This window comes from Cervus elaphus, chromosome 20 (genome assembly GCF_910594005.1).
Source record: "Cervus elaphus chromosome 20, mCerEla1.1, whole genome shotgun sequence".
NCBI classification, from domain to species: Eukaryota; Metazoa; Chordata; class Mammalia; order Artiodactyla; family Cervidae; genus Cervus; species Cervus elaphus.
In genome coordinates, this window is record NC_057834.1 from 58021769 (window position 1) to 58531191 (window position 509423).

General features: G+C 40.1%; 14 protein-coding genes and 3 non-coding genes across 35 annotated transcripts; 8 read left to right on the plus strand and 9 right to left on the minus strand.

Annotated features, from left to right (window-relative positions):
* Window positions 1–7038: 7038 nt before the first annotated feature.
* On the minus strand, window positions 7039–76394 carry ELAPOR1 (endosome-lysosome associated apoptosis and autophagy regulator 1). Its single transcript, XM_043878192.1, has 22 exons — window positions 76181–76394; window positions 43608–43728; window positions 40873–41065; window positions 35142–35289; window positions 34597–34677; window positions 33905–34010; window positions 33631–33780; window positions 27642–27730; window positions 23646–23823; window positions 22821–22949; window positions 22329–22419; window positions 19937–20042; window positions 19543–19680; window positions 18497–18760; window positions 15564–15737; window positions 13164–13344; window positions 12757–12853; window positions 11970–12071; window positions 10011–10137; window positions 9755–9933; window positions 8855–9020; window positions 7039–7732 (listed from the first exon to the last, which is right to left on the minus strand). Exons 1-22 carry the CDS (start codon window positions 76331–76333, stop codon window positions 7664–7666), a joined length of 3042 nt encoding a protein of 1013 aa, XP_043734127.1. The 5' UTR covers window positions 76334–76394; the 3' UTR covers window positions 7039–7663.
* CFAP276 (cilia and flagella associated protein 276) lies at window positions 73980–82225 on the plus strand. Of its 4 annotated transcripts, XM_043878193.1 has the most exons (6): window positions 77487–77596; window positions 77768–77924; window positions 80447–80563; window positions 81071–81186; window positions 81519–81646; window positions 82073–82225. In XM_043878193.1, the coding sequence occupies exons 2-6, from the start codon at window positions 77835–77837 to the stop codon at window positions 82141–82143; spliced, it is 522 nt and encodes a 173-aa protein (XP_043734128.1). In that variant the 5' UTR covers window positions 77487–77596; window positions 77768–77834; the 3' UTR covers window positions 82144–82225. The 4 variants fall into 4 exon arrangements, with proteins under 4 accessions (XP_043734130.1, XP_043734129.1, XP_043734131.1 ...); XM_043878195.1 differs by lacking the exons at window positions 77487–77596; window positions 77768–77924 and adding an exon at window positions 73980–74013; XM_043878194.1 differs by lacking the exon at window positions 77768–77924 and having other exon boundaries at window positions 77392–77596.
* On the plus strand, window positions 78566–78673 carry LOC122678481. Its single transcript, XR_006336151.1, has one exon. It is a non-coding gene; the product is annotated as a U6 spliceosomal RNA (small nuclear RNA).
* A 1646-nt stretch (window positions 82226–83871) lies between the features above and the next one.
* LOC122678614 lies at window positions 83872–84303 on the minus strand. Its single transcript, XR_006336263.1, has one exon.
* A 3219-nt stretch (window positions 84304–87522) lies between these two features.
* Window positions 87523–93028, minus strand: TMEM167B (transmembrane protein 167B). The gene is made up of 3 exons (XM_043877041.1): window positions 92879–93028; window positions 90805–90936; window positions 87523–89998 (listed from the first exon to the last, which is right to left on the minus strand). Exons 1-3 carry the CDS (start codon window positions 92886–92888, stop codon window positions 89916–89918), a joined length of 225 nt encoding a protein of 74 aa, XP_043732976.1. The 5' UTR covers window positions 92889–93028; the 3' UTR covers window positions 87523–89915.
* On the plus strand, window positions 92545–115898 carry TAF13 (TATA-box binding protein associated factor 13). Of its 2 annotated transcripts, none has more exons than XM_043877040.1 (4): window positions 92545–92642; window positions 107840–108023; window positions 108819–108897; window positions 110475–110697. In XM_043877040.1, exons 1-4 carry the CDS (start codon window positions 92590–92592, stop codon window positions 110525–110527), a joined length of 369 nt encoding a protein of 122 aa, XP_043732975.1. In that variant the 5' UTR covers window positions 92545–92589; the 3' UTR covers window positions 110528–110697. The 2 variants fall into 2 exon arrangements, with proteins under 2 accessions (XP_043732975.1, XP_043732974.1); XM_043877039.1 differs by lacking the exons at window positions 92545–92642; window positions 110475–110697 and adding exons at window positions 113451–113548; window positions 114628–115898 and having other exon boundaries at window positions 107883–108023.
* A 9807-nt stretch (window positions 115899–125705) lies between these two features.
* On the plus strand, window positions 125706–126280 carry LOC122676744 (uncharacterized protein C1orf21-like). Its single transcript, XM_043876329.1, has 2 exons — window positions 125706–125711; window positions 125912–126280. The coding sequence occupies exons 1-2, from the start codon at window positions 125706–125708 to the stop codon at window positions 126278–126280; spliced, it is 375 nt and encodes a 124-aa protein (XP_043732264.1).
* A 6706-nt stretch (window positions 126281–132986) lies between these two features.
* Window positions 132987–135446, minus strand: LOC122676745 (translation initiation factor IF-2-like). Its single transcript, XM_043876330.1, has 3 exons — window positions 135408–135446; window positions 133747–134016; window positions 132987–133617 (listed from the first exon to the last, which is right to left on the minus strand). Exons 1-3 carry the CDS (start codon window positions 135444–135446, stop codon window positions 133075–133077), a joined length of 852 nt encoding a protein of 283 aa, XP_043732265.1. The 3' UTR covers window positions 132987–133074.
* On the plus strand, window positions 133381–194846 carry WDR47 (WD repeat domain 47). 4 transcript variants are annotated; one of them, XM_043876951.1, is made up of 15 exons: window positions 133381–133507; window positions 154479–154645; window positions 156788–156871; window positions 160833–160917; window positions 162486–163288; window positions 167171–167294; window positions 173135–173313; window positions 177235–177492; window positions 181515–181590; window positions 183384–183541; window positions 187317–187486; window positions 188001–188177; window positions 188874–189005; window positions 191576–191794; window positions 193500–194846. In XM_043876951.1, the coding sequence occupies exons 2-15, from the start codon at window positions 154488–154490 to the stop codon at window positions 193640–193642; spliced, it is 2766 nt and encodes a 921-aa protein (XP_043732886.1). In that variant the 5' UTR covers window positions 133381–133507; window positions 154479–154487; the 3' UTR covers window positions 193643–194846. The 4 variants fall into 4 exon arrangements, with proteins under 4 accessions (XP_043732886.1, XP_043732883.1, XP_043732885.1 ...); XM_043876948.1 differs by lacking the exon at window positions 133381–133507 and adding an exon at window positions 135693–135866; XM_043876950.1 differs by lacking the exon at window positions 133381–133507 and adding an exon at window positions 151300–151321.
* Window positions 194847–199177: 4331 nt separating this feature from the next.
* Window positions 199178–232005, plus strand: CLCC1 (chloride channel CLIC like 1). Of its 5 annotated transcripts, none has more exons than XM_043875608.1 (11): window positions 199178–199331; window positions 214530–214670; window positions 215097–215198; window positions 217301–217408; window positions 219422–219643; window positions 219876–220016; window positions 221374–221467; window positions 223551–223648; window positions 223926–224072; window positions 226134–226475; window positions 228373–232005. In XM_043875608.1, the coding sequence occupies exons 2-11, from the start codon at window positions 214542–214544 to the stop codon at window positions 228616–228618; spliced, it is 1629 nt and encodes a 542-aa protein (XP_043731543.1). In that variant the 5' UTR covers window positions 199178–199331; window positions 214530–214541; the 3' UTR covers window positions 228619–232005. The 5 variants fall into 5 exon arrangements, with proteins under 5 accessions (XP_043731543.1, XP_043731542.1, XP_043731546.1 ...); XM_043875607.1 differs by having other exon boundaries at window positions 199180–199344; XM_043875611.1 differs by having other exon boundaries at window positions 199180–199344; window positions 226134–226445.
* Window positions 231445–282594, minus strand: GPSM2 (G protein signaling modulator 2). 3 transcript variants are annotated; one of them, XM_043875604.1, is made up of 15 exons: window positions 281952–282594; window positions 265953–266255; window positions 256717–256938; window positions 256207–256342; window positions 255715–255857; window positions 254698–254821; window positions 254483–254598; window positions 251545–251700; window positions 250339–250447; window positions 249372–249501; window positions 242101–242171; window positions 240204–240380; window positions 237915–238074; window positions 236814–237031; window positions 231445–232270 (listed from the first exon to the last, which is right to left on the minus strand). In XM_043875604.1, the coding sequence occupies exons 2-15, from the start codon at window positions 266006–266008 to the stop codon at window positions 232043–232045; spliced, it is 2046 nt and encodes a 681-aa protein (XP_043731539.1). In that variant the 5' UTR covers window positions 266009–266255; window positions 281952–282594; the 3' UTR covers window positions 231445–232042. The 3 variants fall into 3 exon arrangements, with proteins under 3 accessions (XP_043731539.1, XP_043731540.1, XP_043731541.1); XM_043875605.1 differs by lacking the exon at window positions 281952–282594 and adding an exon at window positions 270949–271085; XM_043875606.1 differs by lacking the exon at window positions 265953–266255.
* Window positions 257563–257696, minus strand: LOC122678534. The gene has a single exon (XR_006336193.1). It is a non-coding gene; the product is annotated as a small nucleolar RNA SNORA70 (small nucleolar RNA).
* Window positions 282595–313733: 31139 nt separating the features above from the next.
* Window positions 313734–357000, plus strand: AKNAD1 (AKNA domain containing 1). The gene is made up of 16 exons (XM_043876331.1): window positions 313734–314720; window positions 316750–316789; window positions 316954–317102; window positions 317221–317283; window positions 326600–326733; window positions 335061–335217; window positions 339693–339913; window positions 340341–340454; window positions 341778–341904; window positions 343020–343204; window positions 348377–348474; window positions 351588–351710; window positions 351839–351943; window positions 354226–354307; window positions 355532–355631; window positions 356343–357000. The coding sequence occupies exons 1-16, from the start codon at window positions 313734–313736 to the stop codon at window positions 356472–356474; spliced, it is 2817 nt and encodes a 938-aa protein (XP_043732266.1). The 3' UTR covers window positions 356475–357000.
* A 5511-nt stretch (window positions 357001–362511) lies between these two features.
* Window positions 362512–417286, minus strand: STXBP3 (syntaxin binding protein 3). Its single transcript, XM_043877018.1, has 19 exons — window positions 417138–417286; window positions 402691–402740; window positions 401995–402076; window positions 401214–401290; window positions 394450–394528; window positions 393120–393220; window positions 389739–389893; window positions 386559–386649; window positions 385391–385515; window positions 383036–383131; window positions 382838–382895; window positions 378656–378721; window positions 377615–377695; window positions 376588–376726; window positions 376014–376120; window positions 375372–375464; window positions 373370–373455; window positions 364068–364216; window positions 362512–363236 (listed from the first exon to the last, which is right to left on the minus strand). The coding sequence occupies exons 1-19, from the start codon at window positions 417184–417186 to the stop codon at window positions 363142–363144; spliced, it is 1779 nt and encodes a 592-aa protein (XP_043732953.1). The 5' UTR covers window positions 417187–417286; the 3' UTR covers window positions 362512–363141.
* A 3746-nt stretch (window positions 417287–421032) lies between these two features.
* On the minus strand, window positions 421033–452722 carry FNDC7 (fibronectin type III domain containing 7). Of its 3 annotated transcripts, XM_043877171.1 has the most exons (13): window positions 452513–452722; window positions 451984–452002; window positions 447613–447867; window positions 446367–446627; window positions 442158–442415; window positions 441292–441546; window positions 439545–439802; window positions 438739–438993; window positions 434704–434958; window positions 431871–432131; window positions 428854–428883; window positions 422734–422801; window positions 421033–422644 (listed from the first exon to the last, which is right to left on the minus strand). In XM_043877171.1, exons 1-12 carry the CDS (start codon window positions 452573–452575, stop codon window positions 422770–422772), a joined length of 2202 nt encoding a protein of 733 aa, XP_043733106.1. In that variant the 5' UTR covers window positions 452576–452722; the 3' UTR covers window positions 421033–422644; window positions 422734–422769. The 3 variants fall into 3 exon arrangements, with proteins under 3 accessions (XP_043733106.1, XP_043733107.1, XP_043733108.1); XM_043877172.1 differs by lacking the exon at window positions 451984–452002; XM_043877173.1 differs by lacking the exon at window positions 434704–434958.
* A 14495-nt stretch (window positions 452723–467217) lies between these two features.
* PRPF38B (pre-mRNA processing factor 38B) lies at window positions 467218–475843 on the minus strand. 2 transcript variants are annotated; one of them, XM_043876993.1, is made up of 7 exons: window positions 475284–475827; window positions 474814–474921; window positions 472339–472407; window positions 471906–472057; window positions 471765–471825; window positions 469497–469720; window positions 467218–469247 (listed from the first exon to the last, which is right to left on the minus strand). In XM_043876993.1, the coding sequence occupies exons 1-7, from the start codon at window positions 475557–475559 to the stop codon at window positions 468398–468400; spliced, it is 1740 nt and encodes a 579-aa protein (XP_043732928.1). In that variant the 5' UTR covers window positions 475560–475827; the 3' UTR covers window positions 467218–468397. The 2 variants fall into 2 exon arrangements, with proteins under 2 accessions (XP_043732928.1, XP_043732929.1); XM_043876994.1 differs by lacking the exon at window positions 474814–474921 and having other exon boundaries at window positions 475284–475843.
* A 17136-nt stretch (window positions 475844–492979) lies between these two features.
* On the plus strand, window positions 492980–504165 carry HENMT1 (HEN methyltransferase 1). 3 transcript variants are annotated; one of them, XM_043878244.1, is made up of 8 exons: window positions 492980–493172; window positions 494400–494468; window positions 496980–497108; window positions 499440–499552; window positions 500400–500534; window positions 502182–502361; window positions 502910–503084; window positions 503589–504165. In XM_043878244.1, exons 2-8 carry the CDS (start codon window positions 494463–494465, stop codon window positions 503997–503999), a joined length of 1149 nt encoding a protein of 382 aa, XP_043734179.1. In that variant the 5' UTR covers window positions 492980–493172; window positions 494400–494462; the 3' UTR covers window positions 504000–504165. The 3 variants fall into 3 exon arrangements, with proteins under 3 accessions (XP_043734179.1, XP_043734178.1, XP_043734177.1); XM_043878243.1 differs by lacking the exon at window positions 492980–493172 and adding an exon at window positions 493248–493605 and having other exon boundaries at window positions 496980–497027; XM_043878242.1 differs by lacking the exon at window positions 492980–493172 and adding an exon at window positions 493249–493605.
* The last annotated feature ends 5258 nt before the right edge of the window (window positions 504166–509423 follow it).

Consider the following 509423-nt stretch of genomic DNA (forward strand, 5'->3'; position numbering starts at 1 on the left):
GATGGGAGCTGACTGCTTTCCTGTCAGTGAAGGCAGTGCCAAAGTGTATTGTTGCTAAGTTTCAAAACAGTGATGGGTGTTCCTGAGGCTTCAGGGGCCCAGGCTGAGGGGAGGAGAGTCACTGAGCTAACACTTTAAGGAGGTCATCAATATAATTGGAAGGATGACCTTAAAATTCTGATCTCTCCGAATTGGAATTTTCACCATTAGTTTTATCATTAGATTACAGACATCTAAAGTGGAAGGATGAGGAACAGTATGCCTATTCCCAAATCCTTACAGACATCTTCCTTTAAAATGCTCACTCTACCTGGTAAGTATAATAAATTAACATAATAGGATATTTCATTTATCAGCTTAGAATCACAGGATTTTTAGAGCTGGAGGTGACTTTATTTACTAGCCTAGCCCTAATCTTTTCATCCCCTTGTCCCCCATGTTTTGAAATATTTTTGTCTAATATGATTTTTTAAAAATGATTCATTTTCCCTTCTTGATAATCAGCCATGTATGGCTGCCAATTAGGATTTTCTTGCAGGAAATACCTATGTTATCACACTGAATAATTCCTATCAGAAGCTAACACAGATCAACATAAATACTTTTGTTACAGAGTGATGGTGTGATTTGATACCACTTTCAAATGGGTGATTTCTATTAGACTTTAATACTGAGAATAGTTCTTGGGTGCTGCATCTGAGGACTCCAGGGTTCAAGGAACCTCTTCTACAAAATAGTTAGCCCAACTCCTTTACCTTTTGTATGAATAAACTGAGCCCCAGGGAAGTTAAGTAATGGAACCAAAGCCTGACTACTGGTAAGTATCTTGCTTGTGTATTAGCCATTCATTTGTGTCCGACTCTTTGCAACCCCGTGGGCCACCAGGCTCCTCTGTCCATGGAATTCTCCAGGCAATAATACTGGAGTGGGTTACCATTTCCTTCTCCAGGGGCTCTTCCTGACCCAGGTATCGAACCCGGGTCTCCTGCATTGCAGGCAGATGCTTTACCATCTGAGCTACTAGGGAAGCCCGGTAAGTATCTAAGATAGTCCAATGTTTGGGCTTGTCCCTTTGTTAGCATTCCTTAGCAGAAAACAGGGCCTTGAGGAATCTGGCCAAAAAAAAAAAAAAAAAAAGTGACTTTATCTTATAGGGCAGAAACCATTGGATATTTGCATCTTTATCTCCACAGGACCTAGCATGGCATCTTATACTCAAATGCTGTTGCATCTGACTCTGCAATCCCATGGACTATAGCCTGCCAGGATCCCATGGGGATTCTTCAGGCAAGAATACTGGCGTTGGTTGCCATGCCCTCCTCCAGGGGATCTTCCCAACCTAGGGATCCAGTTTCCTGCATTGGCAGATGGGTTCTTTACAACTAGCACCACCTGGGAAGCCCCACGCCTTACACTGGTGGGTGGTACTTACTAAATCCCTGTTGAGTGAATAAGTTGCAGGGAGTAGAGTGAGGGGTTAGAAGCTTGTTACAGGTTCAGGAAACAGAATCCTAGGTGAGATAGTGCCATGGGGGTCCTGGGAAACTTGTGGGCAGCCCAGGGCGAACAAGAACCTGCAGGGAGGGAGCTAGAAAAGAGGGTGGGCACCCAGGGAGAGATGCCATCTGTGGTTTTCACCAGTTCAGAGCTGGCTAACGTGGGAGGGCTCTCCTGGGCCTTGCCTTAGCGCCTCCTTGCTCTTCTGTTGCTCTTTTGGGTTTGAAGTAGAGCTTCTCAGGATTTGATATGCAAGCCTTGTCCTCTCCTCTGCTGGAAGGAAGCCTTCAATGCCTACCTGTTGCCCTCAGGAGATGTTCAAAGAGAGCTTGCGAAGCCTTTCATGATCTGCCCCCTACCAACTTCTGCAATATGGTCCCTCTTTCTCTCTTGGCATTTCCCCCTCAAGCCCTGCATCCTGAGCTCTTTGTGGCTTCCCTTCCTGGCCTTGAACCTTTGTGCAAGTTCCTTCTGCCTTGAACTCTCATTTCCCCCTCCTGTTCTCCAAACTGGCTAACTCCTCCTTCCTCCTGGAATCTTTCTCTGCCACTCTCTTCACCTCTCCCCTCAGATTGGTTCAGCACCCTTCTAGGTTCTCATTGTTCAGAAAACTTGATCATATTGTCTCAGCAGGAACTGATAGCACCACCTTGAGTTCTACTGCCCACTCCCTCCGGTTAGACACACAGTAACAGGAAGTTGCTGTTGCTGTCCTTGGGCAACAAGGAGGAACCATTTAAAAATAGTAAAGGTCAGAGAGGGCTGCCTGGACAGGGAGGACTTTGATCCTGCCTCTCACTCTGTTCAAATTGGAGCGTTGTGTCAATTCTCCCGTCATTCTGTATCATACTAGTGCTTAGTCACTCGGTCGTGTCTCTGTCCGACTCTGTGACCCCATGGACTGCAGCCCGCCAGGCTCCTCTATCATGGGATTTTCCAGGCGAGAATACTGCCATTTCCTCCTCCAGGGGATCTTCCCGACCCAGGGATTAAACCCAGGTCTCTTGTGTCTTCATTTGCAGGCAGATTATCACTGCACCCCCTGGGAAGCCCCTGTATCAAATTGAGAAAGCCTCAATTTCTCTGTCTCTCCAATACCCATTGTGGCTCTGTGGTTCTTAAATATCTTCTTTAAATATTAGACCATGTCCTTAGTATCTTCTTGCCTGGTTCCCTGACAATGTGTTTCACTTCACACATTCACCCCTTCCACTCCCCCAGTCCCAGTTTCAAGCTTGGTCGTGTCTATTGCTTATTTGATACCCTGGGACACAGTACAGTCTATGGCTGAATTCATGTCAGTGAACTGCGGCACTCCCATGTGATTATTTATTCACTATTGCATCCCCAGTGGGTGAGTCAGGGAGGGCTTCCCAGTGGAGTGACTTTGAAAACTGGATGGGGGTCTATCAGGTGAAAAGGAAAGCAAAAGCAGAGGCATGCGTCAAGGCGGGGAGGTATGACAGAGCTTCTGACTGAGGAACAGTGAAAATTTCAATGTGGTGAGAGCGTGTGCTGTAGAATAGGTGGTGCTAGCGGTAAAGAACCTGCCTGCCATTACAGGAGGTGTAAGAGACTATAGGTTGGGTCCCTGGGTTGAGAAGATCCCCTGGAGCAGGGCATGGCAACCCACTCCAATATTCTTGCCTGGAGAATCCCATGGACAGAGGAGCCTGGCGGGCCATAGTCCATGGGGTCACAAGGAGTCAGACACAACTGAAGGGCCTCAGCACAGCACACACATCGGATAGTGTGTGCAGTTAGGGACCATGTATACCATATTGGTAAATCTGTTCCTCACCTGTTATAGTGGGGCTAATACCTGCCTCTAGGCCTGTTCTGAGAACCAGGTGGGCAATGTTATGAAAGAACTTAGTTCAGGCTTGATACATAGAGATGCCTAATTAATGCGAGTTTCCTTTCCTACTTTCTTAGTTTAGATTTTGGACTTCCCCAGTGATTCAGTGGTTAAGAATTTCCCTGCCAACGCAGGGGACATGGGTTCAGTCCCTAGTCCAGGAAGAGTCCACATGCCACAGAGAAACTAAAGTTGTGAGTCACAGCGACTGAGCCCACGCGCCCTAGAGTCCTTCCTCTGCAACGAGAGAAGCCACTGCAATAAGAAGCCTGAGTACGCCAACTGGAGAGTAGTCCCTGCTCCCTGCAACTAGAGAAGGCCTGCATGCATCAATGAAGACCCAGTGCAGCCAAAAATAATTTAAGAGTTTAGATATTATCCTATAAGCAGGGGTAATATTTAAAATATTTAAATATTTAGGGAATTTCCTGGCAGTCCAATGGTTAAGACTTTCTTACTTTCACTGCCAAGGGCCTGAGTCTGATCCCTGATTGGGGAAGTAAGATCCCACAGGCTGCATGGTATAGCAAAATTTAATTAACTAGTTAGCCACCTGTATAACCCAGGTTTCCCTAGTAGCTCAGTGGTAAAGAATCCGCCTGCAACACCAGAGACCAGGGTTTGATCCCTGTGTCAAGAAGATCCCCTGCAGTAGGAAATGGCAGCCCACTCCAGTGTTCTTGCCTGGAAAATCCCATGGACAGAGGAACCTGTAGGGCTATACAGTCCATGGGGTCACAAAGAGTCAGGCACGACTTAGTGACTAAACAATAACACCACCACCCAGGTACCACCCAGTCAAAACAAATGTGGGTCACAACCAACCAGCTGAGGGAATTCTTTCTAGGACTAAGGGCCCTCAACTGGAGTACAGCAAAGCACAGAAGCAGGAAAATCCAGCTGCACTGGGAAATGGTGGGTCCTTGGTGTCCTCTAGGATTTTATCCACATCTAGTCCATGATAATCAATACCATACCCAAATAAGCTAATTTCACCTGTCTTTGTAGGCACACTGTTATGTGGCTGGCCTTGGTGCCTCCCAAGAGAAAACTGAACTGGAGGGGAATGGAACCGACATGCTCAGTGTTTTATGTGTTCTCTTTTCCGATCCTCACCCAGTCTTGGGAGGTGAGGCATCATCAGGCGTGTTTTACTATTGTGGAAACTGAGGCTTTGATGGCTGGCTGATTCCTCAGCAGGTGGTGAGATGCTTGTAGCAGAGGTCCCTCTTGCTCCCAAGTGTGCTTTCTTCTCTGTCACTCTGGGGTTCCAGAGTCCTCCTCTTCAGCTTAAGTTTTAAGGGCATTTACCACTTCTCACTCACTCATCCAGCTTACGTTTTAAGGGCATTTACCATTTCTCACTCACTCATCCAAACCTGTTTAAGAAAAACAACTGAAAGGTATATTTTTATTTCACCAAAAAAGTATGACACGCAATACCCATCCCCTAATAAACTACAAACTCTTGGAATACAGAGTAAAAAGGAGATCCAATCAGTCTTGATGAGATAAGAATTTGGTTTCACAAAGTTGAAAAATCCATTACAAAGTCTCTGTTGTATAAATATAGTCAGTCTTATCTTCAATGTAGAGTGAGACAAAAAAAAAAGTTTTGTTGGCATAAGAAATCCCCTGGTCCTTGAATACACCAGTCTTCATTTGTACTCTCAGCCAAATACAGGTGACACCTACATGATGAGACTTACATGTGTATTCTTGGACTCTAGGTAACTAAATGGGATTTCTTTTTATTATTATTATTATTTCATTTATTTTTACTAGTTGGAGGCTAATTACAATATTGTAGTGGTTTTTGCCATACATTGACATGAATCAGCCATGGATTTACATGTGTTCCCCATCCCGATCCCCCCTCCCCTAAATGGGATTTAATATTTTATCTCCTGAGCCCACTCTCCCTCCCCTAAAAGCTTGTGCAAAACACTATAGTCTTAGTTTACTAAAGGTTTTCCCCATGTAAAATAACTCATGTGTGTTCTAAATTTGACTATGGTAATAGGTGTACAATTCTGTGAGTATACTAAAATCTGTTGAATTGTGTGTTTTAAATGAGTGAATTTGCATGGAATTTGAATTATACCTCAATAGAGCTATTAAAAAATATCTATCATGTCTAAGTTGCTAGGGGAGCAACAGATGACCCTTATAGAATATCTCAGGAGTTCCTTGCAGGATGCGGGGAATATTTGCAGAAATCAGTACACTAAGGGATATAGAAAGGAGATCTTTGAAGTATTATGATTAAGTCAGTAGAGTTTGAGGTTGCTCTAGGATCACTCAATTTCAAGATGTCAGAATAAAGAAATCAAAAATACCTATTTTTTTCTGATTGATTCTAGCACAGTCTGTGTACCTTCTGTGGCCTTTGTCACAAAATAAAGTTATTTGGTGGAAAAGCAGATGCCCGGGGCATTGTTGAGACTACGGAAAACTTCAGGCTGGCACTGAGAAGCTGACTATCTGCCTCCATTGGAAGAAATTCCACCATGGCCACAGGTTCTGAGAGCCTCAGTCCCACAAGAGGAGGAAGAAATTAGATACCAAAGAAAAGCTTCTAGATTTATTGAATCAAAGGGACTGCCTGCCTTCAGTGATGCTGTTTCTGGCCAGAAGTCACAGCAGGGTTCCAGTTCTCACAGACCCTTCTATAAGACCATTGCCAGGGCAGCAGGGGCAGATCATTATGCAGCAGACAAACCATTTACAAGTGTCATCTCCAAGCTTGACCTACCAACTGGTCGCCAAATGGCCATTTGAGAAAGGAGACAGGCACAAACCATGGGCAACTGGGCCCTTGAACCAGGACATCATTCTAGCCAAATAGTGAGGGGAAGAGAATTGCCATTAGTCGAAAGAAAAAGAGAACTTAAACTCTTGCTCTGGTTTTACCATTCTAGTTAAAGCTCATCACTTACACTTGTTGTGAAAGTCAAGAAAAGGGGCAAAGAGGCCATTCACTTTACTCACCTTTAAGAACGATGCTAGCAGAAGGTGGGGCCAGAAGTCATTTTAGTTTTTTAGCACACAAAGGAAAGGAGAACAGAAGAAGGGAAAGAAAGGGGCTTGAAAGTACAGGGGTTCCCAGTTTGACAAACACCTTGTCCAACTCCCCCAGTGTTTCCTCCTTGAAAACTGATTTGGATCTACTTACTGCTGGGGCATGGGCTAGAAGTCCGTGCGTTTCTTGGCCAGCCTACAGGTTGTTTATTCTGTGGCTGAGCAGATGAACTAAGCTTAGAAGCAGGCACCATGGCCACCTCAGGTCCATCCCGTTGTGGGCTGGTTTTCCAGTGTGGCCCCATTAAAGCCTTGACCTCCTTGTATTCTTCCAAAATATAATATGCGTGTTCCCCAATATGGTCCAAGCCTTTAGGTAGGGGTACTGAAGGATGAGGAATTTTCCCCACTGGCAATGTTTTGTCATTTTTGGGTAAAAGCAAATAGAGAATAAAGCTAGAACATCTGGGGTTGGGGCTTACCTGGTTCCCTTTAGTGTCATGGGGAGAAGGTGGGAGGTTTAAAAAATGAAATAACGAAAAGGTGATGCTAGGGGGAGAATAGATCCATCAGGGCTTTGGGCATTTTCTCAACAAACTTTTTCCTTTGGTTCCAGCGAGAACAGTTATAGCTTACTCAAGAAAAGGGAATGAAGTACCCAGTTTAAAAAACAAAATAAAACCTTCCTTTATTGCCTCTTTGTGCTTATCAAGCCTTTTCTTACCCAGGGTTTACTCATCTGGCCCCCAGCCTGTCCATTATACCAGTTGGAGCCAGTTATCCAGGAGAGATGAATCCAGGCAACCAGGAGGATGGTCCATCAGGGGATGCCAATACCCTCCTCACCCAGCCTCTCTCCCAAAAAGATCATGAGCTGAGGGCAATGATCAGGGGAAACTCCTGGCTGCTTCTGCCCTGAAATAAGAGGACAGGGGGAGTTGTTTCTGTACTTAAAAAGGGACGTACTTTTGTTCCAGAGCAATAAGAAATACGAGCAGATGAAGCTATGGCTCTGACGGCTGGTCCATTTTGGGAAACAAGATGCAAGCGAGGGAGTAATATATAAACAAAGTGTGGGTATATTTGGCAGGTTTGAGGCAAGCAGAAAGGAAGGTTTGGGTACTCTATAAAAAGAAAACAAAGATCTGGAATTCAAACTTCTTCTGATAAGGCCACAACGAAGAGATTTCCAGCAGTGGGTGTTGCATGAAGGTGGCACCCACATTGCCACAGGCTTGCAAAGTGATGTGCCCAGGTGAGGAGGCAGGTGAGGCAGGGCAGTGTCCCTCACAGGTCCATGTCTGGGCCTCCTGAGGATGTCTTCAGTGGCACCGAGTCAAACCCATCAGGAGTCCTCTGAAAGAGAGATGGTGACAGGAGCTGGCTGCTGCACATGGGCAAGTTTGGGGAACAAAGGAGAGAAATGGAAAAGAGGTGACAGAAAGAACCCTCCTGGAATTCCTGCTTTCTTCAGTGGCTTTGTGGAAACATGGACATAAGATAGTCTCTATTCTTCTTGCTCCCTTCAGTCAGTCAGAGGATGAGAAATATCTTTAAGCCCCTTGCTTTGCATCTTTGTTGAATTCTAGAAGTTCCAGAAAGACCCAAGCGTCCCAGGGTAAACTGTTCTCCCATTGGTTAAACAAAAAGCATTCAAGGTCTAAGGAGGCCAAGGGAAGGTCAGCACAAAGGGAATGAGATTCGGCCAAGGAAACACCTACCCACCTTCCTTTCCTTTTCTGTTGCCCCCTTCCCCACTCGGGTTGGATAAATTGGTCAGGGCAGCAGTGAACTGTGGGTGCTGGCAGAGTGGGGCTGCTGCAGAGGGCGATGGCCCTGGAGGAATCACTCGAATGCTCTCTGCTTGCCCCAGGCCCAGTGACAGTGTGGTCTATCTCAATATTTATGAGCTTCAGACTCATTCACCCACCCATACAGAGTCAGCTCTCCCAGTTCAGAACTCTTCAAGGGTGAACAACTTAGATGAAGCTGTGACTCAGCCCCCAAAGGACAGGGGCCTGACATCCAGGGGGCAGCAGCCTCCACTGGCCAAAGGAGAGCCTCACTTCTACCAGAAGTTGATCCTAGAGGTCATCCCTTCCCCTCCCTCCAAAATACAAAAAGGTTTTTGGTTTATTGTTTTGTTTTGTTTTGGAGGGACAGGGGCTGATTCTGAACCTCAACATGGATGTTTCAGTACTCCTTCTGGAAGTTAAAAGGCCCAAACAGCCCATCCACTGGAGTGCATGATGGCAGAGAAGGAGCCTTGTGCAGAGCAGTCTTGGGCCTCAGGGGAAAAAATGTTTGTGTGAAAATACAGAAGACAGAAGCCAGGATTCTCAAGGCGGGAGGATAGAAGCGCATGGAGGGTAGGGAGCAGAACAGTGGTCCCTAAACAGTGTGGGGTCTCAGTGTCCTAGGACTGATGTCTTCTCCTGGCCTCCAGGGTGACCTCAGTGCACTGGCCATCCTCCCTACCTTGGAGGTAAATGATTTGATTTTCCCAAAGAGTGACTTTTTGCTGGTAAAGATGAGGTCATCCTCCACGTCCTCGCCTTCCATGATGGCACAGCTGTCGGCGGCTGGCAGGTCACAGTCCTTGAGGGTAGCGTTCATCACCAGCTTGGAGTACTTGTACTCTAGCCTATGAGACAAGGGAATGGGGAAGACAAGACACCAAACTGTAATAAAAGGAAAAGGAGAAAGGTTGGGCTAAAAGGAGATATTCCCTTACCATGGGTGATGGAACTGAAACATAGCAAAATGGTATTAGGCTGGGGATTTGGCTAGGGAATCTGATTCCCAAGTAAGGCATCTTTCCCCTTAAATCTAGGTGTTTCTGTGATCTCAAAGCTGAATAGAAATCATGAAACTGTAAAACCATTTTTATCATTAATAATAGCAAGTTAAGAATTCTCTTTGCATTTCTTTTGAGATCTAACAGCTTTTCGTAGACTGCCATGTGGTATCATCCCTGTTTAGGAGTTAAGATGTGTATGTGTCTGCTGAGTCACTTCAGTCGTGTCTGACTCTTTGTGACCCTCTGGACTGTAGCCCGCCAGGCTCCCTTGTCCATGGGATTCTCCAGGCAAGAATACTGGAGTGGGTTGTCATGCCCTCCTCCAGGGGATCTTCCTGGAGGAACTGAACCCATGTCTCCTGCATGGCAGGCAGATTCTTTACTGCTGAGCCACCAGGGAAGCCCCTAGGAGTCAGGATAACCAAGGCATATACTGGATGAGTGGCTCAACAAGCCTCTGGCCAAAGTCATAGGGACTGTGGCCAATACCAAAGAGCAGCGCTATGAATTTATACTCTCAGATACTCTCCTCCCAGCTCAGTGATCCAGCCCTGGCCATCCCCAAACCCATCACATACTTTTGATTCTTTTTCCAAAAGTAACAGGTCAAGACAGTGAGCAGGATGGCGGTGCAGGTCCCTGCGGAGATGCCCACTTTCAGCCAGAAGTCTATCGTTTTGCAGATGGTGACTCTCTGCTCAGGCAGGGAGATGCCACCGGAGCACAGCTTTGGTTCTCGCCACACGTAAGTAGTCTTCTGTTGGGGAGAAAAACAAGGAACTCAGATATCACACTTACCTGTCTCCTGGGAAGTCCCCAAGCAGAGACGCCTACCTGGATGCCGGCCACACAGCTGCTGACGATAGCATGGTAGTCGGCAGTTGAGCAGAGGGGGCAAGCGGCCATGCTCTCCCACAGGAAGTGGAAGTTACAGCCATCACAGGTCCCATCGGAGCACGTACTAACAGAGCAGAAAGGAGACGTGAGCGCACGCTTGCTGGACTGTTGGGAAGATCTGGCTGGAGTCCCATCATTTCATAAATTGCCTGACCTGTCTTCTCCTTGTCAAACTGTCAGTTCCATCGTGATCCTTCCAACTAGTTCTTAGCCTTAGTTTTGCTCTCTGATTTCCCTGGTGATAAGAGGCCTTTCCAGCCTTCATCAGGGCCCCCACCCTCTGCCCGTATGTTTCTGCCAACATCAGATGAGAACTCATGTAAGCAGTCTGGGCTCTAGCACAGTTACCCAGCTAAGCCCTCAGAAGCTCCTGTTCTCCCCACGGACATGGGATGTTTTGCAAAAGTCACCTTTTCTTTCTTTCATTTCACTTTTTCTTTCGTTTTAAAGTTTTTATTTTCTATTGGGGTATAGCCGACTAACAAACAATGCTGTAAGAGTTTCAGGTGAACAGTGAAGGGACTCAGCCACACGTGTACATGTGTCCATTCTTCCCAAACTCCGTCCAGCCTGCCACATAACATTGGGCGGAGTTCCCTGAGCTGTGCAGTAGGACCTTGTGGGTTATCCATTTTACATACAGCAGTGTGTAGAGCTTCCTGTGGAGCGCTGGGTGTGAGGGGCCAGTGTTCGGGAATGAACTTCAGGTCCCTGCTATCTGCAATGTACTTTAATGTTTGCAACGAGAACAGTGACCATACACTTTGATACCACTGCTGGGTCACAGTGTGTCTCTTGGCTTCCCATCTCCCTGACCAGTCATTGCCTAGCAGCAGCATTTTCCAAACCGTCTTCCTCAAGACATGGGTACCCTCAAGACGTTAGTGTTATGTGAAAAGAGGAAGGTAGGGGGAAAGGTTGTTATTGTTGTTTAGTTGGTAAGTCATGTCTGATTCTGTCGCAGCCCCATGGACTGTGGCCCACTACTCTCCTCTGTCCATGGGGTATCCCAGGCAGGAGTACTGGAGTATGTTGCCATTTCCTTCTCCAGGGGATCTTCCTGGAGAATTGAACCCTCATCTCCTTCATTGGCAGGCAGATTCTTTACCACTGACCCACCAGGGACGCCTGGGGGAAAGGGTAATGTAATCAAATTAGTTCAAGAGTCCTTGATTTAGTGCCCTTGGCTATTACATCCAGAATTGGGTCTTTGGCTGTAGAGAGATTCTTAGGATTCCCTAACATTTACTAATTTGATAGTAGGAAGGATATATTATCTCGTTGAGTTTCCCTGGTGGCTCAGATAGTAAAGCACCCACCTGTAGTGTGGGAGACCCTGCAGGGGTCCATCCCTGGGTTGGGAAGATCCCTTGGAGGAGGTTATGTCAACCCACTCAAGTATTCTTGCCTGAAGAATCCCCATGGACAGAAGAGCCCAGTGGGCTACAGTCCATGGGGTCACAAAGAGTGACTGAGTGACTAAGCACATTATCTCATTATCTTGTCTCATTATCTCATTTAATCCTCATAACACCCCCCTGAAGGAATTTATTATTATCCCCATTTTGCAAATAAAGAAGAGGCCTAGATAAGATAAGAACTATATCCATAACAGAGCTGGCAAGTATAGGAGGGAAATTGAATCTGGCCCTCAGCCCTAGCCATTAATCACTCTGCTACGCAGCTGCCCGCACGCTCTAGAGAGTGAGGGTAGCTTCTACTCTTCTGCTCCATCCTTGACATCTAAAGATCGAGGGTTTGGAGCCATGACTGTGTCCCCAAGGGCCCATTAATGGAGCTCAGACAATTTTCTCTTTTGCTCTTCTTCAGTAATCTCTGTTTGGTTCTTGGGATGGAGTGATGTCAAAGAAGGGAGACTGTGTCACATCCCTTTACCTTGGCAGTGACAGACTCCCAGGAGCAGGCTTGAGTGGACTGCATCTGACTCGGATGGTGGTGGATCTCCCAGAGCTGCAAGACTGGGTCACATCATTGGACCTGCAGAGCAAACAGCCCCCATGGGGGAAGGAGTCACTCACTGGTGCCATTGGAGAGCTGCTAAGTGAAGTCAGCATGGAACAGACACCTGGCTGGGGAAGGCTGGTGTGACACATAGGAGAGAGTGAGGGGTCAGGGAGATCTGGTCAAGGGGAAATGCACTGGTCTAGGAAAGGCTGTCCCGCGCTCAGTTGCGCAGGCATGTCTGACTCTTCAGCGACCTCATGGACTGTTGCCCACCAGGCTCCTCTGTCCATGGGATTTCCCAGGCAAGAATACTGGAGTGGGTTGCCATGCCCTCCTCCAGGGCATCTTCCCAACCCGGGGATCAAACCTACTGTCTTCTGTGTCTGCTGCATTGCAGGTGGACTGTTTACCACTGAGCCACCAGGGAAGTGCTAGGAAAGGCTAGCAGATGCATTAACACCGGAATCTCCCTAGGCGGGATGGGTTGTCCACCCGAGGTCATCCAATATTTCTCGGTGCCACCAGGGGCACACCTGCCCCGCTAATACCCAAGTAGCTGGGCTGGGGTACTCTCAACCTTTAGAGCTCTCTGCTGGGCGGGTCTGCTAGATCTTGTTCTGGCTTGATAAGCAGCAGGTGGCTAAAGAGGGAGGGATGCCACAGAGATTGCCGAGAAGCCCTGAGTTTCACTTGCATTAGCCTGGCCTCTCATTTTCACCTATAAAAGAAGATCACGTCCGGTATTCCCAGGGACTCCGGGTGGAAAAGTTCAGCTGGGGAGGTGATGCCATCCAGAGTCATATCTGTTGTCACCCCTGCCAAATTAGAGCTCCTAATTAGTTCTCACTAGTAGCATTTAGCTGGCAACCACTTCAGTTCTTCCAATACCTGTTCACATCCCACCTTCCTTCCTCTCATCATATCCCTGAGTGGCTCAGGAGAGGGCAAACCAAAGGTTTATCAGTGGCCCCAGGGGCCCTTGGTACCCCAGGATGGAATGGGAAACAGAGGTCGGGAGGTTGGGCCCCTCACCTGGGGCCTTTTAGCTCAGAGTCTGGGAGCCTCATTCACTCTCTCTGCACACAGACACATATTCAAACAGGTGAGAAAGACTGAGTTACTCACCGATAAGCCGGTCTGCGAGGCTGACAGGCTGCGAGGACACCCCAGCCTTGTAGCCTGTCACCTCTGGGGGAATGATGACTGCCTGGCACACGTAGGCTGTGATGGGTTTGGAGAAACCTGACTCACCCTCGGGGATCCGGAGGTCGGTGACATTGTCAGTGCACACAGACATTTTCTTACCCTGGGCAGGGGGGTGCAGGAGGAAGTGGGAGAGAATGAGTGATCACAGAAGAACTCCCGAAAGGGAACAGGAAACAGTTTTTCTACATTTAAGACTTTAGCCTTCTAAGAGCACGCTGCAGTGGAATGATTCATCCCTGTTCTAATTACAAGACAGATTTTAAAAGATAAAAAAAGCTAAGAATAAGGCCTAGGTGTCCTAGTTTCTGGAACTCTGGCCCAGAGATCCCCAGTCTTTTATTTCCTTGGAATCATCCTGGAGCCCCTTATGAGCAGGGTTGTGATGGTGGCAAACTGATTGGCAGATCTAATCTACCAGCCTACCAGTTAAGGGCCTTCCTTATCCTAGCCAGATTTCTAGGCAGATCCTGAAATGTGTAACTGATCTCATGAAATTGATTTGGGCATCTGGCCTACTTCCCATTCACTCTCTGTGTCTTCCTTGGAGCTGTGATTCTACCATACTTATCTTGGGAGAGGAAATGGCAACCCACTCCAGCATTGTTTCCCAGAAAATTCCATGGACAGAGGAGCCTGATGGGCTACAGTCCATGGGGTCGCAAAGAGTCAGACAAGACTGAGTGACTAACACTTTCTTTTCTTTTCTTGGGAGGACTTTCCAGAGTGTCCTGGGGGTTAAAACAAACCACATAACCAGCCTTCTCCCTGCCTTGAGGTAGAACATCTTAGGACCAATTGGAACCTATTCCATTTAAAAATATTTATCAGCAAAAGAAAGACCGCTTCTCCTCCAGTGTGTAACAACACAAACTCTATAGAGTAGAACTCAGGAAAACAGTGGGAACTGGACTCCTTCCTTGAGGGTTTGTAACAGAAGAAATATTGAGATATTTTTCCTTCAAAATCCTTTAAATTTACAGAAGATGAATTATGACTTATTTGCTAATATAAGGTCATTTGTTCAATATTTTAAATTGAAGTGGACTAAGCATTTAGAATGTAGGATTTTCAAAATGATAAATTTAATTAGAAGTAGACCCAAGTTGCTAAATCTGGTGTCTTACTTTATTTTCAAGATTGTAAGAAACAGAAAAGGAACGTGAGAACAGAAAGGTACCTTTACATTATATAAGAATAAGGGAGCAAAGAAAATAAAACTCACAGACTCCAAATTCCCATCTTTTGTCTCCCAACTCACTGAATGAACCTTTTGCTACATGGGGCTTGCTTTAATTAGTCTCCAGTTCCAAGTTATCACTAACTGTCACTTCAGAGGCTTTCTTTTAACTTCTTCAAAGACTTTTTAAAAACGGGAAAGAGACATTTGTCTCTAATCTTTCACAGATAGTGTATTTCTTGGCATGTTCTCTCTAAAAACACAAACCAGCTATTTTGCATGCTGCGGAAGATGGGCAGAAGCTGTGTGGTGTAAAGGCCTTACCTCTACACAGAGTCACAGATTAAATGCTCAAGATGCTGTTTATTTTGCAACATTTGAAACTAACTTTCCAACCACTCATCATGGCTTGTTAGTAATTTAGTCAAGTGCAGTGGTGATGTGATTACCCTTTACAAATATTTCCACCTTTTTAATTCGTATCCAAAATATTTGCGGCATCCTGAAATGCCTATGGTAACATGTAGTGTCAGCAAAGAGACATGTAGATGAAATTATGAGTAGTTTATTTTATCCAGCTTCTAGAAAACAAAAGACAGGTGTCATGATTTCTGAAGACTACTTTTTTAAGGAAAAAAATTTTTCTCCTGCATAGTTTTTTTTTTTTTTAATCAAAGTATAGTTGATACAGGAGCATAGTTTTTATATTATCATTTTGAGGGAATAAAGGTTAGGGAGGAGTTAATGTACAACTTATTCTATTTTATTTAAGTAATTAACTTATTTTGGCTGTGCTGTGCGGCTTGTGGGATCTTAGTTCCCTGACCAGGGATCGAACCCTGGCCCCGGCAGGAAACATACCAAGTCTTACCCACTGGACTGCCAAGGAATTGCCCACACGTTATTTTATTTAATTTAGTTTTTAATTCCCCTCACCTGATTTTAAACACCTTCATTTTCCTAAATGTTTATAATCCAAATGATTTGATCTTAGAGGAGAAAGTCCTCAGGAAGAATAATAATCATTTGAAAATCTCTGAATCTGCCCCATCCGCTGCTATCTGGACCTCCCACGTCCTCTGGCCTCTGATTCGCTGGCGCCCCCTTTCCGTTCCCACGCCGTCAGCACCTATACAGCTTACCTGATTTCCGCAGAGACTGAGGGTAAAGTGGTGGAAGTATTTCAGCCCTTTGGAAGTGAAGCTTGGCCCTCCAGCCAGAGAGACGGTGTTTTCCAAAGCCAAGAAGTTGTACTCGAAAGTCCTGGTCGAAGTGCTGACCGAGAAGGTACAGTCATTGTAGCACAGGGAGTGGATCTGAGGGGAGAGGGGTCCGTCAGGCTGGCTTCACAGGCAGGGCCTCAGGGGGGCCCGTGGAGAGTGGCACCACTCACCCCAGCTTGGTCCAGCCCAGGCAGGGGGAGAGAAGAGGAAGTGTGGATTGGGGTGGGCATTGAAAGATCTGAAACAGGAGCTAGGGAGGCTGTGTGCATCTTGCCATTCCAGTATTAGCATATATATTATGTATAAACCTCTCATTTTTCGGTAGGTAGTTGGATCAGATTCTGTACCTTGTTCCTATGCCTGGATTATAAAACTCCCTTAAGATACAAGATAGCCCTTCTTACGTTCAAGCAGAAAACAGCACTAGGCACTCACCTAGAGCCAGACATCCTGGGATGTGAAGTCAAGAGGGCCTTAGGAAGCATCACTACGAACAAAGCTAGTGGAGGTGATGGAATTCCAGTTGAACTATTTCAAATCTTAAAAGATGATGCTGTGAAAGTGCTGCACTCAATATGCCAGCAAATTTAGAAAACTCAGCAGTGGCCACAGGACTGGAAAAGGTCAGTTTTCATTCCAATCTCTAAGAAAGGCAATGGCAAAGAATGCTCAAACTACCACACAATTGCACTCATCTCACACTAGTAAAGTAATGCTCAAAATTCTCCAAGCCAGGCTTCAGCAATATGTGAACTGTGAACTTCCAGATATTCAAGCTGGATTTAGAAAAGGCAGAGGAACCACAGATCAAATTGCCAACATCTGCTAGATCATTGACAAAGCAAGAGAGTTCCAGAAAAACATCTACTTCTACTTTATTGACTGTGCCAAAGCCTTTGACTGTGTGGCTCACAATAAACTGTGGAAAATTCTGAAAGAGATGGGCATACCAGACCACCTGACCTGCCTCTTGAGAAACCTGTATGCAGGTCAGGAAGCAACAGTTAGAACTGGACATGGAACAACAGACTGGTTCCAAATAGGAAAAGGAGTACGTCAAGGCTGTATGTTGTCACTGAGCTTATTTAACTTATATGCAGAGTACATCATGAGAAACGCTGGGCTGGAGGAAACATAAGCTGGAATCAAGATTGCCGGGAGAAATACCAATAACCTCAAATATGCAGATAATACCACCCTGATGGCAGAAAGTGAAGAATTAAAGAGCCGCTTGATTGAAAGTGAAAGAGGAGAGTGAAAAAGTTGGCTTAAAGCTCAACATTCAGAAAACTAAGATCATGGCATCTGGTCCTATCACTTCATGGCAAATAGATGGGGAAACAGCGGAAACAGTGTCAGACTTTATTTTTGGGGGCTCCAAAATCACTGCAGATGGTGACTGCAGCCATGAAATTAAAAGACTTACTCCTTGGGAGAAAAGTTATGACCAACCTAGATAGCATATTAAAAAGCAGAGACGGTACTTTGCCAACAGAGGTCTGTCTAGTCAAGGCTGTGATTTTTCCAGTGGTCATGTATGGATGTGAGAATTGGACTATAAAGAAAGCTGAGCACCGAAGAATTGATGCTTCTGAACTATGGTGTTGGAGAAGACTCTTGAGAGTCCCTTGAACTGCAAGGAGATCCAACCAGTCCATCCTAAAGGAAATCAGTCCTGGGTGTTCATCGGAAGGACTGATGTTGAAGCTGAAACTCTAGTACTTTGGCCACCTGATGCAAAGAGCTGGCTCATTTGAGAAGGCTCTGATGCTGGGAAAGATTGAAGGTGGGAGGAGAAGGGGACGAGAGAGGATGAGATGGTTGGATGGCATCACTGACTCAATGGACATGAGTTTGAATAAACTCCAGGAGTTGGTGATGGACAGGGAGGCCTGGCGTGCTGCAGTCCCTGGGGTAGCAAAGAGTCAGACACGACTGAGTGACTGAACTGAACTGAAGTGGAAGAAGGGTGCCCAGGATGGCAGAAGAGAAGCTACAAGTCTGTCCACCCTCCCCCACTTAAAATTCACTGACCCCCAGATTCCTTTTTCCAAGGCTCTTTATAGGAAACTGAACCATAAACCCCTTTCTTGCTCATTTTAAGGTCCTCATGTGTTAATGGCCTCACACAACTGTCAATCCCTCCCTTTACAGCAGAAGAGGCTGGGGGCAGGAAGTTTGTGGCAAGAGTCCAGGGAGTCCCAGTGAGGTGGCCAGGGATCTACAGGACTGCCGCGCTTACTGCACAGCTGAACTGAGCAATGTCTGCAGACTGCGTGGTGTCTTACAAATGTGTAGCCACTGGGTTGTGATCAGTAAAATACAAGTTCATTGAAAAGCATTAATGAATAACTAAGAACTTCTGGTCACAGGATTCACTTTCTCAGATTCAGAAAATGCTTGGGGCAACAGCACTGGAAGAGGAGACAGCAATGACCCAACAAAGGTGGGTTACCATTCCCAAGAGCGGGGGAGCAAATTCCTTCGATAACAAGCTGGAAAGAAGTAGGCTGAATTTGAGCCACAAGTCCCATTATTGCTTCCCTTTGGGTCTCTGCACAGATGCCAAATAACCCACTGGACCAGAGAGCCACAGATCTTCATTACCCATCACCTGAAGATGAGACTTGTCGCTGACTGAGACCCAGACCCTGAAAACCAACCAGTACAAGCTGAGAACTCTCCTTCTATGGTCACACCCCGGATGGGTTTCCTCTAGGACTCTAACCTGGGAGTGTACTAGGGGGAGTGCTTGGGTATCAGCCCCTTAAGAACGCCACCCAGGACCTGGCACCATCTGAGCTGGCCCGTTCAGAGATGCAAAGTTAGGATGCTTAGCCAACTACCGGCACCTTGTTGCTCTTGGTCCCTGGACCACAGGGCATGCAGGCCTGGGCGCCATAAGGCTGGTGGGCTTTCAGGATCGTGTTAGGGGGACAGGAGTGGCAGGTTCCTGAATCCCGATCAATATAGTAGCCAGCAGGACAAGAGGTGCAGGAGGAGCCCATGTCAGAGGCTTCCAGGGCACACGGACGGCAGTAGGAAGCCACCCCGTCCATGACATTGGTGACGTTGATGGAGTAGATCTTGGCGACATCATTGGTATACTTTCTTCCCTGGAAACAAAGACACAAGGGGAGAGTGAGCTTGGCCTGCCTTGGCCTGAGCGGTAGCAACTGAGTGCTCTGGAAATAACAGAGTATGACTTAATCTTTTTTATCCTGTGATACTTGAGAAAAATCTTTAGAAGCACCCTGTTCTTTCTACTCACCTAACAGTATCTTTTAACGTGCATTTTTTGTCATTTTAAAGTAAGGACTGAACAATTCAGATGATGTATAAAAATATTCAGTACCATGGGGAAACATGTAGTAGGTATTCATATTTTTTAAAAAGCAGACTTTTCCCCTTATAAAAGAAAAAAAGTATTTATAGAGAAATAAAGACTATATAGAAATAAAGACTCCATATGCTAACTGGGTTATCTCTGGGTAGTAGGATTATGGGTGGTTTTCTTCTTTTTGCTTATTTCTAAGTTTTCTTCCAGTGAACTTACATTACTTAGAGTTAAGATAATAAAACCAGAGTTATTATTATTAAAGCAAGAACAAGACTGAACAGGGTACACCAGGTCAGGTACCACATATGTCCTCAGGACATATATCCTCAGGACAGGTCTCCTGAGGAAGGACAGGTAATTTTAGGAGTTTCCAGGGTCATTTGGACAAGGCTGGATGTTCCTCAGGGGCTGGCATAGGCAGTCCTCTGCTTGACTCCTTACAAGTCTTCTAATCACTGGATTCTGAAGCTCAACTGCATACTTAAGCTAAGGTAGGAATCCTTCCAGGTTAGGAGGACTCTCTGGGTGCGGAGCATCTGAGGAAGGGGAGGAGCTTACTGTCTCATGGAAAGTTGTCCTCTGGAAGGCCCAGGTGAAGCTCATGGTAGCGTTCTCCTCGATGATGTAGGTATAGGACTGTTTGCCTTTGGAACCTTTCCACGTCTCCACAGGACTGTTGGTCCTAGAATTCACACCCTGAACCCAAGACAGACCAATGAAGAAGGCGTGATGGCTGGGCAACTGTGGGGAGAGAGTGCCCACACCGCTGCCATCCTGGGGGCCATCACAGTGGACTAGACCCATGTTAAATGGTGCAGTCCCTGACAAATAGTTGGGCTCCTTGTCTGCAAAATCACTGTAAGCAGCGGTGTCAGTTATGTTGATGCACCAACAGGGCAGAGGGGCCAACCTTCCCGGAAGCCCCAAGGCGGACAAAGGAAGGAAAACATACCACCATGAAGTAGAGCTCGCAGTTCACAGAACAGATGGTCTCAAAGACAAACGTGATTCTGGCCACCTCTTTGTTCTCTGTGTCTGCCATCACTGACTGTGGAGGTCTGTGGGGCAGAAATCAAAAGTCGGTTCCAGGGGCCAGACAGTGCTTAGTGAAGAGATCAGATGGCAGCAAAGGGTCTGCTGGGGGACAGGATTAAGTTCTGAGTATGTTGGAAAGAACATGAACTAAATCCAATTCTATCATCCTAGCTGTCTGACCTTGATCTAGCTAAACTGTACCTTTCTTATCTGTAAAAAGGTGATAATATCTTTCTTATTTACCTCCCATCATTATGCGTGCTAAGTCGCTTCACTCATGTCTGACTCTTAGTGACCCTACGGACTGTAGCCTACCAGGCTCCTCTGTCCATGGGATTTTCTTGGCAAGATACTGGAGTGGGTTGCCATGCCCTCCTTCAGGGGATCTTCCCAACCCAGGGATTGAATGTCTCTTGCATTTCCTGCATTGGCAGGTGGGTTCTTTACCACTAGTGCCATTGGGAAGCCCATGATTGTGGTGTGATCCAAAGGCATAACAGATGCGGAAGTACTTTCTAAAATGCTGAATAGCCTTGCTAGCAGAGTGCGGGCTCCAGTCCCACTGAATTAGAATCTGCAGCTTAATATGATCCCCAGGTGATCCATGTGCATGTTAAAGTTGAAGAAGGACCACTAGCATAAGACATCAATTGTCTACACTCACTCAGCAGTTCAAACCCCCTCCCCATCTCCACCTGAACTGTGGGGGTTTTGCCCTGGTCAAATGAGCAGGTACTTCAATTCATAGCTTTTTTTAGCAAAGTTCTCAGCCTGGTCCTTCTTTGGGGAAAGAGAGAGCCATGTCTGATAGGTGGGGATGGCAGGGTGGGGCAAGTGGGGTTAGAAAATGCTTTACTACTATCATCGTATTTGCAAATTGAAAAGTAGTTTGGTGAGTGTTATCTCCCAAGAGTCTAAGAAGTTTGCTTCCCTCAGAAACATAAGATATAGCTGTTCAGCTCTGAGTAATGTAAAGGAAGGGAAGGGAACCTAATACCTTTCGAGCAAGTACTGTGGCTGAGCACTGTGCCTGGGATGGAAGGAGGGAGCTTGAAGGAGGGAATGGAGAAGCCAGATTGGCAATAGGGATGCTGATTCAGGGGTTCCCCCTCATCTTTAAAGCACATGCAGGCAGAAGAGTTCACCTGGGCTTTGAAAACCCATTTGTGGCTTTCTCTTTGGCTCTGGGCACGTGATTGACTTCTGAGGACCTCCAGTTCCCAGCTACTGTCCACTCAGTGGTGTGAACTGATGGGCTGGAAGAATCATCTCCATTTGAAGTTAGGCCAAAACCACAGATTGTCAATCCCTTTGTTTTACAGACAAGGAGCCCAAAGCCTAAAGGGGCACAGTGGCTTCCCCAAACTCACCAGGCCAGTAAGTGGCAAAATTCAAGCGCCCTGTCTTTTAGTCTAGTTTTCCTTATACTGGACCACTCTGCCTGTAGTGGCTTTTTTAATGGCAAACAAACTGCTTGTTATCCTAAGTGTTGTTGGGAGATGGGGATAAATATAACAACAAGAGCAATCCCTCCCAGGGACTTCACTGGTGGTCCAGTGGTTAAGAAGCCACCTTGCGATACAGGGACACAGTCCAACCTTTGGGAACTAAGATCCCACATATTGTGGAGCAACTGAGCCCACATGCTGCAACTACTGAAGCCCAGGCGCTGCAACCAGAGAGTCTGTGCACCAGAATGAAAGAGCCCACGTGCCGCAACTAAGACCCAATGCAGCCAAAAATAAATAAATAAAACCAATCTTCTTGTCCCATTGAAAGATGAACTATCTATGGGCACTTCTGGCCCTATTTTTTACAGGTTTTAAAATCTTATCTGATGCTTTGAGGAGGAAGAATTTGAATAGAATGGGGCCAAATGGTAGGAAAAGCTAGATGGGATGGGAGAACAGTAGGTAATCAATGTGGGCAGCAACTAAGAACGTGTCAGCATTCAGGTTAACTTTATCAGACCATTACTGTGGTCTCCTCTGTTCTTTTCTTGTTTTTTAGACTGTTTTTTTTCTTTATTTTTAATTTTTTAAAATTTTTATTTGTTTATTAATTTTGGCTGGACCTTACAGCATGTGGGATCTTAGTTCCCCAACCAGGGAACTGAACCTGTATCCCCTGCACTGGAAACACAGAGTCTTAACCCAGGAAGTCTCAGAGACCCCCAGGAAGTCCCGTTCTCTGTTCTGGCCTGACACTTCTGCACACCAGGAGCCCTCTCATCTGCAACACACCAAGCTGTGTGGGACTTGGATGTGGCCAAGGGGGGTGTGGTTTCCCCTTAGTTTTGTGTTCCTCACCTGAATCCTGGCACAACCAGGGTGAGGATCATGAAGTCATTGTCTGAAGCTCCAACAGCTGAATAAATGTGATCACTCGCCACCTCCCAGCCTGGAAAAGGAGAAGGATATGAGTTAATGCCCAGTGGTCTCAGGTGCATGGCAGATGTGCACCCAGATGACACTCTGGAAGAGAAATAGCACCATCCTTTGAGGCATCCAGAACCATCATCCAACACAAAGCCATGTTACTTCTCAGGCTGCTTTGGTCAAAAACTCCGAAACTCTCAGAGCAAGACCTCTGCAGTGTGTGTATTGTTTCTAGTTCTGTCTCTAAAGCTAAAGTTTGCAGAATATATGTTCTTTGTCCCTGGGGAGTGGAGCATTCAAGGGAGTATGAGCATGATCAGCTCATTTTTCTCTAGGCATCACTGTTACGAAGAACTCTGAGCTAGGAAGAACCCCTTTGGCAGGGCAGCTAGCTGAGAGCTCATGGTCGGGGGAGGTACTTACCTGTCATGCCCTTGTACTCAAAGTTGATCCCGCTGAGGACGGTAGTCTCCATGTTCGTGGGCAGCGTGTTCCACCATTTGTATTCAAATCCCACGGCAGGTTCGGTCCCTGCTGGGCAGTGGCTGCAATCTGGGGGAGCCACAAGATCCGCGCATTCAGCAGGAAGGCTGGAGCCACCCTGACTGGAGCTGTCGTTGCATAGACAAGTGGCGACAGTGGTGGGCAGCCCCACAAGGTGTTGCTGAGCACAGCTAACAGCCAGCTAACTCGGAAACGTTCTGACAATGAGTTTAACACACTTGAGATGTAAAGGCTGACCCTTCTTTCCATATTCCAGTACCCTACTTGCCCATCAAATTATTAATTTCAAAGCTTACGTGTATCTTCTAGTCTAATACATATAGTTCATATTATTTGTCACATTGTCATCAGCAAATGCCTTCACATTAATAAGTATAGATCCCCCCAGCTCCTCTTCTTCAAATTCTGAGTGTGACAAGGTGGCCATCCCAGCTTCCCAAACCTTCTAGCTACCATCCCTGCCACATGCTGGAAGCCTCTGCTGTGAGGAGTGTGCCCCTTCAGGCCTGAGTCACATTCGCAGTTGGAATGAGGAGGGAGGCAGGCAGTTCTCAGGTGGACCCACAGACAGGGCCCGCGCTGACCTCTCTTCTGAATGTGGTCCTCAGAGGTGGCCTGGCCCTTACTGCCTCCCTCGGAAGGACATGGTGTGAGTTCAGTTGACATGCTGAGTGCCCATGTGGCCCACCCCTGTGTGTGGCTGGGAATGGAGTGAGGCAGGGAGCGGGATGGGAGGGGGGTTACCGGAGCCGTTGGAGTAAGAGCCGTAAGGGCAGGCCTCGCAGGTGCTACTGTTGGTCTTGAAGAAGCCTGGGTTGCAGGGTGGGCAGTGGGTCTTCAAGCCAGAGGCGGGTAGCTTCACCGCGCCCTCCAGATCCTCGCTGCAGATTTTTGGCTGGGCCCACTTGTACATGAGCTGCGTCTGCAGAAACAGAGCCCGACTCAGCCTGCTGTGAGGCATTAGCACATCTTCAGGAAGTTACCTTGAGGATGGGGGCACTCTGGGCTCTAATGAAAGCTCCAGCAGGGTGGGGAACTTGGTTTGGGTCACCAGTGTATCCCAGGCACATTGCTTAGTGCCTGGCACGTGGTCATGCTCAGTGAATATCTGCTAAATGAATGGACTGGGATGAAGAGGGATAGGCCTGTGTGTTGGATGGGAAGAGGGGACCAGTTTCCTCCAGAGAAAGCCCTCATTCCAGTGTAGAATCTTATTATTAATACTAAAATGTCACAGGAAAAGCAGCTGGTGAAAATCCCAGAACACAAAAAGGCATGGAGTGGAAGTGGCTTAGGTAACCCCCGGGGGAATAGAGGATGGCTGAGGTGTCCCAATTTGTCTTCTAAGTATTTTCTTTGCTTTTTCACTTATTCAGTAGACATCTATAGAAAGTCTAATATAAACATGTGACTCAGAGATGAATGACGTGGCCTGTGCCCTCAGGGAGCTGGCTCACTGTCTAGCACGTCACGCATTGCACTGCATGCGTGCTCAGTCATGTCCAACTCTTTGTGACTCCATGGACTGTGGCCCACCAGGCTCCTCTGTCTGTGGGATTTGCCAGGCAAGAATACTGCAATGGGTTGCCATTTCCTTCTCGAGGGATTTTCCTGACCCAGGGATTGAACCCAAGTCTCCTGCATTGCAGGCAGATTCTTTACCGCTTGAGACATCGGTAAAGTACCCTAGCAAGGGCACCATAATAACAATCCCCCATGGGGGTATGAGCCCTGTGTTCTCCGGGACATAAAGGCAAGAGCAATGAGGCTGGTTAAAGAGTACAAACTTCCAGTTATAAGATCAAAAAATTCTGGGGATCTAAGGTACAGGTGATTAGAGTTAGCATGGTGATTAGAGTTAATAATGCTGTATTATATACTTGAGAGCTATTAACAGAGTAGATATTAAACACTCTCACCACAAAAAAGACATGGTAATTATGTGCCCTGATGGTAGTTAGCTAGCTCTATGTTGGTTATCATCTTGCAATATGTAAGTGTATCAAATCAACTCGTACACCTTAAACTTCCACAATGATACATGTCAATTATATCTCAAATAACCTGAGGGAAAAAGGCAAGAGAACTGATCAGCCTTCAAGTCAGTGAACAAGAGAAGCACTGTATCTGTCACTTACTAGGACCATCCCTAGTCTTTTGATGGAGGCATTGGCTAGAGAAGAGCAGATGAACTGCAGGAGGCCCCTGGTGAGCCAGGGGTGAGGTTGGGCAATGGCAGGCTTCCTGTGTGGTCCTTGGGCAAGAGATAAAAGGCTTGCATTGAGGTGATGATGCAAATGCGCTATGTAGCATACCAAACATGTAAGAAGGTGGGTGAACAAGGCATCAGTCCATTTTATTCAGGATAAAGTCTTGACAATGTCTTGAAAGGGCCTCACGTTGTGCCTTTGTTGAAGATGAGCCCCGGGACAGACAACTTGTGCCCCTGCTCAGCTCAGCCTTTCTCTGTGTAAACAGCAGTCAGTGACCAGAGACCTGGACTAGTGACCTAACCTTATCTCACCCAGCTCATCTCCTTGAATCTTATAGAAAGAAGGGTCTGGGGAGCCATTGGACTGACTTGGGCCACCTCCTGGAACAGCACACTCAGCAGCCCCAATGGATCAGCAATCCCAGTCCCTGAGAAACCACTGAGGCACAGCAAAGGCCATAAAGGCAATTGCAGGAATCCTTTGATTTTAAAATATAGCTTAAAAGACAAAGTGAAATTCCGAGACTGAGCAGAACCAGCATGGGCCCGAGGGCTGACACTTCCATAAGACACTCCTGGTGACCATTTCTACTCCAGAGCTTCTCTCTGAGCCGTGGTGTGGCTGGGCTGCAAGGTGGGAGCAGCGGCTCTGGTCCCACTCATCTATAGGCCTCTAAGGTGATCAGGGGATGGCAGATACCCAGGCTTGCAAGCATCAGAGCACATTATGGATCCAGAAGCCCTTGGCCTGAACCAGGAGGGAAAAGAATGGGGCAGAAGGAAGCAAAGACAGACACAATTGGCCACATGTTATATCCTGGGGGGAGAAGAGGAGCAAGATTGTCCTCTTAATTAGTGGGTCAGCTGAGACCAAGAAAATGACAGTAATTCCTTACAAGATGATGAAGAACACCAGACACTATAGAACTGGGGCTAAGGTACAACTGATAGGATTAATCATTTTGCTTGGCTGCTGGGGAAGGGGATTTTGCTCAAAAAACGAGAATGGGGCCAGTCAGTACGCGGGCAGTAAGAGATAACTATAAGAACAATTGCCATTAAGGACCGGACTTCATCCCACGCTTCATTAGCAGAAAGAGAATTCAGCCAGCCGTCCAGCCAGCAAACATGTATGTATCCTAATAGCAAGCACATGCTTAGTGCTGAATGACGCAGAATTCCCTACTCCTGTCTTCTCGGGAGGTTCTAGTTTAGGGATACAGACAGGACAGTTCATCCAGAAGTGCTGCTCTAAGGCCGATCCCACCACTTGTGCCCTTGAGCCATCCCTGCTCACTTCCTCACAGTTTCCAGCCACCTGCCTGCCTCCTCCACACCTGCTGCGTTCCCTGCCTGGGGAGCACTCTGGCTCTTCTCCACCTGACTGAGGTCTCTGCTCAGAGAGGTCATCCTTACCCTCTCTAAGCAGAAATAGAGACGGAGATGTAGACAAGTAGAGAACAAGTGTATGCATACCAAGGGGGAAACAGAGGGTGGGAAGAACTGGCAGTTTGGGATTTACATATGCATACTATTGATATTGTGTATAAAATAAATCACTAATGAAAACATAACGGTATAGCTCAAGAAACTCCACTCAATGCTCTGTGATGACCTAAATGGGAAGGTAATCCAAAAACGAGGGATTGTTTATCTGTTTATTGTTTATCTGTTGTCTCTCCCTTCACTCGCTCCCCGAGAGGAATTCAGTGCCACGAGAGTGGACGTTTCCTCGGCGCTGTGAACTGCTGCATACCTCGCTCGCAGCACAGGACCTGGCTGTACGCAGGAACTAGTGGCCTCCTCTGGAAGACCCGCCCCGCCCCACCGTCCAACCCGGTCACTCCTCTTCTGGGTTCCCCCAGTGCCCTGCACACAGTCAGGCCCATCTTTCTCCTCCCCACCATCTTCCTCTTCCCCGTCAGCTTTCTCCTCCCCACCATCTTTATCCTCTCCTCCTCAGGGCAGAAGCCCGTCTGATTCATCTCGGGTTCCCTGACTGGAGTACAGAGCAACAGCTGATACTCAAAAATGCCCGCTGACTCAGTGGTGGAGCAGACTACAAAGGAAAGTCTTTCTGAGGCAGAAAGCCTGCGGGGGAGAGGAAACGGGCAGAGACAGAATAAATCAGGCCGCTCTCCGGTGAGCCAGAAAGCAGGAATCACCCCCTATGCCGGTCCACAAGAGCGCGCTAAGGGGACAAGTCTGATTAGAAAGAAGAAATAAGTATGTATGGACAGGCAGTCATTGCCCAGGGAGCGAAGCGAATGGAAGAAACCAAGCAAAAGAAAATGAAAGCATTTTTTAAAAAGCAGAACATATGTGAGTGAGCAGCGGAACAAATGTAGCAAAAACAGTTTCTGACCTGAAAATGAGTGGGGTCATCTCATTTTGCCTCCCCACTGGCCCCGGGGTCACTGCAGAGGTCTGGGGGGTTTTCTCAGGTGACAGCTTCACTGACCGCTGGAGCTGCAAATCTGGCAAAGCCTAAGGGGCAGGCAAAGGGGTCCCAAGACTGTGCTACCCACCTCTCCTTTGGCATCACAGGCCGTGTGAGTGTAGAAGTAATCTTTATCTGTGCAGGCTGGCCGTGGTTTGCAGGTGGAGGATCCTTTCTCTAAATGGCAGAAGCAAGGACAAATACTTGAAGTGAAGAAAGCAGAGCTCTCGATCACTTGCACACGATGCTATAACACCCCAGACCCTGGGGTGAAGCACAGCACAGATCTTGCAGAAAGTAGACAGCGCTGCACACACACCTTCCCTTTGCCCGAGTGGCTTCATTTCCAGTCCCTGAAGACCTGTTCAGATGCCCACTTTGCTTCCCACCCTGATGCTGATGAGAAACCCCTGAGGCCGCACTGTGGAGCAGGGCAGAGGAGGTGGGCTGGGCAGAGGACCATTGAGGGGAAGGTGGCCGGAAGAAGCATCTACTGATTCCTTACCACCAGCCCAATTCCCTGGAACCTGCCATCTTCCAGGTGCCTCAGAACCCTGACTGTGTGGGTGGTTTTTCTACTCCTAAAGGGTTGAAGCAAAACATAGGAAAGCTTAGGACAGTGCCTCTGAATTTTCTCTTAATATGTGCCTAGAATGAAGGCCTCCCACTGCTGCATTTCCTCTTCTCCATTCAGCCATCCTACATAAATAAAGTGATGGTTTAATCCACTCTTTCCACTTTCTCCACCCACAATATTCACAGCACTCTCTTTAAGCCTTGAACCGGACTTAATGAAAAATGTTATGAACTATCATTTTATTTACTTTACTTTCTTGTGTTCTTATATCTAGGTTGGTTCTGCTTTAACCCTATGAACCCCTGGATAGAAACAACTGTTTCAATGAATCCCTCTTTATTTTTTAAATGGTGATGGTAAACTTTATTTTATCTTAAAATATTGATTATTTATTTGGTTGTGCCAGGTCTTAGCTGCGGCATGCAGGATCTTTAGTTGTGGCATGTGGGACCTAGTTCCCTGACCAGGGATTGAACCCAGGCCCCCTGCATATCAAGCACAGAGTCTTAGACACTCGACTACCAGAGAAGTCCCTGGATTCCTCTTTAAATCAATGGATTTTAACTTTTTTGAATTACAAATCCTTTTGAGAGTTTGAAAAAAAAAGAACCATTTCCTGTATCCTGAAAAATATACCTAATTCATACAATTTTTAAAAAATTTCCAGGGAATTTACTTTCTCCAGAGTGAAAACCACTGCTTTATAGCGTGCCAGGACAATACTGTTCTGACTGCTACTGTTCCTGGTATGACTGATGTGTTGCCTCTAGGTAAGCAGGTGAGGATGGTGAGACCTTCTCTCTATATATATTGCTTGATGGACATTTCAGTAGAATGGAATGAGATTTCTAAGTCAGACAGATCTGGATCTGGATCATGCTTAATCACTTAGGAGCTGTGTCACTCCTGGCAAGTTACTTAACCTCTCTGAGCCTTTGTGCTGTCAACCTGTGCAGCAAGAAGAGTAACATCTGCCCTGCTGGAATCAGCACATACCTGACACATTCTAAATAGGAACTTGCTAAGTGCTGGTAACTATTATCACCTGGATTTATAAGAAATCTTTTTATTTGGTTACCGTCATGGCATTTTTAATAAGGATTAAAGTTTCCCTTCTCTTCCAGTTAAGGCTTATGTCTCAACTGGTCCTTTCTTCCCAAGGCAACAAATGAGTTGCTAGATCTGAGAATCTCCTATTACCATGTTGTTGGTCTGCACTGGGGCCTCTTCTGTCCCCACCTTGTTATCCTGGGTGAGAGGAAGCTACTGGCTGAGAAGCAGCTGGGGTCTTCTGAGCTTATTTATTCGGTTAATAAGTGAGGGCCTATTTCAACATAAGGGGATCCAGGGACTCCTGGTTTTGACAGACCCAGCCAGGAGAGATTTGGGGGGAGATGCTGCAAACAAATCAATTCCCAGGACTTTGCATATTAGATTTAGCAAATTGCAAGTTACATGTTAGAAAGTGTGTTCCACATAAGCACCTTTCTCTGCTTGTCAAATATTTATTCAAACTGACACCCCAGCTCCGGGTTTCAGCAAAAATGGTCCAGCTGTTTACACACTGACAACTGCTAGACTGGTTTTAATAAATGATTAACCCAAATGCTGAAGCAGACCTCACTTTCCTAGCTCAGGTTTCATTGAGGTGTGAAAACTGGGGACTGGTCAAGTTTGAAAGATTGGCCTAGATGTTTGGTGAGAAAATGAAAAGCAATTCCTGTAGGATTGGCCCTGGGCAAAACTATATGAAGATAAAGTTTATTTGGGGGGCTCTACCTGCTCTTTTTGCATCTTCTTCCCACCTCCGGAAGTACAACCTTCTCATTCTGATCCTTTTTATCCAAAGAAAACATTTCCCCTGACCATTTAAGTACCTAATGAACATAAAACTCAGCTCTGACCCCAGCACAGACTCTTGGCAAATCCCTAACCTCTCTATTGTTGTTTAGTCGCTAAGTCATGTTTGACTCTTTGCAACCCCATGGACTGTAGCCTGCCAGGCTCCTCTGTCCATGGGATTTTCTAGGCAAGAATAGTGGAATAGGTTGCCATATCTTTCTCCAGGGGATCTTCTGACCCAGGGATCAAACCTGAGTTTCCTGAATTGGCAGGCAGGTTCTCTACCACTGAGCCACCAGGGAACCTCTCTGAGCTTCTGTTTATTCATTTGGAAATGAGGAAATCATTCCTGCACTGTGCTGTGAGTAATAAATGAGATAGTTTTGTAAACTGTAAAGTGCTATCCCAGTAACTTATTATTGTTACCTATACCCAGAGTGTTGTCACACTAGAAGAAGACTGCTGAGACAGGCCTTAATGCAAATGAATAAATAAAACTAGTTCTTACTACATGCCAGACACAGTTCTAAATTCTTTGTTTTCACCAATCCACACAATGACACTATGAGCAGATACAATTATTATCATTCCCATTCTAGAGGTGAGAAAACTGAGGCACAGACAAGTGACTTGCCCAAGGTGGCACAGCTAGCAGGTGGTGGAGCAGGGATTTGACCTGTAATGATTTTGTTCTTGGAGCCCATGCTCTGAAACACTATGCTATTCTACTAGAAAATGAGTCCCTAGTATTAAACATAACACAAAGGAATTAACCCTAATAATGAAATTTAAGCTATCAGTAACAAAGACACTTTCCATCTCCACCCCTATCCACTCCTCCTTAGTCCAGGCCCGTGGTGCCTGCTGAAATAAATCTGATTGTGGTCTCTGTCTCCAGCTCTTCCTTCCCTCATACCTTTTCCAAATGGCAACCAGAGTGGACTTCAAAAGTACAAGCCACATTATGTCATTCTCCAGTTTTAAATTCTTTAATGTCTCCCACTGCTGATAGGATCAAATCCCAGGTCTGTAGCAGTGGCGCAGAAGGGCTCATCCATAACCTGTTCCCTGCCTACCTATTAGCCTTCGATGCTAATCCTCTCCAAGTAAGCTCCGGTGATGCTGAGTTACTCCTGGATCCCTGAGCCTTCTGGCCGGGGCTCCTTCCAGAACATCCTGCCTCCGTCAAATCACCAACTCATCTTTCAAAACAGTTTATCTTTCAAGGCCACACCTAGCAGCCTTCCCTCCCTCCCCAGAGAGGACTGACCACTCTCCCTTTTTGCTTCCACCACACATTACACTCAACACTCCTATCTGAGCACTTCCCCGACTGAGGAGTTACTACACTTGGTGTTTTTTTAACCATGTTTCCACTTTTGACATAAACTGGAGGGTCGGTTCCAGCTCTAAGCCCAGCCCAAGCCTGGCGCTCAGCCTGGTGAGCACTCGGAATGTATTTACAAACGAAAGACTAGCTGGTCACCGGATCTCCTGTCACTCCCTTCATGAACATTCCACCACAGGCTCTCATCATACTCTGCATTTTTGAAATCTCCCACTGACTCTGTGTTCTGGAAGAATCAAGTCCCCAAGAAATTCAATGCTTTTTGTACCCCTGAGTTGAACATATTCTTCGTAGTAAAAACTCACTTTTCAGTCAAAGGGGTGGGTTGAGAAATCAGTGGCAAAAGAAGACTAGATGGCAAGAATATACATTCCCAAAGTAATACTTTCATAACAGCTCTATGGATAGACATCTATTTACATAGCATTGATCAAAACACCCGTAGGCATTTTTTCTAGAACCACCTTGCCCTTCAAATCCTGTACCCCAGCGGGGCTGGAAAGGGAGCTGGAGAAAATGACTAACAAAGGCTGCTATTGACAGAGCAGGGAAGAGAAACAAGAAATTCAAGTGAAAAAACAGAAGTTTAGACTTAAAGATAAAAACTTCCCCTAAGAGCTAAACATCTCTGTTGTTGCTGAAAACTACACTCATTGGGCAAGATCTGAGTAGATAAATAGGACTTTTGTTTTAGGATTGGTGTAGAAATAAGCAGTTCACAAGGTCAGTGACTGGTCTTGGCTGAGCAAACATGTACTGTAATGCATGTGTGAAGGGCGGGTGTGTCTGTGTAAAGATAGGGGGGAGGTCTGCTTAAGAGAGGGCCTTGAGCGCGGTTTGTGTATATTGTTGTTTAGTTCCTAAGATGTGTCTGACTCTTTTGCCACCCCACGGACAATAGCCCACCAGGCTTCTCTGTCCATGGGATTTCCCAGGCAAGAATACCAGAGTGGGTTGCCATTTCCTTCTCCAGGGGATCTTCCCAAGCCAGGGATCAAGCCTGCGTCTCCTGCCTTGGAAGACAGGTTCTTTACCACTGAGCCATCAGGGGAGCCTGGATTTGTATATAGTTCTGTGTGAAAAAGGAAAACTGGAATAGTTATGAGCATTTGCAGAAGGGAGAGGACTCTTTTTATCTCCCTATTTGTTTCAGAACCTGCCTTGGAGATTGGTCCCTGGGCTATTGTCTGAGCACAGGGCCCTCTGGGGACATTGCCCATCTTATACCAGAGCCCTGCTGCTCCCAAGATCCTCCCAAGTAGCCAGGTTCCATTTCTCAAGTTGGGCTGCTTCAGGAAGTTATCCAGTAACTGCAGAAATAGGCTGCTATTCACTGTCCTCTTATTTTCCTTTAGAGGAGTGGTTTTCAAACTGTGTTTCAAGGAACCCTAGATTTCTTGACAAGGTCTGCTTTAAATTCAGTGGATGCTTTGAGTTCAATGGATAAAATATCATAGCTTCTTGCTATAAAAATGTTTTACACATCAATACAACCTCATGGCTCTTCTAAATTAACTGATAATAATTGTTATAAATTAAAAAACATAAATTTATACCTCTTTATCTACTGTATATAATATTTATAATCTTATTTAAGGTTTTATTAAAAAACAAAAAACAATTGCAACCCCTTTCCCTAGCTTTTCTAATTCCTCTAATTCTGAGCTGCTTTTTCTTTTTGCTATGGTACCCTGCACTTTTTGCTGTCTAATATATAATACACTTTATTACATATTTATTATTTAGTTATTGTAGTTATTACTTATTCCATTTACATTCCAGGATATAAATTCTATGAATACAGAAAGTGAAAATATTAGTCGCTCATTCGTGTCCAACTCTTTGCGACCCCATGGACTGTAGCCTGCCAGGCTTCTTGTTCATGTAATTCTCTGCAGAATACTGGAGTGGGCTGCCATTCCCTTCTCCAGAGGCTCTTCCTGACCCAGGAATCAAACCCAAGTCTCCTGCATTGCAGGCAGATACTTTACTAACTGAGCTACCAGGGAAGAGCATGAAGACAGGGATCCTTGTCTAATTTGTTCACTGATGTATTCCAAACACCTAGAATAAGGCCTGGCAGATAGTAGTGGCTTGATAAATACTTATTGAATGATTTCATTTCAAGAGTGATTGGTGGATTAGCCAGGCTCTTCCAGGGCTCAGAAAGCAAGGGCTCTAGAAGAATCATCTTCAGCTTGGCCGAAAGGATGACTCCACTTCCTGTTCATCCCTATATATATATTGGTACCTACCCGCACCCACCCCCCCACCCCCGCTCCTGAAACACCAAACTCTTTCTGCCCTCACCTGAATATTTGTCAGGGTCACACTGGTGACAGGAAGTTTCTCCCTTATTGGAATAAAAGTTGGCTGGGCATAGTTTGCAGGAAGAGGAGCCCTGCTGGTCTGCGTACGTGCCAGGTTTGCAGGGGAAGCATTCTGAAGTATAGGCCACCCCTGGGGAGGAAGAACAACACAGAAAGGCAAGGATTGAGCCTGGAGACTGAGGGCCCTGGGGACTAACCCCACCCTCCCTGCAGAAGTCAGCGTCAGACCCAACCCCACTGTCTACAATCCGTACCTGTTATGGCAATGTTTCTCACCAGCACGGGCTTGGAGACTTTGGACCACACTGAGAAGGCTGTGGTTCTCCAGTAGAGGACGTTATTGCCTCGATTTAGCTCGACCTAAAAACCACAAACAGGAAAGAGTTCACTCACAGAGACAGATGCTGCTGGTCCATTGCATCAGCCTCCTGGGGGGACCCCTCCTGTTGCAGCCTGCAAGGCAGCTCCTGTTCTGCTCCTCTCCCTCCGCCTCCTCAGCATTGCCCTTCTGCCCCCTTGGCGCAGTTCCTCCCTCCTTCTAAGCTTCCTCCTCCAGCTCTCTCAATGTTCTCTGCCTTGTCTCCCTCAATCACATATATCATGAGCATTTCTACCATGAGACCAATGAAGGGACCTGAAGATACTGACAACAGCAAGGCAGAATCTCCCTCCTTTTTCTTCTCTGGTTCTGTTTATCCATGCCCAGCCCCAGGAAACTGGGCCCTTTAAACCTGCAGAGCTCTGGTCCTTGGGGTCAAGCCAGGGGAACGAGTCAGTTCACATCCGTATTATGTCAATTCACAAGGAGAGAAACTACAGCATCCTCATGTTGTCAGGATCCTGCCCTCCAAGGAGAGAAGGGTGGAGGCCCAGACTGGGAGGAAGACGGCTTTGTCCTTGGCCCCTTTTCTGGGGTCTCTAGGGAGAAGGCTGCTCTGATACTCACACTGTGAAATTCCCATCCTTTCTCTGTGGTTTTCATCCACCTCGAGTCATCTGCATTGGGTTGGCACTGGTCATTCTGAACCTGAGGCAACAGGAATTTGAGATCAGAGTCTCAGCTTTCTAAGGAAACAAGTGTCTTACACCACAAAGCACCAGCCCTCCACGAGGCCCCTCTTATGGGAGAAAGACAGGTCAGAACTCATGAGTCTTGAAGTAGGGCAGGAGCTAGTTACACACGCAGGATATCAGTACATTGACACTAAAGACATTTTGCAGAGCTCAGAGCTATTTTCATGTTGGAACACGGGAAAGCACCTAGGACTCTCCCAGACTGTACTGTTCCCCACCAGGGTCCTTTGACTTCCATCTTTTCTTTAACTCTTGAAGCTCCAGCTCATTTTGACCACAGTTCTCTCCAGAGGAAAAACGACTGTGAAAATCTCCTAAGCGGGACTGTGTGTGATTTCTGTAAATGAGCTTTATAGGGTCTTTACCTCCCACCTTCCCACCTCCCCCTGCCCCCCTGCCCCTCAGCCAGGGGCTTACAAAAAACTCGAAGATGATGCTGGAGTCTGGGTAGTAGTATTCAAAGTTAACAGTGCCAGACTGCTTCAGGTTGACAGCATACATCAGCGTGGCCGTGCACTCGTCTGTGTTGGAGGCGATATAGTCTCCCAGAGGAACCCACTTGGACCTGTGAGGAAATGGGAGCCAAGTTCACTGTCAGGAGACCAGCCCACCAGGGCCTGCGCGATCTCAGGTCTCATGTCCTGCTAGGTCTCTGCAGAATTTCAGACTTGTGATTCATAAGCGGAAGCTTACACCTGAAAATGCTCAGTGAAGAATGACCTCTAGGTCAAGGAGCCTGAAGGTGTAGCCAAGAGGAAGTCAGGTAGGTGCACCCCCGCATTATACAGAACTACCCAGAAGATAGACAGCAGGCAAGATTGTGCAGGTGAGGAGGGGGGAGGGTGTAGATAACATTTATTGGTTGCTTATTATCTCCCAACTAATGAACTACATATTTTGTGTTCATGATTTCTTTTTATCAGTAAGAGGAAGTGCAATTTTGTCCCCATTTAATGGATATAAAACTGAGGCTTGTTGAGTGTCTTGCCCAATATAACACAGCCAGCAAGTGACAGGGCTGAGCTTCAAACCCAGATTTGCCTAATTCAAAGTTGTCAAAGAAAGTAGATAAAGTTATTTTGTAGAACTCAGAAATCTATCCAGTCTAATCCATCTGCTTTTTGTTTGTTTGGGTTGTTAATGTCCACTTTTAGATGCTACTAGGAACTGCTTTTATGGGAAGGGGGAAGGGAGAAGGCATGTTGATTTTATTTTCTAAGTATCTCTATTCTGTCTACCCTACCCAAGGGCTCTTTATTTTCCTCCCCATATACCCTTCAGCTCTGAATCAATCCCAGCCCACCTCCCAGCATTTCCTGCCTCCTCCAATCCCTTCTCCACAGTGTGGCTGGAGGGAGCCTCCAGAACAAACATCAGCCCGTATCGCTTCCCTGCCTGACACTGTGGCTGTGTTGCCCCCAGTTGCACTCAGTCTGTGGCTCCCTGTTGCCCTCAGGATAGTTTACAAACCCGTCACCCACTCTCTATACTCAGCCCTACAGAATTTCTTTCAATTCTTCTGCAAAACTTTCTCTCACCTCTGGGTCTTCCCTTGCACTGTTCTCTTCTTCAACAAACTTCCTCCTCTCTCCACCTATTGAATTCCTGCTTATGTCTCAGAATAAATGTCACCTAATCTGAGAAGTCCTCCTTGACCTGCCTGTGCTGTGTGTGCACTCAGCTCTTACTGTTTCCCTCTCATGATCACAATCCTATTGTATTTCATTTAAATATGTGAAATATCCAAGACCCGCCACCTTGCTTAAGAAATGCAACACAGGGATTTCTCTGGTGGTCCAGTGGTTAAGAATTCACCTCCCAATGCAGGGGATGTGGGTTGGATCCCTGGTCAGGGAACTAAGATCTCACATGCCGCAGAGCAACTAAGCCCATACTCCGCAACTACTGAGCCCATGAGCTCTGGAGCCCATGCACCACAACTAGAGAGTCGGTGGGCTACAATGAAAGATCCCACATGACCCAGTGAAGATTCTGTGTGCCGCATCTAAGACCCAAGGCAGCCAAATAAATAAATGAGTATTTAAAAAAAGAAATAAATGCAACACAGCAGAAGCCTTCGTGTTCCCCTAGATAGTCTCAACCCCATCTACATCACACAAGCCTTTCCCCACTGCCAAGTAACCACTTTTCTGGAATTTGGTGCTTAATAGCCCCATGTGGTTCTCTGCCCTTTACTAATTGTGTATGTATCTCTTGACAATATATGGTATGGTATTGCTTTGTATATTTTTAAACCTGTGTAAATGGTATCATACTCATGGATTCTGAAACTTGCTTTTCTTTCTTCAACATGTATAATGATCACGGGATTCATCGATATTCACGCATGAATAAAAGCTCTTCTTTCATTTTCACTAGTATATAAGATTGCTTTCCATGGTTCACCCACATTTATTATGCACTACTTGTTGAAAGGCATTTAGGTTGTTTCCAATTTTTTGCTTTGTGCACACTCTTTTAGGAACATTCTGGCACTGGTCTCCTGCTACACGTGTCTGAGTAGAAAGCCTGGCCAGGGGGTGGGGTGGGGGCGGGTAGAACCACTGGGTCACAGGGTTTGTGAACCTCCAACTTTACCAGCTACAGCGATGTTATGCCCCGGAGTAGCTGTTATCAACTATACCCACACAATAAACTGTGGAAAATTCTGAAAGAGATGGGCATACCAGACCACCTGACCTGCCTCTTGAGAAACCTATATGCAGGTCAGGAAGCAATAGTTAGAACTGGACATGGACCAATAGACTGGCTCCAAATAGGAAAAGGAGTATGTCAAGGCTGTATATTGTCACCCTGCTTGTTTAACTTATATGCAGAGTACATCATGAGAAACGCTGGGCTGGAAGAAGCACAAGCTGGAATCAAGATTGCTGGGAGAAATATCAATAACCTCAGATATGCAGATGATACCACCCTGATGGCAGAAAGTGAAGAGGAACTAAAAAGTCTCTTGATGAAAGTGAAAGAGGAGAGTGAAAAAGCTGGCTTAAAGCTCAACATTCAGAAAACTAAGATCACGGCATCTGGTCCCATCACTTCATGGCAAATAGATGGGGAAACAGTGGAAACAGTGTCAGACTTTATTTTTGGGGGCTCCAAAATCACTGAAGATGGTGACTGCAGCCATGAAATTAAAAGACGCTTACTCCTTGGAAGGAAAGTTATGACCAACCTAGATAGCATATTAAAAAGCAGAGACATTACTTTGCCAACAAAGGTCTGTCTATAGTCAAGGCTATGGTTTTTCCAGTGGTCATGTATGGATGTGAGAGTTGGACTGTGAGGAAAGCTGAGCGCCGAAAAATTGATGCTTTTGAACTGTGGTGTTGGAGAAGACTCTTGAGAGTCCCTTGGACTGCAAGGAGATCCAACCAGTCCATCCTAAAGGAGATCAGTTCTGGGTGTTCATTGGAAGGACTGATGCTGAAGCTGAAACTCCAATACTTTGGCCATCTCATGCGAAGAGTTGACTCATTGGAAAAGACCCTGATGCTGGGAGGGATTGGGGGCAGGAGAAGAAGGGGACAACAGAGGATGAGATGGCTGGATGGCATCGCTGACTCGATGGACATGAGTTTGAGTAAGCTCCGGGACTTTGTGATGGACAGGGAGACCTGGCGTGCTGCGATTCATGGGGTCGCAGAGTCAGACACGACTGAGCAACTGAACTGAGCTGAACTGAACTGAACCAGCAGAAAACTCCTGCATCCTCCCCACATTTAGAATGGTCAGACTTTACATTGTTGCTAGTATGATATGATAGAACACAGTGTCTCCCTGGGCTTTAAACCTTATTTCCTTGATTATTAATGAGGTTGAATATCTTATCTCATCTCTTCTGATCACACTTTAATTCTTCTTGAATTGCTTATCTTCCTGCCTGGTTTGTCGATGCTGTGAGGGCAGAGACCAAACTTAATTTGCTCCCTTCTGTGTCATCAGCACCAAGCCATGGATCTGGCATGAGAGAGGGACTCGGGGCATTAAACAGATGAATGTAAGAGGTGGTGATCAAAGACAACTGCGCTATTTCACTGCTCTGCCTGAGACCAGCCCTGGTCGCCAATGACTAATAATGACCAGTTAAGGTTCCCAATCCTCATCACCGATTCAATGGGCATGAGTCTGAGCAAGCTCCAGGAGATGGTGAAGGACAGGGAAGCCTGGCGGGCTGCAGTCCATGGGGTCACAAAGAGTCGGACATGACTGAGCGACTGAGCAATGACAAGGGAACCTCAGATTAGTTCAGTTTCCCCCTGTGTTTGTCAGAATAACATGGTACTTCCAGCTCTTCCACAGTTAGTGTTATTCTCAAGTGAAAACATATCCAAAATGCCTCAGCTGAGCTCATTGAAGATACCCAGCTAACCTAACGGTATTGATTTCTCCTTGTTAAAAGAGACAGCACTTAAAGCTAATGTGCTCCACGGCATCAGCTATAAATAACTCCTGAAGGTGGATGAATAATTAAAAGGATGCCATAAGCGGGTTACGTTTGCAAAATGCATTACAATTCTGACTTTCGTCAGAGCTGTTCCTAGTGAAGATCATTTCATGTTTAATAATAACAATTTGTCCTGATTGATTTCTAATGCCAGGAATCGCTCCAAGTCTCTCCAAGATTGCAAATCTTTCCAAGTATCATCTCATTTCCACTTTGCATGCATACACGTGCTAAGTCACTTCAGTCGTGTCCAACTCTGTGATGCTATGGACTATAGTCCACCCGGCTCCTCTGTCCATGGGACTTTCCAGGCAAGAACACTGGAGCAGGTTGCCATTTCCTCCTCCAGGGGATTTTCCCGACCAAGAGATTGAATAAGGTGTCTTCTTGTGTCTCCTGCACTGCAGACTTATTCTTTATCATTGAGCCACTGGGGAAGCCCTTTGACTTATAACACTGAACTCTAAAGTAACATAAACGTTGGACTGTTAAAAGACCTGCTGCCTGGCTCAGACAATGGTGTTTTAGGTTATTTAAGTATAGGAATGGGAGCCATTGCTCTAACCTTTAAAAATTCAGGTGTGATACAATTAATTCTTTTTTATCCTTTTGATTGTTTGGGTATAAGAGAAACTTTCATGTACTTTTCTCCTATAGTCTTTGTCAATATTTAACAAAGGGTAGCAGACAATTGTCTTTTACATCCATGCAATCCCCCCCCCCCCGCCCAACTTTTCCTCTCTAAGACCCAAGTATTATCTTGAACACACTAAATGTTATTTGAAAGCAGCAGCATGGGGCAGTGGAAAGCTTGGGACTGAGGATGAATTCTAGTCTCCCCAGTTGTAAGCTGGATAACAAAGGACAAGTCATTTACCCTCTCTGAGCCTCCAGTTCCAAATCTGTATAATGGGAACAATAATACCTGTTTCACCCTCACAAGGGTTCTCATGAGGATTAGAAAAAATGTATGCAAAGCAACTAGAATAGTGCCTGAACCAAGGTACATCATTTAATTCTTATCCTAGAATTAAATATGTAAAGATTGGATAAGGACAGCTCACCCATTCTGTAAGCACCTTGGGCTGAGTGTTTTTTTTTTTTTTTTTTGGGCTGAGTGTTTTAATTACTGAAAAGATCCTCTTCTGAGCTGGAGAATTCTCTGGTCACCAGGGTCTCAAAGGGTTTGGAACATCTCAGCCATGACTAACCAAAGCTCTGGTTCTACTTTATCCCCCCAACCCCATAAACTCAGGATTAGGAGACCAGATTTAGAAGTTGACACCAAAGCCAGGAAGATACTCAAGGCTTTGCACATAGTGTTGCAATCAAATTAAGGAAGTGTTTTGGCTGATCCAAAATTCCATGGTAGAATTCAATTGGATTTTGTCCTGAACAGACTGGGCCATATGACCCTTGTCCATCTTATCAATGTCTATTTCCTGGTGGTTTTCACCTGTCACAAGTGCTTATCAGTCGCTGGTAAGCTTAGGTCAGTAAGACTGGGCTGAGGTGGGCATCACATCCAGCAGTCCAGGCGGGCCCTGCTCCAGCCCTCATCCCAAGGAGGAGGGGAGACTGTGGAGTGCTCCCTGCAGCCCCTTCCAGCATGGGGAGCAGGGAGGTAAGGGAGGTGAGGGGCTAAGGGGGAGGGCGTGGGGCAGGAGGAGAGGGGCGACTCACGAAGTACAGTTTTCGGTGGACTCCAACGTGCTGTCCTCGATCTCCATGTTGGCTGAGAGGCTGGCAAAGCCATGGGGCAGTTCATCCCACTCATCGAACCGGATGCCTGTGCCAAGGGAGTAGCGGCCCTCAGCACACGGCTTACACGACTGGTCCTTCATGTCCAGAAACTCCCCGGCTTTGCAAGAGAAGGCTGGAACACAAGAGCGGGGACAAGGGCAGGTGGTGAGGCTGTTGCCACCTAGGAGAAGTGAGAGGGTGTGGGCATCCTAGAGGGAGGAGCAGAGGATGGTGACCTAAGGGTTTCACGCACCAAGACTTAGAGTCATGGTGCATTTTCTATGAGCCCGCTTGTATGGACTGTCCAGAATAGGCAAATCCACAGAGACAGAAAGTAGATCTGTGGCACCAGGGACTTGGGGGAGGGGGCATGGGGAGAGATGGCTAATGGATACAAAGTTGCTTTCTGGGGTGATAAAAATATTCTGAGATTAGATAGTGGTGATAATTATGTAATTCTGTGAATATTCTAAAAACCACTGAATTCCAGAACTTACAGGGGTGAATCATCATTGATTTATCTATTGACTGTGCCATATGGCTTGTGGGATCTTAGTTTCTCCACCAGGGATTGAACCATGAAAGCATGGAGTCCTAACCACTGGACTGCCAAGGAATTCCCACAGCTGTTATTAAAAAAAAAAAAAAAGACATAGGACCTTGTTGCAGCATTTTGGGCCATTATTCTAATTTCCTTGGCCATTCTGAGAGCTCTCCAGTAAAAGAGGGTACCAGAGTCTCTCATTCTGACCCCTCTGAAGGGGCCCCTCAGAGGGGCTGCCTCTGAAGGGCACCTGGTCTTTCAGTCTTGGATTTCCTGTTGTCTCTGGCCTCTGTCTTCTCTTTTCTGGTCCCACTGCCACCATGCTAGCTGGGATTATTGTGATCTGTTAGGTTAGCTCAACAATTGCAATGTCCTCCTAACTAGTTGCCTATCTCTTGTTTTTGCTCATTCTGTGGTCAGAAGTATCTTTCTAAAATACTGATACTTAAAAAAAAATAAAATAAAATACTGATACTTATTTCTTTTTAAAATTTATTTATTTTTGGCTGCACTGGGTCTTTATCTCTCTCGTGGCCACCAGCCAGGGCAACTCTTCTAGTTGTGGTGCATGGATTCTCATCACAGTGGCTTCTCTTGTTGCAGAGTATGGGGTCCAGGCAAGCAGACTTCAGTAGTTGAAGAGAAAGGGCTCAGTAGTTGTGATGCACAGGCTTAGCTACCTTGCAGCATGTGGAATCTTCCCAGTCCAGGGATTGAACCCATGACCCCTGCATTGGCAGGGGGATTCCTAACCACTGAACCACCAGAGAAGCCCATACTATTATTTCTGTTATTTAAAAAATAATCAGGCACCACCCACCAACTTTTGGTTATAGACTGAAACTCTCAACCTGGCATTCAAAGTCTTTTACAATTTTCCCCCAACCTAACCCCAACCGGCTTAATCTCACACACCAGACCCTTCTCCACCCCACTCCCATCCACCCCCTCCCTGTGTTGTCTCCACCTCAGGCCTCATGCTCTTCTCTGAATGTGTCTGATGTTCTCCCACCTCCAGGCTTTTGCTTGAGTGGTGCTCCCAGCTGTTCCTGATCCCTAAGCATCCATAAGGCCCGTTCTCTTCACCTCATGTAACACATTACATTGATGTGTGCCTCTACCAGGCTCTGAGCTCCTCCAGGCACGGTGGCTCAGCAACCGGCACAGCCACAGCAGGACCTCCACTAAGGTTTGCTGAAAACACGAACGGACAAACGGATGTCTGCTCCTCCCACCAGACTGCACGCTTCTGAAGGCAGAGGCTGTGCCTTATTTATCCTTGTGGTTCACATCGCAGGTGCACATATTAAGAACACTGGCCAACTTTACTGAAGATGGCTCATTTGTTTCTGTTAATACTCAGATCTTAGCAATATCCATTCATTGATTTAACAAGTATTTATTTGCTCACCTACTGAACCAGGTACTAGGCTAAGCATATTTTCGATTTTAAATGCCCTCAATCTCCTTTCCAAATCTTCCAAGATTCCTTGATTCTAGTCCCTGATCTTTATTGTTAAAAATAAAAAATATTTTGTCTTTGCATTTTCTAAAAGGTACAGCACAGGGGAAATAGCTGCTAGTGATAGGAAAGTTGTAGCTACAGAGTCCTAGAGGAGGGAATGGGAGCTGCAGGCAAGTCACTGCCTTTCCGGTTGCATGGTCAGCCCCCCAATCAGGGAACATTCTTGTTCCCTGAAGTGATGCCCAGTGCATTTTAAAGATCTGTCTCTGCAGAAATTTATCTTCTCTGGCTTCCTTTCCAAGAATGACTGCAAATCACAATCTTTCCTAATGAGTGACTGTGGCTGGAGAGTGTAGACTGGAGAGAAATGCACAGACCAGAAAAGAAAATGTATGCAAACAGAGGAAAATATCTAAGTGACACACAGCCGGAATGATTTTTACTTTATACTGTGATGGGATTTAAATTTGAAAAGAAAAATAAATTGAGATTCCCAGTTTGCACCCATGAAATAACACTCCTGCACCAAATCTCGAGATTTGGTGGATGGGGAGGCAGGGGTGGGGAGATCTGACTCCTTGAGGCAGCCGCACTGTCAGGAAGGGCCTAACTCGGATGGTAGGAGGCTTGGGGCAGAGGCCAAAGCTGAGAGGCAGGACTGCTTACAGCACTCGGTGCCCTTGACGGGGTCGGGGAGGCTGGTACACAGGCCTGGGGTGTGCGGCACGGCGACCCTCCACCTGGAACCTGTGCTGTCACACGCGGTGTACTCATAGTGGTACTCAGACTGCAGGGGAGAGAAGGGGCAAAATATGCATTAGCATCTGTCAGACATTAACATCTCCCACCTACTTCCTGCCCAGCAAGAAGGTTACTGACACCATCACAGTAATGGGCCCTGGGCCCCAGGGGAGGGGGTTGCAATAGGGAGGAGCAAGGCATCTGGAGCTGAAATGATCCTTATCAAGAACATACAGACAGGACTTATATGGCCTTTTGGATCATTCCTCTCCACCAGCCATGGCCTAGTCCCTAGAACTGCTCCCCACCCCCACCCACCACCTTTTTCCATGTTTCTCTGCCGTTGTATATAAATAATGTCCTATTAGGCCAGAGCAGTGTGAGAAGGTGACTAACGAACAGGCTGGAAACAGGTGGATTTTTTCTCGTTCCAAACTGCAGAATTTACAAATAGGGACTGGGTCCATGAAAAATTACAAAGGATTGTCACAAAAGCTGTATTTCTATTTCCCCTGATTTCCCTGCATTCTTCATTCTCTCTTCTGCCCTGAAAAAACTATGAATTCCTGCCTCTAATTTTATGAAAACATCATATTTAGCCCAGGCAGGTGATGGGTTCTCATCACATCAGCCTATTCATGCCTAATTTCTCTGTGCAATGAAAACGCATAGTTCACCTGATCTAAGAATAAACTGAATAACAACAACAAAACAGCCAAATCAAGCATATTAAGTAAAACAAGAAGCACCACAACAAAAATCACAGGAAGCACTACTTGGGAAAAAGAAAGCACAATAGATGTGGCAAATACTCAAACATTTCTTACTCTTTTAAATCTTGTCACCAACAACAGGCCACAGAATTCATGTGATTTTGGCTTTGATAAGCACTTCACAATCCTCACTTAACCAAAAACTATATTCAAGACCTAAAGTACTTTGTATTACTGTATCCATAAGAAAAATAGAATTAATGTCCCCCTTCTACCCATATGGAAGGGTGATTACACATAAAAGCAATGTAAGAAGTGGATCTGGAGCTAAAACTGAGACAGGTTGAAGTAGGCTAACCTAAGAATTCATCAGAATCAAAAGGAGAAATCTGTACTTTTTTGGAAGGGGTAAATAGACTGCATTTCATCTCTTCTAAGATGCATATTTCTTTCACATTTTAACACCTGTGAAATCAAGTTGTGGCTTATACCGGACACAATAAGGAAGCACTGTGTCATGTTTTAATTGATGGGATTTTCCTTTCTTTTTGGTACATAAAAACTGGTGTGCCTTAGAAGCTATGTTATTTCAGACTTGTGGAAATGTGGTAAACATTGCTTTTGATCTGTACTTTAAGAAACTTAGAGTAATGAGAGAAAAATTTTAGAGCTCCATTTCTATTGTCTTCTATTATACGTATTTACCAAATATCTATTGTCTGCCCAGCACTTAGAGGTACTAGCTGTGGTGCCCAGCATGGCTCAGGACAGCAAAGTGTAAACTGGGCATTTTTATCCGGAGGGAGAAGATGCAAAGGAGACGGAGGAGCTGGGGGAGTTGTGAGTCTAATTTAGGATGAGAAGCTTTGACTTTAGATTAGATGTCAGTGTCATCTAGGAAAGAAAGAACACCTGGGTGGGAATTCTTTGTGCCCTTGGGCTACCGTCACTCTGTATCTCTTTTTTCTTTTAATTCCACTCTTTTCTTTATCCCAGAGGACTCTGAGGATGAATAAGGAAACTACACATTTTCAATTTCGGGGCTAAAAACGATATTCTCCAAAGGATTTTGCTGCAAGAAAAGAGGGGTAAAATCCACAGTATGTAAATTACATAGAATTCAGTGAACCAGGCAGAAAAGATTCCATGTTCTGCCTGTGAACGTAATTATGCCTGTCATTTGCGTAGTGCTTTTACACCATTTCATTTGATCTTCAAACTCCACAGAAGGCAAGCAGAGCAGGGGGTGTTTCCTCCATTGCACAGATGACAAAACACTCCCAATGGGGTGAAATGGCTTGTCCAAGGTCACACAGAGCTGGAACCCAGGCCTTCCTACCAGGAATCCTTCACTCTCTGAAGTCCCATCAAACACAATCTCGCACTGGGCCAAATTTAACAGCCAAATCTAAAAATTAAATAAGACAGTGTTGGTTGTCTGCCAGCAGCCAGGCTCTCTTCTGAGGCCTGATAATTAGTGTTAAAACATCAAATCTGTTCGAGCAGATCACTTCAGTCACTCTGACTGCATTTGGCCTGTTGGAGACTCCGAAGCCACGTCTGCCTCTTTGCATCGTCTTTCATTTGGTGTCCCTTGTGTCCCACTTGGGTGGGAGATTTACTGGGAAAATGGTGGTTCTGGGCCTTAGAAAATTTCCCTTCAATATGAACTAATTTACTTCATATCCCTTGGGGAAATTCACACCATCCAACGCAGGTGGCTCTGCTGCAGCTGTTTCAGATCTGAGCTATAGTTGATCTCACCATCCAAGACGTCAGCTTAGAGAGTTAAATCAGAGATATAATTGTCAGGACTCCTCAATTACATTCAGAGTTTTATGAACAAATCAATTCCCCGACACAACCTCAGTTTACCTAGTGACCTGACTTGGAGAACATACACTCGGCATGATATGCAGATTCACAAAGGAGACACATGAATATGTTTTTTAAAACATAGATTTTAATCTTTCTTTTTTTAATTTGGCTTTTAAGAAAAAATCATTTAAAAATTTTAAATTTTATTTTATATTTGGCAGCACTGCAGAGCATGCGGGATCTTCGTTCCTCGACCAGGGAGCAAATCCATTGCTCCCTGCGGTGGAAGCACTGAGTCTTAACCACTGGACAACCAGGGAGTTCCCAGGAGACACTCAAATAAATCTCATTCGTATACCCAGCATATAATTCTTTGCTCCCCCCAGGCACAATGACATGACATGTCCCCAAGTCACAATTTTAAATGGGGCACAGGAGGGACATGTGACCTAGCTGCCTAGAAGGAACCTTTGCCAAAGCAGAGCTGAAAAGACAGAGATGGCCAGCTACAACTGTCTGAGGGACAAGCTCTAGGTGATTAGGGGGTAGTGAGGTCTAGTGTTTCACAGGCCTTCTTTCTGACAGGGAGTTTCTCCATCCAGACTGGCTGAGGACACTGGCAACAGGTGGCCCAGACTAACTGGAGAACCAAGGACTGCTCCCCAAACAGGCCTCCAGGGGTTAACACTGGGGGTACAGCCCAGGGTTAAGGTCCTGGGGCCATGAGAGCTCAATGAGCTGCAGTCAGAGAGAAGAAGAGCAAATGGCTCAGCTGGACATTCGACGCTCTGAGCCTCAGTCTTCTCATTTGTAAAATGAGGAAGTTGGACTTAGGTGATTTCAAGCTTCTAAGATTCCTTCCAGTTCCAATACCTTGTTATTTCACGTTGCTATGTGCATGAAAATCTGTTTTTCTTTCCATCTTTCCCCCTCTTCCTTCAAAATGGCACATCTCAGTTTTTAAAGTAATTATCAAAGTAAGAAATGTTAATTGTAGAAATGATGAAAATACAGGCTAGAATTAAAAAGAAAATTAAAATCTTCCATAAGCCTACCAAGCAGAGATCAATAGTTTTAACATTTTATGACATTTCTTTACAGATTTTTTTTTTATATGTGCATATGCATTTATTGGGGCTTCGCAGGTGGCGCTCCAGTGTTTTCTCGCCTGGAGAATCCCAGGGACTGGGGAGCCTGGTGGGCTGCCGTCTGTGGGGTCGCAGAGAGTCGGACACAACTGAAGCGACATAGCAGCAGCAGCAGGTGGCGCTAGTGGTAAAGAACCCGCCTGCCAGTGCGGGTAGATGTAACAGAAACCGGTTCGATGCCTGGGTCAGGAAGATCCCCTGGAGAAGGACGTGGCAACCCACTCCAGTATTCTTGCCTGGAGAGTCCCATGGACTGACAGCCTGGTAGGCTACAGTCCGTGGGGTCCCAAGAGTTGGGCATGACTTAGCAACTAAACCACCATAGCTGAAATCGTACAATATAAGCATTTATTGATTTGTCTGCTTTTGGCTGCGCTGGGTCTTCATTGCTTTGCACAGGCTTTCTCCAGTTGTGGCGAGCAGGGACTACTCTTCATTGCGTCAGGAGGGCTTCTCTTGCTGTGGCACACGGGCTTGAAGACCTGTGGGCTTCAGTAGCTGCCGCACACTGGTTAGTTGCTCTGCGGCATGTGGAATCTTCCTGGAATAAGGATCAAACTTGTATGCCCTGCATTGACAGGCAGGTTCGTATCCACTGAGCCACCAGGGAAGTCCACGCACATGCATTTTTAAAACAAAATGAAGATCCCGTGATATGTAGTTTCTTCTTCTGACTTTTTTCTTTTTTTACATCTTGGGTCACGAGCATGCTCCTGTGTCTTTAAGATTGCACCACAGTTGCTCTAACCATTCTCCTGTTGTGGGTCATTGAGTTTTGTCCAATTTTTCCTTATTTTAGATAGCACTACAATGAAGCTTTATGTGTATCTTTGATTATTTCCTTTGGAGAGATTCCCAGAAGTGGAATTACTAGGGTAAAGAGTATGAGTTTCTTTAAGGTTCTTGACCAGGGAGGGAGATTTCTAAGTCTTTTTTAATTTCTTCACTTCTTATTACAATAAAATTCAAATGTGTATTTTAAAAAGACAGAATATGATGACCCCCATTAACCCATCATCTAGCTTCTATACTTATAGTTTCTGCCATTTCTGCTCATTTACTTCCACCCGCTCCTCCCCACTCAAAGTTGTTGTTCGTTTTTCTAGGTTTATATATTTTTAGGGAAAAATTATATACATTGAAGTGCACAAATCTTGTTCAGTTTGGATAAATGGATCCACTTGAGCAAAAAAATGACAAGCTAAGAATCACTGCCCAGAGACTGCTGGCCAGAAGGGTAACCACTCGGCCACTGCCCCTGCCCTACTCCCCAACCCCCTCACTGCCCAGAGACAAAACAGACAGAGACAAACAGAGTCTCAGATCCTGAGTCTTAAGGTCACTGAGCCAGTGCTACACAAAGTCACAGCCACCAAGGAAGCAGGGGATCAACATGACTTGGGTTTGTTTTGGCTGGGACAGGGCCTGAGTCAAGAAACAGGTTCTTAAGTAAACCTGGCTTCTGACTAGGGGCCTTGGGATCTGGAAGAGGCCCCTCCCATTCTTCCACCAGCTGCAGGTTCAGCCCCTTCTCTTCTCAGCATCCCTGAAAGGCAGATCCTTTGGGGGAGAATGTCAAGATGGGGGCTGGGTGCCCCAGGCAAACACCTGAGCTGGTACAGTGGGGTCAATAGGTATTTGTTGGTACAGTTGCAAATGCCTCTTTGCTGAGAAAGCACATGATGCAGACAGGAGCAGATCCCATTAAATAATCCTGACTGCCAAGGAGAGACCAGCCCTTCCCTGGAAGGGAGGAGTGAGCTCTGCTTAGCACAGAACAAGGAGATCATGGTGAAATGTCAGAATTGAACATCAGTGCCCCCAAAGAGATTTTCTCTGTGGCCCAGCCCTAGCTGAATGGCTTCCCGAACTGTTCTTTGTTCTTTCTGCTCTGGAGTGCTCTCATTCAGGTTCTGGGTAGAAGGTCTGCTAACACTCAGGGTCTCAGCAACCTTGGCCTTCTAGGACCTTTTCGATTGTTCTCTGTCAGACTGGAGAGACTCCCTCTTTGCTCCTTTCTCTCCCTCCTTCCCACCCTCTTAAGACTACTGGCTCAGTAGCAGTGTCTCCTGGGTCCTAAAGTGTGAAAATGATAGTCGCTCAGTTGTGTCTGACTCTTTGAGACCCCATAGACTGTAGCCTCTGTCCATGAAATTCTTCAGGCAAGAATACTGGAGTGGGTAGCCATTCCCTTCTCCAGGGGATTGAACTTGGGTCTTCCTGGGTCTCCTGCATTGCAAGCAAATTCTTTACCTTCTGAACCACCAAGGAAGCCCTGGATCCTAAAAAAGAAGTGAAAGTGTTAGTCACTCAGTCACATCTGACTCTTTTCGACCACATGGACTCTACTGTAGCCCACCGGGCTCCTCTGTCCATGGATCCACTTTGGAGTGAGTTACCATTTCCTTCTCCAGGGGGTCTTCCCAACCCAAAGATCGAACCTGGGTCTCCCACATCACAGGCAGATTCTTTACCATCTGAGCCTAAAGGTCTAGACATATCCAGCCCTCGACCTCTGGTGGCTAAATCTGTCTAATCATCACAACCACCTGAAGATTATGTTAAAAGTACAGATTCCTAAAAAAACAAAAACAAACAAAAAAAGATTCCTGGGCTCTACTCTATAGATTCTGGTTCTCCTCTAGATCCTTTTCTCCTTTCAACTTACTCTTCTATGGAGACTTAAATAATTATCCCTTCAGGAAGCAAATCATATATCTTATATAAGATGGTGGAGGTCCCTTAATCTAGGATCCTGGACCATTTTCCCTACACAACCAGATCCAGAATTTTAGATATATGCATTTTTCTGTACATAGTTGTCATCAGATCCTCTAAGGAGTCTGTTATTCATCTCTGCACACACAGGAAAAATCATTAAAATCTGTAATAATGCATTCATAGTTTTTAAATGGCTTAATATTTAACCCCCAAACAGGCTGTTTCTTTTTAAATACCTTAACCCAGGGACTTTCAAATTCTGCTCCAGAATCTAGGGGTGTAGAGAGTCAGCCCCTTCAGAAGTGAGTGAGGATTCCTCACTTTAAGAGAACAAAGTTTTATTTTAAAATCTATTTTACATGTTTATTCTTCTCAGTTAAGTTTTTTAAGTTAGACTGTCAATTTTTGTTAAAAGAAATTCTGCTAGAATTTTGAGAATTGCATTGAACGTATAGGTAAAATTTGGGAGGTTTGATATCTTAACAATATTGAGTTTTCCAGACCATGAACACAATATATCTCTTCATTTCTTTAATTTTTCTCAGCAGTATTTTGTAGTTTTCCATTTATTGATCTTGCAACTATTTTGTTAAATGTATTCTTAAGTACATTTAACAAATGTACTTAAGTGTATTTAAGTACATTTAAAACCTTAAATGTATTTAAGGTTTTGTTTAAATCAAAATTTCCACATCCCAAAAAGTTTAACACCAGTCTTTACTTGAAAGAGCAAATCCCTGAAGGTGAAATCACATGCATGAAGCAGAGTTTCACTGAGTTAAGGCTGTGTTTTGTCTTCCTTTAATCACCTCATGCAGTCAGTGGCTTCCTCTTACCTACAACCAATACCTTCTCTCTCCCAGAGCAAGCACCAGCTGACACACCCCTAGCAGGCTGACCCCTGCCCACTGGCCTCAATCCACGTGCTGTTGCCTAGCAACATAATGCCAGGAGCCCCAGGACTCCCAGGGGTATGGGGGAGCCCTGGCCTTACGCTGCCCCTTCTTTCAGCATTTTCTATTCAACTCTGGATTTATAGAGTCCATTTTGATCAAAAAAGGCAGAGATGGTGCTTGATCTCTCTGATACGACATGCCTTGCTGGTTTGGCCATGGACACATCACAGAAGCATACACGGGGTCTCTACACTCAGCTGGGGCAGTTTGTTGCACCATGCTCTGGGCCAGACAGGCCCCTGACCTCACTGTCTAACCTGTCTGTTACTCAGCTGCTTGTCCACTTTGGGCACAGCCTTGGTCTGGAGCTCTTGGGAGACAGGACTGGTATAGTGCTAACAGCTGCCACAGGTATGAGCACCCACCCACCAGGCTCTGGGCCAAGCACTTTACATGCATCTTCCTTTTAGTCCCTACAAGTCCCCCAATACTACCCCTACTGCCTCGACCTCCCTGTTCACAATTGTAATCCAGTCCCACTGATCCTCAAAGCCTGAATGACTTGTTCTTTCCATGGTACATATCACCTTCAAACACACTTTATAACTTATAGTTATTCATTATGTTCATTGTCTATTTCTGCCCCTGCCCTCACTCCAGATCAGATGTAAGCTCCAGAAGAACAGGGATCTCTGTTTTTGTTCACTAATGTAGCCCAAAAGTCCAGAAGAGTTCCTGATGCCTAGTAGCTACCAATAAGTATTCCTTGAGCGATTGAATTGAGGGCAAAAAGCATGCCTTGAGAGCAGCTGTGGAGCTATGCAGGCACTCAAGATCACAATCAAAAGATCTAGACTCTTCTTGCCACCCCACACTAGACAATTGTGACTAGTTATTAAGTCTCCACATACCACAGTTCCCTCCCCCATAGAACAGGGATGCCAACACTCTGCTAAGGTGGCTAACAGAATCCCCCTAAACTGAGTAACATCTAACTGTCAAGACGACTAAGAGATTAGGTTCAGGAACACTTTTTGTAAACTGGTTAAAAAAGAAGAACCAGACAGCTACTGCCGTGACCTAGCTTGGAGGGGGCACATGGAGGGGGCACCCAGGCCCTCCTCTCCTCTTCCTGGCAATAGGACAGGGAGAAAGGAGTCAGGCCACATTTCTAACCTAACAGATATGTGACAGCTGCAGTTAGATTCTCCTCTGTTCTGCTGATGTTTACCACCTGCCCTGACTCACTCTCTTCTCTGATCCCAGTCTACTCGTACATATGAAACAACATCTGTCCTTTTTCCACTTTTTCTCCCCAGAAACTCCCCCGAAGCTAATCTCTAAGAGGAAGGCTGGCCATTGACATTTATGACACTTAGTAACTGTGGCCAGTCCATCAGGTGCAGAGGGCTTTTCATATTGCTGGTGAATATCCCTAGGATTGAAATGGCTTTGTAGCCAGGAAACAAAATGTCCCTTTATAAATTCTAATCCCTTTCTGGTGAGTGAGAGTTTGGTACACACATCTGTCTACAAAGTAGGGCTTTATGAGATTGTATTTTCAAAGATGTGCCTTTCTTGGTTTTTAATGAGGTCAAAATGTTCCATTAAATGTTTTCACCTGAGCTTTTAATCACACATGAAAAAATCAGGTCAACTAGGTCCTGGCCTATGCAAAACTCTCCAAGGACAGCTTGGTGTTTGGATGTGCTAGCTGGTTATGACAGAGAGCTTGAACCTGGAGGACAGACCTCTAGCCTAAAGAACAAGGCCAACAGACAAGGTTTCTGTAACTCCAGTGGAAGAAATATATATGAGCAACAGCACAATCTCCTAGTTCACTGTTTCTCAAACTCTTACTCATTAGCCGTAAGTCATCATCTTCCTTATCCCCAGCCTCTGGTAATCACAAGTCTACTTTCTATCTTTATGGATTTACCTATTCTGGACATTTCCTATAAATGGAATCATACAATATGTGACCTTTTCTATCTGGCTTCCTCTACTTAGCATAATGTTTCCAAGATTCATCCATGTTGTAGGATGTATCAGTACTTAATATTATGGTCATTAATGTTCTATTATATGAATATGCCACATTTTATTTATCCATTCATCAGTTGATGAATATTTGTGTTGTTTCTACTTTTGGTGGCTAGGCGGTAAAGAATCTGCCTGCAATGCAGGAGATGTGGGCAGATGTGAGTTCGATCCTTGGATCAGGAAGATATGCTGGCAAAAGTAGATGGTAACCCACTCTAGCATTCTTGCCTAGAAAATCCCAATCCACGGGGTTGCAAAAGAATGAGACACAACTCAGCAACTTAACAACAACAATGCTGTTAGGAATATTCATGAATAAGTTTTTGTGTGAACATATGTTTTCAATCACTTGGGAACATACTTAGCAGTGGAGTTGCTGGGTCAAGTGGTAACTCTATGCCTGACTTTTTGATGAATTACCAAACTGTCTCCCACAGTGGTTGCACCATTTAACATCCCCCCTAGAAGTGTACGAAGGTTCACAGCCACACCAGCGGCACTGTGGCCACACCAGAAGCTTCATGGCCACATCAGTGGCTCCCTTTCTCTTTTAGGTGGGTCCTCCACTACTGCCTGACAATCCTGTTTCCATCAGGACCACATCCAGCTGTGTGCTAGAGTTCGTCTGCGCTCACAAGAACTGACTAGGCTCATCTCTTCCCACCTGCGTGCCCAATGACACTGGTAACTTGAAACTGGCTATGATGGGAGTATTCATGCCATGGCAGTCAGCAAACGCTAAAAAGCAGGACTGCCCTTCCCCTCCCTAGAGAGTCAGTTGTTACATATTGACCAGCACACCACTAACACATCCACTTATTCCAAACTCCACAGCTTTCTCTGACTTGCCCTTAACTTCAGTTTGTAAATCCACCCTTCTCCCTACACATCCTCTACTTCAATTAAAATCCTAGCCTCTCCTAAGGTTCAGTTCAACTCTCTTACACAAAGCTATTTGTGCAGTTTCAGTTGCCTTCATGGACTGATGACTCCAAGTTTTTATCTAGAGCTCAGCTCTTAGGCTTGAGCTCCCACTCCTTATTTGTAATCGCTTACATAGGATTCCTCAGGGACATCAGATCCAACTTAAAAAAAAAAATTAATTTATTTATTTTAATTGGAGGCTAATTACTTTACAATATTGTAGTGGTTTTTGCCATACATTGACATGAATCAGCCATGGGTGTGCATGTGTTCCCCATCCTGAAGCCCCCTCCCACCTCCCTCCCCATCCCATCCCTCAGGGTCATCCCAGTGCACCAGCCTTGAGCACCCTGACTCATGCATTGAACTGGCGAGATCCAACTTTTTTTTTTTTTTTTTTTTTGAGATCCAACTTTTAAAAACAGTTCTCAGCCGCTCTCCCCACTGCTGTTCCGTATCTAACTGAATTGTAGTATCATCTGCTTCATGGTGGCAATACTGATCTTCAGCATTTTGTTGTTGTTTTTAAATTAATTTTTATTGGAGTATAGTTGATTTACACTGTTATGTTTCTTCTGCACAGCAAGTGAATCAGTTATGTACATCTACTCTTTTAGATTCTTTTCCCGTGTAGATCATTAGAGTACTGAGTAGAATTCACTGTGCTATAGAGTGCTTATTCATTATCTATTTTATATATGGTATGTATCTATATCAATCCCCATCTCCCAATTTATCCCTCTCCCCTTTCCCCTTGGTAACCATAAATTTGTTTTCTATGTCTGTGACTCTATTTCTTTTTGTAAATATGTCCGTTTGTACCTTAGGTCCCACGTATAAGCAATATCATATGATACTTGTCTTTCTCTGACTTGCTTCATTCAGTATGACAAACTCTAGGCCCATCCATGTTGCTGCAAATGGCTTTATTTTGTCTGTTTTTATCACTGTGTAATACTTCATAGATATTTATGTCTCACATCTTTACCCATCCTTCTGTCAATGGACATTTAGGTTGATTCCACGTTCTGGCTATTGTAAACAGTGCTGCAGTGAACATTGGGGTGCATGTGTCTTTTCAAATTATGATTTTCTCCAGATATATGCCAAGGAGTGGGATTGCTGGATCATAAGGAAGCTCTATTTTTAGTTTTTTAAGGAACCACTATACTGTTCTCCATAGTCACTGTACCAATTTACATTCCCACCAACAATGTAGGAGGGTTCTCTTTTTTTCCATACCTTCTCCAGTATTTATTGTTTGTAGATTTTTTGATGACGGCCATTCTAACTGATATGGGGTGACATCTCATTGTTGTTATGATTTGCATTTCTCTAATGATTAGTGATGCTGGATATCTCTTCATGTGCTTGTTGGCCATCTGTATGTCTTCTTTGGAGAAATGTCTATTTAGATCTTGTGCCCATTTTTTTGATTGGGTTGTTTGATATTGATTGGGATGTTTTTTTGATATTGAGCTGCATAAACTGTTATATATTTTGAAGATTAATCCTAGGTTGGTAACTTCATTTGCAAATATTTTCTCCCATTCTGTGTGTTGTCTTTTCATCTTGTTTATGGTTTCCTTTGCTGTGCAAAACCTTTTTAGCTTAATTAGCTCTCATTTGTTTATTTTTGTTATTTTTAATACTCTAGGAGTTGGGTCAAAAAAGATCTTGCTGCCATTTATGTCAGAGAGTGTTCTGCCTATATTTTCCTTTAAGAGTTTCATAGTGTCCAGTCATACATTTAGATCTTTAATCTGTTTTGAGTTTATTTTTGTGTATGATGTTAGAAAATGTTCTAATGTGATTCTTTTGTTGTAGCTGTCCAGTTTCCCCAGTACTACCTATTGAAGAGATTGTCTTTTATCCATTGTATATTCTTGCCTCCTTTGTCACAGATTAGGTGACTATAGGTGCATAGATTTATCTCTGGACTCTTCAGAATTTTTTGAATAACACTTTCTCTTCATTCATTTTATCTAGCTATCAATTTATTTGTTTATTTATTTTTAGCTAGCAATTTACATTAGATTGATAAGTAATGCTTATATTTTTATAAGTGTACATTTTACCTGATGTGTTATAGAAAGTATACTTGAACTGCTTAAATATTTAGTTTTGCTTATTTCTTTAAAATATTTGAACAAATATTTCTTCAAAAAATAAAATACCCATCTTGGCACGATCCTTTTGCTCTGATATTGATGCTGTTCCATCCAGCATCTCTTCAAGCCAGGAACCACGTTCTTGACACCCTTCTCTCTCAGATCCTGTGTATAATCACTGACACCCTATCTATTTTCTGCCTCCAAAATATCTCTTGAATCAGTCCCCCTGTCTCCATCCCCACTGCAAGTCAGGCAAGTGAACTTCTTGCCTAGAGGAGCCACCTCATTGCTCTCCCAGGCTTTGCTCCCTCCTCTTCTTCAAGCCACCATCTAGGCTACAGCCAGAGTGACCCATCTGAAATGCAAGCCAGATTGAATCACTGCCCCAGTGCTGCCCTCAGAGTTGGCACCAGACTCTTTGCTGGGTTTACAAGGGCCTTCACTTCCAGGCCTCTGCTTACTTCTCCAACCATCTCTCTCATACTGCCATAACACTTTGAGGTGGAGCCTTCTTTACCTGAAAGTAATTCAACTAAAAATACTAAGAATATGGTGAAGGGATACAAATATCATCAAGGCAGTCCTGGCATTTACAAGGACCGCTGCATACAGCTGAGTAAGTTGTACACTGCGCAATCCCAGGGAATGTTATTCACATGATAGTCTGCTAAGGTACTAGAGTATAAAACACATACAACAAAGTAAGAATACTATAAATATATACAGACATACAGTATCAGGGAGAAAGCGACAGCTGAGAAATAACATGCCTTAAGAATCTAATCCATGGCTGATTCATGTCAATGTATGGCAAAAACCACTACAATATTGCAAAGTAATTAGACTCCAACTAATAAAAATAAACGGAAAAAAAAAAGAATCTAAAAAAGAAGTGCTTTCTTCGGTGCTTCCTAGCTTTCTTTTTACCTCCAATCCATGTCTATAATCTGGTTTATAATATCTGGCATTCAGTCCCAATCTGAATAATTAAAATGAAAGGAACCCTATCATAACTTGCATGTGATACTCTGATTTTGTGACCAGCATGTTCCATGAGCCTTCTCCTGCTTCTGATTTTATTCTCTTAGACTCAGGTTTGCCATTGTGTCCTCTGTGTGCCCCAGTGCTACAGGCTGCCCCAGGAGTGCAAATTAACTTCAGCAGCAAGTCTGAAGGGAGCAGGGATCACTTCCTGGCAGGAGAACTAGGTGGTGGGAGTCAGCGGTGCGAGGGATATTTACTTTTTATTCTGTATCCCTTTCTAACTTTTTGAGTGGACTACCATGTGGATGAATTACCTGCTCAAAAAAGTAAATCAAGTGTTTTTGTTTGCTTGTTTTATGTTAATGCCTCCCTTTGAGACACGTTGGGTTTTTTGTCATTGTTTTGGTTTTTGACAGGATTCTTAGAACGGAGATGCAGGGAGTACTTGGCAGGGGAGGCTGAGGCCACACTTTACCACCTCGGCAGGAGCTGACACTGTCATTGTGTTTCTCAGATGACTTGACCCGTGGGAAACTGTTCTTTAGAGGTAAAGTTAGGAAATCAGGAAGTCTCAGCCTGCAGGTGGAGGGCGGGTGACAGAAGCAGTTTCTCTTACTATGTTTGACGTGTTTGGTGTGTCTCACCCAAGGGTCTTATCAGCTATGGGCACTGTGAGTGCTGAGAACCAGACAGCCTGAGGAAACACCTGGGCAGGTGCCTCTTGTCCTGAGAAATTAAATCTGCTGGTGACAGGGGTAGCTGTGGGTGTACTGTTTGCAAAGATTCTGCATAAGAACCCCAGGCCCTTCTCTGAAACAGTCTGACCCTCAGTCATTGCCAGGTGTCACCAACGGAGACTCTGGCCCAGGCTCCTGCCATCACTGGGCAAGCTGGAGATGGGTGAGTGGAGAGTCAGCTCTAGAATCTGTTCTGCTCTGGTCAACTGAATCCTAAAGGCAAACAGAGGCCTGGCTCTTGCTGAAGAAGACCTGGCTGGAGCCCAGAGCCAAGGTCCGGGGCCAGGAGTGCCTGGAAATGTGCTTGGGCAGGTGGTGGTTTTGTTTTTTTATTTTTAAGATTTTTTTTTTTTAATGTGAACCAGTTTTAAAGTCTTTATTGAATTTGTTACAATACTGTTTCTGTTTTACGTTTTGGTTTTTTGGCCACAAGGCATGTGGGATCTTAGCTCCCCAACCAGGGATCGGACCTTCACCCACTGCATTGGAAGGCGAAGTCTTAAGAAGTGGACCACAAGGGAAGCCCTTGGGCAGGTGGTTTTAGAAAAGACTCCCAGCAGTTGACCAAGTTTCTGCACCCACAGACTCTAGTCCCTGTCACATAAAGCTGGAATCAAGTCACCCCAGACCTCCGTTAACTTAATCTTCATTCTAGAAATAACTAAGAAATCAGAAAAGTCTGTTCACATGTAAAGGAAGAGAATGCAGATCTTTCTCGGGTGTCCTTAAGAGCTTTTGAATTGCTTACCATGTGGCTGTATTACCTGTTCAAAAAAAAATTTTTAAATAAAAAAAAATTTTTAATGTATCACCCTGCCATTGTCACTTACTCCTTCAGAGTGGCCTGGGTTTACAATTGATCCCCAAGTAAAGGGGTCAGAAGAGAGCATTGTGCTGTCTCCTCTGATCCCACAGAATGCCCTGCCTCACCTTCTTCACCCCACCCATCCCTCCAGTCCAGGAAGCACCCTTTCCCAGGGCTTCAGGAAACGATCTCGATCCTTCTAAAAGGTGAGACCTCCACTCTTCATACCACTTATGGGGCAGTGATCATCAATTGCCTTGTCCTATTGTTACTTCTCAGTTCTCCAGTCCCAATTGGATGGTAAATTCTCTGACTCATTTCTGTGTGACAATCCCTAAATAACTGTGTTTTGCCTGCAACAGACACTCCACAGGTATTTTGGAAAATGTCACATTGTTGTAAATTGAAGCGAAGTCTACTAATCCAAACTCCAAGCTGGTGGGGACATCTCTGATTGACCTGACAGATGGTTAGAGCAGTTGGTTAACAGAGATTCAAACAATCTAGAGGCAGAGGTATGTACTCTTCAAATTATTTAGCAGTAATTATATCTATATTAAAATCATTATTTTATTTAATTTAGTTTAAAATCTTTTCATTATTAGCATGTGTATTTAAAAGTTCAAATAAGGGCCTTCTCTGGTGGTCCTGTGGTTAATAATCCGGCTTCCAATGCAGGGGACGCAGGTTCACTCCCTTGTCAGGGAACTAAGATTCCCACATGCCTCAGGACAATTAAGCCCACATGCCACAACTAAAGAAAAACCTGTGCGCGGCAACAAAGATCCTATGTACCAAAGAAGATCCAGTATGCTGTAACTAAGATCCGATGCAGCCCATAAATAAATATTTTTTAAAAAACAAGAATTCAAGTAAAGATGTGTGGGATAAAAAGTAATCGTCCTCCTTCACCTTTTCTCACCGCACCCATGAACGATGCCATGTTGTCCTTCACAGGCCCTATGTCAGTCTGCTGGGGCTACTGTAACAAGGCACCACTAGTGGTGTGGCTGAAACCACAGAAATCCATTCTCTCACAGCTCTAGAAGCTAGCGGCCTGAAATCAAGGTGTCAGCAGGGTTGATTGCTTCCCAGCTGAGAGGGAGAACCTGTTCCAAGCCTCTCCAGCCAGCAGTCCTTGGAGTTCTTCAGTTCATCGCAGCATAACACCAGTCTTCATATGGTATTCTCCCTGTGTGTGTCTGAGTCCAAATTTCCTCTTTTTATAAGGACATCAGTCATATTGGATTAGGGCCCAACCTAAATGACCTCATCTGAGTTTAACTACATCTGCGAAGACCCTATTTCCAAATAAGTCATATTCTGAGGTGGTAAGGCTTCCCTGGTGGCTCAGATGGTAAAGAATCTGTCTGCAATGAAGGAGAGCCGGGTTCGATCCCTGGGTTGGAAAGATTCCCCGGAGGAGGAAATGGCAACCCACTCCAGTATTCTTGCCATGGACAGAGGAGCCTAGCAGGCTATAGTCCATGGGGTCACAAAGAGTCCAGGGGTTACAAAGAGCTCAGACACAACTGAGCAACTAATACTTTCACTTTTCACTTTCAGAGTCCTCAGGAGGTGCTCTAAGGTACATATCGATTTTTGGAGGACACCAGTCAACCCACAACAGTGCCCATACTTCAAATTTTCCATCTAAACAAGGAAAAACTCACAGCTCTAGGTTCCATGCTATAAAATTTGAGAAATTTCCCTTTTTGGACAAAAAAAAGTAAAAGCAGAATTACATTGCCCCTTTCGAGGGAAATAAAATTAATGCTTACTATGCTTCTTCCATGGTCCTCAGACTTTGTGAATTTTCTCTCTTTAATCTTCACAACCACCCAAAATTCCTTGACATCCAAGACCGTCCCATCTGAAGTCAGGTCCCCACTGCGCAGCTTAGAATCTGGTGCTGCAGCAGTCATAAACAAATATTTGTTGAGTCACTGAACTCTGTGGGGTAGATGTTACTGCTTTCATTTTAAGGATGAAGAGCCCAGTGCAAAGATACTCACGTACATCCCCCAAAGTCACACAGCTGTTAAGGAAGCTGAAGGTTTAGACTCAAGCCCAAGCCAGCCTTTCTTCGAAGCTCTTGTCATTTCCATTAAACTTAAGCCAATAGTTCTTAAAGTATGTTTGTAGGATCAGCAGCCCCAGCAGCACCTAGGAACTTTTTTTTTTGTGAAAGTTGCTCAGTTGTGTCCGACTCCTTGCGATCCCATGGCTTATATAGTCCATGGAATTCTCCAGGCCAGAATACTGGGGTGGGTAGACATTCCCTTCTCCAGGGGATCTTCCCAACCCAGCTATCGAACACAGGTCTCCTGCAGTGCAGGCAGATTGTTTACCAGCTGAGCCACAAGGGAACTTGCTAGAAATGCTAATTCTTAGGCCTTTTCACAGAATCACAACCTCATGGATGGGGCCAGCAACCTGGGTTTTAGCAAGCCCTCCAGGTGACCCATTGCAGTTTGGCAGCCTCTGCACTAAACCAGGAAGTGGCTTAGAGAAGTCAAGAGTGGGTGTGGACTTAGAGATTGACTTGGTCTTTTTTTTTTTTTGAGTCACCGATGCAGTTCCAGGATTTCCAGAAACCTGGCCTTCCATTCCAACCACTGTTATTTTTTGATGCTGAAAAATTACTTTATGCCACTATTTTTAGAAAGGAAGGAGGAGATAGAGAATGCCCAGAGGTAAGAATTCAAATCTGAACTCTTTCTTCCAATTTCTTTCCTCTGCTTGAAATGATGAGACACCCTGGGAGAAGTTCAGATGAAAACACCAGGAGAACTCTCAAGTTCATTTCAGCTCTTCCACCCAGAAAAGAGCCCTGACATCTTCTCGAGCATAAAGTTGGCAAGATGCTTTGCAAGGACTTCCAAGTTTGAATGAAGTAATGATGAAGGTGGAATCGATTCAGCTTTGTAGAAGTTCATCCGCACAGTTGTGAAAGAAGAGACCATAGCAGCAGGTGCAGTTTCTGGCTGAACAGACATCCATTTCTTATCAGTAAAACAACAGGAGAGGGTCATAAAAGCCAGGTGTTCACTGGGCAGAGGGTTGGGACTCAGGAACACTTTGCAATAATGACCTTGTTCTTAAAGAATGGCACTTTTCTTCTTGAGGGGCTTGATGGCAGAAGAAGGTGGCAGCCAGGTGGCAATGGGAGGGGAAAGGTCCGGGGCTCTGTGAGGTGAAGGCCTGTGTAAGGACCACGCCAGAGTTCTGGCGCTGGGCTCTGCTTGGAGAAGGTTAGGGGGCTTTGCGGCTAAAGCAAGAGGAGGCAACAGTGCTGCTGCCTCACCAGCTCTGTCCTCCTTTGGGAAAACGTAATTCTATCCATCATGAACATGGGAGGTGGGGCTGGGGGGAGGGGAGCTGGAAGAAAGAACAGGATCTAAAGCAGAAGGCTCAACTTCAAGCCTTTTGCCTAAGTTCACTTTCTTGGGTGGCTTCTGCTACAAGGTAGAAAACGAAATGCTCCTTGACGCGCTACTAAGATTGATACGAGCATTCCTCTGGCCCCTCCCACGGCGCCCCCACCCCAGCGCCAGGCATCCGACAAGCCAGAGGCTCTGTTACACAGTCATTTCCAAAGGCTCCCCTGGGCCAGCCTGGGGCACACCACTGGGAACACAGTCCACGTCACCACCTCTTACTTTGCCAAAGCAGAAGTGGCCCGAGTCCAGGAGTGAAATTTGGTGGAAGAAATTAAGGCATTCTCTTTCATTTTCAGGAAGACCTCAGATGATCCTCCTGCTTTTTTAGCAGTCACAGGAGGAAATAGGACAAATCTTCCCACTTCTTTGTTTTTATACCTACTGATAAACAAACTGTCTCATTTTTTCTTCCACTCTGAGCTGTGCCAACTTCTCTAATGGTTAATAGATAGTAATTAAACATCAAGTTCTCTGCTATTTCAATTTGAGACCAAAAGAAATTATTCTGGCTTAAAAACTAAGATTCTCATTCTCTGTCTCTTCCTGCTCAAGTCAAAACCCCTAACATATGCCGTCATTGCAACATGTACCTTTCCTTTGTACCACCTGTAATTTTATCTCTGTGATGATTTCATATATTTATAAATATATATAAAATAAATGATTTCTATTTCATATATACATGCTTTGTGCTATGCCATGCGCTCAGTCATGTCTGATTCCTTGTGACCCCATGGACTGTAGCCCACGAGGCTCCTCTGTCCATGGGATTATCCAGGCAAGAATACTGGAGTGGTTGCCATTTCCTTCTCCAGGGGATCTTCCTGACTCAGGGACTGAACCCAAGTACCCTATGTCTCCTGCATTGCAGGCAAATTCTTTACCTGCTGAGCCATCAGGGAAGCCCATATATATATATATATAAACAATGCCTGCCACATACTGCATCTGTGATAAAATTTGTTGAAGGGCTGAATGCAATGAATGAATGAGTTCATACATACATACAACTCTTTTCTCTGGTTCAGTTTTTTCTGTTTTCCAAAACAGGTATCTAAGCGTATTACTACGCTGCTCCAAAGATTTCTCCAGTGTGTTCAGAATCAAGTTCAATCTTTTTCCTTAACACAACCTATTCTATAAAAGCCTCCAAGACTGGCCTCAATCTGCCTTCCCATTCCCTTTCCTCTTTCTTCCATTAAAGCCACCCTAGATAACCTGAAATTCTCCCATACAAGCCCTGCACATTTCCATCTCCTGGCCTCAGATGTTCTTCCCCAGTGATCTGCCAAAGATTTACTCTATACTGGGGGGGTGGGGGGGGTGGGCTAAGCTTTGAGATGGGCCCTCAGATGCCACCAGTGTTCCCTTAAAGCCTTTTCTGATTTCTTCTATTTCTTTCTGATAGTGCAAATACAAAGCTCTCTGTTTATATTTAGTTCTATCTCTTATGTATGTACATCCTATTTATGGACATATTCTCTCTTTCTCACTAAACTATAAACTCCATGAGGGCAAGCACCGGCCACTTCATTCCACATTCCTAGCTGCAAGCACAGTGCCTGACACACTGGGAGTGCTCAAAATGATTACTGTATTAATAAGTAATAATAATAATAACATGTAGATTTTGGAACATTAAACTTAAGAACAGCTAATGGAATGAATGATTTCATGATATACTGTGATGTGGCAGTTTTAAAATATGTCCACATATTCTCTGATGTTTCTCCCTTCAAGAGGAAGACAGAGCTTAATTCTCCTCCCCTGGGTATGGGCTGGACTCAGTGACTTGCTTCTAATAAACAGAAGATGGCAAAAGGGATGGTGTATGACTTGTGATATTAAGACATAAGGGGTGTTGTAGCTTCTTCCTTGTTCTCTCTCTGATTACCTGCTCTGGCGGAAGCTGGCTGCCATGTCATAAAGACACTCAAGCAGCCCTATGGAGGGATCCATGTGCAAGGAACTGATTCCTGCCAATAGGCACTTGAGTGACTCACCTTGGAAGCTTAACTTTAAGTTCCAAACTAGCTCTTAGGTGACTGCAACCCTGGTCAACATCTTGATGGTAACCTCATGACAGGCTCTGAGCCAGAATCTCCTGCTAAGCTGTTCCAAAATTCCTGACCCACAGAAACTGTGAGAATAAATGTTATTTTAAGCTGCGAAATTTTGGGGTAGGGGCTTCCCTGGTGGCTCAGTGGTAAAGAATCTGCATGCCAGTGCATGCAGACACGGGTTCAACCCCTGATCTGTGAAGATTCCACATGCTGTGGAGCAGCTAAGCCCATGGACCACAACTACTGAGCCTGAACTCTAGTGCCGGGAACGGCAACTACTGAAGACCATGCACCCTAGAGCCTATGCTCCTCAACAAGAGAAGCCACCACAGTGAGATGCCTGTGTACCACAACTAGGGAGTAGCCCCTGATTGCTGCAACCAGAGGAAAGCCTGGGTAGCAACAAAGACCCAGCACAGCCAAAGGAAATAAATAAATGAATAAAAATTTTAAAAAAGAACTTTAGGGTAACTTATCACAAGGCTACTGCTTGATAATAGATAACAACAGATAATATATGTACTTATCTGTTCCCCCCTCCAAAAGATTATGGTTTTTAATTCTTGTTGGGTCAAAGGAGCTCCCTGATTTTACAAGGTTATTGTAAAACCTTGAGCACTCCCAATGTGTCAGGCACTATGTGAAAATACTGACACGCTGTTCTCTCCACTGATAGACCCTACTACATCCTCAGTTCTTACCTAATTTTACCACTTCTTTAAAGCATTCCTTGATTCTCTCACTTCTTTTGTGAAGTTCTCCTTAACCACTCCAGCCCATGTTGAAATAACCTGTTTGTACTTTGGCACTTGATAACCACTCGAATTCCCACCTGTGGAGTCCTTACTATGTGCCAATGTACCAGGCTGAATGGTGTCCCTTCAAAATTTCTATCTATCTGAAGCCTATCTATCTACCTGTAATCTCTTATTTAAAAAGTTCATTTGGCCACAATGGGTCTTTGTTGCTGCACGCGGGCTTTCTCTAGTTGCAGCAAGTGGGGGCTACTTTCTTGCTGGGGGGCATGGGCTCTCAGAGTTGTGGCATACAGGCTTAGTTCCTCTGAGGCATGTGGAATCTTCCCAGACCAGGGATCGAACCTGTGTCCTCTGCATTGGCAGGTGGATTCTCAACCACTGGACCACCAGGGAAGTCCAGAATGTTATCTTGTTTAAATATAGTCTTTGCAGGTCTAATTATTAATAGTTCAGATGAGGTCATATTGGATTAGCGGTGGTTAAGTTGCTAAGTCGTGTCTGACTCTTGCGACCCCACGGACTGTAGCCTGCCAGGCTCCTCTGTTCATGGGATTCTCCAGGCAAGAATACTGGAGTGGGTTGCCATGCCCTCCTTCAGGGTATCTTCCCAACCCAGGGATTGAACCCAGGTCTCCTGCATTGCAGGCAGATTCTTTACTGAATGAGCTACAAGGGAAGCCCATATCATATTAGGGTGGGCCCTAAATTCAATGCTGCTGCTGCTGCTGCTAAGTCACTTCAGTCGTGTCCGACTCTGTGCGACCCCATAGACGGCAGCCCACCAGGCTCTCCCATCCCTGGGATTCTCCAGGCAAGAATATTGGAGTGGGTTGCCATTTCCTTCTCCAATGCATGAAAGTGAAAAGTGAAAGTGAAGTTGCTCGGTCGTGTCCAACTCTTAGCAACCCATGGACTGCAGCCTACCAGACTCCTCCGTCCATGGGATTTTCCAGGCAAGAGTACTGGAGTGGGTCACCAGTGCCTTCTCTGTAAGTTCAATGACTGATGTCCTTATAAGAAGGCCTTGTGAAGACAGAGCGAGTCATGCAGGGAGAAGGCCATGTGATGATTCAGGCAGAGACTGGTGGGATGCAGCTGCAAAGTCATGGCCCGCCAAGGATTGCTGGCAATCACCATGAGCTGGGAAGGGACATGGCAAAACTGTGCCCTAGAGCTGTCAGAGAGAGCATGGTGCAGCTGACTCTCTGATTTCAGACTTCTAGCCTCCAGAATTGTGAGGAAATAAATTTCAGCTGGTTTAAAACACCCAGCATGAGACTTCCCAGGTGGTTAAGACTCCATGTTCCCATTGCAGGGGGTCCAGGTTTGATCCCTGGTCAGGGAACTAGATCCTGCATGCATGTAAGACCTGGAACAGTCAAATAAATAAATATTTTTTAAAAAATAAAACATTCAGCATGTGGTACTTTGTTACTGCAGCCCTAGCAAACTAACACAGCTAGTTAATGTTCAAATCTTCTTTTCTCATTTTCACAATAGTCCTTCATGTTAAATATGATTAGCTCCTTTGATAAATGAATCCCATAGCCATGAAAATTTCACCCAGGCTATAAAACTGTGCTCTGCCCACTGTTCCTTCCTATGTGGCCTCCCTCCATCATGCACTAGATCTTTATTTGTAATTGCTTGTTTCTTTAAAGGTTGTATGCATGTCAGCGTGAGCCTCATATCATTTAATACTTCTACAGCTCTTTTTTAGTCCATTATGTCCAATAAATTTGATGAACACATTATTTTAGATGTCAGTGGACTGAAATTTTAAATATAAGAGAAAAGAATAAGTCGTTGGTGTGGAAAGCATGACAATGGCCCATGGTCTAGAGGAAATCTGTCACTGATGTTTTCAAACTGTCAATACTCTGATAATACCTGCTCTCTAGAGTCAGGTACCAACATGGACAATATTGCCAGTATTCCTCAGAGGGATAAAAAAACAGAAAGGGTATAAGCTAGAGGAAACAGATGTCAGAAATGATGGACCACAAGGTACCCAGGTGTCGCTTAACAATTACAAATGTTTAAAAAAGGATACTTGTTGCCCCCGTGATATGGTTAACACTAGAAACACTGAGGTTCTCATTACCCAGGGTGAAATATTCCTTTTTAAACACTGGTAATTGCTAGACAACGTAGCCCACCTGAGGATAAGCACCCATCCAGCTATTTTATGGAGCTTGTGAAGATCCTTCACGTCTGAATGGCTACTGAGAATCCGCCCTAAAACCAGCACTTTACAAAGTCACACTTATATCTAAAATACATAGAATGAACCAATCTGTTATTCTCCTTGGTCCTTAACTTTTGCGTGTATAGAATTAAGATTTACACCTGAAACTAACACAATCTTGGAAATCAACTATAATTCAATACTGAGAGCTTGTTTGGAGGTTCAAGCAGGGGAGCACATCTACTGGTATACTGGTAGACCCTTGACTGAAGAACAGCCCTCCTCTACCAGGGAAGGGCATCCTCTTCCACCAAGCACGAATTTTGGAGAGGGACACACATGGAGTGGTGAGGGAAGAAGGCGACATTTGCCTAGCCAGCCAAATCAACACTGGTGATCAATGGGGTGACAAAAATGTCACACCCAGATCACCCTCACATCCTTCAATTCAATTTTTTAAACATTTAATAAATATGGGATGATAGCAATGACTTTTACAAAATGTTAGATTCTCAAGTTTTCTGAAAATTAAAAGGCTGTCTCCTTTTGCAGAGAAGCTCCTGAGACTCTATCTGCATTCTCCCAAGGGTGTCACCTTTATCTGCTCATGCTCACTCATGTCCCTGTCCTTCAGTTACTCATCTCACCAACATGAGAATGTATAAGCAACTTCTGTATTAAAGAGATAATCATACATAAATATGTCTCTACATGGGAAAAATGAGCTGGTGAACACAAGAATCAGGAGTAGTCTTTTAGATAATCCAAGACTAAAACCCTATATGTTTTTTTTAAAATATGACTTTTCCTCCCATAGCTCTTTGTTTTCTTCTGATGTTCTGCTAACCTGTTATTTATTTTCTGTTTGGGCACAGCTCCTTCTTTTTACAGATGATTTACACAGCTGAATTAATATTTGTAAATGGAGGCTCTGGCCCTAATCTTTCAAATTTCTTTACAAGAAAAATAAGTTGATCCATTAACTGAAAATGTAAGGAGTATGGGGTGGAAGGTGGGAGGAAGGTTCAAGAGGGAGGGGACACATGTATACCTATAGATGATACATGTTGATGTATGACAGAAACCAACACAATATTGTAAGGCACTTATCCTTCGATTAAAAATAAATAAATGTATGGAGCATCTAGTCTGTGGATCGCACAGGGCTTAACATGTTGACTTTTCCCAAGTGCTATCCTGAGCCAAGGGCTTCCCTGGTGGCTCGGTGGTAAAGAATCTGCCTGCAATGCCGGAGACGTTTGATCCCTGAGTTGAGAAGATCCCCTGGAGAAAAAAATGGCAACCTACTCTAGTATGCTTGCCTGGAAAATCCCAGGACAGAGGAAACTGGTGGGCTACAGCCCATGGGGTCACAAAGAGTCGGACACGACTTAGTGACTAAACAACGCCAATCCTGAGCCAGAGCCATCCTTATGAGAATTTGAACAAAGTCAGATGAACAGATACAACTCATGCTCCGTTTATCTTTTCTCTTAGTGGCTAACTAGCCACTCTTATTGTCAGATGATTGCAGTTGGAGGGTGGAGTAATCAATTTCAAGCAGAAAATCAGCCAATTTCAGTTTTCTTTTGAATTCAGAAATAGCTTTCCTTTATTGTTCAACACAGGGTAAGAAGAGGAATGCTCCAGTTAGCATGCAGGCTTATTATATGAAAGCCCGATCATTTTTCTTGTATTTTATTTTGTATCATCAGTAAGAATCAGATAATCACAATCAGATAATCAGGCCTAGGAAACACAATTTATTTATTTACTTTTCCTGCTGCATAGTTCTATGGGTCTTTTTAAAAGTGCCTTTAATGGTACATGACAAATTAAAGAAGAAAAACAGGTGATAAAGGAATTTGAACAGTGGAGAGCCTAGGAAGTATGAAAAATATAGTTTTTTTCAGCGGCTGTCAAGCACTAACAATAATTATCTGTTCTGTGCTTTATCTTCTGTGACATAGAAGGAAAGCTTAAGAAGAAATGTGACAAATGGCACAACTTTTATCACTTACTGGAGGTACAATACAGACTGAGAAAAAGCTATGAGTTGGATCAACTTATTTTCAGGAAATTTGGCAAAATTAGCATCAGGCCCAGCTGTGCTGCCTGGGACCAGCTGCCAGCTTGGTAAGGCTGACAGGCTCTCCAGGTTTCTGCGATTTCCGGGTGAGAAGGAACTCTGACTGCCCTTCTCACAGCCAAAGCCTCCCTCCTCCATCAGCTGCAGATGGAGGAGCCTCATGCTCTTTGAAAATCCATGCTGCCAACTTGACACACATCAGTCAAAGTGTTAAACACTTGGACTCTTTGACCCATGATTTCGACTTTTAAGAATTTGTCTACCAGCGGACTCAAACAAGTTTGCATCAGGAGGATGTTCACAGCAGCATTCTTGCCACAAACGCAGCTGGAATCAACCTACTCACTAAGTTTCTGTTTCAATAAATCACAATACACACATACAATGCATCACAGTAGACCTATAGTGATGAAAACAGTAAAATAAAGAATAAGACAAATATTTTGATCTGATTTGTACAGAAAGGGCAAAAGAAAAGCCAGATGTGCTTGAATAGGCAAAAAACATTTCGAGAAGAATATATTTAAGCAAGTGTTGACAGAGGTGAGCCTTTGGGGATTTGCAGGTGGGAGGGGAAACTTGGACTTCTTAGCTTATACCCACAGCACAATTTGGGTTGTAACTAGGACAGGCAGGGAATAGCAATGGTGATTAAGAGCCCAGCTGCCGGAATTCCTGCTCTTTTATAAGAGCAGCCAAGTCACCTTGGGCAGGCTACCCTCTCTTCGCCTTAGTTTCATCATCTATAAAATGGGGATTCATTCAGGAAACTTTCTGAGCATCTACTACATGGCCGGCACTGGAAATATAGAGGTGAATGAAATATACAAGAGGAACTTCCCTGGTAGTCTAGTGGTTAAGAACTCGCCTGTCAGGGCAGGGGTCACGGGTTTGATCCCTGGTCTGGGAAGATCCCACGTGCTGCAGGCAACGGAAGCCCCTGCACCACAGCTTCTGGAGCCAGTGTGCCCAAAGCCAGAGCTCCACGACAGGAGAAGCCACCACGGTGTGAAGCCCACGTGCCACAGTGGAGAGTGACCTCTACTCTGCACAACTAGACAAAGCCTGAGTACAACCAAAAATAAATACCAAGTAATACCAAGAATAAAATAAACATATTTTAAAATAAATAAGACATACAAGAATATCAGCCCTCAGAAACTTCACATTCTTGTCAAAAGAAATGGACAATTAAAATACACATACATACGCATATGCACAGCTTCCCAGGTGGCGCAGTAGAAAAGAATCCTCTTGCCAATGCAGGAGATGCAAGAGACGCAGGTTCTACCCCTGGGTCAGTAAGATCCACTGGAGGAGGAAATGGCAACCCACTCCAGTTTTCTTGCTTGGAGAATTCCATGGACAAAGGAGCCTGGTGGGCTACAGCCCACAGGGTTGCAAAGAGCAGACATGACTGTGCATGTATATGCACACATATGTATATAAGTAAAATATATGTCAGATAGTAAAGAGTGCTGTGGAGAAAAATTAAGCAGGAAAGAGGAGAGAAATAATGGTGTGGGAGAGGGGAAAAGGGGTGGGGTGTTCATATGACCTACCTCATAGAGACTCAGTGAGTTAATGAGTGTCAGTCACTTAGAACTCATTAAGTGTGAATTAGTATTACTGTTATGAGCATACATTACTTTAACTTGTAAAAGTGAAAGGGTTGACAATAGGGATTAGCCAAGGTAGGTAGTTCATTCAATTCCTCATTAAAATGACACCATTCAAGACCATCTAATGATTTAAAATAAAGTTCCCATTATGTTTTTTAAAAGCTGATCATAAAACAATAAGAAGTCATAGGGACAGAGTAAAGGGATAAATAGGTGATTATATAGTTAATCCCACTAGGGGATTGTAGGTGGGAAAAATATGGGAGACCCCTGTTAGTTAACGATTACTCAAGAGATTAACCGAAAAACCAGGCAGGCTTGGAAACAAAACCATGCAATAGAAGCAAGAGACAAGCTGCAGACAATAAAACAATGGTGGCATAAGACCCACATCCTGCCCAGTGAGCTCACTAGGTTAATGATCCCTAGAACATGCTCTCTTCATGAAAAACAATAACTTGTGGATCTAGCTTGACCATGAGGGACAAGAAAACTCCCCTGCTCAATCTGGAGGAAGAGCTGATGATGGAAGCATGACATCTACTCAAGAAAGACAAAGAAGTTCTTCTCCCCCTCCCCACTTTCCCTTTGATTATAAAACTGTAGCCCAGTAAGTTCTTGGGGTGTGGCATCTCTCGCCTACCTGCCCGTAAGCCTCACAAGCATCCTATTCTAATAAATCACTTCTTATCTATCACTTTGCCTCTTGTTGAATTCTTTTCTGCACTGAGACATAAATTGTGCTACGGAAGTTCTTTGGAGCCCCTGAAACAATGCCGGATGGTTTCAGAAGCACAACATTTACTAAGCACTTACTCTATGCTATGCATTTTGCAAAGCACTTTAAGCATTATCTTGCCTAATCCTCCCATCGACCCACTCAACTCCTTTGATCAAGTTGCCAAATTCTCTAACCTCTAACTTCAGCATGTTTTTCATATCTATGTCTTTCTTTTTTTTATTATTTTAAACTTTTAATTTTGTATCGGGGTATAGCCGATTAACAATGTTGTGAGGGTTTCACGTGGATAACAAAGGGACTCAGCCATTCATATACATGTATCCAACCTTCCCCAAACTCCCCTCCCATCCAGGCTGCCACATAACATTGAGCAGAGTTCCCTGTGCTTTACAATGGGTCCTTGTTGGTTATCCATTTTAAATATAGCAGTGTGTACATGTTGATCTCAAATTCCCTAGCTATCCCTTCTCCCAGTCCTTCTTCTCCCTCAACCGTAAGTTTGTTCTCTAAGCCTACCAGTCTATTTCTGTTTTGTAAATAAGTTCATTTGTATCATATCTCTTTAGATTCTGCATATAAGGGATCTCATAGGATGTTTCTGCACCTCTAACTTACTCCACTCAGCATGGCAATCTCCAGGTCCATCCAAGTTGCTGAAAATGGTATTATTCCATTCTTTTTGATGGGTGAGTAATATTCCATTGTACATATATACCACGTCTTCTTTATCCATTCCTCTGTTGATGGACATTCAGATTGCTTCCATGCTTTGACTATTGTAAATAGTGCTACAATGAACACCTATGTCTTTCTATTTATCCCACTGCCACCATCCTAGTCCAGTTCCTTTGTTAGCTCCTCCTTGACCTTTGCAAGAGTTTTTGAACTAGTCTCCTTGCTCATATCTCTCTGCTCTCACTTTTTGGCTTACCTCAACCTTACTTACTTACTTTATTTATTTTTTTAAAAGATTTATGGACCATTTTTAAAAGTCTTTATTAAACTTGTAATGGTGCTTCTGTTTTATGTTTTGGCTTTTTAACCACAAGGCAAGTGGGATCTTAGCTCCCTGATCAGGGATCAAACCCACACCCCTGCAATGGCAGGTGAAGTCTTAACCAATGGACCACCAGGGAAGCCCCAACCTTATTTCCTTTATATTCAAGCTAATCCACTATCTCTGCTAGAAACTGATTCTTCACTTAGTTTCCCATTTGCCAACTTTGATTTCTATTGTACCCCACACCTACTCCACCTTTCAGCCACGTGGTTTACTTGCAATTCTCAGGATCTTTTCCTCCGACTCTTCTATCTAGACAGCACTCTCTCTCTCCATCTCTGCCCACTGAAATTCTACTGATTATTCCAGAAGCAGGTCAAGTGCCAACTGTTCAAATGTTTTCTTCTTTTCCTGTAAAACTCTAGATTGCCACTCCTGCATTGCTTGCCACATGTTGACCCCATGTTATCGTTTATATGTCATTATTTGTGGGCTTACCTTTCCTGCCAATCAATATTTCTGAAGTACCTGTGACACATCAAGGGCATGTACTAGGCATTTTATATGTGTTGTCCTATTTAATCCTCACAACAGCCTTGTGAGATACCTGCTACCGTCTTGATTTTAGAGATCAGGAATCTGAAGCAGTCAGAAGTTAATTAACTTGCTTGAAGTATCATCCTTACCAAGTGGCAGACTCATCACCATCCATTTACCAAAGTTTATTTCAATCTGCTTCTGCCAGATTCCAAAGCCCTATGGGCTCTTCAACACAGAATGGGAAATCCCTTTGGGGGCAATTAGCACTGAAGCCTCAGGACAAGACAGATCTGGGAAAGGCAGTTTTCTCCTCCTCTCTCATTCGATTTAGATTCACTGTGCTACAGGAAATGCTCTTTTGGTTCTCAGTTAGCACTGAGCCCAGGCTAGCACAGGGCTGAAAAATGATTCGTGAGGACAAACAGCACCCAGGTTGTTTAGTTCCACTGGTGACCCTGATTATTTTAAAACTGTGAAAGGAACGCCAAGCCCCAGCACATGTATAGCAATATAGAACTCCCAGCTCTCTACCTCCTCAGTTGACCTTACCCTCAACCTCTTTGTTCCCTGATTCAGTCCAGATGGATGCCTCAGATTTCAGAAACAAGGCAGGAACAGTATTGCTGTCATTAGACTTGGCCTTGGCTGGTAAGAGTACTTGACTCACAAGAAATTCATATGAAGATTAAGAACAGGGAAGAGTTAGTCTACCCTGAATTGATTTTTTCACCATTTAGGATTGGAAGCCCCCAAAACTTGTTCGGTCAGTTCATACTGTCAAACAAAGAATATTATAATAATGGGTTTATTCTCTTCCTTATGGATTTGGAGTCAAAGGTGTTCAGCAGCCACTGTTTGCTCAAGAAGAGTGTAAACAAGACTTGCTGACGCCTGTGGCCAATGAACAGGACTCCTAAGCCACCTTCACTCCAGCATGGGCTGTGGATCTAATGGTAAAGAAGCTGAATGGAATATGGAGTGAGGTAACTTGAATTTGTGTTTTAACTGTATTTTCTCTTTCAATCCTCAAAGCAATCTTTTTTGAGTTGGGCATTATTGAAATACCCATTCTACAGATCTAAAAACTGGGTAGTAAGTAACAGGCAGGAACTGGAACCTGCCTGTTGAGTATGTTGATCTCCATAGCTTTCCACTGCCCTCAATTTATGCTTTGTGGTAAGGCCTTTTGCTTAGGCAAATGTCAATCATTTTAAAAGGACTAAAGGCAAAATTTGTACACAAGTTAGAGCTCTCAAATATCAGTATTCTTCCCTCCCTAGGAAGCAAGATGATACAATGTGTTTAATTTCTTAAATGTCTCATATTTGCCAAAGATCTCAACAAGAAGTGGTAGTTGAACTGTAAGATTCTTACCTTCCACTCAGGGGACTCCAATGTTGGATTCTTAGGCAAGTGACTTTGCTTGATGGAACTGGTTATCTTGATTGGTTAGACCACAGACCACCAAGGCCAGTAAGCCACATTCACTGACAAAATCATCCTATTCCCAGCCATCTTTAAAACAGGTCATGAAGTGGCTAAGTGAAAATATGGATGATCCAGGGCAGGACATTGCTGGGACTGACACAAGTTACCATTGGTAAATTTCCATTGGTAAACTTTGGAGTGACTGGAGTCACTCATTCACATTCATCAGTAAATATTCATGAGGTATATTTATTCACACACAAAAATCTTTTTTCCCACCCTCTCATTTCTTCATGATCGATTGTGTTGTAGATAGTCTAATGGTTAGAATGTTGTCGTTATTTAGTCACTAAGTTGTGTCCAACTCTTTGCAACCCCAGGGACTGTAGCCTACCAGACTCCACTGTCCATAGGATTTCCCAGGCAAGAATACTGGAGTGGGTTGCCATTTCCTTCTCCAGGGGATCTCCCTGACCCAGGGATTGAACCTGTGTCTCCTTCTTGGCAGGCAGATTCTTTACCACTGAGCTACTCTGGAAGCCAAATGTTTAGAATAGCTTCATAATAATACATTTCCATATGGGATGGGGTTGTTTTTGCTAATCAGTAGTTAATACTGACAACTTATAAATATTTCAACCTCTCAAAACCTTAACCAAGTATGACACTTTAAATTAATTATACAGGGCTAGACTCTTAATGTATTATGAAGGTTTTCACATTTCACATAGATAACAGTAATTTTTATTTTGCTTCTCCCCATGCCTTTCATGTAATTCTTAAAAATATGTTGTTGTTGCCTCCACCATATGGTTAAAAAAAGTTACTCAAAACACAACAAATTACTGTTATTTCTATACTATAGAAACTACTGAGTTTCATTACCCCTTCATACCTTTTTGTATCCCTCCAAAAGAATGTTGAAAGGCATTTTTGGTTGGAAGACATTCACTACTTATTCTCTGAATTATGTTGGCAACATTTTAGAAACACTTGAAAAAGACTTGTGACATATGTTAGCAACAGTCCAGAGAAAGAAACTAGAGATTGGCAGGAAGCAAGATATTAAGGAACTCAACAGTCTGACCAAAGGTGGGTCATGCACTGTCAGATACACTGAAGCAAGCATACTGGGGGAGGCAAGCTATAAACCGGATTTAGCAGCCCACAAGATAACCAGATGACTACCAAGGGGACAGAGGTGATGGGATCCTTCAGTCCCTCTCGCAGACCTCCCACCTTTACATGCCTTCCTTGAAGCCATGATACGATCACAAGTATTCCCACTTCCATCCATTACTTTCCTCTAGCCTTCCAAACTCCTTTCTTACCCCACTTCTCTCCTTTTCCACTTTCTATTTTGCCCCTCTGTACATAATCTTTTGTTTTCAACCACTTTTAAGTAATTTCATTTCAGCTGGGAAACAACTCATGTCTTCTCCCCTCGTTCCGAGCCCAGGGACTCGAGTCCCTCCTGAGCTCCTTGGAGGTGGGACCTTTCCCGAGCTCAGCAGTCCAAGCTCTGAGGGTGATCTATTCTGTGAGTCCTCCAACGGGGTGGCCCCTCCATGACGCCAGTCTGCTCCTCTTCCTTCTTCCCCCTGTCCCCAGAGAACCTAAACTCCGTGCCCTCTGAAACTATCTGTGTCTAAGTCCCCAAGATCTCCGCCGGGATCCAAGATTTTTTTGACCTAAGTGGGGTCGGGTCGGGGAGGACAGTACCTCTTTGCAGGCGTGAAGCTCCGGTCCCGCTCCCTGAGTCACCTGGAAGGCGGTCCCAACCCAGACCAGCAGCCGCAGAAGCCGGAGTGTGCGCGGCTCAGGTCTTCCCCTGCCTCTGGCAGAGGGATGGAGGCTGTGGCCAGGCTCAGCCATAGTGTTGTTCCGAGCGAGCGGCAGCAGCGGCTCAGGTGCTGCGGCTGCAGCTACTGCTGGCAGAAGGCGGAAAAAAGGGGGAGGGAGATTTACAGGGGGCAGGATGTAAGGGGCTGGGCTCGCTTCAGTCACCTCCCTGCGGCTACGCCAAGGCCGCCCATCCTTCCTCCTCCCTCCTTTCTCTTATCCTCCTCCTACCCACGTCGCCTTGGCAACCGCCTCCTCTTTCCCTTCGCGCGGGTGGGGCAGGGACCACGCGCTCCTCTGCCGCTCACCTGCCGGTCGCCATGGCAGCCGCCGCCGCTAGCGCGCGCCGCCCAGAAATACACGCGCCCAGGTTCTGCAACCGGCCCAGCAGGCGCGCACAAGGCTCATGCAAAGAACGCGGTGGAAACAAACTCCAAGCCATCGCCACCAAATTCATTATTTCGGGCCATCGGCTACCTATGAGCATCACTAATTTTGCAGACGTGGCGTTCTGCATACACTTATTAAGCATCTTGGTAAAAGCGACAGAAAAATGACCGCGATGATGTCTCTCCTCCAGGGATTATAGCCTGGAAGATTGGCCCGGGTAGGTGTTACCTACTGTAACAGCTGCTTCTGGGGGTCTTACTTCCACCACGCCAAACCCATTTGTGAATTTACAATCAGTCCTGTGCGAAGCCCTAGGACTCTATAGTCAAGCCGAGTTTAAGCAAGGAGAGTTTGCCTTAGCTGGGCAATTTTCCAAACACACCCGGACTCCTCTGTCTTTTGATATCCCCATTCTGTCATCGCTCTGAGAAATCCTCTCGTAAGATTCCAAGGAGAAGGACATTTCAGGGCTGGCTATCTTTTACGAATTCTTTCCTAAACTGAAGTCTTTTGCAGAAGATCTGTAAGATGGGAGGCCGGCGTTTTTCACCGACGGCCCACGAGTGCAAATCCAGGGCTCCCAAGCACACTCGGTGGCTCTTTCGCCTCTGTGTTCCCAGTAGCCCGAGGGGCCTCCCGCGTTAGACCGCCAGGTGGCGCCCTTCTCGGAGGGACTTCGCCTTAGTCACAGAAGGCCGAGCAGTTGCCTGGCAACTGAAATTGGCGTTCCAAACAATTGGGATCCGGGCTCCTCCGCGTGCTAGGTTGTGTGCGGCTGCGCGGGTCTCTCATCCCTCTTAAGAGCGCCTCGCTCGGCGTTTTACCATGCCTCTCACCCCAGACCCTTTCCAGAACTCGGCGTTGGATAAAGATGATTCCTACTTGGGAAAGTCGCGGGCTTCCAAGGTACTGAGGTTTCTTACGCAGGTACCCAGTAGGGTCGACCTCACTCTTCTGTCAGCCTGACCGGAAGAAGTGGTAGCTTAACCCTGGTGAGGACACTGAGTCAGGTACGGGAGAGGTTTGTTTTCTGCCTGCCTCAATGATCCCATATTCAGGTCTCCCCACCTTTCACAGGTGCTTTTGAGCAGAGGGAAGTGGCGCTCTAGTCCAGAGGAACAAGGGGCACTTGCGGACCTAAGCAATGAATAGTATGACGGGGCTTGCACAGGCCCAGATTCCACCAAGCAACGCTTTGCCCTATTTAGGAAACTCTTCTGTGAAGAGACGTGAGGTATAGAGTGGGAAAGAAGTATCAAACACCAGGTCATGCTTTATACACCTGTCTTTGATTCATGTTGGAATGTGTTTGCGTGTATGTGTGTTTCATAATGGTCCAGGAGGAGTAATGGACCCTAAAGCAGTGATGCAGCGGGTGGCGGTAAGATGCAAAGGGCAGGACTGATGGGGCTTTGTGGCTGACTGGATATGGGCCCAAGAGAGTGGCCAGTCTAGGAGGGCTCCTAGGTTTCTGAGGGCTTCAGTTCAGTCGCTCAGTCGTGTCCGACTCTTTGCGACCCCATGAATCACAGCACGCCAGGTCTCCCTGTCCATCATCAACTCCCAGAGTTCACCCAAACTCATGTGCATCAAGTCGGTGATGCCATCCAGCCATCTCATCCTCTGTCGTCCCCTTCTCCTCCTGCCCCCAGTCCCTCCCAGCATCAGGGTCTTTTCCAATGAGTCAACTCTTCGCATGAGGTGGCCAAAGTATTGGAGTTTCAGCCTCAGCATCAGTCCTTCCAATGAACACCCAGAACTGATCTCCTTTGGGATGGACTGGTTGGATCTCCCTGCAGTCCAAGGGACTCTCAAGAGTCTGAGGGCTTGATACCATTTACTGAATGAGGTGTCCAGGAAAAGAAGGTTTGGGGAGTGCTCGCTTCGGCAGCACATATACTAAAATTGTGAACGATACAGAGAAGATTAGCATGGCCCTTGCACAAGGATGACAAGTAAATTCGTGAAGCGTTCCATACTTTGCTTTAAAAAGAAAAAAAAAAAAAAGAAGGTTTGGGGAGAATGACATTGAGATCAATGATATAGCTGTTGTTTTTTGGTGCCTGTGGGACACTCTGTGGAGATGAAGAGTAGACGACATGGTTAGGGCTGTGGGCTGATGATGTGTGGAAGCCACAGTATTCACAGAGTGGTACTTGAAGCCATAGGAGGGAATGAGCTCATCCAGTGAATGTGAGAGTCAGAAAGAGAAATGAAACCCCTGGAGAATCCCACTCAGGGGCAGAGAGAGAAAACAGAGCTGAGAAGGAAGCTGAGACATAATAGCCAGATGCAGGAGAAAAACCAGGAGGAGCTAGACCCATGCAGGATGGAGAGAACATTTTGTGGAATCAGAGTTGTGGCACCAGAAACCACTGAGGTCAAATAAGATCAGGTCTAGAAATGATCCACTTGACCTAACCACAAAGGTCATTAGCACGAGTAGTTTCAGTGGATGCTTGAGGCAGAGGTCAGACTGTATTGGGATGGAAAGGGGATGGAAAAGGGGTGGGAGAGGAAGTGGAGAGTAGTATGTGTTGACTCTGAAAGAAGGCTGGTTCAGTAGGAACATCGTAGAGTGGAAGCCAGACAGTGACGAAAGGATGAGGAAAAGCTGGACACAGATGCCAGGATAGCACAGGTCCCTAAAGTACCAGGAAGGGCTGGGTTCAGGAAGGAAGAGTTATTCTTGAATAAAAGGGACTTCGCTTTCTCTGAAATGGACAGAAAATGGATAGTGAAGATGGCAACTCATGCTTGACATGCTTGACGTTCTCAGTGAAAGGCCATCTCACCCTTCTGCTTATAGGGATGATGAGGCTTATGCAGCCTTGGAGGACTGGAAGAGCTACCTGTGCTTGCATCATATGTAACATTCCCATCTCCTTTTCATCTTTCTTGGTGATAGCATAGTGCCTGGTCCACCATTCAATTAATGCCTGATTGAGCTGAGTCACGCACACTGTGTCAGATACTGGGGATGAAGGTTCCAACATCAGATAGGATGAATGAGATTTCTACTAGGTTGTAGTTGTACTCACTGGAATTCAGTCATTGATTCAGTTAGCATCTCATTTTAGAACACCATGTCTTAGGTCGCTGTGCTGGGTACTGGGGACACAGTGGTGAGCAATATGGCATTTTACATGTGATGTAGAAATCAGCTGTGTGCTTTTCATACTCATACTTGCAGGGTTTTAATGAGAGAACCAAACATTTAATGAACTTTTTGACATTCCTGCAGAAACAATGACCCTTCCTTGCTTACCGAAATTTTTTTCTCACCTGTCTAGACACTGTTCTCTTCTGATTCTCCTCTCCCGATTCTCTTGTCTCTGACTGCCCACAGCCAACCCCATTATAATATTGTGCAGTCCTCATGAACCACCTCTTCCTTTTTGGTCAGATTCTTTTTGGGAGGCTTCAGCTGTTACTCCAACAACTGCATATTGAGTTAGAATATCTTACCTCTTCCTCAAACTCAGGACTTCTGAACCTGAGCTCATTTTGCCTGTCTGCTCCCCATCCTTCATGTCCCACTTCACCCCCTTCCCTGTCTTCCTGGCCCATTTCTGTCAGTTCTAAGAGAAAACTTAGGAGAGTCAAAAGGCTGGGAGGCTTGCCCCATATCATCCTTCTCATTTAGATGTCTCGATTCAATTAAAATGGAATGGCAGGAGGGGATGGATGTCACTGATGCTACCTCATCAGCAAGGCCTTCGGTAACCAAGTGTGGGTGTGGTTTCTCTTTTGCAGAAACTGCCATGTAAAAACCCAACTCACCTTGCTCAGCAACAAGAACCCTGGTGTCGACTCAGCTCAACTCCCACAATTACCTCCATGAAACGGGATGTTTTGTTTTTTTATTCAGAGGTACCTAGCATTGAAATGCTATTTCTCATTATATCCACTTAGGATTAATGACTATCCTTTTTGAAAGGCAGTCTGTCCCTGACTGCTTTAGCAGCTTTATCTTGCCCCCAATCCAAGATCCTATCAAATCTACAACCAAATACCAACTTTATCAGGGGTATGGGAAGACAAAAGGCTTGAGTTTTGCTGCAGTTAATTATTTGGAGCAAATCATTCTCTCATTAGACTTTTCATTATAACCATGAATGAGGTAAGGCCCATTAAGCTCAAGTGGTTCCCATGTCTCCAGGAGAGCTTCCCACTCCTTAGACTTAACCACAAAACAATTCTATATGGACAAGATTTAAGAAGTCATCATGTACAGTAATTTGGTGTGTAAAGAGCTGGTGGGTCTCAGGCCCAAAAAGGGTTCACTCTGCTTTGGGAGAAGAGTAGAGCCCTATAGAACCAGACTAGAATGGTGCACAGGTGGCAAGTTAACCCTGAGGGGGTTGGCCTCCTCTGTAGATACCGAAGGATGACCTGGATTTCCGCTTAGCAGCCTTGTACAACCACCACACAGGGACATTCAAGAACAAAAGTGAGATACTCACACACCAGGAGACCATCCAGGATACCCGCAGGTAAGTGGTGGAGGCAGAGCCTCACCCTAAGAACAATGCCATCCAATCAAGTAAGGTAAACTGTCACCTGGGAAATAATCAATAGGTTCCTATTTGTATAGATTTTTGCATTTTTTTTTTTACTTCTGTATCTGTAATACAATTTCTGTGGGTTTTTTTTTTTTTTTTTCCTAAAATGAAGAGATCTTCCAAAATTGGGCTCATCCATATAAAAATTTGGTTGAGAGCCCAGAAAGGGCCTTTGGTTGCTATATTTTTGAGGCTGCATGCAACTCCTTCCCTCCTTACCTTCTCTTGATTTCATTCTCCCCTGTTCTTCCCACATCTTCCAGAATCAAGACCCAATTCCCTGGAGAATTTTTACCTGCTCCCCAACCACCTCCCATCACTTCCAGAGCTAACATCAGACATTGGATCAACCCTAAGAAGGAGTCTATTCACAGCATACAGGGATCCATAGGTAAGGGTTAGAAGACTGAGGAATGGGAGGAAGATGGGTGGTGCAAGAGTTTTTCTAAATGAACACAGGAATCACAGAGTTGAGGTGGCTGGCTATTAGGGAACATGAGGGATAACTGAGTCAGGTACATATCAGGCTAATGCCAGCAGACATGCTGACTGTAGAGCTAGGAAATGAATTCAGTTTCAGAGCCTCTGCCTTAGCCTTAGGTCAAATGGACAAGAATTTTCAGCAAAGGACAGAAACCTGGGGAAAGACCTACAGCTACCTCCCATCAGTCTTCTGTGCTTCCCTAGCTGTTAGAACCTTCTCCATGGTCCCTGTAAAAGTATGGGTGACAAAAAAAAAAAAAAAAGTATGGGTGACAAATTCCCAGAAAAGGCAACAGATCTTAAATTCACAGCCCATTCCTTCTTTTCTCCACAGTGTCCCCTCACACTGCAGCCACCAATGGAGGGTACTCCCGAAAGAATGATGGTGGTTTCTTCTCCACCTAAGTGTTGACAGGCCCCTGGACTAATTAATCATTATGGAACATCCCGCCGACCACCTCCATTAAATAGATTTGTGTAAGTTGAAGCCTGGAGTATGTGTTACCCGCAGACTACAAGTTGCCACTTGACTACTCTTAAAATATGGAAGTTTCTCAACTTCTAGAAACTAATCCTATTGGGCAATATTTGCAATTCGGTCATCTTGCCGAAACGATAAGGATTTAGGACAGAACAGCACTGTTTTTGGCAGGAGACAGGTATTCACACTTTGTAAACTGGAGCCATTCAAACCATACAGATACATAGCCATTCAACCTTTCTTGAAAACTTTTCATGTGTCAGGTGCTGAGCTAATTGTTAGGGAGACAAGAATGGGCATTGTCCATTCTCTCAATGAACTTACAGACACTAACTTTAGTAGCTCTTTGTGGCATTAATATTAATGCAGAGGTCACACTTAACAGGATTTCAGACCTTCTGGATTTAGTCACTTGCTGGGCTCTCCTTCTCCATGAGAGCTCAGTCTCCCTGGTCCTTCTTCCTTGCCATTGTTCATTGTCTTAACTCTGCTGTCTCCTTGCCTGGGAGTCAATTCTTTTTTGGTTGCCTTGATTTATAGCCCCTGATTCTTACAAACAGAGCTTAACAATCTGATCCTAGGGTCTGAAAGTACCTAAAAACTAATGCATTAACGTGGTTTCTAAAATTACAAGCCACTCACAGGAACCTGCTGTCAGAATGAGCAAGAAATGACAGACCCTTTAGAATATTGTCCAATTTAAGTTCCCATTTCTAAACTTGGACAGCATATGCACTGTTGAATAAATCAGACGTGAAAGGGCTTGTTTGGTACTCAAGTGCAGGGTCCTTAAATTCCACCAAACTAACAGTCCCTCTTCTACAGAGATACTCCAATTTATTCATAGTGTTTAGCTAAGTGGCAATATTTTCAGTTCTCATTATTTAGAAGGGCTGGAAGTAGCAGAGAGGGGTGACTCTCTGGATAATCACCTCACGCGAGTTGATACTGAAAATCAAAAAATTTATTACTGCGATCCATGCATGGAGGCTTTAAATAATAGATTCCTAGACCTCTCTGATAATTATTATTCAGTAAATCTGGTGCGGGTCCCTGGAATCTGAATTCTTATAAGCTTTCCAAGTTCTCTTATGAACATATATACACATATATTGTTTAGTCACTAAATTATGTCTGATTCTTTCCCACCCCATGGACTGTAGCCCGCCAAGCGCCTCTGTCCATGGGATTCTTCAGGGAAGAATACTGGGGGGGGTTGCCATTTCCTTCTCCAGGGGATCTTCCCAACCCAGGGATCGAATCAGGGTCTCCTGCACTGCAGACGAATTCTTTACCGCTGAGCCACCTGGGAAGCCCTTATACACACATATATAGACATGCGTATACACCTACATGCCTCCACGGGCAGGCGCTGTATAGTTTCTTTAGACCGAGGGCACAAGTGTTGGTATCACACGCAAGAGTCATGATGACAAGGTGGGCCTAAAGAAAGAAAAAAAAAAAAAAAAAAAAAAGGCGCCTAGAAAAGTAAAACTGCAGCAGAGAACTAGGTCTCTGTCCCAATTCAGCTTCGCCGCCTGCGGGCGAGTCGACGCCTAGTTCGACGGCCCGCCAAAGACTCCATCCAGCCCGCTATCGACTGTCGACACGTTATCCCCAACGCCACGGGCGGCCGTGCCCTGGGGCCGGGCTCAGATCAGAATCGCCTCGATAATCAATGGCGCGGGACAAGACCGGCCTCGTCTATCTGATCAATTCATCACTTCTGAGCGCCGGGCACCATAGAACCGGCTCCGGAACCTCCGGGGCCACGGCGTTGCCACCGCCCAAGGGGCCTCGCTGCACAGCGCCCCGAGGAAGGGCTTCGCAGGAGGGAAGCTTTTCATTTCGGGTCGGCCCGGCGGGGCTGGAGTCACAACCCGATCAAATAAGATCAACGTGTAGGCCGGGGGAGGAGGCGCATGGGCAGGCACACGCACTCACACATTAACTCATCCACTCACACATTCACGCGTCCACTCACACACTCGGCCTACACGCGCCGCCCCCCACCCCCCACACACACAACACCACACAGCAATTCACAGTAACCTAACTTCCAGCCCGCTCTCCCTCCGGTGAAGGAGCGGAAGTTCGCACTCTCTTTTATAGCCCCCTGCCCCGGAGGCTTCTGGGAGGAACCACCAAGCACCGGCCCTCTCCGAGTGTGCACTTTGCTGCCCTCGCGTGGTTCGGAGGGGAACCAAAGGCCCTGGTTCAGGTCCGTTCAGTCGTTCAGTCGTGTCCAACCCCACGGACTGCAGAACGCCAGTCTTCCCGGTCCATCACCAACTTCCGGAGCTTACTCAAACTCATGTCTATTGAGTCGGTGATGCCATCCAACCATCTCATCCTCTGCTGTCCCCTTCTCCTCTCGTCTTCAATCTTTCCCAGCATCAGGGTCTTTTCAAATCAGTCAGTTGTTCGCGTCAGGTGGCCTAAGTATTGGAGTTTCAGCTTCAGCATCAGTCCTTCCAATGAATATTCGGGATTGATTTCCTTTAGGATTGACTGGTTGGATCTCCTTGCTGTCCAAGGGACTCTCAAGAGCCACAGTTCAAAAGCATCAATACTTTGGCGCTCAGCTTTCTTTATAGTCCAACTGTCACATCCATACATGACTACTGGAAAAGCCATAGCTTTGACTAGACGGATCTTTGTTGGCAAAGTAATGTCTCTGCTTTTTAATATGCTGTCTAGGTTGGTCATAACTTTTCTTCCAAGGAGCAAACATCTTTTAATTTCATGGCTGCAGTCACCATCTGCAGTGATTTTTGGAGCCCCCCAAATATAGTCCGCCACTGTTTCCATTGTTTCGCCATCTACTTACCATGAAGTGAAAGGACTAGATGCCATGATCTTTGTTTTCTGAATGTTGAGTTTTAAGCCAACTTTTTCACTCTCCTCTTTCACTTTCATCAAGGGGCTCTTTAGTTCTTCGCTTTCTGTCATCAGGGTGGTGTCATCTGCATATCTGAGGTTATTGGTATCTCTCCTGGCAATCTTGATTCCAGATTGTGCTTCATCTAGTGCAGCATTTCTCATGATGTACTCTGCATATAAGTTAAATAAGCACGGTGAAAATATACAGCCTTAACAGTACTCCTTTCCTGATTTGGAACCAGTCTGTTGTCCTATGGTTTGTTGTGATCCACACAAAGGCTTTGGCATAGTTAATAAAGCAGAAGTAGATGTCTTTCTGGAACTCTCTTGCTTTTTCAACGATCCAACAAATGTTGGCAATTTGATCGCTGGTTCCTCTGCCTTTTCTAAATCCAGCTTGAATATCTGGAAGTTCATGGTTCACGTATTGCTGAAGCCTGGCTTGGAGAATTTTGAGCATTACTTTGCTAGCATATGAGTGTAATTGTGTGGTAGTTTGAACATTCTTTGGCATTGCCTTTCTTTGGGATTGGAACAATAACTGACCTTTTCCAGTCCTGTGGCCATTGCTGAGTTTTCCAAATTTGCTGACTTATTGAGTGCAGCAGGTTCACAGCATCATCTTTTAGGATTTGAAATAGCTCAACTGGAATGCCATCACCTCCACTAGCTTTGTTCATACTGATGCTTCCTAAGGCCCACTTGATGTCTGGCTCTAGGTGAGTGATTACACCATCATGATTATCTGGGTTGTGATCTTTTTTTGTATAGTTCTGTGTATTCTTGCCACCTCTTCTTAATATCTTCTGCTTCTGTTAGGTCCATACCATTTCTGTCCTTTATTGTGCCCATCTTTGCATGAAATGTTCCCTTGGTGTCTCTAATTTTCTTGAAGAGATCGCCAGTCTTTCCCGTTCTATTGTTTTCCTCTATTTCTTTGCATTGATCACTGAGGAAGGCTTTCTCATCCCTCCTTGCTATTCTTTGGAACTCTGCATTCAAATGGGTATATTTTTCCTTTTCTCCTTTGAGCCCTGCTAAGGCAGGACAAATTCCCAGAATGCTGAATTATAATTGCCTTTGAATCTTTGTGTAACATACTTATAACCATATCTATAGTTTTCCTTTGATCTTTGATTCAAGTTCTGGATAAGATGATACAACCTCAGGATCCCTCTAGGTGAATGAGTTCTTTCTCCAGGAGAAGGCAAATTCTGATCATTCGAACACCAGCTTTCCCAGGATCTCCTCCCAAGGGAGAAGGCAAACATCATTTTACCAGAGGGAAAGGGTGAGAATGGATGACTTAAGTCCAAGGACTAAGTGGTTAGAATATCTAATGAGTAAAGGTAGGAAGGCATATCCCTGTCCCCACAAAGCCCTCTGCTACCCTTCACTTGCTTTTGCTTACTTTCATACCCAGTAAAATCTTTCAGTCTCTAGCATCAGTGAAAAAGAAGGAATGATTATGTAAATTACAATTAGCTCCTTTCACATCAGAGAGTATAAATTTAATGTCTCAGTTCCTTCTTTCTCCTTTTCCAGTGACACGTATGTGAAGGGGGAAGACAAATCAGAATTTTGTGAAGTCATGATTTGTGACAGTCCCATCATGCACCTGGAATAAACAAATAGGGGGAAAGTATCCACTGTATGTGTCAGAAGCCCAAGAAATTTCTAGGTATATGAATGGGTAACCTGAAAACCTCATTTCACAGAAGAAATTTAATGACTGGTAATGGCAGTTAACACTTGTATTTTAATAGCTGTAGTAGGTAAAATATATTGGGAAATGTTATCTACATTACTTAATACACCTCAAAGTGTATTAATATTTGTTTATATATATATGTAGTATATAGCTGGAATAAACAAATATATAGTGTGTGTGTATATGTATATATATTTATAGGCTTCTCAGGTGGTGCAGTGGTAAAGAATCTGCCTGCCAATCCAAAGCAAGAGACTCAGGTTCAATCCCTGGATGGAAAGATCCCCTGGAGAAGGAAATGGCAACCTGGTCCAGTATTCTCAGCTGGAAGATTCCACGGACAGAGGAGCCTGGTGGGCTACAGTCCATGGAGTCACAAAGTTGGACATGACTGAGCAAATATACGCACATATGTGTGTGTATTTATATACGCACATATATATAAACACATATAAATATTTTATATATATGCACATACACACACACACACACACACACACACACACACTCTCGAAGGAGAAAGCTGTACCTTCATTGATTCTGAACTATATCATACATACATCATACATTCAATGACCATCACAAGGGGTTAACAGGACTGATTGTATTCACTAATGCAAACTAACAAGGTATACTGTGGGCAGAACCCAGGAGAGTATTAAACAAAGTTCAACAATTCAGTATGCTGTGACAAAAATGGACAAAAACGGTAGGGAAAGAAATTTTATTTTCAAGGATTGTGCAGACAATGATGAATAAAAAATTTTATTTCAACTATAAAAAGCTGACTTCATTCCACCCTGGCATACAACATTTATGGTGATGCCAGTTTGAATCTCAGGCAATACTGCTATCCCCATTCTTCCACCCTTAAAAGACTCTCTTACAGGAACAACTTCCTACAATTTTCAGTCAAAAATTTATGATACATCAATCAAAGTAATGAATAAAACAAGTTTCTGCTTATCTGCTTATATAAAGAAATGAAACAAGCTCTGTGTTTGTTTCTTGCTGTAAATTACCTTCACTCTGTGCACTTTTTGGTATATTCTGGTATGAAAACATCTCAAAATATAACAATTCAAGAGTTTAGGTCAAGATGACCCACCCAGGAGGCTGTAAAAATTGATTTGAACTGTGAAATGGAACTAGTTTAAAATATGAAGAAGCTCTAAGCATCAAGCTTAGAAACATTAGCCCTATTAGGAAACAAAAAGTCATTAAAGCTACAAAATAACAAGCGCAAAACATGCTGAACCTGTATTTCCAGGGAGTGACATTCCTATTGGCCAACAGGTTCCAAATTGACACCCACAAGGTGTAACTCTTCTTTCTGTTCCACTAGCTTTCCTTTCTCTTGTGCGAAAAAGCCTTAGAAATGACAATGAAAATACAGGAATCATTGAAATTTACCCTGTAGACCAATTCCTGGAGATAACAGCCACAACACTGAGATGATTAGACATGTAGTGTTTACTTGATGACCTTCCATACTTCTAGGAACCCTCAAAGCACTAAACTGAGTGTTTCAGAATCTAAACTTCATAGCAGCTTTTGTTCTTTTGGAATAAGACAAAAGACAATTTACTGCCACAAAGGGATCAACCACAGCCAACTTGTCCATAGTGAAGTTTTACTTCAATTTAACTTTAGACCAATTTTTTTAAAAGAGAAATTCTAGGCTTCATAAATGCAACAGTTAATCCTTTTGTAGATATAAGAAGGAGGGAATGGAGAAGTCTTCCCTTCAAATGTAAGAGTCATCTAAAATTATTTGCTCAGGAGTTCCCAAGCTCCATGGAAAAGCTCATCCATCAATCTTAATTGGAAACCTGGGTTTTCCTTTACTTTAGAAGACACTCTCATTTTATTCATGGATTGTATGCACTGTACAAACAGGCATACGAGTGCCATCGATTTCTCATTAAAATTTCTCATGTTCTTAGATTTTCCAAGAGACAGCTAAAGTGTACTGCAACATGAACAAAATTAAAAATGAGCCAAAAAACACAAATAATTGACTGAAAATTGCCATAGCAACCCAGATTTAAACAAAGAATAAGTTTGTATCTTGGGTAACATGACAAAACTTCCATCTAACATCACAATAAATTCTAGATGACTTTACTAGTATATGAATTAATATACTAGATGTATTTATTTCTTCTACCCCAACTGCAAATATATTAAATAATTATTTCTTCAATAGTTTCTCTTTCCCCTAGTGGTGGCATTTAAAGCTGAGTAACAGTATTTAGCACTCAGTCATTTAGAAAAATTTTTAAAAGTTTTAGGAAAATAGCAACAGTTTCCATATACCATTTGAAGGGGTGAGGTTTCCTTTTGGGAATATTGGTTAATGGAACATTGTTTCTTGTCTAAATTACTCTTTTCAGGTCTCACCATAGACAGATAATTTCCAAATCTTATGCAGGCCCAGATTCTTTTGGCAAAACTCTTGAGCTACCAGCACACAGCACAGCTATTTTCACCGTTCTTTTTGCAGTGAGGATCATGCCTCTCTCCTATGTTCCCAGGTGGGTATGTGAAAGATAAATTTCCAAAGCCAAAAAACTTCTTGGCATTGTTTAACTCCTATTTCCCACTCAGCCTCCCAACCCCACCCTCCCAGCCCTCCTGCAATTTATTACATCCAAAAAAACAGTCAAAATAAAAGTCAAGTCTTAAAAACTATCTCTCTTTCCAAGAAGTTTGAACACAGCCTATATCCTCCCCTAATGAGCCTCAGTTTGAAAAGATCCTGATGAGGGGCTAAAGAAGAAAATAGGTAACAGTTTTTAAGCAGGAGGTATGGAATCGTATCACCGAGGAGAGTAATTTATCTGGACATTATATGCTCTCTGCTGAGGACTAATTTACACGCAGGTCAAAGGCAGTTTGCTTTCCGTAGTCCCCTGAAGCATAAATAATGTTTGTAATCATGAGGAGCTTTCCCCACAGAAGGTAGGGGCAGATGCTATGGTGTCACCCCGGGGACTTTGATGGTTTCAGCTGCGCTTTCCTATGCTGGGCCCAGGCTCCCGACAGGCTCTTCACCTTTGTCCTCTTGGCTGGCGGTTGATGAAACGGACGCGTCAGAATTCATTTTATAAACAGAACGTAGAAGGCCATCACAACGCAGGCGATTGCCACAGCAGCATGCAGCCTGGTTCCAATTACAGCAGCTAGCAGGAAATAAGAAGAGAAAAGGAATCACACTTTGCCCTTCATATAAGTCCTAACTTTCAAAGTGACAGTTTGAAACCTTTAGTCACAGATGAAGAGACCTGTTAAGGGTCTCAAGAATCAAGCCATCCAGGAATGTGTTTAAATACTACTCAGGACTTCCCTGGTGGTCCAGAGGTTAAGAATCTGCCTTGCAATGCAGGGGACTCCAGTTCGATCCCTGGTGGAGGAATTAAAATCCCACATCTGTGGGGCAATGAAACCCATGCACCAAAACTGCTGAGAGTGCCACAGCTGGAGAGTCTGTGCTGCAGCTCTCATGACACAACCAGGACTTGACTCAGCAAATTAATAATAAAAATATTAAAAAAAAAAAATGAGTACTACCCTTAAACCCTAGGTTTTACATGAATAAACCATTAGTTTAAATTTTGCCCTATTTTGAAAAAAGATTTAGGTAAATAAGATTCCAGATGAAGGTGCCCAAAATAAAAAGTAAAAAAGCATCTGAGTTAATAAAATCTGTACTTAAAAAAATCTCCAATATATTCTTCCAGAAATTCGGAAAAAAAAAAACACAACTTTTCACTGGGAAAATATTACTCCCAACAATTCCAGTCCGCTCTAAAATTGTTTAAATTATACACTTTTATTCCACGGAGAATATTAAAATTACTTTGTAGCTGAAACAAACAATTATGTAAAAGTTGAACCAAATACAATCTCAGCCTGTCCCACCCTCACTTTGCAGCACCTCACTGTCCAGAGATGGCAACCTCCTCTCGCTGAACAGGTATGATCTTACCTTTGTAAAACACACCCCAAACTCCTTTCTTTTCTGAGAGCAGCCAGGTTTTGAGACGAGGTACTTTCTTGAAGTAGGCACAGGTGCAAACAAACAGCAAACCAAACACGAGAATCCCATCCAAGGAGTACACTGTTACAGAAAGAGAAGAAAGCCTTGGCTGCTAATCCAGCTTGGGACAGGTCACGTCACCGGAGAACACAATGTGATGTAACACCAAGGTGGTGACCTCAGCCGCAGTGCCAGCTCTGACAAGAGGGAGCCAAGGTCCTGGGACTAACAAGGTTAGCTTATTGTCCCCTCAAATCATGGAGACATGCCCCTTACAAAGATCTCACTGCCCTCTTCCCTCTCCTTTCAAGAACTCCAAGTTCTGAGAAGAGTGTGCCAGTTAATGTGGAATCAGCCAGCCAGGAATGGCCAGTGTGGGCAACATGTTGAGAGAAGTATAAGTAAGAATCCTTGGTGCCTGAGCTGAGAGATTGAAATGTGCTCTTACTATAAATCACTCATGTGATAAAGGAAGAGCTAGATATTTAGCCAAGTCTTTCAGAGCTTCATCTGTTGGTAAAGAATATGATAAGGCAAAAGCTTAATGGAAACTGCAAGAGTTAGAAATCATATGACTACAATTTCCCTGTGTTTTATCTTACACTTCATGCATCATACTCTACTTACAAACCAAATTTCTGCCAGAGTAACAGATTATTGAAAACAAACAAGCAAAAAAAAAAAAAAAAAAATCTGAGGCTTCATCGTGGCGGAACAATTGTGAGAAAAAAGCTTTGAACACATAGTTCTAGTTCTTACATATGTAAACTGAGCTATGTCTGGTAAGCACAATGAATCATCTAAGTGGAAAAAAAAAATCAGACCACAAAAGGGGGACGGGTGACTAAAATTTATTCATTAATTACTACGTGTTCAATTGTTTATTTCTCAGTTCAGATGACTTCTTCCTCTAGGTGATGACCCTTCCTGTACTGTGCCTAGTAACCTTTGATCTCTGACTGCCCAGAAAGCTTCAAAAGAATATTTGACACAACCAGCATCTCCCAGTTCTGGACCACTCTATCTCCCTCCCTCCCTCCAGTAAAACTATCTCACAGCTAGATGTCACACAGCAACAGTCCAGTAAATTAATACATATACCAAATTTTTAGGATGAACAATACCTTTACCTGCTAATCTTCTCTTGTAAGTTTTTGCAAAGCCAAAAGTCACGAGGTGAAATTTGAATCTTCAGTATCAGGTTTATGGAAAAGGTACTTTTTGAGAAATACTCTCCTATGCCCCTCTAATCATACAGTCTAAGAGGCCTTGCCATCTTTTTTCCAGTACGATGGACTCTAAAGACCACAAAGGCCTCGTTTCCTGTCCTTCGCTGGAATGTGGAAATCGGGTCTATATCGTGTCTATATAATCGTGTTCGAAGACGCCTGCAAAATTAGGTCAGATAAACAGGGTGGCAACTGCCACAACAACTTTAGAAGAGGCAGTATCCAACCCTTGCAACTTTCGCTACGGTCTCCAGATGCGATCACCCAGGCAAGACTTTAGAATCAAACAAAAGAAAGCTTTCTGGCATTTTAACAAAATAAGATTTTTTTTCGCTAGGATTCACGTTCACCCCCCAAAAATGTGGGCCTTAAAAACCTTCTATGATTTCTTGGTCCTCCCAAGGCGCCTACCCTCCCAAAGTATGAGAAAACAGAGGGCTGGGACGGGGATTCTCTCATTTCCCTGGTGCTACAGCAACGGCTCAACCAGGACTGGCCTCGCGAAATGGCTTGTAAGGGCCAAAACGAACTTTTAGAAGAGAGAAGGGAAGACGCAGGGTAAGGACCAAGGACTCGGGGTGTGGGCACAGGAGGCATTGGGGGTTCTAGATGGGCACGGGACGGAGGAGCCCGCGGAGTAATACAGAAAACAGGAGTTAGAGACACCGAGAGGCCAAAGGGAGGACTCCGATGGGAGGGGGCGGGGAGAACCGCCACGTCAATCCCGGCTCCGCCCGCTACGTTTTCCCTACTGTACTGGACTCCCATCCTTTGCTCTGGGAATTGGTTCTCACCGTTCGTCATGGCGGCTGGGCCCGTTCCTGGATAGGAAGTCCGGGGGAGGGGGGTCAGTGGCGGTAGCGGCGAAGACCGGGGGAACCCAGCTCCCACTTGACACTTCCCGATCCGGGCCGCGGCGACGGGCAGGAGCCGTAGTACGCAGGCGCAAGGGAAGGGAGGCGAGCGCCAAACACAATCAGGCGTGGCTAGGAGATTGCCGAGCTCGGGGAACCTGCGTGGGTGGAGCTCGCAAGAAAAGGTGTGGTTGAGAAGAAAGCTGTCCAGAAGGCGTCCTTCGTGGCCATGGTAACCAATAACTTCTGGTTGCCCCTGCAGATTTAGTGCTGGGACTAATCTGACCTGCTCCCGTCGTTGTGTTTAAAAAGGTAAAGTGAAAGAAAGTGAAGTCGCTCAGTCTTGTCCGACTCTTTGCGACCCTACGGACTGTAGCCTACCAGGCTCCTCCGTCCGTGGGATTTTCCAGGCGAGGGTACTGGAGTGGGTTGCCATTTCCTTCTCCAGGCGATCCTCCGGATCCTCCTGGACTCTCCTCTGCAGGGGATCGAACCCGGGTCTCCTGCTTTGTAGGCAGACGCTTTACCGTCTGAGCCGGAAAAGGTAAAGCCTTGCAGTTTTGCACTTTGCTTTGCGCCGTGGCAGCTGCCCTGGTTGTGTGTGTGCGGCAGCCCACCTGCAATGGAGAAGTCTCTCAAGCTTCCACGTAAGAGAACGCAGACAACTGGGGTCTTGAGGCGACGCCTGCAGCCTCTGGGACTGCGCTTGCTGCGCGGATCGTTCTTACTCCGTATGGAAATCTGGATAATGAGGCTGATCTGAACTTTCAAACGAAATTAGGAACTTTATAACAAATAAGTTGCGTATGTCATGTGCTAAAGCTCCACGTTGTCGAGAAACGTTTTGGTAATTGCCGATTTGTATGAATTTTTCGTTAAACTATCAGGATGGTCTCGGTTATCTCCTGTATTTAGATAAAGTGGGGTCACCTCGGCCACTTTAGCCAGGAAACGGCGATATTGGGGCAGCCTTTCTCACACTTTCACAACTTGACGAAAAATACCTTCAGTTTAACGGTGGCGCAGAACGGAGGAGACAAAGCTACAGATCCCGTTTTGTACATTGAAATCCTTAAGTCCACACAACTCGATCTGCTTTATTAGAGTCAGGGCGAAAGTGCGACTGAGTCATTCGAGGTTGAAATTGTAAGGTTACAGCTAGTCCGCGGTTGTCAAAGTCCTAAAGGGACCCTCTGCCCCTCTTGCTGCAGTGCCATCTGCTGGCTGCGACCTGCTTGGTTACGCCGAAGAAAAGCTACCAAAGCCTCCTAGGAGCTGGAGTAGAGGGGCAAGTCAAAAAAGGCCTGATGGAGGACAGACTCCTTGTGAAAATGTGCTTAAATGCAGAAACAAAGGAACAAAAAACGAAGAAGACATACAGAACAAAATAAGACAAAGCCCATACACACAGACAAATTTTGTGCCCATACACACAGACAAATCCCCCTGCCCCAAAGAACTGCCAAGGACTACTCAAAGCAAAACAAAACCGAAAAGTCCCTAATTGTCTTGGCTTTTGAACTTTTCATCAACAGTTATCTAAAACAGTATGAGCACTATCATCACTGGCCACGAACTGTTAGTTCCCTACACCAGAGCTAGATAAAACCCCAAACTATTCTATATTCTCAACAAATTCATGTCCACCAACTTAGACTGAACCATGTAGTTCATCTTCATCTTGAAAAATTCTCCTTTGTTACATACAATGAAATTGTGCTATTCTCCTTAACCTGCACTTCGTTGTTCTCTTTACCCAGATTCTTTTTTTCCATGTAAATATAGATGTTCCTAAGATACCCACACCCTGTTTTTCTCACTATTAATTCTTGGTGACCTATTCTGTTCCATGGCTTCAACTGTCACCTCTTATGGCTTCAACTGTCACCTCTATGTAGCGTTTTGTTTTGTGTTTCATTTTTGTTTTTTTGTCACTTGGCACAACTGGGCTCTCTGCAATGAAACCGTGGAGTCCTAAACCACTGCACTGCCCTGTATAGAGGTCTTAAGTTGATGTCCTAGCCAAGTTCCAGTCCTACATTTCTAGCAGATTTTCTTCTGACATCTGAAATGTTGAAAGTCAAACTTGCCTCCTTCTGACTTTCCTGTTTCTATAATTAATATTCCTTTCCCCCAATCACTGACTTTAGAATTTGTAAATTATCTTTTAATCAGTTAACTCCTCTTTTTTTTTTTCACAAGATGTTATTCCCACTGCCCACTTTTCACTTCTACATCCATCACTGTAGTGGATGTTATCATTTCAGTCTTTAAGCATCAATTAAACCCTCATAACAGTGAAAACTTACATTTGTATAACATTTTTGACCTTTTTGAAGCAAACACACATTGTCATAATATTTAGTCCTCACAACTGTGTTATCACCCCTATTTTAGAGGTAATCTAAGGCTTAGGGTAAGGACTGCTCAGTATCAGATTTGAGCAGTAATTCTGGTTTTCTGAACTCAGAACTAGAAAATTTTGCTTCAAACCATGACTGTGGTTTCCTTGAACACCAGCCTCTGCCTCCTGAATATGTATCTAACTCCTTACTCTGCTATTCAAGGCCTTCCTGTATGTGTACTTCAGGCTTCAGCTGTGAAAAGACTTGTTCTGTGTTCTTCAGATATGCTCTTTGCTGTCATATTTTTGCTCATGATATCTGCTCTTTTGGAGGTAACTTCATCTCATTTTTTTTTTTTTATTTATTTTTTTCTCATCTCATTTTTCACTAGATGGAACACCACTCCAACTCTGAAAGATAAGTCTTTTTTTTCCCAGTCACCCTCAGAGTTTAAGAACAAAGTTTTAGGATAAAGAAATCATAGTTGAAGAACTAGGAAGGATAATTAGTTGTTTATTTATTATTTCAAAGGACAGTGATATTCCACAGCATCTTACTGTTTCTTTTTTTCCCACGTGTCTCTGTTTTTCTTTGCTACCCTTTCTTCCCGCTGTTACATTTATTTCCTTTCTTCCTTCTTCCTCCACCATATTTTTTCTTTCCCATATTCAAAAAAGTGTTCTACCTTTTTTATTGAATAAAATAAGCCTCACCAGATTTTTATTTCAAAATTAGTTATACCAAGAATTTCATAGTTTTTTAAATTATATTCTGCTTTCTCTCTGTAAAATTGGGTGATAATGATTGCTCCTTTCTAGGGTTATTGAAGGATTAAACAAACTACTGTTCACAACAATACGTGGCATGAAATATGTTCTCCATAAGTGTTAGCTATTACTGTTGTTCTTTGGTTTAAAAAATAATTATGATTGTCTACTCTGCGTTGGGCACTTTGCTAAATTTTGCAAGAATAGAAGCAAAAAAAAAAAAAAGAGTCCCTGCCCTCAGGAAACAAAATATATTGGGGAAGATAGATGAATAAACACATTTTAGTAGAGCACAGACATTGTATGTGAAAAGACATTGTCTCTGATCTTCACAACTGCTTTGCAGAATAGTTATTCAGTGAGAAATCTGAGGCTCAAAAAAGGCACATGAGTGAGGTCACAGAACTAGTCTGTCTGACTTCAAAGTTCCCTTCCCCTTGTTATCACACTGCCTCACATTAGGATGCTGTCCACTGACACTGATCTTTAACGATCAGGTTCCAAGCATTAGTGTTTCTGTTGTCCTGAAAAGCCCCAAAGTCTCACGCTGAAGTCTAGGTCACTGGTTCTTGCAGCCCAAATGCCAGGAATAAATACAGCCCCACTGCCTGGGGACTCAATTCAGACAGTCCTTCGTCAGTTCATTTCAGCCTGCACTGGAGGACAGGCAGTTGTTGCCAAAGACCTGTCAGTCAAGAACAGGGGCCCGTTTGTTAAGACTGTTGCAGCGCCTGTGGCGAACACTAATCAGTCATGGGGACCATGGCTGTGGCATTCTGGTTTAACCAAAGAGTAAGTCCAGTCCCAAAGGCACAGCTTGTAACAATAGCTTCATTTGAATCACAACAAATTTGAAAAGGGATGTCAAACAGGCATTAATTTATGCTTCAAATATTTATTCTGGAACTTCTAAGTCTAAGGAATGTGTGAGCTTTTGGGAGCTCAAAGGTGAATAAGAAACAGACTCTGTTTTTAATAAGTTTTAAGATTTAGTGTATGAGACAAGCTGTGTGTATAAGTAATCAGAAAATACAGTAGAAAGAAGTGTTGAAGGAAAATGAAAAGTGCCGTGGGAGTGTAAGAGAGGAAGTGCTTTCAGCTGGAGAGCTCGAAAGGCTTGAGGGAGGAACAGACAGTTTAGCTGGGCTTGAAAGGCATGTAGCATTTCAATAGAAAAGAAGGGTAGCCTAGTGGGAAAGTAGTGTAAGCAGAGCTTTGAAGATGGGCCAAGTTTGGGGCACAGCACCCTTTTCCCTTCCTCTTTCACTGCCTAACTCCAAACATCTCTCAGGTCTCAGCTCAAACATTTGCACAAGGGAGGCTTTGCTGACCTTCTTGGGTCCGTTTTCCCCATCATAAGCTTCTAAAGCACACAGTACCTATTTCGTTCATGTCTCCCTCTTACACTGTAAGGTTCATGGTATTTATATTATCGTTTTTGCCACAGTCCCATTAAAGTGCTGTTCATCACTTGGTAAATATTTGTTGTGTGAATAACTGACAGTGGCCTTGTGGAACTGGATTATAGAGTTCGTGAAGGTAATGCTGAAAAATAACTTATTGCAGCAGGTATTTATTGAGAAAAATCCACATATAAGTAGACCCACACAGTTCAAACCTATATTGTTCAAAGGTCAGCCGCATATTCTTCATCTTCATTTTTCTTCTTTTATCTTTTGTTGCCTTGTAGACCATTTCTCTTCTCTTTGTCCCTTGAAGTCTGTTTCTGAGGACCTACCCAATGCCTCCCTCCTCTCACTTTTTTTTCTGTGCAGTGTCTAACACATCACTGCTGTGTTGATGTCCCCCATGCCATTTTCCTAGTCCTCATTTCTCTGTGGACTTCCAGACCTGCACCTCCATTTGCCTACAGGACAACTCTGGACTCTTAAAGTTCAGAATGAACTCATTTCCTTCCCTCCCCAGTTGCTTTTCCATTTTACTTTCCAATTCAAATTAATAGCGTTCCATCTGGATATAAACCTCTCTCTCCCTAGCTCTCAGATTCAGGTGCAAAGTCCTGTGAATTCTATTCCTACAATTCCCTTAATCTTAATTCCTACAATTCCTCAAATCTTAATTCAGATTCTGTAGCTCTCATCCTAGGTGGTCTCTCTGCTAACATGATCTCTTTTTTAAAGATGGGTCATGTGACTCTTCTGCTTAACAGTCTCTCAGGAACTCTGCACTTTGAATGAAGTTCAGTCTCTGAAGAGAACATTCAAAGGCCACTTACAAACTCAAACTGCAGTTTCCTTCCAGCCTCATTTTCTGCATCTCCACCCAACAAACTTGACTCTGGCAACCCACCTGAAACATCTTGTAGAACTGCACCCCACCTTTTCACTCTCTGGGCTTTTTTCTTTTTTTAATTTATTTGTTTCTCACACTTTAAACTTTTTATTTTGTTTTGGGGTATAGCCGAGTAACAGTGTTGTGGTAGTTTCAGGTGAACAATGAAAGGGACTCAGCCATACATATACATGTATCCCTTCTCCTTCAAATACCCTCACATCCAGGCTGGCATATAACAGTGAACAGAATTCCACGTGCTGTACAGTAGGTCCTTGTTGGTTATCCAGTTTAAATATAGCAGAGGATATGTGACCTTCCCAGAGTCCCTAACTATCCCTTTCCTCCCGCTGCTGCTGCTGCTAAGTCACTTCAGTCGTGTCCAACTCTGTGCGACCCCATAGATGGCAGCCCACCAGGTTCCACCGTCCCGGGATTCTCCAGGCAAGAACACTGGAGTGGATTGCCATTTCCTTCTCCAATTCATGAAAATGAAAGGTGAAGTCACTCAGTCGTGTCCGACTCTTAACGACCCCATGGACTGCAGCCTACCTGGCTCCTCCGTCCATGGGATTTTCCAGGCAAGAGTACTGGAGTGGGGTGCCATTGCCTTCTCCTATCCCTTCCCCCCAGCAACCATAAATTCTTTTTCTAAGTCTGTGAGTCTCTTTCTGTTTTGTAAGTTCATTTGTATCATTTCTTTTTAGATTCCACTATCAGTCAGTCATTCAGTCAGCTCAGTCGCTCAGTTGTGTCTGACTCTCTGCAACCCCATGAATCACAGCACACCAGGCCTCCCTGTCCATCACCAACTCCTGGAGCTTACTCAAATCCATGTCCATCGAGTCGGTGATGCCATCCAACCATCTCATCCTCTGTCGTCCCCTTCTCCTCCTGCCCCCAATCCCTCCCAGCAGCAGGATCTTTTCCAATGAGTCAACTCTTCTCATAAAGTGGCCAAAGTACTGGAGTTTCAGCTTCAGCATCAGTCCTTCCAATGAACACCCAGGACTGTTCTCCTTTAGGATGGACTGGTTGGATCTTCTTGCAGTCCAAGGGACTCTCAAGAGTTTTCTCTAACACCACAGTGCAAAAGCATCAATTTTTCAGTGCTCAGCTTTCCTCACAGTCCAACTCTCACATCCATACATGACCACTGAAAAAACCATAGCCTTGACTAGAGGGACCTTAGTTGACAAAGTAATGTCTCTGCTTTTTAATATTCTGTCTCGGTTGGTCATAACTTTCCTTCCAAGGAGTAAGCATCTTTTAATTCCATGGCTGCAATCACCATCTGCAGTGATTCTGGAGCCCAAAAAAATAAAGTCTGACACTGTTTCCACTGTTTCCCCATCTATTTCCCATGAAGTTATGGGACCAGATGCCATGATCTTCGTTTTCTGAATGTTGAGCTTTAAGCCAACATTTTCACTCTCCTCCTTCACTTTCATCAAGAGGCTTTTTAGTTCCTCTTCACTTTCTGCCATAAGTGTGGTGTCATCTGCATATCTGAGGTTATTGATATTTCTCCCGGCAATCTTGATTCCAGCTTGTGCTTCTTCCAGCCCAGCGTTTCTCATGATGTACTCTGCATATAAGTTAAATAAGCAGAGTGACAGTATACAGCCTTGACATACTCCTTTTCCTATTTGGAACCAGTCTGTTGGTCCATGTCCAGTTCTAACTGTTGCTTCCTGACCTGCATACAGGTTTCTCAAGAGGCAGGTCAGACAGTCTGGTATTCCCATCTTTCAGAACTTTCCACAGTTTATTGTGATCCACACAGTCGAAGGCTTTGGTGTAGTCAATAAAGCAGAAATAGATGTTTTTCTGCAATTCTCCTGCTTTTTCGATGCAATTTGATCTCTGGTTCCTCTGCCTTTTCTAAAACCAGCTTGAATATCTGGAAGTTCACGCTTCACATATTGCTGAAGCCTGGCTTGGAGAATTTTGGGCATTACTTTACTAGTGTGTGAGAGGAGTGCAATTGTGTGGTAGTTTGAGCATTCTTTGGCATTGCCTCTCTTAGTGATTGGAATGAAAACTGACCTTTTCCAGTCCTGTGGCCACTGCTGAGTTTTCCAAATTTGCTGGCATATTGAGTGCAACACTTGCACAGCATCATCTTTCAGGATTTGAAATAGGTCAACTGGCATTCCGTCACCTCCACTAGCTTTGTTTGTACTGATGCTTCCTAAGGCCCACTTGACTTCACATTCCAGGATGTCTGGCTCTAGGTGAGTGATCACACCATCATGATTATCTGGGTCGTGAATATCTTTTTTGTACAGTTCTTCTGTGTATTCTTGCCACCTCTTCTTAATATCTTTTGCTTCTGTTAGGTCTATCCCATTTCTGTCCTTTATTGTGCCCATCTTTGCATGAAATGTTCCCTTGACATTTCTAATTTTCTTGAAGAGGTCTCTAGTCTTTCCCATTCTGTTGTTTTCCTCTATTTCTTTGCATTGATTGCTGAGGAAGACTTTCTTATCCCTCCTTGCTATTCTTTGGAACTCTGCATTCAAATGGGAATATCTTTCCTTTTCTCCTTTGCTTTTCGCTTCTCTTTTCACAGCTATTTGTAAGGCCTCCTCAGACAACCATTTTGCCTTTTTGCATTTCTTTTCCATGGGGATGGTCTTGATCCCTGTCTCCTGTACAATGTCATGAACCTCCGTCCATAGTTCATCAGTCACCCTGTTTATCAGATCTAGTCCCTTAAATCTATTTCTCACTTCCACAGTATAGTCATAAGGGATTTGATTTAGGTCATACCTGAATGGTCTAATGGTTTTCCCTACTTTCTTCAATTGAAGTCTGAATTTGGCAATAAGGAGTTCATGATCTGAGCCACAGTCAGCTCCTGGTCTTGTTTTTGCTGACTATATAGAGCTTCTCCATCGTTGGCTGCAAAGAATATAATCAGTCTGATTTCGGTGTTGACCATCTGGTGATGTCCATGTGTAGAGTCTTCTCTTGTGTTGTTGGAAGAGGGTGTTTGCTCTGGCCAGTGGGTTCTCTTGGCAAAACTCTGTTAGCCTTTGCCCTGCTTCATTCCGTACTCCAAGGCCAAATTTGCCTGTTACTCGGGTGTTTCTTGACTTCCTACTTTTGCATTCTAGTCCCATATAAAGAAAAGGACATCATGTCAAAGGATATTTCTCCTCCGTCTGACTTATTTCACTCAGTATAACACACTAGGTCCATCCATGTTGCTATAAATGGCATTATTTCATTCTCCTTAATGGTTGAGTAATATTCTGTTGTGTATATGTTCCACATCTTTATCCATTTCTGTGTCCATGGACATTTAGATTGCTTCCATGCCTTGGCTATTGTAAGCAGTGCTTCTATGAACACTGGGCTGAATGTATCCTTTTGGATCATATTTTTCTCCAGATGTATGCCCAGGAGTGGGATTGCAGGGTCATGTGGAAGTCTGGGCTTTATTTCTGCTCTGTTCACAACACTGAATTTTTTCCCCTGTACATTTTGGATCTCAGGCTCAGAATGCTGACTTATTCACACTGCACTGTTGATGACATAGTATTGTAATTGACTGTGCCCAAAAGTCCCTCACTTGTCATGTGTCTTATGTATTCTCTTTATCCTTATTCTCATTTCTCCTCCACTGTAACTGTTGCAGGAAGGAGGACCCCTTCCAGGGCCTGAAACTGGGCTCTTGTCTAACACTTGGAAATGAATTGTCCGAGGAGACACATGTGCTGACCAAGCAAGAGATTTTATTGGGAAAGGGCACCCAGGCAGAGAGCAGGAGGGTAAGGGAACCCAGGAGAACTGCTCTGCCTGAGGTTCACAGTCTCGGGTTTTATGTTGATGGGATTAGTTTCTGGGTTGTCTTTAGCCAGTCATTCTGACTCTGACTCAGAGTCCTTCCTGGTGGCGCACACATTGCTCAGCCAAGATGGATGCCAGTGGGAAGGATTCTGGGAAGTGGTTGGACACGTGGTGTCTCCTTTTGACCTTTCCCGAACTCTTCCTGTTGGTGGTGGCTTATTAGTTCCGTGTTCCTTAGCAGGACCGCCTGTGGTAAGACAAATCATGCAAATGGTTATTAGGGTGCCTGGCCAGGGTGGGTGGTTTCAGTCAGTGTGCTTCCCCTAACACAACCTTTCTAATGTATTTGATGTCTGTGCTTTTTTCATACGGTCCTGTAAAAAATATGTATTTTGTGTATGTATGTGTGTGTTTAGTCTTTTGTTATATTCTTATTGTATTTGTTACTTTTTGAATTTAGCACTATATTTCTAAGCTCTGTCCATGTTGCTAGTCTATTGCTTCTGATTGTTGCATAGCATGCCTTGGTGCACATCCAGCACATTTTACCTATCCATTCTCCTGATGATGAACACTGTGGATATTTTATACATGATTCCCTGGACAAGGCCAGTGTTTCATCAATACCTAACATAGCAGTTCTCAACCCTTTCAGACTCAACAAACCTCCTTAAACAAAAAATAGAATGTCTCCTTTATTATTCTGAAATGAAATTCACAATTAATATAACCTACTGCAGTGGGCAGCCTCTCAGATGTTTGCCTCCTGCTAGTCACATCCTTGTGTAATCCCTTCTTCTTGAGTGTGGGCTGCACTTATCAACTTCTAGTGAATAGCATAGAAGAGATGGAATGTCATTTCCAAGGTTAGGTTAGGTTACCAAAAAACTGTGATCTTGGCTGTTCTTCCTGATTTTCTCCCTCACCTGCTCTAAGAGAAGCCAGCTGCCATGTTGTCAGCTACCCTAGGAAGTTGACATGGCAAGGAATGGAGGGAGGGCTCTGATGATACCCAGTGAGGAACTGAGGCCCTTACTCTGACAAACTGAAGTAAGTGAATCCTGCTGACAACAATGTGAGTGATTTTGGAAATGGGTCTTCCCTATCAATACTTCAGATCAGACTGAGGCCCAGCCAACACCTTGACTGGCACATAAGGACCTTGAGCCACAGGCATCCATCTGAATTGCACTCAGATTTCTTTTTTTTATTTTTTTTATTTTTTTATTAGTTGGAGGCTAATTACTTCACAACATTTCAGTGGGTTTTGTCATACATTGATATGAATCAGCCATAGATTTACACGTATTCCCCATCCCGATCCCCCCTCCCACCTCCCTCTCCACCCGATTCCTCTGGGTCTTCCCAGTTCACCAGGCCCGAGCACTTGTCTCATGCATCCCACCTGGGCTGGTGATCTGTTTCACCATAGATAGTATACATGCTGTTCTTTTGAAATATCCCACCCTCACATTCTCCCACAGAGTTCAAAAGTCTGTTCTGTATTTCTGTGTCTCTTTTTCTGTTTTGCATACAGGGTTATCGTTACCATCTTTCTAAATTCCATATATATGTGTTAGTATGCTGTAATGTTCTTTATCTTTCTGGCTTACTTCACTCTGTATAAGGGGCTCCAGTTTCATCCATCTCATTAGGACTGGTTCAAATGAATTCTTTTTAACAGCTGAGTAATATTCCATGGTGTATATGTACCACAGCTTCCTTATCCATTCATCTGCTGATGGGCATCTAGGTTGCTTCCATGTCCTGGCTATTATAAACAGTGCACTCAGATTTCTGACCCACAGAAACTGTGTGATAAATGTTCACTATTTCAAACCAAGTTTGGGGATAATTTGTTTCACAGTGATAACTAACCCAACTACCCACATAACTACAAAACTACAAAATGTAACATCCTCACTATAATATAAAGGTAAAATAAAGATAGTAAATTATAATAATGTGTTTCAATAGGGTTTCCCAGCTGGCTCAGTGGTAAAGAATCCACCTATGAATGCAAAAGATATGAGTTCGATCCCTGGGTTGGGAAGATCTCCTGGAGGAGGAAATGGCTGCCTGCTCCAGTATTCTTGCCTGGAAAATCCTATGAACAGAGGAGCCTGGTGGGCTAAAGTCCACGGGGTCGCACAGAGTCGGACACAACTGAGTAACTAACACTCTCCCTCTTTTTCAGTGTCAGACCCCACTGATCAAGGGGTCAGTCCTACAAGAGTGCTCCTAAATTTAGATGCCAGTGGATAGTAGTAGGGCCCCAGGCTACCCACAACTTCTGTGTGACTTGGCTAAAAATCAGAGTCTTCCATGTCCTCCTCCCCCTTGGATTTGGTTATTTCCTAGAACAACTCACAAAATTCAGGGAAACACATTTGCCAGTTTATTAAAGGGTATCATAAAGGTCACAGATGAAGAGACACATGGGGCAAGGCCTGGGAGGGTCCTGAGCACAGAGCTTCTGCCTCCATGAAGTTGGGGGTGCATCACCCTCCAGGTAAGTGGTTGTGTTCCACAACCTGGCCACTCTCTGAACCTCCTACTACTGGAACTGTGATGCCTTGTAGAGGTATGATTAATTACTAATTCCATTTCTAGTTCCTATCCCCTCCTCTGGACAGGGCTAACAATTCCAAGCTTCTAATCATGGCTTGGTTTTTCTGGTGACCAGCCCCCGTCCAAGAGCCATCCAGGAGCCCACCCAGAGTTGCCTCATTAGAACAAAAGATGCTCCTAATACTGTTATCACTTGGAAATTTACAAGGAATTCAGTAGCCCTGTGTGTGTGTGTGTGTTGAGGGACTGTAGAGTGGATGTCAAAGACCAGCTCTAGAAGAGAACTGTCCTAGTCTCTTCTTTGTTGTTGTTCAGTTGCTAAGTCGTATCCGACTCTTTGTGACCCTGTGGACTGCAGTACACTAAGCCTCCCTGTCTGCTCTTATCACCTAACAAATTACAAGCGTTTTAGGAGCTCTGGGCCAGGAAAGCAGGCAGAGGAAGGAGGAGGTGGTTTGGGCAGAGACCAATATATATACTTTCTACTATCTCACAGTTGCATTCCAGGAAAATTCAATGTACCTTAAAAGCATAGGAAAATGCTCTGTATTTATATGTTGACAAAGTTATGTTCCAGACCTAGCTAATTATGAGCAGATTTTTTATTCAGGGGGATGTTTAGCAGGACATTCAGAAATACTGTACTGTGAAGCATCCTTCCCTGCATGACATCATCTCTTGTATCCCTAACTTTAGCCCTCTAATGCCCATGGTTTTCCGAAGCACTGGTCTGTATAAAAAGAAGAACAAACAAACCCATAACAATTAAATTTTCAGTCTAAGGGAGATAACCCTCCCTTGAGAACTGGTGGAGAAGTACATATCCCCAATAAATCATATGTGCGCTAGTTGCTCAGTTGCGTCCAACTCTTTGCAACCCCATGGACTGTAGCCTTACAAAGAGCCATGAAAAGAATAGAAGTGAAAAGCAGGGGAGAAAAGGAAAGATATATCCATTTGAATGCAGACTTCCAAAGGATAGCAAGGAGAGATAAGAAGGCCATCCTCAGTGATCAATGCAAAGAAATAGAGGAAAACAGTGGAATGGGAAAGACTAGAGACCTCTTCAAGAAAATTAGAGATATCAAGGGAACATTTCACGCAAAGATGGGCTCAATAAAGGACAGAAATGGGATAGACCTAACAGAAGCAAAAGATATTAAGAAGAGGTGGCAAGAATACACAGAAGAACTATACAAAAAAGATCTTCATGACCCAGATAATCACGATGGTGTGATCACTCACCTAGAGCCAGACATCCTGGAATGTGAAGTCAAGTGGGCCTTAGGAAGCATCACTACGAACAAAGCTAGTGGAGGTGACGGAATTCCAGTTGAGCTATTTCAAATCCTGAAAGATGATGCTGTGCAAGTGTTGCACTCAATATGCCAGCAAATTTGGAAAACTCAGCAGTGGCCTCAGGACTGGAAAAGGTCAGTTTTCATTCCAATCACTAAGAAAGGCAATGCCAAAGAATGCTCAAACTACCACACAATTGCACTCCTCTCACACACTAGTAAAGTAATGCCCAAAATTCTCCAAGCCAGGCTTCAGCAATATGTGAAGCGTGAACTTCCAGATATTCAAGCTGGTTTTAGAAAAGGCAGAGGAACCAGAGATCAAATTGCATCGAAAAAGCAGGAGAATTGCAGAAAAACATCTATTTCTGCTTTATTGACTATGCCAAAGCCTTTGACTGTGTGGATCACAATAAACTGTGGAAAATTCTGAAAGAGATGGGCATACCAGACCACCTGACCTGCCTCTTGAGAAACCTGTATGCAGGTCAGGAAGCAACAGTTAGAACTGGACATGGACCAACAGACTGGTTCCAAATAGGAAAAGGAGTACATCAAGGCTGTATATTGCCACCCTGCTTATTTAACTTCTATGCAGAATACATCACGAGAAACGCTGGGCTGGAAGAAGCACAAGCTGGAATCAAGATTGCCAGGAGAAATATCAATAACCTCAGATATGCAGATGACACCACCCTTATGGCAGAAAGTGAAGAAGAACTAAAAAGCCTCTTGATGAAAGTGAAAGAGGAGAGTGAAAATGTTGGCTTTAAAGCTCAACATTCAGAAAACGAAGATCATGGCATCTGGTCCCATCACTTCATGGGAAATAGATGGGGAAACAGTGGAAACAGTGTCAGACTTTATTTTTTTGGGCTCCAAAATCACTGCAGATGGTGATTGCAGCCATGAATTAAAAGATGCTTACTCCTTGGAAGGAAAGTTATGACCAACCGAGACAGAATATTAAAAAGCAGAGACATTACTTTGTCAACTAAGGTCCCTCTAGTCAAGGCTATGGTTTTTCCAGTACTCATGTGTGGATGTCAGGATTGGACTATAAAGAAAACTGAGCGCGGAAGAATTGATGCTTTTGAACTGTGGTGTTGGTTTAGAGTCCCTTGGACTGCAAGGAGATCCAACCAGTCCATCCTTAGGGAGATCAGTCCTGGGTGTTCATTGGAAGGATTGATGTTGAAGCTGAAACTCCAATACTTTGGCCCCCTGATGCGAAGGGCTGATTCATTTGAAAAGACCCTGATGCTGGGAAAGATTGAGGGCAGGAGGAGAAGGGGACGACAGAGGATGAGATGGCTGGATGGCATCACCGACTCAATGGACATGAGTTTGGGTAAACTCCGGGAGTTGGTGATGGACAGGGAGGCCTGGCGCGCTGTGGTTCATGGGGTCGCAGAGTGGGACACGACTGAGTAACTGAATTGAACTGGACTGCAGCCCTCCAGGCTCCTTTGTCCTTGGGTTTTCCCAGGCAAGAATACTGGAATGGTTTGCCATTCCTTCTCCAGGGGATCTTCCCTACAGACAGATCAGACCCAGGTCTCCCACTCAAAGCAGATTTTTTACCATCTGAGTCACCACGGAAACCCTGGCTATAAATCACAGTGGAACTCTAAGTTGTTCAAATTATTTAAATTCACCCCTGGCTAGTCCCTCAATGATCCAAAGTTTCGCAATACCGAATCAGGAAGCGGTGATCTGATACGCAGAAGCAAGTTCAAGGTGACAACGAGATACACGCCATCTAGCTCATCCCTGTTCTTTGCTAATATTTAATTCCTACTTTCCTAGACTTTATCCTTCTCGGTTCAGGTTTCACCGCTGGGCGGGACGCGCATGGTCCTCTTCCACAGGTGGGGTTACGCTAGGCCCCGCCCTGGCCCCGCCCATCACCGGAAATGAGGCAGCGGAAGTAGTAAAAAGCTCTCCGAGGGAGGCGGGAGCGCCGCGGAGGTTCCTGGCTGGTGGGATGGCAGATGAAGAAGAGGATCCCACCGTGAGTGACCGCCTCTGTTCCAACCCGCTTTTTTATTTACTACCTCGAGCAGAGTAGCGGAAGCACAGTGGAGAATTGGGTTTCTTTACCTAAGTGCTTCAGCCGAGAGAATCGGGCACTTCACCCCGGGCTAGCCTTTTTCTTCTGATTCATCCTTTTTAGTACGCAGGGCAGGAGGAGTAGTTGGCTCCCCGCCCTTTACTTTTGGGTCATATTTGCTAGATACCCTTTGAATCACCTAGAGAATCATCAGAGGGCAAAGCTAGTATTTGTTACGGCTCATTATGCAACAACAATTCAAGTGCAAAGAAAACTGTATACTTACTGTAAAGTAGTGGAAAAATAATGGACTCAAGTCACTAAGCAAGTTATTGAGCCTCAGTTTTCATGTCATAAAATAGGCTTAAGGTTTACTTGAGAAAAGTTCTTAGCACTGTGTAAGAAATGCTTAACAAATACTAGTTTTGCTTGCTTTCATTCAATATCAACTCTTTTAATAGTAAAACTATCTAGAAATAGGCCAACTTAGTTAAAAAAAAAAAAAAGAATGTATGGTCGTTGGAACTCCCCCAGGAGAGGCAGTTCGATTGTTAGAGGCATGGTAGAAACCAGTCCTGCCTGAGTCTGAAGTTGGGCGAGATAGTTTTAATGCCCCCAAAATGCTAAAGTTTCATTGTTTTTTGCTGCTTACTTTAGGCTTTCTGGCATGATACTGGTGTTGAAGATGTTTAAAAAAATGTTAATTATTAAAATGTCAGAAGCAGTGTTTGACATATGTATACATTTAACTTCCAGTTTGAGGAAGAAAGTGAAGAAATTGGAGGAGGTGCAGAAGGTGGACAGGGTAAAAGAAAGAGACTTTTTTCTAAAGAATGTAAGTAGTACTTGACAATGATTTTTAATAGTTTTCTTGCAGGGACAGTATTCTCAGACTTGCATATAAATTCTGTTTAACCTGTGATTCACAGATAGTAATGATCCTAACCCCAATTTATGTATTTATATATGTGTGTGTATATATGGGCTCACACACACACATTTTAAAATTTTTTAAGTAAATACATGTGATCAGTGTTTCAATTCAGGTCTTAAGTAAGAACATACCTCCGTTACTTTACCTGTCTCTTACCTTTCATCAGTTGGAGCAGGGACTCCTTTGACTGTAAGCTGAAGGTTCTGTTGGATCCTGAACAGGTCTGTGGGTAGGAGTTAAGTTGGTGCTTTGAACTAAGGCAATGAAGAAGGCAGGAAGATGGTGAACAATGTGAGGCAGTCCAGTGGCATGGAGATCATGAGGTTTCCGGTCTATTCTCCTTCCTCAGTAGATAGGTTTGACCTTTTGTGGCAGTGGCAAGACGAGCTGCTTCTACTACTGATGATTCAGGCCAGCCCCTGAAAGGCACCATGAGAACATGCTCTCCATCTCCCAATCCTGGTCCTTTATTCATAGTTATGGCTGAGTGTAGATCAGGCAACACGTGGAACGCCTGGTTTACTTATGCCAGTTCTGACATAGCAGTTCCTTGAATGCTCTTGAAACTACAGAGTCAGTAGTTTGTTTTTTCTTAAGCCATTCAAATCCTTTCCTATATCTCAATTTCTTACGTAAAGTTGACCACTCATAATTCCATCTCTGATGTTATTTACTCTATTTTTATATGGTTTTACTTCTTATGGAGACTTCCCTGTAGCTCAAATGGTGAAGAATCTGCCTGTGAGGCAGGAGACCAGGGTTCGATCCCTGGGTTGGGAAGTTCCTCTGGAGGAGGGAATGGCACTCCATTCCAGTATTCTTGCCTGGAGAATTCCATGGACAGAGAAGCCTGGCGGGCTACAGTCCTTGGGGTCGCAAAGAGTCAACAGGACTGAGTGACTAACACAGTTACTTCTTAGGTAGGCATAAGAGGATTACTACATCAGAGCATCGCAGAGTGATGCTTGCATACTTCTTACCAGAATCATTTTTCCACTTGGATTTCTTTATTTTTATGATGACAAGAATTTGGAATCTTCACAGCTGTTTCTTTGTCTTACATGAATTTTCACGTATCTTACTTGACCAAGATCTGTTCTCCTAGACCTTCTTTGTTTTAAAAAAATTTTTTGCTAATATAACACAAGATTTCAAAGCATTCATTTCTCTATTTGTTTATGTCTTTACAGACTCTTTAACCAAATACAGTTTACATACTTCCTATCTAATAGGTTTTTCCTTTTCCAGTGAAGTATATTTCCCTACTGATGAATTCTCCCCGTCACAATGTGAATGACAGAGTATTTTCCTCAAAATATTTAAGAGAAAATATTAAATTTATAGTGGAGGATCCAGTCCTGGCAGACATTACTTTAGTCAGGTGATCAAAGTTAGTATCACCAGTAATATATGTTGACATTAGGTACCCCTGATATGGTGCATTAAGAGGTCCATCATCACTGTGATTCCCTTTCTAGTAATGCATAACCACAACCTAATCATGAGGAAACATCAGACAAACCGAAGCTGAAGGACACGCTACAAGATAACTGACCAGTATTCTTCAGAAGTGTCAAGGTTGTAAAAGACAAGGAAAGTTTGAGGAACTGATACAGAACAGAGGAAAACTAAGGAGACGCGACAACTAAATAGTGTGGGATCCTGGAACAGAAAAAGTACACTAGTGGAAAATCTGGTACAATCTGAGTAAGTTCTGTACTTGTACCAGTGTTAATTTCTTAGTTTTGATAAATATCTTTGGTTGTGTGAGATGTTAACATTAGGGGAAACTGGATATAGGGATTCTGGAACTCCATGCTATTTATTTTTGCAGCCCTTCTTTAAGTCTGAAATTATCTTAAAAACAAATTTTTTTTTCCAGAATCCCAAAAAAGAAGGGAGAAAATATTGCCTCTTGTGTTTGTTTTCTCCTTTCTGTATCTGAACCTAAAGATTCTTGCCAGGATAAACCCTCCAGGGCACTTCTCTATCCCAGACTGGCTTCTCGGTCATCCCTTTCTTTTTTCCTTTCTTTTCTTCCACGGGTCTGGTCTGCTTTCTTCTTCGTTTTGCCTGCTTTTGCTTCTCCTAAGTAGGAATTACTCTTTTTTCCTTTTTTAGGAATGATTCTTAATGTACTCCTTCCTACTTCTAGAAGTGTTCTGGGGGTCCCTTCCTGTTTGGCTGCGCTGGCTCTTTGTTGCTGCACTCTGGATCTTTAGGTGCAGCATGTGGGATCTAGTTCCCTGACCAGGGATGGAATCTGGGCCCCCGGTATTGGGAGCGTGGTTAGTCACTGGACCACCAGGGAAGTTCCCCCCTCCCCCCGCCTTTTTTTAAACATAAAACTTACATACAATGAATTACACTAATCTTTACTGAACAGCTTGATGAACTTTATATGTACTTAAAATCAGCAGTCAGATCAAAATAGAAGACATTTCTAACATGACAGAATTTCTTAGTATTTATATACCCCTTTAGGGCTTCCCTGATGGCTCAGATGGTAAAGAATCTGCCTGCAGTGGGGGAGACCTGGGTTCAATCCCTGGGTTGGGAAGATTCCCTGGAGGAGGGCATGGCAACCCACTCCAGTATTCTTCCCTGGAGAATTTCCGTGGATAGAGGAGCCTGGCGGGCTATAAAATCCATGGGGTTGCAAAAAGTCAGACATGACTGAGTGACTAAGCGCACACACATACACATATATACCATACCCCTTTGAGAATCTGATACAAATTGATTCTTCTTCCAGAGAAAGTGCACACACAAATAATATATAAAATTTTTCCATATAATTTCAGTAGGGTTCCAGGACGTCTCAAAGCTTGTCTGTGGACTGATTGGGAATTTATAGACTATAGGATTAAGAATCCATATGGATCCTATCTGCCCTAAGTTACTAAGAAATGTAACTGTTGTGGGTAGGAGTATAGATTCTGGAGCCAGATCCTCTGAGTTTAAATTCAAGTTCAATCTCACTGTTTGTGTGACCTTGGATAAATTACTTAACTCTATGCCTCAATTTTCTCATCTGTATATAATGGGGGTGATAGTGGTTTCTAGTTCAAAGGATTGTCACGAGGATTAAATGAGCTTACAACAATGGCTGGCATGTAGTAAGGGATATATAAATGGTTGGGGCAAAACCTGAATTACAGTGATATTGAATGGTTTGCCTTGGAAACAAACCAAGATTATTCTTTTGTTTTTGAGGTTGCACCCAAGTACTGCATTTTGGACTCTTTTGTTGGTTATGAGGGCTTCTCGATTTCTCCTATGGCATTCTTGCCCACGGTAGTAGATATAATGGTCATCTGAATTAAATTCACCCTCTCCCATCCATTTTAGTTCACTGGTTCCTAAGATGTCAGTGTTTACTCTTTAACATCTCCTGCTTGACCACATCCAGTTTACCTTGATTTGTGGACCTAGCATTCCACGTTCCTATGCAATGTTGTTCTTTACAGCATTGGATTTTATTTTCATCACCAGACACATCCACAACTGAGTGTTGTTTCCACTTTGGCCCAGCTGCTTCATTCTTTCTGAAGCTATTAGTAGTTAGTAGTTGTCCTCCCCAGTGGCATATTGGATACCTTCCAACCTGGGGGACTCATTTTTTGGTGTGATATCTTTTTTGCCTTTTTATACAATTCATAAGGTTCTCAATGGCAAGTATACTAGGGTAGTTTGCTTTTCTTTCCTCCACTGGATCACGTTTTGTCAGAACTCTCCACTATGACCCATCTGTCTTGCGTGGCCCTGCGTTCGTGACTCAGCTTCATTGAGGTATGAAATCTCTTTCACCAGGAGAAGACAGTGAGCTGTGAAGGGGTTTACCTATTAGTAGTTACTTTTGTTACTTTGTATTATACTTTTCTTCTCTTTTGCATTTTCTCTGAAGCCTAAAAGGGCTTCGCTGGCAGTTGCTTTGAGCCAGGGAATAAAATGTCAAGATTCTGTATTATAAGCTCTTGCTTTCTCCTTTTGATTAACCAGTTCTTCCTGTGAGAAGGTAATTGGAGCTTTCTCTTATGTCCTCTTCCTTATAGTTGTATCATAAAGGATTTGCCTTCTTTTTTCCAACCCTCCTCCCCCCAAAAACATAGTTAAACCATTGCTACTCATCCTTTTCCTGCCAAGAAGTTTCCTACTTAAGGGTATTCTGGGGTTGTTGGTGAGTAGATAATAGAGGTTAGGGAAGAATATTGACATCAGGGTTCAGTAGCTAGGCGAGAAGGGGAGTTTCTGCCTAGGAAAGGCTAAGTAAGAACAGTTGGTTATGAGCTAGTGATTAATACCTTTCATACCAAAATTCATACTTGGAGACAACAAATATAATGTAAATATACTTTTATACCAATATCTTCTGTACCTTGGTTCAATTCTAATATGAAAAAAGTATAAGTCAAGTTTTTTTAAGTAAACAAAAATGATTGTTCTTTTTACAGTACGGTGTATGATGTATGGGTTTGGAGATGACCAGAATCCTTATACTGAGTCAGTAGATATTCTTGAAGACCTTGTCATAGAATTCATCACTGAAATGGTAAGATTTTTTTTTTTTGTAATTGGTCTTAGTTAACTGAGGAATGGATTTAAAATTCTAACTTTTAGAATAGAACTATGACATTCTTTTGAAAAACTACTCATTTGAGTGCCTATTTTGTGGAAGTGACTGGTTGCTGTTTATCATTAAGGATGGAGAGAGATACATGCCTGTATATGGGTATATGGAGTTTGGCTGTGTTCAGTTCCTATGAATTTTTACCCTTTGTTTTGGATTATTTCCTTCATAAAGAATAATAGAAGTAAAATTACTGGGTCAGAGAGTATGCATTTTTAAAAATCTTTTTCTGCTTATAAAAGTAATAGTAAATTTAGAAAGTATTAAAGAGTGCCCAGAAGAAAATAAAAAGCTATAACTCTTCTACCAAGGGATAACCGATGCTGAGATTTTTGTGAATATTATTTTGTCTTTTTACACATATTTTAAAACTTCACAAAATTGAAATCTTGTAGTACATACAGTCGTAGAGCCTGCTTTTTCACTTGGGTAGGTCTACTACATTTTCCCTGTGTCACTGCATAATACTGTAATATTTTTGATGGCTTCACAATATTAATTGATTAGATGTACTCAAATTTGTTCAATGCCTTGTTAAATATTTAGTTTCTTTTTTTTTCAGTCATTAGAAATAATGCTGCAAGGAAGTTTTGGTTTTTCACAGCATGACCATATAATGGTAGGGGATGAGATTTGTCCAGAGGAAAGCCACCAATATGTATTAACTACCAAGGTGGACACAAAGTTTAGATGAAGTGGGTGGTTACAGAGAAATTACAAAATCATTTTATACAAATGAAGATCAATTATGTATATCAAAATACAAAAGAAACATCAATGGATTTGATAGTTTTAATGTCTTTAGTGCAAAAATGTCTATAAAGCACTGAAACATTGCTAATAATGGTGGAAAGTGGACAAAGAACATTAATAGAAAGACAACTCACAAACGAATAGCTGTAATAATTAGAAGGCTTCAAACTCATCAGCATTATAATTAAAAAAATAAAATGTTAGATTTTTGAGAAATTAATTGAATTTAATATGTTTCTTTGTAATAGACTCATAAGGCAATGTCAATTGGAAGACAAGGTCGGGTACAAGTTGAAGATATCGTCTTCTTGATTCGAAAGGACCCAAGAAAGTTTGCTAGGGTTAAAGACTTGCTTACTATGAATGAAGAATTGAAACGCGCTAGAAAAGCATTTGATGAAGCAAACTATGGATCTTGACACCTTTTGTACTTTCTGAAGCTTCATTATCTTCTGGGGAAACCATACTTAGTAACTATATTTTCCACAGTAAGGCCCTGCCTAATACCTAACCATGTGAATGAAAAATGGAGAACCACAAAGTTTTCAGGCTTTATTTTCACGTTTTCAATTTTAGAGTGATATATGAGCCTTTAATTGCCTGCCATTATATTACCCTACTTGAATTACATATTAGGTTTTAATGACCACATGTAAGTCAAAGTACCTTTGGTTTGCAAACCATTCAGTTTCTTCTGACTCTTGACCATCTCAATGAATTAATATTTGTGTACTTGTGCCATTGTAGGTTGTACTGTAGCTGTTTAATATGTGAAATCTAAATGGCACCTTTGACTTTGATAGCTAAGATGTGTTTCATGTATTTCTAAAGCTTTTAGACCACAGTAGTGTAAGTTGTTAAAAGATGGTGAACTGGGTTTGTGTTTCTTTTAAGGAGGAAATGATATTAGAAAATACAGCCTTTTGTAGGAGTGTTTATTTGTCTTAAGATAATTTGTTTTAATATTCTACTTTAGATAACAAGAGTGATTTAATTTTTTATTTTTTCAGAAACTAAGAATTTCCTATGAATGGTTCTGTGTTGGAAGACATACTGGATTAAAAATCTTTGGGGTTTATAACATACTGTTTGTCAGGTTTTAAAAGACCTCATTTCCCCAGGTCAGATTAAAACTTCTGAAAGTGCTTTCAGTAGCAGGAATGGCATTGCTGAAAAAGTTGATGGCAGATAAGCATTTGGGGTAGTGTTTTATTAACATATTTGTTAGTATTTATTTATTATGAAAATGTATACTTGACTAAAACCATGTGTGGCTATGGAAACCACTTTTGTAGTTCAGGATATACAAGTTTGTGTGTATTTAGCTCATTGTGTTAGTCTTGCATTTAGCTGAAAGTAAGGATTAAAATTGCATTTAAAGGGATCGCTGGATATTACTCTTTGTGAAACTGAATGTTTTGTGTGTCGCTTATAAGCATTATCTATGAATCAGTACTTAGGAAGATTTCACTTTCTTAACCTATCAATATAGAGAATAAAGTATGAAAAATTAAAAAGATGACTGCTTGAGTTTGACTATATGATTTAGCAGCTTTTCTCTCCCTTAGAATTCACTGAAAACTTTTCTGTATTATTCTTGTAATACTCCTGAATTGACTATGAGATTCAAGATACCTGGGCTGATATTTTTATTTGAAAAAGCAAAAACCAGTTAAAAATCTACTTTAAACTGAAATCAAGATTGAGAGTGGAATAATAAAAGATCAGTATATTACTATTTTTGCTAGTCAGAGTCTGCTTGACCCTGAAGATGGACCTGGTGGTAACCGGCAGTAGGGGAGTTATACTGGGTACCTGAATTAGTCAGCTTGGGCTCCCATAACAAAAATGTCAGACTGAGTGGCTGGCTTAAACAATGGAAATTTATGTTTTCACAGTTCTGGAGACTGGAAGTCTTGAGATCAGGGTGCCAACAGGTCTGGTACTGGTAAGGAGTCTTCCTGGACTGCAGATAGCTGCCTTCTCCCTGTGCTCACATGGCTGAGAGAGACCTCTGTTGTTTCTCCCTGTTATAGGGCCACCAGTTCTGTGGGATAAAGGTTCCACCCTTGTGACCTCATTTAACCTTAATCACCCCTTAAAAGTCCTGTCTGCAGCATAGTCAGTTGGGGATTCAGTTCAGTTCACTCGTTCAGTCGTGTCCAACTCTTTTGCCACCCAATGAACCACAGCGCGCCAGGCCTCCCTGTCCGTCACCAACTCCCGGAGTTTACCCAAACTCATGTCCATTGAGTCGGTGATGCCATCCAGCCATCTCATCCTCTGTTATCCCCTTCTCCTCCTGCCCTCAATCTTTCCCAGCATCAGGGTCTTTTCAAATGAGTCAGCCCTTCGCATCAGGTGGCCAAAATATTGGAGTTTCAGCTTCAACATCAGTCTTTCCAATGAAGACTCAGGATTGATCTCCTTTAGGATGGATTGGTTTGATCTCCTTGCAGTCCAAGGGACTCTCAAGAGCCTTCTCCAACACCACAGTTCAAAAGCATTAATTCTTCGGCGCTCAGTTTTCTTTATAGTCCAACTGTCACATCCATACATGAGTACTGGAAAAACCATAGCCTTGACTAGCCTTGACATAGCTTTGACTAGATGAACCTTAGTTGACAAAGTAATGTCTCCACTTTTTAATATTCTGTCTCAGTTGGTCTAACTTTCCTTCCAAGGAGTAAGTGTCTTTTAATTTCATGGCTGCAATCACCATCTGCAGTGATTTTGGAGCCCTCAAAAATAAAGTCAGCCACTGTTTCCACTGTTTCCCCATCTATTTCCCATGAAGTGATGGGACCAGATGCCATGATCTTAGTTTTCTGAATGTTGAGCTTTAAGCCAACATTTTCACTCTCCTCTTTCACTTTCATCAAGAGGCTTTTTAGTTCCTCTTCACTTTCTGCCATAAGGGTGGTGTCATCTGCATATCTGAGATTATTGATATTTCTCCCGGCAATCTTGATTCCAGCTTGTGCTTCTTCCAGCCCAGCGTTTCTCATGATGTACTCTGCATATAAGTTAAATAAGCAGAGTGACAATATACAGCCTTGACATACTCCTTTTCCTATTTGGAACCAGTCTGTTGTTCCATGTCCAGTTCTAACTGTTGCTTCCTGACCTGCATACAGGTTTCTCAAGAGGCAGGTCAGGTGGTCTGGTATGCCCATCTCTTTCAGAATTTTCCACAGTTTATTGTGATCCACACAGTCAAAGGCTTTGGCATAGTCAAAAAAGCATAAATAGATGTTTTTCTGGAACTCTGTTGCTTTTTCGATGATCCAGCGGATGTTGGCAATTTGATCGCTGGTTCCTCTGCCTTTTCTAAAACCAGCTTGAACATTTGGAAGTTCACGGTTTACGTATTGCTGAAGCCTGGCTTGGAGAATTTTGGGCATTACTAGCGTTTGAGATGAGTGCAATTGTGTGGTAGTTGGAGCATTCTTTGGCATTGCCTTTCTTAGTGATTGGAATGAAAACTGACCTTTTCTAGTCCTGTGGCCACTGCTGCGTTTTCCAAATTTGCTGGCATATTGAGTGCAGCACTTTCACAGCATCATCTTTCAGGATTTGAAATAGGTCAACTGGAATTCCATCATCTCTACTAGCTTTGTAGTGATGCTTCCTAAGGCCCACTTGACTTTGCATTCCAGGATGTCTGGCTCTAGGTGAGTGATCACACCATCATGATTATCTGGGTCGTGAAGATCTTTTTTGTATAGTTCTTCTGTGTATTCTTGCCACCTCTTAATATCTTCTGCTTCTGTTAGGTCCATACCATTTCTGTCCTTTATTGAGCCCATCTTTGCATGAAGTGTTCCCTTGGTATCTCTAATTTTCTTGAAGAGGTCTCTAGTCTTTCCCATTCTGTTGTTTTCCTCTATTTCTTTGCATTGATTGCTGAGGAAGACTTTCTTATCCCTCCTTGCTATTCTTTGGAACTCTGCATTCAAATGGGAATATCTTTCCTTTTCTCCTTTGCTTTTCGCTTCTGTTCTTTTTACAGCTATTTGTAAGGCCCCCTCAGACAGCCATTTTGCTTTTTTGCACTTCGTTTTCTTGGGGATGGTCTTGATCCCTGTCTCCTGTACAATGTCACGAACCTCCATCCATAGTTCATCAGGCACCCTGTTTATCAGATCTAGTCCCTTGAATCTATTTCGCACTTCCACTGTATAATAAGGGATTTGATTTAGGCCATACCTGAATGGTCTAGTGGTTTTCCCCACTTTCTTCAATTTAGGTCTGAATTTGGCAATAAGGAATTCATGATCTGAGCCACAGTCAGCTCCCGGTCTTGCTTTTGCTGACTATATAGAGCTTCTCCATCTTTGGCTGCAAAGAATATAATCAGTCTGATTTCAGTGTTCACCATCTGGTGATGTCCACGCATTGGGGACTAGGGGGACACAATTTAGCTTATAGAAGTGCCACTAGTCTTACTATTTTGCTAATGAGCCTGGCATTAAGAAATTTTTAATGAGAATTTGTATTAAAACTTTTTAGGTTGTGAGTGTTAGGACTTAAAAATAACATAAGCAAAAAAAAAAAAAAAGAATTTATTGCCTTATCCAATTGAAAGGAGAGAAAAAAAAGGATGGAGTTGACTTCATTTATTACTGGATAAAAAAGCTTGAAGGGAATCATGACTCTGCCCATCTTTATCCTAATTTTGGTTTTACTCTCTTAGGAGCCTCAATGTGTCAAGGAATAAGATAGCTAGCAGTTCTAGGGCTCCATCCTTACAACTCCTGATCAAGAGAGTACTTTACTTCCATACAGAAGATTTCAAGCAAAAGGTATGGTTGTCCTGGCTTTGGTCATTATTCTTCTGCTAGGAAGAAGTTGTGTTTGACTGGATCTCATGCCCTAGCTCTTTGTGAAGAAGGGCTTAGAGTGGGGCTGCGAGCTAGGTACTGCTATTAGCAAGAAAGGGAAAGAGAGATTGGGCAGATAGACATAACAAGTGTGCACTGACTTAATTCATGAGCTTGCTTATTTAACTGAATTCTAACAGTAAGACGTCGTGGCTCTTTTTCAGTATATAGAGCTGCACTGTGTAATATGGTAGCCACTAGCCATAGGGGCTATTTAGTCAATTCAAATTGAAATTAAAATTCCTCAGATGGGAGAAGGAAATGGCAACCCTCTCCAGTATTCTTGCCTGGGAAATCTCATGGACAGAGGGGCCTGGCAGGCTACAGTCCATGGGGTTGCAAAGAGTTAAATGCAACTTAAGTGACTAAACAGCAGTAGCAGTAAGCCTTTAACAGCTCATTCACAGTTCATGCCCCATGCAGATATGCATTTAATAAATGTGTTGATGAAAATGGCAAAAAAAAAAAATCTTCCATTGCACTACTTATATTTCAAATGCTCAATAGCCCCTTGGCTAGTGGCTACTGCACTGAACAGTGCTAATACATTTCATTACAGACAAATTAGGATAGTGCTGACCTACAGCATTCTGGTGCACTCTCCTAAGTTAATTTACCTTTTTTTTTTTAACTTACTATGAAAAATCTCAAGCATATACAAAATAGTATCTTGAGCCCCAAGCTTCAACAGTTAACCAACCTAATGTAATATCTTCTGGGAGGGGCAGTGTTATTTTAAAGCAAATCACAGGTACCATTGTGTCCTTTCATGTATAAGTACTCCAGTATGTTTCTCTAAAAGGCTACAAAAAGCCCCAATACTGTTACCATACCCTAATAAAAATTAACCTTAATTCCCCGATATTCCAACTCATGCCCAATCAGTCCCTGTTTAACTCTCCTCATTTGTCTCAAAATAGCTTTGAGTTTTATTAGTTTTCTGTTGCTGCTGTAACAAGTTACTGCAAATACAGTGAGAAGATAAATTCATTATCTTTCCAGCTTTCTAGGTCAGAAGTGTTTGACGTGGTCTTTACTGGGCTAAAATCAAAGTACCAGTGTGGCTGTGTTCCTTTCTGGATGTCTTAGAAGAGAATCTGTTCACTTGCCTTTTCCAGCTTTTAGAGGCTACATTCCTTGACTTACCATCCTCTTTCATCTTCAAAGCTAGTAATGTTGCATCTGTCTGACCCTTCTTCCATCCTTGTAGCTACCCTAAACCCCAGCTGGGAAAGATTCTCTGCTTTCAAGGACCCATGTGATTATATTGGACCCACCTGGAGAGACTAGGCTACTCTCCTTATTTCAAGGCCTTGATCACAGCAAAGTCTCTTTTACCGTGTAACATTCCCAGATTCTGAGGATTAGCACATGGACATCTTTGGGGGGCTGTTACTCTGCCTACCACAGTTTCTTAGTAACAGGATCTAAACAGGGTGTCACGCATTGCATTTGGTGAGTATGTCTAAATTTCTTTTAATCTCTAATAGCTCCCCTCCCCCATTTCCTTTAAAGTGAAGCTCTTTAAAAATAATTCATACCTTTTTTTTTAGTGAGCATGTTTATTAGTTGCTCAAGTAGAGTGTCTGATAGCTAGCTATGATTCACTTGAAATTGTTGGTTTTACTGTAACCTGGTTTCCTTAGGTAAAAACTGAAATATTAATTCTAAGTGTAGAAATTTTAAAATGAGAGAAATAGTTCACTTGGTCTCTCTCCACAGTGGAGAGAGGTGCTGTCTGGAGAGTCATTTGGCTGCTTCCCAAGAGGCCTCAGGAGGTTACTTGGGAGAATGTATTGTAGTTGAGTTTGATTTGCAGCATGGCAGGCTTGGAATCTGATTTCATCAGCAAATAGAGAGCACATCCATCTCTTGGGGTGACTCAGACTCAAATAAACCAAATTCATAAGACCATGGTTTGTAAATGGATGCTAATTTACAGATCTAAAGTAAAACTTGCATTGTGTGGTCAGCAAATTCTTCCCTTCTTTAGGCAGTGGGACACAGAAACATTGATTATGAGGGTGAACCAGAATTTGGGGAGTTACATGAATGCTTTACCTAGAGCATCTGGTAAGATAAGGTTAGGGCTAATACAGAAACGAGGAAAAATGGCTCCCCAGGGCTTGAAGCAATACAGAGGGTGTATGTTGCCTGGGATCTACTTTCAAGACTGCCTTGTGGGACTTCCCTGGTGGACCAGTGGTTAAGACTTTGCATTCCAATGCAGTGTGTTCAAACCCTGGTTGGGGAGCTGAAATCTGACATGCCTCCTGGCCAAAAACCAAAACATAAAACAATTTTGTAACAAATTCAATAAAGACTTTAAAAATGCCGCCCCCCCCCCCCCCCCCCCCCCCGCCAAAAAAAAAAGACTGCCTTGTTACTGACACTGGAAACTTGTCTTTGAGTTTTCACTTCCATTGACAATACCCATCCAAACATTATCTGTTTGTCAGCTTTAAGATGACTTTGTGTTTCTACTCTAAGTAGTTTAAATGTTCATCTTAGAGATAGTTCAAAGAGGGCAATTTTACTTTTAAATTCTTCAGGGAAGCTTCATAGTTGCCCGTAAGAATTGACAACATTGAGCATTGTGCCTGACAATAAAGAACTTTTCCAGAGCCCCACCTGAGTCCCAGAACATTCCCAATTCTCTAGGCCTGATTTTCTTAGGATCTCTACGCTTCCCTTACCACAAATAGAGACTGAGGGTGGATAACCAGTGAACAAGATGTTAAGTGTGTTGTTGAGGCTTCTGCTTTTCCTGGGTCCTGGTGATGGCTACATGAGCTAGTCAGACTTAGGTTATGGGTTGAATCAAGGAAAACATTTTGATGTATCAGACAAGTATTAATTAAGTACCTATTATACTTGAGGCATAGCACAGATACCATTTTGCTTTATGGTATCTGGATAAATGGGATTCTAAAGTTATAGAAATAAAGTCAGGAGCATATTTTTTATGTTACCAGTAGATTGATCAGAGTTTCAATTTGAACTTTTGTATAAAATCCAAATTCATATGTTATTTGTAGCACTGAGTCTTTGCACATGCTTTATTATACTTACACAGAAAGCCTGGTAAACTGTTACAAATTTGTTGGGTGTATTCTTTAAAATAGGAAGAACAATAGCTAAAAGAGAATTCATTTTGTCATTTGCCTTCGTGTGGCCATTTTAGATAAATAAAAATTTATTAGAAAAGAGCCTGATTAGAAATGGTCCAAACTCTAAAGAAACATTACTACTATACTTAATTTTTCTGAACTTGGGTTTTTGTAAATATTTGGGGGGCACATGAACTTATAATAAGATACCTACCTAGATTTTGGTGAATATGCTTTTCTTCAATTTTTACAGCAAGTTCTACCAAACATGGTCTCAAGCTTATTGCTGGAGACTAATTAGCTGTATCCTGAAACACTCATCTGAAATTACGATGTTTGGTGTGCTTTATGTATTTGTAGGGGAGCAAAATTTGCCACAATGAAATGTATCTCTGGCATGAGGATTATTTTAGGCTGATTATTTTTAAGAGACAAAAGACTCAGGAAGTCTTTCTTGTCTCCCCCTTAAATACCTAGAGGAACTTAGATAAAGGCCCTGGTCCAGGAAGAACACTATTGCCAGTGATGTCTACACAGTGTGGGCTAAGTGTGGCAGGGGGAGCTCTGCAGGGCCTGAAGACCCAAGCTCCCTTTGTGTCCTGCTGTCACTGCATGACCCAGCAAACATTTGTTTACCAAACATTTCCCTTCTTCCTATAAATTGTTTTCTTTCCATTTGAAGTCCCAAACCCTAACCCCTTCTCTTTCTCAGATGGCATATAAGCCTCAATTGCCTAACTTGGTTTGGAGTCTCATATTCTTATGGAGCCCCCATACATAAGTAATTCAGCTCATTATTTTCTCCTGTTAATCTGCCTTGTGTCAATTTAATTATTAGGTCAACCAAAAGAACTCAACAAGAGTAGGGGGAAATTTCCCCCTCCCCAACAGTTGGTGCAGTCAGGATAATCTTCACTGGCTGGAAACTATCTCCCAAAACTGCTACAGATGAAGAGATACTGGGACCTCTGACAAAAGCCAGCAGGAGGTAAAAATTTCTCACCATGTCAGCCTCCCAGATCTCTGTCTGCAGGTTCCAGTGAAATAGAAAGGGGTGAGAACCTTTTTTCTCTATTCCTAAAGTTAGATTAGCAGAAGAAAATATTTGTGAATCAAGTCCCTTGGGCACAACAGTTCCATTAAAAATTTGGTAAATGAGTTCTCTCAGCTTTTATTGATCCTTTTCCTCCCAGAGATGGTCACTGTTTTTCTTTGTGTGTTGTGGTGTTTGTTTTGTCTGGGTCTTAAGAGCTTGGCTTTATGACCAATGAGAGTATTCTCTGTAGTCTCCACCATCAGGAAGATGCATGTATCGGCGTGCATTTGGCAGTCAGACAGTCAAATAGACTGGGATTCTGAGCAGCTGTAGCCTGTTGGTCAGAAGCCAAGGTTTCAACCTAGCCTTGCGACTGGCTTCTCTTTTTCCAACTGTGCCAACAATTGGGGGTCCCAGTCAACAAGGAGCCTTTGTCTTCTCAACGTTAGTTGTTTTGTTAGTGCTGGAAAAGTCCAATTCCTGTGGCACCTGCATGGTGTCACAGATTAGTGGGTCTTTGACTGGAGGCATTTCATGTTCTCGTGAAAAACTGGAGACAATGCAGTATACCATTCTTAACCACCTGTGATAACAGAGGCCTTTGCTTTTTCGATGAACTCTGGTAATGAACTTTCTGTATCTTATGAGGGCTACATTCTTTGTGCCTCTTGCATTTTTGGTTAAGCCATAAAAAGGCTTACTGGTTTGAGTCATATTTGAGGTTAATATTAGATCCTATTCATTAAAGGCCAGATGATGGATCATTTGAATTGGCTATCTTTAAAAAGAAAAATTTTAGAGAACTCTCATTCAAAAACCAAGTTTAAAAGTAGGTTAAAAAATAGACATATATAATGGTTACCTTAAGGGACTCCCTTAATAAGATGGAAGGACAGAAATTAGAACAAAAATCAGAATCTGCTCAGATTCCTTCCTATTTGCCTTCAGCTATTTGCAGATATAAAAAATTAGGACATTTGAGGTTTGCTTGTTCTATACTTAAGAAAAAGAAGGAAAAAAAGAAAAACGATTTGGCAATTGGGGTGACAAAACATTAAATGACTATGAACTAGTCCTGTAAGCCATCAGTCAGTTCAGTCACTCAGTTGTGTTTGACTCTTTGCGACCCCATGAATCACAGCACGCCAGGCCTCCCTGTCTATCACCAACTCCCGGAGTTTACTCAAACTCATGTCCATCCAGTCGGTGATGCCATCCAACCATCTCATCCTCTGTTGTCCCCTTCTCCTCCTGCCCCCAATCCCTCCTAGCATCAGGGTCTTTTCCAATGAGTCAGCTCTTCGCATGAGGTGGCCAAAGTATTGGAGTTTCAGCTTCATCATCAGTCCTTCCAATGAACACCCAGGACTGATCTCTTTTAGGATGGACTGGTTGGCTCTCCTTGTAGTCCTGTAAGCCATAAATAGCTACAAAAAATGACTGGACAAAAATATGGGTTGTACCCCATTTGCAGCTAGATATGACCGGAAAGAAAATGTAGGTTATGGGACTTCTAGTGATCCATGGCAATGGCAACCCACTCCAGTGTTCTTGCCTGGAGAATCCCAGGGACGGGGGATCCTGGTGGGCTGCCGTCTGTGGGGTCGCACAGAGTCGGACACGACTGAAACGACTTAGCAGCAGCAGCAGCAGTGATCCATGGTGTTGCAAAGAGTCGGGTACAACTTAGCGACTGAACAACAAGAAGCAGCGATTCAGTGGTTAAGGCCCTGCGCTTCCAATGCAAGGACAGGTTGCAGTCCCTAGTTGGGGAACTAAGATCCCACAGGCTGTGCAGCAAGGCCAAAACATTGTATATTAAAAAAAGGATCCCGCCAGCTCCGGCTTGCTGCCTGCCCACTCCCGGGTGTAGGGCGGGGGGGGGGGGGGGGGGGGGGTTGGGGGGGGGGGGGGGGGGGGGCGGGGGACCTTCCGCCAAGGCCACAGCTTCTTTCACACTTTAATTGGGAGCCATGCGCCGCGCTCAGTTACTGGAGAGCTGGCCGCGCGCCGCAGCCTCCAGCATAGACGCACCCCGGCCGGGCTTCCAGGCTCTTATGTTACCCCCTGCCTCTGGGAGGAGGGGGAGACCGGGACTCACCGTGGGGAGGAGGCGGGAGGAAGAAAACCAGAGAGGAGGACCGAGTGTGGGGGGCGGGGGCGGGAGGCTTGCCGCCTTCAGGCGCCTCCCCCCCAGCACCCCCAGCGAGCGCCCAAGTTGGAGATGGATTGAAGTTTCATTCAAAACTTGAAAACAAGAAACAAAGTGTTGTATGGATAGACGGTTAAGATGCATCATGTCGGTACTCTAGTGCTTTATACTAAATAATATACCACGAGCAGCAGATCCATAAGGAAAACTCTAGAAAGTGCATATAGAGTGCACATGTTTTGACCGATTCAGCAAGAAGGTGGATTTTCCATGTGTCTAAAGAAAAAAAAAAAGTCCCCATGTCCGTAGAGATGATTTACAGTTCAACTCAGCTGAAGCTGATGGAATGAGACTGTGGACTGTGCCTCCGCCAAGCATGTTGCCACTGTTCAAAATGAAGAGGAAGCCCAGAAAGGGAAGAACGACCAGAACGGAGATGTGTTTCGCGATGAGTATAGGATCAAACCGGTGGAAGAGGTCAAATACATGAAAAATGGGGCAGAAGAGGAGCAGAAAATAGCAGTCAGGAACCAAGAAAACTTGGAAAAAATTGAGAGTTCAAATGTAAGACTTAAAGCTAATAAAGAGATTCCAGGATTAGTTCATCAACCCAGAACAAACATGTACATCTCTGAAAGCCAACAAAAATTCTTAAGAATGTTTTATGAAAAAATTGAAAAGGGTCAAAATTACTGTTTGGAAAAAGAAGATACCACATAGCACCAATCCTACCACTTAAAGCAGGAGCTGCTACTGTGTAAATAGGTTACACCCCAGTTGAAATCTTTGCAAAGGTTGGTTCTCTTCAGCCAACAGCTCTATAGCAAAAGATTGTTCCATATCATATGCCCCATTAAATTACAGTGTTTCTTAATGAACTTGCAAAGGAATATTGCTAAAAACAAACAAAAACTGTTATGGAACTTTCTTTGTTGCTGCTAGTTAAAACTTGTTGCAACTTTTCACTTCTCTCTGTGTCCAGGTCTGCGGCAAAATCCTGCAATTTCACCTTAAAGATACCGTTTTACAGATGTTCTCCAACCTATTTTCTATGAGATGAGGTAGTGGTGAACTAAAATATCCAACTTCTGTTCTAGACTGGTTCTGCTTCTAAGACAAGCACCTCCTTCCCCCCTCCCTCCTCCCTGCCTCCCTGGAGCGGTCCAGAGTCTTGCTTCTCAGTGGCAGTGTTGTGCTTTGGAGATGGGATGGTTGCTATGGCAAGCCTAGTTTCTCTGCTAAGAAGAAGTAGAGACACTATTGTCTATTCAAAGCAGGTCGTGACATGACTCCTGGAAGTGACATAGGAGTGAGCGGCAGGTGATTTCATTTCCTGGGTCTCCTAATCAAAGATCAAGTTTGCAACATCAGTTTTGCTCAGATACAGCGGAAGTGTGATCACAATCATTTTGAATCCCTCTTGCCCACTTTTTTCCCTAAGAAACATTTTACTGTTTTTATGTAAAAAAAAAAAAAAAAGAAAATGTGAGTTATTCTCCATTTGTGACTAGCAAACTGCTGCCAATCTTAAAAAATTACAACCTGGGATGACAATGGCATTATGAGGAATGTTCCAATTAGATAAGATCATTTAAAAAGTGTACTTAAAAGCAAGGGCTTCCAAATCAAACAAATAGAATTGGATACCTATTTTCATTGGTATGCAGGAACTGCCAAGAGGCCTCCAAATTCGAAAATAGCTTCATTGAAAGATTTGTTGTAAAAGGCATAAATAAGATGGGAGGCCAACGGTCTGACTGAACTTGTGACTATAACTCAAATTCAGAGCATAATAGGAAATTTTTTTTAGACCTTCTCCCCTAAGCTATATGTACCCAGATAGGAAAGCATTGCAGCATAAGTGGATGGACAAATCATTCCTATGATAAGCAGCTAACCTTACTGATTTCTCTCAAAAGGTTTGTAAGTATTCTAGCCTTAGAAAATCAAACTCCTTGGAGGACCTTGCTTTCCTTCCCTCTGCCTTTGGGATGTAAATGTTCTACATACTTAGGGAGGAATTTTTTTTTTAATGTGGTATAGTTGATTTACAATGTTGTGTTAGTTTCTCTTGTACAACTAACTGTTCTATATATAGAATATATATTCTTTTTTATTATGGTTCATTATAAGACGTTGAATATAATTCCCTGTGCTATACAGTAGGACCTTATTGTTTATCTATTTTATATATAGTACTTTGTATCTGCTAATCTGTATCTCCTAATTTATCCCTCTCCCACCTCCTTTCCCCTTCGGTAACCATAAGTTTGTTTTCTATGTCTGCGAATCTGTTTCTGTTTTGTAAATAAATTCATTTGTTCCATGTTTTAGGTTCAACATATAGGTTTTATCATATGGTATAGATATGTCTTTCTCTGTCTGATTTATTTCACTTAGTATGATAATCTCTTGGTCCATCCATGTTATTGCAAATGGCATTATTTCATTTTTTTATGGCTGAGTAGTATAGTATTCCAGTGTGTGTGTGTGTGTGTATCTTTATTCATTCATCTTTTGCTGGACATCGAGATTGCCTCTGTGTCTTGGCTATTGTAAACAGTACTGCTAAGAACTGGATATTTCCCAGGTTGCTCAGTGATAAAGAATCTGCCTGTAATGCGGGAGGCACAGGTTTGATCCCTGGATCAGGAAGATCCCCTGGAGAAGGAAATGGCAACCAGCCTGGAGGGTCACGGTCCATGGGATCGCAAGAATCAGACTCAACTTAGCGACTGAACAGCAGCAAGTAATTGTTTTCACAAGTTCAGTGAGAATCGGTTCTTCTCGTAACAGGACACAATTGGACATATTGGCTATATTACCAATCTCTGATTGGATTATCATATTTGAGAGAGACATACATAGACCAGAAATATGATCAGAACGCTTTAAAAACAGGTTGACTTTATGTAACCAATAAAATCTCACGGAGAAACAGACTTCTGTCTTGCTTACAGGGTTTTCAGCAACCATACTAAGTAAGTAAGGAAGGTCAATTTCTGACAGCTTACAGGAACGTCAGGTTATTGGGGGACTTTGAAAAGACAGGAATTCACCCCAATATCTATGAATTAAAGGCAGTTCTAATGGTAAGTTCTCAACTTGACTTCCTGGCCTCAAGAGGCATTTAAAAGTCCAATCTTAAATTCCATGTGAAAATTTCCAACAAAGCAATTTAGGAGAGCCTAGATGGTCAGTTCCTATTCTTGCTGTATTTAAGTAGATTAAACAGGCCAAGTTATTGAAACTAAACTTACTTTGCAAACAGGTTTGTCTTAAGTTGGTAAAAATGAGGGTGATTTTAGAAAAAATATGTTTTAGTAATACACTGCGGATATTAGATTCTAATACTATCCATTGTCTTTGAGGTTTGTTTTATACCTATAAACTGCACTAGATCCTCTGTCTCCTCATATTTAGCTACAACTCTCTGAACTAAAGTCTGAGTTTTCCCATTCTTTTTATTTGGAGTTATTGAGAACTGCCGTTTTTCCTGAAGCCCTGCAAACTAAAACTAGAAACCCTGATATAAACTTCAGAGAAAACACCACAGTTGCTCATGTTTAGAAAATCTCTTTTTGCCTTTTCCTATGTGGACCACTCAAAGTTTACCAGTATATTTGATGACATCACCAAAGACATTCAAATGACAATTTGAAAATCTATCAGGTTGGTCACTGCCTGCCCTATTCCATTTGAGTATGCTTTGAGCCAGACATCTAGAAGTCTCTATTGGCTGCCTTCAGATCCTAGGAATTGGGATTATGTGTCTGTTCCAATCATTAATCATTGTTTTTATTTTGTCCCCATAGAAATGCCTCATTAAATACATGATTGCTTCCACCATAGTCCTAATTTAGGGAGCCCACCTGCATCACTTCCTCCTGAAATGATTTAAAGGTGGCACTGTAGGGGAGCAAAATTTGCCACCCTAAAATGCGAAATGAAAGTCACTCAGTTGTGTCTGACTCTTTGCAACCCCATGGACTATAGTCCGTGGAATTCTACCAGCCAGAATACTGGAATGGGTAGCCTTTCCCTTCTCCAGGGGATCTTCCCAACTCAGGGATTGAACACAGGTCTCCTGCATTGCAGGCAGATTCTTTACCAGCTGAGCCACAAGGGAAGTCCTCTCTTTGGCATAAGCATTATTTTGGGCTAATTATTTGTAACAAACAGTTGACTCTGGAAGTGGTGGGTTGTTTTTTTTCCACCTCCAGCTTAACTGCTTAGAGAATTTAGATGAAGTTCTGGTCCTGGAAGAGCACTGTCACTGGAGATGTGGACATGGTGTGTGGGCTAATTGTGGTAAGTGGAGCTCTGCAGGGCCTGGAGACCAGTGCCTTCTTTGTGTCCCGTTGTCTTTGCATGGTCCAGCAAACACTGGCTTACCAAACATTTCCCTATCTTCCTGTAAGTTGTTTTCCTCCCCTTTAGAGTCCCAAGTCCCTAACCCTTTCTCCTTCCCTCAGATGGTGTATAAGCCTCACTTGCCTAACTTGGTTTCCGGCCTCCTGTTCTTGTGGGGGTCTCACATGTAGGTCGTGCTCCTCCTCAGCTGCTCAGTCGTGTCCGACTCTTTGTGACCCCGTAGACTGTAGCCCGCCAGGCTCCTCTGTCCAAGGAATTTTCCAGGCAAGAACACTGAGTGGGTTGCCATTTCCTCCTCCAGGGGATCTTCCCGATTCAGAGATGAAACCTGTGTCTCCTGTGTCTCTTGCAGATTGTTTACCACTGTGCCACTTGGGAAATCCCACCATACAGAGATAATTCAGTTCATTTTTTCCCCTGTACCAATTCTGTCCTGTACCAATTTAATCATTAGTACCCCCACCCCCCCCCCAAAAAAAAAACTCAAGAAGGATGGGGCGAGATTTCTCCCTTACCATCATATTATTAACATTTCCTTACATATAGTTTCTAGTTTTTAAAAAATGTTGAACTATTAATTTAAATAGATTATTTTCTTTCCAAAACAAGTTTTAAATTTATTTTTGCTTTCAATATAACATTCAGATATTTACTTATTTACTTTACATCCTTGGTTCATGTATTATTTTGTTTTTTCCTTTGTTTGCCTCTTTTTAAAAAATTTATTTATTTTTTAATTTGCTTTAATTTTTTTATGTTGTAACAAGAAGGTTTTTTATGAGGTTCAACCATCCACATACAATTAATGCAGTATTCTTCCTTCATAAGCTTTGACCTGTGGGAAGGAGATGCAGCCGTGGTAGTACTCTGTTCTCCTAGAGCCACTGCTGGCTCTAAAGCACACAGCTCTGTGGTGTGTATGTATGAGTGTGCATTCTAATGAGAGTGGAACTTTTAAAACAAATTCCCTTACACCCACTGATCATTCCCTGACCAGCTGAAGGCAAGATTTCTTAGGTTTGTACTCAGCTTCCTTCCTACTTTTGAGGAAAAACTAAAACCTTTTATTCCCCCTCCTTTTGGAAATGAGATTTGAGAATCAGATTAAAAGGAGTCCACCCTAGCCTATAGGGTTATTTGAGTCACAAGACATCATGAATCATTCTGCCAAGTTAGAACCTGCATTTTCAAATGATGCTTAGCCTAGTCGCTGAACCAGAGGAGGCACTGTAAATATTTGGTGAATGATGGAGGCAGTACCTTTCCAACTAAGGATAGCCTTTCATCTAAGAAAGCCTTGACCTTTCTGAACAATTCTCGGCTTTTCAGCAACTAGAGTGAAAGACAAGATCTAATCTTAACCAGGATGGCTGGGTGTAGAAGGAAAGGTGGTATCTTAGGCTAACAGCTATTAAGGTTGTAGTGTAAAACTTGATGTTACATTAGGAAGCAAATGTATAGTCAATGCATTTATCAGTGTAGAAGTAATAAAATGTACCAGATGTCTTGTATTTCTGTGCCTGGCTCTTTTCCTCTTCCTACCCCCCTTTTCTGAAAATACAATGGTTGTATACTGCTTCCAATAATTTTGATTACTCTTAACTAGAAACTTAGATGCAAATAACACTATGTCCTAGGACATGGGGGATATAAACAATGACCTCTTATTCCCTCTGCCTTGTCAAAATAAAGTCCATTTTCTTCAAGCTAAAATTCCCAGTTATTACACGGTGGAGTAAAAGTAGATAAAGAAGGTTTTAAGATTCAGAATAGTTAGAATCTTGGCTCTGATACCTATCAGTTGTTAGATGACCTTGGGTGAGTTATTTTCCTTAATCTCTAAAATGGTAGTAATTAATAGGCACTTTAAGGGAGATGGTGAGGCTTAAATGAGAACAAAAACAGGACATTTTGGTTTTTACTTGATGAATACTAAACCTATCTAGTGCCAGAAGTTCAGGTTATTCCCCCTCCCTGCCCTGGCTTTTTTTTTTCAATAGCACTCAGCCCCTATCCTTCTTGCAACTGCTGTTGTTTGAGAATTAAGGTTGGGAAGCTGGTTGCCAGGTAAACTATACTGGTAAAATAGTCAACAGACTATTTCCAAAATATATTTGACCACTCTTTCATTTTATACATTCTGCAAAGTTGCTGTTGCTATTGTATTTAACATCAAGACCTTTTGTTGTTTAATCGATAAGTCATGTGGAACCCTTTAGGACCCAGGGAGTGCAGCACACCAGGCTTCCATGTCCTTCACCATCTCCCAGTTTGCTCAAACTCATGTCCATTGAGTCCCTGATGCCATCAAGATCCTGGGTAACACCAACTTGTGTTTACATTTATTTTTCTGTCACTTATCATTGAGAGGGTTCTTAACGAAGACTTTCTTCCAAGAGTTAATCAAGGCTAGGCAATTGAAGTTTGCAGTTAAGCGTCTGTGCTTAAATTGTTTTCTATCAATTTGTAAATATTTTTCCTAGCAACTTTTCCTCAAGCTATCGCTTCTTTTATCTTGAACTGGCTCAAATTCTTCCTTTCCAGAAATGTTTTTGATGTTTACTACCAGCCTCTTTTGTCACATTTTCCTCACTTTGGGAGACCCAGCTTACTTTTTAGCCTTTCTGAGGACTAAGTTCTTACGGGTTTGTGCTCGGTATTCTTTCCTGAGTTCTACGTGATTATACCCCTGAATGCTTAATTCAGCTTGGTTAAGCATCAGATATATTTGTGGAATACTGCTGTACTGATAGGGTAGAAAGTAGTGAGGTAGTGGGGCTTACTACCAAAATGGGTAATGGAAAACAGTGAATGTGTTGTGTTAAATAACAAAAATGCTTTAAGCATCAAGAAGGGGGGTAATTAAACTGCTGGAATTTTCAGGAAGTAAGTGGGACCTGGGAGAGAAGAGAGAAGAGAAGGTGGCGAGGTTTACTTCGTTATCCTTTATTAATAGACCATCAGGGAGGAGTCTTAAGAGTCACGTCTAAAGCGCAGACGACTCATTCGGAGGCGACAACCCCCTCCGCCCTACTTCGGGACGCGGGGTCACCGACCGCCAAAGGGTCTGCGTCCCAGCTGCCGGTCTCTCACGCAGTCGCCGCGCCGTCTTCCTCCGAGTCCAGCTGCTCCTTTGAGCGCTAGCAGGGAGCCGGCCCACCAGGCCTGTCCCCACCGCGCCCCGGGTTGGGGCCCGCCCAGCCTACTCTCCCTTCGGCGCAGGCACCTGCCTGGCCGCCCCGCTCTGCGGGGTCCTGAGGCGCCTCGGGGAAGCGCGCCGATTGGCTGCGGCTCGGGGCTGGTGCTTGGCTCCGGCGCCGCTTGACAACCGCAGTGTGCGAGAGGCTGAGCCGAGCGGTAGCCGGCTCCGGGAGGGGCAGACGCGAGGAAGGACGGACTGACGGGCTGATGGATTGACGCGCTGAGGGCAGGAGGCAGGACCGCCGCCGAGCCCAGACCGCCGCCCTCGCGCTCCCTCTCCAGCCCGGAACCCGCCTTTTCGGGGCCCCGTCGTCTGGCCTCCCAGCCGCGTTCTCCTCCGTGGTTTCTCCGGGCTCGACCGGGAGCCCCCAGGTGAGCGACTCCTGGAGGCGGAGGCGGCGTCGGGCTGCGCCTCGGGTTGTCATGGTCACCCGTCGCCGCCGGTCACCACCCGCAGGGCGGCGACCCCAAGGGCGGCGTTCCTGGCACGGGAGAAGGGTCTTGGGTAGGCTGGGGTGCTGACTGGGTGGGGACCGGGGTCGCGGGTGAGGCCCCGGCGCCGACGGATGGGGGCCAGGCCGCGACTGGAAGCCGCCGCTCCTGAACCACACCTTTGCCTCGCTGCCAGTCGGGCTTTGCAGACGGAGCGACGCCCCTCGCCCTGGCACTGTCCGCCTTTGAGCACGGTGGGTGCCCACCTCGCTGCTGCTGTGGGGCGAGAGGGCGGCTGACGACGCTGGTTCTTTCTTCCTCGCCCCTCTGCCAAGCCTGAGCGACAGCCGAGGGGCGCGCTCCCGTCCCTTTCTGGGCACGCCTTGGCCCGGAGGAGGGGAGGGCGCTGCGGGGCTGGGGCAGCCCCGCGGGGGCCGGGTTGGGCCTTCCTGACGTCAGTGGTCAGTGGCTGCAGGCCTTTGGGGGTCTGGGCGGAGTCGGGGAGAGGGGCCGCGACTGGATTTGGAACTGGGGTTGGACCGGAGCCCCGGGGGCGCCTGCGTGGGAGAGGAGAACGGGAGCTTGTAGAACTCATAGGGTTAAGCCGCTTACTTATGTTGGGGAGAAAAGAGATTGGGGCTCCAGCTCTGGAGCGAGGCCTTGGCCGAAAAGGGGCAGAGGGGACAGGGGAAGTATTTGACCAGCATTTGATTTTTTTTTCCCCTCTCTGTACCCAGACGCGCAGTCAGTAACCACGCATGGTATCTGAGCAGAGCATTTTTGGCAACTTGGTTCTCTCTGCATAATGAGAGGAGAAGTCTTTGTTCCACCCAGATTCTTAGGTTGTGATCCTAACACTTATTTCCCTCCCCTTGTTGCTGACTTAGAGTGCTTCAAGAAGTTAATCGCACAGAGATTAACATGTAAGGCTTGAATATGCTGTAAATATTTTTTTTCCCACAGTAAATCCAAGTAGATTTTTTGTCTCCAGTGTTGGCATATGTTGCCTTGAAATTTTACTGTGATAGAATGGAGAATCGCCTAAGAGCCTATTTTCCTTTATATAGCATGTTCCTGGGTCTCATTTAGAAGGAAAATGTAATGAACAATTTTACCTTAGGTTTTAGTGGAATGATTGCTTCTACATAGGAAGGAAAAATTATTATAGTGACCAACCAATTAAGCCATAACAGTGTATTGTTAGGGGAAAACACACACACACAGACACACACACACACACACACTTGAATTTGATGCCATTATAAATATGCAGTTTTTTTGTGAAGGAATTTTAATCTGTTTTCCACCCAGTTTCCCACTTCCTAATTGTCTTTTTTTCTTTCTGAAGCCAGTACTAGGATTATATCATAAGAGAGCAGGTTACTATCCGTTCCTAGTTACATAATGTGTTCAGCTTTTTCTTGTTTGTGAAGCCCCGGTTATCAATTACATACTAAATAGCGTTTGATATGCTTGACATATGCTGCAGTTTGAGAAACACTTCAAAATAAGTGTGAAAAGATGCAGTTTTCCTTAGTAGCTTGGTAAGCTGAAAATCAGATTGCCTGGATTTAAGTTTCCCTTTGCTACTGATTGTAATCTTGGAAGAGCTGCTTACCCGAATGTTGACTAGTCTAATTTCCAGATGATAATACCTGCTTCTGTTTTAGTCTGGGAATGAGCTCTGAAGTTGAACAAAATAAAGTATTTGAAAGCACTTTGGAAACAAGATTTAAGACATCTGTTGATTACCTTTTAATAGAATGGAGCATTGACAAGATAATTACAAATTTCTGAATGATCTATTTAGTATTTCTAGGTCCAAGACCTTATTTCTTACAATGGCCTTAAAGGGCTCATAGAAACTATTAAAATGCATCTTTACTTCTTGGCAGAGGTTCTTTATTACTGTGGTGACATGGCGGAAGGGTGTGTTCTTTCTATATGTGGGTCAGGATTGCTTTCCTGGTTTCAGTAGGATGTTTTCATAGTTTAGAAAATAAGGCTATGGCCAATAACTCTTACTTGAGTTTCATTTGGTATTAAATAATTCTTAGTGTACATCATTGATTCTTGATCAAGAAATAGCTTACTTTATCCCGTCTGACCTATGGTTTTCAAATAGGAGTATTCAAGATAAGCTGAAATGTGCCAAGAAGTAAGTCTGTGTCCACAGAATATGACACACATTTATGGAATTGTCATCAATTTCCCTTGAAGACTTGGATAAAAAATAGTTTTTTAAAAAATATTAAACAGAAGATGTATGGAGAATGTAATAATGACACTAATTTCTAAGGTAAAATTCAAAGAAATTTTATGTTTACAGGCTCTGTGGGTTCAGTTTCTTTTGTCATTTTAGAGAACGTTTTAGAAGAATTGCCTTAGGCTTACTCAGCTAATGGATGAGAGATTACTTCATAGGACAGGAAATAAGTTGAGTTCACTTTCTGAAACTTTGACATTAGGCTCCAGGTTACTTGAATCCTAACTATCCTCTCTTGTTTTCACCCCTATACAGGCCTGAACGTTATAATGGAAAGGTCACAGGATTTTAGACACAGTTGTCCTATTCTTGCTTCTGCACTTTTTGCAGTGTGACCTGAGACAAGTAACTAACATCTCAGAGTATTAGTGTTATCCTAGGTAAAATGAAGTTGGAAAGTTGTAAGAATTAATACAGATGATGTATGGGAGTATTTAGCACAGGACCTGACATCGTGGCTGCACAATAAATGTTCGCATGTTTTTCCCTTCCCATCTCTGCATGTTAGGATATTAACAATCCTTCAGACACATTTTTAGCAAGACACCTCATTATTCCTCTCAAATTCCATGGAATTTTGTCATTTTTTATGTTACTGTTTATATTTTATGTATAATGTTTTTGTACAGAAGACTTGAATCCAGGTTATAAATCCAGGTCTTCAGGTTATAAATCCATTGCTGACCCTTGTCTGAGAATACTTTTTTTTTTTGCCATTTAATTTTGAGACCATTACATTGAATAGCCAAAACTTACATATTTCAACTGAGTTTTCTTTTTCTTTTGAATTTGTTTTAGTTTGAGTAAAAAGATACTGTTACATAATACCACGCCCTCCTTTATAAGCCCTTTTGTGTTTTATCTTCTTGTTCACCATAGTAACTCAATCCTTATAACCCAGGGGTGCAGCATGATGCTGGCACGTGGTACACACAAGTATTTTTAAATGAATACTTAAACCATGTGTTTCTACAAGTAGGAGTCTCTCAATGTGGCATCTTTAACAGTCGATTTAATCAGGATTCCCAATGTTTTAAAATTACACCTAGTTTTTTTTTTAAAAAAACAAGGTAAACTTTTTCCAGATTAAATTTTTATATTTTATTCACAGAACAGTAGCTCCTCCAGAAAATTTTCGAGAAGATCCCCTGGAGAAGGGAATGGCAACCCACTCCAGTATTCTTGCCTGGAAAATTCCATGGACAGAGGAGCCTGGCAGGCTACAGACCATGGGGTCACAAAGAGTCAGACATGACTGAGTGACTAACACATATAACACACAACTCTTCCAAAGCATGGTATTTGCAGGCCTTTTGACACATTGTCTGAGGACCTTGTCCTTACCTTATGAGTTCTAAAGGGGAAGAAATTTACATCGCACCAATCACATGCATGTCACTATTAGGAAGTTGATCTCATTTTACAGGTTAGCACTATTTTAGAGAAAAAGTACTACATGAAAAATGGCATAAAACTTTTATACTATTTATAGTTGATGCATTTGATTCAAATAATGAATTCAAATAACTCATTCGAGAAATGAATGAAATGCTATGACTAAGTGCCAAGTTTTTTGAAACCTATTGAAAAAGAAAATGGAACTTATATAAAAATCTTTGAGAAAGCTTTATAGAACTGAGCTAAAATTGATGCCTTAATGTCCATTTTGATTTAACATTTTTCCTTTCTTCGCTTCCAGTTTTATTCAGATATCATTGACAAACAGCACTGGATAAATTTAAGGTGTACATAATAATTTGACTTGCATACATTATGAAATAATTACAAGTTTAGTGAACATCCATCATTTCATACAGATACAAAATTTTATAAATAGGAAAAAGCATTTTCCCTTGTGATGAGAACTCTTAGGATTTACTCTCAACAACTTTCCTGTATAATATTGTCGTTGTTTAGTTGCTAAGTTGTGTCCGACTCTTTGTGACTGCATGGACTGTAGCCCACCAGCCTCCTCTGTCCATGGGATTTCCCAGGCAGGAATACTGGAGTGGGTTGCCATTTCCTTCTCCAGAAGGTCTTCCTCCCCAGGGATCAAACCCAGGTCTCCCGCATTGCAGGCAGATTCGTTACTATTTGAGCCATCAGGGAAGCCCCCTGTTTAATATACAGCGGTGTTAATTATTTTTATCATATAGTACATTAAATTCCTAGTTCTTGTTATAACTGGGAGTTTTTACCTTTTGATAGCCTTCATCCAATTCTCCTTTCTCCTGCTCCTTACCTCTGATAACCACAAATCTGGTCTCTTTTTCTAAGAGTTTGTTTTTGAAGTATAATTTTTGAAGACTATGTAAGTTCATGTTACATAACATAGCGATTTGATATTTCTATACATTTCAAAATGATCACCATGATAAGTCTAGTCACAATATGTCACTCTATAGAGACATCACATATTAATAGTTATTGTCTATAGTCCCCACACTGTACATTTCATACCCATGACTCATTTATTTTGAAACTGAAAATTTGTACCTCTTAATTTCCCTCACCTGTCTCTTCCTCCCCTCACAGGCTTCCTCTCTGGCAACCACCTGTTTGTTCTCTGTATGTATAACTGTTTCTGTTTTGTTTTTGTTTGTTCCACATAGAAGTGAAATTATTCAGTATTTACTTTTCTCTAACTTATTTCACTTAGCATAATACCCTGTAGGTCCATCCTTGTTGTTACAAATGGCAAGATTTCATTTGTCTTTTTTTTTAAGATTTATTTATTTATTTTTATTATTTTTTTTTTATTTTATATTTGGCTGTGCTGGGTGTTCATTGCTGCTCAAGGGCTTTCTCTAGTTGTGGCAAGTGGAAGCTACTCTTCATTGTGGTGCATGGGCTTCTCCTTGCAGTGGCTTCTTTTGTTGCAGAACACAGGCTGTAGTGCAGGATCCTCGGTAGTTGTGGTGCTTCGGCTCAGTGGTTGTGGCTTGTGAGCTTGGTTGCTCCACGGCATGTGGAGTCTTCCCTGACCAGGGATAGAACCCGTGTCCCCTGTATTGACAGGTGGATTCTTAACCACTGGACCACCAGGGAAACCTTTCATTCACTGTTTTGGCTGAGTAATATTCTGTTGTGTATATGTGTGTGTATACCACCTCTTTCTCCATCTCTTAGTGTGCACTTAGGTTGCTCTCCTGTCTTACTTTTGTAAATAATGCAGCAATGAGCGTAGGGGTTCTTATATTTTTTTCTAACTAGTGTCTTCATTTTTTTCAGATAAATATCCAGGAGTGGAATTGCTGGGTCCTATGGTAGTTCTATTTTTAAATTTTTGAGGAATCTGTTTACTATTTTCCATAGTGTCTGTACCAGTTTACATTCCCGCCTGCAGTTCACAAGGGTTCTGTGTTTTCTGTATCCTTGCCAACAGGTGTTATTTGTTATCTTTTTCAGTAATAATCATCCTGACATGTGTGAGGATGTCACTGGTTTTGATTAGTATTTCCCTGATGATTAGTTGAGCATCTTTTCATTCCAGTCTGTATGTCTTTGGGAAAATATGTTTAAATCTTTTGCCCATTTTTAAAATTGGGTTGTTCATTTTTTGATGTTTTATGAGTTCTTTGCATATTTTGGATATTAACCCCTTGCTATATATATTGTTTGAACATTTTTCCAAATTTTGCTTTTTAAAAAATATTATTTTGAGAGCTTGGAAATAGAATTGGGTTGGTTTTCTTTCTAACTTTAGGAAAAGCATTTGAAATGAAATTCTGGGAAGTACAAAAACAGTATCTCACAAATAGATGATGTAAAGCAACTTTAGGTGTCCAGTTGTGCTTGTATAGTACCCACATTGTGGAAATTGTTAATTTCACTGTGTACAGTTGTTGACCAGAAGGAGGGAGTATTGTGTTCTGGAGGGAGTATTGTGTTCTGTTTTAGGTACTTTAAAGTGAGGTTAACAATTGTTCAGAGGAGAATGACTAGTGTAGGGAATCTGGAAGTTATGTGAAGGTTGGTTGAAGGAAGTAGGGGAATAGACATGAGGATTGTCAGACTCAAATGTGTAAGTTTTTAACATAACAAATTTTTATTGTGCTGACCCTGAAGACATACCTAGATGAAAGTAGATTTCAATGCAATATTGGAAAACAAAATAAAATGCCTTTTTATACTTGTGAAAAATTGGAGGGATTCTGCATTAGCTATTGCTGTGTAACAAATTACCCCCAATCTAAGTGGCTTAAAGCAACAAATATTCACCTTACTGTTTCTGGAGGTCAGGAATCTGGGCCGTCCCAGCTGGGAGCCTCTGATCTTAGGTCTCTAGTGAGGTTGCAGTTAAGCTTCTCTAGGAGCTATGGTCTCACCTGAAAGCTAGGCTGGGAAATGAGCTCCTTCCAAGCTCGGTGACTTGGACCTCTGTTCCTTGTTGGACTGAGGGCTTCCATGCTTCACAGACTGCTGACTGAAGACTTTCTTCAGTTCTTCGTTACTTGGATCTTTCCACAAGGTTTCTTCATGATGTGGCAGCTGACTTCCCCCAGAGAGAGCAGTTTGAGAGAGGGCACACACCTGCTCTTGGAATGGATGTTACCATCTCTTTATAAATCTTGGAAGTGACACCCCAACACTTCCAGTCTGCACTTGGGTACAAGTGAGTTACTAAATCCAGTCCACACTCAAGGGCCAGGGACTACAAAAGGATGTAAAAACGATAGTAGTCTCACTGGTGACTGTTTTGGAGACTGAGACAGGTACCTTGGGTGGGGTATAGAAATTTTCTGTCATTGGAGGCGTTTATGTAGACATTGGCGGACCATCTGTCAGAGATGTGTTCAGATATTCTGTACTAAAAAAGAGAGTGGACAAAGGTACCTCCCAGCTTAATTCTATGATAAGTTTATAAATGCTAAGGAAGTAGAAAAGCTAAGGATGGAAAACTTAATTAAGTGGGTAGTTATATAGTATATATGCTATTGTATTTCTTTCAGTAGTTAATGCTTATATATTTGTGGTTTTTTTAGTACGTTTTCAAGTTTTTGTGACTTAGTACATTTTCTTAATGTTTCTAAATATTCTGCAGTATAGTAGATACAGTTATATACCTACTGACAAACTGTTTTTTCTATGTTCAGTTTTTGAAGCATACTCAAATATCTTAAGTTCTACCTTTCTCATTGAAAACAAGTGTGGGAATAAAAAAAGACATAAAGGCTAATTTTAATCTATTTTACAAAGATTACCTTGTCTTTAGGTGTGACGGAAAACTATACTAGAGATAGTTATATTTCATTATATAATGAAAAGTGAAATTGTGTTCTTAGATAAAGCATCTCTTTTACCACAAATAAGGTAAAACACACAAATAAGTAAATAAAGAATACTATATAAATTTATATGAATAGTCACTTTGATCTTAATTGATAAGCATTAATTTGTGATTAGGATTTTAAATTAATTTTTATTAAAATATTACTCTTAAAAACATTCTGCCTATCTTTTTTTTCCCTATCTTTTTTACATGTGTTTTTATAGGTTGAAATTTTACTTAATAAACATTTGAATTTTTACCATAAGCTGCTATGATAATTTAAGGAATAAACCATTTAAAACTTTTTTAATTCTTTGCAAGATTAATACCTAAAACTTTTGACTCCAAGTCAGGAGACCTTGAGTTTCTTATGCTTCAGTTCAGTTCATTTGCTCAGTCATGTCCGACTCTTTGCGACCCCATGAATCGCAGCATGCCAGGCCTCCCTGTCCATCACCAACTCCCGGAGTTTACTCAAACTCATGTCCATCGAGTCGGTGATGCCATCCAGCCATCTCATCCTCTGACGTCCCCTTCTCCTCCTGCCCCCAGTCCCTCCCAGTGTCAGGGTCTTTTCCAGTGCTTAGCTCTGCCTAATGTCCAATAATAATTCTGTAGTCAAGTGGTGGCATTGTTTCTCATTAGTAAGTAAGATTCACATTTTGAATAGTTCTAAAGAAGTTACTTGCTTTGGTCTGACCAAACTTACCCCCCCCTCCATGTTTCTCTTGAAATCCATGACACAATTTATGAACTTTATTATTGGAAAAGTGTTAAGTCTGAGACTGGAGAACTCAGCAGAGGTCCAGTAGACCTTAAACCTCCTGAACCATGTTGTAAACAAGTGATCTAAAACAGTGTATTATTATTAATATTTTGCCACACCCGTGTGGCATGTGGGAGCTCCCAGACTAGGGAGGGAGCCCATGTCCCCTGCATTGGGAGCATAGAGTCAACCACTGGACTGCCAGGGAGGTCCCTAAAAAAGTATATTATTTAAAAATAAAACAAATTTTTCACATACTTCCTTTTTAGATCTAAAATTCTTATGCTTTAAATTAGCACCATAAGTTTGCTTTTGGTCGTGCTCCAAAAACTAAGTTATGTTCAGCAGCAAAGCATTGTAGCAGCACACTATTGAAATTTATCTAGTTTCTTCTTCCTCTTCTGGGGTGGTATCTAAAAGTATTCAGAATGATACAGCATTTGACATACTATTGTCTTTTGTTCTGCAGTACAGCCTGTAACAAAACCAGGCTGTCCTGAACCCCTGGTAGTAGAATTATTTACCTTTATCCCAAGAAGGTTGGGAAAGCACCAGAATCTGCATGTGGAGTGTGCCCAGGCCAACTTCCAAGGAATTCATGCTGTGAGACCTGAAGCTCTTACGAAAGTCAGTGAAAGTTGCTTAAGTCTTGTCTGACGCTTTGTGACCCCATGGACTATACAGTCCATGGAATTCTCCAGGCCAGAATACTGGAGTGGGTTGCCATTTCCTTCCCCAGGGGATCTTCCCAACCCAGGGATCGAACCCAGGTCTCCCACATTGCAGGCTTATGAGGTTGTCTAAAAAGTATAGACCAACATGTAGTGGTTCCATATGTGCTGCATGTGTTTGTGACAGGATTAAATGCACTTTCCTTATCGAGGAGTAGAAAATTGTTGTGAAAGTATTGAAAACACAAACCAGAGTCAGAAAGCTAAATTAAAAAATGAAGCTTTTTTGAGTAATAAAAAGATCAAAAAGACGTAAAAAATTTTTTAAATAAATAAAATTTATTTAGACTTCCTCATATTCGATATGGTTTTTCAAAGGTACTTTGAAATCTGTTTTCTTTTAAAGTCGAAAGTTAAATGGCTGAGGGGCTCCCCTGATAGCTCAGTGGTAAAGAATCCACCTGCAGTGCAGGAGACACAGGAGACGTGGGCTCGATCCCGGGGCTGGGAAGCTCCCCTGGAGGAGGGCATGGCAACCCGCTCCAGTAGTTTTGCTTGGAGAATCCCATGGAGAGAGGAACCTGGCGGGCTACAGTCCATAGGGTCGCAAAGAGTCCGACACGGCTGAAGCGACTGAGCACGCATAGATGCAAACAGCTAAACTCTAGAGTTCTTTCGATCTAGATTTTTTTTTTCATTTTGGAGGTTTCCTTCCCTCCTGTCATTTTCAATACTGCTTGTTTTTTGATGGCAGTACTCATTTGGATAACATTATTTAAAAATTACCTGGAGTTTTAAGTAAAGGTTAGGAAGTATATTTTACTAGATGTGGATAGATCTTTTAAAATAAAAAAAGTAATCTTTAAATTCATTTTAGTTTCTTACACAGTTGAGCTAATTTGTCTCTCTAGCTAAAAGGGTATGTCTAAAACTCTGATTAGATTGTTGTTAATGTAGACTTCTAGCTTATTTACCCACCCTATTAGCATTGTTTAATAGAAAAACAATATGAAAAATGATAGAACTATGGACCTCTTGGAATAATTTTTTATATTATTGGAGTTCGATGAAGGTTTTTCATTTTGGCATATTTAGATGACTGTGTATCCATTTTATGTTTTTCCTCGTTTTTGTATTGTTGCCCTTTCTTTTCTTGGAAATCAATGTGATACAATAGAAAGAACTTTAGTCAACTTGTGGTTCCAGTCTTGTCCTAGAGTTTTTGTCTACAGTCTTTTCTTCCTTCCTTCTCTCCCTTTCTGTTTCTGTTTCTGTGTCTCTCTTTGCCTATCCTCTCTGTCTCTGTATTTCTGTCTTTCTCAGTCAAAAATTCTAATTTTCATTGTTACAAAGCTTAGGTTTGGGATTGGGGAGGAGGACGCAATTTCTTGCCTGTCAGAGTAAGGCAACACAGATGTTTTAGGGAATTAATGAAAAAATTGATCTGAAAATTAATCTAAGTATATATATTTGCCTCCTTTTTACCCCTTTGTTTTTTGTTACACAGTTAAATAGGTTCCTTCAGTTACTTTTAAGAAATTTCTTGGATGGCATTGACATCAATGTTGATATCAGAATTTATGTTCTGACATGTTTCTGAAAGAAGTATTCAGCTGCTAGTGAGATGTTCAGCCTTAATATAAATGCTGGCTGAAGTTTTTGACCATACAAAGCTTTGTGTCTTCATCTGTAAAATGGAGATAACATTGTCAATCTTATGATTGATATAAAGATCAATTAAGCAATATAAGATCCTACAATAGTTTTTGTGCCCAATAGTTTTTGCATTGTAAATGTAGCAGTTAATCCTGTCTTTGGACTTTCCTTGTGGCTCAGATGGTAAAGAATCTGCCTGCAATGCGGGGGACTTGGGTTTGATCCCTGGGTTGGGAAGATCCCCTGGAGAAGGGAATGGCTACCCACTCCAGTATTCTGGCCTGGAGAATTCCATGGACAGAGGAACTTGGCACACTATGGTCCATGTGGTTGGGATTCTTCTGTACCTGGTACCTTGATATAGAACTTTTGAGATCTAATTTTGTGATTTTTTTTTTCATTTTCATAGTTTTTTCTGTTAAAACTTTTATTTATATAAGAAATGTATGTATAATTAATACATGAATATATATTGGTTATAAATCATTCAGATGATTTGAATGATGAAGAGTAAAAGAATCTTCCTTCAATCCTTTCCTTTCCTGGTTCCCTGCCCTCCATCCAATCTCATTCTTCTTTTCAGAGGTAACCTCTCTGAACAGTTTGATATGTATCCCTCCAGCCTCTCTTTTTCATTTATTAGATACAGAATACTACGCTCTCCCTTTTAAAAGAGATAAATAGGCCTATTTATATTCATCGATTTATCAAGTATTTGTTGATAGCTGTATTTTTCTGTAATGTTTCTTTTTATTGTTAAGGTACAGTAGATCTACATCACTGCAGTAGTATTCTATAATATGAATTTACCAAAAATTAACAATTCTCCTATTGATGAGAGCTCAGGTCATTTCTAATTTTTCTCTCTTACAAACAGATCTTAAGGAACATCTTTGTATATGTTCAGTTCAGTTCATTTCAGTTGCTCAGTCGTGTCCGACTCTTTGCAACCCCATGAACCACAGCACGCCAGGCCTCCCTGTCATCACCAACTCCCAGAGTCCACCCAAATCCATGTCCATTGTGTTGGTGATGCCATCCAACCATCTCATTCTCTGTAGTCCCCTTCTCCTCCTGCCCTCAATCTTTCCCAGCATCAGGGTCTTTTCAATGAGTCAGTTCTTTGCATCAGGGGGTCAAAGTTTTGGAGTTTCAGCTTCAACATCAGTCCTTCCAATGAACACCCAGGACTGATCTCCTTTAGGATGGACTGGTTGGATCTCCTTGCAGTCCAAGGGACTCTCAAGAGTCTTCTCCAACACAACAGTTCAAAAGCATCAGTTCTTCAGTGCTCAGCCCTCTTTATAGTCCAACTCTCACATCCATACATGACCACTGGAAAAACCATAGCCTTGACTAGATGGACCTTTGTTGGCAAAGTAATGTCTCTGCTTTTTAATATGCTGTCTAGGTTGGTCATAACTTTCCTTCCAAGAAGTAAGCGTCTTTTAATTTTATGGCTGCAATCACCATCTGCAGTGATTTTGGAGCCCTCAAAAATAAAGTCAGTCACTGTTTCCACTGTTTCCCATTTATTTGCCATGAAGTGATGGGACTGGATGCCATGATCTTAGTTTTCTGAATGTTGAGTTTTAAGCCAGCTTTTTCACTCTCCTCTTTTACCTTCATCAGGGGCTCTTTAGTTCTTCACTTTCTGCCATAAGGGTGGTGTCATCTGCATATCTGAGGTTATTGATATTTCTCCCAGCAATCTTGATTCCAACTTGTGCTTCTTCCAGCCAGCGTTTCTCATGATGTACTCTGCATATAAGTTAAATAAGCAGAGTGACAATATACAGCCTTGATGTACTCCTTTTCCTATTTGGAACCAGTCTGTTGTTCCATGTCCAGTTCTCACTGTTGCTTCCTGACCTGCATACAGGTTTCTCAAGAGGCAGGTGGCCTGGTATTCCCATCTCGTTCAGAATTTTCCACACTTTATTGTGAGCCACACAGTCAAAGGCTTTGGCATGGTCAGTAAAGCAGAAATAGATGTTTTTCTGGAACTCTCTTGCTTTTTTGATGATTCAACGAATGTTGGCAATTTGATCGCTGGTTCCTCTGCCTTTTCTAAAACCAGCTTGAACTTCTGGAAGTTCACGGTTCAAGTATTGTATATGTATCTTTGTATATATTTGTATATTTTTGCAGAATGGGTTCCTAGAAATAGAATTGGAATTGGTGAGTCAAAGAGTATATGCATTTAAAATTTTCATAGATGAAAATTTCATGCTGTCAAATTCTCTCTCCAAAAGTCTGTCCCAATTTATATTCTTTCTTTCATTATGTATTTTAAAAGATTTTTGGTCATACCGTGCGGCGTATGGAATCTTGTTTCCACGACTGGGGTCTGAACCCTGCCCACTGTGGTGGAAACATGGACTCCTAACCACTGGATCCCCGGGGAGGTCCCCAATCTATATTCTTAACCCAGTGTGTGTGAAGGGGCATTTACTCACACTCTTGCCAACTCTGGATACTATCAGGTCTTTTAAATTTTGCCATTGTTGGTATCTTATTTTAGTATTACTAGTGAAGTTGAACATCTTTCCATCGATTTTTTTGGTTATTTTTAGTGCTGTGAATTGTTCAGCTGGAATTTTGGGGGAGATACTGATTTGAAGATGCTATTTTTATGTTCTGGATGGTAATCTTTTAACGGTTTGTATTATATTTGGTCCTTGTCCCTTATCTATTATCTTGTTCATGGCAACTTCTGTTAAATGGAAGATTTACATATACGTTTTTAGTGCCAAATTTGGCAGATTTTAAATTTACCTTTTCTGGTTTTTATGTGACTGAATTACACAGCATGTGTCTACCTATCTTGTACATTTTTTTAGTATTAGTAATGAAATGTATTTAAAAAATATTTGTGGGTTTGAATATGAAAATAATACAAATACTTTTATCTCATAAAGAATGATTGAAATAATACTTGAATAGAATCTGAGAAGAGGGTCTCAGTTTATGAAAAAAATACAAATCATTCTGAAATGTTATTGCTTTATTATATAAATAATGAATACATTATATTCCTTATATGTCTAATTATTTCCAGTTATTTGCAATGGGAAAGTCATTATGTTTCATGTGTATGTTGTTTTAGTCGCTCAGTTGTGTCTGATCCATTGCGACTCCATGGACTGTAGTCTGCCAGGCTCTTCTGTCCATGGGGATTCTCTAGGCAAGAATACTGGAGTGGGTAGCCTATCCCTTCTCCAGGGGATCTTCCTGACTTAGGAATTGAACCAGGGTCTCCTGCAGTGCAGGCAGATTCTTTACCAGCTGAGTTACCAGGGAATATGTGTTTCATATGTAATATTTAAATTATACATATAATATAAAATTTCATATAAAATATTTAAAATTTTTGGAATAGGTAATAATTGCACATGGTCTAAAATCAAAAAGGTACAAAAGGGTGTATAGTGACACCATTTTTCTTCTTTATTATCCATTCCATTTCTGTTCTTTATTATCCATTTTTCCCTCTTGGAGACAACCAGTTTTATCAGTTTCTTGTTCTGTTGCCAGAGATATTTTATGCATATATACAACGTATTTTTATGTTAATTGATTCTTTTCTTTTTTTAGCTATATAAAGCTGCACCTGCTTTAAATGTAATTTGTTCTTCAGGCTAAAAATCATTCACAGTTCCAGAAGGTAAATTAAAATAATTGATGAATAGAGAACAGCTGTCAGCAGTAAGAAGGGACACATGCTGCATCCATGCTAGCTGATTAGTAGACATGACAGGGCCTTGCAGTTAGAAGGGCTTTTCTTTTGTTTATTTAAATGATCTAAAACAAATCTTTCTTTTCTCTTGTTAAACTGACTTTAGAATCAGAGACTTCTGATTATTCCAGAGTTGATATTTCTCCCTAAGAAAATATACTTCCTGTTATTGAAATTTGAGTTAAAACAAATGTAAAACTTGAAGGGAAATCATAGAAATTAGACAAACTAAGTAACCCTCTTATTTTATGTGTGAAGAAATTGAGGCCAGTAGAAATGAAATGACTTGCAATGTCACATTGATATTCCTGAAGGACCAGATATTTGCAGTTAAGTAATCTGGCAGCAGCATGGGTTTTTGGAATGCTCTTTTATTTAAGAGCTAGGAAGTTTTTTCCTCCCTCTTCTTTTTTTTTTTTTTTTTTTTAAAGAAGTTACAGTAGTCTTACTTTGCAGTTTGATATTTTATAAAAAATCTTCATAGTACTTCATTTCCTCATCTGCGTTTTTGCCTGTAAACTGGAATGGTAAAGCACTATTGTTCAGCGTTAGGCACTCTGTAATTCTTGGAAAGTTAAAAGAAAGCGGTGTTTATTGTTTAGGATGGGGATAGGGATAAGTGGAGCCTTTCTTAAACACTTTTTTTCTTGACTATAAAATATTTAATGGATGTGCCCTAATTCCCTTAATCTTATGCTTTTGAATCATTCTTAGCCTTCTGCATTTTCTTCCTTCCTAATTTGTATTATAAGTAAGTGAAAGTACCTCATTGCAAAGGGACATTTAAATATCTATTTATGTTTGGTTAGAAAGCTACGACCGATATTTTTTCATGAAACTTTTTTCATAACTATGTATGGAAATATACATATTAGTCAATATATTTCTATTACCATTCTCTTTTTTTCTTACCTATTGCTAACATTTTACCTTTAATTTTAGATTTCTAAAAATAATTTTGTTTTTTTCCCTCTAATACATTCTTTTAATCTTGATTCACTTAGATAATTATCAGCAGGAGTCCATATAGAGACCCGATTTAGTTTCTGTAGATGATAATTGTATCTTAGTACTAAAATACTTACCTCTGTCTAGCTCATTTCCAGATATATTTACTTTTAAAAAAAACCCTTTTTTCCTTACTTCATTATTGAATATTAGTAAACGTTCATTTCTTAGAGGAAAATTCATAGAGTTCATGTTTTGTGATTTATTTTTTAATAGCAAATCTATCTTTTAGTATGTAAATACTGAAACAATCTGATCCTGCCTACCCCAATTTTTTTTCTGTTTTCGGTGGAATACACTTTATTGTTGGCCCTATATATTATAAACTCTGCTTGGTGAGCACGCATGTACATGGGCTTGCATATCTACCTAAGATGTTATCAGGGCTGATTTGGCTGAATAGATTGAAGGGCCGGAGCTTTATCCTTTAGAGTGACTTTTTTTTTTTTTGGCCTCGCCATGGGATCTTAATTCCCTGACCAGGGATCAGACCTGGATCATCAGTAGTGAAAGCATGGATGCCTAACCACTGGACTGCCAGGGAATTCCCTTGAATGGGTTTTATTTTATTTATTTATTTCTTTTTCTAATAAGTAGATTAAGCATGTATTTCAAGTACTTATTTTAAGTGTATATCTTTTTTTCCCCAAACTTCTTCTTTTGTGTTAGAGTATAACTAATTAACAGAGTTGTGGGAGTTTCAGGTGAACAGTCAAGGGACTCAGCCATACATGTACGTGTATCCATTCTCCCCCAGACGCCCCTCCCATCCAGGCTGGCACATAACACTGAGTCAGGTTCCATGTACTATACTATAGGTCCTTGCTGGTTATCCATTTTTAATAGAGCAGTGTGTACCTGACCTTCCCAAACCCCCTAACTATCCCTTCCCCTTGGCGACCATAAGCTTGTTTTCTAAGTCTGTGAGTCTCTGTCTTGTAAGTAAGTTCATTTGTATCATTTCTTTTTAGATTCCAGGTATAAGGGATGTCATACAATATTTCTCTTTCTCTGTCTGACTTACTTCACTCAGTATGACACTCTCTAGGTCCATTGTGTTGCTGCAGATGGCCTTATTTCATTCTTTTTAACAACTGAGTATTATTTCATTGCACGTGTGTACGTCGTCTTTGTCTATTTCTCTGTCGATGGACATTTAGGTTGCTTCCATGTCTTGGCTATTGTAAGCAGTGCTACAATGAACATTGGGGTGCATTCTTTCGGATCATGTTTTTCTCTGGATATATGCTCAGGAGTAGGGTTGTAGGGTCCTATGATAGCTCTATTTTTCGTTTTTTTTTTTTTTTCAACTTTGGCTCCTTTTTATTCAGGAAGCATACGCTAATTCATTTTATACATTTTTTTTTACATTCCAGAAATAAGCGAAAATAGCAGTTTTAAATATGTTACAAAGTTGGCTTTGGGGGCTAAATAAGCTTTTCGAGAGAGGACCAGCCAACTGACCTTTTCATCAAAGCACCAATGTATCTTCAGTCTTTTACCAAGCTCTACCACAGGTGTGGCCACCTTGGATGTGTTGTACATCCAAGCCACGTGAAAGCTGTTAACGGAGAGTTGCTGCGAGTCTCTCTGCAAGGCACCAAGAACAGACAGTTCCAGCTTCCTTTCTTCAGACTGAACCAAAATTTTGGAAACTTTTCAATTGCTCTCTCAAGTAGTGCTCTCTCAGTGTGAAGACTGCTGCTGCTGCTAAGTCGCTTCAGTCGTGTCCGACTCTGTGCGACCCCTTAGACGGCAGCCCACCAGGCTCCGCCGTCCCTGGGATTCTCCAGGCAAGAACACTGGAGTGGGCTGCCATTTCCTTCTCCAATGCATGAAAGTGAAAAGTGAAAGTGAAGTCGCTCAGTCGTGTCCGACTCTTCGCGACCCCATGGACTGCAGCCTACTAGGCTCCTCTGTCCATGGGATTTTCCAGGCAAGAGTACTGGAGTGGGGTGCCATTGCCTTCTCCATATTTTTCGTTTTTTAAGGACCGTCAATACTGTTCTCCATAGTGGCATCACCGACTCGATGGACATGAGTTTGTGTAAGCTTCAGGAGCTGGTGATGGACAGGGAAGCTTGGTGTGCTGAGTCATGGGGTCTCAAAGAGTCGGACACAACCGAGCGACTGAACTGGACTGGACTGATAGTGGCTGTACCAATTTACATTCCCACCAACAGTGTAGGAGGGTTCCCTTCTCTCTATACCCTCTCCAGCATTTGTTGTTTGTGGCATTTTTGATGATAGCCATTGAATGACTTTTAGAAGAGTTGCAAACAAAATCATCAACTCTGTACTTTTTTTTCCTTGTAGGATAATTGCTTTGCAATATGGTGTTGGCCTTTGCCATATATCAACATGAATCAGCCACAGGTATACGTAGGCCCCTCCCTCCAGAGCCCCCTGCTCCCATCTCCCACCTTATCCCATCCCTCTAGGTTGTTACAGACTACTGGGTTGAGCTCCCTGTATTAAACAGCAAATTCCCACTTGCTGTCTATTTCACGTGTAGTAATGTATGTTTCCATGCTGCTTTCTCAGTTTGTCCCAGCCCCTCCTTCCCCTACTGTGTCTACAAGTCTGTTCTCCACGTCTGTGTCTTCATTGCTGCTCTGCTACTCTGTAGTTTTTAAGAGACATTTCTTCATTGACTTTTTTTTTTTGCATCTTAAATTAATTCAAGTAATAATTATGAACATTTATGTACTGTCTGTCTCATCAAAAATAATTTTAGTGGTTCCTAAGCTAGTAGAATCTTACTGATTTGTAGTCCCCCTGAGGGGAGAGGAAGAGGCATTTATTACTGAATTCTACTTCTCCGAATTAGAGGAAAATCTTAGCTTTGTAGTGATTAATAGTTTAAAGAGATTAAAAAAATGTTGATGAATTATGCTTTGTTATCTTTAAAAATATATACAGCTGGGATTTTGGGAGCTTCTACAAATGCTACAGTAACACAGGGTGCATTCAAAAAGAATAATTCTAAAATATAGTCATTATGTACCTATGTTTTATGTTGTATCTAGCCACAGTAAAGTTTATAAGAGTTAAAATTCTGGGTTGGGTAATTAAAGTATACTTTTCTACTGGGAATTCTATAGTATGGAATTAAAACTTATCTTTTAAATTATCTTTTAAAAACCCTGAATAATTCTGGTTAATTAAGATTTTTTTTTGCATCTATTCAAAATCTAAGTATAAAATCATTGTAAAATATATATTGTTAGAATATACTACTTCTCTTAGGCTTTATTGATTGATCAGAAATGATGGCAGTGTGAAACTTGTGGTTATGATTTAATTTAAGTGGAACTATTACCATAGATTCATAGTATAATAACTCCAGAGTTACTTAGTATTAAACTGAATGTTGAATAGTATGAGGCCTATAAACTATTTAATATCATAGTGTTTATTGTGTAATTGGTATATGGTGATTTAAATGAAGTGCCCTCTAAGAACTTTTGAGGCAGCTTTACAGTTATTTTTCTGGGAGTTAAATTAGCAGTGGCTCATTGGGGTTGCAACGAGTTGGGCTTGACTTAATGACTCAACAACAATTCTTTTCTAGTAAGAACTATCTGAAGATTTGGGGAATGCTAAAATCAGTGTGCTTTAGGAGTAATCTCAGACAGACAGTTGTGAAATATGATCAGAATTTATTGAATGGAAATATCATTAATTTTATAGTACAAAGTCTTTTGAACAAAGTCTATGAGCAGAAGGGTAGCCAGCTTAGAAGACAGCAAAGGGAAACCCAAAACATGAGGAATTGGGTGACTGGCCTGTTGGGGGAGAATTTGTGATTTGTCTGTTTCCTGAGGTAGGCATGTCCTTATTATGGAGATGGATGTATGAGATTAGTTTAGTCTGATGTCATTACATATTTGAGTCATAATTACTTTCCCATGCTCTGTCCTTTGTTTACTGCCTTCTCCAACTAAGAGAGAAAATGCAGTCATCTGATGAGCATTCTAGTCTGCCACATGACTGTAATTAATTCTCATTATGAAGAAATAAATTGTCAAAATAGTAACCAAATTGAAAAAAATAAACCTGTATGCATACGTGTATATATTTATATTTCTGCGAATTTGGTAAAAGATAATTGGTCCTGTGGGAAAGATGCTTACAGTTTGTTTTATCTGATCACATTTATCTGCAACTAGTCTCCTTAGCTCTGAGCCTGGACTTTTGAAAACTGCAACAACTTAGGGCATTTAACTTGTGTGGTCTCATCTTTAAAAGGAGAATGTTGACCTAATGCTCTTCAGAATTCCTCTTAGTTCTGATTCTTGATGGTTAACTTGTGAGCTCAGTTGTATCACTGCAGACTTAACAGGTAAGAGAAGGGATTTGAGAGAACTGAAATATCATTGATGTTTATGTTGATAGTACCAATATTACTCAGAGTTGCACATTTCAATCAGCCTTGTTTTTTTGGTTCCAAAGTATAGAGTACATTTTACGTGTTGCTGCTACATTTTGTAAACTTCTTAAGGGCGGAGTGAGTACAGGACAGTGTATATCACAAAGAAAAGATAGCCAGTGCTTATTGAATGAATATATAGGACATAGCTAAACATGGTTTGGTTATTTGTGACTTTAAAAATATTCTTTATTATGGCAAATTTTAAACATATGTATGAGTAGACAGAATAATATTATCTTAGTTCATCTGAGATGCTGTAACAGGATACCATAGACTCGGTGATCTATATATAGAAGAAATTTAGTGCTCAAAATTCTAGATGCTGGGAGTCAGAGATAAGGGTGCTAGCATGGTTAGGTTCTGTGACAGCCCTCTTCCTAGTTGCAGACTGCTGAGTCACGTTGTAGTCTCCTAAGAGAGAGGGCTAAGCTAACTTTCTGGGGTCTCTTCTACTTTTTAATCACTATTATTATTTTTTAATTTAATTTTTAAGTTTTATTTGGCCATGCCAAGAGGCATGCAGGATTTTAGTTCCCCAACTGAACTACTGGTTGCCCCTTGTGGTAGGAGCGTGGAGTCTTAACCATTGGACCACCAGGAAACTGGGGTGTGTTTTACAAGGGCACTAGTCCTAATCATGAGGGCTTTGTCCTCATTACCTAATCACCTCCCAAAGGTCTTTCCTCCTAATACCATCACTTAACATATGAATTTTGGGAAGACAGTAATGTTCAGACCATAGCAAATATTATGAACCTCCATTTACCTATTATCCTACTTTAATAGTCATGATTTATTATTTTTTCTATACTTCCTGCCATGTGCCTTTTGTATTATTTTGAAGCAAATCTCAGACTTCATATCAATCTGTAATTCCAATGTATATCTCTCGAAGATAAACACTTAAAAAAATCATAGCTATACCTATATCATACCTCAAAGAATGACTTGCTTTTGACAAATATTAAATTAATTTCATTTGAATACCTGTACTAATTATTTCCAAGAAACTTGTTATGTGTAGTTTCCGTGTAGTTAGTAATGCTTAGAAATAAAACAGTAGAACTAATTTTTGTTTTTATTTTGTTTAATATTTAGGCTATCGACATGACGGCTGAAGAAACAGTGAATGTAAAAGAGGTTGAAATCATTAAGCTAATCTTAGATTTCTTGAATTCAAAGAAGCTTCACATTAGTATGTTGGCCCTTGAGAAGGAAAGTGGAGTCATAAATGGACTATTTTCTGATGATATGCTTTTCCTGAGGTATGATTTCATTATTACTGTAAGGTTGGTAGCTCATTCCAAGAAATGTTAAGTATTAATAAGATAATAGGTACAATACAGGTAGGTCTTTATAATCATGAAAAGTAAGTATAATTTTTTAGTGTTTATTTTTATAATGAGCATTTACAAAATAAAAGTTTTCTGTAGAATATTTTCAGGAGTAAGATCCAAAGATTCATTAAAAAGAATCACAACTCTATTATGGTTGTGGCATCATGTAAAAGATACTCGATTAACAAATCAGAGACTGTAAACTTAAAATATTTCTGAAATATCTTTTGTAGCTGTAGAAATAAAACATACTCATATAAATATATTCTTTGTAGAAAATATAGAAAAATAAGAAAAATCACCTTACCATTCACACCTAGTTTTTGATGCATATTAAAAAAAAACCAGCAATTCTGTTTACATTTATAACTGGTATCCTGCTTTATCCATTAACATTATAAGAATTCTGTGTGTGATTATAAATTTTTTCTTTTAAAGTTTTCGGTTTACTTAATTTCCTAATAATTTCCCTATTTTTAGACAATTAAATTGTTTCCAGGCTTTCTTAAATGCTCTACTGAACATCTTTCATACATATGACTTTTTCTGTATCTTGGATTATTTCCTTAGAACAAGTTTTTTGGAGATGGAATTGTAGAGCAAAAGGGAGTTAACATGTTTGCCAAAATGGAAAGCTAAATATATCCTTCCTTGAATTGGATGGAAAAAGAAAAACCCAGAATTCCAGACAGAAATGTATTCTGTGCTTATGTGCTACCAAATGTCCTTGACAGGGAGTACAGATTCTTGGATATGTAGCATTTTGTGAAATGAAAATGAAGTGTTTCTAACTCATGAAGAAGGAACTTTTTAAAAAGCTTTATTATATCAGGAAAGTTTATTTGAATTCATTGCACTTCCCTGTATTTGATATATGAATGTCACTGAGCCCTAGGGAGCTTAGTCAATGATATGTGTAGCAGGAACCAATACTAGGGCTGTATTCTTTGGGCTTTGTCTTTCAAGCATTGCTATTCCTGGAGTTTAGTAGTGGCTCTCTGATATCCCTCTGCAGAAACCCGTTGGTTTGTAGTGCAGTTTTACTGGTCTAAGGTGAAATGCAAAGAATTAAAGAACAGTAAATTTTTCATGAAAACTAAATGTATTCTCCTAATGTATTGATCTTAAAGGGCTCACCTTTGAAATTATATCCTTCCTACTTTTTAAATGTTAAAATGTTCCTTTATAAAATGATTATATTATATATTGTGATTGCTTTTTATTACTTTTCATTCTTTGTAGAATTTTAAAAGTTGGTAATCTTATGTAGATCTTCTTGCTTGTTTCTTCCTTTTAAAATTTTCTGTTCTAAAAATGCATAAGTAGGGAAATAACTTTTAAGAAAGAACAGTACTCTAAAAGCCTTATAACTTTTGGAAGTTCCCATAGACCACTTAAGTCAGAGAAACCTGATATTATTCATTACTGTTTTCATTCTCAGAATATAAACTTTAGTATATATTAACTTTAGTTGAATGCCTCCAAGATGTTGAAGTCACATTTAGAGCAGTTTTTCAGCCTTAGTACTGTTAACGTCTTGTGTGAGTGTGGGAGTTGTCCTGTGCATCGTAGGATGTAGGATATTTAGCAGTTCCTCTGACCCATACCCTGTAAATGCTGGTCACACCCTAGTTGTGACACCCAAAAATGTCTCCACACAGTGCCAGATGTCTCCAAGGGGCAGAGCTGCCCCAAGTTGAGACCCACTGACTTAGGGAGACTGGGACATACCTACACACTGGCCCCTAAATAATACAGAATAACTTTAAACTGTAAGATTAGTGGGGAAATAAATAAACTTTTAGATTTAGTTTGATGTTTTTACATAGATGAAGAAAAACACATTTTAGAATGAGGAGTGGGTGTAGGTTCACAGATTCTTCTCAAATAGCATATGTTGTTACAAATAATTTGTGGGAAAAGTTAATTTTATTATAGTGGTTGAGGAATCAAGTGAAATGTTAATCTTATTACCTGCTTTGTGATGTTCTAATGCTATCTTGTCATCTATTCTGCTTTTAATTAGTATAACACAAGTTTGATAGCATGCATGGATTTTTCTTTATATAGGCAACTAATCCTTGATGGTCAATGGGATGAAGTTCTTCAGTTCATTCAGCCTCTAGAATGTATGGAAAAATTTGACAAAAAAAGGTAAGATTTCATTTGAAACTTTTTAGTATCTTATTGTTGATAGAAGTTTAGCAAGACAAAACAATAAACAAAAATTTAAAAACAAGACTGTTGGCTTTCCTAGCACATAGTACCCTCAGCCCCATTGAGTTGGAGCACTTCAGAGGACAGCTTGCATGTACTTCAATTAGTTGACTATCTGATATATAAAATTAGTCAACAGTGCCTATATATAAAACATCACAAGGGCCTATCTCAAGCAGTTGTTTCTTCATAATACTACAAAGATTTTAGAGAGGTCATTCCATTGTTTCCTGACCTCCATTATTTCTGACAAAGAGTTATTTTTGATTCTGTTGTATATAATGTTTCTTTTTTTCTTCTTCTACTAGCTGCCTTCAAGATTTTCTCCTTGTCACTGGTTTTCAGCAGTTTGATTTGGATGTGCCTAAGTGTCATGGGTTGCAAAGAGCCGGACACGACTGAGTGACTGAACTGAAGTGTGATTTACTTGTGTTTTTCCTGCATGGGGTTTACTGAAGTTTTTGGATCTATAAGTTTATGTCTTTCATCAAATTTGAGAAGTTTTTGGCAGTTATTTCTTCAAAAATTTTTTCTGCTCTTTTCTCTTCTCCTTCTATTTATATAGTATTAGACTGATACTGTTACACAGTTTTGAAGCTTTGTTTCTTTTTTAAAAACATTTTTTCTGTGTATTCTTGAGTCTTGATTTACCCTCAACATTTATTGACACTTTCTTCAGTTAGTAACCTGCTCATAAACAATGAATTTTTCATTTCAAATATTGTACTTTTTGGTTGCAGAATTTACTTTTATTTATAATTTTTCTGCTGAGATATTCCTATCTGTTTGTTCATTGTGGCTATATTTCCCAGTAAAATCCTTGAACTTATTTTTAGTAACTGCCTGTTCACTAATAGTTCTTATTTGCTCATTCCAACTTCTGGGTTTTGTCAGGCTCAGTTTCTGTTGATTGCCTTTTCTCTTAACTGTAAGTCACTCTTTTTTTCACATGTCTCATCATTTTTTAAAATACATTCTGCACATTGTGGATTCATTGTTGAAACTCTGGATTTCCGTTATCTTCTTTTGAAAATTATTGATTTTTATTCATACAGGGAGTACACCTTGTTATACTCAGAATGCAGAGTCTGCCCCTCACCTAACAGGCATCAGTCGAAATCTCTGCTCAGTTATTTAACCTTCAGTCTGTTGCTTTTGCAGGGCTCTTTGGAGTCTCCCTTGCATCTTCAGTTTTAGGGATGGCCGAGGTTTTAGGCACAGTTTATACAGTAGATTTTGATATATTTTTCATTGTGGTTTCCTCTTGTTTTGTATCCTCCTACCCTCTCTGCCACTTTTATGCTGTTCTGGCATACCGGGCCTTTTTCTGACTTCTCAAAAATCTGTAAAACTGCAGCTTTCTGCTTGAGTTTTAGCTCATGCTGTGTGGATTGGGGAGTTTCTCAACTGGAAGGCCCTATGTCCTTGAATCACACTCCCTAAAGTTCCCTTTTTTCATGTATTGACTTCCCTCTACTTGTGCTAGCCTTTTTTTTTTTCCCTTTTTTTTGGTGCTTTCAAATAATTTTTGGGTTTTATCTAGGGTTTAATTGTTATTTGCAGAAAAGTTAGCCTGATACAAATTACTCCACCATTATCAGAAGTGAAACTTTGTGTTAGTTTCTGATTCTCCATAATTCATGCTGTTTCAGACTTTACTTTTGTACATTGTTTATTTACCTGGAATATTGTTTCTTACATCATCTTCTGCCTTTACATAGCACATGCTTGATCATCTTCCAAGAGTCAGTTCTTATAAGACCCACACCATTTCTTGTAGACTTGGTTTCACACTCCTTCAAAATCTTTCTCTGTGTTAGTTACTCAGTCGTGTCCTACTCTTTGAGACCCCATGGACTGTAGTAGCACTCCAGGCTCCTTTGTCCGTGGAATTCTCCAGGCAAATACTGCAGTGGGTTGCCATTCCTTTCTCCAGGGGATCTTCCCGACCTAGGGATTGAACCCAGGTCTCATATCACAGGCAGATTCTTTACTGCTGAGCTACCCAGGAAACCCAAAACCTTGCTGAATCCTATACATATTCCATGGAATTTATTAGATGATTCTCTTCTTTTTGTTTTTTAAATTGAAGTATAGTTGATTTATAATACTGTGTTAGTTTCAGGTATATGGCATAATAATTCAGTATTTTTGCAGACTATATTCCATTATAGCTTATTACAAATTCTCTGTGCTATGCAGTTAATCTTTGTTGCTTATCTGTTTTATGTATAGTAGTTTGCATTTGTTAACCTCATACCCCTAACTTTTCCCCTGCCGCCAGCTTTAGTAACCACAGGTTTGTTTCTATGACTGTGAGTCTGTTTTGTGTATATATGTATAATCATTTATGTTATTTTTTAGATTCCACATATAAATGTTATCATATAGTATTTGTCTTTCTTTGACTTATTTCAGTAAGCACAATATTCTCTAGGTCCATCCATGTTTTTGCAGATGGCAATATTTTTTTTCCCCGCTTTCTTATATGACTTCTTTTTTTGAAATTTTTATTGGTGTATAGTTGGTTTACGATGTTGTGTTAGTTTCAGGTACACAGCAGAGTGATTCAGTTATACATATACATATATCCACTCTTTTTTAGATTCTTGTCCTGTGTGAGTCATTACAGAATATTGAGTAGAGTTCCCTGTGCTAAACAATTGGTCATTATTAGTTATCTGTTCTATATATAGTAGTGTGTATATGTCAATCCCAACCTCCCACTTCATCCCTCTTCCCCTTTCCCCACTGTTAATCATAAGGTTGTTTTCTACATCTCTAACTCTGTTTCTGTTTTTTAAATAAGTTCATTTCTACCATTCTTCATAAGATTTCACTTATAAGTGATACCATGTGATACTTGGCCTTCTCTGACTTAATTCACTCAGTGACACTCTCTCGGTCCCTCCGTGTTGCTGCAAATGGCATTATTTAATTCTTTTTTATGGCTGAGTAATAGTTCATTGAGTGTGTATATACATACACACCACAACTTCTTAATCCAGTTATCTGTTACATGCGCATTAGATGAATTGCTTTCATTAGATGCCCTTCTTCTTAAAGGTGGGGATTTTGTTTTATTGGCACATATTTGCTGTTACAACAATGGTTGGAAGAATGACTGTGAAGGTTCATTATTATTTTCTTTCAGTCCTTAGAAATACTTTTCTTTAAAGTGCTTAAGGCACTCAACATTTTTTGATTCATAGACAAGTCAAGTGGACTCTCCCTTCCCCCTCTCTGAAAAGTACCTTTTAAAAAGTTTTAAGTCTACAGTTATTTTATGGCTTTTTAGCAGTGTTATTCATTTCATTCTACCCTTTCAGCTGTATTTTTATAAGACTTTTCTCATGTTTGAAAAGACTTATTTTGGGAAATAAAATATTTGGAATATAAAATATTTTGATTTCATGTTAGATGACTTTTGACATCTTCCATAAAAACTTGATTGTTTGCTTAGAAATAATATTTCAAATAAAAACCCTTCCTTTGAGTATTAAATTGTGATTACTTGCTATCTTTTAATTATGGCTTATGAGTGATCGAACACACACACACACGGCTTCAATGTGATTAGCCTTATGAGATATTTTAAGAATTTCCTGAAAGCAAAGATACTTCCAGTAACTAGTAAGTACATTTGATTTATGAGACATTGGGAAATTAATTTTTTAAAGTCTTTTTTAAAAGGAATAATTGATCCTATAAGAAAAACTTGGCCTATTTTGCTTTAGGAGCTTGTGTTTCATTTCTGGTCATTGACGTTGCTGTAGTGAAAGGCAGTGAAGGTGTTAGTCCTTTAGTCATGTCCGACTTGTTGTGACCCCACGGACTGTAGACTGTGCTATAACTCAGCTTTTAATCATTTTGATGTTTCATATTTTATTTTTCACAGGTTTCGTTATATTATCCTGAAGCAGAAGTTTTTAGAAGCTTTATGTGTTAACAATGCAATGTCAGCAGAAGATGAGCCCCAGCATGTAAGATTTTTATTCCTGAAGGTTTGCGCCACAGTCTTGTTTCAGTCATAAGTATTCTATTCACTAAAACAAAGGATTAGAATTTATGAGTGGTGGTGGGGCAAGATCTGTTGTTTTACAGGTGTAGTACTTTCAATCTGTAGTGCTTCTGAATTTGTTCTGTGATTTAGGCAAAGATGATGCACATGAATGGCTGTTTGGTTGGAGAGTGTGCGCCCCTCTTGTTTAAGGTGATCTAGATAGCTGAAGATGTTTGACTTGATGACTGTATCATTGCTTCTTTTCTTATCCCAGAAGTGAATTATGTTTACCTCTTCTTTCTGTCTTTTCAGTATTTTCTTTGATCCAGAGGCTTTTTTCTTTTTTAAAAAAAAAACCCTTATTTTTTGGCTGTGCAGTACAACTTGTAGGATCTTCGTTCCCCAACCAGGGGTTGAACCCAGGCCCTTGGCAGTGAAAGTGCAGAGCCCTAACCACTGATAGCCGGGGAATTCCTCAGAGGTGTTTCTTAATAGAATGTTTATTTTTTAATGACAATTTAGATTTAACGATATTAAATTCTTTTTGGTTAGAGAGTTACTTTTAAAGTTTTAATATTAGTATTGTTACATCCAAAACCAAAGAAACTTATTAAGTGCTAGTAAGTAATCATTGAAATAGTAGAGAAATGCTTGCCAGGTAATGATGTTTAAAGGTGGAAAGAGGTACTTCCTGGTAGTCTAATAGTTAAGACTCAGCACTTCCACTGCAGAGGACTTGGGTTTGGCCCCTGGTTAGGGAACTAAGCGTCCACATGCCAAATGGAATGACCAAAAAAAAGTGGAAAGAACACTGGAATATGAATAAGTCAATAAGAATTTTCATTCTGTCTTTGTCACTAATCAACTGAATTACTTAAGTTAAATCTGCACCCTACCTTTTCCTTCAGGTAAGATATAAAAGCTGTGCTATGCAATTTCTGAAGTTCCTTACATCACTGAAAGCTATTGATCCTAAGATAATATTCACTATACAAATTACTTTGTCATTTGGCTAAGCTTCCTTTTGTTCTATCTGCACCATTTTTGTAAAAGTGAACTGTAGATGTTGTCTTTCTTGATTTGCTTTCTTTCTCCACACACATTTGTCCTAAGGCAAGTTTGAGAATGGCTCTTTTGCTTTTTGGGTAAGCTGGAATGATGGCAGGCTGTAGTAAACAGTTAAATATTGGCATGCTTCAGTTTCATTGCTAGAAAACTTAATTATCCTTACTCTTAAAACTTACGCGTTGAAAATGATAGTATTAAGTTTGAGTTATGATACTTTTTTCTAGGTAAAAGTTTAATATGCTAATAACCAAATTTTAAAATCTTTAGTAGTAGAAAATATTTTGATTCTTCACTTGAAAGTTGTTATATAAAAAAAAAAAAAAGTTGTTATATAGCCCACCATTATATGAGTATTCTTTGACACTAGTTTATCCCTTTGCAATTGAACAGTTTGTGAAAGTTTATAAAGTATTTTGCGTAAAATACTTTCATTGTTTTCATATCTCATAGGATCTCTATAGCACTTGTTTTTTTTTACAGCTGGAATTTACCATGCAAGAAGCTGTGCAATGTTTACATGCCCTGGAGGAGTACTGTCCTTCTAAAGATGACTACAGCAAGCTCTGTTTGCTTTTGACTTTGCCTCGTTTGACCAATCATGCTGAATTTAAGGACTGGAATCCCAGTACTGCACGAGTTCACTGCTTTGAAGAGGCTTGTATCATGGTTGCAGAATTCATCCCTGCTGATAGGAAGCTAAGTGAGGCTGGTTTTAAAGCAAGTAACAATCGTTTATTTCAGCTTGTCATGAAGGGCCTACTTTATGAATGCTGTGTAGAATTTTGTCAAAGTAAAGCAACAGGAGAAGAAATTACAGAAAGTGAAGTACTACTTGGAATTGACCTCTTATGTGGTAATGGGTGTGATGATTTGGATCTGAGTTTATTGTCATGGCTCCAGAATCTCCCATCTTCAGTCTTCTCTTGTGCTTTTGAACAGAAAATGCTTAATATTCATGTTGACAAACTTCTAAAACCCACAAAAGCTGCATATGCTGATCTTTTGACACCTCTTATCAGCAAACTTTCTCCCTATCCATCATCTCCAATGAGAAGGCCTCAATCAGCTGATGCCTATATGACCCGCTCTCTGAATCCTGCTTTAGATGGCCTCACTTGTGGACTGACCAGTCATGACAAGAGAATCTCAGACCTTGGGAACAAAACTTCTCCAATGTCACACTCCTTTGCTAACTTCCATTATCCAGGAGTACAAAACCTCAGCAGAAGTCTCATGCTTGAGAATACGGAATGTCACAGTATTTATGAAGAATCCCCTGAACGGTAAGTATTTGCTTATAAAAACTGGCAGATCTCTGTAAGTGTGAGATAATCTAATTGGGGTGTGTGTGTGTGTTTTCTAAATGTTCAACGTTAGTCTCTAAAACTTTATTAGTAAGGAGTTTTAAAAATTTTGATAATTAATATTATCCAGGAAAATCTTTATTTTTATGTCCTGTATTATCATTTTGCTGGTAATAAAGGCAGTGCATACGTATTAAGAAATTTTGGAAATATGGAAGATTATCAGTAAGAGAATTAAAATCCCACACAATCTCACACTTAGATGACCGACGTTTTTCCTATGAATACGTTTTTAAAAATTGGGAAGGTGCTATATGTATTTTCATACAGTTTGCTTTTTTTTGTTTGATAGGTCATGAATTGTTCCCATATTCTTAAACATTTACTGAGGTCAGTGATTAAGGGTATGTGCATTATTCCTTTGTATGACTGTATCATAGTTTTACCTAATTCCTTATTGTAGGAGAGTAGATAGTTTCCTGTAAATACTACTGTATTGAACATGTATATATATATAAATCTCTGGTTATTTCCAGTTATCTTTAGTAATTCTTTATATATATACACACACACACATAAGGAATTTAAGTGTTAAAACTACCACTCAGTTTTTCTTTCAAATTTGGCATGAAATAATAATTTCCTGATTAGCAGTTCTTTATATCAAGGCTTAAGAAACTTCCTGTCTTAGTTTTCCAGGAATCCCAGTGGGACACATGGCTGGTTTCCTATTCTCAGAGTTGATACTATGAATCATTACTATTGACTGCAATAAATTTATTAAAAGAGCATAAAAATGAAAACTTTTACTATTCACATAGGATAGTTGACAGCATTCTGTATTGAGGAAGAAATACTGGACTCAGAATTTCTGTTTCTAATTAAAACGAGGAGATATTTAGTTAAGGCATAAGAATTACAGGATAAATATTTATGGAAGCATTTTCTGTTAAGTTGCTGTGAGATTGTTGGGGGTGGTGGGTGTGGTTTTCTTTAATGTTCTTTAAAGAAAGGAGAGGATTCTAGGATCAGTTAAGTGAGGGGACTTCCTAAAGCCGAGGGTGACTTCCTAAGGCATCTTACTGCTATGTATTTTATGTTTGAAAGGTAAAGATGATATCTAGTGATGAAAATGAATGAGTATAATTTAATATAGGGCATCCTATTATTTAAATCCTGAAGGAATAGAGAATCTTGAGTGTTGGTAGAGACTATCTTAAACTTTTCTTTGACTTTTCAATCCCTTTTAGAGAAAATTTTTGCTGTCTGGGATGCTAAGCTTCTGGGGGAACTAGTGACATTTTTCTGAGTATATGAGATGATAGGAGCTTCTTGGTCAATATAATGAATAGCATGTTTGGAATTGTGCACCAGTGGGATTGTCTTCATAAAGGAAAAAAAAAAAAACACAAAAAGCTAGCCAAATTTGGCTTTACACGTGCTGTTCCCTATGTAAAGAAAGTACTAGTAATTGAGAATTGACTGAATAAAGATGGAAAGAAGTGAAATTATTAGACCATTATAGAGGGGTAAAAGGTAACTTGTCAGAAGGTAAGTAATACATGTATTTTTAGCTGAGCACTAGTAATCACCCAGAAAACATCTGTCACGTCTCTGAAATTGGAAAACTTATGAGGCAAAGCAGTGTAGAACAGTGAGTAGAACATGGTCTTTGGAGTCAGACTACGGTTTGAATAGTAGCCTTGCCATTTTCTAGCTGCATGATCTTGGAATGGTTACTTAATCTCTCTGAGCCTCAGTGGCCTCCTCTATAGAGTAGAGTGCTGACTTGTAGAGTGAGATAAAGTTCCTAGCAGAGTGGTAAGCATTTGCTTGCTGCTTAATAAATACAGATTTCCCTCCTGCAGGGCTCATACCCTTGGAAAGGACAGTGTGTCAAAAGGGCTACTAATAACATGTTATAGAAGAGCCATTTGGCTCTTTGTTGATAAAGTATACAAATTTATTTTGGAGAAAGTTTACCTGGTTTTGAAAAATGTTTTAGGCATAATTAGAAAATATAGGAAGCTCAGATCAATTATGTTAAAATGCCACATAAAGAGACTTTTGCTTGTGGTAATGTATGTTTGAATTCAGTATTTATTTAAAAATATTTGATTGTCTACTCTGTGCTAGCACCATGTTGCATCCCCAGGATATAATGATTGAGTTACTATGGTGAAGAAGATAAAACACACAAGAGAAGTTTATAAAAGAGTGTGTAGTGTTTTGAAGGATATCTTTTCACTTGAACAGAAAGCAACTCTAAAAAAGGAAGAAAAAGCAGTTGAAATATGCAGGCCGTGACTATGCAATATAATGGTCTCAAAATTAAACGGTAGGAAAAAAAGTCTATTCCCAGACTTGGGCCAACATTGGATTTGGAGTCTGAAGACCTGGATTCAAGTCCTAACTTTATTTACTAACTATGCAGTTTTGGGAACATGCCTTTTTTGAGTCTGTTTACTCATCTGTGAAATGGGAGTTTTAATCTATTTTACAGGTCACTGTGCAGATTAAATGAGATAATGTATATGGAAGTGCTGTATAAATTGCAAAATTAAATCTTAACTTTATAAAATCATTTTATTCTATCTATACAGTTAATAATTCTTACAAATTGTACTTTTGGATTAAAATGGATCTTCCTTTGGTCATTAGCAGCTTACAGCATTGTCCTGTAACCAAAAACTATTCCCAGATCTTTCTACTTCCTCCTCAGGGTGCATGTGTGTGTATATATGTCTAGATATTTATGACTGCTAGGCTCCTAACTAATGGTACTTTTGTGAAGATGACTATCTAGCTCTGCTTTCCTAAACCCTAGACCTCTATTTTAATATGTCTTACATAACTTTTGCCTAGAGAGGCCATTATGAAGTCATCTCATAATCAAATTAATTGAAGACAAAATTCACTTTACTTTTGTACTTGTTCCCATGGTATCTGTTACTGATAGGTAATCTTCGTAAATGTGGTATTTGTCATCTTTGGATAATGTTAGTTATTAAAATTTTTAAACAGCATAACTATGAAAGTAGAAATTGCCAGTGTCTAGAAGAGTTGACTCATTGGAAAAGACCCTGGTGCTGGGAGGGATTGGGGGCAGGAGGAGAAGGGGACAACAGAGGATGAGATGGCTGGATGGCATCACGGACTTGATGGACATGAGTTTGAGTAAACTCCGGGAGTTGGTGATGGACAGGGAGGCCTGGTGTGCTGCCATTCATGGGGTTGCAAAGAGTCAGACACGACTGAGCGACTGAACGGAACAGAACTGAACTGAAGAAGACGACAAGGAACAACCTGACATAAGACATCAGACTTACTAATTAGTATACATTAAAAATATTTGAAAGATGTTTCACTTTTATGTTAAGTGCAAATAAATCAAAGAAAGCCTTTTAGTAAAATCTCAAGTATTCTTAACTTTTTATTGAAATATATTGGAGGAAAGGAAATTGATGTTTGGATAACAGAGTAACAGTTCTTTAAGAGAATTTAGGCTTTAAGTCATTTGACCTATTAATTTGTAGATGAAGCTGAGCCACAGAGAATGTAAGTGATTTCCCAAGGCCACACATACTATTTTATTTTATTTTATTTTTTCACACATACTATTTTAGATGGGAGTCCCTTCCCTCCTTACTTAGTAATCCAGTGCTCTTTTATTGTTAGCACATTCTGTTTTTCAAAATCCCTTACATATAGTATTTAAGAGAAAAAAGTAAAGTTTAAAATCTGTTTTTGTGCATTTAATATATACTTAAGCTAAATATGCCTCTTTTAAATTAAAACCTCTCTAACTACATTACATTTTTCTTTACCCCTACTTCTTCCTTTTCATTTGTTACCCCAAAGTGATACACCTGTTGAGGCACAGAGACCTATCAGCAGTGAAATCCTGGGCCAGAGTTCAGTTTCAGAAAAGGAGCCTGCAAATGGAGCACAGAATCCAGGGCCAGCTAAGCAAGAAAAAAATGAGGTAATGTTTACTACATCTCAGGTCTTTTAGAGTTATCCATTTTGTAAGAAGTTAATACTATTTGCTTGGATAGAATTTGAAAAGAATTTTCTGTTATTTCAGAGGAGGAGAGAGAATACCTAGATTTTCTTATTAGATCATTTCTCCCCTCTTCTTTTAGAATTTATAGGTTTTTGTTTGTTTGTTTAGTTATCATTATGTATTTTAGAGCGTTTTTAATGTATGATTTATTAACAATTTAAAATATCACAGTTGACATTGCTTCTGCATGTTTGTGCATTCATGTAATTGAATTCGTATTAAAAGTAGACAACTTATGTTTTAAGATATGTGCTCTATATTTTACTAAGTAGATTTAATGAGCAAGAAATTATGACATTTATAATGTAGAATAACACCTCATCTCTGCTTCCCTGCTGGCTCATCAGTAAAAGAATCCGCTTGCAATGCAGTAGATGTGAGTTTGATCCCTGGGTCGGGAAGACCCCCTGGAGAAGGAAATGGCAACCCACTCGACTATTCTTTTTTATTGTTTTAAAATAAAAGTATTTATTATTAGGCTGTGCTGGTCTTCATTGCTGCGTGGGCTTTTCTCTCATTGCAGTGAGTAGGGGCTTCTCTGGCTGCTGTGCACAGGCTTCTGGTTGCAATGGCTTTTCTTATTGTGTAGCATGGACTCTAGGGTGCCTGGGCGTCAGTAGTTGTGGCTCTTGGGCTTCCAGCGCACAGGCTCGGTAGCTGTGGCACGTGGACTCAGCTGCTTCTCAGCATGGGGATCTTCTCAGACCAGGGGTTGAACCCGTGTCTCCTGCGTTGACAGGTGGATTCTTTACCACTGAGCCACTAGGAAGCCCCCACTCTGGTACTCTTACCTGGGAGCACCATAAACAGAGGAGCCTAGCAGGCTACAGTCCATGAGGTCACAAGAGTTGGCCGTGACTTAGCAACTCAACCATCACCACCACCACACCTTATCTAAGCCTTTAGGGTTCTAGTTTATTTTCCTGTGGTGCTTTGAAAAGGAAATTGTATTGTGAAATAAGGTGCAAATTTTATCATATACATAGTATCTCACTTATAAGGGGTGAGTAGGTTTAATAAGTTGAATAAGTTTTTTTGTGTGTTTGACTAAATATTAAGAAGGAGGTTGAAAAATTACCCTTAAAAGTACATATGGATATGCACCAAACAACAGTATCCCGAAATATATGAAGCAAACATTGGCAAAGCTGAAGGGAGAAATAGACTGTTCTGCAATAATAGTTGGAGATTTCAGTACCACACCTGCAGTAATGGATAGACTATCTAAACAGAAGACCGGTAAGGATGTGGAGGACTTGAACAATGCTGTAAACCAATTAGCGCTAACAGACATGTAGAATGCTCAGTATTGGAGCACACGTTCTTCTCCAGTGCACATGCAGCTTCTTCAGGATAGACCGTATCTTAGGACTCAGTACATTTTAAAAGATTTAAAATTGTGTAAAGTATCTTCTCTGATCACAGAGGAATGAAGCTAGAAATGAATAACAAGGAAAATTTTTAAATTCAAAATTTGAAAAAATGAATCAACACATTCTTAAACAACCAGTGGGTCAAAGAAGAAATCACAAGGGGAAATTAGGAAACACTTAGAGACTAATGAAAAGTAGTACAACATAACAAATATCCAACAAGCTAATGGAATGCAGGAAAAGCAGTGCTCAGGGATAAGTTTGTAGCTGCAAATGCTTAAGTTAAAAAAAGAAGAAAGATCTCAAATTAATAACTTTATGCCTTGAAGAGCCAGAAAAAGGAAGAGCATGCTATATCCAAAGATTGTAGAAGGAAGGAAATAATAAAGATTAGAGGAGAGAGAAATAAAAGAGAAAAGGGAAACAACAGGGAGAATCAACAGAATCAAAAGTTGGTTCTTTGAAAAGATCAACAAAATTGATAAGCCCTTAGCTAGACTGACAAAGAAAAAAACCAATAACTACATAAAACTACGGTACAGGGCTTCCCTTACAGGTGGCATTAGTGGCAAAGAACCCACCTGCCAGTGCAGGAGATACAAGAGATGTGGGTTTGATCCCTGGGTCGGGAAGATCCCATGGAGGAGGAAATGGTAACCCACTCCAGTATTCTTGCCTGGAAAATTCCATGGACAGAGGTAGGCTACAGCCCATAGGGTCGCAGAGTCGGACACGACTGAAGCGACTTAGCATATCTACCTTAAAGCAATAAAAAGGACTGTAAGAGAATACTGTGACCATTTGTAAAACATTTTAGATAACTTAGATGAAGTGAACAAATTCCTTAGAAGCAAATTACTAAACTCACTTGGAAAGAAATAGAAAATCTTAACAGATCTATATTGAGTAAAGAATTGAATCAGAAATCAAAAAGCTTTCCAACAAAGGAAAGACAAGGACCAGGTGACTTTACTGGTGAATTCTACAAACATTTAGGAAGAGTTAACAATAATCCTCAAAATTTTCCAAAAAATAAAAGAGGAGGGAACACTTCCTCACTCATTCTATGAGTTCAGCATTACCATCATAGCAAAGCCAAGTGAAAATATTAGGGACAAAAACTACAGACCAATATGTATTATGAATATATATGCAAAAATCAACAAAATACTAGCAAGCCAAAACCATTAGCATATTAAAAGGATTATGCGTCTTGACCAAGTGGATTGATTGCAGGATGCAAGTGTGGTGGTTCAACATAGAAAACTCTTAGTTTAATAATCACATTAATAGAATGAAGGAAAAAAATAAACAACATATGTTTGTCTCAGTTGATGCAGAAAAGACATTTGACAAAATCAAACACTCTTTACTGTTAAAAACTCTCAGAGAACTAATAATAGAATGGAACTTCCTCAGCATGGTGAAGATTATTTATGGAAAACCCAAGCTAATATCATACTTGGGGAATGACTAAAAGCTTTCTCCCTACCTTCAGGAACAAAGATAAGCATGCCTGCTTTCACAATTGTTAGTTCAACGTTTATTACAAGTTCTAGCCAGAGCAGTTAGACCAGAAAAATAAGTAAATTGGGAAGGAAGAAGTAAAGCTGTCTCTATTCACAGATGACATGAATATTATATATCATCAGAAAGAATCCACATGACAGCAATTAAAGCTTATGATTAGGTTCAGCAAAGTTGCAGGGTACAAGATCAACAAATGAAAATTGTGTTTCTATATACCAGCAGTGAACAATCAGAAGAGGAAATTAAGAAAGCAGTTTTGTTTACAGCAGCATATAAAAGGATAAAATACTTAGGAATAAACTAAGGAGGTGAAAAATTTGTATGCCAAAATCTACAAAACATTACTGAAAGAAGTTAAAGAAGACCTAAATAAATGAACAGACCTTCGGTGTTCATGAATGGGAAGATTTAATACTGTTAAGATGTCAGTACTACCCAACATTATTTACAAATTTCATTTAATTCCTGTAAAAAATTCCACTGCCTATTTTGTAGTAATGGAAAAGCTAATACTTAAATACTTGGAATTGCAGCAGGCCTTGAATAGCCAAAACAGTTTTGCAAAAAGAAATACAAAATTGTAGGACTCACTTCATAATTTCAAAACTTACTATAAAGCTACAGTAATTAAAACTGTGTAGTTCTTGTATAAGGATAGGCTTATAGACCAGTGGAATAAATTGAGAGGCCAGAAGTAATTTCATATATCTGTGACCAGTTGATTTTTGGCATGGGTGCCAAGTCTACTCAGCGGGGGATAAATAATGTTTTCAACAGATGATGCTATTAGATAACTGGATTTCCACATGCAAAAAGGAAGTTGGATCTCTGTCTCACGCCATATATAAAAAATAACTAAAACTAGATCAACAACTTAAGTACAGGACCTACGGAAGTATAAAACTCAGAAGAAAACAAAGGGATTAATCTTTACAACCTTAGATTTTGTAATATGGTCTTAGATATAATACCAAAACCTTAAGCAACAAATGCAAAAATTGAACTTCATCAAAATTAAAAACTTTTTTGCATCAAAGGACATTATCAATAAACTGAAAGGACAGCCTCCAGAATGGGAAAAATATTTGCAAATTATCTGGTAAGGTTTTAGTGTCTAGAAAATATAAAGAACTGCTACAACTCAACAATTAAAAAATCCATTTTAAAAAAGGAGTTGAATAGACAGTTCTCCAGATTGGCCAGATGTCTGTAAATGGCCAATAAGTACATGAGAAAAATGCCTAAAATCACTTGTCATTAGGGAAATGTACATCAAAACCACAATGAAGTATAACTTTGCAATTACTAGAATGGCTAAAAGGCTAAAATCAAAGCAGTAGAAAGTAATGTGTTGATGAGAAAATAGAGAAATTTGAGGCCTCATACATTTCTGATTTGTATGTAAAATGGTGTAGTCACTGTGGTTTCGTGGTACCTCAAAAATCTAAACAAGAATTACTGTATGACCCAGTCAATTTACTTTCAGGTATATAGCCAAAAGCTTTGAGAGCAAAGGCTCAAATAGATAACTCTACATCCATGTTCATAGCATCATTATTAACTGTGGCCAAAAGTTAGAAATAACTCATGTACATCCACAGGTTAATGGATAAACAAGTGATGTATCCATACGATGGAATATTACTCAGCTATAAAAAGGAATGAAGTCTGACGTATGCTGCAATTTGGATGTACCTTGAAAACATTGTATTAAGTGAAATAATCCAGACACAAAAGGACAGATATTGTATAATTCCATTTACATTATATATCTAGGATAAGTAAATTCATGACAGAAAATGGAATATAAGTTAGCAGGCATTAGAGGGAGAAGGAAATGGGAGTTATTGCTTAATGGTTATAGAGTTTCTGTTAGGGGTGATGAAAATTTTTGGAAATAGATAATGGTGGTTGTGTAACACTATGACTCTAATGCCACTGAATTGCACACTGAATGGTTAAAATGACAATTTTTATATTTATTTTACCACAGAAATTTTTTTTTAAAGACATAGAGATAATTTTGTTTCAGAGTTATTGCTGTAAGTTATTATGAAATAGAGAGGGGGTCTATACTATTCTCTGGGAAAGGGAAACAGTTTTAGCTTTAGTCAGTCAGTCATATAGGACTCTTGGTTAAACTTACTGTCAATGTTGGCCAGTTTTAGAGATGATCCAGTTCATATGATCTCTGTAATTTGACCACACTCTAGCTTGGCAGGAGGGTCTTTCTTTGCCAATATTGGAATTCGCTATAATATCTAAGTCCTTTAAGTTGAGTACTATGTAGTTCTTTTAGAAGAATGAAGTAGGAATGTTGAGACTGCTGAGTTTAACATCTATTTATTCTATTTTCTTGTGAAGAGCCATTTGAATTAAAGTATTGTTTCTGAAGGAAATTTTATAAGCTTCCTTCCAGAGTAACCTATTAAGCCACAAGCCACTTAGATGCTTAAATTTTGTTAGATAAGGTTAATATTGCATTTATTAAATATTAATGTAATCCCTCAGTATTTTTTCCTAGTAATATAGATATGTGCTAGTCTTTACATTTGTATTCTATATTCATGTCGTCCTTGTGACGACTGTAGTCTGTTTTTATTTGTGTTGACAGGGATCCAGGATGATCATTTGTTTTCATCAGTCTTTTACTGTGGAATAGAGCAAATTAATTGATCTGATCTATTTGACTGTTAAGACTCATGCGTACTATGTTATTTTTCAAAGATCCAATATATTAAGTATTTTCTGATTGCCATCTATATGTTTTATGTAGCACTTATGGAAGTTACTGTTGAGTGAGACGTATTCAATCATAGTCTGCTCAAACTTTGTGGTTTTTTTTTTTTTTTTAAGCTTCGAGATTCAACAGAACAGTTTCAAGAATATTACAGGCAAAGACTGCGCTATCAACAGCACTTAGAACAGAAGGAGCAACAGCGACAGATATACCAGCAGATGCTGCTTGAAGGAGGTGTGAATCAGGAGGATGGTCCTGATCAGCAGCAGAATCTTACCGAACAATTCCTTAATAGGTCAGTCTTTTAGTCACTTTTTAAAATATGAGGCATTCAGTTCAGTCGCTCAGTCGTGTATGACTTTTTGTGACCCCGTGAACTGCAGCACGCCAGGCCTCCCTGTCCATCACCAACTCCTGGAGTCCACCCAAACCCATGTTCATCGAGTTGGTGATGCCATCCAACCATCTTATCCTCTGTCATCCCCTTCTTCTCCTGCCCTCAATCTTTCCCAGCATCAGGGTCTTTTCCAGTGAGTCAGCTCTTTGTATCAGGTGGCCAAAGTATTGGAGTTTCAGCTTCAATATCAGTCCCTCCAATGAACACCCAGGACTGATATCCTTTAGGATGGACTGGTTGGACCTCCCTGCAGTCCGTCCAAGGGACTCTCAAGACTCTTCTCCAACACCACAGTTCAAAAACATCCATTCTTTGGCGCTCAGCCTTCTTTATAGTCCAACTCTCACATCCGTTCATGACTACTGGAAAAACCATAGCCTTGACTAGACAGACCTTTGTTGGCAAAGTAATGTCTCTGCTTTTTAATATGCTGTCTAGGTTGGTCATAACTTTCCTTCCAAGGAGTAAGTGTCTTTTAATTTCATGGCTGCAATCACCATCTGCAGTGATTTTGGAGCCCAGAAAAATAAAGTCAGCCACTGTTTCCACTGTTTCCCCATCTATTTCCCATGAAGTGATGGGACCAGATGCCATGATCTTAGTTTTCTGAATGTTTTTCACTCTCCTCTTTCACTTTCATCAAGAGGCTCTTTAAATGAGGCATTATTTAAAAGCTATTAAAAGCATGCAGTAACTGCTATTTTCTGTGCATAGTGTGAAATTTTAAGGCTTTTTAAGTGTTTCAAGTAGTGTGGAGTTACATAACCTCTTCAGTCACAGAAGTCTGAAGGCTCATCCAGTTTTGTCCTCCTTTTGTTAAATGGTCTTTCACATCTGAGCAAAGGGAGCGGCGAGCATGGTGGTTTCAGCACACAGGCTGAAAGTGGACTGCTTCTGGGTCTGGCCATGTCCCAGGGTAGCTGAAGACCTGGGGGAAATTGCTGTCTTCCGTTTGCTTGCCTCCTCATCTATTTCAGAAGGTTGCCATGAAGATTAAATGAATTAACCTGTGTAAAGTACTTAGAACAGTACCTGCATAGAGTAAACACTATATTAAGTGGTAGCTGTTTTTTTAATGTTATCTTGAGAGCTTTAACTTTCAGATTTTATTGAATTCAGAATATTAAAATGATTCTTATTAATTTCTTCCAAAATGTATGAACTTATTCTTTTTGATTATAGGAGGTAAATACATGGTAACATTTTTTTTTTTTAGAAATCTGTAAACCAGAATATGTATACTTAATTGAGCTAGAGTTGTTGGAAGATTGAGTTAACATATATTAAAAAATTACTTAGAATAACTTCTAGCATATAGGAGGCATGCTATAAATGTTGGCTGTCATCATGATTTAGAGTGGGAAATGGCAACCCACTCCAGCATTCATGCCTGGAGAATTCCGTGGACAGAGGAACCTGGTGGGCTGTTATAGTCCATGGGGTTGCAAAAGAGTCAGACAAGACTTAGCACACACACATGCATGTGTCGTCATGATTATAATTGGGCAGTGCAGTGGTGACTGTCCTTACTTGGTTCAGAAATATTGGAAGTAACCGGCTTGACATTCTGTGTGCTGTGCAAGTCAGTGAGCCTGAAACTGATCCTGTCTTCAGACCTTCACACAAGGAACATTTATAGTGGCATCTAGAGTCTAGGTAGTCCTCTGATTATTCAATTTGAAGATCATTTTCTTATCACCTCTGATCAGATCAGTGGCTTATCAGAATTATACTGCTTTGATGAACTGCTACTTCTGGTTCTTGGATGTTGTCTTCATATCAGTAAAAGTCATGGTTGCAATTTGACTTCCTGTCTTCTTTTTTAGTGAAAGCAGATACTTAACATTGTCAGAAAATAAAGTGACAAGGTTCTGTGATTCCAGTAGTATGGATGTCCTTGCTCAGAAAAAAAATTAAACTATTCAAGATAGTTTATTTTTCCTTAAAGATAATTATAAATAGAATTCATTGTAATAATAGAATTCAATATAGATAATAGAATTCATTATCTTAAAATTATAAGAATTTTTTCTTATAATTTAGGTTCAGTTTAGGGCATAACAACTGTTCTCAATTTCTTTAGTGATTAGAATTTTAAATTATACTAAAGGTGAGTATGTTATAAAAATCCATAGAATAATCAGGTCTGTTATAAATATCAATGGATGTTTATCCTAAACTTTTATAAATTAGTTTCATATAAAATTTCTGTTGTTTTCTTAACCTTTCCTTATCTATTCTTTTTTCTAACTCTTTAAAATAATACTTTTATTCGATCTTTTTTTCTAGACCCTCACTTTTATGTACCAGGACATTAAAGTATCTAACTAATACCAAGGACAAATTGAATAGAGATAGAAACTAGAAATTAAAATATATCTTTTCCCCCTTAATGGTTTAGTCTTTCAAATCATTCTCGCAGCAGAATATCATTTCCGGAATTAAACTTTGCTTCTTCCTTTCCAGAGGCATAGAAAGAGTTAGAGAAATAAGAGTCATGCTATGTAATAGAACTTAGTGAAAAAAATCAACTAAAGTGTGATAGGCTTATTATTAACAGTATTATATCACTACTTATGATATTTTCTGTTACTAATAATTGGCTCTTATTATAGGCATATTCTGCCCCTTTTCCATCTTCCCTAACTTTATTTATTTATGTATTTATTTTTCCATTTTCCCTAACTTTAGAGAGACAAAATTATGTTAGCATTTTAGACTCTCTATACTTAGCATTTCCCACATTTATTTGACTGAAGACTTTTTTTTTTTTTAATATGGGGAGCATTTAACAAGATTAGTGTTTCATAGAAATGCTATTTACTTAAAATTTTTAACTGACAAATATTTAGTAATGGCTGCCAATTCCTCTAATAATTTTAAACTGATCTTTTAAGGTCTTTTAAAAACCCTAAACCCACACATACACGCATGCACAAGTGCACACGCATACACACATACATGAACACTAAATGTTTTATTTAAAAAATTAGAAAATACAGTGAACCACAACACCTGTTGGTAATACCATCCCTTATGTAAAGGGATGTAGTCCTCTCTAATATTACATCCAGGCTGGAGAAAGTGATTCTGGGCCAGTTCTTGGCTAAATCTTGAGAGCCTGACAGCTTCCTCCAAAGTGTCCTTTGGAGCCCTGAGTCCAGAATAAGGAGTCAGGCTAATTCTGACTTGCAGTGAGGGAAAAGCGCTCAGGCTACCTTGTTTTGCTCCCTGTTTAATCCCCCTGGTGCCTAGATCAGAGCCTGGCAAATAGTTTTTGTAGAATGAATAAATGAATTGAATGAGTGAATGTGTGAATAATGGGGATGCCACTTGACTTTGTCCCATCATGGTTTGCACTAGTCATCCATTTCCTAGTTGATATGATATTACTAGACAGTAATATCATTTCATTTCATGAAATGAAATGAAAATGGCTTGTTTTGATTTGTCGGTGAGAAATTTGGTATTGGTGATATTTTTATTATTTTGGGAAATTTATTTTCACGTAAAAAATTGAACCAAAGTTATGCTGGAGAAGAAACAGTTGTTTTTTTTTCCTGTTTGGTAAAAGGTACTTTTAAAAATTCAGTGATACCTCTTATGTCTAATCTCTTTTACAGTGGTAATTATAGGAAAATTTGGATCTTCTTGCAGTTTCTTGATTGTGTCTTAAACTGATGATGGTAATTTTTGGTACTAAACTTGTCATATATGTTATATGTGCATGTATTTACTGTCTCAGACTTTCAATATTCGATATGTTAGGAATATGACTAAGTTTTTATTTTAATATAATTACATTATTTTATTTTATAGGTCCATTCAAAAGCTCGGAGAATTAAATATTGGAATGGATAGCCTTGGTAATGAGGTACCAGTGCTCAACCAGCAATGTAATGGGAACAAAGGCAATGGATCTAATAATTCTTCTGTAACTAGTTTTTCTACACCACCCCACGACTCTAGTCAGAGATTAACCCATGATGCTTCAAATATTCATGCAAGTACTCCTCGTATTCCTGGCTCAGTAAATCATATACCTTTTCTTGAGGAATCACCTTGTGGAAATCAAAGGTAAGTGCTTTGCTTTGTAAGACCTGGAAATGTTAACTTCAAACTAATAAATAGAAACATGGAAAGTTGAATTTCTCTTATCTCTTTTCTTCTACTAACTTCTGAATCTCTTAATTGTCTTTATTCTCCTATTTTTCTTTTTGCTTTCTTACCACCACCAAGACAATTCTATTTTCTATAACCCATCTTACTCAGAGATCATACAGCTTTAGGCTTTATATTCTCCCCAGTTTTTTCCCCTTGCCATTGGTAACTTTCAACAAATAATCTTTTAATTCACAGACTTCCAGGGCATAAAAGTTGTTTTATGACATGGTGGAGAGATTGCAGTAAGAGTCTGGGCAGTTGGTAGTTACAGCAATTTAGACTTCTTACATTGTTTATCTTTTCACTAGTCAGAGAAAAATTTTCATCTTGCTATCATTAGTAAACAGGTGTTAACTTATGCAATGGAAATAGTTGAGCATTTTCTTCATCTATTATAGCATTAAACCACCTTAGAGTGGTTCATTTTAAAATGCATAACTTGCTCCTGGCATTTGTATAGAACTGGCTTTATAGATTTAGTATCAGAAGCTCTAGTTTTATACTTAAGGACATAAATTTATCTAATACTTGCTTCTTTATTACAGTTTCTATAAAACTTTTTCGTGTACCCCTAAACTAGAACTCAAATTTTAAAATTTATTTATATTTCTATCAAAGTAATATACATACATGGTGTAAAAGGACAAATAGGACTTTAAGGCTTAAGACAAAACAGAATCCCTTATCTTACTCATCTTTGTCCATGACTTCTATCTTTAGTAGGCTGCCATTTTCAACCTAGATAGCTGTTTCTTTTCTATGTGTCTCCACATTTCTGGAAAATATGCTTCTATTGCTGTTTTTATTATCCCTTGATTCCCTGCCAGTTAGATTTAGGTACCGTACTACTTACCCACAACACATTAATTTTGTCTACACCTTCTTCTAATATATGTTGGTTTTTCTTTAAAAACTAAACAAAATAGGTTAACTAGTGTTAACATTACTATGGCCATGTAAATGTTATTTACAACTGAGTCATATAGGACGAATATATTTCCTTTTCGCAGAACTTTTTTCCATGGAGAGAGTAATGGCCTCATTTGTGGTGTGCATCGTATGTGTGCACATGCTTAGTACCTATCACTAAACTATCTGCAGATACTATGACAGAACTGTAAGATCATAAAACTCCTCATTACAGTAAAAAATGTCAGGTACTTTTTCTTTCCGTTTTTCTTTCCCCTCTGGGAAACACCCCTCCAGGACCGTTCCTGCTTCACTTTATGTTCGTTACTTCTAAGCCATTTTATTCAGGCCTAGAGAGTCGTGGGATATTCCTTCTCTATTCTCTTGGGAATTTCCTTTGCCTCTTTGCTGTATTGGATTCCCTGTTTTCAGGATCTCATGTAGTTTCCCAGAAAGGGGTACAACATCAGAGAAGTTTCTGAGACCTTCTGTGTCTAAATATTTCATTTTTGACTTTTTAGTATAGCTGAGTAAAGAATCCTACAATGGAAATCATTCCTCAGAGTTTCAAAGGCATCACCTCATGGTCATGTACATATTGAAAAGTCTGATGCCATTGTGATCTGATCCTTTGAATGAGGACCACTGCTTTTTCTACCGTGGAATTTTTTAGGACTTTGTCTTCCCCGATGTTCTAAAGCTTCATGATGATATACATCAGAGTAGGTCTGTTTTACTTCATTTTGCTGGATCCTTCATGGGCTTTTTAAATCTAGATTCATAAATAGTAGAATATTGAAAACATATTTATGTAGCAATTTTCTTACCTCTATTTTATTTTTTTTATATTACTTTTATCTTCCAAGCTCTTTATTATTCTCTAATTTTCCTTAACTTTTTAAATAGATATTTTTCTTGCATTGTTTCCTCTTGTGTTTCTAAGGATTTTAATTATATTTGGGTAGCTTTTGTTTCCTCAATTGTCTTTAGTCTCCATTTTAAAGTTTTGTTTTGTTTTGGCTGTGTCCTATGACTTGTGGTATCTTAGTTCCCTGTCAAGGGTTGGAACCTGTGTCCCTTGCGGTGGAAGCATGGAGTCCTAACCATTGGGACACCAGGGAATTTCCTGGACTCTGTTTTTTTTATTTAGGAGGCTTTCTTCAAGCATTTGTAAGAAGTGAGGTATTTTTTTAAAAATGGCTAGTTGGAAGGAAGGGCCACAGGTATGGATGCATCTGTTTACCTGTTGGCCTCACAAAAAAGTGATTAAATAAAAACATTGTTTATTGTGGGATCCTCAACTGTCTAGTTTCTGTTAGTCTTTTTCTCTTGGACCAGATAATTGTTCTAAAGAGCAATCCAGTTTCCTCCTTGGGTTAAAATTTAACCATAGTGACCAGGATTCTGTAACTAAGCAAGGAAAAGGTAGTGGACATCTTACTATGTAATTTGTACAGTTCAGTTCAGTCGCTCAGTCATGTCCGACTCTTTGTGACCCCATGAATTGCAGCACACCAGGCCTCCCTGTCCATCACCAACTCCTGGAGTTTACTCAAACTCATGTCCCTGGAGTCGGTGATGTCATCCAGCCATCTCATCCTCTGTCATCCCCTTCTCCTCCTGCCCCCAATCCCTCCCAGCATCAGGGTCTTTTCCAATGAGTCAACTCCTTGCATGAGGTGGCCAAAGTATTGGAGTTTCAGCTTCAGCATCAGTCCTTCCTTTAGGATGGACTGGTTGCATCTCCTTGCAGTCCAAGGGACTTTCTAGAGTCTTCTCCAACACCACAGTTCAAAAGCATAATTTTTTGGCGCTCAGCTTTCTTCACAGTCCAACTCTCACATCCATACATGACCACTGGAAAAACCATAGCCTTGACTAGACGGACCTTTGTTGGGCAAAGTAGTGTCTCTGCTTTTTAATACGCTATCTAGGTTGGTCATAACTTTCCTTCCAAGGAGCAACCATCTTTTGATTCATGGCTGCAATCACCATCTGCAGTGATTTTGGAAGCCCCAAAAAATAAAGTCTGACACTGCTTCCACTGTTTCCTCATCATTTCCCATGAAGTGATGGGACCACATGCCATGATCTTAGTTTTCTGAATGTTGAGCTTTAAGCCAACTTTTTCACTCTCCTCTTTCACTTTCATCAAGAGGCTTTTTAGTTCTTCTTTACTTTCTGCCATAAGGGTGGTGTATCTGCATATCTGAGGTTATTGATACTTCTCCCGGCAATCTTGATTCCAGCTTGTGCTTCCTTCAGCCCAGCGTTTCTCATGATGTACTCTGCATAGAAGTTAAATAAGCAGGGTGACAATATACAGCCTTGATGTACTCCTTTTCCTATTTGGAACCAGTCTGTTGTTCCATGTCCAGTTCTAACTGTTGCTTCCTGACCTGCATATAGGTTTCTCAAGAGGTGGGTCAGGTGGTCTGGTATTCCTGTCTCTTTCAGAATTTTCCACAGTTTATTGTGATCCACACAGCCGAAGTCTTTGGCTTAGTCAATAAAGCAGAAATAGATGTTTTTCTGGAACTCTCTTGCTTTTTCGATGATCCAGCAGATGTTGGCAATTTGATCTCTTGTTCCTCTGCCTTTTCTAAAACCAGCTTGAACATATGGAAGTTCACAGTTTATGTATTGCTGAAGCCTGGCTTGGAGAATTTTGAGCATTACTTTACTAGTGTGTGAGAGGAGTGCAATTGTTCGGTAGTTTGACCATTCTTTGGGATTCCCTTTCTCTGGGATTGGAATGAAAACTGTAATTTGTACAGTTTGACTTAATCTTTTTCCCAGAATGGCTTCTCATTCCTTCCTTACAACTAACTATGCTTCGTGTTATAGAATCTAGCATCTCTTAACAAATGGCTCCAGAGAGTAATTATGACTGGGATCAGTGTGGGTTATAAATAAATATTATAACCCCCAAAGAAATAAATGTTAGAGATTTAAAAGGTAAATTAGTTTCTGTTTTGATATTCAAAAACAGTAAATGGTACTTGAATTTCTTTCTATTCACACAGTTCATCAGAACTTTCGGTCATTAAGCCACCTCTTGGAGATTCTTCAGGGAATCTATCAAGATCAAGAGAGGAAGAGGTAATACTTAGGGGAAGGAGGTTTTGTTATTTTTATTTTACTTGCAAAGGAAGTATATTTACTTGTCAAGGAATTCTCAATTTAAGGAAAGAACCATCTTTAAGTAGTCCTTATTGTTAATGGTGGTAGTAATCTCAAGCTGGTTGAGTTTTCACTGACTGAAATGAAGGGGTTGCTGAGAAATCACATTTTGAGAGTATTCATATTAATGGTTCAGTGGTGACCTTGGTGCATGAGTTGGAGCTGTGTCACTACTCTTTGAAACCTGTGGTTAGTTAGCTAAGATATTTAATATCTTTACTCCTTTGGACTATGCATCAATACATTTGTTTTTTGCTTTGGAACCAGATATCCTTCCCTAACTAATATATACCTTCACTCTGTCTTATTTTCTCTAGTTCAAATTTTAATCCCATAAACACAGTTATTATTTTAGATGCTTATGGGACCAAACAGGTGACATAAATGAATAAAGTTGATTATTTTTGTGATAAGTTCATAGGAATATTTGTCCCTTTCACAAAGAAATATGCTGACCTAATGTTTCCAGTTCTTTTGATTTTCAAGAAAACCTAGAAAGTTGGATTTTTATGTGAAATCTATTTTTTAAATGACAGTGGATTTTTAAAAAATTTAAATACACTGGAGAAGAGCAAGTAAGGTTGTAGCTCTGCCACTTCGGCTATAAAGCAACCCTTAGTAACTATTATTAATGTGACATTGGCCATGTAATCAACGAGTCATTCCACTCCATTTTTCTTATCTACCTGTGTTATTCATTTGGTAGTCAGCCTTTCTTGTATATGGCTTAATGGAAAATGTAGTATTTCTAGTCAAATACATTGATATGAATAATATAAGAATTCAATTCAGTTACATAAAACAGAGTCTAATATATCAGGTTTACCTCCTACTCCCCAGTGAGGATGTTTTGCTGAGTACATAAAAGTTTGGGTAGGGAGATGCATAATCTCTTCATTGATATAATCACTATGGGTTCTAGAGCTCTCAGCATACAATCAGAGCTGAAGTAATTTGCCTTTGGAAAGTATGAATGTCAAGTATATACACAAAGACAAAGTTTAGGTGGGTCTCTGCACCACACCCAGCCTGGAGGGCTTTGTTCGTGTCCAGGATCCAGTCCTAGTCTGGGTAGCAGGATGGTTTCAGACGACACCAATGGTAGGAGTCACCAAAGCTTTTACACGGTGCTGTTCGAGAGTTCTCCTTCTCAGAGGAGGGATGTGAGCAGACAAGTTGACAGTTGAAAGTGGAAATGAGGCTGAAATTAAAGGTCCTGATTAAAACCATTTTTACAGTTTTAAAAGGGTATTTTACAATTTGAATTTGAAATAGTAAAGTAGTCATTGCTGGAGATAATGGTAAACTTTTTTTTAACCCTAAAGTGATTAAATAACAGTATTTTATATTTCCTACTTTTAGAAACATGAACAACGGTTTGTTGTAAGAACTATAAATATGGGCTGTTTTTTTTCTTGACAGTTGAAGAGAACTTAATATAAGAATGCATATTTTTATGTTTTGTCATCGAAAAGAAGAAAAACTTGAATGTCTATGAGCTGTCCAAGCTCAGTTTAGCAATGAGTAGCAAAAATAGAAAAATTCGGTTTATTTTAAATTTGCCATTCAAAAGAATGTATGCTTGTATTGATAGTGAACGGTAAAGTGATAAAGTGAATAATACAGTTCAAATGAATTTAAAATGGGATAAAGATGAATTCTTTCAGATGCTTTTTTTCATAGAATGACTTTCATATTCATTCTGTCCATAGGATGACAAATCAAAGAAGCAGTTTGTTTGTATTAATACCCTAGAAGACACACAGGCTGTTAGAGCCGTGGCTTTTCATCCCGGGGGTGGTCTGTATGCTGTCGGTTCAAATTCAAAAACTCTGCGAGTGTGTGCCTACCCAGATGTAATTGATCCAAGGTAAGGAGAGAGGGTTTGTAGTGCCATTTTTGCTTTAGTTTTTAATTTAGCTATATGGCCCCCTTTTTAAGAATTGCCTTTTCAGTAGTGTTTTTCTTCTCCTTTTTTTAAGCTTTTACAGTTTTGTTTTCAATACTTAGGAAATACATATAAGAATCACCAATTAACTTTATAAGTTGTTTTTCATAAAATGTTTTTAATTAGGCCACTGTCCACTCAGTAGCCTAGTTTTCTTTATTTCTGTTGTTTTTTCTAATTTTTAAAAAAAAATCTGCAAGATCCTTATATTCTAGTTAAATTACATAAAGACAAAGTAATGCTAGTTATGGACTTGGAGAAAAATTTAAATGTCTTATACTAATAGCTTCAAAGGAGTATTAGGTTGAGGTGTGTGATATTTGACCATTTTGACCTAGAAAGATTCAGTTTTCATTTGGTCAACCTAACTATGATTTTACTGCCTTGTTTAAACAGATTATGGGATTTGAAAATAAGGGATATATCTTTAAAGGCATATGTTGCCAAAAAAAAACAAAAACAAGCATATGATGTTATGTATTAGGTATACAACTAATTCTTTAAAGTTACTGAGAAAGCAAATATCTTAGATGTAATCTCACAGAAAACTGGATTTGGGCTCTTTTTTGTCACTTTATTTGTTAAGGCTTTTACTGTCAAAATAAATGGGCATGAACTATTTGGTAGATTTTGTGGTTAGAGAAATGGCCACAAATGGAATAGTTTTCATACCAGTAGACAAAAACATTCAAGCAAAACAAGCCACAGAGCTTTAAAATTTTAAATATGAACAGCAGTACATGTCATAATGTGTTTTGGAAATTTTTTACAACCCTTAAGCCTTTTTTTATTATAACATGTTTGGAGAACAGAGGGGTGAGATTATTTATTTATTTGCATTTTTTGGTATATCTCTGTATCTGAAACTAGAAATTTAGGCTTTTGGTCTGTAGTAGCATTTAAAAGTTAAGAAAAGGAATATGGATCATGTTAGGTGATAGTAATGTCATTTTTGGTGCTAGAGGGTTATATGAGAGAGAACAGGCAGAATTCCAGATCAGAGAGTGGAAAAGAGCAACAATTAGGAGGCAGCACCAAAGACTTTATATGTTTAGGGTTCATCTGATCTTAAACTGACTCTCCCTTTTTGTGTTTTTCATGCTGGCACAAGTGTTTCGTAGACTTTTCTTGATTAAACTGATTTATATGAAAAATAAATTCTTTTTTTAACAAATATATTTTGAGCTCCTTCTCTGTGCTAGGCTTTGGGGATAGTTGAGAGTAAAACAGACATGTTTATTGACCTTATGGAACTTCTGTTTTAATGGAGAAGGTGGACATTATCCAGATAAACACACTCATAAATGTAATTATACATTGTGATAGTTGCTATGAAGAGAAGGTTCAAGGTGCTGTAACAGTAAAATGGGGAGGTGAGGGGACTGGGGAGTCAGAGTAGGACCTCTTTGAAGAAGAGGTGTTAAAGTTGAGATCTGTGGGTGAATAGAACTAGCCTTGTGAAGACGCCTGCGGCTGCGCTGCTGGTGGCTGCCGGAGAGAGGCAGGGTCAGGGGCTGGCCGGGAGACCCCAAAAAGGACAAAGGACAGGAGGTGGGGTCAGGGGACCTGTCATGGGGCCAGTGGGGCCCGGGCGAGGTCGACGGCTGGTGGGGATTGGAAGGGGGGGCGGGGACCCGGGAGACTGGGAGGAGGTCTGGGCCTGGAGGCGAGAGGAGTACTCAGAGGCACTGGGATAGGGGTCAGGGCATTAGGTGAGCGGGTCAGGGCTTCCCTGGCTGCTCAGCTGGTAAAGAATCCGCCTGCAATGTGGGAGACCTGGGTTCGATCCCTGGGTTGGGAAGATTCCCCTGGAGAAAGGAAAGGCTACCCACTCCAGTATTCTGGCCTAGAGAATTCCATGGACTGTATAGTCCATAGGGTCGCAAAGAGTCGGACACGACTGAGCGACTTTCACTTTCACACTTTGTGAAGACAAGGAAGAAGATAAGGTTAGAGGGATCATGAAGTGAGAAAGAAGTAGCTTGGCTTTTTAAGGAACCAAAACAAGTTCAGATTGGCTGGAGTATGGTGAGCGGAGTGTGATAAGGCTACAGAAGTAGACGTGAACTAAATTACGCAGATCTTTATGTCCGTTTTGGATTTTATGGTGACTGCAGAGGGAAGCTGCTGAAAGTTTTCAATAGAACAGTACTGTGATATAAACTTTGGGTCAGATGACAGTAAGATTAAATGCTAAGAGAAAGGTAGGAGGCTGTTGTCAATGGCTGGTGTGATAGCAGTGGTGGTGGAGCGAAATGGATGAAGGTAAAATCCATTTAAAGAATTAGTTGGCCCACTCCAGCGTTCTTGCCTTGAGAATACCAGGGACGGGGGAGCCTGGTGGGCTGCCATCTATGGGGTCACACAGGGTTGGACACGACTGAAGTGACTTAGCAGCAGCAGTAGCAGCAATGAACTCGATATGCAACTGAAAAGAGAATCTTTTGATCTGATTTATTTTCTCTCTTTTTATCACTATTAAACACCTTCTAAGAATTGAAGATTTATCAATATTCTTTCTTGTTCTTTAAAAATTTCTTACTTATGAAAATTTTAAGCATACACAGAAGTGGAGATTAGTACACTGAAATGCAATGATTGTCAAGAGTTTTGTTGTATTTGCTTCATCCTTTTTGTTTGCTGAAGTATTTTAATGGATATGTCCTTTCACCCTTTAAGATGGATCTCCGAAAACATGTATTAATAAATTTTCTTACAGAGATTTGATATTATCATTATACCTAATAAGGTCTTAAGTCTATTTTTTAAAGTACAGGTAAGAGGCTACTACTCCACTAAACCAATGTTCAGTTCAGTTCAGTTCAGTCGCTCAGTCGTGTCCGACTCTTTGCGACCCCATGAATTGCAGCACGCCAGGCCTCCCTGTCCATCACCAACTCCCGGAGTCTACCCAGTGTTAGCTTCCCATTAAAGGCCAAGCTCTCAAGGAGCATGGCATTTAAGACCTTCCTCAGTTGGACTTGCAGCTGCTCACCCATCCTGTCTTTCTCAGTCTCTGGAATGCCCCAGGTTTCTCCCAGCCCCACAGACTTTTTCCCATGCCGCATGCTGGACCGGTCTCTTTGCTGTGTTTTATGTTCACTGAAGAAGTTCACCTGCTTTCATCTTTTTGTATAATAATTCTTCCTGTCCTTTAAGGCCTAGTACCTTGTACTGGACTATAACATTTATATTCAGTACTTCCTTTACTGTATGTGGATAGTCATGAAACACCTATCCCTGCCAGATAGTAAACTCAGGACAGCGCTCTTGCTGCTATTATTTTTTCTCTATCCTTTGTCTTCTCTTTGCCCCAGGCAGTTGCTCATGTTATATGTTTAATAAATGCTTATAGAACTTTTTAAATTTGGAAGCACTATTAGCTCTTTTTTAGAAATCTTTTGAGCTTCTGAATTAAAATCCATGAAAAATATGTGAAATGAAGACTTAAAAATATCCTGTTCCGTATGTGGTCTGAAATAAGACTCAAGATTAGTATAATAATGGTTAATAATTTTATGTTTGAATTTTGGTTTTAAATATGCCTTAAATTTGTTTCATCTAAGATTTTGAAGAGTGTTATTAACATGTTGTCTGATATGTTTTTGCTCTCTCCCTCAAGAACCATGATACAGAAACTTCACATTCATTTACTAAGCAAGAAATTGAAATATCTTTTTGCAATTTTTCTTTCCAGTGCACATGACATACCTAAGCAGCCAGTGGTACGTTTTAAAAGGAATAAACATCACAAAGGATCCATTTACTGTGTGGCCTGGAGTCCCTGTGGGCAGTTACTTGCGACAGGGTCAAATGACAAATACGTCAAAGTGCTGCCCTTCAATGCAGAGACTTGTAATGCAACAGGTAGGGGCCGAGTATGTAAGCAATAGCCCCCTAGTGTGTTCTTTATGTTTCCCCATGTGTGTCTCTGATACAGCTCTGTACTGTTTTTGGTAAGATCTAAGAATATACCCTTAAGAATTGTTTTACGTTCCCATTGCTTGCATTTGTGCGGCATTATTCTTTTTTAGTAAGTTCTTACAAGGTGGCTGGGTGAATAACTTCCAGAATTGTATTCGTGAATATTTTCTAGAGTATCTGTTTTTTTCTTTCATTTTCTTTTGAGATAAAAGCGAAGATGGTAACTCTGTATATAGCTCTGTTTTAGTGATGATGGTAACTGAGTCGATATTTTGATTTCTTGAAGATTTTTTTTTTATTCAGTAAAATGAAATTGATTATTATATCAATCCCCAAATGACTATAGAGCGTACCATTCTACCATTCTCCTCCTCTTGGTCAGTTTGAAGGCAGTTTAACAATCTTTAAATTATCACAGTAAGTTGAGCAGCGTCTTTTTTTAAAATTCTTATTGCTGTTTCAGGACCGGATCTGGAATTTAGTATGCATGATGGGACAATTAGAGACTTGGCATTTATGGAAGGCCCAGAAAGTGGTGGAGCTATTTTGATAAGTGCTGGAGCAGGGGATTGTAACATTTATACAACTGACTGTCAGAGAGGACAGGGCCTCCATGCTCTGAGTGGACATACTGGTATGTGATATCAGTCTCAGATGCTACTCTTCTTTTTGTTCATCCCATGCTTTTTTCCCCAATGCATTTTCATTAATGAGGGTATATTGCATCAAAAGGGATTTCTTCAGGAGAAGAACGTTTTATTTCGAAAACTAAGTCATGAACTTTGGTAACAGCACAGTAACTGTAGCTGACATTTTCCTGTTTGCTAAAGCCTTTACTTATGCACATAATTCCTTAATTTAACCCTCACGACAACCTTATAAGCCTGAAGTTCTGTCTCCATTTTATACGTGAAAAAAGCAAGACTTGAAAAGGCAAAAATGACTTGCTCATTATCTTATGGCTGAACATGACAGAACAGAGGTATCTCCCCAGGTCTCTCCCTTCCAAAGCTGCTGATGTAACCCCGCAATCCTGTGTTTCTTCTTTGGAAAATTTGCCATAATTTCAAATGGTACTTTTTTTTTCAGTACTGGTTATGATGTCCTGAAATATTTGACTCACCATGAAAGGTTTATGATTTTGATACAAGTTTTACTGAATTTAATTTTTTGAAAATTGCCAATATATTTGATATATGTGGAAAATCTCTACCATAGAGTTTGGGTAACTAGATTATAAACACGCTCAACAATAAAGAATACTTAGCTTTGAATGTATTAGAGAAAATTACTGTCCCACAGTAATAACTGACTCTGTGATCTTTTATAGGGCATATTTTAGCACTTTATACTTGGAGTGGCTGGATGATTGCATCTGGTTCCCAAGATAAGACAGTTAGGTTCTGGGATCTTCGAGTACCAAGCTGTGTTCGTGTTGTTGGCACAACATTCCATGGAACTGGTAGGTTTTTCTGGAATTTAAATACATTTATATGAGAAAGAAACTTTATAAATTGCATTGACCTACTTCTTCTCCCCTGCAAAATATATTAAAAAATAGGAACAATATAAACTAAATACTTGGTATTTTATTGAGTAAATTCTTACTTTACTTTAAATTCTTAAGTGCCTTCATCTGTTATTTTATTTGTAAAAATAGTATTCAACTAAGGAAACCGAGACCCAGGGAGATTAAGTATCATGCACCAATTATTCTGTTAGCAGGGCATTTTAGAACCCAGAGCTTTTAAAAGAACATTTTTAAGTGCATACATATGGCAGAAATTGAAATTGAACAAAAGGTTATAGATCATTTTCTTCCTACTCCCACTTCTTGGTGTCTTTCCCTAAGGGACCAGTTTCTTATTTATTATTCTAGAAATACTCTGTGAGTATATAAGCAAAATGTTTGTGTATATTATAATTTTCCTTCTCCTTTAAACACACATATACACAAACACAAATTGTAGCATATTTGCCTTACTTTTTTAACTTAACATGGATTGCTCCATGTAAACTGAGGTTACTGCTCTTTTGTGTTATATAGATCACCTTTTAAAATATTGGTATCTTAAGAGTGACACAGTATTCTGCCATTATTTTTATTTTAGAGTCCCTTTTCTGCCTTTCTATTTTTTAATAGCAATTCTAAGGTACTTTTCCAAGTGAAAACGCCTGTCTTACATTCTTAATTTTTTTGTTTTCTTTGAAATGCTTTTTCCTCTCAGCTTTCATGGACATTGTTCTGTAATTTGAATCAACTCAGATATGTTCTTCCACTTGTCTTCTCATGGTCAAATGTTTCTCATATTTGGTCTTAGCTCTTTCTAGCACCTCGCCAGAAAAGTCTTCTTTGCCTTAATTGGGACCTTATTGTTATTTCTATCTTTGAATTCATTTATTTCCTTTAGACTTTTTATCAGTACTTAAGACTATATATTTGTGTGTTTTTTGCTGGTCTCCTTCAATATAAATAGATTTTAAGTTTCACAAAGGCAGCAGTCATATATATTTTATTTCTCAGGGTAGATTTAGCACCTACCGTAGTGCCTGGCCCAAAGCAGTAGTGTTATAATAACTGTTGAATAAATGAACCTAGATTTCTGTCGTCACCATAAACTTTACATGTGTAAAGCTAAACGCATTATATCCTCTCTTCTTCCCATTTTCTGTTTTTGATAATGGTTCTCTTATTAACTTATGCACCTAGATTTGAAATCTGGGGCTCATTTTTCACTTCTTTTTTTTTTGCCCCCAGTCAGGCAGTTAATTGCCAAGACTATTGATTCTTTATTCAGTTTTTTCCTGAAATCTGTGTGTCAACATTCAGGCTTTTATTCTCTTGATTATTTTGCTATTCTATCTTATCTTCCAGTGGGTTCCCTTCTGTAGTCTGTCCATTTTAGTTTGATACACACTTTCACGTAGATTAATCTTCCTAGAGCACTCCTTCGATCATGTAAGTCTCTTGCTTAGAAACCTGCAGTGATGTTGTACTCTGTACAGGAACAAGCTCACACCCTATAGTCTGGCTTTCAAGATTCTTGACAGGTTTAGCCCTAACCTGCCTTTATGTCTTAGCTACAAGCTACCTTTTATGTTAATGTGTTAAATCAACTAACTCCAGCCAAACTAAACTACCTATCCTTAAATGTTTTTATTCTTTTCCTTTAAACATCTTCTCATGTAATTCTTCCTGATAGCCTCTTTTCTCTATCAAAAATTCAAGCAAAGATTATTTTTAATTACATGTATGTGTAATACATGTAAGTGCATTCTCTCTTGTTTATACTGTTTACTGTTCTTCAGGATCTAATGTATGTCCCCTTTTTCTGTGAAGTCTTCCCAGGCCACTTTGGTCTACAGTAGTGTTTGTGAACCTTATTTTCATTATTGCTTCCCCTAAGGGGAAAAACAAAATTAATTTTTTTCCTAAGAAGAGAAATTAAATACTAAGGAATGAGATTTTGGTTTGGTAGGGCTAAACTTTGAAGGGCTACAAACCCTTGTTAACATTTAGGATTTTTTTTGTCCCCTGAGAACCATTTTGCACCCCCTTGGAGGCATTGTTGTGTGGCATAAAGGGTCTGACCTGTGGACTCAGAGCTTATTTTTTGTTCAGTTCCTGTTGGTAGTTAATCATATGTTGCTTAGAGATATTTCTCACACTGTGTCCTAAAGCATATTTTGTTATTTAATCTTTTGTTCCCAGCTAGACTCTGAGCTAGGCATAGAATTCTGGACACTTAATCAGCAGTGAGAACACTGCATTGGGAAAAGTGGCTCATCTATTGCACTATAGGTAGTGCTCCAGGGGGTTCTCTCTGAGGACCAAAAAAAAAAAAAAGATCTTTCTCATTCCTCACAGAATCTTGCTTCTAAGGATGCAAGTATTTATTAGTTGACTATTGGATTCTTCCATAACTGAACAGTATTAATGAGCTGTATTACATCTTCAGTGTATGATTCAGTGAAAATAAATAGCTGTTGACGTTTAACTTTTTTGAAACTTCCATTCCTTCTGCTCTGTAGGCAGTGCAGTGGCATCTGTAGCCGTAGATCCCAGTGGCCGTCTTTTAGCCACAGGACAAGAAGACTCCAGCTGCATGTTATACGACATAAGAGGAGGAAGAATGGTACAAAGTTACCACCCTCACTCCAGTGATGTTCGCTCTGTCCGATTCTCTCCTGGAGCTCACTACTTGCTAACAGGATCCTACGATATGAAAATAAAGGTGACAGACCTACAAGGTGATGGCAGTTGCTCTTCCCCTTTTTTTTAAGTCTTTCCTATTGTATTTGGGATCTTTCTTGTATGTTAATCTAGTGTGATTGACTGTACATCATTTTCAAGTTTCAGTTTTATAGTTTTTATGAGCAAATTACTTGGTAATGTATTGTGATGAATTGTGACAAATTATTAAACCTAATGAATAGTTTTACTTTTATTGTTAAATGGTTTCTAAAATATTTAAAAGAATCAACATTTATTATATTGGATCATTTTGAGTTCAATGATAGTAAATGTTAAAATATACATTTATGTACTCCTATTTACTCCTACTTTAAAATACTTAGGGTATTAATATAATCTGTATATTTCCAGTATCTAGTTTTATTTTTAAACATATATTAAGCAGATGTTTATTTTATACCAACTAGGGACAGATAGATGAATAAGACAGGTAACTTTCTTACAGATGGAGATTATACTTTAGAGGCCAATAAAAAGCAAACTAATAAACAGTGTAATTTTAGGTATTGGCTAGTGCTATTAAAAAATTATCAAGGTAAGAGAAAGTAACAAGGTAGACAGGGGAAACCTATGCTAGACAGGCTAGAGGGGGTCTCACCAGGAAGTGCCCTTTGCACAGAGACCTGATGAGAAGAACAAGCCATGCCGGGACCCTAAGAACAGACCACAGGTCAAGGTGCTGAGGCCGGAACGGGTTTGGTTAATCCTGACACTACAGGAAGCTAGTGTGGCAGGAGTTTAGTGAACCAAAGGAAACAGAGGCAGGAGAATAAACCAGAGGCAGGGTTTTGTAGGCATTTTAAAAAGCAGAATAAGAATCCTTTGGAAGATTTAAAACAGGAAGTGATATGGTCTGAAATTTTAAAAAATAATTTTGAGTTATGGGGACAGTGGATTATAAGTATAAATATTAGTGAGAAAGCAACTGGACCTGTTGGAGATGATGGTGGCTTGGACTAGGGTTGTAGAGGGGGAGGTGTAATAGTAAGAAATGACTGAATTAGGAATGTATTTTAACTTGTTTCCATTAGATTTGGGCAGGGAGAGAAAAGGAATCAGTGCTGATTCCTAGGTTTTTGGCATGAGCAAAGCAGATGGTACCATTAATTGAGATGAGGAAGACAGGTAGAGAGAGGAACAGGTTTAGACAAGAAAATCAAGAGTTTGCTTTAAACAAGTTAAACTTAAGATGACTGTTAAGGCAATCAAATGAGATGTCAAGTAGCTACTTGTATACTATCCTGAAACTCAGGTGAGAAGTCAAGGTTGGAGATGAAATAGGCATGGATGGTGTAAGTATATAAATGGCTATGGTAGCATGGTACTAGATGAAATTTTGTAGGAGGTGAGGGAGAAAGGAAACAAATTTGCAAGCTGACTGCTGGGGTTCACCAGAATTTAAGCCAGGAAGAAGAGGGCAGTCATCAAAGGAGACTGGGGTGTCGTGGCACTGAAGTCTAGGAGACAGGAGGAGTGAGCGAGTTTCAAGGGGAGAGTGGCAGCCGTGTCTCGTTGCTGTGTAGGTGTTACCAAATGCTGCTCATGTAAGTAGGTCTTCAGTAACTTAAACTGTTTAAACTTTCCAATGTACTATATTCATGTGTTAGGCTTTTATACACTGTAGTATCTTAAAGTAATAGGAAGCCTATGAAATCTATACATATTCTGTGATGTAAATCAAATCTCTTTTCTTTAATTTAGGAGACCTCACCAAACAGCTTCCTATAATGGTGGTCGGGGAACACAAGGACAAAGTGATTCAGTGCAGATGGCACACCCAGGATCTTTCCTTCCTGTCATCCTCTGCAGACAGAACTGTAACCCTCTGGACTTACAATGGATAGAGTACAGCCCGTGCCAGTCTACGCAGTGAAAGCAGAGACTTAAGACTACTGAGTTGTGAACATTACGAATTTGAAGAACATGGGCTGACCTGGAAAGTGGGTTAGCATGAGGAAGCCCCTTCTTACCATGTACCCCTGTGATAGGAGCTGTTGCTGGTGGTATTCTGCAGTGCTTTGAGTCTTCACGTGAGCGCGTGCTGCTGTGACCTGCTGTCTGTAGTCTTGTTGCCAAAGCCTGCGGAAGAACTCTTATGTTAGTGTGCCCTCAAAGTCAAGGTGGATGATGTGTGTTCAGTTTAGTATTAAATGCATTCCTTGGTCTTTGCCTAAATAACAGTTTTATATACATACTGAAACTGAACTATACTTTAAGCATATTACTACATGTAATGCAACCAAGTTCTACACAGATTAAACATAGGTATTCAGAAACTACTTTTGCTTTTCTCACACCCCTGAGGATACTGTATCACTTTTCAGCTAGAGGTCAGAATTTTATGTCTCTCCAGAGTTACATTGTTACTTTAACTAAGGATCATTATGGAGTTTTAAAATGGATGGAAACCTGCTTCTTAGTGCATTATGTGGTATAGATCTTTTCTTTTTTCTTAAACCCAGGGATATAATTATTACTTTCTCATATTATTTTGTTTCAGGCTTAAAAGGTAAACGTGTTTGCTTCAGAAACTTGTTCATTTCAATTTTTTGAATGCAACAAGATACCTCCCTTCTAAACTGTACTGTAGGCAGAGCAGCAGCATTATGTGATGCAACACTTGATGGTACAGTAAATTTACTGGCTAGCATTTTTCCTCTTAAAAATTTAAAACTTTGCCATAGACTATAGCATGGCTTGAAATGCTATGTCTGCATGATAATTTAAAATGGGAAATTTAAATTTTGCACTCCAAAAGCTTATTTGGACTTTTTTTCTTGCACTGTTTTGTGTAATTCAGAATAATGGTTTTATTTCTATGGTATTGTAGATCCTAACATTTATGTACCTTTATTTTCATATTGTACAGTAATTTACTTTAAATTATTAAATAGGCTATTTATTTTAAATGCATTTGAGTTGGTTCTAATTATTGAACTGTCTGTGCACTGTATGTAGCAAGCATTTTTAATCTATTGTATACAAGTGGAAAGGGTATTAGAAGTGTAACTGTGCTATTATTTCAATAAAGACCTCTTCACACCTAAACTATTCCTGTCTCAGTGTCTGTGGTTTTAAGTTTAGAATGCTGTTTCTCCAGTTTACTCGGCAGCAGTGCGGCCAGTGGATGAGCCCCACAATCACTTTCTTTTTAAATTTCTTGTAGTAATTTACATTTTTATTTTATTTATTTTTTTATTTTTTCCACTTATTTTTATTAGTTGGAGGCTAATTACTTTACAATATTGTAGTGGTTTTTGTCATACATTGACATGAATCAGCCATGGAGTTACATGTATTCCCCATCCTGATCCCCTCTTCCACCTCCCTCTCCACCCGATTCCTCTGGGTCTTCCCAGTGCACCAGGCCCGAGCACTTGTCTCATGCATCCAGCCTGGGCTGGTGATCTGTTTCACCCTAGATAATATACATGTTTCGATGCTGTTCTCTCGAAACATCCCACCCTCGCCTTCTCCCACAGAGTCCAAAATTCTGTCTGTACATCTGTGTCTCTTTTTCTGTTTTGCATATAAGGTTATCGTTACCACCTTTCTAAATTCCATATATATGTGTTAGTATACTGTATTGGGCTTTATCTTTCTGGCTTACTTTACTCTGTATGATGGGCTCCAGTTTCATCCATCTCATTAGAAGTGATTCAAATGAATTCTTTTTAACGGCTGAGTAATATTCCATTGTGTATATGTACCATAGCTTCCTTATCCATTCGTCTGCTGATGGGCATCTAGGTTGCTTCCATGTCCTGGCTATTATAAACAGTGCTGCGATGAACATTGGAGTGCACATGTCTCTTTCAGATCTGGTTTCCTCAGTGTGTATGCCCAGAAGAAGTGGCATTGCTGAGTCATATGGCAGTTCTATTTCCAGTTTTTTAAGAAATCTCCACACTGTTCTCCAGAGCGGCTGTACTAGTTTGCATTCCCACCAACAGTGTAAGAGGGTTCCCTTTTCTCCACACCCTCTCCAGCATTTATTGCTTGTAGACTTTTGGATAGCAGCCATCCTGACTGGCGAGTAATGGTACCTCATTGTGGTTTTGATTTGCATTTCTCTGATAATGAGTGATGTTGAGCATCTTTTCATGTGTTTGTTAGCCATCTGTATGTCTTCTTTGGAGGAATGTCTGTTTAGTTCTTTGGCCCATTTTTTGATTGGGTCATTTATTTTTCTAGAATTGAGCTGCAGGAGTTGCTTGTATATTTTTGAGATTAATCCTTTGTTGCTTCATTTGCTATTATTTTCTCCCAATCTGAGGGCTGTCTTTTCACCTTGCTTATAGTTTCCTTTGTTGTGCAAAAGCTTTTAAGTTTCATTAGGTCCCATTCGTTTATTTTTGCTTTTATTTCCAATATTCTGGGAGGTGGGTCATAGAGGATCCTGCTGTGATTTATGTCGGAGAGTGTTTTGCCTATGTTCTCCTCTAGGAGTTTTATAGTTTCTGGTCTTACATTTAGATCTTTAATCCATTTTGAGTTTATTTTTGTGTATGGTGTTAGAAAGTGTTCTAGTTTCATTCCTTTACAAGTGGCTGACCAGTTTTCCCAGCACCACTTGTTAAAGAGGTTGTCTTTTTTCCATTGTATATTCTTGCCTCCTTTGTCGAAGATAAGGTGTCCATAGGTTCGTGGATTTATCTCTGGGCTTTCTATTCTGTTCCATTGATCTATATTTCTGTCTTTGTGCCAGTACCATTTTTAATCCTTCCCAACTGCATAACTTTTGTGTCTTCTCTTATTCACTATCTAAAGAACTTTCTACCCTGAATATACTGTGAAAGTTGATTAATAAAAGCCAGGAAAAATGTATAAATTCTAAGTTAGACTGCAGATACATTGAATTGAGTACGTTAGAAATGAAATCTGATTAGTTTGTGGCTATTCAATAGTACTGTTTTCCTACCTCTCAGGTATGCAGAAGGGAATTTTGCTAAAAACATGCCATTCTCCTTTAGTGTACTTTCATACTTAGCACTACACATTCTAGATATTATAGCAGGTCATTCAGTGTTAAGTTTAAAAGTAGGAAAAAAAGGTGGGGGGCAATTTCTTGAGGTAAACCAGATCAACTTAATGGTAAAAAGTGTTCATAAAATTATGTCTTCTACCTCCATCACTGTCAGGAGGAAAACTTGAAGATCCTCCCATATGTTGGGTATTCATTTTCACTTTGCAGTGCATTAGATAATAAGCACTAAAAATTACCCTATTTCAATAGCTGTCTGGTTACATGTCATTTTTCCTGTGCATCCATACTGTCTTCTGCAGGGAAGTAAATAGATTCTTGGAGGTTCATGTGAAAGAGAAAACTGGACTATCTACATTCTCTGACTCCTCAGTTGGGGGTTCATGGAAGGAGAGTGGGGATGGGAGGGTGGTATAGACCTTAATTTCTCCCTGGCAGAAGCTTCAGAGGTCTGATTCAAGTTTCATTTTTTATTTTATTTTTTTGGCCATGCCATACAGCTTGTGGGATCTTAGTCCCCTGACCAGGGACTGAACCTGTGTCACGGCAAAGAAAGTGCTGAATCTTATCCACTGGACTTCAGGGAATTACTCAAATTTCATTTTTTAAATGTTTAAGTGTTTTTAAAAATTGAGGTAAGCCAAAAGACATAACAGTGAAAGGGTAACCCATGAAATCAGAGAAAATACTTGCAAGTCATGTCTAATAAAGGATTAATATTCAGAATATATAAAGATCTCCTATCAAAAATCTAATTAAATGGGCAAAAGAACAGACATTTCTTCAAAGATGACAGATAAATGGCTAATAAGCACGTGAAAAGATACTCTCACTAATTAGGGAAATGCAATTGAAAACCGCTTCACACCGTAGGAGAGCCACTATCAAAAAAAAACAAAACAAACAGGGACTTCCCTGGTGGTTCAGTGGTTAAGACTGTGCTCCCAATGCAGGGGGTGCAGGTTTGATCCCTGGTGCGGGAACTAAGATCACACATGCTACGCAGTGTGGCCAAAAAACAAAAACAAGTAGGATGTGGAGAAACTGGAACTCTTGTGCACTGTTGAAGGGAATACAAAATGGTGCGACAGCTGTGGAAAACAGTATGGTGGTTCCTCAAAAAATGAAAACAGAATTACTGTTTGATCCAGCAATCCCACTTATAGGTATATATGGTCAAAATAATTGAAATCAGGATCACAAAGAGATACTGTTCATTGATGTTCATAGCAGCATGACTCACAAGAGCCAAAAGGTGAAAGAAACTGGAGTCCAACAGATAAATAAGCTGTGGTATACAATACAATGAAATAATGTCAGCCTTTAAAAAGGAAGGACATTTTGATACATGTTATAACATGGTTGATCCTTGAGGATATTATGCTAAGTGAAATAGGCCAGTCACAGAAAGACAAATATTGTATGATTCCACTCAAGGTACTGGAGTAGACAAATTCATAGAGATGAGTATCTTTGGTGGTTGCCCTGGGCAAAGAGGAAATAATTTTAAAAAGTGCACAGAGTTTCAGTTTTGCAGGATGAAAAGATGTATGGAGATGGGTGGTGGTTATACTTGCACAACAATATAAATTTCCTTAATGACAACTCTACTCTTAAAAATGGTTAAGATGATAAATTTTGTGTCAGGTGTATTTTAGTTTAAAAAAAATTGTGAAAAACAACATGCACACTCAAGTGTACTACATAATATGCCAAATTTTAACATACTTTGAAATTTGCTGCCAATAATTTATGTACACCTCTCATTCCTCCTAATGTGTAAAATTCATTATTTCCTCTTTGGAGAATTTTCTGAACCTGCAAGGCCAGTACTTAAGGACAAAATCAAAGCAAAACTTACTATTTCCAATTACCACAAAGCGTGCACTCCCCAATCCCTCCCTAGGATCCAATACTACAGGACTACTGTTGTCATTAATTATGCCCCATTAAAAAAAATTATGCTCAGAAAAGATTTATGGGTTTTATTGCAAATGTTAAGTATTCGAGAACTTAGAGAAAATAAATCGATAAGAAAATGCGCTTTGTACCCGTTTAATACATTTGGCTTCGAAATAATATCTCACTTGCAGAGTTCAGCTTATGAGGATAAAAGTCGCTCAGTCGTGTCCGACTCTTTGCGACCCCATGGACTGTAGTCTACCAGGCTCCTCCTTCCATGGGATTTTCCAGGCAAGAATACTGGAGTGGGTTGCCATGTCCTTCTCCAGGAGATCTTCCCGACCCAGGGATTGAACCTGGGTCTCCTGCATTGTAGGCAGACGCTTTACCATCTGAGCCGCCAGGGAAGTCTTAAAGAAACTGAGGCCTAAAACAGGCCGACGGAGGCTGGCCCCGCCCCCTTGACGGGCTAATCAGCCGCGCGTCCGGGAAGGCCATACAGCCGCCGGCCGAGCGAATCGATGAGGACGCGCTCTAGGCAGGCCCCCAGCTGAAGTGCTCGGCGGCTTGCGGGGCGGCTGGCCATCTTCAACAGCTGCCAAGGCTGGAGTCTGTCTTCCCGGAGAGGCAGGCGGGCGACCCGAGACGTGAGTCCGCGAGGTCGGTTGCGTTTGTGCAGCGGGCGGGTTCTGCGGGCGGCGGCACAGGCGAGGCCAGGGGCGCTGTCGGGGCCTGCGGGGAACTTCGGAGCGCGGCGTCGACCAGGGTGGGCGAGCGACCTGCCCCCTTATCTTACCGGCCAGTTGGCGGCCTTAACTCTGGCTGCCGCGCGGTTGCTCTCACTTTACGCGCTTCGAAGAGCGTCCTCGGGAAAGGGGGCAAGACGCGCAGAACGTTGAGCCGCGAGCAAACGTTGACTTTTGTTGGCTTCAGTTATCTCTGAAAACTTGAAAAACAATCCGAACGAATACCGTCAGCAGAATGGCTCGGATTTGGTTGTAGTTTTCAAAAACTCCAAATTAATTTGAATGTTAAAATTAGAGATGAATATTTATGAGTGGGTGGTGAAAAACAATGACATTTTTCACTCTGATGGTGGTTATGAAGGTGTGGTCCCCAGACTAGCTTTCTCATCATTATTATCGTCGTCGTCCTCATCTAAGAACTGTTAGAAATGCTCTCAAGTTTGAGAATCACGGCTCCAGGAAACTACACAAACGCACGCGAACTAAATTGCAACCCCCTGATTTCTATGCCCTTCAGTTGACTTTAATATCCAAGTTAATTTTCTTACTCATTTCACGTGTAAACTCGTTGAAATCAGATGCGCCTCTTTTATGCCGATTTCCACTTAGTGGCTGGCAGTCTCTTTGGAGATCTCTTTGTTGGTAGCTGCCTAGTCTAGTATCGCCTGTTACAGCCCACTCTCTGCATTTCCCACTTTGTAGAGACGGGATCCTGCAGTTCCTCTCCGCCTTCTCAGAATAGCCCCTCAGGACCTTTGGCATCTTGCCCTGGAGAGGTAGTTTTTAGGTCGAGCCAGTCTGGTTTGGTGGGCTTCCCTGATAGCTCAGTTGGTAAAGAATCCTCCTGCAATGGGGGAGACCTGGGTTTGATTTCTGGGTTGGGAAGATCCCCTGGAGAAAGGAAAGGCTACCCACTCCAGTATTCTGGCCTGGAGAATTCCATGGACTGTATGGTCTGGGTTGGACCGCATAACAGCTGAGTGGCCTTGGGCAAGTTACTTATTTTTCTAATCTGTAAAATGAAGATAACAATAGTACTACTTTTAAGAGTTCTTGTGAGGATTAAATGAATGAATGTAACCGGTTTTGGCACATAATCAAATACTTGCTACTATTATTTAACAACTTTGACATTAGCCTCAAAGACAGATGAAAAAAATGATTAAAAAAAATAAAAACTAGGGGAGAGAGACTAATTACTGACAAATAGTAGAATCACAGGTAGCACCACTGAACTAAACCAACATAAGGTACTTTTCCTTAACACTTTGGGTGAGATGGTAAAGAATCTCCCTGCATTGTAGGAGACCTGGGTTCATTTCCTAGGTTGGGAAGATCCCCTAGAGGAGGACATGGCAACCCACTCCAGTATTCTTGCCTGGAGAATCCCAGGGATGTGGGAGCCTGGTGGGCTTCCGTCTGTGGGGTCGCACAGAGTTGGACACAACTGAAGCAACTTAGCAGCAGCAGCAGGAGTTCCTTAACCAGGGATTTATCCCTGGCCCATGGCAATGAAAGTGCAGAGTTCTAATCACTGGACTACCAGGGAATTCCTTAGTTCTTTTATTTTCATTGAAAATGGTTGATTTACATTGTTGTGTTGATTTCTGCTCTACAGAAGAGTGATTCAGTTATACATGTATATATATACATTCTTTTTTCTTTTCCATTATGGTTTATCATAGGATACTGAATATAGCTCTCTGTGCGGTAGAGTAGGACCTTGTTGTTTGTCCATTTCAGATATAGCAGCTTGCATCTGCTAACCCCAAACTCCCATTCCATCCCTCTCCCACTCCCTCGGCAACCACAGTCAGTTCTCTATTCACCTACTTAGTTCTTAACTGCTTAGAATTAGGCTTTTCATCATTTTATGAAAGTCATTTCACAGATGACCAGCTGATTAACCAATCCAGTGATTTTTTTTCAGACTTTATTTTTCTCAGCTTCTCTGGACTATTTAAGTGACTAACACCTCCTTCAGATTAAGCCCCTTTTGGTTTCTACACTTTGCATGTTTTTGGCTTGCCTTCCATTACTCTCATTAGTCTTGAGTCTCCTCTTTTATATTTGAATCTTCTCAAGGCTTTATTCCTTAGCGTAACTCTTTTTTTCCCAAATAAAGTATACAGTTACCCTGTATTTCTAAGTATCTCTGGAGCGTGAGAGGGATCTTAGGATGCCTTTCCCATCATTATTGTTATCTAGTGTTTTGACTTCACATTTTTAAACATAAAAAGTTAGTTTTTTTCAAAAAACTCTCAGTTGTTTATTAAATTTATCAGTATACTTGATTAGTCCCCGTACTCCTTGGTTCTTTTAGACATACCTTTCTTCATTGCGGTTAAACTTCTTTAACATATCCAGAGTCTGTGGGTTGTTGACTTTGTTAGTTTTTTTTATGTCTGAAGAAATTTGTGTTAGTTTGCTAGGGCTACCATGACAGAGTACCCCAGACTGGGCAGCTTAGACAACAGAAGTTTTTCTCAGTTTTGGAGGCTACAAATCCAAGGTCACGGTGTTGGCAGAGTGGGTTTCCTGTAGTCTCTCTGGCTTGCAGCTGGCCGTCTTCTCCTGTGTCTTCATGTCATTCTCCCTCGGACCTGCCTGTGTCCAGATTTCCTCCTATAAGGACGCAGGTCATAGTGGAGTAGGGCCCATGCTAATGACCCCATTTTAACTTAATCACCTGTTTAGAGATCCTGCCTTCAAATGTTCTGAGGAACTGGGAGTTAGGACTTCAACATATGAATTTGGATGGAGGGATATAGTTTAGGTCATAATAGTAGCTTAATTAGTCTTTCCCATAGTGGGGAAAAAAAAACCTTTTGTAAAATGTGAAATAGACATACATACAGAAAAGTGTGTAAAATACAAATGTTCACCTTAGCAAGTTACTAAAAAGCAAGCACCGATGTAATTACAGGTTAAGGAGTAGAACATTGCCAGTGTCCTAGATGCCTCCCAGCACCTTTTCCCTTGTCTCATTCCTGATCTTAGAAGGAAGGGTCTCAATATTTACCAAGTGTAGTGCTTGCTATAGTACTCTGACAAAGTTCCCTTTTATTCTTGGTTTGCTAAATGTTTTATGTTAATCATGAATGAGTTTTCATTCTTTGATACTGGTTTTGGGCGCCTTCTCTTTTTCTTCGTTAATCTTATTATATATAGGGCTATCAGTTTTATTTGTCATTTCAAAGAACCAAGTTTTGGTTTTATCATCTTCCCTGTTACATGTTTGCTTATTTCTTTTTATTCTTTATTTTTGCACTGAGTTCTTTCCGTGGTTCTCTCTCAGGCCTCAGGTGCTTTCCTCCTATGCGTGCATCGGTCAGCACTGTGCTGAATACTCAAAGGGGTCTGTTTTGATACCAATTCTCTGAGACTGGGTGTCGCCAGTTTAGTTCTGACACTGCCTATCCAGAGTTAGTGTCCACCCCGCAAGATAAGGTTGTAAGACTTTCCCCACATAAGATGCATGTCTTAGAGGCCACCTGTACTTTTGACCGACTAACTATAGATTGGGTGGTTCCCACAACCCCATCAGATTGGATAATTCACTAAAATGACTGAAAGCACTACAGTTAATGGTTACCTTATAAAGAATATAGACGAAGATCGGCCAAATGAAGAGACAGGTAGGGCGAGTCTGCTGGGGAGAATGCAGAGCGCCTGTGTCCTCGTGGAGTCCAGGCGTTTCACCATCTCAGCACATCAGTGCGTCACCAGCCAGGATGCGTCTCTGAGCTGCAGTGTCTGGAGTGGTTTTTTTCCTGAATAGATACATGTTATTGACATATAGATGACTTACAGTGTTTCAGGTGCCCCGCGTGGGGATTCAGTCACACATACACACATATGTTATTTTTCAGATTGTTTTCCATTATAGATTATTACGAGATATTCACTATAGGTCCCTGTGCTATACAGTAAACCCTTGTTGCATATCTATTTTTTTAAATTAGAAATCTAGCATTCTATTCATAGTCAAATGAGTAGAATCAAAATGTCATAAATTTTTTAGTTAGGCAAAATTAATAAATTTTCTAAAATATATATATTATACATACTATTTATTATAGTATAGTATAACATACATATATTATGTATATTATACATGTAATATATTACTTTTATATAATATATATTAATGTAATATACTTATAGTTATATATTACATGTATTATAATATATATTTATAATATATATTATATATTATTACATATAGTATAATATACATATATTATGCTATACTGTATATAAATACAAAAACTTTTCTATGCTTGATAAAGTCTTGAAAAAGAACATAAAAAAAAAGATGGAGAAATTGGAAAACATAAGCTAAATGAAATGGGAGCACTGAATATAAAATAGAGAAAGTGAAACGAGATAAAAGTAAAAGATCATCATATGGTCCAGTTGTTTTTAAAATAAACATGGTTTCTAGTTTAAAACATATCTGGAGCTCTGGAGGGAAAAAAAAAAGGCAATACCTGAGCATTTGTATTTTTCAAAAAATTTCAAGATAATTCTGCTATGCATCAGGATTTTAAAAAGTGATTAAAGGTTTTTCTATTAAATGGTAGTTTTGGTGATACAGAATTCTATTATTTTCCTGTTGACCAATCATGATACAGTGGTATTGAGTTACATAATCACAATAGTAAAAGATGTTTATCTGTTTTCACAATCAATAGCCAGACCAAAAAAAAGATAATTACAATTGCAAGCCATAATGGGAACACGTGCTGTGCTTCGTCACTCAGTTGTATCCAACTCTTTTCGACTGGAGCCTGCCAAGCTCCTCTGTCCAGGCAAGAATACTGGGGTGGGTTGCCATGCCCTCCTCCAGGGGAATCTTCCCAACCCAGGGATTGAACCCAGATCTCCTGCATTGCGTGCGGATTCTTTACCATCTACCACCAGAGAAGCCCAGTGTAAAATAATTACATACAATTTGGTAAGTCAAGCAGAGTGCAGTGGTAAGTGGAAATGCATATGTGTACATGTTTTCATCTGCCCAGCCAGTCTATGTCTTTTGGTTGGTACATTTAGTCCATTTACATTTAAGGTAATGATTGATATGTATGATCCTGTTACCATTTTCTTGATTGTTTTGGGTTTATTTTCTCTAAGTCTTTCCCTCCTGTTGGGTTTCCTGTCTGAAGAAGTTCCCTTAGCTTTTGTTGGAAAGCTGCTTTCGTGGTACTGAATTCTCTTCACTTTTGCTTGTCTGGAAAACTTTTGATTTCTCCATCAAATCTAAAGGAGAGTCTTGCTGCATAGAGTATCCTTGGCTGTAGGTTCGTCCTGTTCATCACTTTCAATATATCATGCCATTCCCTTCTGGCTTGTGGAGTTTCTGTTGAGAAATCAACTGATAACGTTATGGGCATTCTCTTGTATGTTATTTGTTGTTTTTCCTTGTAATTTTTGTCAGTTTGATTACTGTGGGTATCAGTGTGTTCCTCCTTAGGTTTGTCCTGCTTGAGACTCTGTGCTTCTCGGACTTGATTGACTATTTTCTTTCCCGTGTTAGGGAAGTTTTTATCTATTATCTCTTCAAATATTTTCTCAGGTCCTCTCTCTCTCTCTTCTCCTTCTGGGACCCCTATAGTGCAAATGTTGGTGCGTTTTATGTTGTCCCAGAGGTCTGTTATGCTGTCTTCCTTTTTTTTTTTTCCATTCTTTTTTCTATATTCTGTTCTGTGGCAGTGATTTCCATCATTCTGTCCTCCAGTTCATTTATCCATTCTTCTGCCTCAGTTATTCTGCTGTTAATTTCTTCTAATGTGTTATTCATCTGTTTGTTGTTTTTTAGTTCTTCAAGGTCTTTGGTAAACATTTCTTGCATCTTCTTCATTGTTTTCCTGAGCTCCTGGATCATCTTCACTATCATTATTCTGAATTCTTTTTCTGAAAAGTTGCCTGTCTCTACTTCATTTAGTTTCTTTTCCGGGGTTTTATCTTGTCCCTTCATCTGGGACATAACTTTCTGTTTTAACACTCTAATTAACTTTGTGTAATGTGATTTTTTTTCCAGCTCCTGTGGGATTGTGGTTCTTCTTGCTCCTCCTGTCTGCCCTCTGATGGATGAGGCTTAGAGGCTTGGATAAGCTTCCCGATGGGAGGGACTGGCTGTGGGGGAAACTGGGTCTTGCTCTGGTGTGCTTGGCCTTGCTCAGTAAAGCTTACTCCGATTATCTGCTGATGGGTGGGGTTACGCTCCCTCCCTGTTAGTTTGGCCTGTGGCAGCCTAGCCCTGGGGTCTGTGGGCTCTATGGTAGGGTTAATGGCAACCTTCAAGAGGAATTATGCCAAGGGGGACCTTCCAGGACCACTACTGCCAGCGCCCCCATCCCTGTGGTCAGACCCTGCCAACCTGTGCCTCCACAGGAGACCCTCCAACACTAGCAGGGAGTTTTGGTTCAGTCTCCTGTGGGGTCACTGCTCCTCTGCTCTGGGTCTTAGTGCATGTACAATTTTGTGTGTGTCTGCCAAGACTGGAGTTTCTGTTTCCTCTAGTCCTATGGAAGTCCTATAATCAAATCCTGCTGGGCTTCACAGACAGATTCCCTGGGGATTCTCAGTCTCTTTGTTGGATCCCCAGGCTGGGAAATCTGGTGTGGGATTCAGAACCTTCACAACAGTGTTAGAACTTCTTTGGTATTATTGTTCTCCAGTTTGTGGGTCACCCACCCAGTGGGTATGGGGTTTGATTTTTATCGTGATTGTGCCCCTCCTACCATCTTTCTGCGGCTTTTTTGTCTTTGGATGTGGGGTATCTTTTTTTTGGTGGGTTCCAGCATCCTCCTGTCAATGGTTGTTCAACATCTAGTTGCCATTTTGGTGCTCTTACAGGAGGAGATAAGCCAAAGTCCAGAGTTTTTTTTAATCAGGTTTCTTTCCGTAGGCATGATTGATTCATTGGCCACCTGACTGAACTCAATCTCCAGTGGCCCTCTCATCCCCAGAGGTTGGATGACTGAACAAGTTCAGTCCTCTAATCCTGTGCTTGGTCTTTTTTGTTTGTTAATTAATTGCTTTTGGCTCTGCTGGGTATTCCCTTTTGTGTGCGGGTTTTCTTTAGTTTGGGTGTGCAGGCTTCTCATTGCAGTGGCTCCTTGTTGCGGAACGCAGGCTCTAAGGCGCTCGGGCTCAGTAGTTGCGGCACACGGGCCCAGGTGCCCCTTGGCGTGTGGAATCTTCCCGAAGCAGGGATTGAACCCATGTCCCCCGAATTGGCAGACAGGTTCTCAGCCCCTGGAGCACCAGGGAAGTCCTGCTTGGTTTTTCTGGTGAACAGTCCCCAACCTGAAACTATCTAGGAGCCCACCACGAGTCACCTCATTAGCATAACACGGTCCTGTCAGTTGGGAGAACTTGAGGGTTTTGAAGGAACTGGGAACAGAGATCAGATATTCTTTACTGTGTTGCAGGGACCCTCTGCAGACCTCTGGAGGTCTGTCTCTATGCAGATTTTCCCTCTTATCTCCAGCTCCCTTGGTTTCTCCAAACTCAACTCAAATCTCCTCAAGGAGCCCAGCGGCCTGAATTCTGCCTGAATTCCCTCTCTGGGTGCCTGTGGTCTGGAGACTCTCAAGACAGTCAGCTGGGGCAGTGGAAGGGTTATCCATGTTTGTTTCCTGTCTTTCAAGGATCACCATTCTTGCTTGGTGTTCAGTGTCTTTAAAACCATTTCGTATGCTTTGTGCAGTGTTCTTTCCTGGTTGTTGAGGCAGGAAGGTAAATCTGGTCCCTGTTACTCCATCTTGGCCAGAAGTGGGAGTCTGGGGAGTGCTTTGGAACATGGAGTCACTATGTCATCCTGACCTAAATCCTTTACCTGAACGTTTCCTTTCTAACTCCTAGACTGCTGTACCAAATCCAGTGGTCATTTTGTTGTCCTCTGATCACTTGATCTTTCAGCAGCGTTTGATACAGTTATCTGTTCCCATCTTTCTTCATTTGGCTTCTGGAATAACAGCCTCTTCTGGTCTTCCTCCTACCTCACTGGTGCTTATTGACATCATCTCTTGTTAGCATCCCCTGTTCTCTCCAACCTCCGAGTGTTGGCATGCTCCAGGTCTCAGTCTTTTATCTTCATATTAGATCTTGTGGTGCTCTTAGCCAGTCCATGGTTTATCCACCTCATCTACATCTTTGTTGTTCAGTTGCTCAGTTGTGTCTGACTCTGCGACCATGTACTACAGACAGCATGCCAGGCTTCCCTGTTCATTACCAACTCCCGGAGCTTGCTCAAACTCATGTCCATTGAGTCGATGATGCCATCCAACCACCTCACCCTGTGTCGTCCCCTTCTCCTCCTGCCCTCAATCTTTCTCAGCATCAGGGTCTTTTCCAGTGAATCAGCTCTTCACATCAGGTGGCCAAAGTATTGGAACTTCAACTTCAGCATCAGCCTTTCCAATGAATATTCAGGGTTGGTTTCCTTTAGGATTGACTGCTTTGATCTCCTTGCTGTTCAAGGGACTCTCAAGAGTCTCCTCCAGCACCATAGTTCGAAAGCATCAATTCTTCGGCGATCAGCCTTCTTTATGTTCCTGGTCTCACATCCATATATAACTATTGGAAAAACCATAGCTTTGCCTAGACGGACCTTTGTTGGCAAAGTAATGTCTCTGCTTTTTAATAAGCTCTCTAGGTTAGTCATAGCTTTTCTTCCAAGGAGCAAGCGTCTTTTAATTTCATGGCTGCAGTCACCATCTGCAGTGATTTGGGGGTCCCCCAAAATAAAGCCTCTCACTGTTTCCATTGTTTCCCCATCTATTTGCCTTGAAGTCATGGGACCAAATGCCGTGATTTCATTTTTCGCCTGTTGAGTTTTAAGCCAGCTTTTTCACTTTCATCAAGAGGCTCTTTAGTTCCTTTTCACTTTCTGCCGTTAGGGTGGCGTCATCTGCATATCTGAGGTTATTGATATTTCTCCTGGCAGTCTTGATTTCAGCCTGAGCTTCATGCAGCCTGGCATTTCGCATGATGTACTCTGCTTATAAGTGAAATAAGCAGGGTGACAATATACAGCCTTGATGTCCTCCTTTCCCAATTTTGAACCAGTCTGTTGTTCCATGTCCAGTTCTTTTTTTTTTTTTTTAGTTTATTTTTAATTGAAAGATAATCGCTTCATAGTATTGTGTTGGTTTCTGCCAAACACCAGCATTAATCAGCCACAGGTATGCGTGTGTCTCCTCCCGCCCCATCCCACTCCTCTCGGTTGTTCCAGAGCCCACGTTTGAGCTTCCTGGGTCTTACAGCAAATTCCCTTTGGCTGGCTGTCTTACACGTGGTAATGTATGTTTCCATGTTACTCTCCATTCAGTGTTGCTTCTTGGCCTGCATGTGGGTTTCTCAGGAGGCAGGTAAGGTGTCTGGTATTCCCATCTCTAAAAATTTTCCACAGTTTGTTGTGATCCACACAGTCAGAGGCTTTAACATAGTCAGTGAAACAGAAGTAGATGTTTTTCTGGAATTCTCTTTTTCTGTGATTCGATGGATGTTGGCAGTTTGATCTCTGGTTTCTCTGCCTTCCTAAATCCAGTTTGTACATCTGGAAGTTCTCAATTCATGTACTGTTAAAGCCTGACTTGAAGGATTTTGAACATTACCTTGCTAGCATGTGAAATGAGTGCAACTGTGTGGTAGTTTGAACATTCTTTGGCATTGCCCTTCTTTGGGATTGGAACGTAAACTGACCTTTTCCAGTCCTGTGGCCACTGCTGAGTTTTCCAAATTTCCTGGCATATTGAGTGTGGCACTTTAACAGCATCATCTTTTAGGATTTGAAATAGCTTATCTACATCTTGAAGGCTCTCAACTGTATTTCTGTAGACCCACTTCTCTCCTTACCTCCATACTGTGTATGGGACATCTCTATGTGGATATCAGTAAACATTTGAAATGTACTGTGTCCGAAGCAGAACTCTTGATATATCAGAACTTGTCTGCCCACCTGAGTGTCCTTCAGTCTTTTCCCTTCTCCCAGTTGCTCTGGTCACAAACCTTAACATCATCCTGAATCTTTTCTTGTCCTTACTTCTTACATCCAATTTACCAGAATTTCTGCACTGCATTTCTATATTAATTACAGTTAGCACAAGATGGTGTAAAAAAACCAACCCCCCAAATCTTAGGACTTACCCTAAAATAAATTAATTTTCATTCACATGAAAGTCAAAAAACATGTTCCCACTTAATAGGTGGCCTTGCATGTGGTTGTTTAGGGTCCCAGCTCCTTCCATAGTCAGGCTCCCCTCCTCTGGGCTCAGCGTCCTCCCCATTCCCTGGTGGGGATGCAGCTGATGGAAGTTCAAGCAGGGAGGCTTTCGTGGATGTGGTGCATATTTCTCCCACGGCTGTTGTGCTGACCAGGACTTAATTGTCACGTACTTACTAGAAGATACCACTTGTTACCATGTGTTTGGAAAGCAGAAGTAATGTGCCTGGTGGCCTGTCAGCTGGGCTTTGCCGCGTGTCTTCTTTCTAGTTTCCTGCTTCTGCCCTTCTGTTTCAGCTTCCATGTAGCAGCCCCAGTGGTTTTAGAATGTAATCCCGATTCTATCATTTCTGTGCTTAAAACTCTCTAGTGGCTGACTTCCTGTTACACTTAAGTAAAAACCATACTCCTTACTATGGCCTATTCCTCTTGTCCCCTCCAGCTCATTCACAAGACATAGTTCACAAACCTTGACATCCTCCTGAATCTTTTCTCATCCAATTTACCAGCAGTTTCTGCAGTGCACTTCTGGGTTAATGTGGATAGCACAACCTCATGGTGTAAAAACAGTTGATCTAGCCTTCTTGCCCATTCTTTGAATGCTTCAAACATAATCCCTACCTGGGCCTTTATGCTTGCTGTCTCCTCTCTCTGAATTTTCTTTTCCCAAATTTTTCTACAGTTAGTTTATTATTTTTCTGCCTAATATTGTGGTTATGTACCACTGTGTAACAGACCACCCCAAAGTTTAGAGGCTTTAAACAACCGTTTTCTCATCTCATGATACTGTGGCTTATGGGCCTCTATTGGACTCAGCTGGGTAGTCATTTTTTCCCACGTGATGGTGGCAGATCACCAAGTCAGTTACCAAGGGATTGGACTGGATCCACCAAGAGGACTCATCTACATGACTGGTGGTTGATGTTGGCTGCCAATTGGGAGATCAGTGTGCCCCTGCACGTGGGGTCTCCTGGTGACTTAACCTTTTCACAGCGTGGTGGCTGAGTTCCATGGGAGGGTCCTCAAAAGCAATTGCTCCAAAGTAGTAAAGTAGAGGCCGCTGATCCTGGTGTAGGGTGCGCCAGGCCATATACACCTTTGTCTTGTGTTGTTTTCCTTATAGGACTTATCACTATCTGAAATTACTTTTTTGTCCATTTATTGTCATCCCCCGCTAGAATGTAAGTTTCTTAAAGACGACCTGACTGATCTAGTTTCCTGTTAGCCCCATCACGACAGTGCGCAGAATCCAGCAGGTATTTTGTAAATGTTGAACAAAGGAATGATGAACTTTTCCCCAGGCCGTATTCTTATTCTCAGTTTCTTTAAGTTAATGGTATCACTGTTTTTATTGATGGTGGGCCTTGAAATCTTAGAGTCCTGTCTGTCATCGTTCTCCTTTTTTCCTTCTAATGTGCATTCAGCTGCCAGGGTCTGTAGAATTAATCTTTAAAATGTGTCGGGTGGGTTCTTTCTGGTCTCGTTGCCACCACTCTTTCAGATCAACATCCTTTTCTACTTCAGCCACCTTTTGAACTGAGTGTACATTTAACTCTGGTTTCATCTTCCCCAAATATAGTTACCATCCCCCTTGAAAACTTGTTAGCAAGTAAAGTTAGTTATAAGCTTTTTACTTTGGCAGAGTCATCGCAGCCCACCTCTCCAGCTCTGCGTTCCACTATGTGCATCCTCATGTTTCCAGGTTCTGAGACGAACATGTTGCTTTCTGCCTCCCATGTCTCTCAACCTTAGAATGTTGCCCATGCTTCAAAGTCTATTTCCCGTACCCATTCCTCCGTGAAATCTTCCCAGTTGCTCCCAGTCAGATGTGCTGTTTCATCCTTTCAGCCCTTGAAGCTCTTTGAATCGCTGCTGAGGCCTTGATTGTTTGCACTTGCTGCTTACATTACTGAGTGTCTTTCGCTTGCTGGCCACTGGGCAGGGTGTTGGGTTTGGAGAGGGGTGGGGCACGATGGAGGAGAGGGCATTGCTGCTGCTAAGTCACTTCAGTCGTGTCCGACTCTGTGTGACCCCCTAGACGGCAGCCCACCAGGCTCCCCCGTCCCTGGGATTCTCCAGGCAAGAACAGTGGAGTGGGTTGCCATTTCCTTCTCCAGTGCATGAAAGTGAAAAATGAAAATGAAGTTGCTCAGTCGTGTCCGACTCTCAGCGACCCCACGGACTGCAGCCCACCAGGCTCCTCCGTCCATGGGATTTTCCAGGCAAGAGTACTGGAGTGGGGTGCCGTTGCCTTCTCCAGAGAGGGCATTAGGAAGGTGAATTCAGACTTGAGTAAGGAGTTAACATTCTCTGGAAAATTTCACATTATAGTGCTGTGGTTTTCTACCTTCACTGTGTGACGGAACCAGCAGGGGAGCTTTGAAAATCCCTTCACCTGGTTTTGACTAAAAAGATGCACAACGTGAGAGTTGCGAGTTAAGTCTTATTTAGGACAAAATGAGGACTGCAGCCAGGAGACAGCGCCTCAGGTAGCTCTGAGAGACTGCCCTCCAGGCTCCTCTGTCCATGGGGTTCTCCAGGCAGGAATACTGGAGTGGGTTGCCATTCCCTTCTCCAGGGGATCTTCCCGACCCGGGGATCGAACCTGGGTCTCCTGCATTGCAGGCAGATTCTTTACCATCTGAGGCACCAGGGAAGCGCCCAGGGGAAGGTAAATATATGATTTTGATGAAGGGGGAGTTCAGTGCATTCAGGTGCTTACTTTACAAATGGTTTTCTGCTAGTCACAAGGAGCTGATGTCTCCATGAGTGGATTTAGTGCTTTTCTAGGTATGAGGAGATGCAAGGATTGGGATCATGAAAACAGTTCCCAAAAATATCTGTCTAAAGAGCTCTTCTACCGGTTTCCCTGGAGCTCAGAGCGCCTCGTTCTCTGCGCTGAGTTCCCCTCAGGGGTGTTGAAGGCCTGCAGCTGCAGCCCCACGGGGTTCAGTCTTTGCAGAGGCAGATGGCAAACACCCCTGTTGTTTTTCAGTCCCTGGCAAGTGCTCTTGGCAAGTGTGTGTGTGTAGTTGACAGGCCAGTGCCAGTTTGTAGTTGACAGTGGTTCCTCACCTAGAGATTCTGATTAAGTTGACTTGGGAGGTGGCCATAAGATTGGAAATTTTAGAAGTTTCCCAGGTGATTCTCATGCAGGATTGAGAGCCTTTGTGGCACGGGACGAGACTGACCAGTAAGTGGTTAATTTCAGCGTGTGTTATGCTAGAAGAAGAAACAGCACACCCAGAACACAAAGTGTTTGCTTCAGCCTGAAGTGACTTTTATTCCTACAGCCGCACTGTAAGCCATTACTGGGCAGGGCCCAGGGCATTCTCATCTTGGAACTCCCTTACCTGATCCTTATTCGCAGAGGTTTGACAGAACATTCTGCAGTGATGGTAATGTTCTGTATCTGCACTGTCCATTTTGGAAGCCACTAGCCATATGTGGCAATTGAGCACTTGAAATGCAGCTAGTGAGATTAAGGAAATAATTTGCAGTGTAATTTTAATTTAAATAGCCACGTGTGGCTAATGGCTGCTGTATTGGACAGTGTTGGATAGAGGAGATAGTGTGTTGAAACAGTTTTGACAGTGTTTATGCAGAGGCTTAGATGAAGCAAGCTATTTTCTCTGATTGAGAGTTTAGTCACCTCATTTGAATCTTAATTTTGCACCTTTTAAGTTTCCCATTTCGCACAGCTTTACTGAGAAATTATTCACATACTGTACAATTCATCCATTTAAATTGTACAGTTCAGTTTTTTGGGATATTCACGGATAATGTACAACCATTTCCACAGTTAATTGTAGATCACTTTTCATCACCTCAAAAGGAAACCCTGTAACAACTCACAGATATAGAGGGCAGACTTGTGGTTGCCAAGGGGTAGGGAGTTGGGGGAGGGATGGGTTGGGAGTTTGGGGTGAGCAGAGGCAAACTATTATATTAATATGTAGAATGGATACATAACAAGGTTCTGCTGTATAGCACAGGGAACTATATTCAATATCCTGTGATAAACCATAATGGAAAAGAATATAAAATGGGATGTGTATCTGCTATACAGCAGAAACTAACACAACATTGTAAGTCACCTATACTTCAATGAAAAAAAAACTCTGTACCATTTAACTACCACCCCTCTGTCTCTTATATCCTCGGTCTGTACACCTACCATTCTCTGTAGACTTTCCTATTCTGGACAGCTCATATCAATGGAATCATAATACATGGTTTTTGGTGACTGGCTTTTTTCACATGGCGTGATGGGGTCTCAGCAGTAAAGAACCCACCTGTTAATTCAGGAGGTGTGGGGTTGGATCTCTGGGTGGGTAAGATTCCTTGGAGAAGGAAATAACAACCCACTCCATGTCCTCAGTGGAGCTTGGCCAGCTACAGTCCATAGGGTCACAAAGAGTTGGATATGACTTAGCGACTAAACAACAAGGTTTTCAAGACTCACCCATGCTGTAGCATGGATCAATACTTCATTCCTTTTTATGGCCTAATAATATTCCACTGTGTGATGGTCATTAGCTTATGAACATTTGGGTTGTTTCTCTGTTTTGCCTGTTGTGAATCATGCAACTGTAAACGTTGGTGTACAGGTTTTTGTATTGACATACATTTTCACTTCTCTTGGGTATATATCTAGGAATGGAATTGCTGAATCATTTATAAAAAAAAATATATGTATAGTCTCAATGAGACTATGTGTGCATGTATGTATGTGTTTATATACAAATACCATTTTACTAAGTATTTTTATTTCAGTTATTAAGAAAGCATTATCTTAACGCTATAAGTAGGTTGTTTTTATTAAAAGTTATCATATACTTCAATATATGTGCTAATTTTTGTAGCGTTCACACAGGATGCTGTGTTCTCTGCTCCTCTGTGAATGTCTGTGGCTGATAACTGCTTATGCTTATGATGATGACTGGATTGATCCTACAGACATGCTTAACTATGATGCTGCTTCAGGAAGAATGAGAAAATCTCAGGTATTTACAAAAACCCATGTGTGTATAATACCTTACCAGTCCTGTGATGGAAATAGTCTACATTTGTTATTGTTTTTCACAGAGCTGTGAAAGAGTCCTGTGTCAGTGATTAATGACCCTGCAGAATATCTTCTTGTCTCTTAGCCTAAGATGATTTCAACTCCACCTGTTTATTTCTGTTTCAAATTTGAATGTAAAGCTGATCAAAAGCAAACCCATTTGAGTTTAGTTCTTAGCTAGTATATAAATTTGATGCTGTTACCTTTTTGGTGGTTTAATACAGTTGAAGAATATAACAAGCAAAGCCATAAAATGATGGAGTCAAAATTTTGGTCTTCATTAACTGTAGATTATTATTATTTTTTAACTAGATTATTTTTACAACTGAACTATAAAGAAATAAAACCTCTCTCTGCTTTGCTTTAGGGGAAATATGGTATGTCAGAGAAAGAAGAGGTCAGTCCTGACTTATCATATGCTGATGAATTGTCAGAATGTTACAACAGACTTGATTCTTTAACTTATAAGGTTAGGATTTTTTTATTCATGATTTTTGTATTGTGATGTGTTAAATTGTTCTGTGTTTTCTATCTTTGCTAACATTACTTGTGTTTCTATCTAAAGTATGATTTACAAATATATAAATGATTTTTTTATTTAATTACCCTAGCCTTGGTTTCTCTTTACTCTGGCCTTGAATTTTTAAAAATAGTAGTTTTATTTTCCTGTAATAACATTTATCTCACTATGTTGCAATTATTTCTTTACCAGGCTGAATGTTTCTTGGGACAAAGAATATTTTATTAATTCTTGATGCTCTATCACCTGTCACAATGCTGGGCTGTAGTAACTCATGACAAGTATAGCAAATGAAGAAATGTCTCTACTGCTAGTTTATAAGCATAACAGTTGTTCCTACAAATATAAGGGATTATTATAATCTGGTGTGTGGTAACTCTTACTTCATTTATTCAGTCCTTTTATTTCTGTGGCTGCAGTAGTCTGAGAAGGGAAGTAAGTCAAGACTGTTGGTTGGTTTGAGCACAGGTTATGCTGCAAGAACCCACCTCTGCTGGTTTTGAGGCAGGGTGCTGGCGGCAGCCTGGAGGAGGCTGGGATGGGGGGATGGCAGAGGTGCAGCAACGCTGAAGGCTCATGGTGAGGCTGACGGGGTGAAGAGAAAAGTGCTCAGCGTTTCTCTGGTGAAGTAGGCAAGTTGTGGTGGTTGAGGATAGGGAAGAGCTAGAGTGAATGGGAGAGGGTTCCAGCTTGAGAGGCTGGGAGAGCTTGCTAATTGAGATCCAGATGTATCCCAGTGAGGTCTATAAGCAGCTGCTTGTGGTTCTTAGCAAATGTGAATGTTGTCTCATCTGAGCGCTAGCAAAGAAATGCTTGGATAAAATTTGCTTCAGTCTTAACTGCGTTTTGTGGTGTAGAGAGCTAATTTGGCTGCATGGTAGGAAATGGAGAAATGTCCTTTTACTGAAATTTTTCATTCCATTGTTTGTGACTTTGGGTCTGACATTGTAAAAACATGATTAGTTAAATGAAGTCTTTAGTCTTTGTTTTAAAAAATTTTTTTTACTCTTAAAAAGAAATTAAAAAATTTAAGGTTTGTAAACCTTGCCTGAAAGCCGAGGAGTGCCCTGTGACTTCTTGAGTGTCTTTCTGTCCTGAGTCTGTGTGTGCTGCTGTCTGTGTTTATCATCCGAAGCCCATTCCAGTGCTCCACTCAGCTTGTGGTTCACACTCAAGTAATAAGTGGAAGTTGCTTATCGCAGGTTCTAAATGTCTTAGGACGTGCACTGCCCTCACTCAGAAACTAGCGGTGATTATAGACTTGAGTTCAGAGGAAGTCTGTCCTAATGAAGGATTCTGTGCAGACGGGCTGCTGTGTGTGGACATCTGCTCAGTCGTGTCCAACTCTTTGCGACCCCATGGACTGCAGTACAAAAGGCTTCCCTGTCTATCACCAACTCATTGCTCAAACTCATGTCCTTTGAGTCAATGATGCCATCCAACCATCTCATCCTCTGTCATCTGCTTCTTCTCCTGCCTTCAGTCTTTCTCAGCATCAGGGTCTTTTCCAAGGAGTCAGTTCTTTGCCTCAGGTGGCCAAAATATTCCTGCCGTTTGGTAGGGCATGATTGATAGTTGGCAGGAAAAATCAATAAAAGGCCAAAAAGTAATACACACATTCAAGAAAATCTTTGCTGTGTCCTTCATCTTCTAGCTTCATGTTGTCTCTGTTTCTATTTGGCTGTGCTCTCTTTCTATTTTTTTCTCCCTTTTTCCTTTCTTTCTTTAAATCATTACTTTGGAATTAGGAAGGGGGAGATTGGTTCTGCTTATCCACATCTCTGCTTCCTTGTTTCATGATCTTCAGCTTTAAAACTGCTGAAAGTCAGCAGGAAAACTGCCAGTTGGTGCAGTATGGGACTCCTGGTGCTCTTCTGTTGCCTACTTTTTGCAAAGAGAACCCACAGAAAGCAGGCCAGATCTGCATTTTAATGCAGGCTTGATGAAAAGAACCAGCTCCTTACTTTGACCTCCATGGGGCCACTAGGCTAGAAACTTGACCCTTACATTAAACTCTGACACTAACTAATGTATTTGTTTTGTGGTTGCAGATTGACGAATGTGAAAAGCAAAAGAGAAAAGACTATGAAAGTCAGAGCAATCCAGTTTTTAGGAGATACTTAAATAAGATTTTGATTGAAACCAAAAAGCTTGGAGTTGTGAGTATTTGATGTGATACTAACGAGTGTAGTGGATATTTTTGTTATGTATTAATTTCACAGTGATAAAGCATCATTATGCTGCAACAGAGAATGCCTGACTCGCGCCTTTACCAGAACCCAGTCCTGCAGGACTGAAGGTGGCAGCCTGCTGGTGTGGTGGAAGGCAGTGAGCAGCGCTGACCCTTCCTCTTTCTTACAGTTCATGGGGACTTACTCTGTGCACTGCTGTACCACCGAACTGAGCTGGGGGAGAGGGATAGTGTTTTAAATTTGCTATTTGAACTTTGCTGATCAGTTGCAAACTTAGACTTATGACTTGGTAAGGAAATTCTATTCCAGTCCTTACTTCTTTTCTATCATTTCCACACTGTCTTATTCAAATGATGTAATATCATTATGTATTGAGAAAAAGAAAAGTGGGTTTTAAGATTTTTCCCCTAGCTGTTTATTGTGGCAACGGCTGCTTTATAGAATTACATGGCATGGACATACTGTTCATGATTAATGGTACGATTCCATTTTTTTGAGTCATTGTTTTCCCTTCAGGGAGCCAAAACACCTAGAAAACTTTAAAAAAGGGAGTGTTAAATGAGTAATAATTCCACCTTATTTTGGAGCTGTAAAAGCAGATGTAATCATATGTATACCCTTCAGTTAGAGTCTTACAATGAATGCAAGGTGGAAAAGAGTCTGTTTTATAGATGAGGAAACAAGTGTGGCTAGAAAATACTCAAGATGGAGAAGCTTGGAATAGTTTTTGGTTTTTTAGAAATATTTAATCAGTGACTACTTTTTTATACTTACTGATGATTTGTAATATTACATGATACTTGGGTTTTTCTTATTTTATACCTACTTTGTAGTATAAAAATCAGTATTTACTGTTAGAAAAGATAATTTTCTCTTATGTTAACTGGTTAATGTTTATAGAGATTTTGCTAACCTGTACTCACACTAATAAAGATAGTTGTGAATGTCATGTATGTTCTTGGAAACCCAGATTTTGCTGCTTTTTGAGATCCTTTTTGTTTTTCTTATTTGTACACTCTAAATTTTAGGCTGTTTGAAAGCTGTGTCAGCAAATGGAAAGTCCTAAACTGAATCATAAAATAATGATAGTTTATCCTCATTATTCGTAGATTCATATTTTTTAATATTTTGAATACTAAACTTTATTTGTAACCTCAGAATCAGTACTCCTGCTTTTGCATCACTCTTAGACATGTGCAGAGTGGCAAAACATTTGAGTTGCCTGATGAGCCCACTTTCAGTTGAGGTGAAACAAGGCTATTTTCAGCTCCCATGTTATTTTGTGATCTCTTTATCTTTTCAGGCTATTTTCTAATTTTTAAACTTTTGCTGTTTAAAAATCTCCCAAGTGTTTTGCTGTCTAGCGTTCCTAAACACAGGGAGGCTGAGATGTGCCTTAGAGAAAAATACCCTTGTTAGATAAGTTAAGTCAGTCATGAGTCCCAATGCTATTGGCTATGGGCTCAGTATTAGTGGATCCACAGTGTGTATTAGGTGTCTTTAAGTAGTAACATAAAAAGCTTATGAATTGATTGGTTGATGAAAATATGGTTGCAGGAAACTAAGCCCATATTTCCTTTAGGAACCATGGTTCAGTATTTGCTAACTGGTTCAAGGTGACTTCATAGAATGTAAGTACTACAGATAGCAGGAATCAACTGTAATTTAGTAAAATGTACTGTATGTTACTTGCATAGAGTTTTATAATTTTGAAATGTTTTATAATTTTAAAAGCATTTTAAATTAGAAAATTTTGTACTTTTGAAATGTTTTTCATGTTTATTATCTTTGGTTTTCATGTTGGCCTGTGAGACAGACAGGTAGATATTATTATTCTTATTTTATACCTGGGAAATATCGTGAACTAATTATATATTTAGTTCCAAGTTGGTTTTATCTTAATGTTTCATTGAATAATGATAAAATTCTCCTTTTCTGTTTTTTTTTTGTTGTTTTTTTTTTTTGGGAAATTTAATTCAGCCTGATGAAAACAAAGATGACATGCATTACGATGCCGAGATTATCCTTAAAAGACAAACCTTGCTAGAAATACAAAAGTTCCTCAGTGGAGAGGATTGGAAGTCAGGTGCCTTGGATGATGCACTAAGTGATATTTTAATTAATTTTAAGCTTCATGATTTTGAAACGTGGAAGTGGCGGTTTGAAGATTTTTTTGGCGTGGATCCGTATAATGTGTTGATGGTAAGATGGGATGAGGGGGACCTGATTAACAGTCTACTTTTTAAAATAGTTTAAAAAATTCACCGTAACTATGTTGAGAGCTCACACTAAGTCACTGATAGTGGGTTGATGAACATGCAGCACAGTGGTACAAATGATTTTGTATATTCAAGTCCAGTTCTTTTTCTTTGCTCTCAGCCTTTTTTGATGGGGAGGATGGCTTGGCAGTAACTCTCGGTGTTTCTGTTTCGAGGTGCTTCTGTGTCTGCTCTGCATCGTGGTGTTAGTAGCTACTGAGCTCTGGACCTGTGTTCGTTGGTACACCCAGTTGAGACGTGTTTTATTCATCAGTTTTCTCATCAGTTTGGGATGGAATTGGATGTATTTATATAAGGTAATATATAAGTAGAAGTTTCTAAAACTCTAAAGTGTTATTTCATAATAGAAGACTAAGCTATTTAGAGCTAGTGTATAATCTTGCCTCGGGTGAGGGTGTGAGGCAATGATTGGAGTGTTGGTGAGGAAATTGGCAGCTGCTCAGATGTCCCTGGTTTTTTGAGTCCTTGACCAAGTTAGTGGAGGGAAATGTGCAGTCCTGATTTTCATTCTGCTGATGTGTGGCATCTGGACAGCTAAATTAGAATAGAGTTATGTAGAGACGTGAAAAATTCTCATGTTGGTAACTTGGGGTAAGTCTTTTTTATTCTTTGCTGGAAATGATGCCAAAATACTGTTTTCTAAAGTTAGATTCTTTTATGACTATAAGAATGGTATATTTATAGCAGAGAATATAGAAAAGATAGAAAAATACAGAGAAATTTAATTTTTTCTTAATTGTCTAGGGAATTTCCTGGCAGTCCAGTGATTAGGACTCGGTGTTCTCACTGCCAGGTATCCAAGTTTGGGGAACTAAGAATCCTGCAAGTTGTGTGGAGTGGCCAAAAATAAAGTCTGTAATTTTTACCACCTATAGATAACCACTGTTGATGTTGTGAGGTATTTATAAACTTTTCCCAAATTTTTATTCTTTAAAAATCAGGACCACATTATATATTGAAATTTGGAAGAATCATTATTTTTCTTGACAAATTGACATATTGTTCATGTCAAACTAGCATAATCATTGAAGAAAAATTTTAGACATTTTTAGCAAGATGAGTCAAGGAGCCAACTATTTTCAGTGAATTCATCTGATTAAATCTTTGTGATATTTCTTTAACCTTTCTCTCTAAGTTCTGTAGCTTCTAGAACTAATTATTTACAAATTAGAGGAAGGAAGAAAGTTTGGTTGAAAATTATCTGTGATTTCCCCCAGGGCTTTGATTTAGAAAAGACATCTTGGCCATTTGTGCTGAAAATCATTCAAAGCAAAACACCATTTTGTCATGAATTGTTTAAGAGAGTGAGTAGGCCCTTAATATGTATAGTTATGTTTTGGGGCATGACATGAGCTATATTTGAACTAATTTTTAAAACAATCTTCTCAGTAAAAAGGTTTTCTAGAATTCCTCCTCATAATTATTTTACAAAGAAGGCAATTGTAGTCAGTTCTTTACCTATTAAATGTGTTTTGCCGTGAGTTGAAAAGAGCCACTCTTTAAAAATCATATGTATTTTTTTCTGTGAAAAATTTTTAAATAGTCTGGTTTGGATGAGTGGTGAAGACATGCTTTGAAGTGTGGTTTTTAGGGTAAGTAGGCATAATCTTCCTTGTTGGTAGCCTTTTCATGGTTCCCTTTGGTGTTGGTCAGCTTGCTTTTGCCCAGCATCAGGCCGAAGTTGCCAAGATGGAGCCACTTAACAATGTGTGTGCTGAGAAGATGAACTGGAGTGGAAGTCTCTGGGGTAAGATATTGGTTCTCTTGGCTTTATTTTGAGTAGAATTTTTGAGAATGAGGAAACATGTTTTTAATAATTACAAACAAATGATAAAATGCCGGAAGGAGGCTTTCCGTGACTGAACCGTTAGCATCAGAACAGGCAGGCAGAGTCTTGGGCTTCAGTGACTTGTGTGTTTCTGTGCTGTCACAGGAAAGGGATAGAAGGTATCTCTGTGCCAGCTCCGATACTGTCTGCCTGCCTGCGCTGGACTCACTTGTGTTCATCTAGTTCTTAGCAGTGTCTAGCACGTTCTGGGTCCTCAGCAGAAGTTTATTAGAGTCCACCAGTGTGTTTTCCATCTTTGATTTCATCTCTGTATTGACTTGTGAAATCTGACATTGTAGCTTCCCTGTGTGTTTTTTTGTTCATTAGAGGGGAAGTTATTTTACTTTTCTTTTCCTTCAGATTTTATAAACATTCTCACTAATGTTGACTGCCTTTAGTTATATGTACCTAACAGTGGGAGTGGTTTAATGATCAAACGCTGTTTGTAAATAAAAGTCCACACAATGACTGACTCAGAATAGAATTTCGGCACCAAATCAAGGTGTCCAAAAAATTAATTTTCTTAAAAAGATATGGGAACTAAACCAGCCCAGCCTTACTTCCTGGCCTCAGGGAATAGCTGAATGCCTCCTGTAGCTCATACTAGTACATAAAGTATTATTCAGTTCAGTTCAGTCACTCAATCGTGTCCGACTCTTTGCGACCCCATGGACTGCAGCACGCCAGGCCTCCCTGTCCATCACCAGCTCCTGGAGTTTACCCAAACTCATGTCCATTGAGTCGGTGATGCCATCCAACCATCTCATCCTCTGTCGTCCCCTTTGCCTCCCGCCTTCAGTCTTTCCCAGCATCAGGGTCTTTTCAGTTGAGTCAGCTCTTCGCATCAGGTGGCCAAAGTATTACAGTTTCAGCTTCAACATCAGTCCTTCCAGTGAACACTCAGGACTGATCTCCCTTAGGATGGACTGGTTGGATCTCCTTGCAGTTCAAGGGACTCTCAAAAGTCTTCTCCAGCACCACAGTTCAAAAGCATCAGTTCTTCGGGGCTCAGCTTTCTTTATAGTCTGATCTCACATCCATACATGACCACTGGAAAAACCATAGCCTTGACTAGACGGACCTTTGTTGACAAAGTAATGTCTCTGCTTTTTAATATGCTGTCTAGGTTGGTCATAACTTTCCTTCCAAGGAGTAAGTGTCTTTTAATTTCATGGCTGCAATCACCATCTGCAGTGATTTTGGAGCCCAGAAAAATAGTCAGCCACTGTTTCCATTGTTTCCCCGTTATTTGCCATGAAATGATGGGACTGGATGCCATGATCTTAGTTTTCTGAATGTTGAGCTTTAAGCCAACTTTTTCACTCTCCTCTTTCACTTTCAAGAGGCTCTTTAGTTCTTCTTCACTTTCTGCCATAAGTGTGGTGTCATCTGCATATCTGAGGTTATTGATATTTCCCCCAGCATTCTCTTTCAGAATTTTCCACAGTTAAAGTATTATACATGAGTCTGATTTAGAAGAAGAGAACTAATGTTCTACTTTGTTTTATAACTAAAGAACTGACTTTTTAATTTTATTGAGATAGTTGTAGATTCACAGATAGTTGTAAGAATACAGAGAGATCCTGTAGACTCTTTACCCATTTTTCCCCACTGATAACATCTTGCATAATTATACTAGTGCAGTATCACAGCCAGGATATTGACTTTGAAACAAGCCACCTATCTTACTCAGATTTTTCCAGCTTTTTCTTGGATTCCTTGGTGTGTGTAAAGGACTATTTTAAATTATTTACCTTTTAGAAATCTTCATAAAATATTTTCTCTGTATAAGACTTGCATAATTTGAATGGATTTTTAAAATAAACATTTTGGACATGAGATGACATTTTAGAAAATCACTATTAGTAGGAGTCAATTTGTACACATAGTTTAAAATTGATTGGGGAGGTTGTGGGGGGAAGAAGAGTTAAAACTAAATATTATTTGGGAATGAAATGCAACTTAAAAAAAAAGACTCTGTTTCTTGTCTGTTTTCTAACAGAATGGCTTAGAAGTTCATGGACCTATAAGGATGACCCATGTCAGAAATACTACGAGCTCTTAATAGTCAACCCTATTTTGTTGGTCCCTCCAACAAAGGTTAGAATATATTTTGTGAAAATTACTTACACAAAGTGAGTAAAAAGTCTCTGTGTTTATTAAAAATTGGCTTTTTAACTGCCACTTTGCCAATAATAAACCTTTGTTCTAGGAAAAATACTTTCATTACATAGTCATTTCCACATTAAAAGTATATGATAACACTTAAATGTGTGGAATTTCATAATTTCAGCCTCAGCACGGTTGATTTTGACTTATTCTATGCACCTCAGTCCTTTGAGAGAAAAAATTAAGTTACTTTTACCTTGCGTTGTAGGCACTGGCAGTTACATTCACCAACTTTGTCACGGAGCCATTGAAGCATATTGGAAAAGGAACTGGTGAATTTATTAAAGCACTCATGAAGGAGATCCCAGTGTTACTCCACGTTCCAGTGCTCATAATTATGGCATTAGCTGTCCTGGTTAGTACATAGCACTGTTAACATTTGGGATTTACAGAAAAAGGCAATTCTAGGATTACTAGGTTTATGTTGTAAATCAGGCTAAATCAAGCTTAATGGCATGAAAAGATGATTTTTGAGGGGGGGCGGTTTTCTTTTTTTTTTTTATTTATTTTTATTAGTTGGAGGCTAATTACTTTACAATATTGTAGTGGTTTTTGCCATACATTGACATGAATCAGCCATGGATTTACATGTATTCCCCATCCCAATCCCCCCTCCCACCTCCCTCTCCACCCGATTCCTCTGCGTCTTCCCAGTGCACCAGGCCCGAGCACTTGTCTCATGCATCCAGCCTGGGCTGGTGATCTGTTTCACCCTAGATAATATACATGTTTCGATGCTGTTCTCTCGAAACATCCCACCCTCGCCTTCTCCCACAGAATCCAAAATTCTGTTCTGTACATCTGTGTCTCTTTTTCTGTTTTGCATATAGAGTAATCATTACCATCTTTCTAAATTCCATACATATGTGTTAGTATACTGTATTGATCTTTAGAAAAGATGATTTTTAAGTGATAAATGTTTGTTTATATTTGTCCCTTTCTCTTAGTAAGAAAATGGTTCTTAAGTTTGATTGTAGATGTCAAAGTGGTGATTTAGAATAATACCCTCTTTTAATATTTGTTTTTTAAACTTTGTGAATTAATACACGTGGTATCAGTTGCTTATGTCCTCTTTGAGAAAATGAGCATTATTTCAGTCTGAGCTTTTTTGCCACACTGAGAACCGGAGAACATTGGGTTTAACATAGAATCAGAGAGGGATGTAGAAAGAGGTGCATATACTGAGAAACAATTTAGGGGGTCCAGAAACAGATATTTATTAAGGAATCTTACAGTATTACTTGTCATTCATCCATGGTCTCTTCAACTCTTTTTTGGGTTGATTTTCAGCCTTTACCCTAATAAAGCAGTTGTCCCATAAAACAAATGCAAAGAACTCAGATGTGCCATGGGAGATTATTAAAGAATTCTCTTCCCTTAAGGATGTAACATTTACTATGTTCTATTTACTTAAAAATTGTTACTCTTTTGGTATTGCTGTTTGGCTTGTGACTAGAATTCATTGGCTCAGGGATCTGGTTTTGTTAGGTGATATTAGTTGTATAGTAGTAGTTTAGTCTCTGAGACTGAAATTAATAGCAAAACCCTGTTATTGCTTTTTGCTTCATCTGCTGCCTTTTGCTGTTCCATCTTTAAAGAGTCATATCTCTAGTGCAGTGGTTTTCAAACTTTTTTTCTCAGGACCCTTCTGTAGTCTTAAAAACTGAACACCACAAAAGCACTTGTTTGTGGGAGGTTTACTTATTGGTATTTATCAGAAATTTTAAAAATACAGGCATCCACAAGCCCACAGTGCATGGGCCATCAGAGTGAGGGAGTCATTCTAGCCGGTAAGACTCCACTGTACGTTTCACAAGGGGAGAGTGAAGAGAACTTATGTCTTTGTATTACGAAAAGTTTAGACCTCACAGATTTGTGAAAGTGTCTGGGACCCCCAGTGGGTCCCTGGGCACACTTTGAGAACTGCTGCCTAGTTTTTCCTTGGAGTGTGACTCAAAACTTTTTGAACTTTAGCTGTGGCTAAAGCAAGTTTGTAAAATAAATAAACCTACTGGAGAATATTTGTATAATGGTATGCAACTTTAATTTTCAGCATCTACCTTATATAATGGATGTGAATATAGACAGCATATGAGCAATGATCAGACAATTAGTACCTTTTAAATTTCTAGGCTTTAGCCTAACTGCCATTATGATATAATTCAATAAAAATGTGTCCAGCCGATTGAAATGTCTACTTAATACTTAACGATTTCTCAGGTTTTGTTATGGGCTACTCTGGTTCTATATTAATCTAGAGAAGAGATCTTTAATGAAAACCCAGTGAAACTAACATGTTTATGTCTATAAAGAACACAAGTTAAATTACATAATTTTGTTGGCATCAAGGAAATCACCTCAAAATTTCATTGTCAGTCATTAAGTACTCAGGAATATGTATTTCTTTTCCTTCTAGAGTTTCTGCTATGGTGCTGGCAAATCAGTTAATATGCTGAGACATGTGGGTGGTCCCGAAAGAGAACCACCTCAGGCACTTCAGGCAGGTCAAAGAAGACGGAAGCAGGAAATTGATTATAGACCCCATGGTGGAGCAGGTGATGCAGATTTCTATTATAGGGGCCACATTAGCCCCATTGAGCAAGGCCCTAATGACAAAGCATATGAGGGTAGAAGAGATGTTTTGAAAGAGAGAGATGTTGGCTTGAGATTTCAGACTGGCAACAAGAGCCCTGAAGTGCTTCGGCCATTTGATTTACAAGAAGCAGAGGTGAGAGAGCATCCCGAGGTGGTACCTGGTGTAAGTCAGCAACTGTTTATTTTGCCGTTTCTCAATACTAGGCTTAAGTACTTCCTATTAAGCTTTCGGTTAAGTGTTCTACTCTTACCTTTCATGGTTAATTATGTCACAAGTGATGTAACTATTCACTCTGTTTCCCCCTTTCTGGTCAAGTTAGTCCAGTCTCAGAAGAAATGAGATTTAACTTTTATGTTAAATACTAGTTAGCAGTCATTTGTTAGAACAGATAGCAATTCGTGTGACATTTTATAGGAAACCAACAAGTGACCATGACTGAAATTTCTAGCTTTGAAGAGATCAGAGAGAACTGCCCCCTGAGGCTGGAACCTTAGGGAGCTGGCCCACAGGAGGGCCCTGAAACCTTAGCTAGATGGGAGAGTGAGCTGGGGAAGGATCAAAAACCTTGCTTTCCCAAATCTTTTGGCTGGCTAGACTAACTTTTTTATCTGGGGAAGGGTCAGGCCTCTTTTCCACCATTATTGGCCATTTAAAGGGACACTTCCATTTCTGTTTGAGAGAAGAATTTGTATTGTCATTTGCAAAGTTTATGTTGCAGATGTAAACCTTTGGGAAACCGTAACGAACACAGTAGAATATAGAAACTTGTAGAATCCTTCCCTTGGAGTTCCTGAGAAGGATAAAACATATCTGCATTGGTCTAGAAAATTAAGATGTTTCTTTCAGCTTTAGTAAAGTGCACGTAAAAGTGTTGGTCTGTCGTGTCCGACTCTTTGCGACCCCATGGGCTGTAGCCCACCAGGCTCCTCTGTCCATAGAATTCTCCAGGCAAGAATACTGGAGTGGATTGCCATTCCCTTCTCCAGGGTATCTTCCCGACCCAGAGATCGAACCCAGGTCTCCTGCATTGCAGGCAAACTCTTTACCATCTGAGCCACTGGTTATCTGTCACTTAATCTCAGAAATCCTCCAGTTCCCAGCTCACTTGAAGGGAAAGTCAAAGATATCAAAATAGCCTAGGGCCTCCCACTGCTCTCTCCTCCCATGCTCCCTCCACGCTCATTCTGCTTCAGTCACAAGGGCCTCCTGTCTGCTCCTTGAGCTCAGCCTTTGTACTTGCTATTGTCTAGAATGCTGTTCCCATATATTCGTAAGGTTCATTTCCTCAAGCTTTACTCGTATCATCTTTTCAGACCATGCTAATTTAAACAGCAATTCAGCCTTCCCACCCCCAGCATGATACTGTATTGCCCAGTAAGTTCAAGGAAGGGGGCGGGACTTTGTCTGCTTGCTCTTTTGTATCCCTAGGACCTAGAACTTAAGGTATGCTCTGTGAACGTTTGTCAAATGAACTATTCTCCCCAGGCAGGAGGAGTTAACAGTACTGGTCACCAGTCTTCCTGACCCTTCCTAAGCTGGGTCACTAGACCACCTAGCATACCCTGAGTGTCCCACTCCTCCACAGACAGTTCTTTTTTTTAATGTTTATTTTTAATTGGAGGGTAATTATGAAGTTGTTGGCTTCTGCTGTAAAACGAGGTAAATCACCATAAGTGTGTATATACCCCCTCCCTCTTGAACCTCCCCCCACACCACCCCATCCCGCCAGGTCATCACAGCGCAGCAGGCTGAGTCCCCGTGTTATTCGGCAGCTTCCCACTGTCCGTCTCACACGTGGCAGTGTGTGTTTCACTGCTACTCTCGCAGCTCGTCCCACCCTCTCCTGCCCCCAGTGTGTCCACAGGTCTGTCTTCTGTGTCCATGGACAGTCCTGTAAAGCTTAACACTTACATAATTGCAGTCCAGCACTGGGACGAGGACTTGAAAGAATTCAATGTTTGCTATAACAGATTTGTGGGAACTTGTTGAACATGTGTATTACAAACCTTCATGTTATGTTAATTGAACAATTACAGCACTGTAATTTTCTACTTTGTAGCTTAAATCACCTGATTTGGAATCAAAGCTCAAAGAGATGGGTGAAATCCCAGGAGAAAGCACTCCGACAGAAAGCAGTACTGAAAGCAGCCAGCCTGCTAAGCCTGTCTCTGGCCAGAACGTCTCCGAGGGTGTAGAAGGTTTCCCTGCAGTGGAGAAGGCCCAGCTTAGGACTGATGCCGCAGGTGGCCCAGAGGAAGGCAGCACATCCGGCCCAGCAAGCACTACAGTGGGAGTGTGTGGCTAGAGGAACACAGACATGGGCCACGGTTCTGAGGTCGTCTTCGAGTTGTGTAATCTCTTCACAGCTGTTTCTTCTGCAAATAATCTGATATTTACTACATAGGTGCCAACTTTAAACATCAGTATTTTTACTGACAATCAGAATTAACAAGTGTGCATGTATTTTCTGTTCAGTTTATTTCTTTGATATTAAGATGCATCCCATAAAGTTTTTGAAGTGTTAATTTTGGAACAGGATCTCATAGATGAACATATGGCACGTATTAATGATTTTGAATCATGAAAAAGACCATGTGAGGTAGGGGACATTGAAAAAGAAGTTGTTGTTTACAGGCAGATACAGGAATCAACTCACCAAAGTGTGTTTTGCCTTTTGGAAGTCCTGCGATACCTACTTTAGTTAATAGAATTATTTGTTAGTTGTGCATCGGACCCAGAATGTTTCTAAAAATGGTAGGTACTCAAAAACATTTAAGGAAAGTCACTGTAGTCATGTTTACCCACGTCATGCACTTCAGCATTTTAGCGCAGCCCTGGAGCCTGCATCTCCAGTTTCAGTCTGACCCCCTGTAGGCTGCCCACAGACCAGCCTGCATTTTCAACTCTTAAAGCTGTTACTGGGCCTGCTTCTTTACCACCCCTTTGACTTTATCCTTAGCTAGGACAGAACTGAAGATCGTCAGGGGAATTTAGATTACATAGCTTGTTAAACTGCTAATCCCAGTTTTACATACTTTGAGAATGGCTTTATTTCTCCAGCAAATAAGTGCACAGGTTTTACAAGGCCTGTTTTCCTTGCTACTCAGAATCCCAGATTTGAGGTTATTAGATATTACATTATAGAGTAAACCATGTTGTCCAAGCCATATGAAGTTCTAAATTTTAGAGATCTATACAAAGAGAAGGATAAATACCATGATAAAAGACGAGTGGATTTTTAACCCTAGACAGGTGATATAATCCACACTTCAGTTATTCTGATTTTCAAACTATTCTTCATTTTAAACTTAAAAAAAAAAAGCAATTTATAAATTTTGCACAAAAGCTAGCTAGGAAGCCACAATTACACACATCCAGGTATTCTTTGTTTTAACCTTCACACTACAAGTTCCAGTCAGCTGCTTACTAAAAATGACACCACAAGTAGTTTTAAAATTTCATGCAGGCATTTCTTTCAGAAAAGGTTTAAAGCATTTGCTTTTTGATGTTTTTTTACATGAAATGCAGAATACCCCTTCTTGGCTCCCAGAAGCATCACTTAGATGCCTGTAATTAATTTTATGTGTTAATATTATTTTCTGGCTTAATACTGCAAAACATCATTAGTATTTATCTTATCAGAAAGGTAATTTTTTCCAATAAATGCAATATGATTTATATAAAACTTTATAACACAAGCATGTAAGGATGTCTGCATCTTGGGATAGACTTGTGAACATCGATGCATATAAGGTAGTCCTCTGCGGGCCAGGTTTTCCTCTATTGGTGAATGTGCTCCCAAGGTGCTAGTTACCCTCTGGGTTGTGAAATGGATGCCTCAGTTGCTAGACTGTAACTGTGAGGGTAGAGTTAATGTTATTTTGCACTTCTTACTGCTGCTTATCAATCCAAAAATGAATCTTTAAAAGAAAATTTAAGTAAAAGTTCATCTTTGTACTCTGATTACAGATAACCATTTGGGGAGGAACTCTGCTTTGACAGCTAGCAAGGCAACAGTGCTGCTGTTGAAACATAACAGCAGAGTTCAGGGAAGGCTTATTAAAGCCAATTGAATATTCAAGGTCAGTTTATAACTAAAAGAAGTAGGCTTGTTTATTGTTTAGCCAACATTTATCATTAAAGTCAAGGATTATAGTAACAAGCTTTTAGGAATATCAGACTGAGGCATACAGCTCTTTTAAAGCAATTTTTAAGTGGAATGGCTAACACTGAATGTTTACGGGGTCTAAGAGCTACCATCTACACAAAATAAACACTTATTTTTACATTATTGTGTTTTGGTATGCTGTCTTTGCTCAATAAATGTGCTTGTAAGAAAAAGCCCCAAGAAATTTAAGTGCAGGTTTTGGTTTTAAATGGGTGCTATTCCAGGACATTATATGCTATATATAATATATAAAACATAATATAATCTGAGTGTTAACTGAGTACTTTTGACAAAATTTGTGTGATTTCAGAACCAAGAATAATCTTTTTTTTTTTTTTCCCCCTGAGCTCTTAATGTGAGTCCAGATTGTGTAACTATCTTCTCATTTTTTAAAACATTGGCCATTTGGAGAAGTGGTTTGCATTGCCTATCAAAATCACCTGAAAGATTTTTAGGATGAACAGAGGCCTAGATCCCATCGCAGCTTTGCAGAATCAGAAGCAACCAGAAGTGAATGAGTTGCCAGCTTGTTCCAGGTGTGGGCATTTGTATTATGCAATTCAGTCTTAGTGCAGACCCAGCTCAGTCCCATCCTTGTTGACTTGCTTTTGCCAAACTTACTTATGTCACATTATGTCCCCTTGTAAAACACCTTCAGTTTCTGGAAAGAGGAGGAAGAAACTCCTCTTGTCATTAATGATAGCTGAGGGCTTAACCTACATCTTTCATACTTAATTTTCGTGGCCTAGGTTTTTTACATAGTCACATAAGGGTTTTGGGGATTTTTTGAACATTGGGTCCTAAAAAACTTTACAATAGTATTTTGCAACAGAACATACAATTTTAAACCATTACATACACACACACCCACCCACACACAAGTGCACATATATACATACCTGTACTTATATATGTATATATATACACATAAATTATTTTAAAAATCACACAAAGAGGCCAAACCACACTAAAAGAAGTTTATTCTTAAATTCTTTTATGTTCTTTTATGATGGCTTTGGCCTAAAAATATATTGAAAATAGAGATTTTCTTAGTGGAAAAAAAATCTAGATTCTTTAACAGATGATATTTTTTTACACATTGGTCAAGTATATTATTTTTATGAAACAGCGTAATTTCTCACTACATCCATGGTTAGGTATAAAAAATTGCCATTATCAATTAAGAGTAAAAAAATTACCTCAACAAGAGGATTAAATCCTAGTCTAGATTCATTTTAACTTCCTACTTTACAAATAGTAGGTAAAGGAATCTTAACAAGTTGCCAAAGAACATAATCCCAAGCAGTAATCACAAAAGTTGATGAAGCACCTTTCAAGACACTTCCACTCAGAAACAAGTTGAGTGTCCAGAGGAGTGTAAACACTATACTATTAAAGGTTAAATATTTACATCATGCTAAAAACATTTTAAGCTGTAGTACAGTGCTATACTTTCTCCTTTTGAAGAAAAAAGTAGTAGATTGAATTTCCCTGCAGTGTTCTGAAAGGAAATAAGGTCATTTTTAAAAAAAGAAAATTCAACAGTATACTAGTGGTTTGCTTATTTTTTCCCAGAATTTTCAAGTTCCAACACAGCTTTACTCTGCAAAAGGTCCTTGAGCCCAAATTCAGTGTCTCTGTTCTGATCTCTTTGTAAAAGAGCTCTCTGTTCATCCATTCTCTTTGCTTGAGACCGTAAAATAAGGCTAAGAAAGTCCTCATCTGGTACTGTTGGCCCCTTTGTGGCAGCAGGTGGCGGAGCACATCTCTGGTCATCTAATCTGGATCCCTAGAAATTCACAAGTAAGAAATTAAAAGACAAATCAGGAGAGCGCCAAGGTGTGTTCTATCTACCACTCACAATAAGAAATGTAGCTTTAAATGTTTACTGCCTCTTAGAACTGCTTAGAAGTTTACTCAGTCTTTAGATCTGAAAACTAGTAAGATCTTTTCTTTGAAATGACATATAAACAATATGCTGGTTATGTTATGTAAGCAGAAGTATAGCCATAGCTTCATGGCTTTGGTAAGAGTAGTTAAGACACAAGGTCACCTGTGTCCACGATGCCAGTTCAAGATTATAATCTTACCATAATAGGTATCACCAAATAAAACTTACCAAATCTTTAGGAATGTAACATGAGGTACAGAAACTCTGCATCGCTTCCTTATAACATTGTCTTTGGCCAAGGGTCAGCAAACTATAACTCTACTGCCCATTGTTTTTGTAACAGTACTTTGACTTCAACACTGTGCTCCTTTGTTTTGAACTGTGTGTGGCTGTTTGCCTGCTACAATGGCAGAGTTGAGCAGTTGCAACAAAGGCCAAAGGGCTCAAAAAGCCTAAAATAGTTTCTCTATGGCCCTTTACAGAAAAAGTTTGCCTTGGTCTTAAGCGTTTAAATCTTTTAAGTTCTAGCTTATGGTTCTTAGAAGCATGTTAGAAATGTTTTTGCATCTGGTATTATAGCCCAAGAGGAAGAGTAGGAATGTGATAGCTGACACCTGAGTGCCCCCTGTGTTGCTAGGCGCTGCGTACTGATGTGCCTAAACATTTAGCCGCACGGTCCCGTGAGGATGCAGTGGTTGACTGGCCGCCTAGTCAGCACCACCCTGGCGCACACACATACTCATCATCTCTCCTGTCACAGTTCTTGGTCCTTTCATTGTCCTCTAATTCATCCAACACTCAGGCACTTCAGTTCCTAGACCTCCTCTCCCCTGGTGTTCTCATCCTTACCCTCTGCCTTATCCATTAGCTCCCATGGTCAGAGGCCAGACATAGTTATTCTCATAAATTGCACCATCTCTGAAATCACTTTAATATCCCATGTTGACCACTGACTCCTATTTTTCCAGATCAGGCTCTCCAGTACTCCTTCCAGTAAATCATTTTTTAAAAACTGAGATAAAATAAACATAACATAAATATACCATTTTACCCATTTTTAAGTGTACAGTTCAGTATCAGGTACATTCATATTGTGTAATTATCACCACCATCCATCTCCAGAACTTTTTTCGTCTTGCAAGACTGAAACTCTAAACCTATTTACAACTCCCCACTCTCCCCTCCCTCCAGCCTCTGCGACCACAATTTTACTTTGTCTCTATTAACTGAACCATACAAGAGGAATCATACAGTGTTTGTCCTCTTTTGACTGTGTATTTCTCAGTATAATAGCTTCAAGGTTCATCCCTGCTATAGTGTGTTTTTAAGGCCGAAAATATTCCATTGTGTAAGTATACCACATTTTGTTTATCCAATCATCTGTCAGTAGACACTTGGATTGCTTCCAACTTTGGCTGTTGTGAATAATGCTGCTATGAATATGGGTGTATCATATTATGAACAAATATCTGTCATGTCCTTGTTTTCAGTCATACCCAGAAGTGGGATTGCTGGATCATATGATAATTGTTTTTAATTTTTTAAGGAACTGGCATAGAGTTTTCCATAGCAGTTTCACCATTTTATAATCCTACCTGCCATGCACAAGGGTGCCAATTTCTCCACATCCACACCAACATTTACTATTTTCTGCAGTTTTTGGTTTGTTTTGATAGCTGTCCTAATGGGTATGAGGTGGTATGTTATTGTGGTTTTGATCTTCCTTTCTCTAATGATTTGTGATGTCAAGCATCTTTTCCTGTGCTTATTGGCCATTTGTATATCTTCTCTGGAGAAATATCTATTTGTGTTCTTTGCCCATTTTGAATCAGGTTTTTTGTTGTTGTTGAGCTTTTGGAGTTCTGTATATTCTGGATTAATCTTTATCAGTTACATGATATGCAAATATTTTCTGTGGGTTGCCTTTGTGCTTTGTTGATAGTGTCCTTTGCATAGAAGTTTTAAACTTTCATGAAGTCCAATTTGTCTTTGTCTTTTTTATTCCCTATGCCTTTAGTGTTATAATTAAGAAACCATAGCCAAATCTAAAGTCATGAAACTTTCCCCTTATGTTTTATTCTAAGAGTTTTATAGTTTTTAGCTCCTATACTTAGGTCATTGATCCACTATGAGTTAATTTTTGTATATGGTATTAGGTATGTATGTATGTAGATATCCAGTTTTCCCAGCGTCAGTTCTTTTGTGTGTAGACATCCAGTTTTCCCAGCATCAGTTGTTAAGATTCCTTCCATATTGAGTGGTCTTGGCAACCTTGCTGAAAATTGTTTGACCATATATGAGTGTTTACTTCTGGGCTGTCTATGTATCATCATGCTTGTATGACACTGTTTTGATTACTGTAGCTCTGCAGTAAATTTTTAAATCTGGAAATGTGAGTCCTCCAATGTTGTTCTTCCTATTCAAGATAGTTTTGGCTATTTGGGTTTCCTTGAGATTCCATGTGCATTTTAGGATGGATTTTTTTTTTCTGTAAAAAAGCATCACTGAAATTTTGATAGGGATTGCACTTTATCTGTAGATCACACTCTGGGTGGTACTGACTTTTTAACAAAAAAAGTCTTACAGTCCAAGAACATGAGACTTATGTCATATTTAATTTCTATCAGAAATATTTTGTAGGTTTCACTGTATGAGTCTTCCACCTTCTTGGTTAATTCCTAACTATTCTCTTTGATACTACTTACAGTCTACTGTAAGTGGAACTGTTTTTTTAATTTCCCTTTTGGACTATTATTAGTTTATAGAAACGCAACTGATGGTGATGTTGATATTATATCTTAACTTTGTGACTTTCTAACTTTTTTTTCTTGGTGAAATCTTTGATTTTCTACATCTCCAGGGAATTTCATGGTGGTCCCGTGGTTGGGGCTGCACGCTTTTACTGCAGGATCATGGCTTCAGTCCCTAGTTGGGGGAACTAAAATCCCTCATGCCATGTGGTGCCGCCAAAGGAAAAGAAAAAGACCCTGTTATCTCTAAAACAGACAATTTTACTTCTTTACCAATTTGGATGCCTTCTGTTTCTTTTCCTTACCTAACTGGCTAAAACTTCTGGTACTGTGTTGAATATGAGTGGCAAAGTGGGCATCCATGTCTTGTTCCTGATCTTAAGAAGCTTTCAGTCTTTTTTCACTGAGTATGATGATCGCACATACTGAGCACTGATACGATGATAGCTGGGGTAAATGATTTCTATTATGTCATGGTAGTTTCCTGCTATTCCTAGTTTGTTTATCATGAAAATGTGTTGAATTTTATCAAATAATTTTTCTGCATCAATTGAGATGATTGTTTTTTCCTTCATTTCGTTATTGTGGTATATTACATTGGTTGATTTCCATATGTTGAACCATCTTTGGATTCTAGGAATAAACCCCATTAGGTTTTATGGCATATAATCCTTTTAACATGGTGCTGGATTCTGTTTGCTAGTATTTTGTTAATTTTTGCATCTATATTTGAAAAGGATATTGGTCTGTAGTTAAGACTGGCTTTGGTATCAGGGCAGTATTTGCCTCATAGAATGACACAGAAGTGTCCCCTTCTCTTCAATTTTTGGAATTGGTGTTGTTTAGACATTTGGTAGAATTTCCCCATGAAGCCAGCAAGTCCAGGGCTTTTCTTTTGTGTCAGGAGGTTTTTTTTTTTTTTCCTCCTTCCTCTCTGTTTCGGTACATGGCACTGAATTTACTGAAATTTACTGAATTTATTGAAATTTACTCAGTTATTCAAGCCAAAAAGGTAGGAATCATCCTGAATTCTCTTTCTCATACCCTCCATCTAGTTTATTAACGGATCTTGCCAACCGATCATACTTTCAAAAATATGTCCCTATTCTGACCACTTACACTATGTCCACCACACTAGTCCAAGTCACCAATATTTTTTGCCTTATTACCACATTAGTTTCCTTCTGACATCTTTGCCATCACATTCTTTCAGCAGTTGTTAGGATGATCCCCCAGAATCCTCTAACGTCTTTCCATCACATTTGGAATACAAGACCTCATCATGGCCTACAAGAGTCTATATGATCTAGGCTCTGACTGCTTCTCCATCCTCATCCTATAAGCTCTCCTCTACCCTTTACTCTATACCAGTCACACTGGCCATTCCTTAAACATGCTGACTCTGCATGGAATGCTCTTTCAGTGAATATTCACATGGCAGACTGCTTTACCTTATTCAGCTCTCTGTTCCAGTGTCTACCATAGCTCAGAGGGAGTCATCAGCGACACCCCACCTCACAGCCAAAAGGAACTCAAAATAAGAAGCTATCACAAGGGAATGTCTCCCTGAATAATCAACTGATTGCCTCACTAATATAAAATGAGCTTTTCCCAAGTTAGAATCATAACACTACAAAAGTTCTGAACAACATCTGAGCTATATACAGAATGGCAAAAATATGCAGACATACCTGACATTTGACAAGGATGTCAAAGAAGTCTTCATCAGGCTCTTTGTTGTCATTAGTCATCAGATGGCCAAGTACTGACTGACTATTGTTTTGTGTCAGACGAAGCCCGGGCAGATTACTGAAACTGGCCCTCTGGTCATCTAGACGGCGGCTCTGTGAGCTGGCAAGAAGGTCTAAAAACTCATCTGTGTTGGGGGACACCACAGAAACCGGTGGTGCTATGGATAGAGGGGAATAAAATCCAAAAATACCAGTCATTTAAGCATATTATACACATATAATTTATTTCTGCCTTGTTCAGTCCCGGCACCCTCCCTGCCCCCTTGCTTTAGCTCTGTTGCTGAGGGTCACTGATAGGCTGGGGCCAGACTAGATGGGTGGTGAAGGGAGAATCAATTTCAGAGTACTTCATATGGTTATTCGGATTTAACTGTATTTCCCTTTACCTAATAGCACCTAATATGTAACTTTATAAGATATGGGGCTAGATTTTGGAGGTAAATAGCTTTTCTTACATAATCTCAGCCCAGGATGAATGGGACAGTATTTTTGTTTCATGCTTTGGTTAGGACATTTAGCTAACTGTAAGTGCTGCTGGCAAGTCTTGAGCTTCAGGAGAGGAAGTCTTTTGGTAGCTGAAATAGAAAATTTTTTGTAGCCAACCTGTTTTAATCTTTCTATGGCTCAGGCAAGCCTTAGCTTCAGCCATAGCCACAGATTCCTCTTCAGTCTGTCTGAGCTTTTCTTTTTGAAACCACATATGAAGCATTCATATTTTACATGTAATCATAAGGTATGAATACCTAAAATTTTTTCCTCATTATTGTTAAGTTAGATTTTCTTTTCCCCAACCCCTAGGAAACTCAGGAGGCAATATAATATAGTTATTAGAAAGTGCACCGCACTAGATAGAAATACAGATAAACTCAGGGGCACTGAAACAAAACCTTGTTTAAAACTGTACAAATTCCAGCATTTCAGATATACTTCAATTCAGGCTCCGTGATTGTACCTCCGACGATAAGAATTAAATTCTCAGAAATAACTACAAGAATATCAAAGAGAACTACTCAAACTGCAGGAGAGGCACAGATAACTTACTTTTTAGTATCCTTTTGGGGGGAGTGGAAGAAGCTGCCACAGCAGCTGATTTAGAGTTCTTCTCTTGTAAGCAGCACCTCTGATCATCCATCCGATTGCTTTGAAATCGGCTTAGTAAGTCAAAGAACCCTTCATCTCCAATAGATTCTGCACTGATTTTCTAAAATATTGAGAGAGAAAAATTTCACTAGTCCAGCATTATCGTTAGATCATCAGTGAAACAATATCATCTACCTCAAATGCAAAGGATGAAGATTTAGAGTAAAAAGCTGACATTTTCTTTGTGTAAGATGGCACCACTTGGTAATAGTTATTTCAGTCCAACTAACAAAAAGCATTTCTAGTTATTTTACTTTTTGATCCTTGTATTTCTAAAGCTAAATAAATTACCTCAGACTTAGGGGAACTGTTACAGATACTGAATGAATTACCCAAATATCAGTGATATGAACATGTGCCCCACCAGGCTCAAGTTCAGCTCTTAGATTTTACAACAGAATTTAAATAAACTAAGAACTGATAAACTAAGAAAGACTAAGAAAGCGTGTATGTTTTCTTGATATAGTGACTTCTAAGGTCTTTAACTGTAAAGATTTGAAGATCCTGAAAAAATATAAACTTCAAATGAATACTTGAGAAAGAGGGATACCTGTTATACTTTATTTGGAAAGATTCAAAACTAAAATGACTAATGTTTAATAAAGACAATTTTTTCACAATGATAGTCTTTATTGAAGTACATGTATACAAAATGTTATGAGCCCTAGGAGAAGGGTGCAATTAATTATTAGGTGAAATAGCAGAAGCTTACATGATATTTGAGTTCCTGAGCATAAGCATTTGCAGGGTAGAGATGTTTCATACTGATTAATATGCAATTCCAAAGATTTGCAGTGTACAGGGGATAATGAACTGAAGGGCAAGCAGGGGTAGTGAAGAAGGGGAGAAGAGGAGGTCAAGACAAAGGCCTCTGTATGACAGGCTTACAAGCTAATTAAGGCTTATCCTATGTGAAATGAGAGAAACATGATAATAGTCAATTTTAAGTAGTTTTGTACAGAAATCAAGCTGGCCCTGCCTGGTTTGGAGAGGTTAATAATGCAGGGAGGGGGATCAGTGCAGGTACCTATTCCAGAAGTATGGGCAAGATAAAGTAGTACATTAAGAACTAATACACAGTAGCAGAGATTTCTTAGGGATTAACTGGATGTGGTCAGGGAAGGAAGAGGAGTCTAAAATGATGCCTGCGTTCCCAGCCTGGGTGACAGTGTACATACAGAGCATTCCTCTTACTGAAGTAAGGAAAACAAGAGGGCTTCAGGTATGGGAATGATAAGTATGTGTATAAGCTACAGTCAAATGCATTAATCACTAACAAAAGGAGCATGAAGCCTCTTAATTCATAATTCTGCACACTGAAAGACAACAAGGCTCCAAAAATACAGACAGCTTCAGTTAGGCTGATGTGCTTGGTTAGACCTCAAACCTTGAGCAAAGAGACTGCCTTCCAGTTCTGCTCTGGACGTACAAAAATATTCCTGGGCCATTTTTATATACCCCATAATGTTTCCTTTTGTTAGTCACACATACGTAAGAAACATGTGAAAAACTGATAGAATCCGGGCAAACAACACGACAGGGTGCAGGTATAAATAAAATGCTGACAACAAGATCAATAGAAATCTGTTAAATAAAAGACTACCACAGTTTTTTCAAAGGTTCTCACTGCTTGAAAAATGGGCTTGGTAATTTGAAGTAGCTTCTTTCTAATTTATCTCATCTTTTTTATCAGAGTGTAGGGTAGCTTAGAGATACCAGTAATCCCATGGTATTTTTCAATTTTTAAATATTTTGTTATATTTAATAATATGATTCCTATGCTCACTTTTAAGCAAAATTGTTTTTAACTCTATTAGAATTTTAGTAATAGAAATAAATAAAAGTTGATGCATGCAGACAGTTCTCACTTTAGATTAGTATTTAAAAATTCTTGAACATCTGAATTTAATTTGTTCTGACTTCTAAACTGAATGGAGGACATTTTAGTTTCTAGCTTTGAAAAATACAGAAATATAATCTAATGATTTTAGATCACTGGCTTTGGAGTCAGATACTCATGTGCAATAAACAAGAGAATCTACAAAAAAAAAGAAAAATACAGGAAAAATAGGAAAATACAGAAGACTACTTTGAGTATTTTATATTGACTATCTAATAATAAATTATAAAAATCCAGTATGACTATAAGAAACTCAAAACACAATACTCTAAAACTTATTTTAAGCATACCCTTTGAGAATTCGGAATTCGGTGATCAATGGAATTACTAGCGTCTTGAAGAACTTTAGTGGAGGAATTAGTTTTGTATTTTTTCCCCTTCAGTCTGTTGACAAAAAGGAGCTTTGCAGAAGGTTTGGCAATAAGAGGTTTTTGTTTAGCAAGAATTTCACTGTTCCAGTTTTGTACCTACAGAATTATAAATGGAAAACAGGACATCAAAAAAAAATCAGTAACTGGGGGTGGGATGAGTTAATAAATTCCTTTTTGACAACATATTTCACTGTTTCCAAAAGCTTGGACTAAATGTATGCTATGAATTTCTTACTATCAAAATATTAAAGTGGGGGTTTTTAGAAATCTTAAGAATAAGAAAAAGTTTGCCAAAAGTCATAAAATTTAGATGGTCAGAGAAGCTGAAGTTTTATTCTCAATGTGAGTTACCTGAAAATTAATTACAACTGGAAAGTTTGAATATATCTAGAATTTTTAACCTTAAAAATTGACATCTAAAACTTACGAAGCAGTAGTAATTTTTTGTTGATAAAACTACTGAACTCTTTGACTTTATTATGAGGTAAAAAAAAAAATCACAACTAGAGATAAAGCTTTATCATCATTTGTCTATTGGAAAATTACAGGGTTGAATCTGATCAGCTTCTCATGGAATTACTGTTAGTACCACTTACAGACACACCAAATTAATTTTGCTGCTTATTACTAGGTTCCTACCTATTAGAAGAAGGAAGATCTAAACTGACTTAAAAGTTTTTTGTGTCTACTTTTTTTTAAATACTCTATATAGAGATTTGAGAACCACACTAACAATATAAGAGGTAAATATTTGGAGAAAATCACGAAGCCCTTCAAAAGTTAACCAGAAGTTAAAAAAAAGTTTGTAATTAAAAAAATGTATTGGAAATTAGTTCAAATCAGATGTTGTTCTCATGATGACTACTTACACAAAAAATGTCAATATTCAAAAATCATATGCCTGTTATAATAATAGAGCAGAATAATAATGACACAAAGATGTTGATATAGTACTATGTATTATAAAATAGTATCTGTTAATATTCATATAAAATGCAAGATGAACAAATACAAAAATATTAATTTTCCTTACTTTTGGGAGGTGTGATTATTGATAATTTTAATTTCCTCATTGGAAGTTTCCCAAGTTGTTATAATAGATATATCTTATAAAAAGTGTTTTAAGAAATATCAATATACCATAAACAAATAAGAGCAAACCATAGCAATGTAAAATTAAGATAAATGGAGGTGGACGAAAGCAGCCTAGGTTTATTCTTCAGTAACCATTTTCCCAATTATAAAGTCCCTTCTCTGTTACTTTAAAAAAAAAAAAAAATCCTAGAGAAGATGCATCTTGAATAAAGAGTTATTGCTTTGTTTAAAAAAGCTTTTCAAAAGTGCAGCCAGAAAAACTAGCTTGATCATAAGTATCATTAATCTTGCCAATAATGTTGCTGCTATTTAGTTGAAAAAGCTAAGCTTCTTAATCCTTTTTTTAATTTTCCTGATCTTTTAATTAAAGAAAAACAAAATAATGCATGTACATGGTAAAATATTCAAACACTTCAAAACAGTATATAAAGTAAGCATTTTTTATAACCCAGATAGCAATTTTCCCAGAGGTAATCACTGTTATCAAATATCTTACAAACCCTTCTAGAAACATGCAATTACAAAGGATATATATGCATAAAAGTTCTCGTGAACAGATGGCACCATACTGTACACATTGTTTGGGCACTGTACTTGATTCTTTTCAGAGGAAAATGTTCAAGTGATACCCATGTGACAGGGCTTAAATTATTTAATTTAAATTAAAAGTTGCTAAAATATTTTAACAGTTCAAGAAATTTAAAACAGAAAAACTGCCAACCTTTTCTGGTGTTAACTTCATAAGCTCCATGTTTTCCATACTGTGTCGGCGTCCAAATTTGGGGCGTGCACCTTTGGAAAAAAAAGTTAATTCAAATAAACTAGGGAGCCCTGAAGACTGCAAATTCAGCATCACTATGTTATTTAAATTTAAAGTCTGCTACACAAACCCATATGGAAGGAGGAAACATGTATAAACATATATTCTTTCAAGAATAATAAATTTTCCACACCAACTAAATGAATAGAATGTTTTGATATAAGGAAGTTAAGATTTTGGTTGCAAACGAACTTTGGTTACTAACATTACCCCTTAATTTAGAAAAGGCATTTCTTAATAACTGGTCTTATATGATACACACAGTCTCCTAAAACCCACCCAAACGGTAGAGTAGTTTTACAAGTAAACACATAAGGAAAGCATAGTGAAGTCGCTAAGTCGTGTCCAACTCTTTGCGACCCCATGGACTGTAGCCTACCAGGTTCTACCGTCCATGGGATTTTCCAGGCAAGGATACTGAAGTGGGTTGCCATTTCCTTCTCCAGAAGATCTTCCCGACCCAGGGATTGAACCCAGGTCTCCCGCATTGTAGGCAGATGCTTTACCGTCTAAGCCATCAGGGAAGTTTCAATTTTGAGGTAAGAATCAAAATAACATCCCCAATACACTTTTCTCAGTTATCTGTTTCCATTTTAAGATCTCCATTGACAACAGGTTTACTGCCAGTCAGGAAAAAAGTTAAATAAAAAGATCTTCAAATATCCTTTTCAAAAAGGTATCATTAAATATGGAAAGTTTTTATAGCCAAGAAATACATGATAATACCCAGTTTAAGAAAAAAACCATGACCAACACATTAACTCCCCCTTTTGTAACTCCCCCTATAACATCCCTCTTCCTCCATAATTTTTTATGTTTTCATTACACATGATACATCTCTAAGCAATGGAGCTTGTTATATAACATTATATAAAAGGTCTCATACTATGTATTCTCTAACTTGCTTCCTTTGAGCAATCTCATGTTTGTGAGACTCATCCAAGTTGGTACAAGTAGTTTAGTTTTTATGCAATTTATAGGACTAAGAAAGCATATACCATTTCTATTGGTGACAGATATTTAGGTTGCTTCCAATTATTTGTTGTAAGCAATATTACTATAGAAATTCTTGGAAATACTTCATGTACATGAGCAAGGCTTTGTTCTAGTTTGGATGTCAGACATGTGTAACTGGGAGTGGAGCTGCAGGATGATACGGCTGGTACATCTTCAACTCTACCAAAATGTTGCCTGGTTGCTCTTTTGAGTACAACTTCTATTCCCATCAACACTGCATAAGGACTTCTATTACCTATATTTGTTTCAAACTGGTATCAGGCCTTTTAATTTTCATCCACCAATGCTACCTCACTATGGTTTTCCCTGATTAAGTTAAAGTCGCTCAGTTGTGTTTGACTCTTTGTGACCTCATGGATAGTCCATGCAATTCTCCAGGCCAGAATACTGGAGTGGGTAGCCGTTCCCTTCTCCAGGGGATCTTCCCCAACCCAAGGATCAAACCCATGTCTCCCATATTGCAGGTGGATTCTTTATCAGCTGAGCCACCAGGGAAGCTTTCCCTGATTAAATGGGTTAAAAAGTGAAAATTGCTCAGTCATGTCCAACTTTTTGCAAACCCATGGACTATACAGTCCATGGAATTCTCCAGGCCAGAATACTGGAGTGGTAGCCTTTCCCTTCTCCTGGGGATCCTCCCAACCCAGGGATTGAATCCAGGTCTCCCACATTGTAGGCGGATTCTTTACCAGTTGAGCCACAAGGGAAGCCCAAGAATACTGGAGCGGGTAGCCTAGCCCTTCTCCAGGGGATCTTCCTGACCCAGTCGAACCAGGGTCTCCTTCATTGCAGGCGGATTCTTTCCCAACTAAGCTATCAGGGAAGCCCACCTCATATATTTATGGGCTATTTGTATTTCTTCTGTTCATCACTTTTGCCTATCTTTTAGTTAGGTTATCTGTCTTAATTCATAGGAGTTCTTATACATTGAGGATACAAATCCTTTTTAATCATTTGTGTTGCAAATGTCCTCTCAGTTTGTGGTTTCTCTTTATGGTTTCTTTTAATGAAGGAAGTTCTTAATTTCAAGGTCAGTCTTCTTAATGGTTTTGTTTTTGTGTTTTGAGAAATCCTTCCCCACTCTGATATCATAAAGATATTCTTCTTTACTTTCAGAGATAGCATACCGATTGAACAGACCAATCACTCATTGTGATATGACCCTGAGCAATTACCTCTGTGTCATTCTGTTTTTCTCATTTGTAAAGAACAATGATACCTACCTTATATATCACTGTGTGATGATAAATGCATCATCACTTGTAAAGGGGTCAGTCAATGCCTGGTACGCAGTAAGCATTTAGCAAGTGTTAGATGGCTGATCATAATTACTACTTTAAATCTGTCTTTCATATTTAAATCTTTGGTCCATCAAGAATTTTTATGTGATACTAATTTCCATATATGCAAGGATTAAAAATATAGAGGCTGTATATCCTATTTGAGCTATTTGTCTCTATGACAATAACACTGTCTTAATTAGCTTTATAATCTTTATATCTGTACAGAAAGCACTTCTCATTTCTTATTTTTCATCAGGAATGTTTTGGCTCTGAGTTCTTAGCCCATTTTTCTTTCATGTAAATTCATGAACAACCTCGAGTTCCATGAAAAAACTGTCATGATTTTCTTGGCAGCACAATGAATATATATCAATTTGGGAAGAACTGACATCTTTTATAATATTTAGTTTTTTGACAGGAGCAATTCCTGACAGAAATGTGTTTAAGTTTCCATTTATGCTGGATTTTCTCATTTCTCCTTTCAGTTTAGTTCGTTTTGCTTTTGTACATTGAAGTTTTGTTACTAGGCTTACCAGGTATCATACATACACATATAAGGCTTTTTTCTCCCTGATGAATTGAATTGTTAACCATTGTGAAGTGACTGTCTTCATTTCTAACAAGATGTTTTGCCTTAAAAGTACATTTTATCTGTTATTAATACAGCTATACCAGCTTTCTCTTCATTAGTTTTTCCATGGTACCTTTTTTTTTTTTTCCAATCCTTTTACTGTCAGACTTACATATTTAGTTGGATTTTGCTCTTTTACCAATTGGATACCCCTGTCCTTTAAATGGAACATTTACATTTAATAGAATTACTGACATATTTGGATATTTGAGCTATTTTCTTCTTTATTGTGTTTACTAATATATAATATTAATTGATTTCCTGATATTCAGTCCACTTGAATTCCTGTTTATTTTAAATACATTGTTTTGCTAATATTTTGTTTAGAATTTTCCATCTATGTTCATGAGTAAAGATTTGCTGTAATTTTCCTTTCTTATATATATTGTTCTTGTCTAGTTTGGATATCAAGGTTATACTCTTTTCAGAAAGACTAATAAAGTGTTCTAATTTTCCAATTACCTATATAATTTTACAGAAGGTTGGAATCAATTTTCTTAAATGTTTGGGAGATCACACTGTAAAATCCCCTTGGCCAAGTATTTTCTGTGGAAGGATTTTAAATAACCAAAATTTAAATGACGAAATTTTAAATTACCAAAATGGACCAAATTTCTTTATGGTTTTAGGCATTAGTGATGTCATCCATTCACATTACATTCTACCATTAGATTTTTCTAGATTCAATTTTGGTAAGCTTTTTCTTTCTTTTTTTAAGAAATTGTCCATTTCTTCTAGGTTTTCAAATAAAATTATTCAGGATAATCTCTTTATAATGTCTGCTGCATCTACATTATGTCCCTTCTTTCTCTTTTTTTTTCCCCTCAAATAATCTTGCTGTAGAGTTGTTAGTCTTTAACTAAATTTTGGGTTTTTAAAAATTCTCTTGGGCTTCCCTGGTGGCTCAGTGGTAAAGAATCCACCTGCCAAAGCAGGAGACGCGGGTTCCATCCCTGGTCCAGGAAGATCCCGTGTACGGCAGAGCGACTAAGCCCACGTGCCACTGTCGAGCCTGTGCTCCAGCGCCCGGGACGTGCAGCTGCTGACCCACTTGCCGCAGCTACTGAAGCCCGAGTGCCCGAGAATGAACACGCCACAACTAGATAAGCCGCCACAATGAGAAGCCCGCACACCACAACTAGAAAGTAGCCCCACTTGCCACAACTGGAGACTAGCCCGCTCGGCAGTGCAGACTTAGCACAGCAAAACAGAAAACAAAAAACTCTCTATTGAATCTTTGTTTTAATATCATTAATTTCTATTATTTCTTGCCTTCTATTTCTTTTGAGGGTTTTTTTTAAAATTTTTTACTTAAAAGCTGAATATTCAGCTCACTGAATCTTTTTCCTTTTTAAACATGATACAATGTAAGTTTTGCTCCAATGTAAGTTATGTATCATATAAATTAAAATTTAGGACTCTAAATTATTTTCTAATTTTATGTTAAGATTTCTTCTTAAACCCATAAGGTTTAAGTGTGTTTTTAAGTTTTCAAATGAATATGTGTTATATATTATCTTCTTGTTAATTTCTAACTTAACTGCACCATGCTCAGGGCATGAAATCTATGTGTTTCTTTTAAATTTGTTGGTTCAGCATGGTGGTTAAATTTTTGGAAGTGTTTCATGAATGCTTTCAAAAGAATGTGAATTATCAATATTGTGAAAATGACTATGCTACCAAATGCAATCTATAGATTCAGTGCAATCCCTATCAAATTACCAATGGCATTTTTCACAGAACTAGAACAAAAATTTTACAATTTGTATGGAAACACAAAAGACCCTGAATAGCCAAAGCAGTCTTGAGGAAGAAGAATGGAGCTGGAGTAATCAACCTCCCTGACTTCAGACTATACCACAAAGCTACAGTCATCAAGAGAGTATGGTACTGGTACAAAGACAGAAATATAGATGTGGAACAAGATAGAAAGCCCGAGACACACCCACACACCTTATCTTTGACAAAGGAAGCAAGAATATACAATGAGGAAAAGATAGTCTCTTCAATAAGTGGTGCTGGGAACACTGGACAGCTACATGTAAAATAATGAAATGAGACACTTCTAACACCATGCACAAAGAAAAACTCAAAGTGGTTTAAAGACCTAAATGTAAGACCAGAAACTATAAAACCCTTAGAGGAAAACATAGGCAGAACACTGTAGGACATAAATCACAGCAAGATTCTCTGACTCGCCTCCTTGAATAATGGAAATAAAAGCAAAAATAAACAAGTGAGACCTAATTAAACTTAACAGCTTTTGCACAGCAAAGGAAACTACAGACAAGGTGAAAAGACAGCCCTCAGAATGGGAGAAAATAATAGCAGATCAAACAACTGACAAAGGATTAATTTCCAAATATACAAGCAGCTCACGCAACTCAATACCAGAAAAAGAAACAACCCAGTCAAAAAGTGGGCAAAAAACCTAAACAGACATTTAGGTGGTTTAATCGCTAAGTCATGTCTGACCCTTGAGACTCCATGGATTGTAGCCCAATAGGCTCCTATGTCCATGGGATTTCCCAAGCAAGAATACTGGAGTGGGTTACCATTTCCTTCTCCAGGGGATGGAACCTGGGTCTCCAGCATTGCAGGTGGATTCTTTACCATCTGAGCCACCAGGGAAGCCTTCAGCCACTAGCCATATGTGGCTTTTAAAACTTTAAATAGTATTTAAAAATTCACTTCTTTTTGCACTAGCCACATTTCATTTCAAGTGCTCAACAGCCACATATGGCTAGAGGCTATTCTAGTGGACAGCACAGATAGAGAACATTTTAATCTTCACAGAAAATTCCATTAGCATGGATCTAGAGTGTAGGATAAGAGGGAAAAGGGTAGCATTAGGAAGGAAGGAAGAATATGGATAGGCAGAAAACAGAAAAGGAGAGAGGGAAGAGAAAAGGTCAGCAACCAAACCCCAGGCACTACAAGATGTCAAGGATGGAAACATGAGAAAGAGAGTAGAGTTATGAAGATGCGTGGTCAAGTGAGGTGGAGGCAAACCAGAAAGAAGTTAATCCTGGAGGCCAAATGAATGAAGTATTTGAAGAGGCAATCATCAGCTGTAGGAAATACTGCTGAGAAGTCAAATAAGCTGACATCTAAAACTGACCATTCTATTTGGTAAAATGGAGGCCTCTGGTACCTTGAGAAGGTCTTAGTGTCATGATGGGGCCAAAGTCAGAGTCCAGTGACTGAGTCAGAGTCCAGTGGGTTGAAGACAGAATGGGAGGAGAACACAACAAGGAACAGTGATATTATTTTCAAGTTTTGTTATAGAGGGGAACAAAGGAATAGATCTATAGCTGGAGGGATCCATGAGGACATGTGATCATTTGTTAAAATATGAGAGCTATTACAGCTTAACTTACTTGAAAATTAAACACAGGAAAACCTTTTAGTCCATTACTCAATTACAAAGTACACAGTCGAGTTTACCACACTGTTCATACTTCAGTATCATTTTTCTTCTAAATGTTCTTTCAAAGTCTTAAGCAAGTAACTAGCCACTAACTTTTTCTTTTCCTTCTTGCTTTTCTTTGTATGGGTAGAGGAGGGATATTGCAAAGATAAAAGCTAGATTTTTCACTGACTTTCAAGTTCAAAACATGTCTGTGTCAGTAATTTTTTTCAGACTGAGAATTTTTTAAGGCTAAGCTTAATGGAACTCACATAAAATTACATATGAATGGTACTCAAAACTGTGATTATAATCTTGTTAATTTTATTTTTTTAATCAAAAGGGTTTTTTTCCACTTAGAAACACAGACATTATAGCATATTTTTTTCTGTGACAACATCAAAACCAAATCAGCATCTAAAGAAAATTTCTAGGCTTTCTGAACTAAAAAAAAAAATCCTAGGAGATTTTCCCTTAAAAACGAAATGAGGGAAAAAAACCTGAACAAGTTAAATATGAAAGACATTTGAAATTTAAAGGGTTAGCTATTAAAATTTTTAAATTTTTGTTTCTTCACGTTTATAAATTTTTGAACCAGCTTACAGATACAGAATTTAAATGTATTTTTATAAAAAAAAACTATACCTTCATCATATTCATGAAAAAAGCTATAAAGTAGGGTCTATTGATAAATTAATGGGGCAGTGGTAAAGCAAAAAGGTATAAAAAGTTCCTATGTTATATATCTTTCTGGATATGGTAAACTTGAGATAAGTAATTTAATATAAATCTTGAGGATAAAGAAATTGGGTTTTGAAGACCTAACACTTACCATGCAAACTGTTATCAATTTCAATATTTTCCGACACCATTGAATTGTTTGTGCTGTAGCTCAGACCAAGGGCCATTTGAAGGTCTGAGAGATTCAGTCTTGCTGTAAGCTCACCACTTCTATCTCCAACCTACAACCACAAGCATTTATTTATACATTTAGAGTAGTATTTAAAGTAAAGAATGGTGAAGATTAGTTGAAAATATTGTGAACCTAAAACTGGAAGAAAATATGGAGAAAAGAAAATAGTTATTTTAGAATTATAATACTATGAATGAAATGGTTTTTTCCATTAATACTATTTTAAAGAAGAAAGAAAAGGAAAGTTTCTAAACTATGGCAGTAAGACTGATGAATATATTCTATCAACTCTTCTCTAAATATTAGACAGATCTTAATCTCTGTGATCAATTAAATAATAATGTAGGTTATTCTGTGACATGTTAACTTGACATCACATGAATAAAATTTCCTTATAATATTGTATTTCCATACTGTAGTAACAGTATTAAACCAGCACTAGACATTATACTAGGCACTTTTATATACTTTATCTCTAATCCTTATAACAATTTGCAAAGCAGTTATTATTCCCATTTTACAGATGAAAGAAATGATGCTCAGAAAAGGTTTCCAAGCTCAAACAGCCAGCAAGTGGCAGAATTGTAACAGGAACCAGTCCTTGATTCTAAAAGTCATCTTCTTCCTTTCATACCATGTTACTCTTCCACATAGAGATGGGGGGACAGTGGAGATAGGTCAGTGATCCTCTCATTCCTCTATCCTACATCAAGGCCAGTGCAAACATACCTCTGATCTGTATCTTAAAATGCTTTCAGTTCTTATGCCTAGAGAACAATATATAATCAAATTTATTACTCGGCCATACAGCAGGATTCTAGAGAAATAATAGGGCTGCAGATCTGTGAATCACAGTAGCACAAATAACCATTTTTTAGTTTCATACCTCTCTTGAAATTTCCAAGTGTTTTTCAGCAAAATGCATCGCTTGGTCATGATTTCCTAGAGCTGTGTATGCATTTCCTAAGCTCCAACATGCTCTTCCTTCACCAATTCTACAAAATAATTCAAAGTTATCTGAAAGTAAGTTGGTGTGAAGAATAAAATTTATCATGTAGTAATTAAAGGTATAAAACAATGCTTTGAATTTATTTGGTCTTTCTTAGAAAGAACAAACTATCATAATACTAGAGATATATAGTTGGCCTGCTTCAGGTTCTGCATCTGGGGATTCAACCATGATTTGAGAAACTCCTGGATATGGAGGGCCAGTTGTACTACACCATTTTACACAAGAGACTTGAGTCTCCATGACTTTTGGTATCAACAGGGGTCCTGGAATCTTAACCACCATAGATATCAAGGGATAACTGTGTTAGAATATCCAGATAATACTGAACTCAGAGTCAAGTTTTAAAATGGAAAAGATCCTTTTTAAACATGTAGTTTACTATAAATAAAGTCTCAGGGATAGGTCTTGTAATTCAACTACCCCATTTTCTTTCTATGACAGCCTTACTGGGTAATCACTCACTACGAGGAAGACAGAACTCACTACCTCTTGAATTAGCATACTTCATTTTGAATAAGTATATAGAATTCTTCACACTGAAATAAAAATCTATCCTATTTAAAGCAAATGTCAGAAAGGAAAGTCCTGCACAAATATTCTGTTTTTTAATATAGTTTAAAAAAAATTAGCCATCAACATTTAAAAATCAGAATATTTTATATAAAACTCAGAATTCCTCCTTTCTTTTGAAGAGGTGGCTTTGGATCCTCATTCCTGGCCTGCGACACTTAGCTGGAGTGAAATAGCAGCTGTCCCCTTAACATGAGGAGTAATATCTAATTTCACCACAATTTCCACACTGGTCTAGTCAGGAGGACCTTTGCAGGCATGTGAGTTTGTGACCTATTTACTGATCTTGGTTCAAGATTATATGGAACCAGTCAAATCCTCTAATATGTGCTAATCCTTCAAAACATATGCTAGCATACAGAGAATGCTACTGAAACAGAGAAGATACCTTATAAAGGAATTAAAAGGAAAACAAAGCAAACCAAAAAAGAAACTTAAAGGAAAAATTCTAGGGATTCAACAATATATCTATATTTTATCATAACAACAATAAAAAGGTGTAGAACTTACCTATCATTAAGCTCTTGAGCAATTGTTAAGTGCTTCAGATGATAATCAATGGCCTTTTCATAGTCTTGAAGTAAAGTATATGTGTTTCCAAGACTGTAGCAAGACTGTGCTTCTATAGCTCTGTCTTTAAGCTGGCGAGCCAATAGTAGAGTCTTTCTGAAAAAACAAATTAATTCTTACATAAAGATCATTTTTATTATTGGCTATAGTAAACATAAAACTCACTTTCCCCCTGCCTTTAAAGTAAATCTACTTTAGGGCCTAATATCCCATACTTTTCCCACTACTTCTAGGTAAAATGAAAAGACATCCTTGAAACACAAAAAACAAATCCAGACTTTTAAGAATAAATATAAGAGTCCTATTAATTCCCCAGATAAAAGAATTGATGCATGAGATCAAGTGCCTCTAAAGATTAACAGTATTTTTAACATTTACAAAATCCTTTCCCTGTTGCCAAAGAATTGATGCTTTTGAAGAAGACTCTTCAGAGTCCCTTGGACTGCAAGGAAATCCAACCAGTCCATCCTAAAAGAAATCAGTTCTGAATATTCATTGGAAGGACTGGTGTTGAAGCTGAAACTCCAATACTTTGGCCACCTGATGTGAAGAGCTGACTCAACTGAGAAGACCCTGATGCTGGGAAAGACTGAAGGCCCGAGTAGAAGGGGACAACAGAGGATGAGACAGTTGGATGGCATCACTGACTTAATTGGACATGAGTTTGAGTAAACTCCGGGCGTTGGTGATGGACAAGGAGGCCTGGCGTGCTGCAGTCCATGGGGTCACAGAGAGTTGGACACAACTGAGTGACTGAACTGAACTTCCCTGTTGCAATGCAATAACATTAAGTCAGTTTGTCTACATACATCATACTGTTGCCTTTCCATTTTGTCAAAACTGGAAATACTTAAATTGCTTTGTATAGGCCATAAGTCACCAGTTCATGAAAAATATTAAATGCCACATTTAAATATTAACCAAACTCTGCCTTGTGGAATCACCAATGAGAAGCCACAGCAGTAGTTAAGAGCATGGGCCCTAGAGCCAGGCTGACTGGGTTCAGATCCCAGCTTTGTGAGTTAGTACATCTGTAACTGGGCCAAGTCACTCAGCCTCTCTATGCACTAGTTTCCTCATATGTAAAAAATAGGATTAAATGAATTAGTATATATAATGTGCTTAGCATAGCATCTTGCTCCCAGTAGAAGCTAATAAATGTTAGTGTTTTGTTATTATTATCATCAGTGCTTCAATCTACAGATGCTTTTGGATCCAGTAATATAAATGACTCTTTCCTATAATTTCTGCCAAACAGTATAAATACTGCATATCATTATAACTATATGAAAAATAAGTATATGATAATTGATAGTTTTATTAAGCAAACAAATCTGAAATTATATATTTGATAATGATACTTTCAAATTTGTCACCCAGCGAGGCTACACACTTACTCTAACATTGCCTGTCCTCGCCAACATTTTTGGAAGACTTTTGGAATTGTCTTCTGACCCTGTGGCACAGTCCTTTCTGGCATACTGTTATCCTTTGAGAATACAGTTAATTTGAAAATGGTTAGAAGTCTTTCTATAACCAAACTCTGTTACTAAAGTAAGTTTACCAACTACAGTTTCTATCCTTTCTATTATAGACCTGTAATACTAAGATAGTTTTTCCAGTGTGGCTCTGAAAACAATTCCAAAGAAGAATTCCAAAAATATTTTTAGCCAATATTTTTGTAATATGTATAAAGTTCTGAGTTCTCCTTGCCTGTGGGTGTGTGGGGCAGGAGTAAGTTTCATTACTTTATACTCATGATTCTTTAGTCAAACAGCCACCATCTCTACTTTATTACAGAACTTTCCAGTATTTAATACAAATACATCATTTGTTAAGACTTTTCTATGTCTTTTGGATTTAAAATATAAGAAATGTTTATATTTAAAGTCAAAATATATACTCCTTGTATAGTGATGTATTTTATTTAGAAGGTTATTTCATATCTAACTAGTCAACCAACAAATACCAACCATTAGTTGAAGTTTAAATGGGATGGCATTCTAGTTTTTAACATGAACCTAAAGCAATTTCACCTTTTTTTTAGATGATAAACTTTCCAGACCTCTCTCACACTAGATTCTTCAACAAAATATAAATCAGTCACTGTGTCTGTGGTTCCGTCATAATGGCTTCTGCCTAAGGCCTGTATGGACCTTCAATTCCCACTAATTAGAGAAAACTCCAAACAATCTCGAAAGCAAAGATCAGGCAAAATGAAGCAGCCTAAACTTTGCTATCATGTATGTTTTAAGCCTACCAATAGCTTAAAAAGACTCTGTCTCAGAAGATGCTGGGAGTGCTACTCAAGTGAACAGGGCCTCAGCTTATAGAGAGAACCAAAGATAGGCAGAGAGGGTAGGAGAACTACTCGATAAGATGGTAGGATGAGCTGGGGGAAATTCAGCAATTGCTGGAGGAAACTAGGGCATCTGTTTATTACCAGGCTTTCATGTAGCCTCTCTGCAAACCCATAATTGGTGGTGGGGGAGCATGTAAATATATACACCATACATGCTGAACCAGTGTAAAAGTTTAAATGTTTAGAATGTCATTGAAAACAGTTTTAAAGATAAAAATTAATAAAAATATAAACAGGCTATGCTGCTGCTACTAACTGTTAACAATAACACATATCGAGCACTGTGTGCCAAGTACTGTGCTAAATGAGTGCTTAATATATTCTTTCATTCAGTCCTCATAACAATCCCCAAAGCAAAGTACTGACATCTCTGATTACAGATGAGAAGCCTCAGACTTAGAGAGCCAAAAGTCCTGCCGCTTAAATGCACCAAAAAAGCTATAAACCCAAAGCCTATGATTTACTGGACTGTATAACTAACCATTTTACATTTATCTACAGAAATATTAGACTAACTTGTAGTATTCAGAGGCAGTTTCAAATTCACCAAGAAATATATACGCATTTCCAAGGTTGCTGTACGCTCTTCTTTCAGCTGCTTTATCTCCAAATTCTTTTGCAATAAGGAGACGCTGAAACAGAAAGTTTTAATTAGATAAAACTAAAAAAAATCTGAAAGCTGTTCAAAACACTGATGAAGAAAAGGATCTGGCTCCAAAGCCTTACTGTACCTGCTCATGAGCTATAACTGCATCCCTGAAGTTGCCAAGGAGGTAATGCGTGTTTCCAAGATTTCCAAAGGCCCGTCCTTGGGCTGCTCGGTCACCCAAAGCAGTCACTAGTGATAGGTTTTCCCTAAGTGATAACAAAGAGGTTTTTTTTAAAAAACAAACAAACAAGGCTGAAAAAACCATTTATTGATTTTTATTTACAAATCAAATTCTTTTTATTTATTTATTTTTAATGGACGGGAGTAGTCTGAATTGGGTTAGGAGGCCCCCACGCGGGGTACCTCCCCTCAGCCACTGAACTCACTTCGCTGGCCGTGACTCTGTTCCAAGCTCCGGCTAAGGAGGCGTCCGCCAGGCCCCTCTGCAAGGGCGGGGTCCATGGCATCTCCTGCCCAGTCTGCGCTCGCGGAGCCCTGTTCTATGGGAACTCACCTCCCCGAAGCTCAGGGAAGGCCCTGTTAGGGTTGCTCTATGGCCCTAGTCTCAGACCTTCTCAAGGGACATGGGATTGAGTGACTAAGCGCACTCAGCTCCTAGCCCCACTAATGAGCTTCCCTACAAATCGAATTCTTTATAGGAAAAAAAATGTAAATAAGCTTACAGCCATAATGCGCCACGTTTTAATGATATGTCTGTGCTGGAGGATGGTTACAGGAAATAACTGGGAACATTTTACTCAATCATTTAGGTAGGTTTCTTCTCAGAGTCCAGGACACAGTAATCTTAGAACCTATACAGCTAAGAAGTTCTATGAAAGTCTGTTGATAAAAGACTCTGAATAACCTAAGACTCACTGTTGATATTTCTTATTTGTGCCACTAGGTGGCACTGGTCTGCAGTTTAAATGAAAGTTTTCCTGGGGAGGGAGGAGATTACTACTAATAGAACACTGTAACATTTTAGCAGCAACTTCATGGTCTATTTTACTTACTAGTCTATGATTTTAAAATGTCTGCCAAACTTAAAAACTTTACTACCGTCTGAGGTGGACCACATGACTGCATCAGGGCTACTCACTCATAATAATCCACAGCTGCCTGCAGAGCATTTCTTACTTCTTCTGGAAATTCTCCTACATCCTGAGGACCAGGGCAGCCAAAACTTTTCCCTTTGGCATGATACACATTTCCAAGATTGTAAAGTGCTCTTGCTTCTCCCACCTAGATGAAAATATCAGCAGTTTATATTTTGAAATCAGAGGCCAGTATTGCAATGCTTATCACATATACTTATTTGTAACATCCTTGATATTATGGTCAAGAGAAAAAAATGTTTACATCAGCCATCCATACAGAACCACAAAACATATGACCATGTATGAAAGAAGGACCTTTTCCTATCTCTTTTTCTCATCTATTAAAATTTCTTTTTGTTTTTCTTCTCTCATTTTTCTGTACTTTCTTTTTGGTATTAACTTTTAGATAAACTATAGAATAATTAAATAGGATTAAAACACAAAGCAATTTCAAATGAAAACATTTGGTCTACTATCTAATGTTTCCTCATTACCTTGTCATTAAGCTCTCTGGAAATATCCAGGTGTCGCTGACAACAAACTATAGCTTCATCAAAATTCCCAAGAACTTTCAAAGTATTTCCCAGATTACCACTAGCTTTAGCTTCCCCCAACTGGTCTCCAATAGTCCTAGGGTTTAAAAACAGGAAAAAGAAAACAGTGTGTTAAAATATAAAGCAGCCAGAATACAGTTTTCCCTAGAGAACAGTTGACATGCTTAAGGTAAAAAAGACTCATTATTCTTGAAACCTACTTTAAATAAAAATTTTAAACTTACACTTCTGTATTTAAATATAATTTTCATTCACTTAATTAAACTCTAACATCATTTCACCACTATTCATTTACTTAATTAAATTGTGTTCAGCCTAAAGATTAGTTTTACAATGCAATGCTAATGAATTAAAACTCATTAAACGTACTATTAATTTTTTTAATTGAATGAAAATGCTTTTTAAAGTGACAATTTAGGGAGAAAGTATGAAAAAGCTTAAATTAATTACCTTGCAAGAGTTAAATCATGATGATGGTATTCTAGTGCTTTGGCATAATCATGCAAATAGAAATAAGCATTGCCCAGCTGGCTGTAAATAGCACTAAGAGTTTTTAAGTCTTCAGTTCCAACTTGAACTGCAGCTTCAAAGAATGACACACCAGCACGGCAGTCTCCAGATTTACACAGACGCTCCCCTTCCAAGGCCAGTTCAAGGCAAGAGGCTTCCATTCTATAAAATTATATAGGACAGACATTTACAACATTACATTACAACTGTATCAGTGTCTTTAACTTCCAGCAATATAATTTCAAGGTGGACTGTGGCAATTCTTGCTTACAACAGCTGCCTCTACAACTGAAGTATATACACACTATTGATAACACAGTAAACTTTGCCTATTCAAATGTCTCTCAACCACAAAGGTCTTTTTCTTTTTGACAGGAAGTAGGATTTACTGGTGGGCGTGAGTGAGGAGGGGGCAGCACCAGGGCTCTCATGAGTGCCGGGCCCGCCATTTGGTCAGAGAGCGACGTCAGGGATGCACTTGACCTCACAGCCATCTGCGATAAGCCACTCTCCTGCCACCATGTTTTCAAACTCATCTACATTAAACTTAGTCAGTCCCCACTTCTCGGAGAGATGGATCTTCTGGTGGCCAGAGAACTTGAATTTGGCCCTGCAGAGAGCCTCAATCACATGTTCCTTGTTCTGTAGCTTGGTGCAGATGGACATTATGACTTGGCCAACATGGACCGCAGCCCCTGTGCCCTGGGGCTTTCCAAAGGCACCACACATCCCTGTCTGGAGCCAAGACTGGGGACAGCGTGCCAGTCATGAGTGTCCACTGGAAAGGGGTGTCTCCAAGGTCCCTTAGGACAACCTGGAGAGCAACGGGCTGCATGTACTACTGAGAAGGGTGCTGTGGCAGCCACTGCACACTGGGCCCCGTGGGGAAAAGAACACAGGTCTTTTTTATAGGATAGCCAAACATCTCTATGTGGAGCTGATGAAATACAATTCACATTTTATGGCAAGAGGAGGAAGAGTTAAATAAAATTTTTCTTCTGCTCAACTGGCTTCCTTCCTCCCCTTTTGTATGTGTTGCACATCTGCATTAACCAGACCTCCTTAGGAGATAACATTCCTTCTCAGTCTCATCAGATGTCACAATGACCCCTTGGGAGGTCTTGTAATGGGCCACGGTGATCCATGACTCATATCTTGCTTTGCACAGGTAGATGTGGATTGTGAAACATGTCAGTAATATGTCATCTAATGTACAGTGCTTGAACCTCAAAGCGGCAGAACAATTCTCTGAGCTTTCTGAGAGGTGTTCCCAGGTTATAATCCTCAATTTGGCTTGAATAAAATATTTCATTTCTTTCTTAGATCCATTACTTTTTTTTTTGTCAACAGAGCTCATTCTAATTGGCTCATCCAGAGCAACCTGTTTTACCAATGAGAGAATCTACAATAGTGTTTCCTAAACTGTTCTGAGGTATGGCAGACTACCGGACTTTCTGGGAGTTTGGGGAGAAAAGGCATGCCTGTGGGAGGAGTCCTGTAGTAATACTCTTCTCTACCCAGGGTGCGGGTGATCTACTCAGCCCCTCCAACCACACATCCCCACATCACACTCAGGTGAACTCTCACATGTATGCAGGCACACATGCGCGTGCCAGTGAGCCTGCACGTATGCGCGCGCACGCACACACACACACACACACACACACACACACACTCTCCTTCCTTGTCTTACCACCACAAGATCACCTATACTGTAGAAAAATAGAAGAGCAAAATATCTTCAGGTACGAGGTACATTTCCATGAAAGAAGTGTTAAGAAACCTTATGTTAGAAAGCAATGATTTAAAGATTTGCAGAAATTCTAATTCTCAAAGTCTGTCACTAAATTTTAAAAGCCAGAAGAATTAAGTTACTATAAATATATCTAAGAGAAAAAACACCAACACTTCCAATTCTAATCCTACACTTTAGTAGGTGCTCTTCATCAAAATTGCCATGGTGGTTCTTCAACATTTTCATGATTTCTGCCATGTCTATGTACGACACAATCATTCACTTAAATGTATTTCTGTATTTGGCAAATTCCTTTCAATTGGCATGTGCCATTAACTGGCTTCCCTGGTGGCTCAGATGGTAAAGAATCCACCTGCAATGTGGGAGACCTGGGTTCAATCCCTGGGTTGGGAAGATCCCCTGGAGGAGGGCATGGCAACCCACTCCAGTATTCTTGCCTGGAGAATCCACATGGACAGAGGGGCCTGGTGGGTTGCAGTCCATGGGGTTGCAAAGAGTCGGACTTTACTCAGTGACTAAGCACAGCACATTAAAAAAAAAAAAAAATCTAGCTTCATCCAAAGCAGTATCCATGAAATTGAGTTTGATGTGATACTCACTTTTCTAATGCACATCAAAACAAATATGTAACTATTAAGACAGGGTGCTCAGGGCTGGTGCACTGGGATGACCCTGAGGGATGGGATGGGGAGGGATGTGGGAGGGAGGTTCAGGATGGGGAACACATGTACACCATGGCTGATTCATGTGAATGTATGGCAAAAACCACCACAATATTGTAAAGTAATTAGCCTCCAATTAAAAAAAAAAGTTAGTAAAATAAACTTAGGTACTACCAGTGGTATAACACCACCCGTTGGAAGACTCTGATTTAGCTCATCAAGCATTTTAATTTTTAGAGTAGCACTAAATTACTTGTTACTAGAATTGTCTTTGAGCAACTCTACATGAGTGGTGGTTCCTGATCCCGGCTGCACAATAGTAGAGCTCACATGGAGCACTTTTTAAAACAACTTTGGGTCCCACACTCCCCTGGGCATGAGGCATGCCCTCAGAATTGTTTAATAGCTCCCAGGTAATTCCAATGTACAAGCCAGGGTTGAGAATCACTCCTTTAACAGGAAATGTGAATTAAACCACCACTCACCCTAAACTCATTGAAATATGATTACACTGTGTATTTTTTGTAGTAGGTCAATTAATACATTTCTTCAGGTGCTGTCTTTTAGCCTATAAAACTTCAAGGATCCTTAGAGTCATAAATTAAAATGGGGTTGTAAAAGTGGAAAATAAATCAGATGAAGCTAGATGAAAAATCCAGATTAACAGAGCCAATTACAAAGATTCAAAGCAGAATTCTCGCTCAGAAGTAGTCATCTCTGAGTGGTAATTTTGAAGTTTTATATCCAGGTGTCTTTTTTTAAATAATTTAGGCAAAGGCTAAACTGCTTGTTCATGGTTAGACTAATGACTTCACCTTCACTTTATAAAACAAGGTAAAATAATGCAAGTTTAACCTCTTTTTAACATTTTGCTTTAACATTAGACTAGGGACGGGTGGGGAAAGCTAAAGCACATAGAAAAATAAATTAGTTTACTGGAAATCTTAAATTGCTGTTTTATATTTCTTTATAGGTCACTTCAAATTAATAAAACCTATTTTTGTCTTCCACAAATGAAAACTTCCCTTTATTTTTGAATATGAAAGAGTTCATAAAAGAAAAAAGATTACTTTTGTTTAAAGACCTCTTATGAGGTTACTGGTATATCGAATGTGTGAAGAGAAGAGTCAGCAAAAGATTAATATATAAAAACGTGGTTTTATCAAAGGGTTCTTTTGCCAGATGAGGTACTTGAGCTAGTTATTTTTATTTGTCTAAATACTGAAACCACTGAACTTCTAAGAATTATCATGGGGGAAAAACTGGAAAAGACATTTTTACACATAAAATACATTACTGTTTCTATTAACAAATTTTAAGCATAATACTAATTATGGAAAAAATTATATGTTGAGCAATTTCACCACTAGGAGTTTATCTTAAAGCTACATCAACACAAATTTAAAAGGATGGTCACAGAAGTGAAAAACCACTAACAGTTTAAACGCCCATCAACAGAGTATTGGTTTAAAAAATTACATGCCACCATAGGATAGAATACTAGTGATGGCACATGGCTTCACCAAGAGAGAGATAGAGAAACTGTCGTCACCTGCGGAACCATCAATCCAGGATGATTAGGTTGCTGGCCAGGAAATTAATAAAAGACAAGGCTATTGAGACAAATTTATTTTTAAAGCAGGACAAAAAAAATTAACATAAAAATTTCTCTGCCATTTGAGCCACTACCTTCTGCATAAGACATTAACTGGATCCCCTCAGAAGACACAGGAATGCCTACTTGCCCCCCCACCCCCCGAAAAGGCAATTACTCATGGAGCTAGCACGTAACTCCTTAAGAGAAAACACTTTTCTCCATCCTGTAAGGGGTCACTCTCACCTTGCTGGATGATGTGAACTGTCAACATGCTGCTTTGACGTAAAACTCTCCTTGTCTCAAAAACTTGTATTACTGTGCCTTGACTTCTCAGGCAAGCTTCTCAGGAAAGCTTTCTGAAAGACTGTCTCCAGGGTTATAATCCTCCAGTTGGCACAATAATTTCCCTTTCCTTCTAAGATTGACTAATGATTAACTTTTTTGTCAGAACTATTCATATATAGGATGTGTAAAAACTGGAAGTTAATAACAGTATGTCCATATAAAACAGAGAAGCATCTTCTTCAAATAAATATCTTCACCACAAATATTTGATGTTCTGAACTTAAATTTACACATTATAATGGAACCATCAATCCAAATGCTGTTGCATCTCACAGAACTTAACTATAAGGCTGAATGGTATCCTAAGAATTACAAATCTTTTAAAAGGTATTTTACATAATTCTCATTGGAAACAGTGATAGCTACCCCGAACCCTGCTGGCTACACTGTCCTTAAAGGTAAGACTGCCCTACAGGACAATCTACCTTAGAAAATCATTTCAGTAACAAATGCTCAAAATAAAGCTCACACTCTCTAGCTTATGAGTTTATTTTGCAATATAGTATAGTTCTGATATATTTTATTGGAAAAAAAGTCAAAGTTCTGGCAAAATCTCCAACACCTCAAATATAGCTAATTGCAAAATAGCGAAGGAAGGCTGGTTTATAAATTTTTTAGAAGATCATTAAATAGTAACAGAGAAAGTAATTTCATATCCTCTCTGTCTCTATGAGAGAATAGAATTACTTCATCTGTTTACCAGTTGGGTTGAAAACAAAGAACATACAAAGATTAGAAGACAAGCCAGGAAAATATCTGTCCATTAAAATATATCTCACATATAAAGTTTTCTTTTCATTCTTCCTAATGGTCCACTGAATTATGTAATAAAAAAAAAGGATATTTCCAGTAAGTATAAAGATAGCACTACTATCTTTGACTGAAATGTTTACATTTTTGTCAACAGATTGAACATTACAGCTTTAAATCTTCATCTTCTGCACAATCTCACATCATTTCAATTTATTTTAACTTTTATATTTTATTATTTTTTACTCTTCTCCTACAACTTGATTTTTTTCTTCACTTCCTTCTTTTTGGTTTCTTGTGTTTACAGTATATCAACGAAAGCAAAAGAGGATTAAAATCTTGATGCTACATTAAAAAAAAATTAATAACCAGTTCTGTCCAAATCTGACTTCCCTTCAAAGGCTTATATACTAATTAAGAATAAACGATGGGATTCAGGACTTAAGATCAAAGCAAGAGTGCCCTGAACCTTCCCCACTGTGCTGTCTCCTGTGGTTGTCGACTGCTCGCTGTAACCCCTAGAGTTCCACCTTCTCTGTGTTTTAATTGGGCATAGATCCTTTTATTACCAATCCTAGCCGCCATAAACAATTTTCATCTATCCAGTCTACCACATATGTCTAGTTATTCTAGTTTACTTTGTCAAAGGGAAAGTGCAAAACTATCTTGCATTAAATTTAAATTCTGATTGGTAACTTGGTTTTAAAAGTGATTATTCTACATTATAATAAATTTCATCCTCAAAATGATGCTGTGAGATGGGTATTATTATAGAAGGGGAAAATGAGGCTCAGTGACCTGCTTAAGATAATACAATGGCAAAGCTGAGACGTGAAATCCTGTCTTTGTCTCCAAATCCAGTGTTCTTTCCACCACTCCACATTACCTCAAACTATTCAGAAAGAATATTATTAATAATTATATCTAGCAAAATTGAAAAATTCAATACTAAAATTACATTCCTTCACAACTTATGTGCAATAGCCTAATCTTTATATTAAAGTATTGAAATGTTTTTCTTCATAGTAACAAGTATAAACAAGGAAATTTCTTTGTTTACTTATATATTTTTTTACTTATATAATTTACCTATAAATTATATAAGCAAACAAAGTATAATTATATAAGTAAATAGAAATATTTAATTATATTTCTTTGTTATACTTAAACAAGTATATATAACAAGCTAAACAAAGAAATACAAAACTAGAGAAATTAATATAATGAACCTGATATATCTACCTTTCTACATCAACAATTACCAATATATGATACATTATCAATATATATTTCATCTTTACTTCCACCCTCACTCTACAACTTTTGAAGTAGATTGTAGAAAACACAGAATTTCATTTGTAAGTATTTCGGTATGTAACTCTGAAAGATACGGAGTCATTTTCAAAAAATACAATCACAGTACTATTACCAATCCTAAAAGCTTTAATGACAGTTATTTAAAATCAGTTGCACACTTCTTAAAAGTTTAGAAACAAATCCCATTTTACTGTCAGTCTCCATTTCTCTCTACCTTCATAAATAAGTTGCAAAATATTTCATAAAGCATTCTGATATCTCCTAGGAGGTTTCTTAGTATCTGAAGAATTATTCCATGTCAAAATTTACAAACACATTGTGCCACAGAAACTCCTCCAGGGATAGATGAGGACCTCGATGAAAGAACCAGATGGATAAAACATTACATGCTAAGTGTTTACCAGAATAGAAAAATAACCTATACAAGGACATGACGCCTAAAAAAAGGGATCCAAACTATTACCTGCAATTACATACTAATCCAGTCAGTATACAGAATGCTAATTGTACAGGACTGACAAAACCAGAGATTTGTTTGGTGTAGTCTTACTAAAAATAGTTAAGTTTTACATTTCTTTTATAGGTGAAGTCCTATATCAATATATAACCATGTTTGACCTATGCTATATCATGAAAAATGATAAATCTAAGATCTTCCTATAGGCACAGGTATAATCCACTCCTCATCAATTGTTGTTACAATATTAAACACATGGAAATATATACACTACCATATGTAAAACAGATAGCCAATGGGAATTTGCTGAATGACTTAGGGAACTCAAACCAGGCCTCTGTAACAACCTAGAGGGGTGGGATGTGGTAGGAGGTGGGAGGGAAGTTCAAGAGGAAGGGGACATAGGTACATCTATGGTTGACTCATGTTGATGTATGGCAGAAACCACCACAATATTGTAAAGCAATTATCCTTCAATTAAAAATAACTTTTTTAAAAAAAGAAGCCATTCTTGAAAATATTTAGCAAAATATTTAGCAAAAATATTTACCTGTCTTATTAAATATTTTCAAGAGTGAACCATCAAGTTCATTTGATGGTTATATCCAATGAAATTCAAAGGACATTCCATCAAATGTGGAGCCAGACAACAAGCTAGGCATCATGGGTGCCCAAAGGGAGCCAATAGTCAAAGGAGGGAGTGGCAGAGGAGGAGACAAACACATATAAACGGGTACACTGAATTTTAATGTAGTTAGTGCTGAGAGAGATGCCCAGGATATGTGAGCACAGAGAAGGCACTTAAAATATGCAGTTCAGAAACAGTTTCCAGGAGAATATTTCTGAGCTGAATTCCTAGATATTGAGCAGAATGAGCTAAACCAAGAAAGGAGGAAGGGCATTCAAGCCATAGGGTGTAGCACCAGCAAGGGCACTGAGTCATGTGCAGGGAACCGGAGCTCGAAGTGCAAGGTGAGGAATGGCAGGAAGTAAGGATGAGGGCACACGTGGCGGCCAGGCAATGCAAGCTCCTGTGTACTACATTAAGCATGGCTCTACCCTGCGGGTGACTAGAAGCCACCAAAGAGATCATGCACAGGTTGCATGATTAACTCTGTATCTTCATACTAAGCCCTCTAGAGGCAAATTTAAAAGAGATTCCAAGAGGATAGAATGGAGAATGGAGGGAGTCTGGAAGGAAGATGATGGGGACCTGAACTTTCGCAGTGGTGGAGAGAATCCAGATGGATAGATGAATCTGAGCAGCATTTCGGAAGTAAAACTGGCAAGACTTCACACTAGACACAGAGGTTTCTGGAACTATGTCCCAGAGGGTAGAGTGAGAGCATTTCTATTCAAAATTCATTTAAATTATATTGAATGTCTTCCATTTTCTTTCATTTGAAACTTTTAAATTTGCAATAGAAATGCCCTCAGCTTACCTATATAAACTTTCTTGGCACCGTGCCCAAACATGACCCATCTGCTCCAAAGCAAATGACAGTAAGTCTCACTATTTCCTATGCAAGTGCTAAGATACCTAAGGTTTGGTATCAAACATCTTCACTCATTAGGGATAAGAACACTATTCAAAGCTAGAAGTTCTGATGTTTATTTAATATTAACTCATAACAGTTTTGATAAGGAATCTAGTAATATCTAATCACCTGATAATTAAGTCTTCCATTCTAAATTCTGTGTTTATTTTACAGTTAAGAACAATGAGCATAACTTCCAAAATAAATGTTAAATAATGATGATGTACATATTTCTTGGTTTGTTCCTAAATATCTCAGAAATGTCATTAATATTTTACCACTAAATATTAAACTGATTATTCATTTATCATGTTTAGAAAGTACCCACCCACTCCAACATTAACACCCCTTTTCTTAAAAGCTCATTTATAACAGATCACTATTTAAAAATTGTAACACAAAAATTAGGTCGTTCAGCCAACCACACTACAAAATCTATCTTCTACCCTCGAAGATTTAGAAATATATTTCACTTTTAAATTTGCATTATAAAAATAGAAACAGAGTTTAAAATAACTAATCATAAACTCTTCCACAGAACATTAATAAACAAACTATAGAATATAATTGTTCTCTACTACCATTTTCCTATAGAAAGGATATAAAAACTTACTACAACCACAACAAAGAGAAAACACTGTTTAAAGGAGATACTATGGCTAGTATATTTTTATATTTAAATTTCAAATGATCAGAGTTAAACACATGTTTAAATAAGTATTAAAATTACCCACTAAGAAAGCAGCAGTCTTACCTGTAACGAACATGAAAAGAATGGTCTTCTCTCATGCTTATCAAATTTTCCTCCATCGAGTCATATTATAAGCTGGGTATACTAAGAAATTATTTTATTTTGTGCCAATCCAGCTCTACAATGTAGAATTGTTGCAGAACATTGTCCGGTTAGTATATTAATGAGTTGGTGTTAATACATCCTAAGCTCCTGCTTCTTCTTTATTAATAATGAAAGGAGGTCAATGTCAGACAGCTTAAAGGTTCAAAATGTGTCCCAAATCCTTGCATCTCTGGCCCTTTCAGCGGCACTTCAGCAACATTTCTGCAAAAGGAATACAAGATGTTTTGCTTGAAGTCCTGTTTTCAAAGAATAACCTAAAGTAATTCCAGGCTGTACCGTAATCACACAGCTAACTTCACAGACTGCTGTCAGGTCAACTATGGCAGAAAAACAGCAAAGGGCTTAATCATCAGAGGGCTTCTACAGAAGGATGTGAACATATGATATTTACTTGAGACATGTACTTTTTCATTTTTTAAATTGGTTTAAAATACAATAATTAATGTTACATTTTCCATTACAAATATAGAAGAATAGATATAATACTAGTATCTTAAAATTGTGACACTTTAAGATTTAAAAAACTACCATTAACAAGTAAAATGAAAATTCAACAACTCATTTGAACAAGTCAGTCCTAAACTCTATAAATTTATTTCTTCAAAGAAGATATTTATGCTGATTTTAAAATTTTCTCTGAAAGTGATTATACCCACAATGAACAGCAAAAGGATGAATATGAAGATATAAAAGAGGACATCAAAATCATAAAATGTGGGGGAAGAGAGTAAGAAAATGTGCATCTTTTCCTCCCTGGAATGTATCTGAGCCTATATGACTACCAGTCTAAGGCAAGTAGATGTACGAAAGGGTTAACATACTTGAAAAACAGGGTAACAACAAATCAAAAACATACAATAGATTCACAGAAACCAAAAGAAAGAGAACATAAGTATAATACAAGAAAAAAATCATCAAACCACAAAATGAAAAGCAAAAAGAAAAAGGGACAAAGAAGAAATATAAAATCAACAGGAAAACAATGTTTAAAATGGCATAAATACACATCTATCAATAACTACATTAAATGTCAATGAACTAAATGCTCCAATCAAAAGATGGAATGGCAGTCTGGATTAAAACAACAGACTACAATATGCTGCCTACAAGAGACCCACTTTAAGGCAGAGTAGACATATAGATTGAAAGTAAAGGGATGGAAAAGGATATCTCATGGAAACAAAAACGACAAGAAAGCAAGAGTTGCTATACTTAGACAAAATAGACTTTAAACCAAAAGCCATAAAGATAAAGAAGGATGCTATATGGTGATAAAAGGATCAATACAAGAAGAGGATTTTACACTAGTCAACATATATACATCCAGCAAAAGCAGTTATAAGAGGGAAGTTTATAATAATACAATCTTACCTCAAGAAACAAGAAAAACATCAAATCAACAAGCTAAACTTGCATCTAAAACAACTAGAGAAAGAACAAACAAAACCTCAAGTTAGTAGAAGGAAGGAAATCATAAAGATTAGAGCTGAAATAAATGAAATAGAGACAAAGAAAACAATCACAAAGATCAATGAAACTAAAAGCTGGTTCTTTGAAAAGATAAAATTGATAACCTTTAGCTAGACTTATCAAGGAAAAAAGGGAGAAGACTCAAATCAGTAGAATTAGAAATGAAAAAGGAGAAGTTACAACTCATCCCATAGAAATTCCAAGGGTCATAAAAGACTACTATGAACAATTGTATGCCAATAAAACGGACAGCCTGGAAGAAATGGACAAATTCTTATAAAGGTACAGTCTCCATAGACTGTGAACCAGGAAAAAATATAAAATATGAACAGACCAATCACAAGCACTAAAACTGAAACTATTATTAAAAACCTCCCAACAAACAAAAAAGTCCAGGACCTGATGGCTTCCCAGGCCAATTTTATCAAACATTTGATTCTTTGCGACCCCATGGAATTCTCCAGGCCAGAATACCAGAGTGGGTTGCCATGCCCTCCTCCAGGGGATCTTCCCAACTCAGGAATCAAACCCAGGTCTCCCACATTGCAGGTGGATTCATTACCAGCTGAACAGTTAACAACTATCCTTCTGAAACTTTTCCCAAAAATCACAGAGGAAAGAAAACGTCCCAACTCATTTTATGAGGCCACCATCACCCTGATACCAAAACCAGATAAAGATACCACAAAAAAAGAAAATTACCTTTTATGATTTAAAAAAAAAAAAAAAAAGCTCTCCAGAAAGTGGGCATAGAGGGTACATAACTCAACATAATAAAGGCCATATATGATAAACCTGTATCCACTGTTTTCCCATCTAATTGCCATGAAGTGATGGGACTGGACACTGGAAAACAGTGACAGACTTTATTTTCTTGGGCTCCAAAATCACTGCAGAATGTAATTGCAGCCATTAAATTAAAAGATGCTTGCTCCTTGGAAGAAAAGTTATGACCAACCTAGACAGCATATTAAAAAGAGAGACGTTACTTTGCCAGCAAAGGTCTGTCTAGTCAAAGCTATGGTTTTTCCAGTAGTCATGTATGGATGTGAGAGTTTTCCATAAAAAAAGCGCCAAAGAATTGATGCTTTTGAACTGTGGTGTTGGAGAAGACTCTTGAGAGTCCCCTGGACTGCAAGGAGATCCAACCAGTCAATCGTAAAGATCAGTCCTGAACATTCATTGGAAGGACTGATGCTGAAGCTGAAGCTCCCAAACTTTGGCTACCTGATGCGAAGAACTGACTCACTGGAAAAGACCCTGATGCTGGGAAAGACTGAAGGCAGGAGGAGAAAGGGATGACAGAGGATGAGATGATCGGATGGCATCACTGACTTGATGGACATGTGAGTTTGAGCAAGTGCTGGGAGTTGGTGATAGACACGGAAGCCTGGCGTGCTGCAGTCCATGGGGTCGCACACAACTGAGTGACTGAACTGAACTGAAGGAGACAAAAGACCCGTACTCTGAAAACTGTAAGATGCTGATGAAAGAAACTGAAGACGACATAAATAGATGGAAAGATATACCATGTTTGTGGATTGGAAGAATCAGTGTTGTAAAAAATGATTATACTACCCAAGGCAATCTATGGACTCAATGTAATCCCTATCAAATTACCAATGGCATTTTTTCACAACACACACAAAAATCTCAAAATTTGTATGGAGACCCAGAAGACCCCGAATAGCCAAAGCAATCTTTAAAAGAAAAACAGAGCTGGAAGAATCAGGCTCCATGACTTCTGACTACACTACAAAGCTACAGTCATCAAAAGAGTAAGTTACTGGTACAAAAATAGAAATATAGACAACAGAACAGGAGAGAAAACCCAGAAATAAGCCCATGCACCTATTGTCAATTAATCTATGACAAAGGAGTCAAGACTACACAATGTTGGAAAGAGTCTCCTCAACAAATGGTGCTGGGAAAACTGGACAGCCACATGTAAAAAAAATGAAATTAGATCATTCCTTAAGTCCAAACACACAAAAAAGCTCAAAATGGATTAAAGACCTAAATGTTGAGACTGGACACTATAAAACTCCTGGGGGAAAACATAGGCAGAACACTCTGACATAAATCACAGCAACATCTTTTTAATCCATGTCCCAGAATAATGGAAATAAATGCAAAAATGAACAAATGGGACCTACTTAAACTCAAAAGCTTTTGCACAATAAAGGAAATGATAGACAAAATGAAAAGACAGCCCACAGATTGGGAGAAAACATTTGCAATAAGAAATTAGTCTCCAAAATTTACAAACAGCTTATTAGGCTTACTAGCATCAATACAAACAACCCACTCAAAAAAATGGGCAGACCTGAATAGACATTTCTGCAAAGAGGACATACAGATAGCCAAGAGGCATATGAAAAGATGTTCAACATCACTAGTTATTAAAGAAATGCAAATTAAAACTACCATGAGTTATCACCTCACACCAGTCAGAATGGCTATCATCAAAAAATCCACAAACAAATCCAAAACAAATGCTGGAGAGGGTGTGGAGAGAAAGAAACACTCCTGCACTGTTGGCAGGAATGTAAATTGGTACAGCCACTATGGAGAACAGTATGGATTTTCCTTAAAAAACTAAAAAATAGAGCTACCATATGACTCTGCAATCCCACTCCTGGGCATATATCCAGAGAAAAACATGGCCCAGAAAGATACATGCACCCCAATGTTCATTGCAGCTCTGTTTACAATATCCAAGACATGGAAGCAACCTAAATGTCTGTTGACACAAGAATGGATAAAGAAGATGTGGTATACATATACAATAGACTATTACTCAGCCATTAAAAAGAATGAAATAAGGTCATCTGAAGCAACATGGATGGACCTAGAGAATGCCATACTGAATGAAGTAAGTCAGAGAAGGAGAGATATCATAGGACATCCCTTATGTAAGGAATCTAAAAGAAATCATGCAAATGAACTTATTTACAAAACAGAAAGAGACTCATAGACTTAGAAAATGAACTTATGGTTGCCAGGGGGAAGGGACAGTTAGGGACTTTGGGAAAGTCACGTACACACTGCTGTGTTTAAAATGGATAACCAACAAAGACCTATTGTATAGCACATGGAACTCTGCTCAATGTTATGTGCCAGCCTGGATGAGTTTTGGGGGTTTGAGGGGGAATAGACACATGTATATGTATGACTGAGTCTCTCTGCTGTTCACCTGAAACTACCACAACATTGGTAATCAGCTCTACCCCAATACAAAATGTTTTTGGTGTTAAAAAAAATTAAACATATATGCATCTAATAAGGAAGCACCCGATACGTAAAACAAATACTAATAGATATAAAGGGAAAAATAGTGCTTGCTTTGGCAGCACATATACTAAGATATAAAGGGAAAAATGGAATACAGTAATAGTAGGAGATTTTTCAACACTCTACTTACTTCAGTGGACAGATCTTTCATTCAGAGAATCAATATGGCAACTGCTACTGCTAAGTCACTTCAGTCGTGCCTGACTCTGTGCGACCCCACAGACGGCAGCCCACCAGGCTCCACCATCCCTGGGATTCTGCAGGTAAGAACACTGGAGTGGGTTGCCATTTCCTTTTCCAATGCATGAAAGTGAAAAGTGAAAGTGAAGTCGCTCAGTCTTGTCCGACTCTTAGCGACCCCATGGACTGTAGCCTACCAGGCTCCTCCGTCCATGGGATTTTCCAGGCAAGAGTACTGGAGTGGGGTGCCATTGCCTTCTCCCAATATGGCAACAGAGATATTCACTAATATAACAGAACAGTTAGACTTAATTGATATTTTCAGGACAGTACATCCAAAAAACCAGAATATAGATTCTTTTTAAGTGCATATGGAACATTTTCCAGGACTGACCACATACCAGGGCATAAAAGAAGCCTCAATAAATTTAAGAGTATAGAAATTAACTCAAGCATCCTTTCTGATCATAACAGAATGAAATCAGAAATTTCACAGAAGAAATGAGGAAAAAAGTAATTACATGGAGATTAAACAACATGCTACTAAAAAAACCCCAATGGATCAACAATGGAATCAAAGAGGAAATTAAACTACAACCTTTAAGGTACTAGTTAAGAGAAACAAGGTGAACATAAGATATACGTGCTTACAGAAATAAAATTATACATATGTGTGTCTGTGTGAGTGTGTATGTATTCTTGGAATCCAGTGTTATAAACAACCCCATAGGTCAGTTAGCCCAACATATTACTACAACATTCCCAGAAAGGTTACAAGGCAGCTAATCCTAATTTTGAATAGTCCTTTCAGCAATCTATTCCATATTTTGAGCAATCTTTCCATTTCTACCCATTTCTCCCTTCTACTGCCATCCAGTAAAGCCTAACTTCTTTTCCACATAACATCCCTTTAAGTATTTCAGCTATAACATAAACTAGACTCTAAATAATACACACTCACTGCTTTGTTAATTAACTATAGTTAGGATAGTAGGGAACAGAGTAGGAGGAGAAAGGTAGAAAGGATTAGTCTAGAGGGATTTCCTAGAGCAAATGCGGTTTTCATATTAATAACCAATGTGGCATATAAGAAACACAAAATATTATCCCTCTTATCCTCTCTCTTGGCCAACAAATGAAGCAGTATCTTAAGAAAGGAGGAAAAGATGGGTAACGGTTATTAAACCAACAAATCTCTTTTTCCTTTTGTTTAGAATTCCATGTACTTTTTTTCTTTAATAAAAAATATTAAGGGAACTGGGCTCCCCAGGTGGTGCTTGTGGTATAGAACCCACCTGCCACTGCAGGAGACATAAGAAATGCAGGTTCAATCCCTGGGTCAGGAAGATTCCCCAGAGGAGGGTATGGCAACCCACTCCAGTATTCTTGCCTGGAGAATCCCATGGACAGAAGAGCCTGGCAGGCTATGGTCCACAGGGTTGCAAAGAGTCAGACATGACTGAAACGACTTGGCACGCAGGCACATTAAGGGAATTAGTATAGATAATCAGAGCAACAGCTCCAAAGTGCATTTAAATTACACAACAGCTAAACTGTCAATTAAACTGTTTTCCACTACCACTTTGAGGTTTAGGTTATTTATAGTATGGGGCAGAAGGTGAGGTATTAGAATTAAGTTAAATTACAATTTAATTGAAATATTTTTCCAGCCGTGATATCACAATGAAATCCCCAAGCTCACCAAGTATTAAAAAAAAAATTAACTTCATACTTATTAAAATATAAGTATTTAATTAAATTAACAAATGTATATAAATGGAGCTGCAAAATACCTTACTTGGTTAGGACTGCATACAGAACTGTAAAAGAATGTAACTCACCATTTTACCAAGATAATTTATAATTTATTTTCAATGGGAGAGTATCCCCCAAAAGGTACTCTTAAATTCAATCTCTAAAACAATTAAGTAATATTTATCTTACATTTAGTCACTGAACAAACAAGTAATTCTTTTTTTTTGCCACTTTATTTTTTTAATTGAAGGATATTTGCTTTACAGAATTTTGTGGTTTTCTGTCACACATCAACCAGAATCAGCCATAGGTACCCCCCCTCCTGAATCCCCCTTCTAATCCCACCCTTCTAGACTGTCCGAGAGCCCCTGCTCGAGTTCCCGGAGCCACACAGCTAATTCCCGTCAGCTGTCTATTTCACTTACGGTATTGTAAGTTTCCATGTCACTCTCTCCATACATCTCACCCTCTCCCTCCTCCCCCACCCCCGCCCCGTGTCCTTAGGTCTGTTTTCTATGTCTGTTTCTCCACTGCGGCCCTGAAAATAAATTCATCTGTACCATCTTTCTAGATTCCATATATATATGTCAGTATACGATATTTATACTTCTCGAGTTCACTCTGTGTAATAGGCTCTAGGTTCGTCCACCTCGTTAGAAATGACTCAAATGTGTTCCTTTTATGGCTGAGTAGTATTCCACTGTATATATGTACCACAGCTTCTTTATCCATTCACCTGTCAATGGACGTCTAGGTTGCTTCCATGTCCTAGCTGTTGTAGACAGTGCTGCAGTGAACACTGGGGCACATGTGTCCTTCTCAGTTTGGGTTTCCTCAAGGCATATACCTAGGAGTGGGATTGCTGGGTCGTATGGTGGTTTTATTCCCAGTTTTTTAAGGACTCTCATATTGCCTTCCATAGTGGCTGCATCAATTTATATTCCTACCAGCAGTGCAAGGGGTTTCCCTTTTCTCCACACTCTCTCCAGCATTTATTGTTTGCAGACTTTTTGATGATGGCTATTCTAACTGGTGTGAGGTGGTATCTCATTGTAGTTTTGATTTGCATTTCTCTAATAACGAGCCATGTTGAGCATCTTTTCATTTGTTTGTTAGACATCTGTATGTCTTCTTTGGAGAAACGTCTAGGTCTTTTTCCCACTTTTTGATTGGGTTGTTTTTCTGATATTGAATTGTATGAGCTGCTTGTGTATTTTGGAAATTAATTCTTTGTCAGTTGTTTCCTTTGCTATTATTTTCTCCCATTCTGAGGGCTGTTTTCTCACCATGTTTATAGTTTACTTTGCTGTGCAAATGTGTTTTTAAGTTTAATCAGGTACCACTTGTTTACTTTTGTTTTTATTTCCATTACTTTAGGAGGTGGGTCATAGAAGGGCTTGCTTTGATTTACATCATCAAATGTTCTGCTTATGTTTTCCTCTAAGAGTTTTATGGTTTCTGGTCTTACATTTAGGTCTTTAATCCATTTTGACTTTATCTTTGTGTATGGTGTTAGGAAGTGTTCTAATTTCATTCTTTTACATGTAGCTGTCCAGTTTTCCGTGCACTACTTATTGAAGAGGCTATCTTTGCCCCACAGTACATTCTTGAACAAACAAGTAATTCTTTATTCAATGATTCATGTTGCAAAAATCTCTAACCAATTTATTAACAATATGTTCATTCATGCTCCACATGGAGTTAACAAACTCACTGCATATTTTTATATATTACAAGTACAACACTAATAAAATTTACAATAATATTAAACTATAAATTGTTCATTAAGATAAGAAAATTCAATGACAGGACCAGAAAATAGAATGGAAATTACAGGTTTGAAAGAATATTAAGAAGTCATCAAGTTTAATTTCCAACCTCCATTAAGACTTACAACTTACAACTAATAATTTACAAAGAACACATGCCCTTAAAAGCACCTCCCAGGTTTAACAAGCAATGCTCCAAAACCACACTGCTAACAAAATTGTTAACTTACAGCATTTTTTTGGTCTGACTATAGATAAAGAGAAAGCAATAAGTATTTTCCATATCCTAGAAACTGACAGAAGCATGTAGATTGTCTCATGTCTAATTACCTGATTAGGAAGTCAAAACAGGCAGACTCCCCAATTACATACCCGGTCAGACTTCTAGACACTGTCCAAGGTATGCAATCAGAGTAAACAATAAATCCAAGACTTGCTATACTCCACTGGCAACAAAGAATCATCAAACTAGGTGACTAGGCAAAACGGGGGATAGACAGTTACAATTACAGCTGATCTTTGAATGGGTCTGAACTCCACAGGTCCATTTGTAGGAGGACTTTTTTCAATAAATAGATGCTATAGTACTACACAATCCACACTGTTGGAGAAGGGATAAGATACCCACTCCAGTATTTCTGGGCTTCCCTTGTGGCTCAGCTGGTAAAGAATCTGCCTGCAATGCGGGAGACCTGGGTTCGATCCCTGACTTGGGAAGATCCCCTAGAGAAGGGAAAGGCTACCCACTCCAGTATTCTGGCCTGGAGAATTCCATGGATTGTATAGTCCATGGGGTTGCAAAGAATCTGAAACGACTGAGCAACTTTCACTTCACTTCACTTCACAGATATAGAACCATGGATACAGAGGGACCAAATGTAAAATTATTAGTGGATTTTCCACTGCACAAGGAGTCAGCACCCCACACCTCCACAGTTTTCAAGAGTTAACTGTGTATTTTTTGTCCTTATTTCAATTTACTGGAGAAGGCAATGGCAACCCACTCCAGTATTCTTACCTGGAGAATCCCATGGCCAGAAGAGACTGGTGGGCTATAGTCCATGGGGTTGCAAAGAGTCAGACATGACTGAGCGACTAACACATACACATTATCTAAACTATCTACTCCTGACTGTAACCTAAGTGCCAATAACTTTTGGTCTGATTCTTTCATTCATGTATCTCTATATACTAGTAAAACCCATTTGATAATAAATATAACTTACTTGTCTTGCCTCCAGGTTTGATAATTTAAATTCTTTAGATTTCTCTTATCTTAATAATTCCCTATAAAGTACAATACTCAAATTCCCCAAATCCCTTTCAGTTGTAATGTTTAAAATCAGATATAGTAGCTGTTTATAAATTGGTACTGGAATAAACATTGAGGAAGAATGAAGGACATATTTAAATAAACTTCTTCCACTTTAGAATTCAGGGTCAGGTTGGAGCAAGAACACACATCACAGTGCTAATGGGGTAGCAAAGCAGAATGCTGAAACATCCACTTACAAAAAAACTCAAGTAACCACCGTAGGTAAACTGTTTTCTGTCAAATTAGGTATCTGTAAGTATACCCTAATTTATTTGTAGATGGTCTAAATATGGCTTGTCATCTGATCCAACCATCTATTTCTAGTTACATTTTATCTGAACGATATAGAGGCAACAGGATGGCAAGTATAAGGAACAATGCATGTAAAATTCAGAGTAGGAAGGGAAAAGCAGGAAGTTTACTTAGAGTATGCAGAGTGTAAGAAAAAGCAAAAGCTACAGTAAGCAAAGTCCAGCAAGAGTTCAGAGCTTGCTTTCATGTGGCAGATGCTGAGGAGCCAAAGAAAACTTATTCTGCCATCAGAATGTAAGACTGATGTGGGAAATTAGTGCCTGAAGTAAATGAAGTCAGGATCAAGAACGTCTAGGTACTTGATTAAGTAACCTAGCTAAGAGTACCTACAGAAAAATGAAAATAATGCCCCATGGCTTAAAGAGGGGCAAAGGTCAAACAGTGACAGATGCTTACAAGACTTCCAGTTATGAGGATAGGTGGAACAGTAGCAATATGCAGAGTAACTGATGAACTGGACTGTAAGAGTCATACTTCCGAGTTGAAATACATGGAATAGTTATATTAAACTTGTGTTTGGTAAGTGCTATGTTCACAAGAAACAAAAAGGTATCAAACTTAATAATTTGAAATCAGATAAAACTTGATAAATGGGGAAGGATGGGGGTGGAGGGAAGTAGAATGAGAGATTAATATTTCTTAGATTAAAATTTGTAAAGTACCAATGAGATTCAAATGTTAAAAACTGATGACTCAGTGGCAAAATTAAGGAGAAATTGCTAAGGGATAAATAAATAAGGCAATGCAAAAAAGGTCTGATTCTTTATTCAATGTATTTTCTACCAATAATATAATAAAACTTGCATAATACTGTGAATTAAACATAATTTCAGATTATATGCATCTGTGTATCTATATCTATCTATACTGTTACACATAGTGTTACCTGATAACTGTCATTATAGCAAATGTAAATTACAAAATTCCAAATTAATAAAAAAAATAGTGCATAGTAAAGCAGATCATTTCTTTATCATTCTGGAGAAAGGAGAATTTGCCACAGAGTATGCTATAAAAACTGTATCAATAAAGTTTTCTTATAGCAAATATATAATCCTAAAGTATGTACATCAACTAAGGTTACATCTTAACTTATTGCTAACCTTTAAGTTTGCAACAATCAGTGTTAAGTCTATAAGACGTTAGGCCAAGTTAGGTTAAAAAATAACTAAACATTAGTTAATAAATAACTAATATTTAGGTTAATAAATAACTAAGTATAACTGCTTACTAAATATATATTTGATTATAAAGACTTTCTAATAAGTTGCTTGTGACCACTGATCAGCAAAATAAAAAGAATAAATTCAAAGAACAGATTAGAATAATAGTTCTAGATTCCAAGTAAATCTATATCTTAAAGGCACACCACCAGTCAGAAGAGTTCTCATTTATTTTGAAATTAATCCTCATGGATCATTTTGAAAAACAGCAAATACATGCAAAGTCAAAGCACTATTGATTTTAAACTCTCATTTATTCTTGGCAGATCAGAACAACAGAAATTTAGGTTCAGAGCTGTGGACATTAAAAGGCAAAACAGTGAATGCAACTATTTCAAAGTGGTATAATCCAAAAACAATTTTAGTAATATAAGAATTCCCTATTGTGTTTTCAAAGGTTTACACCTAAAAGTTCACCATTCTAAACAACTAAACTATACATAACCTTCCATTTTGGTGAAGAATATTTATATTTCTATCCATCACATAAAGCTAACAAGACTTCAAAGAATATGCACCCTGGATAATCAAAATACTAAAAAAAAGTCATACATGAAATTTCAAATTAGATACCTACTAAAACAAAATGGAATCTAGAAGAAAGATTTGACTAGTTCAAGCCTTCCTCTCAGCACTGCTGTTAAACAGTGAGAAAGGACCAAGTGTATGAGTCTACTCACAAGAGACAGGCTGAATGTCTGTAACAGCAGTGTTCAACAGTCTTTACATGAAGCACTGCAGACAGAATCACTACTGCACAGGCAGCCTCTTAAGTGTCTTAGGGTTTGGCATCCCATGATAAAGCAGAAAGAAGTTGAATATTGAATATTTTCCTGAGAGGAAGGTGATAGACTAAAAAGGGGCTCTGTTTTTAGATTCTATATGGAGCCAATATGAATTATGCCAGTGATTACGCTAATCATTGAAACTGCTCAATGGGATATGATGAGGTAGTTGCCTAAAAATTTCAAGAACCAAAGGAAGTTTCTTTTATGCAACAGTTCTAACCTTGGTTACCTTTTTCCCCTGCAGAGCAGTTAATCAAAAATCCTATTTCAACAAGACTACTTATTTATATTTAAAAATATAAATATGTCCAACTAAAGGAGAAAAGTCTCATCTGTGTTCATTAGAATAAAATTAGCAGTTTTCTCCCTATTACTTGGTCTTATTTCTCCTCAAAGTGAAGTCCAGAGTTTACAAATAATGTTAATTTTCCCTCCTATAAAAAATTTTGAATATACTGTACTTTTAATCATTAGTAAAATCAATAACCTTTTGGAGGAGTTTCAATTAAACATATAAGTGACTTTTAGTTAATTACTGTAAATGTAAAATTGGATACAAAGCAATATTTTAATATCAAGGTTATAGAAGACACAATGATAGTTTTTTTTTAAATTTTAAATTCAATCAACCCCAATTATATTTTCAGTACATTACAAATGACTACTCAGGTTATAAGGCCAGGTAATCACAAGAAAAATGTCTGCAATCCAAAAACCCTATGACTCACACTAAGCCCGATTTCCTTAAAAAAAACAAACAAAAAAAAAAACCCTAAATATATACATTAATCCTCGCCCTTTCCAATCTGTACCTTTTGTCAATAAATAAGTTATTGGATAAACTTAATGCAATTAATAGGAGCTCAAAGAATACAAAATAAACATCATCTTATGAACACATTACTATGACAGAAAAAAAAAGAAATACTTATTTGTAAACAATGGGGAGAATATAACTTGGAGAAAAACTGGTCACCAAATAAATCACCAGAAAATATGACTCACAGCCCTTTACTACTACCAATGTTGGTCAGCCATCAGCTTAAACCAATTAATATATGTATGAAGAACTAAACAGTGAAAGAGAAAAGAAGTGGTTCCTTCTACTGAACTTGATCTTGAGTTAGTAAATGACAATGAATCAGTTCTCTTAACAGAAAAACTCTGAAATGACAAAACTGGTTTCAAATACATTTTTAAGGAGAAAATAAACCCCAAATGCAAAATGATTATATATGCCTTAAAAGAATCCCTAGAGAGTTTGAATTCAGAATTCTTCACAGGAAAATATAACTGCTTTCTCCTTCCAAAAGTTATCACCATTCTGTGTGAAAATGTTTCTATTCAATTCAGTAATGCTTTGAGATGATATTGGAAGAATAATTCTAAGTAAAAAGAACTAAGAAAAGTTTTTTTGAAGCAAGGAAATCTGTTCTGCCACTTGAAGGATGGGTAAACCTTACTACTAGGCAAACTGAGAAAAGGCATTTCAGTCACAGGGAAATGCTCACACAAAAGCAGAGGGGGTGGGAGTGTAGAGAAAGTGTGCCACTTTCTGGGGTTAGGAGTCAGCAAAGAGAATTCTAAGAAGGTACTAAATTGTGAGGGACTCTGAATATACATGTGGCTGAAGGAGTATTTGGCCTTGTATTTGTACGATGAGAAATCTTGTGATTTTTTTCAACAAAGGAATTGAAAAGTTGGATCTGTGTTAGGAAGATAAACTGGCAGACAGAAGAAAGTTACTTCAAAAACTCCAGAAACCATTATTGAAAATAAAGCCTTCTCTCCTCATCTCACAACACCAGGCAAATTGCTTTGCACAGAATCGACGTCCAGCAAACTTTTTTCATTTCTTGCCTGAAGAAGGTAAGAACTGTTAAGAGGCAAAGAAACCTATGGTAGTGAGAAAACTAGACTTGAGTACATTTCTGCTCCACAGTAAAAAGGATATTTATATTTATGTAAATAACTCAGGAAGAACCTCTTAAATTTTTACTGTTTTCATAAGGACAATTAGAAGGATATTGAAAGTGTTATGTGATTTATAAAGTATTGAAAGGAGAATAGCTGTCCAAAAAGAAGGGCTGAAATATTTCTGCATAGTTCACAGCAAAACACAGCACATACAGGCATCTTAAAAGTGGGATTATGTCTCTACGAATGTAATCTAGAGACCCCGAGATTTAAAGAAACACAGAGAAGCAACTGGGACTTGGTCATGGTTTGAATCTCTGCACAGTGACTAGTTACTACTTAAATGATCTAGTTAAACTCTCAGGGTTGGTTTGGCGTAATGAAACTTATCCAACATGTGTCTTGGTGATTAGAGATATGATTTACAAAAAGCACCTCAATGCCTGGCTCTGGTACTTAACAGAAGTACTCAATATAGTAGTAATAATCATAATTGCCATTGTTGTTTTAAAAATTACACATCTATTAGATTTAGAATGCTAGTCTAAATCTATGTCACATTTTCAATTTTAAAATTCAAGAGATCTAATTAAAAAGTTTTTATCTTTTAGGTAAATTAGAAACATTTTATGCTTAAGAACAAGGCCATTTTAAAAACTACTATATCCTATCTTTGTTTTAATTAGCCTAGTACCAAGTCTGAGATTTATATTAAAACACTGTAACACTGCATGTCTGATTTAATAACAGAAGTTAATACAACTAAACAGTTTATCCAGCCAAAGAGGATTTGGAGGGAAAGCTTTCTAAAACAGTAACACATAACTTTTTACTCTGTATCAGCTTCAAGGTAAGCTGTCCCTCCTCCCCTGAGCCTCCACACTACACACACACACACTCACACGTCAACCAAAAGCGATCTGCCCCCTTTAAATGATGATTACTGACTTCTAAACGGTTAACCAAAGCTGCCTCTTGAATAATGACAAGCCAAGCAAAAGTGGCATTTATCAGGTAATCGCACAGGTGATTATAAAGCCGGAAATCTTCCGTGCACCCTTCTAAAGTGGCAGCTTCAAAATTCAGCTTCCCACACAGGCCACCAGACTCCAATACAAGCCGACTGAAAGGAAAGCCAAGAATCTACTTCGTTTAATTCCACGGGAGGGTTATATTATACATTAAAGCAAATAAATTTTCCACCCTTAGTCGTTTTCTTTAAGAGTTCAAATGATAACAGTTTAAAAATGAGCTAACTGGTTACCATTAAACAAGGAAACTATAGGTTTTTTATTATTCGAAGATACTCTATAGATTTTCAGGAAAGGGCTTTCTTGACATTCAATGCTTACTAAAACTTTTTGCAGCAACTATCAATTCCTATGGTAAAGCGACAGGTTGATTTCCCCAGAGTCCATTAACTTCAATTTGGTAAACGCAGGTGTCTGACAGAGGCTGCCTGCTCTAGACAGCAAACTCACCACTACAAGAAACGCGATCCTTCTCGGATTTAATTCCACGGGGTTTCGCGTTTTTGTTTGTTACCCACACTCAGAATACGTAAGTTGTTCTTGTATCCTGCTGTACTTCTTATTAAACGAACAAATTAGGGAAGAGAGCCCTTAGGATGTACTCTAATTTTTAAATGTCCAACTTGAAAGAAACTGAGTGCTCGACCTGGAGCGGGCTACTCCTCACCCCGAATTTCTGATTTCTCGACTTGCGTCCCCGCGACCACTCTGGCCCCCTCCTGACGCGAACAAAGGAGATCGCCCCCAGACCTTGGACACAGAGGCCGCCCCCCACTCACTCACACGCCCCCCTCCCTGTCACCTCCCTCCGTCCGGCGTCCACAAACGTCCCTCCGAACTCACCTCCCGGGGGCCGGCGAGTTTAGGGAGCGCGGCGGGGACGGCGAAGCTGCAGCAGCAGCGGCCACCTGCGCAACAGGCGGGTGGCAGCGGCCGCTCCCGCGGCAGGTCACCAAGCAGAGGCACCGCGGGAGGCCGGCGCGCGCCCCCCGCCCCCAGGTCACGTGGGCCAGAAGTCCCGCTCCCTCCTCACCGCCCCCAGCGTCGGCCGCCACGCAAGGGTCCCGCAGCACCGCCCGCCAGCTACCGCGCCCCCCGTCTGCGCCTGCGCCCAGCTCCGGGCGCTCCCATTCAAACAGACAACGCCCCGCGTCTTTCGGACCCGCCAATGGCCGGCGGGAGGCGGGGCGATCGGCGCGCTGCCCCCGCCCCCCGGGCTGGGCTGGGACTGCGTGTCCGATTGAGGGAAGGCCTGTGGGCTCTTAGTCCCTCCGTGGCTCAAGGGTCTGTCCTCAACCACCAAACCGAAGTTATTAATACTTTCCTGCCCTCGCGTTTCTTCTTCAGGCAGTGGCGAGTGGGCGAAAAATATCGTCCACAAAGCGTCCTTCAGATGGGTCTGGCCGAGACCAGAAAGACCTCTGAAAGACGGGAATCCCAAACAAGTGCCTCCTGCCCTGAAGGCTTGGTGCCGGCCCAGAGACAGACTCCCAGCGGCGTTTGTGGGATGTTTGAGAAAAAGAGGGCTCTGTGAAGGGAACAGAGGGCCCCGTGTGAAAGTTTGAACAAGGCAGCCTCAGTTCTTGAGGCTGTGTGACAATTCCTGGTGTTCCCAGCTGTTCAAAAAGCAAACTTGTGTTGACTGCAGAATCGCTGGTTCCCAGGAAAATTGGAAGGCAGCTTTCCTGCGTTTTAAGCAGCTCCATTTCAAATAAACTAGGAAGAATACGCTTTATTTCCGCTCATTTCCTCTTCATATCAAGTTAACTGAAAAATAGGTCTGTTTGTTCTTTACAAAAATACTAAGATTATAGTCTCTCTTGGTTTAATTATCTGAAGAATTTAATCAGATTATTTCTCAAATAGATATTTGTCCACCGAAATGAAGTTTAAATGTTTTTACAGGCTTAAGAATGTGTTAAGAAAACTCCAGTTTCAGTATGTCTCTGAATGATGGCCGTAACCAGTGATCCAAGCAACATTCCTCTTATTAGGAACACGTTACGGAAAAGTGACTAAAATAACAGCTTTGGCATCAAACTAGACCTAGATTTTAGTTTTGTCTCTGCCACTTACTGGTTGATTGACCTTGAACAGGTTGGTGGTTTAGTCGCTAAGTTGTGTCCGGCTCTTGCGATCCCACGCCAGGCTCCTCTGTCCATGGGATTCTCCAGGAAAGAATACTGGAGTGGATTGCCATTTCCTTCTTGAATGGGTTAGCTTTATCCTTTTTAGCTTTAGTTTCCTCAAATGTAAAACACAGATAGTAAAATCCTCTTTGAAAAGGGTGGTTGCGATGCTTAAGAGAGGTAAGTTTTAAGTGGTTAACCAGACTGCTCAATAAATGGTACCTATTATCAGTATTGTCAGCCACTACCCTAAATATCAGGAGCTTATAAACACCTGAATTAACTGGCTGTATTATTTCAGGTATTATACTCCCTTCTTACTCATCTTTTTGGGGTATTGATTCAAAAGCCACAAAGGAAGTACAGCAAATTCAACATGTCCAAAATGAATCATCATTTCCTCATTTCCCCCTTTCAAGTCTTCTCTTACACATATGACTTTGTCACTCATATCAGTTACCTCCATCTTACTCAAGCTGAATATCTTTTAAAAGGTGTAAATCAGAGTACGTCACTCCTCTCCTTGAAAACCTTTAGTGACTTCTCATTTGATTTCAGATAAACTCTAAATTTCTTACCATGACCCACAAAACCCTACTCCATCTTCCTCTGCCCACCTCTTCACTCTCCTGCATCTCTCCCTCCGGAGGGCTCACTTCCCTCCAAGTACACAGGACCTTTCTCAGACCCTGGAATAGACTAATCCTCAGGGTTCTCTCAGGGCCTTCCCTGCCAGTTCCCTCTGCGAGATTTTTCCCCAGGCTCTTTTCAGCCCTCAGCTTTCAGCTTATTCATCACAGTATTCAGCAAATATTTACTCAGCTTTTGCTCTGTATTAGGAACTGTTCTCTGTGTGCGGCTCAGTCGTGTCCGACTCTTTGCGACCTCATGGACTGTAGCCCACCAGGCTCCTCTGTCCGTGGAATTCTCCAGGCAAGGATACTGGTGTGGGTCATCATTTCCTTCTCCAGAGGATCTTCCCAACTCAGGAATTGAACTCGAATCTCTTGTGTCTCTTGTGTCTCCTGCATTGGCAGGCGGGTTCTTTACCACTGGCGCCACCTGGGTAGCTCTAGGTGCTGGGAATATAGTAATTAGCAGGACATTCTGAAATTCAATTAAAATAAATAAGAATGATATCAGTGAGGAGAATTCAAAGCAGGGGAATGTGAGAGTGACTGAATGACAGCTCTACATTGAGTGTCAAGGTAAGACAGGCCACTATGAGAAGACAGTATTCAAACTGAAATTATAATAATCAAAAAGAGACAACTTTCCAGCACAGCTCAGGGAAGAGCACATTAGGCAGAAGGGAACATCCAATGCAAGGACTGACTTTTAATGTGAGGACTAGCTTTGTGTGTTTGAGAAGCTGGAAGGAGGCTGAGGACAGCTTACAGCTCCAGTAGGCCTTTGTAAACCAGGGAAATGTGTTTGGGCTTTATTTGTTTAAATGTTAAAGAAGCCAGTGAGAGATTTTAAACTTGGGAATAACTTCATCTGTTTATATATTTTTTTAAAAAGTGCTGTGGAAACCTTTCAATGTTAAGAGGATCTCTTCTGGGCCTTCCAACCCCATTTTCATTCCCAAATATACACGAGTCTTTCATTTACCGCAATTACTTAACCCCGTCGTTGTCAGGCACAGGGCTAGATGAGGGAATGTGCCGCCATGAAGTTCACCTTCAAAGAGTAAGGTCTGTATAGAAATAATTACTCCACGATGTGATAATCGATATATCCGAAAACAAGGAGAGAGGAGGGAGTGATTCTATCTCCTAGGGAGTAACATCTGAGTTTTACAAAGGATGAACACTGCAAGTCAAAAACACAGGGGTGTGGGTGGGGGTAAGCAAAAAAAATAAATAAATAAATAAAAAGTACTATGGAATAAATCTAGAATTTGAGACATTCTATAAGACAACTAGCCCAGACTCTTCGTAAGCATTATTGTTTACAAAAAACAGACCAGGAAAAGTTCGAGAATCTTGATGGGGTTCTAAATCAGAGGTGGGTAGGGGATAGAGAGAGAAAAAGAGAGTTGAAGAAAAATGTTCAAAGACATTTGAAAAGCAACTGGGAAATTTTGAATATAGACTGTATATTAGACAATATTATGGAATTACTGTTTATTTTCTTACATATGACATGGAATTATGGTGATATAGAAGAATTTTTTTATTTTTAGAAGATGCAAGCTGAAATATTAAGGGTAAAGAGCCATGACTTCTGTAACTTATATTCAAATGGCTCAGCAAAAGAGAGAGAAACAAAAACCAAGTATTAACAATTGGGTCTAGATAAAGATATATGGGGAGGGGTGTGCGTGTGTGTGTGTGTGTGTGTGTGTGCGCCTAGATAAAGATATATGGAGGTGTGTGTGTGAGTGTGTGTGAGTGTGTGTGTGAGTGTGTGTGAGTGTGTGTGTGTGTGTGTGTGTGTGTGTGTGTGTGTGTAGGGCTTCCTTAGTGGCTGAGTGGTAAAGAATCTATCTGCCAATGCAGGAGATGCAGGTTCAATCCCTGGATCATTAAGGAGATCCCCTGGAGAAGGAAGGGGCAACCCACTCCAGTATTCTTGCCTGGGAAATCCCATGGAAAGAGAAGCCTGGTGGGCTACAGTCCATAGGAGTAGCAGAAAATTTGGACACAACTTAGCAACTAAACAACAATATAGATAGATAGATACTATTCTTGCACTATTATATAATAGTATAAGATATTATTCTTGTACTATAACTATACTGTACATGTATAAGTATATATGTATATATATATACTATATAGTAATTTGGAAAACTCAGCAGTGGCCACAAGACTGGAAAAGGTCAGTTTTCATTCCAATCCTAAAGAAAGGCAATGCCAAAGAATGCTCAAACTACTGCACAATTGCACTCATCTCACATGCTAGTAAAGTAATGCTTAAATTTCTCCAAGCCAGGCTTCAGCAATACGTGAACCGTGAACTTCCAGATGTTCAAACTGGTTTTAGAAAAGGCAGAGGAACCAGAGATCAAATTGCCAACATCCGCTGGATCATCGAAAAAGCAAGAGAGTTCCAGAAAAACATCTATTTATGCTTTATTGACTATGCCAAAGCCTTTGACTGTGTGGATCACAATAAACTGTGGAAAATTCTGAAAGAGATGGGAATACCAGACCACCTGACCCACCTCTTGAGAAACATGTATGCAGGTCAGGAAGCAACAGTTAGAATTGGACATGGAACAACAGACTGGTTCCACATAAGAAAAGGAGTACATCAAGGCTGTATATGTCACCCTACTTATTTAACTTATATGCAGAGTACATCATGAGAAATGCTGGGCTGGATGAAGCACAAGCTGGAATCAAGATTGCTGGGAGAAATATCAATAACCTCAGATATGCAGAGGACACCACCCTCATGGCAGAAAGTGAAGAAGATCTAAAGAGCCTCTTGATGAAAGTAAAAGAGGAGAGTGAAAAAGTTGGCTTAAAGCTCAACATTCAGAAAACTAAGATCATGGCATCTGGTCCCATCACTTCATGGAAATAGATGGGGAAACAGTGGACATAGTGTCAGACTTTATTTTCTTGGGCTCCAAAATCACTGCAGATGGTGATTGCAGCCATGAAATTAAAAGACACTTACTCCTTGGAAAGAAAGTTATGACCAACCTAGACAGAATATTAAAAAGCAGAGACATTATTTTGCCAACAAAGATCTGTCTAGTCAAGGCTATGGTTTTTCCAGTGGTCATGTATGAATGTGAGAGTTGGATTATAAAGAAAGCTGAGCACAGAAGAATTGATGCTTTTGAACTGTGGTGTTAGAGAAGAGTCTTGAGAGTCCCTTGGATTGCAAGGAGATCCAGCCAGTCCATCCTAAAGGAGTTCAGTCCTGGGTGTTCATTGGAAGGACTGATGTTGAAGCTGCAACTCCAGTACTTTGGCCACCTGATGCGAAGAGCTGACTCGTTAGAAAAGACCCTGATGCTGGGAAAGATTGAGGGCAGGAGAAGGGGACGACAGAGGATGAGATGGTTGGATGGCATCACCGACTCAATGGACATGGGTTTGGGTAAACTCCAGGAGTTGGTGATGGACAGGGAGGCCTGGTGTGCTGGGATTCATGCGGCTACAAGGAGTCGGACGTGACTGAGCGACTGAACTGACTGACTGATAGTATTACACACTATTCTTGTACTATACTACTCGTATATTATTGTTTTACCTTTTCTGGAAATTTGGAATTTTTCAGAATGAAACATAGGAAGATCACTTTGTAGACTTCCATTTCTGATAGTAATGAAACAGTCCCACTCTCAGACTGAAAGCAACTTAAAATGGTTTTAAATATTTTTTAAAAAAATAGAAAATTTGTTAATAAGCTAGCATGAAAGTAAGGACTGATTACTCAGAAGCCAAAAACTAGTAAGAGATAAGTAGAATGCTGAAACCAAGCTTTGTCTTGGCTAAACCAGATGAATTTGAGTTTTAGTTATCATGGTCTCATGAGGCATAGAAAAAAGAAACAAAGGCCAGGTTCCTGCCAAGATGAGAAATTTCATAAGAAACTCCACACATAAAGCCAGGATCCCCCGGAAGGCCTCTTAAGCCTTTTTCCAGAAGACTACAAGAGAAAGTTGCCTATAAGCAGCCTTACAGTAGGATGGAGGGGAAATACCTCCTCTGAGACTTTTTTTTAACCAAAGTCAATAATCTCCTGTACCTGGGTTGTCTGAAAAAACTCAAGCACATAATTTACCTTAAAGTGGTTTCAGGTTGGTGGTGCTCTCACATAGCTGGCAAAGGTAAACCAGGTCACATTTAGAGAAATCTAAATGCTATAGGCTGAATGTCTGTGTCCCTGCAAAATTCATGTTTAAACCTAATCCTCAGTGTGATGGTATCTGGAGATAAGGCCTCTGGGTGGTAATTAGTCCTAAGAGTGGGGCCCTTGTGAATGAGAATAGAGCCTTTATAGAGAAGACCTCAGAGAACAACCTCAGCCCTTCTACCATGTGAAACAAAGTGAGATGATGGCCTTCTATGAATCAGAAAATGGGCCCTCACCAAACACTGAGTCTGCCAGTACCTTGATCTTGGATTTCCAGGCTTCAGAACTATGAGGAATAGGTGTTTTATTTCTATAATGGTATCTTACTTTATGGTATTTTGTCAACCCAAGTTGACTGTAACACCAACTTAACCCATATCCCAAACATTTCTATAGAAAAACTTCCAAGAAATGTGAACTCTCAGTCAAATCACAAATCATACAAAGAGACAAGACATCTTGTACAAGAATTAACAGGAAAAAAAAAAAAAAAAACAAAACCCAAAAGTGAATAAAAAAATCTCAGATAACAGAATCAAATACATAAAGACTTTAAAACTGGAATTGATTATAGCCATGGATTATAAATAAGTGTTTTTAATATGATTAAAGAAAATAACAACGTTCTGCAAAAATTGAATGGCAGGTTGAAAAAAATCCAGGCTTTAAAAATTTTTTTTAAATCCATAATAATCAGAATTTAAGATTCACTGACAGGTTTAACAGCAGATTAGACAGGCGGAAGAGAATCAGCAAATTGGAAGATAGAACTGAACTAGTTTTTTCATATAAAAGAATCACAGAGGATAGAGTGAGAAGATCTAATACATGTCTGATTGAAATTCTAAGATGAGAAAAGAAGCAGGTAACACTTCCAGCAGGATTAAAAAAAAAAAAAAATTTACACCTAGACATGAGATAATGAAAATGCAGAGCACTGAAAACAAAGAAGTAACCAACCGTAAAACCATCGAGAGAAATGACCAATTACCTCCAATGGAACAAAAATGAGGCAGACATTTGACTTTGCAACTGCAAGAAAAGTAAACCAGAAGAAGAATATCTTTGGTATTATGGTCAGAGAAACTGACTGTCAGTCTCAAATTATTTAACCAGTGGAAATATCTTTCAAAAATGAGGATTAAATAAAGGCATTTTCAGGTAAACAAAAACTGACTTTGCCATTACAGAGCCTCACTGACTGAAGCTGTGTGGGTTCTCCATCAAGAAGGAAAATGATCTTAGATGGATAGTTAAGGATGCAGGAAGGAAATGGTGACTATATTAAGTGGTAAATATTAATAAATACATATAAACAACTATTAATTGATGTCAACTTTGTAAACTCAATCATCTATTCAATAACATATAGCAAACACTCTGCTCGGTACTAGGAAAACAGCAATGCTGTTCTTACTGCACATTTCTAGATGACCCCCTGAAACACAGGCTTCCTTGACCATTTTCCAGTGCCTTGCAGAAGGAAGAGAGCAATGAGTGTGTATAACCTTAAACCTGCTGGGTTTTCAGGATAGATCAAGATCAAGCTTAGCTTTTTTTTTTTTTTTAAAGCTGAAGTTGGATAGCTGGACTTTTCTCTGAGTTATAAATGACACCATTGAATCAACACAAATTTGAATAAGCAGGTAGATAACACCTGTTGCTTCCATTTCCAACAAATCTATCAAAGAATAACAGCGCTCCCTTTACTGAAAGAAAGTCAGAATGATGGGTGTGGAGGTTCCTCAGCAAGAATGTAGGCATGGCAGCTCTACCTTTTGGAATAAAAGAGAAAAAATTAAGGGGAAGGAGCTTTTAAAGGAACACCTAAGAAAAGGGGCATGGGAAGGAGACCTCAAAATGCAGGAGGAAACAACCTATTAACAGGCTTAATCTTTGATCTGAAATGGAGAGTTAATCAATCAATAATAATAGCTAAGATTAATTGATGCTAAATATGCACCAGGCACAGTTCTAAGCACTTTACATGCTTAAGGATTATACCTGTATCTTGACTGACATAAGGACTAAATGAATTAATACATGTAAATTGCTTAGGACAATACCTAGTGCATATAAATACTATATACTTTTTGTTATTACTATTATTTTAATTAGTGTTTAATCTTCACAGCAACCCTATGAAGTAGGTACTAATATTAACCCCATTTTACAGAATATAAGGTTGGCTTCCCTAGAAGCATATCCTGAGACAGGAATTTAGATCCACAGGATTTATTGAGACCTCTACAGGAGGAACCTATAAAGAGAGCAGTGAAAGGGATAGGGAACAGAAAAGAGCAGAGCAAGAATAACTCCAAGGAAATCTTAGCCTTGGTCCGATTCATAGACAGAGGGCTCTAGAGTCTAGAGCATAAACCTCACTTTAGAGAAGGGAGCTGACTTTTTGTTCCCTCTATCAGGATGGGCCGAAATGTAACTTCCCCAGGTATGGCAGCTCCCTCTAGTGCAAACTCCACAGAGAGGAGAGCAGCTGTAATCCTTAGAAGCCAGTCTCACAGCAGCTGGGAGATGTTTATTTAGTAAAGGGCCTCTGAATAGGGCCTCTATATAGCACCCACCACAGCTGGTAAATAGCAGAGCCAGTATAGTCTCTCCCTATACTACCTCTTGTGAAGTCAAAAGGAAAATGGTAAATGGAGACATATGTGATTGACAAAGGGTTAGTACTAAATACTTAGTATTTAAAGAGCTCTTACAATGAATGAAATAATCCAACAGGAAAAAGAAAGGCAACAACCTGATAAAAAGGCAAATGACAGGGACCAACACTTTACAATGGAAATTCAAGAAACCACAATGAGCCCACAAATGAACTTCAGCTTCACTAGTGTTTCAATAAATGTAAATTAAAACAATGGGACATCTTTTTGCCTATTATATTGCAGATTTTAAAGGATGATAATACTGTTGGTGAGAGTACGTGAAATTACTCCTTTTATGTGCTGCTGTTGGGGCTGGAAATTGGTATTATCATTGTGGAGGGAAATTCTGTAATACATATAAAAAACCTCTGTACATCTTGACCAAATTCCATTTTTAGGACTTTACATAAATGATTGGACAAGTGCACAAAATAAATGAACCAGATGTTCATTACACTCACCACACAATCATTTTTAATGTGGAAACATTAGACACAACTTACATGTCCCAAAGGATTGGTGAAAATAGTTATAATTTATCCATATAATAGAACATCATGTAGCCATTAAAAATTATTGCTGGTAGGCATAGAAAGATATTCTCAATGTATTGGATTGAGTTCCTTAAAGACCATATTATGGACTTCTCTGGTGGTGTAGTGGTAAAGAGTCCGCCTGCCAATGTAGGGGACCCAGGTTCCATTCCTGGTCCTGGAAGATTCCACATGCCATGGAGCAACTAAGCCCATACTCACAACTACTGGAGCCTGCAAGCTCCAAGGTAGGCAAGTCACAACTACTGAGCCCATGCATTGCAACTATTGAAGCCCACGTACCTAGAGCCTGTGCGCCGTAACAAAAAGAAAGCCAATGAAACGAGAAGCCCGCGCCTCTGCAAAGCAAGGAAGATCCAGTGCAGACAAAAATAAATAAAAAATTTAAAAAGTGCATGTACTATAGAACTATAAATATTAATATTTTCTAACATTTTATAATATGTTCATTATTTTTAGTTACTTTTGTAATAAAATAACTGGTCATATTGTGGATAAGAGATAAATGAGCAAACTACTGAAATAATGCACAAATAAAGAAATAAAAATGGCCAATAGCATACGAAAAGTGTCCAACCACACCAGTTATCAAAGTACTTCAAATTAAAACAACACTGAAACTACTTTTTTGACAAAGATTTTTAAATTGTTACTATTTAGTGTTGCAGAGTATATATAAACATATCACTCCCAGGTTGTTGATGAGAATATATGCCTTTTGAAACTAATTTAGTATATATATATTAAGAGTATTAACATATTTACACTCAGTCCTAATACTTTCTCACCTAAGAATTATTTCAAGAGGAAATAATTTAAAATACAAGCAAGAATGTTTACTGTTAGGTTATTTTAAAACACTGAAAAACTGAATACAACATAAATGTCTGTCATTAGAGAAATGATTACAGTATAGCTATAGAGTGGATATAACTATTTTTTAAAAGGTGCTTATTTCAAAGTTTTTAATAACACAGGGAAATATTCTTGGTGTTAAGTGAAAGAAAGCATGTTGCAAAACTGTTTGTATATTATGACCCCAACTATATAAAACATGTGGCTCAGACAGTAAAGAATCTTCTGGCAATGCAGGAGACCTGGATTTGACTCCTGGGTCAGGAAGATCCCTTGGAGAATGAAATGGCAACCCACTCCAGTATTCTTGCCTGGGAAATCCCATGGATAGAAGCACTTGGAGGACTGCAGTCCATGGAGTTACAAAGAGTCTAACACAACTGAGCTACTAACACGTGAAGAAAGAATTTGAAGCATTCTGACTCTACAGTTTTTTTGCTACTTTCACATTTTTTATTAAAGAAAAACAGAGAGGAATTTTTTTTTTTTTTAGTTATTTTTATTTATTTTTTTTTATTTTATTTTATTATTTATTTATTTATTTTTTTTCCAGTGGGTTTTGTCATACATTGATATAGAAAGGAATATTTTTAAGTTTAAAAATGAAGAAAAATTACTATGGATTCGTATATCCCCTCCATATCATTTCTGTCCTTTATCGAGCCCATCTTTGCATGAAATGTTCCCTTGGTATCTCTAATTTTCTTGAAGAGATCTCTAGTCTTTCCCATTCTATTGTTTTCCTCTATTTCTTTGTACTGATCGCTGAGGAAGGCTTTCTTATCTCTCCTTGCTATTCTTTGGAACTCTGCATTCAAATGGGAATATCTTTCCTTTTCTCCTTTGCTTTTCACTTCTTTTCACAGCTATTTGTAAGCCCTCCTCAGACAGCCATTTTGCTTTTTTGCATTTCCATACAGAAATGGTATGGGCCTAACAGAAGCAGAAGATATTAAGAAGAGGTGACAAGAGTACACAGAACTGTACAAAAAAGATCTTCATGACCCAGATAATCATGATGGTGTGATCACTCATCTAGAGCCAGACATCCTGGAATGTGAAGTCAAGTGGGCCTTAGAAAGCATCACTACGAACAAAGCTAGTAGAGGTGATGGAATTCCAGTTGAACTATTTCAAATCCTGAAAGATGATGCTGCGAAAGTGCTGCACGCAATATGCCAGCAAATTTGGAAAACTCAACAGTGGCCACAGGACTGGAAAAGGTCAGTTTTCATTCCAATCCCAAAGAAAGGCAATGCCAAAGAATGCTCAAACTACCACACAATTACACTCATCTCACATGCTAGTAAAGTAATGCTTAAATTTTTCCAAGCCAGGCTTCAGCAATACATGAACCGTGAACTTCCAGATGTTCAAACTGGTTTTAGAAAAGGCAGAGGAACCAGAGATCAAATTGCCAACATCCACTGGATCATCGAAAAAGCAAGAGAGTTCCAGAAAAACATCTATTTATGCTTTATTGACTATGCCAAAGACTTTGACTATGTGGATCACAATAAACTGTGGGAAATTCTGAAAGAGATGGGAATACCAGACCACCTGACCTGCCTCTTGAGAAACCTGTATGCAGGTCAGAAAGCAACAGTTAGAATTGGACATGGAACAACAGACTGTTTCCAAATAGGAAAAGGAGTACGTCAAGGCTGTATATTGTCACCCTGCTTATTTAACTTATATGCAGAGTACATCATGAGAAACGCTGGGCTGGATGAAGCACAAGCTGGAATCAAGATTGCCTGGAGAAATATCAATAACCTCAGATATGCAGATGACACCACCCTTATGGCAGAAAGTGAAGAGGAACTAAAAAGCCTCTTGATGAAAGTGAAGGAGGAGAGTGAAAAAGTTGGCTTAAAGCTCAACATTCAGAAAACAGATCATGGCATCTGGTCCCATCACTTCATGGGAAATAGATGGGGAAGCAGTGGAAACAGTGTCAGACTTTATTTTCCTGGGCTCCAAAATCACTGCAGATGGTGATTGCAGCCATGAAATTAAAAGACACTTACTCCTTGGAAGGAAAGTTATGATCAACCTAGACAGCATGTTAAAAAAGCAGAGACATTACTTTGCCAACAAAGGTCTGTCTAGTCAAGGCTATGGTTTTTCCAGTGGTCATGTATGGATGTGAGAGTTGCACTGTGAAGAAAGCTGAGCGCCAAAGAATTGATGCTTTTGAACTGTGGTGTTGGAGAAGACTCTTGAGAGTCCCTTGGACTGCAAGGAGATCCAACCAGTCCCTCCTAAAGGAGATCAGTCCTGGGTATTCATTGGAAGGACTGATGTTGAAGCTGAAACTCCAATACTTTGGCCACCTGATGCGAAGAGCTGACTCATTGGAAAAGACCCCGATGCTGGGGGGGATTGGGGGCAGGAGAAGGGGATGACAGAGAATGAGATGGCTGGATGGCATCACCGACTTGATGGACATGGGTTTGAGTAAACTCCAGGAGTTGGTGATGGACAGGGAGGCCTGGCGTGCTGCAGTTCATGGGGTTGCAAGAGTCGGACACGACTGAGCGACTGAACTGAACTGATCCCCTCCATAAGGGCACATCTCTGTCATTTCCTTCTGGTGGCTTTGTATAAGAATTACTTAGATATAAAATGGGATTAATAGCTTAGGAGTGAGAGGATCACAGAGTTTAGGAGTCTGGCGGGAGTGAGGGAATGCATCCTAAGCTGGGATGACCAATCATTTCTGGACTGAGGGGGCTGCAGGATGCCAAACTTTTTCTCTTAAATTCAGGACAGGATTGGTAAAGGCAGGTGAGTTTGGCAACCTTCAGGGCTTGTGGAAGAAAGAAAGTAAGTGTAAGAAGCCTGTCTGAGAAAGAAAAGTGGTTCAGGGCTTTAATCAGGAAACAACTGTGGTCTTCTACAGAGTTAATTCCTGGGGTTCTCTAAAGTTGCGATAGATGGTTAGTATTGTAGCATAATAGCAGTTCTGGAGTCTGCCTGTTAGCAAAACAGTCAAGTGCTCTTACTTCACATGGCATCATGTGTGAAAGAAGTTGCACAATGAAACTTACTTACTACCCTATTATTCCGAAAGTCACTTAGGAGGGTGGATTGCTTAGAAAGGAAGCGAGACTCTTATGACTCCCCTAGTGTCTGACTTCTAAGAGTTTATTTGTCTCTGGGATAGTATGAGTACTCAGAAGTTCTCCTCTGAAGATAATACCCATGTTTTATAATGCTATTATCAGTTTTAATTACAGCATTGTAAATGTGCCCAGAGGTTTCCTTTGAGGAGGGAATCATGCAAATCTAAATTGTATTCACTTAGAATTCCTTCTACCTTTAATAATAACTAGACTCCACCTCAGACAGATGTCACTGACACCTCCCAAACCGTCATTCCATTTTGCTGAGTAGGACTTTAGTAGGACCTGGAACTCAGAGTCACAAAGGACTCAGTTAACTTTTAGAGATGCCCTGCTTCCCAGTTAGCTCAAATTCCTCCCAAGAAGTTGGGTGTAGTCATCCTACAGACACTTGCCAGCCTTGTGCAGAAAAGAGCACATCTTTTAAGAATATTGAGCAACAACTCCACATTAGTGTCTATAAATTCCCTTCATTGCTTCTATTCACAGCCGATTACAACTGCCCACCCTCTGCCCAGTAGTTTCATTGTGCAACTTCTTTCACACATGACACCCTGTGAAGTCAGAGCACTGGATTGATTGCTTTGCCAACCGGCAGCCTCCAGGTCTGCTGTTAGGCTGTAATACTGACCATCTGGCTTTAAGGCATTCATGAGTTCTCAGAGTCCCTCAAACCTGTTTAGGTGGCTTAGAGATATCTCCACTCTGTCATGCAAGGTATAAAGGCTAACTTTTAAGTCCAACTTTCTCAATTAAATTTCGGTATGTATATGTCCTTCCACTAGGGAAGAGGAGGAAGGGGAAAGAAGACTGGACAATCACTGAGCACCTCCCCATGTGTCAGACACTGAGCAAGCCATTCTCTATATTTACCTCATTTAATCCCCACAAATACACTTTATCCTCATATTGTGAATGAGAAAACCAAGGTTCAGATCATTTAGAAAAGTTAGTCAAGGTCCTCAATTAACAAGGAGTGATCTAAGAGTCTTTTTTTTTTTTAACATGTGTGCTGTTTCCCCTCTTATCAAACAGCCAAATGGGTCTTTCTCCTTCCTTCCTTCCCCTCCTCCTCCTCACTCCCTTCCTTTCTTCCACCAATATTTCATAATTGTGATAAATGTCATTAAAGAGATACACACACAAGGGGCAGAGTAAAGGGATAAAGTAGGTGATTACATAGTTAATTCCACTAGGGGATTGTAAGTAGAAAAATTATGGGAGACCCTGTAAGTTAATGATTACTCAAGAGAGGCACACACAACCAAAAGCAGGCTTGCTAAGCAACAAAACGATGCGTCAGAGGCACAAGACATGCCCCCAAACAAGAAAATGATGCTGGCATGAGATGCACATCCTGCCCAGTGAGCTCACTAAGTTAATGATCCCTAGGACATGCCCTCTGAACACATAAAAAACAATTTGTGGACCTAGCTTGACCATGAAGAGATGAGAAAACTCTCCTGCTCAACCTGGAGGAGGAGCTGATAATGGAAGCATGATGTCTACTCAAGAAAGACAACGTTTCCCCCCCCCCCCCCACTTTTCCTTTGCTTATGAAAAAAGACTGTTTTTAAGCCTCAAAAGCATCCAATTCTAATAGATCACTTCTTATCAATCACTTTACCTCTCGCTGAATTTTATCCACACTGAGACATAAGGAACTTTGGTACCAGAGCTCTTGGGAGCCACCGAAACACCACCCAAATGGTTTCACACAGAGTGCTCCGAAGGCTCATATCATGTGAACCAGAACTACTACAGGACATGAGGGAAGGTTCTGGAGGAAGAGGAATGCTAAGAGACCAGTAAGAAATATGCAGGTAGGAGAAGGAAATGGCAACCCACTCCAGTGTTCTTGCCTGGAGAATCCCACGGATGGGGGAGCCTGATGGGCTGCCGTCTGTGGGGTTGCACAGAGTCGGACACGAGTGAAGCACCCTAGCAGCAGCAGCAGCAGGATCACTGGGCAGTGCAGCACCGAGACCCTTGGAGAGGGTGACAGGGGAGAAGGGTCATCAGTCTCATATGAAACTGGAGTTCTCCCAAGTCAGATCTCAGAGAGGACAGAAAGACAAGGGGATCAAGGATTAAGTGAGCATTATTAACATGTCAGCTCTTGGAATTGTTGGGCAGGAAAACACTTCCTCCACCCTCTTAGGTTCAGTTAATGGGAATCTGCCAATTAAATTGACAAAAGCAGATAACCATGAGAAAAAACATTTAAATAGCTTTCCAGGAATGATGTACACATGTGAGAGTTGGACCATAAACAAGGCTGAGTGCTAAAGAATTGGTGCTTTCAAACTGTGGTGCTGGAGAAGACTCTTGAGAGTCCCTTGGACTGCAAGGAGAACGAACAAGTCAATCCTAAAAGAAATCAACCCTGAATAGTCATTGGAAGGACTGATGCTGAAGCTCCAATATTTTGGCCACTTGATGGGAAGAGCCGACTTCCTGGAAAAGGCCCTGATGCTGCAAAAGATTGCTGCCAGAGGAGAAGGGGGCGACAGAGGATGATAGTTAGATGGCATCTTTGACTAAATGGACATTGAGTTTAAGCAAACTCCAGGAGATGGTGAAGGACAGGAAAGCCTGGCATGTTGCAGTCCATGGGGCTGCAAAGAGATGGACATGACTGAGCAATGGAACAATAACAACAATATGCAGAGGTTCACAAAGAAATGTGACTTGAAGGGCTGACTACAACTGGGAGTTGATATACTACTTAGTAAATGACAGGAAGTAGGACAAAAAGGCATCTTCTGAAAAACAGGTACTTGGGGAAGGAGGGGCACTTATAACAAAAAACATTTAAGAAATATAAATGGTACTTCAGGAGAATATATGGGAGATAGGGGAGTTTTGTGAAAATGTCTGTTTGTCTCACGCTTGGAACTTTTCTCTCATTTTAACACTGTTTCCAAAAGTAAATCAAAAGTCAATTAAAACCAATTCAAATGCAAAAAAAAAAAAAAGAAATATGCAGGTAGAAAGATCTACTGTATAGCACAGGGAACGCTGCTCAATATTCTGTAATAATCTAAATGGGGAAAGAATTTGAATGTATATGTGTAACTGAATCTCTTTGCTGTACCTCTGAAATTAACACACATTGTTAATCAACTACACTCCAGGACAGAATAAAAATTCTTTTAAAAAAGAAAGAAACAGGTGGAAAGAAGGAAGGTGGGACAGATACTTTTTAAGTAGAGTGAACAGCATGAAGGAAAGTCCCCAAGGTGGAAAGGAGGGGGGCTGTTGGAGGAGCAGAAGAAATGAAGTGCAGGGGTCTGAGGGCAGAGTGGGGCTCAGCAGTCCACGAGGCAGACTGGGGCCAAGGAAAGTGAGTGCTTGTAGCTGGGGGAGAGGATCCTGTCCTTCACTGAATCATCTCACCCTGACCTAAAGCACTAAGAAGAGAAGTATTTACAGTCTTCACCAAGAAAACACTTTTTACCTTTGGAGTGGTGTTTCTTAACGAAGGCCCTATCGGCACTGGATGTGACTGATCTATGTACAAGACTGCTCTGTCCCTTTCTTTCCGACTGGTCTCCAGGTAATAAGGGCTTCCCTGGTGGCTCAGACGGTAAAGCGTCTGCCTGTAGTGTGGGAGACCCGGGTTCAATCCCTGGGTTGGGAAGATCCCCTGGAGAAGGAAATGGCAACCCACTCCAGTACTCCATGCATACGTGCGTGCTAAGTCACTTCAGTTGTGTCTGATTCTTTGCCACCCCACAGACTGTAGTCTACCAGGCTCCTCTGTCCATGGGATTCTCCAGGCAAGAATACTGGAGTGGGTTGCCATGCCCTCCAGGTGTGTCCCTCTGCTACCTGTGTGTCCATGTGCGAGCACCTGTGCGTCCTTATCTCTCTCCCAAGTGTGCACAGGCATGGCTGTGCTCCTGGGACTGTGCTCACACATGTGTGTCCTTGTCCTCTTGACTGTGTGGAGCACAGCTATAGCCTTAATGGGGTGTAGGCACACATCGTTTCGCCGTGCCCGAGAACATGTGCATGAGGTTGGGTGGTGTGTGCGGCTGTGGGGCAGGATGGGACTGAATGGAGGACGGCTTTCCCGAGCTCAGAGAAAAAGTGAGAGGGACCGGGCAGAGGAGGGGGCCCTGGGAGTGAGCCCGTGGCTGGTACAGTGAGCCCGCCAGCCCCTGTGCCCCCTCCAGCTGGACTCACTGCCTGGGTTTAGTGCCACCATGGGGAGGAGGGTGCAGCACTCCTCACTGCAGCCTCGGCACCCAGAGACACGGTCCGGGGAGATGACAGTCTCCTCCTCATGGGCTTGTCTTGGTGAGGGTCAGGGGAGGATGGGGTGTGCAGGGCTGGTGGAGGAGGGACACACCTGGCAAGAAGTCATGAGGGTGGATCTGCAGCCACGTGCCCCCTCACCCAGGGGAAGCAGCTGGCACACCTCTGCTCCTAGTGCAGCAGTGCCATCCTGCCCTCTCCCCAGCCTAGCCTGGTAGGCTACAGTCCACGGGGTCCCAAAGAGTGGGACAGGACTGAGCGACTTCACTTTCACTTTTCCAGGTAATAAATGCCAGCAGCAACTTCTTCCCCCCTAGTCCAAGCACTACGATGACCCCAAATACCCCACACATTTCTGAAGCCTCCTGAGTGGTTCTGCCTCCCATTGAGAAAATTTGCTCTAGTTTGGGCTGCAGGAATCACTGCCACTAACTTTATGACTTCTTTATCCTTTCCTCTCTCAACGTCCAAACTCCTCTTGTGCTAGATGTCCTTCCTACAGACATTCTAATGTTTGTCTCTATGACATATTGGGAGTGTTCTTTAAAAAGTTATTTACTTATTTGGTTCTGCCAGGTCTTAGTTGCAGTGTGTGGGATCTTTAGTTGTGGCATGCAGAACTCTTAGTTCCCTGACCAAGGATGGAACCCAGGCCCCCTGCATTGCAAGTATGGAATCTTAGCCACTGAATCACAAGGGAAGTCTCCCGGGGGCGTTTTAATTCCATGCAGTAACTGTGGAGTCTGCCATATATCAAGGTTGGGAGTACAGATGGGCTAGTGACAGAGACAGATGTGAAAGAGTATCTGACCGTACAGTGGGAAAGCACAACTAAGAAAGCTTACACAAGGGACAGAGGAGGCAGATGAGGAAGTGATGACCTCTCCTGGCCCGTGAGGCCAGGGAGCAAGGACATTTTACAGGTGGAGGAGGCAGCAGCACACTTTATGGAGACATAATATACCCAGTGAGCTTGGCAGCCGTAAAGAGCTTGGCACCATTGAAGCATGAATTTCAAGTCAAGGTGTGGCAGAAGACCGGTTGGAGAGAGAGGCAGCCACAGTTCACCAAGGGCCTCATACACCATAATTAGGAGCTGAGAGAACATGCAAAATAAACTCCTAAATGTGGTATACTTGCAAATTTTCAATCATCCTGAAATGACATCTGAATGAGATGTTTACGTTTTCTAGGGACTTCCCTGCCAGCCCAGTAGTTAAGATTCCACACTTCCAATGTGGGGAATACAGGTTCAGTCCCAGTCGTGGAAATAAGATTCCACATGACCAAAAAATAATAAAAAATAAAATACAGCTTCCAGAAAATTTGTTCAATCATTCATTCACTCACCAAACATTTTTTCTAAATTTTCTAAAGAGCTATATAGATAAGGTCATGGCAGTGTGACACAGTCTCTCTCTGACTCTATAACCTCACTTATGAAGTTCCTGTGTGCCTTGGTAGATTTTAAAGTTTCTTTCCATGAATTTTTTAAAACAGCTTTATTGAGGCATAGCTGACAAATAATAAACAGCACATACTTTGAGTGCATAGTTTGTTAAGTTTGATGCTTATATGACATACAGATACACTTATGAAACTATCAACACAGTCATCATATTCATCCATAAAAATTTCCTCATGCTCCTTGGAAATCCCTCCCCCAACCTCCATCTCAAACCCAGGCAACCACTGACATGCTTTCTGTCACCAGAGATTAGTTTGCTTTCTGTAGAATTTCTTTTTTTTTTTTTTTTTTGTAGAATTTCTATAAATATGTATTCTTCTTTTTTTTTTTTTTGGTCTGGTGCTGGTGCTCAGATGCTCACTTATGTCCGACTCTCTGCAACCCCATGGGCTATAGCCCACCAGGCTCCTCTGTCCATGGGAATTCTCCAGGCAAGAATACTGGAATGGGTTGCCATGCCCTTCTCTAGGGGATCTTACAACCCAGGGATTGAACCTGCGTCTTTTACATCTCCTACATTGGCAGGCAGATTCTTTACTACTAATGCCACCTGTGAAGCCCTGCTTCTTTCAAATAGCATAATTATTTTGAGATTCATCCATGTGATTTCATGTATCAATAGTTATCATTGTTTATTTTTTTCAAAAACTTTCCACTTTGAGCTATGCCCTCCTACAGTATTTACTATATCTCCACAAATTTGCTCCATGGGATAACAAGTTTGCTTCACATTAGGAGGTGCTTTGGGGATAATAATCCCCCCTGGAACTATGAGATACTGCTTGAGGAGAAATGATGAGGCATAGATCCTAGTTTTCTAAGAATTCTCCCAAATATAAGAGTACCGTAATCAACAAAATAATGGAACCAAAATATGTCCACATCCTTGTCCCTAGAACCTTGAAAATACTACTTTACATGTCAAAAGGGATTTTATAAATGTGATTAAGATAGGGCTTTTGAGGTGAGAAGACTATCTTGGATTATCTGAGCGGGGTCCTTTTGTAATCACAGGGGTCCTTGTAAGGGAAGAGGGAGGCAGGAGGAACAGAGTCAAAAAGAGACTGAAGATGCTTTGATGTTGGCTTTGAAGATGGAGGAAGGGGTCACAGGCCAAGGAATGTAGATAGCCTTAAGAAGCTGGGAAAGGCAAGGGAATGGATTCCCCCCTAGAGTTTGTAGAAGGAATACAGCCTGCTGACCTTGATTTTAGCCCACAGAAACCTATTCTTCAACTTCTGTCTTCTAGAATCAAAAGATAGGAAATTTTTGTTGCTTTAAGCCATTTGTGAAAATTTGTTATAGCAGCAATAGGAGACTGATACAAATAGCAATCCTGTTTTTTAAAACGCTGAGTCTCTCTGTAACAACCTAGAGGGGTGGGAAAGGGTGGTTCAAGAGGGAGGGACTATGTACACCTATGGCTGGTGTTCCTGTGGTTAAGAATCTGCCTGCCAATGCGTGGGACATGGGTTCTATCCCTGGTCCAGGAAGATCCCACAGGCCTTGGTAAAACTAAGCCTATGAGCCACAACTACTGTACCAGTGCTCTGAAGCCTGTGCTCCACAACAAAGAAGCCACTGTAATGAGAAGCTATTCACTGCACCTAGAGAGTAACCCCCACTCCTGGCAACTAGAAAAAGCCTTCATGCAGCACAGCCAAAAATAAATATTTTTTAAACATAAAAAGCTCTGTGCTTTTAATCAGTATAAGAAAAGGGTAAGGGAAATAGTGCCATTATTTTTCTACAAGGGTTGAGTTTTTAACAGATTTAAATTTCAAATTCTTATCTCTTAGATAATGCAATACAGATTGGTTTAAAAGGCTAAAATTTTGAAGTACTGAAAGAGATATTTTATGTAACAGTAAACAATATTTTTCAGCTAGCGTTTATCAGACATTATGTGCCACACAGTGTTCTGAACCCTATGCGTGCCTGAAAGCTAAACCAAGCACAATAGAGCCCCAAGGTGCTACCGTGTGTTAGAGAGCCTTGTTATCTGGATGGATTCCCAGGTATATAACTGGTTCATCAGGATGAGTGTGAGGGTGGAGGAGGATTTATATAGCTAAGGACTTTGTTCCATAGTAATGGCTATCTTTTTTTTGGACATACTACACGACAGACCCTGGACAAAGCAAATTCATTATTTTATTTATTCTTACACTAATCCTTTGAGGTAGAGTTGTCATCACCAATTTACAAAATAGGAAAATAAGATTCAGAGAAGTCAATTGTCCAAAATTGTGAGTCTAGAGAGTGGCAGAACTAAGATTCAAACTCAAATCCTGCTGTCCCCAGAAGTGTCTGTGTGAGGTATAGACACCTATCCTAAGTACTCAGAAATGTTATGTGACTACAAGTATGTTTAAACCACAGAACAACAGGCTCCAGTCAGGGTGATCACTTTTTATCTGTTTAGATAATCATGTTTTCCTCATTTTCAATGCCAGGTATATTTTATTTTCTGTGAATTCATGTCCTTTGCTCTTTGGGGTCATTTCCTTACTGATTCAAATGATCTTTATCATAAAGTATGTGGAAATATAAGAAAGCATAACCAAGGAGTCATGATGAATTCCTCCTTCACCTTCAGCTACCTTCACAAGCACAGTGCTGGGTTCTGTTGATTTTTCCTCCCAAACATGCCTTATGTTTTGAAAACATCCATTTCTTTCATCTTCACTTTCATCACCCACGCTAGGTCTTTTCAGCTTTCCCAACACACAGAGTTTTTTTCATCTTCTAGTCTTTGTGTACATTTCCCTTGTGCCCAGATCACTCTGCCCTAACTCTCTGCATGATTGCTTTTGCATCCTTCAGGCTCCAGTTTGAAAAGTATGTTCTCAGAGAGCTCTTCCCTGCCTATCTTATCTCAGGAAAGTTTTTCTTTCTTACATTCTTTTCCTATCTTTCCTAGTACTTATCACCATTTATAACACAAAATAGTTTAGATCTTTTGCATGCAATTAATGAATTAATATTTGTAAAGCGCTTAGAACAGTATAAGGCACATAAGTACTATGTAAGTGATGATTAAAAGAAAAAACTCCCACAATCCTCACAACCCTACTTGTGCTATTAATGTCATCTTTTTACAGAGGACAAACTGAGGAACAGAGAAGTTAAGCAACTTGTCCAAAGCTGCACAGCTACTAAGTCAGAGAGTCTAGCTACAAGCTCAGTCTGGGACCAAAATCTACATAGCCAACCATATCCTACATTTCCCTTTCAGTCCAGGACCTAGCATAGTTCATTGTACCTACTAGGTACTATCAATAAATATGTTTAATGAATGAAGGGCTTCCCTGGAGGCTCAGATGGTAAAGAATCTGTCTGCAACGTGGGAGACCTGGGTTCGGTTGGGAAGATCCCCTGGAGAAGGAATGAAGGAACTGCTTTATTAAGAAAATAAAATTTACCTATGATCCTACCACGTAGAGACTTTGGTATTCATACTTTGGATTTTTTTTAATGTAAGGTTATACTTTTTATCAAAATCATAACTTTCAGAAATTATTTTGAGAAGCATAGATCAAGCATCAGTACATAATGTATTTGACATTTTATTCTTTAAAACATTTATAATTTCAAGTGAATTTTCTTCCCTTAGAAAGTAGGTGGAAGGTGGGGAAAAGAAGGCTGTCTTTAAACAAAAGATAAAGAATTTTCTTGAAATATTATGGCCCTTCTTTATCTCTAGGTAGAGGCTGCCAAACTACAGCTAGAAAGTCTAGGGAAAGCATGAGATATTTTTTAAAAATACTATACTTCTTTAAATCAAGTATGTTTTAAAATTTGTCATGAGAATTATCTTTAGAAAATCAACTGGCAAGAGTTTTCTAAATATTCCTAAAGCACAGCAAAGGTCCATTGTTTACAAATCAACAACAATCTATGATGATTACATGGCTATGTCAATAGGAAAATTAGATAAAAAGACAGCGTTCACCTATAACAGGCGAGAAAACAAGCAAAGGCTACTAGTAAACACCAACAGGAAGCTTCTGCAGATACTGGTTTGTTCAGTTTCAAAGAATTTTTTTTTTTGTTCTTCTAAAATAGTTTCAGGATAAATAACTTGTAGCAGCTGGTCATCAAATTCACATACACTCATGGAAGGCCCACATCACTAAGACTGACTATGAATAATACATCGGCTCTCAAGGGAGGATTGGGTTAGTCTGTTGCCCCTTCGCGGTGTTCTCCTTCTGCCATTTGACAATAGCAAGATAAAGCCAGACCGCCATGCAGAATGGTGTGCGGTTACAGTCACAGACACTGCATTCACGAGCACTCCACATTTCTGAGATAGAGTTAGTGGATAAGGACTACCAGAGCATAATCAAATGCAGTCATTGCAGTGGGAGCCTTCTATCACATTACCTTTGAAAATATTTTAATCTAGAAACACTGTACATTGGATACAAAATCCATGACTACCTGACCTATCCCAGGCATGGCCTGGGATATGCTACTCCGAGATAGCTCCTATTTGGTTGGGTAAATAGAAATCTTGAGCTAGGCATAGAGAAAATTTGAAAATTAAGACAGAGTCAAACTAAGTATTTTTGAATGCTTTTAAAAGACAATGAAAAATGACAAGCTTAGATCACATCAGAGGCTTCTTATGTAGTCTTCAAAGCTGATTTCTTACAGTCAAAGGGACCCAGAAGCAGCAGACATGGCATGATTTTGAAGCTCAGACTTTGTTCTATTATTCAATTGCAGCCAACTTTCAACTATTGAGGAAAGAAGAAAGATGATTTAGAATAACCGGATTGCTCATCTGTATCGCAAGATCCTTCAAGCAGCTCACTACCTGATGTCCAGAGATCCCGGGATGGAGGTGAGTTTCTATTCCTACCGCTGTCATCTTATCGCTTCGTGTTGACTGCAACATGTGTTGTTTGAAGACTTAGAAAGTATTGATTTATGGGTTCAAAGCATCATAGGATCTTGCACTTAAAGCTCCTAACTGTAATCTAAGCACATTCTTAACAACACACGTATAGAGAAGTAAGAGGATTTTGGATTATTGCATCATTGCTTCCAACACTCAGCTCCTATTTTCATTCCAGTCAGTAGGGTCGATCTTGGAAGAGTGGGGTTCAGGATCTGAGTGGTAAGTTCCTTAGTGGAAGGAGGCAGGGAAGTGTTGGTGGCAAGAAGGCCTGTTTTTCCTCTGCCTCTGGGCCAGATACACCCTGATAGAGGCTAGCAGAGGTCTAAACACAGAGGGTAATGGGGATGTGGCCCACAGTTTTTCTTCAAAGATGAAAACAGTCCTCTAATATATAACATCGTGTGTAACATCTGTATTACCACTGAATGGGCCTGGTAAATAGAACAAACATCACCTACCAGCCAGAAACAACGATTCCCTGACCACCTTTGGACTCCATCACTAAGGAGTCTTGGTTTTTCCATCTATAGACATTCTTAGTTGATTCCATCAGTTTAACAGTCATCCCCGCCATGGCTATCTTCTTCTCTTAAACTAGAGAGATTAGTGAGGTCAGGCCAGCACTTCGGCACCAAATTCAGACTTCATAATAAAGTAAACCACACAGGGAATAGATGTCAGCATAGTGAGCACTTTGCTGTTCATCCCTATTAGGGGATGACAGAGCTGTTTTCCTCAGGGCCGGGTCACTGTGAGGTGCTGGCTGCGTTTGCTCAAAGTGTTCACTCGGAGGGTGATTTGTGAGCTATTGCTGAGCACATAATGGTTAGGATAGTTGTAAAAGCAGCCATGGCCCCACACAGGTTCGCTTGAACTCAGTAAATCAAACTGGGTTCTAGAGAAATGTTCTGTTGGGTTCTGATTGGAACCTCTTGGATACGCCTTTGGATTTTAAGACAGAGCTGAATACTGACGTGGGAAGATGTTCCACTTCTTCCCAGCTTCCTGTAAGGGGCCCTTTACAATTCTAAGGATGTAGCTCGTCCTTTGGCAGAAAAAAATCCTTTTAAAATCTTGCAAGCAGACACAAAAATAATGGTAATAATAACAGAAGCTGTTTTCCTGTGTGTAATGGGAGAGTTTCCCAGGCTTCTAGCTTCTCTTGGTGGTTGCTCTTCTTTCTTTTCCTTAAGAGTCATAGCAAAAAATAAATTTTATCAGTTTAAGCAGAATGATATTTTAGAAATTAGGATCTGGCTAACAAAGGGTCTTTTCCAGCAAGAAGGGCTCGGAGCTCAGCAATGAGCACCTCAAGATACAAAGAAGGCATGAGGATGAGTTTGGGGGCCACAGTTTGGGTCATGAAAAGTCCTGCAAATCTTAGAATTCATCTTTTTTTTCTTTGTAGGCATTTAAAGATGCTCTCCCTCTCAAAAATTAGACAACTTAAAAAAATTGAAATATTTTGACATATAACAAGGTATAATTTTAAGGTATATGTTAATTTGATACATTTATATATTGTAATATGATTACCATTGTAGTGATAACTAGCCCTCTATCATGTTATATAATTATCATTTATTTAGTGGTTGGAATAATTAAGTTCTAGTCTTTTAGAAAGTTTGATGATTATAATATTGCTGTCTGCATTTCTTATACTTTACTTTAGATCTCTAGGGCTTACTTATGACATGTTGCAAGTTTGTACCCTTAAGCAACATATGTCTTACCCCTCCATCTGCCACCCTCTGGTAATCACCATTCTACTCTTCATTTGTATGAATTTGGCCTTTTTTAGATTCCACATATAAGTTATATCATACAGTACTTGCCTTTTTCTGTCTGACTTATTTCACTTAGCATAATGTGCTCAAGGTCTGTTAATGTTATGGTAAATGGCAGGATGTCATTCTTTCTTATTATATACGTGTGTGTGTGTGTGTGTGTGTGTGTGTATGTGTGTGTGTATATATATATATATATATGACATCTTCCATTCATGAACCCTTATGTTCATAGCAGCACTATTCACAGTAATCAAGGCACAGAAACAGCCCAAATGTCCACTGACAGATAAATGGATAAAGAAGATATGGTGAAGGAGGCAAGGATATACAATGGAAAAAAGACCACCTCTTTAACAAGTGGTGCTGGGAAAACTGGTCAGCCACTTGTAAAAGAATGAAACTAGAACACCTTCTAACACCATACACAAAAATAAACTCAAAATGGATTAAAGATCTAAATGTAAGACCAGAAACTATAAAACTCCTAGAGGAGAACATAGGCAAAACCCTCTCCGACATAAATCACAGCAGGATCCTCTATGACCCACCTCCCAGAGTAATGGAAATAAGAGCAAAAATAAACAAATGGGACCTAATGAAACTTAAAAGCTTTTGCACAACAAAGGAAACTATAAGCAAGGTGAAAAGACAGCCTTCAGAATGGGAGAAAATAATAGCAAATGAAGAAACAGACTAAGGATTAATCTCAAAAATATACAAGCAACTCCTGCAGCTCAGTTCCAGAAAAACAAATGACCCAATCAAAAAATGGCCAAAGAACTAAACAGACATTTCTCCAAAGAAGACAGACAGATGGCTAACAAACACATGAAAAGATGCTCAACATCACTCATTATCAGAGAAATGCAAATCAAAACCACAATAAGGTACCATTACATGCCAGTCAGGATGGCTGCTATCTAAAAGTCTACAAGCAATAAATGCTGGAGAGGGTGTGGAGAAAAGGGAACCCTCTTACACTGTTGGTGGGAATGCAAACTAGTACAGCCGCTCTGGAGAACAGTGTGGAGATTCCTTAAAAAACTGGAAATAGAACTGCCATGTGACCCAGCAATCCCACTTCTGGGCATACACACCGAGGAAACCAGATCTGAAAGAGACATGTGCACCCCAATGTTCATCGCAGCACTGTTTATAATAGCCAGGACATGGAAGCAACCTAGATGCCCATCAGCAGACGAATGGATAAGGAAGCTATGGTACATATACACAATGGAATATTACTCAGCCATTAAAAAGAATACATTTGAATCAGTTCTAATGAAGTGGATGAAACTGGCGCCCATTATACAGAGTGAAGTAAGCCAGAAAGATAAAGAACATTACAGCATACTAACACATATATATGGAATTTAAACAGATGGTAATGATAACCCTATATGCAAAACAGAAAAAGAGACACAGATGTACAGGACAGACTTTTGGACTCTGTGGGAGAAGGCGAGGGTGGGATGTTCTGAAAGAATAGCATTGAAACAAGTATACTGTCAAGGGTGAAACAGATCACCAGCCCAGGTTGGATGCATGAGAGAAGTGCTCAGGGCTGGTGCACTGGGAAGACCCAGAGGGATGGGATGGGGAGGGAGGCGGGAGGGGGGATCGGGATGGGGAACACATGTAAATCCATGGCTGATTCATGTCAAATATATATGGCAAAAACCACTACAATATTGTAAAGTAATTAGCCTCCAACTAATAAAAATAAATGAAAAAAAAAAGATATGGTGTGTATATAGAGTGGAATACTGCTCAGCCATAAATGAAATAATGCTATTTGCAGCAACCTGGTTGGCCCTAGAGACGATCATACTAAGTAAGTCAGAAAGAGAAAGATATCATATGATATCACTTATATGTGGAATCTAAAATATGACACAAATTAACTTATTTATGAAACAGAAACAGACTCACCGACTTAGAGAACAGACTTCTGGTTGCCAAGGGGAATTGGGGAAGGGAAGGAGGAGTCTGAGATTGGCATGTGCAAACTATCATACACAAAATGGATAAACTTTGTTGTTCAGTCACTAAGTCATGTCTGACTCTGTGACACCATGGACTGTAGCCCACCAGGCTCCTCTGTCCATGGGATTTCTCAGCAAGAATACTGGAGTGGGTTGTTCTTTCCTTCTCTGGGTGATCTTCCTGATCCTGGGATCAAACCTGTGTCTCCTGCATTGGCAGGCAGATTCTTGACCACTGAGTTATCAGGGTAACTTAGACAATGCTTTATTTAAAATTATTTTGTAATGGTTTTCAACATCAAACAATAAATTCATTTATAGGTAGAGTTTTTTTTAAAGTAGTTTTGAGACTCCTATAGAGGTCATGTCTCATATATGCCATTTCTTCCTTTATCCTGCCAATATGCCACAGATAAAGAATACCTAGCTTTCTGTAGTGGGCATTCTTCAGCATTCCAACACTGAGACTGGGTCTGTTTTTCATTTTTAAACTACCCTTATTGATTGCTCACTCTGTGCCAAACACTATGTCAGAACTTTATATACCTTATCTCACGTTCATCTAACAATCCTGTGAACTAGGTATGATTATTCTTATTTTTCAGAAGAGGAAACTAAAACTCAGAAAAGTGAAGTAACTTGCCTGATGGCATAGAGCTAATGAGTAGAGAATACAGAATTCAAATCCTGGTCTCCCAACCCCTACTTTCCCTCCATGCTTTTGACCTTCCTGGGAAACATTTCCCTTGTTCTTCAAGTTCAGTTGCAGTAGCCTGTGATTTTGTTCATACATCTCACTTTACAGTAAATGTTAGACTGCTAAAGTAATCCTGCAGTGATGATGGTGGTTCTTTTTCTTTCTGTTTCTCTCGTTAAACAAAATACATTTATTTGAATTCTCTAAAAATTGACACCTATTTATAAATTCAAATTTTTGTACAATGTTTTATAGATACCTTTACCACATTTTAGTTTTAGTCCTTTTTTTTCCCCCTCAGAAAATTTAGCTCTCTTTTTTTGGCCAAACATATTCCTTTAGCTTTTTAGGTTATATAATAAAGAACAAGTTATAGACTCATAAAAATTTAGGTGGGGGAGAAGACCTCAGAGATCTGCTTCTCCAACCCCATCATTATATGGGCAAGGGAGGCTGGCCAGTGGTTGTGGTCTCTTGGTTGACTCAGAGGTTCAGTTACTCCAGCTAAAACTGGAGGCAATTTGACTACTTCTATAAAGTTGTCCCAAAAGTTTATAAATCAAGAAGAGATATTTAAATGGATGCTTTCTGTTTTATTTAAAAGAATACAGTGAAAGTGTTAGTCACTCAGTTGTGTCTGACTCTTCGTGACCCCATGGACTGTAGCCCTCCAGGCTCCTCTGTCCATGCAATTCTCCAGGCAAGAACACTGGAGTGGGTGCTTCCCTGATGGTCCAGTGGTTAAGAATCTACCTTGCAATGCAAAGAACATTGGTTTGATACCAGGTCTGGGAAGATCCCACATGCCACACACGACTCAGCCCATCCGCCACAACTACTGAGCCTGCTGGCTGCATGAAGCCCATGTGCCCTAGAGCCTGTGCTCCGCCACGAGAGAGGCCGCCACAATGAGAAGCCCACACTCCACAATGAAGAGAAGACCTTGCTCACCACAGCTAGAGAAAGCCCGCATATCAGTAAAGACTCACCACAGCCAATAAATAAATAGATTAAAAAAAAAAAAAAATACTGGAGTGGGTAGCCCATCCCTTCTCCAGAGGATCTTCCTGACCCAGGGATTGAATCCAGGTCTCCTGCACTGCAGGCAGATTTTTTACCATATGAGCTACTAGGGAAGCTCCCCAAAAGAATAAGAGACTCATACCAAATGGCAGCTGGTTTTGCTCTGAACATTTTCAGGAGTATCCCTAAGACGTGTGACTACCACCAAACTGTGGCAGCTTGACAGGACTGCTCAGACTCTTCTTCGTTGCTGTTGACTTACAAATTTATTTTAGCTTCAGGCATGCAACATAGTAATTCAATATTTTTACACATTATATTCCATTTAAAGTTATAATACATTGGCTCTATTCACTGTGCTGTATAACAGATCCTTGTAACTTATTTATTTTATACACAGTAGTTGGTGAATCTTAATCCTCACTGCTAATTTGACCCTTTCCCTTTCTCTCTTCTTACTGATAATCACTAGATTGTTTTCTATATATGTGAGTCTGTTTCTGTTTTGTTTCATTTTTTAGATTCTACACATAAATGATAACAGTTATCTTTGACTTATTTCATTAAACACAATAAACTCTATGTCCGTCCATGTTGTTGAAAAAAGGAGAATTTAACTTTTGCGGCTGACTAATATTCCACTGTGTATTGTGTGTGTCAGTCACTTGGTCGTGTCCGACTCTTTGTGAGCCCATGAACTATATAGCCCACCAGGCTCCTCTGTCCATGGAATTCTTCAGGCAAGAATACTAGAGCGGGTTACCATTCCCTTCTCCAGGGGATCTTCCTGACCCAGGGATTGAACCTGGGTCTCCTGTATTGTAGGCAGATTTGTTAACTGTCTGAGCCTATATATATGTATCTATAGATCTATCTATCTATCTATCTATATATATATATATACACACACACATATATATATATATACAGATCTATATATATATATATATATATATATATATATATACATTGCATCTCATTATCTATTCATTTGTTGACACCTGGGTTGCTTCCATATCTTGGTTCTTGTAAATAATGCTGCTATGAAGTTTAGGGTTCATTTATCTTTTTGAATTGATATTTTATTTTCAGATATATGCCCCAAAGTGGAATTGCTGGATCATATGGTAGTTATATTTATAGGTTTTTGAGGAACCTCCATACAGTTTTCCATAGTGACTACACCAATTTACATTCCCACTTGTGGCACAAAGGTGAAGTGTTCTCCACATCCTTGTCAACACTGGCTATTTGCAGACTTTTTTAAAAAAGCTTTTTATTTTATATTGAAGTATAGCTGATTGACAATGTTGTGATAGTTTCAGGTGGACAGCAGAGGGACTCAGCCGTCCACATACATGTATCTGGTCTCCCCCAAACCCCCCTCCCATCCAGGCTGCCACAGAACACTGGGCAGAGTTCCCTGCGCTACACAGTAGGGCCTTGTTGGTTATCCATTTAAAATATAGCGGTGCATACAAGTCAATCCTAAAGTCCCTAACTACCCCTTCCCCCACTTCTTCCTCTCCGGCAACCATAAGTTCATTCTCAGAGCAAGGCAGCCTCTTGAACTGGGTTCTGTATGGATTCTAATCAGAAGAGGAATGCTTGCAGGCAGACTAGCCTCCAGGTGTTCAAAATACCTTTTAGTTCCTTGTTCATATTTCTGTCAGTCATTCTCTGCCTTTCGCCAACATACGAGGGAAAACCAGAAGAATGGGACCAGAATGTCTAGGGGGAGACAGATGAAAAGCACTAAAGCAGAGAAAGTCGGTAGTTTGTTTGAGCTGATCCAGCTCTCAGTTCCATACACAGAGGCTTATCCGTGGTATGTGGACAAGGGACAGCCATGGAACTTAAAAAAAAAAAAATCAATCCCTTACTTGCATCCCAAGCTGCTATTTTGGGAGCACAAATTTCAAATAGTACTTCCTAAGAGAAGTTGATAAACATTTGGTCATTAACTGGAAACCAATGTCTCCCTCAAAGTTTAATGAACAAAATATTTAGCACCCCCCCTTTCTAATTCCTTGCTTATATACCATCAATTATGTTAATGTAATATTTAGGATCAGTTCCTCTTGGCAGAGCTTTCTGCCTTCACGTTTATAACTGCATTTCTCTAAGTGGAAAACACCCACTTTGATCTGGCATAGATGCCTGGATAAGCATACCATACATACATTATATAAATTATATTTAACAATGATGTTCTTTTCATTTTGCACAGATGAGGACACACAGTGAAGACAATTAATGAAAACCAGAAGATCTATTGCTATAATTAAGGACATCAAGATCAGGAACAACTGATAAAGGAGGTCAGGCTGCACATACATGGACAAAGCCTATTTCCTGGAAGACACAACTTCTAAGCAACAGGAGGATTTGCCTTATGATGATGGTTTCTCCCAAGTTAAGATATACCATGGTTATAATCTTACCTCAAGATATGACATCCCTGATGTTTCAAATCAAATGAATTTAACAGAAGATGAGTCTCAAGAAAAGGCTACATATAAAGAGACTTGCCAAGAGGCAGATATGACCATGACTTTGGATAAAACGACTGAAAATGCTGTCAGCAAAACATGTGATAAAGAGAATCAATGCACCATAAATCTTCCTATTCCAGCTAATCAGGAAGACACTTCAAAGTCAAACATTTCTGATGTTTTACTCCATCACCTTTGCAAAGAAGAAATCTCCAAAGATCAAGGCATTGATTGTGAAACTCTCCCAGAGATCTCTAATAATGACAGTTTTGATGAAGCTATTATTAAAAATATTATTGTGTGGCATGTTAAGAATTCTTGGCCGACAGAACAATCCTCAGAACTCACTGACCAACTCAACTCCAAAAGTGATGATGAAAATAGCAATAAGCCCAGTTGTTCTCTGACTATGACAGAGGAAAACACCTCCGATTCAGATGAGTTAGTGGCTGCTGGAGAAAGCAACCATGAGGAAAATTCAAATTTTCTAACTAAAATCAGAAGTCTACATGATAAACAAAAAAGTTGCCTATGTCAGACACCTCAGAAACAGGCTGAAAAAGTAAGCTCTGGCGACAAGTTCAAATATGGCCATAGTCAAGTTTATTACTGGTTCTCTGATTTCTCTAAGGTTGCTCCCAAAGTGAAAATTCCTAAAAATAACATAATTGACAAACCACTTATAACAGATCCACAAGCCAGCTTTTCTCCTAAATTGAGAGAGAAGTCAGCTGTTGGGCAAGATATTTCAGAAATCACATCTAGATCAAATTATGTTGAAAAACAAGAGCAGACATGGGAAACTACTGAACCTTCACAACGGGTGAAGGTAAGTGAAAGCAGTCTTCAGGAAACACACCCCCAGGACCGCTGCTCATCCATATGCGTGTGGGTCTTCAGAAGGTGCATAGAACTAAGTTGTAGTTCTAAGGTTCTGAATTCTAGTTCTAGTCCAGTGCCCTGACCTCTGAGGAGCTCAGTAGGTGTCCTCATGAGAAGAATCTGGAACTGAACTAACAATAACACAGAATAAAATCCAAATTCTTCAACCTGGAATTTGCATTTCCCCATTTTCCCTGTCATCCTAGCCTTCTGAACTCAGCTCCCCTCCCCCAGGAATCATCCTCAGTTAGTGGGCTGGGCCCACCCTCTCTGAGCTCCTGCCTTGCCAGGAACATCCCACCTCTGCTAATCAAACCTCTGCTCATTTTCATGGTCTCCTTCAACTCCACACTGGCCATGAGACTTTTCAGAATCCCACAGCCAGTCTTTTCCATCCGTGTTTGTTAAGTATTCTGTCAGAGCTTATCTCAGCCTGCTTGCCTCATTACAATTTCTAAACATCTGTTCCTTCTACTAGATTTTAAGGCTCTGGAGGCAGCTACCTTGTCTTCATTGTCTTCATCTTTCCATCACCCAAGTTCCCCCAGAGGAGGGGAACTGGCCAGGTTCTCCTGGCCAGGTGTTTGCATATATTATGCCCTTGGTTATGAATGCTAACTTGAATTATGATCTTTAATAACACATTTCAAGATTGTTATACTGGTAACTATTTAGTACAACATTTTGTTAACATTTAATATATACTTTTTCCCCTTTCCCCATCTTTCCATCCTTCCACCCACCTTCCCAAATGCTGAGGCTGAGGATCTCATTGACTATTTGAGGTTCTGTAGTTAAATAAGTTCACATTAATGATCAAAGTAAACACTTTAGCTCTCCAGCACTTTGCTAGGACTGTATGATTTTTCTTTTGAGCAGTCTATTAAGGGCACCCTGCCTGATCACTCCCCACCTGTTTCCATTTCCACCCCTTTATCCACCTTTTCTTTTAACTGAAACTTCTGGGGAATTTGAATAGAACCTCCCCTACCCCTTGCAACACACAACCACCACCTGGAGTCAGCAGCCCATTCGGCCTTGACCGGGATGCTTCTCTCAGTCTTGGAGAAATCTGTACCCCTGTGACATTGGGAAGTCTCTGCATTCCTCATTCTGCTTGCAGAAGAACGTTCTTGGGTGGGCACAGTTCTCGTCCCACAGTGCCCTGTGGGAAGTAGAGGCAAAATGAATAGCAAGTTCATCTGTCTCTGGTAATGCGAGTCTGAAGTGGGTCGTCTGCTTTTGTCTTGTTCTGTCCATTCAGGTTGGAGAACTGGACTCTAGTTTCCATAGCCATCACATACCCGAGATATTCCTAATAACCACAGTCTAGTTTGACCTCAACATTGGCTCTCTGCCTCTAGTGTGTTTGTGAGCTCTGTGTGTTGGGAACAATGGGAAGACGATCAAGGTGAATCACTCTGGAATTTGAACTCTTATCCAGTTAGCCTGTGGTGAGTAGAAAAGGGAATGTCCTGTGTGAAGTCACTATCTTGCTCCCAGACACTAGCCACCATGTATCTATCTGGTGTTAGTGAGAGCACTAGCAACAGAGTCAGTGATGAGACCAACAGAGATCCCTGCCCTGGGAATTTGTGGTCGAACTGTAGGAGAAGGGTTTGAGTATTCCATATAATATTATCAAACATGGTAACAGTAACAGCTAACATATATTGAATATTTTCCATGTGCCAGATACTATGGTAACATTTAATTCTCATCATGACACTATGAAATAGCTTGTTACTATCCCCATTTTATTGCTGAGGAATTTGAGGTTTATAGCAATAATGTAACTGCTCTGGATCACCTGGCAGATAAGTGTCAGAGTGGAATTCAACCTTGGCATCAGGGCCTCAACTCTTGACATAACTCTGGGTGGCCTCCATGATGACCAGAACACATTGGGTCATCCTGCATAATGGTGTCGTTGGTTAATATCAACAGTAATGTTTTCTTATCCTTTCATTGTGCAGATGGAGCCCACAGTACATATCCACCAAGAACATCTCGCAGGTACTAGCATTTTTAAACCTCTTTGACTTAGATACACCTTTTGAAAAGAGATTTTTTTAAACAGCAAATGATGGTGATTGCCACAGACTTCTGTTTTCAGTTCTTAACAAAACTGCAATGCAGTTGAGATGAATGGTAGCCAAAATTTATTCTTTCTTATGTAGGAATAGAATCTGAGCCGAATCTCTCTAAGCTGCCATCAACTTCTAAGGAAGACCCTTCCTTGAGTTCTTCCTACATATTTCAAAAGATATCCCAGGGGAAGGAGATGTGTCAGAAGTTAAAAGAACAGACTGATCAACTGAAGGCTAAAGTAATACTTTTTTTTTTTAAAGTAATACTTTTAAAGCTTATTATGAAAAATAGAAGTAACCAAATTCAAATATAAGACATCAGGCCCTTAATAAAATATTGCATTTTTTTCACTGCAGGTACAAGAATTTTCCAAACGCATAGCACAGGATTCTCCCTATCATTTTCAACACAGAAGGCTGGTAATGAATTTTATCATGTTTCAAAAGTCTTTATTAGGGAATTTGACATGGGAAAATATGACACAAATGACTTTCTAGCATCATATTTTCTCTACATTGGTGGGGGTAGAAATGTTCTGGCAAGAAAAGCTTTGCTGAAGATTTAGCTATCTTTGTCTTACAAGGACGAAGAGAGAGTAGAGCTTTCTGTTTCAACATATATTTAGCCCTCTTTCCTTCTCAGGGGGATCTGTATGGCTGTTTTTCCTCAGCAGTCATCCCATAATAAATCGGAAACCATGGTAGGTTCAAGAAAACAATATGTCAGCTATTGTAAAGGGCAAGCACAACCAGATTTGATGGGCCTGGGGGACACAGGTTATAAAAATTGCCAGTATCTGTAAACTCAATATATAAAACTTGAAAACCCTAAAAGTCAATCTTGAATACATACTTTTCAGATCAAAATCTTTGGATTTTATATCCTTGCTTTTTGTCACATTTCATCAAATCACTACTTTACATTGGAACCCATAGCTTCGTTCATCAGTGTCAGGGTTGTATGGAGTAGAGGTGAAGTGTGGCAATGGGCAAAAGCTTAGACCGCTAGAACCAGGGATGTGTGAAGTTGAAATTGTAGTTTAGGCCATTGGACCAGTAGTGAGATGGGTGGTCAGATGTCCTCACACAAAGGACATGGGCAAAAGTCAGGACAGGCTGTGCTTCAGAAGCCAGACACAGACAAAGAACTAGGAAGATTCAAATGCTAAGACACACAGATCATTATTCTTTCATCATATGAATTAAATAACTCACATTCATTCAATAACATTTGTGGGGTACTCCCTATGACTCAGACTCTGCATCAGGCAGAAGGAATTTGAAGGCAAAGAAACAGTCCCTTTTTCAAGTGGATTATAGACTCCTGGGAACAACAGACCAGTAAATCCACAAGTAACATGCAGCATGAGAAAGGTCACCTATGATTACATATGATGCTAATGGCGGCACGGAAGAGGCTCACCCTGACCAGGGGGAGAGTACTTTGGAAGGCTTCCCAGAAGGGATTTCTGGACTGGGCATTGTAGGAAGAATATGGCGGGGTAGGGCAAAGGGGTGTTCCATGAAAAGGAATCAGCAGGTGCAGTGGACCAGGGGCAAGACAGTGCTGAGAGTGTGAGGAGTGTGGCAGTATAACTGACCAGATGGAGCTCACAGGGAAGGGAGGAGACTGGAGAGAGGTCCTTAGATAAGGACTGTACCATGAGAAGCCTTTATGCCATGCTAAGGAGCTTAGATTAATTTCATCTTGAGGTGGCATGATGGGGCAACACTGGATGGTTTAAAGCTGAGAAACAGCAACCACCATGGGGGCAAGACGGTAGGAAATAGGCTAGAAAATTATAATCCAGGTAACAAATTATGAAGTCCTAAACCAAGGCTGGCAATAAAGATGGAGAAGGGGACAAATCTAAGAGTTTAAGGAAGCGGTGGCAGACTTAACAGGGTAAATAAAGGGAGGGAGGAGGCTTGGATGCATGCCAGATTTCTAGCTTGGCTAACCAAGGTCAGGAATCAAAGTGGAGGATCTGGTTCAGAATGGGTGTGGGAGGCAGGCAGGAGGCCAGATGGCAAGTTCAGTTGGGACATTTTGAGGCACCTGTAGGACATCCAATTGGAGGGGTCCAGTAGGCAATTAGAGCCACAGATCTGAACTTCAGAGGATGTGTTTGGGTCAGACAAGTAAATTTGGGCACAGTTGTAGGTTGAAGCTGTGCAGTATAGAGATTGCTCAGGCAAACAGGTGGAGTAAGCGGTGAAGAAATTCAAGGCAGAGTCATGGGAAACAGTAACCAGGGGCAAGTGAGAGGTTGCTAAGGAGAAACTGGAACGGTCAAGGCAGACCTGAAGGGGCAGAGCGACAAAAGTCAAGAGAAAAGAGGGCTCTGAGAAGGAGGGAGTGGGCCACAACATCCAGTCTTCAAAGAAGGAAGGAAAGCAAGGTGTGCATTGGATTTAGCCCCCGAGAGATCATGAGGGACCTCGGCAGTCCTGATTTCAATAGAGTGGTGTATCTACCGAAGCCAGGTTGCAGGAGTTAAGGAGTGAATGATAGATGAGTCAAGTGAGTGAGTGAAAAGTCGCTCAGTCATGTCTGACTCTTTGCGACCCCATGGACTGGACTATACAGTCCCTGGAATTCTCCAGGCCAGAACACTGGAGTGGGTAGCTTTTCCCTTCTCCAGGGAATCTTCCCAACCCAGGGATCAAACCCAGGTCTCCCACATTGCAGGTGGATTCTTTACCAGCTGAGCCACTAGGGAAGCCCAAGAATACTGGATTGGGTAGCCTATCCCTTCTCCAGCAGATCTTCCTGATCCAGGAATAGAACCAGGGTCTCCTGCATTGCAGGCAGATTCTTTTTTTTTTATTAGTTGGAGGCTAATTACTTCACAACATTTCAGTGGGTTTTGTCATACATTGATATGAATCAGCCATAGATTTACACGTATTCCCCATCCCGATCCCCCCTCCCACCTCCCTCTCCACCCGATTCCTCTGGGTCTTCCCAGTGCACCAGGCCCGAGCACTTGTCTCATGCATCCCACCTGGGCTGGTGATCTGTTTCACCCTAGATAATATACATGCTGTTCTTTTGAAACATCCCACCCTCACCTTCTCCCACAGAGTTCAAAAGTCTGTTCTGTACTTCTGTGTCTCTTTTTCTGTTTTGCATACAGGGTTATCGTTACCATCTTTCTAGATTCCATATATATGTGTTAGTATGCTGTAATGTTCTTTATCTTTCTGGCTTACTTCACTCTGTATAATGGGCTCCAGTTTCATCCATCTCATTAGAACTGATTCAAATGAATTCTTTTTAACGGCTGAGTAATATTCCATGGTGTATATGTACCACAGCTTCCTTATCCATTCATCTGCTGATGGGCATCTAGGTTGCTTCCATGTCCTGGCTATTATAAACAGTGCTGCGATGAACATTGGGGTGCACGTGTCTCTTTCAGATCTGGTTTCCTCAGTGTGTATGCCCAGAAGTGGGATTGCTGGGTCATATGGCAGTTCTATTTCCAGTTTTTTAAGAAATCTCCACACTGTTTTCCATAGCGGCTGTACTAGTTTGCATTCCCACCAACAGTGTAAGAGGGTTCCCTTTTCTCCACACCCTCTCCAGCATTTATTGCTTGTAGACTTTTGGATAGCAAAGTTTTTAAAGGGCCAACCAAAGCAGAGAAAAGTGGTTCGAGGCACTAGCCTTCCAAGGCCTCGGTTCAGGAAGTTTCTTCCTATGTTAGAGGGAATGTGGGGATTCGTGTTGGGACCCAGAGAAGAAGAGAGGTGATCTCTGACAGTGTTAACCTTGGCCTGAGAGTTCCAGGCCCATTTGGTTCAGTGAAGGAAGGCCAGACAGGGCTAAAACTAACCTTCTCAGCATGAGCAGCATATGTAGAAAGCATCTGGATTTTGGAGCAGACATCCTGGTTCTATGTGTTGACTGTAGAAGCTTAAACCTTTCACATACCTGCCCATCTCAGAGTCAAGTGAGTAAAATGAAGCACATTTATGGTAAGAAAACTATGTCCTAACTTCTTCTGAGAGTAGAACACAATTGAAATTCTGAGATTCCAAATTATAATTCATAATTGGTTTTCTTTACTTTTCTCTTTTCCTTTGAACACCTCACTCCTTCCCATGGCTTTAACCACCATTTCCATGCTGCCAATTCCCAATGACTAGTCCTCCTTCTCATCTATAGGGCCACATGCTGGTGCTGCTTTTCCTTTGGATCTCCTGCTCTCACTGAACATTGTACCTTGTCCAACATTGACATCTTCATTCAAACTTGTTAGCCTTTTCAAATTCCTTGTTTTTATCAGGGGGTTCACATTATTCCCACCTCTGAAGCTAGGAATCTGCATACTATCTATGAGATTTATAGTGTCAGTTAGGGTCCTGGCAAGAAAGAGATGACTTACTCCAATGGAGGAACTGAGGAGGGTTTAGGAAGGCATTATTTTATAACCAATTAAGGGGCAGAAAGGACCTCATGGAAGGAACAGTGGGGCAGAGGGACGGAGGAAGAGCAGATGATGGTGCATGAGGAGAGTAGCAGTAGTTACAGGAGCAGCTGACAAGCTCCGTGGCTTTTGGTAGAGACAGCCAATCCGCGATAATACAGGCAGGAGGAAATCAAGGAAATAAAGACCCTACCTCATCTTTCTTCAATTCCTCTCTCCTGCAGTTGCCTTCCATTGACTGAAACCAACCAAAGCCAAGGGCACTGGAGCCTGTTGGTACACTCCATTGAAGGCCAGCCTCCTGGCAGGGGCACAGAGAAAGATGGAGGATGGATCTGGAGGAAAATAGAAAACATGCACCACACTTGCCATTTTCTATGCCCTTTGGCCAATATGCTTATAAACTTGTTTATTTATTTCAATAATAGTAAGAGTAACAATGAAGATGATAGTTACCATCTACTGAATGTGTACCATGCTCCTGGTGCTAAGCAGTATCTCATTTAATTTTCACAATATGAGGTGAGGGCTATTATGCTCTCAAACGTGAAAATTGAAGCTTAGAGTTCAAGGTGATTGAAATCATACAATTAGTAGGTAACAATCTGAACTTGAACTCTGGTGTATCTGATTTTCTAACCCCATGATGCAGCATTCTTGCCTTTGGTAACATCTCTCCAATTCATCCTTTCCTCTCCATTTTCACTGATACTGCCTGGTCCAAGCCCTCTTGAGCATCCTTTAAGCTGAGTTAAGTCTCACTTCTTCCACTGAGCCATGGCAAAGTATTCTCTCCCACAGTCTCTTTTCCCAACTGGAATAAAACCCGTGAGACCAGAGACTGTGCCTGATACAGCTTTTGTTCTCTCCCACTCTGGGCTCAGGACTAAACACGGGCAGTGGTCAGGGAATGCTTAGTGCCTGGGGCTGCACTGCTGTAGGCTCTATACATCAAGACCCTGACCTGCACAGTTCACATATTCATCTGCATGAGCCTCATCTGGAAGACTTTCTCAAAGCCTCTGGCTAAATTTCCTGATATTTCTGCTCCATCACATCCTCCAAGACATTCAATCCCAGGTCCTCTAACTTCAATTTTTTAAATTGGATTATTAATTTATTTTTTATTACCATTGCTTTACAAAGTTGTGTTAGTTTCTGGAGTACAACAAAGTGAATCAGCTATATGTATACACATATCTCCTCCCTCTTGAAGTGGTCAAACAGGAGATGGCAAGAGTGAAGTTGACATTTTAGGAATCAGCGAACTAAAATGGACTGGAATGGGGGAATTTAACTCAGATGGCCATTATATCTACCACTGTGGGCAAGAATCCCTTAGAAGAAATAGAATAGCCATCATAGTCAACAAAAGAGTCCAAAATGTAGTACTTTGATGCAATCTCAAAAACAACAGAATGATCTCTGTTTGCTTCCAAGGCAAACCATTCAATATTACGGTAATCCAAGTCTATGCCCTGACCAGTAATGCTGAAGAAGCTGAAGTTGAATGGTTCTATGAAGACCTACAAGACCTTCTAGAACTAACACTGAAAAAAGATGTCATTTTCATGATAAGGGACTGGAATGCAAAAGTAGGAAGTCAAGAAACACCTGGAGTAACAGGCAAATTTGGCCTTGGAGTAGAGCATGAAGCAGGGCAAAGGCTGATAGAGTTTTGCCAAGAGAACACACTGGTCATAGCAAACACCCTCTTCCAACAACACAAGAGAAGACTCTACACATGGACAACACCAGATGGTCAACACCAAAATCAGATTGATTATATTCTTTGCAGCCAAAGATGGAGAACCTCTACACAGTCAGCAAAAACAAGACCGGGAGCTGACTCTGGCTCAGATCATGAACTCCTTATTGCCAAATTCAGACTTAAATTGAAGAAAGTAGGGAAAACCACTAGACCATTCAGGTATGGCCTAAATCAAATCCCTTATGATTATATAGTGGAAGTGAGAAATAGATTTAAGGGACTAGATCTGATAGACAGAGTGCCTGATGAACTATAGATGGAAGTTTGTGACATTGTACAGGAGACAGGGATCAAGATCATCCCCAATAAAAAGAAATGCAAAAAGCAAAATGGCTGTCTGAGGAGGCTTTACAAATGGCTGTGAAAAGAAGAGAAGTGAAAAGCAAAGGAGAAAAGGAAAGATATACCCATTTGAATGCAGGGTTCCAAAGAATAGCAAGGAGAGATAAGAAAGCCTTCCTCAGCGATCAGTGCAAAGAAATAGAGGAAGACAACAGAATGGGAAAGACTAGAGATCTCTTCAAGAAAATTAGAGGGAACATTTCATGCAAAGATGGGCTCAATAAAGGACAAATGGTATGGACCTAGCAGAAGCAGAAGATATTAAGAAGAGGTGGCAAGAATACACAGAACTGTACAAAAAAAGATCTTCATGACCCAGATAATCACAGTGGTATGATCACTCACCTAGAGCCAGACATCCTGGAATGTGAAGTCAAATGGGCCTTAGAAAGCATCACTACAAACAAAGCTATTGGAGGTGATGGAATTCTATTTGAGCTATTCCAAATCCTAAAAAATGATGCCGTGAAAGTGCTGCACTCAATATGCCAGCAAATTTGGAAAACTCAACAGTGGCCACAGGACTGGAAAAGGTCAGTTTTCATTCCAATCCCAAAATAGGCAATGCCAAAGAATACTCAAACTACCAACTTCCCTGGTGGCTCAGACGGTAAAGCTTCTACCTACAATGTGGGAGAGCTGGGTTCAATCCCTGGGTCGGGAAGATCTCCTGGAGAAGGAAGTGGCAACCCACTCCAGTATTCTTGCCTGGAAAATCCCATGGTCGGAGGAGCCTGGTAGGCTACAGTCCATGGGGTCGCAAAGAGTCAGACACGACTGAGCGACTTCACTCACTCACTCACACGCTAGTAAAGTAATGTTTAAAATTCTCCAAGCCAGACTTCAACAGGACGTGAACCGCGAACTTCCAGATGTTCAAGCTGGTTTTAGAAAAGGCAGAGGAACCAGTGATCAAATTGCCAACATCCGCTGGATGATCAAAAGAGCAAGAGAGTTCCACAAAAACATATATTTCTGCTTTATTGACTCTGCCAAAGCCTTTGACTCTGTGAATCACAATAAACTGTGGAAAATTCTGAGAGAGATGGGAATACCAGACCACCTGACCCACCTCTTGAGAAACCTATATGCAGGTCAGGAAGCAACAGTTAGAACTGGACATGGAACAACAGACCGGTTCCAAATAGGAAAAGGAGTACGTCAAGGCTGTATATTGTCACCTTGATTATTTAACTTCTATGCAGAGTACATCATGAGAAATGCTGGACTGGAAGAAGCACAAGCTGGAATCAAGATTGCCTGGAGAAATATCAATAACCTCAGATACGCAGATGACACCTCCCTTATGGCAGAAAGCAAAGAGAAACTAAAGGGCTTCTTGATAAAAGTGAAAGAGGAGAGTGAAAAAGTTGGCTTAAAGCTCAACATTCATAAAACTAAGATCATGGCATCTGGTCCCATCACCTCATGGCAAATAGATGGGGAAACAGTGGAAACAGTGGCTGACTTTATTTTTTGGGCTCCAAAATCACTGCAGATGGTGATTGCAGCCACAAAGTTAAAAGACGCTTACTCCTTGGAAGGAAAGTTATGACCAACCTAGACAGCATATTAAAAAGCAGAGACATTATTTTGCCAACAAAGGTCTGTCTAGTCAAGGCTATGGTTTCTCCAGCAGTCATGTATGGATGTGAGAGTTGGACTATAAAGAAAGCTGAGCACAGAAGAATTGATGCTTTTGAACTGTGGTGTTGGAGAAGACTCTTGAGAGTCCCTTGGACTGCAAGGAGATCCAACCAGTCCATCCTAAAGGAGATCAGTCCTGGGTGTTCATTGGAAGGGCTGATGTTGAAGCTGACACTCCAATACTTTGGCCACCTGATGCGAAGAGCTGACTCATTGGAAAAGGCCCTGATGATGGGAAAGATTGAAGGCAGGAGAAGAAGGGCACAACAGAGGATGAGATGGTTGGATGGCATCACTGACTCAATGGACATGAGTCTGAGTAAATTCCAGGAGCTGGTGATGGACAGGGAGGCCTGGCATGCTGCAATCCATGGGGCTGCAAAGACTCGGACACGACTGAGCGACTGAACTGAACCTCCCTCTTTGACCTTCCTCCCACTTCCCTGCCACATCGCATCCAACCAGCTCATCACAGAGCACTGAGCTGAGCTCCCTGTGATATACAGTAGGTTCCCAGGAGTGATCTGTGTTACACGTGGCAGTTCACATGTCAATTCCAATCTCCCAGTTCATCTCTCTGCCGTATCCACATCCTCATTCTCTACTTCTGTTTCTCTATTCCTGCCCTGCAAGTAGGTTCGTCTGCGCCATTTTTCTAGATTCCACATACCTGCATTGATATTTGTTTTTCTGACTTACTTCATTCTGTATGACAGATTCTAGGTCCATCCACATCTCTGCAAATGACCCAATTTTGTTCCTTTTTATGGTTGAGTAATAGTCTCTTGTTAATACACATCATATCTTCTTTATCTGTTCATTGGTTGAAGGACATTTAGGTTGCTTCCATGTCCTGGCTACTATAAACAGTGCTGCAGTGAACACTGGAGTGCATGTGTCTTTTTGAATTATGGTTTTTCAGCATTTATGCCCAGTAATGGGATTGCTGTGTCGTATGGTAGCTCTAGCTTCAGTTTTTTAATGAACTGCCATACTGTTTTCCATAGTGGCTATGTCAGTCTGCATTCCCACCAAGAAGGTTTCCTTTCCTCCACCCTTCTCAAGCATTTATGGTTTCTAAGTTTTATGTGGCTTCTGACATACTTTCTAGAGCTTCAATTTCCTCCTCTATAAAACTGGGATAATAAACCTACTTTGTGACATTTACAACACTGATAGTGGATTAAATAAGATAATGAATGGAAAAGTGCTCTATAAGCTAAAAATTATTCTGCAAATATGTAGGATTATTAACGTCCCACCAACAAAATTCAAAGGCCTCTGAGTGGGTTCTAGGAGAGAAATCAGAAGTCACCGGAACTCTCAGCTATGCGCTGTGGGGGTGTTGTGAATGTTAAGACGGCTCTTGGGTTGTCTGTATTTTAGATGTCAAACTCTGTAACAAAACAATTGCCCGGAGAAGGATGGTGGCTTCATTTTAACACTCCTCTAGGATACACCCTCATTGTGTTTTGGAGAAAAAACTACTACTACACACATGGACTTACATGTGAATGATTTCAGCGTGTCACTGCTGCAGGTCCTGGAGAAATTGCAGGGACGCCTCGAACTGCTGGAGCAGGAGTTTCTGGCCAACAAGGAGAAGCACCTGACACTGAAGGAGCAAGTCCACAGGCACGAATCCCGAGCTGTCAACGACTCTGATCCAGAAAGGTAGGTCAGACTTCACCTCTGTGAGGTGGAAGTGTCAGAGGTGAGCTCCTTCAGGAGGAATTCTGCTGGGGCTGCTGGCCTAGTGCTTGGAGAGCTACTGGTCTTGGGTCAGCAAAAACAGTGTCACCGTTGAATTGGTGTCATCCCATGCAGCAAGCAGTATGAAATTCCTGCTCTGTGTACGGTCCTGTGGGGGGAACCGACCCAGATGGAGTGTTCCGAATGAACGATTGTCCCCTGGAGCAGACATTGGGCCACTGGCTTGCATTCTGTTGGATGTCATGCTAATTAGTCCTGAGACTCAGAAGAGCACAAGAAAACCCTAGAAATGCTCGTTTGCTAAGCCCAGAGGACCCTCTCCTCCCCAGGTCCCCCCTGCCCTGCTCTCTGCTTTACCTCATTCCTGCCTTTACTTCCCCTGCCTGATTCTTTTCTGTCCCTCATTTTCACTATCCACAGACAATACCCAAGGGATAGCAGGCAGGAAAGAATCACTGTTCGGTTGGTTAATGTTGGAGCGAGGGACCCACAAATCCTGATAAAGGCAAAATGCTAAAACCTGAAGTCAAATGATTCCTAAAGTAATTCACATTAGAAACTTCAGTGCACAATCATATTAAGGATTCCAGCTGGCCATTTTGATGGCCCCATACTCTGCTCTCTCCAATCTGAATAATTTCAAAGATATATTCCAGGACTCAAGGCTAGGGTTGTTTCCATGTAATTTCCTGGTATGAATCTAAAGAACTCATTTAGTAGGCTTCATATTTGTAAATTCAGCTCTTTCTATTCCTAGTATTTTAACACGAATTCATTCTTGATGCCAAAATATTTTAATGGTTTATATTTTGGCACTAGTGTCCTGAGGTAATTTTCCCAAAGTACAATCTTACTTCTTCAAAATGAATGACATCTCTGTCAATGGTTATTTCAATACTGAGTAATTAGGCAGCAAAGATGTGGTTTTAATATTGATTTTTTCCCCCCAAAAGCTTTTTTTCTCTTGGAAAAAAAAGATCTCCACATGCTTTCACTATTTGTTTAAAAACTAATAGAGTGAGGATATTTATTTTCCAAGAAATCCCACTTGTTTTGGCAGTCATTTTAAAGACAGGCCTCTCTGTGCACATTAAGACCAAAACTATGCAAGGCCTTATTTATATCCTAGTTACACCCACACTGTGCCTGGCCCTGGTATAAATCAAAAGTGTTTCAACTGCAATTATATCCCATATACAGGAAAAGCTTTCAACACTGGGGCAAGAAAAAGACTTGGCCTCTCCCAAAACTCCCCTCAGAGCAAGCCAAGCATGATCAGCTTCTCTTGTTCTCAAATGGGCAAAAAGCAGAACCTAGTCCAACCCTCAAGGTCTTGCCATGTTGAGAACCTTCTATATGAGGGCTACAAAGGCCATTGTCAATGGCTTTCTGTAAGTGAAAGAATTCTGCAAATTAATGGACAAACTGCTTGAGTCAGCTATTGTGTGCTTATTCAGTTCAGCTCAGTCGCTCAATCGTGTCTGACTCTTTGCCACCCCATGAACCACAGCACGCCAGGCCTCCCTGTTCATCACCAACTCCCGGAGTTTACCCAAACCCATGTCCATTGAGTTGGTGATGCCATCCAACCATCTCATCCTTGTCCCCTTCTCCTCCTGCCCTAAATCTTTCCCAGGATCAGGGTCTTTTCAAATGAGTCAGCTCTTCGCATCAGGTGGCCAAAGTATTGGAGTGTCAGCTTCAGCATCAGTCCTTCCAATGAACACCCAGGACTGATCTCCTTTAGGATGGACTGGTTGGATCTCCTTGCAATCCAAGGGCCTCTCAAGAGTCTTCTCCAACACCACAGTTCAAAAGCATCAATTCTTCTGCGCTCAGCTTTCTTTATAGTCCAACTCACATCTATACATGACTACTGGAAAAACCATAGCCTTGACTAGACAGATTTTTGTTGGCAAAATAATGTCTCTGCTTTTTAATATGCTGTCTAGGTTGATCATAACTTTCCTTCCAAGGAGTAAGCATCTTTTAATTTCATGGCTGCAGTCACCATCTGCAGTGATTTTGGAGCCCAAAAAATAAAGTCAGCCACTGTTTCCACTGTTTCCCCACCTATTTGCCATGAAGTGATGGGACGGATGCCATGATCTTAGTTTTCTTAGTTGAGCTTTAAGCCAACTTGGCACCTTCTTTCTTTGAAAGGTAACTTCAAAAATACTTGGATTTCATCCATCTTGTTTGTCAGAATGTAATCTGATAGTTATTTGATTCTTTCACACACTATCACCAGAAACCAAGGAGTCAAGAAATGGAGTTATATCTCCATCAATTCTTTCTCTCTCATACTATCTGCATATACTCTTGTCTTCTATTTTACAGAAAAGATCACAAAGTCCTTCAAAAAATGTCTTTTCTCTACCTCTGGATCTGCATGTTGTCACCTCCTCTTTCTTCACTCACCTTCCAACCTCTACAGTCTTGGTCCTTGAGCCCATCTCTTCCTGCTACCTTGAGAGTTTGTTCCATCATTTCACTTCCTTTAAACCTTTAGCGTCCCCTGCCGCCTGCTGAATTTTCTTCTTCCTGCCAGACTAGAGCATATTTTCCTATATTTTATCTACCAGTCTGGCTTTCCAGCTTAGATCTTTGTACCAGTACTCACTGACCAGGGCCGCCTTTCCTAACTAGTGAAAAGCCACTTTAATCATATACAAACCCCCATGTGTGTTAATACACATACGTATGCAGTGTGCTCAGTCATTTCAGGATTGTCTGACTCTATGCGACTCTATGGACTGTAGCCCGCCAAGCCCCTCTGTCCATGGGATTCTCCAGGCAAGAATAGTGGAGTGGGTTGGCTTGCCCTCCTTCAGGGGATCTTCCCAACCCAGGGGTTGATCCCATGTCTCTTAGGTCTCCTGCATTGGCAGGTGGGATTTTTCTTTACCACTAGCACCACCTGGGAAGCCCAATTTTGGGACTGGTTTTATTTTCCCCAGTGATCTATGTTTCTATTTCTGCAATAACCACATAGTTCTAAATTACTATAGGTTAAGTATATTTTTTAGTGTTTCTCCTTTTTTAAACTTTCTTTAGCTATTCTTATTCATTCTTCTTACTAATTAACTTCATAATCAGCTCAAATTTATTTTTTCATTGATAGTCACTTTTATTGAGAAATACAGTTTTAGGAACCAATTTTCTTTAATAAAATTCCATTTGAATTTTGTTTAGGATTTCACTGAATTTATAGATTAGTTCAGGAAAAGTTAAAATCTTTGCAATGAGTATTCTCATCCTAGTCCCATGAAAACATCTCCAGCAAGTTTTTTTCATGTAGATTTTATACATGTTTTATTAAATTTGTTCTTAGCTACTTTAGACTTTTCTCTATGTTGTTAATAGATGTTTTCCATAATTCATATACAGGAAATAAAGAAAATTGTAAATTTAACTTATGTGCTACCTGATGCAATTCTGCTCTTAGTATTTCACTGATTTTCAGCTGATTGTCTTAGTTTTTAGGTATGACAATCATAGCATCTGCAAATGATAGGTCCCCTCATCTTCCCTTTTCTTTTTAAATATTTATTTACCCTTCCTTCTCTCCAACTTTTCTATATCACATTTCTTTATTTCGTTTGCTATTTTTTCCAAACAGTACTGAATAATCACAATACTAGTGAAAGCAATCATTCTTCTCATATTCCTAGTGGTATTGGGCATTCTTCCAAAGGGTGCTGGGTATGAGGATTGCTGTAGGTTCAAGGAGACAAGCTTTATCAAGAAAGTTTCCTTCTAGTCCTGGATTACTAAAATGAGATTTTTTTTTTAATTTAGGAAAAAGTTTAATCTTTGGGGTTTAGAAATCTATTTAATCTCCTTTAATCTATTCATATAATGAAATATATTAATAAATATTCTAATGTTTATCTATAGAGTGAGTTGGGATATTTTCCCTTTTCTTTTTGTGTTCCAGAAGCATTACTTAACATCTTTGTTGAACTCTCATATAATCCCACTTGGATTTGGGGCCTTTTGGGAGGCAAAACCGTAAAACCCCTAAAAGATAACACAGGTGAATACCTGGATGACCTTTGTTATGGTGATTATTTTTGAGATACAACATCAAAGGCACCACCTATAAAATAAATAATTGATAAGCTAGACTTCATTAAAATTTAAAAGGTGTGCTCTGTGAAAGACTATGTAAAAGGAATGAGAAGACAAGACAGTGACTGGGAGAAAATATTGGCAAAAGCCACTTCTGATAAAAGATAGTCATCCAAAACACACAAAGAACTCTTACAACAATAAGAAAACAAACAACCCAATAAAAAAGTGCTAAAGATCTTAACACCTCACTGAAGAAAATACGAGAAAGGGAAATAAGCATACGTAAAAGATGGCAAAAACACATATGAAAAGATGTTCCATATTGTATATCATCAGGGAAATGCAAATCAAAACAATGAGTTACAACTACACACACTATTACAGTGCCCCGAATCGGGAATGCTAAAAACACCAAATGTTGGTGAGCATGTAGTGCAATAGGAGCTCTCCTTTATTGCTGGTGGGGATGCAAAATGCTGTAGCCACTTTGGAAGACAATTTGGTGGTTTCTTTCAAAACTAAACATACTCTTACCATATGATCTAGCAATCACACTCCTTGGTACTTACACAAAGGAGATAAAAACTTATGTCCAAAAACATGCACACAAATGTTTCAAGCAGCTGTATTCAGAATTGGAAGCAACCAAGATGTCCTTCAACAGATGGACTATACTAATAACTATGGTATATTCTGACAATGGGACATCATTTGTGCTAAAAGGAAATAAGCTATCAAGTTAGCAAAGACATGGAGAAAACCTAAATGCTTAATACTGGGAAAAAAGCTGATCTGAAAAGGTTATATATTGCATGATTCCAATTATGTGAAATTCTGGAAAAGGCAAGACTATGGCAACAATAAAAATATCAGTGGTTGCTGGCAGTTGGGATAGGTGGAAGTTTGAATAAATGGAGTACAAAGGATTTTCAGGGTAGTGAAAAAACTCTACATGATATCATAAAGATGGATACATATTATACATTTGTTCAAACATATAGAATATACAACACCAAGAGTGAATCCCATAAAACTATAGACTTTGGGTGATTATGATGTGTCAATATAGGTTCATCAGTTATAGCACATGTACCCGCTTGAGTGGATGTCAATAATGGTGAAGGCTATGCATGTGTAGAGGCAGAGAATATGTGGGAAATCTCTGTATCTTCCTCTCAATTTTGTTGAGAAGCCAAAACTGCTCTAAAAAAAAGTATTAAATGGGAAAATATTAACACATCTAAATAATTATTGCATTAAATAAAAATTGGTATTAGGACTAGTCAATAATAAATGAGAAAAGCACATATGAAAACCAATGTATTGTAGCTAAAAAAACCAACAATACTTTGAAGAAAACAGTTTTAAAATGTATTTAATATGGGGGGGTGAAGTTCAAAATCAATAAACTAAGTACTTAAACCAGGAAAGAAGAAAAATAAAAATAAAATAAACTTCCAAAAGGAAGAGATTCATAAAAAGAAGCAATAAATACAATTTAAAATAATTTGATCAATAAAATAAAATAGTGCCTTTGAAAATATCTATAAAATAGCCAGTGGAAAGTTTGAGTGGAAAGCATAAATGACATTAAGAATGAGAAAGGAAAAATACCAGAAGAAAAATTTTAGATTGACTGGGATTGAACAACTTCCTCTCAACACATTTTAAAATCTGGATGAAATAGACAAGTCTCTTTGAAAATACAAATTATTTAAATCTAGTCAAAAAGAGGTAGGAAATCAAAAAAGACTAAAAGCAAGAGGAAACCAGAAAAGATATAGTTTGTTTCTAGAAACAAAAAATCTCCCCAAAACACCTAATCCAAGTGGGATTATGGATTAGTTCAACAAAGACTTTAGGTAACTCTCCTGGAACATTAAAAAAAATAATAAAATTTCCTAACTCATTCTATACCTAAACATGATCCTTCTATTCCTGGCCTATGATCTGTTCTGAGTTGATTTTTGTGAAGAGTATAAGGTCTGTATCAAGATTGATTTTTTAGTAATGAATGCCCAATTGTTCCAGCACCATTTGTTGAAAAGATTATCTTTGCTCAATTCTATTGACTTTATTCGTTTGCCAAATATCAGTTGACTAATTATCTGTGGGTCTATTTATGGGCTTTCTGTTCCATCGATTTGTCTTGTGCTTCATCAATACTACATTGCCTATTTCTATAGCTTTATAGTAAGTCTTGTGGTTGAGTCCTGTCAGTCCTCCAACTTTGTTCTTATCTTTCAGCATTGTGTTGACTATTTCATGTCTTTTGTCTCTACATATAAACTTTAGAGTAAGTTTGTCAATAGCCACAAAAGAAGTTGTCAGAATTTTTTTTACTAGGATTGGTAAGATCAAGTTGGGAAGACGAGACATCCTGATACTGTCAAGTCTTTCAATCCATGAACGTGTAACATCTCTCCATTTATTTGCTTTTGTGATTTCATCCAGAGTATTGTAGTTTTCTCCATAATGATCTTGTGCACATTTTGTTAGATTCATACCTAAGTTTTGAGTTGGACAAAAAGGTCCTTCAGGTTTTTCTGTAAAATAATATGAAAAACCCAAATGAACTTTCTGGCCAATGCACATTTAATTTTTTGGATCTTAATGCAAATGATGCTATGTTTTTAATTTCTAATTCCACTTGTTCATCACAGATATTTAGGAAAGTGATTGACTTTTGTATATTAACCTTGCACCCTGAAAGTGACTGACTTTTGTATATTAACCTTGCACCCTGCACTTTGTTATATTTGCTTACTAGTTTCAAAGTTTTTAGGTTGATTCTCTCGAATTTTCTACCCAATCATGTCATCTATGGACAATTTTATTTCTTCCTTTCCAGTGTGTGTACTCTTTATTTCCTTTCCTTGTCTTAATGCGTTAGGTAGGACTTCCAGTACAGTGTTGAATAGGAGTGGTGAGAAAGAACACCTTTGCATTGTTTTTGATCATACTGAGTGAGACAGCTATGATATAATTTTTAAAGTTTTGGAATTTATTGATACTTTTTTGGGGGGTAATAGATAAAATTTGATAATTTTAATGAATTTGGGGAAAATTAATTCTTTGGGGGCAAAATATATATACTTATATATGTATGTACATATGGAGTCTCCTGCCTTGGAAGCATTCTTTACCATCTGAGCCATCAGGGAAGCCCTAAACTATACATATACACACATATACCTATATGTACATATACCTATGGATCGAACTTATTAAATTATTCAGATTTTTCAAGTTATTCTTTTTCAAGTGATATAAATCATTATTTTCCTAGAATTATAGCTCCTAGAACTAACTGTAAAGGACCTCAAAATAATCAGATCCACATCAGTTCAGTTCAGTAACTTAGTCCTGTCCGACTCTTTGTGACCCCATGAATCATAGCACACCAGGCCTCCCTGTCCATCACCAACTCCCGGAGTTTACTCAAACTCATGTCCATCGAGTTGGTGATGACATCCAGCCATCTCATCATTCTTTCTGGAGTTATTTCTCTGCTGATCTCCAGTAGCATATTGGGCATCTACTGACCTGGGGATTTCCTCTTTCAGTATCCTATCATTTTGCCTTTTCATACTGTTTATGGGATTCTCAAGGCAAGAATACTGAAGTGGTTTGCCATTCCCTTCTCCAGTGGACCACATTCTGTCAGATCCACATAAGTAGGGTATTATCTCATAGTTGAGACACAGAAAGATTAAATAATTTGCCCAAGGATACACAGCTAATAAACAACAAAATAAGAATTAGAAATATACAACATAATATAATTCACACTTCAGTATGTTATATATGAAAGTCGAGAGTAAGTCCTAAGAGTTCTCATCACACACACAAAATATTTTTTCTTATTTCTTTAATATTATGTCTATACGAGATGATGGATGTTCACTAAACTCGTGATAATTATTTCATGATGAAAGTCAAATCTTTATGCTGTACACCTTAAATTTATCCAGTCCTATATGTCAATTATATCTCAATAAAACTAGAAGAAAATAAAGAGAACGAGAGTCCAGGCCTTTGACGTGAAACTATAAACAGGATGTCTGTCAGGGCGCGTGTTCATCATCCTTCCTATCTGAAGACAGACCACGTTAAAAATGTAAATCAATGCTATATTCAAGAACTGTTGTTACTAGTAAGAATATGGATTGCATACCCAGTAAGATGCCTGTTTGTTTATATTTACCTAGGAAAGTAGAAGGTGAAATCTTCAAGTTGGAGATGCTACTTAAAGATTTTAAAGAGAAAATTAATAAAAGCAAATGTACTTCAGCTGTCTCTCTTCTCGTGAATTCTCCAATCAACCTGGATGACTTGTCATTCACATCCTCTCCACCCTCAAATGAGGTAATACAGCAACCTACAGCTTAATTTCATGCCAGGAAAAATGGTTTTTATGTATTTATAGAATCCTAATTCATGGAATCACTGAATTCTATCTTAACATTTCATGAAAATTTAACTTTCCAAAGGCCTATGAATCATTATTTAAAGTAGAACCAGATTTTAAAAATTAGAAGCTATTTCAAGTGTTGGTTTTTGAAATTTCTTATTGGTTTAGGATGTAACAATGCAGCTTAAACAGATGAACTGCTGAAGAACTACTTCTTCTGGATGAATAACATTTTTGTAGATGGTGTGTGCCTGGAAGAAATCATTTTTCTTCTTAATAGTTTTGGACTCTCCCTGTTACATAATAGCACACTCACTGAAAGAACTATTTCCCATGAGTCCACTTCTACATTTTCTTTCGCTCAAGTTAAATTCTTTTGGATTGTCTATGTTTGCAAGATCACGAATTCAAATTGATCACCACTGTCTCTCCATTCTATTTGTAACCTCAACTATCAGACACTTTCAGACTAAATTAAAATTCCAACAAATGGAATCATCTGAATGATTGTGGATGTTATTCAAACTTGGATAGATTTTAGTCAGAGTTGAGGACAGGATGTTGTTCAGTTCAGTTCAGTTCAGTTTAGTTACTCAGTCATGTCTGACTCTGCGACCCTATGGATTGTAGCATACCAGGCTTCCCTGTCCATCACCAACCCCCAGAGCTTGCTCAAACTCATGTCCATCAAGTCGGTGATGCCATCCAACCATCTCATCCTCTGCTGTCCCCTTCTCCTCCTGCCCTCAATCTTTCCCAGAATCAACGTTTTTTCAAATGAGTCAGTTCTTTGCAACAGGTGGCTGAAGTACTGGAGTTTCAGCTTCAACATCAGTCCTTCCAATGAATATTCAGGACTGATTTCCTTTAGGATGGACTGGTTGGATCTCCTTGCAGTCCAAGAGACTCTCAAGAGTCTTCTCCCACACCACAGTTCAAAAGCATCAATTCTTCTATGCTCAGCTTTCTTTATAGTCCAACTCTCACATCCACACATGACTACTGGAAAAACCATAGCTTTGACTAGACAGACCTTTGTTGGTAAAGTAATGTCTCTGCTTTTTAATATGTTGTCTAGGTTGGCCATGGCCTTTCTTCCAAGGAGCAAGCGTCTTTTAATTTCATGGCTGCAATCACCATCTGCAGTGATTTTGGAGCCCAAAAAAGTAAAGTCTCTCCCTACAGTGTTTCCCCATCTATTTGCCATGAAGTGATGGGACCAGATGCCATGATCTTAGTTTTCTAAATGTTGAGCTTAAGCCAACTTTTTCACTCTCCTCTTTCATCTTCAATCAAGAGGCTCTTCAGTTTTTCTTCGCTTTCTGCCATAAGGGTGATGTCATCTGCATGTTTGAGGTTATTGATATTTCTCCCTGCAATCTCGATTCCAGCTTGTGTTTCATCCAGCCCGGCATTTCACATGATGTATTCTGCATAGAAGTTAAATAAGCAGGGTGACAATATACAGCCTTGACGTCCTCCTTTCCCGATTTGGAACCAGTCTGTTGTTCCATGTCCAGTTCTAACTGTTGCTTCCTGACCTGCATACAGAATTCTCAGGAGGGAGGTCAGGTGGTCTGGTATTCTCATCTTTTTCAGAATTTTCCACAGTTTGTTGTGATTCACACAGTCAAAGGCTTTGGTATAGTCAATAAAGCAGAAGTAGATGTTTTTCTGGAACTCTCTTGCTTTTTCGATGATCCATCAGATGTTGGCAGTTTGGTCTCTGGTTCCTCTGCCTTTTCTAAAACCAGTTTGAACATCTGGAAGTTCACGGTTCACATACTGTTGCAGCTTGGCTTGGAGAATTTTGAGCATTAATTTGCTAGCATGTGAAATAAGCACAATTGTGCAGTAGTTTGAACATTCTTTGGCATTGCCTTTCTTTGGGATTGGAATGAAAACTGACCTTTTCCAGTCCTGTGGTCAGTGCCAAGTTTTCCAAATTTGCTGGCATATTGAGTGCAACACTTTCACAGCATCATCATCAGCATCTGGAATTCCATCACCTCCAGTAGCTTTGTTCGTAGAGATCCTTCCTAAGGTCCACTTGACTTTACACTCCAGGATGACTGGTTCTAGGTGAGTGATCACCCCATTGTTGTTATCTGGGCCATTAAGATCTCTTTTGTATAGTTCTTCTGTATATTCTTGCCACCTCTTCTTAATATCTTCTGCTTCTGTTAGGCCCATACCATTTCTGTCCTTTATTGTGCCCATCTTTGCATGAAATGTTCACTTGGTAGCTCTAATTTCCTTGAATAGATCTCTAGTGTTTCCCATCCTATTGTTTTCCTGTTTCTTTGCATTGTTCACTTAGAAAGTGTTTTCTTATCTCTCCTTGCTATTCTTTAGAACTCTGCATTCAAATGGGTATATCTTTCCTTTCCTTCTTTGCATTTAGCTTCTTTTCTTTTCACAGCTATTTGTAAGGCCTCCTCAGACAACCATTTTGCCTTTTTGCATTTCTTTTTCTTGGGGATGGTCTTGATCACTTCCTCCTGTACAATGTCACAAACCTCCATCCATAGTTCTTCAGGCACTCTGTCTATCAGATCTAATCCCTTGAATCTGTTTGTCACTTCCACCTTGAATCTGTTTGTCAAATCCCTTACACGTAATCATAAGGGATTTGATTTAGGCCATACCTGAATGGTCTAGTGGTTTTCCCTACTTTCTTCAATTGAAGTCTGAATTTTGCAATACAGAGTTCATGATCTGAGCCATAGTCAACTCCTGGTCTTGTTTGTGCTGACTGTATAGAGCTTCTCCATCTTTGGCTGCAAAGAATATAATCAATCTGATTTTGGTATTGACCATCTGGTGATGTCCATGTGTAGAGTCTTCTCTTGTGCTGTTGGAAGAGGGTGTTTGCTCTGGCCAGTGCATTCTCTTGGCAAAACTCTGTTAGCCTTTGCCCTGCTTCATTTTGTACTCCAAGGCCAAATTTGCCTGTTACTCCAGGTATCTCTTGACTTCCTACTTTTGCATTCCAGACAGGATGTCGAAGATTATACAAATGTTAGCCCTTCCAAACAAGTTAGGTTTGCCTCCTCAGAACACTTACCCACCTGGAAAAATCCCATTCATTCCAGCTTCATCTTCAGAGTTAGGCCATTTATATGACCCGACCCTGATGCACAGCCACCTGCCCCAAGGCAGAATTCTTTGCCCCAGCCTCTGTGTCCCCATACAACTGTGTCTCATTTGTCTTGCACCTTTGTACCCATCTTTGCAGCCCAAACATCCAATTGAATGCCCAATATGGATTGAATACTCAGTACTAAACTCTGAGCCAGGGTGGATTTAACAAATGATCTCTAAGGTTCACAGCTGGTTCTCTCTCTTGTCCTGAGCCAAAGTTAGCTTCAGCGTGGTGTCAACAATCCTAGTGAGGCAGCCCAGCCTCCTGGTCAGCACTCCATGAGGTCTGGGTTTGCTATTAACTGGTCCCAAGTTTACAGCAACTGTTGCAAGATGATGAGGACTCTATAACTTTGGGATAAATAGCCCTGAAGAGAGAGTCTAGTGCTAGTATTACCCATTCATTCAGCAAATATTTATTGCTAAATGTTAGGCACTTTTCTAAGTATTGGGGATACAATATAAATAATACAGACAAATCACCTATTGTCAAGATACTTACATTTCTGTGAGGGACAACATACAATGAACAGATAAAATTAATGTGGAACTACAGAATGTTAAAACTGTTATGCAGGTGCCAGTAATAATGCATTTTTATGACTCTGAAGTCAGACTGTCTGGGTTCAAATCCAGGCTCTGTCACTGATCAGCTTTGTGACTTTAAGAAAGTTGTGTAACCTCTCTGAGCCTGTTTCCTTCTGTGTAAAATGAGGCTAATAATACCTGCCTAAGCTTCCAACTCCTTTTCAGCAAAAAGACTTTGCAAACTGTAAAGGTATGAACCATAAGAACTATTATGTTTGCTATAATTTTATTATCATTTTAGATCCAGGGGTTTTTTATCCCAGTATTTCTAGTGTGTTTATAATGAAATATCTCAAGGTTGGTCCCAAGATTAGCAGCATTGGCTTCACCTGGCAGCTTCTTAGAAATTTTAATGATATAATGAGGATATTTAAGTGAGTTAATATATGTACTTAAAACAGGACCTGGCTCATAGTAACTGCATTACCTGCGTGTAGCTACCTTGGTCATGATGGGATATGACCAAAAGTAACTCACTGGGGGAGGTTAGGGTCAGAGGTGAGATGTGAATTGAGTACTGGGGGATGAGAAGGAGGCAGCTAGGTGAGGAGTCTGAGGACAGGGACTCCAGGCAGGAGGCGACAATGCCTTAAGGACACAGAACTGATTTGAGTCCATTCCTATGGGACTGCAGCCCTAAGGGCAAGTCCTCTTGCAGCTCTGCAGTTACTCAAGGAAGACTCCAGCCGTTCTGCAGGGCTCTCAGGCCCGTGTGCGTGAGAGGGGACAGGACGCCCCCCCACATGGCCACAGGAGGCCCCCTCTTCTGAGGAGCTGGCCCCACAGCCCTAGCAAAGAGTGCAGCGATGGGCTCCTCCTGAGGGTTCAAGAGGGAGAAGTGGACGGTGGGTTCCACGGGAGCCTGGCTGCCCAGGTTGGCGGGAAACCCTTTGCACAAAGGCGTCTGGGGGAGGGAGGGTGAGAAAAAGGCGAGTGGTCACGTGACGTCCCCACCACACTTTACCTCAGGCTACTCCTTCCCAGCATTCCCGGAGTACTGAAATTAAATTCTCAGTGACTTCACCAGACTAAACAAAAGCCGAAAAATCCCCCAAAGTGGGGCTCAAGAACTGACTCTACAATTCAAACTGCTTTGTCAAAAAACAAAAAAACCATACTAACCAGAGCAAATGGCCATGAGGTTGTCTTCTGCTCCAGGGTAGCGTCTAGGAGCCCCATCTTGGCTCCGTTCAGCTCATTGCCTTGGCATTTTTACCCACCCAGTATGGCTGCCTGTGACTCTGAAATTAGCATAATTAAGATCACTTAGCTCTCCTTCTAATGGGTGCCCTGGATGTTAGTGCTGGTGAGAGGTGCCCACATGGCTAACACTCTGCGCATGCAGGAGAAACCTTCCCGAGGCGCCTGTTCTAGATCAGAGGTTGTCTCCAACTGCAGCGTGTCGAGGACTCACCTGTGGGTTTTACTGCAACGCTGGCTTTGATTCAGTAGATCTGGGGTAAGCCTGCAATTCTGCATTTCTAACAAGCTCCCAGCTGATGCCAGTGCTGTTGGTTTGGGGAACACACTTTGAGATAATTCCATTATAAAGGAATTGGAAATACTGGGATTAAAAACCCCTGGGCCTAAAATAATAATGACAAAGTTATAATAAGCTGTAGGCAATAATGCTGCTGGTTCAGAGCTTTGCTGTTTGCAAAGACTTCTTGGAGAAAAAAGTTGAAAGCTTACAAAGGTGAAGAGATTTGTCCAGCACAAATGACGGGGGACACTGGATCCCAGGTGTCCCAACTCAGGTGGAGGGCACCCCTCTACATTCTTCTAATATAGTGAAAGTGAAAGTGTTAGTCGCTCAGTTGTGTCCGACTCTTTGAGACTCCATGGACTGTAGCCCACCAGGCTCCTCTGTCCATGGGATTCTCCAGGCAAGAATATTGGAGTGGGTTGCCATGCTCTCCTCCAGGAGATCTTCCCAACCCAGTATGGAATCCAGGTCTCCTGCATTGCAGACAGACTCTTTACTGTCTGAGTTACCAGGGAAATGTGAAGTGCAGGGGTACCCCCTGTAGGCCCACGAGTGATAAAAGAAAACACAGAGGGAAAGTGAAGTTAAAAAAAAAAAAGCCTCATTATTTTTAAAATTATAACTATATGCGTTTATAGTAAAAAAAAATCAGAAAACAGAGAAAAGTATAAAAAGGAACATTTCACTGGGAGAAAAACTATTGCCAATGTTTTAGCATATATCTGTCTGGTCTTTTTTCTCTGATACACATGCTTTTTGCAAAAGTGGGGTCATACATGTATTGTTTTAGAATACACTTTTTTTCATTTAACATTATATTGGGGGCCTCTCTACTGCTATTGAATAAACCTACAGCTGCATTTTTAAGCACTGCATTGTATTTCATTGTATGGGTAGACCCCGACTTATTAAACCAATCTCTTATTGATGGACATTCAATTGTTTCCAGTTCTTTGATAGGATAAACACTGCTTCAGTAAAATCATTTAACATGGAAACATTTGGCCCTAGTTGACTAGTTCCTTTGGATAAAAATCGAGGATTGCAGATGATGATTCAAAGGGTATACAGTGAAAATTTGATAAACTGGCCTTTAGCAAGGTGGTGGCCATGGCAGTGCTTGAGAATGAAGGTGCCTTCAGCCTGAGCCAAACCAGAGCATCTGTTTTTTCTTTCCAACCTTCGCTAAAGTGCTAAGTGAAAACTGATATTGTGCTAATCTGTATTTCTTTGACTGTTTGTAAAATTTACCCATTTTTATATGTTTCTTGGCTATTTCTACCACCTCTTTGACAGTATCAACATTTCAACTAATGTTTGCAAAACCACAGTCAATGTTTTTAAGGCGGACAACCTAGAAAACACTCAGAGCAAACAGTGCTCACTATTGAGATCTTTATCATACAAAGTTGCTCTGACACAGGTACAAATGAGCCATAGATGTGTGGTTAATGACACAAGTATATGGGAAGGACTCAGATGCCAGCTAGGTCACTCACTCTGTGTGACCCTGACAAGCAGCTTAAACTCTCTGAGTCTCAGATTATTCACCACTAAAATGGGGACAACCTGCCAGGATGGTGGGGAGGGATAAAGGAGATGATTTGAGAGGCACCTGGCACACGGAACGATCAACACATATTTTTTACTAATAAGAAAACACTGAAACCCTCCAAAAAATTGATGGATAAAAAAATAACTAAAAGTCACAAGTAGGGAATACAACCAATAAATAAACGTATGGGGAAACATTTATCTCCTTTAACAACAGATAAAATGTTAATAACACAAGGAGCCACCCCTACTTTTTAAATTAACAAGAACATTTTCAAGAGATAATTCCTGATGCAGAGGAAGGTGTGGCCAAGCAAGCTGCGCATGTTGTTGGCAGCATGCAGTTTGTGCAGCTTTGGTGGAAAGCAATCAGGCCACATGTATCATCACACAAACACGTTCGCAACCTTTGACCCAGACACTTCCTAAGGAAGTAATTCAAAATATGGAAAAAGCTATCTGTACAATGATGCTTCTTTCTCACCATTGTTTATAATGGTGAGAAAAGTGTTTATTTTTTTGTTTACACAAAGGGTAAAACCATAGCAAGGGTGGTGTCAGCCCTTTCAGTTCCATAGGGTGACTTTTGGGTGTGTGTTAAACAGGGACATATAAACAATAACTTAGGCCTCTAGACAGTCTGTAAACCTTGTTTTAATTCACAGTTGAATACAGTGCTTTGGAAAGGCTTTTAGACTCTGCTGAACAGTGATTAGACTGAAGGATTTAAAAACCATCCTCAGTCTCTTCATCCTCTAGTGGAGCTTGGGGTAATTCGAAACTAAAGGAACGAGAAAAAGGCGGGGTGGGGGCGGGGGAGTGTTCTGTCATCTGTAAACTAGACTTTTAAATGTCTGGAGAAGGAAGTCAAGGCGGGGTGGAATCTTCCTTTCTGTAAGCCCTAGGCCATTACAGCACAGAAACCGCACCCCCCAACCCCCGCCCAAGCCAGAAAGCGGAGCCGAGGCGTCCTGAGATGGTGAGTCTGGCGGAGTCCGCACGCGTGCTGGGCTCCGCCCAGGCAGCCGAGGGGTGAGTCAAATCCTTGGTCGTATCCACATCTGTGTGTGTTTTCTGGTGCAGGAGAAGCCCAGCACCGCCTCGGGGAGGCAGGACCGTGCAGAGACGACCAGTGCAAGCTGTGCCTTCTGCCTCCGCCTACTTCCGTGGTGAGGGTTCCCCGCTGCTAAATTCCCAGGGTGGGTGGGAGCCTGTCCTGGGATAATAACTCCAGTGAGGGTGGGCATCACTCGCGGAACGACCAGCAGCCACCAGCCAAGGTACAGAATCACAGACCTCAGGGCTGAACACAGAGACCGCCCTCTCTCAACTGACAAATCCTTTAGCAGTGGCCCTCACCTGGGGAGAACTTCAGTCTTACCGGCGCGCTCAGATGCATCAGTCGTGGCCGATTCTTTGTGACCCCATGGGCTGTAGCCCGCCAGGCTCCTCTGTCCATGGGATTCTCCAGGCAAGAATACTGGAGTGGGTAGCCATTTCCTTCTCCTGGGGATCTTCCCAATCCAGGGATCGAACCCTCATCTCTTGCATTGGCAGGTGGATTCTTTACCACTTCATCACCTGGGAAGCCCTCAACCTTACCAGGGGACTTGAAAATAATGCACATGCCTCAGCCCCCGACCTACTGTATTAGCCTTCCCCGGGTGGAGCCCTTGTGGGAATATTTCTTTTAAATTTCCCCTGACTCTGATAGACCCCTTGGTTAAGAATCACAACTACAGCATGTGGAGCGTGGTTTGGCCTGAAGGCTCCCTTTGAACCTTGCCCACCTGGGAGATTATTATACACAACTGTATACCAGCTCCCAGCCTCACTACTCTCCCCTCACAATGAGTGAAAAATCTTCCCTATTGTGTTTCACCTCTGTCCCCCAATCCCACCAGAAATAAGCCTAATCCCACCTCTCAGGGTTTACTTCTCCCCCATCCCTCAGCAAGAAATCATCCAGAGGTGACAAGCTGTAAACTGGGTAAAAAAAAGTGTAGATGTGAAATCCTAGGGACAAACCCTTTGTGGGTTTGAAACACTCTTAGGTCAACTGTTAGTCCACATGGATTCAGAATCATTTATTTGAAGGTCCTATCAATCAGCCAGACGTGCCTCCTCCAAGCTCCCAAGGTGCGGTGGACTGAGGCCAAAGCTTGGCTAATTGACCTTAGAAAGGCTGAAAGTCAAGGAGGGAGAGGCAGTTTGGCCAACACAATTATGTGTATGTAATGTACGCTAATAAAGGCAGATGACAAGGTCTGAAAGACTGCAGCTTCCTGTTAGAAAGCATTCCAGCATGGGAATAGGTACTTGTCATCAAGGTTCTATTGAGTTTCCACCCCCTAAAAATCGCCATGTGTCATCTGGTGTGGACCATCACTCTAATAAACCATCAGCTTTGACTCTCGGATAGAAGTGCCATGAATAATGCCAACCCTCTCAGTCAACCCAGGCTCACTATTTTTATTTATTGAATTAAAATCTAGGTTTTGAGGATTTTTTTTTTTTTTTTTTTTTTAGGTTTTAGTAACTATATTAAAGGGCTTTCCTGGTGGCTCAGTGGTAAAGAATCCACCTGCCAATGCAGGAGATGCAGGTTTGATTCCTGGACTGGGAAAATCCCCTGGAGAAGGAAGTGGCAACCCACTCCAGTATTCTTGCCTGGGAAATCCCATGGATAGAGGAGGCTGGTGGACTACAGTCCGTGGGGTCACAGAGTCGGACATGACTTAGCAACTAAACAACAATAAGAAAAACAAATATAATAAAAAATAGTCTGACATTTAAAAAACATTCTGATTAAGCATTCAAAGTACTAGATATTTCTCTACCAAATTTATAGTCTAGACCTCACAGAACCACTTAAGTACCAATACAGGGACCAGTGTTCCAGGCTACATTTTCTCTTTTATAACAAACAAGTTAGAAGGTAAAACACAACCAAGTGTAAATTCAGATCTAACAGTAAATCTACTGCTGGTGATACGCATGATTTATCATTTGAAATCTTGGTAAACTACATCATCCTTGAGGAACTAATTGAACAGAAGACTGTATAGACTCTTTACTCTTTTAGAAGATTAGAGTTCTCTCAGATGGGATGTATTCTTTATTTAGCCTACTGGTGCACATACTGTTTGAAGGTTATTTATATACGTGCAGATAAATAACAATTATGCTACATGTGAAATGTTTATCTCTTTATGTCTGGTGCAGAATTTTGGATTTAAGCGATTTTGGATTTACATGTCAGCTACTTTGTCTTGCTGAAAAATGGTCTTCTCAAATAGAGCTTCCCTTAGCTGTTTGGCAAGAAGATTTTAGTGCACAAAGAAGTTTCAGAGAGGCAGAAAAAGAAAGTCGTGTATTAGACTGAGCTCACTTGAGCAATCCAAGTTTTCCACTTTGGAGAGCAGATGTTCACATGCCCCAGAGGAGGAGGGTGGAGACAGAAAATAAGGTGAGAAAATATGTGACTCAGGAGGAGAGCATGTTTTTCCAAGAAGCAGGAAAGTGCCTGGCTCTCAGTCCCTAGCCTTACAGACTCCAAGCAGGGTCGGAGTCCACCGGCAGCAGGCCCGGGCACAGTTGGACGAGCCTGCATTTGCAAGCAAGGCCTGAGGCTCAAACCCTATTTCCAGGAATCAGTCTCATTCCTGACTCACTGGCTATGTCCAGGATATCTTGGGCACGGTGCCCTCCACACTAAGAATGAGCTATGTTCCCTAGGGGTGTATTACAGTATCCTAGGGGCTGAGCTAGAACTTTCTTAAGAATTTTTATCAACTAAAATCCGTTTCAAAGAGTTAGAGTTTCTGTGAAGGAGGGAGACTGAAGCTACAGATGGCTCGGGGGAATTGTCCCAGTTTGATCACCATAGGGCATCTTTCTGATGCCCCCTGGTGGCCTTGCATCACTAAAATGAACCCCACATGGTCTCTACAAACAAAGCATCACTATGAACAAAGCTACCGGAGGTGATGGAATTCCAGCTGAGCTATTTCAAGTCCTAAAAGATGATGCTGTTAAATCGCTGCATTCAATATGCCAGCAAATTTGGAAAACTTGGCAGTGGCCACAGGACTGGAAAAGGTCAGTTTTCATTCTAATCCCAAAGAAAGGCAATACCAAAGAATGTTCGGACTACCACACAATTGCACTCATTTCAAATGCTAATAAGGTAATGCTCAAAATCCTTCAAGCTAGGTTTCAATAGTATGTGAACTGAGAACTTCCAGTACAAGTTTGATATAGAAAAGGTAGAGGAATCAGAGATCAAATTGCCAACTTTGACTGGATCATAGAAAAAGCAAGAGAATTCCAGAAAAACATCTGCTTCACTGACTACACTAAAGCCTTTGACTGTGTGGATCACAACGAACTGTGGAAAATTCTTAAAGAGATGGAAATACCAGACCTGCCTTACCTGCCTCCTGAGAAATCTGTATGCAGGTCAAGAAGCAATGGTTAGAACTGTTGGAACTGGAACAATGGACTGGTTCCAAATTGGGAAACGAATATGTCAAGGCTGTATATTGTCACCCTGCTTATTTAATTCTATGCAGAGTATATCATGAGAAATGCCAGGCTGGATGAAGCACAAGCTGGAATCAAGATTGCAGGGAGAAATATCAATAACCTCACCATCTTTATGGCACCCCTATGGCAGAAAGTGAAGAGGAATTAAAGAGCCTCTTGATGAAGGTGAAAGAGGAGAGTGAAAAAGCTGGCTTAAAACTCAACATTCAAAAAACTAAGATCATGGCATCTGGTCCCATCACTTCATGGCAAATAGATGGGGAAACAATGGAAATAGTGAGAGATCTTATTTTCTTGGGCTCCAAAATCACTGCAGATGGTGACCGCAGCCATGAAATTAAAAGATGCTTGCTCCTTGGAAGAAAAGCTATGACCAACCTAGACTGCATATTAAAAAAGCAGAGACATTACTTTGCCAACAAAGGTCTGTCTTGTCAAAGCTATGGTTTTTCCAGTAGTCATGTATGGATGTGAGAGTTGGACCATAAAGAAGGTTGAATGCTGAAGAATTGATGCTTTTGATCTGTGGTGTTGGAGAAGACTCTTGAAAGTCCCTTGGACTGCAAGGAGATCAAACCAGTCAGTCCCAAAGGAAATCAATCCTGCATATTCATTGGAAGGACTGATTCTGAAGCTGAAGCTCCAATACTTTGGCCACCTGATAGGAAGAGCTGACTCATTGGAAAAGGCCCTGATGCTGGGAAAGATTGAGGGCAGGAGGAGAAGGGGATGACAGAGGATGAGATGATTGGATGACATCACTGACTGAATGGACATGAGTTTGAGCAAGCTCCAGGAGATGGTGAAGGACAGGGAAACCTGGCGTGCTGGGATGCTGCAGGCCATGGGGTCACAAAGAGTTGGACACAAGCAAGTGACTGAACAACAATGGTCTCATAGCCTTTAACCCCATATTTGTCATTTAGTCACTAAGTCATGTTCAACTCTATGTGACCCCATGGACTGTAGCCCACTAGGCTTCTCTATCCACAGAATTTCCCAGGCAAGATTACTGGAGTGGGTTACCGTTTCCTTCTCCACAGGATCTTCCTGACCCAGGGATTGAACGTGAGTCTCCTGCATTGTCAGGCGGATTCTTTACCACTGAGTCACCAGAGGCACAGAACAAAATCCAGGACTTTTTGGATCGCTCAGCTTGTACTTTTGGATACAAAGTCATGTGATCTGGTACCAACAGGTAGCATAGCTGCTTCTCCTGATAAGAACTGAATTTGAAGCATGAATATAAAGAAAACTCTAGGTTTTATAATTCTGTATTTCATATTTCTAATTGTGTATGTATATATGATGACTAGATATTATCCTCAGGAAACAAAACAGATTTAATGTTTGGTATACATGTTCTTGGGCTTCCTTGGTGGCTCAGACAGTAAAGAATCCACTTGCAATGCGAGAGACCTGGGTCGGGAAGATCCCCTAGAGAAGGGAATGGCTATCCATTCCAGTATTCTTGCCTGGAGAACTCCATGAACAGAGGAGCCTGGCAGGCTATAGTCCGTGGGGTTGCAAAGAGCCAGATACGACTGAGTGTCTAATATACACACACATACATGTTCTCACCAGGCCAGATTGTGCTGGGTGCACCTTCTCATCAGAAAAGCGCTCAAACAGGCAGGCAGAGGGTTGAGGGTCGGCTGTGTCGAGAATGGCATACATCCTCCATTGTGACTGACTCTGACCTAAGAAATTACACATTTCACTTTTACCAATTCCTTCACTGTCTCTATTAGCAGTGTGCTAAATGTTTATGGAATCTTATGCATCTTTTTTAGGAAGCAAAAAACAGGGAAAAAAGATCACAGAGGAATTGACTGTGGAGGGTTTCCTATTGCCATTCAAGACAAGGTGCTGCACCCAGACTCAGTTCTCGGTAAGTTGAGGCATCTAAGGGCAGTCGTCATGGTTTCGGTCCCTCTTTGGGTTCTGCTCACTATGGGCAGAACACCTGCTACGCTAAATAGCTTTACCTAGACTAGGGTGTTGCATGTTAATTTTTGTTTTTGCAAAATGTAAAGAATGAGTAATAAATTGATTCAGGCGAGATGTGGTCAAGCAGGGTCAAAGTGCCCACACCTGTCTCTGCCTGGACTCGCAGGGCTCCGTGACTCAGTCATGAGGTGGTCTCAGTTCTGTGTGGCAGCCCCTAGCATGAACCAGAATCTGCACCTGAGGAGCTCACCCACACGGGAGCTGCTGAGGACTTGTCCACGTACATCTCATAGGAGCAGAAAGAGTGGAGAGGAGACCCAGAGAGCACCAGTGCATGGAATTCAGTGATTTTTAGTCATAGAGACCTTTCTCCAAAGATAGTTTAAGCAGGAAAACAATCGCTGGCAGGACTGCCCTGGATGAAGAAGAGGGCTGAGGCCTGCAGCTTAGGCAGCTCTGAGGGAGAAAATCAGCACCCGAGCCTAATCTACCCAGTTTATACAGGAGGAAACGGGGGGGCCAGAGAACTAACCAGGCTTGCTTACGTTCCCATAGTCTGATAGCCAAGAGCCTTTCCTTCAACTCAGTATTATTCCTACTCTGTCACATGTAGCTCTATTTCTTCTCTGTAGAAGGCACTATAATAATAATAATAATAATAGGTTTCACTGACTGAACACTTACTCTATACACCAGAACCAAGCAGAGATTTTCAAAATGTGGTCAAAGGACCCCTGGAGGGCTGAGTTCCTCTCTTTTCCCTGAAAGAACAATATTGCAACAATATTGCAACAGGTTGAATGGAGACACACCTGTGGAATCCGGCTGCCTTCAGTTAAGCTAGATATTCTAGGTATTTGCCAGGACACAAAACACTGCCATTCTTCTCACTGGTCACTGATTTTTAAAATTTTCTAAATAGTTATTTTTCATAAAAAATGTTATTTTGTGAACATGAAATGATTATTGTTTTTAAAGTATTTTTAAAAATTTCTCAATTTAAAATTCTAAAAAAATAACCCTTGGGACTGCTCATTCAGTCTTAGGAAAATCTAAATGATTCTACAGAGTAAAAGTGACTTGAAATTTATAAATAGATACTTCTCTACTAATCCATGTTCAACCAACTGAATGTTGTATGACAGTTCTCCAGTGCAAGAAGAAGATAGACTTTTAGTGCAGCTATGAAAAATGCCACATATTATGATATATGAAAATGTTAGTCACTCAATGTGTCTGACCCCATTGACTGTAGCCTGCCAGGCTCCTCCCTCCATGGGATTCTCTAGGTAAGAATACTGGAAGGAGTAGCCATTCCCTTCTCCAGGGCATCTTCCTGACACAGGAATCGAACCTGGGTCTCCTGCATTATAGCATTTGAGCTACCAAAACTAGAATAAACAAAAACTCTTTAGGGTCCTCAATTTTAAGAGTGTAAGAGGGTTCGGAAATCAAAAATTTGAGAATTGTTGACGTATAGTATATATCACTTAACTAGCATAATACCCTAAAAGGTAGGAATTACTGTCTTTATTGTATAGATAAGTAGGAATTAAGCAACTTGCCAGGGTCAAAGAGCCTGGTATATTATTTATTGCTGTGTAATAATGTATCCCAAAACTTAATGACTCAAAACAACAAACATTTGCTATCTCACTGTTTCTGTGGGCCAGGAATTTGGGAGCCATTTAGCTGGGTGGTTCGTGCTCAAGGTCTCTCGTGAGGCTGCAGTCACGATGTTGGCCAGTACTTCCATCATCTGAAGGCTTTACTAGGGCTAGAGAATCTGCGTCTAAGGTTGTTCCCACACATGGCCATTGGCCAGGGGTCTCGGTTCCTCTCCAGGTGGGCCAGTAGGCTGTTTGAATGTCATTATGATCTGGTAGGCTCCTTCCCCCAGGCAAGTGATCCAACAGAAAGACTGAGATGGAAGTTTCCATGACTCTTACAACCTAGTTTTAGAAGTTATACACCATCATTACCACCTTATTCTATTTGTTAAAAGCGAGTCACTAAATCCAACCACAATTGAGAGAGGAATTAGGTTCTATCCTTTGAGGAGCATGTTAGAGTTTGTGGCATATTATCAACCATCACAGTCAGTACGTGGCAGAATCAGGCTTCAAACTCAGGCCTATGTTCTTTCCCTTGTACAACACAACCGGCCCAGGGTGTACATCTTTCTTCCCCTATTTGTAATTTCTTTGAGTTCTGAATTAGAAGGCATTCAGTGACTACTGACTGAGACTTGGGAAGGAAAAACCCTTCCTAGAGCTCACTCCATTTGTGATTTACACTTTGGTAGATAATGTTATAATGAGTGTAACCATGAATGCAGCAAGGCAGGTATTAATAGCACTGGCAAAAGTTTTGTCCCCCAACCCCTTCTCTGCTGGAACTGAGATGTTGCTTGGACACCCAAGTGTGGCATACTCACCTGCCGGGCCCAGGCTCTCATGCTCTGGCCTTACTGGAGAGCGCCACTGCCCGCAGCCTGCTGAACAAGACCCAGACCTGCACCGGATACAAGTGCTCTCTACTGCTAGCCTCTCTGTGGTTCTGATGAGGGCAAAGCTATGATTCAAGTTCCCATATGGATTTATGAATGTGTTGTAGAGGAAAACCATCTTTCCAGTTGCCTGGATAATAAGCTCTTGGCCACTGTAGGGTCTGAGAAGAAAATGTGGTTGTATCAGGGCAAATCTTGGGAAATAATTACAAATGCAAGATGGTCTCATATCAATGGGCCAAATTTTCATAGATCCATCCATTCAGAAGACCTTTACTAAACACCTACATGTGCTGGGCAAATCTTGAGACTTTCCATCAGAACTGTTACTTATCAAAACATCTCTCAGTTGTCATAAGGGAGGGAGGGTGTCCCAGATATCACCCCTAGGCTGGCAACCTGTGTGATAAATTTCCCCCTGGGAAAATTGAACACTCTGGGGCTAATGCATACTTTGCATGATCAGAGCTCTACTGTCCAAAGCACATTTTAGTATTATAATAATAAAAACCTCATACTTCTTTGCATAACTTGGGCTTTTTCAGGTTCTGATAGAGGACACAGCTGCTGTTGTGCATCTCGGATTGGACTGCAGAGCAGTAAGTGTGAGAACTGTGGCACTAAGATTCATAACTCCCAGAGAGGCTGCAGTAAAGAATCACCTAAAGGTGAAAGCGACTGGGCCACCTCAGGAAAAAAAAAAAACAAAAACAGGCTGTCTCTGCTTGTCTGTGCGCAAGTGAGTACAATGGTTGTTTGCAGGCAATGAGTTGCATTTTTAATCTTTTCTTTTCAGAATTTCATTATAGATACAACACCCCAGGACAGAATTTCTTTAATCATAGAGAAAGAAGTGCCTTTGCTCGGCTCCACTATTTAAATGAAAATAATTCTTCACCTAGTAAGTACATCTCCTGCATGATCCCACCTTTGTAAACAACCTAGACTCCCTCTGTGGGAGACACTTATCACACTGGCCACTGTTACCATATGCTGGGCACCTGCTGAGTCTGCTGCCCGGTCTCTAGCGCTCATCTGACACTTCCACATCCAGCCCGACGCCTGGATGGCAAGGGGCTGGGCTGGTAGATATGCAGTCCTAGCAATAAAGGACTTTGAAAGTTACGAAGTGCTATACCAGTGTAATCTGGCAACAAGTCATAAATATTTGATGAACAAATGACTAACTGCCACTATTATTGTTATTATTCAGAAGGGGAAAAAGCTTTAAATATGTCCCCAGTAAAAGTCAGTATGTAAAGAAATAGACTATTTTTACACTCTTAAATATCATGTTGCTAATTTCAATGCAAAATTTTGCTGCCTTTGGAAATACCTAAAATCCCACAAACATTTATTTATAAAGATGAATAAGACAATGGCTACCTCCTCTAAAGGAGTTTACAACCTGTTGAAAGAAAGGAACTCATACCCTAATTAGGAAAGTTCATGGCAAAATGTGGTTAAGTGCTAAGAGAACAGTGGACTAAGGGAACACCAAGTGGGGCGGGAACACCCTTGTCTTGCTTCTGAACAACCACCGGGTCTGGTTCTCCGACATCCTTTCCTCATGGGTGAGTTCATACCTGCAAAGCTCTTTCTCTCCATTGCTGGGGCCAGGGCACCAGAGAGAATGTTTCTGACCTTTCACAGTTGCAATGCCCAAGACTAAAGAATTGTGTTACCAGACTGACCTCAGCTGCCTCCCCTACCCACCCCCAGCTGCCCAATCCTCCAACTGGACGTGTTCTGTCGAGGTGACGGTCCCTCAGACTCCACAGAAGCAACAGGCACCTTTCTTTACTATCTCCTTGGTTTTGGGGTCAACAGCACATGAGACTTCTCATTCTAATATATGAATGAGGAAAGCAATTGAGTCGTTTGAAAAGTAATCTTGAATGCCATTAGTAAATGTACAGTGGCCAAGAGAGTAGGAGTCTCAGGGAGGCGTCTTTTGTTCAGTGTTAGAGACGCCCTCCCGAATGGACAGAAGATGGAGCAGGCTGTTGCAGGAGGCTGTGAGTCCCACCTGCAGACTGAGATACACTGTACTTTGCCAGGATGTTGTAAATCTGTAGACTGAATGAGAATGGGACCAGATGACTCTATGACCCTTTCTAATTCTGTTTCTATGTTTCAAATAAAGAATGAGATGACCAAGGAATTAAGACTGAGATCATTAGTACCACTGTTTGTCATGACAAATAAGTCAGGGTGTAGCGTGACTAAATGAAATTTGGACTTTCTGGCGCCTGCCTTGCCTTCCGTGTCTGAGGGACGATCCCTCCCTGTCCCCTTGTCAAGTGGGACCCTCCTGAGAGGGAGTGAAGCCAAGATACTAGAGACCAGTGGATATGGCAGGAGACCAAAGGAGAAAGAGGGGAAGACAGAGAAGAGAGGAGGAGAGGCCAGAGAAGGGGGGAAAGGGAGCCTCAGCGACAGAGAAGGCAGATTTGTTGGCCACTGTGCTTCCCAGGTGGCTTAGTGGGAAGGGATCCACCTGCCAGTATAGGAGACACAGGAGACATGGGTTTGATCTCTGGATCGGGAAGATCCCTTGAAGTAGGAAGTGGCAACCCACTCCAGTGTTCTCGCCTGGAAAATTCCATGGACAGGGTAGCCTGGTGGGCTGCAGGCCAAGGGGTTGCAAAGAGTTGGATGCAACTGAGCACACACATGCTTTGCCTCTCTTCCCTGCCTGGAGCTCTTCGTGTCTTCCATGGTGACTTTCCTACATTTATCTTATCTGTTTAGTCTCTATTTTCTAGGATTGTCTTAGTAACGTAATTTTTAAATTTCTGACTCCTAGAATCCTTGCTCCTAAAGTAGAGAGGACTTTAGAAATCCATTTGGTCCAAGCTCTTGGAAAATATTATCCCTCCATTTGCCAGATGAAGAAGTTGAATCCATAGACATGCCCAGGTCACCCAGCTAGCAACAAAGCAACTTAGACTCCTGGTTTCTTGTCTGCTAATAAAACTCCTTTTAAGTGTTGAATTTCTTTTCTTGAATTCAGAATACTCAATGGCTACTTTCCATGTTCCCTAGGTTTATTTCCTTAGTAAAACTTTATGAAATATTTCACTTAAACAGAAAAGTTCAGGAAAGGATAGCCATATACCCACCACTGGATTTGGGGATCATTTTTGTGCTCTGAATCTGACCACAGCTAACATTTTTCAGCTCATTCAGAACAAAAATGGATCTGTTTCCAGAGAGCAAATCCCAAATCCTGTAATGATGGATGTGAACCCATACCAAGAAAGTAAGTATGAATAACAAAATGACTACCTATTTGGTATATGCAATGCGCTTACTGCAGTATCGTCTGCCCATGACCACCTACAGCAGCGGTCCCCAACCTTTTTGACATCAGGGACCAGTTTTGTGCAAGGCAGTTTTTCCATGGGGGTTGTGGGATGATTCAAGCACATTACATTTATTGTGCACTTTATTTCTATTGTTACATCAGTGCCACCTCAGATCATCAGGCATTAGATCCCAGAGGTTGGGGCCCCCTGACCTAGATCTTAAGTAGTCGTCAGGATTCAAACCTACATCTGGCTAATATTTCAATCATTCAGTTATTCTTTCAACAAACATTTGAGTGTCAATAGCAGGACATTGTGCTTGTCCACAGTGACAAGGTCAACTGCGGTCTCTGCCCTTACTTTTTTGGTAGAGGAAAGGGGGCATAGGGTACCATTACCTAATGTGGGGGTTTGGAGAGGCTGAGCTCCAAAGAGTAAGTATGAATGAGTCAGCAAGGATGGAAAGGCATGAGCGAAGAAATGCCAGTCTGAGAGAGCCTCCTGGTGTGGAAAAGCCCTTGGCAAGTTCAGGAACAATGTGGCAGGAGCCTAAAAGAGGGCGAGGCAGTGGGGCAGGACAGGACTGGTGAGGGAAGGCTGGTGGGATGGGCGCGGCCAGGCTGTGCAGGGGCTTGTCGGCTGCAGGAAGGATTTCAGGCTCTTAGGTTTAATGGGTAACCAGTGATTTTTTTTTTTTTAACCAGAGTGTTTTTTAAAGCTTCCTAGTGTTGTAAAAGATCACTCTAACTACTAAGGGAGAGGGAATGGATTAGAGGAGTCAAGGAGTGGTGCACAGAAGCCAGATAAGAGACCAGTACAATAAATTGCCAGGTGGGATGATGGCCGCTTAGCTAAGGGTGGTAGAAAAGCGGAGGGAGACTAGTATTTAAGAGCTATCCGAGGCAGACTGACAGTGTAGCAGGGAGTTCAGGCCGTGCAGTCACACTCACTCAGCGTGAACCCTGCTACGCACCGCCATGGTGCAGCGCCGTGTGTATGAATACAGCCACCGGCGAGTTCTTGGGTTTGCATCTTGGTTCTGTGTTCTTGGGCAGATGGCGCACCAACTCCTCGCCCCCAACACAGACACACACACACACACACACAGCCATTACTGAACCACAGAGTTGAAGAGGATGCTTTACACAAGTATCATTGTGCTTTTGCCTTTCTTACAGGTCAGACCTTGCTACACTCTCACCCCATTCCCACTCCTGCAGGATTTCTGAAAACACATCCTCCAGCAACTTTAGCAGGAACAAAGAAACGGAATCTGAGGTGAGGAGCTTGCAGCTTGTACGTTTGGTCTTTGTCACCACAAAACTGATGGCTTTTAAATTATTACAGTATGAGAGCATCAAAAAATGTTCTGCTGAAACAACTTGTGCTCGGCACTAACATAAAGACACATAGCCTGAGCAGCCACATGGTTTGTATTATTCCTAAATTGGTTCCAACGGAAATTTCCTGGAGAAAGTGTTTTGTGGGTAGTTCCTCAGCTATAGGATTCCCCAGTGTGCCGTTCACAAGTTTATTCCAGTGACACTGGGGTTAGAGCTGCCAGCAGTTTTCTGTTTTCAATCAGGTCACTTTCAAATGTCGCCACAAGCATGCGCTGCATCCCTGTGTGCCCCTCAGTGGATATGGGCCCTAAATCCCCCTCAATGCCCCTCCTCCCAAGAGTTTTTCTTCCTTCTCACAGATCTCTTTTTCCACAGCAGGGAAACAGCCCAGCAGGTTGCTGACCTCATCCTCTGATTCATGCTCATCAGTCACGTGTTGATCTTTTTTTCTGTCCCTTTCTCTACAGAATATATTCCATTTCACACTGGTTTCCTAGGAAACCAGCTCTCAAAAACAGAAATAGACTGGGTGGAAAAGAGAATACTCCAAAAATTCCACTTTGCAATGTTTAATAATGAGAGAACCCAGTTACCAGGAGCGGTAGTAAATTTCTGTAACCAAAATGTGTGGACTTTTCCTCTGTAGATTTTAAATTCGTCTTTGGATCATGCCCTAAGGACAGCAACCATTTTGAAACAAACTACTGATCAAATGATTAGAACAATTGCAGAAGATCTTGCCAAAGTACAAAGATGGAGGAAAAAGTTGAAATACTAGTTTGATTCAAGGCAACCAAGGATTAAAAAACAAATGCAGAGAAAACTTGGTCTTCCCTCCAAAGGTATTTTACTTATTATACAACTTATGAAGATGACCTTCTAGAGAAAATACCAAAATTGCAAGAAATGGAGGACACAATTTTTTAAAAAAATGGACCTCTGATTCTTAAAAATCAAAGTCAACACATAATTGTTTAAAAATAAATGTTACTAACTTATAATAAAAGAAATGAAAATAGTAAAATATACTTTAACCTGTCAGTATGGCAAAAACTAAAGTTTGAAAAACCCAGGCTGTGTCAGGGAAGATGGGGGAGATGAGTGCTCTCATACACTGCTGGTAGAAGTACGTATTAGTGCAACTCTGCTGAAAGGCAACTCGATAATTGCTACCAAATTCTACAAATTCTAAAGTATTTACCTTCTGAGCAGCAATTCCATTACTAGGATTTTGCTTTATAAGTCACTCAAACAACATGTCACATAATTTGTATGAGGATGGCCACTGATGGGAAGGGCTCACAAATGGAACACATCTAATATCCTCTGTGATGATTCAAAAACAACGACAGTCGGGACTTCCCTGGTCATCCAGTGGCTAAGGCTCTGAGCTCCCAAAACAGGGGGCCTGGGTTCAATCCCTGGTCAGGGAATTTGATCCCACATGCCTCAATTGAAAGATTCCTGCATGCTGTAACTAAAGATCCTGCATGCTGCAAGGAAGATCAAAGATCCCACGCCTCAACGAAGACTTGGAGCAGCGAAATAAATAAAGGTGAAATTTAATTTCAAAAATGACAGTCATACAGTTAATACTCTGCAGCCACTGAAAAGAATGAGGTGTATAATCTGTAAGATAGTGAAGAAAAGCAAGCTAATAAGAAATATGTGTGACCTCATTTGTTTTTCAAAGAGCATATACCTTTTCTGGAAAGATACACAAAAATATTCAGTGGACTTCTAGGAAATTCAACCGGGAGCCTCAAGAGAGGCTCTTTACTTTTCATTTACTTTCAGTACTTAATGAAATTCTTATGGTTGTTTTATATATTATTTACTTAGAGATCTCCTGAAGTCAGAAATATGGAAAAATAATAGTCCTGGATTAGTGAAATTTACCTAGGCCAAAACTGCATGCAGGGATTAAGTCCTGATTTGCTGCTTTTATGGACTGATGCTCGACCTCCTTAATGACAGAGTAGCAGATTACTGGCTTTCCCTCTTTCCTGGGACTCCATTCACTCCAAATTCAACAAATATTTCCCAACCCCCAGAGCTTCACTTAGTGGTAAGGAGAGTTGAATCCATTCCCGCTTTAAAGATTTCTGTGGTGACCAAGACGGCTACTATTTGTCTAGCTGGCCAGAGGATAAGCTATTTTTAACTTTGGGGCTTGAAAATTAGTTTAGGGTGCCTGGGAAGAGATAAAGAGGCCAGAGTGAGGATACTTCTGACTTCATGGCAAAATTTACTTTAAGTTGTGGCCCTGTGAGGAAGATAGGGAAGACTAGTAATATCATTTTAAGAGAAAAAGGGGAGCCTAAATTGCATGTGCTAAGAGACTTCTAGATTCATCTCATATCTAGATTTAATCATAACTTGATAAAACTCTTTTGGGTGCAGACATCACTAATTTGTGCCCAAGTTTAAAATGACATACTTCTCTGAGTTCTTAAACTTTTGGGGATTCAACCCTCTTTGAGAATTTGATGAAAGTTAGGGAGCCTCCCTGCCCCATGCTCCTCGAAAAGTGATATGAACACACTTGATTCTGCACACAATTTTTTAAAAGTTCGTGGAGACCTGAAGCAAATCCATGGCATCCCAAGTTAGAAGGGACTGCCATAAACGAATGTCCCTTACCCCACAAATTAACCTTTATAGAAACTTACTATTGTAATTATTTATTTAAAAATATGGCCCATCTCTGCCTTATTAAACCACATTCCAAGTATAATTTATATTTCCTTGATGAGTGAGTATCATTATAAACAATCACTGAATCATCTAATCCAAGAAACAGAAATCAGGCCATGTCCTTAAGGAATTCTGGAAAAGAGCTAGACTCTGATTTATAAGGATAATTTTATATTTACTGACTCAGTAGTTTTTGGCTGTCTTCTCCCTCTGGACACTTCTTTGATAGCTCTCTTTTAATTCTGCTGCAATAATAAGCCAGAAGAACAAGCTTCTAAAGTAAAAGTAATTATATCTAGGACTTCCCTGGCAGATCAGTGGTTAAAACTCTTCCAATTCAGGGGACACAAGTTCAATTCCTGGTCAGGGAACTAAGATCCTGCATGACAGGTGGTGCAGCCAAAAAATTTTTTAAAAAGTAATTGTGTATCTAACACTGAGTCCAGGGACTCAGCAGCGTGAGTGGGACTCTTGGTAGAAGGCGTTTACTGTCTGAGTTAACTATTAGATTTTACAAATGAAAATTCATCTTCTTAACATTCAATTGTAAAATAGGAATATATATTTAATAACAAAAATGTTGTTTTGGTAGAACTTTTACTGTGGGAGGAAAACATTTCTTGTTCCTTTGATTTTAAAAGAAATCCACCTGCATTCTGAAGGGACTCACAAAGGGTACAAATACCTATAGCAGAACTGAGTTACAGAAGCATCACAAGTTACCAAACACACCACCAGGATCTGGCCCACTTGGATTTAGCTCAAATTCAAGAATTTTTGTCAACTGCTATTTTTCTTATTTAGTTTTTGTGAATATGACGGAATGATATGAATCCACTACACTTTACAAACCAAGTGCATCTCAACAGGAAGCAAAAATGTGCTTCATAGATTGTGAGTCAATCATTTCAGTTAGGAGCAACAACAAAAGTGTTTTTTCAGGGTCTTTGTACCAGAATCTGCAATTGCTCAACCTAACAAGGGTGTGGTGGGTGGGGAATCAGTTTATACTAGGAATTTATGTGTAATGACCTCTTACATCTTCAAATTCAGTAAGAAATTCAAGAAACAAAGGGTCTCTCCAACTCTAAGTCTAAAATGTATATGAAATGTAGGCCTAAAGGATCTCTTCTCAGAGTGACAGGACACAGTGACCACTGAGGTCTGAAGTGACTGAATGGACCAATGTTTGCTGTTATCACACTCCTAGTTCCATTTGTCACAGGGCATTGGATTAGTATGGATATGTTCCATACGTGTACTAAACCTGGACAGATAGCTAGCAAGGCATATGAAGATCTCAGATAAAATGCAGACACCAAAAAATTAGCCTTCTCCCTGGCAGTGTACTGTTCTCATGCTTAACATTCAAAGAAAGCTGTTTATTAGACTGGTGGTTGCCAAGGGAGAGGGGGGTGGAGGAGGGATAGAGTGTTGGGATTGGCAGATATAAGCTTTTATATAAAGCATGGATAAACAACAAAGTCTTATTGTATAGCACAGAGAACCATAGTCACTATCCAAAAGTGTACATGTATATATAATTGAATCATTTTGCTGTACAACAGCAATTAATACCTTGTAAATCAACTATACTTCAATTAAAAACAGAAACAAAGAAAAGTTTATTAATGTCAAACTTTTCCTCTCCACATATACATGTCATCCAGGTTAAATTATATAAACTTTTTGTACCTTAGCTTTCCTAAGCTTTAAAATGGAGATGATAATAGTGCCTATTTTCAAAGGATTAAATGAGAAGATTAAATGATGTAATATAAGCACTTAGAAACAGTGCCTCACATATAAAGCATTTGCACATTATTATTAGCATTACTTAGTAAAATAGCAAGTTCTGAAGTTGATATGTCAAAACAGTAACTTTCCTATATATAAAAAAAATCTGTCTGAAAAACATGATAGAAGAGCCAACTTACGTGGAACCATGAAAAATACTATGGCAATACGCAATACCCGTATAAAGAAAATAATGATTCTTAAGGTCGTCTTTTCCCTGAATTAACATCTAAGTTTACTATGAACCTAATGAAAATATCAAAATAACTTTTGCTATTAACAAAATGATGCTAAAGTTCACTTTTTAAAAATGCAATACCCAGAGAATTTCTGAAAAAAATAACAGTAATTCTGGTATGGGTGGAATAGAGATTATGTCCACCTATTAACACAACATGAATTAAAATAGGGAGGGACTTCCCTGGTGGCCCACTGGTAAGACTCCACGCTCCCAATGCAGGGAGCTCAGGTCTGATCCCTGGTTGGACCTAAGAGTTCACATGGTAAGAGTTCACATGCTCCAACCAAGACTCCCCCATGCAGCACAAAGATCAAAAATCCTGTGTGCCACAACCAAGTCTCAGCACAGCCAAATAAAATAATAATGATTAATAAATTAGACAGAGGGACTTCCCTGGGGGCCCAGTGATTGAGACTTTACCTTCCAGTGCAGCAGGTGCAGGTTTGATCCCTGGTTGGGAAGCTGGGATCCCACATGCCTTGCAGCCAAAAGGCCACCACAGAACAGAAGCAATGTTGTAAAAAATTCAATAAAGACTTTAAAAAAGTGGTCCACGTTAAAAAAAAAAAATTCTAAAATAGGGAATAAACTGGGAGATTGGGATTGACATATATATTCTACTAAATATAAAATGGATAACTAATAGGGACCTACTGAATAGCATAGTAAACTCTATAATAGGAAAACTCTTACATGGGAAAAGCAGCTAAAGAGTGGATAGATATATAACTGATTCACTTTCCTGCACACCTGGAAATCAACTGTAGTCCAATAGAAATTTTACAATATAAAATAGAAGGAAATAAAACAAACTACAAATCAATAAAAAAGAATGTAGAAACAGACCAAAATTCAAACTTAGTTTATGAGCAAGGTATTTCAGATTAATTGGGGAAAGAGGGATTGCCCAATAAAATTTGGTACGGTGTCTATTTAGAAAGAAAGAAAGATGGATCTCTGTTAAATACTGTATCAGTCAGGGTTCTCTGAAGGAACAGAAACTCCTCTAGATATTTTAAGAAGAGAGTGTTTTAATATAGAGAATTTAGTCCTTAAAAATCATGGGAAAAGCTGCAGGGGAAGAAACTTGGGACTCTGTTTTTAGTCTCACGGTGTATCACAATCCGACCCAGGAATAGGAAGGTAGTGCCACCAGCTGCCACCAGACTGCCTCATATCCATGAAGCAGGTGACAGACACTGAAGCGTGGAGTCTGGTTGCTACAAACAACTCCTGTGGGTAGGAACTCACGTGTCCACTGGCACGGCCACAGCAGATGGCCTCTGCCTCCTTTCTACCTTCAAAACCGCGACCAAATACAAATATAGAGACAGGCAGAATCTAACCTGTTCAGAACCTCACTTACCTTTGAGTCTGAAAAACTTCTTTTTAGCTTTTCATCCCTTGTGATATGGAATGGGGAGGCATGGGACATAATGCCAAATGCTAAGAGACATATCTAGCATACACTCTCATACTAAAATCAATTCCGGAGGGATGGTGAGAGTTACCTATGAAAAATAAAATCAACCTATCAAAATGCTCTAGAAGATTAATCGGTCAATTTACAACCTTGGGTGCAAAGATAGCTCTAAGTACAATACAAGTTTGGAGGCCATAAAGGAAAAGTGATAGATTTATCTAAATAAAAATTTTAAATGGTGGTATCAGTACTTTAAATGCACAAACATTTTGACAGCTATGTCCTCACTAGAAATTTAAAGAAATATTTGTGTAAGTTTGCAAAGGTATGTACCCAAACAATGCAGCATTATTTGTAAGAGCAAAATTCTGAAGGTAAGTGATATATAAAATTAGGGTCCATTATATGACAGAACACAATGAGATCAGGTAAAAGGAGAGATCGGGAATGGAGAGGAGGGGTTCCCTTTGTGTAACATATGTACACCCATATCCTCACATTATCCAACCTTATGCAAAGACTACATCATTATCATCTAAGTCAAAAGGAGTTACCTTGGTGGAAAGATTATGATACATTCTTTTACCTCTTTGCAATTCTCTTAGAAATTTAAAGTTTTCCAATGTTCCCATCCTCCCCGCCAAAAAACAAAGATAATTTTTGTAAGTATGTATTTATTTTCTCTTAGACTGTTCATGATTATTTGTTTACTAAACATTTCAAAATTATATAAAATTGTGTTTTTTAGAAATATCTAGCAAGACAGTAAATGCTTTAAAATATTTCAATTAATGATTGAATTACTTTACATATAAAAGAAATGAATTTCAGTTGAAAGAAAAACTGCACTTTTAGGAAATCATTCTATTATACATACAAATTTACAGTTTTCACTTTTATAATCTTTTCATTTAAAATCATTGTTTCCCCAAAAACTATATTCCAGCATAAGACAGACAAGTATCTAATAAGTAATTAATATGTACATAGGTAGGCTGTGAAAAATTACCCACAACTGTAATATATTCTGTTCCAAAGCTGAAAACATTTCCTTTTAGAAAGCATTTTAACATTTCTTCTCATCATCCACAAAGCAGCAACAATATTTAAATTAAAAATGGCAAATCCAATGATATGTAATTATAACAGTCCCTTAAGAAATACATCTGAAAGTCATTATTCCTTAAAATATTTACACTGTTTAAATTACATGAGAGCAACAATGTCTCGATCTATGTTAGTTGAACAAATTAATAAGAATCTCTAAATTGCTCCCCACCCAAAATGTTATTCATCTTTAGTAAAGGAGACTTTATCCTTGGGCTTATTCAGCATCTTTATATCATCCAACAGCTTTCTGGGTGTTAAAATATGCGTGGATCCTGGAAGAAGAGGAAAAGATAAATCTTCAGAGGCAAGCAGTCAAATCAATTTTCCCTGGCTAACCAAATTGCCTTGTCCTTCAAATATACAAAGTACAGTAGCTTGGGGCAGCTTAACAAAATTTCTGTAGGATGCCTTCCTAAACTATAATATTTTAATCCTTCTTCTTCATTAAGCACATTCAGTAACCCTTTACAAACAATGCCCACTACTATACTTTGTACTGTAGTTACCACTTTGTACTATATATTGATACAGTGAAGAGCAAAATTGGAGGTTAGCCTGTCCCCCTGACAGAACAGCAAGAGTCACTGTGAATTCAGTCACAGAGAACTGCTAAGCAGAACCATAGACTGAAGCTTGATGTACAAATGCTCCATCTCCACGGGTCAGGAGAGTTTAGGTGTCAGTGGCTTTGACTGAAATTCTTAAAACGAAATTCCATACAGGCTCGGCCAAAGTCGGGTCCACAGCCACAAAACATTTCAAAATATTTCTGTAGTAGAAATAAATGTTTCAAAAAGTATTTAATCATGAAAGCAAGAAAAGGATAGGATGAAATATTTTTAAGGATATATTTAATGATATTTAAAGGAATGCAATATTCCTGAAACTCATTCTCTCAAAATCAGAATTGTAATTTTAAAAAATCATCAAAAGGTCAACCAGGAAAAAACTGGTACATCGGATAAAACGCACTGATTCAAAAAATATTTTTTTGCACTCAACAATTTAGTTCTAAATGTAAAATGAGAAGATAAAGTTTTACATATATATTTTTGCATCTAAGAGTTTGTTTTAAAAAAATAAAAGGAAAACACAAGTCTTACCAATAATAACTTCACAGGACTTATGTGCCTGAGAAACTTCATAAGCACAACGCATTTCAGAGTATGTAATTCCTCCGATCACAAAAACAATCAGCTTAGACCCATTTTTTCGATCCTCTAAATAACTAGTTCTGGGTTTCTGCCGAGCACTAAAAAATCAAACATGAACACGTTAAAAATATTTCCAAAGCCATACTGCTTAGTCTTTTAGAAAAGCCTAACTCAGGCAAACTCAAATTTGGCACCAACTGCATTGATTTTAAGAAAATGACTTTAAAAAAATAAATAAGAAAATGACTTAACTATGGTATGACTGGAGCACCATGAGCTAGGCAGGAGAGCCCCAATTTAAGCTCAATTTTGATCTGAAAGAGTTTGGACAAATGACTCATAATCTTAGCATGTTTACCTATAAAACAGAGCTATGTGTGTGTGTGTGTGCTCAGTCGTGTCCAACTCTTTGCGATCCCATGTACTACATCCTACCAGGCTCCTCTATCCATGGGACTTTCCAGGCAAGAATATTGGAGTGGGTTGCCATTTCCTCCTCCAGGGGACTCCCAACCCAGGCATCAAAGCTGCGTCTCCTGTGTCTCCAGCACTGCAGGTGGATTTTTTACCTCTGAGCCATCTGGGAAGCCCAAAACAGAGCTAAAGGCCTGTCTTATTTATTTCAGATAAATACACAGTACACCTGGGAAGTCTATGACTTACTAAAGTTAAATAAAAGCAGGGTGGGTTACATTGAGACAGTAGTAGAGTTTCAAAGACATAGAGGAGGTGGGGGAAGCAGTGGTACTGATTTGGAGCTAACGTGGTACTGGGACGTCCCTTATTGGAACTCAGTGAAGTACTGAGATATCCAGATATCCAGATAGGAGATATCCAGCACATATCTGCACACCTGTGTTCAATGCAGTATAATTCACAATAGTGAAGATATAAAAATAACCTAAATGGCCATCAATGAACAAACTGACCAAAAAAAATTGTGTATATATACTGTAGAATATTGTTCATCCTTAAAAAAGCAGCAAATTCTTCCATCTGCAACACGAATAAACTGGGAGGAAATTATGCTAAGTAAAATAAGGCAGACTCAGAAAGACTGCACGATCTCACTTACATGTGGAATCTAAAACAGTCAAACTTACAGAAGCAGAGAGAAGAATGCTGGTGGTCAGGGAAGGTGGGCAGGGGAAGAGGATGAGACAATATTGGTCAAAAGGGCACAAAATTTCAACCATGCAAGATGAGTAAGTTCTAGAGATCTAATATAGAGCATGGAGACTATAGTTAACAAAACCATACTGTATATTTGAAATATGCTAAGAGGACAGATTTTAATTAAGTCTTCTTGCCACAAAAAAAGAAAGGAAAGAAGGAAAATGGTTAATTATGTGTATGTGGAGGTGATGGATATAATAACTAGCTTGTGGTGATTTCACAATGCATATATATCAAAACATCAAGCTGTATACCTTAAACATATGCAACATTATGAAATCAATTACCTCAAATATGCTGGTTTAAAAAAAAAAAAAGAGCAATGTGGGTTCCAATTCTGATTCTGCTTCTTTTTAATTCTGTATTATTTTTAGCAAGTTACTTAACCTCTCTCTAAACCTCAAGGGTTGTTTTCAAGATTAAATGCAATGATATACAGAATACACTGTATGGAATCTGATACTGGGAAACCACTAAATAAACAGCTGTTATTTCTACCTCCTCCCCACTTAGAATGCTCTAGATCTGCACTGATCAAGATAGTAGTCACTAGCCACATGAGGAAATTTAACTAAAATTAAAAATTCAGTTTCTTAGTCACACTAGCTACAAATCAAGTGCTCAACAGTTACATAAGGGTAGTGGTTAGGACAGTGCAGATAAAGGACATTCCATTATTGTAAGAAAGTTCTATTGGGTCGGTTCAGTTCAGTCACTCAGTCGTGTCCGACTCTTTGAGACCCCATGAATCGCAGAACACCAGGCCTCCCTGTCCACCACCAACTCCCGGAGTTTACTCAAACTCATGTCCATCGAGTTATCTCATCCTCTGTCATCCCCTTCTCCTCCTGCCCACAATCCCTCCCAGCATCAGGGTCTTTTCCAATGAGTCAACTCTTCGCATGAGGTGGCCAAAGTATCGGAGCTTCAGCTTCAGCATCAGTCCTTCCAATGAACACCCAGGACTGATCTCCTTTAGGATGGACTGATTGGATCTCCTTGCAGTCCAAGGGACTCTCAAGACTCTTCTCCAACACCACGGTTCAAAAGCATCAAGTTTTCGGCACTCAGCTTTCTTCACAGTCCAACTCTCACATCCATTCATAACCACTGGAAAAACCATAGCCTTGACTAGACAGACCTTTGTTGGCAAAGTAATGTCTCTGCTTTTTAATATATTATCTAGGTTGGTCATAACTTTCCTTCCAAGGAGTAAGTGTCTTTTAATTTCATGGCTGCAATCACCATCTGCAGTGATTTTGGAGCCCAAAAAAGTAAAGTCTGACACTGCTTCCACTGTTTCCCCATCTTTTTCCCATCAAGTGATGGAACCAGATGCCATGATCTTAGTTTTCTGAATGTTGAGCTTTAAGCCAACTTTTTCACTCTCCTCTTTCACTTTCATCAAGAGGCTTTTCAGTTCCTCTTCACTTTCTGACATAAGGGTGGTGTCATCTGCATATCTGAGGTTATTGATATTTCTCCCGGCAATCTTGATTCCAGCTTGTGCTTCTTCCAGCCCAGCGTTTCTCATGATGTACTCTGCATATAAGTTAAATAAGCAGGGTGACAATATACAGCCTTGTCTTACTCCTTTTCCTATTTGGAACCAGTCTGTTGGTCCATGTCCAGTTCTAACTGTTGCTTCCTGATCTGCATACAGGTTTCTCAAGAGGTGAGTCAGGTGGTCTGGTATTCCCATCTCTTTTAGAATTTTCCACAGTTCCTTATGATCCACACAGTCAAAGGCTTTGGCATAGTCAATAAAGCAGAAATAGATGTTTTTCTGGAACTCTCTTGCTTTTTCAATGATCCAGCGGATGTTGGCAGTTTGATCGCTGGTTCCTCTGCCTTTTAAAACCAGCTTGAACATCTGGAAGTTCACGGTTTATGTATTGCTGAAGCCTGGCTTGGAGAATTTTGAGCATTACTCTACTAGTGTGTGAGATGAGTGCAATTGTGTGGTAGTTGAATTGCATTCTTTGGGATTGCCTTTCTTTGGGATTGGAATGAAAACTGACCTTTTCCAGTGGCCACTGCTGAGTTTTCCAAATTTGCTGGCATATTGAGTGCAGCACTTTCACAGCATCATCTTTCAGGATTTAAACAGCTCAACTGGAATTCCATCATCTCCACTAGCTTTGTTCGTAGTGATGCTTTCTAAGGCCCACTTGACTTCACATTCCAGGATGTCTGGCTCTAGGTGAGTGATCACACCATCGTGATTATCTGGGTCGTGAAAATCTTTTTTGTACAGTTCTTCTGTGTATTCTTGCCAGCTCGTCTTAATATCTTCCGCTTCTGTTAGGTCCATACCATTTCTGTCCTTTATTGAACCCATCTTTGCATGAAATGTTCCCATGATATCTCTAATTTTCTTGAAGAGATCTCTAGTCTTTCCCATTCTGTTGTTTTCCTCTATTTCTTTGCATTGATCGCTGAGCAAGGCTTTCTTATCTCTCCTTGCTATTCTTTGGAACTCTGCATTCAAATGGGAATATCTTTCCTTTTCTCCTTTGCTTTTCAGTTTTCTTCTTTTCCCAGCTATTTGTAAGGCCTCCTCAGACAGCCATTTTGCTTTTTTGCATTTCTTTTTCTTGGGGATGGTCTTGATCCCTGTCTTCCTATACAATGTCACGAACCTCCGTCCATAGTTCATCAGGCACTCTATCAGATCTAGTCCCTTAAATCTATTTCTCACTTCCACTGGAGAGTCATAAGGGATTTGATTTAGGTCATACCTGAATGGTCTAGTGGTTTTCCCTACTTTCTTCAATTGAAGTCTGAATTTGGCAATAAGGAGTTCATGATCTGAGCCACAGTCAGTTCCTGGTCTTGTTTTTGCTGACTGTACAGAGCTTCTCCATCTTTGGCTGCAAAGGATATAATCAATCTGATTTCGGTGTTGACCATCTGGTGATGTCCACGTGTAGAGTCTTCTCTTGTGTTGTTGGAAGAGGGTGTTTGCTATGACCAGTGCGTTCTCTTGGCAAAACTCTATTAGCCTTTGCCCTGCTTCATTCCATACTCCAAGGCCAAACTGGTAGCATTGCTTTAAGTCATAAAAATCACTATATTTGTTCCCATACCCACTGGTAAAAATTCTGAGCTTTTATTTGAAAACTAAGTATTTTAAAATAAACATTTATGTAATCTATTAAAAATAGGTCTAAGTTATATATGTGTTCTAGTAAAATAAACCTTAACTTCTCCTTTTCCTAGTGTAAGAATAAGATCCAATGTATTATCTTATACCCAACTTTGGAAACCATATTCTAGATACCTCTAATACATACAATATAGGATATCATGGTAAGCTTTTAATAATGTTCTCAGTCTAGCCTTTTGGATGGTAATTTCCATCTGCCATTGTAAGGAATGATGAGGTAGTAAACAACAGAAAAAGGAAAGAGATTTAGTAGCTGGTTTTGAAAGGTGAAAGAAGAACAAGACACATTCTTGGTTTCCGTACAGAATAAATCAAGGACATGCTAAAAGTACAACTGTAGTTTAAAAATGTCCAAAAAAGGCAAGATAAAGCTAGAAAGCAAAAGAAAAACAAGTAATATTTGCTCAAAATGATTATGCGATTCTAACAATTTTTAAACTTCTGAATAGCATTTCAGGACAATAGGATTACATTTAATGTGTTTCATATGTATGTCTAAGACACTGTACTAGTTTTATACTCTGAAAGACACATAAATGATTAAATCTCCATATCCTAGAACTCTCACTCTAGAAATCACCTAGAAGCTCCTGTTAAAATAAGAGCAAACATCTTTTTAAAAGCATAGCTGAAAGATGCATATGCAAGACCTCTCTGAAGGTAACACTCTCGATCCTGGGTACTGAAATAAGCTCAGACTCCAAAACAACAAAGCACATGAGGAAATAAGCAACCGTAAGTGTCTGCAGAAATGAAAAGCAGTACAATTAGAACCCAAAGAATGTCAGATGTTGAATTTAGTAAATTTTAGTATTTATTGTTTTAGTGAAAAATAGACTAAGTATGTTGAAAATAATAAAGTAGAATAGAAAGCAGACAAAATAAGGACAAGGAAATCCAAGCATATCTGAAAAAGAAACAAGGACAATTTCTAAAAAAAATAAATAAATAAGGAAAAGTAAAGTCAATGAACAGAGAAACTAAAAAATAAATAAATATAGCTTACTCAGCAGTTTAGGCACAAATTTAAGACAGAACTAAAGAATTCAAAATTAAATCCAAAGAAAAATTTCTAAAATGAAACACAAAAAGTAAAATAAATATTAAAACTCAAGAGATATTACAAGGCATGAAAATAATATGAGATGTTTGAATGAAACAAGAATTTATGAAAGATACGAAACCTCAGATTTTAGGAAATACATTTGACTCCCAATGAAAGAAATACAAATAAGCCCTCAGGTAGACACAGCATAGGGAATGTACAGAATAACAAAGACAAAAAGCAACCAGAGAGAAAATGCAAATTACCTATATAAAAGTATGACAAAACTGACAGAAAACACCCCACCCCCATACATACACCTTCCCAAGAGCTAAAATGGAAACCAAGAAACAGCAGAATAACACCTCAGTGTTGCGTGAGCCTAGAAATTCAAAGCTAACATGTAAGAACAATAATAAAGACATTTTCAGACAGACAAAACCATAGAGACCCTACCACTGACAGACCCACACTGAAGAAATTTCTAAAGGATACACATCAGAAAAGAATATAACTGAGCTCAAAAAAGGGGATGTAAGCAGAAGTGGTACACAACATAACTGGTTAACATGTACATAAAACTAAAAAAAATGCTCATCATTAATTCTGGAAATAAAAAAGACATAAGGTAAAACAATAAAGAATTAAGAGAACATTTAAGGAGTGTGTAGTTTGAATTAAGTTTTCTAAGGCTCTGTACTGTTGATCAAGAGGGCAAAGATACTAATCTCAAACTTTGGTGAGTCAAAGATGTGTATTATAATTCTAAAGATAACTGCTATGAAAGTACAAATCAGCTATGTAACTTCTAAAATAGGAGAAAAGGAAAAAATATAACTAAATAAAAGGTCCTTAGACCAAAAGAATTACCCTAAAGAAATACTCAAACACACGTAAATGTTTAAGAATGCTCACTGCATATTGTTAGGAAGGGTGCTAGTTTTGACCTAGTCTAAATTTCCATTGTGTGGAAAATAAATGAATAAACTGTGATAATCATATAAGAATATATCAAACAGCAGTAAAAAATTTATACATGTATCAATTTGGGATAAATATCACAAGGATAATGTTGAGAGAAACTTAAAAGCAAGTTGCAGGACTTCCCTGGTGATACAGTGGATAAGAATCTGCCTGCCAATGCAGGGGACATGGGTTTGATCCCTGGTTCGGGAAGATCCCACATGCTGCAGAGCAACTAAAGCCCATGCTCTAGAGCCCTTGAGTTGCAACTACTGAGCCCATAAGTGGCAACTACTGAAACCCGCATGTCACAACTACTGAGCCTGCGTGCTGCAACTTTGAAAGCCCATGAACCCTGAGCCTGTAGCAACACGGGAAGCCCTGCAATGAGAAGCCCACGTACAACAAACAGTGGCCTCTGCTCACCAAACTAGAAAAAGCCTGTACACAGCAACGAAGACCCAGTGCAACCAAAAATAAATAAATAAATAGATTAAAAAAAAAAGTTGCAGGAAGACACAACATGACACCATTTATTTTAAGATTAAAAATACCAAAACAGCTTGGGGTCATGATAGAGTAAGATGGTCAGAAGACTGCCCACTAAGAAAACAAGTATAAACCTGGAGGAAATCGTGGGGAAAGAAACCATTTCAGATCACTTGGGAAAATGAACCACAGGCAAACGACAAATTAAGAAGCATTTACTCTTAAAAAATGCTAGTATACAGGTTAAGAATGGTGGTGGTGACTATGCGACCTTTTGGCCTGAGGTTATATCCAACCTGCATAGTTCTTCCAACTCAGCAAAAACTGTACTGACTTCAAGCTGGCTGAGAGAACCACCAATTCTACTCCTGAGGTGGAAGACTTGATACAAGGTAGGAAGCAAAGCGAGTACAAAATCCTACAGCTTTGCCAGTTAAAAATGGCAGACCTGGTTTAGAGTAGAAGACCTGCGGCGTTGGTGGCAGAACACCTTGGTCCCAGGATGGGATAGGCGGCATATCAGCCAGAAATTTAATGGGGAAACTCTGAGAGTAAGAAAGCCAAAGAAGACAAAGTCCCCCCACATCCTTAGCTGACTGCCAAATTACACCTGTGCCAGGGTAAGCCAGAGAAAGCCTAAGGAAAAAAATAGGAAAAAAAGAAGGGGGATAGTGGGGAGAAGACTCAAGAACTGACTATGACTTGTAATGCAGTCTTATCCCACAATCAGATTGATCAGCAGTCAACAGAAGATTTACAGGCTTGAGGTGTCTAAATACAACCTCTGCCTAGATAACTGGCTGACCTCTAAACTATCCAGACATAGGGCAACCACTAGGAACCAAGCTAAAAAATTAAATTTAAAATAAAAAAAGCCCTACAATGACATCAGTGGCTAAACTGCAAGGGGGCATTGATCCCACAGCTTAAATCTATACAAGTTACTAAAACAAAAAACAACTTAGAGTTGCTGTTATATAATACAGTATCTTAAAGGCCTAATTTTCAGCCAAAAATTAGTAGATGTGTAAGAAAACAATAAAGGGTGATCCACATGCTGGGAAAAAAATCCATCAACAGAAACTAACTCTAAGTGAATCCAGATGTTGGATTTAGCAGACTTCAAAGATACTATTATAAATATAATCAAACAATTAAAGAAAATTATGCTAACACTATGTTAATCAATGGAGAATTTCAAAAGAGAAATGGAAAGTAAAAAAGAAGCAAATGGAAATTCAAAAGGTGATTAGTATAATAATGAAATGAAAAATTCAGTAGATGGGCTCAATAGCAGATTTGAGATGTCAGACTAAAGAATCAAAGAACTGAAGATGGATCAATAGATATTAGCATATCTGAAAAACAGAAAGAAAAAAGGTGGAAGAAAGGTAAACAGAGCTTCAGTGACCCATAAGACAAAAGTCAAACTTTCCAACATCTGAGTGATGGAGTTTCAAAAGCAGAAGAGGGAGAAAGAAGCGGGCAGAAAAAATTTGAAGAAACAGCAACTGAAAACTTCCCAAATTTTGATGAGAACTATTAACATGTAAATCCAAGAAAATTCAACTAACCCCAGGAATAACAAACACAAAAAGAACTCCACTTAGGCACATAATAGTTAAACTGCTAAAAGCCAAAGACCAGTAGAAAAATCCTGCAAAACAAAACTCTATACATTGTTTAGAATACAAATATATATAGAAAATGTATGAAGATATATAGGTCAATGATGATCAGCAAATTCAAGATAGTGAAGAAGGGAGAATAATAAAAATCAGAGAGTGATATATAGGAAGCTTGAACTGTACTTAAACTGATTCATTTGTTAATCTGGGCACCAAGTATAGGGTATGCATTATAATACTATCTATAGCTTTCTGAATGCTTCAGGTATTCTCTCACCAAAAGTCATCAAAAAGGATATGTCATCTGCTAATGTGAAGAAAAAAAAAGATAAAGGGAGAAACTCTTCTCTAGTTTCATGAAAATATTTTTTATAATAAAGCACATTTTCATATTGCCTATCTGTGTGTATGTGTGTCTGTATGTCAGTCACTCAGTCATGTCCGGCTCTTTGTGACTGCATGGACTTTTCTGCCCGTGGAATTTTCCTGGCAAGAATATTGGCGTGAGTTGCCATTTCCTACTCCAGGGGATCTTCCCAACCAGGGATTAAACCCAAGTCTCTTACACTGGCAGGAGGATTCTTTACCACTCTGCCACTTGGGAAGTCCCATTGCTTATCTGGATTCATTTAAGACAGGTTACAGTTAAAGAAAAACTACCTTTTAAGTGACTACATGCTTCAAGGAGAGTTATCAATATAGGAATATCTGTGTACCATTTTAATTATTAGTCTGCAATATCATAGTGAAAATTTCACTGACTTTCATTTATAGATTTTACCTTACAGCTCCTGAGCCATTCCAGACTGCTGGGCACTGGGAACAATATGGCCACTCTTTTGAATCTAATCTGTTATCAATGGCATCCTAGGGAAGATAAGAATTAAAACCATCAAGAAGATGCTATAAACGCCAAGATTTTGTTTGTTTTACATAAAACTCAAAACTTGTATTTACAATTAAAGAACATAAGGATACATATTTAATAAAATAAGGTTAGCCCTCTTTTTGAAACTCACAAATCTTATTTGCTACAAAATTAATGCAATTATTAAACCAATATTTATTGCATGCCTACATTTCTTATCTGGAGGATTCTCCCTTTGGTGTGAAAATCTCAGGTACTTTATCAGGGTCTTTATCTCAAGAATGCTAGGGGTTTCTAAATACCATCTTAATCCTGACAGACCTCTTAGGCTACCAGAGTCCAGGCCTTGCCCTTCATAAGTGAAATTGCTCAGTCGTGTCCGACTCTTTGCGACCCCATGGACAATAGCCTACCAGGCTCCTTCGTCCATGGGATTTTCCAGGCAAGAATACTGGAGTGGGTTGCCATTTCCTTCTCCAGGAGATCCTCCCGACCCAGGGATTGAACCCGGGTCTCCCACATTGTAGGTAGACACCTTTACCATCTGAGCCACCAGATGGCCCTATGAAGGGCACTATGCCCTTCATAGTGATGGCTTTAAAACAAAACGTGCATCCTGGCCTAGGTGTATTCAAGACCATCTGATGAGATGGAAGAAGTTTCCTTTTCATTTAAAAATGTTTCCTTATGATATTTTTGTGTATGTGTATAATACACACATAGTGTTTTATCAGTACAGCATTTATATAGTTTATAAATAAATATATATAGTGTTTTAATCAGTACAGCACTTACATAATTTATATATAGGCACATACTGTAGGCTCCTGATCACATTTATTATGAGAAAGTGTGCATAATTAAAAGTTTGGAGACCACCAATTTAGAACACCACAGCTTTAGAACATGGTCGCAAAAACAGTAACAATAAGTAGGAATGGACACAAGGTACTCAGTAGTCCTAGAATCTTTCAAAAAGACTGCAAGATGTGAAGAAGCAAAGCTTCAGGAGAACCCTAAAGGCCTTAGGTTGCTACTAAGGTAAAGTGGAATTTTTGAATTTAACATGCAAATCCTTGTTAAAGGGTTTGAGAAGGTCTTATTTTTAAAATACTATCAATAGCAAAGAAAAACTCCTTAGTTCCACATCCTTGTTACAGATCAGGAAAAAAATCTTACACTGTAGGGAAAAAAGTCTAAACTCTTTGAAGTCTTAATCTATATCAAGCATGTGTAAATGACATAGAATTAGTCAAGCAAAACAGAAAAATCATGGGGATAAACTGTACACAATTAATTTCCAAAGGAAAGTAGAAATTAATGTTTAATAAGTTAAAGGCAAACTGGAATAAATAGAACGATCTGATTATGAGCTCATAATTGATCTCATTATTGAGCTCATAATGCAATTATTAGTTCCTTTTCTAATTTCCTATAATTGAAAATTATTTTCTAAAAGCAAACAGTACTAAAAGAATCAGCCATCTGTCGATTATAAAAGCAAACTATAGTGAGGTTTACATTTTCATCACAAATCCATTTCTAAGAATACTGGAATTTAACACTCTAGTAGTAGTCACAAAAAGTGTTACTTTGTTGAACTTTCATTCAACTAAATTATTTATATTTCTGCTACATAGTAACTTCAAACAACAGTTTTTTTCCTAAAGCATGTGTGTGCTTATCTTTTTAAATTTATTGAGGCAATTAGCGGTATGAATTTGCAGTCTTTAAGGGGGAACTTTCAAGAGCTTCCTCTCCTCCCTTGATATCAGATACAGTCTTCTTTTGTGAACCCTCTCAGTACTGCAGATAATTCCCGACCCACAGTTATGCTCAAACTGACAGATAATGGACAGAGAGTAAAAAATATTCTACAAAGGGCAGAGTATAAATAAAATTTAATGAATTTTACCTCCAAAATATCTTTGATGAAAGGCGTCCATCTAGACAGTTGAAAAGTTTCTTCTGCAGACCGATCCTTTCTTGATGGTTTGCCTTGTTGAGACTAATATAATTAGAGGGAAAAAACTAAAACTCAGTGATTTTATTTAGTGATGCTCTCTTTATCTTTTCTATCAAGATGTTTAATTTACAACAAATACTATGTTGCATTTGACTTAAAACTAAGAGTGAAAAAGTTCACTAAAAAAATCTGAATAGGTGTAGTCACATAACTTCACAATATTTCTGTACATTAATGATAAAATTTGATAGTATCAGAAAGTATGTTTTCTCCAAAATGCTTATATGAAACTTGATAGGAAAGAGTAAGACTCTACACAGACTTCTTCAAATTTTTCTATAAATAAATCATAGAAAGAAAAGCATAAACAGCAAATTACAACAGAAGCTGAAAGATATAAATTCACTAGAAAAATGTATTTATCCAAATTACTCATGGAAAAGAAAATGAAATTTTTAATATTTTACTTACCAAATCTACAGAAGAAATTAAGAAGACTGTCCACATGGATTCCCACATAAGAAAACATATTTAATGTAAACAACCATGCACGCACATGTATAAGTATATACAGAATGTAAAATTTCTTACTGGAGGGACAATGGGAACACCAAGGTAGCTCCAGTTACGAATCATGTCACTCTCATTTTCTATCTTTACATTCTGGATCAACCTGTCCAAGTTTTCTTCTGTAGTTCCTTAGATAAATAAAAATGAATGCACAGTCAAATAATTGCTATCACAATCATTTCTAGGTTTAGGGACCTAAGAATAAAGCTTTTTTTTTTAAAGAAAGCAAACATTTAAATTATATAACCTTCAGTCTGCTCCCAATTCCACATTTTTCCTTTTATTTATCTTAATCAATTTTAACCACTACTTTCGGATTCTCCTGTGGGAGACCTGGGTTCGATCCTTGGGTTGGGAAGATCCCCCGGAGAAGGGAAAGGCTACCCACTCCAGTATTCTGGCCTGGAGAATTCCATGGACTGTACAATCCGTGGGGTCGCAGAGAGTCAGACACGAGTGAGTGACTTTCACTTTTCACTTTAATTTTTCTAAGATTCTCTTAATGACCAGTGGTAAACTACTTATTGTAAAGTGATTTTAGAGCTGGGTATCTTTATCTTAATGTACTCATTAAAAAATAAACAATCTATATTACCATTAATACTGAAGATATAAAGTAGGATCGCTCTTATTTTATCATAATTATCATGACTTTTGCTGAGTAGAACTGGAAGGAGTACTCGCATAGCATCTTTGACTTTCTGTCCTTCTGCATCAGTTCCAAGTGCCAGGTCCTTAATGAAAATGAAATATAGTCAGTGGTCTATGATCTAAATTCATTTTTCAGTTAAAAGTATTACTAAAATTCGCCAAATTTTAATGGAGCATTGATGATATTTCATAGGAAATGTGAGCATCACTTGTAAACTATTACTGTATAAAATGTAAAAAGTCAAAACAATTCAGAAAGGAAGACAATCATTAATCTAAACTTTTACTAATATGGTAGACATGAGCTACATGTGGCTACTGAGCACTTGAAATGGGTCTAGTCTGAATCAAGATGTGCTATAAGTTAAAACAACAGAGTTTCAAGATTTACATATGAAAAAAAGTGTAAATTATTTCAATAATTGTTTTATACAGATTACATGTTGAAATGATAGTATTTTGGATATACTGAGTTAAATCAAGTATATTATTAAAATTAACCACACTCATCTCATTTTACATTTTTAATGTAACTACTAGAATATTTAAAATTACATCATGACTTACGTTCTATTTCTATTAGTACTGATCTGAACAGTTTTGGCATCAGAGAGCCGAGCCTTTAATTAAATGTGCCTACACAATACTCTGCAGGGTGCTACCTGAAATGCTGCACACACTGAAAAAGGCCAGCCAACAATGTTACCCTGAATTAATGCTCCAAACATTGAAGTCATCCTATTCAACCAAACATGCAGATTAGGAGGGACAGCCTACTATTAACATGATACTGTATAGCTACTTGTTAGCGTTGGTAAGGAATACTGTATTAAACACCAAGTGGGTGTATCTCCTTTTAAAAGAGATTGTATGGTTTAGGGTACTATATTGAGCAAAAAGTTAGGTTTTACCTTACAAAGTTAATTCTGGAAATCTACCTTGAACATAGATGTTTCTGACTCTGCACTTACCTGTTCAGTTTTGCAAAGCTTTTCTATATTAGGCTTGAACTTATTCATGCAATCTTCTGCTAAGTTAAGATGAACAACTTGCTGAAAAACAGAAAAAAATAATTTATTTAAAGGATTTTCATTTCTTTCTGTGTAACTGATAATACTAAACTTTTGAGATGGGCCTGAAGGGAAGTATGAGCTTAGGTGGGAAGGAGGAACCATGTAAAATCAAGGGAAACAACTCAAGAAAGAAAAAAAGTGGAAATTATCTGATCTAAAGAGGATAATCAACAGACCACAAAAAACAGAACGAAAGGGTTGAACTTTATTGGGTTTACGAGTAGTGAAAAATAAAGTGAGAAAAAACCAGTGAAGTCCATAAAGCCAAGAAGAAAAAGTCTGAATTTATGTTATTGATTTTTGATTAGGGAGTAATATGATAAAAAAAATTTAAATATTATTCTGACAATGACTTCTGAGAAGGAAACGAAAAGAAACAGTTTACCTGCCCACACAGCTTTAATTGCTTTAAAATTTACTACTATATAACTATTGATTCAAAGAAGCAAGCATAATAACAAGGACTTGTCAATCCAATGTTGAATTTTCTTATTAAGCTGATAAAAAATAAAGTTTCTCTGGGTGTTCAAGATGAAGATATAAAAAAGTTTTGACTGGATTTGAACAAATATAGAGAACTCTATTGGGTAGCTTAGATATTTGGGGTATTTCTCAGACCTAAAGTAAGGGTTTAAAGTAAAGTAACGTCGCTCAGTCGTGTCCGACTCTTTGCGACCCCATGGACTGTAGCCTCCCAGACTCCTCTGTCCATGGGATTTTCCAGGCAAGAGTACTGGAGTGGGTTGCCATTTCCTTCTCCAGGGGATCTTCCCAACCCAGGGATCGAACCTGGGTCTCCAGCATTGCAGACAGATGCTTTACTGTTTGAGCCAAGGACAACTAATACCAAGTATTCCATGACACCCACAGCTAAACTCGACTAAAGAACTGGGTGGACTAATAAATTAAAAATGATTTCTTATATACGATACCACTTACCTTAGTAATCTGTTTACGGAAATGGGGCATCTTCTTCATCAGCTGGGTAAGAGCACTAAGTGATGTCTAGGAAAAATCAAACATTTAAAAAAACTAACTTTTGATTCAGTTATTTTATACAATAACTTTTTAATCCTATAGTTTTAAATTTTTATTAATTTACTAAATATTTGCCAATTAAAAAAATATTTCAAGAGGTTTCCAGTTGCAGCCATGATAAAAGTAGCTTATATAAAAATTATTCTCCCTCCATAAACAAAACCAAAATTGGACAAAATTAAAAAGACAACAGCTTTCACACAAAGGATGCCTTAAAAATAGTTCAAAGTTAGGTTACTTGGACAAAGGGAAGCACAGGAGGTGATCCTGCATCTGGCTCTTCCCGGGAACATTTTCCAAAGCACAGTGAAAAGAGGTAGAGTTCAAGTAGAAAAAAAGTCTCTCTGAACAGAGGAAAAAGAGATCAGAGTTTGGGGTTACTGAGGTAAGGTCTGCGGTCCAGGGTACTAGAGAGTAAAAGCCAGTCACAGCATAACTCACAGATGTGTAGAGGCGATGCCTTAGGATCCCTGGCCAAATACTAAGCTGCATGTGTACAGGGCGTAAGTCTCAGAGGCCTAACAGAGAACGACTGCAGAGATTTCAGATGGTCTTTACACTAAGACAGTATTGGCATTCTCTGATCCAGACAAAGTAAAGAGCTCTAAGTGAACATCCCAGACATTCAGTCCTGGAAGGACTATGTCTTTGAACTAAATAAAAAAGTGAAATACACTCAATGTAACAAAAGCCTCACATGAGATTTCCACACAATCTAGGTTATTCACCAGCAAATTAACTGACTTCCAGAACAGAACTCAGTACTCTTTGTAGACAGAACATCATCAACAGCCTCTGCAATATAGCATTCACCAGGTCCAACATACAATATACAACTGGACATGTAAAACAGGAAAAAGTGATACTCAAGTGGTAAAAACAGTCAATAAAAGCAGACTCAAAATAATCCAGATGCTGGAGTTGGCAGACAAGGAATTTAAAATAACATATTTATGTTAAAGAAAACAGGGGAAAAGATAAACTATAAATGAACGAAAAGATGGAGTATATCAATAGAGAATCAGACTTTATTAAAAAAAAATTCAATGAATGTCCCAGAACTAAATGCAATCTTTGAAATTAAAAACACAATCAATGACATACATTATTGGTGAGACGATAAAATGGCACAGCAAACTAGTAAGTTTGGAAGTTTTCTATATGATTAAATATACATTTACTATATGACCCAGCAATCCCACTCTTATTTAAACAAGTGAATGAAAATATCTGTTCACACGAAACCTGAACGTTCATAGTGGCTTTATTTGTAATTGCCATCAACCTGGGGAAAAAACCTAAATGTTCTGCAGTTTGTGAATGGATAACATCCACACAATACATCCACACAGCGGAATACTACTCGGCAATAAAAATGTCGAAGCTACTGCTATATGTCACGTGGATGAATGTCACGTGCAATAGATTAAATGAAAAAGCCATATTGTTGTTATTACGTTATTACATAAATGACACTTAGCTGTTATTCTGGAAAAGGCAAAACTGTAAGAAGAGAAAAAAAGAATAGTGGTTCTAAGGTGGAGAGGTTGCCTACAAAGTGGCAGAAGGCAATGGGGGATATTGATGGAAATGTCCTATATCTTGGTTGTGGTTATATGAGAGTATACATTTGTCAAAACTCACAGAATCATACACTATAAAGGGGAACTTTACTTTCTAACTCAGTTTAAAAAAGCACTAGTCAAAATAAAGCAGGTATGGCTATATTAAAATCAGACAAAGTAGAATTTAAGGCAAGGAATATTGCAGATGAAAACTAAAATGACATTTTATACTGATAAAAGATAGATTCAATAGAAAGAAAACTATCTTAAATTTATAAAGAGTCTAATTAAACAAGGCTGCATCAGTTGACATAGCTTTGAGAGCTGACAAGATTATTAAAAAAAAACAGACTAATTCAGCCATACATTATACCATTCCTGGTAACTGATATAAAAAACAGATAAAAAATTAGTAAAGAAATAGAATATTTGAATAACATGATGAACCAACTTGGCTTAATTAACATTCACAGAATTTGTATTCTTCTCAAGCACACATAGGTTATTTACCACAACAGATCACATGATAGGTCACAAGCCAAGACTGAACAAATTTCAAAGGACTAAGCTCATACAGACTCCATTCTCTGACCACTGTATAATTAAATTACAACTCAGTAACAGTATGATAAGTAGAAAACTCACAAACTCTTTGAAATTAAAAAAAATTCCTATGTAACACATGAGTCAAAGAAAAAATTATAATAAGAGAAAATATTCTGAGCTAAATTGAAATAAAAATAGGTTATTCCAAAACTTGGGAAATGCAGCTACATAATGTTAAGAAGGAAATATCCAAATATATATAGGAGAGAAAAAAGTTGAAAACCAATGCTCTTAACATCCAACTTAAGAAGTAAGAAAAACAAGCCAAAGTTGAAATCAGTTCAATATAAAACTAACATACAAAAGAAAAATCAGCAAAGCCAAAAGTTGGTTCTTTGAAATATTAATAATATATAAATAGGGGATGTTAATAGTCAAGAGGCTAAAACACAAATCAACAAAATTAGGATTAAATAGAACATAGCTACAGGTTCTACAGACAATGAGAAGATAAGAGGATAGTTGAAAATGTAGATGTAATAGACAAATCCCTTAAAAATGCAATATCCCAAAAATTATATAAGAAAAAATTAAAATCTGAAGAGCTCTGTACCTATTAAAGACCTTATAATTAAAGACATCCCCATAAAGAAAATTCCATGCCCAGACTGTTTCAGTTGTGAAGTCTTTCAAGCCATGATGGGACAAGTTACACAAACACTTCCAGAGAGTAATATGAGAGGGAAAGCATTACAATTTATTTTAGACCAATATAATTTTGTCACCAAAATTGCCTAGAACATTACCACAATAAAAAGAATTATTGCTCATAAATCTAGAAGTAAATATTCTAAACAAAATATTAGCAAGCAAAATCCAGTGATATAACAAAGGGATAAGGTATCATAACTTAGTAGAGCTAATTCCAAGAACGCATGGATGGTTTAATGTTAGAGAACAGTGAATGTAACTTATCACATTAACAGAATAAAAAAGGAAAAAATAATTTAATAGGTGCTGAAAAATTTCATTTGATGAAATCTGACACCCACTGTTGATTTAAAAAACAAAACAAAAAAAACCTGTTGACAAATATGGAATAGAAGGGAACTTCTTAATCTGATAAAGGATGTATCTAAAATAACTTAAAACTACCATAATACCCAATGATGAAATATCAAACACATTTCCCCCAAGGCTGGGAATGAGACAAGGATATCCTGTCACCAGTTCTATTCTATGTTTTACTGCTAGGAGGTATTAACCACCAAGAAAATTAGTGTAAAATGTACAAAGAGTCAAAAGGATAGGCTAAATATTCTTTATTCATAGATATTATTGTGCAACTTTTTGAAATAATAGAAATGTCCTATATCTTGATTTAGGTGGTAGTTCCAAATGGTGTGTGTTTACATGTGTTTGTGTATGAATACATATATATGTATTTGAAAGTTATTCAGTATACACTTAAGATTTGTGCATTTTATTTAGGTAAATTATGAATGTGAAAAGTGGAAGTGTTAGTTGCTCAGCTGTGTCAGAAACTGTGACCCCAAGGACTGTAGCCTGCCAGGCTTCTCTGTCCCCATGGGATTTCCCAGGCAAGACTACTGGAGTGGGTTGCCATTCCCTTCTCCAGAGGATCTTCCCGATCCAGGGATCAAACCTGGGTCTCCTGCACTGCAGGCCAATTCTTTATCACTGAGCCACCATACCTTAATATTAAAAACCCTAACATGAACACATTTATGCAATTGGCTAAATGGTCTTTTAAAAATAAACTTTAAATGTAGCAAGACAGATAAAATGTTGCTAAGTGTTGAGGCTGGGTAATGGGTACAAGAAAGTTTATTTTTTCTACTTTGTGTATGTTAGAAAGGTCTCAAATGGCAAGTTAGAAAGATAAAAAATTTTACACAAACTTTAAAATTCACCTATGTCATAACCTTGAAAGTTACATTAACACTCTTACCTTTCCTTCTGTTGCTTTCTTTGTTGATGAAATTTCCTTCATAAGCTTGGGAATTTCCCTGTCAAATTATAAGAAATTATTTAAATTTCTAAAGTGTAATTCACAAAAATATCTTAAGATTAAAAAATGTACTATTAGTACTATGTAATTAGCATTTTTTAAAAAATATGGAACAAAAATTAAAAGAGGTTCACATACTCTAATACAACTGCAATATGGCGATGTCGAATTTTGACCCAGAGGTCATCATCTTCTTCAAGGACTGCCTCCTTTTCCTTCCCATCTGTCTTATATCTACAAGTAAGAGAAGTATGAAACTTTTGGATTATTTTGCACCTGATGAAGTAAAAGAAAAATTTTTATAAGTAACAATTTTAAGACACAGCTCAAGAAACTGAAGACTTTAGGAGGACAATGAATACCTACTCAAAACTAAGGCATATTGCTATCCATACAACAAAAATCAAAGTGCTATGCCCACCATGACCTTTTTACTTTCAATGTTATTTTTTGCTGTGATTATTAGAGTTTTATCTCAGTATCTTAGAAACAAAAATTCAGTGTTCCACAGTCAACTTTAACAAGAGTGAATATATTAACAACTTGTATTCTAATTGCTCAAAACAATACTTTTGATGTACTAATAACCATCAACACAACTGTCAAACATCCATTAAGAAATGTTACTCCTCAATGAAGTCTATTAAGTACTGAAGGTGTTTCAGAGTTGGTACAAAATTCGCAAACATATATATTTATTTCTATATTCTTTTTTTTAATTAATTTTAAATGGAGAATAATTACAATATTGTGATGGTTTTTGCCATATATCAACATGAACTGGCCACAGGTATACATTTGTGCTCCCCATCCTGAATCCCCCTTCCACCTTCCTCCCCACCTTATTCCTCTGGGTTATCCCTGGGGACAGGCTTTGGGTGCCCTGCTTCGTGCATTGACCTTGCACTTGTCATCTATTTATTTATTTTCCAAAAGCATTATTTTATTTTTTTTCCATTTATTTTTATTCGTTGGAGGCTAATTACTTTACGATATTCTTTCCTTACCCTATAGCCACATTTCCTTTAAAGAAATGGGAAAGGCAATGAGAAAAACTAATGCAGCCATTAAAAACTTTGACTGCTTTAATGAGTTCTAATGAACTGAGAGGCAATTAAAGAAGTTCAAGAAATCACTCAAAATGGATACTTGGAAATTTCTGCTCTGTATTATTTCCATTAAAAATCCTGATGGAGCACAATCCACAGGAAGTTCATGCTTCCATCTAGTCTGATCCCTAGACTTTCCTGATTCATAAGAAAAGGAGTATCGCTGATCTTTTTTGTTTTTAAATAAGTCTCTCCACTACCCTTAAAAAATTAAATCTTGCTTTCCTTGCCAGCAAATCTAGGGAGATAAATATTTTAAGTACTAGGTTAGAAATGTCTGAAAGTTAAAGTCAATAGACTGGAACCAAATCCTTTAGTGTCCATTATTTTAAGTCATTTCCAAATCTCTTGAGCAATGTTGGTTTAGAGACCTAAAGGATAAGAGAGGTAAATAACATCCTTTCTGAAAATTTGGAATAAACTGCTTACAACTACTTTTATACTAGAGAAATAGCTATGTTGCTCTGTCAGCTAACATTAATACAAATAACAAAGAAAAACTCAGAATTTGAGTAGAATGCAAATAGAAATACAAGAGAAAATACAAAATTAGTTTAAACAATATTTGTTTTAAGAAAAAATATTAAATATAATTAGCACAAATTTTTGGATTTTTTAATCTATAAAAATTGCTAAACATAAGATTTCAGAAAACTAATTTTCATTTTTATTACTTCAAAGCAGTAAATCTTGGCTGAAAAATGCCAATCTGGATTTTGAAATTATGATATCAAATAACATGTTATATATATGTGTATATATACTCAACTAACGTGTTATATATATATGTATATACACAAATGATATACAAAGGTACAATAAAACGGTCCCTTAATAGAAAAATAATTTGATTTTTCATTTAACTATTTGATATTACTTTTAAAGTTAATATGCTTATATCAGAGTTAAATCAATAATAGGTACCAAACCGGTAAAACTGCTTCTCTTCTCAATAACCATCCTATATAGTTTTCTAGTATATAGTCTTCTAGTATTTTTAAATACACTATGGTGACTAGATGCACATTTACATACTTTTGGATGTCCAATTCAGAATAATCACATCCTAACCAATTTGAATATGTTTTCCACTTCAATAAATATAGTAGTGGGCCTGGTTTATTTACTGAAAAGTGCAATTCCAGCTGTTTAAAATCCATTTTTGTTGCAGACATAGTTAAGGGAGCAAATTTACCAAAAAAAGCTTCAAAGCAGTTAAATTACCTATTAACCAAACTATGATTACTGGTGTAAGAGAAAGATAAAGCCTTGAATAAAAGAGGTTCTGGGGGCTTTAGATTTCTGTTGCCTGCATGAGTCATTAGATGCTAACATGCTATCCTGTTTGTATATGCCCTATGTATTCCCTTCAAGTTATACTTGCTTGTATGTATCATTCTCAATCGGCAGTAGATCGTATGCCATTGCCTGAAAGGTCAGTTCATGCACGACAGTGGACACAGGATCAAAGCCACGATCAATTATTATGAGCTGGGAATGAGTTTTACCCTGGAATAACAAGATAAAATTATCTTAAACTTCCATTTCTTTCTGTGAACACATTTTTAATATCTTAGAAAACAAAATCAGACTTATCCTAAGTCCTGCCACATTCTTAAACATGAAGTTATATTAAAAAAGAAAAATATGAGAGGCACAAGAGGGGAAGAAAATAAGACTACAAAACCAAAGCTTTCATAATTAGATTAACAGGCTTACTTAATAATATGATATTGTGAAAATTCCTTTAAAAAAATAACATTTGGCTTGCACTAAATCTTATTTTCTTGGAATTCAGCTTCATAAACACTAAAGCTGATCTAAGTTATGAAAGGAAGCTATTACCTGAGCTCTTTATGTTACACATTGCACTAAACTAAGCTTTCTAGTCCTCTGACACCACCTCTGTCAGTCTACTCAGACTCCTCACTCTCCAACCCAAGCCCAAATGCTGGAATTCCCCAGGTTCCAATCTTAGTCTTTGATTATGTTATCTTGATAAGATAATAGTACCTGTCATTTATTAAACTCCTATATGTGCCCAACATATGCTAATCTGTCTAATCCTCATATCAACCAACCAAAGTACGTATCATATGACCCATATTATATGAAAATACAACTCAGAGTAAATATGTCCAAGAACACAGAGTTGGCGATAAAAGGAAAAACTATGTTTATTAAACGTTTACTCAGCTGCAAGGATTATTCTAAAAACTTTTAATGTATTAATTCATTTAATCCTCTATATTATAAAATAGATATTCTCCTATTACCCCCATTTTATAGATAAAAAAACTTAACATAACTTGCTAATTGATATATCCATGAATTAAATAGCAGAGCCAGGATCTGGACAAAGAACTTAATTCAAAACTGTTATCTTCCCCACTAAACCACATTGTCTATTAAGATTTCTACTACCATTTATATCAGTGATATCCAAATCAAAATTCTCAAATACTGGAAAACAAATGAACAACAGTTTACTTGGTTTATAAAGAAATAAGACAGACTTTATGCATAACCACTATTTGTCTTTTATATGTTACCTTTATTAGGCTCTTTTCATCAATCTTGTAGTAGTTTTCAAGCTTTTTTTCAACAAGCTGAGCAAGCTTACTGGCATTATCTAGAGGTTTACTAGAAATGGAAAAGATATTCAAACTATCTTTCTTTCAAGACACACTTTACATTATCAAGCTGAATTCTAAAATTAAACCATAAATTTATTAATTTAAAGATTTTATAAGCATGGAGAAATTTAGATAATAATACTAAAGAAATACACAGCTATATCAATTTGTTTTGATTTTATCAATGTAAACCTTATCATATGTGCTTCAGATTTTTTTCATATGAAGGAAATATAAATAAAATTATAGTTTCTTTAGTCCCCTCCCCAGTCTTCACCTCTACTCCTAGCCACCCCTGCCCCAAAGCAACTACTACCATAATTTGATGTATATTCTTCCTATCATTACAATTATACATATATTTACTGTTTTATATATATTTTAACAGTATATGTTTTTACTGTCATATATGTTTGAGATCTATGTTGACACACACATCAAAAAATATTTACTCATTTTAGTTCTATATAGTATTCCATTATATGATTATACTGGATTTACACATTCATTCCCTAAAGATGGACATTTAAGTCATTCTCAATTTTATACTATTGCAAACAACATGGAAACAAATATCTTTATACATAAATCTCCATGTAAATGTTTCTCTAGGTATACTATTTCTAAAAGTAGAATTGCAGGTCATATAGTATGTACGTTTTCAACTTTTCTACCATATTACTCTCCAAATTACTTGACCAATTATCTCTCCCATTTCTATGAGATTTCCCTATATACTAATATTTAGTCAACTTTCCAATAAAGTTGTTTGTATAAAATCATATATCACTATCTTCTAAAATGATAAAACCATACTCTAAATTGTAACTTTAAGACCAGTGACATTAGTGTAACTTCTGAATCTATAAAGACAACGCTGGAAAAGACTCTTCAATTAGCACACCAACCTCAAAAATGGAGGAACTCTTTGTAAAGGCTTCAAAATGTTAAAGGACCTTTAGATTTTATACTTCAAAAGTAAATAAAGCAGCAACTATACAGGATAATTTATTATACATTATGCCTTAAAATATTTTCAAAAGGAAATAATTTCATGTTAGAATTACACTTGAAAAGTTCATAAGGCATAAAAGAATACTTTGCAAAAGAATAGGATAGGATTTTAAAAGCCTGGATTATTATTTAACTATCACAATAACTAGTAAGCTTATTAAATTATAAACTGGCTACAGTTATCCCTCAGGAGGGCTTCCCTGGTGGCTCAGTGGTAAAGAATCCACCTATAATGCAGGAGACCTGGGTTTGATCCCTGGATTGGGAAGATCCCCTGGAGAAGGGAATGGCAACCCACTCCAGTATTCTTGCCTAGAGAATCCCAAGAAGAGAGCAGCCTGGCAGGCTACCATCCATGGGGTTGCAAGAGTTGGACAAGACTTAGTACTAAAGCACCACCAATATCACAGGTGATTGGTTCCAGGACCTCACTCAGATATGAAAATCCATTGATGCTCAAGTCTCATATATAAAATGGTATAGAATTTGCATATAACCCATACACATACCCCATATACTTAAAAATCATCTCTAGATTACTTACAACACTAATATAATGTAATGCTATGTAAAGTCATAAATACTATGTAAATGCTATGTAAATAGTTGTCTGCATGTAGCAAATTCAAGTTTTGCTTTTGGGGACTTCCTGGAATTTTTTTTTTACATTTTCAATACACAATTGGTTGAATTTGAGGATGCCAAACTTATGGATACAGGATAGTGGACTATATTACATATTCATTTCCCTGAACATAGCCAAACACCAAGAGCAGAAGCTTGAACAGAGACTGAACTCTAGCAAAAGATAAACCACTTAGTTCAGAATGTAATTAGCACAGCACCTATAAGAAAAAGAATGTTTCTAACACTCGTGGTATGAGTAAAGAGCTTGTTTGGTCACATCTGAATTAAGGAGACTTACAATATTTCTTCTAAGTAATTAAGAAAACTTTTTAAATGGTTAAGGATAATGAAACTTAAATATAAAGCACTACATGAATTTGAAATTGAACAATTACGCCAACTACCTCAACAAATGTCAGTGTTTAAAGAACTTTTTAAAACAGAGACAAGTTATATTACTTATTATTAGTAGTAATAGTAGTACAGTGTATTTACTTCTACCCTTTCATTAGTGCCATGCACTATTTTGAGTGCTTTATAGATATTAACTCATAATGCTAAAAACAACTTTATGAGGTGATTACTATTATTTTTCCCATTTCATATACAAAGAAATTGAGGGCAGAAGAATCACACAGCCAGTAAACAGCAGAGATTAAAACCAAGCTGTTTGGCTATACAGAACAACATGAAAGTCTAAGAACATAATATTGAGCAAAGCCAGAAATAAAAAATGCCATGACCCCATATATATACCAAGTTCAATAACAGGCAAAACTGAAATACGTGTTAGAAGTCAGAATAATAGTTACTTCTGAGGAGGAGGCAGTGGGTGATGACTAGAAGGGATCATAAGCGGGGCCTCTGAGATGCTGTTAGTATTCTATCTCTTGACCTGCGTGAAGTTAGATGTCTATGTTCACTTTGGAATGATTTATCAAGCCACATAAATATAATTTATGCATTTTATAGTAAACTTTACTTTTAATAATGAGCAAATAAATAAAGGTACGTAGTACTAAAGTCAAACATTAACTTTAAAAAAACCCCTCAAATCTATTTAAAATGGCCACTGGAATTAGATACCATAGATATTTAGACACTATAACCAGTATCCAGATACTATGAATATTTCAATTTAGTGGAAATTTAATGAAACATTAAATGTAAGGCAATATTCCCCACAAGACAACAAAGACATTCTTCTAAGCATTCCTTAAACTCATGAAAAATATTCATGTAAATCATACCAAATTTAAGCTCTGAAATTCAGTAACAGAGGCTATCAGTTACTCTGAAATTTAAGCCTTAAACTTTAAATCTCCTATATACAGAGCATAATGTTATAAAGAAAATAAATTCTGCAAACCAACACACAAAAACATGGAGACATGACCTCTATATCAACGAGCAAACAGACATCATAACATATAATGACATCATTGAGTGCCTTACCTTTTATATCTTACTCCAGGATTTTCATCCAGGGTAGCACATACTGTAACTATCTGCTCAGCCATTGCTTCCATGATGGTATCTTTTCCATTTGCATTACTTGGGTCTGGACTGTAACAGTAATAGAATGCATCTGGTACATCAAGAGTATATACCTAAGTTAGGCCAAAAAAGTCACACTGTCAATTTAGAAATTTAATTAAAAATATGTATCAAGAAAAGCATAGTTATTCCTTGGGACTCTACAAAATACATGTACTAACCATGCTGTTTCCTGAAACAACTGTGTCTTTACCTTAATTAAATCTCATTTTCTCTGTCATCTTGATTTCATTCCTTTTCTCACTCTCCTTTCCTGCTTAATCTACCTCTCTCCTTCGGTTCTTGTTTTATACATAGATTGTACTGTTGGGTTTTCTCTACCTGTGCAGCAGATAAAGGGATCTGAGGTAGTCAAAGAAAAACAGAAACCTAATACTTGGCAAGAAGAAATAAAGCCAAAGTTGGTCTACATATCTGACATACTTTAAAATCTCAACCCATCAGAGAATAACCTAGAAATTTTCCAAAGTTAATATGTATCTTCAATTCCTTAGCTTATATTCTTGATATTAAGAGTATAAATTTCTCTCCTTAAAGTAGAAAAACACTTCCCCAAAAAACACAGCATTGTGCCGGACATAGTACTGATCTTAGTATACATACAGTGAAATCTCACATTTTTCAACTAACAAAAGCATTTATCTACATTCAAAGAATTGGATTAGAGATTTACTATTGTGTTATTTGATGAATACAAAAGAAAAATCTCTCTAATTGGAGGTGAGAGTTTCACATTCAATTAATTTTGTTTTTAAACAATGGTAGTAATCCCTCTTAGTCTAATGTGTTGAGTATAAAAGTAGACATGTAATAAATAATATAGGCTAATAAATTATGGATAAACTTCCCTGCATTTCCTTTCACACAAAGTAATACCTTTCTCTGAACATAAGTTATCACTACCAGTAGGAGCCTGAACATGGACTGAGGTTCAGCTAAAGCTAATGTGCTGTTCAGGTCTGTCCTGCTCAAAGTCTTAGCTGCCATAACTGCTGACAAGCACCCTACAGCTGGACTGTGGCTTTCTCACAATATTCTACCCACTGCAGTAGAAAATATCTGTTCAAAAATATTTATTGCCCTTCCTGACAGGGCCTCTCCTTATGGGAGTATACTTCCCACTCATGGATATCAGGCTATCTATGGTCATTGGAACATGAACAGAAGTGACATGTGCCTACTTCCCTACTTCCCTGCAGAAGCTTTAAAAGCCATTGTACGGCTCCACCATTTCTCTTTTCTTTCTGCTATGTCCCAGAGAAGAGTTAACTCCACTCCTTCAGCTTATATCCCAGAATGAAGAGGATATAGAGCAACGACCTAGTCAAACCACAGTGGACAATAACATGAATGAGAAATAAACTTTGTTGTTGTGAAACACAGATTTGGAGATTTGTTACCACATCTTAAATTAATCTAAGTTATTATCTAATACTCCAATGAACCAAGTAGAACTCTGGAGCTGGTTTTCTGTCTACACTCACATCTTCCCTTTCCTTCACTCTCCTCCCCCTCCTTTCCATCACCATGGTGTGTTCCTTTAGACTATTACTAAATGCTTTCTTCATCTCCATGACCCACAACCAGTTCCTTAAATACAGGAATTCTCCATTACCCCCACTCACAACTTCCATTTACTTTTCTTGCTAAATTATAGCTGGCTTAGATTTATTTCTATCTAGATACAATCTAGCACCTTCTCCACTAACTGTACCAGACTTTCTGTACTCCCTAAGGTCCACTGTAAACAAACTTTCTTATATTAATGCTTTCCATCTAATTGCCCTAGTTTATATGTGATAGTATTAATTAAACCCTTTGAAAGGGAAAGAGTTTTCTTTAATTCCTTTGACTCAGATTTAGGAGAAGTCAACCACTTTTCTCTCCATGCAACTTCTAAATATGTTTAATGTACAACTTCTCTTCTTTGGAAGACTATCATATCTGACTTTACCAATTTCTCTTCAATGATCTCCCAACTTCTACTTTTCCTTAAAGACTTTGGTACTCTTCTATATCTGCCCATTTTCTGCCATCATTCTTGATGGAACCTGGTGCCTCCTACAACTTGGTCCCAACCTACCTACAGACTTATATATCATACCATCACCCCTAATAATCCATAATCCTGTTGCTTTCTTGCACTTTTCTGCTTCTGTATCTCTGCACTTAGGCTATTCTCACTTTCTAGAGTATTAAACTAAACTTACATAATATATTAAAGGAAAAAATCTTAAAGTAACCTTTGGGAAACAGTTTAATGTTAAGCAGATATCTAAAGATTTTATGATTTTGATTACAGCCTTCGTCAAAAACAGCAATAGCGTAAAAGAAAAATTCATTATCCAGGACCTTTTTATTTCTTAAAATATCAACTTTATGGTTCTAAGAAATAGTAAACTATTCCAATTCTACAAAATGTTAGAATCCAAACACAAAGAACAAAGCTAAACAATACACTAGCTGTGTGATTAGGGCAAGTTACTTAACCACTTTGATTTCTCCATCTTTAAAATGGAGACAGAATTACCATCTATTCATAGGGCTACTGTGAAGATTACATGAATATATTTATGTAAAGCACTTAGGAAAGCATCTGATAGAGAAAGTTCTATGTGTTTGCAATTATTATTAATTGAAGGCTCATTAACTATTCCAAAGGCAAATCAAGTCTATGAGAATCCTTCATTTTATAAATTAAAATAAATGATAGCTTATATAATGTTGTGTAAAAAGTTTACTAAAGAATTTTGTTTTAATATCACAAATGGTTACAGAATATAAACATTTTTCTTTGGAGTCATTTAACAAAGATTATGCTCAAAATCTTTTGATTTCATAATCTAATAGGGCTGTACATCTTGACACACACAGGACTTAGGGATGTAAAATTTAAGTCCACTCTTACTATTAATGCTATATTCCAATTTAGTACTCATGTTCCTCCCTTCACCAGAGTAAATGCTTATTTGTGGATTGTTTAAAATTCACCAAATACACAACATACAGAATATCGTTAGGATAAGTCTTTCTAGCAAATAAGTTCATAAAACTGCATTTTAAAATCGTTATTACAAGGATCAAGCAAGGAGAATGGGCAGCTTGTGCTTAGAATAAAATCCTTTTATTTTTAATTTTAGTTTATAATAATCCAAAATAAAAGGAGTTTTATTCTAAGCACAAGCAGCCCATTCTCCTTGCTTGACCCTTGTAACAAGCCTTTCAATGCTCAAAGAAAATTTTTTGATAAAAAATTTAAAAAATAAAAGTAGAAAGTACCTGAGATTCAAGTGGAATGAAGGAAATATTTATTTCTTTACATCTTCTTACCGACTTGGAGCAAGAAGCCTTAATTTTGTTAAAGAGACTGTCAGGGCAAACTGAGAGGATGAAAAAAATCAAAGTATATAACTGCATTTAAATTTTCATTCTTTTGAATAAGTCATTCCAACATCCAAAAATATTTATTTTTATATATAATTACTGACTTTCACAAAGTAATTTACTATGAGGATAGAGATAATATGTAAATACTGCTTTTCACTTTATACAACAGATGAATTCTAGTAATGAGCACTGTAACAGAAATTCCATTTTCCCCATTCATATCCACCATGACCTAAGATGTATTTCCTTACAGAGCTGGTAACAGCAAGCTAAAGCAAGCTAAAATTGTCAGGAAGGAAAATCAAGTCCAAACTAAGGACTTAAACTTTTGAAGGACTTTCAGAGCTTCTTAGGAATTTATACTTTTCTATATCTGCCACTAAGTGTAGCCACACCATACAAATTTTCATCTTTCCTTGCATTATAGGGCCTTCTTCAATGTGAGGAAATTCTAAGCCTCCAAACTAGTAAGTTCTGGACACTAGAGCTGTCTTCCCCTTGCCCCTGCCTTTTACCTAACTGCTTATAGTTTCACTAAATCCAGGTTGGAGCATCAACCATGGGCTTCTACTATCTTTTAACACAATGTTCTTTAATTTCAAGATTCCTTAAATTAAACGAGGCTTCACACATTAAAGTTTATCAATTCCATAAACATGATTTCTGTGTAACAAGGTTATTTAAATGGCAAATACTTATGATATGGCATTTTCTAAAATGCAAACTGCTGCTAGGTATAAGATAAATAATAATTTACAGGAAAAATAACTAGAAAACTGCTTTTTATGTGAATGTACAGAATAGAAAAAGAAATGTGACAGATTTTCTCCCTACTGTTAGCAAACAGATGGCAGTTTCTTCACTGCATCTCCCAAAGGGTCTTATAATATACTTTATTATACAGTCAAATCCCCAGTTGTAACTTTGATCTAAAGAATTCTCACTGTTATTGGAACAGAATTTGAGGGATAGCTCTCTCCATCAAACCCCCCTCCCCTGGATACCAGCAAAAATGACCATCTTTTGAAACTAGTTTGGAATGATTTCATTTTCTATCACCTTATCATGAATTAGGATAGAAATAATCTTACATTTTTAGATTCTTTCTAACCTAACTAGAACGAACAATAAATAGAAAGTTACTATTATTAAAATTAGCATAATAAATATTTCATAATTAGTAGGATTTGAAATGAAGCAGTAATTTTACAAAGCTACTTACAGTCAGTGAAGTAGATATATGCAGCTTTGTATTTGTTCTCTGATTTACCTCCAAAATCACGTAAAAAACAGTCTACAGACTGAAAAAAGATTGGACGTTAATATACATTTTATCAAGTACTAATTTAAATGTGCTTTTGAAATAATTAAGATTATTTGATAATAAAGTAAAACCTTAAATGTCAAAAGTGTAACTTACAAACTGATTTTTTAAGATGCTATGTTATCTAGCCATTTATAGGGAGAAACATAAGTAGTATGGTAAGATGTATGAACAGAGAGTGCTCTTTTGGTGATGAGGAGACCTAAGAATGGTCAAGGGACTAAGAAGCTGAAGCAACATAGAAGATAAGACTACTGGAAGAAAATGAATGTACTGGGAAGTATTACCTACATAGATAATGTATTACCTACATCGAGACTATTACTGGAGAAGACTGCCAGTGAGCTAAGAGCTAAAGTTGTCAAGAGGGATTAGAATGAAAGACTAAAAGGTTAGCAGACTGCAAAGAGTATCTGCCTCTTGGCTGGTAGTTTTCAAGATACAACAGTCTGAAAACAATTTGTTTGTTTAAAAACAAACAATTTAATCTTCTCATCCATCTGTTCTTTTTTGTCTCCCTGCAACTCCTACAACCAGTATATTTCTGTTCAGTTCAGTTCAGTTCAGTTGCTCAGTCGTGTCCGACTCTTTGTGACCCCATGAATCACAGGACACCAGGCCTCCCTGTCCATCACCAACTCCCGGAGTTTACTCAAACTCATGTCCATCAAGACGGCAATGCCATCCAGTCATCTTATCCTCTGTAGACCCCTTCTCCTCCGCCCCCAATCCCTCCCAGCATCAGGGTCTTTTCCAATGAGTCAACTCTTCGCATGAGGTGGCCAAAGTATTGGAGTTTCAGCTTCAACATCATTCCTTCCAGTGAATACCCAGGACAGATCTCCTTTACGATGGACTGGTTGGATCTCCTTGCAGTCCAAGGGACTCTCAAGAGTCTTCTCCAACACCATGCTTCAAAAGCATCAATCCTTCGGCGCTCTGCTTTCTTCACAGTACAACTCTCACAACCATATATGACCACTGGAAAAACCATAGCCTTGACCAGACAGACCTTTGTTGGAAAAGTAATGTCTCTGCTTTTTTTTTTTAAATTTATTTATTTTTTCAGTGGGTTTTGTCATACATTGACATGAATCAGCAATAGATTTACACGTATTCCCCATCCCGATACCCCCTCCCACCTCCCTCTCCACCCGATTCCTCTGGGTCTTCCCAGTGCACCAGGCCCGAGCACTTGTCTCATGCATCCCACCTGGGCTGGTGACCTGTTTCACCATAGATAATATACATGCTGTTCTTTCAAAACATCCCACCCTCACCTTCTCCCACAGAGTTCAAAAGTCTGTTCTGTACTTCTGTGTCTCTTTCTCTGTTTTGCATATAGGGTTGTCGTTACCATCTTTCTAAATTCCATATATATGTGTTAGTATGCTATGTCTCTGCTTTTTAATATGCTATCTAGGTTGGTCATAACTTTCCTTCCAAGGAGTAAGCGTCTTTTAATTTCATGACTGCAATCACCATCTGCAGTGATTTTGGAGCCCAAAAAAATAAAGTCTGACACTGCTTCCACTGTTTCCCCATCTTTTTCCCATCAAGTGATGGAACCAGATGCCATGATCTTAGTTTTCTGAATGTTGAGCTTTAAGCCAACTTTTTCACTCTCCTCTTTCACTTTCTTTTTTTTTTTTTTTAATTTTTTATTAGTTGGAGGCTAATTACTTCACAACATTTCAGTGGGTTTTGTCATACATTGATATGAATCAGCCATAGATTTACACGTATTCCCCATCCCGATCCCCCCTCCCACCTCCCTCTCCACCCGATTCCTCTGGGTCTTCCCAGTGTACCAGGCCCGAGCACTTGTCTCATGCATCCCACCTGGGCTGGTGATCTGTTTCACCATAGATAGTATACATGCTGTTCTTTTGAAACATCCCACCCTCACCTTCTCCCACAGAGTTCAAAAGTCTGTTCTGTATTTCTGTGTCTCTTTTTCTGTTTTGCATATAGGGTTATCGTTACCATCTTTCTAAATTCCATATATATGTGTTAGTATGCTGTAATGTTCTTTATCTTTCTGGCTTACTTCACTCTGTATAAGGGGCTCCAGTTTCATCCATCTCATTAGGACTGATTCAAATGAATTCTTTTTAATGGCTGAGTAATATTCCATGGTGTATATGTACCACAGCTTCCTTATCCATTCATCTGCTGATGGGCATCTAGGTTGCTTCCATGTCCTGGCTATTATAAACAGTGCTGCGATGAACATTGGGGCTCAATTCCAGAAAAATAAATGACCCAATCAAAAAATGGGCCAGAGAACTAAACAGACATTTCTCCAAAGAAGACATACAGATGGCTAACAAACACATGAAAAGGTGCTCAACATCACTCATTATTAGAGAAATGCAAATCAAAACCACAATGAGGTACCATTACACACCAGTCAGGATGGCTGCTATCCAAAAGTCTACAAGCAATAAATGCTGGAGAGGGTGTGGAGAAAAGGGAACCCTCTTACACTGTTGGTGGGAATGCAAACTAGTACAGCCACTATGGAAAACAGTGTGGAGATTCCTTAAAAAACTGGAAATAGAACTGCCATATGACCCAGCAATACCACTTCTGGGCATACACACTGAGGAAACCAGATCTGAAAGAGACACGTGCACTCCTCTTTCACTTTCATCAAGAGGCTTTTCAGTTCCTCTTCACTTTCAGCCACAAGGGTGGTGTCATCTGCATATCTGAGGTTGTTGATATTTCTCCCGGCAATCTTGATTCCAGCTTGTGCTTCTTCCAGCCCAGCGTTTCTCATGATGTACTCTGCATATAAGTTAAATAAGCAGGGTGACAATATACAGCCTTGTCTTACTCCTTTTCCTATTTGGAACCAGTCTGTTGTTCCATATCCAGTTTTAGCTGTTACTTCCTGACCTGCATATAGGTTTCTCAAGAGGTGGGTCAGGTGGTCTGGTATTCCCATCTCTTTCAGAATTTTCCACAGTTTATTGTGATCCACACAGTCAAAGGCTTTGGCATAGTCAATAAAGCAGAAATAGATGTTTTTCTGGAACTCTCTTGCTTTTTCGATGATCCAGTGGATATTGGCAATTTGATCTCTTGTTCCTCTGCCTTTTCTAAAACCAGCTTGAACATCTGGAAGTTCATGGTTCACGTACTGCTGAAGCCTGGCCTGGAGAATTTTGAGCATTACTTTACTAGCATGTGAGATGAGTGCAATTGTGTGGTAGTTTGAGCATTCTTTGGCATTGCCTTTCTTTGGGATTGGAATGAAAACTGACCTTTTCCAGTCCTGAGGCCACTGCTGAGTTTTCCAAATTTGCTGGCATATTGTGTGCAGCACTTTCACAGCATCATCTTTCAGGATTTGAAATAGCTCAACTGGAATTCCATCATCTCCACTAGCTTTGTTTGTAGTGCTGCTTTCTAAGGCCCACTTGACTTCACATTCCAGGATGTCTGGCTCTACGTGAGTGATCACACCATCGTGATTATCTGGGTCGTGAAGATCTTTTTGGTACAGTCCTTCTGTATATTCTTGCTACCTCTTCTTAGTATCTTCTGCTTCTGTTAGGTCCATATCATTTCTGTCCTTTATCGAACCCATCTTTGAATGAAATGTTCCCTTGGTATCTCTAATTTTCTTGAAGAGATCTCTAGTCTTTCCCATTCTGTTGTTTTCCTCTATTTCTTTGCACTGATCACTGAGCAAGGCTTTCTTATCTCTCCTTGCTATTCTTTGGAACTCTGCATTCAAATGGGAATATCTTTCCTTTTCTCCTTTGCTTTTCAGTTCTCTTCTTTTCACAGCTATTTGTAAGGCCTCCTCAGACAACCATTTTGCCTTTTTGCATTTCTTTTCCATGAGGATGGTCTTGATCCCTGTCTCCTATACAATGTCACAAACCTCCATCCATAATTCATCAGGCACTCTATCAGATCTAGTCCCTTAAATCTATTTCTCACTTCCACTGGATAGTCATAAGGGATTTGATTTAGGTCATACCTGAATGGTCTAGTGGTTTTCCCTACTTTCTTCAATTGAAGTCTGAATTTGGCAATAAGGAGTTCATGATCTGAGCCAGAGTCAGCTCCCGGTCTTGTTTTTGCTGACTGTATAGAGCTTCTCCATCTTTGGCTGCAAAGGATATAATCAATCTGATTTCAGTGTTGACCATCTGGTGATGTCCACGTGTAGAGTCTTCTCTTGTGTTGTTGGAAGAGGGTGTTTGCCATGACCAGTGCATTTTCTTTGCAAAACCCTGTTAGCCTCTGCCCTGCTTCATTCTCTACTCCAAGGCCAAATTTGCCTGTTACTCCAGGTGTTTCATGACTTCCTACTTTTGCATTCCAGTCCCCTATAATGAAAAGGACATCTTTTTTGGGTGTTAGTTCTAAAAGGTCTTGTCAGTCTTCATAGAACCGTTCAACTTCAGCTTCTTCAGCATTACTGGTTGGGGCATAGGCTTGGATTACCGTGATATTGAATGGTTTGCCTTGGAAACGAACAGAGATCATCCTGTCATTTTTGAGATTACATCCAAGTACTGCATTATGGACTCTTTGTTGACCATGATGCCTACTCCATTTCTTCTAAGGGATTCCTGCCCACAGTAGTAGATATTAACATATTTACTAGTAGATATTAACATATTTACTACTAACATAGTAGTGGACAGTAACATATTTCTGTTAGAGCTCATTAATCTACCCTGCAAGTCTCTTATCTTCCCCACCATGATTTCCATGATTTTTTTTTTTGCTTTGAGATACTTCGTTTTTATCTTCCAGACTATCAATTAAAATTTCCTCCTCTACAGTTAACCTCTTAACTAAGAAAATATACTTCAGAGCTTCAGAAAGTTTTTACATGTCACACCAGACTCTTCTTAAGTATACTATTTTCTGTTTAGATTATCATCCTTCCTTCCAAGCTCTTGTATTTTGCTATATGTATCCTTTTCTCATTCTTACTAAACCTTCTCTCTCTGGTCATTTGACCCACTTAGATGTGTGGTTGCTTCTATATCAGTTCAGCTAACACTTAGGTTTAGCTGTTGGAGTATCCTGAAGAGAGGCAGTACCATAAGAAGAAGGTAAACAGGTTTCTCCTCCTGAGGGCTGTGAGTATAAAAGAAAACAAACCACCCATCTGACCTTTCCCCTAGGGTTCACAGATCTCTTATAACCAAAACTCTTCCTAAAATCTGTCATTTCATGACCCTTGTCTGAGAACTCTCTGAAGCTAGCCTCCAGATGCTTGCCCAGCCCCTGAGGAAGGAAATCTCATACCAAGTTTCTCTACAAGTGCCCAAAGAGCCCAAGGTCTCACATGCATCCATAGGTCTATAGGACCGAAAAGTGAATTGATTCAGGATAGGAAGAGAAACCAGAATTGGTTGTGGGAGATAAAGGAGTCACATTTAGATATCATTTTCTCTGAATTCTTTGATCCTTTCCTGAATATTTTATTTTGTATCCTGCTTTCTGTCACTTACATTAAAAATGAACATTGACATAGATCATTAAAATTTTCTAGAAATCTCATTTTCAATGGTCACAAGATCTTTCCTACCATTATGTATTAACGCTAAGAATTTCTTTGGATTTTAGGAACTTAGTTTAACCATTTACTGATTTTTTTTTAACAATAAATTTCATGACTCAGAACGTTTTAAGGTTCTTGATATGGCAAATTATTTTCCAAAAAGGTTGTATTAATCTATACTCCCACTAGCAGTATATAGTAGTTTCTGCTTGATTATCCATTGATAATGCATATTGAGAGCTAGAATATGATACATAGGTAAGACAGATAAATAAATGTCTAAATATACACCCACACTTTTTTAATCTCTCTGCCAATTTAGTAGGTGAAAATGGTACTTTTGACTTTCATATTTTTCTGAGCATAAATTTTCTTATAAAATTATATTACAGATAAGATACAAAATGTCATTAAAATCTACCAGCAGCCAACATGTATAGATTACATAGTAAATATTTGGGTTTTTCCCTACTGTCTGCTAGAGTTAGAAGAAATGAAACTGGAATTGTAAAATTAACATTTTTATTCTAAGAAAAAGCGAAAGGATGTGTTGGAAAATGCACTCTCAGATACTATACAGAATAAATGAATCTGATATTTATATGACTCTAAAAGCTTGACTTTAAGTATGAATTAAATCATGGTTAGATTATAAATTTAAAAATTCCTTTCCCATAAAGAAATACATACATTCATATATATGCATATATGTGTGTATACAGATACATATGTGTATGCTATAGGGAAGTAGCTAATATTAATGAAAGATTAATCCAAGACTATTTCTTTCACATACATTCCCTTTCTCCTAAAATCATGGTTGACTAGAAACTACATGAGTAACAAATTACTGAAAGAAACTTAATTTTTTTGAAACTCTATTGTTTTATACAAATAAATTCCGCTTTCATATAGGGGGAGAAAGGAATTCTTTCACATATATTCCCATTGAGAAGAATACAAATAAAACAACCTTCTAATTCAGAAAGACTTTCTTACACAAACTAGTTTATAACACTACCTGTCTAATAAAGGACATTTTATTACTTTAAGTTTCTTAAGAGAAAATTTCATCTATGGTGAAAGTTTTGAAGAACATACTGTTTAGATTCAAAACACTCACCTTTGATGTTGGAGAGATAAAATAAAGAGCTTTCATTTGTCTGACAGGTTCTCGATTTTTATAAATATTCTCCACAACTAACAAAAAAAAGTCCAAAATATAAACAAAGAATTATATTTGACTTGGAGTTTCAGTTTTCACATTACAAATTATGGTATTTAATATCTGTCTTTAAAAGGCTACTATGAAGAGGTAAGAGAAATTAAAATCTTATTAACACAATCCTGCCTGGTGGAAGACAGCAACTGTGGCAGTGTTATTTTTCATAACCCCACACTAAAGCTGATTTAAATTTGCAATTGCCTCATTTCTAGGTAATAAAGAGAAGCTTAAAAAGTCAGTATTACACACTTGGAAATAAGCACAAAAGTTGATTTTATGACATAAATCTTACTATCCATTTAAAAACAAAACATGAAAACCACAAACATCAGTCAAAATACTGAAGTAAACTTACTGCATCAACATACAAAACTATAACAAATATATAACAATAAAAATTTTGAAGAACAAACTCAGCAAGGCAACTGACTTAGTCTTGGTTAGGGGCGCTTAACTACATGTCTCAGCTGAGGGGAAAAATCCTGACTTACAGAGGTTATTCTGAAGATTCACAAAGAAAAGAGTGTCCATAATAATTATTATAGCTACAGTTACTAAAAAAATAAGACATAATCCCCTGAGAAACACAATTACTAACTAAAATTTATTAATACTTTAAACTCTCCCTATCATAATTAAAAAAAAAAAGTTTTTCATGGTGAGTATTTGAAACACTTACCAGTTATACCCTCTGCTAGAAGATCTGTCATTTTGCAACATGATGCCAAAAGCTTAGTGGTAAATTCATCTAGAAGCATTATCTTAAAATGAATATAAATTAAGAAATAGTTTAAGCATTTAACTGCCAAGAATTCACAAAAGACAGAATTTAATGCATTACACATACTCAAATTCATAGTCTATTTATAACATAAAATTAAAATATCAGGAGAGTAAACAAAATTATCTCAACTCATTTAACTTTCATGATTTAGAAATTTATTTCCTCAATATATGGACATATAATATTATACATAAATAAGCAATATTTTCACTTTGAAGCAGAATTTGTTCACTTTAAATGCATCTTATGTTGAACATCAAATTTTCTTAAAATCATAAAATGCTGCTTGTGGTGGAATAATTGTTCTAGGCACTGTTCTAAGCACTTTACATGAATAAATTCATTTAATATTTACAAATACTCTATGACGTACTACCATCCCTACTTTATAGATAAAGAAACAGAGGCATAGAGACATCAAGTAATTTGCTCAAGAAGCCACAGCTAATAGGAGGTAAAGCTGGGATTTGAAGGCAAACACTATGGTTCTAACTCTGTACTTTTATACAAGTGTAATAAGTAAAATATGTACAAGTCCCCAATAAAGGTTTCTAGCATTATGCAAATTCTATGTGAATATGTAAATTCTACCTTCCATTCGCCTTCTTTCTTGCAGTCATCAAACACTGTTGCTTTTATCTCTGCAAAGAAAAAGAGAACTATTTAGGAATCTTAATAAATAGAATAAACTACTCAAAATGTCCAAGATGGCTGGGAAATATCACTTGGAATTGCTCAGCTTCATAAAAAGTACATATACACGAGTAAAAATCCAGTTTTCTTTAATACTGAACCTATATGGTACATTTAAACCATAATATATTTTAACTTTTTGAGACTAAAAATAATATTAAAAAGGCTAATATATTTAATTACTGTCCTTTACAGCATCGGACTCTAGTTTCACCACCAGACACATCCACAATTGAGTGCTGTTTCCACTTTGGCCTAGCCACTTCATTCTCTCTGGTGCATGTAGGCTCAGTCACTCAGTTGCATCTGATTCTTTGAGACCCCATGGACTATACCCCACAAGGCTCTTCTGTCCATGGGATTTTCCTGGCAAGAATACTAGAGTGTGTTGCCATTTCTTCCTCCAGAAGACCATGTTTTGTCAGAACTCTCACCGTGACCTGCCCATCTTGGGTGGCCTTGCACAGCATGGCTCATAGCTTCACTGAGTTATGCAAGCCCCTTCACCAAGACAAGGCTGTGATCCATGAAGGCAATACGTGAACCGAGAAATTCCAGATGTTCAAGCTGGGTTTCAAAGAGGCAGGGGAACAAGAGATCAAATTGTCTCTGTTTACTGAATCATGGAGAAAGCAAGGGAGTTCCAGGAAAATATTTAATTCTGCTTCATTCACTACGCTAATACCTTTGACTGTGTGGATCACAACAAATGGAAAAATTCTTAAAGAGATGGGAATACCAGACCACCTGACCTGCCTCCTGAGAAATCTGTATGTGAGTCAAGAAGCAATAGTTACAATCGGACACAGAACAACTGGTTCAAAACTGGGAAAGGAGTATGACAAGGCTGTATACCATGATCCTGCTTATTTAACTTATATGCAGAGTACATCATGCAAAATGCCAGGCTGGATGAATCACAAGATGGAACCAAGATTGCTGGGAGAAGTATTAACAACCTCAGATATACAGATAATACCACTCTAATGGCAGAGAGTGAAGAGGAACTAAAGAGCCTCTTGATGAGGGTGAAAGAGGAGAATGAAAAAGCTGGCTTAAAACTCAACATTCAAAAAACTAATATCAGGGCATCCAGTCGCATCACTTCATGGCAAATAGAAAGGGAAAAAGTAGAAGCAAGGACATATTTTATTTTCTTGGGCTCGGAAATCACTGTGGACGGTTACCACAGCCACGAAATGAAAAGACACTCCTTGGAAGGAAAGCTATGATAAACTGAGACAGCGTATTAAAAAGCAAAGACATCACTTTGCCAACAAAGGTCCATATAGTCAAAGCTATGGTTTTTCCAGTATTGGATGTGAGAATTGGACCATAAAGAACGCTGAGTGCCAAAGAATTGATGCTTTCAAATTGTGGTGCTAAAGAATCATCTTGAGAGTCCCTTGGACTGCAAAGAGATCAAACCAGTCAGTCTTAAAGGAAATCAACTATGAATATTCAGTGTAAGTACTGTTGTTGAAGCTCCAATATTTTGGCCACCTGATGTGGAAAGCAAACTCACCGGAAAAAATCCTGATGCAGAGAAAGACTGAAGGAAAAATGAGAAGGGGGCAGCAGAGGAAGTGATGGTTAGATAGCATCACTGACACAATAGACAAGAATTTGAGCAAACTCTGGGAGTCAGCAGAGGACAAAGGAGCCTGGAGTGCTGCAGTCCATGAGCTTGCAAAGAGTCAGACACAACTTAGCAAGTAGTCAACAATAATATTTAATTATATAAACACATCTGGAAAAAATTTCTGAAAGTATTATTTGACTTGGTTTTCCCAACTCTACTTAAATCCTAAGTAAACAAGATGAAAAAAAAACTGCAGGAAAATCCCTAACGAGTTCATTACTAAATTACATCTGACAAACGAAACCAGGTAAGTAAGTTTCTTCCTGATTTATTTCATTACAATTTTTGAAAATGTGTTACAGCATTCAGTTCAGTCCCTCAGTTGTGCCTGACTCTGCGACCCCATGGACTATAGCACGCCAGGCTTTCCTGTCCATCACAAACTCCTGAAGCTTGCTCAAATTCATGTCCATTGAATCGGTGATGGCATCCAACCATCTCATTCTCTGTCGTTCCCTTCTCCTTCTGCTTTCAATCTTTCCCAGCATCAGGGTCTTTTCCAATGAATCAGTTCTTCCCATCAGGTGGCCAAAGTATTGGAGTTTCAGCTTCGGCATCAGTCATTCCAACAAACATTCAGGACTGATTTCCTATTTAGGATGGACTGGTTTGACCTCCTTGCAGTCCAAGGGGCTCTCAAGAGTCTTCTCCAACACCACAGTACGAAAGCATCAATTCTTCAGCACTCAGCTTTCTTTATAGTCCAATTCTCACATCCATACGTGACTACTGGAAAAATCATAGCTTTGACTAGATGGACCTTTGTCAGCAAAGTAATGTCTCTGCTTTTTAATATGCTGTCTAGGTTGGTTATAGCTTTTCTTCCAAGGAGCAAGTGTCCTTTAATTTCATGGCTGCACTCACCGTCTGCAGTGATTTTGGAGCCCAAGAAAATAGTCTGTCACTGTTTCCATTGTTTTCCCATCTATTTGCCATGAAGTGATGGGACCAGATGCCATGATCTTCACTTTCTGAATGTTAAGTTTTAAGCCAGCTTTTTCACTCTCCTTTCACCTTTATCAAGAGGCTCTTTAGTTCCTCTTCACTTTCTGCCATAACGGTGGTGTCATCTGCGTATCTGAGTTTATTGATATTTCTCTGGGCCAGAAACTGGAGTGGGTAGCCCTTCCCTTCTCCAGAGGATCTTTCCAACCCAGGGATGGAACCCAGGCGTCCCACACTGCAGGTTTATTCTTCACCAGCGGAGCCACCAGGAAAGCCTAAGAATACGGGAGTGAGTAGCCTATCCCTTCTTCAGCGCATCTTCCTGACCTAGGAATCAAACTGCCTGCACTGCAGGCAGATTCTTTACCAACTGAGCTATCAGGGAAGCCCAAGAAAGATAGTCCTGTCTTGCGATCCCATGAACTGTAGCCTACCAGGCTCTTCTGTCCATGGGATGCTCCAGGCAAGAATACTAGAGTGGGCTGCCATTTCCTACTCCAGGGGAACTTCCAGACCCAGGATTGAATCCAGGTCTCCTGCATCGCAGGCAGATGCTTTACTGACTGAGTTACACAGAAAGTCCAACGTTACAGCATTAGGATACAAATATTCAGATTTATAATGAATAAATATTAGCAATGTGTTCCTTGCAATGATTTTCAAAATTAATCTAAAAATATATTTTTAAAATTATTAAACAGTACACAAAGGCAATCCACATAAATACATGTTATTCTACTTGGTAAGACAAAAATTTCCCACATTTAATATTTTATTAATTTGCAATTAACTTTGAAAACTGTAGTAAAATTAAATATAAATTATAGCAACTTGTGTTTTTATTAATTATTGATAAGATATTTATACAATGCATTTCTATTTAATTTATATTTCTTTCACTTCATACTTTTGGAAATTTACCATGAAGTTTTTGGCATTATGTTAAAAATGACATGTCCAAGTAGAGGGTATATTTGATAAGGGTTACTGATATTCATCATAAGAATTGTGACCTTAAAGGTTTTACTGTGTTTGGGAAGGTTTGAAAGTGTTAAGAGTATTAGTTAAGGGGCTTTTATATGTTTGCCGAGGAGACTATGAAGTTATATGAGATTTACAGCAAAAGCCTGAAGTATTTAACCATAATTTAAGCCTAGAGCAATATTTTCTAGTATTCTACAGGCAAAGAGGAAGGATTTTCTTAAGCAGCACTGAGACACTGAAACATTATGGTACTTCCCTATCTAAGCTTGCTTTATTCCTGGATACCTAAAACAAATAGAAAATCATAGACATTTTGCTTATTTTTGCCAAATTTGTGTCTTTCTCTTAAGAAGTGAATGCTCATGGGACTTATGATGGAGCAGACTGAACAGCTCCCCAGTAGAAATCATTCTAGTCTTTTAACACCTTGGAAATGGCATTGTTTTATATGGCAGAAACTAATCATATGTGGCTTACTGATGAGCACTGGAAATGTGGCTCGCCTGAACTGGGATGTCCTGCAAGTATAAAATACATACCAGATTTCAAAGACTTAGTAAAAAAACAGAAATCCAAAATATCATTATTTGATTAGACATTTAAATGGTAACATTTTGGATATATCGGGTTAAACAAAATATATTTTAAAAATTAATTTCACCTGTTTAACTTTTTTTTTTTTTTTTGGCTATCAGAAAATTTTAAGTGGCTTGCTTTTTATTTCTAACTATATAGTACCACCTTAGAATCTGAGGATACCAAGCCAGTAAGTGCTAGCATCTCAAAAATAAATGATAAAGAGATAACTAGTATGTGGACAGAGATTAGGGGAATCCATGAAAGGTGATTTGGTTACAGGTAAAATGTGTTTGGAGTAGTCCAAGGAAATCACATCAACTAATATTACAGAACTAAAAAGGTATTTCCTCTAATTATTAATGGAAATTATTTAACCTTATAATCCATTTCTCTAGCACCCTAAATTAGGATACATCCCAAGATTCAATTCTCTTACTTTTGCTCTGCTTGCTCTATACTCTTCCTCAGAGACCATGTTCATCATCAAAGTTTCATCTATCAGATCAGTTCTTCAATTTTTTCCCCCAACTTTACTGAGATAAACTCACATATAACATTGTGTAACTTTTAAGGTTAACAAGGTATTGATCTGATACACATATATTGCACTATAATTACAACTGCTGTGTTAGTTAACACCTCCACCACTCCATATACCATTTCTTTTTTTGGGGTGAGAACATGTAAGATCTATTCTCTCTGCAATTCTCAATTATATAGTATGGTATTTTTATCTATAACCACAATGCTGTGCATTAGATCCTCAGAACTTAGTCATCTTTGAACTGGAAGCTTGTCCTCTTTGACCAACTTCTCCCTATTTCCTGCTAACCCACAGCAATCCTTCATTTTTCCACAAATTCTCATCTTTCCTTGTACTTCTTTCAATTACACAATACAGGTTTAAGCAGCTACATGCCTCAAATTGAGATTAAATGCCCTAAAAACTGCTCTAGATGTCTCCACTTCTATGAGTTTTATTGTCATCTTCTTAGTCATTGTCTTCAGCTATTTTCTCTTTTCTCCATTTCTAATCACTAGGCAGTATCGATTGTTCTTTCTGGTGATTGCCATCATTACTACCAATGCCCTGATTCTTACTCTCTCTCACAGAATTACTACAGTAATCTCCTATCTGGATTTCCTGCTCCCTACCTCTAACCCCTTTACCTTCCCCAGTACGTTTTCCACACTGCAGTCAAGAGTCCTCTTCCTGAAGCACAGCCCTGTCACTTCAATACCTACCTCAAAATTCTCTCAAATTCTGTTACCTCAGAATAAAACCTAGATTCTACCATTCAACATCCTCCATCAACTGGCCTTCACCCAATCTCTAAATTAATCTTCCACCAGTCCAAATGCTACCCAATTAACGACCTATTAATACCAATTACCCTAACTTTTCTCCTTCTATTTCTTATACATATGAAGTGAAATATATTTTAAATTGTAACACCAAAGAGGATGTGAAAATACTGATGGAAAAAATGAAAGGAGAACTAACAAAGTAGTGTATGGCATCAGCAATGCCAAATGTATAATCAGAAGGGTTCTGGGGTTAACGTTTCATAGAGGTGGTAGTTACATAAATAAAAATTTATCCAGCTATACATTTAGCAATAGTACACCTTATACTAGCATTATACTTAGTGAAAACTTTGGGAACAAAAAATGACTTCCTTTCAGCATTGTTCTAATAAGTCCCCAAAATGCTGACAGCTGCTGCTGGAGGAGGAAGACAAACTTTTCGTCTCTAATGGCTTCCCACTGCTAGAGCATTTTTAAACAATTTAGCTCCAACCTACCTTTTATAGCCTTCATCCCCCTATTCCTTGCAATAAATATTCTGTACTCAAACAAAAGGAATTATTCCATAAACAATCACATACTTTAATGCCTTTGGGTCCTAGTTCAGACTTCCCTATCTGGCAAAAACCTACTACCTTTCAATGTTACCCTCTATTTGGAGTCTTCCCTAATGCAGTTCCAGAGAGGAAAAAATTTCTTTTTCTTCTCTTTTTCTGAAACTTCTTCATGCTGCTAACATAGTACTTAGTACCTGTATACCTGTCTCCTCCCACTGAACTGTGAATTCCAGGTCAAGGAATATGAATACAAAAGGGGGAAATGTGGAAACAGTGACAGATTTTATTTTCTTGGGCTTCAAAATTACTGTGGACAGTGACTACAGCCATGAAATTAAAAGACACTTGCGCCTTGGAAGGAAAGCTATGACAAAACTAGACAGTGTATCAAAAAAGCAGAGACATCACTTTGCCAACAAAGTTCCATACAGTCAAAGCTAGGGCTTTTCCATTAGTCATGTAGGAATGTGAGAGTTGGACTACAAAGAAGGCTGAGCGCCAAAGAATTGATGCTTTTGAATTGTGGTGCTGGAGAAGACTCTTGAGAGTTCCCTGGACTACAAGGAGAACAAACCAATCAATCCTAAAGGAAATCAACCCAGAATTCTCATAGGAATGACTGAAGCTGAAGCTAAAGCTCCAATACTTTGGCCACCTGATGCAAAGGGCTGACTCACTAGAAAGGACCCTGATGCTGGGAAAGACTGACTGCAAAAGGAGAAGGGGGCGGTAGAGGATGAGATAGTTGGATAGCATCAATGGACTCGAATGGACTCAACGGACATGAATTTGAGCAGACGCCAGGAGACAGTGAAGGAAGGACAGGGAAGCCTGTGCTGCAGTCCATGGAGTCTCAAAGAGTCGGACACGACTTATTGATTGGACAACAACAAAAGGAATAAACACCTAGAACAGGGGTGGCACTTAATAAAAATTGGTTTAAATGAATACATGATTCTGCAAATTTTCAAAAAAGGAAAAAATTGTGTTACAAGATAAAGAAGTAACCAGAATGAAAAAAGCCATAAAGATAACAGATTAAAACAGAAAAACAAAAAAGTATTTTCTACATGCCCATGTGTGTGTGTGTGTGTGTGTATACATGTGTGCATGCATGCTCAATTGTGTCTGACTCTTTGTGACATCACAGACTGTAGCCCACCAGACTCCTTTGTCCATGGGATTTCCCAGCCAAGAATACTGGGTGATTGCCATTTCTTTCTCCAGGGGATTCATCCTGACCCAGGGACTGAACCCAAGTCTCTTGCGTCTCCTGCACTGGCAGGCAAATTCTTTACCATGAGCGCCACGTGGGAAGCCCTATATTTGGGAAAAATAAGTTCTCAAGGAATTTATAAAAAACCTGAGTGGCTGTCTCTGGGAAAGGAGTCTGGGCTCTGGGTAGAGATGAAGATTAATTTTATATTACAGTCTTTTCTATTATCGAAATTTTTTGCCACATCAAGGTATTTAAGAATGATTAAAAATACTAATTACTAAGATTATGAAGGAAGAGGAAAGAGTTATGTCAATGTTAAGCATTTAAAAAAATGAAGCAACAAAATGACCAATAATAAAAAATGTATCTGAAGGTATATAAGGACTAGAAGAAAAACATGAAAAGCAAAAAGCTTATAATTTAAGGTGTCGATTTTAATTTGTAAACAAATTACTTTGATCTGTAATTTTTCGAGATTCACTTTCTCCAACATTTCCTCTAAAATATACAAGGTAAATTATAGACATTAAACTATTGTTTATAACAGGCTGTACTGAATAAGGAAAAATAAAATATCGTTGCTTTACTTAGTTACTATATTTACTTAGTTACTATTGTTCTGCTGTGTTTTTCAAATAAACTTCATCAAATTTTTATTTAAAATATTTTATCAGTGATAGCTTTGCTACCACTCCCCTACAGCTGCTGCTGCTAAGTCGCTTCAGTCATGTCTGACTCTGTGCAACCCCATAGACGGCAGCCCACCAGGCTCCGCCGTCCCTGGGATCCTCCAGGCAAGAACACTGGAGTGGGTTACAAAAAACGGCAAATAAGCAATACCAAGCACTATAAATTTTTACTGATGTTATATACAGGAATTAGTTTTGTAAATAAATGCAGCCCTTTGTACTCGAAACATTAAATTTTTAAAAGGGGTTTTAATGTAGTCCCTAAAGGCTGATTCCCTCTCATGTTTTTAGGTCTCAGCTCAAATGTTACCCACTCAGAGAAACAGGGCAAAGGCTAAGAGACTTATGCGAAGAGAATGCACGGGTCATAACAAACACCCTCTTCAACAACAGAAAAAGACAACTCTACACACGGATATCACCAGATGGTCAATACCTAAATCAGACTGATTATATTCTTTGCAGCTGAAGATGGAGCAGCTCTATACAGTCAGCAAAAACATGACCAGGAGCTGACTGTGGCTCAGATCATGAACTCTTGACTACAAAATTCAGACTTGAACAAAGTAGGGAAAACCACTAGACCATCAAAAACGAAAGTCAAAGTGAAAGTCGCTCAGTTGTGTCTGACTCTTTGGGACACCATGGACTCCTCCATGGAATTCTCCAGGCCAAAATACTGGAGTGGGTAGCCTTTCCTTTCTCCAGGGGATCTTCCCAATCCAAGGATCGAACCCAGACTCCCTCATTGCAGGCAGATTCTTTACCACCTGAGTCATAAGGGAAGCCTTCTAGACCATTCAGGTATGACCTAAATCAAATCCTTTATGATTATATGGTGGAAGTGACAAATAGATTCAAGGGATTAGATCTGATAGACAGAGTGCTTGAAGAACTATGGACAGAGGTTCACGACACTGTACAGGAGGTGGTGATCAAAACCGTCAACAAGAAAAAGAAATGCAAAAAGGCAAAACGGTTGTCTGAGGAGGCCTTGCAAAAAGCTGAGAAAAGAGACGTGAAAGGCAAAGGACAAAAGGAAAGATATATCCATCTGAATGCAGAGTTCAGAAGAATAGCAAGGAGAAATTAGAAAGCATTCCTAAGTGACCAACGCAAAGAAACAAAGGAAAACAACAGAATGGGAAAGACTATAGAGATCTCTTCAAGAAAATTAGAGATACCAAGAGAACATTTCATCCAAAGATGGGCACAATAAAGGACAGAAATGGTATGGACCTAACAGAATCAGAAGATATTAAAAAGAGAAGGCAAGAATACACAGAAAAACTATACAAAAAAGAGCTTTGTGACCCAGATAATCATAATGGTGTGATCACTCACCTAGAACCAGACATCCTGGAATGTGAAGTCAAACAGGCCTTAGGAAGCATCACTATGAACAAAGCTAGTGGAGGTAATGGAATTCCAGCTGAATTGTTTCAAATCCTAAAAGATGATGCTGTGAAAGTGTTGCACTCAATATGCCAGCAAATTTGGAAAACTCAGCAGTGGCTACATAATTGGAAAAGGTCAGTTTTCATTCCAATCCCAAAGAAAGGCAATGCCAAGGAATGTTCAAACTACCATACTATACTCACCTCGCATGCTAGGAAAGGAATGCTCAAAATTCTCCAAACTAGGCTTCAACTGTATGCAAACTGAGAACTTCCAGATGTTCAAGCTGGATTTAGAAGAGGCAGAGGAACCAGAGATCAAATTACCAACATCCACCGGATCATAAGAAAAAGCAAGAAAGATCCAGAAAAACATCTGCTTCACTGACTATGCTAAAGCCTTGACTGTGTGGATCACAACAAACTGTGGAAAATTCTTAAACAGATGGGAAAACCAGACCACCTGACCTCCCTCCTGAGAATTCTGTATGCAGGCCTAGAGGCAACAGTTAGAAGCAGACATGGAACAACAGACTGGTTCCAAATTGAGAAAGGAGTACGTCAAGGCTCTATATTGTCACCCTGGTTACTTAACTTCTATGCAGAGTACATCATGTGAAATGCCAGTCTGGATGAAGCACAAACTGGAATCAAGATTACAGGGAGAAATATCAATAACCTCAGAGATACAGATGACACCACCCTTATGGCCAAAAGCGAAGAGGAACTAAAGAGCCTATGGATAAAGGTGAAAGAAGAGAGTGAAAAAGCTGGCTTAAAACTCAACATTCAAAAAACGAAGATCATGGCATCCAGTCCCATCACTTCATGGCAAATGGATGGGGAAACAATGCAAACAGTGACAGACTTTATTTTCTTGGGCTCCAAAATCACTGCAGACAGTGACCGCAGCCATGAAATTAAGACGCTTGCTCCTTGGAAGAAAAGCTATGGCCAACCTAGACCGCATATTAAAAAGCCAGAGACATTACTTTGCTGACAAAGGTCTGTCTAGTCAAACCTATGGTTTTTCCAGTAATCATGTATGGATGTGAGAGTTGGACTATAAAAAAAAACTGAGCGCCGAAGAATTGATGCTTTTGAACTGTGGTATTGGAGAAGACTCTTGAGAGTCCCTCGGACTGCAAGGAGATCAAACCAGTCAATCCTAAAGGAAATCAGTCCTGAATATTCATTGGAAGGACTGATTCTGAAGCTGAAACTCCAATACTTTGGCCACCTGATGTGTAGGACTGACCTGTTAGAAAAGACCCTGAAGCTGGGAAAGACTGAAGGCAGGAGGAGAAGGAGACCACAGAGGATGAGATGGTTGGATGGCATCATTGACTTGATGGAAATGAGCTTGAGCAAGCTCTGGAGTTGGTGATGGACAGGGAAGCGTGGCGTGCTGCAGTCCACAGGGTTGCAAAGAGTCGACTGAGTGTCTGAACTGAACAGAGAATCCTTTCCTGACCTACCTATTCAGAGAAGCCTCTTTCTTTATATAGATATCAAGGACTGAAATAGCCATGCTTATTCTTTGTTTACACACTTATTTTCTATTATTCCCCACTTGGACGGAAGATTCAGGAAGACTGGAACTTGTCTCCTTTCTATTGATGTATTCCTATAGGAATTCAATATTTACTGAATAAATTGGGGGCATTACAGAACTGATCTGTTCACTTTTTTTCCTGTTTACTTATAAAAAATATTTATTTATTCAGCTTCATTGGGTCTTAGTTGCGGCACATGGGCTTAGTTGCTCCCCAGCATGTGGGATCTTAGTTCTCGAACTGCCATCCCTGGCATTGTAAGGCAGATTCTTAACCACTGGACACCAGGGAGTCCCCCACCCCCCCACCGCCTCCCCGTCCCCACCCCCCCCAACATTTTACTTTTAACAAGCACTATTACCCATTGCATTCTGCCATGGACTGTTTGGAATTTAAATCTCTAGAAGACACAATAGTGGGCCTACCTTCAAGAAGCTTATTAAGAGAGCCACAAAAGGCACCATTTGCAAAGGATAAACCACACATGCTACAGAAATATGAGACACGGGATTAAAATGAGAAGCTGCTATGGAGTTAATTGCCCCATTTGTGCTGAGACTTGAACGCTGGCTAAAACTTGGATAGTTGAAGAATAGGAGTAAGAGGAGCATTCTAGACAGAAGAACTGGCATCAAGATGTGGAGGCAGAAGATTTTGAGAAAAGTCAACAGGAGGACTAGCCAAACATCAATATTATACTAGGAATTATACTAGGAAAGGTAGGCTGGAGCAGGTTATAAGTCTTCAAATGCAGACTAAGTGTCTGAAAAGATCGTTAGGCACAAGTGCAGGGTATCTCTCTGTAGGTCTTTTTAAGCAGGAGAACAGCATGATCATAGCTCAATACTATTACAGGAAAACCAGTCTGGTCAGATGAACTGGAGTGAGAAAGAACAAGGCTTGGAAGCTCAGTTAGGCTACTGAAACAGACTGGGCAAAAAATAAGGCTCTGAACTGAGGTTTAAACATTGTAGAAAGTCACAGACAGGTCACACAGAAACTCTGCAGCCAAAAAAATCTGGGTTGGAATACTAAGTCTATATTTAACAGTTGTTTAAGGTTTTTTTTAAAAAATGGCTTTATTATGATTTACACATAACTCATCCAAAGTATACAATTAAATGGCTTTCAGTATATTCAGAGCTATATGCTTATCACTGTAATCAATTTTAGAACATCTCATTACTTCAAAAGGAAACCCAGTTCCTTAGCCATAATTCCCACATGTCCCCAGCCTCCCTAGACATGAGCAACCACAAATCTACTTTCTACTAATCTCTATATAATTGCCTATTCTGGACATTTAATATGAATGGAGTCATATGGTTCTTTATGACTGGCTTCTTTTCATTTGGCATAGTTTTTCCAAGGATCATCAATAATGTAGTATGTATCAGTACTTCCTTCTTTTTATTGCCCAATAATATTCCATTATATGGACATACCACATGTTATTAATCCATTCACCAGTTGATGGGCATTTGGGCTATTCTGCCTTTTTGCCTATTTAGAATGCTGCTGCTATGATAATAGGTATATCAACTTTAACATCTGTTAGAGATAATAATTCTTATTAAGTTTTAATGTTTGTAAAGAATAGTGCCTGGCACAGAGTAATGTTGAAAAAATATTAATTCCCTTCTTCCTACTTTGCAGGTAAATTGAAAGTTACTTATCTTTCTAACCTCATCAAACTGTACTACCCTAAACCTAGCAAAACCTTTTCCCAGTCAAATATGATTCTCCTATCTCTGAGGAGATATCTTCCTCATTTCTTTCAGACTCCATCTTCTTTAGCTAACAGAATTCAGAGGCTCTCACTTCTCTTTCTCTACTTACTAAATGATGAATGAATATTAGCCTGTCTTTTAGTTATGTTCCTATTTACACAAAAATTCCAAAAACTATTTTTTTGAATCTTTATAACACCTTTCTTCCGTTCATCATCCCCTCTTCTTTATCTTACACTCCATGTTTATATCCTGGTGCTACCTCAACTTAACAGCACAAGATGGAAATTTGGTTATCTGTAAACACTCCCTCTTGCCTAGTTTCCATGCTATCAACACTAATGCTACTAACATTAACCTTTTTTTTCCTGATAAATACTGGTGTTAAGGACCATCTTGGAAATTATTTATACAACACAATTCATTACCTATTTTCATATATATATATATATTTAAATACGATTGTGATTTTAAAACATTACCAAATCTTAAAAGTGACCCATATAAATTTTGAAAAACAAAATGGTAACCTTTATAAGGTTAAGTGTAAGTCGCTCAGTTGTGTCCAAATCTCTGTGACCCCATGGACTGTCCATGGAATTCTCCAGGCAAGAATACAGAAGTGGGTTGCCATTTCCTTCTCCAAACCTTATAATTATCCAATTAAGAAAAATCTGTCCTAACTTTTTCCCCCCATTCTATTTATACACTTGTTTCTAGTACCTGCTATGTTAAGGAATACAACAGCTACCGATTTAGAGTTTTAATTTTAAATAAGAAACTCTACAACCCCCAGAATTTTATTAACTCAGTCACTATTTCTGTTCTTTGCTCAACAAGCCAGAACCAGAAATACTAATTAGATATTATACCCCTTTCCACTACTGGGCCATAATTACTTTGAACCCAGCAAGGCCAAACAATGATGGTTCTTCCTGTCTGGCGGTTTCCTTCTCTCGCTAAGGTGGCAGACATAGGTTTGGAGTGATATTTACGAAAGTTGTAGACAACACGGCAGAATGGCAGAGTATCAGTCACCAGTAAGTGGTGAAGCCCTAGATGAAGGGAGTGGCTCCAAGAGTGTAAAGAAAGAGGTGAAGGTGCAACTTTGCCCCGAGATACACTCATTCCCGTGGTCCCTTCTCAAGAACTCTTGAGAAAGTGGGTTCTTCTAGAAAGAAAGAAGGGTCTGTTTTTTTAAAAGGACAGGCATCGTAAAGTACACCTGTAAAACTCCCCCGGATACTAAGACGAATGAGCAGAATACGCAGTCTACGGAAACTCAAGTGTGGGGAGACTCGGGGGGACGGGATAAAGAAACACAAGTGCTCAGATTGTCTCGGGTGGAGAGACATCGCCTACTGGTGGGGCCCAGGCGGGAGCGCCGCCCAGATCCGCGCAGGGGCCTCGGGCGGAAAAGCTGGGCCGGGGGCCTTTCATCCAGGACGGGACTTCGCTGCCAGGGCCCGGCCGAGCAGAGCCCAGACGCTGACGGTCGCCGGCGTGAAGGCCTCGTCCTCCAGCTCCCCGCCCATCTCTGGCACCGCCAGAACAAGGGCTGGGAAGGAAAGCAGGAAGAAATCCTGACAGGAAAAGCAGGAAGAAATCCTAACAGGGACCTGGGAGCCAAAGCAACAAGTGCCAACCGCGGCTCTCCAAGATACTGCTGGCCTGGGGCAGGAAAGCAGGGCCCGGCATGGTGGCCTTCCCTTTCTCAGCCTCTGCCCCACCGCACTCACTCTGCCACACGACGCTCTTCAGCCCCCTTTCCGTCACCGGCGGCGCCATCTTCCCAAACGCTGTGGAGGAGCAGCGGCCGCCTCCCACTCGCAGCCTATTTCAGCTGTGAGAGCGAGTTCTGGCGGGCCCCGCCCTTCGCTGCGGGGACGGCCCCGCCCACACCCACGGGTCACGCCCACAAGTGACGTCACGGGCTTCTTATGGGATTCCCGCCCAACCCCAGACTGAGGCTGCGCAGTGTGGGTGAATTCTCCGTGGGCAGTTGCGCTCCCCCTAGCGGGAGGCTCTCAACCAAATTTCGATGTCCTGGGATGTCAGAAGGTGAAACCGTACCAACGGATTGTGAGCTAACACCACCTAAGAAACTCGAATTCACGCATGATTCATGAAAAAGAGAGGGGTTCTTCGGTTTACAAAAGAATTCTTCACTTTGAGAAGGTATTTATAATAGACTTCACTCAGTCAGCTACCGAATAGAAAATTTAGCCTCCAAAAAGTTTATTCACTTTTCAAGGACATAATAATTATGTAGAACCATGAGGTGCAGCCCGCTGTGCCCAGAACTGTGCAGGACTTTCAGGCAAGTCAAAGAAAGGAGAGACCCACTTCTGAAGAATTAAAAATCTAATTAGATAGCTCAGTTCCTGGCATGCTTGAAGGCAGCAAATATTGGTTGAAATAGTGAATGCCATTATGTTGACAATATACATAAATGAATCAATAAAACAATACTTAGTCAACAAACATTAATTCATGTGGAAGGGACTATCAGTGCTTTAGATTTAAAAGAGGGGAATTATTGCTGATTCACAAAGGAGATGATCTGAGCTCAGACTTCGGGAAAGTTTAGGCAGAGATCTGTTTCTTGAGATGGTTATTTTGAGACTTGAAATCAAGGTAATCAGTCATAGGGGAATTCTGGGGAGGTTCAGTGCTTAGGATTCCAGCACTTTCACTGATGAGTGGGTGGGTTCAGTCACTCATCAGGGGAACTAAAATCCCACAAGCCCTGAGACCAACAACAAACAACAAGTTATCAATCATGAATTAAAGCAGTTTAGTTTCTGGGACCCTCAACTGTAACATAAACATCATGCTAAGTCACTTCAGTCGTGTCTGACTTTGTGCGACCCCATAGACGGCAGCCCACCAGGCTCCCCCATCCCTGGGATTCTCCAGGCAAGAACACTGGAGTGGGTTGCCATTTCCTTCTCCATACATAAACATCATATACACTAGCAAAAAGCAGACTTTCTCACACTGATTTGCAAAGAACCAATGGTCTTAATTCGAGTTGGTCACATAGAGAAGTGGAAATGGTTAGTTACTACTAGTAATAATAATGGCTAACATTTACTGTGGATCTAGTATATGCCAGGCAGCATGCTAAATTAATTATCTCATTAATCCTCACAATCAAGGAACCTGAAGCTTACTGAAACTAAATAACTTGCCAAGGATGCACAGGAGTGGTGCAGTGGGAAGGAAAATAAGGTTTGAGTTACACAGATAGGGCAGGCTGTGAGATGACTTGCAATTTTTGCTCTTTAGGAGAGAGAAGGAAAATGAAGGATAAAAACAACTGTAAAATGGGTTCAAGCAAAAACCTATGGCATGAATGGCTTTCCATTCTAGACTTAATTGGGCCAAGCTGGGGCTCTGGCCTCTTTCAAATCTACTTTAAATAGACTTAGCTGCTCAAAATTTTAAATAAATGCACACATTATATTTCTCTCCCTTTTCAATTTTAAATCAGATTCTGCTTTGTGTAGCAGGGTTGAGCCCCCAGCCATAAGAAAAAGACATGTTACAGACTCACACTTCTAAAATGAAGCTCCTTGTCCTCAAGGGTCAAACCAAGACAGAGGAATGAGGAATGAATGAAAGTGTCTTCAGAAGAATGACCATGTGCCAGGGGTAACACAGAAAGGGCCTTCTGGGTTGGAAGTTTGACTTGGGTCACATGGGGTATAACTGTGATTCATGCTCCTGAAGGCCAGATTCCAAGGTGGCAATGTAGTATAGTGGAGCAAATGTGGGCGTTAGGAGCATGTTGTCATGGGGCCACAAACCCTGGATTGGCCTCTTATTAGTAGTATGACTTGAAACACTTCAGTGTCATTGCATTTATATGTTGAAGGTGAGTATAGTATCTCAAACCTCACAACAACCCAACAAAATGATAATCTTTACAGCAATTTTACAGATGTGAAAACTGAGATTCAGAGGGAGACATTAAATTATGTAAGATCTCAAGATGGCTCCCAAACCACTGGCTTTTCCATCATGCTATGTTGCCTAACCTCACTTGCCCTAGTTTCACATAACCTCTCTGAGCTGTCTCTCTAGTCTCCTCTAGTTGGTTTACCTAAACAGATTGAAGGAAAAATTTGAATTCCCTGAACAGGATATAGCAGAGTAGAAGACAGAATCCACCAACTAATCAGAGATGAAAAATCTGTATTGCATAATTTGTAAAGCAGATAGATACACAGTTGAAATAATTGAGACTGAATGTAAAAGCTCTTGAGTTAAAGCAGATCACTCACTCACCATCCTATATCCAGGTCTTCTTCTCTAATAATTTATCAATTAATCATGTTAACCCAGAGAAATATTTTCCATAAAAATATCATAGATTAGAAGGTCTGATCAATGCTACATACTTACTTGGCCCCCTGATAATCTGTGTTTCCACTGGTTAACTATGAGAACATGGATGAATTCCTTGACCTTTCTGGGTCTCATTTTTGTTATATATATAACAAAATATATATATATTCCTATAAATATATATATATATTCCTTTATATATAAAGGAATATTATCATTTAGCTCAGAAAGTTGTTATGAGGATGAGTATAGGAATGCTACATACATACTACATACATCAATGCTACATACTTACTTGGCCCCCTGATAATCTGTGTTTCCACTGGTTAGCTATGAGAACATGGATGAATTCCTTGACCTTTCTGGGTCTCATTTTTGTTATATATATAACAAAATATATATATGTATATTCCTATAAATATATATATATATATATTCCTTTATATATATATAAAGGAATATTATCATTTAGCTCAGAAAGTTGTTATGAGGATGAGTATAGGAAAAGCACTTAAAAGCATGTAGTATGTGCGACATCCGTGTTTTGGTTTTATGTTCACCCAGTGTGGACCACATTGTCTTCTGTGGAATTCTGACCAAAGCAGCCCAGACTTAGATGCCTAGCTAAGGAGATAGCCATTTCATTTTTTCTATATTCTGGTATTTACAGGGTATGAGTGTACTGGTCCCAGCAGCCCCCTAGTGTCCTGGGACCAGGGATCCTGACCTTCCATTTGGCTTTTGCCCTCGGCTCTTTGCCTGTTCCAGTCAGTCATGGACACAACTCTTATCAGAGGGCACATACTGCCAGAGACTGGGCTCAGCACACAGTCTGTCATGGGCTCTGAACCACAACCCGGAACACTGCCCCAGTTCATTCATGGTCCCCTCACAGGGCACGGACCCACTCTGAACCCTTCAGATCTCGTCACCAATCTTTCGTCACATGCCACAGCCCCCTAGCTTCTGTTAAATTAATTAAACAAGGAGGCCATTAGACTGAGGTGGCTCTAATACCTTAGCCACCTTTGTGAACAAACCAAAACCTAAGTCTTTATGTGTCAATGTTAAGAAATCAAAATCTAAGGACAAGTAATCACAAATAGCCAACTAGGATTTCCCAAATAAGACAACCACTATAGCTACATAGCTATTGGTTTTATAGCCAGTCAAGTAATATCCTTGCTTTGTTTCCACCTCTTTTCAGTAAAAGTCTCCCCTCTCCCACCAACCCCTGCCCCCAGCTCCTGTCAGTAGAGTACTCCTAAATCATTTCGGTTCTGGTGCTGCTGAATTCAAATCAATTTCTGCTCAAATAAATTCTTAAAATGTTTTACATGCCTCAGTTTATCTTTTAACATGTTTCAGCTTCCTACCGCTGAAATTTTGCTTCAAGGAAGAATGGGGCCAATGCAAGTCTTTTAAGGTTCCCAAACTTGGCCACATGGCAGAAACACTTGGTGAGTTTGTTAAAAGTATGGATTCCCAGGTCTGGTCCCAAACCTGCTGAGTTAGAATCTCCAGGGGATGGTACCAGGAAGTCTGTATTAAATAATGAGTTCCCCAGCTGATGTCAATGCACCTAGTCCGACTCCTGTTCATCCACTGGTATTTAGGAACAAAAGTGAACTTAAATTCGGTCCTCTTCTGTGTGTGCTGTCTGACTCAGCGATTTCTATTTTTCTGGGATCTAAGTTCTTTGACTTGCTGTCTTTTCAAGTGCAAATGCTCTTGAGTATCTCATCAGTGGCACGTTTGTATCTCAGTCTCACACAGAAAGGGAAAGCAGACATGGAAAAGGAAGTTTGCTGTTCCCTCCCAGTGTACCTCAAGTCTAATTCCATGCTCCAATTCCCTCTGGGCAGACTTCTATGGTTGTTCCTAACTACAGACAGTCTTAGTTCCACAGCTAGGCTTCTGGGGAGCAAACACTTTAGTTACGTGTGTTGCACAAGTCCAGCTTGCACTATCTTTTAATAAGGTTACTGGCACTCGAAGGACAATATTTTTTTAGGTACAACAGATTTATCATTGCCTTTTCTCTCCAAAAAAAAAAAAAAGGAGCAATTACAGTGTGAGTGAGGAATAGAGCCAACAAGATCAATGGTCCTTCTCTCCAAAGACGCATGTATGTCAGTCTGCCACAGTTTGGGTCTCTGGCCCTGACTGTCCCTCCATCTGAAGTCTTTGTTTATTCAAAAGCATGACTACAATCATTCCAGTAACAGGCTAGCAACTCTGCTTTCCCAGACACTCACACAGAGGTGTCAACACATGATGCTTTCTTTCACTTGGAAAAGTCTGCGAGTGGCTCGGCTTCCTCCTAACTTTATTATTATTTTTTTTTCCTCCTCCTAAATTTAAATGAGGGTGTTATTTCCTACAGGTGGCCCTGGCAGCTGCTGCTATCCAGCCTCAGCCAAAGTCCTTGTTGAGTTTTGTTTTGGATGAGTGCAGTCAACGTGTGGTGGCTTGATTTTGACTTCTTTGGGAATGGACGCTTCCAACTCTTGAATGGCTAGACAGCTGCATGGCAAGTGCTGGGTCGCTGAAACACTTATGAAGTGGGTGTGTTGTAGTCTCTACTATGTCTGGGTGTAAGAAATCTCCAAGAATTTCTGCTACGCAGACCTTTCACATCTCCAGGACTTTCCCAGTGTGCTGGCTCACTCTGGCAGCCTTTCACAAGATTTTCTGGATTAATTTCTCCCCTGAGTCTTCTCTGCAGCAGATCTTGAACTCCTGTGCCATTGAGGACACACCTGACCTGGAACTCAGGAAGTGGAGTCAGAGCAGTTCTTCTAAAGGCCAAAAGAGCTTGTCCTATCCTAGAGGCATTTTGTATTCTAATAGACATTTTCCAGCTCTAATCACACTAACAATTAAGGAACCTCTGCAAAAGATATGGGAAGAAATTTTTAAAGCAAAGAAAAAAATAACACTTTGCCTTTGAATTATAACATTTCAATTTAAATTACTCACTAGTCAAGTCTCTGTTTTCTTCCATGGTTTACTGTGTCATTCCACATTTCTCTTCCCTCTGTAAATCACTGAAAAGGCAAGGAAGGGAGGAAGCCACAAAATGCATTAGTATGAAGACATTTTCTTAAGTTAAAAAGCCCTCAGATGTCAGAGGTTCAGATTAGCGTTTCGGTTTGAAATGCTATTTTTGCAGCACTTCACAGCAAGTAAGCAGAAAAGTAAGATAAACTGAACCATTCAAAGGGCAAGAAGAAACTGACCATCAGGTTCTAAGTAACCAGGATGTTCTGTCTTCTGCTTTGTGAAATGAATCTTCCCCAAGAGTCTCTTGGACCTCAGACTACTGACCCAAGACAAAGGACTTTCCTCTCCACCCTCAAGCCTTTTATTTACTGAGCTTACTTTGAGCCTGTCATTGGGTCTAACAATTTATATCTCCTTTAATCTTCATAACATCTTATGATAAGTTTGTTCCAGTTTTCAGATGAGGAAACCTGTACTTAGAATTGAAGCACCTTGCCTAAGGGAAAGGGACAGTGGCAGGATTTGAACCCAGGTCTGTCTCTTAAAAAACCCATTCATGCTGTTGAAAAGCTTTAGGATAATCCAAGAGTTAAGCAAGACCAAAAGCCCTAGACCAACAAGATTCCCAAAGCTTCCCTTAGCGTATCTAGAGGCCCCATGCCAGCTAGGGACCTACTCTGACTAGTCCTGTGTATAGAGAGGAGAAATGCTGAAACTGGACAGCAATTTACAATTTTTCCCTTAATACAGTGAATTCTATATGATGTAGAGACCCCCAAATAATCATTTTTGAGAGTCTTGCAGAATTTCTACAACAATCTCTTAAAGAAAAGGTCAGATCTCTTCAGGTTGAAGACTGAAACTCGCTAAGAAAGGAGAAGTAATAATCAAGGCCAGCCCAGAGGGACATAGGAAGTGGACAGCAGTGACCTAGAGCAGTGCTTCTCAAACTTGGAGAGTGTTAGAATCACATGGGAACCTGATAGGAACACAAGGGCCCACTTCAGCAGGCATGGGTCCCTACATCCTTTGCTAGTTCTCCAAGAGATTTTGATACACGCCAGTTTGAGCACTACTACCTAAGCAGTAACCCGCAAACTTGAATATGCATGTGAATCACCTGGGGATTTAGTAACTGCATGGGGCCTAAAACTATACATTTTGAACAAGGTTTCTGGTGATCTCGAATAGCAAGATCTAAGAGTGATGGTTTTCAAGCATTTTTTTTTCTAAGTATCATCTCTTTAACAAAATCTTAGGGAAGACCAATATATAATACACCACTCTTCACCTCCTAGGGATCCCCAAGATACTTCTACTACCCCTCTGTGGCTCAGGAGAAATATTGAATTAAAACCACCATAATACTGGAAAGATGGTCCAAGAATGCAGACCTTGGTCCATGTACAGTTTACTGAAGACCAGAGCTTATGGTCATTAGTTCTTTGGGAGTTTTTTTCCAAGTAATTATAATTTAGAACTTTTCTCATAATTTATTTTCAATAAGCCAGGTCTGTTTCCCTGTAATCAATGGAAACAGTAACCCTTTAAAAATTAATAGGGATTGTTCTTATTTCAGAACTGCTCGTGGGGCTCCCCCAGTTCCTCAGCAGAAAAGAATCCTCCTGCCAATGCAGGAGATGCAGGTTCAGTCCCTGGGTCAGTAAGATCCCCTGGAGAAGGGAAGGGCAATCCACTCCAATATTCTTATCCAGTAGATCCCTGGACAGAGGGGCCTGGTGGGCTACAGTCCATGGGGTCACAAAGAGCTGGACACGACTTAGTGATTAGACAGCAACAGCAGGTGGGGCAAGAATTAGAAAACATGTGTCTTCTGTGCTCAGAGAAGTAATGGACTGGGAGAGGAAACAGAGAACCAGCAGCAAAGAGAAGCATGTGTCCTACCGGTGGAAGGAGGTGTTGGAAGGGAGCTGGCCCAGGCTGGAAGGCTATCCAGTGGGGTTTGCTCGTAGGAAGGCTTCATTTTCTCTTCTATCCTCTGGAGTCAGCCATGTCTGACTGTGTGTGTGTGTTGTGTGTGTTTATGTGTCCCGTCTGTAGTTTGGGTTTTATAATATTCCCTAGGGGTATTCCCAAGGCCTCACATCAAGCAATCCTCCTAGAAGATGGTAGCAAAGATTCCTCCTGAAGCACCACATGCTACTCACTGGGTCAGCACACACAGCTCTGTGATCATCTCCACAGCCCCAAGCCAAGAGTAGCCCCCATGAGGCCCCCAGAATAGCCTAGAGGGGATCAGTCCTGAGCATATCTGAGTGGCAGTGAGGGTTATCTTTACTCCAGATGCCCTTTCAGCACCCGTTTACCTCTGCTGGCCATGTCCACCCATGCAAACTGGAAGCAGACATCTTAGGACTCTGCAGGCTGTTGACAGATTCTAACACCGACTACCAAAAGTGTGGTCGGACCAGCAGCATCAGTGTCACCAGCATCACCTGGACCTTGTCAGAAGTGCAAAATCTTAGATCTTTGCTACACCTACCAAATCAGAGTCTGGTTTAATAAGACCCCAGGTGATTTCTATGCACAGTAAGCTTTGAGAAGCTCTGCTCTAAAGCAGCAGTTCTCAGCCTTGGCTACACCTTAGAATCACCTAAGAAGCTTTTCCATGGTGGCTCAGATGGTAAAGAATCTTCCTGCAATGTAGGAGATCTAGGCTTGATTCCTGGGTCAAGAAGATCTCCAGGAAGATCCTGGAGAAGGCAATGGCTACCCACTCCAGTATTCTTGCCTGGGAAATCCCATGGACAGAAGAGCCTGGTGGGCTACAGTCCATGGGGTCTCAAAGAGCCGGACACAACTTACCGACTGAAAAACAACAACAAATCGATTACTTTCAAGCTCTCCGGGTGACTCAATATACAGCAGGGCTGGGAGCCACTCTCTCAAGTGAGGCATGAACCAGTTGCTTCTCTGAAGCATATTTTTATTTCCTGTGGGACCCTGGAAGACTGAAATAATTTCAGAATCCAGTGGAGTTCCTCTCCACTTGTGGAATCTGAGGGGAAGCAACCTAAGAGGGGAGAAAGAGTTATGCAAGAGGAGAGCAGGAACCCCTTAAATCACAGAAAGAAAGCATTTGCCTCTCTAATTGAAGAGTCAGCTTTGATTCTGACTTAAGTCACCCTAAAGAACAACAATGAAGAATGAAGAGACGGAGCCAAAGCAAAAACAGCACCCAGCTGTGGATGTGACTGATGATGGAAGTAAAGTCTGATGCTGTAAAGAGCAATATTGCATAGGAACCTGGAATGTTATGTCCATGAATCAAGGCAAATTGGATGTAATCAAACAGGAGATGGCAAGAGTGAACTAAAATGGACTGAAGTGGGTGAAATTAATCCAGAAGACCATTATATCTACTACTGTGGAAAAGAATCCCTTAGAAGAAATGGAGTAGCCATCATAGACAACAAAAGAGTCTGAAATGCAGTACTTGGGTGCAATCTCAAAAACAACAGAAGGATCTCTGTCCGTTTCCGAGGCAAACCATTCAACACCACAGTCATCCAAGTCTAAGCCCCAACCACTAAAGCCGAAGAAGCTGAATGTTTTTATGAAGTCCTATAAGGCCTTCTAGAACGAACACCTAAAACGGATGTCCTTTTCATTATAGGGGACTGGAATGCAAAAGTAGGAAGTCAAGAAATACCTGGACTAACAGGCAAATTTGGCCTTGGAGTACAGAATGAAGCAGGAGCAAACCTAATAGAGTTTTACCAAGAGAACACACTGGTCATAGCAAACACCCTCTTCCAACAACACAAGAGAAGACTCTACACATGGACATCACCAGATGGTCAATACTGGATTGATTATATTCTTTGCAACCAAAGATGGAGAAGCTCTATACAGTCAGTAAAAAAAGACTGGGAGCTGACTGTGGCTCAGATCATGAACACCTGATTGACAAATTCAGACTTAAATTGAAGAAAGTAGGGAAAACCACTAGACTATTGATTATCTAAATCAAATCCCTTATGATATACAGTGGAAGTGACAAATATATTCAAGAGATTAGATCTGATAGAATGCCTGAAGAACTATGGACAGAGGTTCGTGACATTGTACAAGAGGCAGTGATCAAGACATCTACAAAAAAAAGAAATGCAAAAAGTCAAAATGGTTGTCTGAGGAGGCCTTACAAATAGCTGAGAAAAGAAGTGAAAGGCAAAGGAGAAAAGGAAAGATATACCCATTTAAATGCAGAGTTCCAAAGAATAGCTAGGAGAGATAAGAAAGACTTCCTCAGTGATCAATGCAAGGAAACAGAGGAAAACAATAGAATGGGAAAGACTAGAGATCTCTCCAAGAAAATTAGAGATACCAAGGGAATATTTCATGCAACGATGGGCACAATAATGGACAGAAATGGTATGGACCTAACAGAAGTAGAAGATATTAAGAAGAGATGGCAAGAATACACAGAAGAACTATACAAAAAAGATCTTCATGACCCAGATAATCACGATGGTGTGATCACTCACCTAGAGTCAGACATCCTGGAATGCGAAGTCAAGTCAGCCTTAGGAAGCATCACTACGAACAAAGCTAATGGAGGTGACGGAATTCCAGTTGACCTATTTCAAATCCTAAAAGATGATGCTGTGAAAGTGGTGCACTCAATATGCCAGCAAATTTAGAAAACTCAGCAGTGGCCACAGGACTGGAAAAGGTCAGTTTTCATTCCAATCTTAAAGAAAGGAAATGTCAAAGAATGCTCAAATTACCACACAATTGCACTCATCTCACACGCTAGCAAAATAATGCTCAAAATTCTCCAAGCCAGGCTTCAACAGTACTTGGACCGTGAACTTCCAGATATTCAAGCTGGATTTAGAAAAGGCAGAGGAACCAAAGATCAAATTACCAACATCCATTGGATCATCAAAAAAGCAAGAGAGTTCCAGAAAAACACCTACTTCTGCTTTATTGACTATGCCAAAGCCTTTGACTGTGTGAATCACAACAAACTGTGGAAAATTCTGAAAGAGATGGGAATACAAGACTACCTGACCTGCCTCCTGAGAAATCTGTATGCAGGTCAAGCAGCAACAGTTAGAAATGGACATGGAACAACAGACTGGTTCCAAATTGGAAAAGGAGTACATCAAGGCTGTATAGTGCCACCCTGCTTATTTAACTTATATGCAGAGTACATCATGAGAACTGCTGGACTGGATGAAGCACAATCTGGAATCAAGATTGCCTGGAGAAATACCAATAACCTCAGAGATGCAGATGACACCACACTTATGGTAGAAAGCAAAGAAGAACTAAAAAGCCTCTCAATGGAAGTAAAAAAGGAGAGTGAAAAATTTGGCTTAAAACTCAACATTCAGAAAACTTAAGATCATGGCATCTGGTCCCATCACTTCATGGCAAATAGAAGGGGAAACAACGGAAACAGTGACAGACTTTATTTTCTTGGGCTCCAAAATCACTGCAGATGGTGACTGCAGGCATGAAATTAAGACACTTGCTCCTTGAAAGAAAAGCTATGGCCAACCCAGACTGCATATTAAAAAGCAGAGACATTACTTTGCTGACAAAGGTCCATCTAGTCAAAGCTATGGTTTTTCCAGTAATCATGTATGGATGTGAGAGTTGGACTATAAAGAAAGCTAAGCACTGAAGAATTGATGCTTTTGTACTGTGGTGTTGGAGAAGACTCTTGAGAGTCCCTTGGACAGCAAGGAGATACAACCAGTCCATCGTAAAGGAAATCAGTCCTGAATATTCATTGGAAGGACTGATGCTGAAGCTGAAACTGCAATACTTTGGCCACCTGATGCGAAGAACTGACTCATTTGAAAAGACCCTGATGCTGGGAATGATTGAAGGATGTAGGGGAAGGGGATAACAGAGGATGAGATGGTTGGATGGCATCACCAACTTGATGGACATGAGTTTGAGTAAGCTCTGGGAGTTGTTGATGAACACGGAAGCCTGGCGTGCTGTAGTCCATGTGGTTGCAGAGAGTCGGACATAACTGAGAGACCGAACTGAACTGAACTGAACTGAAAGAGCAACAAAAAATTTCTTTCTATTTTATCCATGAGAAAAATGACTTACCCATTCCAAGTGTACTTCCAGAGCAGGTTACTGTAATAAATAAAAACACAAGCATATAAAACAGATTCATTGATGTATTTGAGATACAATTTAAGAAAGAATAATAGGAAAGTGAACAAAGAATGAATAAGAACCAGCTTGTGTAATAAGAGAAGGAGACACCTGCTAACAGTGTCAACTTGGATAAGTCATTTCACTTTTCTGTGCCTCACTTGTTAGGTGACAAGAATAAGAATGCCAACCTCATAGGGTTGTTATAAGGATCAGTCAAGCTAATGCACATAAAGCCCTTAGAATGGTGGCTAGCACACAACACTCAATAAATATTAATCATTGTTATCATTTACAATATCATCCTAAATATAAGATTAAGGCATCACTGATATTGCGTAAAGAAACACCAAAAAACAAAACCAACAAACTTCCCCCAAATGCATGGTTTTTATCAAGGAGCCAGAGCAAAGATAGATTCCCTAACCTGAGTCTGGACACCCAACCCTTACTAAAGGGCAAAGACTATAGGCTTGAGATGGCACCCCACCATAGGATATTAGAGTTCCAACTAACAAATCATCAGAGAAAATGTCTCTCTAAAGGTTAAATTGTGAGTATGAATTAGAAGAAGAAACAAAGACTTCAGTCATTTACTTACTGGCTGTAATATCATAGAGAAACACATGAACTCTTTTATTCATTCTTGTTTTTAACTTAAAATATATATACGGTAACAGTTATATGCAAAGTACTGAGAGTCTAAGAGATTACCATTTAACAAAAATTACAGACATTCAACTCACAGAAATATGGTGTGGTGACAATAATGTGTGCTGTGGAGTTATAAAGGAAAGAGAGAGATGAACTCAGCCTATGAGAACTGGAGAAAACACAGAGGAGGGGGAATTTGGGTTGGTAGAGTTCCCTTGGTTGAGGCGGGGCAGAATTCCAGGCAAAGCGAGGAGTGCAGCATTAGCCCAGAAGCACGATGTGGCATGGTATGTGTGTGTGGTAAGGGCAGAGGGGTGTGAATGACTCCATGTGACTGGAGAATACAGTCCTCTCAGTAAGGATGTTGGGGAATGAGCCGAGAACTGTACTGTCCAACAGAGTAGCCACTCACCACATGTAGCTATGAGCACTCCAAATGTGGCTGGTCTAAACTGATATGTGCTGTGTTAAACAAACACACACAAGATTTTGAAGACTTACTATGGAAAAAATACAAAATTTTTATATCGATTCCATGTTGAAAATTAGAATATTGTGGACATATTGGATTAACTAAAATATATTCAAATTAATTTTGCCTATTTCCTTTTACTTTTTTAATGTGGCTACTAGAAAATTTTAAATTTTCAGACTTACATTAAATTTCTGTTAGTACAGGTATAGAGAGATAGAAGGGGGACAGATTGTAAGGGATGTTAAATGCCATGCTCAGAGGTCTGTATTTTATCCTATGGAGCAATGGAAAACTTCTGAGAATTTTGTAGCATGAAAGATAAGACAATTGGGTCCGTGTCCTCGAATAACTCTAGCGATAGTATGAAAACTGGTAAGAGGGCAGGAGGACAGGACTGGTGTAATAGTATAAGGGAGAGGTAGTGAGACCCTGAAGTACTGAAGTAGCTATAGGAATGAAGAGAAGAAGTTGGATTTAGAAACCGTCATGGAGTGAAAAGAACAGAGCTTGGAGACTACTAGATGTGGGAGGTGAGGGCGAGGGGAAGCCAGCTCCATGGTTCTCAGGCCTGAATACCTGAGACAAGGATGATGGGAGATCAGAAACTGCATGGGGTCAGAAATTCCTTTTGGTCTTAAAGGATTGAAATGCCTAGGGTGTATCTCTAAGCAGAGGTAACATGTTTGAATATGGATTTAGCGATCAGAAGATGAGAAGGGTTATAGGTAGAGATTTGGGAGCCTTTGAACCTCAGTTTTCTCACTTATAAATTGAAGAAAATAAAACTGTTGAACTTACCTTATAGAGTTATTTTGAGCATTCAGTGAAATACTGAATGTGAAAACACTTGATAAATTTTGAAGCGTTATGCAAATACAATGAAGTATCATTATTGACCTGTTGGCTCTGCTTCCTCAGAGCTCATCTTCAACCCAACAACCTACTCCTGTCCCTTCTCATAGGGCCATGTGTTTGGGCCAGCTTGTCCTCTGGACAAGATAATGAAAAAGCAAGGAATCAGAGCATGACAGCCAAGGATAGTGAGAACACCCCCTGAAGAGGAACTGGCCTTGTTCCATCACCAGGAGCCGTCTTGAACCTTCTTGTCACCTACACATAACTGGAAATTTTAGATTCTGGTTACTAGTAAAGCTTTCTAAGCCAACATTTATTGCTCTTCCTGCATTCCCCTGCAGAGTTATAGGACCTCACCATCTCTTTTTTTTATAAATATATGAAAAAAATATGACAATGCCCTGGGCAAGGTAACAGAAGGTGCTGGAATACAGAGCAGGAGAATTGCTCATCTTTTTCTGTCAGCTCTGGTGAAATGGCAGTTGCTGACAGTCATGTTTTTTGATCACAGACTGTCTGCCCACTCATATTTCCAAACCTAGCTTATGATTTATAAATTTATTTTTCTCTGATCCTCCAACTCTCCCTCAATCATAAGTCTGAATCTGTGCAAATAAAGGTTCAAGTCTCTTAATTTCAAATATTCCATGTTGTCTGTCATTACCTCTAACCATGGTAAAAACCTATCTTCAAATCTCAAGCAGAAAATTGTTTTAAATCTGTTTTACTGTTTAAGCAAGCATCTGGTCCTTTTTCTGAAGAGAGGGACAGTGATGAAAGGAGTACCTCCAAATCAAATTATAATAAAGCATTGCAATTCCAAACGAGCTTGGGATCCCCTGTTGCCAGAATCTGCCTATAGGATGTAGAAATGTCACGCCCTTTTTGATCTTCCTACATAGCAAAGTGTGATTACTCTTAGCCTTCATTCACAGATTGAGTCAAGGGTTAGTTTTAAATAAAGGGTCATAACTTTCTCTACCTGAATATATTTTTTTTGGACAGAAAGTAAGCTTCAGTCCTGTCTCAGCAACTGGTGAGACCATCACGGTATACACATCCCCGCAGGGTATCTCCGTAACATCACAGAAACTGAGGCCAGCGCTTGGGGCACATGTGAAAATGCCTTTGGAACCATAGAGGTCGGTGCTGTAATTGGCAGAGCCCCTGGAGGCCTGCCAGTGGATCCGGATGCCATTAGGGCCCAGCCTATATAATTTCACCCCCAAAGGGCAGCAGGCACCTGAAGGATAAAACAAACATCACTATTTCATCATCACCACAAATCTAGCCTCTGTTACTATGGGAAACAGTGTAAGTGTCCTACTCTAAATAACAACTGATTAGAGCAAGATTTGAGAGGCTATCAAGTTCCTTCTGTACTGGGCCACGTGATTAGAGATCCATGTGTAAGGGTGAGGTGGGGCGTGAGTTTTCAATAGAGAACAATGGTGAGTCCAAGTACTTGGCAGATACGAAGGGTATATGACTCAAACTTTATGAGTCAAATACACAGAATCCTTGTCAAGATCCTTCATAACATCCTACCCATAGTACCCATAATATGATTTTTGTTGTTGTTGTTTAGTCACTAAGTCATGTTTGACTCTTTGCAACCCCATGGACTGTAGCCCACCAGGCTCATCTGTCCATGGAATCTTCCAAGCAAGAATACTGGAGTGGGTTGCCATTTCCTACTCCAGGGGATCCTCTCAACCTGGGGACTGAACCTGTGTCTCCTGCAAGTCTCTCTCATTGCAGGCAGATTCTTTACCACTGAGCCACTGGGAAAGCCCATAATGATTTTAGTGGGATTCAATTTAGATATAATTAACTGCATTCAGCTTTAGTTGAAAAGACCTAAATTTTGCTGAGCTGAGTAACATGATCCTTGTTGCTGGTCCACACTTCATCTGTGCTTGCTGACTGGGTACTTTCCCTTTTTCCTTTACTGAATACCATGAGCAGGCCACACATTAGGGTCAAATGGTGGATTCCTCAGTACGCAAAATGAAGATGTTATCGCATAATAATTTTAAAAATCAATTACAGATAATTAGGTCCCTTTGATTCATTCTTTTAAAAAAGGTTTTTTAGATGTGAAGGTAAGCAGTAGACCATATTTCCAGAACTAGATATCAAGGTGAGAATTTAGGCAGCAAATCTAATTAAAGAAATTATAAAGCAGATTACGTATGTGTTCTGGGCTTCCCTGGTGGCTCAGATAGTAAACAATCTGCCTGCAATGCAGAAGACCTGGATTCAATCTCTGGGTTGGGACAATCCCTTGGAAAAGGGAATGGTTACCCCTCCAGTATTCTTGCCTGGTGAATTCCATGGACAGAGGAGCCTGGCCGGCTACAGTCCATAGGGTCGCAAAGAATTGGATACTACTAAAGCGACTACTCCAGTATTCTTGCCTGGAGAATCCCATGGACGGAGAAGCCTGGCAGGCTATAGTCCTTGGGGTCGCAAAGAGTTGGACATGACTGAGTGACTAACAAAAGCACACAAAGCAACTTAGCACATAGCATGCAGCAGGCTTTAAATGCTTTCACATCGTAATCATTCCTATTTCTCTTACCAATGAGGAAACAGAATCAGGGAATAAGATAAGGCAGGACAGTTTAAGAAGCCATATCTTTAGACTCCTAAGTTGAAGACTCACTCTACTACCTTTGGGATGGCAAAATTTTATTTTTTAATTTCTTTCCTTTTTTTTTTTTGGTCGAAAGACGTATGGGATCTTAGTTCCCCGACCAAGGATCAAGGATCAAACCTGAGCCCCTTGTAGCGGAAACATAAAGTCTTAACCACTGGACAGCCAGGGAAGTCCTATGAAAATTACATTACAACTCTCCCACCCCATGCTGCAGAACAGATGCAGCTAAATGGTTGTGGTACTCACGCTCCCATTAAGCCTGAGAGGCATCCCATTAATCTTGAGAGGTTTTTTTTTTTTTTTTTTTTTCTGAAACAGTGCTCTAAACAGCCACTGTAGTGGACAAGAATCATACCAGTGAAATCTTATTTGCTCACCCTGTACCACTCCTTACTTCCCCCGCCATTCCCTAATTGTTTGGTCTTTGTGAAGAACAAAATGCAATACTTGCTCTTGAAGCCTGTTAAAATAAGATACCATAGAAGAAGCTGGAGTGGTTTAGAAGAGAGGGGTAGTAGCACAATAATATTGAGAAACAAAAAATTCAAGCCAAATAGTATATGTGATCTAAATGCTTTCTGAAAACTCTGCCAGACTGAGTTATTCTGTGCTGTATGTAGCTAGGTCATATAAAAACCAGGCCTTCTTTGAGAGAAAGTACACTTGAACCTTGTTATCAGGGAGTTCATTCACCAACTACCAACAGGGTTTCCCCGGTGGCGCTAGAGGTAAAGGACCCGTCAGATGCAGGAGACAAGAGACACAGATTTGATCCCTGGGTTGGGAAGATCCCCGGAGGAAATGGCAACCCACTCCAGTATTATTGCCTGGAGAATCCCATGGAAAGAGGAGCCTGGCGGGATACAGGGCCACAGTCCCATGGACAGAGAAACCTGGCAGGGTACAGTCCAGGGGGTCGCAAAGGGTCGGGCACAACTGAAGTGACTCAGCACGCACCAACAGAAGCCTCTGAAGCTTTGAGGTTCTGAATCAAGAGGAAAATTGCAAACATTTTAGAAAGTAATCTGAATTTACCATGCAAGCTTGGTGGAGAGGCAGCATGCTTTTAAATGAGATGGAAGGGCTATGTCTGGATCTATAATAGTCAAGGTCCCTGTTGATACTCTAGAACTAGAGTCTAAATTTCACTTACTAGAGGAATAACTTTGGTAGGCGCAGTCCGCAGTCAACCCAGTGGCACTAACTGCTTTTACTGCCACTGTGTAATTGATGCCGCATGCGATGCATCCCAGGAGGCAGTGGTTCTGATGGGTGTGACACTTTGACTGTCCCATTTGTGACTGCAGAACTGTCACATAGGTTAGGGCCCCACTCCCAACAGTCCAGCTCACGTTGATTACTGATTGAGTGACCTGAGTTACCATCAGACTGGCTGAGCAGCACGGCGCTCAAATGTGGAAAAAGAAAACATTGGGAATTTATTTCCACTAAGGGTTATATGTGAAAAACAACCAAACATGGTATTCTGTCTGTTTTAGTCAGTATCCTAGATTCCTCAAATCTTTAACTGTTAATTAAAATATCCTTAATAACTATAAATGGAACACAACTTAAAAATTGTGAATCACTGTATTGTGACTTACATGACACTGAACATCAACTATACTGCAATAAAAATTTTTTTAAACTTTAAAAATGTCCTTTTGTTAAGCAAAATCTCATTCTCTCTGATACATTATTTAACATCATTGTATATAGCAAGTGCTTTCCCCAAGAATGAAGTTCACTAACTGGCTGTGGGTAATTAATGTGAGGTTCTCCCCAACTTTTTTCAGTATAAGAAAGAAATTCTTTGTTGTTCTTCAGCTTTAATGATTCCAGTTGCAAATTTCAGTGCAATGGTTGCATTTACCTCTTCTCCTAATATGTATGATCACATTTGCAATAAAATGTGTTTTGCCTTTCTCATGCATTTCATAGTACATAGTTGATCAGTCAGTTCAGTCGCTCAGTCATACCCACGGACTGCAGCACGCCAGGCCTCCCTGTCCATCACTAACTCCTGGACCTTGCTCAAACTCATGTCCATCGAGTCGGTGATGACATCCGACCATCTCATCCTCTGTTGTCTCCTTCTCCTCCTGCCCTCAATCTTTCCCAGCATCAGGGTCTTTTCCAATGAATCAGTTCTTCGCATCAGGTGGCCAAAGTATTGCAGTTTCAGCTTCAGCATCAGTCCTTCCAATGAATATTCAGGACTGATTTCCTTTAGGATTGACTGGTTTGATTTCCTGACAGTCCAAGGGACTCCCAAGAGTCTTCTCCAACACCACAGTACAAAAGCATCAATTCTTCGGCTCTTAGCTTTCTTTATAGTCCAACTCTCACATCCATACATGACTCCGGGAAAAACCATAGCTTTGACTAGACAGACCTTTGTCAGCAAAGTAATGTCTCTGCTTTTTAATATGCTATCTAGGTTAGTCATAGCTTTTCTTCCAAGGAACAAGAGTCTTTTAATTTCATGCCTGCAGTCACAATCTGCAGTGATTTTGGAGCCCCCCCAAAATAAAGTCTGTCACTATTTCCATTGTTTCCCCATCTATTTGCCATGAAGTGATGGGACCAGATGCCATGATCTTAGTTTTCTGAATATTGAGTTTTAAGCCAACTTTTTCACTCTCCTCTTTCACTTCCATCAATAGGCTCTTTAGTTCTTCGCTTTCTGCCATAAGGGTGGTGTCATCTGCATATATAAGGTAATTGATATTTCTCCCAGCAATCTTGATTCCACTTTGTGCTTCATCCAGTCCAGCAGTTCTCATGATGTACTCCGCATATAAGCTAAGTAAGCAGAATGACAAGATACAGCCTTGACGTACTCCTTTTCCGATTTGGAACCCAGTCTGTTGTTCCATGTCTGTTTCTAACTGTTGCTTCTTGACCCGCATACAGATATCTCAGGAGGCAGGTCAGGTAGTCTGGTATTTCCTATCTCTTGAAGAATTTTCCAGTTTGTTGTGATCCACACAGTCAAAGGCTTTAGCATAGTCAATAAAGCAGAAATAGATGTTTTTCTGGAACTCTCTCATTTTTCGATGATCCAGCGGATGTTGGCAATTTGATCTCTGGCTCCTCTGCCTTTTCTAAATCCAGCTTGAACATCAGGAAGTTCTCAGTTCACGTACTGTTAAAGCCTGGCTTGGAGAATTTTGAGCATTATTTTGCTAGCATGTGAGATGAGTGCGATTGTGTGGTAGTTTGAACATTCTTCGACATTTCCTTTCTTTAGGATTGGAATGAAAACTGACCTTTTCCAGTCCTGTGGCCACTGCTGAGATTTCCAAATTTGCTGGCATATTGAGTGCAGCACTTTCACAGCATCATCATGAGCATCTGTAATTCCATCACCTCCACTAGCTTTGTTCGTAGTGATGCTTCCTAAGGCTTATTTGACTTCACATTGCAGGATGTCTGGCTCTAGGTGAATGATCACATGATCGTGGTTATCTGGGTCTTGAAGATCTTTCTTGTATAGTTCTTCTGTGTATTCTTTCCATCTCTTCTTAATATCTTCTACTTCTGTTAGGTCCATACGATTTCTATCCGTTATTGTGCCCATCTTTGCATGAAATGTTCCCTTGGTATCTCTAATTTTCTTGAAGAGATCTCTGGTCTTTCCTATTGTGTTGTTTTCTCTGTTTCCTTGCATTGATCACTGAGGAAGTCTTTCTTATCTCTCCTTGCTATTCTTTGGAACTCTACATTTAAATGGGTATATCTTTCCTTTTCTCCTTTGCCTTTCACTTCTCTTCTTTTCTCAGCTATTTGTAAGGCCTCCTCAGACAACATTTTGCCGTTTTGCATTTTGATATAAAACATATCATAGTTGATATAAAAGCTTATAATAATATAAAAGCTTTAAACTTATATAAAAGCTTAAAATATTCTTAGCCACCTAAGGGTACCACAAACAGTTCTCAACTCTTCAAAGACCCATTATACAGCATATAGGATATCTGGAACCTTCCTGCATATTTGGCATTGTCTCTATTCTGCTGCCTTTTATGTTTCAACTTATCTGGTCCAAAGTGCCATCTATCGTTATATATAAGAGAAAATAAGACCCAAAGGCTTTAAGTAATTTGCTGTATTTCATTCACACACAATGTTATCAAGTAATAACAGCTTTCTTTTATCAAGCTCCTACTGTGGAGCAGGCACTATGCTAAGTGCTTTGCAGCATAAAAAATGTAATATTCACAACCACCCAATGAAACCATTATCCTCTTCTACCAATTAGGAAACTGAAACTCAGAAAGCCTTTTTTAGAGAAAGATTTGAAAGGGCTGAACCAAAGAAATAAATAATAAGCCAGCTCATTTGGTCACTTGTTAGATGCTTTGGTAGATTATGTCATGGGGGAATATGAAGTCAAAGAAATGTTTCTCCAGAGTCAGTGGATTCCTCCTTTGATGTTGGTGTATGAATATATTAGAGCCTTCAGATGATATTTATATGGAACCTGTGTTGAAAGTTTTCTAAGACTGGGGCTCTTTGAAAGGCTTCTCTGAGTTGAATGTATTTCTATCACACTTAGGGTAAATCGAGTGATAAAGTTCATGTCCTAAAACAATTCCTAAGGACCTCACTGGAACTTAAGGTTCAAGTTGCAGTTGCTACATACCCATTTCTTTCTTTTTTTAAATTAATTTTTATTGGAGTATAGTTGTCTTACAATGTTATGTTAGTTTCTACTGTAAAGCAAAGTGAATCAGCCGTACATATACATACACCCCCTCCGTTTTGGACTTCCTTCCCATTCAGGCCCCCACAGTGCATTAAGTAGAGTTCCCTGAGCTACACGGTAGGTTCTCATTAGTTGTGTATTTTATACTTAGTATCAGTAGTATATATATGTACATGTATATATATATATGTCAACCCCAATCTCCCAATTCCTTACACTCATTTCCCCTTTCCCCCTTGGTATCCATACATTTTTTCTCTACATCTGTGTCTCTGTCTGGGCTTTGCAAATGAGATCATCTATGCCATTTTTCTAGATTCCTCATTTAAATGATATTATACAATATTTAGTTTTCTCTTTCTGACTTCACTCTATATGAACCCTCTAGGTCCATCCACGCCTCTACAAATGACCCAGTTTCATTCCTTTTTCTGGCTGACTGGTATTGCTCTGCATCCCACTGTATATAGCACATACCTGTCTCCAGAGGCACACTGTAGCTGGGCAGGCTCCGTCCTGCGGGCGTCTCGGCCACGGCGGTGACCGAGAACAGTGAGCCGCAGGGCAAGCCGCCCAGGGTGCAGGACTCTCCGGTGCTGCTGCACTGGTGCGACCCTTTCTCTCCGCGGGCAGTCACCGTGTAAGTGGCCTCATCATTAGTGGATTGCCAGCGCACATGAATCATGGAAAAGTCATCCTTTGAAATGTTTTTGATTTCAGGACTGCAAGGAGCTAAGAGATTTTAGATTATGAACTGAAATGGAGTCAAGAAATATCACACGTGACATTTAGTCTAAAACCTATTTTCTCCCCTAAATGAGATGATTACTTTCAACCATACCTTGTGCTCAGGCCAAATTCCTAGAGCCTTTGTGTGGAAACCTTGCTGACATTGACAGATGGTATTAGATTCCCATAGCGTTGGGCTAACTGGAAAATGTTAAGGAGCCATTTGAACTCCAAAAGCAAAAGTAATTAAGACAAACATTTGCACCTTCATGGTGTGACTATAGGCAGGTGCCCCAAAGCTAGGAGGATGTGAATGGCTGAGGTAGTCACCAGCCAAGCCTTCCACTCTCCCCAGGGTTTCCTGTTTCTTGCTGTCCTCTTTCCCTCTTCCACCTTCTCTTCTGCCTCTCCTTAGCAAGAGGGGCTCTCAGGGTCCCTCCCAAGAGTCATTAATGGCAGTTAACCATTTTACCATACTTGCAGAATGCCTTTCCTGAGGGACATAGAGGTGAGCCACCCAGACATCGGTGAACAAAATCCGTGCTGCACCATACCTGTGGTTATGAATTGGGAAGCACATGACGTATTGCTGCCCCGGACTTCGCTGAAGGAATACACCGTGATGTTATACTTGGTGTCACACTCTAGAGCAGAAAGCGTGCAAGCCGGAGCAGTGTCGTTACACTCAACCACACTGAACCCATCCTCAGCCTTCGTTTCATAAAGTTCAGCGCCTCGGACGGGAGACCAGACAATCTCTGCCCTGTCACTGGACACCAGCACGGGGTTAACGTCACTAGGACAACAGGGAGCTGGAAGCAGGAGTGGAGAGAAGGACGTCAGTGCAGGGGCCGGGCTGTCGGGGGGCAGTGGGGCCCGGCGTCTCCGTGCCCAGGCGTCTCGGAAGTCACTCTAAGAATCTCCCACAGGTCTGTCCAACTGGGACCCTGGCCTGACACCCACTACATAGAGCACAACTTCTCTCTGCATGACATTCAAGGTTATAACAAGCTCTACCCTATCGACACATCCAGCTGTCCCCCACACCCCCTGCCTCACCTGACTCCTTAGTTCCCCACCCAACGTGCATGTCTTTTCCCTATGTTTCAGAGACTGGGTCCCTTCTACTGGAATGTGGGACCCTTCTCCTGCCTGACAAAATCGTATTTAGTCTAATTTCTAGATCCTATCAGTCTTTCCAGACACGAAACTAGATAAAACTAAGGGGTGGAGGAGAGGAGGAAGCATTACATTAGTACATTTTAGACGAGCCCTACATTACCTCATGGACAAATTGTGACAAATGCCTAAATCATATGGGGTTTCTCTGGAATGCTCTTGCTCCACCGACATTGCTTTCATCCTTAAAGATCCAGTTCAAAACCACTCCTTCTGGAAGGCCCTTGAGACCTTATTGATGGCCTCCGACTCCAAATTCCAAAGGCACCAATTAATTATTTGATTCCCTCATCTTGATAAAAATGTATGTAATCCAGCTAGTATTGTTATTTATATAGTTGTATTATTGTATTCTTATTTGTACATATAGTTAGTTTTAAGTCTCTCACTCCATTCATTCTTTAAAAATTGAGCATCTCCCATATGCCAGTCACACTATGATCAACATTCAGGATGAAAAGATGAATGAGATATAATTCCTGCACTGTAGAAGGCCCAAGTCTAGTGTAGGAGAATAATAGTAACAGCAATAAAGCTGCTAATAAAAATATTTGCACTGTGCTTTTCTCACATACAAAGACCCTTTCATATTCATGTACTCCTGATTATTTGTCCCATTTTGCAGTGGTGGATACTAAGGGACTTAAGAAGGTAGACATCATTATTTCCACTTTACAAATGAGTTAGTGGTCAAGTTAGGACTTAAGCCCAGGTGTCCTACTCCAGAACTCTCTACACCATGTGGCATCCTTGCCATTGCACCTCTGTCTTCTGGGCTTGGAGAAAGAGTGAACTCTGAGACCTAAGGATTGCCTCCCCTTCAGCATCCACAACAGGGATGAACAATGAGTAGATCTGGATGGAGGGTTCAATTTTTCAGAGCAAGCTTGAATAGCAACAATTTTTCCTTTCTGCTCACTCCTAAACCTTGTATTCTTGTTAAGGTTGAGTCCACTTAGTCCAAAGTCCCCAGGAAAGAATGTGAAAGAAGAGATTCACTTTCCATTCTTGGACCAAGCATGACTCCCAAGTAGTCTAAGTCAAGGAGTGGAATGGTGGTCCCTTCTGCTACTGAGTTTAGTGAACTCAGAACTCCCTTTACAAGCATCAAGCACAACTCACCTGTGGTATAATTAAACACATCACCCAAAGGACTCTGCCCTGCCTTGTTATAGGCAAAAACACTAATAAAGTAAGTGAAGCCACACTCAGATAAGAAATTGCACTGGGTGAGGGAAGTGTTGCAATGTACTTCCAAGCCATCATCACTCTTCACAAAGGCCACATAGTAATCACCCAGATCCACATTGGACCAAGCTACAGACAGGTGGCCAGGAGGATCTTCTTGGATTGCCACTTTTCCAGGTGCACAAGCAACTGGGAAATGAAAAATAAAAAAGAGTGTGAGAGTACTACAAGAGATTTTCTTTGCAGCTTTGCATAGTAGCTGTTCACTAAATGTTAGTTCACATTCTCAAAACACACAAATATTTCTAAACTGAAGTGTAGACTTCCACATATGTATGTCTTTATCTCTTTGATAAGAACGAAAGAGGGAGGATATCTAAACACATATTCCAAGCTATAGACATTCCCTGTTTATCTTAAAGAATAGCTCCTACCAGGCCTAGGTCTGTGAAACATGTTGAAAATAAGGGGCCGCACAGCTAGAGTTGTGATCAAACTGGATCTTAGTATATTTACAACTTTACAAATGCAAAAGAAAATAGACTGATTAGTGAAGGATCTGGAAGAGGAAACAGGCCTCCTAATTTTCAAAGTGCTTTTTCCAATGCATGAGATCTGGTTTCACGATCAACATTATTCAGACTCATCAGAATGTTCAACTCTATGCTTTCATTTAGAGTAGGCTTTTGCTTTCATTTGTTCTAGAGCATTCTGGAACATTGTCATGTAATTATTTGTTTCCCTAAGGTCAGTCACTTGGGCTTGCCAGCCCCCCAGTGATCTCGCTCCTGTTTACATACCGGTTTTCAAAGTCACTGCTGAAGTTGATCTGCTAGATCCGGCATCATTACTTGCTGAAACTGAAATCAGGTACTTGGTTCCACACTGGAGAGGGTAGATGGCGCAGGAACTGAAAGCTGTACTGCAGCTCAGCCTGGAAGAGTCACTCAAAGCCATCACGGTATAGTTGAAAGCTCCTTCTGTCGGTGCCCATGAAACAGATGCCTTCAGAGCACCACTATCAAAAGAGACTTGAATGTTGGCAGGAGTACCTGGACCTGCATTTTTGAGAAACAATTGATACTTTGCAGTAGACTCAAGAACCAAAGTAAGATTTGGCCTAGCAATATGTGGAGCTTGGAGGATGAAATACTCCATTAACAGGATAATTGCAAGTGTACAAAGCATAAAACTGGGATTCATGGTACCGGAGAACTGGTAATACATCCACCATTAACTATGCAAACTCGTAACTAGCTATGACTTTGCCAGGTTATTTAATCTTCTTGTTATTTATTTTTTTAATGTGCAAAATTGATCTAATATCAGTCCCTAGCACATATAAGTGCTGAATAAACATATTTTGAGTTTTTTTTTCAATTAATTTATTGGGCTATGCCAGGTCTTAGCTGTGGCGTGTGGGATCTAGTTCCCTGACCAGGGATCGAACCTAGCCCCCCTGCATTGGGAACATGGAGTCTTAGCCACTGGACCACCAGGGAAGTCTCAATCAACATATTTTGAATATGTGAATGAGTGAACACACAATCTGATAAGTGATTGAAGTAATTAAATGAAATTATAAATATGACGGGCTAGGAGAGCCAAGTGGGTATGTCATTAAGAGGTAGATAAAGTATTCTATTATAGATTGATAAAGTTAGATTAGCTTCAGCAGCATTTCTTCTTTACTTTTGATACATGCTAAGACATTTAAGAGCTTTTAGGTCCCTGTTGTTAAAAGAAGAGCAGACTTCCATTCATTCTAAACCAAAGGGAAGGAAGGAAAGTGTAAAGTGTGATGGCCACACAGGAAGGAAGTTTTTTATTGTCTCCAAAACAGTTTCCTCTATGCTTAAAAGTAGGCCTTCCTTTCCTCAGCGTTGTCCTCTTCAAAAAGCTTGAGGAGTGCTCTCCTGGGCCGGGAAAGAGAAAAGTTGGCCTCAGTTCTCTGGAATCTGTGCTATAATAAGGCCCACCTCACAAACTTTCAGTTCAGTTCAGTTGCTCAGTCACGCCCAACTCTTTATGACCCCATGGACTGCAGCACGCCAGGCCTCCCTATCCATCACCAACTCCCGGAGTTTACTCAGACTCATGTCCATTGAGTTGGTGATGCTATCCAACCATCTCATCCACAAACCTTAGAGAACAGCTTATGTGCAGAGACTAGCACCCTTCAGACACATATGGTGGGGTGGGGGATGTGGGATTAAACAGGAAAGGCTCTGTGTGAGGAAACTGGGACTCAGCTTGTCCTCCGCAAGGCAGACACGAGCCATGTTTCTCCTGTAGGCCGTCTTGAAAGGCCCCTTCTTCTGCTATATGGTCAGCTCATCTGCAGAGGCAGATCTCCTCTGGGGTAATGCTGGGCCCAAGGCTGGTAGCGGTCATCTGCAGTATTTCAGGACAATCTGATTTTCCCACATGGGGCGTGGGAAGCACCAAAAAGACATATGTCAAAGTCTTCACCACTAGTACTCCAGAATGTGATCTCATTTGGAAATAAGGTCCTAGCAAATGTAATCAGTTGAGATCATTAGGTTGATCCTAACCCAACATGACTGATAACCTTATAAGAGAAATTTTGGGATGCCCCTGGTGGTCCAGTGGTTGAGAGTCCACCTGCCAATGTGAGGGGAAACAGGTTTGGTCTCTGGACTGGGAAGACTCCACATGCTGTGGGGCGACTAAGCCTGAGTACCACAACTACAGGGACCTGTGTGCTCTAGAGCCCGTGCTCTGCAATAAGAGAAGGCAGTGCAATGAGAAAGAGAGCCCACACACTGCAACAAACAGTAGCCCCCACTTGCCACAACTAAAAAAAGCCTGCATGAAGCAACAAAGACCCAGAGCAACCAAAAATAGATAAATAAATAATTTTTTTTAAAAGATAAAATTTGGACACAGACATACACATACAGGGAGAATGCCATGTGAACATGAAGACAACCATCTACAAGCCAAGGAGAAGGGCCTGGATATACCATTCTCTCACAGTTCTCAGAAGGAACCAATCCTGCCAATTTCTTGCTTTCAGGCTCCTATGCCCTCCAGAGCCATGAGATAATAAACTTCTGTATCACCTAGTTTGTGGTACTTTGTTGTGGCAGCCCTAGCAAACTAATACAGAGTCTAAGTCTAAGGTCTCTAAAACTTTTCAAAACATAGGGAAACAAGTGAAGAGGAAGGCTTTAAGAGACCAGTCATCTGCAGGAGATGGCTCTTCCTGTTCCCCAGCCTGATGTAGATGCTCCCCTGAGCCACCCTGTGCCTGTTAGATAGTTAGTGTTAGTCACTCAGTCATGTCCGACTCTCTGCGACCCCATGGACGACAGCCCACCAAGTACCTCTGTCCATGGAATTTTCCAGGCAAGAATACTGAAGTGGGTTGTCATTCCCTTCTCCAGGGAATCTTCCCAACCCAGGGGTCGAACCCAGGTCTTCTGCATTGCAGGCAGATTCTTTACTATCTGAGCCAACCAGGGAAGCCCCCCTGTGCCTGTGCATCCTTCCGTCAAAGAACCTGTTACCCAGAAATGTAACCATTGATTTACACATTGGCCCCTCCTGGGACACAATCGATTCTTCGGGTGTAGAAATCATGCCTTATTTGATTTTGTATGCTCATCAGCTAATGATGCCCAGCATATAGTAGGCCCTCAATAAATGTCTGTGGAAGGAAAGAATGAGTGAATGCCTTGGAAGAGGCCCAGGGAGACTGGTTTATCATAGACATCCTAACTCACCAGGCCCATCATGAATCACCTGAGGGCCACCTTATTATAATTTCTCCCTAGAGAAGTATTATAAAAGGCAAACCCTTCCCTTCCCCCTACATTTCAGCCTTGGCTCATAGACAAGGCAACTTTCACTGCCTCCCAAACTTAGGCACTGTTGGAGAGGACATTTCTGTTTTCTTTCTGCCTTTTCCTTGGACATCCTCAAGAGATGAAAGAATTAATCTGATTGGTGAGTCTGGCATCTATTAGGCTTCATTGTGGACTTCCCTGGTGGCTCAGTGATAAAGAATCCATCTGTCAATGCAGGAGACGAGGGTTCAATCCTCGGGTCGGGAAGATCCCCTAGAGGAGGAAATGGCAACTCACTCCAGTATTCTTGCCTGGGAAGTCCCATGGACAGAGGAGATTGGATGGGCTACAGTTCATGAGGTTGCAAAAGAGTCAGACACGACTTGGAGACTCAACAACAGGCTTTATTGTCAGAGGATGGCTCACTCTGCCTCAAGAGAAGGAAAAATCTCCCCCCTTCCCTCTCTCTCCCTCTTATTCTTTGGGCTCATAGCCGCAGCTCATTTTGGGCTCCCAGTTATCATGCAGTAGGAGGCCCTGGTTGGGTCTCCCTGGAATAGAGATGGTGAGAACACACACCGTGCTCCAACTTCTCGACCTACAGCTGGAGGAGAGGTAATGGGAAGCCCCATGTTGGCCTCAGGCCTACGGTGAGGGCTTTGGGAAATATGTCTGAAATATCAGTTCTCACCACAGCAGGAAGCTTAAAATTCTCATCATAACAGGAAGTTTATTTTGCTTGCTGCTATGTCTCTAAGGTAATACCACCTCAAAATTTGGACACACTCATTAAATGTCTGCTGAATAAATCCTTGTTTGGCCCAATTCTTTTTGTCTATATTCTTGGTCTAAACCTAGGAAGGGACAAGAGGTAACTGGAAAACCTAACAAGAATTGTTTCCTGCTGTGTGATATTGAACACGTATGCTGAATCAGCTACAGGGCGGTGGGGTGAGGTAGACATGGGGTTACGGTGCTCTGTGTACTCTGAGCAGCATTTCTTTACACATGCAGAGAGCATTGAAACTACTTGGGAGGAATTGCCAAGGCACTATAAATAAGCTCATAATAAGTTTAAATATCTGCTGCCAGCTGCTCTGTGCTTATCGCTTATCGCTGCTCTCAGCGGCTGCGATGCACAGCCCTTCTCATTAACCAAAAAGGAGAACGACTGGGGCTGAGCTGAGACGTCCTTACTTGTTCTCTGATTGCAGGTGGAGTCATCCCCGGGGGTTCCATTGGCATTCCATGCATAGGCCTTTATGGTGTAGAGAGTCCCTGCGGCTAAACTGGTGAATGTCAAGGAGGTGTTGGTGGTATTCTCTTTCCATATTCTACCCAAACCATTAGCTTGCATAATGGACACAGAGAATCCAATGGCCATATATACAGCTTCCCACTGCACAAGAATAGAGTCTGAACTTGGAGAGCTTACTTGTAGAATAGGTGCCGCCAGTACTGCAAAGACAAAAACATGTGCACTTGGCATTACGAAAGAGCGATCAAGGATAATTCAAATTTAGGAATAGGAAATTTGAGCTTGATTATCCATATTATGAAAAAAGTATTTGCTTTGCAATAGGATTCATGTCAGAGTTGTTATCACTGTTATTTAAATGTGTATTAATTACGGATGACTCAGCAGATGACTCAGAGTGGCAGGTGGCGCTAGTGGTAGAGAACCTGCCTGCCAAGGCAGGAGACATAAGAGACGTAGGTTCAATCCCTGGGTGGGAAAGATCTCCTGGAGGAGGATATGGCAACCCACTCCAGTACTCTTGTGTGGAGAATCCCATGGACAGAGGATCCTGGCAGGCTACAGTCCACAGGGTCTCAAAGAGTCAGACACGACTGAAGTGACACACACAGCAGAGGAATGGGGAACACAAATTCTAATATTAGGCATACCTTCAACTGGAAGTTGGTAAGAAATTAGATAAAACCTCTTAATCATAAAATAAATTAATAAGAGAAATGATAATTTCTACTATTTTAATGTGCACACAACCTTTTAGAAGTATGCCAAGGTATAACTTCATCAAACCAATTTAAGTCATGCTGATGACAAACTCGAACTGGTTTTATTTCCAATAAGTCAAAGAGCAGCAAAATCACTCCTACGTGTTCATCATACCCCATGGTCTTCATAGATAACCGAAGTTAAAAACAGAAATCTCTTTTTCAGAGATTTTAAAGCAGGGATGCTTTTAACAATGCCCCAAAATGGGTTTTCTTTTCCAAAGCATCTGGAATTTAAATACCACCTCCTCCACAGTTATTTGAATTTAAAAAAAAAAAAAAAAAAGTCACTTGGTGGCTTTCACTTCTGGGCCCTGAATCATCAGCGCTCACAAGACAAAGAATTACATCATACATTTGCAGCCTCAGTACAAGTGATTCAGGTCACAAGCAATTGCTCAGTAGAGGATGAGCATCCAGCTACCTGTCTTTGCCTGTTTTGGAGGTGATGCCTGGCTTCTCCCCGCAGGACTGATGGATCTGATGGTGATCTGGTACAAGGTTGCAGCTTTCAGGCCAGTCACAGTGCCTGGGGAATTGGCCACCATGGTCTCAATGACAGTGTTCCCGTCTTTGGCTGTGAGGAGGTAACTGGTAGCTCCTGGCACTGTAGCCCATTCCACAGTGATACTGTTGCTGATTTTTGAATAAGCTTGATCAATAGTGGGTATTTCGGGAACTAAAAGAAATTTTGAAGATGTACATTAGGTAGAGTACCTAAGGATTACTTCTTTCATCATCTTACTCTTCAAACTGTCACTCTCTTGCCATCCTTCAGATATAAACTGTGCCCTTATTTTCCTGATCAAGAAAAAAAAAGAAAGAAAGATGAAAAAAAAAAAGGGCAAAGCTACTACTTTTCAGAAGAGAGTCAGAAAGCTCAAAGTTCCCATTCAGGAATGGAATTTCAAAGAGGTTTTTTTCCAGTTGCCTCATTTTGTACTTTTAAAACAGTTGAGTAAGAATGGGGAATATTTTTGAGAAAGAACTCTGAGGGGAGGGAGAGAGTAAGGGAGGGACTTCACTCTGGAGGATTCTACCCCAACTTGGCATCTTGTGAATCCCCAGCCTGCTTTGTCCCTAATCTTGCCTCCCTGCCCCACAACTGTGCTCGACTGCCTCCAGTGATGGTCCACCTCCATCCCCCATCCCTGCCGTAGCTGTGATTTCCATTAATGCACTTGGCACACTTCCCAAGAGGTATTTCATCTAACGGAAAACAAGGGAGAATTGAGTTGTTTCACAATTGCTCCATTGTACTGTTTTAATATTATCAGAGTGTAACAATTTTCAGATTCTTCTATATAAAATATTTAAAATTAAACTTTATTCTCTCCTTCTCTATCAAAATATCTGCCCCAGAATAAGAATGAGTTGCTGTGGTCCCTCCTCACCTGGACCTGGCCATGGTTTGCCAGGAAGCAATGAATGCTTATGTCATGAGTTTACACTAGGCATTCCTATACTTTGGGAATGGGGTAGAAGATACAACATGGCAATCAGATTGCCTACTCTGCAAAACTCCACGGACACAAAAATGCTCTAGGTGTAGGAGGTCCAAGCGGAAGAAAAGATCAAACCAAAATTGCTGGGTTTTATGTTTAATGAACTGCAATTGTGGGCTTCCCTGGTGTCTCACTGGTAAAGAATCTGCTTGCCAATGCAGGAGATGCAGATTCGATCCCTGATCCAGGAAAATCCCCTGGAGAAGGAAATGGCAACCCACTTCAGTATTCATGCCTGGGAAATCCTACGGACCAAGGAGCCTGGCAGGCTACTGTCCATGGGAGCGCAAAAGAATCCAACACAACTTAGCAACTAAACAACAAGAACACTGCATTTGCTGGGTAAGATCACTGTATGCCAAATTCAAAATTAAAGGGCAAAACAAAACTCTAGGGCAAAGAGGAGAAGGACAAAGAGGAGAAGGAGTAAATAGAGTGTGAATGTGTGATTTGCCAGTATCAACTCCCTCCAGCAGACCCCCACCTGCCAAATCGCCTTGTGCATGACACAGACAACCTTCTCTTTCTGTCCCCATGGCCAAGAGAGCTGGCTTTGGCAGCATCTCAGAAATAACCATGCTGCAAGAATGGACAAAGAGTCCACTGTGCACTGGCCAGACATTCCTTGAACATCACCCAGGACTGTCTCCTTCTCCATCAAAAGAAAACTCTGATGGCTTATATATCCTGGGGAAAAGTTTCAGGGGTTCATCTTAGCCATTTGCCAGCAGAAGCTGACTCTGCAGGAAGCGCCTATGTCCCCACCTCCCCCTGCAGGACAGAAAGCCCCCACAGGGGTCTCACATTCATTCCTCCTACACACTCATCCCTTTTCTGCACCCCAGTTACTTGTCCTTGCCTAGTCCTTGGCCTTCTTTCCTCTGACTTGTGGTATCTCTCAACCTCTGCTTTTCCTTTGACCCCATTATTCATCTTATGTCCTGTTAGCCAGTCCTGCTCATTGCAATGGACTGATTTCCTGGACAACTGACAACCAAACTAGACATTGCTGTGACAGTGCCTTCATGGAGTGGTGCATTCGAAAGGCATCTAAAAGGCTGGCATGACCCAGACTATCTCCCACAGGCATGTCAAGGAGCCTGAGGGCTCCACAAACTCTGTCCTACTGAATTAATCTGGGCGGGGCACAGTTGCCCAGCATAGTAGTTCATAAAGCCAGTATCAGCAGGATGAAACACAGAGTTTCATGGCAAGAAAACAGAAAAGGATTTAGAGTCCAGAATGCTAGGTTTGAGCCTTGGCTCTGCCACTTGCTTCTGTCTGTGAACGTGTACTGGAGAAGAGCATGGCAGCCCACTCAGCATTCTTGCCTGGAGAATCCCAGGGACGGAGGAGCCTGGCGGGCTGCAGTCACAGGGCTGCAAAGAGCTGGACATGACTGAAGCGACTGACCACACATGCATCAACATGTACAAGTGATTTCACCTCTTCTAGCTTCAGTTTTCTGTCTTGAATATACGGAATACTAATAATTCCTACATTTTTGAGTTTACTTTGAAATGTAAAATATCTGCATCTTAAGATTGTAAAGATTAAGTGAAATAGTTAATGTAAGGGCACACTGGAAGGCAGGAAGGGTTAGTGTGAGTGTGTGTGTGCGCATGTGTGTGTGTGTGTGTGTGTGCGTGCGTGTGCGCGCGTGTGTGTGTGAACCAGGGCTAACAAATTTTGGGTTTGGAAAAGCCAGGCCTCATGGTACTGTCATGGGGGTGGGGGTTGCTACCAGAGGAGGTGGGATTCTGGAGGGTCTGGGGTAGGCACAGGCTGGAGAGACAGAATGCCTGTTTACACATGGCATCTAGAGCAGCATCTGACCAGTAATGGCAATGAAAAAAGATCAACACCACTGTACTATGTTTCCCTTAAAAGATATGAGATTGAGTAGGACGTGTAAGTCTCCATAAATTAGCAGTGGTTCTTCACTCTTCCTTAGTTCTATATTTGGCCCACTTACTGCATTGATGAAAGAGAAAAATTTATTCCCTAGATTTGCAATCAACCAAAAGTGAAACCCTTTGAGTCTCAGCATCTGTGCATTCTACCAACTCAGAGATCTAAATTATCCCAGCTGGCCCCAGTGATCAGACACAGATAAGTAGCTGATGCCAAGAGCCCAGAGAAAATCAAAATACACACACACCAAATGAAACCTCCTATGCAGTGTCAATAAAACACTTTGCATCTGTTGAAAAGATAGGATGAATCAATAGACAGCATCATCAGTATCTCAGTCTGTCCCATTCCTTCTCTCAAATAGTGTGGGTAGTGGGATCGAAAAGGGGCCCATTTTGAGGGCTCAGCATGTTTGGGTGTTCTGGGACCCTCTAAGAGACAGCAGAGCTAGGTTTCATCCATTTAAAGGCCACTTATTATTTTAAAAATTACTTCATATATATGGCCAAATAGTTCTTCTCACAGCTTCCTAGTCATCCCTGAAGGTGTCTTAAAAATAAGTAAGAATAAAGTGTGACATAGTAATTTTTAAAAACCTATTTTATAAGCACAGATTTTTATGGCTCAGTCATAAATCTCTATCGCACATTTTAATTGCTTTATTTACATTTCCTTTTCTGTGGAACGAACATAATAATAAATAAAAACTGTTCTTACTTGTACTGAATTGCTGAGAGAGTTTGTGATATAATTGATATTATAAATCTCTGAACATAAATTTCCATTCTAGGGACTTAAATTTCTAAAATATATGAGCCAGGAGAAGCCTGTAGAGAAATAATCCTTGCCTTCAGTCATTTATTCAAGAAAAATGGTGATAACATCTTCTAAAAGAAAGACTTTTTCTAGCTCTGGGTTATCATTGTCTATACTTTATGGATGCAATATTAGAGGTATAAAATCTTTTTTATTAAAGTAGAGAATCTTGAAATTTTGATCAAAACTGTTTCTAGCTCTCTCCTCTAATTCCTTAGAAGACAAATAAGAAAACTTACATAAATTAGGCTCTTCACTATAATTTTGTTTCTTTGACTGGAATGATAATCATTGCAATATTTTACTAATGGGTAACTATGTCTGAGAAAAATCTATGACTGCATGACTCTATACAACTCAAGATGAGTATCTTATGAGGATGTATCTTTAAAGTTTGATCGATATATTTGTCTTACCAGTTACACTCACAATGTGAGTACTCAAAAAATGTTGACTATTTTTCTTGGTATAGCCTTTCTATTTTAGGGTAGTATAAGAATTAACAGTGAAAATGAAAATGAAATATGGGTAGGGTAAACTTGCATTTCAGGGAATGTTACCTGTTTTTGTTGAAGCAACCTGAAAAGAAAAGTTTAGAAAGTTAGAACTGTAAAGAAAAACACCATTTGAGGAAATATAAAACTTAAATCAAAGCAGTAACACACTTAGAACAACGTGTTTATACATAACATGAGCAATCTTCCAATCCACACACAGCAGCGATTTGCACAAACCATTTCCCAACACTAAAATCTACCAGAAAGCAATCCTAAACAGAATTGAGAGGCTGGAGGCAGATCGTATTACTATTTCATTTTTCTTTCTGAATCTACCTAGTGACTAATTCAGTAACTGCTGACAGATTTTTTAGAAACCTTTGTCCTTAAAACATAATGATATTCTTGTCTCCTTTCACTAGTAAATTGCATTAAATTTCAAACACACAAACATATACAATCTTGGTATGGTCCCAAAGTATTTTGATTTCTATCTCTCCACCCCCAAAGCCTTTAAAAAAAGAGAAAGACATTGAATGTATCTTTTTCTCCCCCCTAAATAGTTGCAGGTAGGTCAGAATGGTGAACTCACCATTTTAAGGCAGATAAGACTGAATCCAACCACAGACAAAAATTTCACCGGTGCACCAGCCATCCTGTTGGACTGAGCACTCACATGGCACTCAACACAGTGGGCAAGGTCCTTCTTGGTCTCCAGGTGGGCAGCACTTTTGGTTGCTGGGATGTGGGGCTGCAATGCTGGACACAGACCCTGGAAGTAGCTCCTCCCCTTCTGTGTGGAGCTGACCTGTAACTAGGGGCACTTGGAGACTGGCAGGTACAGGTATTGCAAAGGCTGAAAAAAAGAAGAGAGTGGAAGTAAGCCATGCCAAGCGGGCCAAAAGGCTACTGTAACCTGGGTGTAGAATGCTCTCCTTTTCTGTTAAAATTTTTTTCTAAATAAAAATTTAACAAAGCTGTATAGAAATTATTGACATAGTGGAATGACTATTTTAAACTTGGGGATTCTGACCAGTTTTAATTTCTTCTTTGTCGTCTTTATTTGTTATTCTTTCTGTTGTTTCAATGCAAAGTGATCAGTTCAGCTGTTGCCTGGTGCTGGGGGGACTGGGGAGATGTTGTTTATGGGTACAAACTAAAAACTAGTAGAAAAATATATTTTGGGGATTTAACATGCAACATAGTGAATATATTAATAGTTAATGATATAATATTATATAAACCTCAAAGTTGCTAAAGACCAGATTTTAACTCTTCCCAACACAAAAAAGAAATACTTATGTGATGCGATAGAGGCGTTAGATAATGCTACTGCAGTGATCATACAATATGTAAATGTATCAACCTAACACTTGTACACTTCAAACTTATGTCTCAAACTTGACGGTGTTATACATCAATTATATGTGTTAAAAAAGAGAGAGACAGAAAGAAAAAGAAAGGACAGGAGCATGTCCCTGCACTGAGAAAGACAATGGGAGGTCCTTGATGAGCACATTAAATTCATTCATCCTAGCACTGCCCTGACATTCTAGTACCTTTTAGATCCAGGGCCATCTTTCTAGTTCAGACCCTTAATAATAATTAGCATTTAATCCAAGCACCATAATATTAACTCTAACAATAAACAAGGATGTAAATGAGTAATAAAAATTGTTAACTGACTTGTATGAAATCATACTAGTATTAAATGGTAGAGCTTGGATTAAAACTCATCAGTCTGACTCCACTTCCAACCAAAATGGGGTAAAAGGAACTGATTTTACCCTCTCTGACTTTAAGACTTATTATAAATCTATAGTAATTAAGATAAAATTAATTATAAGGATTGGTATCAAGATAGATAAGTAGATCAACAGAGCAGAATAGAGTTCAAAAATAGACCAATATGTATGTGACAATTGATTTTCAAAAAGGTATAAAGGCAATCTAATGGGGAAGAGTCTTTTCAACAAATGATGCTGAGGGAATTCCCTGGCAGTCCAGGGACTTCCATGGTGGTTCAGATGGTAAAAAATCTGCCTGAAAAGCAGGAAACTTGGGTTTGATCCCTGGGTTGGCAAGATACCCTGGAGAAGGGAATGGCTACTCACACTCCAGTATTCTTGCCTAGAGAATCCCATGGACAGAGAAGTCTGGTGGACTACAATCACCAGGTTGCAAAGAGTCAGACACGACTGAGTGACCAAGCACACACACACCAGTGGTTAGGGTTCCACACTTCCTCCGCAGGGGACATGAGTTCAATCCCTGGTCGGGGAACTAAGATTCCCAAACTGAGCTGTGCAGCCAAAAAAAAGGAAAAAAAAAAAAAAAAAAAAACCACCAAAACCCAAAACCCAAAAACAAGTGATGCTGAAAAAATTGGTCAACCATATGCTAAAAACATAAACATTAATCCATACCTCACACCATATAAAAATTAACTCAAAATGGAGTATAGTCCTAAACATAACATCTAAAACTATAAAACTTCTTTAAAAAAAAAATAGAAGAAAATCTTTGTGACGTTAGGTTAGATAAAGATTTCTTTGATATAATACTCAAAGCGTGATCCATTGCAAAAATTTGATAAATTGGACTTCAACAATATGAAGACTTTCTGCACTATTCCAAGAATGAAAAGACAAACCACAGACTAGGGGGAAATATTTGCAAATCACATGTTTTACATAGGCCTTGCATTAAAAAATGTTTTAATTAAAATTAAAAAAAAATATATATGTATGTATGAGTATGTGTATGTATATACTCCCAAAACCCAGTAATAAAAAAATAACTCAATAAAAAACAGGCAAAAGATTTGAACAAACATTTCACAGAAGAAGATATATACATGAAAAATAAGCACATAAAAATGTCCGTAGGGAGATCCCTGGTGGCCTAGTAGTTAGGATTCCAGCTTTCACTGCCATGGCTAGGGTTCAAGCCCTGGTCAGGGAAGTTCCTGCAAGCAGCGTGGTGAGGGAAAAAAAAATCCTTAACATTATTAGTCATTCAATTCAGTTCAGTTCAGTTGCTCAGTCGTGTCTGACTCTTTGTGACCCCATGAATTGCAGCATGCCAGGCCTCCCTGTCCATCACCAACTCCCGGAGTTTACTCAAACTCATGTCCATCGAGTCGGTGATGCCATCCAGCCATCTCGTCCTCTGTCGTTCCCTTCTCCTCCTGCCCCCAATCCCTCCCAGCATCAGGGTCTTTTCCAATGAGTCAACTCTTCGCATGAGGTGGCCAAAGTACTGGAGTTTCAGCTTCAGCATCAGTCCTTCCAATGAACACCACCCAGGACTGGTCTCCTTTAGGATGGACTGGTTGGATCTCCTTGCAGCCCAAGGGACTCTCAAGAGTCTTCTCCAACACCACGGTTCAAAAGCATCAATTTTTTGGCATTCAGCTTTCTTCACAGTCCAACTCTCACACCCATACATGACCACTGGAAAAACCACAGTCATTTCACTCTTAGTTATTCACCCAAGATAAATAAAAGCATATGCTCATATAAAAACTTGCATGTAGTGTACATACAATGGAATATTACTCAGCCGTAAAAAGGAACAAAATTGGGTCATTTGTAGAGTTGTGGATGGACCTAGAGACCGTCATACAGAGTGAAGTAAGTAAAAAAGAGAGAAACAAATATATATTAATGCTTATATGGAATCTAGAAAAATGGTGTAGGTGATCTTATTTGCAAAACAGAAACAGAGACACAGACATAGAGAACAAATGTACGGACATCAAGGGGGAAAGGTGGAATAGGAGGTGGGATGAGTTGGGAGATTGGGATTCATACATATATACTATTGATACTATGTATAAATTAGGTAACTAATGAGAACCCTGCTTATTTAACTTATATGCAGAGTACATCATGAGAAATGCTGGGCTGGAGGAGGCACAAGCTGAAATCAAGATTTCCGGGAGAAATATCAACAACCTCAGATATGCAGATGACACCACCCTTATGACAGAAAGTGAAGAGGAACTAAAGAGTCTCGATGAAAGTGAAAGAGAAAAGTGAAAAAGTTGGCTTAAAGCTCAACATTCAGAAAACTAAGATCATGGCATCTGGTCCCATAACTTCATGGGAAATAGATGGGGAAACAGTGGAAACAGTGTCAGACTTTATTTTTTTGGGCTCCAAAATCACTGCAGATGGTGACTGCAGCCACGAAATTAAAAGACGCTTACTCCTTGGAAGAAAAGTTATGACCAACCTAGATCGCATATTAAAAAGCAGAGCCATTACTTTGCCAACAAAGGTCTGTCTAGTCAAGGCTATAGTTTTTCCAGTGGTCATGTATGGATGTGAGAGTTGGACTGTGAAGAAAGCTGAGCGCCGAAGAATTGATGCTTTTGAACTGTGGTGTTGGAGAAGACTCTTGAGAGTCCCTTGGGCTGCAAGGAGATCCAACCAGTCCATCCTAAAGGAGATCAGTCCTGGGTATTCATTGGAAGGACTGATGCTGAAGCTGAAACTCCAATACTTAGGCCACCTCATGTGAAGAGTTGACTCATTGGAAAAGACCCTGATGCTGGGAGGGATTGGGGGCAGGAGGAGAAGGGGATGACAAAGGATGAGATGGCTGGATGGCATCACTGACTCGATGGACATGAGTTTGAGTAAACTCCAGGAGTTGGTGATGGGCAGGGAGGCCTGGCGTGCTGCGATTCATGGGGTCACAAAGAATCGGACATGACTGAGCGACTGAATGAACTGAACTGACTGAATGAGAAACTACTGCATAGCTCAGGGAACTCTACTCATTGCTCTGTAGTGACCTAAATAGGAAGGAAATCCAAAAAAGAGGGGATATATGTATACACATAGCTGATTTACTTGGCTGTAGAGTAAAACTCACATAGTCCAACTATACTCAAATAGAAATTTTTTAAATTTTACAGAAATATTTCTAGCAGTATTTTTAAAATAGCACCAAAATGTAAGCACATCAAGTCCAACAACCAAACTGAATGACAAACAAATGGACTAGTTAGTTAGTTAGTTAAGTCGCTCAGTCGTGTCCAACTCTTTGCCAGCCCGTGGACTGTAGCCCACCAGTCCCCTCCGTCCATGGGATTTTTCAGACAAGAATACTGGAGTGGATTGCCATTTCCTTCTCCAGGGGATCTTCCCAACCCAGGGATCAAACCCAGGTCTCCCGCATAGCAGGCAGACACTTTAACCTCTGAGCCACTAGGGTGAGCAAACAAATGGACTAGCACTTAGTAAAAAAAATGAATGAACTATTGATACATACAACATGAATGAATCTCAAAATAATTATTCTGACTGAAAAAAAGCCAAGCCTATATATATATACACTATATATATATATATATGTAGACCTATCCAATTATATAAAATTCTAGAAAATGCAAAGTACTCTGAAAGCCGAAAGCAAATCAATTGCTGCCTGGGATGGCAAAGGGCAGAGAAGAGGGATTACAAAAGTACAATATATAATGTATCAAACCAACACTTGTACACCCCAGATTTATACTTCAAACTTGACAATGTTATATGCCAATTATATTCAGAGAAGGAAAGAAAGAAAAGGAATGGAGCATGTCCCTGCACCAAGAAAGATAGTGGGAGGTCCTTAATGAAAACATTAAATTCTTCCATCTCTATTACCACCTGTCATTTACAAGAGGCATTATAAAACTGGGGATGAAGCACACGTATGTTACCTGAATTATGGTGATGGTTTCATGTGTGCATACATATGTCAAAACATTGAGCTTATATTATAAATATGTGCAATTTATGGTATGTCAGTTTATCTCACTAAAGTTGTTTTTAAAAAATCAGTCTAACTGTACACTCTAAGATCCTTCCACTGAACCACTGTCTTCTATGAGTTGACTACTATGAATTCAAGACATTTTCACTTGTGCATTTAACAAGTTTCTATGGGGCTTCCCTGATGGCTCAGGTAGTAAAGAATCTGCCCGCAATGCGGGAAGACCCCAGTTCCATCCCTGGGTCAGGAAGATACCCTGGAAGGGGGTATGGCAACCCACTCCAGTATTCTTGCCTGGAGAATTCCATGGACAGAGGAGCCTGGCAGGTACAGTCCAAGGGGTTGCAAAGAGTGAGACACAACACGACTGAGTGACTAACACTTTCACTTTCATAGAGTACCTACCGCATACCAGGCATTGTTAGGGGCACTGGGGATATAAACAGAAGCAAATTAGAGCTCTGCACTCATGGAGGACTCTAGTAAGAGGAAGACCAAAAGAAGCAGCTAATGTTAGAACTATCTAATGCCAGGTATCGCTAAGCATTATGAAGAAAAAGCCGAGGAACAGGAGAGAATATGGAGGGATGGAGCTTAGTTTGTACACTACAGTCACAGTCAGAGAGGACTTCTCCAGCAATGATGTGCTTGAGCATGGACATCAGGGAAGAGAGGATAAGTCCCTTGGAAACAGGAAAAGAACACGCCAGGCAGAGGCAGGAGGAAAGGCAAAGGGCCTGAGGAACCGGAGGGCTTGGCCAGAGCAAGATGAGCACTGGCGCCCCCTAGCTGCGGAAGTGTTGGTGGCTGGAACGCTAGCTGAGCCTCTCCCAAGCTCGCCCTTAGCCTAGCTCTTAGCCTAGCCCGCCCTTAGCCTTGCTCAAAATCACTCTTCCCTGGGGCAACCACATCCAAAGACTGGGAGATGAACAAATACAGTTTCTCCTTGCCCGATTTCAGGAGGGGAGATTTACCAAAGTGAATGGTGCACAATGGCATCTACCGGGGTCGGATGAGGGTGAGGCTAGAGAGGCAGGAAAGGAGCAAAATCTGAGGCACCTCTCAGGTTTGCACAGGCCCAGAATTCCGCTCAATCATGGTCAAGGTTATGAATTTAAAGAGATGCCAGTCAGCATGGTTGTGTATTTTTCTGGTCATGTGCAGGCACAGAGAAGACTGAGAGTTGTATTTAAGTAAGACTAGGGTATTACTTCCGGAGAAGGCAATGGCACCCCACTCCAGTACTCTTGCCTGGAAAATCCCATGGATGGAGGAGCCTGGTAGGCTGCAGTCCGTGGGGTCACTAAGAGTCGGACACGACTGAGCAGCTTCACTTTCACTTTTCACTTTCATGCATTGGAGAAGGAAATGGCGGCCCACTCCAGTGTTCTTGCCTGGAGAATCCCGGGGACGGGGGAGCCTGGTGGGCTGCCGTCTATGGGTCGCAGTCGGACACGACTGAAGTGACTTAGCAGCAGCAGCAGCAGCAGCAGGGTATTACTTCTAGTCCTAATTGGGGGCTTCTCTGGTGACTCTGACACTAAACAATCTGCCTGCAATTCAGGAGACCAGGGTTCGATCCCTGGGTTGGGAAAATCCCCTGGAGAAGGGAATGGCTACCCACTCCAGTATTCTTGCCCGGAGAATTCCATGGACAGAGGAGCCTGGCGGGCTACAGTTCATGGGGTTGCAAAGAGTTGGATGTGACTAACACACACACACAGAGGTATTATAAGGCAACTATGATGGAGAGAGCAAGGGAACTGAGAATGATTACAAAGAAGTGATTTTAAATAATGGACTGTGGAAACTAAGCTAGGTGGGCAAGAAAGTGAGGCTTGCTGCCTAGTGACCATGGAGGTGGAAGGGACCACAGTGGAGAATGAAAAGGCGGCAGGAACAATAGACAGGAGGACCCAGTGGAGTTGAAGAATTGTTGGAAAGGATATTTGAGGGAAGTAAGCAGAAAACAGAGGAGTAGATGAATAGAGAATGGGATGCTTGAAATGGAAACTATGGAGAAGTTTGCTATTGGTGATGGTCCAGTTCTAAGATGTTAACCATAGGAAATGGCAGCTGAGTTCAGGTAGAAGAAAAAAAAAAATTGCAAGTCAGGTGATCAAGAAATTGAAAGGCCTGAGAATTGGAAAAATTGTTCAATGGGTACTGGAATCACTAAGAATTCTGGCAGCAGTGAGGAAAGAGGTATTGAGACATTTGTTAAGTCTTAAGTATTGAAATGGGGCTTCCCTGTGGCTCAGTGGTAGAGAACACACTCGCCAAGCAGGAGACATGGGTTCAATCCATGGGTTGGGAAGACCCCTTGGAGGAGGAAATGGCAACCCACTCTGGTATTCTTGTCTGGGAAATCCATGGACAGAGGAGCCTGGTGGGTTATAGTCGCAAGAGTTGGACAGACACAACTTACTGACTAAACAATACCAGGGCTTTCCTGGTGGCTCAGTGGTAAAGAATCCACCTGTGAATGCAGGAGACACAGACTCGATCCCTGGTCTGGGAAGATCCCACGTGCCCTGGAGTAACAAAGGCCATGTGCCACAACTACTACGCCTGTGCTCCAGAGCCAGGGGTCCCCAACTCCTGAGCCCATGTGCTGCAACTCCTGAAGCCCACGCACCCTAGAGCCCGTGCTCTGAAACAAGAGAAGCTACTCCAATAAGAAGCCATGCGTGGCAACTAGAGAGGAACCCCCACCCTACACAACTAGAGGAAAGCCCACATAGCAACAAAGACCCAGCACAGCCAAAAATAAAGTTAAAAAAAAAAAAAACCTACCACTCCCAACAAGTATTAAAATTGTCAGGGAATATCTTTTGAGGTCTATGTATTACATGAACAACTGAGAACAGATGATATAATCTGTGGACATGAACATTAAAGGAGCTGGGAGGTTCAGAGAAGAGGGAGAAATATACAATGATTTTATTTCAGCAGCAACTGATTTCTGGCTAAAGTCAACTTCTTAGTTGTAGTCAAATAGATTATGAGTGTTATTGCTGAACAGTTCCATTGGGAAAGAATCATATAAAGCAGTTGCTTTGTATAAATTTATTTAAAATTTTTGAATTCCTATGCTTACCAATTGTCTGAAATTCTTTCAGAAATGGGATTCTGCAAAGCAGTAAATGCTTGAGTTTAGGTCCTAAGGGATATGGAGTCTGTTTAAACATTGTGGTGGTTTAGTTGCTAAGTCGTGTCTGTCTCTTGTGATCCCATGGACTGTAGCCCACCAGGCTCCTCTGTCCCCAGGATTTTCCAGGCAAGAATGCTGGAGTGGGTTGCCATTTCCTTCTCCAGGGGGTCTTCCCAACTCAGGGATCGAACCTAGGTCTTCTGCACTGCAGGCAGATTCTTTACCGACTGAGCTATTAGGGAAGCCCTGTTTAAACATTCTTAGGGCACTAATAGGATAATGCTAGGAAAATTAAGGTTAGTCAGTCATCCAAAGGCCATGAGTAGGGCTGAAAATAAAAGAATGAGGGACTTCCCTGATGTTTCTGTGGCTAAGACTCTGCACTCCCGACTGCAGGTAGCTCAGGTTTGATCCTTGGTCAGGGAACTAAGATCCTACAGGCTGCGCAGCATGGCCAAAAAGTAAAATGTTAAAGACATAATGAAAGAAAGATAAAATTTTATGATGCTGCATAGTAAGTGTCATCAGCTTTCTAGCCCACAACAGCTATGCCCATATTTCTTGACGCCAAACCTCCAAGCTAACGTTAAGTATTTTAGGTTTTATTGTTGTTGTTCAATCGCTAAGTTGTATCCGACTCTTTGGTGATCCCATGGACCACAGACCACCAGGCTCCTCTGTTCATGGGATTTCCCAGGCAAGAGTACTGGAGTGGGTTGCCATTTTCTTCTCCAGGCAGATTCTTTACCATTGAGCCACCAGGGAAGCCCCTCGGTTTTGTTACTTAGTATACAATTCCAGATTTCAAATATATAATGCTAGGATTCATTTTGCTGAGAGTGACAGAAAATCTATAAAGAAAGTGGCTTAAACAGAAGTTTCTTTTAAGTTTCTTAAATATTGGAGCAGAGCATCTAGGAGTTGCAATTCTATGGAGTCCTCAGGAAGCCAATTTCCCTTAAACTTTTTAGTTGGCCATCCCTAGGATGAGGCCTTCTTTTTACTAGTCCAAGATAAAGCTCCAGCTGTCATACCAAAGTTCTAAGCAGCAGAATTCAGCAATGGTAGAGGGAAAAGAAAAGATGGAACTATATGCCAGTAAGCTCTTAAAGAAAGGTTCCTGCTGCCACATACATCCTGTTGGTGAGAAGTTGGTCTCCTGGCTATGTCAACTGAGCTGAAAGAAAAGAAAATGGCATACACAAGCAAAAAATTCTATTGCTAGGGACTTTCTTGGTGGTCCAGTGTTTAAACTTCATGCTTCCATTGTGGGGGGCGGGGGTCATGGGTTCAATCCCTGGTCAGGAAACAAGTTCCCTCATCTCATCATGTGGCCAAAAAAGAACAAATTCTACTGCTAGAAAGGAACAGAAAATGGATATTGAACTGGGGAAGTAGAGACTTCCACATGAATGAACCAGTAAGGTATAAGTGCAAGATACGCTTCAGGCAGTATTTGCAACATTTAACAGATGCATAGAGAGAAGTAGGAGGAGAACAGGATAGATGTGACTACAGTTCATCTTTTCGTTTGGAGAAGAGAAGCCAGCAAGTGTAGGAATGTCTTATTTGGTAGTCTCTGAATGTGAAAAGTGTGGTGGAGGTGGAGTAGAGGACTTAAGAAACTAGTGAAGATCTGAAATACCTACCGGAAGGTAAATAAAAAGAACTGTCTAGCGATATAGAAGGAATACAGAGTAGAACTGATTGTCTAGAAAAAGACTGGACACTATCGAGATTTATGGTTGCCCTCACTCATACTCCATTCTTCCACCATTTCTGTACCTCCCCCTTGCGGAAATAGTTTCTACCAAGGAAAGGAAATTGTACCTAGGACTTCTTTGACTTCTTTGCCAATCCAATCAAGTAGAGGATGTAGTCTTGTACCAAGCGCAGACAGGTTAAGAATTAAGTGTGAAAGAAATTGGTAAGACCTCCACTGATCAGGGATCCCTGGTGGTTACAATAAAACAAACTATAAGGCTCACGGGTTTCAAGGAAGAGAAATTCAGGTAATCTTATGGGAAACAGAAATTGCAATATCCACTGACCATAACGGAAAACCAAGAAAACACAAGAAAGTCAGCCAGAAGCAAGGGAGCTTCAGGGAAGTTATCATGGTATCCCTTTCACATGAGCATCTTCACAATGACAACTCTACAAGCCTTTTCCACTCTTCTAAGGATTGAACAATTCTTAGTTCTCAGAGTCAGTATGATTCACTTATGTAAGTCTCAACAAACTTCTTGGATTGACTCCTTCATACCAGACGACATCAGGAGTTATCAACCAACCTCATCAAGTGGCACCCTTATGATTGGTATCTTAATCTACTATTAATGCATCAGTCAGGGTCCAGTCAGGACAGAGAAAACACATTAATTTGGACAAGGAAAATTTTATATAAGGAATCGGGTGGAGAGGGAGGTGGGAGGGGGGATCAGGATGGGGAATACATGTAAATCCATGGCTGATTCATGTCAATGTATGACAAAAACCACTACAATATTGTAATTAGCCTCCAACTAATAAAAATAAATGGAAAAAAAAAATGGGAACAATAAAAAAAAAAAAGAATCACTAACCAGTAACAGGGTTACTAAGGGTAAAGAAAGCTCTTAAGAATACAGAAATAGCGGCTATAGGAGCAGTCACTGCCTCTAGGGCTGAGGCAGGGGACTTTAAGGAAGGAGAAAATCTGGGAAGAAATTTCCATTGCAAGGCTGAGATTCAGGTTTTGTTGGAGAGGGCGTGGCTGTGACCCACTGAGATCAGGGCTTGAGAGGAGGTGTCAATGAAACCAGTTAGGAAGCCACCCACTGGGAAGTTGCCAGCGGGCGCACCAGCAAGACATGCTGGGAAGTTGGCAGGGGGAGCAGTGGGCTTGCTGGGAAAACCTTCCTGTGAGGTAACACTGGGTGTCCTACATGTCACCGGCCCCTACACACTGCAAAAGAAAAAAAACACCAGGACCAGGAAGACAAGCGGCTTCCTTCTGCAGCACCCCTCCAGCATCCATTGACGAGCTTAACAAAACTTGCCAACAAGCAAGAGTATCTGAAGGGCTCAGATCCTGTTATTACAAGGCAGAGCAATGAAGGGTGGATTTAGCATCTGAGAAATAGGAAATTGACACACCCACAAATCCGTGGTAGTCCTACAAGGCTCAATATAACTCAGTTTACCAAAACAGGGGTCAGGGATAGAGCTCTTTATTCAGGAAGAAATGTTCACTGAACCAGTAGTTGGACTGGGTGGATGAGTCCAGCATCTAAGAAAACTCTTTGGGCCCTTCTGAGTATCAAGGCACTGGTGATTTCAGAATTTCTAAATAGGAGGGCAGGAGAGAGGGCAAGAGTATTTCTCTTGCATTTCCTCAGCAAGCACTGTCATTTTTTTGTTTTCACTTACATTGTTTATTCAAAATGTTAAGAATTTGTGGGTGTCAGCTAAACCCACTGACTCAAGAGAGAAATAATTCAGCTTCAAAATGGCTGGACAAAGGAAAGCCCACTTTATAGATTACTGGACTTATAGTTTGCTGATCAGGGAAGTTTATTACTTTAAAAAAAATTTTTTTTTGGTCATACCAAGTGCTTGTGGGATCTTAGTTCCTCAACCAGTGATTGACTCCAGGCCTTAGGCAGTGATAGCAGAGTCCTAACCACTGGACTGCCAGGAAATTCTACCTTTCCTGATCCTAATAAAATGTCATGGCTTTTACTATATGAAAGGCAAAAAAGGTCAATTGTTGAATAAGTTTAACTCATTTTAGATACCACCCTGCTTCCCAATCAGTAAAGAATCTGCCTACAATGTGGGAGAGACCTGGGTTCAATCCCTGGATCCGGAAGATCCCCCGGAAAAGGGAATGGCAACCCATTTCGGTATTCTTGCCTGGAGAATCCCATGAACAGAGGAGCCTGATGGGCTACAGTCCATGGGGTTGCAGAGTTGGACACGACTGACTGACTAACACATACACACATACCCCCAACCTGAGTAATTTTACATGTGCAATACATTATGGATCATCATTATTATGAAATAGAAATTCAACAATCAATGCTCTGGGAAACAGAATAATGGACTTAAAAGTCAGCTACGGTAGTAACGTCTTTCAGTTGATTGTATTCAGGTTTCCTACAGTAACAAATGCTGACTCAAGCCGATTGTCCTAAAGTGAAAAATGCCACCTCAGAACTATTTGTAAAGGTCAAGATTTCATACGATGAGATGGTGAAGGAATTTCAGACTATCACATGCTTCTAGTGCTCTAGTGCTTCACCACTGCCTGGGTGGTTCAATTCCCAGTTAGGGAAGCCTTTCTTCTTGGGCTTCCCAAGGGGCACTAGTGGTAAAGAACCTGCCTGCCAATGAGGGAGATGTGGGTTCAGCCTCTGGATCAGGAAGATCCCCTGGAGGAGGAAATGGGAACCCACTGTAGTATTCTTGCCTGGAGAATCCCACAAAGGAGCCTGGTGGGCTATAAAGAGTCATACATGACTGAGGTGACTTAGCATGCACATCAGAGAGTGCTCTTCCATAAAATCAGCCAAGATGCTGTCATTAGATTAGCCATCCAGGGCTGAATCCTACATTAACAAGATGAATCAGACCAGACCAGAACCAACTTAAAAGCCCATCAGTTGGTTAACAAACGAGAACTGACCAATCAGTTTGGTGTTTATAATCGAGGCTGCACACCGGAAATCAGTTGAAAAACATAAACTGTCAGTGTTTGGGCCTCATTTCTAACTGTCCAAATAAAAAACCATATTCAAAAAGAAAACTTTCAGGGGGAAGGAAACAAAATGAGTGCCATTAGTTTTTTCCAACTTCACCTTTTAAGTAAAAATTCTCCAGCAGCTATTGCCTTTGGCACACTCTCAGGTCCCAAACGTGTTGTTCATTACCAACCACATAATACTGTTTTTTTAAACACAGCTTAAAAAAAAAAAAAAAAAAAAAACTACACAAGACCTGGAACAACTTAAGTTCTTTTGAAATCACGAGTGAATTTTAGACCCCTTTTTATTTTTCTAAACATAATTTGTAGGTTTCATTAGATTCCAAAAAAGAAGTCTATGACTCAGGTTAAGGACTACTGCCTTAGAGGATGTAAGAAACTAAACCCAACTAACAGATTATAAATTGGGAGTCATTAAAACATAAATTTCATATTAAAATTTCAAAACTGGTAACATACTAGCTCATGTATATGATTTAATTGCAAACTGAACACTAGAAAACAGATGCAAGATAATACATGGAAAAGTGAAATCATTTTAGTAAACTGAGAAAATTGCATGGAGGCTGCTAATTATATTAAGCTCTATCAAAAGCTTTTTACTAAGTTTTCTCAAAAATTGCAAGAAACAATCCTGAGATGTCTTTCAGAGCTGCTTGTTTTCCATCTTATAGAAAGCTATTCTCCAAATTAAGTCATGCATATATCTGGCATTAATTAGTATTACTTACATGTTCTCCTATCTATCAAAATGCTCAAAAGCAAAATGACAGGAAACTAAATGCAGTGATACTTTCACTTCTATTTGAAATAAATTCTTTCCATGTTTTACCAAAATACACCACCAAATTAACTATATTCAAAGGAGTAGCACCATCCATTTAGGTGTGCTAAATATTTGTTAATATCTATTGCTTTTCATCATTCAGGAAGTTTTCTAATTTCTACCTATCTAGTGTTCATTCACTTGACACTCAGCTTAAAAGATCACTGACTATTCTACTCTTAAAAGAAAAACAGTATTTTCTTAGAATTCCTTCATTTAATTAGATTTTTCTGAAGTTAAGTACAAATGTTAAGCCCACATATGAAGAACTCTGCTGAATGTACTCCTTTGTCCCATTTAACGGTTTTTTTGCAATGTGGCTTCTGAGTGCCCATCAGTTGGCCAATATGAACAGTGAGATAAAACAAATGTTAATATGGTCAGTTAATACGGTTAGAAGACTCCGTTGTAGTCCTGTCAATGACTGAACTTTGGGCGTCTAGTATAGAATTGGAAGAATTATTTTTTAAAAGCTCTTTCAAGTCCAAATTTTAAATGATTCTAATATATAATCTAATTGCAAAGTCCTGCAATAAGGACCTCTGATGTGAAACTAATTACTCAAACCAAAGAACAACCTATTGATGCAGGTAACACTCAAGGATAAAGGGAACTGTTATTAAGAACTCTAGTAATATTGCTGGCCATCATGTATGTCTAACTCCACCTACACATTTAAAATTCACTTGTCATCTGAGCACTAAGATATCCTTCTGCACAAAGTGTGACTCATTGTATCTATTTCCCCAATAAAAAATACTTAAAAAGTTAACAAAAGGGGGAAGCCAACACCCAGGATAAAGGATTTAATCCAGTAATTTATTCCACACTCATGATCGTTCTCTGTAATCAGAATACAAGTCATAAGAACAATCTATCAAATAATTTGCTGATAATCTTAAATAATGCAGCAAAGCATTACTTTTAATACTTCTCTGTTCTAGATTAAGTTTAAAAACTCAAACAGCAATCTTCATTTTCAATAAAAAAAAGTTCTGAATTTAAAAAAAGGACACTATATCAAGCTGTTCCATAATTTAAGTTTTCCCATTTATAAAAACACTTTGGAAGCTTGAGGCTTATACCTACTTCTCTACTCACCTGCCCCACCCTCTCCCAATCTCACGTTAGTATAGGGTTGCTGTAAGAATGCTAGGCTTTAGACATTAATCTCTCCTTTAATATAGTACTTTAAAATCTGAAAAATTCAAAAAAAGTTTACATGTCATGTATTTTTTTCAAATAAAAAAGGAAAACTAAGTGAATCAATTTTAGGCATACTAACAGTGTCCCTTTGAGGTAGAATGCTAAAAGGACTTTTGATCAAATCACAGCCTAATTGAAACCTCTGCATCAGAAACTAACTTCTCATAAATTCTCTCTAAAGTTAACTGTAGAGAATATTAGGTTTAACATATTAACAAGAGCCTTCCAAGACAATATACAGTGGGCAAGAATGTTAATCCTAAAACTGCTGCCTTCATGTACACTGAAAGCATGTAATTCTCCTATGATAGACATCCTAGATCCATTTTCAAAGTCTTTAGCATTCTATTACGAAAAGCACAGCCATGCTAACTTCAGTACACAAACCATAATCCCACACCTACAAAACAAAAATAGAATTAGTGGCAGTTTATTGCCTTATACAAATTTAACCAACATGGCAACCATGCCAAAGGAATTAAAACATTTTCAGGACATATGTACAGACTGTACATCTCAAAAACAGTTAAACAATAAAATGCAAGAACAATCTGTGCATCATGTATCAAACTCAACAATAGGGTGAAGACATCAATGCAATAAATGGGATTACAAAGGCACTTCCCTACACAAAAGAGGAAATGAAAATGCAGCCTACAGGGAGCTTGAAGAGTGCGTAACTACTGCACAATCTCAACTTGGGAGGAAAAAAAAAGCAGATTTAATCCAATGTTTATAGGATTCAATGTGATCCACTTTTACAAAAAAATCGTCACACAGTCTCCTCTTTGTCTTTATGTTGTTTTTCTTGGCTCTCTGTTTCTATGCTTTGGCTCCTTCGGCGATCACGTTTGTCAGACTGGTCCTTGCTATCACTGTGATCTCGTTTGTGGGAACGTTCTTTGCTTCTGCTACGCTTCCTAGATTTTTCTTTGCTGGGGCTATGTTCTCGTTTTCTTTTTTCAACACTGTCAGTTCTTCCTTGACTGCCACTTCTACTCCGTTTATTTGATTTTTCTTTACTTTCATTTTTATGTTTACTTGATTTCTCTTTGCTCCTGCTTCTACTTCGTTTCCCTGCATTTCTACTTCTACTCCTACTTCTATGTTTTCTTTCTCTGCTTCTACTTCTACTATGTTTTCTCTCTTTCTTGGAATCTTTTTTGTCATCTCTATGTCGCCTATCATCTTTGTCTTCTTTATGTTTCTTTTCTTCTACCTCACCCCTACTTCTCCGTTCCTTGGACCGTTCTCGTGATCGCTCCTTTTCTCGGTCATTACCTCTTTCCTTATCATAGTCACGGTCTCGTCTTCTACCTCTCTCATTTTCTTTCTCTCTTTCCCGATCCCTGTCCCTTCTATCCCCTTTTCTATCACGACTTCGACTACGGCTTCTATGTCTTTCCCTACTCCTGCTATGCCTGCGTTCTAGCCCCCGATCAATACTCCGGGATCTTCGCCTTTCTTTCTCCCTTTCTTTGGCTTCACGCTCTAGTCGCTGGCGTTCTTTCTCTCTTTCTAATTCTCGATCAAAACTAGAAGACCCATGGCCTTCTCGATGATGGCTTCTACTTCTGGATCTTCTTGGGGACCTTCGTGGACTCAGTGATCTCCTTGGAGACCTAATATTCAGGAAAAAGGAGGAAGGGGAGAAAAAAACTTGAATAAAACATAAGTGTCACACATCAAGAATAATTTAAGCAAAGTATTTGCCTGTTCTCATTTACAGATGCATTAATTTGTTGAATATGCCCTTAAAGGTAGAAAACGGGGAAAAGATGACAAATTATACATAAGAATGTGATACTAATTTCCAAGAACTTTTGTGTAAAGCACATTTTAAAGCTGTGGTAACTCAAGAATTACATTACCTTGAACGTCTGCGCTCAACATGTCTGTCTATTTCCTCAGTGCCTTCCTTTCCATCCTTCTTGATTTTCCTTGGCCTGGTTTTAATCTGTTGATCAATATTTTTCTGAACTGGAACCGGAATTCTTGGAAACAAAGTAGAAAACCACTCCAGTTTTGTGAGAAAAGATCGCAGCATTTCTCCAATGGTCATTACACAGCCTCCACCAGCCTTCACATCTAGGTCCTACAGAAACACAAAAGATATCCTGGCCGTCAAAAAATTTATCTCAATAAATACAAGAATACTATAAAAAATATAACCATCTTTGGAATCTCAAATACAAAAAAATTCTAACAGAAAAATTTCAATTTGTGTACCTTTCTAATCTGGTAATGAATGATACAGAGAAATATCTGGGCTCAGTGTGTGCATGCAGGTGAGAACGAACCCTGCAACCTCATGGACATAAAGAGAAGTGACCTCACTCAGTTAAAAAAAAATATGAAACACCCCCTTACATTACTAAACTATTCAGAACAATCAAATTTATATTCCACATACCTACTAACTATACATTTTATTTCTGTGGACATGTTTGCACACATCGTTCCTAGCAGTGTAACCTAGCTACATATGAACTACTTTAAACAGTTCCTGTCTAAAGATTATCTTTTAACAACTCTAATATAAAATGAAGCCCTAACAAAACTGGAAGCAATAGCAAACCAACTGCCATGAAGCAGTGAGGTTTCTAATTCAGAGTTATGTAGAAAATAAATAAATAAACAAATAATTGGAAACGCATAATCCATGATGACCATTGTCTCTGAAAAGGGTCATTACCGCATGAAGGCCTTCTTGCTATGCCCTCTCACAGCTCAGGACATGTTAGTCAGCTATTGTCAGTCCCAAACCTACAGTGCAAGCACACAAGGAAAGTGAGATTTGTTATCTAAACAGGAAAACAAGAGCTAAAGGTAAAACTGCTTGCACTCACACACATTTAAGTGTTCAGATATACAGTATTTCCAAATATAATCGCTGCAGATATCTAAGGAAGAAAACAATAAGTTAGCTTAAATAGAAAGCCTCAGGTTTGTAAATACAATAAAAAACAGATTAAACAGAAGCATTCAGAAACAAACCTAATACCAATTATGAAGCGGGACATGCTTTTTAAATATAGAAAGGAGAAGCACCCTGGCCTGAAAAATCTTATCTAAAAAGAAAAAACTTTAAAGATTGTGATTATCTAACACACTTTTGGCCTCTTCCGAGATGATAAACAGACTGTAAATAGTCTGTTTACAAAAAAAAAAAAACTGCAGAGAAAAATTCTCCGTGTCTACATGAGTGAGATTCTTTTAGTTGTGCACATAGTAATAAAAATACACCAGAAAGATTTCCATTAGGACTATCCTTTAATACAACCAATTCTTTGGATACATTTAAAATAGGACTACTAAAACACCACTCAGTTTACTTTATGAACCTTAAAACAAAGTATAATTGTGGGGATAGATATATGGACAACAGTGATCATTATTAAGATCCATTTGTGATCTTGGACTTTAATACATGTATGATTTAAATCTGACACAGCAATGTTTTCCAAAATACTTTCTGAACATATGTAACAAGCTCAACCTTAAGTTTGAATGCTAAGTTTCACATTAAAAAAAAAAAAATTCTGAACTACTAAAAAGAGGTTTCTTTCTGTAAACATGTATATAATATAGTAAGAGTTACAAAGCTGGGACTGAAATAGTCTGATCACCTTGAACAAGTTATCTAAGCCCTCACCCTACTTAAATTCCACTCAGCTCTTCAATTCTGCACTTCTATGCAAATGGAAATATTAATATTTGGAGGAAGTTATAGGGTAAAAAACTGAAAAGTCCCAGAATATAAAAAAAAAAAGCAATAATTGCTATTTCTATGTGCATGTCTTACCACCTCAATCTTGAGCATGGCCAACTAAAAAGTCACTATCAACTGTACAAGTCAAGATCAAAACAATACACAGAACACAATTAGGAAGAGACAGCTTTCAATAGTTAGCAAAATAAATCTAAACAATATAAAAATGTGAAAACAAGACTTAAAAATTTAACCTAAGACATATAAAATCCACCCTAATCTTAGTAACAGGACATTAATTCCAAACGTATGTGAGTGAAATAAATTTAGGTACAGAAAATTCTGGAAGATGTTAAATCATCAATAAATAAAAAATATTTAAAAAGAATAATCAGAAGAAAATTAATTATTACCCTTGTTGACATACCTCTTCATCATCAAGGAAGGATTCAAACCAGTCCCACAGATCTGTAGGGGGCTGTGTGTACCTAGAATTACAAAAGACTGATTAAGCTTAAGTCAATTAAAATAAGATATTTATTGAAAATATAGAGAAACACATGCTCACCTTATATACATAAATCCAAGGGCTCTAATATATGGAGAGTCTGTGTGTGTTATAAGACCCATCACTTGCTTGCGAGTTAATTTCAGAGTAAATAATTTGTATAACAGGCAAAAAGCTGTAGAAACAATTCCTCCTGTTCCAACACCTCGAACCTTTAAGGGAAAGAATTAAGAAAGTGGTAAAATAATTAACAGAGATACTTAGTACCAATTGATTAATCCTGTTAGGTTTTAACAGGAGATACAATCCAGAACTGAGAACAGACCATTTTAAAAAAAATGCTTTTCTAACCCCAGGGAACACTTGAATTTAGATTTTTAAAAAACATAAACTAATTGTAACTTGGCATGTAATTGACAAATTTTTAGTTTTCCGAATATAAACTCAGTTATCAGACACAGAAAAACTGAAAAATGCACGTACTTCTACTTACCCCTCCGCACATCCCTGTTTGGCCAGCTGTTTTCCTGCTTCCTTTCTCCCATGGTTCAACATGCGTGACCTGAAAATAGAGAAGAGAAACACAACAAACATTCATGCTTTGAATTTTTAAAAAATGATTCAAGTAAACCCCAATCCATAACAGAGCAGCTCTTCCAAAAGTTTGAAAGTTGGGCATTTTGACATGATGTATATATTTTGTCTACATACATTTTAAAGTATGTAAACCACCTCTGAAAACTGCTTAGATATTTAAATAGCACCAATAAAGCAAATAGGGTTTAACAAAACCTTAACAACTTTACACTGCAAAAATCACATTAACCTAGCTTTGTAGGAAGCAGATACAGGTGGAGACATGAAATTTCTAGTCTTATACACTTAAAAATTGATAATCAATTTTGTATTATGAATTACTTAAAAATTAAAAATCCTCATTTTAAAATGGATTTAAAGCCCCAACTTAAAGCAGAAAGTATTAACAAGTTTAAGTATTTATAAAAAAAAAACTTTAAAATACCCTTAATATTTCAGTTTCGTGGTGATTTAAAATTCCACATTATAAGATAAAGAAAAAACTTGAAAGAAAGAATTTAAAAAATACAAAAAGGAAAAAATGAAGTATGCTAAAGTAGTAACAAATTACTTCTGATGCAAAATCATGAAACTTTATATTTACACATTTTTTTAAACCACGATCAAGCATTATGTTCATTTCTGACTAAAGATGAAATTACAAAGGCCATACCTACACATAGATTATTTTAGTTACTGTATATTTTCAGCCGGATTATATGAACCAATTCAATTTTCCCCCAAAATATAAACTGGGTCAAAAACAGTAAGTATAACTTGCATTGTCAAGTATATGCAAAGATACAGATCTTTGCTAAAGTGGGGCACCCTATAAAAACAATATATTTCACCTAAAAACAGCAAAGAAAGAATATTAACTGTACAACAGATTCAACAAAGGTGTTTTGGAAAAATAAGATCCATATTTGTTTTAACTTGAAACAAAACCAAATGGTTTTGAAATCCTGTTCTTTCACTATGTATTTCTAAAATGTTACTTCCACCCATCCACTATTACATGAAATAGTCCTTGTCAGTGACTCAGACAGAAAAGCATGCATTTAAATGTAAACACTACACTATTTTGCTCAGTGGACTAAGCTGCACTGCTTTAGAGTTTTATTTCCTTCCCCTACCTTGCTGTGAAGAGATGTTTCAATTCCTTAAAGGCTAACCAAAAGGGTGGATGCCAAACAAAATCGACTTACAAAATAGGAAGCCTATATATTTCAACGATTATTTGATCTGGATAACAAAACCCGAGTCTTCGGTTTTATAACTAAATTTAAATAATTTGTAGTAGAATCTTAAGGTGTTTCAAGATACAGTATGTAAAATCTGAAAACAAGCTTTTCCCTCAGTCGTATTAACATTTGCCTAGGTTGTTAAACAGAACCTGCCACAAAGAGCAGGAACCCGATCTTCAACTGACTGAAGTTTATGGCATAAATAAAGCTAAGGGTTAAATATTCACCACATTGTATCCACACTGAAAAAGGCCTTACCTTAAAAAAAAAAAAAAAAATCTAGTTCACAGTATTACAATTACTTACAATACTTAGTACACCGAAATTTCAGTTTACTTTATATACCCAAAGTTGAACTATATTCTCAAAATAAGATCTCCTATCAAAAGCAACTAGTATCTCAAAATCCTTTAATAAGCTATTCACTTATTAGGGTGAAAGGTGGACAAAACATAACCTAAAGGCGAATAAAGAAAATTTCCTCTCTTATCACCTCTACAGATATGTTCAGGTCAGGGAAGATACTTTATGTGGTCTGTCAAGTGGTTTTTAGGAGTCAATACAGACAAAACGTATTGTATTATGGCAGATGTCCTAGTTTAAGTATTTAAAGACCGTTAAGACTCACTGATATTCTTTAATAGTATAAATTTACCTTAGGAGGCCTGGAAGATAATTTTAAAACTACATAATTTTTAGGTAAATGAAGAAAGCCTACCAAATTCGTGAGGAAAAGACCAAAACCAATGGTCAAAAAAAAAAAAAAAAATCTAAGTAGCCGTTCATTTAACCAGGGAAATGCATTTATGGCGATTGAGCATGATTAATAATGCATACCTCTACCTGCGACCCTGGGCTGCTCCGAGCCTCGCTGCAAGACTGAGTCAATCCTGCTAACGAAACAAGAACTGAGACAAGAGTGCAGTGAGGAGGCGCCAGGTGAGCTCCCCAGCACAGCCAAGCCAGCACCGACCCTGCCGCAGAAGCCCAGGGCCCAGATAATTCTAAATAAGCCCAACGCACAGGTGACTGAAACCACTCACTCCTGACCTCCTGCTGCTAAAATTTCCAGGCCTTCGGTACATCTTTTCCACTTGCACCTCTCCACCCTCGACCCTCCCACCCCACCCGACACACACACTGACCATTTCCCTGTCCGGATCGGATAGTGAATACCAACAACACGAGGCCAACATTGAAGTCAATACACGAACTGGCCCGGGGTGAGCGGGAGAAGCACCAACAAGTTGGCGCTGAGCAGATCCACGTCAAAAGAAAGAAATTTAAACTGTAAACTGGAGAGACTTCAGTTACTCGTTTCTCCTCTCCCCCAGCCCTCCCTTCCCAACTCCCCCCAGGGGCGGGCAGGAGGTTGGGGGAAGAGAGAGATCAATGGCGGCGGGCTCTCCCGGCCCTAAAAATCTGAAAAGGAAATGAGAGGGCGGCCCCACTCTGACCCCTCCCTGGCGAACTACAGGCCACAGCTCCCCCTCCGTTCAACCTTCCCATATCTACAGATTATCAGACCTCGAGGGCCGCCTCCGCCCGTTTCCTCCATACCCTTTCCTCGGAACTTAACATCCCCCCCACCCCGCCAAGTCTAGACGCTTCGTACCTTAAAGTAGATCTCGTCCACCACCTCGTGGTAGGTCTTGAGCTCGTAGAGCTGCACTTTAAAGTAAGGCGACGACAGGATATTGGTCAAGATCATGGGGTTGAGGTTCATAGTCTTTTCGTTGCCCCACAGCGGCAGCACATTGCCCTGCTTGCCCGAGACTGCCGGCTTGGTGGTGCCGCCGCTGCCGCACTGCTGCTGCTGCTGGGCTGCGGCCGCTGCCGCCTGGTGCTGCGGCTGCGAGTTGCCTGTCAGCGCGGGGCTGTTGTTAGCCATGTTGCAGCGGAAGGAAGGAGGGAGGGAGAAGGGAGGGGGAGGCGGCCAAGCTCGATCTCGCTCTTCGGGACAACGGTCCGGGACCCTACTCCATGGAACGCCGTCGAAGAGGGGGCCGCCTCGCTGTCCCCCAGCTGGGTGAGGGAGGGCAAACGGGACGTAAGAGACGGACCCCTGGTCGAGAACAGACGCCGAATCGTGGGCCTCGAGAACTCCAAGCAGACACTGAGCCGGCGGGCCTGGTAGCGCGCTCTCTTCCGCCAACTGCCCCTGGGAGCAAGATGGCGGCCCCGGCGGATATGACGCAACACGTCCCAGAATGCCAAGCTTAGCCGACGGCCAATCAGAGACGCCCAGGTGGGCTGGAGATTCCTCTTCCTAGTTCCGCGAGTTCCGCGCGCACTGCGGTCGCGGCCCTGGCCTCCACTGCCTAACTCTTTGGAGACTTACACTGGGGATTTGGCGGCCAGGGGCGGGGATTATCTGTCTGATCTGTATGTTGGACCGCGGCCCCGGTTTCTCCTTTTCGGAAGCTTAGCGGAAAGGCGTTCGGAGGGCTGTGTGCTTGCAAATTCGTGACTCTTGATTCCTGTGGAGTCTCTTGGGTTCACAGTTTTCGTATTCTCTGATAGGACCGCACTCATTCATGTGATACCTATGCAAAGTCGTCCGCCAGGCTGTAGTGTCTGACCGGAGGTCTTATTATTGGAGCCTAAATTTATTCAACAGTAAGGTCGGGATAACATTTTACTGGACTGTTAAAAAAAAAGAAAGGCATTTTAGCATTAAAAGAACTGCTGTACCTGTAGCGCCGTTTTGTTACGTGACTTCTATTTGAGTACTTACATTCTGCCGATGCACTCTGACTGGGGGAGGAAGAGGTGGAAGAAGCTGGTCGGTGTGAAAATGAGTCAGAATCGGTCTCACCTTTCAAAAGCTACTGTTAACCTAGAGAAGATTTATGGTGTTTGGGAGCTAAGAGAAGGCTAAAAAAGGCAGTAAAGTTTGTGCAAGTATTCATGAACTGGGCAGTTTTATAAACAGAAAGCAGCCTGAGTATCCATAGAAGCAAGGAAGATCAAGCTCAGTAGCGGGTAGTCTGGCCGACCGAGGCCAGGAAATACACTTATGGGGGAGTAACGACTGGATAGGAATTAGACCACCTAAGTGCCTGGAATGCCAAGATGAAACATTAGGAATTTAATGTCATTTAAACTCAGGGGTTACAGCTATGACTCCAAAGTCACCTTCGATGGTAATATGCCTAATAGTCTCTGGTTCCAATTCATTCTTCACAGTGTTGCCAGAGTCATCCTTAAAAGCGCCGCACTCCTTACTCAAAACCTTGGATGCTCAGCGTCATCCTAATTGCCAAAATCCAAGGACATTTTCCATTCTCCATCCTATTTGATTTCTCGTTGTGGCACTTTAATCATTTAGTCTTGCCTAGAAACTGTTGAAGTTGGAAGTTTGAAGGTGGAGTTTTTTTTTTTTTTAAGTATTTAAACCTTTTATTATGTATTGGAATATAGACTATTAACAGTGTTGTGTTCTTTTCAGGTGAACATTGAAGGGACTCAGCCATACCTATACGTGTATCTACTCTCCCCTAAACTCCCCTCCCATCCGGGCTACCACAGAACATTGAGCAGAGTTCCTTGTGCTATACAGTAGGTCTTTAGTGGTTATCCATCTTAAATGTAGCAGTGTGTACATGTCCATGCCAAGCTCCCTAACTATTCCTTCCCCCTGTTCTTACCTCCACCCCAAGCTTAAGTTGGTTCTCTGTGAGTCTGTTTCCTAAGTTCATTTGTATTTCTTTTTAGATTCCACATATAAGGGATGTCATATATTTTTCCTTCTCTGTCTGACTTAATTGAAGGTGGAGATCTTAAGTTCAGTGGCTTAGACACAGAGGAGGGGAAAAGGATAAGACAGAAACTTAGGGGAAAATCCACACTTGGATGAAGTTGAACCAGTAGGAGACAGTGGTATGACAATGCAAGGAAAGATGAATAAGAAATGAATGATTAGAGTGATTAATATTTAGAGCTGAACAGTACGTAAGTGATCATCCTGTCTAGTTCCTTTATTTATACTGGAGAACTAAAGAACTAAGAACCACTTTCAGAAGTGGTTTTTAACTTCCTAGTAAATCTTGTTTTTCTATACATTAGTATAGACTTACTTCCCAAGGAAAATACATGATCCCAAATTTTAATGAATTACTGTTAAAAATAGCATGAAAAAAATTTTGAGCCCAGTTTTTCCTTTATGTGTATTTTTTTGCCTTGATAGTAAGTTTATTAAGTTTACTCAATGACATTAATTGCCAAATCCTGCTAAATGCTTTCAGTTCTGTTCATGTTGTGTCCGACTCTGCGGACCCCATGAACCATGGCTGCCAGGCCTCCCTGTCCATCACCAACTCCCAGAGTTCACCCAAACTCATGTCCATCGAGTCGGTGATGCCATCCAACCATCTCATCCTCTGTTGTCCCCTTCTCCTCCTGCTCTCAATCTTTCCCAGCATCAGGGTCTTTTCCAGTGAGTTAGCTCTTTGCATCAGGAGGCCAAAATATTGGCGTTTCAGCTTCAACATCTGTCCTTCCAATGAACACCCAGGACTGATCTTCATGCTTAAATCTTTTAAAAATTCATTTACCTCTAGACTTTGAGTGAAAAGCTTAGTAGAGAGATTGAAGTTTGATGTCAAAGTTTCAGTGGCATCAAACTAAGTATTAATATCAAATCAGGTATTAAGATAAAGTGCTTGACATATTCAATGAATCCCTAAAACAGCCTGAATGTAGAACTATTATCCCCATTTAAAAAGTTATATTTAACTTAGGAATACTACACTGCACATAGATAAAGCTGGGAAGTTTGGTTTGCTTCATTTTGATACATGTACACTTATTGTCTTAGTCTTTGCAGGCTATAAAAAAAATCACAGACTGAGTAACTTATTAACAACAAAATTTTATTTTTTACAGTTCTGGAGTTCTGGAGAGTCCAAGGCCAAGGGGAAACTCTCTTCCTGCTTCATGGTTGGCCCCTTCTAGCTATGTAATCACAAGATTGAAGTGATGTGGAAGTTCTCTGAGATTTCTAAGAGCACCAACCCCATTTGTGAGGGCTCCTCCCTCATGATTTAAGTACTTCTCAAAGGCTCCACCTCCTAATACCATCATTTTGGGGGATTAGGGTTTCAAATTCTAACTTCAAGGGTTAGAACTTTGAGAGGGACCCTTAGGTCTATCTCAGTACCCATTAAATTATCATCACAATCAAGGTAACAATCATACATCATCCCAAAAGTTCTCTTGTGCCCTTTTGTAATCCAGTCTCTCCCTCCATCTCCATCCCTAGCAATCACCTTCTGTCAATATAGATTAGTTTGCATTTTCTTGAATTATAATAAATAAATACAATCATACACTAGGTTTCCTTTTTACCTGGCTTCTTTGACTCAATAATTTTGATATTCATCCTTATATCAGTTGTATGTGTGCTTATTTTATTTTTTTACTGTGTAGTATTACATGGTGTGGAATTACTACTATTTGTTTACCCAATTATCTGCTGGTGGACATGTGGATTTCTAATTTTTGTCCATTACAAATAAAGTCACTATGTACATTTGTGTACTAGTCTTTGTGTAGATGTTTTTTGTTTCTCTTGGTGAAATACCTAGCATAAGACTGACAGAGTCATATGATAGCTATATGTTTAACTTTTTAAGAAACAGCCAAACTGTTTTGCAAGGTGACAGTACCATTTTACATTAACACCAGCAAAGTCTGAGAGTTCCAGTTGCCCCATAAACTCATCAACACTTAGTAGGAGGATTTTTTTTTTCTTTAATTTTAGTCATTCTAAAGGGTGTGCAGTAGTATCTCACTGTGGTTTTAATTTACACTTCCCTTATGACTAATGATGTTGAACATCATTTCAGGTACTTACCAGCATTCATATACCTTCTGTTGTGAAGTAACTTCAAATCTTTTGCCCATTTATTTATGTGGTTGTTTGTCTTGTTGGGTTGGAAGATTTTTGTTTTACATGGTCTGGATAGAAATCCTTTGAAACACGTGTTGCAAAGATTTTCAGTCTGTTTCCTGCCTTTTAATTTTGCTAGTGGTGTCTTTCAAATACTTTTTTTATCTTGATGAAGTCCAAGTTACGAAATTTTTTTTTTGCTGATGATTTGTGCTCTTTTTGTTCTAAACACTTCCATCTTTAAGATTGCAATGATTCTCTTATGTTTTTTAAAAGTTTTATAATTTGAGAATTGGTACTTAGGTTTGTGATCCATTTTGAGTTAATTTTTGCCTATGGTGTAAGGTAGAGTTGATTTTCTTTCTTTTTTTTTCCCATGTAGCTATTTAATTGATCCAGCACCATTTGGTGAAAAGACTTATTTCCCTGTTGAATTTCTTTAGCATTTTTGTCAAAAATCAACTGACCTATCATGTATGAATCTACTTCTGAACTCTACTTTGTTTCATTGGTCTTTATCTTTTCGCCAATACCAAACTACCTTGATTACTGCAGCTTTTTAGTAGGTTTTGAAATCAAGTAGGTTAGGTCTTCCAACTTCATTATTTCTTTTAAAAATTGCTTTGGTTACTCTGGGGCCTTTGTGTTTCCATCAATTACTTAAGAAAAAAGCCTGGCATGTGGAAGGTGCTTGATAAACATGTATCATTTATGAATAAGAATTAAAATAATTGCCAAATGTAACTAAAATAACATAAAGTGTTCTAATATTTTGAAGATTTTATTGTTGAAAACAAACTACAAAAACATCAACCACAATTCTAAAGTAACAGAAGAAGCCATTGACTAAAGTACCCAAGAATAAAAATCTGATACTACTGATAAGTTGTTATAAACAGTCAAAAGTGTTAGACAAAGCTATCCCTGTTTCCTTGGTTATGACTTCAAAATACTGAATCAGATGAGGTATGAATTGAGATTTAAGAATTATTAGGTTTGGGGGAAAATGCTTACATGTATATGTATGGCTGAACCCCTTTGCAATTCGCCTGAAACTACCACAACATTGTTAACTGGCTATATCCCAATACAAAATAAAAATTTTTAAGTCTGGGAAAAAAAATTAATAAAAGAATTATCAGGTGTTAGTAGAACCTGTCAATCGTTTCACAATAAACATAAATCAAACCATCCTACTATATGCGTTAAACTTACACAGTGATGTATATCAATTATTTTTCAACAAATTGAGAGAAGAAAACAATCAATTCCTGATCCGGGAAGACCCCACATGCCGCGGCGCGATGAAGCCCGTGTGCCACAACTATTGAGCCTCTGCTCTAGAACCAGGAGGCTGCAACGACTGCTCCCGTATGTGCCACAAATATTGACGCCCGTGTGCCCAAGGGCCCATGCTCCACAACAAGGGAAGTCACCGCAATGAGAAGCCTGTGCACCACAACTAGAGAGTAGCCCCCACGCACCACAACCAGAGAAAAGCCCTCACAGGAACGAAACACTGGCACAGCCAAAAATAAAGAAAAAATTATAAAAATAAAAGAAACTAATTGCAACACATCTGACCCCAAATGTTAGCGGTTTCCCCCACCCCCACAAACCAACCAGTTTTTCATCTCTTTGTACACTATGTGTCCTACAATTTAATTGCAGTCCTGACACTAATTACTCGGAGTTAGCACATACTGCGCAGGTCAAGGGCTCAGTCCCACATGCCTTCCCAATTTAGGCATCAGTCACAAGGAGTGGTGAATGAGAGCAGGACCCTTAGGGCTCTCCAGCTGCAAGTCCTTTCTGCTCCCCTTGGTTCTTGTTTGTAGAAAATAGGCTTCATTCAACCTCCTTGACCTTCCCTGAGTTCCTATCACTGCTCACAGAACTCAGAACACAGAACTTTGCTTCTTACTACAAAGGCTATTATAAAGGAATAGCCAGATGAAGAGGTACATAGCGTGAGGTTTAGAAGGACCTCAGTGCAGAAGCTTCTATCCCTGTGGAGTTCCGGGTGCAACAGCATACAGATGCATGGCTGTCTTCATCAATCTGGAAGTTCCCTGAACTCCATTACTTAGAGGTTTTGTGAGGTTCTATTATTGATACATTGGGATGCTTGATTGAATCATAAGCCAAGGAGGTCAGGAAGAAAGAAAGTGAAGTTGCTCAGTTGCGTCTGACTCTTTGCTACCCCATGGACTGTAGCCCACCAGGCTCCTCCGTACATGGTATTTTACATGCAAGAATACTGGAGTGGGTTGCCATTTTCTTCTCCAGGGGAGGAGGTCAGGATAGGGCTGAAAGTTTCAACCTTCTAATTACCTGATTTGGTTTATCTGGCAACCAGTTTGTATCTGAAGCTATCTAAGTGCCCAGCCAGAATTACCTTACTAGCATATAAATGATACCAAAAAAACAAACAACCCCACCAAAAAAAAAAAAACCAAACAAATAACCCCTTATCATTCTAGAGATTTGAAGGATCTTAGAAACTCTTGTTGGGAGTTCCCTGGTTGCCTAGTGGTTAGGATTCCGGGCATTTACTGCTGTGGCCTGGGTTCAATCTCTGGTTGGGGAACTGAGATCTTGCAAGTGCTGCAGCATGGCCAAAAAAAGAAAAGCAAAACAAAACAAGAAGCTCTTATTTTTGGAACTGAGGACTAAGAACCAAGTATTATAACAAAAGATGCTCCTATCACTCCTATCACTCAGGAAATTAACCAGGGCTTTAGAAGTTCTAGTGCTAAGAACTGAAGACAAAGACCAAACATATATATTTCTCAATATACAATATTTATTTATTTATTAAATGAAGAAACAAATTAATAAATTATTGGTTCCACTTGGAGAGTAAGCCTGATTCAAAGTCTTCAGTAAATGTGAGGACAGCCCAGGAAGTCAGTTAACTCCATGTCAGAGAAGGATAGACATGTGTCTCAAAGATGCATCAGTGTTATTCAAGGGTGAAGCAGTAATCATGATGTAAAGTAACATTCATAAGAATGAACCTGAATTATTTAAATTATTGTTACGAAGGCATGGGATTATTTTAGAAAAGATATGCAAATTTTAGAAAAAAATTACATAAAGCTATTAGTTATTTAAGTTTTAAATGATTAACACCTAGTTATCTGAAAAAGCCTTATCTTCATCATTTCGTGTAAGTGGGATGTTGCTGTAAAAAAAAGGATAGTCAGTTGTTAAGAACACAAACTCTGGGGCTTCCCTGGGGGCTCAGTGGTAAAGAATCTGCCTGCCAATGCAGGGGACATGGATTCAATCCCTGCCACGTGCAGGAAAGTTACAGTCAAGTTACAATGCTATAACAAAACTCCTTTCAGATCCATCTACTTGTTTATATGAATGAGGTCTTTAGCACTTACATATACAAGTATGAAAAAAATAGCAGGAATTCCCTGGTGGTCCAGGGGTTAGGACTCGGTGCTTTCATTGTGGTAGCCTAGGTTCGATCCCTGGTCATGGGGGAACTGAGATCCTTTAACCTGCACAGAATTGCCAAAAAAAGGATAGTATTGACATTATGCTGTGTCTCATCTTTTTTATTTTTATTTTTTGCCTTGCTGCACAGGATCTTAGTTCCCTGACCAGGGATTGAACCCATATCCCCTGCAGTGGAAGCCTGGAGTCTTAACCATCGGGCCACAAGGAAAGTCCCGTGTGTCTCATCTTAGAAATCAGCAGTATTCATAAACAGCTACATGTACTAACTGTTTAAAAAGATATATCTTATTAAAAGATGTATTTCTCATAAAATGTTGCTTTCATGTTTAATAATCACTTATCAATATTTATAGTATGTGCCATTTTGATCAATTGTGCATTAATAGTAACTGTTGAAAACAACCAGATAGAAGAAAAACATTAACACTTAGAGCCTTATAATCCTAGGAGATGAAATTATTTTCTTTAACATATATAGTTGTTTAGAGAGAAGTATGATAAGGTGATCACTAGAAGATGTGTGAACATAAAGATGTCATTTGGAAAAAATTTTATGAGTAGAATGAAAATACTGGATAAAGGAGGAGTGATATAAAATTTCTTACTTCATATGGAGCTTTTTCATGTCTTTTTTTTTTAATTGGAGGATAATTGCAATGTGGTGGTGGTCTCTGCCGTACGTCATTGTGAATCAGTCATAATCATATATATATATCCCCTCTCTCTCGAGCCTCTCCCAACCCCCTTCCACCCCTCTAGGCCATCACAGAGCACCAGGGGGCTCCCTGTGTTATGCAGCAGCTTCCTGCTAGTTTTCTATTTTACACATCAGAATGTATACATGTAATGTTACTTTCTCAATTTGACCTGCCCTCTCCTTCTCCCACTGTGTCCACTAGTCTGTTTTCTACGTCTGTGTCTCCATTTCTTCACTGTAAATAGGTTTCTCAGTACTATTTTTCTAAATTCCATTTATATGCATTAATATACGATTTCTCTCTCTGACTTCACTCTGTGCAATAGGCTCTAAGTTCATCTACCTCATTAGAACTGACTCAAATGCATTCATCTCCATGGCTGAGTCACAGTCAACTGTATATATGTACCACAGCTTCTTTACCCATTCATCTGTCAGGGGACATCTAGGTTGCTTCCATGTCCCAGCTTTTGTAAATATACTGCAGTGAACATTGGGGTACATGTGTCTTTTAGAATTGCGGTTTTCTCAGGGTATATCTCAGTAGTGGGATTGCTGGTTCATATGGTAGTTTTATTTCTAGTTTGTTAAGGAATCCCCATACTGTTCTCCATATGGTTGTACCAACTTACATTTCCACTTCATGTCTTCTTAAAATGACTGTTGTATCAGTTAGCTATAGTATTAAATTTCATTGAATACTTTAAAAAAGTTTTTATTTTTTGGTAGCACTGCACAGCATGTGGGATCTTAGTTCCCTGACCAGGGATTGAACCCGTGCCCCCTGTAGTGGAAGCACAGAGTCTTAACCACTGGACCACCAGGGAAGTCCTACACCGAATACTTTTTAAAAAGCAGTGTAAATATTATTTTCAAACATCAATATTTATAATACATAGCAAATTAGATCCATTACAACCACTTAAACATTTGGTGAAAAATTTGACATCAGTTAAAAAATGTGTGAAATTAAGAGAACAAGAAGACAAGCCACAAACTGGGAGAAAATACCAGACATATATGATAAAGGACTTTTATCCAAAATATACAAAGAATGAGAAATTCAGCAAGAAAATTAACAAGGTGATTAAAAAATGAGCAAAAGATCTAAGTAGCCACCTTGCCAAAGAAAATATTGCTTCCCTCGTGGTTCAGTGGTAAAGAATCTGCCTGCCAATGCAGGAGACACAGGATCAATCCCTGTGTGAAGAAGATACCCTGGAGAAGGAAATGGCAACCTACTTCAGTATTCTTGCCTGGGAAGTCCCTTGGACAGAGGAGCCTGGTGGGCTACATACTGTCCATGAGGTCACAAAAGACTCCGATATGACTTAGTGGCTAAACAACAACAAAGAAAACATACAGATGGCCAATAAACGTATGAAGGACTTCCCCGGCAGTTCCGTGGTTAAGACTCTGAGCGTCCATTGCAGGGGGTGCAGGTTTGATCCCTGATCAGGGAATTAAGATCCCACATTCTGTGTAGTGTGGCCAAAAGTTAAAAAAAAAAGTGTATATGTATAATAAACATATGAGAAGATGTTTAACATTATGTCTTTAGGAAATCCCACTATACACTTACTAGAGTGGCCCAAATTCAGAACACTGACAACACCAAATGCTGATGGGATGAGAAGCAGAAACTCTCATTCATTGTTGATGGAAAAGCAAATGTTATAGCCACTCTGGAAGACAGTTTGGCAATTTCTTACAAAACTAAACATAATTAAGGATTCTGATTACCCTTTGCAACGTGTGTCGGGTGGGTATTTCTCCATACCATCAAGCAATGCTCAAGACACTCATGCTTGATGCTCAGGACACCAAGTGGGTGTCCTACAGTTCAAATTAACTTTGACAAGGTCTACCTGGAGATTATGTCAGACCCCATAGGTTAAGGGTTCCTACAAGTCTGCCCACCCCTTCCTCTCAGTTAGACATTGGTCACAAGTCTAGGTTGATACCTGTGCTGCTGCTTCTTTTAACATTTATTTATTTATTTGGCTGCTCTGGGTCTTAGTTGCAACATGCAGGAAATTTTAGTTGGGGTATGTGGGATCTAGTTCCCCAGCCAGGGCTCAAACCTGGGCACTCTACATTGGGAACATGGAGTCTTAGCCACTGGACCACCAGGGAAGTCCCCGATAACTTCCCAGTCATTTATTTCATGTTAGACATCTATACCTGCTGGAATAGTCGAGCCATAACAGAGGACCTCTATTTTTCTTTTTCCCTCAATACAGTACTTGGTCCAAAATAGGCACAACTGTACATACTTATCAAATAGATAATCTTAGTTATTTCTCCTTTTTCAACTGAAAAAAAAGTTGACAGAGAGGGTAAGTAAATTTCCAAAATTTAGAGTGTAATAGTCAAATCAGGATTTTAGGTCTATTTGACTTAAAACTCGTCCTGAAAATGTCTACTATGTCCTGTATCTCAGTGGTACTTAGAATCTAGTGGAGGAAGCTAAGATTAGATATGTTGAGAAAATGAGATGACAAAGAGTAAGTCACAATATTGGCTGTGGGAAGGAACAGATGCAACGGACAGCTTGAAAAGATCAAGATTTGGTGATTGTCCAAATGTGGGAAGGGTGGGAATGAATAGAGCCAAGGATAATGATCAGGCTTTGAGAGAGTAGAAGACCAGGAGAATGATGAAACAGGAACATTTGGAGAAGGAACTGAGGCTGGATGCGAGAATTCAATTTTATTAATGAGCCACCAGCAGGCAAGGCAAAAACTATAAATCCAGGAATCCTATACAAATCATTTATTAATTGCTAAAAAAATTTCTTCAAATGTTTGAAATTGTGGTAAAATATACATAAAATTACCATTTATTTGATTTGGGTAATTTTTTTGGCCACACCATGAGGCATGTGGAACTTTCCTGACCAGAGATCAAATCTATGCCCTTTGCAGTGCAAGCATGGAGGCTTAACCACTGGACCATGAGGGAAGTCCAAAATTTACCGTTTTAAAGTGTATATTAATAGTTCAGTGGCATGAAGTACATCGATATTGTTGTGCAACCATCCCCATCATCCATCTATAGAATTTCCCCATCATTCCAAATTGAAACCCATTAAACAATAACTCCCAATTCCCTCTCCCAGCCCCTGGCAACTAGTATTCTGTTAGGTAGTCAGTCAGACATGAGTGAGTCCCTGCCCCAGCCTGGATGGGGTCATCTTTCCATCCCCCACCTGGACACTGGTGATCAGAATATGCCCAGAGATCCTTCCTTTATTTAGTCAAGGACTGCTGAGTTTCCAGCCTTGTCAGGACCAAGCTAGATAAAACTTGACAGCACAGGCTGGTGCAGGCCCACCAAGACCTTAAAGGTGACTCAAAGTAACCTGGAGTTCATTATGCCATATTTATAATAAATTAGCAATGCAGCTTTTGCATTACCTGCCCCTCTGCTCCCAACACACACACACCATTGGGTTTCGCTTGGGTGCTTATGGGTAACTGCAATGCACACGAGAAGAAAAGTTATATAACCTAAAGCTGTCAATCAACTTGCCAGTCAAATGATGCAGGACACAGGGAGGGACTTTCCACCACTCTGAAAAATTAACCCTACCCACATTGTGGGGCTGCTTCTGGTTTAATTTTAAGCAGCCACTCTTAGCTTTTCTTGGGAGAGTACTTCCACTTTGCCAATAAAACTCTTGCTCCTTAAGACTGTCTGAGTCTCTCATCTGATTTTTTTCCCTTGAGAGAACCAAAGAAATCATCATCGTTCCACTGGTGAGACTTCTACTTCCTGTCTCTATGAATTCGACTACTGTAGATATCCTGTATAAATGGAATCATACCAAAGAGGAAGAAAAATAACTTTTCCTTTACCTTTTTGAGTTCTTGCCTGAGATTCCTTGTAATAAGAGATGGATTAACAAGAGAAAAACAGATAGAAGCTTATTAACATATATCTAGGAAGAATGAGTTACTCTCTGAGAAGGCCCAAGCTACCATCTTACATAATGTCTTCAGTAAAGATAAAGGAAAGATATTGGGGTGGTGGTGAGAAGAGGCCAGTTATGGGAGGTCACCAGGAAAAGCATGGTAAAAGGGTAATGTTTGTTTTATAGATTTAAATCAGTATCTTCTTTCTCCAGTAAGATTTCAAGTGATTTAGTCATCGTTCTCTGCCAGAGAACTCACATAAACAGAGATTTCCTTTACAAACATATATTTCCATTTCAAAAGGGTAACGTCTGTGTTTTCAGAGATTCTTCTGTGTCTGCTGTTTCTTTATTTTTTTAATTTTTTAAAAGGATCAGCCTTTTCTTTCTTTTTAAAATATTTACTTATTTGGTTGTGCCGGTCTTAGTTTTGGCATGTGGGATCCTTACTTGCAGCACATGGGGTCTTTAGTTATGGCATGCGAGATCTTTAGTTGCAGCATGCAAACTCTTAAGTTTAGGCACATGGGATTAGTTCCTTGACCAGAGATGGAATATAGGTCCCCTGGACCACCAGGGAAGTCTCTGTCTGCTATTTCTTTAAACAATCAGCTAAAAACAGTCCTTATGCCAAAGAGGCATATCTTGGGGAGCCATTTCTGCTATCCTGCCTTTGCAACTTCCCCGAGAAGTTCCTGCCTTTGAAACATCCCCAGAAGCTCAGTTGGTACATTGCTCCATTTCTCATTGAATTAACCTCTTTATCCTGAGAATAGGTCAGTTAAATTAAAGTGTGCTATCTAATGTCAGGAGGCAGTGATGCAGGTTGGCTTCCAAAGTCACGCCTATATGTTACAAGCAATCATGTATTCAATAAGAGGCATTGCCATGGAAACAGAAGAAAAAGTTAATGGTTAGAACAGAATATAAACAAAAATTTTGAGTCTAGGGAGCTGTTAGTCAAGATTTCTAGATGTTGGGCTTGAAGCATCTTCAGAGTGAGGAGAGGCAGCAGTAATCAGATAGATTTTCCTGTTATCTCTGGTTGATGGCAGAAGGTGTTCCAGTGAAATTTCTGAATGGGCCATAGCGCAAAAAGCACAAAGTTGGTCTGGATGTGAGATGTTGTGGTGATTTCTCTGAAGTTTATATCAAGTTATTCAGCTTCAGCTTTTAAGTCTTTAAGAAAATGGCAGTTTTTGTCTTTATGATTTCAAGTAACAAGAGTGGGAAAAATGTGGAAATGTTAATTTAGTGACAGATATTGGTGAAAACTAGAAGAATTCAGGATTCAGTCTAATTTTCAGGTAGATAACAAAACCCTTACGGCAGAGAGTGAAGAGGAGCTAAAAAGCTTCTTGATGAAAGTGAAAGAGGAGAGTTAAAAAGTTGGCTTAAAGCTTAACATTCAGAAAACTAAGATCATGGCATCTGGTCCCATCATCTCATGGGAAATAGATGGGGAGACAGTGGAAACAGTGTCAGACTTCAGTTTTTTGGGCTCCAAAATCACTGCGGAATGGTGACTGCAGCCATGAAATTAAAAGACGCTTACTCCTTGGGAGGAAAGTTATGACCAACATAGATAGCATGTTGAAGAGCAGAGACATTGCCAACAAAGGTCCGTCTGGTCAAGGCTATAGTTTTTCCAGTGGTCATGTATGGATGTGAGAGTTGGACTATAAAGAAAGCTGAGCACCGAAAAACTGATGCTTTTGAAATGTGGTGTTGGAGAAGACTCTTGAGAGTCCCTTGGACTGCAAGGAGATCCAACCAGTCCATCCTAAAGGAGATCAGTCCTGGGTGTTCATTGGAAGGACTGATGCTGAAGCTGAAACTCCAGTACTTTGGCCACCTCATGCGAAGAGTTGACTCACTGGAAAAGACCCTGATGCTGGGAAGGATTGGGGGCAGGAGGAGAAGGGGACGACAGAGGATGAGATGGCTGGATGGCATCACCGACTCAATGGGCATGAGTTTGAGTAAACTCTGGGAGTTGGTGATGGACAGGGAGGCCTGGCGTGCTGTGATTCACGGGGTCGCAAAGAGCCAGACATGACTGGGCGACTGAACTGAACTGAACCAAAACCTCTTGGCAGGAAAGCAATGACAAACCTAGACAGTGTACTGAAAAGCAGAGACATTACTCTGCTGGCAAAGGTCTGTATAGTCAAGGCTATGGTCTTTCCAGTGGTCATGTATGGTTGTGAGAGCTGGACTGTAAAGGCAGAATGCCAAAGAATTGATGCCTTTGGACTGTGGTGCTGGAAGAGACTCCTGAAAGTCCCCTGGACAACAAGGAGATCAAACCAATCAATCTTAAGAGAGATCAACCCTGAATATTCACTGGAAGTATTGATGCTAAAGCTGAAGCTCCAGTATTTTGGTCATCTGATGCGAACAGACAACTCATTAGAAAAGTCCCTGATGCTGGGAGAGATCAAGGGCAGGAGAAAAGGGCATCAGAGGATAAGACGGCTGGACAGCGTCACTGATGCAGTGAACATCAACTTGGGCAAACTCCAGGAGAAGGTGAGGGACAGGGAGGCCTGGTATGCTGCAGTCCATGGCATCATAAAGAGTTGGACATGACTGGGTGATTGAACAACAACAACAAAACCTCCAAGGCAATGAACAGGACTAGAGTCCAGTATCCACAAATCCAGTGTCTATTGAAGATTATTTTTCCTTCCCCACCCACAATGCAATATGTGTCCTTTTGTGACCACCCTATTTCACTTAGCATAATGTTTTCCAGATTCATTTATGTAGTAACATGTCAGAATCATTCCTTGTAAAGGATGTATATGTCACTTTCGTTTATTCATTCATCCGTTGATGGGCATTTGGGTTGTTTCTACCCTTTGCTATTTTGAATAATGCTGCTGTGAACATTGGTGTAAGAATATTCATTCCAGTCTCTGCTTTCAATTCTTTTGGGTACATAAAGTTAACAGATAAACTGAGGAATGTTGGAATTTTTAAGATTTTGATCAAACTATAAAAAAGAATTTCAGCAAACATCAGTTCAAATCTGGTAGCTCCTAATCACTGTCAGGAACTAGAGGAAAGGTTTTTATAGGAAAGATGCCAAAACAAAGCAAGGAAATTACTTGACTGGGTATCACTTGTTGACAAAGAAATGCAGAAGGTTGCAATAAGAAGAGTTCATTTGGGGTCTTGGGAATTACAACCCAGGAGACACACATTTGGATAAAACCCAGTATTTTGTGGAAGAGAAAGTTAAGGGCTTATAAAGGAAAAAGCCACAATGTTGTTAAAATTATCTGCCAAAAATTATGACTGACTGGACACAAAAAAGGAAATATTTGTCTTTAAGGGATATCCTATCAGGCGTTCTTTCGGGGTAGAGGTTCAATAATTATCTTGAGTTTTGGAACATTGGGCAGACGGTCTGGATGCCTGAATTAAGGGAGTAAGTGGTGTTCAGTTCAGACTCTACCTAGGCTCACACAGGCATGAGTCACACTTCTTCAACGGTCTTCTGGCTCCATTTTAGAGAGCTTTCTTAGCAATACCTATTCCATTTTGTTTTTTGCTTTCACAAGCTTAAGCTGATGCCTTATTCAGAAAAGCCTACTTGCTTATGATTGGTTGTCCTTAGGTTTCCATTACTCTCCCCCACTGTGGGCTAGCCAGGCGTGTGTAGGATCTTAACTCCCCACACCAGGGACGGAATCCATGCCCTCTGCATTGGGAGCTCAAAGTCTTACATGCTGAATGGCCAGGGAAGTCCCTAGGTTTCCATTTCTTAACATTGAGGCATTTGCACGCTTTAGTTTTGTTTATACAGGCTTTTCAGGGCATTAGAGCCACCTCAGTCCAATAGCCTCCTTATTTAATTGATTTAAAAATACACAGAAGTGGAATTAACTTTCTCATGCTTAAAGATCCTGTTTAGATTATATATTCTATAATAGGACATATGCTCCTTCAAGGAAGGCTGGTGGTTAAAACTTTTGTTTCCTAGAGCCAACAGGAACCTGCTGAAGCTTACCTTAAGTTACAAACTTTTCCCTAGGAGACTAGAACCCTCAAAATGTCAAAAATAAACATTGTGCAATGTATCTTTGTGATACCCCAAAGGGGTCAGCATTGTGCTTTGCATATAGTAGGTGTTAAGTGTTTGAAAATATGTTATTTCCCAATATATTATTTATGATGTATTAATAGGTTATTTTGCCGGGAGAATTATCAATAACCTCAGATATGCAGATCATTTCTGCCTTTATGGCAGAAAATGAAGACGAACGAAAGAGCCTCTTGATGAAAGTGAAAGAGGAGAGTGAAAAAGTTGGCTTAAAGCTCAACATTCAGAAAACAAAGATCATGGCATCCGGTTCCATCACTTCATGGCAAATAGACGGGGAAACAGTGGAAACAGTGGCTGACTTTACTTTTTTGGGCTCCAAAATCACTGCAGATGGTGATTGCAGCCATGAAATTAAAAGACGCTTGCTCCTTGGAAGAAAAGCTATGACCAACCTAGATAGCATATGAAAAAGCAGAGACATTACTTTGCCAACAAACGTCCATCTAGTCAAGGCTATGGTTTTTCCAGTGGTCATGTATGGATGTGAGAGTTGGACTATAAAGAAGGCTGAGCGCAGAAGAATTGATGCTTTTGAGCGGTGTTGGAAAAGACTCTTGAGAGTCCCTTGGACTGCAAGGAGATCCAACCAGTCCATCCTAAAGGAGATCAGTCCTGGGTGTTCATTGGAAGGACTGATGTTGAAGCTGAAACTCCAATACTTTGGCCACCTGATGCGAAGAGCTGACTCACTGGAAAAGACCCTGATGCTGGGAAAGATTGAGGACAGGAGGAGACGGGGACGACAGAGGATGAAATGGTGGAGGGCATCACCGACTCAATGGACATGGGTTTGGGTGAACTCCGGGAGTTGGTGATGGACAGGGAGGCCTGGTGTGCTGCGGTTCATGGGGTCGCAAACAGTCGCACAAGACTGAGCGACTGAACTGAAATGAATTCATTAGTAAAACCAGATCGAGTCTCTTAAAATAGGACTAAATTCCTCTCCCAACCGCAAAGGCAGCTTCGTTTCTCCTCTCCTAAGCTTTTCTCTCACATATTAGAAAGAAATAACTTTTGAGGTGTTAGGTTGAATCTCTGCAAGGGAAAGGGCAGACGATAAAGTAACTTTTCTAAGACATCAGATACTTGTGTCCAGAGCATGCGGTAGTTACCAGTTGGAGGTTTGCGGACTGTACGGTGTTAAGGCTTTTCTGAGTTCAGATGTTACCGGCAGAGCTTTAGGCAGCCCACGGTCCCCTTTAAGGTCCTTGTGGACTGTTCTGGGAATGGGAGTGTTGGCCGATTCGGACGAGAGCGGCTGCTCGGCTCGCGCTCAGCCCGGTCGCTCCTCTTGGCACCTTCCATTGGCCGGGACCGTTTTCAGCTCTTTGCCGCGCACGGGGAGAGCCGCGAAGCCAACAGCCGCCGGAGCCCAGCGCCCTGCTCGCGGCCCCGGACACGCCGAGCGAGGTGCCGCCTCGGGCCAACAGTCGCGGCTCCTGGCCGGCTGGGGCGGGTCGCAGCTGCTCGCGAGGGGGGATGTGGCAGGGATCGTGGTCCCCCCGCTAATGTGCGGATGGAGACTTCAGACATGGCTCTGGAGCATGAGCCACAGAGGCCGTTAAAAGACACAAACCCAATGTCTTGGAGCCAGGAGCCTAGAGGAAAGGGGCTGAATCCGGAGCTGGGCTCCGGACACCTCGGGCGGAGGAGTAGGGAGTCCCCGGGGCGGTGCCCCCGGCGCAGGTGTGGCGGCGGGCGGGTAAAGTCACGTGGTGAGACCGCGCGTGCGCCAGTGTCAGGGGCCGGGCCCGGGGAAAGACGCGGCCGCCGCTTTGCGGCACCGGCTCTCCTCCGCAATGTCCGCTGGTCGGCCGCGCGCGGAGGTGCTTCTTACAGAAAGGTAATAGTTGCATCCACTCATGCTCTCCTGAGCTCTCTCGAGGAGGGTTTCCGAGTTACGATTTAGAGAATAACTCAAGTCAGGAGATCGATGTGTCCACACTTTAGACTGAGTTCTAGTGGATAGAGGCAGATGTGCAACAGAGTACTAAAAATGTAAAATTCAAGGCCAGTAGTGAATTGGATACGTGCTGGAGCATATATGCTTCCGTTGTGGCTCAGCTGGTAAAGAATCCGCCTGCAATGGGGGAGACCTTGGTTCAATCCCTGGGTTGGGAAGATCCCCTGCAGAAGGGAAAGGCTACCCACTCCAGTATTCTGGCCTGGAGAATTCCATGGACAGCATAGTCCATGGGGTGGGTCGCAGAGAGTCGGACACGACTGAGTGACTTTCACTTAGGACACTTTTCTCTTTAAATTTCATTTTGACCACGTGTGAAAGAGTAGCTGAAAGCAATTTGAGTGACGTTGAGGGCTTTAATGAAATAGTCACAACTGATAGAACTGTTCAGTTTTAATCCAACTAACAGTAAAAGGAAAGAATGGGTGTTATTGCGTGTGTTTGGTGGAGCGGAAGGCCACTTAGGCTTCCGTAGTTTCTTTGCTATTGTCTGAAGCAGTGCTTCCTGGATACATTCTGTGGGTTAAAGGATACTTTAATGTGGATTAAACGTAAAGAGAAGGGAGAAACCTTGCTCTCTTCCTTCCCAGTGATCTAGGCAGCAGCTACTTAGTCTAGCCTTTCCTCTACAAAACTGATACACTATTTACAGCCTAGTCATTAATGATTCCTAGGGGTTGCAGGAGACAGCTGCACTTCTGTTTCAACGAAACTTGAAAACAAAGGCGGAAAACAACATGGAGGTAAGGCTTCCTTCGTGACCTGCTGTATGACTGAAGAGTCATCCCCGTGATACCCTGTGAGGTACATTCCTCCCTCGCTAACCCTGGGAGGTAGGTTCTAGGACACCGCGTGCACACTAAAATTCGCGGATGCTCAAGCCCTTTTTGTAAAATGGTTGTAATTCACATTGTTATTAAGGACTTAGGATGTGGCTTTAACAACTGAAGAATGGAACTTTAGTAGACTTTAAAATTAATTAAAAATATTTCATTATTGGAAAAAATGGAAGTATGTTTGGAATAACTTGGGCGAATCTTTTTAAAAGTACCTTTTTTTGACATTCAAATACAGATAAGGCATTTCTGATTTTATCTAGAAATATTTCAGATATATTAATTATACCTTAAATCTATTAAAAATAGGCTATGAGAAGGTTGCATATTTGCATATTTTTTGAACAGCAATGCTCTAGTGCATTTTGGATTCCTTTATAAGACTGTGTGTATAAGTCAAGAAGCAACAGTTAGAGCTGGACATGGAACAACTGATTGGTTCAAAATTGAGAAATGAGTATGACAAGACTGTATATTGTTATATCTTGCTTATTTAACTTATATACAGAGTACATCACGTGAAATACCTGCCTGCATAAATCAGAAGCTGGAATCAAAATCAGTGGGAGAAATAGCAACAGTCTCAGATATACAGATGATACCACTCTAATGGCAGAGAGAAAAGAGGAACTAAAGATCCTCTTGATGAGGGTGAAAGAGGGGAGTGAAAAAGTTGGCTTGAAACTCACCATTCAAAAAACTAAGATCATGGCATCTGGTCCTGTCACTTCATGGCAAATAGAAGGGGAAAAAGTGGAAGCAGTGACAGAATTTTATTGTCTTGGGCTCCAAAATCACTGCAGATGGTGAAAGCAGCCATGAAATTAAAAGATGCTTACTCCTTGGATGAAAAGCTATGATCAACCTAGACAGCATATTAAAAAGCAGAGACATCACTTTGTTGACAAAGGTCCCTATAGTCAAAGCTATGGTTTTTCTGGTAGTTATGTACAGATGTGAGACTTGGACCATAAAGAAGGCTGAGCACCAAAGAATTGAGGCTATTGAATTGTGGTGCAGAAGACTCTTGAGAATCCCTTGAACTGCAAGGAGATCAGAGCAGTCAATCCTAAAGGAAATCAGTCCTGAATATTCATTGGAAGGACTAATGCTGAAGCTGAAACTCCAATACTTTGGCCACCTGATGTGAAGAGCTGACTCACTGAAAAAGACACTTGTTGGGAAAGATTGAAGGCAAGATTGAAGGCAAAAGGAGAAAGCTTCAGCAGAGGATGAGATGGTTCGAAAGCATCACTGACTCAGTGGATATGATTTTGAATTTGAGCAAACTCTAGGAGTCAGTGAAGGACGGGGAACCTGACATGCTACAGTCCATGGGATTGCAAAGAGACAGACATGACTTAGCGACTGAAAAACACCAACAATAATTTAGGAACAACAGTAACAGTAGTTATGGATTAATCATGACATTATTTTGTAATGGGAGTCATGTCAAGGAAATTTTGACATTTGTAAAAGGAAAACTATTTAGGACTATTGCACTAAGAGCATTGCATTAGGGGAGAGAGGTGGGGCCCAACTCTATGCAATAGACAACTGGGGATACATGGCATGTGAACAGAATGAGGGAATCAGTGGGTGGAAAAGAAAGGAGAACCCCATCAAGGGTATGGGGTTCTTGCTAAACCTATTTGATAGGATTCTGAAGGTGGGCCAGTGTGATCACATATTGAGGTGGGGGATGAAGTGTGTGATCAGGTATCAAGTGTGGGTGACTTTAGGATACCTGCAAAACTGTGGTAGGCCAGCCAAAGACAGGACAGGGTTCAGGAAGGTGTAGTCAAAAGAGGGCACAGTCTAACTTCAGTTTGGTTAAGGAGAGTCTTTGTCAGTTATAGACAGGTTCTAGCCTCCTGACCACCTGGACCCCAGGGTTTCCCTGGTGGTTGAGTGGTAAAGAAGTTGCCTGCCAATGCAGGATACGAAGGTTCGATCCCTAGGTCTGGAAGATCGCCCGGAGAAGGAAGTGGCAACCAACTCCAGTATTCTTGCCTGGAGAATTCCATGGACAGAGGAGCCTGGTGGGCTAGAATTGGACACAACTTAGCATGTATGCACTAGCTGGACCCTAGGCCTTGTAGTTCAGTGTGGCTAGGAGACTTATGATTGTGTTATTAAATGAATTCATAAGTAATTTTCCCTTCAGCTGACCCTGAGTTATAGGGGGCATTAAAGTCAGATAATAATTTAAAAGACATGAAAGGAGGTTTAGATGAAATGAAGTGTGGAGGAAGTACAGTGCCACCTAATCTTAGGATTTGAGGTGATTCAAGGGTCTATGTATTCTACGAAGTGGTTGGGGGAAATAAAACTTTTCTCTTATTTAATTCCTGAAGTCATGCATGATTAGAACACTTACCTTTTTTGTTGTTGTTGTTGTTATTTATAAACTTTCAGTGCAATAGTGTGGTTGATGGAAACGTCAAAGAAGTTACCAGTAAGAAGGTAATTAAGTTTAATCCTCCATTATACAAACAACGTTACCAATTCGTTAAAAATTTAGTGGAGCAACATCAACCCAAGAAGGTAGGTATTTCTCTTTCCAGATATTTGCTAATAATGCCTTCTCTAATGCTTTGTCAAATAAAAATATCTTAATAAGGACCTAGCGAGTAAGCAGAGGCTATACGAGAGGACTTTTGCAAGGAGGGAAAGGGTTTGCAATAGGGAGAGCATCTGTCTTCATGGGCAAAAAGGAATTTTCTTTTATAGAGAGGGGGGTGAGGAGAAGTACGATAAAAGAGTGGTGTAATTGGATAGTGGAAGGTGTGAACCCTGAAACCAGCCTATTACCTGGGAGCAGTCCTTGGCTAAATGCAGTCCAGTGTTCAGGGGCCTGGAAGGAGGAGAGAATTTGGAGACAAGTAGTCAAGGTTATCATTCTAAGCAAAGAATGGGAACACTAGGCAACATCTGTGAGTGTGGGCAAGATGGTACCTTCTGAAAACTCTTTGTGGAAATACAAAGCATGGGGGATAGGAGCACAGAGCTCAGGTAAAATTCAACATTGCAAGTTTCAGATGTGAAGGAGATCTTGACATGTTACCACTGGATGTGATCTTCATGTGGTTCACATTTCTAGAGCATTTAGTCCACACATCAGGTAGACAAGTCGTGTGGACATAGATACTGTGGTTCTTTTTAACTAGATAATAATGGTGGGGGAAGGCAAGGAACACTTGGCATCCATCTGCTTTCCCTTTGTAGCAGAGGTATGTGATCAGTGTTGGCACTGGATTCTGTCTTGGTAACACTTAGTCCCTTCTGTGTCAGTGTTTGGATTTCTTTTTTTTTAAAATATTTTATTTATTGATTTTGCTGTGCCAGGTCTGTCTTAGTTGCATATGGGATCCAATTCCCTGATCAGGGACCAAATCTGGGTTCCCTGCATTTGGGAGCATGGAGTCTTAGTCACCGGACCACCAGGGAAGTCCAGTGTTTGGATTTCACAGGGCCAGGGAAACTGGCTAGCCCAGTGAACATCTGAAGTCTGTAGGGCCAGTTACAGGCTAAAGGATAATCGACTTCTTAAGAAAATGGTAGCTTCTCTCATGAATTAAGTTAACCTCTACAGACTTCTCTTTGCTATGTGGTTTACAGTTAGTGATAGGTTTATAGTTAGTGACAGTGATCACATACCTCTGCTACGAAGGGAAAACGGATGGATGCCAAGTGATAGGGCTCATATATACTTAGTATAGTTTCAGCTCCATTCTTTCTTTATACTATTATATAGTATATATTATATACTAATACATATATAATATTTATACTGATAATGTATTAGTATATACTAATTTTTAAATAGCATATTATATACTATATTATATAGTATACTATATATTTAAAAATTAGTGCAGCTCAGTGCTTCTGTGATACACTTTCTGTAGTTAGATTTTCCTTTTTCATTTCTGTGTTCCCCTTCTCCCACCATTCCATAAATGTGCCTGCCGCAAAGAGGAAAATTAGTGAATAACCATGGGTGTAACTCAGATGGTGTCTCTTTTTGGGTGTAGGTACTTTTAAGTGTTTGTCATGAATTATCTTCATTTGCCCTTTTCATAAAGTAGAGTTCAGAAATATATAGATAACTCTCTGTGGTTAATGAAGATTATTGTGTGATTAAGAAAGTCAGATATAATAAAAATCTTAAGAATGTATGTGAATATAAATTAAGGAGATTAGATTAACAGATTAGACTGTATCCTAGTATGTTTGGTCAGTATCCCTTTTTAAATCTTCAAGCTTCTCGGAGGCACAGACCCCTCTTAGAACACTTGCCTGTCATAGGTGCTGCTCCTATGCCAGGCCCCTAGAATTTACCTTGAAAACTGAATTAGTTTATTTATTTCTAATTATTTAGTTTTGCTTGTGCTGGGTCTTCACTTCTGTGTGGGCTTCTCATTGGGGTGGCTTCTCTTGTTGCAGAACACAGGCTCTAGAGTATGGGTTTAGTACTTGTGGTGCATGGGCTTAGTTGCCCATGTGGCATGTGGAATCTTCCCAGACCAGGGATCAAATCTGTGTCCCCTGCATTGGCAGGCAGATTCTTAACCACTGGACCACCAGGGAAGTCTATGAATTAGTTTATTGTCCAAACATTGTAGTAGGTCTTGGGAAGTTAACAGGATCTATTTTTTCTCCCAGGTTTTCAATGTATCAGGTTAATTTCCTTTTTATTTTTCTACCAAAAAGATATTATGTAATTTTTCTACCAAAAAGATATTATGTAATTTTTCTACCAAAAAGATACTATGTAATTTTTCTGATACCCAACTCTTTCTGGAGAAAGAGTGCTTGATCATGTGTGATTTCTGGCTATAATGTCTTTGAAATAACATTCTTTCTCATCTACAGGTTGCAGACTTGGGGTGTGGTGATGTTTGCCTCTTAGCGATCTTAAAATACCAAAAGTGCATTGAAGAGCTTGTTGGAGTAGATATCAATGAGGGGAGACTTAAGTGGAGTGGGTAATACTGAATTCTCTAAAATAATTATGCATTAATCTATAACTATTAATTATAGTTAGATGAAGTATTTTTTTTCTTGGCCATGCCATGCAAATTATGGGATCTTAGTTCCCCACCCAGGGATTGAATCCAAGCCCTTGGCAGTGGAAGTTTGGAGTCCTAACCAATGGATTGCCAGGGAATTCCCAGATGAAGTGTTTACTTACACTTCTGTACAACTTGTTTAAAAGAAGGCAGTATGAGAGCTGCAGGCTTACCAAATAGTGCCTTGACCATGACATTAATTGGTTGTATGTTGTGAATAATACCTAGAAGTTCTGTTTACCTATGTAGAAAGTATAGCCTCAGTTCAGTATTTAAAGCCGTCAAAGCATTGCAGATTCAGTTTCAAATGGCAAAGTCCAATGCTGAACACCAAGATAACTTAAAGCAGAGGATTTAAATTGCCACAGCACTGGGACAGAGGCCCAAGGCCTCCTTCAGTTTGAGTTGAGTTGCTTGCTCATATATGACTTCCACAGATCGTTTTAAGAATGTTTTTCTTCTAAAGAACAAAACATTTAATATCACTGATCCAAAGTGAGGAGAGAGAACCAAAAGTATTAATAGTGAGAGCAATATCAAGTACTAAAAATCTTGTTCTTGTCGGCCATTTAAAGTCCCATGAGAGAGGAAGTTACCCTATGACCTTGTGCTTAATACAGCAAGTCATGGACACAGGCTATGTCAGACTTAACCAGTGTAGGCAGGAGATAATTTATCAGGGGATCAGAGTTTCTGTAGCTGGTAAGATATTCTAAATAGATTATATGTGTTCAAGTGTTCCTTCTGCAATAATGCTTTGCAGGTCAAGGCTGTCCCCATGTGTAGGGGATCATCTGGATCCCCGAGAGCTGGATTTAGCGATTACCTTGTATCATGGCTCTGTTTTAGAGAAAGACTGTCGTTTGCTCGGATTTGACTTGGCAGCATGTATTGAATTGTAAGTATGAAACTGGTTCTTACTATACACATTCATTTGAAAAATATGAATTAATCAGTCTCAGTAAAGTTAGTATCCTAAATATTTGTCATAATCTGAGTTATTTGTGGAGAAAATTGCTTGTCAGTTGGGACTGGGTTTTCACTGGTTTTTTCCAACTTTTTGTTTGGAGATGATTTTAAGCTTATAGGTTAAGATACAAAATGTATAGAGTACCATGAACACCCATATCCTTTATCCTGATTCACAGGTGAACATTTCCCTTATTTTCTTTATCTTATGTATATGTGCTCTCTTGTTGTTTCCCTCAGTCTCCCTCTCCCTCCACACATTTTTCTTCTGAACCACATAAGTGTAGGTTTTACTCTTTGCTCCTAACAAATTCAGTATTAAACAGGCAGTTCCCTTTTTGTTATTGGTGGTGCCTCATGGCTTGCAGGATTTTGGTCTCCTGACCGGGGGTTGAACCCAGGCTATGGGAGTGGAAGCACCGAGTCTTAACCACTGGACCACCAGGCAGTTCCTCGGTTCTCTTTATTTTTAATAGGAGTATTTTTCAGTTTGGGCTCTTAATGATTAGATTCCTGGAATACAGTAGAGCACTGTATTTGGGTCCTCAGGTCGTTCCATCTGGAGGCACTAATGTCTGTTTGTCCCTGAGGAGGTTAATTTTGATCTCTCCAGTCAAGGTGTGTTTGTGCTTGCTTAGCTGTATAATTACTGCCTTCCAGCCCCAGATAAGCAGAATGGAGACTGCACACCATGCACATATCTTGTTACTCATCCATATTCCCCCCTAAATTTGCCTGTATTACATGGTGGTAAATATTTTCTGTGGTTTCAGTACTTCTCTGTATTTACTCGTCAGGAGCCCTCTCACCCCAGTTTATTTATCCTCAGTGTGAACTCATGAATTCCTGTTTTTTTTTTTTTTTTTTTTAATGGATTGTGACTTACTTTATTTTGTTACTCAGATCTTCCCATGATTGGTCAACAGCAGTGGAGGGTCCTTTCAAGCTGGCATCTGTGTCCTTGTGATGTGTCTGGTTTTTGGTTTTTTTTTTTTGAGCACTGACTTCCTGTTGTAACAAGATGTACCAGACTGGTTGTCTACTTTTCCTTCCTAATCTGCCACTTCTGGTTCTTTCAATGGGAAATGGTATTCAGAAACCAAAATAGTCTCTAAATGACCTCTTAATAGTAGTTAAGTGTCTTATTCTAGGGTCAGTTTGCCTACTGTCGTGTCCAGATTTCCAAGTGTTTAGTAATGTATTCTCTAGAGCAGTGTTTTTATTTCTTTTGTATTCCCTTTTGCCTGGCACACAGTAGGTGCCTAATGTTTGAAATGACTGACGGAGAACATTGGAACATGGGTTGAAGAGCAAGGCGCAGCGATCAGTGTCAGCCATGTGTAGCCTGGGTCTGAATGTCATTTTTAAGATCGAATATTCCATTGTATATATCAGTGTGCTTATTCATCATTTGTTTATTTTTAACTGCCTTTTGGCTATTGTGAAAAACGTCAGATCATGTTTCTCTTACCTGGTCTGAGAGGTCCATGGTTAGACATTGCTTTGCTAAATCAGTTAGGGAGCTACTTGCAAGTGAAACTAGGTTTCATTATATCTTTCTCACTGACCACTTTAGAATAGAACATTTTGATTCAGAAGATCTGGCGAAGTTTCCTGAAGTTGTCTTTGGGTACATGTCTCCAGCCATGATTGTCATCAGCACACCAAACTCTGAATTCAATTCCCTGTTTCCTTGTGCAGTCTTTAGAGATTCAGATCACAAATTTGAGTGGAGCAGAGTGCAGTTTCAGACCTGGTGAGTTCTTAAGTGTCTTTTTTTTGTGTGTGACTACACTGGAGGTTTAAACCATATGAAATCTTAGTATCTATGGTTACCATAATATGTTATTTCTTACTTTATTTCAATAAAATTGATTCCCAAAATGCAACTTAGCATATAATCATTAAGGAACTACCACCTTTGGGCATTTATTTTCTCTGTCAAGTGTGGAAACGGTGTGTGGGCACTGGTACCTCATGTGAAGGTATCAGGAGTTATCTCCCAGAATGGCATGACAGATGGTCATGTTCTGGCAAAAGTGCAAACCCAAATAGGAGTTGGGATTATAGCCCTTCTGGTTTCCTTGTCCTTGCATGCTGTTCCATATTCTTATGGTTACTGGGAAATTGACACTGTCATTGCCTTAATGCTTTTTGCAGAAATAAGCAAACCCAGTGATATGGCCTTATGTGAATGTTGTAGGAATTGCAGTTTATTTTAACTTGTAATTTTTATGTTCTGTCCTACTGGAAATGGTTGTTTTAGTTTAAAAAACCATCTTTTCTCTTTGTTTTGACTCTTAGGGCTTTAGATGTGGCCAGTCGCTACAGTTACTCGGTGGAGTTTACTGGTGTGGGGGAACCACCCACAGGAGCTGAGGATGTTGGCTATTGTACCCAGATAGGAGTCTTCCGGAAAAAAGCAGAAGCAGCTGGATTGGCTGATTTGGAGCATCATGGTGAACATGTTTATGAAGTTGTGAGTGTTCTTTGTTCTCAGAGCAAGTTCACTTACTGGGATGGTGAGATGAGTCCCCACTAGAGAGAAGTGTGAATGACGTTCTTTTGAGGAAAATCCCATGCTCCATGATCTCTCAAAGCATGTTACAGAGATGATCTGCTGGTGTCTTGGAAATACTTCTCCAGCAACTGTGGACCCCACCCCCCCAACTTTGTAATCTGTTAGGAAAGAGGAAAAACAGCAGTAGTTTCTGTGTAGCTTGATTCAGGACATGACTTGAAATTGAGTCTGGAAGCTTGTCAGACCCATTTTGTTTGAGGAGGTGTGCATGGTAAAGAATATGTTGAAGAATATCTATATGCCAGGAATTTTTGACCCTCATAATTGGGACATTCACAGTAGGTAAGGTTTCACATGTTCATATGCTTAATTGTATATGCAGGTAATTCTAATGTGCTGAAAAGTTACTAGTGGTTTTGAAAATTTTTCTTCTATTCCAAGTCTTTTTTTTTGCTCCTTCAGGTTTATACAACCTCATACCCAAGTTTACAGCAGATAAATTACCGTAGACGTGTGGTGATTTATCTAGTGTACCGAGAAGTGAGCAGATTGAGACAGAAATACCAAGTGGGTTTGAGACAGCATGAATTGGAGCCTGAGTTCGTAGACCCTGGCAACCAGACAGGAAAATTCACCCCAGACCTTCCAGTTCCAGTACTCACTGAAGATGACAAAGCCATGGAGATGGCTCCCCAACCTTTCTGTATTGAAGATAAGTTTTACGTACCCCTGCAAAGAATCATTGCTTATCCCAGGCTGGGGCACTTATGCGGTAATGTAGAGAAGCTGAGAGAGTTCCTTGGTGACGTGATTGAACTGAACTGTGATGGTTCTGCGGTGAAGGTTGACTTGAACGATTGTAGTGACTTTTGAGCCATCCTTACTTCCTGAAATTCAGGATCTTCGCAATAATTGAGCTCATTTAGAATTTAAACATTGTGCAGTCATAATTGAGGTAGCTTTTCATTTTAAAATCACCTAGCTTTTATGGTTTTTGGTGTGTGTGTTGACTGTTGATATTAAAGAGTTTTAAAGAAAACTGAATTATCCAGTAGTGTTTAAAACCTTTTTTCAGGGGGTAGAGCAGCTTTAAAACCTCTCCCTCCTTTGGGCTTAATTCTAACTCGTGATACTTAGCCTAAAACATATATACAATAGGAATGCAGGTATTTGAGAGAACAAAACCTCAACAGTCAAAATATTGCCCATGGTTTTTGAGTTTCGCTCTCTGGAGCTTACTGGCTGGAATTGGGGTGGTAGTAGCAGTGGGAGAAAGAGAAATATAGTTTCTTGTATTGGGCTTCCCTGGTGGCTCAGATGGTAAAGAATCTGCCTGCAATGCAGGGAACATGGGTTCGACTCCTGAGTTGGGAAGATCCCTCGGAGAGGGGAATGGCTACCCACTCCAGTATCCTTGCCTGGAGAATCCCCTGGACAGAGGAGTCTGGCGGGCTGTAGTCCATGGGGTCACATAATCGGACATGCACGTAATAAGAAAAAAAGTTGTCTAAATGAGACATTTTTTCCTAAAGCATGGGAGTGCAGTGGTTAGCCAACCAAGTGACTGCTATACCACACAGGGACCCCTCTGCAATCATATGTCCATCCTGCCATTCCACTGTATTTCATGTGCACCCTGGGGACAAAGATGGTTGTTTGAGCTTTAGCTACCACTTGGCAACTTCCAAACCAGTGAAAAAGAAAAGGGAAGGGACAGAGGGCACGTGCCAGCTGTCTGGTAAGGTTTTTTGCACTGCTCCTGATTCTTGGCCAGATGGAAGTCTCATGGCCAGGCCTTACAGCAAGGGATGCTGGGAAGTGGAGCCTTTTATTTTGGGATGTCATGTGCCCATGTGGTAGGCTTCTGCCAAGGAACTAGGGGGACAGAAGACATTGTGGCAACCTGCCACAGCTGGAATGTCCTGAAACAAGCTCTGGCTAGGCAGACTGGGTACCTGAGAAGGGCTTCCTTGGGGGGGAGGGGGAGGGCTGTAATTCTCAAGCTGAGTTTTGAAGGGTTAATAAGTAGATGGAAAATGGATTTGGTGGGGGATGGTGAGTAAAAAAAAAAGGGATTCTGGGAGAGAACACTATTAATCTGACTGTTCTATCAGATCCCCTCTATGTACTTAACACTGATTTTACTCCCCGAGGCATGCAATCTAGACTTTTGCACCACTCCCCCCCCGCCCCCACCCAAAGGGCCCTCTGTCCTCACCTTTCTAGGCCTATGCAGCTTTCTAGGGTTTCCTTCTCATTGCTCTTCTGTTAGAGCCAAGATCTTCTAGCCAAGACTCCAAAAATCTACTTTGTTCAGGCTTAATGACCTCCCAGAAGTGTTTAAATGCCCATGACTGCTATGGGTGATGGGAACACGTTCCCCGCAGCTCCCCCACCCTTCTGTGGCTCCTGTACCTGCTGCCTTCTTGATTTGTCTTTACCTCCCTATCTTGATACAAGCCTTTATTTGCATGTTGAATGGTTCTAAGTTGGGGGTCAGCAAACGTTCCTCTGGGGACAGAGTAACTTTGAGTGTTGCAACATGCAACTGCACGAGTTGACTGGAAAAGTGAACACAATAATTCTACATGTTTTTCTGAGACCGAATGATTAAATGTCTGATTTAAAGAAAACAGCACTGGCCACCCTACTCATATCTGCATACAAGATGAGTTGCGTGGTACCTCGCCAGGTTCTAAGTGTCTGTGATACCCATGGAGTGTGGGTACCTGCTGAGATGCAATATAGTCTCCTCCAGCCACTCCTCAGCTACTCTTGCCTTCTGCTCGCTTTACAGTCTTGCCCAAGGGCAGCCCCCAGCTCTCTGGAAACCAGCTCCCCAGGGTGCAGTGCTGGAAGGCCTGTGGCTTTTCCTGACTACCGAGGATAATTTGCTAGGAGGTTTCTGAGAAGTGACATAATCTTATCTGAAATTTCACAATCATGTCTTGCTCCCTCCCACCTCCCAATTTGTGGGCTGCATATTAGTAGGCAATTTGGTGAAGTGTTTTATATAATTTAAAAATCTTTTCATTGATGGAATTTAAAGTAAACTTCATACACTTTTTTTTTTTTGGTCATGCTGCATAGCTTGTGGGATCTTGGTTCCCTGACCAGGGATAGAACCTAGGACCTCAGCAGTGAGAGCACAGAGCCCTAACCACTGGACCAGTAGGGCATTCCCTGAACTTTATTGACTTTAAACTTTATAAACCTTAAAATTTCTCCTTAATGCCTAACTTTGGAAACACCACTGGGAACCCGCTTCCTCTCAAATTCATTGCTTTTCTAAGAGAGTCCACTATTCCTTACAGAAGTCCAGTGGATAAAATATCTATTCTGATATCAATTATTTCATATAAATGGTATTATACATTTTGATGCAGCTTTATCATTAGTAATATAAAATTCATTTTCATCTATTTGTATCCCATTCTTTTTAATGACTACATATGCTTTTTAATAAAGTGGAAATAGTAGTGCAAGTTCATGCTAAAACCCAGACTGCTCATAAAGGTGTAAAGAAGAAATCCCTCAACAGTTTGCGCCCAGCCCTTCCATTTCACTCCCTAGAAAACTATTAAAAGTTTTTTGTTCCCCATGAAGTACAAGTAAATTCCAGTTTTGCAAAGACTAGTGGCCTTTTAGGGAGGCAGATTTTTTTTTCTCCTAGGAAAACCATTTGAATGGGCCATACTTTTGTAACTATAAAGGCCTTAAGAATAGCAAACTTTGCTCCATGGAATTAAAGTACACTGTATGCCAGTGAAAAAGGTTGTTGTGTAGGAGGAAGAGTTTTATTTGCAGATTTGCTTGGAAAGTTACCACCACTGCCACCATCATGGCCCACCCACCAGGTTAGATGGAAATTTATGCTACCCGGTATTAGCTGGAACTTACAGGCCCTTGTTCTGAGTGAAATTTGCCTGTAATTCCTATTTGCATGGTCTGGGCAACTCCAAACCCCCTTTAAGAATTTCTGCACAGCTCACAGCACTCCCTTGTAGTGCAGCTGGGATGTGAAACAGCCCCTTCAGTATCTCAAGACATTCTACACAGCCCCAGTCTCAGCGCCCTTCCCTTAGCTTCTCACCTCCTCACCCCTCTCTCCTTCCTAACCCCTCTGTCTGCAGCATACCCAGCAGCTCAGCTCTCTTTAAACTGCCCTCAAGCCTCTGGGGCTCATTTCCGTCAGGAAGTTATTCCAAATGAAAGTAATTTCTTTGATTAGAGTTTGGGTGCCAACAAAATTACCTCTACATAGCTGGTAGTGTGGAGACTGAGCTGAGCAGCTGGAGGCTGGAGGCCAGGGACAGCGCCGCCAGCAGTGCCATGGCGGAGTCTTACCAGATTATACCTTCATGGAGCATGCAGGTGTTAACTGTGGTCAACATGGTTTATCACTGAATGTGGTGCACATCTTTGGGGATATCCAGAAGTAGGGAATATTTAAGAGTATTGGTAAGATCTAGCAAGCCAGCTGGTAGGAGCTGGAAGCCAAATTTGTACAGTAAATGTTAATTTCACCTCTTTTGCAACTAGTTTTTGATGCCGCCATCAGTCTAGTTATACACCTGTCTTAACTGTCAATGGCCTCTGCCTGTTTACCTGTTGGGTTCTAAGTTCCTTTTATTTTTTTATTTTTTTATTTTTTAAGTTCCTTTTAAACTCTATGTGCTCTGTGCCAGCATTGCTGCCTACTCCACTTAATTCCTGTAATACACTGTGACCAGACCTGAAACTAGTCAAACTCTGGTCATTCTGTTCTTTCCTAGAAGTGCTGCATTGCTTCCTATTTGCACACCTCATCCCACACTCAGGTATTTTGCCTTCATTGAATCAGCTGTGTTTTCCCACTGCCATCTCTTTGTCCAGCCTTGTCCCTCTGGAATCCCTTTATCATGCTGACCTCCCAGTCTTTTCTAGGAGGAATCATGTCATTGAGCTTACTGAATCTTTGGTTAATTCCATACTAAAAACAACTTTGCCTTGTTTAAGCAGAGTATGCAATGCTTTAAAATCTTTTAAAGTGCTTGAAGTTTTTGAATTTAGTACTGAGAACACAGAAAATATGTTTTTCCTTTGGTCTTAATTCCAAAGAATATAGGAATATAGGGGAAAGAAGAGCCAGACAAAGGCTCATGTGGGAGAGGCAGTTTGGAATGGAATCACTTAAGTTCAATACCAGAAGGTGGCATAGTTTTCCCACTTAAGAGTAAATGCATTCATTTGCTTTGAGGATTCCCTATAAATAAAATGCAAAAAAAATTTTTAGTTATGCCCATTTTCTTTAGATGTTCAAAGCTTTTGCTGTGCATATTCAGGAAAATCAATGCTGAAATGGTTTCAAGATCTAGCAGTGGAGTCAGTTTCTTAAGAGAAATGGTTGAAGAGACATCTCCACTTAGCTGAGCTGTAATGCATAGGGATGGGGTCTAAACTAATTCATACAGAATGATCTTTGCATTTTGTTATTACATGGTCCCTATGGAATAGAGATCACTGATTCATGGAATGTCTAAATTTAAGCCTTTTCTGTTTATGTTTCCTAAATTTGTGTTACATCTTGTGTAATGTGGGATGGGTTAGCTCTACCAAAGATTGCATATGATGCAAAGGAAAAGACAGGTTTCATTCCTTTATATCTGCTGCAACCAGTTATGTATGCTATGTATGTACAGGAAGGAAAAGGTAAAATAAGGTGAAAGAAGGGGGAGGATGTAAGGAGGAAGGGAGAAAAAACTAGGTGTTGAGGAAAGATGGGGCAAGTCATAAGAAGGCTGGGCCTGGGAACCCCATGCCTGAGACATGGGCAAGAACGTCTGAAGGGACAGGACACAAACAGATTGGAAGAATATTGCTAAAATGAAAACACTACCCAAGGCAATCTACAGATCCAGTGCAGTTCCTAGCAAGATACCAAGGACGTTGTTCACAGAACTAGAACAAAACTTAAAAAATCTGTATGGAAAAAAAAAGACCCAGAATTGCCAAAGCAATGCTGAGGAAAAACAGCAAAGCTGGAGGCATAACCCTCTCAGAAATCAGGTTGTACTACAGGATCAAAACAGTGTGGTATTGGCATAAAAACAGATATACAGATTAATGGAAGAGAGTAGAGCACCCAGTAATAAATCCACACAACTATGCTAAATTAACCTTTGACAAAGGAGATGAGAATATATAATGGAGAAAATGTCTTCAACAAGCGGTGCTGTGAGAGCTGGACAGCTACATGTTAATCAATGAAATTAGAACACTCCCTCACAGCATATACAAAGATAAACTCAAAATGGT

Bases quoted from the DNA above. Each gene is read 5' to 3' on its own strand.
- FNDC7 (XM_043877171.1), bottom strand. From the start codon at position 452,575: ATGGCTGGTGCACCGGTGAAATTTTTGTCTGTGGTTGGATTCAGTCTT. The intron at 434,959-438,738 runs GTATGTGCTATA...TCCACATTTGAG, and splicing joins CAGTGTGCCTCTGGAGACAG to CGCCGTGCTGCTCAGCCAGT. The intron at 422,802-428,853 runs GTAAGTCATTTT...TTGCCTTTTCAG, and splicing joins TGGAAGTACACTTGGAATGG to TGATTTACAGAGGGAAGAGA.
- GPSM2 (XM_043875604.1), bottom strand. From the start codon at position 266,008: ATGGAGGAAAATTTGATAAGCATGAGAGAAGACCATTCTTTTCATGTT. The intron at 255,858-256,206 runs GTAATGAGGAAA...ATTTTCATCTAG, and splicing joins CCAGAGAGCTTAATGACAAG to GTGGGAGAAGCAAGAGCACT. The intron at 251,701-254,482 runs GTTAGTCTAATA...TTGTTTTTTCAG, and splicing joins ACTGCCTCTGAATACTACAA to AAAGACTCTACTATTGGCTC.
- STXBP3 (XM_043877018.1), bottom strand. From the start codon at position 417,186: ATGGCGCCGCCGGTGACGGAAAGGGGGCTGAAGAGCGTCGTGTGGCAG. The intron at 378,722-382,837 runs GTAAGAGTGTTA...GATTTTTCCTAG, and splicing joins AGAAAGCAACAGAAGGAAAG to ACATCACTTAGTGCTCTTAC. The intron at 363,237-364,067 runs GTAAGACTTGTG...CTCTTCTTCCAG, and splicing joins GTCCTGTGAAGTTATTATTG to GATCCACGCATATTTTAACA.
- CLCC1 (XM_043875608.1), top strand. From the start codon at position 214,542: ATGCTGTGTTCTCTGCTCCTCTGTGAATGTCTGTGGCTGATAACTGCT. The intron at 220,017-221,373 runs GTAATATATAAG...GGTGTTGGTCAG, and splicing joins ATTGGATGTATTTATATAAG to CTTGCTTTTGCCCAGCATCA. The intron at 221,468-223,550 runs GTAAGATATTGG...GTTTTCTAACAG, and splicing joins CTGGAGTGGAAGTCTCTGGG to AATGGCTTAGAAGTTCATGG.
- TMEM167B (XM_043877041.1), bottom strand. The intron at 89,999-90,804 runs GTAAGATCATAC...ATTTCCTGCTAG, and splicing joins TTGGGGTGTGTTTTACAAAG to CTGCTGTAATTGGAACCAGG.
- ELAPOR1 (XM_043878192.1), bottom strand. From the start codon at position 76,333: ATGGCTGAGCCTGGCCACAGCCTCCATCCCTCTGCCAGAGGCAGGGGA. The intron at 22,950-23,645 runs GTAACCCCCCTC...TGGCTCCCCCAG, and splicing joins CTCTTACTCCAACGGCTCCG to ATTGCAGCCACTGCCCAGCA. The intron at 18,761-19,542 runs GTAAGCTCCTCC...CTTTGTTTCCAG, and splicing joins GGACAACTTTCCATGAGACA to GGAAGAAAGTATACCAATGA.
- WDR47 (XM_043876948.1), top strand. From the start codon at position 135,834: ATGGAGAATGTAATAATGACACTAATTTCTAAG. The intron at 177,493-181,514 runs GTAAGTGCTTTG...CTATTCACACAG, and splicing joins TCACCTTGTGGAAATCAAAG to TTCATCAGAACTTTCGGTCA. The intron at 183,542-187,316 runs GTAAGGAGAGAG...TTTTCTTTCCAG, and splicing joins CCAGATGTAATTGATCCAAG to TGCACATGACATACCTAAGC.
- CFAP276 (XM_043878193.1), top strand. From the start codon at position 77,835: ATGAATAGTATGACGGGGCTTGCACAGGCCCAGATTCCACCAAGCAAC. The intron at 80,564-81,070 runs GTACCTAGCATT...CCTCCTCTGTAG, and splicing joins TTTTGTTTTTTTATTCAGAG to ATACCGAAGGATGACCTGGA. The intron at 81,187-81,518 runs GTAAGTGGTGGA...CACATCTTCCAG, and splicing joins ACCATCCAGGATACCCGCAG to AATCAAGACCCAATTCCCTG.
- HENMT1 (XM_043878242.1), top strand. From the start codon at position 493,279: ATGGAGACTTCAGACATGGCTCTGGAGCATGAGCCACAGAGGCCGTTA. The intron at 502,362-502,909 runs GTGAGTTCTTAA...TTTGACTCTTAG, and splicing joins AGAGTGCAGTTTCAGACCTG to GGCTTTAGATGTGGCCAGTC. The intron at 503,085-503,588 runs GTGAGTGTTCTT...TTGCTCCTTCAG, and splicing joins GTGAACATGTTTATGAAGTT to GTTTATACAACCTCATACCC.
- LOC122676745 (XM_043876330.1), bottom strand. From the start codon at position 135,446: ATGCATTTTAATAGTTTCTATGAGCCCTTTAAGGCCATT. The intron at 134,017-135,407 runs GTAAGAAATAAG...CACTGACGTCAG, and splicing joins ATGAGCCCTTTAAGGCCATT to GAAGGCCCAACCCGGCCCCC. The intron at 133,618-133,746 runs GTGTGGTTCAGG...CTCCCGTGCCAG, and splicing joins CGACTGGCAGCGAGGCAAAG to GAACGCCGCCCTTGGGGTCG.
- TAF13 (XM_043877039.1), top strand. From the start codon at position 107,997: ATGGCAGATGAAGAAGAGGATCCCACC. The intron at 108,024-108,818 runs GTGAGTGACCGC...TTTAACTTCCAG, and splicing joins ATGAAGAAGAGGATCCCACC to TTTGAGGAAGAAAGTGAAGA. The intron at 108,898-113,450 runs GTAAGTAGTACT...TTCTTTTTACAG, and splicing joins GAGACTTTTTTCTAAAGAAT to TACGGTGTATGATGTATGGG.
- AKNAD1 (XM_043876331.1), top strand. From the start codon at position 313,734: ATGGACAAAGCCTATTTCCTGGAAGACACAACTTCTAAGCAACAGGAG. The intron at 314,721-316,749 runs GTAAGTGAAAGC...TTCATTGTGCAG, and splicing joins AACCTTCACAACGGGTGAAG to ATGGAGCCCACAGTACATAT. The intron at 351,944-354,225 runs GTAAGTACATCT...AACATTTTTCAG, and splicing joins TGAAAATAATTCTTCACCTA to CTCATTCAGAACAAAAATGG.
- PRPF38B (XM_043876993.1), bottom strand. From the start codon at position 475,559: ATGGCTAACAACAGCCCCGCGCTGACAGGCAACTCGCAGCCGCAGCAC. The intron at 474,922-475,283 runs GTACGAAGCGTC...GGATCTGCTCAG, and splicing joins TGGACGAGATCTACTTTAAG to CGCCAACTTGTTGGTGCTTC. The intron at 472,058-472,338 runs GTAAGTAGAAGT...TTTCCCTTAAAG, and splicing joins AAACAGGGATGTGCGGAGGG to GTTCGAGGTGTTGGAACAGG.